The 489,363-nt window shown below is 41.5% G+C and overlaps 3 protein-coding genes and 4 long non-coding RNA genes across 39 annotated transcripts; 4 read left to right on the top strand and 3 right to left on the bottom strand.

Annotated features, from left to right (window-relative positions):
- Positions 1–21,702: 21,702 nt before the first annotated feature.
- Positions 21,703–299,284, bottom strand: ERC1 (ELKS/RAB6-interacting/CAST family member 1). Of its 8 annotated transcripts, none has more exons than XM_084766083.1 (19): positions 299,035–299,282; positions 275,192–276,015; positions 253,630–254,046; positions 241,514–241,588; positions 236,184–236,339; positions 234,698–234,781; positions 230,284–230,451; positions 220,968–221,135; positions 218,755–218,892; positions 216,390–216,530; positions 215,029–215,169; positions 207,814–208,007; positions 182,437–182,572; positions 164,090–164,221; positions 146,865–147,025; positions 86,371–86,515; positions 78,906–79,004; positions 50,189–50,377; positions 21,703–26,650 (listed from the first exon to the last, which is right to left on the bottom strand). In XM_084766083.1, the coding sequence occupies exons 2-19, from the start codon at positions 275,858–275,860 to the stop codon at positions 26,513–26,515; spliced, it is 3,351 nt and encodes a 1,116-aa protein (XP_084622209.1). In that variant the 5' UTR covers positions 275,861–276,015; positions 299,035–299,282; the 3' UTR covers positions 21,703–26,512. The 8 variants fall into 8 exon arrangements, with proteins under 8 accessions (XP_084622209.1, XP_084622210.1, XP_084622212.1 ...); XM_084766084.1 differs by lacking the exon at positions 299,035–299,282 and adding an exon at positions 295,971–295,991; XM_084766088.1 differs by lacking the exon at positions 21,703–26,650 and adding an exon at positions 77,366–77,432 and having other exon boundaries at positions 50,240–50,377; positions 299,035–299,281.
- Positions 299,285–319,564: 20,280 nt separating this feature from the next.
- On the top strand, positions 319,565–325,706 carry LOC311588468. The gene is made up of 3 exons (XR_014776209.1): positions 319,565–320,057; positions 324,455–324,589; positions 325,219–325,706. It is a non-coding gene; the product is annotated as an uncharacterized lncRNA (long non-coding RNA).
- A 4,684-nt stretch (positions 325,707–330,390) lies between these two features.
- On the bottom strand, positions 330,391–331,935 carry LOC311588469. Its single transcript, XR_014776210.1, has 2 exons — positions 331,140–331,935; positions 330,391–330,957 (listed from the first exon to the last, which is right to left on the bottom strand). It is a non-coding gene; the product is annotated as an uncharacterized lncRNA (long non-coding RNA).
- A 50-nt stretch (positions 331,936–331,985) lies between these two features.
- On the top strand, positions 331,986–348,142 carry RAD52 (RAD52 homolog, DNA repair protein). Of its 7 annotated transcripts, none has more exons than XM_084766108.1 (12): positions 331,986–332,203; positions 336,133–336,226; positions 338,228–338,329; positions 339,263–339,356; positions 339,517–339,584; positions 341,751–341,869; positions 341,987–342,062; positions 343,651–343,850; positions 343,990–344,141; positions 345,128–345,211; positions 346,306–346,539; positions 347,483–348,142. In XM_084766108.1, the coding sequence occupies exons 1-12, from the start codon at positions 332,079–332,081 to the stop codon at positions 347,542–347,544; spliced, it is 1,410 nt and encodes a 469-aa protein (XP_084622234.1). In that variant the 5' UTR covers positions 331,986–332,078; the 3' UTR covers positions 347,545–348,142. The 7 variants fall into 7 exon arrangements, with proteins under 7 accessions (XP_084622234.1, XP_084622238.1, XP_084622237.1 ...); XM_084766112.1 differs by having other exon boundaries at positions 332,068–332,199; XM_084766111.1 differs by having other exon boundaries at positions 332,077–332,207.
- A 1,196-nt stretch (positions 348,143–349,338) lies between these two features.
- Positions 349,339–467,988, bottom strand: WNK1 (WNK lysine deficient protein kinase 1). Of its 20 annotated transcripts, XM_084766065.1 has the most exons (31): positions 467,854–467,988; positions 466,125–467,215; positions 435,778–435,950; positions 429,015–429,235; positions 426,742–426,899; positions 406,666–406,754; positions 404,644–404,863; positions 402,659–402,992; positions 401,707–401,894; positions 393,795–393,875; positions 384,401–384,529; positions 381,980–382,438; positions 380,874–381,149; positions 380,103–380,200; positions 379,834–379,996; positions 379,183–379,299; positions 378,504–378,677; positions 378,246–378,303; positions 378,005–378,127; positions 375,750–377,188; positions 373,224–373,307; positions 370,732–370,815; positions 369,583–369,643; positions 366,297–366,361; positions 363,761–364,392; positions 362,802–363,004; positions 360,245–360,442; positions 358,362–358,454; positions 355,453–355,494; positions 352,673–352,860; positions 349,339–352,052 (listed from the first exon to the last, which is right to left on the bottom strand). In XM_084766065.1, exons 2-31 carry the CDS (start codon positions 466,899–466,901, stop codon positions 351,735–351,737), a joined length of 7,245 nt encoding a protein of 2,414 aa, XP_084622191.1. In that variant the 5' UTR covers positions 466,902–467,215; positions 467,854–467,988; the 3' UTR covers positions 349,339–351,734. The 20 variants fall into 20 exon arrangements, with proteins under 20 accessions (XP_084622191.1, XP_084622193.1, XP_084622180.1 ...); XM_084766067.1 differs by lacking the exon at positions 467,854–467,988 and having other exon boundaries at positions 360,245–360,439; positions 466,125–467,394; XM_084766054.1 differs by lacking the exon at positions 467,854–467,988 and having other exon boundaries at positions 466,125–467,393.
- Positions 384,537–387,894, top strand: LOC311588464. The gene is made up of 2 exons (XR_014776205.1): positions 384,537–386,336; positions 386,367–387,894. It is a non-coding gene; the product is annotated as an uncharacterized lncRNA (long non-coding RNA).
- A 148-nt stretch (positions 467,989–468,136) lies between the features above and the next one.
- LOC311588471 lies at positions 468,137–475,807 on the top strand. Its single transcript, XR_014776212.1, has 3 exons — positions 468,137–468,866; positions 472,226–472,544; positions 475,332–475,807. It is a non-coding gene; the product is annotated as an uncharacterized lncRNA (long non-coding RNA).
- The last annotated feature ends 13,556 nt before the right edge of the window (positions 475,808–489,363 follow it).

Below are 489,363 nucleotides of genomic sequence, written 5' to 3'. Positions count from 1 at the left end.
TGCAACAGGAAGTGAAGCTGGGTTATAAAACATCAAGGTTCACCCACCAATGACATACTTCATCAAGGAACAGTACCATCATTAAGGGACCAATCGTTCAAACACACAAGCATACATGGGATATGTCTTTCTTTTTTAAAAAATTATCTTATTTTTTACATATACATTTATATCATTACATATATATATATATATACAATAGATTACTTATAGCAAGAAGAAACATGACACAATCAGGAATTATATAAATGTTACATTCTCAGTGTTTTGGCTATTTGTATTTGACAGCCTTGAAGAAGACGTCTTTCCTATCTTGGTGTGTCTAAATTTCTGAATGTAAATCAATCTCCGTCACATATTGTCATTATCAACTTAGAACACCTATCTAGACCTAAAAACATCTTTTAAAAAATATTTTTTATTTATTTAATTTTTTAAATTTATGTGTGTTGGTGTGAGGGTGTCAGATCTTGGAGTTACAGACAGTTGTGAGCTGCCATGTGGGTGTTGGGGAATTGAACCCGGGTCCTTTGGAAGAGCAGGCAGTGCTCTTAACCACTGAGCCATCTCTCCAGCCCTCTAAAAACATCTTAACCCCTAAACAATTAAGCTTCATTTTAAAACTAAGCTACCTGGTCTTCAACTTCCTCAGAGACTTGGGAAGGAATAAACGTGATTATCTGAGTATGCCGGGAGTGCACGCTAGTAGCTTTCCAAATGAAAAGATGACAGAGACAGTTTTCTACCTGAACAGTCACCCAAAACTCTCTATAATATTGGAGCATCTTCATCAGCCTTTTGGCCCAATATATCTGACAGACATATTTGAGAGGCAGGAACTATTGAAGACTTGCTTACCCTGTCTTGGCAGAGTTTGGCCATTGACTCTGCCTGCATCCAAGCTTGTCCCTTTTTAAGGCAGAATTCTATCTGTGGTAGAAATGAGGATGTTTTCCACATTTGAGGCCATCTCCATAAGGAGGTTCTTTGATGCTCATCATCCTCTTTGAGGTAGGTTGGGTGTTGCCAGGAGTTAACCTGTCTCATTGTCAATGAATCTTTAAAGTAATAAAAACATTTTAAAGTGCCATATTCTGCATGTCTCTGGGGGTTTTTGAAGACCTTATTTTTCTATAGCGGCATATCTGTCTGCTGCACCTAAGATGTATATTCTTGTGATAAGAATAGACTAGCAATTGACATTACCATGATTTAATCTACTAACATTTAATCTGTATAACTTATTTCTCCTAAACAGCTTGCTATAGCACTTTCAAAGCATTGGAAGTAAACCTTGTATTATAATTGAGGTATAGGTGTATAACAACTCATATTAGAGTAGAAGTATATATATATATATATATATATATATATATATATATATATATATGTTGCATGTGTGAAAAGAATAATCTTACATTTGAATTCTATACCACTGTATCTAGAACTTATTTTGCATCTATATACAAAATTCTATACCAGTGAATTAAAAATATCTTGTGACAATTGAGGCATTAAGGTGAGGAGTAGATTCACTAATCTACTTTTGTTCTATCTTCCCTATACATTTCTATATTCCTCCTTCTTTCTTTTCAACCCCTTTCTCCAAACAGGATGTCAACATCCAGTATGCTGTGAGGAATGCATCCTGTCAGGTCTGATCCAATGTCAGTGTCTGGTTCTTTTGTTCTGAAAGCATATAATTTCTCTCAAGCATTATACAGTCCTAAAATTATAAGTATATGAGGTGTGCGTGATGCACAGAACAATTAAGGCTGGATTCCTGCTTTTTGTATGAGCAGGAAAAAAAAAACCTCTGTAAATCTTCACTCATGTCATATGAAGAATGGCATCTAATAGTAACTCATAAGGGTTCGGTAGTCAACAAGAGCACAGGGAATATTTCATATTCAAATCACTACACTATATAAGAAATTTCCTCTAGTATACATTCTTATCTCTCTGTGTCTGGGATGGGAACAATTCACTGCTGCTAGAGGCATGAAGGCCTTTCTGATGAAAGCAGAGGAGGCTAAGTTAGCAGTGGGTTTGAGCATGTGGCATAGACAGTGAGCTCACTTGAGGCAAACTACTTTTCCATTTCCACGTGTGTTTTGAGAACCATCCAAAGCTAATGTCTTGTTCATTTTGCTCAAGGGTTTTTTTTTTTCTCAAGGGTTTTCTGATCACCTCTCTCCAATAGAGGGTGGTCCTCTCAGGGATGACTTATGTGGTGGCGAACTGGTCAGCTGGAAGCAGCTTGTATAGGACTTTACCTTCTTGCCTATATGGCTATGGGTAAGTCACTCATTGTGCCTTGCTTTCCTCATCTGAAAGATAGTTGTGGTCAGACACCTGCCCTGTGGAACAGGAGACTTAAGTCAGCCAGTGCTAGTGAGAAGCAAGCATCCTGTGCTCAGCGCATTTAGATAGTTCCACTGTTAGTAGACGTGACCTGATTTTCTGTTTACTGAGTCTAACATTGCCTTTTGTTGTTGATTTTGTGTGTGTGTGTGTTGTGTTGTGTTGTGTTGTGTTGTGTGTGCATGTGCCACCATATAAATATGGAGACCAGAGGGCAATTTGTGGGAAAATGGTCTACCCCCTTCTAAGTGGGCTTTGGGGACTAACTCAGGTCATCAGGCACCATTATTGAGTCACCTCACCAGCCCAGAATGCCTGGGATTTCATCTCTATTTCCCTTCTCCCAAGAGAGTCACTCCTTGAATGAATTAGTGTGTCACACCTACCTAGAATGAAACAGTTGAACGTGTCATTAAAAAGTGGCAAAACTGGGCACAGCAGCTGATGGACTGGGGACAGTTTCATCCCTTCCTCATTTGACAAGGGCCTCTGGAGAGAAGGTGAGGAGTGAGTGACCATGACCCTGCAAATTATCTGCCGTATCAACAGGAAAGGCCACTGGCAGGAGATGCCATCTACCCACCTCTACCCGTCAACCCCTACCTTTGGGTGGACTGAGGACCGGAATTTGTCTCATAGAGTGTCGGCTGGTCACAAACTCACTATGTACCTGAGGATGCTCTGGAACTCCTGACTCTCCTAAGCCTGCCTCTTGAGTGAGTGGGCAAATTGGTTGATGGTGGAAGTCAACTTGAATGGCACTGGAGTCAAGATAAGGCACTGGGCACACTCGTGAAAGAGTTTCTTGATCAGGCTGTTTGAAATGGGACTAGCCACCCTAAATGTGTGGCATCTTCTGTTGACAGCCGGACAAAAGGAAGCTCAAGGGGAAAGCTTTGGTTTTTTTTGCCTCATTGCTTTCACATTTTGCTGATGAGTTCATCTACTCTGTTGCTGTGGCTGTAGCAGTACATTCCTTTGCTGGTACATTCTTAAAACATAGACCAAAGACCCGTGGCGCTCCAGGAGTCTTTCAGGCCTTAAATGCACCAGACTGGGACTGCTACAGCATCTGGGTGGACCCAGGGAATAGCAGCTGTGGCTTCTCAGCTCTTCAGTGTGAAGGCAGCCACTGTTGGACTACACACCCCACATCGGGCAAGTCAACCTAATAACCCCCCTTTTAATATTTATTTAATCAAATATAATTGAGTCAAAGACAATGGAGAGACAGACAGACAGACAGACAGAGGCCTGAGTTGAAAACCATGACTTTGAGACTAGTTCATTCAGTTTCACGTGTCAGTGGGGGCATCCAAGCCCTGACAACAAGAGAAACAGGAATGGGGTTACAGAGATATTGGCTGATAAACCAAAAGCCAGGCTGCCAAGGGTCAGGGAGAGCATATGTGCAGATAATGTCCACCCATTTAAGAAGGGGAAGGAGGAGTCAGAAGACGGCAGGAAGGTCATGTGCCCGCTGCAGTGAGGAGGCTGTGAGCAGTAAAAAAGCACCAAGAGTTAAGAGCAGCTGCGCTCCCCAAGAGAAAGGCAGAGGCTTGCTCTGGGAGTTCCTCCTCCTTTGCAGAGCTGTTCTTAACCACAGGGCAGACCACCTTGGCAGAGGCTGGCAGGAAGAGCAGCTGGCATCCAGCAGCGTGAGGTAGCCTCCAGCTCAGTGGCTGCTCTGCGCCTGTGTGAAAGACACCTCCCCCCCCCCCATCAGGGGACAAAGGGCACCTCAAGGTCTTGGGTTCACAGTTTGGGGGGGACAATGGCAGGTTGAATTACTGGTTAATAGGAAGAAAATTTAAATAAGTTTCCCAGGCTGTACTTTGGCCCTCTGGCTGCTGGCATCTGTAACTTTTGAGTTCCCACATGTCCTGATTCTCAGCCCGGGACACAGGCCCTGGATCCCATGGGTCTAGCACTCCTGAGAGAGCAGAGAGGCCTCATGGGTACATGCAGTGAGCAGAGTAGTGCCATGATCTTCCCCCTGTTTCACACAGGGGCAGGCACTCAAGATGCAGCCCCAAAGCTGTCCTGGGGTTCTACCCTTGTTAGTTTTTCTCGAATACTGTGGAACAAAGACAGTAAGGGAAAGCTACGGGTGATGCAAACATCTCATGGAGAGTACCAGTTTGTCTCTGGACCTGTAATCAGCATCAAAGGACTCCTTTGGGCTCTGCAAGCTGGAGGGCTTTGCAATACAATTCCTATCTGGAACATTTGTCTAGGTGGGAAAAAAAACACACCAAACGATTTGGGGTAGGGGGCATTGAAGTAGGGTCTTTTTGTGTAGCCTTGGCTATACTAGAACTCTCTGTGTAGACCAGACTGGCCCCAAAATCAGAGGTCCTTCTGTCTCTGCCTCCCAAATGCTGGGATTAAAGGTGTGTGCCATCACATCTAGCTCTTTTTCTTTTTAATTTATGTGCCCAGTGCCTTTGATTCGAGAACTGTGAGCGACAACTAGTACTGGGTTTTGTAGGCTTAGATGTGCAGAGAGGAGGGCAGCAGAGAGGAGGGCAGAGAGAGGAGGGCAGAGAGAGGAGGGCAGAGAGAGGAGGGCAGAGAGAGGAGGGCAGAGAGGAGGGCAGAGAGAGGAGGGCAGAGAGTGGAGGGCAGAGAGGAGGGCAGAGAGAGGAGGGCAGAGAGAGGAGGGCAGAGAGAGGAGGGCAGAGAGAGGAGGGCAGAGAGAGGAGGGCAGCAGAGAGGAGGGCAGAGAGAGGAGGGCAGAGAGAGGAGGGCAGAGAGGAGGGCAGAGAGAGGAGGGCAGAGAGAGGAGGGCAGAGAGAGGAGGGCAGAGAGAGGAGGGCAGAGAGGAGGGCAGAGAGTGGAGGGCAGAGAGAGGAGGGCAGAGAGGAGGGCAGAGAGAGGAGGGCAGAGAGAGGAGGGCAGAGAGAGGAGGGCAGAGAGGAGGGCAGAGAGAGGAGGGCAGAGAGAGGAGGGCAGAGAGGAGGGCAGAGAGAGGAGGGCAGCAGAGAGGAGGGCAGAGAGAGGAGGGCAGAGAGAGGAGGGCAGAGAGAGGAGGGCAGAGAGAGGAGGGCAGAGAGAGGAGGGCAGAGAGGAGGGCAGAGAGAGGAGGGCAGCAGAGAGGAGGGCAGAGAGAGGAGGGCAGCAGAGAGGAGGGCAGAGAGAGGAGGGCAGAGAGAGGAGGGCAGAGAGAGGGGGGCAGAGAGAGGAGGGCAGAGAGAGGAGGGCAGAGAGAGGAGGGCAGAGAGAGGAGGGCAGAGAGAGGAGGGCAGAGAGAGGAGGGCAGAGAGAGGAGGGCAGCAGAGAGGAGGGCAGCAGAGAGGAGGGCAGAGAGAGGAGGGCAGCAGAGAGGAGGGCAGCAGAGAGGAGCGTAGGCAAGCGGAAACTAGCTGGGCGGCTGGCTGGTAACTCACCGTGAGCAATACCCTTAAGTTCTCTTTACACCCAGACTCCAAACTCCCCCTCTGAGGCCCTCTTTGCTCTCTTCACAGCCTGCTGATATCTTAGCTCCTTTCTATTTCCTTCTTGGGTGGCTACCGGAGTGGGGTTTTGCTTTTCGTTTTTGTTGCTGTTGTTTGTTTGTTTGTTTGTTTTGTTTTTGCTGCTTTGAGACAGGGTTGCTCTGTGTGTAGCCCCTGGCCTGAAACTTGCTTTGTAGATCACGCTGGTCTCAAACTCACAGAGGTTCTCTTGTGCTACCTGAGTGCTTTAAGTAGGATTTTCTGGAAGTAAATATATATATAAAATCCTTGGAAGGCTGTCACAGAGTCTCCCTGTAGTACTCAGTACTCAAAGCATCCCCCTGCCTCAGCCTCCCAAGTAGTGGGAGGCAGGGATGTTGCTTGGTGTGTCCTCTGTATTCCATATACAAGAAGGAAGGATGTGGAGTGGTACTGCCCCCATCCCCCCACCCCCACCCCGTGACCTGCAGGAGAATCAGGATACCTCAGGGCCTCGTTGTGCCATTATGACCCGTTTTATAGGTGAAGACCAGAGGTCAGAGGCTAGTCACCTCACTTAGAGATCAGCGCATAGAGTCCAGGCTGCCTTCCTTAGGAAAAACCTCGGCCCGACTGGCCTTTCTCCACTCTCCCTTCCCGGAAGTGACCTGCAGGGTCACTGGCTTTCACGTGTGTGTGATAGGAAGAACTGGCTGGGGAACTGGAGAAATGTGTGAGACCGAGTGCTCCTCGGATGCACTGTGTCCAAGTTCGCAACACTTGGGAAACTTGTTTCCCACAGTAAGGATGGCGAGAAGGGGTCTCCTCCTCCTCCGCGCTTACTCCCAGGCTCGAACTTGGCGGTGATGTCCTTTCCATGTGTTCTTGGAACCCCAGGGACAAGGCTCCTGCGGCTGTGACAGGGCCGGCCTCCGAGAGCTGAGACTGTAGCAGGTCGTGGGAGACGAGGGGGTGCCGAGCTCTTCGTTAGTCTCATGCTCCCTCTTCCACCTCCTGCAAGCTATAGAGACCTTAACAAATCCAAATGCCAAAGACCCCTAACAAAGCCCAGAGTGGAGAGCTCCCCCTAGTGGCTTGATGGACCCACTTGTTGATGCACCCGGGAGTCTCTCCAGAAAGGGAAGAGGCAAGTGTTGGAGGTCACATGGGACAACAGTGAGGATGGCCCACTTTTAGATGGGTAAAAGATCAAAGCAAGGACACCAAGAGGTCTGTGGTGGTTTGAATAGGAATGGCCTCCACAGGCTCAGACAGTTGAGTGTTTGGTCCCCAGATGGTAGAACCGTTTGGGAAGAATTAGGAGGTGTAGCCCTGTTGGAGGGGGTATGCCATTGGGGGTGGAGGTTGAAGTTTCAAAAGCGGATTCCAGGCACACACACACACACACACACACACACACACACACACACACACACACACACACACACACACACACTTTCTCTTTTTCTCTCCCCTCCTTTTCCTTTTCCGACTCCTCTTTGTCTCTGTCTCTCTCTCTGCCTTCTGCCTGTAGATAAGATGTTAGCTCAGCTGCTGCTCCATCACTATGCCTGCCTGCCTGCTGCCATGTTCCATTATGGTTATGGACTCTAATGCACTGAAACTGTGAGCCCCAATAAACACTTTCTTCTCTAAGTTGCTTGCTCATGGTGTCTTCTCACAGAAACTGAAAAGTAACTAAGAGAAGGTGTTTGAATGCTCATGTTCACAGCAGTGACCTTCATCCCAGCCAACAATGGAGGACCCTGGTCCACCAACTGGCTACAGATTAACACACTGTGGCATAGCCACACACTGGTAGGTGACTCAACCATAGGAAAAACAGGGATGCGTGCAGAGAGGATCTCCTGGGGATGCCAGGATGTGATTCCATTCATGTGACTTCCACAGACTAGATAAAGTCTTGGGGACGGGATGAGAGATGATGATTGCCAAGGGCTGGGAGGAGGGTTCCTAAGCACAGCCTCAGATGGGGATGACTGCAAAGTTCTGAAGATGGATCAATGCACGGTGGAGTGAATCTACCCGAGGCCACTCAGTTACACACTTAGAATGGTTAAAACGGTGAGGTTGCTATTATATCTGAACTATGCGAAGACCGTTTAAAAGTCATCAATAAAGTGCTTGCCACATAGCATGAGGGTCTGAATTCAGATCCTGAGCAAACACATAGGAAACGGAGGCATGATAGGCCATGCGGGTAATAATCCTAGGTCTGGAGAAACAGTCAGAAGAGGAGGATCACTGAGGCCCCCTAGCCAGTTAGTCCTGTGGAATTGGTGAGTTCCAGATTTTGTCTCAAAACAGAAAACAAACAAACAGTGGACCGATGACTCGCCATTCTCTGTAGCTCAGTTCCAGGGCATCCAGCACCCTCTTCCGGCCTCCGTGAGCACCAGTCACACACATAGTGCACATGATGACTCGCCACTCTCTGTAGCTCAGTTCCAGGGAGCACCCTCTTCTGGCCTCCAGCACCCTCTTCCAGCCTCCGTGAGCACCAGTCACACACACGGTGCACAGACAGACATACAGACAAAACACCCAAACACAGAAAATAAAAATAAGTAAACCTTTTAAGAAGTGGAAACAGCGGTGCACACATCGTTAATCCCAGCAGCACTCTGAGAGGCAGAGGCAGGTAGGTCTCTGCGTTGGAGGCCAGCCCGGTCTACAGAGTGAGTCCAGGACAGCCAGGGATACACAGAGAAACCCTGTCTCAAAAAACTAAAAGAAAGAAAGAAAGAAAAGAAAGAAAGAAAAAGTGGAGAGCCATTGACCTCTCTGTTCCTCACATACACACACATGTGCATGCACTCCCACCCCATTTACGCATACACACACACACACACACACACACACACACACACACACACACACACACTTTTTAAAATCCAATTGAGAAAAACCATGAGAAGACATTTTGTTTGAATGGCAAATGGCAACATGGAAGCCCTCAGAGCGAGAGAGAGAGAGAGAGAGAGAGAGAGAGAGAGAGAGAGAGAGAGACACCACTGAAACAGTCCAGCCTAGAGGTCACACGGAACATGGCACCCAGAAGAACACAGATTAAAGAACAGGACATCCAGAAGAACACAGATTAAAGAGGGATGGAACCTATTCCCACAAGGGTGTGGGGAAGCTGGGTTTCTTTCACATGCCAGAATGTAAGATGATTCAGCCACATTGGATACAAGCCTAGGAAGTTTATGTGAATTATTTTTTGCAGTACTGGGGATTGAGTTTACGGTTTTACACATGCTAGGCCAATACCCACCTCACGCAGTTTCTTTAAAAAAACAAAACAAAACAAAGGACTAAACATATTTATCATATGATCACTTAATTACACAGCTGGGCATTTATCCAAAGAAATGAAAATGTATACTCACATGCAAATCTAAAATGAAAAATTCATAGTCATTCTATTTGTAATAGGCCAAAATAAGAGCCTAGCTTCAGAGCCAGGTGGTGGAGGTGGCGCACGCCTTTAATCCCAGCACTTCAGAGGCAGAGGCAGGAGGATCTCTGCGGGTTTGAGGCCAGCCTGGTCTACAGAGTGAGTTCCAGGACAGCCAGGGCTGTTACACAGAGAAACCCTGTCTTGAATCCTCCTGTGCCTACCTCCCCTCTAAAAATAAAAGTCCAGCTTCTTCCATTAAGGAAATGGTGAAGTCAGCTGTGGTATGCCCCCACCACACTCTGGTCCTCATCAAACAGAACGAACTATAAACACGCAGTGATTTGGATGGCTGCCAGAAACGGTGTGTGGAGAAATCCAGCCTCACATGACACTGGGTGGAAGGTCTAGGGGATTTCATTCTCACAGGTGTGAATTTACAAACCTTACAACTACAGAGGTTACACAAAGCCCCCTGCAACTCTGCAGAGACAGAGGGGGAGGGAGGCGAAGGGCAGGCACCCTGGGACATGGGAGGCTGCAGTTTTACAGCCACATAACACTCTCCTTGTGGACAGGGGTCTCAGTCACCCTGTCTCATCAGTGAGCTGCGCAGGGTAGGCGAGAGTGGCTGGACCCTGTGGCAGCATGTCTTTTCGGAGCAGATGTGTGAGCTTTACAGTCCTGTGCTCAAAGGGGAGGTTTGCGTTGCAGCCTTGAGGGTCTCACCTCCACTGTCAGCACAGTAGCTCCTCACTTTGTCGTGCATACACACTGATCAGAACGGACCTCATGGGAGAACTCTTGAGCTTAACCCATCCTTAACCTGCCAGCGTCATAAGTGACTGGCTAGTGAAGGTCAGACTCTCAAGGCTGCCTCCCGTGGCATTGCCCCTGTAACTGGGATCGTTTCTGCTGCTCTTAGCCAACCTGGACCCATCCTTCCAGACCTATCTGCAGAGCCAGTCCCAAGGAGCTAGCTACTCATGTTTCATACACAGAAACTTAGGTCTCAGTTAGGCCGTCACTTGGTGGTAGATCCCACAGAGGCCCTGAATTCATCCCCAGTGCCTCAAACAATATGTGATTGATCACGAAACAAACTTAGGGCTCCCGGTGTCACACAGTAGTTGCTCTGTACGCCTGCCTGCTGGCCTTACGTTGACATTAAGCGTGTACTAGTTTTACATCGATAACCAGATGGCCAATTCCTTAGCTTACTTCTGCCTGCACTCTCAGTAGCCCCTAGCCTGGCTTCTAATTCATTTTAAGTCAGCCACTAATATGGCAAACCAGTGTTTGCCCCTCCAGCTGGATGCTAGCCTCCAACCCATTGTCAACTCTTTGGATGACACCATGAGAGTTCCATGGAGAAGTTATGCCATGCATAAGTGCCATCCACTGTGCTCTACTGCTGAGCCACACCCCCAGCCCTCAAAGTGTAAATATTTCTGAGTTTTATTTGCAGATGCTGTCATAGGCTAACGGCTGGGTTGAGAGGGCATGTCTTAAGTTATTTCCGGGTTATTTGTTCTTGCCCAGGGGCCATTTTAGGGGTGGGAAGTGACACTGAGCACACGCCAGCATTTGTTACTCATGGAAGCGCATAGGTTATGACCCCAGAGTAGGGACTACAAGATTCCCACGCTAAGCCCCGGAGTCCGTGTCTGAGCTTTGATGCCGCTAAAGCTGTACGAAGTCTCTTACTAGCCACACTGGATGGCATCAGCTCCTGAAGACCTGAAAGGCTGCTTCCCATAGCAGGTCCCGTGGAAATTTCTACTTCGAGCTGGGGCAGACGGTCATGTCCCTTTGCTGTCACTTCTGCTAAGATGGATGTCTGCTTGCTGAAGCTGAGTCTACTGGGGACGGCACCCAGATCTGCCTGTCACCTCCCCATAGCTGGCCACCTCTTCAGTTGTTCACCTGGTCAGGGAGGCTGTAAGGAGCTGTGGAAGCTACAGCAGAAGAGAGTGCCGGCTGTCCCTGTTGGCCATACCCAGGCTGCTCTAAACCTGAAATTTCCTGGATGCTCCATTCAGTGTGTGTGGCCTTGCATACATGTGCTGTCCTCGCACAGTGTGGGGGTCCCAGAAGCCTAGCTAGGTGTAATGAGGGAACACAGAAAGGACAGACTCACAGACATATGGCCAGAAAAGCTGGGACTGGGTGGGCTGTGCTCTGATGGAGGAGTTTCGGCATCCCAGAAACTCATCATTTGTTACCTAGTTGTACAGGAAGCGGGCTCGTTGCAAACAGCTTAACAAAGAGGCGGGGTTTACGGTATACAGATATACAACGGACTGGACCAAGGAGGCCGTCTTTCTAGGGGAGCAGTCCTAGGGACATAAGCATCCTGGGGAAACAGGTACAGCAGAGATCTTTCTGCTCACCCTGTCAGTATTTGCACAGGAGCAGAGGAAAGCTCTGCCATGCCCCCGAGCCTCTCAGGGAAGGCTCTGCCATGCCCCTGAGCCTCGCCTGGGAAGGCTCTGTTATACCCCGGAGCCTCGCCCGGGAAGGCTTTGCCAGTCTTTGGGTCTGAGACTTTTGGGGTCAGGAGTTTTGCTCACACCCCACAGGCACACTGCTTGATGTTTCTCTGCCTCCCATGTCTCAGAGGGAGAGACGGGACATGATTATCACCGAGAGCCTTTCCTTCTCTTAGAATCCACAAACCTAGATGGAGGAACTCTGTACCGTGCAGGCCTGTTCTTAACCAGAACTGGCTGCCTGATGCTTAGGGAGACTCTTCCAATATGAGGGAAATGGAGCACGTGGCTCTCCCCACCCACCAGCAAGCCATCTCTCACGGTTTTCTTCTACGCCAAGTACCCCATGTCTGTGTGGCTCCTATAGGGAGGCAGGGTGTGCCAGAGATGCAGGGGTGCTGAAATGGTGGCCAAGTAGCCTGGGCCCACAGGCTGTGGAGGAAGGAGACAGGAGGGGCATGTTCCAGAGACTCAGAGGCGTGGTTGGGCAGAGGAGAGACACAGGCTGGGGGCAGAGGCCAGTCCGGACAGGCTTGGTGCAGAACCGTGCTTTCCAAATTAACTTTTGTTTGTTTGTTTGTTTTTTGAGACAGGGTTTCTCTGCATAGCCTTGGCTGTCCTAGACTTGCTGTGTATACCAGGCTGGCCTCGAACTCACAACAATCCACCTGCCTCTGCCTCCAGAGTGCTGGGATTAAAGGCCTGTGCCACCACGCCCAGCCCAAATGAACTTTTAAAGAGTCTTATCCCAGTAACATATACATAATAGTTAACACTTTGTCTGTTCATAATCACGCGGTATGATGGAGCTAAACATAGCCACAGCATTGTAGAACCATTTTCAAAGCTCTCCTCTAGGAAACCACTCCACCGCCTAGAGATCTTCCTGTCTCAGCCTCCCAAGTGCTGGGGTGACAAGAGTGTGCCAGGACAGCGGGGCCAGGACGCTCTAAATCCAACTTCTCTTTGCCTCTTCTCCATCCCTGAAGTGCCTGGGAGTTTGCTCTACCATAGTCCACACAGCAGAGAGTGTTTGTCATTTTGTGTCTGCCCCTTTTTACTAAATACAGTGTCTTCAGGGTTCATCAGCATTATAGTATGCACAGAAATTTTGTTTTAATCATCCTTTACGATGAAGGAAATGCCACTGTGCCGGTGTGTCACAGTCCGTCCCCTGGCCATCTGGGAGTGATGGTGCTGCAAATGTGGGTAGGCAGGAAATCTCTAGACTTGCCTTCGATCTTTTGGGAGGCATACATAGGAGTAGGGTTGCCGATGCCCACAAGCTGCATGCAGAGAAGATGCAAGGTCTCTCAGGCAGGAGTGGAGGTGCCCAGGCTTGGGATAGGAGGCTTAGTCTATCTGACACCGTAGGGCAGGTGACCCCTATAAGTGGCACAGCTGCCCTGAGCCTCACATTCTTTTCTGTAGCACATCTTCATGGACCACCTAGGATGCTCCACCTGTGTTTGTATGCTGACAGGCCAATGACCAAACAGACGTGAAATGTGCTTTATTTGTTGTCAGTGTGCAGTGTGCAGTGTGTGCAGTTTCTGATGCCTAGAAACTTCCAAATGGCTGGCTTTGTATCTGGCTCCCTACGAGCCCCAGTGGCAGAGTCCTAGCCTTCCTCAACCCTCACAGCCGAGGAGCATGCAGGCTGATCAAGGTCACTGTGTGTTCCCATTCCTATAGAGGCAGCCATATTAATAACACCGCGCCAAACATTTTTAAAGCCTTACGAGGGCCACTGTGAGAAGACACAAAACGCATAAGGTGAGCCTAGCATAAGGCTGTGTCACCGGTGGCTGGGTGCAGGGGCATCCCTATGCAGGTAGGCAGGTTTTGCGTGACGGGCTGGTTGTGTGGTCAGGTCTGGGAGGTGGTACAGTGTGGGCTGCAGGGCTAAGACTTATTTTAGTAACTAGAGTTTCTTCCAGCCAGCAATGACAGATGCAAACCTGGAAATAAACATATCTTTTAAACAAGCCGGTGAGAGATGCCGAAGAGCATAAATAGTGAGACTTGCTCAGGAAACTCCTCCACCACTCAGCCCAGCTGCAAACAGCTGGGACTTATGTCCCAGACGTCCAGGAGAAATTCCTCTGCAGTCCTTCTAGGAGTAGATTTGACCTTGCAGTCCTCCCTGGTTCACAAGCCAGCGGGGAGGAGTCTGGCCTACAGGCTAGCACTGTTTCCGTTCATTTCCTGGCCCTGATCACTGCGCATGAGGAAGAAAAGAAACGTTTTTGTTGTGAGGTATATATTTTTTAGCAAAGAAAAAAAATGAGAGAAAAAGAAAATGAGACAGTTGCTGCTACACAAAGGTTCTTCAGGCATGAGATGCAGCCCTGTCTCAAGGAGCCTCGTGGCAGGCAGCAGGTTTGGGTGGGGACAGGAAGATGGCAAAGTACAGGCTCTTTTGTCTCCTGGGCACAGGAGTTCGACACCTTCACAGGCCAGTGGTCATCGTCACTGGGAGCTGTGACTCCCTTCCAGCTGCCTCTCTGAGGAAAAGGGATTCACAGCCATGAACTTAGGAAAAGCCGTCATGACTGGAGAGACAGAACTCCCACAGGCTATGTATTCACCTACAAACACGTGGATTTGGGAAGTGATTTTTTTTTTTTAACATTTAAAATATCAGCAAACTTCTCTTTAATTACACGTTGTACAGATTTGCTTTTTGGGATATTTCAAGTTGTTGTTTTTTTTTTTTTTTGGTAAAATGTCATTTTAAAATTTATTTTATTTTGTACATATACATTTATATTATTACACATATATACAATAGATTACCTACGGCAAGAAGAACTGTGGGAAGTGATTCCTTTTTTTCCCCCCGAGACAGGGTCTCTCTGTGTAGCCTTGGCTGTCTTGGACTTGCTTTGTAGACCAGGCTGGCCTCGAACTCACAGCGATCCACCTGTGTCTGCCTCCTGAATGCTGGGATTAAAGGCGTGTGCCACCATGCCCGGCAGGAAGTGATTCTTAAAGGTGTCAAGAGGACTCCTCAGGGCTACCCAAACCCACTCAAGGTTTCAGGCTCCAGGCGGTGACACCCACTCCCAGGAGAGCTGGGAGTTGGTGGCCATCCCAAGCTGAGATAATGGCTTTAACATCACAGCATGACAGCGCTCCTGTGTGAGCAGAAAGGGCCAGTCAGTCCCCTGATGGAGCCAGAAACTGAGGCTCTAGCTCATCCTCTTTGTCCCCTTGCTACCTTAAAAAAAACCTAAATATTTACATTTATTGATGTGGGTATGTGTCTCTGTGTAGATAGGTGCACATGCACACAGGTGCCACGGAGGCCAGAAGACGGCATTAAATGCCCTGAATGGAATTACAAGCGATTGGGAGCCACCTGGTGTTGAGTTGAACTGGGAATTGAACTCTGGTCCTCTGCAAGAGCTGCAAGCACTCTTAACCACTGAGCCCTCTCTCCAGCTCCCCTGATGCCGTCTTGAGGAGTCAAAGGCTGGAGGGGCTAGCTCTCTGGAGAAAATACTATGAGTGGGACGGGGGCTGAGGACATAGTACTGTGGGTAAAGTGCTTGATGTACAAACATGAGGACCCTAGTTCTATTCCCAGCACCCACAGAAAAACTGAGTATTGTATGTGCTGGGGATCCCAGTACTGGGGAGGCAGCGGTGGCTTAATCAACAAGCCTGTAGTCCCAATGAGAAACCCTGTCTCAAAAGCCAATAAGCCCCCGCCCCTCCCCCCAATAAGATTTTGCTGTGTTATCTTTGGCTGTCCTGGAACTCACTGTGTAGACCAGGCTGGTCTAGAACTCAGAAATCCACCTACGTTTGCCTCCTAAGTCCTGGGATTAAAGGCGTGCATCACCACCTCCCAGATGACCTTTTTTTTTTTTTTTTTTTTAAAAGCATGGACCAGAATGGCCCCCTATTTCGGATGCACAGGGAAAGGAGTGAGTGAGGTGCCTGGTCAGACAAGGGTGGGAAAGGTGAAGCACCCACAAAATGTAGTGACACAAAAATCACAGGACCTAGTGGGGGCAGAGACGTCTTTGTGAGTTCTGAGTGTCAGAAAGCAGATACTGGGACCAGAAGCCGGGCTAAGTGAAACCTGGGCCTGGTAGGACTATTAAGGGGATGATGGGGCAGAACTGGGCTGGAGGGAAATATGACTCCTTGGCCCTATAATAGCTCTTCTGGTTACCCCCACTGTGTCCCAAACTGTAGAGTCACTATAGGTTTATGTCTTCATTTCCATCTCTGTCCAGGCATTTTGTGCCATGCCGAGCGGGGTTCCTGCACCCATGGGAGAGGCAGCTTGTCTTTGGCAGTGGACAGAGAGATGGATAGAATGGGGGGGGGGGGTCCAGAGAGGTGACACGTCCAGCTGGCAGGCCCTCTGGCTGTCTTTCCTGCTCCTTAAGCAATTGTTCCTTGGGTGATCTGGACCTGTTCTGGGTCCCTCGGAAGTAGGTCTCCCCAACCTTGCCGTGAGTCCTTTAGGCCTGACAGAAAACTCTATCAGTCAAGGAACCCGTGGGAGGGAAACTAGACAGAGGCATGGAGGGCCTCCGGGCTCCAGCTGGTCTGCCCTTGGTTGACACTGCGGCTTGCTCCCACCCTGCCTTTTCCTCCCACGATTCCTTCTGCATTAGCTCAGTGTAGTATTACCCCAAGGAGCACATCCAAGTTGGCAAGAGTCACACATTAGGCTGCTTGCCTTTTGACAAAGTTTATAATTTAAATCTTGTGCTCTTAACACCTTCTTTGCAAGCCTCAGAGGGGAACAAAAATCTTGACGTTGTTTACCCATTTCCTTCTTAACATGGAGCCCCTCACTTGGCCGACTCCTCTGTGTATGTGTCAGCACAGCTGTACACGTATGCTGTGTGCACATGCGTGTGAAGGCAAGGCTGCACAATAGGCTGTGTGCACACACACACACACATACAATCAGGAGAACACTGGTTGTATCTCACTCCCTGGCGAGCTCCCAGGAAGAACCGTTACCTGCCCTGGATTCCAAGATGTTGATTCCCAGCCCCAGGCAGGTTTAGCTTCTTAGAAACCTCTGTGGGAATTCCTGGGGGTGTCTAGGAGGAACAGGGAATTGGAGCAGGGGAGGAGAAGAGGCCCCAGATGGCCAGAGCCTCACCGAGGACCCTGAGCCCCAGGGTCAGAGCCTAGCTGCCTCCTTCCCAGCTGCCTCTCAGGACAGACAGGCTCCACCTGTTGCTCATCACCACAGCAGCACTAATGGGAGCTCCACAGGCTGGAGATGGGGGTGGGGGGAGCAAATGGGATCTCCTACCTGACGTCAGGAGGCTGGGGCTAAAACTAGGCCAACTGTGGGAAGCCGCTACATAAGCAAGTCCTTTTAAATTGCTTGGTAAGCTCAGGTCTGTGCATAGGACTGTGGAGGACCCAGGAGAAAGGACAGTCCTTGCTTACAGGGGCTTGTGGTCCATTAGGAGACAGGAGGAGAAGGAAAGTAAGCTACAGGCCTTGGAAGGAGACAGGTGGAGATCAAGATGCCCTCTTACTCTGAGGCCGAAGGGTGAGCATCTCAGGTCATCTAAGGGCCAGCGTCTAGGCAGCCTCAGCTCAGGTACGTCGTCTGTGTAGGGAGCTTAGAAAGATCACAATCGAGATGTCAGCAATGCTATGACCCAAACTCCATGGTGTGATGGCCTGGCCAGAGATTCTAATATTGGGTTCCAGACTTCTGTCTCACATGTCACAGCAATGAAGAACCAGGGCAGGCAAAGTTCTTATACAGGGGCTCATCCTCACAAATGGAGGCAGTGGGGCCCCAACGCTGAGGCATGCTCATTGGCATCTGGGCTTCTTCCTTCCTAAAGCAGAAACAGTATGATTATTGGAATGCTCGGGGAGGGACTGTGGCCCACACTCAGAGAACCACAGGAAGGCAGGCCACAGTCACCAGCAGGGAGCCAGGACACAGAAGAGGGGAGGTGGTGGTGGCCCCTTCCCTTCTCTGGCAAACTGGCTGGTCTAGGCACTAGCCTCATCGTCTTTGGCTGATTTCTCTCTTTGGGGTGTTTCAGATGGTGGGAGATGGCCTTTGAAGAAGCATCCTTCCTGAAAGGCAATGTACATTGTCAGCATCTCCATGGATTGCCCATGGGTTTCCAAAGCAAGCCTTGGCTCTAAAGTGAACTGAACGTAACAATTGACTGTTGGGCGCCAAGCACACCTTTTCATTGCCATGGGCTTGACACTTTTCTTTTTGGGGGTTGTTTTTGGAGACAGGGGTTTCCCTGTGTATCCTTGGCTGTCCTAGACTCGCTTTGTAGACCAGGCTGGCCTCGAACTCACAGCGATCCACCTGCCTCTGCCTCCTGAGTGCTGGGATTAAAGGCGTGAGCCACCACCACCCGGCGGGCTTGACACTTTCTTCTGCATCCTTTCCCCCTGATATAGTGGGAATGGACCACACAGGTGGCGCACATGAGGCAAGTGCTCGGCCTCTGAGCCACCTAGACCTTGCATCTTCTTGTTTGCATGTTACAAACACGTGAAGTGTGTGTGGGCCACTATCTCGAACGGAAAAAAAAAATACAAGGCTGGAGGTCAAAAGCTTTAGGTGACATCGCCAAGACTAAGGCCACACACCTAGTCATCAGCAAAGCTCATCTGGTGAACATGTCCTACATTTTAAGCTGCCTTCATGGTCAAAGTTTGTGCTGTCTGTCAGCTCAGTAGGGCCAGCATTCTGTCTCTGATTGCCTCACTTAGGTACAGCTCCTCCAGCAGGCATGGCTTTGTGGGAATGTCAGCGTCCTGCTGTAGACACAGCCTGGGGGTGTGTGTGTGGCATAACGGAGTGTGCCTGCTCATGGTGGTGGGTGTCCATTACAGCTGCTGGATGCTCCAAGCCACCTGTGTCTTAGTCCACTTTCTGATGCTGTAACTGGCCATCTGAGCATGCAACTCGTTAGGAATAAGGGTCGGTTTGGCTGGAAGTCTGAGCAGGTGGGGCTGACATCCTCTTGCATCTGGAAGGCCCTCCATATACAAGCTAACACAACAGAAAACATCACATTGGTGATGGGGTGGCATGCCAGCTGCCTCTTGCCCCATGATGGGGGTGCCACCATCATGAACTCACTGAACCCTAATTATGCCCCCCCCCCCAATTCTTACCTCTAATGCCATCAACACAAATTTGGATGTTATATTTCTCACACATGAACTTTTGGCACACACAAATGTATCATGGTACCCCATGAGCCATTGTGTCCTATGGGGGAAATTGTCTCCTCTTAAGATGACAGTAAAGGGGTGAGCTATGTACCAAGAACACTGATGAGGCGCTACCAGCCCACATCATTCCTTCCCAGTCAAGTTTAGCCTAAAGATGGCTAGGACCTTAAGTGGTTGACTGCCTGATTCCCGGAAAACCAATGTTGTTCAAAGCCCAACATAGCTCGAGACCACGTGACTCATATCCAACCCGATAGTGAGCAGGCCAGATGTATTGTTTCTATTTCCTCTGAACCCAGAGCCAGCATATGGCCCTGAGACCTCCATCCTCCTGTGGCTGGCAGGTCTGTCTTTGCCACCATCCTCTTCCCTGGCCCCGAATCTTTGATAGGACCATGGGCTCTGTGAGGAGCCGGAGAAACATGGAAATCCATTGACGGGAGTGAGTGATCCAGGCCTGTCACTAGTTGACTTTGTAGCTGTGGGCTATTTAGGTTGCGTTTTAGCTTCTTTATCAGAAGTAGTGGTGAATAACTGGCAGGCACTGGACCTGTGCTGACGGACACTGCTCAATGCAGAGGCTGTGTACTGCTCTTAGTAGCTTCTCCCTTCCAAGCCCCAGGAGCCTCCCCTGCCTCAGAGCCAGCAAGGTGCTGATTTTCCCGGGCTGCCAAGCCAGGCACTCTCTCCCTTCCTCTTGGTCAGGTTCTTATTAGCCCCACAGGATGACTGGTGATGTGAGGTGGTGTTCTCCCCAGCTAGCTATACATTCAAGGACAGTAGAGGTGGTTTATTTATTTTAACCCCACAGATACATCACATCAGCTAAGGCAGATTGTAGCCCACATGTCTGGGCCTTGGTCTTCGGCCAAGCAGTGGTTCTAAGGCCCACACAGGCCACTGGCTAGCCCAGATACCTGTGTCCTGCTTCGTTTTTGCCTACACAATCTTCTCAGCCCCAATCGCCTGACACCCCTAGGGGTCAAACTCACATTGTAAGAAGAACTGATCTGAGAACTGTCTAGTGCTGCTGTTGCTGGATTCCCCAGCCTCTGGCCCTGGGACTAATCTCCTCCCCTAGGCCTGGAGCAGCCACAGCTGTCACACCTTGGCTGCTTGGCCTGAGAGCCTTGTCCCATCTGTGCCTCATCTGTGAGATGGGTACTGGGGCCTCTCCTGAGGGCTGCTGTGGAGATGGGATGAGGCAAGCCATCACCAGAGCCTAGCAGACGCTGAACAAGCTGATTGCACTAGTCTTTGTACTCAGATGTCTCCAACAAGGGGTTGTGGGATGTACGGTCCTGGGGAAGAGGCGCATGTGTGCTGACTGGGAAAGCACAGTAAAGATACTGTGACTCCTGATGTTGATCAGGGAAAGCTCACACAGACCTCTGAAGCAGGAGCATGGCTTTCTGGTAGACACTGATTCCCTGCTTCATGCACCCACTCCCTGGCTGGTCTCTTGTAGCTATGTCTTGCTCCTTGCCCATCTCCAGCACACAGCTGGATCATTTTTAAAAGCAGCTCACAGATATGAAAAAAAAAAAAGTAACCCTGTGCTTTAAAGGAATTTCCAAAAAGGAGAACATAATTATGTATTATGCTCATGCCTGTTTGTATTATAGCCATTAAAAAAAAGATTGTGTACTGTGTGGATTTATGTACACCCTGTGCAAGCTTGTGATCTGCATCCACTCCTCTGTAGCTAAGTACTGGTCAACAACTGAGTGAATAAATTAGTTGAGAGAGAGAGAGAGAGAGAGAGAGAGAGAGAGAGAGAGAGAGAGAGAGAGAGAGAGAAGAAAGAAAAGCAAGCCCTGGAAACCGCTGACTAGTGTGGACTGCTGTGCTTGTGGCTTTACACCGTGCAGCACAGCATTCATTCTCCTAGTCACATCACTGCTGTTTCCCATGATGCAACCAGATGCAGCTTCATCCCTCAGACTGGTAAATAGCGCCAGGTACCCCTTTACCTGGCAGTATGTCTAATCAGCTGCTCTGCCAGGAAAAGGACCTGAAAATGCTTGAAGCTCTCATTTCACGATTCCTACAGAGCAACAAGCCAGGTGCCATAATTTTCATGGCAGAGGGAGGGAGGGGAGAGACCGAATTTGTGAGACAGGTCTCACTATGTGGTCCAGGCTTCTCCCCAACTCCCCATCTTCTCACCTGACTCCCGAGTACTGGGGGTACAGGCATGAGCCACTGTGCCGAGCTCAGCATCATTTTCTTACTTCCTAAGATAGACATGGATAAAACGTTAATCAGAGCATGAATACCCTAAAATAAATGCCCTAGAACATTTCTTATGGGCACAAGTTCTCAGAAGTCTCCTGACTCATTGACTCTTGGTGTTCACAATGCATTTGCAGACACGGCCTGCATCTGAGGTGGCGGCACTCAGAACACACCCCTGAAGTGGGGAATGCCAGTGCTGGCCACATCTTCGAGTAAACTATCTACGCCTCCTGGTGATGGATGCTTTCTAACATAGCCGGATCTGATATGAACAACCTGCTTTGGAATACAGTGAAAGGGAAACAGGAAGTTGGAAATGAACTTTTAACAAGGATTGGAGTGGGAATCTAAGGGGCACTTTCTGTTGAGACCAGCCCAGCAGGTGCAGGAGAAGGCGCTAGCAGGCCAAGTCTGCTGCCGATCTCCTGTACTGCGCAGTTTCTAGTGCCCCTGGAGATGGCCTCCTGGTGTCTGCTGGTCTCCTCTTGCTTTTCCAGATCATAACCAGTCTTGTCATAGGGGCATGGCCAGGCTGGGATGGACTAAAGAAGGCGGCAGCACACAGTTTTTAAATAAGTTTATAATTTCCTGATGGATTTAGTTTGTGAATAAAAAAGAAAAAAATTGAACAAAGTGTTTACAGTAATTACCAAGGCAAAGTTGAACAGAACACAACGTCTTTGTAATGTCATCATCAGGCCAGCAATTCCACTCTGGTAACTGCACACACGTGCACAGCTGAAGACAGCAGCTGCAGCCGCTTCACACAAACCCATCAGGCTGCCACCACTGCTACCTACAGGGACTCAAGCTACAGGAAGCCAGTGCCCAATGTTCTGGGCTCCCCACTAAAGTGCAACACGCCTCCTCTCAAGTAGAGGTGCAGAGTAAGGCCCAAGTCCCCATCCTGGGACAGCCTGCTGTGCATGGCAGGTTCCTGGTCTGGGCAGCTGGCCAACAATGGCATGTGCCTCCGGCAGGCCTAGGTGCTTGAGAGGACGGATGTAATACTGGTGTGGCAGGGGAGAGGGGCTGGGCTGGTGTGCTCGCTGCGGCACAGGGGTGATCTTCTTGCCTCAGCCTGGCTCACTTCCTTCCCTGACTCTCTGGAGCCAAGAGGTTTGGGTCTAAAAAGCTTCAAAGGGCAGAATCTATGACTTGAAGCCAGAAAGAGCTAAGCTCTGAGGGCCATCCACGGCACCTGGCCCACAGACTTCAGGAGACCAGGCTGCCCTGTTGGATGGTCGTGATGAGATAGCACCAAGTGGGCAGGAAGAGGTCTTGTGGCCTGGCAAGCAGGGGCTCCAGGCCCAAGCCCAGGTTACCACACAGCACTAGGCACACAAGGCTTGATCCAATGAGAGGGTGAGGGTGGTTCTGGGGACACCAGCTTTGAAACCTCTACCCAGAGGTCCTGAGGACGTAGAGAAAACCCTGACACAACTGAAGAGTCTCTGAGCCCCAGATTCTCATGTCTCCACTAAGCAGGTGTCTCGTTTCCACACAGTCACCTAACTCAAGTGTGGTCAGTATTTCCCAAGGGCTGGCCTGGCTACCACCTCACCAACCTGGAGGGGGAGGAGCGAGGCTGCCCATAGCTTGAATTCCTTTGTTAACATGATATTTATGGGTTTGCATTTTTTAAAACACAGCTCTTTAATTTTTCAGTTCTATAACTACTTTTTTTCTTTAATATTTTAATATTCTCAACAATGGACACAATGTAACTGCCCCGTTCTCTGAATCACACAGACAATATCAACAAGCCGAGAAACAAAAGAGGTGGCGGGACAGGGACAGATACCCGCTCTCCCAGGTCAACCCCTAAAATGACTTCTCCCTCAAGAGGCAGGAGGAGAAATACCTACAACAGGGTCACAACACTTGCCAAACACAGTGGGAAGATTCAGGAGACACTTGGTTACAATTTTGACACTAAAAAGTTTGCAAAGTTTCTGTTTAAAAAGAGTACAGACAGCCATTTTGTTCAGAAGGATCCCCAGGTAAAGCTTGTTTTCTTTTTTCCCCAAACATCCTTTTGGTTTGCAGGAGGAAATGTCTTTGAACTCTCAAAAGCTCCAAGACTGGCAGTGACAGCGGGTGCCCGACAGGCCTGTGGTGCAGCCTCACCCTTTTTTGCTTCTTTTCCATGTCTCTGGACTTTGCAGGCAGGAGGTTAAGCAGACTTGAGAGTTACCGACACTGCTGTCGTGGGGTCAGCTGGGACTTGGGCCTGTGGGTGTCACATTCTACACAGCGACATATTCTTGCTTTGGCTCTTCTTCAAAGACCTGGAGGGAGGCCAGCCAGTGGGCCTGTGCTTCAAACAGGAGGGTGTGAGGCCAAACCAGTCCCAGTGTCAACAGTGGAGGGCAGGACAGTAGCACGTGAGAGCCATCTGTGCTGACTTCATCTCCTGAGGGAGAAAGCGAGCCAACACATTCTTCCCAGGAGGCCAAACAGATGGATGGGTCACGGCCAGACACGGCACAACCTGCATGGTGGTCTCAGTCAGGTCTGCTCTCCTACAATTTCTAAGGCCCACTGCTGAGTTACAAATACATCCAGGCCTTTTGAAGATGGTCTGAGAACAAAGGCCGGCAGGAACAACCTGCCTGAGTTGGTAACGCCCACTCCGACTTCCCCATCTTAAGTGGTTTCTAAGTCCTCACTACTCCCATTCAGGTGTGCCACCAGCCACTCACTGAGGATCTGGGACAGAGGCCTACAATGGGATGCATATGCTGCTGCTGTAGCCGTGAGTTCCAGTTTGGATTCCAGCGTTCTTCTTCCGGTCAGCTTCACTTGGGGTCTTTAGGTGTGAAAGGGTTTGAAACTTGACAATGGAACAGAAGTGATGGGGATGATCCTAGCCAAGCTTCAGTGAGCTTGCAGGGACAGTCATGGAATGCCATGTCCTAGTGCGATGGCAGTTTTGTGTTTAGTAAATACTGGCTCAATGAATGATGCAAGATGCCAGATACCCTGTTAGCTTTGTCTAACACAGAGGCCATGTTTATGCCCCCCGCCCCCCTTTAGTCTCCGGAATCCTCTGAGTTGCTGGATAACCAGCGGAGGACACCCCTCTGCTGTGGTGCAGAGATCAGACAAGGTCTATCCTACAAACTTGCCTTCCCAACAAGCATGTGTCCTGGAGGGCTCTTGCAGCCTCTCTAGAGGGACCTGAGGGAAAGTTTTAAAATAAAGAGAAGGAAGAGCTCAAGAGTGGTCATATGTGGTGCAGTTGGCAAGAGTGGTGACGGTACTTCTGTTAACATACACCAAATGGGTACAGGGAAGGAGGTCTGCCTGTGCTGGCCCCCCACAGTTGGAAAGCAGCGGGCCTGTGCCAGTGCTAGGCTGCTCCTGTGGGCCTGGACTCTTCTGTTTTCTGGATCCCACAGTAGCCTGTGAAACTGTTATTAGGTGGTGGCTCCTTATACGATGGGAGTAAAACAGGAGTCTAACTTTCCTATGCGGACATACCGGGACCCTCTACAGGACTTACGGATGGGACAATAAAAAGGACTGAGAGCACTGAGCAGCGGTCATCATCATTTTTGGCCTAACCTCCATATTCCTGGTAGCCAGGCTGGGTCCTCCAAAAGCATCTCATTGAGAGCTTCATGGCAGAGTCCACTCAACCCCTTATGAGGAACAGTCCCCAGCATCCCACACAAGGGAACACTTTATGGCAGGGAAGAAGGGGAGCCAGGGACGACTGCTTAGGTGAGTGTGACAGCAGTGGCTGTGTGTGATCCTAGGCTGAGGGCTGTGAGGGGCTGATAGGTAGTGTTATGTTCTTTTGAGAGTGTAACACAGAGAAAATGCAAAACTGAGAGTGCGCAGCAGCCTCATCAGAAGATGGCAGTGCGAGGTGTCTGCTTCAGGAATGAAGGGCTGCACTGCTGCACTGCGTCTTTCTTAGTGCCTGGCTATGCATGGCAGCTGTGCTCTACACCTGGGGGAAACCTGCAAAACGCCCAGACCCTCAACTGGATCTGCATCTGCTTTTAGCATGGCACTGGCCAAGTCCGTGAGGTGTGCAAGGATGTGTTAAGCAGTCAGCTGACACAAATGGACGCATTCAGTCCCCTAAACAGAACATGTTTCAGGGTGGTAATACTGACAGCAAAGATCCTGAACTGCCAAATGAGATTTTCTAGGCAAAGAGGTGCCTGAGCCATCCAAGCCCACAATGCTATTAGAGTGGAAAACAAAGAAAGCTGGTTTGGGAAGGCGTTCCTGGGAGGATGGAGGGGAGAAGGCATGCTTACACTGCCACGACTCAGCTGAGCACATCTCACATGATCTCCACCTTTCCCTGTCAGAGGCTTTCTCAGGACGGGTGCTGTGCACACTGATGCACACAGCAGGCATTTCGTAGTGTTTCTTCTTCTTCTTTTTAGTGAATGGAGGAGGAATGTGCATGAATAAGACAAGCTCAGTTGCACCAGAAGACATTTGTAGGCGGGGCACGAGGCTGTGGTTCTGAGGAGGTACCTTAAATAAAGCTGAGGCTGGGCGTGGTAGCGCATGCCTTTAGTCCCAGCACTTGGGAGGCAGAGGCAGGTGGATCTCTGAGTTCAAGGCCAGCCTGGTCTACAAAGCGAGTCCAGGACATTCAGGACTGCACAGAGAAACCCTGTCTCAAAAAACAAACAAAAACAAAACAAAACCAAAAAAAGTGAGAAGGTGGGCGGCAGAGCACACAGTCTAGCAACCCCTGTTCTACAGCAGCTTGGGGTAAGGTGGTGGGAGCAGAGAGCATTGTGGGCGATGTGGGAAGCAGCCTGGCCCTACAGGCATCTTCTGTTGAGGAGCAAAACTGCAAGCAATGACAACATGGCCCTCCATGTTACAGCCTTTCTCCTTAGTCAGACACGTGGCCTAATAGTGAAGCATGGGAAGGCAAAAGGTCGTACAGGGTGACCCGGGTGACCACCTGACAGCAGTGCAGGAGAGACAGGTGACAGGCTTAGAGTCACAGCAGGGCTGAGCTGAGCTGCAGGAGGCCTGCCTGTAGCTGCTGTCCTTGGCCACCTCCTCCCTCCTCCAGTACCCTCCAAGGAGAAAGCACTCCTGCTGATGCTTCCGCGGCACAGCGCTCTGAGTGGGCTCCTGGTTCCCTGTCCCTGGAAGGGCAGAGTGCCAGCCTCCTGGCTCTCCGCTGCTGATGCCAAGGGCAGTTCTTCATAGAGACCAAGGAGATTTGTGCAGAGATAACATTCAAAGCGGAAGGCAGAATACGAGGACAGAGACACACGGGCTGGATTCGCACGTCCAGCTGGCAGGGTCCGGGATGGAGATGGCTCAGACCCCCTTCCTCAGGTTCTCCTTTCCGGCTCCTTGGTCACCGTCCTTGGAGCACGTCAGGAGGACTCTTCCAGGGCGTTGACAACTTGCTCGAGGATGTCAGGGCAGTGGTCAGCTATCTGCTGGAGAATGGTGTTGGCGAACTCCTGCAGCTCTGCATTGTCCCCTTCCACTTTCTCCAGCTCGCTCTGAAGCTGAAAGGGAGAGGAGAGTTCAGATAGAGCTCAGCTTATTTGTAAGGAGCGGGGACTCACCAGGGAAGGGAGGACAACCAGAGCTGACACCTCTGTGTAAAAGTGAGTGACCAGAACCTACATGTTCCCAGACTCTCATCATGAAATAGGCCCAGAGAAGTCAGCGCCGAGTCTGAGGCCACACAGTCTGACTTGTAGTGCTGACCTGACATGATGGCTGTGTCCAGGGTCCTAGACTCACAGCTTGAGGAGCTCAACTCTGTGTGGTGCTCCTGCACAAACACTTCCCTTTGCCTCACACGGCTGTACTTCTGCAGGCCACAGACTACAGTCAGCTGAGGAGATTATTCTGACAGACATCATGGTTTACTGCTGAGGAGAGACACAGTTCCAGTGTCTGCCGTTTTCAGTACCCATTGGACAGTCCTCTAAGCTCTAACTAACAGTTGCTGAGTGTCGACATTGTGCAAAGTCTGAAAGACAGCAGGACAGGGTCCTTTTCCCAAAACGCCTTGTAGGCTAATGGGAAAACACGTCAGCAAGTTAGTCACAGCTCAGTACAACAAAGGCCACCAGAGAGGCATGAGGACACACCGTGAGAGAAAACACACAACTTTTTCACTCTGGGGAGTCTGAGAAGGGATCATTAAAGGTGGCTACAGTCTGGGCCTCAAGAGCCAAAGAGCAATCATCTGGGAGATGAGATGCACATCAAAGAAACATCCAGCATGTTGGATCCCACCGTGGAATGTGCGTAGAAGAGGGTGGGGCTGAAGAGGGGTGAGGGCCAGGCTGGACATGAAGCCAGAGTTCAAACCCAAACTGGTACATACTGCAAGGAAACCTTGTAGTTCTAAATGGCACAGTGACAAAACTGCCTTCATCTTCTTAGAAGATGTCCTGAAGGTTAAAAAAGCTGTTGAATCGGTAGAAGGCAAGACAGAGAAAGAAACTTTTCTAAGCACAAGGCAGAATTAAATAAAGTGCTGAGAGAGAGGACCCAGAGATCGAAGGTGCATGTGAGCACGCGCGCGCACACACACACACACACCAACCTTCTTAAAGTAGGGTTCCGTGAGAAGAACGGAAACCACTTGTGACAATGCTAGCTATGGGATGAGCCAGTAAGATGGGTTCAAGTACCAGGCAGGGCCAAGCAAGAAGGAAGGAAGGAAGGAAGGAAGGAAGGAGGGAAGGAAGGAAGGAGGAAAAGTGAAAACTGAGTGTCAAGTATAGTTAGAACACAGGTAAGAACACAGCCTGGACCTCAGTGTCAGTCAGCGCTTCACTTTTAGCTGATATGACCCTGATCCCTCTCCTCTTCTGTAGGATGGAGCAGTAACATTTTCATATGGAAGTTTTAGGGGATTTAATGACAAGCATATAGCAAGGGCAAAGTGATGCGCACTACACTGAAAATGATTTTAAAAAGTTAAATATTGTAATTACTGCTATTCACTGGAGAAGATGACCCAGAAAAAGCAGATTAAATAAATGGCCAAGAGAACAAAAACTTCAGAACCCCACTGCTTGTTAGACTCTTGCTACTCTGAGCCAAGGATGAGTTTGATGCTTTCAAGAGCAGCAGTCAGGGAGAACATGGTGGTCTTCTTTTGCTAACTGTAGACCCTGACCATGCTAAACCTTAGTGCATCTTTAAAAGACAAGACAGGAGTTAAATTAGTTTATTTTCACCTAAGGGTATATTGTGTTTCCAAATCAAATCCTAGTAGCGTTTTATTTTATTTTTTTATTTTTTATTGATTTGATAACTGACTCTAAAATTCATTCTGATGTGGAAATACAAGAACTAAGGAGAAAAAAACATTTGGCATTTGGAGGTTCTGGGGATGGACTCTAGGGTCTGGTGCAAGCTGGGCAAACATTCTACCACTGAGTTCTGTTCGAGCACCCACAAGGATATTTTAAAGAAGAAAGAAAAACACACCAATAGGAGAATGCTATCTTAATAACATTGTGCTCATTGGGCTTTGTATCAGCTTTTTGTTGTTGTTGTGAAAAAAAAAAACAATTTTAAGGAGGAATTGTTTATTCCAGTTCATGGATTTAGAGGGTTTAATCCAGGTGTTAAGGACTTAGTATCAGATGGGAGCACTACTGGGGAGATGGCTGAACCTTTAAGAGGTAGAAGGTCTTAGGTCATTGGGAGGAGGAGGAGGAGGACTGTAGGACTTCGGGCTGACCTTTTTTCTGTGTGCTCCAGCCACAAAGTGAGCACGAGCTGCTTTGCTACAGACCCAAAAGCAATATGGCAACTGCAGATGAGCACAATCTTTGAAGCAGAGCTCAGCGCACCTCCTCTCTCTGTGAGGTGACAGGCTCAGACAGTCGTTCTAGGGAGGGAGCGGACCCACATTCTCTAGTTTATGTGTCTTATGAAGTCCCTTTAGTTTTAATATAAATGAACTCCTCCTCCTCTCCTCTTCTTCCTCCTTCCTTCCTCCTCCTAAGTCCCTTATGCAGATACTATAGTGAAAAATAGTTTTTTGTTTGGTTGGTTGGTTTCTGTAGTTCATCAAAATTTGTAGCTAGCATGTAAGTTCCCATGACTTTTTCCATAGATATAATTTTCTTTGTACATGTTGAAATCTTTGTATGCACAGACAGCAGAAACACTCCAGGAACAGGACAGTTTTGCTAACCTGCAAAACTAAGTGTGATTCTATGAATCAGCCAGACCTTTCCGCAAGTTCCATATGTTAGCACCTTATTTTCTTCCATATGTAAAATATCCATTCAAAAAATCTTCTTCCAGTCACTGAGATACTGCAAGATCTTGTGTGCAAGAACAGGTGTGGTGGGACACGCCTGGGGTTCCAGCTACTTGGGATGTTGGGGCTAGAGGATCACTGGAGGTCAAGGTGTGTGTGTGTGTGTGTGTGTGTGTGTGTTGTACATGTGAGACAGAGTATGGCTCTTAAAAAAGACTTTGAGAAAGAGCTGCTTTTGACTATAATCATACACTGGAGGAGGGACAATTGAAAAATGGATAGAGAGGATTATCTACAGTAGAGAAATATACTGTTAAACCAAACCAAGATTCCCAAACGCAGACTGGAGCACATGAGAGCAGCAAGTCTGACTGCTTCGAACATTCCACACATGGGATATGGTGCCTAGAGGCAAGGGCACAATGCCCAGGATGGTGTAGTCCTGTTTACCAGTCTGGAAACTGTTACTAAGGTGATGTCACACAAAACACCCTGCCTCAAATGACCCCACAGTGACCTTTATTCCTTCTTCCTGTAGCCACTGGACCACACCCTCATGTCCCCCTTCTCTCTTTTTCCTGGTCCAAGGTGGTAGGGGCCTTTCGAATCCTGAAAAGAGCCTCTGAAACTGAACCTTACTAAAGCTGGTGGCAGCTTCTCAGAAGTGTACTCTCCAGCTGGTACAGGGAATGACATCAATCAATGTTTCTTCATCTAACTTGCTTCCTCGGAAGGTTAGTGAAACCTCTAGCTAAAAACTATACAGTATATTTGCAAAAGCTAAAACTTCCTTAAATTGAATGATATAATATTACCAAGGTCTGAGACTTGACCCTGTATTAATCCTGCTCAAACTAACTCACTGATTCAGTGAAACCCAAATAAATCTTAGGCAGCTATGCACATAAGAAAATTAAGGGAAATAGCTGAATACAAACATGATCACTAGGTTTATGACCCTGTGTGGTGGGGAAAGGTTAGATTTTCTGATACATGGGGCTACATGAAAGAAAACTTTTATCCATATTGCAATCATACACAAAATCAGTTCCTGATGGATGATGCCACATGCCTGTAAATTCAGCACTCAGGCTGAGGCAGGAGGATTGCAAGTTTGAAGACAACTTAGGTTACACAGAGAAAACCTGTCTCCAAACTTACAAAACAGAGCAAGTCAACTGTATCGAATGTGAAGGTTAAAAAGGGATACTTTGCAAATACAATCAGCCATGCTGGTCTTCTCTGGACCCCTCCAACCTCAGCATACACAGTGCCAAAGCTATCAAGGAAAGACTCCTTTGGCAGAACACAAAACATCACTCAACATGAGAATAAAAGAAAAACAGGCCAGGTGTGGTAGAGCACACCTTTAATCCCAGCACTTGGGAGAGAGGCAGGTGGATCACTGTGAGTTTGAAGCCAGCCTGGTCTACAAAGCGAGTCCAGAACAGCCAAGGCTACACCACAGAGAAAGCCTGTCTTGAAAAACAAGGAGGAAGAAGAAGGAGGAGGAGGAGGAGGAAGAAGGGGGGGATGTGGAGGGGGGAGGAGGAGAAGTTCATTTATATTAAAACTAAAGGCCTGTAATTCTGGTACTCTAGAGGCAGGAAAGTCTAGAGCTCAAAGTTGATCCTGGGCTGTGTGAGATTTTATGTCTCAAAACTCAAAAAAGGAAAAAACATCCAAAATAAAGCAAATGAGCAAGCAAACAAGAATACTCAAATAAAACAAAAACAAAAACAAAATCCCCACAAAACAAAACTAAGAACTTTCTCTTAGAAGAGAGGAAAAGCAGCCAATAGATGGGAGATGTTTGCAATGCATGTATGTGACAGGGACTAATAGTGTAATACATAAAGAACTTCTATAAGTCAGTTACAACAACAACAACAACAGCACAGCAAGCACAAAAAGGCCAAGAAACTAGAATAGTACTTTACAAAAGATTCCATTTGTCACTCAGTGTCTGTGTCTGCAGGAACTTCCTACAGATTCTAGGATACCTTATGGACAACCAAATCCACTGATGTTCATTTCTATAAAAAATAATGAAATAAAATGATGTACTTGCATATAAGCTACACACTTTACCTCTAGATTACTCATAATGCACAATGTAATATAAACACTATATAAGCAGTAGTTACACTACATTATTTAGAAAGTGATCAGATGACAAGGGAAGAAAAAAGAAGCAAATTGAATGGAGCGGTGTGACAAAGGTTTCTGAGGTGTTGCTATGGTGCTCTAAGGTGTGTTGGTTCTCACTCAGCTGTGTACTTAGGTTTTCTGAGCACATGTAACACTATGAGAAATCTACCAGCACTAGAGCTTCCCTGAGGCTACCTAGCTGCATTCTCTACCTGACACTGATGCCTCCTGCCTTCAAAAGTCTTTGCTGTTAGCTATTTTTATAACATGTTTTTGTTTCTCTTTTAACACGGCTAACATGCAAATGAGACTTTTATATTTGCTTAATAATAAGCTTCATAATAAAATAACTGAATAGTTATTACTCTGTTCTTAACCCTCTAAGCTAATCTAGTTTCCTCCCAGCATAAATCCCAGATACTTGCACTCTGTAGATTTCTTGCTCCAGCTCCTTCTCTTAATATCATCTGGACCTTTCCAGGGACTCAATACCTTACTCCTCTTCTCCTCCTCCCCTGGCTTGCAGAAGTCCAGCCCTATTCTCTGCCCTGCTCAGTGATTGGTGGAAAGCTGCTTTATTAGCATATCAGGGGATAATTGGGGAACAGAGTTTATACAAGATTGAGACAGGGTGTTCTCAGAACAAGGCTTGCAACCAGATATTGGGGGAGGGGGTACAGAAATCAGCATTTGAATTACACAATAATCTTATGCCTGCACTCAGCCCTCAAGTTTAACAGTCTCGAGCCTCTGGCTTTCTTTCCAATGCCACATTTCTCTCTTCTGTGTATGTGCCACTCTTCTCTTTTGCTTGTGATGCTGGGGTTTGGTTAATGCTAGGCAATGACCTAGTACTGTGCTACCTTCCTGGCCCCTGCGCACTAGACAAGTGATCCACCTGAGTTGGGCAACCAATGATCTACCACTGCGCTACCCTCCCAGGCTCTTGTTCTTCCTTTCTCTTATACCATCTCTTGGGCAATCTTGTTTAGCTTTAAAAAGTCAGAGTGTGGTAGGGTACACTTGTATCCCAGCAGAGCTAACAGCTGAGGTCCGCCACTCTGAAAATGCCATCCCTGTTGCTCCTGAGCATATCCTCTGAGAGCAGGCTGGAATGGGTGACTCCCTCCCTCTTAAACAGCCAACACTGTGGTAGCCATTGCTCCCGTAACATCTTCTGGTGCATATGTCCATCTCTTGCCCTGACTCTCTGCGTTGTTCTCTTACCCAAGTGTGATCACTTTTTCTTCTGGCACATCTTCTTTAATTTTCTCATCCGCCATGGCTTAGTTCAGTCTTCTGACATGTTTCCCAGGCAGTAGGGAGCACCACTGCAGCTGCAGTATTTGTTCTGTGTTAATCCCTCAGTCCTCCTGTAAACTCCTGAGGAATTCTGTTTTATACATGAAGCTGTCTATCAAAATGCCTGCTAACCAGCAGACAATCTAAGAATGGCCCATGAAGTGAAACTGTAGGAACACATCCTGAGTCTTTCCAAAGACATTTTCTTTCCTATCTGTGCAGCTAGGGCTGTGTTAGGCCCATGTGCACACAGGTAAGTGCTCTCCCACCTAGCTGCATCTCTGAGGAATTTTTAAAGATCTGCCCGCTGAGGTAGGATGTGACTCAGAAGCACCGTGCTTGTTTCATGGAAGGCCCTGGGTTCCAATTCCACAGAAACACAACCAAGAAATCAAAATCATATGAACCTCCTGATGATGATCCAGGCCTGTGTTGATAGCACCCATTCTGCCCAAAGTTCCCAAAAGATGGTGTCAGGGGCAAGTAAAAGACATGAAGGCAGCCACTGGCAAGAAATGTCTAGCTTTGCCACTGACTCTTAAACTCAAAGTGATGTGATTTCTAAAGGGACCTGAGCCAAGAGTCACAAATACAGCAGTGATCCCACATGGAACACTCAAGGTGATGTGCACACTGTTAGGTGTGCCTTGGTCTCTAACTCAGAGCTGTTGTGAAGCCACAGACAGAAGGACCAGCAAATAAATGGAGCAGAGATGGGGGTTCTCCAACTTTCCACCAAACACAGGTGCTGTTGGGAAGGGTTGGCCAGCCTCTTTCTGCCTGTAGTGCCGAGTAACTCAGACAGCCAACATGGAAGGTATAATGACAAGGAACATAAGTGGGAGGCATGGAGCAGGAGAGAACAGCCTGCAGTGACTTGGCTGTCTTAGGACCACTGCCTGGAACATCTGCTCAGTGTACGCTATGACTTAGGAACAGGACCCGTATGTCTCTCCACAGACAAGACACAACACAATAGAGAATCACCAGAGGCCCACATGTTAGAAATTCTTAAAAAGGTGAGTATTCTGTAGATTTGGTTCCATTTCAAGGTACACTGCTGTGAGATGAAAGAGGTTTTGTGACGCGCATTAGAAAGGCATGCCCAGAGAGGTCTCCAGATAAGGTCAGCAATGGCTGGCATGACTGAGTTAACTCCATTTCCAGATGGCTTGGTGGGAGGCACAAAATTACACAGAAACGCTTAGCTTGACTTAAGCAGAACTTGAGTTTTTTGTTTTTTTAAACAACTAGCTCTCAGGACATGGGCTTTGGAGTCTGAGCTGTAAAACTGAAGAGGGTGGTACCCTGGAAGTGATAGGTCAAGTAGAAATGGCCTCTCGTCTTGTCCTATAGCCCTATAACCTAAACTAGCAGCAGTTTAGGAATTTATGGAGGCATAAAATGAGCTTCCCAGTTTCAGTATCTCAAACATACGTAATAAATGCAATGTATTTTGCTACTCTGCCATTCTGAACAGACCATAAAGCTTACAGATTGGAGGGACCCGAGAGCACAGTGACTTCTCATTTGGGAAGCTATTTCTTACAGGCATCTGGTCACTGTTTTCACACTGTAGAATTTACTAGCATTGGTGCCAAGGAAAGCTAGAGCCTGATCTTCAAGACTTTTACAGCTTCCCCACAGGTTAAAAACAACACCCCTATTGCTTCCAAAAAGTACTAGTCTATGCACTGACATGAAGGAACGTCTGCCTTCCCTTCCCTCATACAGGAACAGCACAGTACTTTATGCTTTGAAGCTTGAAAACCATGCAGTTCCAGTATTATCTTCAATCTTAGAACACAGTATTTGTTAATCATGTTCTGGATGAATGCTAGCCATATGCCTGAATGTAACTGGGCTTTTTAGTGTTATATTACCATTGTTTTTATAGTTAGTTTTCAAAGGTTGAAAATGCTTTAAATCAAGGACCAAGGGCTATGGCTCAATGACAGGGCACTTGCCTAGTATGACCAAAGCCCTGGGTTACATTCAAAGGTCCACCCTCCCCCAAGCCAAACCTAAAACCCAACAAAGAGCTCCTCTGCCACAGCACTCAAAACACAGCAGCCCCTTATCCTGAGTGAAATCAAACATCCAGGAGTCAACTATAGAGCCCAGGTTGCCCTCGAACTCTGGATCTTCCCACCTCTCCCTGCCACTTCCTGTACTTCCCACCCCAATCGCAACCCCCAGCCAGACAAACATCTAATTACAGAAACACTTGGCTTACACATCTCAGTCAAAGCACAGTAATTCAGAAATTTCAGTTCATAGCCTGGAGGAAGACAGGCCTGAAGAGGCCTAGTGGTGGGGTGCTAGGTAGACGGAAGTACTCACTTCAGCAAACTTTGCAGGCCCCACCCACAGGCCAGGCTGGGGTCAGAAGTCAGACCTACAGTTTCCAGACGCATGTGCACTCTATCTGCAAGTGTTGCTAAGATACTAATGCTGTACTCTCTAACCTACTTATAACCAGACATGTCTAAAATGCAGCTGCTTTCCTGTCTAAGGCATGTGTCCCCTTTGTGATATTGTGCCCTAACAACTCCCCAGGTCTGTCTCTCTTGGTAGAGAGCTAGATCTGTTCTGAATGTGTAGAGACGGAGAAGACAGGCGGAGCACAGCAGCACACACAGCTATGAAAGAAAGAAGTGGGCACAGAAGAAACTCCACAGAGCACTCACAGTGCTTTGGTTGGTACCCTATGCACGGATTTTGAAGGGCCAAGCAAATGGGAATCACTTCCTATAGCGAAAGGTCCTTTGAACACTAAAGAACTGTGGTATTCTGTCACCTTCGAACAATAAGCTGGTTAGCCCTGGTGGCTTACTGATCAGAAGCGAAGTCCTGAGGCAAGGGGTAGGTGACTGCACCCTTGTTGCCATGCCTGGAATTGACTTTAGATGGACTCACAGTGGCATGGTCTAAACAAACATTTCCAACTACCCAGAATTCTCAAAGTCTTATTTTTAAGTTGATTTGGCGGCACCTCACTCATCTGTTAGCTGAAATGACTGAGACATGCCCATCATTATGAAAAATGAAAGAAAAACTCCCTCTTGCTGAAGGGATCTATCACAACAGCAGCAATGCTCTGGGAAGCACAGACCCGGCAGGGTGGCTGGCCAGCCCCATGTGTTTGGTTTGGCTCTCAGAAATGAAGAGTGTCAAAAGGGAAAAGATGAAAAACAGCTCCCCCCAAACCAAACAATGGATTAGGAAATCTAATGCTCAAGCTGTCAGGGTGGTAAGAATGCGGCCTTGTTGCAGCTGAGATTTAAGTGCAGAACCAGCATGCGGCCCACTCCATGTGCATCTGATGTCTCTGCCCAGTGGGGAGAGCAAAGGAAGCGCTGCAGCCACTGTGGCATGTGCACAACACGCCTATTCCCAGGACTGCTCTGCCCAGCATGTGTGTCCCACTTTAGAGTCAGTGAGAGGTGAGGACTGAAAAGGCTCCTGTGGTCACTTAGTGCAAGCCTGACATACTGTCTGATTGGTCACTCGTGGACAAAGTGACAGGATGCTCCTTAGTGGGTACACACTCCTGGCCCAGTAACACAGAACCATGACCAAACTTTGGGGTCAGGTGGGCTCATCAATGTGGTGACCATTTCATGGATGACTGTGAGCTGTGGTGAGATGTAAGTATCACACAGCGATATGGAATGCCTGTGTGTGGATTGCCTGGCATGAGGTGGATGGAGGCAGGGTTGCGTGTTACTTATTTTAGTGTGTTGAAGGGAAGAAAGTATGGAGTATGTTTTGAAAGCTCCTTAAGGAAGGTTAGGGCAGAAAGAAAAATATTCTCAAAATCTCTTACATCTCAGACTTTTGCAGTCAATAATCACACAGGTCAAGAAGGGCAGGGCCACTTCAGTCTAATCTGACTCAATGAACACTCAAGGCTCTCCATGCTATCAGCATAGCTCCCCAAGTATGGTGAAACCATGGCGTTCAGACCTCCAACACCCTCACACAGCTTTGGCCTAACCCAAGCACTTGGAGGAGGACAGACAGGTCTTTCCTCCCACATTCTCCTTCTAGGGAGCCAGATACAGAGACGGTGGGTTCAGCCTTCAGGAGAAGTGAAGGGAGGAATTCAGCTGAACACAGGCCCCAGGAGACCAAGAAACCCTGGAATCATTCTTCTGCATATAACCTGAGTCGGTCAACCTAAATAAACCAGAGCCCAGATAAGGCTGCACATGCGCTGTGCAGTTATCCCCAATGTCTGTGGGACCACTGCCTATGACTGCATGACACTAAATAGGACTTAGGAATAGAACACCAGGGCTCTATTGTCCTATAAGGAACAAAGTTACAGCCCTGCCAGGGGCTAAATAAATACCCCAATACTCCTTATTCAGTGATGGCACTGAACCCCTTTTCTCCAGAAAGATCCACAGGCTTGCGTGGGACACTTAATTGCACTACCCTGAGACACACTCAGCCTGAGCTGACACTGAGTATGCAGACAGCATCCTGACAAGATGTTCTGCATCTGAAAGTGTCAGTTCCTGCTGGAGTTGACACATGGAGGGAATTTACGTCCCAGGCTGCAAGAGCAACAGCAGCCAATACCTGAAACAGAAGCCTTACTTGCCACCTGGCTCTCCCATCGTGGATGAGACATTTCACTTTTGGCTTCAGCTGTCTGGAGATAGGTGCTCTTCAAATTCTTCCCAGACTCCCCCATGTCTGACTAAGCATCTCTGGTTTGCCTTATCAAATGAGAGTCAAACAGTGGCGCCCAGCTGGAAGCCACAAGCTATTTCTAGCCTGAGGACGTCTCAGCTCATGAGAACTCTGCTGCACCTGCTCTGGGTCTCACCAGCAGAGGCCAGAGGCTCTTCCCAAGAGTCCCTCCTTCTGCTTTGCATTTTGAACGTCACTTGTGGCACACTTTCCTTTAGGCATGAATGCTGACGGGAGTTTAGTTTTCTTTCAGCTCTGCAAATGTAGAGTGGTTTCCGGCAGACGCTACATGTATCCTATCACATAGTGCGGTCCGAGAATCTCGAGAACACTGGCCCACCACACTAGCCTAAAACCACCATTGCATCGCATCACCATCTGTTTTGCCCATCTGGAAATAAGATCTGTCTGAAATCTGGCTCATAGTTTGATCTAAAAAGACAAGACTCAGTCTGATAACAGTAAAACCATTATTTCTCACTGATAAGGACCCTATGGAAAATTCTATCCACCAGAACCTGACCTGTAGGGCTAAATTTCAAGGCTCCCCTCTAGCCAGTGAGCTTATGCTAGGTTTAGCATTTTCTTTTGTGTCAATGGAAGGGCAAAGCAGTAGGGTAGGTTTGTGCTGTGCAGAAGAGAACCATCACTGTATCCCCCCACAACATTCCTGACATTACTCATGAATGATGTGTGACTACAACAGCTCTTCCAGAAAGGCCCTGATGGTGAGTGCTCCTCACATGGCTCTCTGGGTGGAAGTGACCAGCAGCCCTGTGTCCCCTTAGGACACAGGAGGTAGTCTGCAGCACCCCTTACCTTTGGGTAGGCAAAAACCCAAGGCTTATTTGGAATGTAGTTTCTATAGCTGGTGTGGAAATCAACTAAATCAAAACCCTGAAACAACACCAGGAATGGTGGCACATGCCTATAATCCCAGTGGATCACAGGCAGTTAGCGACTAGCCTGGTCTACAAAGCAAGTCCAGGACAGCCAAGGCTACACAGAGAAACCCTGTCTTGAAAAACCAAACCAAACAGAACAAAGAAAAGAAGAAACAAAAAACAAAACAAAACAAAAAAACCAACCAACCAACCAAACAAACAAAAACCAACCACACAACTCTCCTCCCCAAACAAACAAACAACAACAACAACAAAAAACCAAATTCCTAAAACTAGGCTCTGAAGTGGTCCCAATAATGCTTTTATGGTCTGAGCTGTGTCCAGCCCAAATTTTGTAAGTTGAAGCCTTAATCCCCAGAACCTAGGGTATGGCTGTATTTGGTGAAGGAACCTTTAAAGGGTGATATGTTAAAATTAGACCTTTAGTGTAGGCCCTAACCTATATGACTTGTAGTAGTAGTTTGGATACATGCAAACATTGGGGACGCTCGGGTACACAGGCTAGATCATTAGAGGACACAGTGATAAGTCTGCACCAGAGAGCCAAGGATCCTAGGACCAATACCCTGACCTTAGATTTCCAGCCTTCAAAAATGAGGAAAAGATAAATTTCTATGTGAGGCCCCTAGTCAATGATCTTTAGCTGGAAGAAGCTAACAGATTGCTGCTGGTATGCAGTGTTGAGGAGCCCACTGGCCACTATACCTTGTTCTAGCTCTCCATGTCAGAAGTGACAGGCAGTGTGGTCTTCTCCCACCTTTCTGGCTTAGACCCAAAAGGCTCTCAGCACTTTATGGTCCCAACAGCAACAGCTAGAATTCCTGGCTAGTACGAAGGGAAATCAAAAAATAGCTGGGAGTTTGGGGACCAGGCATGGAGGCTGTGTGGGTATTCTCCCTGTCGGGGTGGTGGTGGATGCAGTGAGAAAGGACAGCAATGACACCGCCTGTGTTCGGATCCCTCTTCTGATTTGGCCCTGAGAAGCTGAGTTCCATGGGGGAAGGGTGCTCTTCCTCACATTGCTGTTTGAAACTGTACACCAGGTTTTTCTTAGAGAATTGCCAGTGCACACAGCCACTGTCCCCTTCTGTGCTCAGGCAATGGAGTAGACACTATCTTCAAGAACTTTAAGTGGTTTCTATTTCTAGATAATTCCAGTGAGGTCAGTACCATCAAATGTCTGGTAAAACAAAACAAAACAAAACTAAAGCTCTGAAAGAGAACTTGTTTCAGACCCTGTGTCTGGACTGGAAACTTGACTTCCCAAAGGTTCTGAGGCACTAGGGCCATGGTGAGAGAGAGGACTATGTTGGTGTAGCTTCCACAGCTTCAGCTAGATACATTTCTTCCTGCCTTAGTTGGGATAGCCTGACCTGTGGGAGGTGACACTGGAGATGGTAGGTTCTGTCTACCATGGTCACTACAAAAACTCGTCTGTATTCTAACATGGTAAACAACTGCCCCCACCAGAGCTCTCATGGGTTCCCTTGAAAACACACACACACACACACACATACACACACACACACACACACACACTACAGGTCCTCTAATTGGTAACTCTTCCTCCAATGACACAAATAAGGTTATTCTGCATTTAGCACAAACCTGTACTTTTGTCCTTTGTATATTCTTCCATGTAGACACCAAATACCACATATTATTCTTATACTGGGAGTGAATGGAGAATAGTATTAAATGTTTGCATTCAAGAATGCAAAAGTGTGATTTCTGACTATAATTTTCTACAGTCAAATCCCCATTTCCTCTTCATTTTCTTTACTTAGAGCTAGGAAATTAACAGCAGAAGCCAGGCAAGAGTTTTGGGTTCTAGTATCCAAAGCCAGCACGCTGTCAGCTAGCTCTGTGCCATCTTCCTCCTTCTCTTCACAGACGCCTCAGGCATAGTCCTCTCTCCTCCCCAGCACTGGGATCAGAGCCGCATGCCACTTTGCCTGGCTTTCTACTGTGGGTTCTAGTGTATGGGGGTCAAACTCAGATCCTTATGCTCTTTGCATAAGCACTTTTATTAACTGAGCCATCTCTCCAGTTCCAATTTTTATTTTTATTTTTAAGTAAGCTTTCATTGCCAGATGTTTTAGCATCCAACTAGCAAGATACTCTGGAAGCAGAAACTGCCAGACTGTGTGAGAGCATAACTGAGAAGGAGAGAGAGGCTACTATGCTGTGTATTTTTCATAGATGTGTCAAGACACACACAACACGCACACATTCCTATGCTCAGTTCTGAGGCAAACACATTTATCTTCAGGGCTCTGCTATTCTCTGCTAGATTGCTAGCCTCGCCTTTTGCAGCCTCTCACATGCCGCTGCCCCCAGCGCTTTGAAGAAGAGTTCAGCATTTGAGCTGAGAAAACAAGTCAAGACATCACAAAAAGAAGAAAAGCAGATCACAAACACTGAGGCTGGGAACCAGAACAAAGTCTGTCGCCCACCAACAACCATTCCTCTTTCTCTTTTCTCTCCCTGCTGTTTCTCAGGCTCTGCCCCACCAGCTCCTGTGTCGACGTGGCTCACTTGGGTGGCACAGCAACCAGGCAAAGCCATCCAAGAGGGAAGAATGCAATGTCATGTCTATGGCTAATGACTGATGAGCCCCGAGGGGCAGCAATGACTTCCAGGTTCTGTGATTAGTACCACTCTAGCACAGCCATTCCTCGCTCACTTCTCTCAAAAGAGAGGTGGATATGCAAGCTACCCAGCAACTGGAGAGGACACATGGGGGAAAAAAAGAATCTAAAAACACAAGCCCTGAGCCAAGTTTTGGGACAATATTTCCTGAAAAATAAAAATGGGACCAAGTGCTGGGAACAGGGATTAGAATGCTAGTTCAGTGGCCCACGGAGCAGCTGGCTGATACAAATTAATTCTGGAGTGGTTCGACCTCTGATGGGAAGTTACCATTTATGGTAGGAAAAAACAAACAAACAAACAAACCCGTATTCTAGGGGAAAATTCATTTTTAGTGTTTTAATAGAATCTATCAGTTGAATTTCTTTAATGCTTCAAAGAGAGGTTGTAGGCAAGGTGTGACCTATAAACAACAAAATACTGACATATAATAAGAAGCAGATATTTCCATGTATGTATGTATATACATATGTGTTGGTGTGAAAATATGTGTACGTGAATGCAGGTGCCAATGGGGGCCCCGAAGGCGTCAGATTGACCCCACCAAGATCTGGAATTACAGGTGGTTGTGAGCTGCCTGACATGGGCACTGTAAGAGCAGCATGCTTGTAACTGCTGAGCCATCTCTGCACCCATCCCAAGTACAGGTCTTTAAGTTTATCATTGTGTATGTGTGCACATGCATGCAAACATACCTGTACACATGCAGGGCACACATGCATGTGTGCATGGAAGCTAGAAGACAAACTTAGGCATCATCCTTCAGGAGCTGTCCATCTCCTACCCCACCTTTTTGGCAGTACTGGGGATTGAACCTATGGCCTCACAGATGGCTAGGCACAGGTTCTAACACTGAGCTACAGTCCTAATGTAACTTTTTTTTTTTTTTTGAGAAAGGTTCTCTCACTGGCCTGAAGCTTGCTGACTAGGATAGACTAGCTTCCCAGCAAACCCTGGGTTCTGCTTGCTCCCGCCTCCTCACAGCTGGGATCACAATGGGTATGTGGCAGGACCTTTCAATAACAACAACAATTTTTTATGATGATGATGATGATGATGATGGTGGTGTGTGTGTATTTGTTTCTGTCTGTCTGTCTGTCTGTCTGTTGTTTTGTTTTTTAAAGACAAGGTTTCTCTATGTAGCCCTTGCTATCCTGGAACTTGCTCTGTAGAGCAGGCTGGCCTTGAACTCACAGAGATCTGCCTGTCTCTGCCTCCAGAGTACTGGAATTAAAGGTGTGCACCACCACTACCACAATCATCACCACCAGGCTTCAAAATTTTAAATTTATTTCCTATTTAAATACGTATGTATGTATGTATATACAGTGTGCGTGTGTTTGCGTGTGAATGTAGGCATGTCCAAATCAAAGGACAACCTCAGAAGTCCATCTTTACCTTCCGACTTGTTTGAGACAGGGTCTCTTGCTTGCCATTGCTTACACTGGGCTAACTGGCCTATGAGCTTCTGGGGAATTTCCTGTCTCTGGCTCATGTCTCCCTAGAAGCACTGGGCTATGCTACAGCATGTAGCTTTATGTGGGTTCTAGGGTTCTCACACATGCATGCGAACCACCTCCTCAGCCTCACACTTGGCTTTTTACATAGGTGGTGGGGATCAAACTCAGGTCCTCAGCACATTAGCAGTGAAGACATTTTCCCTAGCCCCTGTCTTCTGTTTTTGAGATATGGTCTTATGCTAGCTTCTTTTCTGTTGCTGTGATAAGCAAAAGCAACTTGTTCAAGAAAGAACGAGCAGGAAGCCAAGAGCTTACATCTCAGCCCCCGCAATGCACAGAGAAGCAAACTCAAGTAGGGTGAGGCTGAACTGAAACTGTTAAAGCCTATTCCCAGTGTCGTACTTCCTCCAGCAAGGCTGATCCTTTTAAACCTGTCCAAATAGCATCACCACCTGGGGACCTGGAGCCCACAGGGGATCACTCTCTTTTAAAACAGCACAGGTAACATTATATCAACTTCTACAGTTTTTGGAATGCTTAAATTAGTTCATAAAAAGTAATGTGATCTAAGCCTGGGGAGACGGCTGAATAATTAAAGTGCTTGTTCTGCAAGCAAGAGGGCCAGAGTTTGATCCTCAGGATCCATGTAAGTGTGGGTACCAAGGCAACCCACCTGTGCTTCCAGCCTGGTAAGGAGGAGCACATAAGCACGATGATGGCTTGTGAGACTAACCATGCAGGCTAGCTCTGGGTTTGATTAGGAAAGCCTAGCTCAAAAAATGAGGTGGAGGGCTGGGCATGGTGGTGCACACCTTTAATTCCAGCAGGCAGGTGGATCATCATGAGTTCGAGGCCAGCCTAGTCTACAAAGTGAGTTCTAGGACAGCCAAGACTACACAGAGAAACGTGTCTGGGGGTGGGGGCGCGCGGAGAAGTGGAAAACAAACCAACATGAACCTAAGGACTCTGCACATATGTATATACATATACTCCACCCACACATGAACACACACACACACACACACACACACACACACACACCCCTGAAAACTATGATATTATACACCTTTAATCTCAGCACTTATAGGGAGGCAAAAGGATCGAGTCCAAGGCCATCCTCATGTACAGACTTGAGTTCCAAGAACTGCCCAGATGACGTGAGGCTGTCTCGCAAGCAAACAAGTAAACAAGCAAGCAGAACAGTGATGTAATAACACACAAATAGGAAAGATCTGGGGACAAGAAGTGGAAATAGAAAATAAACAAAACATAACAATGGCAGGTGAAAACTTGCACAGGGAAACCTTCTAAAATGGACAGCAAATAATTTTTTACTCCATTTTCATGTTTTTTGAGTCATAGCACTGACAGAGAATAACAGGAAGTGCAAAATAAGGATGTCCACACAGGACTAGACACAGCCATAACTTCTCATGCTTAGAGAGTAAGAGAAACATTCCAATCATCAAAGTTCTTAAATCACAGAATTAAACCCACTGAAAATGACGGGGCAAGGATATTACAACAACCAAAATCAAAGTGGGGTGTGGTGGCACACACCTTTATTTGGGAGGCAGAAATATGAGTTTGAGGTTAGCCTGGTCTATACAGTAAGTTTCACATCAGCTAGTGCACCATTATGAGACCTTGTCTTAAAAATAGCAGCAGTAGCAACAAATTCCAAACAAACAAAAGAAAAACATATCAAAGAGACAAACTCACAGCAGGCTGTCTCTAAAACTCGTATGCTTTAATTTCAAAGTATACCTTAGGTGCCAATGACAGCACACGGCACGGACATGCCTGTGCCGGCTTCCATCCAGGCACCCACTTTCTGCCCAGTTCTAATGAAGCTAATATTTCATACCCCAAGAAAAAACCCAACCTAGACAAACCAGGAACCACAAGACAACCCTCACCTCTCTCAAAATTCCCAGGAACATAAGGCTTGGAGGCCAGCCTTAATCACTGTGTTTTATATATGGACCAATTTTGCATTCTAACTTCTTTCCAGGCTCTGCCTTAAATCTATTCAAGGCAGTAGCCTTTAATTTTCGGTCCGTTAACTCTGAGTTTTATATTCCCATCTCTGGGTCATTTTGAAAGAGAAGATTTAAGTTTTTAATATATTAAACTTCCTATTTTTATTCTTTCTGACTTTATTTTGTGTGTATGGGTGTTTTGCCTGCAAGTATGTCTTGGGAGCATGTGCATGCAGAACCCAGAAGAAGGCATCAGACCCCTGGAACCAGAGTTACAGACAGTTTTGAGCCACCATGTGGGTGCTAAGAATCAAACTGGAGTTCTCTGGAAGGACAATCAGTGTGCTCTTAAGCACTGAGCATAGTTTCCAGCCTCTGAATTTTATCTTATACTATGAGCTGTTTACAAACAAGTGCCAAACGTACAACCTCCTTGAGAAGAAACAACTATGGAATTGGGAAAGTTACTCAGCCTACAAGACAAGTCCATGTAAAGTAACACTTTGCTGAGAAGATCTAATACTCACCTCCTTTATATCCACTACCCTAGACCATCTCTTTCAACATGCTAGTAAGTAATATTATTTCACTAAACGTCAAGTAATCCTAGGAAGAATTATAATTTGGAGCCAAAAATGGAAAGGGCCAGAGCTAGAGTCTGGGTGCTCTCCTACTGGACTCCACTACTGTTTTTTTTTTCCCCTGTGGGGGCATTGTGCTTGTGTGTTTCAAAATGTGGGAACCATTACTTTAACTATGTCCACTGGGTTTTGTTTATATTTGGTCATAAGAGATTTTAAAAACCAGGGTAGCAGAAGGAACATTATTACATACAGTGTGAATACAGTTTGCTGCCTCTGTAACTTAGGTTGAAATTTAATTCTACTAAAAGAGAAAAGGTGAAACCAGCTGCACTTTTCAGAGGTGAGAAGTGCCCTCATTTGCTTAGATTAATTCATTTACACAACTAATAGATTAATGCATTAATGTACACCCAGAATGGGTGTGCTATCGAAGCCAGTTTGGGGAAATCTGTGATTGCTGTCTCTTGTCATGTGATACACCCACTGTACTGCCTAGGGATGCTGCCAGGCAGAAAGCCATTACCATATGGAGTCCCTTGACCTTAGAAATAAATTTTTCTTTTATGATTTACTCAACTGGTAGCATTGTGCTTCTAGCAACAGAAATATGGGTGAAGACAAACATCTTGTTTCTTTTCTGATTTCTTTTTTTAAAGAAATCATTCTGCAGCCCAGGCTGGCCTAAAAGTAGGTAAGTAGCCCAGGCTGGTCTTGAATTGATTGTAATCTGCTTGTGTCTGAGCCTCCTGAATGCTTGAACCACAGCCGAGAACCATTCTGCCCTGCATGCCCTTTTTCGGTATCATTCAAGAGAATGATTTTAGTTTTTGTGATATATTCCTTTGAGGGCATGAGAAGGTACATACCTTGTTTGCTCTGGCTTTTCAGGTGATTTTGTTAGTCAGGATACATTATTTTATAAAGCTTCCTCACTTCTGCTGGACTGTGACAGTTCTTGTAACTACAGTAGTTTGGTTTCTCTAGAGTCTAGTCTCCCCTGCCCTGGTCCACCCGAGTGATGGTCAGCTAGGTCAGTTTATATTCACCTGACACTCTTTTAACTGACCACTCACTGTTACCCCAGCAACTGGGAAGCTTTTCAACCATCTTCCCTACCCCTAAGATACATAAGATGGGACCCTTACTCTGCCACATGGGCCGCAGTTCTCCTTAGAAACCCCAATAGTTGCTGCTCTATGGCGTTAATAACTCTTCTGATAGATCACTTATAAAAAGGTCAGTCTGTTTCAGTAGTCTCCTGGAACCCCAAATTTGAACCCTTTCAGTTCTCACTTTCTCTCTGGGTAAGTATAGATTAAGGCCTAATTACTTACATGCTCCCCAAAGCTGAAGAAGTATGCCCTGAGTTGTTTTCAAGAGGTCTGTACAGAAATAAACAACGAACAGGGCTACAGCTGACTATGAGCGTCTTAGATAAAGGAAGCTTTGCACAGTTTGGAGAGACAGGGAGACGTAAACGGGACTGGGGCGCATGATGTGAAAATCACGAAGAATAAAAGGTTTAAAACAACTTTTCCTAACAGTCATAAATACATGCTGACTTTGTACAGGGATGAGAAGATGCCGAAAACCTTAAAAAACTGTCCTAGTACTTAGGGAGCTAGGTCTGTTTAGGAGACAGGAAGTGCCAGTGAGCACCTCTACCTAGCAACAGGAGGTGAACTACCTAGAAAATATCAACTCATGGAGCCACAGAGAGAAGAGGTAACTAAGTACACTGAACTCAAGGTCATGAACTTACTTGAATAGTGATGAGACAGGCTTGGCATGGCACAGGGGAAAGGAAGGAATGGCAACCATCAATGTGGGCAGGAAGGAAACGATTTAAATAGGAATGATACAATTTTTGTATTGTTTGTTTTTTGAGACAAGGTCGTGCCCTGGCTATCGGAACCTATGGCAATTCTCCTACCTCTATCTACTGAGTTTTGAGATTACTGATGTGGACCACTGTATCTCTTTGAACAAATTATAGAAGCCAGAACACAGGTCAACTTGACAGTATAGAATCCTTTGGTTCTCCAGACATGAAGGAATCTACAATTACTAGTCTACCTTTCTCACTGGCCTTCAAGTCAACTCAAGCTAATACTACCCAATGATCTTTTTCATGTTTTATTTTGTTATGATTGAGACAGAGTCAAACAATGTCTCAAAAGACAGGAATTTGAGTGATCTTGAACTTCTGATCCAGCGCTGGGTTACAGGCATGCACTATCACATCAGTTTTCTAATGGTTCTTTAGCTTAAAAATTTCCCAGTATGTTGTAATATAGTCACTGCTCCCTAAAGACAGCTGGACAGTCATGACACCAACTTGTTGAAAGTCCCTGAGCCAAGCCCTTTCTTCAGTGGCGGCCTCTTCACAAGATCCCCTATGGAAGGCTAACTTTCTGAGTCAGTACTTTGTGACTGGAGCAAGTTACTCTTAGATAGCATGCCTTTCAAAGTGCTATTTCAAAGGCCTGCTGCAACTACTTGGTTAACAATCTTGAACTCTGGTATAGAATGGTGGCTACAGGGTGGAATGGGGATAGAGGAGATGTTGGTAAAATAATTCAAATTTCATCTAGGAGTAAGCTGAGGAGATCTGTGACATAACCATTTGCCTTAGCAAGGATGAAGATCGCTCCTTTCTTCTCTTTCTCATGTGAATGTGCATGAGCCTGAGTGATGAATATGCATGTGGAGCTCTGAGGTCGACCCTGGAATCTTCTTCTTTGAAGCTGGGTCTCTCAGTGAGCCCCAGAGCTTGCTGATCCAGCTAGCTTTGCTATGGGCTCCCTTGTCTCTGCCTTCTGAGGCTGGGATTGCAGAGGGCTGCCACATCCACCTCGCATTTATCTAGATTCTGGGAAATCCAATTGCAGGTGTCCTGCTTACAGCGCAAACACTGTACCACTGAGCCACCACCCCAGTTCAGGAATGAATATATGCTAGTGAGTCACTCACGCCTCTCCCTTTGGTAACCTGACCACCGAAACAATGATCTCCAAGGAATTGGAATTTCCCCAGAAATCTCAGGCTGCAAGAAAGAAAAAGGTGAAAGTCGGTGCCAGTCAGAGGAACTTGTCTCCTGAAAAATACAGTTCTGACAACTTGTCAGACCACTTTACAGAGAAGACTGGACTTGAGACAATGATAAGAGGGAACACACATTGGCTGGAACGGCTTATGTGTCCCTCTTGCCTTGTTTTTAATCCTAACTCTCATGTAAGGACCCAGAAGATGTACTGGAGGGAGGCTGTGTCCTTGGAACTCTGCTCTTCTCCTCCATGTGACATGACCGAGTCAGCCTCTCTTCTGCTTTTCACTGTCACTGGTCAGTTTAGTTGGCCTGTGGGGGATGGGCGGCCATGCCCAGTGTATAGGTCTTCCAGGGCTCAGGCTCTGACCCTTACAATTCCAGTAATACAGCAATGCTGATTACAATAAAGCACAGCAGGGACAACCTATTTTACATGTCCTTCATTCTTCTCCATAAAACCAAAACAAACTACGAGGTGCTCACTGGAGGGGTGCTAGGAGAAGGTGTGGACCAACCTGGCTGAGGCCAACCCTCCGGATCTTAACTTGTCTGTGAGTCTCTTCCTTCTACAAGGCAGGCGTGCTGCTTTTCTCCAACCCTTCACCTCCCAGCCGGTGTTTCACCTGGGCGCTGGCTGGAGGAGAAAACGCCTTGTGGAATGGATGCTATAGGGTAAGGCCGTTCCTGGAATAATTTAACATCTGTTTATGTTTGGAGGAGATGAGAAAAAAGTCCAAAGGGGAACTGAGGAAGATTTGAAAGACAAAGCTGAGGATGACTGCACCTCCCTCCACCCAGTTCTATGAAAACTGAGGTGCCCTTTGAAGACACATACTATCGCATATCTACTGTTCACCTGCTGTTGATGTCCTGGGGTCACAGACTACAGACCCGCCCCCTGCAGTGCTTTCCTCCAGTCCTAGCCTCAAGCTGCTGCTTCGACAGGGCTAGAAGGTTGGATGGGTCACAGACCCTGGCATAGAAATGTTGTGCTTGGGGCTGGAGAGATGGCTCAGAGGTTAGGAGCACTGACTGCTCTTCCAGAGGTCCTGAGTTCAATTCCCAGCAACCACATGGTGACTCACAACCACCTATAATGTGATCTGATGCCCTCTTCTGACAGGCAGGTGTATATGTGGGGCAAAGCCCTGTATGCAAATAGTAAATAAATAAATCTTTAAAAAAAAAAATCCTAAGTCTCTCAAGAGAGACCCAGAAGAATTAGGCTACAGGTTGGCATCCCTCAGTAATACTCAAAACAGAGTAAAGTGGGATCTGAAGACATAGCGCAAACGGTACCTGCCTGATGTGTAGAAGGTCCTAGATTTGATTTCCTGTACTGTGGTGGGCAGTGCTGGGGATCAGATCCTTGGACTTGTATAGCAGCGCTTTACCAACTGAGCTGTTTCTTTAGGCCCCCAGTATCATTTTAATTGATGTATAATTTTTATTTATTTCCAGATCAACAGAAAGCACACATAACATTATTTTTTGAAGTATGTGCTGAGTTAAACATGCATTTCTTCACCTTTTAAAATGTTTGGGTTAACTTCACCAAAGCTATAATTTCAGGTTAATATAGTACCCAGGAGTGTCCTCCAGAGGGGTAGTCTTTTCTGTAAATATCTACAGCTGGGGAGCAGTGGCGTGTGCTTGTAATCCCAGCGCTGGGAAGGGAGAGGCAGGGAGGACCAATTCCTAGGGCTCACTGGCCAGTTTAGCTAAACTAGTGAGCTCCAGGCCAACAACAGACCCTGACTGAAAGAAAGCTGAAAGCCCTTGAGTGATGACGTATGAGGACAACCTCTGGCCTCCATTTGTGTACACGCATATATATATATCTCCACATTGGCTATGGACACATCTTCACGCAACACACACACACACACACACACACACACACACACACACACACACACACATGCACGCATGCACCTAGAGTACCTGGAATCATGTCCTTACCTCCAAACATCCAGACAGGGAAGTGTGCTTGGGCCACAGCTTAAGCAAGACCTACCTGCTCCTGGGTCATCTTCTGCAGCTCATTCTCCCAAGCTGCCTGGTCACCATCTGCATTATAAGAAGCTGGTGGAGTGAGTCCACGGAGGATTAAGGGGTCTCGGTCATGGCAGAGGGCTGTCAGGTGTCCAATATACAACTTTAACTTGCTTCTATTTTGGTCAAGTTCTAAGAGGGGCTGGATGATCTGAGGTGAAAAATAAGGAAGAAGGTCAAGGTTAATCTGAAATGAGAAGTTCAAATATTCCTTATGCCTCCCGAACCCAGGCTGAGACTCTCCTCAGCACTACTGCAGGGCTCACAACTATAAAGACAGACAATTTCACAGTGGTGTTTACTGGGAAGCAAGGAGGGACTATGGCTGAGCATACCAGTTAGAGAACTCTGCACTGAGGCAGGAGACTGACACAGGACTAGCTTGTATCTGTTTGAATTGTGAATTACATTTATTTATTTTTCATATGACTGTGCTTGCCATGGCATGTGTGAAGTCACAGGACAACCTGTGGGAGTTATTTCCTTTCACTATGTGTGTTCTGGGATTTGGTGATATCTTTACTGCCATGTCTTGTTTTCACAGAGCTGATGTTCCTGATGCTCAAAGCCTCCAGTGACCCTGTAACTGCTGTGTTCAGTTCACTATAAGCAGATTTCAAGACTGCTGGTGAAAACTGCTCATCTGAAAGCTTGGGCAACATACTTCACATGGTCTTCTACCTCCTAGTGTGGAAAAAAATTCAGTCTCTTGGAGAAGGTGAGTGTTGCTCTTGGCTGAGACATATGATGTGATGAGAGAACTCATTACTAAATCTGTCTCATCCTGGCTCAGTTTCCTTCATTCATTTCTCATAGGCTATCTGATATTCTTTCTCTGAAAACAGCAACTGGTAGATCTTTGCATAACACCAAGTATCTGACTCACAGCCAAGGCCTGAAACATTGGTTCTGCATTTCTCTTAAGAGACCTGTGGTAAATTTCTTTCCTATCTGGTTCTCTTTGTCCCAGATGAGTGAGTATTCCTTGGATCCTCTTTGGGAGTTCAATGACTGATGATGGATTCTGTTCCATGTTCCATGTGACACCATTGGGGACAAACTCTGGTCAGGTATTATTGGTAATGATGTCACAGCTCAAGATGATCAGAAAGAGTCAGTCCAAGTTTTGCATTCCAGTATAAAGCTAGAGCAGCAAGTGCCATACTCATGGCAGCCATGGGAGTTGCTGAGCCTTGACAGATTCCCAGGCCTTACCAGACATTTGTACCCGCTGCATGGCATGTTTTTAGAACAAGACACCTCTCTCCCATCTCATGATTAAGGGACTAGATCATCTTCAAATAGAAAGAAACAAGGCTTGGCATTCATTTGACACCACCCATACCCACGCCCACACCCACCCACCTTGTTTGAAGGTAATAGCTAAACACTCAAGTGCTGCTGGGTAAGGCTCACAGGCTTTCCAAGAGACCCCTGGTCAGCAGGCTGGTGGTAACAGTTGTGTACCAGCATTTCATATGACAGGTAGCTCACTCAACAAAGTCAATCAGAGAAAGAGGGTGTCCCAATCAAAGCAGAGGGTTTGAAAGTGAAGGACTGAGACAGTTCTTCACAAACAACACCAACTCCTCAGAAGGAATTGTGTTTCATCTCTGACCCCTAATGCATAGTTACCATGGAAAGAATCAAGATTTAAAAAGGCTGGGCACAGTGGTATATGCCTCCTAATGCCAGCACCCAGCAGTCTGAGAGGATGATCCTGAGTGTGTTGGCTAGTCTGTCTGTCATATGTCAACCTGACATTAAACTAGAGTTATCTGAAGGGAAGAAACTTCAACTGAGAAAAATCCCTTCATAAGATGCGGCTGTGGGGCATTTTCTTAATTAGTGATTGGTGGTGCCATCCCTAGGCTGGTAGTCCTGGGTTATATAAGGAAGCAGGCTGAGCAGAGCCTTGGGAGCACAAACAAGGAAGCAGCACCTCTCCATGCTTCTCCATCAGTTCCTGCCTTCAGGATCCTGCCTTGTTTTGAGTTCCTGCCCTGACTTCCTTCAATGATGAACAGTGATGTGGAAGTATAAACCAAATAAACCTCATCCTCTCCCAACTTGCTTTTGGTTATGGTGTTTTGTTGTAGCAATACAAACCCTAACTAAGGGCCAGGCGTGGTGGCGCACACCTTTATCCCAGCACTTGGGAGGCAGAGGCAGGCGGATCGCTGTGAGTTCAATGCCAGCCTGGTCTACAAAGCCAGTCCAGGACAGCCAAAGCTACACAGAGAAAAACTGTCTTGAAAAACCAAAAGCAAACAAACAAACAAGCAAGAAAAAAAAAAAAAAAACAAAAACAAAAACAAAACACAAAAAACCCCTACCTAAGACAATGAATTTGCAATAGTGGTACCCTGCCTAAAAAAATAGATGGGCATTTTTCTATCTAATCCACATTACAGGTAGAATATTAGTTATACAAAATAATAGGATTTCTTTCTGATCTTCCCTCACCTACTTACTACAGTACTGAGAATCAAACCTATGGCCTTCTACATAATAGCCAACTGTCACCGAGCTATGCCCCCAGACCTTGCTTTACTCTGTTTTGAGACAGTGTCTTATTAGGTTGCCCCAGGTTGGCCTTGAGCTTGCAATGATCCTCCTGTCTCAGGCTCCTGTACCACCAGGCCTGGTTCACTGTGAGATCCCTGTCCTTCCTGTCCTCCCCTCTTTCTGATGGTCTCCCTTTCTACTTTTACACCTTCCTCACTCCCCACACCTTAAGTTCACATCCAAGGAAAAACATGCAATATAAATATTTGTATACAAACACACACATATATACACACATTTGTATATGTCTATATATTTTAAATTGGGAAACAGTAAAATGAAGTTCTCAGGATATATCTTTATAACCAAAAGGTAACATGCAAATATGAATGTTTCACCATCCTATGCTTATTAAATTTTATAGAGTGTGTCCATGTATGATGCTGGTAATTGAACCCAGGATTCATACATATTAGGGAAATGCCCCACCACTGAGCTATGCCCTTTTTTTTCTTTTTTGAGACAGGGTCTCTCTGTGTAGCCTTGGCTGTACTCACTTTGTAGACCAGGCTGGCCTCGAACTCACAGCGATCTGCCTGCCTCTGCCTCCTGAGTGCTGAGATTTTTTAAAATATAAATTTTTGTTTTGTTTTGTTTTTTGTTTTTCAAGACAGGGTTTCTCTGTGTAGCCTTGGCTATCCTGGACTCAACTTTGTAGACCAGGCTGGCCTCGAACTCACAGAGATCTGCCTGCCTCTGCCTATCAAGTGTGGGGATTAAAGATGTGCGCCACCACCTCCCGACTATAAATATAAAATTTGAGAAAGGGTCTTGCTATGTTAACCAAGTTGTCCTTGAACTTGTGATTCCCCCTGCCTCAGCATCAAAAGTAGCTGTGACAATGTTTGTATAACTAGTTCACAACAGGGAAAGCCTTCCCTGCTGGACTCCCTTTGTTTATGTATGTTGTATACTTTGAAAACTTTGTACAGTTTGCAGGAAAGTGTCCCCGCCCCAGCTGAGGAGCAGCTGAGGAGCTCCAAGAGCCAGGCCCAGCTGCTTCAAGCTCTGCCTCTGGGCTCCCCCAACTTTTTTCCTTGGGTGCCAGTTCTTCAGCTCCCCTGGGTGCCACCCCCCCTGTGGTCCCTGAAAAGGGTGCTCAGATGTTCAGGCTGTGCTGCTGGCCTCTCTACACCTCCCAACAGCAACACCTCAGGACTCCCAGAGCAGCTGAGGCTCTGAGATCAGATGCCTGGAGAAACTGAGACGCTGAAGCCACAGAGAAAGCAGCAGCACCGAGGCCTCAGTTGTGGCTGCTGCTGACAGGAACTCAGGGGGACGGAGGCTAAGACGCCTCCGTGGTAACGATGTATAAGCCGAAGCAGGGAGCTTTACATGGTTTGGCACTGTCAGCCAGGGACCTGGTCCAGGAATCTGACCCCTCAGTATAAGTTCATAGTTTAGCTAAGGAAAGTTGTTTTGTTTAGCTTAGAGTTCAAGTCTGTGTAAATCCTTTGAGGCATGAGTTTATATGCCCCTCCCCCACACTTCTCTGTCATACTGGCAGTTCCAGCCTCCAACTGTCACAAAGGCCATCCCCAGCCAGTGGGATCTCTCCCAGATTTATGCTAATTTTAGGTGAAACGTCTGAATGAGACCCACCAATGCCTAAGCATCCTCCAAGCTTAGGACTTGAAATCCCACCAATCCTTAGTCTAGAAATCTGTACTCTTAAACAGTTCCACCCCCTAAGAAATCCTATATAAAGGCCATGTCTGCCCAGTTCCCTGCTGTCTTCTCCTGGGAGCAGAGGCAGCCACTCCAGGGTTTGTCCCTCTTCTCTTGGATTAGGCACTGCAGTAAATCTGCCTGATGTGATGCTCTCATCAGAAGAAGCCAAGAGGCCCAGAAGAGAAGAAGAAAAGAAGGGGCGGGGCCTAGGCTCCTGAGCCCCTCAGCTCCACAGGGGTTGGGGAAATCCTCTAGAGAGCTGCAACAGCTGGAGAGAGAGCAGGGCTGAGGCCGCTGTGCTCCTCAGCTCAGCTGTGGATACCCTCCCCTGGGAGCTGCAACGCCTCTGCTGGGGAGGCCTCCTCTCAGAGCTGTGCTTCCTGCTCTCCTGTGTCTCAGGATGCCCTTCCCTTAGGACACTGTCTCTCCTCAGAGCTGGGATACCTCCCCAGGCTTTGGAGCTGTGGGTTTCCTGGACACCTTCCCACCCAGGCAGGAAGGCCAACAAGACCAAGTTCTACAGTTATAAACATTAAGGAAAATAAATTATGACAGGAGAGAGACTTTTTACTCTAGCTGAGAGCTGTTTCTTCGTAAGAGAATTTGTTATATTTTTTTTAACTAACTGGTTTCAAGGGCAAGCTTTTGATTGCACTGGGACAATGGTTTGAGGGTATTTGTTTTAACTTTATTTCTGCTTAGCTAAGATAACTAGTGAGCTTTTGAAAGCCTAAGAAATAATTTCTGTATTTTTCAGAGTCGAGAGTAAAGAAGATTCTACAATATTTTCCAAGTGTATGGTTCATTACCTATGAGATCTAGTAACAGACGGATCTAATAGATGTTTGGCTTTTTTTTTGGGTGGTGTTTGAAGACAGAGTTTCTCTCTGTAGTCTTGGCTTTCCTGGCCTCACTTTGTAGACCAGGCAGGCCTTGAACTCCACTCTACTGAGTGCTGAGATTAAAGACGTGCGCCACCACACCCAGCATTTTGGCATTTCAATACCAGGATAGAACGAAAGTACTTCCTACTAACTGGGTCCAGTGGTGCACATCTGTGATCTCGGTGCTCGGGGAGGCAGAGGCAGGCAGATCTCTGTGAGTTCGAGGCCAGCCTGGTCTGAAAGCCAGTCCAGGACAGCCAGGGCTACACAGAGAAACCCTGTCTGGAAAAAGCAAAACAACAAAACACAAACAAAATCTCCTTGCTCCATGGCACCCATCCAATTAGGAGGGTCTACTCTTTCTCTTCTTACTCCACTCCTGGGGATTTTTGTTTGGCTTGTTTTGTCTTGAGACAGGGACTCCCTCTAGATGCCAGCTGAAGACATCCCATGTGAGATCCATAAATGATGTCATCTGTCCACACACAACTTCAGCACTTTATGATCCTTGAAGCTAAAGTTGAAGCTGGGATCACAAGTCAGCACCACTAACCCTGGCTCTACTCTGTTCTAAGTGTGCTGGTTGCTTAGAACACTCAGAAGTCATCCATGCCCTCATCATAAAGTTGGATGAAAAGGTGTTGAATATTATTAGAATCTAAAGTATTTTTCCTTGGGGAACTGAAATTCTATTGTCTGGAAGGTGTTTTATTTGTCTATTTGAGTCACAGCAAGCATGCACAGGCCAGACGACAACTTGAGGGGGTTGGTTCTCTCCTTCCACCATAGGTCCTGGATACTGAATGCCGGTCAGAAGGCTCGGTGCCAAGTGACTTTACCTGCCGAGCATGTCTGCTCTTTCAGAAGACCGAAGTTTGGTTCTCAATACCATGTTACGTACGAAGCTTATAACTGCCTGTAATTCTAACTGCAGGGAACCTGATATCCTTTTCTGGTCTCCACCAAGAGAGGTACCTGTACCTGTACCTGTACAAACACACACACACACACACACACACACACACACACACACACACACACAGAGTCACTCTCAGTCTTCCTACCTGGAAAATTACTTTTGTATCTACTATGAGTCTTCTGTGGCTGCTTACAGTTCTGAATTGGCTATAAAATCCCTGTGTTCTTTTTATTTGCTGGCATCTTCAGAGGCAGATTTGTTGTCCCTGTATTAACTGCATAAATATCAGTGGATGGTTGTGATTCCTTGTTGAGCTACTGTCCTCTGCCTTTCAATACAGACTGTCAGGAAATTAACTCAATTAACTGACAGCTAATATCCCAGGACACTCCTTTTCACTAGCATTCTGGAACAGAGATCCAGCAAAGAGCTAACCTCTGAGAAGCAAAAGAAGCCAGGGAATAACATTGACCAGTTTTACATTTCTTCTCAGCCAGCAATGCTCCTGGTCAATACTGTAGTTGATCAGGGAAATCAAAGGCGGAGTGTTAATTTCTTTGCAAAGTTGTGAAGCTCTATATTACATTCTCACATAAAGCAGCTCATTTATGAAAGAGTTCTTTTAAAATGCAGAAAAACTCTTTGGCATTTTTATTACATTGATCAGGTATACTGCTTATCAAATCATAATAGAGGGAAAAAAATTAATTCAGTTTAACACTCACTGAATGCCTGAGTGGTACACTGTAGTCTAGCCAACGGGAGTATGTGGAAATGTAGTTCTACTGTTTATTAAAAGAACTTATAAGATGAGTGATTAATGTTTTGGGTATATAGACTAGTTGAATTGTACAATATATTTATCTTTTTTTTTTAGCCTTTAATTTTGAAACCAATGTCAAGAACCCTTAAATTGCTAAATCATTTTGCTTGGTTAAGATTTAGTCTGACTTAGTCTTCAAACATGTTTATGAAATCCAATAAGGTTTTTATTTTTGATCCTTTGAGATGCAACCTTTGAGACAAAATGTCTTGCCATCTGAAGCCCAGGCCAAATGATTAATGGATTTCCTAAACATTTTTGGTTTTGGATTCATTCCTTAGCCAACCCTAACAAATAGAAAACAAGAAAGGTTACAATAATTCTCACTATGTACATTTTTAGAACAGGAAATGTAATGGACAGAACATGCCAGCAAGTTTTAGACTGCACTTAGGCTTAGCTGGAAGGATAGTACAGCTACTTTTATTTAAAGTAAGTCAATAAACTCCTAACATTTCAAAACAAAACAAAAAAGCCTGAACTTTATTACTGTGGTGTGTGTAAGATGGGGCAGGAACACCTTACAGGAGTCACGGAGGATGCATGTGAAGCTGATTTTCTCCTTCCACCTTTCTGTAGGCTCCAGGAATCAAGCTCTGGTCATCATGCTTGCCCGGCAAGTGCTTGCCAGCTCTAATCCACCTTATGACTCTCTTCCCACAGAGTATACATTGGCTCTGTGGAAGTCATTGTGACAGTTAATTTGCCAATTTGGTAAAATCTAGACTCATGGTGGCGTATGCCTGCAGATGTCAAGGGAGAAGTTGCTTCCAGCTTTTGTACCAGGACTTCTCGCTGACAGACGACTCTTCAATTGTGAATCAATCCCTCCCCCCCAACTCCGCCCCTCCTTCTCTGTGTTTGGGGTTGAGTATGTGCCAAGTGACAATGTGGAAGTTAGAGGACAACTTGCAGAAGTCTGTTCTCTTTTTATACCATGGCAGATATTAAACTCGGGCCCTAAGGCTTGGCAGCAACAACCATTATCTTCTGTGCTGTTCTGGCAGCCCTGAGAGTCTTTTATCCTAAGCTGCTCTTAAGAGAGTCTATGGCTGTCAGAAGATAGCAAACTGTGCTTGGGCTATCCACAGGGTCAAGTCTCTCCTCCTTGTCCTTTTCACCAAGCATTGGGTCTGATAGGCTTCTGTCACATGACCAGTTAATAGATAATTACATACCCCAAATACGTATCATTTCAAAGAATACTGCAAAGCCATTCTAAGGTGATGGTTTTCCCAACATCTTGAGTTCAGTGTTATACAAGTGGGTATACATAGATGGTTTCAACTTCCCCTGGTTTGGTTAGTATGCTGTTTCAACAATCATACATTTCTGTGAATGAGAACCAAGCATCATGCCCGTGTGTTACTCAAAAGATGCACACACTCACTGCCAGCTCAGGGAATACACTCTGACTGGCTGAGGCTAGGCTCCTCTGAACAGGAGCTTCTGCTGTTACCCGGCATGTCTTGGAGCCATGACAACTTGTAGCTCTAGGAAAGCACAGCTGTTTGCTTGGCTGCTTAACCTTGTTTGCCCTAAGTCAATTACTGCACTCATGACATTTTACTAGTTATCCTGGAATTAAATGAACTTAGGTGATGCTTTGTAACATGTGAATTCAATAAAGAGCTGAGTTGGACTGGTGTGGTCATTCACACCTGTAATTTCAGCACTCAGGGGACTGAGACTAAGACTGCCATGAGTCTGAAGCCAACCTGGTCTACATAAGAAGACCTGGCCATAAACCAAACAAAACAGAACAGAGCTGCATTTACTTTTGGACACTTCTATCCTATAGCAACAGTTGATGTAGAATCTAGCAACTCACAACTCACAGCCTGTTTAACATAGATAGTAGTAGGTGTGTGTGTGTGTGTGTGTGTGTGTGTGTGTGTGTGTGTGTGTGTCTGTCTGTCTGTCTGTCTGTCTGTCTGTCTGTCTGTCTGTCTGTCTCTCCAGAGTTTCACTATGTTGTCTGGGTAATCATGAATTTGCAATCTTCCTGTCTTAGACTCCTCAGTGCTGGAATTCTAGGTGTGCTATGTATGCCTAGCAAAGTGTTCTCCATTCTTAAGGGCTAGTGAGGTAAAGCAGCATGGTTGCTGTGGCTATTTAAACACAGTGGCCAGAAGCAGGCAGGCCCCTGGTTGGTGACGTCTTGCACCCACTAATCAGTGGGTAGTATACAGTTTCAGAGGCTGCCCTCTGACATGGGGGGAAGGTGGTGAAGGGAGGAAAGAAGAGAGAGAGAAGTATGGAGATAGGAGGGACAGAGGGAAAGAGCAAGAACAAATGTGGTATAGGTGCCGCCTGTGTCACTTGTGTAATATGCTACACAGTCCTAGGTACTTTGTGAAACCGTGCCGAACGGCTAAGCAATGTAACGCTGTGATGAAGATAAGCTCAAGTTTAGAGTCAGACGGACTCACTAGGTTCTAGAATCTGCAATACTCTAGTGAAGAGGCAAAGAGTACCTCTGCCTTGTTAGCTTGTACAATAACCATCAGCTAGGATTCATCATCTATACAACGTGAATGTTTATGGCTGTTCTATGAGGATTCAAACATATGTAAAATAATCGGCAGTGCTCAGCTGCACCAAGGGCTGAAGAAAGGACAGAGGAAACCAGGAACTGGAAAATTACCGTTCGTGCGCCACATCTAGCACTGCTGCTTGTTTCTGTACGGCCCTGAGTTAAGGCTGCTTTATACATTTTCTCTTTTGTAGACAGGGCCTTTCTTCCTGTGTAGCCAAGGTTGACCTCAAACTCACTGCCTGAGCCTTACAAGTGAGGGACTAGCCTTGAACTCACTGGCACAGGAAAAGACTTTCTGAACAGACCACCAGTCGCACTTGGCACTATGATCAATAATTAATAAATGGGACCTCATGGAGCTAAAAAGCCCCTGAAAAGCAAAGGACATGCCAATTACAAAGAGTTAGCCTAAAGAATGGGGAAAGATTTTTACCAACTAACTCTATATCCTAGAGTACTAATATCCACAATATATAAGAAACTTTAAAAAACCCTAGATATTAAAAAACCCAAATAATCCAATTTAAAAATTGAATTGGGTACGGTGGGGGGGTGGTGGTGCTGGAGAGATGGCTCAGAGGTTAAGAGCACTGCTTGCTCTTCCAAAGGTTCCCGAGTTCATTCCCAGCAACCACATGATGGTTCATAACCATCTACAATGAAATCTGGTGTCGTCTTCTGGCTTGTAGGTGTTACATGCAGGCTGAACACTGTATACTAAATAAATAAATCTTTAAAACAAATAAAAATGGGTACAGATCTAAACAGAGAATTCTCAAAACATGAAATTACAGCAGCTGAGAAGTGTTTAAAATCCTTAGCCATCAGGGGAATGAAAAACAAAACTACTTTGAGCATCTTACACCTTCAGAATGGGTAGCACAGTGACAACTTGTGCTGGCTAGAATGTGGAACAAGGAAACACTCCTCCACCGCTGGTGCGAATGCAAACTTGTACAGCCACCATGGAAACCAACATGGAGGTTTCTCACAAAGCTGGGAATCCATCTTCCTCAGGATCTTAGGCATATACCCAAAGGAAACTCCATCGACCACAAGGAAACTTGCTCAATCATGTTCATTGTGGCTTTATTCAACAGAAGAATGGTTAAAGAAAGTGTGGCTCATTTGTACAATGGAGTATTACTCATGAAATTTGTAGGCAAATTAATGAAATTAAAAAAAAATCCTGAGTGGGGCATTTCAGACTCAGAAATATGAATATTATATATAATAGCTTATATGTGGATAGTATCTGTGAAGTCAATGATAAACAAGCTGCCATCCACAGAACCACAGAAGGCAGATGTAGAGTCAGGGACTAGAGGACAGATAGATGGTGTTAGGAAACGGAACTAGAATAGACGGGCGGAGGTGGGGGCTGGAATGGGAGGCCTCACGCTCAGAAGAAGGTGACAATGGTCATGCTTTTATTTGGTTATAGTTTGGTGGTTCTTTTTGGTTGGTTGGGTTTTTGGTGTTTTTGTGTGTGTGTGTGTGTGTGTGTGTGTGTGTGTGTGTGTGTGTGTGTGTGTTTGGTCTTATTTTGTTTTCTTGGTTTTGGGGTGGTTTTGTTTTGTTTTTTTAGAAAGATCTTAAAGTTGGGTGATAGGGAGGGAAAGAGGATCTGGACAGACTTAGGAGAAGGGAAGAATATGATCAAAATATATTTAGATGTAAAATTTGTTGTAAATAATAAAAAATACAAAAAACCCTGGATATTTTAAATTGCACATATGTAAAATTAAGGGAGGATTATGGTACATTAACTTATTAGCTCTAGAAAGGTCCCAGCATAAATGTTTTGACACTGGCTATATATTGATAAGTAGGTTACAAGTCCCATTGAAACACTCTTGAGGCTAAGTCCTTCTAAAACACTCACTAGATCCAAACTCTCTTTGGTCCAGGACATAATGATGGAAGAAACATTAGTGGTCACTCAGGCTTTTTAAGTCCAGGACCCTGAGTGGTGACCCCACTTCAAAAGACTGCAGCTAAGCTCCTTTTCTCACAGCTCCACACCTGGTTTCTCTTCTGGACCAAACACAGAATGTGCAGACTTTGTCTTGTTGCTTGCATCTGGGTGGTTCCTGGGGACAAGTACATCTTTTGAACCACACATGGGCTTTTAGACAGTGTTCTCTGTCTCTGGTTCTCTGTCTCATGTTCTCTGGTGAACATGAAATCCTTAAAATGATCTGGATATTTCTTGGAAGAACCAAAGCTTCCTGGGGATAAAACTTGCAGGGCGATGCAGGATGCTCTTCATTGTTTTTCTTGTCTTTCTTATCCAGACCACAATGACATGCTAAGATCTCCCCACCCCTTTTCCAGTTTTCATGTGTGGGTGTGCACATGTATATGCATGTTTTGGCATATGTGGGTGCAATTGTGAGGCATGTGTGCAAATACATGTGGGTGAACGTGCATGTGGAAGCTTGAGGCTGATGGTGTTGTTCAGAATCATCCTTGGATCATTCTTTCACTTTATTCATAGAGGTAGGGTTTCTCAATCAAATCCAGAGCTTGCCGATACGGCTAATCTGGCTCGCCAGCTTGTTCTGGAGATCATTGTTTCTGCTCTCTGAGGCTGGAATTATAAGAAGGCCACCGTGCCCTTCCAGCAATGGATCCAAAATGTGGTCTTCATGCTTGAGTGGCAAGCACTTTAACCACTGAGCTATCTCCACAGCCCCATGCTAAAGTCTTTGTTAGCAACCTGCTGCTAATGACTATATCAGCCTCGGGCTTATTCCTCTTTGTGACTCTGCTGTGATTTAAAAATAAGGTCTCATGCTTGGCATTCATGCTTCCGCAAGTGAGGCCTAAGCCAAAGCTTCTGTTCCATTAAATGTGGAATGGTTTTAGTGACTCCCTTCTAAGAAGCATGACAGAGGAGAGGCTCTGATCTCTTAGGTCATTCATGTTGGGTCAAGTCAGTCATCATGTTACAAAGACACTGCAGTAGAAGATGAAGAACCAAGGGTTCCTATCTAAGCCCGGCATGAACTGCAGGTCTGAACTGGATGCTCCAGCCCAAGTCAAGGCTGTGGATAAATGCAGTCCCCAGTGATATCTTGACTCCACCCCACCAGAGATTCCAAGTAAGAAGTAGTATCCCCAAACAAATATAATATATATTTGCTGGGGCTAGAAAGATAGTTCAGTGGTTAAGAGCATCTGTTGCTTTCCCAAAGAACCTGGGTTTGGTTTCCAGCATGCACACAGAGGGTCACAGCTGTCTGTAACTCCAATTCTAGGGCATCTGACACCTTCTTCTCTCCTCCTTGGGCACAAAGCATACACCATGTACAGACGCTGGCAAAATGCTCACAGATGCAAAACAAACAAACAAACCGAAACAAACAAACAAACAAAAAACCCAAAAAACCCGAAATAAATCTTAAACAAGTTAATGTGTAGTGTTCTCTAATGTCACCATGCTCTGACGTAATATGTTGCATAGTTAAAAGATGGCTACAGATGTGCAGCACTATCTACAGTGAACTCTTGTGGAGAAGACACTAACTGTATTATGCTGTTTATGCTTCTGTGCCTTTGCAAATGCTATCCATGTCTTGTGCAAAGTCATCTGTCTGGCCAATGTCTTCGGTGCCACTGAGAGTCAGCCCAAATATCATATTCCCTGTGAACTATTGAGTCTCTTCAAATCTGGGGTTCCCCATTGCAATTTGTAACATTTTTCTTGTTGTAGAAAATCTGTTGTTTAATGCTTGTTTAATGGCCTTGAAACATTTATTTACCTGGTATAGCATAGGTACACAGGGTGTGTCCAGGAAATATTTGTGATCTAATTTTATTTCCCACTTCAATCAGTTTGAAACCAAAATAATGAAAGCTTTAAGCCACATACACTAATTGAATTCTTCTATGTTAAACTGAAGACCCAGATGTACATGGTTAAGGAGTGTGCAAAATGTGGTTTCATCTTGTTAAAACATGGAATACAGTGCTAAACATCCTGATTCAATTCTTAGAGGATACAACAGTAGGAATGCTAGATTTTATAATACTGACTAACCAGCAAAATGACTATATGACCATATTTAAGATGTTTTCGTTTGATATCTAGAGTGTCAAATGCAACATCTGAATTACTTATTTCATATTTACAGAAAAGGCAGCTGAAAACCATTTTATGTTTGCCAACTACCTCCTCATATTAGAAGTTTGTGATTCCGGTCTTGAAACAGCCAGAGCTGACCATCTTTCAATGAAGTCTTGTTAACAAGTGTTTTGCCTTAAAACCTGAATTTCACTGAAAGAATGAGCCATCTGTTTTGAATATTTCCTAGACTAAGCCTCTATTTGTACACTGCTTTGATCTCTTGGCATAATGGGAAAGCAGTGATCCAGTCCAGCTACACCTCAATCAACTGTGCTCATTTAATTTATCCCAGAAACACTGACTGCCAGACCCAGCAGGAAACGTGTCTCATCCTAGCACCAGGAAAAGGAAGGCACATCATGGCAGAAGGGCTCTTCTGTCTTAGTTGATGATGAAGTTCTGTGTCCAAGAAAATGTTCTTTTAACCACAAACACATAAGAATCCTACCAGAGAATGTATAAAAAACAAACTGTGGGGGACCAAGGACAAGCTAGCCAGAGCAACACCACAGAGCCCTCCCTATCGTAACACAGTGGTGTTAAGGAATGAGAGAAGACAGGAGCCAACTAATAGCCCTCCACAGCATCACTGAATAAAATAATGTCACGTGATGGCAAGAGTAGACCTGCCTTTCAAAACTAGCATTAAAACGTGGCTGTGCTGGATGCTAACCTGAGGGGCTGGGTGCTGAACTTATACAATATGCTAGAAGCCATATTATGGCAATCACTCAGGTGCTGAGAGGCCAGTGTAGGTCTAAGGGCAAAGTTTACTCTTCATCACCAGGCCAAAGGCCATGAGAACTAGGTAAGTACCCTGTAAGAGAAACAAAAGAGAGTGCCATTTCTGTTTCATAGGTGAGATATGTAATAATATTTCATTAGAAAAGAGAGTAGGAAGTATTGGGGCATTATTGTGCATACGTCGCAATGATGTCATCCTTTAAGAAAACAGTACCACTGGACAGTGATATGGCAAACAACTGAGTTTGTATCAAGATCACTGGCAATTCTTTTTCTCTCCCATTTTCTATCTTCCTGCTGTAAAAGCTACTGTGTGTTGTCACTTATATAGAAAGCCCTACAGTGGTTTAATACAGCCCAGGCAGCTTCTGACAGAGATGAGAGGAATATTTAGGAGGAATGGCGAGGCCTCCTCCTTTTTTGTCTCTTGGAGACATGGAATAAAAGAATTAAAGACACTGCAAGATAGAAAGACTATCCATGCTCATGAACTGGCAAAGCTAATGCTATAAAAATGGCTGTACTTCCAAAAGTGAGCTACAGATTTAACACAACTCCCACAAAATTCTTCAGAACCAGAAAAAAAAAATCCTCTAAAATGCATATGGAAACACAAAAGGCCCAGAATAGCAAAAGCAATCCTAAGCAGGAAGAACAGGGTTGGAGGTGTAACACCAGGTAGTGTTCCAGAACCAAAAACAAACAGAAAACAAAACTGTAAGATACTGGCACAGAACAGACACCTGATCGATGGAATGGAGAATCCTGAAATAAACTCACACAGTAATATAATATTCATGAAAGATATTAAAAAAAAGACATATTCTTCAATAAATAATGCTGAGTTAACTGGATATATACATGCAGAAGAACAAAAACTAGGTCTTCATCTCTCATCTTGGCAAAAATCAACTAAAAATGGTCCAATGACCTCAATGTAAGACCTGAAAATTTCAAACTGCTAGAAAGTACAGATAAGTAGCCGGGCGTGGTGGCGCACGCCTTTAACCCCAGCACTAGGGAGGCAGAGGCAGGCGAATCTCTGAGTTCAAGGCCAGCTTGGTCTACAAAGTGAGTCCAGGACAGCTAGAGCTGTTACACAGAGAAACCCTGTCTCAAAAAACAAAACAAACAAAAGTACAGATAAGCAAAGTATTTCAAGATACAGGTGCAGCAAGGAGTTTCTGAAAAGGTCCCCAGACACACAAAAATGATCTCAAGAACTGAGAAGTAGGATGATATGAATTTAAAATGCTTCTGTGCAGCAAAGGAAATTGGGAACCAACTGAAGACAGATAGCTTAGTGAATGGAACAAATCTTTGCCAACTACACATCCAATAGGTGTATGTAAGACTGAAAAAAAAATAAAGAAAACTTCAAATCATTCAACCAATAAATGAACTACAAGATGAAAAACAAGAGGCCCACAATTATTTGAAAATAGTTTGATATCCTTAGCTACCAGGTAAATGAAAATTAAAACTGTTTCAAGAATCAATTCCACCCAATAAAAATGGCCTTTTAAAAGACAAATGATGGCTGGGCATGGTGGCGCACGTGTGCACACAACAGACACACACACACACACACACACACACACACACACACACACACACACACACACAACCAAAACAAACAAAAACCAAAGAGACAAATGACAAGAACTACCGGTGAGGATTTGGGGAGATGGGGACCCCTATACAGTGCTGGTGGAAATGTACCTGGTACAGCCATTATAGACATCTATGTGAGGGTTCTTCAAAAGTTAAGAACAGAACTACTATTTGTACATCTATATGCACTACTTCAAAAGAAAAGGTAACATGTATACATGGCCCACAAGAAACATAGGTAACAACCATAATGCTTTGGAAACTTGATGTGGCAGATCAGACTCGCCCCGCCCCCAAGACAGGGTTTCTCTGTGTGGCCTTGGCTGTCCTAGAACTCATAGCAACCCACCTGCCTCTGCCTTCCAAGTGCTGGGATTAAAGGTGTGAGCCACTATGCCCAGCCAGACTTAATTTGTCTTGTTGGTATTGCAGTTTTTTTCTATTCCTTACCTGATGGGCATTTGTACAGTAACCAGTGTGGAGGGAAACTTGACATCGAAAGACTGACTAGGCCTTTAAGAAGCAACTTTCAAAAGCTAGAGTGATAACAAGTGTCAGTCTCAGCCTCGGGAATTCCTATTTAGGAAAACCTATGGGGACATTACAAGATCCATAACTTCCTTCTCCAGCTGTACTTGTGGATATGGAGAATGGTCACAATCGACAGCCATGAGAACACTTGTGCACCAGGGTGAGCCCTACCTCTAAACTTAACAGTAGCTCTGGGCCATCTTCATGTTTTGGTTTGCTTTACTGTTTTTTTTTTTTTTTTCAGGAACTGCTCATATAATCACATATAATCATGCAACATTTCCCCTCTAATCTAGTTGGATTCCTTTTTTGGAACTGCTCCTGTTTTGCTATATTCTCAGTATACAACTAAAAATATACTTCTAAATTTCTTTTTCTAACCCAAGGGACCTCATTTTTAAGCTCAAGAGGGAACCTGTACCACTAGGGAAAATTGCTATGGATGTATAGGTGGCAACTTGGCCTTTAGTCCTCTAAGAATAAATCTGTCAGGTTCATCCACAACACTGTAGTGATTTACTGAGATCAATGTCTGAAACATATTATGATGCTAAAATATCCTTCTATATTTGGTGCTAAATTAGGTACAACCCATCTGTATTATGCTTATTGATTTTGCAGTCTGATGTTTTCAGCAGTGACACAGTTTCTACTAGAGTCTCACTAAATGATGGTCGTCTGACTCCTAGCTTAGACAGACTGAGACTTCTAAGACTCCTGAGACTTTAGGATAGGCAGGGTCTATATCCCTAATTCAGCATGTAGAAGCTTTAGAAAATGGAACTTAGGCTAGTATCAACCCTCAAGATAAGTAATTAAAGTCTCAGAAGGGGGAACCAAGATCAGGAACTATGTTTACAGTCAAAGCATGCCTTAATTTCATTTACCCCAACATTGTAAGGATTCCTTTGACCCCTTTCCCTATGTTTTCATCTTACCAGCTGTGGTGGTTTTAATAGGAATGGCTCCCACAGACTCATGTGTATGAGTGCTTGGCCAATGGGGACTGGCACTATAAGGAGTTGTGGCCTTGTTAGAGGAAGTGTATTGCTATGGAGGTGGGACTTTGAGGTCATACACACACACACACACACACACACACACACACACACACACACACACACACACACACACACACTCAAGCCCTGCCCAGTGTGAAACACATCCAGTCCCCTTCTGCTGCCTGAGGATGAAAATGTAGAACTCTCAGGTCCTCCAGCACTGTGACTGCCTGAAGGCTCCCATGCTTCCCACTATGATGATAGTGGGCTGAACCTCTGAACTGTAAGCCAGCTCCAATTAAATGTTTTCCATATTAAGAGTTGCCTTGGTCATGGTGTCTCTTTACAGCAACAAAACCCTAAGACATCAGTCTATACACTTACATAACAAATCCAAGAATCTACCTTATGAGCGAAGCTCAGAGTACAGACCTGTAATCCCAGGACTGGGGAGGCTGAGACAAGAGATTGCCTAACTTTGACACTACCAGGGCCAGCTTACATTCAGAGTGACATATTGTCTCAATTTTGTTCCAAGAAAAAAAAAAAACACTTGCCAAAAGCTTTGTAGTTAAGAACAAGTACACCAAAACATTTTAAACTTAAGCTTTTAAGTTCTTTAAACAATATAACTTCAAAAGCCACCAAAATCACATATCCTTTTTTCTTGTTCTTTTTTGGGGGCAGGGAGTAATTCTGAAACAGGGTCTCACACAGCTCAGGCTGGCCACAAACTATTTAGCTGAGGAAAACTTTTGAACTCTTTATCTTCTTGCTTCCTCCTCGTCCTCCTCTTTTTTTTTTCTTTCCCCTCCCAAGACAGGTTTTCTCTGTGTGTAGCTCTGGCTGTCTAGAAACTCACTCTGTAGACCAGGCTGGCCTCAAACTCAGAGATCCTGCCTTTGTCTCCCAAGTGTTGGTTAAATGTGACTCTTCAGAGAAGGCCAGGCCAACGACTGCTGGGTGTTGCAACATTGTCATTTCATAAGTCTGTCTCTTTTCCCTAATGTCCATACTTACATCCATGTCAAAGCTTTCTCTGTCTCCTCTTGCCCTACTTTATGAGGTCCCAGTTGCCCACTGACTTGTAATTCTCCCATCTTAGCCTCACCGAGCAGTAACTTTGATGGGGCCAAGCAAACTTTGTATGCTTTAATACACTTTCTCATATTTTTTAAAATTTTATTTTATTTATTGTATATGAGTGCTTTATCTGCAGAAGAGGGCAACAGATCACAGATGATTGTGAGCCACCATGTGGACTTGAACTCAGGACCTCTGAAAAAGCAGGTGGTGCTCTTAATCACTGAGCCATCTCTCTAGCCCTCGTATTTTGTATCTTCAGGGAAAAGTCCCATGAGGTTGCTAAAGCAATGAAAAGTGATTCAAACTTTTTTTTGAGGGGGGGGGTAACTTGACTGTGTAATTCTCGAGCATGAGTGTTGAAATGACTAAATAACAGAAAAAAAATCAAGAGAGTTATAAAAAGCAATAAAAAATTATATTAAATTAACTTTCTTTGTCACCCTGCAGATACTTAGTGATGATGCCTCAGGGATGGCAGGTAGGATTAAAAGAGGACAGTGCACTTGTACACCATACCTACATAAGAAAATTTGCATTTGAGTTTCATATTTACACGTGTTTTAGTAATAGGCAAGAGATTAAGTCCTTATCAGTCCTAAAACTCCCCTATACAATGACCGAGGCAGACTATGCTTGTTGTTTACTTTCAGAGATAAGATGGCGAAGTTGAAGACAGATTGATAGACTTTATGATCTTCAACATCTTAAGCTGTTTGTAAGATCATAAACAAACTTTGTGCCAGAACTTGATGGTGAAAACTGGCTTATATATTTAGCATTTTTTAGTGATTTTAATTACTTATTTAAATGAGTTAAATATACAGATTTAAGATAAAAATCAACTTATCAATATAAAATTTCTAATCAAATAGTATTGCAAATAGAATTAAAATTATGGCAAGCTCAAATCAAGGCAAACAATTTTATGCATTTCAATGCATTGATAGTCCTATGGACAGTGGGAAATACACAGCCTTGCTTTTCAATTTGATACAAGAACTTGAAAGCAGCCCTGAAGATTTCCAGTATATACTTTGGTATATTTGTGATTTCAATTCCAGGTGACCTGTCAATTTTCAAATGGAATGCACAGAGCCACAATCTGATGTTCAGCCTAAAGAAAAAGGCAACCATCTCTACTTAACTTTTATAGTTTCTATCTTCCCAAAGACAAATATACCTCATTGCAACCATGCCTAATTCATGCCATCTCTTTTAGGCAGCACCTAATCTGTGAGCAACTGCTTTTTTGTTGTTGTTGTTTTGTTTTTTGTTTGTTTTTTTAAACAAATGAAGGACACTAAGGCTGTAGAGATCGCTCAGATAAACTACTTGGGCTATAAACAAAAGGACTGGAATTTGGAACCTAAGAATCCAGGTAAAACCTAAGTGGGCAGGAGATGGCCACGTAGACTAGCCAATCAGTGAGCTCTAAGTTCACTGAAATATTTTGGAAGAGGACAGACACCCAGTGATAACTTCTGGCCTCCACATGTACACATGTATGTATGCACTCACATATGGATGCATACACCTGTAGGAAAGTACACACTTATTTACAGTATCCAAGGAACGAAGCACACTAAGGTAAAAATGCTTCATGATTACCTTGGGAACTCAGAGATCTGGAACTACTTTCTTTAACCCAGGTATTGATGCATTGGTCTCTCAAAGACAATGCCAAATATCTGACTAGTTTTATAATATATTTTTACTTTTATAATAAAAAAATTAACAAAACTTATTAGATATGTTCAAGGAAGAGACGCAGAAAGACAGCAATGAAGATGAAGCAGCAGGCAGATTCCCCTGCATGGAGACAGCTCAACAAGGCAGCTGAAGAAGGACAGATCCTTCATCAGACTGCCAGACTTGAAAACCTTGATGCTGAAGGACAGATGATCAGGACTGCAATTATGGAAGATCATGACTGGGTGGATCTTCATAAGGAAATGTGGGCTGTTAAGTTTGTGGGATTAATGATTCTTTCTTTGATCCTTTGATTCTTTCTTCTTCCTCCTCCTCTTCCTCTTCTTCTTTTTTGGTTTTTGAGACAGGGTTTCTCTGTGTAGCCTTGGCTGTCCTAGACTCACTTTGTAGACCAGGCTGACCTTGAACTCACAGTGATCGCCTGCCTCTGCCTCCCAAGTGCTGGGATTATAGGCGTGCGCCACCACTGCCCAGCTAATAATTGTTTTTTTATTTTCGTAAAAGTCAAACTGCGTACAATTTTTAGTTAAAACAGAAAGGGGGAAATTTAATTTAGAACATGGCTGCTCTGGCAAGGGATCACATCCAAGGACCTCCTAGGTCCATGTGACCTTGCTGGAATGCAAACACACCTTTAATCCAAGAGACAGAGGCAAACCGATCTGAGTTCAAGGCCAGCTTGGTATAGAGCAAGTTCCAGGTAAAGAAAAACTTTGATCTAGGTGTGGTGGTACATATCTTTAATCCCATACAAAGAAGGTAAAGTGAGTTTATAGAAGGAAGCACCCATGTTTAAAAATGGTGTCTAGCCTGCGCCCCCCCCCAAGCCAAAAATATAATGTCTAATTGAGTGGCAGAAAAAGTGACAAATCAAGAGAGGAACTGACAGAATAGGATACACTCAACTCTCATGAGAAAGGAGAGGGAAAGAAAGTTACATAAGGAGGGGGAGGGAGGGAGGGAGGGAAAGGAAGGGAGGGAGGGAGGGGGAGGGGAGAGAAAGGGGAGAGAGAGAGAGAGAGAGAGAGAGAGAGAGAGAGAGAGAGAGAGAGACGGCATTTGCATTGGGAACGTTTTACAGAGAGAGGTTCTATGAGGGAACAAGCTAGACATGAGCTTGTGAAGACAGAAGGAGCCAGAGAATGAGAAAGAGCCAGAAGACTAGAGCAGATTGCTGGAGTTAGTTTGAAGGCAAGCAGAGCAGTTCAGGGGCCAAGAAAGAAGCCAGATTGAATAAGTCAGCTGGGAGAGGAGTCTGAGCCAGAACAGCTGAGTTGAAACAGCCAGACCAGAGCTCAGAAAGAACAAAAAAGGGCGAGCTTATTAATTAAGCAGTTAGTCTCAGAGGCTGAAAACATTCTAGGCCTAGGTTAGACTGTACAGAGGCTAGAAGCTTCCAGGACTAGGCCTAGGTTAGCAGATGGAGGCAGTAAGCCTCCCAGACAACAACTGAAGCATGCAAGTGAAAGTTCCTTTTACAATGTTATTTTCTTTATTAATGATCACAAACTACCTGATGATTTTAAAAGACTCTGCATGAGGTGCCATATAGTTTGGATTATCATGTGAGGACTTTTTTAGTTATTTGTAGTGGTAGATGTCACAAAAATTATATGGAACTCCCACCCTCCCCATTAACTTTTGTTACTGTTCATATAGTTAAAGTGTGGCCCAAGATTCTTCATCCAATGTGGTCTAGAGAAGGCAACAGGCTGGACACTCCTCAACTCTGCTGACTTATTTAACACTTCTCTTCTTAAAAAAAAAAAAAACTTTGTAAAGACTTAAATGACTTGCAAACTGCAGCACTACTACAATCTGAACACTCTTAAGTATGTGTGGTACTGTCTAGTTTTATGTCAACTTGAAACAAGCTAAAGTAATCAGAGAAGGGAACCTCAATTGAAAAAAACGTTTCCATAAGATCAGGCTGTAGGAAGCCTGTGGGGCGTTTTCTTACTCAGTGATTGATATTATGGGAGGGCCCAGCCCATTGTGGATGGGGTAACTCCAGGCTGGTGGTCCTGGGTTCTATAAGAAAGCAGGCTGAGAAATCATGGGGAGCAAGCCAGTAAGCAGCACCCCTCCAAGGCCTCTGCATTAGCTCCTGCTTCCAGGTTTCTGTGCTGCTTGAGTTCCTGCCTTCACTACTTTTCAGGGTAAACTGTTACAAGGGATGGTGAGTGGAATAAATCCTTACTCCCCGAGTTGCTTGTGCTCATGATGCTTCATCATAGCAGGATAACCCTAAGACTGGCCAACAGATAAGGGAGCAATGAGCACACTTCACTAGAACAGATGCAGAGAAATGTCTAAAACACTTCTTTCAAAAGCAGTGCTAATGCTCACGGCATCTCTCATTCTAAATTCTCATCCAAATCTTGCTTTGAAAAACTTTCATGTTTTCATGTTTTTCTGTTACACGTATAATCTCATTTCCACACGTTAGTAACTGAAGGTCTCTATAGAAAGACTTTATGGCCTATGATAAGGACTAACTTTATTTGAGGGGCCTGACATCAGTTTTAGACAAGCCAACTTCTGTTGGGGTGATCTTTTTGTGCACTGTGTAGAGGCTGTCTTCGTATTATTCAAATGTTAATTTCTGTACCCACAGAATCTGATTGCAGGGCAGATATTGGTACTGTTGTTTTATTTTTATTTTTTGGTTTTTCGAGACAGGGTTTCTCCGTGAAGCCTTGACTGTCCTGGACTCGCTTTGTAGGCCAGGCTGGCCTTGAACTCACAGGGATATGCCTGCCTCTGCCTCCCAAGTGCTGGGATTAAAGGCGTGTGCCACCACCACTCGGTGGCTGCATCATATTTTGTAAATACTTCTCCCAACACCTTCTGATTGGTTTAATAGAGAGCTGAATGGCCTATAGCAAAGGTAGAAAAGGAAGGTGGGACTTCTTGGCAGAGAGAGGAACTTTGGGAAAGAATCAGAGAATTCTGCGAGAATTCAGTAGCCAAATGTTAAGGAAGAAACAGGTGCAGGGACTAAGAGACTGAGTGGCAATGAGCCACATGGTAGAGCATAGATTAGAATAAATGAGTTACATTGTAAGAGCTAGTTGGGAACAAGACTAAGCCAAGACCTCGCTTTCATAATTAATAAAAAGTCTCACTGTCATTATTAGGAGCTGGCAATCCAAAGAAAGCCCCACTATAATTGGCACCCAATGTTATAAACTTCTTCAGTGCAAAGTCCCTGAAGAGTGGGTGACCAGTCTTGACAGTTATGAGTCACGTGAGGAGAAGTTTCAAGTGGCAGTCAGAAAGCATTTTTGAGTTATACTCACTCTGCTATAGTTAGAATGAAAATAGCAGGTGCCAGATGTCAGGGCTTCTTTATAGCTTTCCTTTGCATCTCCCATCTCCAGAATTTCTCTGAGGTTCTGCTTTTTATAATAGTGATGCTAACACTAGCACTACACTGGCTCAAAGCCATTTCTGTATACTTGGTTTCAATGTAAGTTGTTTCTGCTTCCCTGGATTTTGTGAATAAATAAATAAATCGTTTCTATTTTATAATTATGTATATATTATTTGTGTGCATATATACCTACTAAACTGAGGTGTATTACACAAAGGCAATTGTTATGGATAACAAGAATGCAAAAGTAATCATATTAATATCCCTTTACTCAGGGATCCTATGTTCTACTGTCAAGGAAGAAGGAAAAAGGATAAAGTAAAGGGACAGGGAGCAGCATGAACAAGCTAATTTAGACAGGAAATCTTCTAGGGTTTCTGTTGCTGCGATGAAACACCATGGCCAAAAGCAAAGTGGGAAAGAAAGAGTTTATTTGGCTTACACTTTCACATCACTATCCATCATTGAAGGAATTCAGGACAGGAACTCTAATAGGTCAGGAACCTAAAGGCAGGAGCTGATATAGAGGCCCTGGGGGTGGTGGTGGTGCTGCTTGCTGGCCTGCTCCTCATGGCTTGCTCAGTCTGCTTTCATAGAACCAAGCCCCCAACCTAGGGGTGGCCCCACTCAAAATGGGCTTGGCTGCACCACTGAGCACTACTTAAGAAAAGGACTGATAATGGGATTTTATGGAGGCATTTTCTCAGTTGAGTCCCCCTCCTCTCTGACTACTCTAGCTTGTGTCAAGTTGACATAAAACCAGGCAGTACATCTTTGCTCTGTTGCTCTCCACTGGGCTGGCCAAGGAGGTCAGAGCTGTACTACTGTTTGGTGTCTTACTGTATGTTGGCAAACATGTCACTGCTGTTGACTGTATTATTTTAAAGAAAATGCCACTGACTATGTATATTTTACAGTGACTCCTAACAAAATTCAGTGTCTTATTTCAATTATTACTGTCTGTGTGCGTGTGAGCATGCAATCTTGCCAGCCTGCAAAGTGTTTTCCTAAAGAGAAATATTCCTCGACACACATGACATCAAACTTCAGTAGTAAAATGTGTCTTAGTTACAGCTTAGGAACAGCTACTAGTCACTCGTCCTAGAACACAGAAACACCTGGGGCCCCTGAGTCATGACTTCCAAACCTCCCCATAGTTTTACTTCTGAAATGAAAGCAATGTACTTAGATGATGATATTTCCAATAATAGTAACTAATAGTCACTGAAAATTTATTCTTCTCAGAATGAGATCTAAATTAATGATCAACAGGAAAAAAAAAGTAACAGCGTTCACACAGTACAGTGCTTAGGGACACAGGGAACTGCTGACAGCATCTTACATTAACACAAAGCACTGATAAACTCATGCAGTAAAGAAACCACTACAGAGAGGTGACCTCACTTTCCCTCAGCCCCAGAGTTAAGTGGAGGTGTCTAGATCTAGGCCTTGTAGTCTGGTTTCGTGTCTCACCACCACTGCCTCTTACAGGGGAAATCAGGGTGGAGAGATGCTACTGCAAGGACTCAGTAGCGCCTGCTCCAAAGTCTGCACTCTGAACCCCCAGGCTCTGCAGCGTCAGCCGCAGCCTGGCCCAAGCCAGACCTTCCAGCTCTTCCCAGCTGATCACTTACAGTTTATACTTTAGACTCAAGCTTCGCCTGTGAGTGGTATCTTATAAAATGATTTAGACAAAACATTAAGTTCCTAAGTTGGCAAGAAAATACCAATTTCGAATTCAAAATTTTGTTAAGAAAAACCAATTCTTTATGGAAACAGCAAAGAAATAAGCACAGGAGAAAAGGAAGCCAAAGCCCTGCAGTGTGTTAGGGATCACTCATACAATTCTTGATTTTGTTTTTGAGACTGGGTTTTGCTATATAGATCAAGATAGCCTTGAATTTATAATCTTTCTGCCTCAGATTTCCAAGTGCTGGTATTACAGGCCCACATCACAACTATTATGTATTTTCTTAGGTAAAATGTTTTACCATGTAAAGTTGTGTCGCAGAGTTTAGAGGGTATGAAGCACTGTATTGTATCGGCAACAGGTCTGACTGGCTAGCTGCAAGGGCGCCGTGTGAGCCACCAACACATGCAGGAGCAGTCGGGAAAGGCTAAGTGCAAGAGCAGGGGGATCTCAGGACAGATGCTGCTCCTTTAGGGCAGCAGACATGGACCCAGGACATGAGATGCCTTATTTATTTATTCAATTTCCTGGTGAAATTACCTAGTAGCCTTATTTTCCAAAGGAATAATTTGTTTATCTTTGACTAGAGAAGGGCAGTACACAATTCTGCTCGTGTATTCAAGGGGCACACTTCTTGCTGTGGCAAGCCAAGAAGCTACTGTGTCCTGCCAAAACAGAGTAGGTAGAACAGTAACTATGTGTGGCCCCTGCATGCCTCACTGTGACAAATGCATGCCCCTCCAGCATGCAGACAGTCTACCAGGACACCGATTTCCTTTGGTTTTTAGCTTTTATGACATGTAACACTTTGGCTGATATTGCCCTTTTCCTGTCCTGCACATTTCACACCTGCTACTAAAAGTCACATGGCCACTGAACAACTTACCTGCTATCCTTTTTGGCTGTGTTCAATATTGAGAGGCTGACATTGTTTGCATTTTTAGGCAGTTTAACATCAAGACACAGACATTTCAGCGAGAACTGACTCCAAAGGAGTGAGGTCAACATAAGCATGGGCAGTGTGTCCAGCGGATGCAAGGACCAGTACGTGTGAGCTTAGTAGTCACAATTATCACTTTCCTAGAAACTGATTTCCTTAGGCAAACCTCAAGGGCATGAGATCAAAGCAAGATGCTGCCACAGCTGCACGGTGTTTTCCAGCCTACTGGCCTGTACAGGGCCAGGGCCCTGGCAGCTGTTGAACACATCAGCAATCTATGAAAAGGAATTTAAAACATTTTTTTTTCTAAGAAAACCTCCTCCTTTATTCCATTGTTCCTCTTTTTCATTACTGATATTTTAAGAGTAACGTCGAAGTCCCAGGGAGATCCTAGGGACTGACCCTCAGAATTCAGCATATTATTGGTAGATAGGACCATGAGGAGGTACAGTATGGTTCACAGTACAGTTTTTAAAAAACAAAATTAAAACAGGTTGAATAGTTATAATTATCATAAAACGTATTTTGAACACAGGCTAATAGCACATTTGTTAATTTGTGCTGAGTTACTAACCAGGACCTTGTAAAACCACCAGAGATAGGGTGACTTATAAGTAAAATCATTAATTGCAGAAATTTAGTCATATGCCCTGGAAGTTCTGTCCAAATTGTAGAGAAAGAAATTATAAATGTGACTAATAACACACAAAAAGGAAAAAAAAAGCCACAAAGTCCAAACCCCACGATGTCAAAAGCACAGCAACCCACACAAGGACCATGTGAAGACAAAGGAGCAGAAAGCACACTGGGGAGTCATGACTGTACAGAGCAAGAGGTGAGGGTGATCATGGGGAAAGAAACATGGAAACAAACGAAAATCATTTCTGTAGTTCAGGAAAGCCGTTTCTCACCGTTCTGAACAAAATGGCTGAACTAAGCGCATCTGATTGGCTATGCCCATATACCCTCCTCCTCATCCTATGGGGAAAGATGACAAGGGAACAATGCCCCAGGGCAGCATGGGAATGAAAAAGAGTTGGTTAGTATTAAAACAAAGACATAAGCATAATGTAGCAGAAAATAAGTCCTTGGCTGCTTTTACACTAGGTTCTGGCTCCCTAACTACAAATTAGTAACTTGCTTACAGTTCCACGTCCACCTCCAGCTTTCCCAGAGCTGGTGTGCAACACTACCAAGTCAGAACTTTTCTGTAGGGCCTGCTGGCTGTCTTCCTCCATCTCTGTTTGTCTCCCCGTTCCAATCACCTCACCTCATACGCAAACCTGTTTCATGGAGAAGGTCTGAGGCGCTTCATGCAGAGGCTAGGCAGTCTTAATTCCAGTAGCAGGAAGCAGACAGAGAAAACAGTGCTTTCTAAGTAGGGGGACACCAGGAAGACAGCTGCCCAATTTACATAAGGCTGAGTCTGTCTCCCCGCTGAAGTACTAGGTGCGTCTCAGCTGGCTCAGTGAAGGCCACCACACCGGGCCATTCCTTCTGAGTCTTAGAAAGAATAACAATTTAGATATCAACTGCTACTTTCATTCACACTGTTTCTACGGCTTCTTCTAAGACGATGCCACAGCTGTCACTTGGTGGAGATACTTAGCAGGGGAGTTTTCCTTGAATTTACAGGCATATGGATATCATTACTTGGTTATTAATTTTCCCCTTAGCTTTGTATTTTTATACATTTTAAGACTGGGTGTGACAGAGATGTTGAAACTGATTGTGGGCACAGAGTTATGAGGTAATCTGCTCAATACTCTTCCCCTTTCATCACATTCAAGATTCTGGGAGGATTTTTTCTCTTTTCAAAAATTGACAATTGTGTGTGATTCCCTTTACTTTCATGAATGTCTCTTTTGCGTAGTAGCAAGCCAAAGGCAACGGCATCCTTGAGAATGTCATGCTAAGGGGTCTACAGGGAAACCAAGGGAAAAAATTAAGTTTCGCCTATCACCCTACTTTTTAAAAATTATTTCTTGAGGTCCTAGAGATTCACTCTGGAGCCTTGCACATGTTAGGTAAGCTACCAAGCACTGAGGGAAGTCCCAGCCTTCAGCTGTGCCTTTAAGAGATGCTGAGCGGAGACTACATAAGCTGCAATTGAACAAAAAGTAATTTCTGTCCTGAGCTATACCTGAGCTTGAGCAGAGTCTTGGTTTCCTAAAAAGGAACCAATTCTTTTAATAAGGAAAGTAGGACTCACTCCTTTTTCTCACCTCAAGGCAATTACTTAATTATAGTACTTATAAAATAAATAAGGCAAATGCTCTTAAGAGACTCAGAATCATCAACTTCCTATTGAAATTATTTGAGGAAAAGCTAAGATTTTTCTTCTAATTTATAATCTAGAAATTTCAATATGCTACCACAAAATATATGGACATAAAAGTGTTCTTTAAAGAAAAAAAAAGAAAGAAAGAAAGAAAGAAAGCACAGTCTTACCTGGTCTGGGGAGGGTTTATGGTTCATCTGATTGGAACGGGAGGATTTGAAGTGGTCATCCTCATAGTTGTCAGCCATTAGTTTCATTCGATTTTGTGTCTAGAAAGAAATTTATAGTTTAAATTGAGATAAAATCTCCATGTCACATGGTAGAGCAACATGTACCTTAAAGACTTTCATGAGTATGACACCTGCCCATCCACAGTAAAAGTCAATTAAACAGCCTTCTGGAGGATGCTGTCAGAGCTTTAGTAGAGCTACTCATATATGAAAGCCCTAACCCAATGGCACTGCATCTAGAGACAAGGTCTTTAAGAACTAATTCAGACTCAGTGAAGTCAAAGGGTTGACTCCTAATCACTACGATTGTGTTCTAAGAGCAAATAGGTCAAAGATCCCCTCTATGTGAACACAGAGAAAATAGCCTCTGCAGGTGAGAAGAGAGCTCTTACCAGGAAAGGAGTTGGCAGAAACCTTGACCTTGGACTTCTCAGACCGCTAAGACTATAAGCAAACAAACTACTATTTCAACTACCCATTCTATGGGATTTGTTATATTCACTTGACCTAAATTAGGGAGGTGACTTTGTGCAGGAAAGACAACTTTATCTAGGACATTTTTTATACTGCTAAGTATACTGTACTACACATGATTATGCAACTTTAATTTTTTAGTTAAATTTAGGTAGGACTCATTTTCATGTTATCTAAGAACTGGCTTTTTGTGTTCTTTGTTTGTTTGTTTGTTTTTTGAGACAAAGTCTCTGTGTAGCCTTAGCTGTACTAGACTTGCTTTGTAGACCAGGCTGGCCTGGAACTCACAGTGATCAGCCTGTCTCTGCCTCCTGAGTGCTGGAATTAAAGGCATGGGCCACCACGCCCAGCTGAACTGACTTGTTTTTTAAAACAGCTAATTCAGTTCTGGGTGGATTTTATATAAATATTAAAATCACCAATATCAGCCGGGCATACCTATATATTTTTGAGAAAAGGGAGTTCGGTTTTTATTGTTAGCCTTTTCTTCTAAGAGTCATAGCTAATGCCTAACGAAGCATTCCAGAAACTATTTCACAGAAAAACATTCAAGTCAAGAAAGAGGACAGAGTGGAATAGAAGGAAAGTGTTGAAATCTTATTTTTATTAGCAAACTATGAGCTATTGTGTAGGCTGTTTACCAGACTGTAGATGTCATTCCTTCAGAGAGACCTGTGGGGCATCAGATGAATCACTGTCCCACGGTCACACTCACGCTCTGACAAAGAGGAAAGTGACAGTCTCCAAGTGGGACTGCAGTTGTCCTTCCACCGTGTCCTGCTGCTTCTCCTCTGTGGTGAGAGATACACAGCAGGGCACGGTGACCATTTTGTTGCTAGTCAGAGCACTGTAAGGCCCTTGCTTCCTCGGGTCTCACCTTTCCAAATAGGTCTAACTAACACACATTATTTTTCAGGTCATTCAATCTAAAACTTTCACCTACTTCTGACCTTGTATTTCCCATGTGTACTGGCAATGGAATCACAAAGTCCTGTTGACTCTATTTTCAAAATGTCCCACTAATTACACAGTCCACTCGTGTAACCACTGCTCTGTTATCTTACTGGTTCTCTTTGGGGGTGACAGTTGCTAACCAAAATCAGATCTTAAAACTGAGTATTGAGGCATAAGCTGTAATCCCAGTACTATGAGCAGGTGGACGGAGGATGAGCTGTTAGAGGCCAGCCTAGGGATACAGGAGATATGTTAAAAGACTTAGATGGCTCAGTGCATAACAGCACTTGCTACCAAGTCTGATGACCTAAGTTTTACATTTTTCCCTTTTTAAAAATTATTATTATTATTATTATTTTTCCGAGACAGGGTTTCTCTGTGTAGCTTTGGCTGTCCTGGACTCACTTTGTAGACCAGGCCTGCCTCTGTCTCCCTGAGTGCTGGGATTACAGGTGTGCGGCACCTCACTCAGCTCCTGATGACCTGAATTTGACCCCCAGTACCTACATGGTGGTAGGAGAGAACTGTCTCACTCCTACACAGAGAACATTATATTTTCCCCTTCACACCTGTAACTCCAGGTCAAACACTGTCTTCTAGTCACCAAGGGCACCATATACACAGGTGGTGCAAAAATATGCATGCAGGCAAAACACCCACACACATAAAATAATTTTTAAAAAAATTAAGATCTCTTTCTTTCTAAGCCAGCACTGGATCGATGTTGATCAGAAAAGTATTAGATGACTTGACTCTAAACCGAAAGAGGAAGAAGAAATAGAAATCACAGGCCCTCAAGTAAGCTAAGGATGCAGACCTGGCCATCAGCCTGACTGCAAACTTACAAGGGATCCTATGTGGAATCCTAGGAATCAGTCCCCAGTTCCTGAAATAATCATTACTGTGTGAGGTTGAGGGGATTTTCATTGAGGAGAAGATGATTAACAGATGCTGGTAACTGGGACCAGTGGTCTGGGAGTCACTTTGGAACTGGGCAGTGGGCAGAGCTGTGCAAGCTGGAAAGAAGGAGGGCACTGGTAAAAACCTACATCAGTGAGACACAGACTAACAGGCAGCTATTCCTCACCCTGTTCTAGAACGTCAGCAGCAGCACCTGCAGTCATGTTCAAAACACAGAAATCTACTAGAAGAAAGTGAATTCCCAGCTGAGAAATCACCAATTACAACGCTGGCACTGTGGCTTTGTATCTTCTATTTACAGTAAATGTGAAAGAAAATACAAGAGTGTGGCCACTCTTGGTACACAAGTAAAAATGAAACTAAAATTATTTATACATGTACTGAAAGTGACAAATGAGACCACACCAGGAAATAGATTCTCTTAGTCCATATTTAAATAGAAAATCATTGTTCTCCGTGGTATATAACTGTTCTTTGGTGTCAGTGAAGATGGGTTCTAATCTCTAAGACTCACTCCTCCATGGATACCGGTCTGAGGACATCTAAGTCCTTTATATAAAAATGGCATAGTAGTGGGGCTGGAGATGGCTCAGAGGTTAAGAGCACTGGCTGCTCTTCCAGAGGTCCTGAGTTCAATTCCTTGCAACCACATGGTGGCTCATAAACATCTGTAATGGGATCTAGTGCCCTCTTCTGGCCTGCAGGTGTACATGCAGGGAGAATACTGTATACATAATAAATAAAAAACAAACAAATCTTTAAGAAAATGGCATAGTAGATACATATAACCTACGCATATTCTTGCATATTCTCATATATACTTTATGTCAATATAAATATGTAGTATTGTTTAGGGAATAATGACAAGAGAAAAATTTGTACATCTTTAGTAGACATGCTGATTTTAAAATTTTGAATAGAGCTGGCTTCGTAAATTCAGACTCTTTGCCTATTGATTAAACAAACCATGGATCAAAAATACTGGAAAAGGCTTTTCTTGTCATCATTTCTTAAACGATGAAGAATGATGGTAACTCAGGAGACTACATTATGTACATAGCTTTAAAGGCTTGTTCTCCATTATTTTTATTGGCAACAGACTGCCATTCCAAATTTAATTCATAATGAAAGGCTTTAAACCTGTAACTAGCCTACAGAAAGCTCTATTTTCTTGGCTGGCAAGAAAGATTCTTCATCCAACATTATTATTATTATTTTCTTTATAGAGAAAGAAAATAAACAAAAAATGATGACTTTCATCGTTTGGTTCACATTAGATCTTTAGTGTTTCTTTATACAATTTTACTTGTGTTCAGAAGACATCTCTATATGTACTACAGAAACCTGATAGGTAAGAATCTATGTATTTATTACCCATGGTTTAGGAGGTCAAGGCCCTAGTAGGGAACTTACTACCATTGTTTTGATAAATGGAAATGTTGTCAAACTGTCTTCTAAATATTTACATTTATAGCCTTAGATTAGAGTTGCTCCCAACCTTGCCCAAAGGAGTCTTCCTGTGCTGGGCAGCAGCAGATAATACATAGACTTTTAACTGGCAAAATGTTGAGACTATGTTGTCTGTTTAGTGCTCAGCCCTAAGTGTGACATTTTTATAAACCCCACCAAGGATCAGGGAACTGGTGGAGAGGAGGCAGAAAGAACCTAAGAGTCAGAAGTGAGGAAGAGTGCCAGGAAGTGCCGTCTTCCAGAACTGACTTGACTGTTGCGCTCATGATCTCACTGCAGCTGTGGTTACCTGCACAAGATTAGTCAACTTCCTAGCAGGCAGCAGGAATCAGACTCAGAGCAGTGGGAGGAGCATGTGGTGAGGAGTCTTGTGCCAGATACATTGTATACATGTATGAAATTGTCAAGGAATAAATGAAAGATAGTCTTTTTTAAAAATTGCTCCAATGAGTCAGTAAAGGCCTAAGACCAAAAACTAAAAAAGCCAAAGTTGAGCTTTAAAAAAAGGATCTGACAGGGCTACAGAGATAGCTCAGCAGTTAAGAGCACTCTGTGGTCTACCAGAGGTCCTGAGTTCAATTCCCAGCAGCCACATGGTGGCTCACAACCATCTCTACTGGGATCTGATGCCCTCTTCTGGTGTGCAGGTGACTTCCAGATAGAGTATTCATATATGTAAAATAAATAAATAAATCTTAAAAAAAAAAAAAAAGCTGGGCATGGTGGTGCACGCCTTTAATCCCAGTAGAGGCAGGCAGATCTCTGTAAATTGGAGGCTAGCCAGGATTACAAGAGAAATCCTGTCTCAAAAAACCAATCCAAACCAAACCAAACCAACCAGCAAACAAACAAAAAAGCATCTGACAAATGCCCAAACAACTTTAATAAAATTCTTCTCAACAGTGAAAAGATAATTTACAACTGTAAAAATCTTCAAGACAGGACAAAGAAGACAAACATTTCAAAGAAGTCAAATAATCTGCACTTCGCTGGGGAAGAGCTGATACAACTGGAGACAGAAGATAGCTTGCTTATAAATGGACAGAGCACTGGCAACTGTCATATCCAGCACTCCAGCAGGATTCAGGAGACACTTGAAAGTATGAACAAATGTTAGTTTTCAGATAAGTGTTTGCCAGGTCTGCTAGAATCCAAGATGCACCATATCAAAGTGTAGGCCTCTCTCAAAGTTCAAATCAGCGACTGTCAGAACAACTGGCTGTACTGTTTACTGGTGAAGCAGTAAACAGGAGCGAAGGGAGCCAATAAAGTGTCATATGTGTCGTAGCAATTCCCAGAGAGACTAAAACCCGGCAACTGCTTAACGGACAGAACCACATAAAAGAATTACTTACAGTATTACGTGGGGGTCTGTGATATGGCTCAGTGGGTAAAGGCACTTGCTAAAAAGACTGGTGAGCCAAGTTCCTTTTCTAGAAAGAAAAACACCTGAAAGTTGTTCTTTAGCCTCCACATGCACACTGTGGCACATGTGTGCCCAACAAAATACATAAGTTAATTTTAAAAAGTTGATGGATGCAGTGGCCCACACCTCTAATCCCAGCACTCGGGGTGGCAGACGCAGAGGCAGGTCAATCTCTGAGTTCAAGGCCAGCCTAGTCTAAAGAGTGAGTTTCAGGACAGTCAGAGTTACACAGAGAAACCCTGTCCCAAAACACTTAAGAGAGGGGGTGGGGGAAGGGTGATTGGCATTTCCTCCCATTGCATGGAAATACTCAGAAATAGTCAAATACCCCCTTTTGGTGAGAACTTGGAGATTAGGGAAATAAGGTGGCATTGAAGGGTTAGACAGTTAAAATACAACACAGTAGAAAACTAGGAAAATGTTCAACTGTAGAGTGGCAAGCCCACCCCCATCCTGTGCCAGTCACCTGGATATGGTCTCAGGAGAGACCCGGATTAAAACTGCATATATAGAAAGGTAATGTGTAATGAAGTTTTGGTTCTTCGTAAACTCAGTTATGTTATGTAAATATGTTTTTGTTTTAGTCCCAAGTGTGGGATTTCAGTTTGGACTTCAGTTTGTCCGCAGCTGATCATAGTCTCACATGGGGTGTGGTCTTTGCCCGATGGTAACGGCCTATCTCACGTGGTATGGAGAGGAGCGTAGTGTAGGACTCTAAGGAAGATAAACAGGAGAGCCCTGAGAGAGAAATGTTTCAAGATAGCAGCTTGGAGGAGACTCCTTGCTGTGTCTGTTGTTGATGAGATTGATACTGCCTTAAAAGAACCCATTAAGCCTAAGCAGCCAGGAGAGGTAAAGAGGTCTGTGCTTCCTCTCCCTATTAATACTCTTCCTCATACCCAGGGTTAAGGGGTTGGTGGAAGGGAGGTAAAGACTTCAATATCCCAAATAAAATAGCATCGAAAACAAGTGTCAACAGTGATGCTCATCTTTTAACAGTGAAAAGAAACATCAGTGGGACCAGGAATAGGCTCCAGTCAACCAAGCAGGATACAGAGAGTGACAGCTTTAGGGTCTGACAGTTAGCTACTCCCAGGCATTTCTTAGGCATGCACTAAGAGACCTCATTACATCATGGCTTTGTATTTAGGTACTAGTCTTCTCAAGAAGATCCTGATTCTCTGAAGATGCCAATTCATCTTCACATCCCATAATATTCATTCAGACTTGTGGGAAATGAAGTGTAAATAAATATAGTGCAACTCATTGAAGCCTTTTCACACGAGTGCATATATTATTAACGACTCTGTAAGGCCACTTAGCTTATATATCCCTAACTCATTAATTTTAACCCTAAACTCCTAATTTGTAGTTCTGCTCCATACTCTGGAACCTGACTGCTGTTACAATAATGAAATAAAAACAAACTACTTACAGGATCTTAAAAATGAGACTTGCTAAGTAATCTTAGAGGACGTAAAAAAGTGTATCAGCAATTACAAATGTTTTTGCTCAGTTATTTAGTAGAACTCAAAGGAAATATGACTAACCACTGATACTTGGGGCTAATATGTTCTGAGAGTCAATTAATGCCTTGATTTGACCCCCAGTGAAACAAAATTTTACTGGTAATATTAAGTCCTCTTGTTGGAAACTATCAAAAGTTGTTTTAGATACAGCTGGACATGATGGTGTACACTTAATCCCAGCATCAGAGAAGTTCAGACTGTTGTGAATTCAAGGGCAGCCTGAACTACAAAATGAGTACTGGGCCAGCCAGAGCTATATAACAAGACCTTGTCTCAACAAAATGAAAGCAAACTGAATCCCAAAAGTTGCAAACACAGAGAAAGTAAGTGTTTTGTATTCTAAGGAGTCAAGTGTGAGTATGAATTATTCACCACAGAGACTTTATAATGTTTTTAAACTGCTGAGACCTGTGACATCTTCTAACTTAGGCCAATCATTGAGAATTCTATGAATTTTTTTAGATATAGCCATAGACCTGTTGAATGTCTAATTATGAAAATCTTCTATATTTAATATGTAGCATGAAACATAAGGTACTATGGTGGCAGACATTTTTGAGAGGGCGGTGGGAACTGGGCCCCACTCTACTCGGCTCTGCCTGCCTCTAGTGCTCCTGGGCACCACTAATACCTGTTGCTTGAGCTGCTGCACCAGGCGGTCCTTTTCCCGTTTCAGTGCAGCCACTTCTTCTTGGGTCTTTTTCTTAGAGGACGAAAGCTCTAGAAGAGCTATGTTAGCATCCTTTTCACTAATAGCAGCCAGAAGAGCTTCTTGCCTGCAAAGGAAAAAAAAAAATCACTGATCCAAATCTGAAACTTTTTTTTTTTTGTGGTTCTACAAAGAAAAGTCTAAAGAACAAAGGAAATAATTAACTTTTCTATCATTTCATGGATTTTCACATGTGTAATTTAGTTCAACACTGCTCACTTGACAAAGAGCATGAAGGAACCCAGGACTGAATACAACCTACAGCTGGCAACTGTAAAACACAGCATAGGACAACTTAACTGTTGGGATCAAGGTGGAGAGTGCATGAACACTCTCTCCCTCCTTCTCCCTCTGTCCCCCTCTTCCTTCTCCCTCCCCCTTTTCCATGCAGGGGTATGTGTGGCCTGATTTCTTTGGTGGAATCCAGCTTCATAGCGTGACCAATGACTTAAAGGGATGGTCCCATGGTCTGACACACATTACTCATCCACAGGATGGATTAAGGAGTTCCAACTAAAGAAAAACTCACTAATATTGTATACTTTTCAAATGTAGCTACAACTCTCCGTAGGAACTCCTTTTTATATTTTTAATTAAAAAGTAAAGTAAGGCCAGGAATGGCGAGACATGCATTTAATAATCCCAGCACTTGAGGCACAAAGACAAACCAATCTCTGTGAATTTGAGGCCAACTTGCTCTACACAGTGAGACCTAAGCAAGCAAGGGCTACATATTATGACTGCCTCAAAAATAAGATAAATGTGAGCATATGCATGCATGAAACTTGTGGAAGTCTGCCCTCTCTTTTCATCATGTAGAGTCTTGGGTATGAAAAAATTTGTTCTCTTAGAGGTAATTTGCCCACCATGGGCCAATATTCCATAAATCTCTTCTAGCTTTTGTGACTTTTATGCAAATCTTAACCCCTACCTCTTTCCTTCATGGCAATTCTTTTAAAACTAGCCAGCAGCAAGACTGTGAGGCTGGATCACAGCCAATGGAGAAAAGAAACAGTTACTATGTGTGTTAGAATAAAAATGAAGGGAACTTCCTATCCTGGTGGCTTGCTAGCCTGATTTGAGTCTTGCTGCACTCTTTTTACAAAAAGAATGGCCTTGCCAAGATACTTTTGCTTTGTTACTATGTTCCTTTGTGGAGTAGGAAGATTATTTCTTCTTTGTTTCCAACCTAGTAACTGAATTTAGATTGTCAGCCTTGGGTGCAAATGCCTTCACCTACTGAACCATGTTGCTAGACCTGATTTGAAAATTTTAAGAAACTGGACTAGGAAACACAGCCATTTGTTCCCGGGGCATGCTAAACATTAAAAAGTCTTTGATCTCATAATTGCAAATAAATTTAGGGATGTGACTTTATTGGCAATGACCTTTACATATCCTTTAAAACAATAATTTAAATGTCACAGATTACCAGTGGTTTTGTTATAGGCAGATATTTGGGCTCAGTGGGTACGCACTGGGATTTCTTATAATGAGGAACTGGATCAGGGACACAAGGATAATGGTATAAGCAGCTACAATTTATCAAGAAAGAAAACATTTCCAAAAAAGAAGGTGAGCCAGAGGTGGTGAAAGGGGCAGGGGCTCAATGGGGAGCTGTGCAAAGGACTGAAATCTTGCCTAGCGTTCTAGGATAGTTTGCAATAGAACACACTCGTTCTCTGCATGCTATTACATGCCACTTTTCTTGATGAGAGTTTTCAGTTTCTCTGTGCAAATTTTAATACTTTGCTAATTTTGACCTCACTTTCTACTCTAGTATTTGCTACAGTCTGGCTAACTATTCTGCAGTTCATGTCCAGAAAGCAAAGATCAAGGAGGTACACACAAGAACCTTACAAATAATCTGAGTGAGCTGGGTGAGGAAACTGTCCTTGCACCCAAGCTTATTCTTACTAGGTCATCTCTCACGTAAAGAGACAAACGATAGAAAGTAGCTGTAGGTTTTGACCCAGGAAATGTTGAATCTGAGAATACACTGCTGAAACTTTGTTTCTGACTTTTGTTAGGATAACTGAACTTCAATTGCAGTCATATGGAAAAGTTTAGTGAAGCCACAACTGGAAGACTATCATTTAAATATTCTAAGATTTTATTTTGGATGAATAGATCTACTAAACTCTGAACAAGTAATACTAACAAATGTGGGCAGATCAGTTTACAACATGAAAATAAAAATTTGCTTAACCAGTTTTTGCTGTTGGAAGAGAGGACCCTCACGGATCCTAGTATCACTTTCTACTGTCTCGACACCGTGGCACTTGGGGAAATGGCAGGTGGCTCACACATCCAGGCTCACGTCGGCACCAAAGGGGACGAGACAGTCTAAATACATCTACTGATCATTTGAAACAAGTATTTCAAGTGGGGAAATGACCTTAAAGCTGACAGAGTTCCAGCTGGTTTAACTGTGCGCTGTACAGCTTCCTGTTGATTGTCAGCATCGCTTTCCTTTCAGGAATGAGAAGTGTGCATTCTCAGTGAGAGAGCTGCATTTCTGTGTACCAACTGTCAGAATCACGCACTGGGTTTTAGGCCAAGAGCAAATGATGAATTAACATAAGCAAAATATGGCACCATTTATTAGCTACAAAATATGAAGATAATGGAGATTTGAGTTTTGTACTTCGGAAAAATGCACAAGAGCTAACAAACCTGGGCAACCCGAGCTTGATGGTGGAAGGAGAAAACTATGGTAGAAGGGGAGAAATGTCTAGTCTATTGCTCCTTGCTTATATTATAATTTTAATAAGTCTGCAATGGATACTATTAATGCCCAAATAAAACACGAATTAGACTCTGGATCCTCTCTTGCTTTCCGCTAGAATCTACACGCTATGCTGCTCAGGCCACACCTGAGCTGTGTCTCTCCCCATCTTGACAGCTGATTCTTCACAACGGCCCTGTGCTACCAAATTCTAAGCGATTAGGTTACCCAACAGGTATCCACCTAATATAATGGATGCACACTAACTAAATGGGTCTCTTCTCATTTCCCCCACATCCTCAAGGCCATACATTCTTTCCTCAGAATGCAAGAAACAGTCCCGCCCATTGCCACCAGGAAATCAGAGACTGCCTGACTTGCAAACATCTACTACGAACCCATCAACCCCTGGCATAGAATCTCCCCCTTTTCTGGAACCTGTAAGAAGGCAACCTCACTTTGTCAGGACCCTTGTCACGCCTGTCTCTCCTTAGCATTAACAACTCTTCTAATAAACCAAGATCTTATTCAAATGGACAATTGGCCTCAGTGTCCCCTTGAGCCCAAACCTGAGACTTTCCACTCGGAATTGCCAAGCACAGGATTGCACCCCTACTGTTTTGCTATAGACTACCTCTGCTGTATGGATCCCCAAGTTTTTCAGGACCTTCAGTAATGGTTAAACCTAATTGGGATCAGCGAGTCTTTACCTGGGTTCTTTGCAAAAGTCTGATGGGGCAAAACTGAATGCTCAAGCCCGGCATGGATGGTCCCATTTGTAGGACTACATAAATTCAAGACCAGACTTGTCTATGTAGCAAGACTCTGTCTTGAGGAAAAAAAGCAGACAACAAACATACCCTCAAACCTCACTTTTGGAGAACATTAAAGTCATCACTTTTAAATATGCAGCACACGAAGCCATGAAGTCTGGCTGTCCACAGACTAGACTGCTCACAGGTTCACTGTCTTCACCTCCGGTCCTTTTCCCCGTGTCTGTGGTCATCTTGTTAATACCCTACAGCTATCCATCCCTTACCTATCCTGGGGAGCCAGGTGAAACGCCCTGACTTCTCATATTTGTTTGATGCTGAAGAAAGCCTCTTTTGCAAGCTTGCCCTTTTCTAATAACCATACTAGGTGTGGCGCAAACTGGAACTCTTTGGGTGAGCCATCTTAAAAACACTGTGGAGTCCTACCTCTTCTCTCCCCGAGACTGACCTCGGGGCCTTGAGTTCCACCGCTGCACTCCGTCCTTTGAAATGCTCAAGACAAGGCAAGGATGTATAAGCAACACCAACAGCTTCAAGTTTGGTGGATTTAGCCTTGCTGTTCTAATACATCTGACAGGAAGGACAGCATGGTAAGCTGCAGCTTGGTGCTTGTTAGAACCTTTGTTTAAAATGTGCTTTCAGAGGCAACAAAATTCAGAATGAAACAAAAGCTGTGAAAAGAACTGCAGTTTAGTTGCTGCCTACCAGTCCTCTTTGTAAAAAGATACTTTTTTGATAAAGGTAGTATTTCTCTGATGGAAACCGAGGCACAGAAGAAAAATGTCAGAAATGATTCTTTCTAGAAGCCAGTCTTAACACCAACATGAATATTTTGGGGGAACTGGACACAAACAGAAGCTGACCACCAAGAGTGTTCTAACTAAGGCTCCTGGCAAACAGTCCCATTAGGACAAGCAGTCTAACTGATTGCCTGGAGAGCACCAAGGGAGCAACCGGGAAGACTCAAGGGAGAACTCCCCCAGGATTACAGGACAAAATGTCAGTGCACTTCCTGCCAAATCACTCTCCTTGTTCTGAGTCTATTTCTCTGTTAACAAACAAACACCCCCATCATGTCAACTGAGGATACAAACATGTGAGTGGTTAGCAATCCCTATTTCCTGAGTAAGTTGCAGCAGAAAGGCAAGTCATTAAAGTGGCTAGTCACTCTGTCCCTGGTGCTGTAAACTACACCAGCTGAACTTACTCTTTGACCTGCAAAGCCTAATGGAATCAAGATGTGCACCACTGTGGCATTTGAGCTCCAGGAAACAGTAAGACCTCCCCTCTGTTCCTGTCTCCCTTTTGGGCAAATTTCAGAAACTAGAGACAAATATCAAAGGCACAGAGAGCTGAGCACCCTTTGATGATTTCTGAATCTTTAACACAGTGGCCTTCTAGTACCAGTGTGTAAGAAACTGCAACCAGGACTGACATGGTGACTTGGAGTGAGTGCTAAGTATGAGTGTGCTCCACAGAAGAGCCCTGAAAAGTACAAGAGTGTGAATTAAAGAACATAACCACCCATCTTTACCATTCCTGCCTCCTCCAAGTATGAGTCTCAAGCTGGCTAGCTGCAGAATTGAATACACTATGCTTTACAACCCTGAACACTTTAGGGAAAGGCCAGATGAAAGAATGAGGCCAGTGGCTTTAGCATGCTAATGACATGGGCAAAGAGGCATAGCTTAATTGACTACAATCTAGATTAAACCGAAAATCCATTTTCTTATTAATAGATTACATACACTTCTATTCTGTTGCCTTGGGTTTTTTCCATTTATTTATTTATTTATTAACTAACTAGCTATCCAGAAAATACAGGCAATTGCTGGGGTATCTCTTTTACTCTCTATCTCACGCACTGAAGCTGTCCACTCAATTACAATTTTCTCCTTTCTCTGCAGGTCTCAGAGTATGGAGGATGCATTAACCTGATTAACCTTTGTGAAAGACACAGTCTTCCTAGGGGTTGGGGGAGGGGGACAATGATGATGCTGACAAGCTGCTGTGAGTAACCTGATCTCTCAGAACTTGACTCCTGTGTTCTGTTCTTTTATTTAGGTATTAGGGAATATCCTGGATGCAAAATGTCAGCACCAAGTCATTATTTCCCTCACCATCACGGCAATGGAGGCACCCACTCCTTGGTCCCCAGATTGACAGTACTTACAAAATCCAATTTCACATTGACTCCTATGGCCAACCCTGAGCGTTGTTCTTCTTTTCCTTGCCTTTTTTTTCCCCCTCCCTGAGACAGGGTTTTTCTGTGTAGCCCTGGCTGTCCAGTACCCACTTTGTAGACCAGGCTGGCCTTAAACTCACAGCAATCTGCCTGCCTCTGCCTCCTCAGTACGGGGATTAAAGGGATTAAAGATGTGCGCCACCAGGCCAGGCTTGCTCTTCTAATAGTCTTTACGGAGCCCATGGCTTTGTATGTGGATTGTAATTTCTGTATTTGGGGCCTCTTTTATTCTTAAAGCTCTCTCATCAACTTTCCCATCACTCTATACTGTGCTGATTCATATTTTCATTCTCTCCTGTCTCTGTCCACCCCCTTCATTTATTATTATGTCTACAATGCTCTGTCTGCATGTGCACCTGCACGCCAGAGGGCACCAGATCTCACTATAGATGGCTGTGAGCCACCATGTGGTTCCTAGGAATTGAACTCAGGACCTTTGGAAGAGCAGGAGGCACTCTTGCCCACTGAGCCATCTCTCCAGCTCTGTCCTGATTCTCTAAGGTCAGTGTTCTTAGGTCTCTCACATACCTGGTATACCCTGAGGACCACCTCTGGATCTTCAGCCTGTGTCTGTTTTACAGTCGCTCAGTGCCCCTCTCATCAGTTCTTACCTACTTTCACTAATGTTCTTGTAACTCTCTCCACCTGCATTGTGCCAAGTTAGTCTCTGTCAAAATCTAGCTCCTTCTACTGAGTGCTACTTTTTTCCTTGTCCCTATCTCCTTTTTTGGTTTTTCGAGACAGGGTTTCTCTGTGTAGTCTTGGCTGTCCTGGACCCGCTTTGTAGACCAGGCTGGCCTCAAACTCACAGTGATCCACCTGCCTCTGTCTCCTGAGTGCTGGGATTATAGGCGTGCGCCACTATGCCTGGCTCCTTTTGAACTCTTATATCACCTGGATGATGAAGAAAGCTGTTTCATAAATAACCTTCAATTCTTTCATACATGTAAGGTCAGCTACCCCTAGAGTGTACATCATGTCTTATCTTTTTCCCTCCCTGAGACAGGGTCCTGGACTCTCTTTGTAGACTAGGCTGGCCTCAAACTCACAGAGATCTGCCTGCCTCTGCCTTCTGAATGCTGGGATTAAAAACGTGCGCCACCATGCCTGGCTATATTATGGCCTATCTTAAAGGTTTCTTTTCATCTAGCATTAGTTTTTCAGTATGTTCACACACAAATTTTAAATGGTGATAAACTACATCTTTTAAAAGTTTTATTATTAGTTATGTGTCTTTATGTGGGCATGTGCACATGAGTGCAGGTACCTGAAAAAGCCAGAAGAGAATGAGAATGCTGAATCCCTTGCAGCTAGAGTTATGAGCAGGTGTGATGTGGGTGCTGGGAACCAACTCCAGTCCTCTGCAGGAGCAGTATGCATTCTTAACCACTAAGCCATCTCTCCAGTTCTACTTACAAGCATCTTAACTGTTGTCAGATGTTTAGTGGTACTAAATGCATCCAGATGATTGTACAACCAATCTCTGCCAAGGCTCTTAATCTAGAAAACCTGAATCTATACCCACTGAGTAAAAACTCATTTCTCCTGCCCCAGCTCCCGATAACTACCATTCTATTTTCTGTCTCAGTGAATTTGGCTACTCTAGGTATTTTATTAAAAGTGGAATCATTCAGCAATTATCTTTTGCAACTTATTTAACTCTGTAGAATGTTTTCAAGATTTATCCACATTGTAGCATGCATCAGCATCTTGTTTTTCAACACTGAATAATACTCCATTATGTACACAGCGCCCTCCCTGTCTAACCCATCTTTCCCTCACAGATACAAGAGTTATTTATGCCTTTTATTATTGTTAATGGTGATGTCACACTTAATTTCAAAGTATTTTCATTCTAAAATCTCAGCTCATGATCCAGAAAGCCAAGAGCTTTTAAAGATTAATTTTTTTGCTCTGCATACAGCTAAACTAACTTTTAAAAATGTAATGCTATAGTTATCCAATCTACTCTACAAACTATGGGATTATGTGCCAGTCTTCATTATTCCCCCAAGTTTTTGCTTAAAATAAGTGAAATACAGGTCCCACAGCGGCAGAATCTTGTTCTGTTCACTCACGTACTCCAGTGCCAAGACACCTTGAGCACCAGGCTCTACTCCAGCAACGTTCCTACTAGCTGGTACGAGCATTTCTACGTATTTTGAAGTGGTGTTTTACTGTCCTCTTAAGGCTCCTTGTCCTCAACTCTTTGCAGCAGTTAGACACAGCAACAGCAGCAATAGTAGAGCTGGGTGTGCTCAACTCTTTGCAGCAGTTAGACACAGCAACAGCAGCAATAGTAGAGCTGGGTGTGCTGGCACACACCTCTAGTGCCATGGCTGGAAGGCAGAAGCAGGCAGATCTGTGAGTTTGAGGGTAGCCTGGCCTACAAAGTGAGTCTAGGACATCCAGGGCTCTGCTACACAGGAAACTCTTGTCTCGGAAAAACTAAAAAGCTAGGCAGGGGTGGGGGGGGGGGAGGAGGAAGAGGAGAGAGAGAGAAGAGGGAGAGGGAAAGAGAAAGGGAGAGGGAGAGGGAGATAGATAGATAGTGTGATCTGCATTCTACAACTAAACTAGTTTGTCTAAACAACATGAACTCAATTCTGAAATTAAGAAAAGCTTCATTTTATTAATATGCTTAAAAGTTAACTTAGCAAAAGTTATTAATTCCTCTTTTGGTGAAATATATCTACTTACATTCAAATAAAAGGTAAGTTTAAAAATTCATTTGGGGAGATTATATAAAAACATTTATTTGAAGGAAACCAACTTATACTAAAGATGCTTCCAAAGTTTTAACTGAAATGAGCTTCAAAGCTTATTTTATTTTTGAGGTTCTGGGAGCGCGTCTCTCTCTCTCCTCCTCCTCTCTCTCTCTCTCTCTCTCTCTCTCTCTCTCTCTCTCTCTCTCTCTCTCTCTCTCCCTCTTCCCTCTCCCTCTCCCCCCCCCCCCTCTCTCTCTCTCTGTGTGTGTGTGTGTGTGTGTGTGTGTGTGTGTGCCTACACATGCTGGGCAGGCACTCTATCCCTGAGCTGTGTATGGAGCCCCCAAATACTATTTTTGTTAAAATGAAGTTTATTACGGCTGGCCTACAGAATGAACCTGGGTGATACATTTTTAGATCACAGTGAGAAACAAATTCGTATTTTCAGGGCATCTTTTAAACTGGTTCTGAAAACAATTCAAGAGAGAGATTACATGTATATTTACTAAAGACAGCCCTAGCGGACGAAGCGTGAAATCGTTTTTGGGACAATTTTGAGATTCAGTTAGCTATTGAATTTCAGATCTTACTTTCTAAAAGAAAACAGTTCTAACATCTTACAGCTAAGCCTCCCAATCTTTACGACCTCATCAGAGCAACAGAACTTTCTGAAAACAATGTTTCATCATAGATTTCCTTTTGCTGAATATGGGTCCAGATCTTGCTACTGATAGTGTGAGGGTCTTTTCTTTGAACATACTGATCAAAGCAGCTTAGTGGTGAAATCATGTGCCTTCTTCTCCGTTTCTTGCTGGCTGAGGGGCTGAGCGGCCATGTCAGCTGCTGGGCAGGAGAGGCACCCACCCCTTAGACTGTTGGTTACGTCCCTTCCAGCTGCCCTTTCACTTCCCAGAAGGCGCTACAAAGCGAACGACAGGGAACTAGCCCACGTTTTTTATGCCACGTCTTTGTTCATAGTGAGCATGGAGAAGGAACCCTAATAAACCCCGTATCCTGTGTTTGTAGTGACAGTGCTCAGTTTCCTTGTAGAACAACAGGTCTTTCCTACTCTATCTAAAGCTCACTTGCTTTGCCCTCACTACAGGTGAACCTACTCTGTCCAAAACTGCACAAGGGAGCACATGGCCATGCGTACACACCAGGGACAGTGACAACTTCAGGAATATATATCACTCTGCATTCTCATATGAAGCAGACATCAATCCACATCAAGCTCACCCCTATTATTTTTTTTTAAGCAGTGAACATGTATCTTGCCTTTAATAAAATATTTTACCTATTTTTCTAAAGTGATGGTGCATAAATCTATGGCCTCAATTATGTTAAGTAAGCTAGCAAAATATTTTACAATAGCTTAGTTTTGCGAATCTATACAATAAAGTCTATGAAAAGTCTCTATGTAGCAGAATGAACAATACAAGTGAAGTCCAAAGATTAGAAGTGGTCCCTAGATATGGCTCCATGACTAAAAGCTCTTGCTTCACAAGCCTGATGGCTCAGTTCAACCCCTGGAAGTCACATGAAGAAGCTGAACGCAGTGGCACACATTGGCAATCCTGGCACTCGTGCAGTAGATGAAGGGTTTGTATGCAAATACATATGGTCTCCGCCTGCTTTTTATGTATCTGCCTTTAACAACAGCTTGAGGACCCATGAGATGGCTCAGTGGATAAGGGTGCTTACTGTCAAGTCTGAGCACTTGAGTTTGACCTCCAGGAGTCACGTGGTGGAAAACCATGTTCCGGCAAAGTTATCCTCTGACCTCCAAATGTACACAGGAGCGCGCGCGCACACACACACACACACACACACACACACACACACACACACCAAAAATCTAAGAAAGATTAAGTTAACAAACAAAGAGCATTTAGCAAGGTAATTTCTACTGGTGAATTTAGTCAAAATTGATCAAGAACCCGCTGAAGTATGACTTAAAGCCGCACTGGAGATCTGGGGCAGGGAAGCCTCAAGAGATAAAGCTGAGTGAGTGGCAGATTCACAATTTTCCTTTCATTTTAGGGTTACTTTCTAACACTATTTCTCTTCCTCACTGATAGCTTAACATTTAAAAGAAATGGCAGCATACACTCCTCCATGTAAAATCATGGTCTTTTCAAAATAAAGTGCACCTGACGTTGCAAGCACACACTTTTGGGCTATTCCACTTGCCATGTCCTTTTTCTTCAGGAAGTTTGTTTGCAAAGGAAACTGAAGTTTCCATACATTGTTTCTCAGAGCTCAAGCTCCAGAATGCCTCCATGTACTTCAGTGTCTGTTTTAAGAATCACCGAATGCTTTCAGCCATTAATCCCTCTACTTTGTCACTGTCCTACTGTTTACTTAGCCTTTTCCAATCTTAGTTGACTAGCACACGCAATGCCAGCTGTCCACACCATGCTACTGAGGACACGTACTTGCCTTTCCTCCAGCGTGCACTCTTTCAGGTCTGATGACTATGATCTTTGCTTGAGGAATGCCAGTGGTGCCACTGCCTCAGCTCTACATGCTTCTCTCTCCAAACACCTGGCATGCCCAGCAAGTAATCTTTGCTCTTGTAGTACACTGCCTGCTAGCAAACTGATCAGAGTGCTGGACCGCTAGTATAAGAAGATGAATCACAGTGTTTGCTTTTAGCAACCTAAAGATCTCCTGAGCTTCTCTGTCACCAGCCCTGTCCCTGCACACACCCACAGCCAGTGTCTGGAGTTTTCATAAGCAAAACCTGTAAGAACAGCCTTGTGCACTGGCTTGGGAGGATACAGGTTGAGAATGACTCCCCATTCCCTTCCAAATATTCTAATCTGCTTGTCAAATTGCATATAACTTATAAAAACAAACAAACAAACTTTCTGTTTTTTCATAAGTATAGAGGAATATAGGTAGAAAGGATGGAAAATTCAGGACCATTTTTTAAAAACTCCTTTTTATTAATGTCAGAGGTAGAAAAGACAACATATAGTGCAGTCTGCCCTCAAATTCATAATTCTACTGCTGTTGCCTTTTCAGCATGTCCTACTGGCATGTGCTACCATAGCCAGTAGGATTCTCTCTTAATTATATTAAAAGTATGGAAACTGTCTCTATAAATGTAGTAAAAACCCTTCTTATTTCTTTTTAAAAAATATTTTATTTATTTAATTTTAATTTATGTGTGTTGGTGTGAGGGTGTCAGATCTTGGAGTTACAGACAGTTGTGAGCTGCCATGTGGGTGCTGGGAATTGAACCCGGGTCCTTTGGAAGAGCAGGCAGTGCTCTTAACCACTGAGCCATCTCTCCAGTCCCCCCTTCTCATTTCTTAATTTATAAAATTAATTGCTTTTCTTACATAAATGTGCTTCTGGGTAAGAAAATTAAGACTGCTTTTCATACCCTGGTATTTTATCATGATGAGAACCAAGAGGTTAGACTGAACATAATTGCTTAAATAACATGTAAAACTATATTTTAAGGGCCAGTGAGATGGCTTGATATGTAAATGTGCTTTTGACACCCATGTGTGTGTATATATATATCACACATATTTACATGTAAAAACCACTCTGAGGCAGGAGAGATGGCGGTTCAAGAATAAGAGCACACACTGCCCCTGCAAAGGACCTGACTCTGGTTCACAGCACCAATGCTGGGTAGCTTACAACTAACTGCCTCCAACTCCAGATCCAGGGGAGTGATGACTCTGGCTTCTTTGCACACACATTCGCAACCTCCACACAAACATATACGAAATTAAAAACAGTAAGAGCAAACCCTTAAAAGGCCTCGTGTAAAGAAGAAAGGGTATCTCAAACTTACAGTAGCTCTTTTCTACTATAAACATGCATCCAACAGACATATTTGTATGTATTATATTTTCAGAAAAGATAACCTCTAATTAGGATTATTGTTCTTTAAATTTATGAGATCACCATAAAGATGTAGGAATACACTTCGGGATCTGTCTTTTTTCTGTCTCTCTTGAGATGGTGTCTCAGCCTGATGCCTGCAGTGAACTACTGAAATGATCCCCATGCCTGGCTTTCCTAAGTAGAATGGGGTGACAGACACTTATCACTGCATCAGACTGCAAGGCACTTGTTGAAGAGTTAGGACTGTGACAACAACAACAACAACAAATTACTTGAGATTTACTGATAGGCTTCATTTTGATGTTTTCTGTATTAAGAAGATGAATTTTAAGAACATTCTAGCTGTAAAACTTCCCAGTCTGTGAAAAAGTAAGTATATAAATAGAAGCCATACATGATGACACTCAAACTACTGCTCTGGTTCCAGTCAAGGGCTCCAGTTATTTGGACATGCTTAATGTCCCATAAATACATGTTGCCTCTTCCTTTCTCAAAACAAAACAAAATAACAAGAACAACAAAACCCAAAACAAAACAAAACAAAAACCCAACCCATTTCATTGTCAGTCTTCTCGCCCCTGTTCACCTGCTGGTCCACTCAGTTCAGTACACACTTCCTTCCTTTTTCCTAAATGCCTTCTCTGTGACCGTGGCTATAGGGACCAAGAAAACCAAGATGTGGAATGGATCTTGACTGTCAGCCTGAAGTCGCTGAGCCCTAAGAGACCTGTGAGCAAGGGGCTGGATGGCCTGAGAGCCTTTGAAGGTCTGGACTGCTTGTGAGCTTCCACAGACGGTTTGGGTTGAAGTGGGAGGTCTATAGAGGGCAGCCCTCCTTTCTAATTATGGCTTATTTGGGAACTGTTAAACCACGGAGGGGACAGGGATGGCTAGCTCCTTCTGAATTATCTATTAGTGACATTTATAAAACTAAAATCAGAAGATAAATCCTCTTATTCAGCAGATTAGCTATGTATATCTACATTTTTACTTTATAATTATGTCCTTCCATGAAAACAAGGATCTTAAGCTGCTTAAACACATCAAAATATTTGTATTATGAAATTTTTAAAGCATGTCAAAAATTTCAAAGATCAAGAGAACCGGCAACAGATGAAAAGAAAATATTAGTGAAAGATGTATCTGACAAACAATTGGTATGCAAAATAAGTAAAAATCTCCTTAAACTCAACCAAATAATGGAACTGTAGGCCAAAGACCTTGGCACCTTAATAAAGTACATATACTTTTCTTTTTGCTTAAAATCTGAATATCCCATATAATTGGTAAGTGCAATTCTAACAGAATGTCCTTGTTAGTAGTCTGGAACACAATGAAGTTGGAGGAGAGGGATAGAATTCTTACTACCATGTGGTCCTGGCAAGTTGTAAAGAGACAAAAAGAGGAGGAATGATCACTAGCTGTCAGTTTTTGCCAACTCGACACAAATCTCAATAGCAATCTATGGGCATGTCTGTGGGGCATTTTCTTGATTGCTGATTACTGTGGGAGGGCCCAGTCCACTGGGCTGTACTAGCCCTGGGCAGGAGGGCCTGGGCTGAAGGGAAGTAGCAGTAAGCACTGCTGCTCTGTGGGCTCTGCTGTGGCTCTCCCCTTCACATGACTGCCTTGGCTGCCCTGGATGATGACTGTAGTCTGTAAGCCCAACACAGGAATTAACGCGAAACTGTTTTTGTCACAGCAACAGAAAAGCAAACAGAGGACACTGACTTAGTAGCTCCCTAAAGTATAAAAACCGTTTAAAACCATATGGCTAACAATCTAAAAAACTGAAGTTAATTTTACTTTATAGAAACCAATCCAAGATAAGAAATAAGTGACAATAGTAGACATCCTAGAGCAGCTTTTGGCATGGTAAGCAATGGAGTAAAGAATGGATGAACAAGAGCAAGATACAAACAGTCCATGGCGGTGCTCCAGAAGAATGCTGGGTAAGAGCAACTTCCCAGCTCAGTCACAGAGCAGAGGGAGAACTTTTCTGGACAGGACACAAAGTGCTCTGCCTTTGTCCTACTTCATGGATCTCTGACTGTGCTCCAGCTAAAAGGCCGCCCTGAGACCACGGCGGCTTGCATATTTGCTATTAAGTGTGGTTAAGTAGAAATAAATCACTAGCTGTAACATGGTTCATGGGCCCAGCCGTACTATCCCCTAGGAATATGTACTTTATTACATCAGACTTCAGAACAAGACGCAGTTTCCTGACTTAAAAAGTGGTGCCTTTAAATCAGGACACCTGCACACCCCAGAAACCACTTAAAAACACAATGGGCCTGCTTGCCTCAAACTGTTCCTTTTACCCTGTGTGCTGCATTCAACACAAGGCCCATCTGCAGGGCTTACGATGGTGCTGAGGGTAGAAGGAGTTTAGTACCTCACATCTCTACACCCCTGTCCTTCCCTAACGTCTCAGAATTATAGCCACATGTCCATTTTCCCTTTTAGTCCCTTTTAACAAGAAGAGTAAAGACCAAACCTGGCTTTGCTCTAGGTAACCCACTAAGGCGTCTTGCTGGAATGGTTCTGCAGACCAACCTGCAGGGCATGCTGGGTATGGATGCCACAGGGCAGCCGATATCATTTATGTTGACTGCATCTCAAACCAAGATCAGTCAAAGCACTAGTCTTGAGGGCAACAGGAGAAATAACCAGTTGTAAAGGTCATATGTTTATTGAATTTTAAGGACTTATGACTTGGGGGCTAAAGAATAATCACCAAGCTGTCTTGTATGTTCTCAACTCTGAATAAAATTCTTAAATTGGCCCAAATGAAGAGAACCATGTTTCTTAGAAGCAAAATAACTCCCTTAAAGATAAATCCCAGTTTCCAGCTAGAATAATGCATTAATGCTTTTTTTGTTCTACAGTGTATTACAAACATGGGAGTGTGGGCGTGGTGGCGCACACCTTTAATTCCAACACTCGGGAGGAATAGGCAGGTGGATCTCTGTGAGTTCAAGACCAGCCTGGAACACTGAGTGAGTCCAGGACAGCCAGGGCTACACAAAGAAACCCTCTCTCAAAAAACAAAAACAAAAGACAAACAACCAAAGAAAAATACAAGGGGGTAACTCCAATTCCTTCATCTTCCTGGACACAACTGAGGCAAATTTACTTAATAAAGATGATTTGATGAACATGTGGCCAACTGCAGATACAGAATGCCATGGTGTACTGCTATATTCCTTTACAGTAAGATGAGAAACTATAGAGTCTAGTGTATTAGCCTCTTTCCACCCTCCTGGGTCACTGAAATATATGGACTGTCCTTATGAGCGAAGCCTAATTAGCAAGCCTGGAGTCCCAGTGAGATACTGTCTAATACCAATGCAAATAGCTCCTGGGGAACAATACCCAAAGTTGACCCCTGGTTTGTATAAGCACACACAATACACAGTTATTTCAGCATATCTGCATATAGTTGAGAGCATTAAAGGAATTACACAATGTGGGACACTTTCTAGTAATGCAAAAAAATGAAACACTGAATCTTGCCTGACACGGCAGAAGGTGAGGATGCATGACAGATGTTTCCAGGGGCAGTCAATGAGTGATGAATATCACCAACCTCCCTAAAAATGCATCAGTATCAACACTGAGGTAACACAACTCTCAAGTTCCTTGAGACTGTGCTTCTAAGTAGAGGAAACAGGGGGTTTAGTTTTGGACACTGCATTTCCCAGTGGAGCTCAAAGGAGGACGACGTAACCGAATGGGCTATCTTTATGCCAAAACAAACAACAGTACAGCTCTGAAACTGCAAAAGACAAGAAAGCTGTTATGCTTCAATGCTTAAACTTTATTTAAGTATGAAATAGTTACCATTAAATACATAACAAAGAAATACAATTGTGAGAAATGGAGTTGTAATGGAAACTGTTCATTGCTTAGAAGTTTGCAGATGGCTCTGTTGGCCTCCTGTTGCTCACAGGCAATCCCCCAAATAAACTGTAAGTTTATGCCAGGTACTCTAGCACCTGTCTGTCAAAACACAGCTATTTTCTTTCTCTGTTTGTTTGTTTGTTTGTTTCCAGACTAGGTTTCTCTGTGTAGCCTTGGCTGTCCTCATTCTGTAGACCAGGCTGGCCTTGAACTCACAGCGATTCACCTGCCTCTGCCTCCCTGAGAGCTGGGATTAAAGGCCTGCACTATCACTCCCAGCCAGTTATTTTAATAAATATTTCAAGGTTGCTTTATACCAGGTAGGATTAGTTTAGCGGCTCAAAGGAGTTGTATGACAGCACACGGGACAGGCAATAGATAGCACCAACACTGCATTTGCTTCACCAAACTTCTATCTACAAAGTTTGCTTCAAGGTTAAACTTTGAGAGTTCCCAAGTCTCACTCCCGCCAGGACCCTTTACTGGTCTGCTGTTGTCTATCCCATTCCTATCAAACCTTTGAGGGTTAGCCTGGCCATTCTGGATTAAAGACTGAATCATATTACTTTCCTGGCCCTTCTACCTCCAGAATAAAACAGTAGGTGATTGCCTTAGATGGCATTGCCGTTTTCTTCAGAAATTTCCTTCAACATTCTTTGCTCTAGCTATTGCTACAAATAATTCACCAAATATACTAATCTGCCATAGCTCTGTGACTTTCAAGTGCCATTTTTTAAAAAGCATACTTTAATTGATGGTCATGTTCCCAGGTAGACATGGCTTCTGTCCTGTCTACAATAACCCACTGACACCTGCTCATACCTTCTTGACATCTATTACCACAATTTTCTTTTTCTATGTATTTCTCTACTGTAGACCAGGGAAGACCAAACCCATGCCCCTTTGAAACAGATAAGGACGCCCCATCTCCTTGGAGGCAATGGGAAGATGGTAAGTACCACTGTTAGCATGTGTTAAAATAAATCACTGATTAAAAAAATTTCTCAAATGCAGGTGAAGGTCAGAAGGCATCCTGCAGGAGTAGGCTCTTTCCTCATCCATGTAAGTACCAAGGATTGAATCCAAGTTTACAAGTTAATGACAAGAATCATTTATTACCTGCTGAATCATCTCACCAATCTTACTCTTAATGATAAATTCTTCTTGAAAGCACTCTTTCTGATGTTCATTTGTTATAAGTTAAGATTTGGGGGGTGGTGGGCAATTTAACTTTCTAAGTAGTAGCTGTAGGATTCTTTGACTGAGTCAGTTAGTGGGATACACTTATGACAGGAATGGGTCCACTGAACTTTCACAGACACCTAGAAACAATTGTGTGATGACTTATGACTATCCTGGGTCCTGAAAATGAAGCCTCAGCTACGGCTATTTCAAATGGTCTGTATCAGATTTTTTTTCTTTTTCTACCAAAGCCTCCATGAACTCTAGATGACTCTGTGACCATTTAAACCTAGGCTAGTGGGGGAGCACTTCCCACTAGAAGGACTGCTGTAATTGGTGGTGCTAAAGAGGCAAGGCTGTGATTGGTGCAAACACAAACCTTAAAATGCATGCAAAATACTCTGTGATTTGTTCAAACACCCTTTCTTTGGCTGTATGCAGACGTTCTGGGTTCAATTAATTTTGAGTTAGTGAAGGCACAGTCTCCTGAGCTGCAAACTCTAGTGCTGCAAGACAGGGCCCAATAGAAGACTCCATTCCAGCAGTCCTCTGTTATCAGCCGTGCATCCTGAGATGGTACCATAAAGAACACAGCAACGGAGACAACAGAGCGGCAGCTACAACCGAGACAGTGGAGCACCGGTCAAGCTGTGAAAATGGTAAAGCAGTTGAAAAAGTAGCATCTTAGAGTCTTATTTATTTTGGTTTTTCAAGACAGGATTTCTCTGTGTAATAGCCCTGGCTGTCCTGGACTCGCTTTGTAGACTAGCCTCGAACTCACAGTGATCCGCCTGCCTCTGCCTCCCAGCATCTTAGATTCTTTGGCCAAGAATGTAATACTGGCTGGTGTTAAGTGCAAAAGAATTCTGATTTCCTAGGTTGACACTGGAGCTGCACCTGTAGTCAAGGGCTGAGCAATCCTGACGTCCCAGCATGGAACACCTGTAGAGCTATGGTCTGGATGCCCAAAGCTTGAATGAAAACTCTAATACAAGTGGCGCCACTGCTGCTCTTTGCATGTGGTCTCCAATGGATACTGTCAGGATCCATGGAAAAGAAGCTCCCAACGGCCAGCAGCTGAAGAGCTCCTCCTTGCTCACCCAGATGGGGGACCCTAACCAGCTAACTGTTAACACTTTTTGCCCACGAATTCCTCCAGCAAGGAAATAATAGAGGAAATTGTTTACAAATGATTGAAATGTACAAAATTCTTATACATATTTCTCTGAAGTTTAAAATTTGGTAACTATTCGCAAAGAACTGTTAACAGAATGAAGCAAATTATAGCAGGCAGATTTCAAAATGTCAAATTCCTTGCTGACTTAACAAATATACCTAGGTGCAAACAATATGGCTCAGAAGGTGAAGGTGCTTATTCTTAACCCTGATGACCTGAGTTTGATTCCTGAAACTTATGGTGAAAGGAGAGAACTGGCTAACACAGGCTGTCCTCTGAACTCCACAAGTGTCTAGGGTGTGTGCGTGTACATGTACAACCACACAAATAAATGCAGTTACACTATACAGTTGGATGTGGTAGCATACATATTGCACTTGGGAGGTCCAGGCAGGATAAACCATCTTGAACTATGTATGAGCCCCTATTTTAGAATACTTAAAGACATCAATCAATGAAATGAGTGAGGGGGAAAAGGAACCCAATAGTGTGAAGTGTCTAAAGTAGCCCTATATGTATGTATGCATGCATATGTCAGAACAGTGCTTGCCAGAGGCTAGAGGAAGGAAAAGTATTGTTTAATCGGTTCAGAGTTTCAGACTGCAAGAAGAGAATGTTCTAGAAATCTGCTGTATAACAGTGTGAATATACATAACACTAATAAATGGTCCTAGAAGATGGTTAGGATGAAGGCTGGGCATTGTGACATAAGCCTTTAATCCCAGCATTTAAGAGGCAGAGGCAGGCAGATGACTGTGAGTTCTACACCAGCCTGGTCTATGTAGTGAGACCCTATCTTAAAAATAAAATTTAAAACTGCAAGTTACAAACTAAAGAGTTAAGTATACACAGAGAACATGATGGAGCCTACTCTCAAGCAGTGCCCGGCACAGAGTGCACAATGCATATGCTGGTGACGAGATTTCATGTGAAATTTCTATTTCTAGAGCATAATATCTGGTCTGTCACAGTTCTTGTTGTACAGAATGAATGGATGTTTAGGGGAAATATTAACAGTAATAAAGTTCAAACTACATGCGTGTTCTTCTCGAAGAGTTAAGGAAGTAGTAGAAGAAGGAGGGAACATTTAATTTTGAATTGAAATATAAGACCTGGATAAACATCTCATCCTTAACAAAAGAGTGCCTGATGAGTGTGGGGCACGCTGTTCAGTTAAACAGCATGCTTTTGCTGTAACTAATGAAGTAGCTTGACATTAGTTAATTTAGAAAGGTTGTTTTGTTTAGTTTATGGTGGTGGTGGTGTTTTTTGAGACAGGTTTCTCTGTGTATCCCTGGCTATCCTGGACTTGCTTTGTAGACCAGGCTGGCTTCAAACTTACAGAGATCCACCTGCCTCCACCTCCTGAGTGCTGGGATTAAAGGTGTGTGTCACCACACCTGACTTTAGAGAGGTTTTAATATTCACTGTGAGTAGGGGAAATTCTTGATGTGAATATAAAATATAGCTTATATAGTCATTTATCAGACAATCAGTTTTAGGAAGGGATTATGAGTTATTAATTTTCCTCTTTATGAAATACCTGAATTTTTACAAAGCAAAAAAAAAATTCAATAAATCTTTCAACTTTAGAAAGCAGAAAGTGGAAGGAGGAGTGGAGAGATCTGCAGCAGGCCGAGTGAGCTGGCCTTCTACCGTGTAAGATGAACAAGCCATAGCTGTATAAAGCGACTGTTCTCATGATGAGCTAGCCTTAGCAAAGTTGCTAGGGAAGTATGCCTGCACTTCTTTATAGACCTTTCCGCACTATCTGTCTCCCCTCTTTGCTATGGACTATGTTGGTCCCAAATTTTACCAGAGAAAATATACAAAATACTGTTCTTTACAAAGTAAAGTTGCTGCTCCTCGTTATATAACAGGGACACTAGTTCTTAGCCATAAAACCAAGGAGACTGCTCAAAGCTTCAGGGTTGAATCCACTGCTGATGGGCTAGGGCCTAACATTACACCTCAGCTTCGACTGTTTTCTTCCACTGGGAATTGTTAAGTTATTCTCCAGGGTTTCTATAAAAGAGAAACTAAGCAGAGAAGAATACAGAGGTCAAAGACCCTGGGAGCTTTTACCTGAAACCACCTCTAGTCCCCCTTTCCTACAACCTCCATATGCTCCTTACCATTAAATCCCCTGCTCATTCTATTTCCTTGATATTTCTTCACCCTCCACCTCTGACACAACCCTCATTCTTTTACTTCCCCCAAATTACTTTAACATTCACTTTTTGAGGCGTCTTAAATATTCACATTTCCCCTCTTTCAGGTGAGTAAATTCTAGAAAAACTGCATTAGGTGGCAAAAGAAATCAACCTCAATCTCTTCCTTTCCACTCAGCGAGATGACCATGGTGAGCGTGTGATGAAGGCAGCACTGTTGCAGGCTGCACCGAGGCTTCTGTAAGTCAGTACCACTCATACTTGGAAAACATAAAATAGTGCTGTAATTGTTTTATTTGGTGTATTTTTGCATCATAAGTAGAATCTCAGCTACAGAAGGCTATCATAAATGTGTGCATAGCTGATTTTCTTTAGACTATTATACTATTATTTTTGAGACATGAGATATTTTATTAATAAAGAAAAAGGCTAGTTCTAAGACTAAAAGAAACCAAAGTAACTTTTACATTCATCTTGTAAGTTCTACAGAGTCCAAAGTATTGCTGGACGTCCTCAGACCCGCCTCCTGGCAGTCTGCTTCTTCTGTGTCCTCCTTGATTCTCCCACATCTGCTTTTGTCTCCCTGTCACTCTCTCCGCCTGGAAGTTCCATCCTCATACATCCTACCCTAGATATTGGCCATCAGTTCTTTTTTTAAAAAAATTTATTTACTTTACATCCCCACTGTAGCCCCCTCTCTTGTCTCCTCCTCGTCGCATCCTTCCTCCCTCATTTCTCCTCCCCTAGTCCTCAGAAAGGGGAGCCCCTAATATTTGACCTTAGCCTCATCAGGACCACCTGCATCCTCTTCCTCTGTGGTCTGGCAAGGCTGTCGCGCCAGGGAGAAGTGATCAGTGAGTGGGCACCAGAATACATGTCAGAGGTAGCCCACACTCCCCAAATTAGAGGACCCACTAGAAGACTGTGCTGCCTATGGGCTACATCTGAGCAGAGGGTCTAGGTCCTCACCATGCATCATCCTTGGTTGGTGCATAGTCTCTGAAATCAGCAGCAAGCCAACACCTGATACACCTCTTAGATTGCCTCTAGGCATGGTGGGTGGTTGTCTGACCCTCAAGTATCTGAGCAGGTGTGGAAGGACAAGTATTTATAAATATAGAGGCTGTGATGGGCCATAGAAATGACGATACCAAAATCCTGCCAGCACTTCGCTCTCTGCAGGTACAAAATTAATAATTGACAATAGAGAGACACAATGTGGAAGGACAGTCACCCCAACACCAAAGAATAAAGATGATAAGACGCCTTTGCCTCCTTTGAAGCAGAGACTGCCCTAATCACTGTACTATTGCCAGCAGGCACACAGCTCCTACCACTAAAATGTTCCTAATTTAGTAGAACAAAGCTGTATGTAAAAAAGATAAGCAATAAGACCTAAAGGAGTTACCAGTAAAGGGGAGGGTGTGTGTGGAATGAGAAAGAATTAAAGTACTGGGGAATGGTGGACAACAGGAAGGGGCGGATTACGCAGGATCTTCACTGCCATGCTAAGCGTCGGAACTGTACACTGAAAGCAAGGGAAACAGAATATGACAACACACATTTGAATTAATATAGCAATTAGTAAACTTGGGACACAGGGTTAGACTCAAAACAAAGCCCTTAAGACAGAAGACTAAACAAATTTAAAATGTGTTGATTTTAATATTAAATAAATATAAGAAAGTTGAATAATTTTTAAAACCCTAGAATTTACAAATCAGTGATTTAAAATTTACATTTCTTTATTATTTGTTGTGAGTGTATATGTAGACATCAGAGGACAACTTGTATAGGAACTGATTCTCTTCTTCCATCACATGGGACCTAGGACCGGCACACAGGTCCCTGGGCTGGTGGTAAGCACTGGAAACAGCATCTTTCCGAAGTACTCCTTGGCTACCATTGTTTGACTCTAGTGAAAAATGCTCAAGAAGTGTAATATGGAGACTGCACCATCAGCAGGACAAAGTTGTTTTACTTCCTTTTCACAGGAACTACTTCAAAGGCAGAGCTTTTGTTACACTAAGTCTTCAAAGCTAAGGAATTTCAACCATGGCATGTTTCAGGAGTTGTCATTTGGAAAACAAAAACAAAAACAAAAAATGGTTTAGATGGGGTAGTAGAATTTAATGCAATTAGTTATTTAAGTAGAGAGGCCAGAGACCCTAGTTTATCCCTGCTCAATTAATGGAGCTTTGAGTAAAATATTTTGGCTTTAAATTGTTCCACTCTGTCAGAAGTTGAAAATTAGTACTGCAAGGATTGTTGTACTTTACTTTGAGAAAATAAGGATTGAGGGAAACCTTGTATAACGTCAACGCTGGCCTCATTTTCTGCTGAGGAATGAATTACTTTCTGGACTGTGAGTATGAAGTGGAAGACTAGTAGCTTCGTATTTCTGGCAGATCCCCAAACCAACAGGGAGTAACTTAGGTATGAGTTTGTATAATACAAAGCAAAAGGCATTTATCACACCAAAGCGACTTCACATAGTAACAATTAGTGAGAAAATTAAATAAATGAGACATAAATAAATCGGCAGGGAGGCTTGCAGATGTGAAAAAGGAATAAAATATATGTAAACCAGTTTGTGTATATTGTATTATGAAAAAGAAAAGATAACTCCTATTCATGAAAGGAAAACTAAGTTAAAAGTACGAAACTTGGATATTGTTCTGTATCCATGCACTTTAGCCCTGTGATTGTTTTGTTTTTGTTAATAAACATAAGTGACTGATGTAGTCAATCCTTCAAGTTTCAAACAAGAAATGGAACTGAAAACTGCATGCATTTATATACTTCTTTTACTAAATTGTCTTCTCCAACTATTATCCTAATAGTAATTTGCTGACTTAGGAGACCTACTCTTATCCCTGTGTTCACAACAAAGTCATCTGCCTTGGCTTCTAAGAGATATTTTCCTAGAGGATAGAAAATGCCAAAGCAACGGCTAAATGGCAAAATTAGCAGCTTTGATTCAATCACCAAGCATATACCTTTAGTATCTTTTCAACCTTCAACTTTTTATAAACAGTTTATTAGAGGCCCCTGTTAATTTTTCAAGAGAAGCTAACCAGGACAGGCTCTGAGCATTTGGCAATCTTGAGTGATAAAAGTGCGGGCTCCTGGCACACTCTGCCATTACTCTTAATGCCTATTACAAGCATACGCTTCAGTTTCTTCCTTATTAAGCTGCTTAACTGCTAGAAAACTACTGCAGGCCAGAGACAAAGGGAAACTTGGATAGAGACGATCATACAACTTCTTAACAATTGCCAAAGTTCATGCTTTGTCTGAGGTTGAGAAGAACTAAGCAGCTTTTTATTTTAATAAACACTAAGGAAAAAACACTGAGGAACATCCATTATAATCATTCTTTTTTTCCTTTCACTGATAATTTTGAACGTATAGGGTTTGCATAAGTATTCAACCAACTATAGATAGAAAATATTTTTTTTTAATTTAGTATGTAGTGTACCCATACAGGGTCGGTTTTGTCATTATTTCTTGTTCTACTACAGTAACTACTGAGTTATATTTTAATAAGCCTTTTGAGCTCAAGATGATTTGCAATGTAAGAGAGTATGGATACAAGCTCCAAGCAAAGACTACACCATTTGGTGTGAAGAACTTGATCACTCAGAACCTTGGTATCAAGAGGCTCCTGGATCCAGGCCTCTGTCCACCTGTATACATTTTGGGGCTATGACTAATGAAGGACACAAAGCATGGACAAATTATTTTCTATATACTTTGCTATGATAGCCCCTAACAGCAACGGAATCGAACTGCATTTGCAATTATGGGTGATTTACCAATATTCATAACTAAAACAAAACTAAGTTTTCTTAAAGTATTTTTAAAAAGTGTGCTTGTGTGCTCCCCTGAACACACATGTCGAAGCCAGACATTATTGCGGGACTACTTCCTCTACTGTTGTCCGTATTGATTTTTATTCTTTAGCCCAGGGTTTCTAACTGAATCCTGAGCTCCCCACATCAACTGAATGGCTAGCCTGGAAAGCCATGAGCTCTGTCCCTCATCACTGGGGCTACTAACATATGCCACCGTGTCCAGTTATTACATGGGTGGGGGCTGGGGATTCATGCTCACAGAACAAGCACTTTACCCACCTAGCCTTCTCTCAGCTTTACCTAAGTACTGACAAAGTTTATAATTAAGTTTGAGATGACCAGAAAACATTCTATCAATCAAACAAAAAAGAATAGCTAATATACAGGAATTTTCTATTCTGTATAACTAAGACATTATTTTTTAATAAAAAGAAATATTTGTTTTTTCAAAAATGAACCTTGCTCAAGCCTCACTTCCTAATTCTTCTGTGACCAAGTAACTGAGACTAAGACCCTGACTTGCTATGTTAAAAGCAAAATAATACATATTATTTGGAATAATAACTTATAATTCTGAAATGCATCCAGGAAAGTCTACCTGTGAACCTCCCTGAAATGAATTCTATAATAAAGGAAAGCCTTGGCAGGCTCCTGAGTGAGGTATGCTTGCTGTCTGGAGTTTCTTCCCACCCAGCCAGCAGGGCAGACTTTGAGTTCATTATCACCTCATCAGTGAGCCTGTCAGCTGCCAACCATGAGGGAAGACTGAAGCAGTCACTAATGCCTGGCCTTTTGGCTTCTCCACAGCAAAAGGAAATTCACAACAGATGGTTACTTCTTACCCCAATATATCCATTTGCCAGTTCTAATTTACTGGCTCAGTTAACCAAGATCAGGGAATGACTGACACTAGATAATGACACTAAAGAGGCATTGTTCAAATATACTGTATTGCCAGGACTTATGAACAAGAAAGCCAGAAAGCAAAGGAAGGGGTAAACACAGACCCACCTTTGGCGTACTAACAACAGAGCAAAATCTGCCTGAGTCTGGAAGCTTGGAGAGTAAAAGCAACAAAAGAAATGTCTGGATAGTTTTGGGGTGCTTACCTAGAAGACAGAGGCCCTGGGTTCAGTCCCCAGTACCTCATGAGGACTGGGTCAGGTGCAAGCTTTAACCTCACAATTGAAGAACTGAGGGCAGGAAGATTACAAGTCCAAGGTCACGCTCACGTTATGAGTTAGAGGCCAGCCTGGGCGACATACTGACTCTGTCAAGAAAGAGAGAGAGGGAGGGAGGGAAAGAAGGAAGAAGGAAATTCTAGAAAATAGGTAAGTACAGGAGGTAGAAACAACTAGTCACACTGGCTTCAAGGAAAGGGGTAGGCACACATTACAATTTTAAAATATATGAACAGAGTAAAAATAAAACAAAAGAAAAGCAATCACTCCTTCTAAGCAAAAAATTTTCCCTGTGTTGACCATTTTTTTGTTTGTTTTTGTCAACTTGACGCAAGCTAGAGTCACTTGAGAGGAGGGAACTTCAATTAAGAAAAAACCTCCACAAGCTTAGGGCAACCATGGGAGCATTTTCTTGACTAATGATGGATGTGAGAGGGCCCAGGCCACTGTAGAGGGTACCACCCCCAGGCTGGTTATGGTCCTGGGTTTTATAAGAAAGCTGCCTGAGCAAGCTAAGTGAGCAAGCCAGTAAGCAGCGCCTTCCGTGGCCTCTCCATCATCTTCTGCCCTGGGTTCCTGCCCTGACTTCTTTGGCTGACTGACCGCACTGCTTTTGGTCCTGGTTTTTGTTTATCACAGTATTAAAAACCCATACCAAGACATTCCAGATGCCTTTTCTATTTTGGAATGTTGTGCTTAATTTCTCCCTGGGTAAATGTGTCCAGTTATTTTTATGCTACTTTTTGGTTATAATTTCTGCTTATTTATACTGAGAAATGTAAAAAATATTGGGAAGACAGATCCTAAGTATGCTATATAGGCAGATATATTAATAAATAAAAGATTAAGTTCATGGCTTCCTTACCTACCTGTAGTATTTGATTCTCAATACTCACAATACTGATGAGTAATTTGTAGCCTTTTCAAATGGCATGGTAACATGATCATTTCTGTGTTGTGAAGTGTAATTTTAGTTTTATATTTACTGCACATAGATAAAAGTGCTTTGAAATTTTTGAATGTTTAAACAAGTTATTTTCAAAGTTAACTAAGTTAAATTACCCTGGATAGAGGGAAGCTAATATTTGAGGTGAAGTGAGTATAAGGCTGTTCCTTTGACTGCAGCTGTTTCATCTATCACTAGTCTCATAATCCAGATCCCCAATTAAGCCCTCTGACATTGAAATAAGAACGAATCATGCTTTAGACACTGCATATATACTGTCCAGAATCATTTTTCAAGAAGTTTAAGTATTGAGGCAGGGATGTCCTAGAGCAGTTAAGAACACTCACTGCTCTTGCAGAGGACTTGGGTTTGATTCCCAATATCCACCTGGCAGCTGACAACCTTCCTCAACTCCAATTCTAAGGGCTCTAATGACCTCTTTTGACCTCTTTGGGCACAAGGCAAGCATGTGATGAACATACATACAGGCAGGCTAAACACTCACATAATAAAACAAAATTAAATATATTTAATATAAGTTTCCTCTTTGGGCTAAAGAGGCAGTTCAGTGGATAGTGCTTGCTGCAAAATGGGAAAACCTGAGTTTGGAAAATCTACATGAAAGCTGAGTGGGTGTAGTAGGCCACCTGTAATTACAGAACTCAGCAGGCAGGATAGAGATCCCAGGACAAGCTGTCTAGCTAGAATAGCTCAGTCAGCAAGCTCGCTCTTTAGTGAAAGCCTCTGTTTCAGAAAATAAAGTGAAGAGATCAAATGAGCCATCCAAGGTCAACCTCGGGCTCCACATGAATGCACACGCACATTCTTCAACTCATTTATTACCCCTCCATATACGTGCAAAAAAACCTGTTAATTTTCACTTCATTTCCCTCAAAATAGCTATGTGTTGCAATAGTTTGGTTAAAGCTGGACCCCAGTCTCAAAGGTGATGGTTCCACAATGGGCTGGTAATTCAACAGGTAAAAGTGGTAAACTGAGTTGATTCCCAGAACTCATATAAAGGTAGAAGGAGGTAACTGAAGTATGCTGTCCTCTGACCTCTGTCCAACAGATGTTGGCCCATGTGTGTGCCTCCTTCCCCACAATTTGCTAGTTAGTAAACATTTTAGTTTGTAGGGGAAACATAACTATAACAACCACTTACTGATGAAATCAGAGGTGACACATTTGTCAGAATGTGTTAAAGTGAGGCTTATAAGACCTAAGTAAGATGACTTTATACAAATGAAAAATGTCCTCTCATGTGATAAGCAGCTTGGCAATAGGACAGATGTAAAGAAAGTAGGGTTTCAACTCCTCTGTTCAAGAATTTTCATTGTTCTGGTTTGGTTTTGTTTATTTATTTTTTTTGAGGCAGGTTCTCATGTAGTCCAGCCTTCCCTGACCTGAAACATTCTATACTCTGAGGATGACCTTGAATTGTAAACCTTTTCTGGAATCTGACTCTCCTGCAGGCATGGGGCGCCACACCTGGTCCTGCAGTGCTGGGGATCTAACCCAGGGATGTCTGCATGCCACCGCTGAGTCACAGCCTCATCCCCAGAATTTTCTTTCTTTCTTTTTTTTTTTTTTCCAGTTTACCACTAGGACATATAAATTTTCATTACTCTTTAATCAGCAAGACAAAGAAAAAACGTACAAGATAACTGAAATAATGCAGTCCACAAAGACTACTGTGACAGACACCGCCAAGAGAAGGAACAGAAGGCTGTAGTAAAGATAGGAAACATGAGACTGCCAGAAAGTCCTAGATGAGCAGAGAGAAAGCATGAACAACAAACAAATGCTCACTGCACTGGAATGGGTGTTTTTAGCATAATTAATCTTTTTTTTTTTTTTTTTTTGGTTTTCCAAGACAGGGTTTCTCTGTGTAGCCTTGGCTGGCTGTCCTGGACTCACTTTGTAGACCAGTCTGGCCTCAAACTCACAGTGATCTGCCTGCCTCTGCCTCCGGAATGCTGGGATTAAAGGCATGCGCCGCCACGCCCGGCTAGCATAATTAATCTTAATTCTTCTAAGAACTAGATCTTACCACAACAGAACAAAGATAACAACAGCACCTGCTTACTCTTGAACAACTGAAGCAAGCAGTGTATTCTGTATACTGTGGAAGAACCCGATTGTAATCAAATGATGTTGTTCTAACACAAGTTCTCTTATTAAATCTCCTTTAAATTCTGCATATGTAAGTCATTCTGAATGTCTAAAAGAATGGAAAAGCAAGGAAACCTGCATGACCGGAGACTCACCATGCACTCAGTTACTCTCTTTTTGTATTTACAACTGCACCAGGAATTAGTAGTTAATACTTTGTGCATTTTTGTAAGCAATGAAACTTGATTTAAGGGCTGGGTGGTGGTGGTGGTCACATTTAATCCCAACACTCAGGAGACAGAGACAAGCAGATCTGGAAGTTTGAGGCCAGCCTGGTCTACAAGAGTGAGTTTCAGAATTCCAGGACAGCCAGAGCTGCACAGAGAAACCCTATCTAGAAAACCATAGAGAGAGGGAACAGGGGAAGAGACTCCTTTGCTGTATCTAGACTACTCACTCTGCTGAGACAGGATTTTGCTGTGTAGCCCAGGCTCCCCCCCCCCCCCCCCCCCCCCCCCGCCAAGCTCACAATACTCCCTCCTCATCTCACCACCTGAGTGCTTTAGGATTACAGGAATGCGACACGCTGGTTATTTTTCCATTCTTTCAAGATATAGAGAAAGGCAAAGTCTTCTGAAGTGCACCCACATACCTTCATGATCTGCTTCCAACTTTCCTCCTAAGCACCTCACTCCACATGTAGGGAGCGTCCAGCCTTCATGAAGATGAGTTAGTGCTCAGCAGGGGAAGATTGACGTAGAATGCCCTTTTAATTTCATTCATAGAAAAGAAAGTTGCCTCAATCACCAACTATTGTCTGCTTTTACCAAGTAATATGCTCCCCCAGGTTACAGCGTAATTCCTTTCTACTGGCTATAAAACCTTTACTAATTTAAAAGCAACTCAACTGCCATCTCTGTGAGCTACCCCCGGCAGTTCTTTTGAGTTGTACAAAGCACTCTGCACACTCCTATGTAAGGTTTTACCTTACATTAGTTTCTTTTCATCAAGGTTTTAAACATTATCTAACAAATAATAATCTTAATGTGTTGATAAATCAGAAATGACAACACCTTTGTTGTCATCATCAGGAAATATTACTTCCTCATTGATACTGCAGTGCTTCCACTTCCAGCAAGATACATCAAGCCACAAGAGATTAAAAAAAAAAAATCACCTCACCTAGGGCCTGCAAGATAGTGGATAAGGAACCTTGCTATCAGCCTCACGGCATCCTGGGTTTATGCCACGAACCCACATGATGGAAGAAGAGAAGAGATTGCAAGTTGTCCTCCACTCCCTCCATAATAAATAAGTAAATGTAATGAAGTTTAAAATAAATCCTCTCACTTAGATTATATATGTATATGCTGTAAGAGCAGAGGGAAAGTGAGAACTGAAAAGTGACATAACAAGGAGCTAAACAAGCAGGCCAGTAGTAGGCGATGGTGTTACGGAAAGGCTTTTATGTTGAGAAATGACTTGCCAATAACTACTTTGTGGAGTGAAGGATAGCTTCAGAAGAACATGAATTAAAAGACTCGGTAAGCGGAGGAGTCAGGCATCAACAGAAACAGCCAAGTGACAGAGGATGACATTTCCTAAGTTTCTCACAAGCCAGGGCTAGTTCTAAGAACAGATGTCCTAGAGGAGAAAACTCACTCTACTGCTTTTGTTTCACAGTAAGAAAATTAGGTCAAAGACTGTGTTACCTTGCTGCATTAAGGAGTCAGACACTGGTGCTGCTGGGGTCTAGGCAGGAGGGCTGTGCACAGAGCTCTCCCTTCAAGACCGTCTCTATAGCCCAAGGACGGACTGCACACTAAGTGATCAATGAGAGCCCACCAAGCTCAGAGAGTGGGCACCGCTACAACAAGAGGGGAACGTTTACTTGAGCACTCGTTAGCCATTTATCTACCACAGAACAACTGATCTGTAGTAGAACGTGGGAGGCGAAGAAAAGTTAAGTAAGAATTAATTGGTGGGTGAGGAACAATTTATAAACAACTAAAATAACAAAATGATGGTTCAGCAAGAGGACCTTTATCAAAGGATTAAAAGGAAGAACTGAAGACAAATAGGATATATGAAAAGCTTCTTATAAGGTCCCAGTGACAAACCAAAGTGGTTCTACCACAGTTCACTCAGGGGCATCAGTGAATTTATTAAGTGTCCTTGCATAGCATGGGTGAGGAGTTATGGGCAGCAGCATGCGTGGCTCTAAAGCAGCTGCACTGGAAGGTCTGCACCCAGCCTGCCCGATGGCTTCCCTCTGGCTGTTAGTGTTCCACAGCCAATGTATGCTAGCATCATGCACACCCAGGGGCCATGCTCCATTAGGGAAGAAATACATGCAAATGGCTGGCAGGAGCCACTGCTGGAATCTCAGGTGAAGCTTCAGTGATCCTCCCAGCCCATTCTTTTGTGAGGAAATATCTGCAGTCAACAAGCCCCACTGTGATGGCCTTCTGCAGGCAGGCACAGCTGCTCTGATGAAGTTGATGGCTGTTTCATGATGGACAGTGCTAAACAACAGTATTACCCCAAAGATACAATCCCCTCAGAACACAAGGACATATGTCCCATCCTCCAGTGGTAAACTTAGAAGCAAGCAAGTCCTGAAAGCATCAAAACATAGGAAGCGCTTGGGTGATTGCTATGAGCACATAGCGCAAGCCTCCAACTCCTTTTTAACAGAGTACGTTAGTAACTGTTAGTCCCTTACTTAATTAAAACAAAGGGAGAAGTACTTCACAGTGTGCAGCTGGGTACAACCTTAGAGAACATCCATCAGGAAGACAATAAACTTGACAAGTCTCAAGGTCCCCAAGTAGAAACTGTTTTGTCTTCACTTGGAAGTGAGCACATTCAAAGTCGAAGCTGCATTTGTGGTGCTGACAACTGAATGTGTCATTGATGAAATAGATATCTGACTGTCATTAGGGTCCACAGTACATTGCAGTGGAAGGCAGTCATTACTTTTGTAATGGACACCTGTACCACACAAAACAGTTGAGGTCACAGCACGAAAACATTTAAGCTTGGATAAATTAGATCTCTATCTGCAGTGAGTGAAAGTCAACTATTCTTTGTAATAAGTGAGAGAAAATAAGAAATATGGCTTGATTAATACCTTATGGAGAAAGCCATCAAGTAGAGTCAGTGTTCCTTGCTTATGATAGCTATAAAGTACTGTGAACACTGAACAGCAAACAATGAGTCAGTGCCTGGAGGAATGAAAACACTAGGTCCATAGAAGCATCTGGCCACAATATTTTAATCACCAAAGCTTGCTGGTGTTTCGACCTAAAGGTATCTTATTTCATATAATAATAAATATAATACAACAAATTGAACTCATAGCTAAAAGCCCTGTATGTAGCTAATATACTTATGATGCTTATATAATACAAGCATTTTCTCTGTAAGGCACAGATTAGCATTCTGGGACTTAGGACCCTGTATACCATATTAGCCCTAGACTTAGAGCTATGCCCTACCAAGATCCTTAGTTTAAAAAAAAAAAAAGAGCAAAACTGCAGGAAATGTGGTCCTAAAAACCATGTGAAGGACACCTGTCTACACTACAACACCTAAACCAAAAAGGCAAAGTGTTAGTTTGTCTGGCTCTAAATTGGAATACGACTCAAATTGTTTTCTACTCTGTCCACGTCTCAGTAACTGTGTTGACTTTGGAGTTACAAATATGCTTTAGCAAGTAAGTGAATTCACAAATAGCGCCTCTACTAAGAGAGGAGTTATTGTACTTGTTTCTAAAATGTATTCAGTGAAAACAAACATTTATGTTCTACCCCATAATCAGTATTACTTTCTTTAGCATGGCCATGATATGACACAGGCCACTTCTTGACAGTGTTCCTGTTTTGGACAAGAAGCAATGCAGTTAGCTGCACATGAACACAAGGTGAGTCTGTCACTATGTGGACACACCCTACTGTGTGTTAGGAACAATACTGTATGTTCTTGAATAGAACATGTACAATAGATTACAGGTAAGGATTTAGTTATCTAAACTAAACTTAGGAATTGAAACAATTATTTACACCAAGAGGTTATACTTTACACTATCAAGACTCTCTTTTGGTATCTCTAAAATAAATATGAAGACTCCCCCACCCCCAAAATAAAAAAGATTACGGAACATAAAAACCTAACTGCAGTTATTATCAGTTTCTGTTTACAATTGAAAAGCTTAATTTTATATGTAAGTAGTCTGTCACTGATTTTATATAGTCAACTTTTTGAAAGTCAGAAGCAAAAGTTTGCTCAATAGTCATTCTGAAGGAGTAGAAAAGTTAGTTGGCTAATAGGCATGGAAACTATTGCTTAATAAATTCCAACAGTTTACTAGCTACTGCTTAAGAGTTTGAGTTTGCATTAGAAAGAACAGTAAGTGAACACAACTGCACTGAAGACCCAGAGAAACAAACAAAATCACAATTTTAAGAAAGGCAATGGTCAAACATGGTGGCACACTCCTTTAATCCCAGCACAGAAGCAGAGGCTGGCAGATCTCTGTGAGTTTGAGGGCAGCCTGGTCTACAAAGAGAGTTCCAGGACAGCCAGGGCTATTACACAAAGAAACCCTGTCTCAAAAAACCAACCAACCAGCCAGCCAACAAACAAGAAAGGCAACCGTACTGTCTAAATTGTTATGGCAACCTTTCTCTTCTATCCCACTCTTTCAATTTATTAGACATGAAAATGACAAACATAAAAAGTATATGCCTTCAATAAGCCCCAAATCTGATGGATAGGTAAATAAAACATACAGTTTTATTTTTAACATCTCCAAACTGTCTGGCTAGTAAGAGAGCTCAGTGGATAAAGGTCCTTGCTGCCCTATGAGACAAGCCTGACTACCTGAGTTTAATCCTTGGAATCCAAGTGTATGTGGAATGAGAGAACCAGCTCCATTTCCAACCTGTCGACACGTCCAATTTCTATTTACGGGCAAGTGGCCGAACTACGGTACAGTCACAGGATGGGATACCATGTTATACTCAGAGGGAGCAGAAAGCATGTAGAGCTAGACACACCAGAGAAAGGATTTGAGAAGGGTATGAGGTGAGTCAACAGGGGCAGTAAAATGTTTTAAGTGGAAGATTCAGCACATGGGAATTTTAGAGCAATCATGCTGTGAGGCAATAAGCAGGAAGTATGACAATGAGACAGGAAGATCACGTGGGAGACAATCAAGTATTCCCCATCGCAGGATTACCTTTGAAGCATAAAGTACGGTACTGATAAGAAATAGGAAAAAGGACAAGAAAAGAAATCAAGCAGACAGACTGGACTGGGCATGATACCAAATTGGTTGAGAATAGAGGAAGGGGTCAAAGATAAACTCTAGAGTTATTTCAGAAGAAGTGGGGGTGTTTTATGAATAGTTTCATGTTATACAGATAGTATGAAAAGCCAGTATGGCATATAGTTATATACCATTTAATTATGCCTACTGTACCTTGTGTGTAGAAACTAAAATGCTTACAGGTAAAGCAAACCACAGACAAGAAGACTACACAGAAAATGCGTCAAAACCACTGGAGCTGGTAAGTGCTCCAGGGCAGTTTGGTTATCACAAGAAACTACTGGGATTGAATTTTTCAGCCCTTTCTAATCTGACATCCTTGATTAAAAAGAAAACAAAACCTAAATGAAAGCTTCTGAGATTCAAATAACTTGGAAGGAAAAACCTATGAAGTGAATTTGGAAGGGATGCACAGTCTTTTGAAGGTCAGCCACCATGGTTCATACTTAAAAGGTTGCTATGCTTCTGCTGTGTATCCATGGCACTACTTCCACATTTACTCCTCAGGGGTCTCTCGGAATCTCTCAGAGGCTAAAGTGTAGTGCCACGTAAGCATCCTACGTGTGCTCATGCCTGCAGGCCCCTCGAGAGAACGCCGTCCTGACACTGCGGGAACTCAGCCTGAGACCAACTGCAGGAGTCACAGCTACTTTGCTCCTTGAAACTTTATACCCGTTCAATTCTATAGTCATTTCTACATAGATAACTTCCAAAGCTGTGTTTACTTTTCCATTGTCTGCAAATATTTTTATGACTTCTTTTGAAGTCACTGTCACAAAACCAAGTCAGGGCAATGGCCTCTTTCCTAGTAAAACAAAGACTCTATTTCTGCCTCCACACACAATCTAGAGATAGAGGAACATATAATATGTATTCTATGCTAAATGCTGTCTGTATAAACTCAGAGGCAGTGGTTCTCAACCTGTGGGTTGTGACCTCTGGGTGTTTCAACTGACCCTTTCACAGGGGTCATCTAGGACCTTTAGAAAACATAGATACTTACATTATAGTTCACAACAGCAGCAAAATTACAGTTATGAAGTAGCAATAAAAATAATGCTATGGCTGGTGGTTACCATAACATAAAGAAGTGTAGTAAAGGGTTGCAGTATCAGAAGGCTGAGAACCACTGCTCTAAGGTATTTCATGACTAGCAGAATGGATGAAATAAAAAAGAGCTTAATATTAATTAATTAATTATACATGCATTATGAGCAGGCCTGTATATCCTGTACTTTTATAATAATTTCTTATAACTTTATGAGACAGGTGCTTACTACTTCAATTTGTACACATGAAATTAAGAGCAAAATAAATGTCAGTGTCATATACTGTACAATTAAATCCAGTCCTAAGTTGACATCTCATGCTTTCACTGCTGTATTAAAGAAACATTATCATATTAAAATATTATGGGGCTCACAGAGACTGAACCGCCAACCAAACATTATGCATGGGCTGGACCTAGGCTCCCAACACATATGTAGCAGATGTGCAGCTTGTTCCTCTTCTGGGTCTCCTAACAATTAGAACAGGGGCTGTCTCTGACTCTTGCCTGCCTCTGAATCCCTTTCACATAGTGGGGCTGCCTTGTCTGACCTCAGTGGGAGAGGATGTGACTTGATGTACCAGGGTAGGATGGTTTGCATGAGGGGCATCCCCTTCTCTGAAAATAAGGGGATGAGAAAATGGGGCAGGGGTGTCAGGGTGGGACTGGGAGGAGAGGGGGCAGGGTAGGGTGGGGGGGCTGCCACCAGGCTGTAAAGTGAATTAAAACATATTATACTCCCCCACCTCTGACCTTGCAGATTAAATTTCTGGTCTCATGGCTATGCATGTGATCTACCACTTGAACTATAAGCCCAGGTCCAATTCATATGGTTTTTCAAAAAGCATAAAACATAGTCAAGAATGACAATGCATGCTTATAATACTATGATGGAGAAGTCTGGGACAGTAGGATTGTGACTTGACAGCAGCTGTCTCAAAATACTGTGTGTAAACACACATTACAGTTTTTAAAAAACAAAACAAAATAAACAAACAAACAAAACCCTTTTTCACTCATGTTTGTTCTTCACTGCCGTAGGCTAAGGATCATTATTTGTCTCTCTCTCCAAATTTCTTTTTTTTCTCCCCAGATTTCCTTCTTTTGAACCGAACAGTAGCATATGGTTTCCATGCTGCTATTTTCATTTAATGGTATCAGTTAGAAGCTGTGTGTGGTGATACATACCAGAAATAAAATATCAAACAAAAAACAAGTATCAACTTGGAGTATAAATGCATATGTTCTGATTTTATGGTGCACTTTGGGGACTTTATTCTATAATAACACATATGAAATAATTTTGGCTCATAGAAACTTATTATCTTATTATAATATATGTAATAGTGAAATGTTAAAAGTAATGTAGTTGCCTACCAATGGAAGAACAGTTTAAACGCATTGTGGAATACTATTCCCAAGAAGGGAGAGTCAGCAGTGATATAGAAAAATAACCCACATGCAAAAATCAGTCAGCAAAAATTTACTAGGTGGATATTGATAATGTCTAGTATATACAATAATGTAACAATTATTAAAAGTCTAGGCCGGGCGTGGTGGCGCACGCCTTTAATCCCAGCACTCGGGAGGCAGAGGCAGGCGGATTGCTGTGAGTTCGAGGCCAACCTGGTCTACAAAGTGAGTCCAGGACAGTCAAGGCTACACAGAGAAACCCTGTCTCGAAAAACCAAAAAAAAAAAAAAAAAAAAAAAAGGCTATGTAGGGAAAACCTAATAGTAACAGCAATTTAGTAACTAGTATCAAAACAAAGTATATATGCCAGGCAGTGGTGGCGTATACCTTTAATCCCAGCACTCAGGATGCAGAGGCAGGTGGATCTGTGAGTTCGAGGCCACCTTGGACTACAGAGTTCCGAGACAACAAGGGCCACACAGAGAAATCCTGTTTCTAAAAACCAACCAACCAAAAAACCAACCCAACACACAAACAAAAGAACTTATATGTTCTTACTAGCCATCAGTGACTCTAACCTTCAAGAACTGTAAAACCACATAAATACCTTCTTCTTCTATCGGGCACCTTGGTTGTGTTTTCTCACACCAACAGAAAAGTAACTAACACACAGGAGAAGGGAGGGGAATAATAAAAGGTATTGTGAGGACAATGGAAGGGACATAGGACAAAAATTCCATACTACATCTGGAATCTAATTACACTTTGTTGGAACACAGTCTGGTTATTTGGCCCTGGCTGGCCTGGAACTGTCTATGTAGAACAGGCTGACCTGAGACTCTTGATCTGCCTGCCCCTTGAGGCACCAGGAATCTAAGTGAAATCCAGATTTTTCTCTCTATACTTACATATGACATGAAAGCAGAAGGGAAGCTACAAGAAGAGAGGAAGGCACAAGTTAGGAGAGGAACAAGAGAGGGTAACTGTGTGTGTGTGCACAGAACACGATACATGCACACAGAAATCACGATGAAATATGTTGGTTTGTATGCTAAGAAAAAAATTAAAATCCCAAATATCCATCTAAAAAATTGCAAAACTATGTATATAACTTTTTATTCACATAAAAGCTAAATATAAAATATGTATAAAGAAATATAAGAATCACGTCATACACATAGATGTTCTCTATGATTTACCAGTTGTAACATATTATTCGCTGCTTTAGAAATGAAGCTACTACACATGAACAAATGAAAGACTGAAATATGCAAGGTACATCTCTGTGATGGCGCAAAGAACAGAAACTGTTCTCAAAAACGTGAGGCCTTATTTTCCATGAAAACTTAACTCAGGAATTTATTTTTTGTAAGAATTTAAATGGAAAGACAAAATCCAAAATAATATACCATTACAGTGAAGTCTTACTATAAGGCCAGAGTGATTGATGTTTTTAGCAATATGAACTTATGGGACTGACTAATTACATGTGGGTGTTAGTTTCTAAGTTACTTGAAATCAAAGACTACATGTTCTACATGGGACATAACAGCATTCTGTAAAAGAGAGAGGCTAGTAAATAAACAGCAAAGAGAAATACAAAACACAATTCTGACTTATTTTACCTACGTATTTAAATTTTACTTCAGTTAAGTTGGAGACAGGGGCTCATTTAGCTCAGCGCTGAGGATGACCTTGAACTTCTTGAGCTTCCTGTGGCTTTTGTTGTTGTTGCTTTTACGTGGTGCTAGAATTCAAACCTAGACATCAGGCATGCTAGGTGAAAGCAGTCTACCATCTGAGCTATGTCCCTCACGTTCTGCAGTATTTAAACTCAAACTTCCCATGCTTCAGATCAGTTAGCGGATGAGGGCCAGGGAAAGCTGTCCAAATCTCGTCTGTTTTGGAGCTGATGGAATAGCAGTATTACACCATGCCTGGCAGCCTGTGCTTAGTCCCTAGAAACAACATGGGAGAAGGAAAGAGCTGACCTCTACAAGTTGTCCTCTGACCTCCACATGTGCATGATCTGCCCCCACCAAGACAAATAAATATTAAAAAGCAAAGGTCGGTTTTGTATATGCAGCGAAGTAGACAGAAAGCCAAACAAATAGGGGCAAATGCTCGCCTTAAAGCAAACAAAGAGCTATGTCCATATATAACGTGGAATAAGTAAAATAAAAAAAAAAACAAACTGAGTCTTTTGCTGGCTTGCTTTAAAAAAAAAAAAAGGAAAAAAACCCCAAAAACTGAAAACTATGGAGCCCAGGCTGGCTTCCAATTTGTGACTCTCCTGCCTTGGCCTCCTGAGTGCTCAAAAGTGACAGTTATGATCGTAGAGCCACTGGGCGGTATTGCTGTTGGCTTTTAAACATGGGCGATGGAATTGACATTAAGACTATAAAAAAAAAAAGAAAAATACATAAAATCACAATTTTGGAATATAAAATAGTAGCAGTAATAGGACAATGATACATAAGACATTGCTTACTTCAGAAATCAGGAACAAGGGCTGAAAGGTGGGCATGTTGCTACCGCCCCTCCTTTGTTAAGGATGAAGTTTTCTGGCAAAATCTTTTCTATAACCTCTCCTTTTGCATAACAAAGCTGTGAATCACACAGTAAATTCTTGGCATTAACTTGGAGTGGGGTGGGGTGGGGGGATGGTGTGTGTGTGTGTGTGTGTGTGTGTGTGTGTGTGTGTGTCTGTGCACACACATGCTTAAGTGGCTGCTGCTCCCAACACTGACTTGCTCAGCAAATAGCTTGCTGGACCATAAACTACCCTCTATGGAGGGCCCCATGGAGACACCCACACACTTCACTGCTCAGTGCCAGGGCCCCCTCACCCCCAATACTCTGAGGGCTTATTCGCAACTCCAAATGCTCTGCCAGTTTCTCTTGGCTCCAGAGACAGCTTCACCTGCAGGGTTTCATTTTTCTGCTTGACACCTCAGTGTTGATTTTCCTATACAGTACAAAAGAGCCCTCTCCAGTGTGTCTCACACAATTACACAATCACTCCATTGTAACTCAGGAGAGGATTAATGATTGGGTTTTATTTGATTGTAGTTTTGATTAATCCTGACTGTTTAATTTGTGACCTTTACTGGAATCCCAGGGGCTGGGAATCAGAGCACGCACACTGGACCACTGTACTTCGAGCAGTTTCATCTTGCCAATTTACTTCATGCCTCATTAGCCACGAAAGCTATGAAATTTTAGTCCAAAAACAGCTCCATGTGTTTTTTCAGAGATTGGGCAGAGAATCTTGTAGGACATTTCATTTTTATTTAGATATGGTAAGCTAATAATTAGTGCATCCTGGTTAGGCTCCAACAGCTCTAATTCCAATTGGCAGGTATCTCAGTGAGACTTCAGATCCACGTCAGACACATCGCCACAGGGCTACCCTAGTTTCCCAGGGCACAGCATCGGGTTTTGTGAAGGCGGGTGTATGGGGGTAGATCTAAGGTTGTTGCTTTTTCTTTTCCCACTTCACAACATTCTGTGACAAACATTTCTTTAAAATCATAACCAAATCTGTATCAATAAATTCAATCTATCACATCCCAGAAAGAGTGCTATAATCTTAAAATATTTACTATCTGAGAATTAGGTCTCTTTAACATTTCCGTGAATAATTCCCAATACCCACCTACTTTATAAAAAATCTTTTATTTTTTACAGATTTATAATATACAGAATTAACAATAAAAGACTAAGAAACTCTTTCACATGATATGCAGATTGGCCAGCTGACTGATAACCTCCCTACGAAGTCAAAAGCACCCAGGAACGTGTGCTGCTCCGCCGCCCTGCGGGGATGGTAAGATAGCCACATCGCACCTTATGACCCAGCAACTCAAACGCGCTGGTTGTAGCCCTGCTTTGTTTTTTCACCATATCTTTTATACATCTTCCAATTATCTTAAAGCAATTCCAGTTTCAAGCACTTAGAATGAAAAATATCAGTATTTTGTCTCTTATTTAACTCAGAGAAAGCAACCTCCCTGACCATCTTCTCTTTTGGATATAAAGTTTCAGTATGCTGCCCAGGCTGACCTTAACCTCCTAGGTCAAGCCATTCTCCTGCCTCAGCCTTCCTAGCTGTCACAACAGCAGTTTTCTAACAACTTACTCGTATTCCTTTTCTAAAACATTCAGTGTTACGTGTCATAAAAATATTTTTTCATACCAGTTTATCATTGGGAACATACAATTTTAAGATATATAATTATAGTTTCTCAAGTAGGTGGAATAAAAAAAGCTGGTAACAAACATACTAAGTTAGTAACACAACTCAACAAGGTAACTGAGCCGCGTATGGGATATCTGAGTAACCAAATACCTGCGTCTAGTACATTCCAGGCATCTACTAGTTTGGTGAAGTCTCAATCTGGTCATGTGTTAGTAGATGCTTGTCAAAAGAACTTCTTAAATACACAAACAGAAGCACTAGGCCAGCAGAGTTAGGCTGAGTGCTCAATCTATTATCTTGTAAGAGATATTTCCTGTTGGCAGCTGTGGCTGCTGTGTGCTGGCTGCATCTGAAAAGGTGACTAGGTAGATGTCATTCTTCCCTGAGTCGTTCTGTAAACTCAAACCTGGGATATGTCTCCTTTACCCCATCACACATCAAGACTGAAGTATAAACAAACAGGGGTTGCACAGGAAAAGTGGCACTAGGAAAGTAATGATCTGTGTAAACGTGTAAGAGGCACATGCCACGTTTTAAAATGCGGGGGAGTGTACAAGCTGGGCTTTGGTGTATAGTTGAGTCTCAGCAGATTTCTGCTGTTGTTGCTGTTTCTGTGTTTCTGAGACAGGCCTTTGCTATGCACCCTGACAGGGCTGGGACATTCCAGGTGGACTAGTTAGGCTTTGACGTTGTGGTAACTTTCCTGTCTGAGTGCTGAGGTTACAAATGTGCCCCACCATGTAGGGCCTTAAAGTATTTGCGTACATGCAAGTGGCCTTTGGTTTAATCCTCGGCATTGGGGGGGCGGGGGGGGGGGGGAGACAAAATACAGCTTGTAGGATGGTGTTTACAGGCTAAAATCCAATGGACCCAAGATCCTTTTCTCCCAAAGTCCTTGAACGTTGGCTACATTTACCCCATTCTGCCCTACCCAGGTTTAGGCCTTTTAATCAGCCAATCAGGAATAATTTCTTATACTTGGGGTGTATGACAGTTTGGTTGTAAACCGTTAAGAATCTCGGGAGGGCAAGCAATTAACAAATAGAAAGCATCAGACATACTCCAACACACACTGTATTAGTGTGTACTGGCCTACCAGTGACTGGGACTGCTTTCACATTCTCTCCAACACTTGCTAGCAGACTTCTTGATGATAAACTGGGGTGAGGTGATACACCTCAAATTAGTTTTAATTTGTCTTTTCTCATAGCTGGGGATTTTGAACTCCTTTGAACAGTTATTGGCCATTTGTATTTGTTCTTTCAAAAATTGCTCATTTCATTAGCCCACTTGTTGACTGATAGCTTTGGATTTTTTGTGTTTAACTGAAAGTAAACTTCTAATAGACTCCTGTGGAAGAATGGAACAGCTCATCAATATGCTAATAAGGCAGGTCTAAAGTAAACTCTGAATAAAACACAAGAAATCTTAGAATCAAGAAAAGGATCAACCAGAGACAACATGAAATATTTGTAAGTCAAAAATACTTTTACTTCCTTGACAAATAAATGGATCATGAAAATCAAAGTCAGTACCAGGGGCTTAAGGAGGTCACAGAAGAACGCATCATTTCCTCCCCTTTACTATTTCTTTAGCTTGTCAGCTGTTTAAAATCAAGTTCAAGGTGCCAGAGGGGCAGCCTGCAGCACCAGCGGACGTCAGGTCGATGTTAAAGGACTCTACTTCTTCCCCTGGCTAGTGACGGAATACTGTAACCAGCAGCCACTCACAGCACACTTCATGCCTAGGAGGAGAAATTCTGCTACCTAACCCTGCCTAAGATGCAAAAGGTGCTGTGGGGGTTAGAAAGAGCAAGGAGTTTCCAAATAGAGAGACTATGTGTCTTGTGTAACATAAATAATATTTTAGTGACACACAGGAGAAATGCAATCATTTGCAGCCAATAGAAAAGCTTTTATATTACTCAAATCTAATCAAATTTCATGGCAGTCATAAGTAAAAACATTTTTTCCTGTATGAATTTGCCTCCACAGGAAGAAAGAAAAGCGTAACTGGTCAAGTGAGTGAGCAAAGGAATACCAGTAACCTTATGACGTCATCATTCATTTCTGGATGGACAGTGGAATAGTGTTTGCAAATTTCATGTCACAGACAGCTACCATTTCCAAGAAATTTGGCCTAAAGGCATCTTAGTTAGCTGAGTCTTGGTTTGCCTAGAATGCCAGGACAATCATTAGATTTTCATTTACTTGGAAACCAGCCCTTGGTAGTAGATCCAGTACCATTAGAGCTTATGATTGCTCTTCTAATTGCCACATATCCTAGCCTTTGATGGCTGAGACACTAGTAGCAATACAGCAATAATTAATTAACAATCAAGTGCAATTTTAAGTGTTTTGCATGTATTATTTCCTTTAAAATTTCCTAAAACCAAGTTTTACTCCTAATTTTACAGATATGGACACAGAAAACTGCTGAAGATATATGGAAGCCCATTTTAAAATCCAGTTGGGGCCAGAATTCTGTGCCCTAGATTAGTTTCTTTCAGTTAAAATATAATTATCTTCAGCTGGGGGAAGGCAAGAAGGAAGCAAGCAGGCAGAAAAGGGGAAGGGGAGGAACGCCACTATGAACACAGAGCATTTGCTACTGTTTACATCTTAACCATTTCCCACAGGCTCATGTGTTGAAGGAAGACGCCTCGCTGATGGTGCTGTTAGGAGGCGCTGAAATATTCAGGTGGGGGTTCTGGTGCAAGGAACTGAGGTCATTAGAGGCGTGCCCTTGAAGGAGACCCTGAGACCCTGGACCCTCCTCTCTTTATCTTCTGGCAGCCAGTAACATGACCATCTTTCCTGTGCTGGGTCTTCTGCCCTGTATCTTGTTACAGGCCTACAGCAACTGCACTAAAGAACCAAGGGCTGAGGCCAATGAAGTCTCTAAACTCATGAGCCAGAACACACCTTTTCTCCTTAGAATCCCAAGTATTTTACAGCAGTGATGGGAGCTGACTAGTGTGGCATCAGTTTATTACATGTCTGTTCAGCTGTGTGTGAGGTTATACAACACCACTGTTAATGGCATCAGAATAAAACAAAACAACACTGGAAAGCTATTGGCCTTAATATGCCATGATGCCCCCATATAAGTAGGAAAAGATTAAAAATTATTCTCTTATCAGGCTGATAAAAAATTTAACCCGTTCTCCTACAGTCTGACATACTGATATTTGTTTCTATACTAAAATGTCATGGATATGCACAATTAGATTATCTTCCTTTCTACAATGTGAGCATGTTCCCAAATGGCACACTGTGGTATCTCAGGGGACTCACGAGTTATTGCAGCGTACGTTAACGCTGGGTGGAACACAGCGGTAGGTCAGATGATGCACAAACTGCCAGTTCAATGTGGTGGTGTGCTACATTATTCTATCTTTGTGAAGTTTTCAGTGGCTGCTACATTTTGGGCTGCAAAAACAAACATAAAATATGGTGGCTGACGAGGGGCCCTGCAGCCTAACGCTTGCCTAGCATTCCCAAGGCCCTAGGTTTAATCTCTATGACCACAGCCCCCCAAAATGAAAGCTCCAGAAAACTCCTAAGTAACAAAAATTAACTGTTTCCGTTTTGGAAGAGGAGAACGTAAGATCGGGGACTGGCACACTGTTTCACAGAGGACCAGACCTATGGGTTCTTTTGTAAGAAACAAATCCCACCAATGGGCTTGCATCTGCATGAGCCCTTGCAGAAGCCCACTCCTATTACTAGAACTTTAGGGGTGAAGATTTCAATGTAATGATTTAGGGGATACAAACATTTTGCTTGTAAAAATAGGATTTAAAAAGCTCAGTCCCCAACAAACAAAAATCAGTGTGGCCCAAGAAAAGAGTGTTCAATATTATGCACAGGTTTGAAAACGATGCAATGTTCAATAAGTATTTATCCAAGTAGTAATGATTTAAAAGGACTTTCTGTCAACATATTATTGATATGCATCTCCTTATTTTGAAATGATTACAAACTGTTAGGGTGTATAGAAATATAAGAGTCTAAGTGCCGTTAGGAAATGATTGTGTTTATTTTGGTGAAGGAATCAAGGGAACTTTGCTGACTATGCTGGAACCAGAGTTTTGGGAAACCTGTGTTCTAATACGAAAATACAATTTTCCTTTAGAAAACAGTATTACAAACCCTAGGCCCCAAAAGTGAAGAAATGCAAGTACTGTTGTTGCACTTCTATAGTATAAAGAGCTTGAGTTTTTATCCCTCACTTTAATATAGCTGATCATAACCCTCCCCACATACCACATACTTACGTGCTTTTCCATCCCGGGTCTGATATTATCTGCAGCAATATGCTAACATCGAAGGGGAAATCTGCTTACTAAACAATCACTATGATTGACACAACAATCTTATGACTAAAGAAGAAACACAATCTTCACCTTAAAACTTGCAGCTCAAGAGCTACTCGGTCTCATATCCCTATCAGAGACGTGGTCATCTTAAAAGCAATACTGGTATTTTTAATGCACTTAAACAAAGCTGGCACATGCACAATAATGATACACAATACTGATCTTTGAGATTTATCTCCTGATGTTCTTAGCCATGCTTTCAGTGTTGAGAAGAGATTTATAATGAACAACGCCGCCAGAGTTCATACTTCATCACATCTACAACTGAATACAGTGAGATACCATGCTATTTTCATTATAGATTAATTCCATGCTAGTCAATGAAATATACAGTACCTTATATGGTGAAAGTCTTTTTTTTATAATATGTTTTTAAAAGTTACGATTGAGGGAAAAGTTAGTAGTGGACATGAATCTAACCTAAAAATCAATTTCTGAAAATGCTTGCTTCTAACTTTAAAGAGCCAGAATCATCCCAAAACAGTGACTGATTACTATAAAGATGTTCTGGTGTCTTTGAGTTTGAGGACAGCCTGGTCTAGAAAGTGAGTCTAGGAAGCTAAGGCTACACAGAGGAAACCCTGTCTCGAAAAAGAAAAACAAACCAAAAATATGTTCTGGCGTTAGCTTAAAATAAACAGAAGCCAGGGAGTAATGGTGCACACCTTTAATCCCAGTACTTGGGAGGCAGAGGCAGGTGGATCGCTGTGAGTTCCAGGCCAGCCTGGTCTACAAAATGAGTTCAGGACAGCCAAGGGTACACAGAGAAACCTTGTCTCAAAAAAACAAAACAAAACAAAAACAAAAAGAAAAAAAATACAGCTCAGAAACCTCCTGGAGCTTTGAAAGTGAAGACGTAATCATCATTGGCAAGGTACGGGGATGCACAGAAAACAAAAGGGATTACAGACAAGAAGTGACCGGAGAAAAGGAACACTGCAGAAACCAATCGTCCTACAGAATTCGGGCACAGAGATGTGCTTCACGATATTACACACACACACACACACACACACACACACACACACACACACACACACACCACATCTAACATTAAATATAGGGACTATAGTACTCTGCACTGCATCAAAAAGAGGGATGTTTGAAAAAGAAAACACATTACTATTTTTGTTTTGTTTTGTTTTTCGAGACAGGGTTTCTCTGTGTAGCCTTGGCTGTCCTGGACTTACTCTGTAGACAAGGCTGGCCTCGAACTCAAATATATCCACCAACTTGAGCTTCCTGGAGCGCTAGGATTAAATGTACATGTACCACACAGCAAGAAAATAAATCTTAACTCAGAGTAAAGTCACAAACAAGTTATTTTATAAAATCCTTATTAAACTTAATTGTTCCTTTCTTAGTCCAAAATTAACTGACCTGGCAGTTATTGTCAGGAAAAAAAAATCCTGGTTTTATCTTTCTTTTCAAGACAACCTAGAGAACCTGACAAAACCTGAGGTTTGCAAAAGCAGCCACCCGCTCATGACATAGAGAACACTGTGAGCATAAGAAGGGTTTCCAGGGCTGTTCTTGCTGGGAGCCTGTCAGCACTTCCAAGTGTGGTGCTGGCTAGGAAAGGGGCATCCGCTTACATCATCTGAGTGCAAAATCACCCAACTATAATCATGAGTAGGTTCTATTGTTTGTTTGAAAGTTGCATACTAGTTTGGAATTATGTCATTACTTGGACACATTTTAACAGAATAACCATGAGATTAATAATAACATGTTTTAAGTTACCATAGATCTGACCTAACATGTATATCTGTCATTGTCAGCAAATCTGACTAGGTCAATTCCATATTACATCATTTTATCACAATAAGGCTTCTTTATAATAACAGCCCAGGTTATCTTATGGTATCAAAGTTGAAATATTAAAGTATTTAATCACAATGATCCTGTCAATAAGCTAATAAATTTTTTGTTTCAAAATTAATTCTTTTTTTATTAATTTATTCATATTACATCTCGATTGTTAGCCCTTCCCCTGTTTCCTCCCATTCTTCCCTCCCTCCCACTTCCCCCTTCTCCCCTCCCCTATGTCTGCGATTGAGGGAGACCTCCTCCCCCTATATATGATGAGCTAATAAATTTAAACAACTAGACCTAGAAATGAAAAGGCATGTTCTCCTATACACTATGACATGTGAGATGCAAAACTGTAAGCCTTGTATGACTGTTCGCACTCCCAGAAAATGAGAAGCTGCAAGAGGCCTGCTCCTTTAGGCTGCCAGTTCTAGTTCCATATTAATGTGTTAAGCAATTACCACATGGAATGGTCCCTTTAATGCCACCTGGTCTACTTCCCAGCAGTGAGCTCCACTCCCCAGCTTGTCATGGCTCATTTAAAAAGCACAGTGTGCTCCCTCTACCAGCCTGCTTCTAGAGTTTACAGAGGTTTAGATATAATGAGATACAAAGGTGTTTATCATGAGGTATACTAAAACTCTGAGCCAAAGCAACGGGAGCTGGACATTATGAGCAGGCTGGCAACACTAAGAGATTTTTCTTTAAAGAATACTGAATAAATAAACTATTCCACAAGACATATAAAGTTTAAGTAAAGAGAAAAGTTTCAAGCAGTACTAAGCCTTGGCGAAACCTAGAGCACAAAATAACACTTCAGAAATAAAGTGAGGAATGGAAAGTCCATCTTTCATCATTGTCTTTCTGCTGCTTTTCCACATAAAACTGTGGTTCCTATGAGCTGCAATTTACCCCAGTCCATAAGCAATGGCAAAAATTTTACAACAGATATTCACTCTAAAATGCAGGAACCAAACTCATTCAATGGATGTTTATAGCTTCAAAAAGGAAAATTACCTGTGTAAAATAACGGGCAAGAAAAATCTACAAGGGAAAAAAAAAACACAAAGAAAATAAATTTATTTTAGCTTAGAACATTTCTGTAAGACACTGTGAACTCAGCGAACATAGAAAGCCTCCCTATGTGTTCTGAAAGGTAAGAACACAGTACTGCACAAAATAGAAAGGCCATCAGGTAATGAACACAGCTACATCAGAAGTACTAACAATGAGAAAGTGCTCCAGTCAGGACATTGATGGCAATAAAACAGAAACGGTTCATGATTGATAAAAACTGAGTTCTAGGCCTTGCTAGCTAAGGAACAGGGCGTAAGTTCAGGGTTCAAGGAAAGATTAATCTAACTCTTTTGAATGTTAAATAAAGTCACAAAAGTTGGCTCTATTTGTAAAAACAGAGAATGTTAGAAAAACTTTCTGTGAGCACACTAAAACAGCAAATGTCCTGGGTATCCATAGCAAAGGCAATGGGTGGAAAAGAACCAATTATAAGAAATTCAAATACATGAAAAAGATACATAGAATCTCATGCACAAAGATTAATATAGGAAATCTAGGAAGAGGTACTCTGGGTCTTCACAGAGAAAACTAGGAAGCCACCCTGAAAAATACAGAGCTTCCAGGCAAAGTAGAGCCACAGAAACACTGCCCACACAACCAGGGGAAACCAATCACCCTCTCTGAGGAAAGAACTTCAGAGGGGTTGGGGATGTGTGTGTGTATGTATATGTATATTTCAGTAAAAGAGAGCTAGATAAACAGGTACCCTGGGTCTCATTCCTGGCATAATCAAAAAATGGAAGTTTCAACAGAAAACAAGAGGTTTCAACAGAGGCAAAGCTCTCCTTTGTGCATGCTGGACAAACATTCAACCAACTGCCTCATTTTCTCATATCAAGTTTTAAAATGCAGTCTTTCTACGTACTATAGTAATGTAATTAGAAAACTTAAAAAAAAAACCCTCTATTGTATCAGGACCTAATGAGGTTATTTAGTAGTAAACCTAGCAGCTATTTGAGAATGATGATGAGAAAAATACACAAGCTGCTAATTAAAGCACTGTGGTGATTAATACTGCCAACGCGACAAGAACGAGAATCACGAGGAGACAGTTCCTGGGGAGAAGCTGTGACTTTCTAGACGGAGCCACTGGTGTGGGAGGCCCATCTCACAGGTGACCTCACCATTCCATGGGCTGGCGACCAGCACGGAATAAAAGGCGAGAGTGAGTGAAACACCAAGTCATTTCTTCCTGCTTTCTGATGGTCGGTGCTGTGTGACTGGTTGCTTATGCTCCTGCCACCAAGGCTTCCCAAAATGTACCTTCACTGTGAGCAATGAGGAAAGTACTGAATATAGTCACAAAGGAGAGTTTACCAAACAGATGCAGCTGATGGCAAGACTTGATGCTATAAAAGACCGTATTTTTCCTAAATTAGGCTGTAAAATCAATGCAAATTCCTATAAAAATTTCCTAAGGACTTCTTCAAAGTACTATTCAGTATCATAAAATGTGTAAAGGTTCCAGATGGCTCTGGCAAAGAACACTGGAGATTCACTCTACTACATACTGGAGCCTACAACAGTAAATACTATCACAATTGCTAACAGGTGAATGAAAAACTACTGAGATGCCAAACTGAATTGGGCACACAGTGAACCTCATACTGTAGGGCAGTAGTGTGACTGCCTTCCCATAAGAAAAACTAAAATTTGCTAATTTTCCCTATGTCAAATATCCTCCCCACTGTGTGTGTATGAACATCAACTGTAACATCTAAAGTAATTTTATGGAAATATATATATATAAGCCCAACACACACAAAAAAAATCTATGTAGGAAACTCTATTAAAATAGTATTATTTCCTCCAGGATGATTAACTGAAAGCTGTTTTTCACTCACAGTGGCTATTTTAAGTACATTCAGCTAGAAAACTTGGTGCTTTGTGTCTTCAAGTGTCTGAGTTCTTTAAATGCACGAAAGATAGGGTCTGAAAAAAAATTTGTAACCTGTATTTTTATTTTACTCATACTCCTCATCAGAATTTTGGAGTGTGCAGTGAGTCCAAAGACAGTGGGCTGCAGATGGAGAGACAGCTCAGCAGTTAAGAGCTCCTGCTCTTTTTGCAGAAGACCTGGGTTAGGTTCCCAGAACCCATCTAATACCTTACTCTAGATCCAGGAGGATATGGTGTCCTCTTCTGACCCCTGAGAGCACTGTATGCATGTGATATACATAATATGTATGTAGGTGAAACACTCATACACAAAAAATAAAAATAAAACTTTATTTTAAAAAGTAGGCAGTAAGATTTGGTGCAAACCCTATGAGTAAGGAAGGTGGGAAGGTTTTAAAAGGCAAAATTATAACACATAATAGTTTAAGAAAACAAAAAAACGTAAAGAAGAAAATATGAGGTAACTCTGAGTAGGTTATTTTGAGGAGCGGAGATAAAAAAGTACAAATAAAGTCAGAAATGTAGCTAGGGACAAAATTCTGGACAACTGACTACAAACATGTAACTTCTGGAGGCTCCTGCACATATTTATAAAACAATTAATTTAGCTTTGAAAGGAAAGTGGGAAACTTAATTTATTGAGTAACTTGTTAGAAAAAAAAAACTGTTCTAAACAACTTGTATGCTACAAAACTGTGCAAGTAGTACTTTTATTCAGTTCACTAATGTGACCTATAATGATCAAAGATGAAGAGAAAATAAATGCAAATTATTCATATACATGTTGTAGCAGAGGCACCCATGATCAATGTGAGTGTTTCTCACTGGGTGTGGTTGATGATATATGCTTTCAGTGTTAGCATTTGGACTTCTGTGAGTTCCAAGCCAGCCAGAACTGTATAGTGAAACCCAGAAAGAAGTGGGGAGAGAAAGGGAGAGAGAAGAGGGAAAAGGGAGGGAGCGCAGAGGATTTCTAGTATCTGTCTTTTACCAAAATAAACACCCATATCTGAATCATGCTATTTCTCTAAGAGAACTATCTTGTTCTCGCTAACTCCTACAAGTTGAAATCTGAATTCCAGTAGTGAGCATAAGATAAAGGCAATCTGTAGTGCTGAGCTATGATGGCAATCATGTAAAGAACTAGGCAGGGCAGGCCAGGGAGGGTTGCAGCGTAGATGTGCAGTAAAGGAAGGGGCACAAGGACAATGCTGGAGAAAACACAGGCTCAGAGACCTGAAGAAGCAAAGCAATTCTTGCTGGTTCTCTGCAGACATGGTAACCTCTCTACACATGTAACCTGTGAAACGGAGGCCACATTTAAGGACAAGAGTGCTTGCTATCACTGCTAATGACTAACCACCAGGCTCTCAAACATAACAGTATTTCTAGCCAGAAAATGTCCTGCCTATTCGCAAATACAAGTAAGATGAACTCACTGTTTCTTTTCAAACCTGCTGTATGCCTGCTGTGGCTGCTGTAGGAATGTGCATTTTCTACTCTGCGTGTCAGATTCTACAGAGAAACCATTGTGATTATGAGAAGGACGGGCATTGTAAAATATAACTGGGAAGATAAACAGGTGTCTGAAGGGTTGACTGACTCAGTATGGGGTAAATACACCTATTTCATCAGTAATGTTTTATGCTTAAAACAACCTTAGAGAATTTTATATATAAACACCGAATAAAACTATTAAAATTATTATATCCATTGGTAACATAAGAAATAGTTTCAAAGTTTTCTAGGTTTCCTTTTATTTTCTCCAAATATATGGGCACACATCTGCCTTTTCCCCTTATTTTTATACCCACTACATTTTATCTATTATCAGGACAATAACTGTATGGATGGGATTCCCTACATATGTGAATCCTTTGTGTGGTTCTGCATGTGGCTTCTTCACTCCACCTCCTTTGGTGTGCAGAGCCTTTGGATGCAAGTCTAGGGGGCAATTCTTGCTTTTGTTCTCTGTACTTTTGGAGTCTTATGCAGGAAATCTTTGCCTTTCAGACTATTCTGAAGTGTTTTACTCTAGTAAAACAAGTAAGCTTTAGGTCTTCTATAGTTACAACCTTTTAAAAAGAAGAATCAAATAAGGTATAGCTTCAGTCCCCTATATGTGGATGTCCAGTTTCCCCCCACATAGTCACTGAAGAAGCTGTCCTATATGCAAGGTGTATTTTTCTCGTTTTAAAATTGTTCTTTGAGACTCTGTACAATATATTTGTTCATATTCGCTCCCTCCTGCCAAATTGATTTCCCTTACCTACCAATTCAACTTCAAGCCTTTTTTTGTGTTCCAACACACACACACAAACCCATCAAGTCAGTTGGTACTGCCCTTCAACACTTGGATGTGTGGCCCTCCACTGGAGTGTGGTGAGCCCATCAGGTGCCACACCTTTAAAAACTGACTGTGTGTTTGCACATGTGTTTTGTTTGAGACAGCATCTCAGAATGTAGGTTTGGGTCACCTTGAACTTAGAGAGAGACGGTGCGTGTCACTGCCTCCTAAACACTGGGACTAAAGGCATGTGCCATTATGCTTGGCTTCCAGTATCTATGTTAGCACTTCAATTGAGAATTGAGTCCATACTCTGCTTTGAATCCAATTATACCCCACTGCTTCCCAATAGTCTGTCCTTTGTGACACAATGGCTGCAGCACTATTCCTGTAGTACTGCTCTAGGCTTAGCTTTGTTTAGGTATTTATGGGGTTTTGGTGCTACCACACGAATTTTAGTATTTTTTTTCTAGCTTTGCAAAGTTGCTCTTCATTAAAGTGACCCACTGTTAGTGGGGCTAAATCTCTTTTATGTGTAGGACTATTCCTTTTTAAACTGGGTACTTCAACAGCTGGGAGCATAAACTTACAAACTGTCCCCATGATCAGTACGCAGCAGTCTTTACATATCCACCCTTGCTCATTCTTGGATTTTACTTACTTTCATTCTTCCGTTCTGTTTATGTCTTCACAGGTAGAGTGAGCTCCTTATAGGTATAGTATTTTGTTGGATGACGCTACTCACTAGGCAAGTCTGTGTTTTTGGTAAAGAGTTAAGGAGGCAGCATGGTGGAGCACGCCTGTAATCTCAGCACTCAGAGAGGCGGAGGCAGGCAGATCTTTGAGAGTTCAAAGCCAACCTGGTCTACACAGCGAGTCCAGAACAGCCAAGGCTACACAGAAAAAAATGTGCCTTGAAAAACCCAAACAAACACACACATACATAAGTACGTAAACACACAGCAAAACAAATAAAATTAACTCTGTTTTACAGTTAAGGTTACTACTGAAAGCTATGTCCTTTCATTCCATTTATTTTCTTCAGATAGTCTGAGTATATTTGGCTCATGCTATATTAGTAATGTTTCCCCTACTTTCCATTGACATATGTGCTTTTCTAGTAGGATTTTTTCATGTTCTTTTATTTTTAATGGAATGCTTCATGAAGTTGTATTTCATCTTTATGCAGGGGCCATGCTAATTTTCTCTGTATTGTTCCAGTTTTAGTGTATATGCTGACAAAGCGAACACACATATATTCTTTTTACAAATCGTGTGTATGCATGTATGGCACAGTGCACATGTCAGGATGTCAGAGACAACTTTAATCATGTGAGTTTCTGCAACCGAATTCAAGTTGTCAGGGTTAGCAGCAAGCACTTTTGCCTGTTGAGCCATCTTGCTGGTCTCATTCATACCTTCATTAATGGTGGTGCTTTCTGAATTCTCTTGTGAGTGTAGAGTTCCCTTAGGCACCCTTTTAATTCTCACTTAGGGCCTACAAATTCCCTTAAATCATCCTTACTTTTTCTTAGACTGTAAAAGCCTTGCTGGGTGTGATAATCTTTGTTGGCAGTTGTTTTCATGTATGCACAGGAATCCAACAGTGCACGCTCTCCTGGCATTTAGAGTTCCAAGATTTGTCTTAGATGTTACTTGGCATGTCACTCTTGAAGAGTGTAATGTGCTCTGTCCTACACTTTTAACAATTTAGTTATGATACACTGTTCAGAAGGACTTCTACGGTCATGCCTACTTGGGGTTCTAAATGATTGTTGAATCTTGATGCCTGGTCTTTCTCAAGTTTTGTTTTGCACTATTTTTTTATTGACAAATTTTTATACGCCTCCAACTTGAAGCTCTTCTTCCTCAGGTATGCTGATGAGCTGACTATTTGCTCAATGAATATTCTCCTCATGCTCTCTTTCTCGTATGTTCTTTTTTGTCTGACACTAACAATTCAAAGACTTATGTCAAGCGTGGGATTTTTTTCCTTCCATTTGATCTAGTGTGTTGCTGAGGCTGTTGCCTAATGTTTCTATTTGACATTTAAAGGTTCTCAGTTTGAAGATTTCTGTCCAGTTCTCTTTGTCACATCTTGCAGTAATATCTTTAATTCACAGAACTGTCTATGATTTTTTTTCTATAATGAGAATTATTCGTCTGATTGGATGGGTATCTCTTATACATGTATGTGATGGACTTTTTGGTGACCGTCTCTGGACAGTATATAATAGGTCTCAGTCCTGCGCTTGGGTGACCCAGAAGGGCTTTCTCTCATTCATATCAGAACTTAGAGAGCAAATCCTCCACCCCATTTTTTCCTCACTGGAATTCAATGGGGCAGGTAAGGTGGAGGCACTCACTGTGTTAGAATTCAGCATACAGGACAGGACTTTTCTAAGATACATGTGGAAATTCACTTTCTATATTAACACTAAGACATGTCTTTAAGCAAAAGGCATCCTAGTCTATTGGCAGCAGTGTCTGGGAGGTTTATGAGGTGTGGCCTTATTGGAGAATGTATGTCCCTAGAGGTGGGCTTTGAGAATTTAAGACTTGTGCCATTCCTAGTTGCTCTCTCTGCTTCTTTTTATTTTTAATTTTTTATTAAATATTTTTACATATATATTTATATTATTACACACACACACATATATATATAAAGCTACCTACAGCAAGAGAACTATGAAACAATCAGGAATTATATATATGTTACATTCATAGTGTTTTGGCTGTTTGTATTTGGCAGCTTTGAAGAAAACATCTTTCCTATTTTGTTGAGTCTAAAATTCTGAACGTAAATCAGTATCTATCATATCTCATCACTGATCAACTTAAAACATGTATCTAGACCTAAAAACATCTTAACCCCTAAATACCTAAGCTTAATTGTAAAATTAAACTATCTGGTCTTCAATCCCATCAGAGACTTGAGAAGGAATAAAATTAATTACCTGAGTATACCAGGAGTACAGGTTAGCAGCTTCCCAAATGAGAAGAAGACAGAGACAGTTTGCTGCCTAAACAGTCACCCAAATTTCTCTATAACAATAGAGCATCATCTTGAGCCTTCTGGCCCAATATATCTGACAGACATATTTGTGAGGCAGGAACTATTGAGGACTTGCTTACCCTGTCCTGGCAGCATTTGGCTGAAAACTCTGCCTGCATCCAAGCTTGCCCGTTTTTTAGGCAGAATTCTGTCTGTGTTAGAAACAAGGACATTTTGCCTACTGGCTGGTTTGCCACATCGGAAGCTATCTCTTTAAGGAGTTTCTTTGATGCTCCTTATCTTCTTTGAGGTAGCTCAACATCCCTAGTTATCAGGAAAATGCAACTCAAAACGACTCTGAGATTCCTTCTTACACCTATCCAAATGGCTAAGATCAAAAACTCAAGTGACAGCACATGCTGGTGAGGACGTGGAGAAAGGGGAATACTCCTCCATTGCTGGTGGGAGTGCAAACTTGTACAACCAATTTGGAAATCAATCTGTGCTTTCTTAGGAAATTGAGAATAATTCTACCTCAAGACCCAGCCATACCACTCCTGGGAATATACCTGAAAGATGTTCCACCAAAGTGACTTGTTTCTTACTTTTAAACACAAGGATCTGTTGCTCAGACTGTTTTTGCTTTGTTTCCTTGATAACAGAGGCATTTTATAAAAGCCTTTGATGTGATTTTAAAGCACTAGCAGTTTCAATTTTTGGTACAATTCATGTATCATTGAGACAGGCTTGGAAACAAGTATTACCTAGGCTCTGAAAGCCGCTGCTCCAGAGTTTAACATTGCCTGTTCCTTTGACTTAAGGTGGTATGGTCCTTGGGTGGAAAGCACACTGGTGCTTAATGTTTACTGTGGAAAATGAAGCTACAAATGCACAATGTACTTTAAGTGCTGCCCATAATGGGGGGTGGGGAGTCTCAAACATGCCTGTAGTGACACTACAGCTTTGCACTGTTCCCTTGTCTGTTGACAGCATCTACACAATCCTAATCATTTATTAAGTTCTTACTTCATAAGTACAGTGTTGTTTAGTTCCCAGCAACCACATGAGACAATTCACAAACACCTCTCACTCAAGATCCACAGAATCTGAAACTCTGACCTCTGCAGCACCTGTCCACATGTGACATACACTCAAATAACAAGAAAAAAAATCTTGTTTAAAAGGAATGAAAGGGTTTTCTAAGCTTTGTTTTGACTGTTATCGGGGAAGGGACTGCTAACTGAATTCAGAGGCGAAGCTGACGTAGCGTCTCAGAATCTTCGTGACTTGACCCTGGCTTGACTAAAGTTACTAGAGTTGGTACGGTTGTTACTTTAGGACTTTGTCCACCTCCTTTCATTCTTTTTCTTGGGGGAAAGAGGGTAATAGTTAACAAAACCTCAGCAGTAAGAAGGAAAAGAAGACCACTGTGGGATTTGCAAATAAAGACTGTTCCTTCTCCTTAGGTTTGGTTAACCAGCTCAACTGTCGCTAATGAAGCACTGGCAGGCCACCAAGAGCTCAGTTTTACATCTCCCCAAACTCACGGCCGCCACTTATCTGTAACAGATGCTCCAAGTTATAACTATAAATGTTAGAGATGGAAAAGAACTATTCGGTCATTTTTCTTGGTTTGACGAGGCCAGGATTGTTCCAGAAAACTGGACAATTCCAGTGCTTTACTGAAGAATTTTATGTATAAATTGGTCACTGCTGTCTTCTGAGAAAAATTATTTCTCATTCTGAGTACAGAACTACACACAAGCAGGGTTAGGCTCTTTTCTTGTCGTAATCCCCTCTACTTCTTTGACACTTCAAGCTTCCTAGCTACACTGAGAAAGCTTTTTGTTTGCTCAGTTATTAATAATGTAATTTAAAAGATTTCATTTTTCCTATGAATCATCACTAGGAAAAACAAACAAACAAAAATAAAAAAGTTTACTGTTAACTGCATACTGCACAAGAAGCTGTATTCTCTGTAAGCAATCCTTTGATCATTTCTTACAAAAGATCGTCATTTTTAAAAATGAGAATGTTGCTGTGTAAAGAGGCTAAATAACTTGCTGAAGTCACAGAGCTGATGACTAACAGCCAGACTCAGATCCCGGCTTTTACTGCTGGAGTGTGCTCTTTCTAGTCACTAATCGCAAAGAGACACACATCATAAGCCTCATGTAAATTAGTAAGAACCTCCCTGAGCAAATTCTCAGAAACAGACACCACAGCCAGGATGATTACAGCGGACCCAGCATAGAGAGTAGGAGTACAGAACAGAATGAGGGACACTCTCCACCTCCACGTGATGACTAATCTTGGTTGGGATTAACTAGAACCCAAGCAGCTGGGCACACCTGTGAAGGATTTTCTTGATTGGATCATTTCAGGTAGGAAGATCCACCTTATGTCTGTATTTTTTGAGGTTGGAAGACACCCTACCCCCACCTGACCCACACCCACCCCACAATCTGGACCATTTGAGGTACAAAATAGGAAGACCTACTGTAAATCTGGGCCACACCTTCGGTGGTAACCTATATAAACAACACAAAAGGGAAGGTTTTGCTTTTTGGCTGCTTGCCCTCACTCTGCCTTTCACTTGCAAGTTCTTTTATCCTGTTGCTGAGGCATTCCTAATTCTTTGGGGTTCCAATGTATACTGCAGCCAGCTGAGTCATGTGGCCTTGGGAACTGAAGGACTATCAGATTATTGGACTTTCTGTTGGGAAAGAGCCACTGCTGGACTAGCCGGACCACAGCCTGTAAGCCACTCTAATAAATGCCCTATTAACAGTTCTCCTCTGGAGAACCCTCACTGATATACTTTAGCTAGCTAGTGAAAATGAACTAAAAATTTACTGTAATTAGAATCCGTAGCATGCCATTTATAGTGTTTTGTGTATAATTCAACTTAGATTAAATGCAAAGAATTTAATAGAGGATTTCTAAATCACTGTATTTCTACTAAACTTTAGAAGTCCACATTTTTAAAAATGCTTAGGTGTTTCACATTATGATGCAGATGCTTCATACTGTTGGGAGAACCATATGGGCTGGTTGATCTACAGGGCCGAGAAGAGAACTTGGTAAGAAACACCATTTTTCCTACAGAAATATCTGGATGGAGGTTAGGCATGTAACAACCAGATATTTATTAGACGCAGAGTACTGAACAAGCACCTTACTGCCCAGTGAGACAAAGATAGTAGGGGAAATCTAAGTGTAACATAAAGTGTAAAAACTTGTAAAGCTTTTAAGATGGTATACTGTACATGACATAAAGCTTCTGAAATATATGAGGGCTAGAGAGAATTCAGTGGCTAAGAGCACTGGCTGCTCTACAAGGGGACTAAGGTTTGATTCTCAGCACCCATATGGTGGCTAAAAATCATCTGTAACCCTAGTGTGTACCTACAAGTACCAGGTACACATGTGCTGCACATGTAGGCAAACATTCATAGAATAAAAACATAAATAAATCTTTTTTTTTTTAAATCACGACATCACAGTTACACAACATGGGCAAGTAAGAAAGTGATTTAAGAAATCAGTTATCCCTAAACAGTAGGAGTTTAGTGTTTTATTTCAAGGGATTTTTTTTAAAAAAATGTCTATACTGCCAACACATACCTCTACAATCTCCGCTCCATGTTTATCCTGAGTTAAGATCTGATTAGTGAGCTTTGCTAATCATAGCATCTACTTTCCTAAGGCAGGGCAGCCATGGAAGTTCACAATGAACTCTGACTACAAACAAACCCACACAATTACCTTTTCATTGAAGCATTTTTAAAAACATTGTTTCGTGCAGTCTCAAAGTCTTAATAATAAAAGGAAATCCCAGTATCAAACAAACCTCTGTTTTTCTGGAAGTTGCCATCTGAACTGAGTGGGAAAGCTCTGATAAGAAAATCGATCAACTGGTGCTTAGGGGGTACAAAACAAAATTCATACAGTGCTGCTTTCATAAGGCCTGTTTCTCCACAGGATACTGGCAAGTTCCTTAGCAACTGCATTTATCCAGGTATTCACAATGTATACACAGTTCAAAGCAGTAGAACAAAAGGCATTAATAGCTTAAAGTACTAACTGGTAGAAATTTTCTTATTTTTAGCTACTGAGACGGTGTATTGAAGAAGAGAAGATGACAGGCCAGGAATGACCATGTGAGAGGAAATATGAGAGAGGAGACCGGTGAGTAAGATAACAGAGGTAAAGCCAGTGTTTCTCAAAGAGAAGCAGCACTGATACAATTATGTGACACTGGAGCTGAGGTAGCCCACCAGAAACATGGGTTCAGCAAAACAGCAGCGCTTTGGATGTGGGTGACGGCTATTAATTTTAAGTGAAACAGTACTACTACTGGAACTTCAAGAGACATAAAACAGATACATTTGCTCTTAACAAAAGTTAACAAACAAACAAACAAAAACAATCTGTATTTATTAGTAGATACAGATTTCAATATAAAGAGCCTACATGACATATAGCAATGCTAGGCTGAAAGTGATAATTTTGTAAAAATTGGGTGTCTGGTGTGGCAAAATATTAATTATCAAACCAATGGGTAAGTATATGGAAACTCATTATGATATTACTGTTATGTACATCTGGAAATGCTTAGAAAGTTTCCTAATTTAAAAAAATACTATAATGTGTGTGCCAAAGCAAACACATGAAAGTCAGGAGACAACTTTGCTAACTTGCTTCTCTCAGGTCAGCGGGCTTTGCACAGTACTTTATCTGCTAGGCCACTCTGCTGGTCTTGGAATAAGTACTTTTTTAAAATACTAAGAAATGAAGTAATAATAAGACTGAGAAACAATATCCTCTTCCCCAGCTGACTTGAGCATTCCAGATTAATTTAGACATTTTAGGAAATAATTCAAAGATATACACATTAAATTAAGTGCAAAATTAAGTGCAAAAGAGGTAAAGACAACTTGACTTAAGCAGGATTTATGCCATGCTTGACAAAACATGTTCTAGAAAGTAGGAGAGAGAAGCTAGCATTATAATTAGGCTAAGTGCACTAGAGTAATACACAAAGCTACAAGAAGACATGAGTAGAAGCACTTCAACTAAGTGGCGCCCTGCAAACAAAGGTACGAGACTTACTTCATCTCCAGAACTTCCTCTAAGTGTTTCCTTCTCTCTGCGCGGAGGTTGGTTAGATGCAACTCCTTCTCGGCCAAGGACTGCTGGGTAGAGGACAGCTTAGCCTTCATGGACTCCAGCTCCTGCTTCACCTTCTCCATAGCCATCAACAACTCTTCCACCTAGGCCAGATGCAGACACAGGAGAAAAGTGGAACACTATGGTTAATTCCAGAGAGCGCTGCTGGACCATGGGCAACTCCTCAGCTGAAAAAAATAGAAGACACACAAGAAGATCATTTTTAAATTTCTAAACTTTGATCATATACAAGTATCAAGAATAAACAGGGGTGGAGATTTATCTCTGTGGTAGAGAGCTTGCCCAAGGTTATCAGTCCCCAGCAAACAACAACAACACACATCCACCCCACACCCACTAACAAATAAATAAATATAATAAGAAAAGTTTAATGAGAGAGAGAAGAGAGATTGAGACTAGGCAAAGTGGCTCGGCTGGTGAAGTGCTTTGTGCGTGAGATAAAGATGACGATGACCTGAATTCAATCCACGTGACCATCAAAAGGAGAGAACGACCTCCACAGTGTTGCCTTCTGACTCCACAGGCGGTGCGTGTGCACTCCCTCCTACCCACACACACAAAGAAAAATATAAAAATATAAAACACAAAATAATAATTAATTTAGAGATGGATGTTAGGAAATAAAGGACAGACTTAAGTAACAGACTCAGAGAACAGCTTTTAGAAATCTGAATTAAGTTCTATTGTTTACACCTTAAAAGAGTTTTGGTTCTTTTAGATTAAAAAAAAAATCAGATAAAAGGGTCACAGTGCTTTAAAAAGATCCTGGGAAAGGGAACCTTTGATAGAAACAGATCTGAAACAAACTAAATACATGTGCAAGGGACAAAAATACAGAATGCTAAAATACAGAGAAAAGAAACAAAAAGAAGAAAGTCATTACTTCATAAGCCATTTTCTCTTATTCTGATTATTCACCAAATTTAGATTACTTAAATAAGCATGTTTAATTAAGAAGCAAAAATAGTGAAGAAGGCATGTTATCACCAAACAGTGATCTCCCAGGTAAGCCCACAGCGCTGGTTGTTGAAGCTTATATTATACTACTGTTCATCTTGCTAAGGACTCATCTTTTCAGAAGTACAGGAGGGTAGGTAGAGGCAGAAAATCTGTTATTCATTTCCTCCTACATGAACCAATTTTTCTGCTAAAACTGACAGCTGTTTGGAGACAGGGCTACAGTAAAGGCATGAGAGCTGTTCGCAGGATCCTTCAAGTGAAAGCTGCACATCAGCTGCAAACACCAAGAAAAGCATGTGGGTACTTGCATTACTTTTACAGATTCCCTAGAGCTCCAGCTGACCCTTACCTACTGGGATCCTCGCACTGCTGGGAAGACCTCCTTGGGCCACATCTGCAAATTTTACAAGGATACTTATTACCCTCAGCTTTCTGGGAACCACTGATAAGAGTTAATTCTATCCATTTAATTCATGTAAAACTTCTGTGTGGAGATTCTTATGTTAACCACCAAATTACTGGTGAATACGCAGCATGCGCAGGTGCTCTAACACAGCAAGAGCAGGGGGGACTTCATCAGCATTGCTCCCCTGTCTAAGCAGGTCTCACAGTGTGCCTGGCATCCTGTATTGCACCATCCCTAGAAACCAACCACATCAATTTCTTACATGCCCCAAGAAGAGTTAACATACACACAAGCTAGCATGGATATACAGCCACGTCCTCCACTCCCTACACAAAAGGAAGATACATACACCCCTCTGCAGCTAAACACATTGGCAAGTCTCTTAGAGAAATGCAAAATACACACAGATACATGACAAACACACAGCATGAAAAACCTGGTCCAAGTTAATGCATCTTGTTAGCATGTAGATTAATAAACATAACATTATCAGCACTCAGAAATTGCTCTATATTCTTTTATATCAGATTAAAAGGTTTAAATCCACATAAGAAAGGAGGACATGAAAATAACTCTATGTTAAAGAAGACATAATTATACAAAGGAAAACAAGAAATCCACACACAAAAAATCAGTTACAATCAATGAATCCAGTGAGGCTGCTGGACCCAAGGTTAACACATATCCACTTATATATCCAAATACAGTAATGAAATTTAAATGATTTAATTTGAAACAGCATCAAAGAGAAGGAAATGTAAAGATATCCGTTTCGTGAAAGAAATGTATAATATGTATAATGAATGCTATAAAATATTCTTGAAAGAAAATAAAGATGATTTAAATGAGGAGACATTCAACTTCATGAAACAAAAATCCTAATACAGCTCAGATGGCAAAACTGTAAACTGACACACAATCTCAATAAAATGCCTATCGAAACATCACGTGCGTTTTTACTCTTTTTTTTTTTTTTTCAGAAATTGGTAAGCTGATCCTCAAATTCATACAAAAACAAAAAGAGGCAAAATAGACAAAATCATCATGAAAAAGATAAAACCTGTTGGGTGACTCTTAGTTCTGGACCTAAGGTACAGACTGCTGGACAGGTCAGTCAAGCGATGGAAGCACAGCGCAGAAATGGACACTAACTTTCATCGTCAATAGATTTCAGTCTTTTCCATTTCTTTTCTTTCTTTCTTTCACTATATATCTCCACTACTAAGGTGATTTACAGAGGGAAAAAATTTTTCTTTTGACTAGTACTTGAAAAAAAGGTGAAGTCCTCTGCAGTTTCAATTTCCCATGCCACAAACATCTTGACAAAATGATTTCCTTTGTCCTGTACAATCTAGAACACCTTCTAAAGTCACTTGGTGGTTTTCTTACAGTGCCATTTAATGTGTTCCTCTCATAGTCAAATTTCCTGTAAACTGTAAAAACTAAAGACGTCCATAGACTGGGGTCTGCTTTTTGTTCTCTGTGACCAACATTCCACCACAAGAACATCATGTAAGTCCTACTATGTCATAAGGAGACACCGTGCAGCTCACAGTTGCAATGGAGTTTCTCAATGATCTTTTAGGAACATCCTCCATTATCTTCTTTAAAAAATAATGTGTGTGTGTGTGTGTGTGTGCGGACTCTGAAGGACAGCCTGAGGAAGCCAGTTCTCTCCTTCCACCGTGAGTCCCAGGGGTCAAACCCAGGTCATCAGACTTGGGAGCAAGTGTCATTACTACCTGAACTGTTCGAGGGCCAATGTGCAATTATCTTATACTAATATGTGAGGATGAAGATATTTTAATTATTTAAGGACCACCTATGCAGTTTCTTTCTTGAAATCCCAAGTCTAATATATCTCTAAGTGCTTGTTTCTGCTATTTTCTTAATTTCATGGAGCTACACACAAATAAAGATATAAATCTCTTTTCCCAGTTCAGAATTCATCTGTTACCTTTTTCTTTAAAGATTTATTTATTTATTTATCTATCTATCTATTTATTTATTTATTATGTGTACATTGCTCTACCTGCATGTACACCTGCACGCCAGAAGAGGGCACCAGATCTCATTATAGATGGTTGTGAGCCACCATGTGGTTGCTGGAAATGAACTCAGGACCTCCAGAAGAGCAGACAGTGCGTTTAACCTCTGAGTCATCTCTCCAGGCCCTCATCTGTTATTTTCACCCTGGCATCTTTTGGTAAAGTATTTGAACATAATTTATCAATTATTCATTCCATACCCCCCCCAACACACACACCCTGAGAAAGGGTTTCTCAGTGTAGCCTTGACTATCCTAGTCTCACTTCGTAGACCAGGCTGGCCTCGAACTCAGAGATCTGCCTGCCTCTGCCTCCCGAGTGCTGGAATTACAAGTGTGTGCCACAGCCTCCAGCTAAGCATTTGTTCTAAGATTTGTGACTGTATTCTGTTTAAGAAATCTTTTCTTGGAGCTGGAGAGAAGGCTCAGAGGTTGAGAGCACTTCCCAGCAACCACATGGTAGCTCACAACCATCTATAATGAGATTTGGTGCCCTCTTCTGGTATGCAGGTATACATAATTAATAAATAAATAAATAAATAAATAAATAAATAAATAATGATTTTTTTTTTTAAAAAAAGAAATCTTTTCTTTACAAAAAGTCACATTATTTCCTACTTGGCATCACTGGTTGCAATTATCCATTCAACTACAGCAGTGGTTTTGAACCTTCTTAATCCTGCCACTCTTTAATACAGTTCCTCAGGTTATGGTGACCTCCAACCATAAAATTATTTTCACTGTTACTTCATAACTGCAAATTTGTTACTGTTATGAATAGTAAGTTTATGAATATCTGATATGTGACTCCTATGAAAGGATTGCTCAACCCCCAAAGAGTTGAGAAGTGCTGTCGATAGGAATAGCATATGGTATAAGCACACTGCTGCCATGACGCCCTGGCATGGAGAGGACTTTGGCTTTGGTTAAACTATGAGCTGCTCGAGCTATGGCTTGTTAGGTGATGTGACACAGGCTGAGACTAATTCTGGCACTGCCAAGCAAACAATCTTCACAGTAACTGCCGACCTCAGTTATGTCCTCAAATGAGCCATGTTCCCATTAAGCTTTCTAAGACACCAATATTAATCTCTGGACTTGAAATTTGTGGGAAAGTTTTAATTTTCATTGTTTTCAGGTTTCCTTTCTCATATTGAGCAAGCTTTGCCAAGTACTATTTTGCTTGGCATTGATAATTTACTCTAAATGCTCAAATTACTAGCAAAGACACCTATCGTTTTAACTTAACTCTGCAGGAATAGTAGTTACAAAAGTGTAAGCATTCTAAATATCATCTACTGAGTACTCGTCTTTCCTTCTAAGCTCACCAGAAATACTTCTGGGCTTTGTGGGTTGCTTTTTGTAAAAGCAATTATTTGCTTTTCCTCCTTGGGCTGCTCTGGATTGCCCCTTTCTTGTTGTCAAATTAAAGACCAAGACTCAAGCCTAACAGTTTACTCAAATTATCTACGAATCCCCTGCCTATCTTTACTCCTATACTTTCTCTAGCTTATTCACAACAATATGTATTTAAACAACCCTCTTTAGCTGTTGTCCTAGTGTACAGTCTACCATGTTGAATGACATGTTCTACTTGAGTTCAAAACTTGTACCTCTTGAGTTAATAAAGTACAATTTTCTTAAAGAATGCCGCCTAGTTTGCCATGCATCTGAGTGCTAGATTTATAAAGTATTTCTGCCTCTTGGATATTTACTGCATCCAAATAAGTAAAATTTCCTTTTATTTATTTTTATTTAATGCGTGTGACTGTTTGACTGGCACGTCTGTATGTGTACCATGTGTGTGTGCCTCATGCTTGAAGGTGACTATCATATCCCCCAGAGTGGCGTTAAAGATGGTTGTGAGCCACCATGTGAGTACTGGTAACCTCCTTTGCAAAAGCAGCAAATGCTGTTAAACGCTGAGCCATCACTCCAGTGCCGCCAAATAACTCGTAGTGCATTTTTATACACAAAGCAAGAATGGTACCCATAAACCAGGATTTCCAGCTAATCACTTGATTTGCTTTCTGGCTATAATTCAGGAAAACAATGTGAAAGTCAATTTGAATTATCCTGCTTTCTGTTTCCTTTTTGCAACCCAAGAGAACATATTCAGCTAGCAAATCTGGCTATCCAGGACCTATCACACAATGGTTTTTGGAAAATACTGAGTCACTGTCACTGAGAAATGAAAGTATCACAGCTGAAGAAAAGAAAAGATAAATCTTATGCTAAACAATTTTTAAAAAATTCATCATTTTAAATGTGCTTCGGGTCACAGCGCAATTTTTAAAAAGCAGAAGTTTTAAGATAAACGTTCAGAAAGCCCTGCCAGAACTGGGATCCAAGCATATAACCTAACTGTCTACAGTAAAATTAGGGAGAAAGCTCAGGTCTGACAGTGTGTGGTGCCAACAGGACCAGATGGTTTGCTTAAATCACAAGCTAATAAACTTTTACGCAAAACAAAAAGGGAGCAAATTATGACTCAACCTCAGACTATTTTCTCTAAGAAAGCAAAGCAGTAAGGACCTTCCAGTGCTAGCAAAATCTGCATCCTGTTTCCCATCATCCTCTGCTCTACAACCAACAACAAAGGGCACTTGATAGTTTTCTTGTTTATGCAAAATCTTTGTAGGACCTCCTTGGTTTAAAAAGAAGAAAATGACTAGAAGAGAAGTGATAAAAACCAAAACCAAAAATTATCCAAGGGCTAGGCAGTCACAACGAGAAGCAGCTGCGCGAGAAGCCTATTAGCTTTCTTGACAGTAACAACACTCTATGTACTCAACCTGCAGACCTAGTGCTGCAGACCTTTAATGCCAATACTTAAAGACTGAGGCAGGAGGCTCTCTGTGAGTTTAACACTAGCTTTGTTTACATAGAAAGTTCCAGGACATGAAGGACCCTGTCTTTAAAAAAAGATTCAACATGTTTTATACTTTAAGAGAGGGTGGAGACAAAAAAGTACATACTTAAAGGCTGATAAACATTTCTACAATACTTAGAAAAGATACAGACAGACACAGACACACACTCTCTCTCCTCCCCCACTCCGAAGCCTTTTGTAATAAGTATTTTAGGTTTCTTATAATTGTTATTAATGAGGATTGTGATTTGCAATTCTTAACAGAGCTTTATGTTATTATTTACATTATAAATTATTTTCCCAGTATTGCTTCTTGCTAATACATGGTACTTTTTGAATAACAGGACAATATTACATTATTTGACTGCTCAGAAAGGCCTTCGTCCAAATTTTTCATATGTATTCTACTGTGAAACTTTCACAGTAATTCTATGAAGTAACATTATTGTTATCATTATTATAACTTCTATGGTTAAAAAAAAACCGGTTTAGAGGCTAAAGTTCTTTGTCAGAAGAAGCAGAGTTGATTTCCACATGAGTCCAGCTTACCCCAGTTTAGTGGCTTGTGCTACTAAAATGCAACACCACTCGTGAGAAGCACTCTCCAACAGGCTTCTACAATTGTATCTACTGACTTACTCCTGGCATGATTCCATACCCAACAAGGTATATTTCTTCCATTATTCTCCTGCCCAACAAAATATTTAAGTTCTACCCAGTATCAAACATCATGCTATGCATCAAACTGTATCTATACTTTGGGCTACAGTCACTAAGTATAAAACTTAACTATAAACCAAGAATATGCTATGCAAAAAAGTACAAGATGCCACAGAAATATATAGCACAATATATATAGTAGGGTGTTGTTCCAGGCCCTAGACACAATTTTCTCCAAGACAGACGAGATGGGGAGAATAAAGTACTATACTCGTCCCTGTGTAGAACAGCAGTGCCCAGAAAGCACACTCTAACGAATTAAGTAACTGAAATATCAGAAGCTTCAGAATGGAGGAAGTAAGGATGCTAGTGCAACGAGAGAGGTAAGAATAGACAAAGAAGCCTCTTAGGCCATACGAAGAGATTTCGCCTTTATTTGAAATGTTAACAGGGGGCTAACAGAGGGATCTAACTAGAGGAAGAAGTAATTATTAGAATGACAGGCAAGAAAATGAAGCAGAATAGAGAACGGGACTAATGGATTAACACGAAGCATAATGCGGCAATGAAGAAGTATCAGAAGGAAGTGAGAAAGTGGCGCATGAGAACACAGGGCAGGAGCCTCTGATGAGTGAGACGCAAAGGTGCATCAGTGGGTGACGGTGAAGGTAGCCTCGATGAAAGGGTTAGGAAGCCTATGCACTGGGAGCAACAGCCAATGGTCAAGAAACTGAAAAGACAGTTTCAGATGGTTATGACATAGATATTCTTACTAGATCTTTGATAAAAACCTTTAATGCTACAGCTGAATGCAAAGGCCTTGAAGAAGCCAGTCCTCTTACAAGAATGTAGGCTTGAAGGTCTACAGGAACAAAACATGTTAAGAATTCTACAACTAACAGTCAAGGTTAAGAACAAGCACTTCACTTCAGAGAAGTAGATTATATCCAGGCAGAGAAGGGTTTTGTTTTGTTTTTTAAAGGCTCAAGAAGGAAGGTGTGTGTGTGTGTGTGTGTGTGTGTGTGTGTGTGTGTGTGTGTGTGTGTGTGTGTGTGTAAGTCTGGCACAGTGTAGAAGGTAAATGAGCCTCTGCCATGCTGATAAACTTATAAAGTCTAGTGACTGAGAGGGCAAACACAGGAGAAGTGGAAGGTATTGGAGGGTTAAGTCAGGAAAGCACCGCCCAACGGGGATGATACCATGGCAGAGCTCACAACAGAGGGTTCATTTCCAGGAAAACATCTGAAGAGAGTCACTTGTCCCAGTAGATCAGGACTTCAAATTAAATCAGAGCCATCAAAGAGATTAATTTTTCATATCTATACTCTCCATCCAAAGGCACACATAACTTAAGAACATTTACATCTTTTATTCTGTTCACTGTTGAGGAAATTCCAACTGAGTATTGGTATGTGTTAATGGCAGCAAATACCAGTTCAGCTCATGTCAGATTCCAGACTCTTACATACATTTGTGCAGGATGTAAGCATTAACCACAGACAATAGCCCCCAAAACACCTTTTCAGAGTACAGCTCTGAGTCTTGGCAAACTTCTTGATTTTGTAAATACATTGTGCATTTCCCTATTAAAACAACACTGTTATATGTTGTGACAAAAAAACAAAAAAACAAACAAAAACCTTAGTAAATGACACTTTAAAAAATAAATATGCTCAACTGGGTGAAGAATTTATAAAATACTTTCGCCATATCTAAAGTCCATAATTTATCTAAGAACAAGTGAATTAGAAGTATGTGCCCAGCTGAAACAGGCTGGCATAAGATAGAACTGTACACTGGTTGGCAACACCTTCACTGTATGGCTTTCATGTTTCTGGTAACAAATCTTCTGTAACTAAAGATAAATTTAAAAAGGGAAAACATGTCAGAGTGAATGAAATTTTCTCTTTTCTTCTTTAATCAAGTCAAGAGGGCTTACATAGATAAATCCTATGATAATGACTCAATATCCCTAGGTGAAGCCCGAAAAGGCAAAAGACATCAAGAAAACGCACGTCCCCCGTTGTAATCATCCCACTGCCAGGACTTGTATCACCAACGCTGTAAAAACGCTGTGAGAAGGGAAATGTTTAGCTCTGACAATTCAATTTCAGTAAACTTTGGCAGCATCCAAACAAAACTGAAAAGAATCTGAATTAATACACTGTAAACTGTTGTTTCAGCAGACTGGTATACTCTTTGATTACGTTTGTATGATTAAGTAGCTTTTATAATCTGGATGTTTCAACAACACAAAGGTTCACAACACTCAAGCAAAAAAAAAAAAAAGGCATACTTTTCTTTGCCTCTGGAAGAAAAAAAGGTTATAAATAATGTAAATACAAGGCCACAGTTTCTTTCTCAAGTACCATTAACAAAAATATAGCAACTATTGTTTTTTAATTAAAAATACCCCTCTTTTTTTTTGTGAGAGGCAACCCATGGCATACATGTGGAAGTCAGAGGTCTCCCTGTAGTAGTTGATTCTCTCTGTCTACCACATGGAATCTAAGGACTGAATTCAGATAAACAAATTAGGCAAAAGGAAATTCGTTTTTTCACTTTATCAGAAGTTTACTTTGCCAGAAAGAAAAAGAAATGGAATTTAATGTCTGACAACCCAAGAATGTTGAAAAGGAACTCGCTAAGTATCGAGTAAGTATGTACATGAATGCACACACAGAGGCTTGCATGCAGACCGCCCCCTCTCCTGCCCCACCACACACACACACAGAGGCCATAAGAAGTAAGGCTCAACATTTGAAGGGAGCCATTCTCACTTATCTCAGTGTGAGACATGAGTGGATGCTTTTGAAGGTAATAATTTCTTCCCTCTAATAGAGGGGCTTGGAGGAGTTAATGGACTTACTAAGTCACAACTAGTAAACAGAGCAAGGAATAAAATTCATACCAACTGATATTTAATCAACTGCAATTTACACTAACCTACAGTGTAGACTTAATAGTTTATTAAGGAGAAATAAATAATCCCCAAACTAGAATTTAGGATATAACACATACAAGAACTATCTGCTGGGTAGGACAAATGACACTACGCAAAGTTCTCTAGGGAAATACCTTCCACTGCCGCATGCAGTATGATGCACCGAAGGACAACATGGGCTCTCAGTCACTGTCTGCATAACCACTGCCATGATCAGTAACTGGGTTTACTAACTTCTCTGCAGGAGATACCAGGATAAGGGCCTCGCCTCTGAAGCACTCATTATAAACAGAGTACAAGTCCAATGTTGTAGACTCCCCCAAATGCTCACTAGCACAGCAGATCTCATACACAGCACATGTAAGTATAAAACATGTCTGCCTTGAGAACAATATCAAGAGGGAGGGTCTGACACTTATCTCTGAGGTACAATTCTGGGAGTGCCCACCTTTTATTTTAGGTCTACTGCGGGTTAATTTTTCACTGGATTACAACTTTAGAAAATATCAATGAAAAATTAAAATGCAAGCTTAAATAATTCCTGAATGTCATGAACTATGTAAGTTAGTACTTTTAAAACATTTTAAAAGCAAGCATATAACAAAAGACAAATCTAAATGCACACTTTAAAAAGTTACTATTAAAAACTAATCAGATTTTTTGAATTTTGGTCCTACTATATCTCATATGGCTACTTCCTGTAGCTTTACAATTGTTGAGGTAGCTATCTACTGACCCCAACTGGCAAAGTTTCAGAGAAGTTATAATCTAAGTTTTATATTTTATGTGACCAATAACTTTTAAGAGCAATAAAAAAAGAGAAAATCAACTGTAAGGGTATGCAATGAATCACAGATTTACCCTCCTATAATACAGACAGTGAGGAAAAGCCACCACACTAAAAGATATTGCCACTGGCTTAAAGATGTTTAGACTCTACATAATACCCACTCTCACCACCTAGCATAGTCAATTTCTGTATTTTTAAACACTTCCTGCTTTCATTTGACAATTTCCTCAATATATCTACCAGAGAGTCATATCTTTTAGCATTACTCATACTATAATTATTTTTAAAAATCATGCTGCTGCCTTCTTATTTGTTAGTCTTATGGATTTTTTTTACCTTTTATTAGTAATTTTATTGAAATTATGAGATGTATTTTTGTTATTTAATATAAGGATAACAATAATTACTTCAAAATTGTTTACAAGACAACTATATAAGCATGATTTTAAATAAAAAGCAAGGTAGTTTCAAACGAGTCATTCCACTTTTATCAGTTTACTTTGCTAAAAGAAGAAATTCATAAAAGAATGGAATTTAATGTCTGATAACCTAAGAATGTAGAAAGGGGAGTTCCTAGCATCAAGCGAGTGTGCATATAGAGGCACACACAGAGGCTTGCCTGCAGACCCCTCCACCCAACACATACACAGAGGCTAAGTAAGGCTCCACATTTGAAGGGAGTCTTTGTTTAAAATGAAATGGCTTCTCCCCACCCCCACCCCCAAATTTCAGGAGTTTTTAAATGTAGAGAAGTGTAAGTTTAAATTAATTTTAAGATAACATATAAGCTGTCAGACCCGTAGTATAAACATGTAGGATCCCATATACTAATACATAAAAACTACAAGATTTTAAGAAAAGTTTACAAAAAAAAAATCACATTCAAGTCTGGGGAAACAGTTAAGGTGATGAAGTGATCGCCCAGAAAACATAAAGATCTCAGAATCAATGCAACAGCAGCTGGGCACCATCGCACACTTTTGCAATGGCAGGGCCAGGGGGGGTGGGGGGAAGAGGTGGGGGCGGCATAGATATTACCTGGGGATCAATAGCCAACCAGCCTAGCTAAACAGCTCCAGGTCAGTTACAGACTGTCTCAAATGGAGCTGGCAAGAGATGCAGCAACGTTTCAGCCTAAAGTGTTTTGTCAGGCAATCATGAGAACCTAAATCTGATCTCCAGCACCCACATAAAAAAAGCCAGGCATAGCCAAGTATACCTGTCACCCCAGTGCTGCAACAGGAGGATTCCTAGGGCTTGCTGGCCGGACAATCTACCTAAATGGGTGAGTTCCAGGCACGAGATCTTGTCTCAGACAACTGAAATGCAAAGCCTAGAGAGAGGGCTCAGAAGTTATAGAGTTCTTGCTGCTCTTGCAAAGGACTTGGGTTCAGTTCCCAGAACCCACAAGGAAGCTCACAACTATCTATAACTTTAGTACCAGACGATCTGATATCTTATCTGTCCTCTGTAGGCACATGGTGCACAGACATACATGCAGGCCAAACACCCCCACACATACAATGTAAATAAATATTTTTTTAATGAGGTAAGGAGAAACCTAATGTTTCTGAAGAAGATACCTAATGTTGATTTCCGGTCTCAACAATCATACATACACACACACACACACACACACACACACACACACACGTGCGCGCGCGCAGACAGTACCTGAGGAAGTATACCTGAGGTTGTGTTCTGACTTTCAAATGCATGTGCATTCTGATGTGAGTGCACACACACTTACTTATCTCTGAACATAGGGAATGCATGTGTACACATGCATACCCCCAAAGCAACATCATATGTTTCAATTTATCCACCATTTTACTTATTTTGTATTTTTGAAAGTGGCTACAATAATAAAGATGATTTCAACTCTTCTGACATTCCTTCTGTAAGTATCTGAGTTTACATACTTATTGAATGAACATGTTTGAGACATTTCCACTAACAGGTGCTGTAGAATGTGGGTTATTTGGTATTTGCTTGCCAATATTATAAACAAGTATCATTCTTCTATCTTAAGACAATTTCCCACAGTATTTCTCAGATCAAAAAGAGAGCTCTAAACACAGAGATTTCTGCTATGGTAGTGCCGAGCCATTTAACTACTTTTTTTTTTTTTTTTTTTTTTTTTTTTGAGACAGGGTCTCTCTGTGTAGCCTGGCTGTCCTGGACTCACTTTGTAGACCAGGCTGGCCTCTAATTCGCAGCGGTCGGCCTGCCTCTGCCTCCTGAGTGCGGGGATTAAAGGCGTGCGCCACCACGCCCGGCTTCATTTAACTACTTTTAACAGGCCAGAGTCCACATATTTTCGTTGAGGTAGCATCACTGCTGGTCTCTGAAGTTCCCTGTCAAGTGCAGATTGGCTCTTGTTTTGAGGCCCGCTGTCACCATTAAGACAGGTGATGATATATTTCCACCAGGGTCATTTCAGGGTCAGATAAGTACCTGATCCTCATAGTTCTGAGAAACATGCTTGTATTTATGATGCTTTCAAACCACTCAGCTATTCAGTTCAATACTGTCACCAGAGACATGAAACTCAGCTTAAGAGTTAGAAGGGTAAGTACAGAGGAAGAAATATATGGAGAACTGTCCATAAATGATTAACTGGAGCTGGAAAGATGGAAAGACGGAAAGATGGCTCAGAGGGTAGAAATGCCAGCTGCTAAGTACGACGACCTGAATTCAGTCCCCAAGATGTACATGGTGGAGGGAAAAAAACTAAGATCCACAGGCATCCTATGGCCTTCCCATATATGCTATCAGATGTGTTATCCTATGGCCTTCACATATATGCTATCAGATGTGTTATCCTGTGGCCTTCACATATATGCTATCAGATGTGTTATCCTGTGGCCTTCACATATATGCTATCAGATGTGTTATCCTGTGGCCTTCACATATATGCTATCAGATGTGTTATCCTGTGGCCTTCACATATATGCTATCAGATGTGTTATCCTGTGGCCTTCACATATATGCTACCAGATGTGTTATCCTATGGCCTTCACATATATGCTATCAGATGTGTTATCCTGTGGCCTTCACATATATGCTATCAGATGTGTTATCCTGTGGCCTTCACATATATGCTATCAAATGTGTTATCCTGTGGCCTTCACATATATGCTACCAGATGTGTTATCCTATGGCCTTCACATATATGCTATCAGATTTGTTCTTCCCGTACACAAATAAATGAATGTGGAGAATATTTTAAAAATTAAATATAACCTATTACGCACAATATAAAAGACACTAGTCTTAAAAATATTATAACTGTATTTCTAAAGCAGGAAAAGATGAGACAAATATTGAAAACCTTGGGGTCAAAATTACCAACAAAGCACAGAAGTGCAATCCAAAAGGAAATAAGATCAAATTACAAAAGGATTCTAATGGGATGCTATATTACACAACATTATAATGCTCTGTAAGTTTCTGAATTTATACATATTTATGTTTCTACAAACTACCTACTTTAATTGAGGACCAGCTGTCACCTGAGATTTGTACAGCAAAAGGTGACTGGAATGCTGTAAATTCAGCCTCTGGGACACATATCTTCCCATTCTTAAAAACAGGGTAGAGATAATGATGATTTTTAAATCTTATTTGTGTTTAAAGGTATAAGCCTTTAAAATCAAGAACTAAAAAAATGTAAATTACTTGAAAATAGCCATCCTAAGTATTTAAAGATGTAATTGAAATTATTGTGATTCTGTCCAGATGATGAAGTACTTTACTAAATGCAGCAGAAAGCCAACTGAAACAGAGAATAAGATAGTCTAAAATACTGGTTTGATAACTAGTGCAAAAGTCATAAAATAGCTACTATACCCCAGGACATTTAGTTGACAGTGTGACATTGTAGTCCTTAGGCATACATGCAGATGTCAGAAAAAAATTCCATTCATTCTCTCACTAATGAAATGGAATTAAGTCACTTAAATGTTCAGCTAATGCCACCGAGCAGGTTGTCGCTATCAAAGTCACAATAGTACACAGACTTACATCCTGCACCCAGGGCGCTTATATTCTACCAGAGAAAATAGTGGATGTATTTTCAAGTAATATACCTATTATATATATTTAAGTTGCCAATAATAACAGGTTACAAAACAGAAACATGAAGGGAACTATTAAAAAAATCCTACAAAGACATGTAAGTCAGACCTGAAAGGTCACAGGAGTTCTCCCGAGGTAGGATGTATCTGGACTACTGGAAAGAACAGGGATAGTGCCTCAAACAGAGAGATCTCAAACCATTATGGGCTGTTCTGTGAGAGGACTAGTGGCACAGAGGCTCGTTTTCTGCCCACAAGATTTGTTTAGATAACTAAACAATAGTGTGAACAAAGCACTTATCTCAGGAATTGGCAAACAAAAGATAGTCGGTAGATGTCAGATTCTTGTTTTAAGAGTAAGCTGTACACTTTGTAAATCATATTTCAAGTAATGGGCCACATATTTAAGGAGTAAATAAAGTTTCGTTCATGGAGGTGTGATATGTTCTTATGTGCATTTCAAGTCAGCTGCAAGGAGCTGTAGGTAGAAGGTACTAACCCAAAGTCAAAAGAAAGGAGGGCAGGCACTGGGAATGCTCAGGCAGTCAAGTGCAATTTCATCACAAGTACCCAGATTAAAAACAATGCTGGGAGTACTGGGTACCACATGCTTGTAGCCCAGATGCTAGGGAGTAAGACAGTTTGAATGCCAGGGCTCACTAGACAGTAACCCTAACTAAATCAGGTGCTTCTAAGAAGAAATGACATCAAACCAAAAGTAAGAAGACAAAGAATGTCACTAGTTATGATAAAGTGATCAGTCAAGAAGATAGAATTTATAAACATATATGCCCCAAATGCTGATATATCCAATCTCATAAACTGTTAGACATTACTCTGGGACACTAAAGTACTAAAGGCTATCACTGAAGCTACCAGGGCTATAAAGGAACTCTATGAGGTAGCTACTACAGTATATCTGCCTTCAAGTCGGCACTGGTTCACCATCTGCTGTCCTTAATTCCCAGTAACAGCAGCTTCTCAGCAGAGATGTTATCTCATCAGACTCCTACTACTATGCCACTGAACTCTCTTTACCTAGCATCCTGGCAGACTTTATGTCAACTTGACACAGCTGGAATATTTGAGAAGAGGAGCCCTGAATAGAAAAATATGTCTGGTTTGCCTGCACGCAAGCCTGTAGTGCATTTTTTAATTACTGATTGCTAATGTAAGAGCCCAGCCTACTGTGGGTGGTACCACCCCTAGGCAGTTGGTCCTGGGATACTATAACAAAGCAGACTGTGTAAGCCAGGGAGATGTAAGCCAATATGCAGCATTTCTTCATGGCCCCTGCATGGAGAGGCCTCCTGCCTCCACGTCCCTACCCTGTTTATGTTCCCGGCCTGACTTCCTTCACTGATAGACTATGATGTGGCCTGAAATAAACTCTTTCTTACCCAAGGTGCTTTTAGTTATGGTGTTTTATCACAGCAATAGAAATCTAACTATGACACCTAGATAATATTTATTATTCTCTCACAAACACAAGGGGTAGGATGCTACAAAAATTAGATGGTACAGTATCTGTGTTAGGTAGACTTAAAACCTCAAGTCACATTTTCAAAATGGGAACCAAGACTGCAGCTTTCATTTACTACAACTGTTCTTCAGTTTACAATGCCCATCTTTACTTATTCTTCCTAATAAAGAGTCAAAAGTAAGCACACAGAGACCTGAGAGAGAACTGAAACAAATAAAACAAATGCCACAGTAACTTTCAAGCAGAAACTTCAAGTTACAAAGCTGAGACAGGGCAATCAGGCAGTGAAGTGCCACCGTATCTATATGGATGCTGTTAAAATGCACTATTAACTTTTTATAGCCTTAAATGCTCTTTTTTAAAAAAAGATATAAACTATTTTCTAATTGACAAGTGTTTCTGTTCTTTTTTGTTTGTTTGTTTGTTTGTTTGTTTGTTTTTCGAGACAGGGTTTCTCTGTGTAGCCTTGGCTATCCTGGACTCTTTGTAGACCAGGCTGATCTCGAACTCACAGAGATCCACCTGCCTCTGCCTCCCGAGTGCTGGGATTAAAGACGTGTGCCACCACCGTTTGGCCTGTATTTGTGTTCTTATTCACCTCCAAAGCTCGAGTTTTGCACAGTCATGTAGCAAACAGACATGTTGCATGTTCTGTCAGCCAAATATTTTATTAGCTTTTATTTATTAAATAAATATATATTTATATATGAATCATTCCTAAATTATTACCTCAGAGACATCAATGTTAACATAAGCCAACACTTGAAATTATAATTTAGCCTAATATTTGATGGTGTGGTCTTGAAGCCCCATGAACAGTCAGCATGTACAGCTCCCCTTAAACTAGAATGGTTTTACCTTGTGTTTACCCAGCAGTATGGCTAGTAGCTACATAAAATCGCAGACCTGTTTCTCAGCACTGGTCCTGGCTGATTCCTCTTGTGCCAGCACCATTTCACGCTCTGCAGTTATCTGTACACTTTCTCTCAATGCTTCCTCCAGCTCTTCAATCCTGTCATCCTTCTTACGGAGACTGTCCTGGAAAACGATGAAGACTCGATGAAGCAGGTTGATCAGTTAACTTAAGGACTGCCTACTCATCAAGGAAGAGCGATTTAATATTAAGCATCCTTCTATTTAGAAGCATTCAGAGGCCAGAAAGATACCGCCATAGAGTAACGAGTTAACAAGGGAAGAAGAGAAGTAAAGGAAGCTGAAGCCTTATTAAGAGCATAGGATCAAATTAGTAAAGCAAGAGAGCCGTGATGGATTTGCTCTCTGCAACAGAGAGAAGGAAGCTATTGTGTTAGATAGCATAGTAGTAAGAGGTTAACTATGCAAAAATACAAAGCTGTTCCTAAACTGAGCTGAAAGCCAGCTCAGATGGAGTCTGTACTTAAGAGTCAGTTCCACAACACTATCTCCCTTTGGGAAATCATACTTGAATGACAGGCTCAACTTTCATACAAACAATTTCTGAAAAACTTCTTTTTTAAAATGAAGATGCTTCTTAAGATTTCAATAAAATGAAACATTTTCCTATTCTCCTGAAAAAAACTGGAAACAATTACACACACACACACACACACACACACACACACACACACACACACACACGACTGGTTTGAATATCAATGTGCAATTTAGTTAAGTAAGTAATACAATATAGGAGTTTAAAATGTAACTACCCATCTATATAGCAAAACTGAACAAGACTTTGGGATCCCAAAGACAGTATAGAGGTAGGAAAGATAAAAGAAAAAGCCATGAGTGGAACCACTAATTCCTCAAACTATTCAAAGTACTATCTTTTGAATTTCTTAAAACAAAACAAAACAGAAGATTTGGAACAAAGGTTATACTCAATACTTGTGTATTGTATTCAAATATGAAAATGAGTAACAAGGTTGCCTGGATGTTGATACAACATGGATAAAAGCAAGCCCTTATCTCTGAGCACCTGTCAACTCAAATGAACTAAAGAACTGACGCTGAACTCCCACCTACACAACACTCACAAGGCTGAGGCAAGAGGCTGTCCAAGAGTTCAAGGCCATCCTGAACTAAAGTGTAAGATGATGTCTCAAAAGAAGATGAGAAGAGAGAAGGCAAAAAACAAAAAACAAACAAACAAACAAAACTAGGGAAGAGGTGCACTTCATAAAAGTGGGTTGGGGATAGTGGGTTTTTGTTTTTGTTTTTGAATAAAATCTCAAAAGGGCTGGAAACAGAAGCAAAATCAGATAAACAGGATTACCTCAGACAAGAACAATTTCTACATTACAGCAAATAATCAAAACATCAAAGTGCCACTTACAGAAGAAAGAAAAATTTCCGAACTATATACCTAACAAGGATTAATATCTAAAAACATAGTAAGTACTAAGCAGCAAGAAAACAATCCAATTCATAAAAAGGGCAAAAGAGATGCATATATACCTTTAAAAAAAGGTAAAAATAGCACATGATTTTGAAAATAAATCTTCAGCATCACTAATCACTGGTGAAGTATAATTAGAAACCACAAAGAGGTATCTCATTCCTTTTAGATTATTATAAAAAAGACAAGAAGTGAGCACTCATGAGGATGTAGACAACAACACTCTCTTATATATCATGGTAAATAGTATATATCATGGCAAGTATAATTAGAAGCCACCAAGAGATATCTCATTCCTTTTAGATTAGTATAAGAAAGACAAGAAGTGGGTATTCATGAGGATGTAGGCAATGACACTATCTTATATATCATGGCAAGTCAGATGGAGAATCCTAAAAAATATTAAAAGCTGAACTGTATGATTCAGCAATTCTGCTCTTGATTATTTAAATAAAAGTTAATTGGTGAGTTGAAGAAATATCTACTTGTCCAGTTTTATTCTAATACCACATAATGACACATAGCTAAACAACAGCCAGCCAAAACACAGAATATGCCTAATGGATAAAGAAAATTCGCTATCTTTATGCCAGTGAGATGACTCAACCAGTAAACCTAGATGACTTGAGTTCAATTCCCTAAAACTCACATACAGAAGAAAGAAAGAACTGTCTCCACAAAGTGGTCCTCTGACTTCCATACATGGTATGTGACACATGGCTCTCCTCATCATACAGACATTTATAACAAGAACGATTTTAAAAATTAAAAACATTCTCCATGCCAGCGTTAACTCAGATGGCACACCTTTCTATCTTCCTTTTCTCTGTTTCTGTAGTCTAGGCAACTGCTAATGTTTATGGCTTATATGCTTTCGAGTTTTTTCTGTTAACTCTAATAAAATTTTCTTTAAGCTCATTTGCTTTGTTAACAAAAAAGAATAAGGGCTATATATACATAATAGAAATACTACCAAACCAGAGAGAAAGGGAGAGCTTTGTCTTCTATAATGAAGATGATTCCAGAGGACATGAGGTTAGCTGATGTTTACTATTATAAGCACGTAATAGTAAAATGAACATATGGAATCTAAAAAGTTGACTTCATAGAAGCAGAGTACAATGGCACTTGTAGGAGAAACATTTTGCCTTGCTTTGTTTTTATCTAAGGTAGTTAACCAAAAAGGGATTCTTACTTCCTGAACCTTGTCTTTTCCTCTTTGAGTGGTTGGCTAATCATTTCAGACTGTGAAGTCAGGCACCCACCAACGGGATAAGATGTAGTCACCACCCATATCAGAGATAGAAGACATAAAATAATCTGTGTTGCTAGCCCAGTTTGGGTTCTTAGACACCCCTTTGCAAAACTGTATTGTGGGATACCAAGATTATTCATTGATTACTGCTATGATTGGGGGCTTTGTCTGGGATTTCAAACTCAACAGTAAAGTATTCAAATCCCCTCCCCTTAGGAGAGACATGTTCCTCCCCCAACTGCAGTGGTTCCTGGTGAAGCACACTTTTTTGGACCCGCACTGATCCCGTATAGGAATTTTCTTTACAATGCAGCAAAGAACCCAAATAAATTAAGCCCACTGAAACCAGGCACATGTATAAACAGGTCAAAGGTAAGAAATTCTATTGAGGACAGCAAAGTAGTCCATTAGCGGTCAGGCAGATCGTTTTGGAAGTTGAAATTTGGAATGCATGAAATGCAGTAAGACCAGGATATGAAATCACCTAGGAAGAGAAGACAGAGAAGAAACTAGGAAGAGAAGATGGCTGTGTGTGTTAGTTGGGAGAAGGAGAGATACTGAGATCCTCACTCACCGAACAAAGGAAGCAGTTTTTCCCAGACCAAAAAAAAACCAAAAACCAAAAAACACCCAAATCTTCTAGCTAGTAAGCAGCTCTCTAATTCTGTTCAATATACTTCTCTGTATTCTAACTGAAGAGAGGTTGAAGAATACAAGAAAGCTAGAAAACATAAGATTTAACGCCTCCATCTTCTCTCCCAGGCAGCTGCTCTTCTAAGTGGGTCAAAATGCCACAGATGGCCATTATAAGTTTTAAATTAGAAACAAGTTGGTTTCTTAAGGTTTTAAATTCTAGCCACAGAGGGTCACAGACCCCTCTGACCTCAACACACACCATGCCCAAGTGGGACAAAATGGCCCATGGACTCCTTTTGTGGCACAACTTGGGCACTGGAACAAAGCAGAAGCCAAAACAAAATCTAGATGACATTGCTTGGCATCCATAGTTGTGATTTGTCAGTAGGGTAATGGACTCATCTTCCTTATATTGAAACCAAGGGATACCTTTCTGTTTTATTGCTTTGTGAGTTTAGACCTACATGCTAACCTAACTCAGGTGACTTTTTAAGAGAAAGAGGTTGACTATATTTAATCTGTGAGATAATAATAGAAACTTGTTCACCGATGAGGGGTGGGTTAATATTACCACAGAACAGGGTTCACCATAAGTAAAAAAAGCAACCATGTGGCTTGCTGTCATCTCAGCTGATGAGCTCATCAAGGTGGATGTAACCACGTGATGTAGACAGCCATACGACATGGCGCCATCTTAGTTAGTGATATCATGAACATGGCAAAGGCCACATGAATTCACTAGCATCTAGGTTAAAGTAACTACATGTCATAAAACAAAATGGCGACAGCTATAAAACTTCCCAGGGCCACTGGGATATCCTTTTTTTTAAAAATTTTTTTTATTTTAAATTTTAACTTATGTGTATTGGTGTGAGGGTGTCAGATCTTGGAGTTACAGACAGTTGTGAACTGCCATGTGGGTGCTAGGAATCGAACTTGGGTCCTCTGGAAGAGCAGACGATGCTCTTAGCCACTGAGCCAACTCTCCAGCCCGAGCCATCCTTTTTATATGAAATTAAAATCAAAAGAGAGAACACCAGGCTTCCATGGTAGTTTTTTTTTTCTGTTTGTTTTGACTTTGGCATATTGTTCTGTATGATATAGTTACAGATTTCTAGAGGGAACTTCAGGGTTTTCCCAGCCATGTGCTCCCAACACTACCAGATATCAAGAGGAGCTGATATTTTTAAATGGCTGGACTCCAAAACCTCAGATATGAACTTACATCAGCATAGAGCTGAGTGTTTGAAAGCACAGATCCCAAGGGAAACCAGGAGACGAGACTGCCAGGTGCAACTGCAGTATATTGCAAGCTGCAGCCGGCTGGCAGCCACAGTAGCTGCAGTCAAAGAGGAACCACCCTGCTTGGGCAGCTGGGTGTTAATGCCTGCTCTTTTTGCATGATATCTACATGTTTTTCTCTATCTAAAAAAGAGTGTTTCCTTCTCAAGACTCCTCTGCTCCAGGCTTGTTGTCTGCTTTTATATCTGCCCTACCAGGCCCTGGTTCCTTTTGTTTTTACTTTTCCTTAAAATGACACAGAGAGGCTAAGGAAAAGAACAGGGCAATGCCACCACTTTGCAGGCTCTTTTAGGTTTTATTGTTTCCTACGATCTGTATCCTTTGGATTACAAGACTACATGTGGTTAATTTATAAAGTGCTTTCCTAACATAAACGCCTAACAGGTTACAAAGAGAAACCCATCCTGAGCACTATAATGCCTGCCTCCTATCTAGACTGACAAATGTAACATGGATTTATAGATTATAAATTTGAGAAAAAGTTTCAAAGGGATCACTTAAAAGGAATATTAAACCTTCAAACTACAAATAACCAGAAATTTCCTCCCCACATTGTATAGCCATTATATTATCCTAAAATGTGATCTCTTATTAGGGAGGGAGGGAGGGAGGGAAGGAGGGAGGGAGGGAGGGAGCGAGAGGGAGGGAGGGAGAGAGAGTGTGTCCTTATTAAGTTTTTAAGGCTGTTAGTCTCCGTTTGCAGGCCCAAGCAAACAATTGTGGGTACAGGCTTTCAAGCAGTTGATCATACCAAATGTATACAGGGAAGATCTCAGGTCAGACGATGGTAAAGGTGATACTTCTGTCACTTTGTTCTTCCATCACTAATGCTGACTACCACTTTGTCACTCACCCATGATCCTATAAAATTAGTCTGTCAACTTGACTAGAGCTGGAAACGTAAAAGCCAAACAGCTGGAAGGGCTTTCTTGACTGAAGCATTTGAGGTAGGAGGATGCACCTGCAGACTGGGTCACACCTTCATACAGAAGTGTTCGCTTTGTTGCTTGCTTGCCTTCCTCTCACTGCCAAGTTCATCTACCCTGCTGCTGATCCATTCTCTTATTGCTATCAGAACTTACTGCTTTAAAACTTCAAACGCAGACTAAGGATCGGCTGAGATATCTAGCCTCATGAACTGAACAATGAACAACTCTGTGTCAAGAGATGCCATTGACGGACTAGCCAGACCACGGCCTCCCTGTAGGACACTTTAGTAAATCCCGTGTCTGTTATGTCCTATTATGACCTGTGTCAGAAGCCATACAACATGTTTTCTGACTTCCTCTACTACACACTCAGCCACCCTAGACCCAAGTCTGACAAGAACTGCACAAGGTGTGAACACCAGAAACTGGAAGTGATTTGGAGCCCAACTAGAAGACAGTTACCACAGTACCTCAGGCTGGCCTCAAACTCTCAACTTTGATGGCCTTAGTTTCCTTAGTGCAGGGTGCTGAAATTCTAGTAATGGGCCACGATACATAGATCTAAAATTGCAAACGTATGATTTTAGACCTCTGTATTGAAAATAAGCAAGGATGTGAAGAAAGCCTCACTCTACAACATATGCATATAGTAAACGTCAGATTATACCACCTAAACATAAACAATGGTTATTTCTTTATAAAGAATAAAACTACAAAGAAAATATGTGGGCTAAGTAGCTATTCAATTTGTTGTTGTTGCTGTTTATCTGTTTGGTGAGGCTGGGATGTAACCAGTTCCTCACATGTGCTAGGTAAGCATTCTATGACTGAGCTACATTCCAAGCCTGTAGTTAAGTCATTTTAATAGCACTAATTATTTAAAGAAATTATTAAATTCGTAATTAGTAGATTAAGGGTAAGTGGGGAAAGTACTGGGTAACAAACACAAAGCACTTCCCAGGTACTTGAGAACAGTGAAAGAACATGAGATACCATCTTTTAATACTTGCAAGTGCTTAAAGGGAGAGCAGTATCTGCAATTCCACTTCGCTGGTATTACTTACTCACCTAACAGATACCATACATTCTTACCCCTGATTATCCTACTCTGCCATCTACACTTACTCAGCAAAGGCAAGTAAGAACATTTACAGAGTAAAAGGCATAATTGTGTGGTAACTTTATGGGAGAGGGAGTTGGAAGCTATCAATAAGTTCTTCATCTCCTAAAAAAAAAAAAAAAAAAAAGTCTCTAAATTCAAAGACGATTGGGTCAATGCCAGTGGCAGCTTAACTGTCAGTTGAGCACGTTAGTAGGAGTGTTAGATTCTTTGGCAATTCCCTTGCGTGACTCACTAATACTGGTCCCTCTAGAATCAAGACTTTGCTTCTTGATACTATGTTCAAGCCCTGGCAAGAGGTAAGGAAAGAGACATTCTAAAGAGGTACCTGTGCCCCTTCTAAACTACCAGACCATCACCTCTGTTTACAGTTGCAATATTCAACTGTTTGTCAGGCATGTGGAAACATTAGTTGAAGCTGACGCAAAGGATATAAGTTTTCCATTCTAGATCTTTCAAAAGAATAGATCAAGGAACAAAGAACTGTTCTCCCAGAATGAGTCAGGGTTTTAGATTCAACAGAAAACCACAGATTCCTTTCTTTCAAAGGGGGAGGGGGTCTTAGATGCCATTTTTTCTCCATCAGATTCTTTAAAAAATGTTTCTACAACCAAACAAGAAGCAAATGGGTACCTAAATATACTCCCCAAACTCCTCTTTCCCCACACCCCTGCCACCAAGGACCTTTATTTAGATTGTCTCACAATAAATAAATGTATATCTCTTCTAGCCTTTGTCTTCCTGCTTTCTACAAACTGTAAGACAGCATGAAAGAAAATCAGCCCCACTCCCACCAAAGCTATACACATATCTGTTTTGCTTTACAATTTCAATTTCCCAGTTTCTTTTACAATGCAGATCAACTAAGTTGGCAGCAGGTTTATGGACTAAGTGCCCAGTAACAAGCTCTCAACATAAAACTGAATTTCACAACAGCTGTTAAGATTCCAGCACCCAACTTCTGTTGAATTAGATATTCACTAAGGAAAGTTTAAAGGGGAAGGGGGAGTAGTAACAACTATTAAAATTTGGTTTACTTATTTAAAACTAAGAGGGGAGGGGCATAATAATACAGAAACATAAAAGTAATCTGATAAATACAGCTGCTATTAAGCTTTCACCTTCAGCAATAGAAAGGGGGCCAATTCAAACACAAAGAGGCACAATTCAGACAAAAGAGGGCCAATTTAAACAGGAGAAAATTCATTCAAACAGTGAGAAGATTAATTCAGACACAGAGAAGATTAATTCAGACAGAAAGAGGATCAATTCAGACAGGAAGAGAATCAATTAAGACAGGAAGAGGATCAATTCAAACAGGAAGAGGACCAATTCAAACAGGAAGAGGGCCAATTCAGACAGAAAGAGGGTTAATTATGACAGGAAATGGGTCAATTAAGACAGGAAGAGGATCAATGAAGACCGGAAGAGGGCTAATCCATACTTCCTAAGAGCAACAGGGAAAGAAAGAAGCACCGACACCTCACCAGATGCACAAGGTCATGGCAAGCAAGATAAAAAACCTGCTGTGTCCTTAGTTTGGTGTAACAGGGGTATGTCACTGTCCCTAATACTGAGTCACCTTGGATTCCCAGAAGAGAAACCTGCAGGACAGACCAACAAGTAGATGAAAACAATTTTCCATGGGGGCAAACCTGACCTCAAGGAAAAGTGATTCTTATTGGAATCAGATTGCCCCAATCAAGCAAGATATCCTTGTGAAAACTTGCATAACTGGAATGAAAATATAATCAACCCAGCACAATGCGACCTGAAATGCTAGATATGTACACTTCTTGCCCATCTGCTCTAATTCTTCTCAATTTATATTCATGTCAGTGCCCCAAAAAGCAAACTGAGGGGGTCAACGAACTTTATTTGTTCTTCTTTGTAATAAGGCCACACTAAAGACCCCCCCCCTCTTTTCTATAAACTGAAGGTGGGGGCGGGGGTAGAGGTGACAACCTGTGTTAAAGATTATAAAAGTCTGAATGACTAATTAGAACATTGTGAACATGGAAAGTTGGAATGTTGTCCCTCCAGAACCAATCTATCTCGGACTGCCTTTATTCCTCTTAATGACCATTCTTTGCCAATGCCTGTATTTGACCTAGCATCCTTTTAACTATGAAGGAAAGGTATTAGCTTCAATCAATCCAAAAGCTAAGATGTCATCAGGATACAAATCTAGAACAGTTTAATACATTTTGTTGTAATCTGTCATCAAGAACAGTGCATCAGACAAATGCACCAATTTGTGAATTTCTTTGGTTCTCTCATAAATGCTTGTGTAACCAATGCCACAGTATAGCATACTATCTGGGGCATCATGATCCTGTTATTTCCTTTGATTTAAAAGGTCATAATGATCCACTTTCACCAGGCAAGTCACCTGGACTAGCATCAGATATCAGCACAGGCTCTCTGCGCCCAACTGTCTGTGCTGCCTCCATGGGTAGACAGATGTTGGTAAGTTCTCTCCAGAGCCTGGATGTCCCCTTTGGATTGGCTGAAGTCCACTAGTTTATTCTGAGCTGAGCTTGTTTCAGTTAGAACATCTGTTGACTCTTGCTCCTGCTACTCCTTCACCATCTAACTGCATGTTTGCTGTCTCATCTTCCTTGCTTATGTACCCTCCCTCTTTTAGTTTAGAAATTCTAAGAACACTTGATCACAAACATAAATCTAAATACACATACCAAGCTTTACCTGTTCCTTATAGAACCACAGGTCAAAAGTGTTACCATGAGCTCTCCAGGACATCCCAAGTAGCTGTTAGGGAAGGTAGGTCAACACGCTTGCTTCTGGGCTACAGAAAAATGGACTGCCTGTCTTGACCAGACAATCATACACAGGGGTGACCATTCAGGGTCCTGAGCTCCCTTATGTCTTTATAAGTATACAAAGTGAAAACCATACACTGTGGGAAGAACCAGTTCCAGGGTATGCTGGGGAAGCTACCCACATAAATCAGCACACGGTATAGCCAGAACAGAAGGCTGACATTTTCAGGAAAGAAAAAAATATATATTAAAATAGGGAACAGAAATTCAAGAAAGAGGAAATGTCTGGAGAAAAAATATTATTTGGTACTCCAGCTGCTTTTATGTTTGATAACTATGGTAATTTAATTTGTAAACATTTGAAAAGAAAATGGGGAACATCTGGTATTTCCAAGTTGAATATTTTTGCATCATAAAGCAGAAGTTCCATGCAATAGACTTAATAGAATAAATATGTAGTATAGTTAAGTAAAATTTAGAGGGGCTGAGAAAAAAATTACTGTATTGCAAATTTACAAGAGATTAGTAAGATAGTTTTGTAAATTATTTTCAGAACTGAAAAAATATACTAAAAGTTAAAAACTCAGAAACTCTTGCAGATTGTATCAAAACTAAAGACAATCCCAAAGAATCAAACTTTTCTAAACTCTATGGACCCATCTACCCTTCTCTACCTTTGTTTCCTCTACAAGGAAAACCTCACTTTCCTCTGCCTTTATTTATTTTTTTTTAAACTTATTTATTATGTATACAGTATTCTGTCTGCATATGTGCCTACATATACACCTGCATGCCAGAAGAGGGCACCAGATCTCATTATAGATTGTTGTGAGCCACCATGTAGTTGCTGGGAATTGAACTCAGGACCTTCAGAGGAACAGCCAGTGCTCTTAACCACTGAGCCATCTGTCCAGACATTATTTATTTATTTTTAAGTCACACTTTCCCTATCTATTCATCACTAGGAATTACCAGGTGGAATAAGTTTCACACACAAAAGATAAAACCTTCAGGGAAAACTGATCCTGATATCATCTAAACGTGAATAAAACCTGAATTAAAGTGCAAATCTGAAGTTTCCTAAGTCATATCAGGATTCTTTTGAATTTTCTAAATTTTAGATCGCTCTGTTAACTTATACACCAGTTTTTCTGACCTTAGCTATTTAAAGATGTCTATGTGTAAGAATCTCCTCTGTTCTTTTTTTTTTTTTTTTTTAAGTAAAGGTGTGAGCCTAAGCCTCTACAAGCTTTACTTCTTTGCATTCCCCTATGACCATCTTCTACAGTGTTCTACTAAGCATGCACTCTAGTGTAACTGTGTTCTGTCTGTCTGTGCACTCTAGTGTAACTGTGTTCTGTCTGTCCGTGCACTCTAGTGTGACTGTGTTCTGTCTGTCCGTGCACTCTAGTGTGACTGTGTTCTGTCTGTCCGTGCACTCTAGTGTGACTGTGTTCTGTCTGTCCGTGCACTCTAGTGTGACTGTGTTCTGTCTGTCCGTGCACTCTAGTGTGACTGTGTTCTGTCTGTCCGTGCACTCTAGTGTGACTGTGTTCTGTCTGTCTGTGCACTCTAATGTGACTGTGTTCTGTCTGTCCGTGCACTCTAGTGTGACTGTGTTCTGTCTGTCCATGCACTCTAGCGTAACTGAGTTCTATCTGTCCGTGGACTCTAGTGTAACTGTGTTCTGTCTGTCCGTGCACTCTAGTGTAACTGTGTTCTGTCTGTCCGTGCACTCTAGTGTGACTGTGTTCTGTCTGTCCGTGCACTCTAGTGTGACTGTGTTCTGTCTGTCCGTGCACTCTAGTGTGACTGTGTTCTGTCTGTCCGTGCACTCTAGTGTGACTGTGTTCTGTCTGTCCGTGCACTCTAGTGTGACTGTGTTCTGTCTGTCCGTGCACTCTAGTGTGACTGTGTTCTGTCTGTCCGTGCACTCTAGTGTGACTGTGTTCTGTCTGTCTGTGCACTCTAATGTGACTGTGTTCTGTCTGTCCGTGCACTCTAGTGTGACTGTGTTCTGTCTGTCCATGCACTCTAGCGTAACTGAGTTCTATCTGTCCGTGGACTCTAGTGTAACTGTGTTCTGTCTGTCCGTGCACTCTAGTGTAACTGTGTTCTGTCTGTCCGTGCACTCTAGTGTGACTGTGTTCTGTCTGTCCGTGCACTCTAGTGTGACTGTGTTCTGTCTGTCCGTGCACTCTAGTGTGACTGTGTTCTGTCTGTCCGTGCACTCTAGTGTGACTGTGTTCTGTCTGTCCGTGCACTCTAGTGTGACTGTGTTCTGTCTGTCCGTGCACTCTAGTGTGACTGTGTTCTGTCTGTCTGTGCACTCTAGTGTGACTGTGTTCTGTCTGTCCGTGCACTCTAGCGTAACTGAGTTCTATCTGTCTGTGCACTCTAGTGTGACTGTGTTCTGTCTGTCCGTGCACTCTAGTGTGACTGTGTTCTGTCTGTCCGTGCACTCTAGTGTGACTGTGTTCTGTCTGTCCGTGCACTCTAGTGTGACTGTGTTCTGTCTGTCTGTGCACTCTAATGTGACAGTGTTCTGTCTGTCCGTGCACTCTAGTGTGACTGTGTTCTGTCTGTCCATGCACTCTAGCGTAACTGTGTTCTATCTGTCTGTGCACTCTAGTGTGACTGTGTTCTGTCTGTCCATGCACTCTAGTGTGACTGTGTTCTATCTGTCTGTGCACTCTAGTGTGACTGTGTTCTGTCTGTCCATGCACTCTAGCGTAACTGAGTTCTATCTGTCTGTGCACTCTAGTGTGACTGTGTTCTGTCTGTCCATGCACTCTAGTGTGACTGTGTTCTGTCTGTCCATGCACTCTAGTGTGACTGTGTTCTATCTGTCCGTGCACTCTAGTGTGACTGTGTTCTGTCTGTCCATGCACTCTAGCATAACTGAGTTCTATCTGTCTGTGCACTCTAGTGTAACTGTGTTCTGTCTGTCCGTGCACTCTAGTGTGACTGTGTTCTGTCTGTCCATGCACTCTAGTGTGACTGTGTTCTGTCTGTCCGTGCACTCTAGTGTGACTGTGTTCTGTCTGTCCGTGCACTCTAGTGTGACTGTGTTCTGTCTGTCCGTGCACTCTAGTGTGACTGTGTTCTGTCTGTCCGTGCACTCTAGTGTGACTGTGTTCTGTCTGTCCGTGCACTCTAGTGTGACTGTGTTCTGTCTGTCCGTGCACTCTAGTGTGACTGTGTTCTGTCTGTCCGTGCACTCTAGTGTGACTGTGTTCTGTCTGTCCGTGCACTCTAGTGTGACTGTGTTCTGTCTGTCCGTGCACTCTAGTGTGACTGTGTTCTGTCTGTCCGTGCACTCTAGTATGACTGTGTTCTGTCTGTCTGTGCACTCTAATGTGACTGTGTTCTGTCTGTCCGTGCACTCTAGTGTGACTGTGTTCTGTCTGTCTGTGCACTCTAGTGTGACTGTGTTCTGTCTGTCCATGCACTCTAGCGTAACTGAGTTCTATCTGTCTGTGCACTCTAGTGTGACTGTGTTCTGTCTGTCCATGCACTCTAGTGTGATTGTGTTCTGTCTGTCCGTGCACTCTAGTGTGACTGTGTTCTGTCTGTCCGTGCACTCTAGTGTGACTGTGTTCTGTCTGTCCGTGCACTCTAGTGTGACTGTGTTCTGTCTGTCTGTGCACTCTAATGTGACAGTGTTCTGTCTGTCCGTGCACTCTAGTGTGACTGTGTTCTGTCTGTCCATGCACTCTAGCGTGACTGTGTTCTATCTGTCTGTGCACTCTAGTGTGACTGTGTTCTGTCTGTCCATGCACTCTAGTGTGACTGTGTTCTGTCTGTCCATGCACTCTAGCGTAACTGTGTTCTATCTGTCTGTGCACTCTAGTGTGACTGTGTTCTGTCTGTCCGTGCACTCTAGTGTGACTGTGTTCTGTCTGTCCATGCACTCTAGCGTAACTGTGTTCTATCTGTCTGTGCACTCTAGTGTGACTGTGTTCTATCTGTCTGTGCACTCTAGTGTGACTGTGTTCTGTCTGTCCATGCACTCTAGCGTAACTCAGTTCTATCTGTCTGTGCACTCTAGTGTGACTGTGTTCTGTCTGTCCATGCACTCTAGTGTGACTGTGTTCTGTCTGTCCGTGCACTCTAGTGTGACTGTGTTCTATCTGTCTGTGCACTCTAGTGTGACTGTGTTCTGTCTGTCCATGCACTCTAATGTGACTGTGTTCTGTCTGTCCGTGCACTCTAGTGTGACAGTGTTCTGTCTGTCCATGCACTCTAGTGTAACTGTGTTCTGTCTGTCCATGCACTCTAGCGTAACTGAGTTCTATCTGTCTGTGCACTCTAGTGTGACTGTGTTCTGTCTGTCCATGCACTCTAGTGTGACTGTGTTCTGTCTGTCCATGCACTCTAGTGTGACTGTGTTCTATCTGTCTGTGCACTCTAGTGTGACTGTGTTCTGTCTGTCCATGCACTCTAATGTGACTGTGTTCTGTCTGTCCGTGCACTCTAGTGTGACAGTGTTCTGTCTGTCCATGCACTCTAGTGTGACTGTGTTCTGTCTGTCCGTGCACTCTAGTGTGACTGTGTTCTGTCTGTCTGTGCACTCTAGTGTGACTGTGTTCTATCTGTCCGTGCACTCTAGTGTGACTGTGTTCTGTCTGTCCGTGCACTCTAGTGTGACTGTGTTCTATCTGTCCGTGCACTCTAGTGTAACTGTGTTCTATCTGTTCCTAATTATTCTCGAGTAATTATGTGTCATTTTGTTTGTTGATCTGTTAATCTATGATTCATACTTTTATTTATAAGTACAATACTGAGTTTTGGCATTTTGTTTATTATTTTTCATTTCTGTCTAACTGCTAACATAATTTTATTCTACTCCTAACATAATTTTATTCTAACTGGCTTACAAGTAAGTAGTCATGTAAATTTAATCAAATTAACTAATTCATAAGACTTGAGGCTGGAGAGATAGCTTAGCAGTTAAGAGCCAGGTTTGATTCCCAGCACCCCCATGACAGATCACACAACCAGCTAGTTCTGGGAAATCCAATGCCATCTTCAGACATAAAGGGAATCAAAACACCCATACACTTGAAATAATATAGCAATACCTCATGAGACTTACACGAATCCTACAAAATTACTTTGATTTGCTGGTAAGGGAAAGGAGAACTACCTCCAGAACTGCTCCCATATTGTGTCTGTGATTATAGTCAATATTTAATATGTAACATCCAAATACACCTTCCCTAAAATACAGTAATTACCCCAACTACTACAACTAGAATTACTGTAAGTGTACTATAACACAACTTGACATATTCTGCAACAAACAATCATAAAAACCATATGTGCTATCAATGGAAAGACAACACCATTCATCACCACCATGTCCTCCCAATCCTAAGCACAGCTGATGCATAATAAGTACTCAGTAACTGTTCCCCAAAGACAACTAACAGCCTTTGTGAAATGTGAATCATCAAATTTAAGTTAAACTGTGACTTAGAGAAAATGTTAAAGAATCAACTTCAGAATTGACTTAATTGAAATGAAGCTAAATTCCTATATAATGAAAAAAGAAAAAAATAGAAAAAAGAAAATGAAATGAAGGAACTTAAGAGGAACAATTAAGAACTAACATGAACCTTATTTTTCTTTATTGCTAAAGTCTCGTATTAGTGAATGTTAACTGGAATTGTAAAGCAGTTCAGTGCTATGGAAATATTTTTTTAAAACTTTAAATATTCATGGCATAATCAAGTCTTATAAAGTGTTTTATATAGAAATTTTTATATTTAAGATATTGCAAGGGGAATTAATTTTGATGAATGTACGACAGAAAAGGTGGACAATCAAGGACCTAGATTTAAGAAGCCATATTACCACCTCCAAGCCAAGAACACACAGCAGGAGCTACAGAGATGGCTCAGTGGTTAAGAGTGTATGTTGCTCTTACAATACAGGCCCTGAGTTCAGATCCCAGAACCCACAGTTGCCAGTCACCTGCAGTTCAAGCTTCAGGAGATCCCACTCCCTCTTCTGACCTCTGAGGTTAGCCCCACCACACCAGACCACTTCAGCCAAGCTGTTCCTCATCTCAGGATCTTGGCTGTATTAAATACCATATATACTGATGTCCATCAGCATGCAACGGACAACCTAACAAAGTCAAGTCAGTTATGCTGTGTGAGGTGGGGCTCTTCTGTCTCCTCCACTAGAACTGTCTACTGCTTCCACTATGCACTGATCTCCTAACAAGCTTCCCGGCATCATTTTCACCTACTCTATCTCATCTGTAATCATGGGGAATCCTGCTTCTGCTAACATTTTATCTACAGATGGTATCATGGCTTCTTATGAACTTAAATGTAATTTTTAACATCATTTTCAAAACTGACTTCCAGGTTTATCTAACAATCACTGTCCCACATTAATTCCCATTTGCTGTCTCCAGCGGGTATCTCACAGACACTGCGGCTATTGAAAATGGACTTGCTCTTTCTCCCGGTAATCACAACGACCACCATCATCAGGCTCTGTCATCATGCTTATTACATTATATATTCAACAGCCCAGGCCAGGAACCTAGGAGTAGCTGCCCCCGCTTGGTGTCCATCCTTCTAATGCACGCTGTGTTCTTTCTTTCACTGGCCTTCTTTGATCCAGCCTCCTTTCCATTATTATCTACAGACCTACTAGAATGTGAGCTCTGTGAAAAGAAGGCTTGCTGCCCTACAGCCATGCCTGCCACCTGTTCATCCCACTCATTCGCTTTATCCGATACTGTCAAAACACAAAGCAGAGCCTGTCGTGCTTCCACCTTCAGCCTGCTGCTGCCATTGAAGGCTTTTATGATCTGATCCTCTCTTGCCACTTTCTGCCTTTTTTGTTACCACACTCTGGACACACATGGCTTTCACCCTGAGAATGGCCCTTACCTAAACCCATTTCCTCCAGTCTTTGCATGACTCCTTCAAACTCTAACGTGTGGGTGGTCTTTTCTAGGGAGTACTTCCTAAATTGGATGTCCCCAGTACCCTCTTTACTTCCAGACATTGCTGTCTTGGCTTCCTCCCCTACCACTGGAATAAAACATGTAACAAAAGGAGCATAAAGGGAACACAGTGCTTCCTGGCTCATAGTTCAAGGTACACTGTATCACAGCGAGGCGGGCAAGGCAGCATAACTTAAAGCAGATGCTCCATCTGCATCCACAACTAAAGAAATAGCAATAAACGCAAACTAGTGCTCAGCCCACTTTCTCCATCTTACATCCCCTGCCAGCAAACAGTCCCTCCAACACCTGAGTACAAGGCTCAGGAAATACATCAACAAATATTTTAACTAAAAAATTTATTCTTAACTACTAGGGATCACTGGTAGTAAAAATAAAGGAAATTCCCACAAACGAGTATTTTCTATCCATCACATTCACATTTTGAAAAGGAAGAAGAGAAAATTGCCAATATGAAGCTTTGGCAACGGTGGAAGAAACTGATGAGGCATGTTTTCAAAAGCTGGTATAGCTGAGGAAATATTTTTTTCTGTAAGAAATGTACCAGCAGTAAATGTTGTATGAAAGAAGATTGAAAAAAGGATAGCCACTGGAAAAGCTCTTGTGTCTAGAATGAAGTTACTATGAAGCCCAAAACAACAGCTAGACAGCACCTCTTCCTCATCGCTACAACCAAAACTTTGGGATTACAAACTGCACTGTGCCATGTCCAGGGAAAGCAGACAGGCCAGAAAAGCAAGGTGGTGGCAGCTCAGCTGCCTTCAAGGGGTTGTAGATGGTTCAGAAAATGCTGAGCATTCTCTCTAAAGTATTACAGCCATGAGAAACAGAGGTGATGTCGCATTAAAATCACTGCCAAATCAGGCAGGAAGCTGGGCATTATGGTACTCCAGCGCTTCTGCACTCAATCCCGCAACCACTTTTTGTCTAACTTAAATACTAAGAAGCCAATTGGTACTTATCACACTATAGCTGGTATTATTGTCATTAGGCCTGATCTAATTAATTTGTGAATAATTGGGCTTTGGCTGGTCTTCTGGAGAAGCTGGGTTTGAGCAATGCCATGGCAGCTCACAACCATCTGCAACTCCAGCTGTTTGGAATCTGATGCCCTCTTCTGACCTCCATGTTCAACAGGTACAAATATGGTGCACAAATATCCATGCAGGCAAAAGACACATACACATAAAAAATAAATTAAAAACGTAGTGCACATCTTTAAAGAAAAAACAATGGCTGGAGAGATGGCTTAGTGATTAAGAGCACTGGCAGCTGTTGCAAAGGACTCACGTTCAATTCCCAGCACCCACATGGTAGCCCTCTCCAGTATCAGGGGGTTTGAAACCCAAAAGTGGTACACATGCACACAGGCAAAAGACCTATACACAAAATTATTAATAATAACTATTATTATATTATTGTTATAAAATAATAATTTAAAAAGAACATGTAAAATGAAAAAACAACGTAAGGGGGGTGGCTGCAGACCCACACAAACCAAAATAGCCAACACACTTTAATGAATGGAACTGGCAGACAGCTGTGCTGACAACCCTGAAACTTTACTGTAACACACACATTAGACTAACATGGAACTTACCAATTAATTGTGACCAACCTGAAGCAAGGTGGCTTCTATGCTGAGGTATCCTCACATAGCTGTAGAATAAAACTTGCCTTTTCTATTTAAAAGCCATTCCTTTTTTTTTTTTTTTTTTTTTTTTTTTTTTGTTAAACAAGTAGTCTAAGCCAGCAAGCAGGGTTAGAAAGAGAAAAAGAGGATACAGACGCAGAGCAAACAGCAGACAGTGGCGGATCAGATCTTGGTGCACACTCCTTCAGCCTGGAGGCTCTGACCTGCAGTTGCTGAGAGCTGTCGCTGAGACTGTCCTCCCGTCTCCGGGCCTCCTCCAGCATCTGCGCACTCTTCTTCTTCTCCACCTGTTCCTTGTGCTTCAGATTTGCTACCTTCTTATTCTGGTCCTTCACTTGCCTGTTGAAGGAGACAGGAAGACAAAGCGTTTTGTGAATGCACAGGAGGCGCATGTTTATTTACATGCCTGCCAGTGACAAGGAGAATCAGAGAGCAACAAGAGACACCTGACGCAAATTCCATTTTTTTTTCCTATCTAAGGTACCAAACTATACACAATAACGTTGCAGTTTTCTAATGGAAATGTATTCTAGCACATACAATGAAATTTCAGAATAAAAGAAAGTCACAGGAGGGTATGAAACACAGAGGCAGTCTTTTGATATCAATGTACTGAAATATTAGCTGATATTTCCTTGAAATAACATCACAATCTTATCTTTATTAAATACATCAAACACTCAATAGGCAATATCTCCTGGATATGTGTATGAAAATAACGATGTAAGTAGTCAGGAACTTAGTGGAGAAAAACAAAATGCTCTTGTCTGTTTCTGCAGCTCTCTGTGCTGCCCTCCACCTCAATACACTAGCACTCTATCTTTCACTGTGAGTATCTAAAATGCATTACATTCAGCTTTATGTTTAAAACACCCTTCCTCTCGTCAGGTATGATGATTCACGCCTGAAGACTCCATATTTGCAAAGGGAGGAAGGAGAGCTGTGAGTTTAAGGCCAGCCTCAGATACAGATATCTATTTCCAAACAAGTAAAATAAAAATCCTTTCCTTCTGGTACACACACATAAATGCTTCATTAGTTTGTACATTTTCTAATTTTATAAGATTTCCCAAGAAACTACTACTTATTTTCAATGTTTTGTCTGAGACTCAAGAGTTATCAGTGAAAATGGCATGGGTTTTTGTTTTTGTTTGTTTGGTTGGTTGGTTGGTTGGTTGGCTAGTTGGTATTTTGAGACAGTGTTTCTCTGTGTAACCTTGGCTATCCTGGACTCACTTTGTAGACCTGCTGGTCTCAAACTCAGAGATCCACCTGCCTCTGCTTTCCCGAGTGCTGGGACTACAGGTATGAGCCACTGAGCCTAGCTGACATGGATATCTTAATCCGTCACTTTTTACAATAATATCAAATTATGGATGGGATCTTTTAATCCATTCTCCAGGTAATGTACAACTGGATTCTTCCAACTTTCTTGCTATGACAAACAATGCTACAAGGTGCAAAGTGATAGACCTATGAAAGAGTTTGCCCAAAGGTTAGGTGCACAACCCAGACTACTAGGTCACATAGGACATCTTTACTAATTTTCTCTCATAGGAAATGCCTATCTGTCAGCACATGTCACCACATCAACTAATATTTGGCACTATCTAGGCACAATGTCTCCAAGTGTCGCACTTTTCTTAGGGCTGGGGTGGAATGTTGACATGAAACGCAGGATCTGGCACACATGCTCTATATCCTCAGCCCAGCCCATTCAAGTTCTAAAATGCCAAGTTCTTCCTGGTTATCAGGGTTAGACCTCTGCTTATATGGTCTCTGGCCTTTCCTGTTTCTACCACTGTCAACGAAACATGCTTCTTCCATTGCTTAGGACATCTTTTTCTTCTTGTTGCTGTTGTTTGGTTGATTGTTATCTTATATGTTACATCCATACTGCAGTTTTCCTTCCCTCCTCTCTTCCTAGTCCCTATTCCCTACTCCCCTTCCCCCAAATCCATTCCTCTCTTTCCCTTCAGAAAAGGGCAGGCATCCTAGGGATGTCAACCAAACACAATATATCAAGTTGCAATAAAATCAGGCACATCCCCTCATAGTAAGGCTGAATGAGGCAACCCAGTAGAAGGAAAAGGGTCCCAAAAGCAGGCAGAAAAGTCAAAGACAGTCCCTGCTCCCACTGTTAGAAGTCGCACAAAAATATCAAGCTACACACCGTAACACATATGCAGAGGACCCAAGTCAGACCTGTACAGGCTTCCTGATGGTTGTTCAATCTCTATGAGCCCCCGGGAGTGCTGCGTAGTTGATTCTGTGGGTTTTCTTGTGGTGTCCTTGAACCCTCTGGGTCTTACAATCCTTGTCTCCCTCTCCCACAGGATTCCCCAGGTTCTGCCTACCATTGGGTCTCGGCATGAGCTCCTGTAGGTTGCTGGATGAAGTCTTTCTGGGATATCTTTTTTTTTTAATGGCAGAACTCTTACATGTTGTCTAAAAATTTTTCTCCCAACCTGCGAGCGATTTTTTAAATTGCTTTATGTTACATTTGTATTTATAGAATTCAAAATTTACGCTTTCTGATTTCAAACTGTATTACAAATTTATAGTAACCAAAATAATATGGTCCATGGTATATAAGTGGACATAGCCACCATTAAAACAGAATAGATAGATACGAAGTCCTTGCATTTAGAGTCAATTAGTACTGATGAAGGTGCTGAGAACACACGGTGAGGAAAGAATGGCAGAAAGCATTTGCAAATGAGAAAATAAACCTGATAAGGAGTTAGCATACAAATTAAGAAAACAACTCATTTCACTAACAAAAATAAATTTAAGAATACGTACAGGATGTTGGACAATGGCACACACAGTTCAAGATACATGGAGGCTAAAGTGCAAGACCAGGCCAAGCACGACAGAAGTATCCATCTTGAAGAAGGTGTGGTTGGGGTTTGAGGGTAGTAAATGGGCAAAAGAATTGACATCTTACAAAACAAAATGTAAAATACTAAATTTTATATGGGGAAAGTGCTCAACAGACAAAGGAATAACTATCTACGTATGAAAACATATTCAACATTACAAGAAAATGCAGTCAAACCCACAAGATAGCACCTCTTATAACGGCTATACTAAAAACAACAACAGACAGCAAGAGTTGGTGAGGATGTGGACAAGCAGAATCCTGGTAAAGTGGAAACTGTATGGCAGTTCCTCAAAAACTTATAAATGGTGCCACACGAGTATCCCAGAGGCTGGGACAGAATAACAGATCACAAGTTGGAGACCAGTCAGGCTTATACTATAGACTAAGGCCCTGTCTTGAAACAAAACAAAACAAAACAAAACAAAAACTAAATAAAACCAACAAACCAATATATCCTTTTAAAAAGAACTGTGCAGGCCTGCCACCTCAGGCTGAGGAGAGAGGATCACAATTCAGAGCCTGTCTGACTACAGTGTGAGTTCAAAGCCAGCAAGGCCAACTTTGTGAAACTCTGTTTCAAATAAAAAGTAGGCCCATCAGCATGCCACCACGGGTAGGAGAGAAGCTCCAAAGACCCATCCCTTTGTGGAGCCCTGAGTAGTTAACACCTGCTGAGGAAGAGGGAGTCAAGAGGAAATGCTGAATTCATGACAGGAGACAGCAAAATAAAAAATTTGTTCTATGACAGAATCTGCACCACTGAAAAGGTAGCAAGAGAACTTCACTTTGTCATCAGAAATATTTACAGGTGTCCACTAGAGACAAAACAATAAAAACATGACCATAAAGGAAATAAAAATAACTTATATTTGATTTTCCAACTTCCTTTTTTTTTAAAAGTATTTCCAAAATATAGTATTCTAACATTTAATAGTAATGGTGATGACAACAACGACAACCACCACCACCATATTGGGGATTTGACGTTAGAAAAGTCAAAGAAATAAAGAAAAAATTGGTTTTCATATATCACACTGCTTATTTTTTAAATTCTTCGTATATTTTCACCACTTTATGTATAAATTCTTTTTACTTTGTATCTGAGAGTTATTCCAGATGTCGACTGCAGCTAATGATGTCTGTAGCAAGACCTGGTTATTGGAGACATTGTGACACACGAAGTAAGGAACCCACTTAAAACCACTGGATTGGCTTTTGGTTAAAGGCATATATTACAGGCTAAATATTTGATCCAATCAAAGCAAAATTTACTTTTCAGCACTTTTAAAAATCATAATTATATCTTAAAGTAAAAAAAAAAATCTAAATTACTCCTTACAACACAGAACTAGGTCACAGTTCTGAATTTTATTTCAACACAGGATTTAAGAAATGCACTGCTCATAATCTAGTCTATCATATACCCCATTTGTGGGTGTTTTTAAAAATACAATGTGATTTTCAAAATACTTGATATAACATTCATATGACTGCCTTGATTAATTCCAAAACTATAATAAAATTCTGGCAACACAAAGTATGTACCTAACATGACTGTGCAAGTTTTAATTTTACAAGAATTTTAATTTTACAAGAAGTAAAATTTAAAAGATCAAGGTGTCTTTGTTTTTGTCTTTATGAGTCTTTCTTTTCCTGATTTTCTAGACATCTTAAAGGTAGGATGTGGTCGGCATTCAACACGTGGTTCCCTATTTTCACTCTCGATATCCTTCCTGTATCTTAGCTTATGGCTATCACTATTACACTCTAAAGATGAAGAATAACCATCACTGCCTCCTTCTCTGCTGACTTCTCCTGCTGTGACATGTGTACAACAAATGTGAGCATGGACGTACACAAATTATGTCCACAAAGTGACTACAATTAAGAAGGGCACCATCAGTTTCTTGTCTTGTTAATCACCCTTTTCAGTTATTTTCTTAGTATAGGACATAAAAAGAAATATCAAAATATATGTTAATAAAGTAAAAAGCATTTCTTGAATGTGATGTAGAAACATACATTATGAAACATCAGAACTGTGAAATAGAGATTTCATTCTTTTTGCCCCTACTAACTAAAAACAAGTAATTTTACTTAAATATAAGTTTATAAGAAAACCTAAACAAGTTAGAAAATTCATAATGTATCACCAGGGGGGAAGAGGGATGCCAATACCTTTTTGTAAGATTAAAAAAAAAAAAAGAATAAGAAGGAAAAGAAAAACTCAAATTTCAGTTGTACTTGGACTGATCTGAGTTAAAATGAGGTAAATATACATCTTTATATCATTTCTCTAGCAGGAGGAGAAGTGAATTGATTAATATGATATCCTTTAAATAAAAGTCACAATTGATAATTTTCCAAGATGACAATAAATAATAAAATAGTCACCAACAGATTTAATTCTCTACCACCACATGATGGGAGAAGCCCAATAAAGTAGAAAACAAAGATGAAAAAGGAAATACAAGTCTATTCTCCATGATCTCTGGCGCCATAAAGCTTATGAAATTGAGATTTCACAAACTGTGGTCTACATTTTAGTGAGGACTGTACCCTTATGTTTGTTACTACTGCCCCAAAACCCAGCCTCTTGAAACCAAAATGTAAATAGGTTCATTTCTTCAACCATAACTACTATCGGCTTCCTAACTCCCATATCAGTAAAATTTCTATTTGTGACATGATAATTTGTCTCTATGTTAGGGTGACCTATGTACATGCTTTACGTAGCCTGTTGAACATGGCTTCTGAGAACCAGCAAGATGGCTTAGCAGAAACAGGTGCTTGCCACCAAGCCTGACAACCTGAATTCAATCCCTGGGGCACATGCAGTGGAAGGAAAGAGCCAGCTTTCAAAAGTTGGCATCTTAGCTCCATATAAATGCATTGTGACATATGAATGCTAAAAAGCACATACACATCACCCACACATATTCACACAATAAATATATAAAAGCATTTCCAATAATAAAATGCCTTCTTAGAGTCTAAGGCCAAAACTGCATATACTGACATAATTTGGGCCACAGTTCCTTGCAGTATATAAGTAATTATCAAACATCAGAGAAATGTGTGAAAAGTAAAGCAAGCAGATCCTTCCCACTGGCAAATCTAACAAACCAGAATCAAATAAGTGTGAGGACTGAAATTTTCCAAACTTTTTTCTTTAAAATATTTATTTATTATTTATTTATTTATTATATATACAGTGTTCTGCCTGCATGTACACCTACACATCAGAAGAGGACACCACATCTCATTATAGGTGGTTGTGAGCCACCATGTGGGTGCTGGGAATTGAACTCAGGATCTCTGAAAGAGCAGCCAGTACTCTTAACCACTGAGCCATCTATCCAGCCTGAAGACTGAAAATTCAAATACATCCTTAATGTGAGGAATGACTTTTGCTTTCCTTCCTCAAAGCTTATGAGTGTTCTATAGAGAAAATGTCAGCACTGAGCAGAAACTGTACTCCTACAGGCTCAGAAACACATAATATTAATGTAACATGTTTAGTGTGCCATAAAAATCTCCCTAACATACTGGAACTCTTAATAATCCAGTTTTACTCAGATTGTTTTTGCCAGAGGACTTAAACTTATGGTAGAAAAAAAGACTTAAAGCTACACTAATCACAAGGAAAATGATAATGCTAGCATATATGGTATGCACAAATTGTATATTAAATGTCACATATTTAGAGAAAACATTCTCTTTCATTTTATCACCCTAGGAACAGTTCCACTCATATTCCATTGATATATAAAAAATGAAACTTCATAATATTAGGGCTAGGGAAATAATTTAGAGGCTAGTCTAAAATTTCATTTCTGGCATCACAGAACTGGCATTCAAGCACAGTTTGGTGTGACTCCAACTACCATACCCTCATCGACTACTACAGTAAGAAGCAAAACCATGTTGATTTAGAAAGATCTGAGAATGAAGGTGGCTCCTGTACTACAGAGAATACGTCAGGAAGAAAAAACTGCTTTATGCAGTTCTCCTATAGGACTCATGTCTTCGTTTGTCTGTTCAATGCACCTATTTTTAGTGGATATGCATGACATTAGTTTTTCCTTGAGAAACAATGTCTCCATTCCAAATAAATCATGATCAAAACAAAGAGTTCAAGGTATCAGTCCTAGTGTTCTATAAATGACAAGCAACAGCCAGCTATGGTGACAGGTGATCAACAACAAAAAAATCCAAAGAAAGTTTATAGCTTGCTATATTTTTTCCATTTCTAAAATGATCCTTGAAGAAAATCCTATCTGGCTGGGCATAGTGGTGAGCCTCTTTAATCCCAGCACAAAGGAGGCAGAGGCAGACAGATGTCTCTTAAGTTCAAAGCCACCTTTTTCTACATAGTGAGTTCTAGGCCAGTCAGACTACAGTGAAACCCTGTCTCAAATAAAAATAAAAAATAAAAAATCTTATATGAAGTCACAGCACCTTTATGGTAGCCCGGAAGTGCAAACATGCCACTGGACTCATGGTCTACCAACAAACATAAAACAAAACAGAAAAATCAAAATAAAACGTAGTTAAAAAGCTAGCAAGAATGTGTATGATTTCTTTTGAATCACCTGTCATAAGAAAAAATAAGCAGGCTACCAAGATGAGACTTGATAGCCTATGACCACATAGTGGGGGGAGGGGGGGCCTCCTCGGTCTTAGACCTAGGGGAGGGGAACAGGGTGAAAGCGGGAGGGAGGAACGGGGAGATACAAGTGTTGGGATAACAACTGAGTTGTAATCTGAATAAATTAATTAAATAATAGAAAAAGAAAAGTTTTAAAAATTGCCCCTTTCAGCCTTGTGCTTGGCTTTTTGAGTGAATTATTATAATCTTTGAAGCACTTCTTGTCTGTTTCTTTTGCAAGCCTTTTTCCCAACAGGTGATGGTTTCTGACAATACCCAGTGGTTGCTATTTTTTTCTGAAACTCTGTCCCCAGAACTTCAGCAGAGGTTATTTCCATCAATGAGGAAGCATCAGTCGGGCCTACTGACTACCATGCCCCCTCCCAAGTATGGATCATGTAACTATCAGACAACAGCCATGGCTGACAGAGTCCTAGCAGACGGCCATCATGGGAGCTGGAAGGAGACAGCGCAGGCACTAGCTTAGAAGCAGCTCAGTGGACTACAATGCAGCCAAAGTGGCAATCAAGGGGGAGGAAGAATGTGACTAGAAAAACTTATCATTAAATACCTGGGAGAGTTAAATAGAGAATCCAATCCTGTGCTTTTTATTTGAAGGACTCTATCATTACCTCAAACTCAGTGCACTTTATAGATGTTCCACTTTTATATATTCTACTGGTCTAACTTGGGTGGGTAATTTGTGCATAGAACTATAGCTACTTCTAGATTTTTCCAATCTACTGTAATACAAATTTTCAAAGTACTCCCTAATAATCCTCCAAGTTTCATGAGAAACCATTATTATCTTCTGTATACCTTTACATTTTATAAATCTGTATTCTCTCCCACCCACCCCCTAGCATTTCCCCCCCCCTCTCTCTCTGCCCTTGCCTGGACCCAACTGTCCCTGTATGTCAAACAGAATTTGATTTATGAAACTAAGTACATCAATATTCTGTGCTAAGTATGTATAATCATTTTATCATCGTCTTTGAATTCTCCCCTTGTAAGTAAGTAGTAAACTTTTTTATCTCTTCTAACGTGGGCTTAAGTCTACTTTGTCAGATACAAGAATGGCTACTTCTGCCTCTTTCCTGCCTCTAACTGCCTGGTGTACACACAGCTTTCTGTTCTTTTTGACTTACATTCTGTGTGTAATTTTTGCCAGTAAGGTCCATCTCTATTAAACAAGCTAGATCTTGAATTTTATGTTTAGAAGAGTAAAGATTTGTGTGTGTGTGTGTGTGTGTGTGTGTGCGTGTGTGTGTGTGTGTGTGTGTAGGTTTTTAGTTCATTTATGTATGTATACCACATATGTGCCAGGTGCCTGGAGAGGCCAGGAAAGATTATCAAGTCCCTTGGAATTGGAATTATTTAATATTGTAAATCACTACGCAGGTGCTGGGAACGGAACCTGGATCCTCTGCAAGAGAAGCAAGTATTCCTAACTGCTGTACCATCTCTCTGGTACCTGGCTCTTGAATTTTGAATCACTTATTTGGTTTATATTCTTTGCTTAGGAAACTAGGAATGTTAACATTCAGGAGTACTACTAAAAGATATTTGCTGATTTCTGTAATTTTGAGTATTTTCTTGGTTTGTATTTTAGTTTCTATTTTGTGATAAATGCCATGACCAGAAACACCTTGGGAGAAAGTGGTTTACTTCATCTTGTCTCTAAATAACAGCATATTGCTGAGGAAAGTCATGGCAGGAACTCTAGCAGGGCAGGAGCCTGGAGGCAGAAACTGAAGCAGAGACCATGGAGGAGCACTTCATGGCTTGCTCTATAGCCTTATAGCATCCAGGACCACTAGCCATGGGGTACACAATTCACAATAAGCTGGGCCCTCCTACATCAAACATCAATCAAGAAAATGCCCCATATGCCAATCTGGTAGTGACATCTCTTTAATTAAGATTCCCTCTTCCTATAAAACTAGCCAGCACACTTGGTTTATTTTCCTTGCTTTATTGTAGGTGATTATCTGATTCTTTTCTAGTTCTTGTCTGATGCTCTATTCCTCTCATCAGATTTTTATCTTGCTATAATCTAGAGCCATGACTGCCTGTCTCCCCTCCTCCCTCCTGTGTAAAGAACTCCTTTAAGTATCTTTTGTACTGCTGGTTTTTTGGTCATTGATTGCTTTCATTTGTACACATCTTGAAGTCTTTGTTTTTCCATCAATTAAAAAATATGCATTTGGTAGATATAATCTTGTTTGACAGTTATTTTCAGGATTTAAAGGACAGGATTCTAATCTTTCCTAGCTTTTAGGGTTTCTACTAGGAGCACTGAGATTGCTCCAATGAATTTGTATTTATAAATGCATTTGTGTTTTTTTTCTGGAAGCTTTTGATACTTTCTTTGCTCTACAGTTTTCACATTTTAACCAGGGCATTTCCTGGGCAGTTGTTTTCTTATCCTGTCTATCTGGTGTTCTTAATGCCTCCCATACATGCACATTGTTCTCTCAATGCAGAAATGTTCTGATCTGATTTGCCTCTATACCTCAAGTTTCTGTCAGCATTCCCTTCCCTAGGCAATGGATTCATTGGGTCGCTTTCTTATTCATGTCCCAAAGTTCTCGGTTGCTATTGTCTAAACGTACTTTTCTTCAACCTTATATTCTAGTACTAATGTCTTTCTGCAACATGATATTGTATGTTGGTGAAGCTTTCCAATGCATTTTTTATTTAGTTTTTTTTCCCCATTCTCTTTTTGAACATCTCAATTTTCTGCTTACATTTCTGTTTTTCAGTTTCTCATCCACACCATTGTTTTCTTGCAGATGCCAAACACATTTCTTTACTTCATTCATTCGTTTGTTTGAATCCTCTTTGAAGTGCATGACCATTTCTAAACGTAGCATTTTGAATTCTTTGGAATTTCCATTATTTCATTAACTTGGTTTCAGTTACTGCAGAATTGTAGGTTTTGAAAGGTGTCTACTAGCTTCCTTTTCCATACTGTTCTTGTGTCTATTTTATAGTGTGTATGTGAAAAGATGGGAAGGTTTTTAAAGGTTTATTTCCCTCCACTAAAGGGGTCATCTTCTCTTCAGTTTATGTTCCCTACTACTAATAGGAGATGGGACAGACAGCAGTGATGAGACCGTGATGAAAACTGACAACAAATCAAATAGTAAAAGCAAACAAAAAGCAATCAGGTACCCTTTTTTGGGAACATGGTTCAAGAATGGAGTCTTGTGAGAAGAATTTTAAGTACATGTGAGAAAACCTCAAGAAAACAAGACCATTTTCCCTGTACCCCTATGCTCTAGTACTTAGATTAACTCATGTAATCTCCACATTTAATAATCATCCCAGTTTTATAGAGTAAAATTACATAAGAGAATCCTAGGAAAATCTCAAATAATCTGGGGCTACTTTTTAGTCATATACTATAAAGAGACAGGAAGATCAGAAATTTAAGACCAGTATGTGTTATCTGCTTAAACACCTTGTCTGGGGGAAAAAATTAACTAAAACAAAATATCACAGCTAAGTATCATTTGGTTGCCTGCACCTGCGGCGATCATGTTCTTTGTGCCTACTTTCTCGTGAGAGTAATAACCTGCCCTGCCTAGCGCTAGCCATTAGGCATTGAGAGATGGGTGCTTTCATACACAGGAACTACGTATCACTTCATATTATGATAAGAAAATGATAGGTAATATATATAATATAAACAAGTTTATAAATTTAACTCTGCCATAATTTTTATATTTCAATTTATGTTGTTATTACTCCTTTTACTCTGCTTAAATTCTTAACCAAGACATCATTAATAAAGTGCTAACAAGATGAAAACGATTTCTCCCACGCTAGTCCCTGGTAGCTCTTTTACACTTTCAGTTCTTTCAGTCAAGTATTCTGATTAGTCTCATGATATTCCAAAGAACAAAAGTCTGTGTCCACTGCTATGCAGAGTGTACTCTTTTGACATTTTGTGTACTCAGAACTAAATTTCTACACATCACTTTCCTCGATCGGATTCATTCATTTTAGTCCCTATTAGAATGGAAAATAATGTTAGTAAATGAAACTCAATTATATTCTCTTTGTTTTATAGCAAGCATACTGACCTTGAGGTGAGACTGAAGAAAACAGCAAATCCAGGAAGAAAATGTGAAAGAGAAAGTTGAAAGAATTAATAAGGACAATATTTTAAAATGCTAACATTCATGAATGGGGTAAGGCACAAAACACAGAATAAAGAGGATAGGATCATGCAGATTTCTCACAGGTGCTAAAAATCATAATTCCAAATCTCAACAGATACATTTGCTATGTATCTGAGCTTAATACATTGATGAAAGAGTTTAATACTTTGATGAAAATTCTTTTCAAATGTTTGTCCAAAGCTGACCATTTCTTGTAGGTGGGGCAGAATTTCTTAAAGACAAAGGGGGAGGATGACAATTATCTCGTTTAAATAGCTAAAACTGGTATTAGTTGTGGTTTGAATTTTAAAACTGTATACTTATTCTGCATGCATGTGTGTAGGCACATGTACACATGCTATGGTATGTGTGCAGAAGTCAGAGGAGAACTTGTAAGAGTCTATACTCTCATTCCGCATGTGGCTTTCCTTTCTGAAGATCAAATTCAGGTTTATCGGACTGGTAGCAAGCACCTTTACCAGTGGAGCCGCCTTGCTAGCACCAGCATTAGAGGTTTTATATTAGGCATCAGCATTCAGCCAGCTGAGTTTTTTTCACTGTTCCTTACGACTGGTTACTCGCTCACCACCCTATCTCATGAAGAGGACCCAAGTCATAGACAAAGAACCACACTGACAGCTTCAGTTCCTCTTAGATTACAAAACCAATATCCTTAAAAGAATCTGAAGTAGTTTTCTCAAAGTCAGACTTCCTTAATCATAACTAGTATTCCTCAATCCACATCTGCTAAAATCTCTGAATAAAACAACCTAACAGCAATAATGACCAACATTATGTTATGGCTCTATTTTTGAAATTTTCATTTCTAACACTGGCCAGCATTAAGACCTACAAAATAGCCATGTTTAATAGCCCTCCACAGCACAAAAGCTCTGTGAGTCATCATCGCCTTTTGTAATAGGCAGGTTTCTCTTTCTGAAAATTAGTCAGTATAACTGAAACCGGTACTACTACCTCCGCAGTTAAGATTTATAATGCCCAATGTCATCATGATTGTTTTCATGACCTAATTTTTACTTAAAGAACAAAAACAGAGCATTCATTTCTCTCTGCCCCCAGCTGCAGACACACTGGAACCACCGTTCTCACATCCCACCACCATGCATTTACTACCATGATGAACTACACTCTCAAACCAGAAGCCAAAATAAATCTTCTGCCTTTAAATTGCTTCTTGTAAAAAATTTGGTTACCACAACTAAGTAACTAATACAGTAAATTGCTACCAAGGAGTGGGACTGTTGATGTAATACACTGGACCATGTGGTTCTTTGGCATTTGGAACTGGTTTATGAAAGTAATGTGAAAGAGTTTGAAGCAGGATGCTAGAGAAACCTCAGATTGCAAGCCAAAATTAATGGGCAATCTGGTAAGAGTTTGGAAGACCCAGATGCCAACAGAAATGCAGACAGTAAAGACCCGGCTCAGAAGGCTTCAGAGGGTAGACGACAGAGAGCGAACTAAAGCCCACTCTTACTCTCGCAAATGTTATTCTTGTGTTCCTCCACATCCTACGAACTTAAGTGAGGTGAATTCAAAAGCAATGGACTAAGCTGTTTGGTAAGAAAAAAATTAAGATCACATAACACACAGACCAATTGCTCTTACTCAGATTTATATACTACAGAGCAGAAATATATAGGGATATATTTCTTAAATATATACACTTAGGCAAGGAAAAGAACAAACATGAGTTTAAAGTTATCAACAAGGTGAGAGTGGAGGAAGTAAGTTTAGTAAAGTGATTAACACAACTAAGGAAAAACATTACACTTCACGCTTGAATAACAGAAAAGGTTCCCTGAGGACAAGACCTCACTGTCTAAGGATCCAGAGCTCACAAAAATGTATCCCTTTGAAAGGAAGCCTGTAGTCCTCACCTGTAATTCTGAGACAGAGAGAGCAAGAGTTCAAAGCCTGGGAGCGTGGGGGTGGAAGCGAGGGGCTTCAAAGACCCCCAGAGGTGGGGTGCTTGGCAACTACTGACACAGTGGGTACCATGCCTGCTGCACAAGCATGAGGGTCTGAGCTCAGATGCCAGTACCATCATAAAAGCTAAAAATGCTGGCACACATCTCTACCCCTCCATTTGGGAACAAAGACAGTGGTTCATTGGCCAGCAGGCCTTGCCCAAGTTGGAAGCCCCAGGTTTGGTAAGCGACTTTCCTCATCTCAAAAAATAAAGTTATTAGAGAGCAAAAGAGAAGATGCTTGATGTTGACCTATGGCTTCCACGTGTGCTAAGGATAAAACATCCATTTTTATGTTATCATTTAAGCATACTTGATACTAAGATACATTTTAGAATTCTGTAGGAATCCTTTACCATATATCAAAGTGTCAAACACACGGTTTAAAGGCAAAGATTGGCCAATCTACTGATAAGTAACAGTTCCTAATGATCTTTTACTATTGTTCTTGAGGATACAAATGGCCAGTCATTTAGGATCAGTACTAACATTGACATCTAAAGATGCCAGCCTTTCTAAAAGACATGATTAAAATTTCAGCATATTCCTGCTAATAATGAATAAATAAAATCTTATTTTTATCTATTGTATTTATCATTATTTCGCCTGAGCATCAAAACACAAACTCTTCATTAGGCTGGAATGATGGCTCAGTAGTTAAGAGTGTTGGTTGCTCTCACAGAGATCATGGTATTAGTTCCCAGTACCAAAATAAGATGGCTCACAGCCTCCTACAACTTCCATTTTCAAGGGGTCTGAAGCCCTCTGGCTTCCAGGAGCACTTGCATACACACAAACTCATGCAGGCATACATTCATAAATAAGTTTAAAGTAATAAGCATATATTTTAAATTTTCCACACACGCTTCTTGAGGGCATTTCAGGGCTAAATAGCTGCACATTGAATTTTAATTAATATTAATTATATTAAATCCTCAATTTTAAAGGAAAAAAACAACAATAAGAAATCCACAAAAACAAAACCATAACAAATTTTAAGATGCTGGACCTACTGGGGACTTTGGGAAGATGACAACAGGTGATAGAAGAACTAAGTCTGTAAATCCATGTAATTTGTTCTTACTAAATGAAAATGAAAGTGACCAAAAAGACAAAAGCTAGCAGCGTACTCAGAAGAAGCTGAAGCAAACAGGACCAGGTAAAAGAACAGCCTTTCTTTCCTTTCCTTTTGGCCTTTTCATTTCTTTAAGAAGATCATTGTCCGCCTAGCACCTTTCCACGTGCTGAGACTGCAAGCATGTAGGGCCACATCCATCTTCCTATTAGTTCTTTGATGCCGTGAAGGCCTAGTTAAACAACACTGCGTTTACCAAGGACATATTCTTTTGTAGTATCTCCTCTTGGCTTTGTGCCATCCATTCGCACTCTCAGCAAACACACACTGGGCTCTACTTTATGCCACTCACTTAGGATTCAGAAATAAACAACATTTCCACACTTTGGAAAATGATGTTCATAAACATTCCTTTGAAACTGCTTTTTGAGATAAACATATACTGAGCCAAGTGTTTCTATTCTTGTCTGTTTAGAACTGTAGATCCACCTTTTACCCAAAATTTGTCTCGCCTACGAGAAGTATAAGAATAAAGATGGAGCAGCGATTGAGGGAATGACAAACCAATGACTAGCCCAACTCAAGACCCACCCCATAGGACAGGAGAGAGAGAGAGCGTGAGTGAGAGCAAGCATGCACTGTAGATTGAAGACCAGTACAGCAGCCTACAGTATGACCTATGGCATCAAACAATAAACTTAAATTTTAAAGTATTGGAAAAGGAATATGTATTTTTTTTCCTTATATATTATTATCATATAATAAATCTCATCTGGTGGAATTATTTGAAATCTACATGAAAGTCTGAGATTTCAGGCAAGAAAATCTTTTAAAATACAAACAAAAAACCTAACCAGGGAATTAGGTATCTCATTATCTGACTAAAGCAAGTACATCATTAAAAGTGCATTAGAAGCAGGGAGGTGGAGACAAATAGTATAAACAGCTGTGGTTTGAATGAAAATGGCGCTCATAGACTCTGATGTGGCCTTGCTGAAGTGGGTGTTGCGCTGTAGGAAGTCTATCACTGGGGGTAACGTTGAGGTTTCAGCTCTCAGCCTGATGCCTGCAAATCCAGATGTAGAACTCTCAGGTACTTCTTCACCATGTCTGCCTATCTGCCACCATGCTCTCTGCCATGACAATAATGAACTAACCTCTGAACTGCAAGCCATCCGCAATTAAATGCTTTCCTTTGTAAGAGTTGCTGTGGTCATGGTGTCTCTTCACAGCAATAGAACAGGGACCGAGACAACAGTCAATTCCTTCAAGGAGCTTCACTGTGAAGTGCACTGCAGAGTTAGAGCAACAGTATACAGGAGAGTGCGCCCATGATAATTAGGGCAGGGCTCTAGCAGAAGCTGAAACTGGGGGTCACGGGAATGCTGAGTAACCGACGATCTGGAGTTCACTGAGGAGGCTGACTGTTCAAAGGGAAGAGACGGGAGCCTTTCTACCATTTGTGACCAAGAGCCAATGATGAGCCAAAATAGGATTGTGGATTTGCAAAGAAAACAAGGGTCTTGGCTAATAACTTCTATATTTTCAGTTTAAAGAAAGAGATGAGGAGAATGTCGAGACAGAGGTTGGGACAAGCAGATAACTCAGCTTGTTGTGCAAAGATGAAAACCTGAGTTCAAGACTCAGAACTCAAATTGAAAAACAAAACAAAAATACAACAACAGCAGGCATATTAACACATGCTTGTAATCCCAAAATTATGGCAGCAATGACAGGAAGATCTCTGGTTTATTGCCAAAATGAAAACTGGGTGGTGCATGAATAATGACCCCTGAAATTGACCTCTGGTTCCCACATGTGGACATGTGAGTGCATACTCAAATGTGCACTTTGTGGACACAGACACACACATAAATGCACAACCTAGAGGCTGAAGAATTAAAAAGAATGGGCAGCGGGCTGGTAATAAGGCTTGGTGAGCCTGCTAACCCTCACTCCTAAGTTCACACTAATGAAAATACAGGCACAGACTGAAGGAAAAGGACAGATCCAGGAAGAACTGGCATCAGAGGCCTGGCTGAATCTTGACAACAGGCCCCTTCTGAATCAAGGAGACTTAATCTGTGGATTTCTCTGGGCCTGCACCCTGCTGCTTGGTAGAGCCCACAAAGATTGCCAGCCAAAGGAGTGGCTCCTTGAAAATTCCATGGCAGTTGGCAGAGTGGCAGTTGATGGGCTAGGTGAAGGGTTCCCAGTACAGCTGTACTGCTGCAGGAAGAGAGGCACAAGGGACTCTGAGCTGTGAGCCAGCAGCAGAGCAATCTAAGTCAGTTTAGAGTAAGTCTTTTGAACAGAAATTAGATATAAGTCTTCTTAACTAAAACACAAGAATTATGACCAATCCATAATTGTCAACTTGTAGGAAAGAGGCTAGCACACAAGTGCTTACACAAAGTGTCCATACTCCCTTGTCTTCCTCTCTTTTGGTCGCTCTTGATCAGCCGTCCCTTTGCCAGGCCCATCAGCACGCCCTGTGCCCACCAGCTCACTCTGGCAGCTACCTCCCCTACTACCTGTGCATGAACTGCTCAGGTATCTGGCAGAGTGCTAATGCTCACAAGGTACACATACAGAGCCTCTTAAAGGGAATTTGAATATTAGAAACCAAAATGGTAATCTTCAAGGAGGAAGGACAGCTAATGTTTTGTAGATACAGTTTCAGTGTTGGGATATAAAATCACTGGGCAGATGAGTAGGGTTGATGGTTTTATACTTAATGCCACAAAAATAATTCAACAATAGAATTTATACTCGGGATATTTTACTACAATAAAGAACTCAAAGCATCTACTGTAAGCCTCAAATGATTGGTCTCCATCATATAAAAGATTATATGTAAGATAAAGCAGGACAGTGCATACTCCTATAATTGTAGCACTCCAGTGGCTGAGGCAGGAGAACAACAAATTTGAAGCTAGCCTGGACTACACTATGAGACTTTGTTCTATTTCAAAATAAAAATGAAAAGCTAAGGGAGATTATTATCTAGCATATGTAAGGCTCTGGGTTTGATTCCTAGTATAGAACACACACACACACACACACACACACACACACACACACACACACACACACGAGGGAGAGACAGAGAAAAAGAGACTCAAGCACATATACTCAAATTATCTTCCAAAAAGAGAATGCCCTGATGGTAACCTCACCCACTACATGAAGTTCATACTGCACCATGGTCCATGAACTGCCTGCCACTGCCAGTACTACTATACAATTATGGTGGCAACTGTATCTACAGAGCTGTACAGAGAGCAGAGTGAGCATAAGCCACGTGCCCTGTGTGCTTCTCAGCAAGAAAGACGGGGATGTATTATCTTCTTCTTAGTCTTGACATTTTCCTGGCAAAGGGACAATGTATAAAAGATCTCTATAATAAGCCTAGAATAGGCAGACACAGCAAGAATTTTCACTGATGCACCATCCTGGATAGTACTAAGTTGAAAATGTGGGGAAAGTTGGATTTGTAGCCTTGAGCACACCATGACCTAGCAATAAAATGAGACACTACAATTGTAATTTTTAAACAGCAGGATGGTCTGGTGGCCAGAGGCCCTAAGCTGACTGGTGAGACAGGAACCACATCATGGGAAGGCAGTGGACTGCCTGTGGAAGGGAACTGGGTTGGCAAGAGTTTGAGAGATGCCGACTGACTGGAAACTGGAGCAGGCTTCAGCCTCATGCTCTCTCATGCTCTCACTTACTGACCCCAACTTCTCTCTGCTTTGCTTTCCTCCCTAGGACACTGTCAAGAGTGCTGGTCTTTAGTTCCACCAGTATCCTAGAGTCACAAGATATGGAGTCTGCATTAATGATTGGAGTCATCCCTGTGCTGTACTCAGTGGCAAGTGACAAATCTAGCCACTATGCAGGGCGGACGCTGTGGTTGGGACTGATCTCAGTATACAGCATGGTGCTGTATGTGGCCCGGATTCCGTGGCACCAAATCTACAATGATTTCAAATGCCATGGAAATATCACTTACCCTTGTCTTATAGAGTGCTTTGAACAACTGTTTGCCATTTCTGTTGCAGAAATGTGGGGATATTTCTACTTCATCTGTCTAACTTTGTTCTTCCTCATGGAATTCTTCATGGCTCAGATTCGGCACAAGCACTTCAAGATAAAGGTGAGGTCCATGCAGAAGACAGACAGCACACGGGAAGTGGAGAGAGGCTCCACGGAGACAATCAGGAAGCTGAACCCTGCTCAGAGAATATCCTACCTGAACTTAAACCAGGAAAAGGACCTATTGTATTTTAATCTCCTCCATTTCCTCCTGCAGGTCAGCATCCAGGTTGTATCTTTTTGTGTGCTCACATTCAAACACCTACCTATGATGAGCCACGACAACATTTGGTGTAGCACTCATGGCTGCCCTGGCCCCTATCACTGCCTGATTTGGGAGCCATCTGAGAAGCTCCTGTCCATCTACACGCTTAGCATCTTTTCTATCATAATCATCCTCCTCGGCACAGGCTCCTTTCTACACAGCATCTACCATTACCTGCTGATGTCCCGTTCAGCTTCCAAGATTTGGAATTCTTGACATTTATGACAAACAACACCTTTTTTTTTTTTTTACCCCATACCAAGTATTTTGGGTTCTTCCGAATTTTGTTGGGGGCAGGATCGCCTCTTCTACCCTTCTTTAGATTTTCATTTGAAAACAATAAAATTTTGCTGTTCTCACCCGACCCATCCCCTTTTTTTCCTCTAAGACAGGCTGGGATCATCTAACTCTGGATGTAAAACCAATCCACGCCCACAGCTGACTATTGGCATTAGTGCACACCGACTCATCTCCTCCACACTGCTACCTATAAGGTGGCTTCATCACTCTTACATGGGTCCTAGGATGATGGGTAGCTAATAAAGACCAACTGTAGTCAGCAAGGGAAGCCAATTTTAAACTTAAGTCTATAACCCCCTGGAGCCTTGAGATGTCAGCCATTCACTGGGGTCAACTGAACTCAAGCTCTGTGTGGCTAAAAACTATAGGCTGTTTTTACTGTGGATTCTACTGAAGAGGAGAGCAAGGTAAACAAGTGGAGGCACTGTGCCAGGATATGGGAACACCCCTGCAAGGTCAGTCAGACACACAAGATCCAGGACTCCTAGTAACTTGTCCATTGTGATCTTCTGGGGAAAGCTCCCAGCTGAAGGGTGAACAGGGCATGCTGAATAAGACTTCTCATCAACTTTCAAGTCATGTTCCCCAACAGGCAAGGCTGGATCTACAGGCTGATCACTGTGTTTGCATCCCTTAAGTAGGCAGAGCTAGAGAGCAGACCCAGTGCTAGGACCTGGGGAGACCACAGAGAAGAAGGAGGAGGAAAAGAGTGGGACCGAGAGAATGGCCAGGAGATACACTGGATGTGAGCTGGCGTGAAAAGCCATTATAAATCAATATGAAAACTCTAACATGCCAAGTGTAGAAGATAAAATTTTCAGTCACAGTGCTCAGCTTCCTGAGGTATGTTGGTTGGGTTTTTCCAAATGTGACACAAACTAGAATTCTCTGGGAAGAGGGAACCTAGACTGAACAATTACCTCCAACCGCTTAGCCTATACACATGTCTGTGGGCATTTTTTAAATATTAATGAGTGATGTATGAGAACTCAGCTCTCTGCAGGCAGGTGCCACGCCCACGCAGACGGTCCTGGATCAAGTAGGAATGGAAACTGAGGGAGCCACCTGAGAGCACGCCAGAAAGCAGTGTTCCTCCATGATCTCTGCCTCAGTTTCTGACTCCCGGCTCCTGCTTGACTTCCTGTCCTGGCTTCCCTCAATGATGAGTGGCAAGGTGGAAGAGGAAGCCAAATAAACACTTTCCTCACTGAGCTGGTTTGGATGGGGGTTTTATCACTGCATCAGCATGGTAAGACATGAGGTAACCTAAATCTATTTGCTCACACAGGGCAGCTGACTCTCCGCATTGTTTTCTCTGTAAAGCCTATCCATTGCCACTAGATGGTGGTTTCTATGAACATTAACTCACCAAGGCCACAGCAAGTTACAAAGCAATAAGGACCTGAGTGCAGGGTCCTTGCCAACTGGGCCTGGGACTTCCTGGCCAACCAGTCTAGCTGAATCAATGAGACACTCTGTTTCATAAAATAAGGTGGAGAGCGATTGATAAAAACACTGACATTGAACGCTGGCACATATGGTTGAGTGCACGCACGATGTACGTACACACGCCATCTCTAGTCACTTTATAGGGGATATTACCCAAGGTAACCGGAGTGAAGAAAAATGAGAGACAAAGCCGGGCGTGGTGGCGCACGCCTTTAATCCCAGCACTCGGGAGGCAGAGACAGGCGGATCGCTGTGAGTTCGAGGCCAGCCTGGTCTACAAAGCGAGTCCAGGACAGCCAAGGCTACACAGAGAAACCCTGTCTCAAAAAACCAAAAAAAAAAAAAAAGAAAAATGAGAGACAAGGAAGTTCTGCTTATGCTCCACTGCGTTGGCTCTGCTATACAAATGCTATCCAGTTTATAAGCCTCCCTTCCTGGAAGCAGACTTCAGGCTTGCTTAACCAGCTTCCAAAATCATCACAAATACGTAAGACAATGTCATTTTTTTTTCTCCTTAATCTTCCCCTCTTTGTCCCTATGTTCTCTTTTCCAACTAAATATCTATTCATGATATATGGATGGATGGGCTTGACTCTCCCCTCTTTGTAACTGTGGTTTGTCAAGGAGTGCTACTACACTAAATCAAATGAATGCCATTAACACATCTCTAACAGACACTGCAATTTTCTTAAGAACCAAGATGGGAAAGGAACTGTTCATTTATTCCTTCTTACACAAAGAGTAATTCAAATAATTCATCCTAACACAACTGAAATATTTTAATGGTAAACAAGTAATATGAAATCCAAAGAATTTTCTTGGGTTTAATTCTCATCAATTTGCTTTTTGTTTTGTACTTAAAAATTGTTGAATGCCTTCTAGAAATAAAGTTTATAAGATGAATTAAAAATGAGGTTGCAGTTCTATCAGTTAGGGGCTACTTAAAGAGTATCCCAGAATAGGTATGCAGCTAAAATGGTAGAGTCATTGATTTTTTTTTCAGTATGCACAAAGCCCTGCTGCAATCAATTTGTAGCACTGCATAAAGTAAAAGCAGCATATAACTATACACAAGAAACAGAAACAGAAGTATTAGACATTCACAGCCACCCAGCAGTACTAAGACCAATTTGGACTATATGAGATCGTGTGTGCAAAAGAAGTGTCCCAATATAGTAACAGCTACCTCAAAGATCCCTTCCTGGGCAAGAAAGGGAAAGAAAACGAATTAAAGCCCTAACTAGCATATAGAACCTTCCCAGAGAGAACACAGGTGGCTTTTATTCAAAGCAGAGGGGACGTAAAAGGTACAGTTCAAGTAGACATCACTAATAATAATCAGGTAGAATCCCACTAACAGGAGCAACAATTACTAAGCACTTTACCAAGAACGATCCTACAAACTCCCACAATGGCGCAGACACAGAAACCTGGTCATGGAGTTATCATTTGTGGAAAACTGGTGTTCTGAGAAACAGCATGGTCATGGCAGAGAAAGAACATGCACAACGCAAACACAAAGAAGCATAAACACAGAAGAACAGGACCAGATAAGACAAACAAAAGAATACATAGGAAACAGTAGAATGAAGACACAGGAAGCAAAATTCAGTAAGAAACACAACAACCAGACAAACACACCAGCACTAAATCTGGGAACAAAGGATAAGAAATAACCCCAGCTAACGCAGAGAGAAAACAAAGTACAGCTCCAAAAACACTCTATGCTCACTCAGTTTATAAAAATGGGATCCAAAGGTGAAATGAAAACCTACCATACTTTCTTAGCAAACTATAATACACAGTCATTTCTCCTCAAAACATTGGATCAATATGAAGCAAACAAACAAACCCCACAAATCATGGGCACTGAAGAGATGGCTCAGTGGTTAAGAGCACTGACTGCTCTTCCAGAGGTCCTGAGTTCAAGTCCCGGCACCCATATGGCAACTCACAACTGTCTGTGACTCCTGTTCCAAAGGATCCAATACCCTCATATAGATACACACACACTCAAACACCAATGTACATCAAATAAATCAATTTAAAAACAACAACAAAAGTTAAATCCCACTGAGATGAACAGCTTTCAATAACAGTTCTGAACAATGAGGACAAGACCAACTGGACTGGGATTTTGTTACTTGGGAGATTTTGAGTATGTGGTGGTGGGGGATGGGGACGGGGACGGGAGGGCAGGGGGGGCAGTGACTGTGGTCATGGTTGTGGTGATGGTAGTGGCTGTTTAAGCAAGAACCTCTGTGTAGTCCTCCAACAAAATTACAAAGTTGTATGGATGGATGTATGGATACATCTATATAATACTCTTTCTAATATATAAAAAATTAAATTCACTGAGTAAAACATCATTTAAAACTATACTGTGACCCAGCTGTACCACTCCTAGGGACATACCTAAAGGATTTGACACTGTACTACAGAGATACTTGCACACTCATATTGATTGCAATGTTATCCCCAATATCTAGAAAATGAAATTAACCTAGACGCCCATCAACTGATTAATGGGTAAGAAAAATGTAGTAGATTCACACATTAGAATTATTACTCAGCTTAATAGAAAAGGAAAATCATGAAATGCAGGTAAATGGATGGAACTGGAAAATTACTGAGTGAGGTCATCCAGGCTCACACATTCTCTCTCACATGGTGTTCCTAGCTTTGAACCTTTTGTTTTGTATGCTTAATTAAGTCCTACTTCTTATTCTCCTTCACAAGATGTCCATCTTACAAAAACAGTACTGACTCAAAATGAATTATTTTTAAGTGAGCTGCATAAAACAAAAGGCAGTAACTTCAAATGTACATCTTTCAATTTAAAGAAAAAAAAATCAAACAAGGAACATTATTCAGGAATTTCTTTTTTGAAACAGTAAGATGGCATTCTTCAAAAGTATCATATCTTGGGGGCTAAAGAGATGGCTCAGAGGTTAAGAGCACTGACTGTTCTTCCAAAGGTCTTGAGTTCAATTCCCAGCAACCACGTGGTGGCTCACAACCATCTATAATGAGATCTGGTGCCCTCTTCTGGCCTGCAGGTGAACATGCAGGCACAATACTGTATACATAATATCGTAAATCTTTTTTTTTTAAATCACATCTTAATATACAGTGTTACTGATTTCAGGCACCTCAAAAATGCTAAATGAATCCTGTATTTATGAAAGTATATATAAGTAACTATGTGCACGTGTGAAAAAAAAGATGTGCAAAAAAAATCAATTGAACAAAAATGCACACAATCTATATTCTTAGAAGCTCTAGATTTAAAGAAGTTTATTGAAGGGACTGAAATGGTGGCTCTGTAGTTTTTTTTTAAAAGGCTGCTCTCCAGAAAACCCAAGTTAAATTCTTGGCACCCACATGCTGGCTCACAAGCATTTATAACTCCAGTTCCAGGGGATCCAACAACCTCTTCTGACCTCCAAGGGTACCAGGCACACACATGCTACACACATACATGTAGACAAAACACTGGTACACATAAAAATAAACAGATGATCAAGAGTATAGAATATGTAGAGAGTTAATATCAAACTAAAATGTGCAGGCAAGAATGAGACCCTATCATTTGCTTTTTGTTTCACAGAAGGAATCAAAGTCTACAGATACAGAAGAAATAGTAACTTGAAAAGATCAAGCTGACTGCTAACTCTCAAATTTTAAATCTTAGTAAACAATTTAAAGATGCTGATACTTTCCAGCTTTTAAGAAAATAAAAATAAATTATTCCAGGCCTGGAGAGATGGCTCAGCGGTTAAGAGCACGGTCTGGTCTTCCAAAGGACCTGGGTTCAATTCCCAGCACCCACATGGTGCCTCACAACTGTCTGTAACTCCAGTTCCAAGGGATCTGACACCCTCCCTCACATAAATAAAATTTTAAAAATAAATAAATTATTCCTAAAACACCAGTTTCTAAAGATCCATATGAATTAGTGGTTTCACCCTGTCACTGTCAATCTTTCCAGGTGTCCAGAAAAAATATGGTGACATATGGAGTCTCCTGGAAAAGGTGTTTATGTGTACTTATGAGGTTATGTTAAACAGACCAATAAAGGGAGAAAGAAATAGACTATACACTTGATTTTCAGTATAAAAGACAAAAAATATTCCGAAAGAGCTATGTGTCTGGCAGCATCTGTTCAAATATAACCTACTGTGAAGACTTCAAACTCAGAACCTGGCAGGACTCACCTTCGAGTCTCTCACACTATCATCATAACGTCCATCCTAATTCTCAACTGATACCATCATTTGCTTTCCCACGCTCTACATTATGCAGTCTAAAAATTAACAGCCCAAAAGATCATCAGCTCAGCAACTTCTTATACTCGAGGATCGCTCACTCGTTATACAAAACAATAATAAAATTAAGGATCTCTTTGCACTCCCTTGAATATAGCTAAGAGAAAACTGGGCCCTTACTCAGTGAATGTTCTCTCTTGTCAATGATGTAATAGTTCCTCAATTTATCCCCACACTATGTCATCTTTTAGGGACTACAGCAAAAAACTTACGCCAACTTAGAAGACTAAGTAGATAAAAAAGTAGTAAAAAGCAATAAAGAACCTAGCTCAGGAATGTAATTTTGGAAACAACATTTCATCAAAAGTTGTATAGATGCTCTGACTTTTTCACCCTAGTGAGTCCCACTTAGCTCCCCCTTCCTTACCTTTCCAGCTCAGCTATCTTCTTATCTTTGTCATTCTTCTCATTTTCCACCTCTTTCAAGATTTCCAAAAGGCGGTCAACTTCTGTTTGGGCCTTGCTGGATTCATCTTTGTACCTGGCAATCTCTCTCTCCAATTGCTGTATTCGGTCACTCATCTCTGGACTGGCTCTGGCTTCCAATGTTGCTTCATGTGCCTATCCAAAAAAAAAAAAAAATGTTTTCAAAGTCTAGTCAATCCATGTACAATGGCAGTGGGCAAACCATGCCCAAAGAACTATTTATATTACAATGTAAATAGATTATATCAACTATTTAAATGGCTAATCTTCAATTTCTAATGGCTTTTCTTTGCTTAAGGATAATATAGTGAAAAAGATTATTAATAAATTATAGGAATTATTTTAGTTTACAAATGGATTTCTTTTAAAATACCATTTTATGGGCTGGAGAGATGGCTCAGTGGTTAAGAGCACTGATCGCTCTTCCAGAGGTCATGAGTTCAATTCCCAGCAACCACATGGTGGCTCACAACTGTCTATAATGTGATCTGATGCCCTTTTCAGCACTGTATGCATAACAATAAATATTTATAAAAAATAATAAAATAAAATACCATTTTATTTTGGAATATTTATTTTGAAGCCAAAAATAAGCATAACCCAACTGATGCTTCAGAGTTGAGTGAGATTAACGAAGGCATTGGAGGGCTCTAAATCTGGTCTTACTATTCTTTCATCATCAATGCTAAGACTTAGTTCCTTAGGCCATAACTGTATTTCTTTCTCCTATATGTGGCTCTATCAAATGTACAAATTATATGGTCCATGGAATTTAGAATCATATGGATACAACTGGTTGCTGTGAAAATGGAGCTGGGTTAAAAAAGCAGGACTTTTAGCTGGGCATAATGACCTTTAATCCCACGACTTGGGAGGCAGAGACAGGTGGATCTGTGTGAGTTCAAATCCAGCCTGGTCTACAGAGTGAGTTCTAACACAGCCAGAGAGCTACAGAGTAAGGCCCTGCCTTGAAAACAACCAAAACAAACAAAGAAAAAGAAACAGCTGCTCTCAAGTATATGTTGCTAAAGTTGAGGAATTTATGAGACAACCTGTGACTCACAAATGGAAGTTAGAAGGCAAGACCGCCAGGCAGTGGTGGCACATACTTTTAATCCTAGCACTTGGGAGGCAGAAGCAGGTGGATCTCTGTGAGTTCGAGGCCAACCTGGTCTACAAAGCGAGTCCAGGACAGCCAAAGCTATACAGAGAAACCCTGTCTTGGAGAAGAGAGAGAGGGAAGGAGGAGGGGGGAGGGGGAAGGAGAGAGAGAGGAAGGGAGGGATGGACAGAGGGAGGGAGACCCACTCTAAGAATCAGGACTCTGTCATTAAAAGGCACTACTAATGTCAATATATCTTAAGAGTATGCTGAAAATTCCATAACTGAAAATTAATTTTGAAATTATTCATTGTAATTTTCTGAATATCTGAAATCTGAATATCTGAAAATAGAAACATAAGGGAAGAGACTGATTTGACCCTGGCTTAAAGGCAAAGTCTATCATGGGGAAGAACAGCTGAGGCTCCATTCATGTTGGTGAGAGCTGGGAGTACACAGCATGACCTGTTACATGTTGCGGACAGACAGGAAGCAGAGAGCTCAGTTACAAGTATAACCTGGCTCAAACCTAAGGGTTCCAGTGACCTACTTCTGCTATCCAGACCTCACTTCTACACGGTTCTGTAACTGCCAAAACAGTACGGTCAGCTGAGGACCAAGTATTAAGTAGACTGCAGCAAACCAAGATGTTCCTTCTCCCAAATTTCTAAAGCCACGTGTATACAATGAATAAAAAGATAAAGACTAAGACAATGAATTTTTTCTTATTCAATAAGCAGAAAAATGTATTATATCTCTTAAACTATTTCAAAAATATTATAGAAACAGATAAATTCTTCAAAAAACATTTTAGAAAAATATGACACTAAGTAAATGAGAAAAGTTGGTGTAAATTGAGTTAAATCTCTCATGAAAATATTCACACTACATTTGTGAGAGTGCACGCTTCATCAAGTTCATGTCTTTAAGGTTCCAAACCAAGTGGGGGAATTTTAATCTCTTCAATGCTTACTGCCTAACCTTTACGTTACTTGTGAAATATAACTGGAAACAACCTTGCAGCTTTGGGAAGCAAACAGAGATCACTGTTCTCCAACTGTCTGAAATTAGTTTGTTTCACATTGTTTGTCAGATTTGTAGTTGAAGAAGAGGAAATTCTTGCATTGATCTCCTATCTCATAAACAGGAAAAAGCTACTGTGACTCTTTTAATACTCTTTTCCTAACAGCACGGAAGAAAAGGACAAGAGCTATTTCACAGAACGCTCAACATAGTTATATATCAAGAGGAGAAAAAAAAAGAAACTGAAGCTGCCAACAGAAGTAGGATGAATAAAGACAGCCTCATTGTCCACATACACACAAAAGATAATGAACAGGAACTAGGAAACGAAGAGGTTTGGGTAAGGGTAATAAAAGACAAAGACATACTAACAACAGCTCTGACCAATGCTACTCCAGTAAACCCAACTACACTATAGCTACTGTTTATGCTCTACATATTAAGTATAAATACCAGTGTCCTGGGGTTCAGACAAGCTAGGGCATCCTAACTCTGAAGTTACTTCATGGAGAGGTCCTCTATACCCTAAACTCTGTGACTGGCTATGTGTCTATTTCCCCTAAGAGAGACTTTAAGTCTCTGAAGACAATGGACAGTTCTATGTTGTCCACCACATCCTCATGACCTACTCTGCTAACTGACATACAACAGAAACACAATCACTTAAATGAATTTCTACAATGCACTCAAAATAATTTGTATTTGATTTAAAACAGACAAGAGATGTGAAAGATGACAGCAGCTAAGACTTCTTGCTGCTCTTCTAGCCAACCAGAACTCAGGTTCCAGCACCCATATCCAGTAGCTCAAAATTGCCTATAACTAGAGTTCCAGGAAACCCAATACCCATATGCAGAGGAATGTAAATTCAGAACATGGCTGCTCTGGCAAGAGGTCACATCCAGAGACTTTCTAGGTCTGTGTGATCCAGCTAGAATACAAACACGACTTTAATCCAGGAGACAGGCAAGCAGATCTGAGTTCAAGGCCAGCCTTGTACAGAGCAAGTTTCAAGTAAAGAAAAGCTTGGGTCCAAAAGTAGTGATACACACATTTAGTCCCAAACAATGAAGGTAAAGTTAGTTTGTAGAAGGAAGCACCAGTGTTTGAAAGATGTCTACTTGAGTGGTAGAAAAAGACAATGACAAATCAAGAGTAAGATCTGACAGAATAGGATACGCTCAAATCTCCCAAGAAGAGAAAGGAAAGGGATGCTACTTACAGGGCAAGGCAGAGAGAGAAGAGGCAGTTTTACTGGGACAGATGTACTGAGACAGGTTGAGTGACAGAACAAGCTAGGCACAGGTGAAAACAGAATGAATCAGCCACCTTGGAGAGGAGTTTGAGCCAAAACAGCTGAATTAAACCAGGCAGCCCAGAGTTCAGTAAGAACAAGAAAGGGTGAGCTTATTAAGCAGTGAGTCCCAGAGAAGGAAAACGTTCTGGGCCTAGGTTAGACTGTATGGAGGCTAGAAGCTTCCAGGACCAAGCCTACGTTAGCAGGCAGAGGCAGTAAGCCTCCAAGGCAATGATTACCTTGGGAGAATAAAAGTTCCTGTTACACCCATCTTTTGGCCTCTGCAAGCACCCACATTCACATGCGTTGACACACAAATATACACATTAAAAACAATAATAATTTTTAAAGCTTTTAATCATGTGTATGTGTGTTTGTGCATGTGAATATAGGTGCCCATGGAGGCCCTCTGGAAACTGTGGGTGCTGGGAGCAATACATGCTTTTAAAAGTAAAATAAAATAAAACAGTCCACAGGAATGAATGGCAGAAAAAGAAGAATGATTGGGGAAGAGGAGGGAAATGACCAGTAACTAAATAGAAGTGCAGGGTTAAGCATAACTCAGGAGCCGACAATCGAGAATAAATAACCACTAACGATAAGCTCCCTCTGCTACAAGGAGGAAAAAAATATTATTAACCTTCTACTAATATCATAGCAAATTTTATATCAGATACATTTATATCTAAACTCTGCTGGGTTCATTTACACTTTAAAATGCAATACCAAGAATATTAAATCACATTAAAGAACTTTGAAACATCATTTTAAAAAATACATAAAATCAAGGAAAGAGATTTATCAACTCAGGGTTAGAAACATTTATTTAAGACAATTTTACGATGAGCATGATAGCATACACTCCAGCACTTGAAAGGCAGAGGGGGACAGAGTTTTGTGAATTCCAGTCCAGCTTGGGCTACATAGCAAGCAGGACAGCCAGGGTTATATAGTGAGAGTATGTCTTAAAATAAATGAATTAATTAGTTAACTTTGCAAATAAAGTAGAATATTTAATTCAAGATATAAACCTCCGACATGAAGCACACATCTGTAATCCCAACACTCAGAAGGCAGAGGCACAGGTATAAATTACTGAAGCAAGTTACTGGCCAGCAAAGGCTATCTGTCTCAATAAATTAAAAAATAAACTCAAACAAACAAACAAACAAAAATACTGTGAACAGAAGAGAAACCCTCTCAATAGACACAGAATAATCTTCAACAACATTCAACATCCACTCATGGTAACAAGCCTTAATAGACTAGGCCTTCATAGGCACAGGAAGTACTTCTCTCAACTCTCTAAGAGTTATATATAAATACGATCCTAAGTGGAAAAAAAACTCAAAGCAGTCTCACTAAAATCAAGAATAAGGCAAGAGTGTCCATTCCGCATTACAAGTCAACAAAGTACTTGAAGTCCTAGACACAGCAATATGACAGACAAAAGAAAGAAAAGAGATACAAAGAAATCAAACTGGAACTGAGCTGGGAGTCTCCTCTCAGCTAGCCAGCTCTCATGGTGCAGACAGTGCACTGCAAGTTACTAAGGGAAAAAAAGCACTGGTCTCATCCAGCTAAGAACCCTAGGAACTACAATACCAACCAACCAAACAAACAAACAAACAAAAGCTGGGCGCAGTGGCACACACCTTTAATCCCAGCACTCGGGAGGCAGAGGCAGGTGGATCACTGTGAGTTCAAGGCCAGCCTGGTCTCCAAAGCCAATCTAGAACAGCCAAGGCTACAGAGAGAGACCCTGTCTTGAAAAACAAAAAATAAAAAACCAAAGAAACAAACAATACCAACCTGCCAGGCAAGATACATGCCCTGGTGCAACAGTGACACTATTGTTATGGGGCAGCCAAGCCCTATCTGATTGGTTTTAGGGCCCACTATACAAAAGTATTCATGCCTAATGTTATAAACATAGTTAAAGATCCCAGTGGTAAGAGGAACCTAAACCCAAGGGTTAACTTAGAACTGCTCTTTAGCTAAGTTAACATAGTACCAAGCTGTTATCTAAATACCTCTGATTATACCCATATACAAAGACAACTGTCTGTCTTAATCAGAGAAACTTCTCTTTGGAATGAAAGATGGCAAAATACAAAAGACTTTCACTTTGCTTGGGTGCTGAAGATACTAAGAAAAAGTACTCAGCCCTCAACGAGACATTCATACCACCCTCCTCTCGGGCTCAGGGAACACTACAGAAGAGAAAAACATAAAGAATGTACGTGCTGGGACATGTAGAGAAAAACTACAAGTGCTGCATTGTGGGCATGGTATAGTACATCTCACGCAGCCGTGCCTGCCAGCAGCGGCCCTCCCTGAGACTGGCTTGCTGTTGACAATCAATCAGAACTGTAGAAGCCCTACCCGATCCTGATGAACTATGATCTACTGATGGACTCCAGGTGAGTGGCAAACACTGTGATCAGCACTGACGAGCTCAACATGTTCCATAGAATACCACCAAGCCGTGGGCACAGAGGCATCGTCACAGAGCCATGGCGTGCTGGTTTGTTCCTACCAACTTGGTATCAAGTTAGAGTCATCTAGGAAGAAGGACTCTCAATTGAGAGACTGCCTCCATCAGGCTGCCTACAGTCTGTGCGCTGTTTTCTTAACTACTGTTGATGTGGGAAGGCTCAGCCCATGTGGGCACTGTCATCCTGGGCACACAGTCCTGAGCTGTACAGTGAGCCATGGAAATCAACCATCCTTCCATGGCCTCTGCTTCAGTTCCTGCCCTCATGTCTATCCGTGACGGACTGTGAGCTGTATGAAATAAATCCTTTCCTCCTCATGCTGCCTGTGCTCACGGTGTTTATCACAGCAACAGAAAGTAAACTAAGACACCTGGCTTTGAACTCAGTGGGTTACAAAAATACACCAGAAAAAAAAGAAAAAAAGAAAAATGCATGTGAGAAAGAGACTTGGGGGCAGGTAAAAGAGACAGAAAGGAAAGAGGTGACAGCAATCAAAATGTACGATACATATTATGAAACTGTCAAAATAGCACAGACTTCAAAGACTCTAGTGACAAGCAAGAATTTAATACACTAGCCAAATTCTAGACTAAACTGGGGTGACAAGAAGCTACAGCGTGGTAAGAGGAAAGGAAAAGAGAAACAACCCTGAAAGAGCAAAGAACAGACTACAGGAACTTTCTAGAAGGTACCTCCTGGATAGGAAAGTCTTCCTCCTCCCAAACTTATATACTGAAGGCTAGACTGCCAATGCCACAGTGACTGAGGAGTGAGTGAGTCAATCAGGAGGCTCTGACCTATCTGTGGGATAATCACAGAACTATAACGTGATGGCACGTGGTGAGATGGGAACTCAGAGGATCTCAGTAGAGGAAGTAGGTCACTAGGGACACGATCGTAAAGAAACACTTTGTCCTCACCTGCTTTGTTGGTGACCACGATGCCCTGCCTCACTAAACACTGAAAGTGCAGAAATCATCTAGCCATGGACTGTAACCTCTCAAACTGTAAATTTTAAGAAATATTCCCTACTTTAATACTGTTTGTCTTCGGTGTTTGATCACAACTACAAGACCAAACATACCTCTAACCAATTAAAAATAAAATAACTGTAAAATATGTATTGTCACTGCAATCGTTAACTTTAAAAACAAAAACAAAAACAACACAAAAAACCACTCAGAGCTATCTACAATGTTCTTATGTAAAGAAACGTAAGAATGGGAACTTCTTCAACCTTTTTCAACTGTGATTCCATCTTCAGGCACTCTTCCTTCTTCTGTTCCAGAGCAATTTCTAGGGTCTTGAGCCGTGAGTCCTTTTTCAGTCCTGAGGAAGCCAGAGAAGAAGCATGCTCCTTGAGATCCAAGAGAGAAGCCTAAAAGTTAAGACATATTTGGAATAAATACTACAAAATAAAATGTAGGTTTAACTTTTTAAACTTAAATTCATAGTGTCCGAAAGTTTCCATTTCAAGAACACCCATGAACTATAAAACTTTCAGACATTAGTTTAGCTTTCAGACATTAATTAAAATAAGGCTGATCCTCAGTACTAACTACAGATAACATAAAGGATCCTAAAAATGGCTGGAGATGCAGCTCAGGTAAAGAGCTTGCCTGGCATGCATCAAGTGTTGGGTTCAAGCTCCAGAACCACACAGACCCAGGCATGGGACACGGCTGTAATTGCAGGACTTGGGAGGTGGAGGCAGGAGCATGAGAAGTTGAAGGCTAGCCTGAGATATGGAGTCCCTGTCTCAGAAACAGAACAAGAGGGGCTGGAGAGATGGCTCAGAGGTTAAGAGCACTGGCTGCTCTTCCAAAGGACCTGAGTTCAATTCCCAGCAACCACATGGTTAGTCACAACCATCTGTAATGAGATCTAGTGCTCTCTTCTGGTGTACATGTATACATGCAAGCAGAACACCACGTAATAATAAATAAATAAGTCTTTTTAAAAAACAACAACAACAAGAATTCTAACCTAATGTACTTATTCTCACAAAATAAATGGAGGCTGAGCTATGAGAATTTAAGTAGCCAAACTTACTGGCTACACCAACTTAAATGTGCATTTCTCCTCTTTTAGCAGGAAATTCTTGTAGAGACTTACTTGTATAAATTTTCCTAAAGTTCTCCACTTGTATAAATTTTCCTAAAGTTCTCAGACAAACCCACTGGATTACTCATCACACAACATTCAATATTTTAACTTTTTAAGTTATACTAACAGGATTATTCAAAAATAAGGGCAAAATTCATGAAGTCAACTAAGTAACAGGCCATCATGTTTCTAATAGCAGTTATAATTAGGTTTCCTTCTTCTGTGTGCCACTTTTCTTACTGTTAGCAGTGTTCCTCCAAATGTAGGTGGGCTTCAGTCACTCTAGGATCTGCGTGAGGATCAGAATCCCATAAGAAACCTACTCTTAGGACAGAGCTCAAGGCAGTAAAAGAGTGAGATGAATGAGCCAATCTACTGTGGCCCTCGCAGGTTCCTGAGCGACTAGAAAGCCTGCCACTGAGTACTAAGAAAATCTTTCTTGGTAGTCAGCATCGTGCACACAGCGTGAACCGTTCATCTGGAGAGCCTAACCTCCTTCTCTGAGAGGTCTCCTTGCAACATGCTGACTTTTTCTTTCAAGTCTTTGAGATCTTTCTTGTAGGTATCAATCTCCTCTTGCTTCTCTCGCTCATCTCTGTCCCGCTGCTCCTTTAAGCGCTCAATTGTCCGTTCCTGAGAAGAAAGCACACCAGGCATGAGGGTACTCCACTTCTCCTACGTCATGTAACATACTCTGTTTCCTCTGATAAAACTCAAACTCTTGTCATCTTTTAGAAAGACACGGTAAGCTCCTCAAGAATTCACTTTTCTAAGAACTCATTTTTCCTATTATAACCAGTAATTCCCAACTTTGTTTAATTTTAAATATGAACAGGCAGGTTCCTATCATTTCAAATATTACTAGATATCACTAAAGAATTCTCTTAAAACATTCCTATTTAAATTAAATTTCCAAGCAACTAGAAACTGATGTGTATGCCCTTAGGACAATAAGTAATACATATTTCTTCACTGTAATACTAACACACATTACCTACAAAACAATAGGAATTACTCATAACTCATATATCAAACGTGGGAGAGAAATGATACACCAATCTTACATAAAAGAGAGCAAAGAAGCCATAGAAAAATTAAAACTTCTGCTGCCAGGTTCTCAGGAAGTGTGAAGGCTAAAGCAATTTAAGTATATTTCTCGGTAATATTTAAAAACATATACACAGAACATGCATTCACTCTGGCAAGCAGGTCAAAGCATCCTGAGTCCAAATGACCTAAGGAGTGTTGTCTTATGACTCTAAAGAGAATCCAGTTGTCTGTAGGGAAGCACAGCATGATGGGATAACCCTTTCTTCTCAATACTTGGGAACTGGAGGTAGGAGCATCAAGAGTTATAGATGGCCCTGAGTGTAATGGCTAGTCTTGATTGTCAACTGTACGATATCTGGAATTAACTAAAGCCCAAATGGCAGGGCAGAACAGTGAGGGGCCTTTTTCCCTTAATTAAATCATTTGAAGTGGAGAGACCAACTTCTAATCCAGATCTTTGAGACAGAAAAATACAACATTAACCCAGACCTTTTGAGGTGGGAAGATCCACCTTTGACCTGGGCCATGCCTTCTGCTGGCAGCCTATATAAAGGGCATGGAAAAAGGAAACTAGCTTTGTTTGCATTGCTTGTTCTCACTCTCACTAGCAAGTGCATTTCTTTTTCAGGATCCTGGCATATACTGAAGACCAGCTGAGACAGGCAGTGTTGTAGACTGAACAACTACTGGATTCTTGAACCTTCCATTGTAGATTTGCAGGATCACAGCTTGTAAGTCATTCTAATAAATCCTAGATGGATAGATAGATAGATAGATAGATAGATAGATAGATAGATGGCAGATTCATTTTATAAATGCTGTTCCTCTAGAGAACTGACTAATTCACTGAGTGACACAGCAAGCCTGAGGCTGGCCTAAGTCACATGAGAATTACATCACAAAACAAACCCCACTTCTAAAAACAAACAACAAAAGAACAAGAAACAAACAAAAAACACCATAAAGAGATTCTTTTAAATACCTTCTAAGATAGCTTAGAGCATTTCTTCATTCAACCATTCCTTAAAAAGTCAACTATGTTCATAAAGGTAAAATAAAGTACTATAAGCCAAAGGGCTAAGAGGTGGCTCCATGGTTAAGAGCACTGGCTGCTCTTCTAGAGGAGTCAGGTTCAATTCCCAGCACCCACATGGCAGCTCACAACTGTCTACAACTCCAGTACCAGGAGATCCAATGCCTTCTTTGACCTCTAGGAATACAAGGCATACATGGGATGCACAGATATAGATGCAGGCAAAGCATATATATGTGTGTGATATGTGGGGATGGATAGATAGATAAACAGACAGGCAGGCAGACGTGTGTTTGTGTGTGTGTGTGTGTGTGTGTGTGTGTGTGCGCGCGCACGCGCGCGCGCTATAAATTTAAATTTTATTTAGGAGTAAGCCAAGTATAGAAAACCAGTAAAGATTTAATATTCATGAATAAAATCCATAACTACACCATGTGGTGGGAAGGTAACAGAGGACAGCTAGTCTGGGACAACATCCTAATAATCAATGTCCAGTACCCTGCACACCTAGTTAATCAAATAATGAATTTTCTTTTCCTTCAGAAAGCAGCAACAAGGGGAAGACATGCTGATTATTTAGGAAGTGTGTCAGAAGTTGGTGCTAAATTCTAATAGTAACTAGATTGTCTCTCCACCTTATACTATGCACAGCAGCAGCAGAAAAACAAAACAAAACAAAACAAAACAAAAAACTCTTTCCATGGAAAGAAAGTATCCTCTATATGTATAGCCAACTGTAAATAATGAGGCAGTAGAGCCAGGCCAGTTGCTCACTTTATCTGCAAGAGCCTCCTCCAGAGTCGTGAGAGCTGTGTCTGTGTTGGTGGTATCCGCCTGTAGAGACTTGACTCGTTCTTTCAAGCTGCTCATCTGCTTTTCTTTATCTCTCAGTTGCTCCTGAAGATTCTCAATCTAAATATACAGACACATTTAAGGGAAAAAAATCATTAAAAAGGGTAGAAGTTGGCACAATAAAAATTATTTAAGACATAAACAAACTATGATGTGGGTGGGTATATGTGTGCCCTATAGAAATAATTTAAACTTAATTGTTTCAAAATGATATGCTAAACCCTTACTACAGCCAGAATCTTTCACTATGACAGAGAAAAGACAAACATCCTATGGACATACACAAGATTAGCAAATCCCTAACAAAAGAAGGTAAGCTATGAGGTGCAAAGACAGCAGTGCTCAGAGGGATTGCAATGGATTTACACAAAATAGGATGATGCCACCGTGGATGTCAAGAGAGACTTCCTTACAAATCAAAGGACAAAGAACATGGCAACTAGACAAAAGACCAAATCAGCTGAATACAGAAAAAAACCTGTTCTTGTATGTTAGTGTTTAGATTTTTAAAACACCCTTTATCTAAACAGCAAGTGTTTTCAATGAAACTTCTTATTATGGCCATTCATTTCTTTTCCCACACTTAAATGCACTCATTTACTCAAAAGAATTATTGATTTCTCCTACCCAAGTACTAACTAGCTAGGCCTGCCTCTGCTTGGCTTATGAGATCAGACAAGACTGGGCACATTCAGAGTTGTGTATCAGTAGACAGTTACTAATTTCCCATAGCATGCCAGGCACTGGCACTACTAAGAAAAATGAGGTCCACTTTTATTTTATGATATGAGAAAGAGTGTCCCATTATAAAGTTGAGGTTGAGCAATAGATGGAACTACTGGCCACTTAAGGAAGAAACTTTGAATTTCAGAGAGATGAGCATCATTAGAGAGTTCAGTCCTAGAAATGACCTGTCAACTTTAAATGATTTTCATGGCTCTGGAAATGGAATTTAAACCAACTTCCATACAACTTGGTAAATAGTTCTGAGGTTCTATTTGCTTAGGTAGGAAGTAAAAAATAAGACAAACCAAGCATAGTAGTGCAGGCCTACAATGTCAGCACTTTGGGAGAAAGAGGCAGGAGAAACAAGAGTTTTGGGTCATGCTGGACCACAAAGTTAGTACAAGGACAATCTTGGCTACATGCTACTTTGCCTAAGTACGTAGGTAGGTAGGCAGGCAGATCGATTGGGGCGAGGGGGAGAGACAGAGACAGACAGACAGACAGACAGACAGAGAAATGGCTAAGACACATGGAAATTAAGCAGATACTATAATATATTGTGGCAAAGTACTTTTATGTTCAATGTGTATTTGAGGTTCTAAATGCTTCCTATACTTAGTTGTCTCATTTACTCCAAGATTTTTAGGGAGTTTTTACCATTATTTTTATTGGAGATGCTTTCTATGCCTCCATCTTGTAGTTCTTCTCCCTCAAGGGGCCAGATTTGGTCTTTACATTTGCTCTTTACGCTTTATTTCTCTCTTTTTTTAAAAAAAAAAAAATGTATTTTTTTCTTTTCTTTTTTTTTTTTTTTAAGATTTATTTATTTCAACTGAGTCACAATGAAGAGATGGTCTCCAACCCGTTGAGCCACCTGCAGGTTGTACAGTATGCTCCAGGTTTCTAGCGCTCACCAGTGCAGGGTTGAGCTTGTGGTGATGCAGCTCTGTTTGGGTTATTTCTACTCCTCAAAGTAATCCCTCACCCACATTCTTGCATGTAACCCTCATAAAACTCATTGATTCGCTAAGGTGGACTGTGGTGCTATTCAAACTCAGGTCTGTATCAATTTCTAAGACACTTTTGAGAAACAGGATGAAAACTCCTACTGAAAGATAGGAAGGATACTTAATGCAGATCTCATTAAAGACTGAATACAAAAGCTGGGTGCAGTGGCACATGTCTAAAACCCCAGCACTCAGGGGGCAGAGGCAGGCAGATGTCTGTGAGTCCAAATCCAGCCTGTAGCAGGACAGCCAGGGCTACAAAGAGAAAACCTGTCTTGAAAAACAAAAACAAACAAACAAAAAATAAGACTAAGCACACAGAGCAGTCTACCTCCTGCAGCAGGAGGAGAGTAGCGCAGTGCAGTGCACATGCACCGCTGCGCTCAGAGCCCCTTGGCTCACCTTCTTCTGAAGAACATTGACTTTCCGCTCCTTCACATCCAACATGTCCTTGAGGTCGTGTATCTCTCCAGCTTGTGTGCCCTTCTCCTCAGCCATATCCTGAATTTGTTTGGTTTTTTTATTTAGCATAGTCTCCTTTTCTTCCAAACGCAATCGGAGAGCATCCACCTAAGAGCAGAAGATTTACAAACGATGAATGAAACAGAAAGAGGAGGAATAGAACTCCTTGGAACAGAGTTGCCATATCTCAAATATAATAACACAGGGATTAAGGGGGAATTAAACTACTTTATTTTTAAAATTACAAAATAAGTAGTAGAATGATTAGAATTTACACATTCCAAATTTACCATATTCAAAGGGTATCAAATAAAAAGCAGAGGCCATACACAGGAGTCCGTAGCCTTCCTCTAAAGAGCTTTATCAGTCAGAATGACTGCTGAAAGAGCCGACATTTGAACTGGGCATTAGCTGACAGAAGACCCTTACTAGGTATAAAACAGAAGGTGGAACAGGCATTCTAGAAAAGGAAAGAGAATACTGAAAAACACAACTGCCCAATACAGCATGTTTTAGTAAACTCATTTGCGATAACTGAGCAGAAAGCAAAATAAGGACATGAGATAAGCCTAAAAGGACATATTTAAAAGGCCCCAACTGCCAAATACAGTGCTTAATTTTATTCTGTTTGCAAACTGAAGTGGTTTTGAATATGTTTGGCCCTCCAGACTCACATAATTGAATGCTTGGCCCACAGGGATGGCACTGTTAAGGAGATGTGGCCTTGTTGGAATAGGTGTGGCCTTGTTGGAGGAAGTGCATCCCTGAAGGGGTGGGCTTTGAGGTCTCCAATGCTCAAGTCCATGCAGTGTGGAATCAGAACCTCCTCCTGGCTGCCTGCAGAGGACAATTTCTTTCTGGCTGCCTGCAGATGAAGATGTAGAATTCTGTTCTCCTTCTCCAGCACCATGTCTGCCTGCACTATGCCATGCTTCCTGCCATGATGTCAATGGACTAAAGCTCTCAACTGTAAGCCAGCCCCTAACTGAATGTTTTCTTTTATAAGAGTTGCCTTACTCATTGTCTCTTCACAACAATAAAACCCTAACCGAGACACAAGTGAAAGTCAATAAAAACTTGTAAAGAGGAGAAAATAATGGTCAATATTTATGTTCCAGAAAAACTATGCTCACAGCCTTCTGGTCACTGCAATACCAAGACAACTGCTAGTTTCAACTTTTTGCAGAACTTAGAACCTAATGGAGAAGACCGCAGCCTCATGGAGCATATAATATTTTAGAGGGAGTAATGGAAGTGAAGTACAGTATTTTCTAAAAGTACAGAATAGGGACTGGAGAGATGGCCCAGTGGATAGTGACCAAGCCTGACAACCTGAGCTCAATCCCCAGACCACACATTGGGGGCGGACTGACTTACCAAGTTGTCCTCTTACGTAAGTTTAAGAAAAAGAATAGCTCAGCTTGAAGAGCTGATACTAAGACACTAGATGCTGGAGAAGCTTGGGTAACCTGTGAAGGACGAGCAATGGTGAGTGGTGAGGAAGATTACAGGGACCCTTTCAGAGTGAGGGTACCATAAATAATGGTGATCCGAACAGATGTGAACTTCTCAGGAAGCTACACACAGGACAGCGAAGGCTAAGAACAGGAAGGAAGCCATAGGAGAGAAGGCTAAAGGTAGGTCCACATCAGGGTCAGGTCTAGAAGTTTGTATTTTATTGCCTATAAAAAGGAAAAATGAGAGAGAAGAGCCAAAGATAGCTTCCACCTTTCTGATGAAGACTGGTTAATTTCGCCTACTGAAGGAAACAAGAACCTTTTCTGCTCTAGGAGATCTTGAGCAGATCAGTGTTGGGACGAGAGCCACACAGCTCATTCTCAGAACTCCACGCTCACGGCCTGCTCAATACTCCAAGTTACAAAAGGCCCCAAGGAGCTTTTACAAATCAGACCTGTCAATACTTATTAAGCTCTAAATTCAGACTTTAAGTAGCTTCAGGGCTCAAGGTATAGCTCATTTGGTAGAGTGCTTTCCTGGCTCACAGGAAGCACTGAGGGCTCAACCCCCAGCACCACATTATTTTATAGGAATTTCCTACAGGTTCAAACATCCCCTACTAGAGAAAGGCTCTTAAGACTCAAGAAGTAAACTTGCATCTGGGAAAGTTGGAACTTACAAGGTTCACAAGGCCACTCCCCAAGGTTATACTACAGAGTAAAGTTCCTGCCAGGGGAACTTTCTAGAACAAACTAGCTAAGCTACTGAAGGAGAGTGTGTAACCTGCCAAGCTGATTGTAAGTCATACAGAGAGGATTCAGGATTTTCGGAGCTGGGGTGGGCTTTTCAGTGATACAGTTGCCTTGAGTTCTTCTTGCTCTTGTAAGTACATAAAATAAATTAACTGGTTCACAAATTTTGAACTGTTACTTTGGTCTTGTCAGTTCCCTATCTGAGATGAAAAAACATTTGTGTCCCATTCTCCCAGTAGATGCCTCTCACAACACACACACACACACACACACACACACACACACACACACACACACACACACACAAGCCAGATATGGTAGCACACTCATGTGATCCTGAAGAACGTCAGGAGAACCTGGGCACATCTGGAAAGTGAACTTGTCACTTTAAGATGAGCCGACCCTTGCTCCAAGGGTTGTGCAACCCTTTCCCAAGGGAGCTACTCGGTGAGCCCTTTAGAAATGCTGGCAAGGGAAAGACCAATTCGAGAGAAGAAAGGGAAGTTAGGAAGGAAAATGATCCCAGCAGTCTCTAGACAGTGCAACCCAGAGGCCCTGGGCAGACTCTCACCTCTGGGACTCCTTCCATCCCTTTGATGGGAACTTTATATAAAGTCTATCTCTCTTTTTTTTTTTTTTTTCCTTTTTTGCCCCCTCCCTGTTGTTGGTCCTCTTCCATCTGAGGTTTTTTTGAATCCGTCTCCGTCTCTGTCACTTTCACTCTCAAGGTCCTGTGGCTCTCATTCCTGTTTCAGGCTGTGGCCATTTCCATGGTCACTCAAGCTTGTGACCACATGATCTACACCTGTCTTCTCTCTTTTCTGGTAGAAACCATTCCCCACTGCTCGCTTCCACTGTGTTTGCACGGACTTTCTTTCTAGGACAAACGGAGCAGTACCCCTGGATAACTGGCCCTCACCTAAGACCCCTGAAATACCCCAGCTCTCCACAGATAAAGGCAGGAAGAAGTTTGCTAATTTAAACTAGCAAGTCCATTGAAGAAGCCTTGTATAGGGGCTGGAGAGATGGCTCAGTGGTTAAGAACACTCTCTGCTCTTCCAGAAGACTTGGGTTTGGTTCCTAGTACCACATGGCAGCTCACAATTGTCTATAACTGAAGTTTTAGGGGATTCAATACTTTCTCTTCTAGTCTCTGTGGGCACCTGACATGAAAGTGGAACACAGACATACATATAAAATACACGTACTCATAAAATAAAATTTAAAAATTAAGCTTTTACATAAGACACATATTTTATTAAAAATATAGGAAGAACAACATAATTATTTAAAATATTTCAAATCCTTTCATGACTGTGTGTGTGTGTGTGTGTGTGTGTGTGTGTTGGGAGACGGGGACTAATCTAAGACTAAATGTAATTTTTATACCAGTGGCTCTCAATCTTTCTAATGTTGTTATCCTGTACTGCAGTTCCCCATGTTGTGGTGACCCTCAAACATAAATTTATTTTTGTTGCAACTTCATAACTGGTTTTGCCATGGTTATGAATCATAATGTAAATGTCTGTGTTTTCTGATGGTCTTAAGCAATTCCTGTGAAAGAGTCACACCAAGGAGGTCATGACATACAAGTTGAGTACCGGTGTCTTATACTGTCTAACAAAACTTAAAGGAAAAACCCACAAGAACTGAGATGGCTCAGCAGTTAAGAGCCCTGCTTGTGACTCTAGAAGACCCAAGTCAGAAAGCCAGCATGATCATTTGTAATTCTCATTCCAGGGTTTCCCACACTCTTCTGGCCTCCACAGGCCCTTCACACATGTGGCACACAGACACATGTGCAGATAAAACACTTACACATATAAAATAAAACCTTAAAATAGAACTGAGTATTTTCCAGTTATTCACATTACAAAATAAACATCAATAGGAAAATGCTAGTGCACTAAATAAGATTTCCTAAGATATAAGTCAATGAAAAGCCAAGCCATAAATGAGAAAATACTTAGAAATCATAAATTTTATTTCAAAACATTTCTGTCTATAAGATAAACAGTTGTCAAAAACTCAAGAAAACAACTTTTAATGTTGACAAGATAAGAACAGGAGTCTAGCTGCTGAACATAAACAGATAACATTAGTCACTTTTCTCCTTGTCATAACAAAATATAGAACAACGCAAGGGAAGAAGAGGGTCTTGTCTGCAGCTTAAGAGTAGATACAGCCCACTGGGGTGCAGGAATAAGTGGCTGCTGGTTACACTGCGTCTGCTGTACACAGAGTATTAGACTGGCAAAATGGAGAACAGGGAGGGACAAGTGGGCCCAGCCTACAAAACCTCCAGGTCTAACCTCAGTGGTCTACCCAAGAAGGGCTCCCCGCTCATGGCAGCACAATCTCCCCTAACAGCTCCCACAGCCGGCAAACAAGTGTACACACACACATGAACCTGTGGGGGCATCTCAGATCCAAACCACAACACCTGGCAATGACTGCACTTTGAAAACAGCCTACAAATACGACTATGTAACATTGAATGAATATAATTTAAGAGTTCCCAAAGCAATAACTGAAAAATATAGAAAAACTAACAGTGGAAATACAAACTGAAACTACTCGTGTACATAGGACATATGTATTTCTACCTTAAAATAGTTTTCTCAATCTCGAAACAAAAGATAAGTATAGCCTCATGATTTAGGGACAGAAGAGCTATTGACAATACACAGGGTGTCAGTGAGAGTAAGAACATGTGTCAGGCAAACCTAGTATATTAACAATTCATCTGAGCCTCCACTATAAAAACTGACAAAAATACATACCTAATTCATGCTAATATTACAGAGCCTCAATCAAATTTTCAGGACCCTAGCAAAACGCAGACAAATCCTTTGCTGGAATGTAACACACATGCCCTTTGGTCCGTTTTGGAGGTGGGGCTGTTTAAATAAGAAAGTCCCCATCGGCTCATGTATCTGAACACTTGTTCTCTAGTTTGTTATGGTTTGAATCTGAAGGTCTCCCACAGGCACATGTTGTGAAATGTATCCCCCAGCTGGTGGTGCTATCTGGCCAGTCTGTGGAAACTTTTAAGAGGCAGGACACAGAGAAGACAAGGGATCTGTAGGGGCAAGCATCTGAAAGCTGTAATGGCCACTGGTTACCATCATGCTCTGCTTCATAGCCCACGACGATGTGAACAGCCTCTACCAAGAATCCTAAAGCTACACATCTGAGTTATTCTGCTGTGCCTTTCCTGCCATCATGGATTCTTTCCTCCTCTTAAGTCGTTTCTATCAGTTACTATGATAGTGACACAGCGTTAACAGAATACTGATTCTGAGATTTAGGGCTGTTCCCATCACAAGGCTGACTGTGTGGTTCATGGGTCTTTTGAGTTGGTAGAGAGAGTTTAGAAAGGTTTAGAGATGCAAACCAAGAGAAGCCCTAGAATGCTATAAGCAGAGCCTAGCGGGATAGTCTAGTGGGAGCATGGGACCAGAAAACAGAGAGCAAAGACTGGATGCAGAGGCTTCAAATGAGAACACAGGCTGTGCGTGCATTAGTTATTTTCTGTTGCTGCCATAAACGATGCTTAGATAGTTTTAGAGGAAAAAAGCATTTATGGTAGCTTACACTTCCCAGGAGGATACAATCACCCCATCGGAACAGGGAAGGTGCAGTAGCAGGAGTGCAAGGCCATCCTGGCAATCCGGAAACAAATCACATTTCATCCCACACAGGAAACAGAGAGAACAGGAGCTGGCTATAAAGCCACAAAGCCTGTCCTGAGGGACATACTGCCTCCCCACAAAGTTCCATGACCTTCCCAGACAACATCACAAATTGTGTACCAAGATTCAAACACATGAGCCTATAAAGGATATTCTTCATTCAAACCACCATACTACAGAACTGGATAAAAAGACATTTGTGTTCTATTCCTACAAAGAACTTGTCTACGCTTTGCCACGGTGCTAAAATTTTGATGGAGGCCAAATTCAAAGCTAAGATACTAATTTCACTTCAGAAATTTTGCTGGCAGCTTCTGAGCCAGGTTGACAGTGAGCAGAGCAGAAAATGTGAAAAATGTGCAGTCTGACTTAAGGTAGCAAAGAAGGTAGCAAAGAGTTAGTCATTAAAGAGAATCCCAGTGATGTGCAGCAGGACAGAGGGAAAGGCTCCTTAAAGGCATTTCAGGACTTGTCAAGACCACACCTAACTAAGGCTTCAGAGCAAAAAACAGAAAACTCTTTCAAATCGTAGTAATCTGGGGTGCTCTATTTGAACACAGTTGCCTAAGGAACTGTTTTAACTACACAGGCACTCAAAGAACACTAAGGCCATGATCCAGTGGGACTTGACTACTGCTTAGCCAGTGGCAGACTCTTGTATTAACCATATGGTACTTGTTTTGCGGGCATGCAGGATACAAGATACATGGAGGATCCCATCAAAATTTTAGGGGAAAAGCCTGAAAGACCAGGAAATGTAAGCAGGGTACAATTCTCTTCAGGGAGCCATGACAGGGTGATGGAAGAAACTTTAAGAATAAACTGAGATGCAATGGATATGCCAAGACACTGGAAATGCCAGAAATGTGAAACATCTGTTTAGTAAAGTTACATGCACCAAGTAAAGCCAGACCAAGAGAGAGGCCCACATGTGGGGCATGCAAGGTTAAGAGTCTCCAGGCCAAGGTGGGCTTAGAACATATCACCATATACTCCAGATGTTGGGTATGGAACTACAGGACTTAATGTTTGCCTCCCTGCATTTTGGTCACAGCCTTCATTTTTATGTCCCCATTCCTCTATTTTGAAATGGAAATGCTTGCTATATAGGCCACTGAATGGTAGAAGTATATAACTTTATTTGTTTGGGTTTTGTCTGTTTTACATGAGCCAGTCTCTGTTTATTGAACATGAGTCAGGATATGAAAATTTTAGTTTTAACTGCATTCTTCACAGAGGGGAGCTCAGCAGTCAAGTCCGGGAATGCAGGGTGCCCACCTGCCTCCAATACTGGCTCCTCCTGAGTGGAGCCTCCATCACCATTCATCATCATCCATGCTAGCATTCCTTATAAACTCTGCACGAGCTGAGGGCTGAAGAGATGGCCCAGCAGCTAAGAGCACTAGCTGGTCTTCTAAAGGATCCAGGTTCAATTCCCAGGACACACTATGGCGGCTCACAACCGCCTATGACTCCTGAATCTGACATCCTTACACAGGCAAACATGCAGTCAAAACATCAATGTACATGAAATAAAAATAAATAATTTTTTAAAATGCAGGACTAAAAAGTGCATTGGCTGCCAGGACCACATTAGCTCTACTGAGGCTCCCTCTCCTCACATTAATGTACATGTCGAGATGCCAGTGTAATCTCTCAGAAATACTCTAAGCCTTTGGAAGTAAAATCCCACATCAATATCCAGCTTGGCAGCTTTCCTAGCTCAACATCCATCAGTTCCTTTTACATCAGTGATATGAATGACTCCATCTTTCAGAATTGTGCCTATGAGGGTCACACTGGAGGCTGAATTTCTTTGCATTCTCTGAATCCTTGTTTAACACATGCTCACACCACCATGAACAACTGTCCCATTATGCCTTCCCCACCATGATAAACTGAAACTCTTTGAACTCATAAGCCAAAACAAACCTGTCCTCTATTACACTGTCTCTGTTAAGTGTTATGGTCACAAGGAAACCAAAGCAACTCATGCAGGAGCAAATAAAACAATTGTTATCACCGGCAGTGGCGGTCCAAGTCTTTAATCCTAGCACCTGGGAGACAGAAGCAAGTGACTCTTTGTGAGTTTGAGGCCAGCCTGGTCTACAAAGTAACTTCAGGACAGCCACGGCTACACATAGACCCTGTTTTGAAAAACAAAAAGAAACCCAAATAAACAAAAAAAACTGATATCAAATCAGTTACAAGCCAGACAGAATGGTGTGTACCATTAATTTCTGCACCCAGGAGGTACATGCAGATGGATCCCTGTGAGTGCAAGGCCATCCATCCTGTTCTACATAGAGAGGTCTAGCACAACCGGTGCTTAGATTAAAGGCGTATGCTACCACGCCATCTGTGTAAGACCCAGACATTGTTCAAGCTGGATACAAAGAAGAACAGATTGACAGAGAAATGTTATTTATCAGACCATGACAAGCTTTTAAATGTTTGTGTTGTCGTTAACCAACTGCTTGATCAATGGCTTCCACCCCAAGCTAACAGTAACAACATGGAAGTAAAGCTCACTTTAAGAACTGGTACTGCCTTCTGAATTTTTTTTATGGTAATACATATTCAAGTTATCAAAATGAAAACCCTCTTTATAAATGAGAAGAATTGAAAGCAATATTTTCCAAAGTATTTCATATTTGCAATTCTTTAAATATATCCAAATTCAGCCCAATAAAAATATGAATGAGCAGAACTTCTTTAAAAATTATGCCATCAGAGCTGGCAAGATAGCTCATAGAGTTGAGATGCTAGCATGAACACTGTGGTGGCAGGAGACAACCACCCCCGAAGAGTTAGTTGTCTCTGACCTTCTCACACAAATGCATGCACGTGCATGTACACAGCACATGTATACACAAACACACAGACATATAATGGGCACTTTACACAAAATCCAAACTAACAGAGATCACTGACATTCATAATTTATGATGGATAATAAGAATTACTGTTTCTAAATCTAAATGAATCAGATATATTATTTGTAACTATCTTTTAATTTGAATAATTTAAAACAGTTTGAAGTACAGATGCGGGCATGGTGGGGCACAACTGTAATACCAGCACTTGGGAGGCAGAGGCAGGCAGATCACTGTGCGTTCCAGGACAACCAAGGCTACACACAGAAACCCTGTCTCAAAAAACCTAACAACAACCACAAAAGAATTCTGAAAAAAATTTAAAGAAATAGCATTTATTTTAATTAGATATAACAACAAAAACAAAAATGGTTGCTTTAGTACAATAAATGATCACATGACTCTAACATACAAATACATAAAAAGATAAAATTAGGAATGAACTGGATTCTACACAAATCACAACATTCTTTACCTCCGTCTGCAAGATGGCAGCCCTTTGTTCCTTAGCAGTGAGAGACTCCTTCAGCACCTCAATATGTTGCTTACTGTCTGAGAACTGGTTTGTGAGAGTTTCTAGCTTTGTCTGTAGGGCTAGTAGTTCTGTGTCCTTTCTAGACAACTCCTGTTTCACCTGGCCAATCTGGAAAACAAAACACAACACTGTGAGTAAGAAAGAATTCACAATTAACTCTGAGCTGGACCTCTAGCAGGTTTGTATCACAATATAGGAAACTAAGTTCAACATTTATTTTACGTAAGGTAGAGATGGGGGTGCTTTTGTGGTAAAGCACTGTCTAGCAGCCCTGAGTTCCTACGCACATCAAACAGTAAATAAGTAAGACAGGACATACTAATCTTTTTGGGTCATCTAATACTGGGTGCTCCTTACCAAAAACTAAGCTTATTCAACAAACAAATTTTTAATCTTCATTTATTGACTCTAAATAGTTTCCGAAAACCCTTAGAGCAATGGTTCTCAACCTTCCTAATGCTGTAACCATTTAATACCATTTCCTTGCATTGTGGTGACCCCCAACCATAAAATTAATTTTGCTGCTACTTCCTAACTATAATTTGCTACTCAGTAGTGTATCTCAGTTTATAAGACCATCAGAAATACGATTTTTCCAATGGTTGCAACCAACAGGTTGAGAACCGCTGCCTTAAGGGGAAAGATGGAAAAGGAAATTACAGTTCAACCCGGCCAGGCAGCATCTATCACCTGAACACCACTTCACTTTCTCACGCCTCCATCTCCAGAGCATGATGGATCACAGCAGGGTCAGTGTGCAAAGCATAGGGGAAAGCAACTTCCTATTGCTACTGCAAAGCAAACTCAAATCTTAGTGGTATGCTTCTGTTTTTCTTTTTTAAAACAAAAGTTTCATAAAATCTTTCTGTTAAAAAGCTAGGCTTGGATATCGTAGTATACACCCTTATCCCACGCACAGTTCCTGGATCTCTATGAGTTCCACCAATGTTAAGACATTAGAGAGTTTTTTTTTATGTCATCTATTTATCAATTACACACATCACAAAACATAAACATTGGACTTAAATGAAGAATGTATACACTCTAATCTAAAAATCTGAATCGGTAACTCATATATAAAAAATACAATGCAATCTCCACAAAGCTCTTTTAACACAAGTATTTCCTTTTAATCATCTTCATTATATCTCTATTGCTTCTAAGCATTTGTATGAAAATGGGAGAGAGAGAGAGAGAGAGAGAGAGAGAGAGGGAGAGGGAGAGGGAGAGGGAGAGGGAGAGGGAGAGGGAGAGGGAGAGGGAGAGGGAGAGGGAGAGGGAGAGGGAGAGGGAGAGGGAGGGAGCGCACAAGCGCGCATGAGCAAGAGCGAGCAGGAGTTTGGGTGAGGTTGGGGGGTCCTATTACCTCAGGCTGGCCCAAACTGACTATAAAGCCAAGGCAGGTCTTGAACACCTGATCTTGTTTCCTAAGTGCTAGGATCACAGGTGTGTATGCAGCCACACCCAGTGAGTCCAGGATATGTGTGTGGTGTATTTTCACGTTTGCCAAGGGCCATGCTGGGTGTGTGTTCTCTCACTCTCTGCCCTACTCCTGGAGACTGGCTCTCCCTGCACCTGAAGCTGGGCTGGCAGGCGACAAGCCCTGGTGATCCTCCTGCCACGTCCCAACAGCGCTGGGACCCCAGAGCCATGCAGCCACCCCTGGCTTCTTACACGAGCTGTAGAGAATTAAACCCAGGCCCTCATGCTGACACAGCAATCGCTCTTCCTCACCAAACCTTCTTACCCAGCCCTAAGAATTCTGTCGGTTGTTTGTTTGTTTATTTTGAGACAGGGTTTCTCTGTGTAGCCCTCCCTGTCCGGGAACTCACTCTGTAGACAAGTCTGGCCTCAAACTCAGATTATCTGCCTGCCTTTGCCTTCCAAGGGCTGGGATTAAAGGTGAGAGCTATCATGCCCAGCTACCTTCTTTCATATCTTGATCGTAATAATATTAAAAAATTAAAAATTAAAAAAGAAAGCTGTCTTATGACATTTTCTGGTTTTATATTAGGCCTACCATAACTACAAGACAGATTAACTACTGAACATAAACACAGAAGTAAGCCATTAATTTTCATGGCAGGTGAAACAAAATTCTTTGAGTTTTAGAAAACTGAGTATTTAAAGTTTTCTAAAGTATTTTACTACATAAATTTTTTGTTTTGTTTTTCGAGACAGGGTCTCTCTGTGTAGCCTTAGCTGTCCTGGACTTGCTTTGTAGACTAGGCTGGCCTTGAACTCAGAGATCCGCCTGCCTCTGCCTCTTGAGTGTTGGGATTAAAGGTGTGAGCCACCATCAATCTTGCCACCATTGATCTTAAGAAAAAAAAGGCTCTTTAAAAAAATTTTTTTTTCGTAAGAATAAAGTTTACTTTAAAATCAGACTTTTAGTTTGGGAACATACCTCAATGGAAGAGCTCTGTCCTAACATGTATAAGATCCTACATTTGATACCCCAGAACAAAAAAAAAGAAAGAAACCAATCAGACTTTTAAGAAGCACTTAAAAACAATTTAGCCTCCTTTTTCAATAAGATAGGCATTTTTATATACACTAGATAACTTTACTTAACGATATAGTAATGGTTCGTATATTGTACATGCTTACTCTATGCAAATACTTGGGGCCACTCACAATATCCCTTTATAAACAACAATAACATATATCAGTATTATTCCTTCCATAATAGACAGATTAAACTAAAAACATATTTGCTCGATAAATAAGTACCCAGAATACTGAAAGTATTACTATTTTCTCAGCAAAGAACTATGGCTTAAAGGTATCCAAATTTCTGGGTCAAAAATAAACAGAAGTCAGGCATGGAGGTACACATCCAAAAATCCCAACGCTAAGGAGGCTCAGGCAGAATCACAACTTTGATGACTGGCCTACGTACTAAGGTCCTTTCTCAAATTCCAAAATACACATAGTAGAGAGAGATTTCAGTGTTGCACAGGACTGACATTTCCCTGCCATGTGCATTATTGACTGAGCTTTACAAGCTGCTCTAGAGACCCTTAAAGACTGAGGAAGAGAAGAAAACAGTTTAAACAGAAGAAAAACTTAAGATACACAAATCTTCCTTCTAGAATGCCCAGGAGAGAGAACCAGGTGAGGAGCACGTGGCGGTAGCTAGTCGCTGAAGACAGCAGTAACATTACTTCTTTAGCTGGCAATAGAGAAATTATACCAAAGCATCGTACTGTTGGAATTCAATAACATAATGTAAGATATGTACTTGGCCTGCTGTCTGAGACACATAAATGAGTAATAGTGGCTAAGAAAAAAGAAAGAATGTTACATTCCAGTTTCCCCTCCAGACAACATACATTAACTATAACCCAAATTAGATCTTTTCCAAACTTAGTATTCTACTTTTTAACCTACAATACAAGCTGAGCCACAAATAGAAAGCATATCAAATTTGCAATATGTATTTTTAACACCGCATTCCAGGCTTACTCCGCTCCTCCAGAGTAGTTCTCCCATTTATCTTTGAGAATTTGAGGACGGTGTGCATGGACAGACAACACAGATCAGAGAATGAAGAAATTACTAGTAACACTCTAGAACCAGATGCTGGTGTAAATCAGACCTGGCCTCTTACTAGCTCCATTTTCCGGGACATCATGTTGCCCGGGTTTCCCCCTCTGTAAGTTACTGTAGGTCACCCCAGCAGGTTACAAGATGCTTCTAATAACTATGAAAGTGGTAATTACTTTATTATTATTTATCAGAATGCTTTGAAATGCAGTTTTAAGTTCACCACACAGAAGCCTGTAAGCAGAGTCATTTAAAATAAATACCACACTAATTCTAAATTACCAGATGACTTTAAATAGGCTAATCACTCCCTATACACCTGTCCTAAAGAAAACAACATTTCTTGCAAAGCCTCCTAATGAACTTAAAGATAATGTCTCCATGTAAAATAAAATACTTTTCTCAAGATTTCAAATGCAGGTATGTTGTAGGTGCTGGGCCTAGTAACATCTGCATATTCCTGTACCTAAGAATGGAGGGAAAGACCATTCATATAAATCAACATGTATCTAGTCAACAAGAGGACGAGGAAGGGAACTCTGAAATACCATCCATAGAGCAGCAAAACAATAAAGAGCCGGTGCAGGGCTTCCAGAATAATGTGAATCAGTGTGCACAAGTGACATGTGGGTCAAACTGGTGAACAGATGTCGGTTAAAAGAGCAGAGCAGGCTGGTTAGTGCTAAGAATGGGCAGAGCTGCCATCCATATAGAGAGTGAAAGTGTAAGCCACCCAGAAGCCAGAGCCAGCAGGGTCCCACTGTGGGATCACTGCACACAAAGAGGTAAATCTTACTGCAAAGACCTCAGACTGAAGACCAGCCGCTCTCTTTTTCAGCTCCTCCCCTTGAGCCTCTTTCGAACTTAGTTCCTCCTTCAGTTGCTCTACCTGTCACGACATTGTTATTGTTTTTCACTCATGTGCCAACTCAGGTCTTCATATTATCTGATTTTGAGCCACAGTGACCTCTGAAATAACAATAACTTACACACAATTATCAAATCTGTTCCCCTAATTCAATTTTCAAAGGCATATAGTGTTTCTATCTTACAAACTTTTTCTAAATGAACTGAAATGTGCTTATTATTTAAAAAAAAGAAAGTATAATATAGATTATATAATACAGTATATTTTGTCCTAAATTCAGGGAGAAAATCCAAGCTAACACATCAATTTTTTTAGCTTCAAATTAATATATGATTAGTATAAATAACCAATAATAGACTCCTTAATAATAGAAGAAAATTCTATAGACACATGCCTGATACAGACACCACAAAACGCCTAAACAGGGTAGGCAATCACACCTGTGCCATTCCTTGACAGTCAGCTATGGGGAGCATTTCAGTCTTCAGTAAGAATACATTTGCTGTACATATATGTGAAATACAGTAGGTAACACTTTTCTAGCTAAAATTTCTTTTTAAAAATTATTTATTTGTATATTTGTTTACTTTGAGACAAGAGTCTCACTATATAGCACTGGATAGCCTAAAATTCATTATGTAGACTAGATTGGCCTCCAAGTTGCAGCAGCCCAGCTGTTTCTGTCTACTAAGTACTGGGACTGTGGGCATGTGACAGCATGTCTAACTTTTTACAATTATGACTTTTAATTAAACAAAAAAAAATTCATAACCACAATAAACCAAACTCTTCAATTGTATTTAAATAATTTATAAAAATCAAAGTAAATGCTAAATAACTTTGAATCTGAAGAAAGAACGTTGTAGCTTATTTCAGACCACACTGGTAGGCCTCCATGCTGGCCTTACTGCACACATGTCTGAGGAGCACATAGGAAACAACAAACCTAGTGGCAAATGAAGCTCTCTAAGGGAGAGAGCAAAGGTGTTTCATTCTTGGGACTTGTTTAAAAGGGAAGTATTTAATTTGTTTAAAAAAAAATAACTCTCAGGGGTTTGACATAAAATACTTCCTAAGAAGAGGTAGAGAATGAGCTATCTCATACAGTAGGAAAAACTGATCTGAACAAAGTTCCATCACAGAAGTTCTTACAGAAATGAAAATTTAAACTGTAACAATATGTCCTTAGTCACATCAAGCAATTCTTATTTAAACAAAAGACTGAAATAAACCAAATGATACCAGTAACTCTTCAGTGACTTTAATTCTAGGAAGTTTCTATGTGGAAGAAAAAAGCAACAACAAAACTTCTCTAAAGTCTAACAAAACATACAGCACATCTTTACCATCATAACCTGAAAACGTATGCATAAAAGTTTCAAGCTTCTTCAAGCTTCTGGGGACTGAAGTATCTGTTCCATACCTTGTTTTTCATAAATTTAGAGTGGCTCCTATACACTTCCATTTGTTTCATTTCTTCCTCCCGCTCTTCAGTACTCAAAGCCCCATTTGATTTCAGCATCTGAATTTCTTCTTCCAGGTCTCGAAGGCCACGCTCCATGGAAGAAATTTTTGAATCCTAGGAACAATGGAAGAGTTGACCATTAAACTATTTACAAATATTAAAAGTGGCTGAGTAACTGGGTCTCTCAAAGTGCTGAATTTTACAATGATAAATATACAGCCGGCTTGCTGCTGAGGCACATGGAGGGAGGGAGCCTCCTCTTTCTTCCTCTAGTTACAGACTGTTTCAACTCAGGCAGACATAATTAACCAAGGAGGCAGAAGCAATGGAATTTCTAGTAGGGGGAGGGAGGGTTGTTAAATTAACAGTAAAGACTTTGGAAGTTCTAATGCTTCATCACTTTACCTAGTGACCTCTAGGGGGCATACTTCTGACAATAAATAAGAAAATACAAGTTTGAAAGAATTGTCCAGTAAAGTTTATAATTATATAAACAATAATTATGTAGTATTCCAATTGCAGAAAAATCCAAGAGTGAATAATTATATTAACAGTTACTTTTATATCTTAGAAATCTTATTCTCTGTACTTCTGGCATATATCTGAAATATCTACATGTTTTAAAAATCAGTAGTTTCCATGGCACATATCTACAGTCCTGGGTATTAAGAATGAGACAATAAAAGGACACTTGAGGAGTTCAGGGATAGCCTAGGCAACATAGTAAGACACGCTCCCATCTCAAAAGTAATTAAATAATAAAATATTGTTCTTGTAAACCATTACTGCAAATATCAACTTCTAGTGCTATATTTTTCTAATCTCAATTTCTTGATTTGTTTGTGACATCTAACTAATCCTCAACTTACTTCATGTATTATTAATGAAAGCAAAATGGCTACAAGAAATAAGTTTGTATCTGTAATTGAACATGCTTATTTGCCTAAGAAATAGAAACTTTAAAGAATGTAAGTTAAGTATAGCTTCATTTTATTTGGAGCCCTAGAACATTTTGCGATAGAATTTTAAAACTGACTTCCTTTTTATTTTCCATCAAAGATGTCTTGGTTGGCCACGTGGGCTATCGTAATTCCTAAACCAGAAAGATAAAATCTAAGGACCTGCCATGAAACAACTTCAACCAGTAATTTTCCAGTTTTGGGAGCTGATGGGAAAGAGGTATCCTAGCCTTGCCCATAGCATTGTGGTATCTGAAATTTACTTTTAAGATTAATATTAAAACTGCTGCAAGTACCAGGACTTAGTCTCTTTAAACTGAACCAAGCTAAACTAAAACACCAGATGAATATAAAGAGCTAAGAGTCAGATGTAAGTTCTGCCATGCCCACAGCCAGGAGCAACAAGAAGGAATGAGCAGATAGGAAAAGCAAGTGTGTCCCTGTCTAGCACAGCTCTGCACAGCCACAGCAGACCCCTGTACAGCTTCCACAGGGCCCTTCCTCAAAGCCTGACTTATTCCCTACCCATAACAGCAGCACAGGACAAAATCAATTCACTATCAAACATACAGCACAAACACTTCTTTCTAGAAAAGACTATTACAGCAGCTGTGAAAACCTCAAGGCAAACGTGGACTGCCCAGGGAAAGATCTACCAGTCTATTCTTTGAAATCAGGTTGGACAACTAATCCTTGCTAGTTTACCTCACTCTAGCACAAACCCGTGGTACCAAGCCTGGGTAATGTAAGGACAGCTCTCCCAATCAGGTTTTGCACTTTTATGTGAAATAAGCAGGTGAGTTCCCTTTGACTGTCTCACTCTACTTCCAAGCCTTAATCCCGTATCACTGTCAGCCACTCCTAATATGAGCATTGTGCCATCTACACCTTGAGATATTTCCCACATCTCCAATTCCAAAGGTTGCCTCACTCCCCCATGCAAGCCTGGACTTTGATGAAAGATCTAATTACCCTGAACTATCTCATTTTGCAACAGCAGAAACCAGCTTCCAGTCACTTGGGAAACAAACTTCTGGGGTGTCCTAGGAGGTTATGTACGTATACACAGGGAAGTGTTTAAGGTGGAAGGCTAACCCATGAGCAAGAGTCCAGCACTAAACAAAAGGAGAAATCACGTTGCAAACCAACACTCATCTCTCTCTGCTTCCCAGCTATGAACACAAGGAGACCAGATGCCTCATACTCCTATGGACTACTACACCCTCAAGCCAGATCCTAAATAAACACGTCCGTTTTTAATTCGCTTTGCAAGGTATGTTGTTATAGAAATGAGAAAATTCACAAATAGAGCATCCACTTGATCCTTGTTAACAAGATCTTTATTTTTTTTTTCTTTACAACATAAACTTGGCAGTCAGGTGGTGGTGGTGCATGCCTTTAATCCCAGCACTTGGAAGGCAGAAGCAGACAGATTCCCTCTGAGTTTGAGGCCAGCCTGGTCTACAGACTGAGTTCTAGGACAGCCAAGGCTACACAGAGAAACCCTGTCTTAAAAAAACAAAATCAAAACAAAACAAAAAAGCTTGGCAAAACTTAAAATACACACTGTCAACTAACAAAATCACACATCCCTGATCTGTGAGAAGAAAAGAGGAAAAAAAGAAAGTTCAAATCAGCCTAGAAGCTGGGCAGTGGTGGGGCACACCTTTAATCCCAGCACTCAGGAGGCACAGGCAGGCGGATCTCTGTGAGTTTGAGGCCAGCCTGGTCTACAAAGCATGTCTAGGACAGCCAAGGTACACAGAGAAACCCTGTCTCGAAAAACCAAAAAAAGAAAAAGAAAAAAAAATCAGCCTAGGACACAGGGAGCAGAAAGGAGAACCACGTGTGATGGTCACTATAAATACCAACTGGCCACAACCAAGAACCATGTGGGAAGAGAGTCCAATGGGGAATTATCTAGATCACCTTGATCTTTGACATGTCTCTGCAGGGACTGTTTTGACTGCAGTAATCAAGGTGGGACGGGAGGCTCACCCTGAATGTGGGTGGCACCAACTCATGGACTGGACCCTGAACTGTACAAGATAGAAGAAAGCTGGATGGGGGCAAGCCATGGGCAACAAGAGTGCATCTGTTTCTCTCTGCTCTTGGCTACAGATACACTGTGACCAGCTGTCACAGAGTCCTGCTTCTGACTACTCTGCAATGGTGCTCTGTAACGTGGGCCTGTAAGCCAAATGTCACAACAAAGGAAACCAAAAGACCACGTGCCTAATAAAAATACTAGCAACACCATCTAACATCAACTGTTCACTATGTGCAAGGTCCTGTTCAAAGCATTTCACATGTTTAACTAATGAACCTCAACATAAGCCATTGAATGGGTTCTTTCTACCATTAACTGATTCTTTTTTTATTAAAGATCTGAGCCATAGAAAGGTTAGGAACTTGCTTCATGTCACATATCTGATAAAATATAGCTAGGTTTTAAACAGAAGGAGTTTAACTCCTGGAGACTTCTAACTAAGCAGTAATTTAAAACAGATTTTCAAAATACTATCTGTCCAATTCTGGGGTCCTCTAGACATAGAGTCTGCAGGGTCAAAGCTATTTTCACATTAATCTTAATTATCTTTGGATTTTCCGAATGTGCTGACATGTGCACTGATTAGAAAACAATGGACAAAGGTACAGCGCCTTAGCACAGATCAGCACGGGGCACTGAATCACAGTAGTCATGATGTTCTTCACATAAACTGGCAATGAAGAAAAGGATAATTAACTATACATTTTAAATGTTCTTGGTTAAAAGCCAGACATGGTGGTGCATGCCTATAATCCCAGCACTCGGGAGGCAGAGACAGTGGATCTCTGTGAGTTCAAGGACAGCATGGTCTACAAAGAGAGTCTAGGACAGCCAAGGCTAACTCAGAGAACCCTGTCTTGAAAAAACAAAAAACAAAACAACAACAAAAAAAATGTTGTTGGTTAAGCAGTTAAATTAATTTAGTAAATCTTAACCATCAAATATACATGAAAAAAATGGGAATTAGGCATGGAGCACTTACGCTGCATACTGAAGAATAATGGTTGTCCCTAGCAACAGTGCCTGCAGGTTGCTCTAGGGTACAAGCTGAGCTGAGTACTTCCTTCTGAGAGCACAATGTTTTCTTAAAAGAACTGGAAAACTATGATTTTTGAGACTTGAGGCTTGGCAAATTTTTTCTTTAAAATAAAGGAAGTAGACCTGTCAACATTAAGAGGGATCCTAACAAGAAGAAGAGGTGCGCATTCTTTTAATCCTAGCACTCAGGGAGGCAGAGGCAGGCAGATCTCTGTGAGTTCAAGGCCAGCCTGGTCTACAAAGGACAGTTCCAGGACAGCTAGGGCTGTTGCACAGAGAAAACTTGTCTTAAAAAACAAAACAAAAAAAGTTTTCTTGTTGGGTGTTGGTGGTCCATGGCTTTAATCCCAGGCAGAGGCAGGAGGATCTCTGTGAGTTCAAAGCCAGCCTGGTCTGCAGAGGTAGTTCCAGGATAGCCAGGGCTACACAGAGAAAACCTGTCTTGAGGAAGAGAAGAGGAGGAGGAAGGGGAGAAGGAAGAGGAGGAGGAAGAAGAGGAGGGAGGGGAGGAAGAAGAGGGAGGGGATGAAGGGGAGGGGGGAGGATAAGGAAGAGGTTGCGGAGTTTTTTTTTTCTGTGTGTGCACATGCGTGTTCATGTGAGTGTATGCATGCAGAGGTCAGAGGACAAACTCCAATGCTGTTTGTTCCTTAAGCACTATCCACTCTGTTTTGTGAGGCAAAAGTATCTCACTGGCCTGGAGCTGGGCTGGCCAGCCAGGAAGCTCCAGGGAGCTCCCTGCCCCTCTCTTCAGTGCTGAAGTTACAAACCAACGCCAACAAACTCAGCTTTTCTACACAGGTTCTAGGGATCCAGCTCAGGTGCCCAGCAAACCTTTTACTGACGGCTATCCCTACAGGCCAAGAAATTTTATTTCCCATAGCTTCTCTCTTCAGTGTGCCACTTTTGAGTATGCATAAACATAACCTGGCCCTGTGTACCCACGCTGCCTTCTCCTGTCATGCTCCTCCTCACTAGTCTCCCTTCCTCTTGCCTAGCAATCCCTTCTCTGCTTTATGAAGCTGGGCACTTGATTTAAAGACTCTTTTTGGTCTCGTTTGAATTACGACCAACAGCTATCAGAAAAGGAAATTTAACATCCTGTTTCACTAAGTTTTACAATTTCCTTTTAGTCTCCCAGTTGAGCAAAGTATTGATACTACCTTCGACACAGGAGGAAAGGGTCAAAACATTTAAGAGTGAAAGGAAACTCCAAGATTCCTCATGAGAGTCTCACTTACCTTCATCTCAATAACAGTTTGCAAGGCTTTTGTCTTGGCAGAATCAGGAGCATTCTCGAATCTCCGGTGCATCTCCTAAACAGAAGCAGAAGAGAGTCAGTGCCTGGCCTTAACGCTCATGCCTCTTTTGGTCTCACTTCACAGCTCTGGCTGGCCTGGACCTCAGTATGTATACCTGGCTGGCCTTGAACTTACAGAAATCACCAGATCCTCTGCTTCTGCCTCCCAAGTACTGGTATTAAAGATAGGTGTCAGCACACCCAGCCAACCTCCCCGGTAAATGGGCCCTTCCTTTGTCACAAACCTTACCTGTGGATCAGGGAATCCAGATGACTCAATATACACCCTGGAGGATCCCTGGCTCTGAATAGACAGTTATTTAAAATCAGGCATAGCAATACCAACAGTGGAGGCTACTGCACACCACCAGATTGATATATCAGTAAGACATGAAACCAACACTGCAAGTGATCTAAAAGGGGCAGCTAGAAAAGATCCCCTTTTAAAAAGAAGAAATAAAGGCCACCACAACCAGCCCGCAGGGCACAGACTGGAATAACCTCTGTTGACAACATCTTCTCTACAGCATCTACCTCCAGAGTAACAACCACCTAGTTACAGATGAGGAAAACCTCAGGGGGGCTCCAGGGAGACAGAAAAAGACTGGCGGACAAGTTTCTGTGTAGTTCAAAATCAGAAACTGTCGTAAGGCAGCTTTTTAAATCCAAAGTGTAGTGAGTTTAAGATAGGAAGGAAGGAGGCTGGGCGCGGTGGCGTATGTCTTTAGTTCCAGCACTCTTTTAAAAGACACTGGATATTGCAAAGAGACTAAACTTTCAAAGTGTCTGAATCTGTCGAATTCTAAGTTTGTAAAATGTTTGATATTGTGATATTGGGGATCTCGGGGATGAATGAGAAAGGAAAGGTTGTGGTTTACCAGTGATGTGTTGGGTGTCAAGCTGACAAGAGGTCGGCTGTGATGACTGGTCTTATGCCAGCTTGGCATAAGCTAGAGTCATTGGAAAGAAGGAGCCTCAACTGAGAAAACAGGCTGTAGGCAAGGCTATAGGGCATTTTTTTTTTTAGATTTATTTATCTATTTGATATGTATACAATGTCCTGTCTGCATGTGTGCCTGCTCAGCAGAAGAGGCCACCAGATCTCATTATAGGATGTTATGAGCCACCGTGTAGTTGTGGGAATTGAACTCAGGACCTATGAAGAGTGCTCTTAAGCTTTGAGTGATCTCTCCAGCTCCCATATAGGGCATTTTTTAAACAGTGTTTGATATGGGAGGGATCAGGCCACCCCAGACTGGTAGTCCTGGGTTCTATAAGAAAGTAAGCTGAGCAAGCTATAAAGGGAAACAGAGGCAAGCAGGTCTCTGTGCGTTTGATGCCAGCCTGGTCTATATAGTAAGTTCCAGGACAGCAAGAGCTACACAGTGAGGCCCTATCTCCAAAAACAAACAAACAAAGGAACAACTCTGGACAAACAAATAAATAGGTAGATAGGAAGGATGTTAAGAGTTTCCAAGGTTCATTCAAAAGTTATCAACAACCTCAGACAATTCTCTTGTCAGATCTGTGGCTGTCTCTGAATTAGTTAGTGCTAATGAAGAAACCTGGAACCCCCCAGCCAGGACAGAGTGGAGTACTCCATATGAACAATGCTCAAAAATAATGAAAGAGTACACTTCATGTTTTGTTTATATCTTTCCTCTAACTTACTCACTGTTGCCTGACCAGGAAGCTCACTGATTAACTTAACCTAAAATTCTTACACAACAGGTCTAGAGACATGGCTCAGCGATTAAGAGCACTGGCTGCTTTTCAAGAAGGACCTAAGTTCAATCCCCAGCACCCACAACTGTCTGTAACTCCAATTCCAGGGGATCCAAGAACCTCACACAGACACACATACAGGCAAAACACCAATACACATCAAATAAAAATAAATTTTTAAAAATCTTACAGAACAAAAGCTTTTTCAAAAAAATTTTCACACTATATTCATTTCTTTTTTTTTTTTTAAGAGCATTTCTGACCAGAAGTGCTCAATTGCTGATGTCTATGAAATTGTTCCAAACTCCCACAAACCCCACAACCTGAAAAAACTCTGGCTAAAGCATTAAGGGAAGACAGACTCCATCTTTCTTAGTGGACACTGCCCTTTCTGCTACAACTCTTAATAACTCTGACCTTAGGTTTTCAACCAGACATCATACTTACATAGGTAACAAACATTTCAAAAGCTATTTTCCCAAGGCTAGCACCCAAAACCTGTATCACACATGGAGCCAGTCATAGCTTTCAGTCTCCCTTAAGCCAAAGTCAGGAAATCTACTTAGATATACCTTCAAAACAGCCCAAAATCCAAATACATTCTTACATTTTTAATACTACCACCTAATGAGCCATCCAAAAAAAAAAAAGAACCCACACCTCTCATTAACAACGTCCTTCCCTACCACACCTTCTCAAAACACTCTTTCAAAAACTAAGTTGAGGGCTAGAGAGATGGTTCAGAGATTAAGAGCACTGTTTGCTCTTCCAGAGGGCTTGAGTTTAATGCCCAGCAACCACACATCGATAACGAGATCTGGTGCCCTCTTCTGGCCTGCAGGTGTAAATGAAGATAGAGCACTCATACATGAAATAAATACATCTTTAAAAAAAACAAAAACAAAAAAACTTAGTTGATCCCAACACTCCAACACTCAAAACTCTGTCAAGGCTCCCCATGTGACATGTTTTCTTGAGAGACTATAAACCTTCATGTCTTCCCCACTTCCCTTAATCACTGTACTTCAGTCACACCAGTCACACCAGTGATCCCCAAATAGGTTGGGTTGTTGAACTCTCTCCCATCTCCCATATTATATGAACACGTCATTTCCATCTGTCCATAGCTCAAATGTCTCTTAAATATTTTAGGTGGATTAGCTATATGATGTGACTATGTTTAAACCAAAGTGTCCATGTGGTTTATAGATACACACTAAAGACAGCTGGGATAAAATTATTATGCCAGGGTATCTTTTTTACATCTTTGGTAAAAAGAAATAAAAGAATGTTTGTCTCCTGTAATAGGCTTATTTTCCTGTTTTGTGTGTTTAGTAATTGTGATTTGTTATAGTGTTGGCATAATGGATATGTCATTATAAGGTGTCCAAGTTCTGGTGTCTTCCTTAATGAAACACTGTCTTGACTGTCATCTCTTTTTAAAAACTTATTTAATTATTCATTCTCTCATGCGCTCTCTTTCTGTATGAGAGTATATTCAATCAACACATACACCGAAATTACAAACATAATGGAACTATTATTCTAGCCAGTAAGCTAAGAAGTAACTACATTGCACATGGAAGACTAAATTTATCATTAATAATTTATATACTTTTGAAAAACAGAGTTGAAAATACAATTCAGTTGGTAGTGTGCAAGACTAGTGTGCAAAGCCCCTGGCAATCCTCAGTTGGATACATAAGACTGGGAAGGGAGGCAGGAGATTACCACTTCAAGTCTAAGCCAGGGGTGGTGGCGCACTCCTATAATCCCAGCACTTGGGAGGCAGAGGCAGGCGGATCACAATGAGTTTGAGATCAACCTGATCTACGAAGTGAGTCCAGAACAGTCAGAACTACACAGAGAAACCCTGACTCAAAACAAACAAACAAAATGCAAAAAAAAAAGTTCAAGTCCAGTCTCTAGTATGCAGGGAACTCAACACAAAATGGACTACAGAAAACCATTTCTAAAAAGATAACTGAACATTTTAAAAAGGGGGATGGGGAGATAGCTGAGAGGTTAAGAGCACTGGCTGGTCTTTCTGAGGACCCTGGTTCTATCCCCAGTACCCACATAGCAGCTCACAACTGTCTATAACGCCACTTCTAGGAGATCCAAAACCCTCACAGGAACATCCATGTAGTCAATATACCAATGCACTTAAAGGAAGGAAGGAAGGAAGGAAGGAAGGAAGGAAGAAAAGAAATCATTAAAAAGTGTTTAATTAAAAAAATGAATGAAACTAAGCCATGATATTTTCTGGCATTAAAATGATATTAATCTAAATACATAAATGTGATGTTTTCATATTAGAAATAGAGGCATGGTAAATTTAGTAAAAAACAAAAGAGTGATCATAAAAGCCAACATCGCAGTTGTTCTCAGAGGGAGAAAAGAGGTTCTGACAGTGATGATAGGTGAAGAACACTGGAGTGGTGGTGGTTAGAAGGGAGCGTAGCTCATAATTCCTTATGCTATATAACTGTTTATACTATTATTTTGAGGTGCTGGGGTCAACCTCAGGGACTTGCATATGATAAGCAACCGGTCTCCCATTGAGCTACATCCCTAGCGGATTCAAAGCACTGTCTACATTATGTCTTTAAGTTTTAGAATCTATTGAATTCACCTTTTTTCCATCCCAACAATTAAATACATCATCCAGTCAGGATTAATCTCCCACCTGCATTAAAACAAGCTTACTAGTTGTAGATTGTTCATAAGCTATAGTTCCTGCACTGTATTCAAGTTGCTCAGTTGAATATATAGTAGAGATTAATGATGTTTGCGCAACAAGTCTAAGATTTTTGAACATAAAATGAACTATATAAATGATAAACAAGTTTCACATACGAATAAAAGGCTAAAATCTATGCCTACATTTATTTAGTGCTTTATATTTGAAAGTGTTGAATCTGAATTTCTTTGGAATACTTCATAATTTAGGTGTTTAACTAATTTGATGGCATCTCTTCCCCATTACCTAATTTCAAAATGGTCCATTTTGTGGTAAACTATTTTAATTTTATTTTTAAACTCTAGCATACAGGCAAAGAAAATATAAAGAAAAACAAAACTATTCAAATTTTAAAGATCCTCCTACATGCTGGATGTGGTGGCACATGCCTTTAATCTTAGCACTCAGGAGGCAGAGGCAGGGGGAATCTCTGTGAGTTCCAGGCCAGCCTGGTCTACAAAGGGAGTCTAAGACAGCCAAGGCTACAGAGAGAAACCCTATCTCGAGGGGGGGAAGATCCTCCTACATGTATAATAAGACATGCCCAGAATGCACTCTAGTTCACTCACAGGCATAAAGCTTTCCCATTGAAATACCTGAAACCCTACCACAGCACATCTCTACTCACAGGGCTGCACATTAAAGCTCATTATGAACACATCTTGTATTCAGTGGGCTGACAAACTCCTCTTTCCCACTGAGCATATCAAACCTCAGGTTCACGCATGCACTGTAAATAATGGGAGAGTCTCTGGAAATAGAACTAAATTACTATTCAAACAAGTGTAAGAAGAATGTACTATTTGCTCACTTCATTTCGTCCCTATTGACTGAAATTTTTCATTTAAAAGCAAATACACCTTAGGGACCGGAGAGATAGCTAGATCAGTTAGTAAAGTGCTTCCTAGGCAAGCTTAAGGATCTAAATCCAATCCCAGAACTCATATAGAGCCTAGCCTACTCAGCAAGTTTCAGATCAGAGAAAGAGTCTGTCTCAAAAACAAAGACGCCGGGGATGGTGGCACACACCTTTATTTCCCAGCGCTTGTGAGGCAAAGGCAGGCAGATCTCTGAGTTCAAACCTTGCTTGGTCCTACAGAGCCAGTTCCAGAACAGCCAGAGCTAGAGAGAAAGATTCTGCCGCCAAAAACAAAGCAAACAAAATAACAGGAAAAAAAGAAAAGGTTACAGCTCCTAAGGAGCAACACTGAGGCTGGCCTTTGGGTATATAATACATAATACACACAGACACTCACAAAATGGACTTGGGCATGGTATGTACACCTGTAATTCCTGCTCAGGAAGCTGAGACCAAGACTATGGGGAATTTGACTGGACTACACAAGGAAATAGGACAGGACAAAGAAGAGGAATCAAGACAGGAAAGAAAAGAGGAGGAAAGGGGGAAGGTAAGGGAGGGAGGGAAAGAAAAGGGGGGAGACAGGGAGAGGAGGAAAAAGGAAGGAAAGAGAAAGAGGAAAAGAGAAAGAAATGGGAAACAAAAGGAAGAAAGGGGAGAGGAAGAGAAGAGGAGGAAAAGGATAGGAAGATGAAAAAGGAAGAGAAAGAAAAATAAAAATTATGAGTAGAAGCTTTGTGGCTCATGCCTTTAATCTCAGACTCAAGAGGCAAAGGCAGGAGGATCTCTGTGAGTTCAAAGTCTACCTATCGACACAGTGAGACCCTGCCTTTAAAATATATGGGTTTTTTATTTTTAAAAATATATGGGTAGATATATATACATATATTTAATTTATATATGTGGGTATAATTATTTTAACTTCCTAATAGCGTCACACAGTCTCTAATGTAAATAGGAAATATGTTATCACCTATAATTTATGAAATAATGGACAGCCTCAAATTTGAGAACAAATTAGGAACAATTATTTTTCTTTCCTAAGTAGTTTCTCTCATTTTAAAAGTAAATATGGTCAGGCATGGTAGCACATGCCTTTAATCCCAGCCTCTGGAGGCAGAGGCAGGTGGATTGCTGTGAGTTTGAAGACAGCTTGGTCTATAAAATGAGTCCAGGACAGCTAAGGCTACACAGAGAAAGCCTGTCTTAAAAACATGAATGAGTGAATGAATGAATGAATGAACAAACGAACAAATGAAAGAAAGAAAGAAGTAGGCTGGGGATTTAGCTCATTGGTAGATGCACTAGCATGCATCAGGTCCTAGGTTCAATCTCTACAACCATAAAATAATAATAACTATAATAATAATGATGATAGTGAATTAATACTACAGCCTTTGGCCTATGTGCAAGGTCATATGTCCAATCCCCAATGCCATAAAAATGTGCTTTCTTTTATCAACATGACTGAAAGAAAGAAGCACTTATGACTCAAAGTAGCACTTGAAAGTCTGAAGTTTCTCTTCTTTTCAAGTTTCAGGTTTCCTCCCTCATTGCTCTTAGGTCAAATGTTTGTCAAGCCCCCTCAGAGTCAATCCTTCATACCAGGTCTAGATTACTGTGCTGCAGTCACAGAGGAGAAGGGAAAAAGGAAACGGAAAGACCCCTGACTACTTGATTAGTACCTCCTCTCATTCCATAGACCTTTGCCATCTCTCGCAGCTGCACTGTACTGAGAAAACCTATCTTCTTGACAAAATAAAAATGAGGAAAATGAACAATCAAAACAAGAGCAGGAGGAAATATCTGAATAAACAAGGTACAAACTGTCCTTGTTTTCCAAAATCACTACAAAAGATCAAACATATTAATACTGGAATTATTTTTTATTCTATTCACTATCTGTTATCTTCCTCTTTGAGAACGGGGCTCATATGGAGCAGGCTGGTCTTGACTTCTCTATGTAGACACAGATGACAGTTGACTTCCTGATCCTCCTGCCTCCACCTCCCACTGGCTTATGCAATGTTGAAATTAAATCCACTAAGACATATCACAGTCCAATGTCTGTTTCTTTCTCTACATATCTCTATTGCTTTTTTCCTCTTATAACTTCCAACTGCCAAGAAAGCTCACAGACAGTTCTCAAATATGCTAGCCAAAATTCAGAATTCATAGCCTAGAATCTATAAAATATCAGTACTTTAAACCACGAACATTTTTATAAACACTAACAGGTGAAAAGCTATACTAACTTGGATTAAGACATTATAGAAAACAAAACTAACAAAAGCCAGCCAAGCAAAATGGCTAATTCATTACAAGAAAGTATAGCCTGGTATGAGTAGACAACCCTGTAACCCTACACTAGGGAGGCAGGAGCAGCTGGATCTCTATGAGCTGAAGGCCAGCCACGTCTACATAGGAAGTGCCAGGTGAGCCTGGGCTAAATAGTCAGACCTCATCTTAAAAAACAAAAACAAAAACCCTTCACCCAAAAAAAGGCAAACACCTGCCAATATTTTAAAGAAAGAAATCGAGGTCTAAAATATATTATTGAGTTGCCATGCTTTGTACACACAGGAATAAAGATTTGCTTAAAATTCCATAGCCAATCAATATTCTCTATCAAGACACTGGGAATCGTGGTTTAGCTCTCAGAGTTGGCTGTATAGCCATCACCCGCAAGGGTTATTATAACTCCAAGTATCCAAGCCCAAATACAGCATGTAATTTACAGCTTGCCCAACAGATGTCCTCACTCTTCCATCAAAGGAAAGGTGAAACAGCACAGCACAAAATCTAGCCACGCCAAGCAATAATACAATTCCATCACCAACTTGAATCCCTACATTGGGGAAGCAGGGGTGGAAAATTCAAATTGAAAAGTCAAGCTCAAACAACAGTGAAACTGCAGCACAAAGAGAAAATGTAATACCTAATCAAAACTTTAGTTTTAATTTTGGAGGATATATAAAATCATGTTTGTAAATGAAACAGAATATTGTAATAAGTAATATCACAAATGTTACTTTACTGTTATGTTAGTTACTAAGCTTGAGAAGCCATATGACTTATAAGGCATATCACTATTACATTGCTGAATGAATCTCTTAACTGCAAAGCCAACGCTCCAACTCAAATTTGGACACAGACCATAAAATATATATCCATCATCACAACTTCATTATATACTAGGGGCTTAATAAGTAATTGTTGAGTAAGGGAATAAATGAGAACTAAAAAGCATCTCTAGCATCTCACTGCTTTAGAAATTAGTCTACCGGTAAGGTGAGGTCAAAACCTATGTTAAAATCCCAGCACTTGGGAAGCAGAGACAGGTGGAGCTCTGTGACCTTGAGGCCAGCCTGGTCTACAAAACTAGTCTAGGACAGCCAAGGCTGTTAACAGAGAAACTAGGTCTTGAAAATAAAAATAAATTAATTAATTAATTAATTAATTAATTAAAAAAGACATGTCAAAATCTGTGCCCCAAGTTATCACTTTATCTTTGTTAATTATATCCTCTAATATACATGTTTGGTTTATTAATGTTCTTCATACAAAAATGAGCCTTTCCTGCCACAGATTGTATCTAAAGTTTTTTGTTTACATTTTTTCTAATGTCTCTTTTTAATTAGTTCGTCTACAATTTAATATTATATAACTAGGTATTTTCTAAATGATGGCCATTATCTCGAAATATTCACCACATACTTAACACTGCATTATTTCTGGATTCTATTCTGGTTTCCTTGATCAGGCTGGCCTTCAACTTTAATTTCTCTGCCACTGTTTCCCAAGTGATGATATTAAAGATATACACCACAGATGGATTAAAAAATACAGGCAAGTCTCCCAAGAATTTCCAGAGAATTCCTAGTATAGACACCTAAATTGATAAATTAGGGGGAAACAACACCTGTATATATGTTTCTGCAATAATGAAAAATTGAGTACCATGTTTTCCATTAATGACATTTATTCATTTCCCTTATCTTATTGGACTAGATGAAACTTCAAGGATGTTGTTAAACAGCGTTTAGCACAAGCACCTTTACCTCTTCCTAACTTCAGTATGTGACTAATAAGCAGAATGCTCTCTAGTAAGTATGTATTTACTGCGCTGTTACTTGCTTAAGACAGACTATAAAGCAGCATTCAGTTCTTATTTTATTAATCATTTATCTGGCCTGGTAGTGACATAGATAACATTTTATTTAGCATCCTTAGGGGTTAGATGGAGGAGGTCCAAAGGGCTACTTAGTAAGAGTCTGTCTCAAAAAAAAAAGGGGGGGGGGGCACTGAGCTATGATGGCACATGCCTTTAATCACAGCGCTCAGGAGGCAGAGTCAGGCAGATAGCTATGAGTTTGAGGCCAGCCTGGTCTACAGAGCAAGTTGCAAGATAGCAGGGGCTACACAGAGAAACCCTGTCTCAAAACACCAAAATGAAAAGAAAGGAAGGAAGAGAGGGAAAGAAGGAGGAAGGGTAGATGGATTTGGATACTCCTATTTACATGCTCACAGCTACATGTACATGCAACACTACATATTGAAACATTGCAAAACTGATTTAACTAAGTCTTTTTTTGTTTTGTTTTGTTTTGTTTTTTGAAACAGGGTTTCTTTGTGTGATATTTTCCTATATCATGTACATAATTTATTTCTATGGCTTTTTATTTTTTAAGAAACATTTAAAACTCTCAGGATTTTTCAGTATTTTTGAGCTCAATATATTCCAAATTGTTCACAGCCAAAAAATAAAAAAATTGTGGCTTCCTATAGCCCTCAGCTATCTGGCATTTATTAGTTCCTGAATTACTAGGATCTGCTGAAATATTCAGAAGCAGCAAATGTAACATTAAAGCAGGAAATTAAAGTTGGAAAAAAGGCATCACCAAGTTTGTATTTGTTCCATAATTTTTCTTATATACATGTGCCATTTTTACTTTTGAAGAGCTGCACAGCGTTTTGTTTTGTTTTGTTTTGTTTTTCTAGGATAAGGTTTCTCTGTGTAGCCCTGGCTATCTTGTAACTCACTGTGTAGACCAGATTGGCCTCCATCTCACAGACTTGCCTGCCTCTGTCTCCTGAGTGCAGAGATTAAAAGTATGCACCACCACCAGGAGCAGCAGCTTCACAGTCTTTTGTTGTTGTTCGTTTCTTTGGGGAAGGTGGGGGGGTTGTGGATTGTTTGTTTGTGGTTCTTTTTTGGAAGGAGCAGTTTCTGTGTAGCCTTGGCTGTCCTGGACTCGCTTTGTAGACCAGATGGGACTCAAACTGAAGAGATCTGCCTGCCTCTGCCTCCCTGAGGGCTGGGATTACATGCATGTACCACCATGCCTGGTGACTTTGGTGTATTTTGTTTGTTTGAGATAGTCTCTCACTATGTGGATCAAGCTGGCTTCCAATTCAGAGATCTTCCTCCCAAGTGCTGTGATTAAAGGTTTGTTCTAACATGCCCAGCAAATATGCTTATTTGTTTGTAAATTTCCTCCTTCCCAAGTCGTGTTTACAAAGGGATTATTCAAAAGGAAAAAAAAAAGGATTATTCAGACTCATTCTAACAGTTTGAGGATCTCCACTTCCCCCAATCAAAATATGAAAGTTAGCTGGTTATGGTGGTGTACACCTGTAATTCCCAGGGAAGCTAAAAACAAGTTTACTTCCAGCCAGATGTACTGGCTAATTTTATGTCAACCTGCCACAGACTAGGGTCATTTTGGAAGAGAAAACCTCAACTGGGAAAACGCACCCCAGCCTCAGACTGACCTGTGGACAAGTCTGAAGTACATTTTCTCCATTGTGGGTGGTGCCATCCCTGGAGAGTTGGAGCAGGGGTGTATTAAGAAAGGAGACTGAGCAAAACGGAGAGCAAGAAAGCAAGCAGCACCCTCCATGGTCTCTGCATTAGCTCCAGCTTCCTGCCCTGCTTGAACTCCTACAGACTTCCCTCGGTGCTGGACTACGATGTAAAATGTAAACAAAATAAACCCTTTTCTCCCCAGGTTGCTTTTGGTCATAGTGTTTTATCACAGCAATAGAAACCCTAAGACACAGGACTTATAAAATGTACTGCAGCTTTGAAATTAGCTGAAGGTAAGACGAGTTCTTCCTTTTTGCTTTACTAGAGAGATACTGCCGCAGAAAGCGAGGTCTATTCACGGAGGCTAGCTTGAATCTGCTTCCTCTAAAACTGTGTCTCTACACCACTCCCTCTGGCTACACTCCACTGCAAGTGATTTTTAACGCGCATCTTTCACAGCGAGACAAATGTTTCCAGGGAAACCACAGGCGAGCATTCATTAGTGCTTGAGCTTCACCAGCACAGCTAAGCCGAGCTAACAGTTTACTGTCTCTTACTAGTATTTTTTAATTGAGCAGTAGTCAGCTGCTATCCTGATTCTGGCTTTGCTGTTCTGTCTCTATGAACAAATAGAGAAAAATAACAAAGTAAAACAATTGCGTATCCCTTCAGGGACTCAGGAGCCCCTAGGTATCACATGTAGGGTGACAGGAGTGGGAACGTTATTGAGTAACATATATGCCAGATGATGTCATTCCATTTTAGAGAGAGAGAAAAAAAAAATCATTGAAGTGCTGAAACACAGAAGATGAAATTCCCATCCAGCAGCACAGCAGAACACATAAATGTATCTAGGTTAAGATTCTGATGAAAGAAAAGACAGCCAGGAAATCATAACTGAAAAGGTAGCCAGTCACTCACCTCCCTCAACATACTATTCTCCTTTTCCTTCTGTTCCAAAAGACTCTCTAGGTGGTGGACGTGCATCTCCGCCTCTGCCAGCCGCCTCGTCCTCTCATGGTCTTCCTCTGTAGCTTTGGCAGAAAGTCCTTTGCTCTGTAACATCTCCAGAAGCTTCTTGATGGACTCATCCCGAGCATTTAGGGTTTGCTTCTGAGTCTCAATCCGCAGCTCCATTTCCTCCAGGGTCTTCCGCAGAAGGAACAGCTCTTTGGCTTGCCGCTCATGCTCAGCGTGCAGCCTCTGGAAGTTCTCCTCGGTGAGCTCCGCCACACAGGGCTCCCCACTCCTACTGCCAGTGTCTTGCTGAAACAGCTGATTCAAGTCCCTCTGAATCCGAAGCTCATCCTGGAGAGCCTGGATCGTCATCTGCATGTGCTGTGAACAACACAAGGAGAAAAACCAAAATCAGCTTTCCCCCTCAATTAGCAAAGACAGAGCAGCTTGCAAGCAGCTAAAAATAGCTGTAAGGGTTCTCAGAAATCTACATTCAGCAAATAAGGATTCACCTTATTCTCTTTTAATTCAAGTTTTAAAACTATGGTAATAATCTGTAATTATCAGTAACTTAATTTGTGCTTATTCCCCCTAGGAAAATAAGTATAGCAGTCCTTTACTTTTATAAGCCACATTAAAATCTAGACATCTCAAAATTTAACGGAAGGTATCTGAAAGAGAAAAGTCAGCAGAAATAAAAAAAAATTTTATTCTGAAACACAAAATAGCTATCAAAACACAAAATGTCTTTTAATTATTGCAAATATTAACTAACAAGTCCTAGTATATAATGAGTGGTAATATATAACTTTTTAATTATAATTTAACCTTCACAGCTGGGCAGTGGTGGTACACTTCTTTAATGCCAGCACTCAGGAGGTAGAGGCAGGTGGATTGTTGTGAATTTGAGGCCAGCCTGGTCTACAAAGTGAGTCTAGGTCAGCCAAGGCTACACAGAGAAATCCTGTCTCAAAAAAAAAGTAAACAAATTTAACCTTTGCTATCATACATACAAATGAACTTATGAACACCACAAAAATACCAAAACCAGGCAATAATTAAGTCATTTTGCCTATAATATGAGCATTTGGAAGAGTAAGGCAGGAGTATCTCAAGTTTGAAGCCACAGTAAGACATATTACTCAAAAAGTAAAACTACTGAACAAACTCTATCTTCATAAGAATTTTAAGGATGGAATGCTGTTGCTGATGGTGCTGCTACAGTCAGGACAGTGCTGGACTAGATCTGTCCCTACAGCTTATTCATCTCGCTTCTCTGAAAAGTTATGGACACTAGTAAGTAGCTTTCCATAGTTCCTTTTTCCCAATCCCTGGCAAAGCAATATTATATTCTTTGATTCTGTGAATGTCATTCTTGTATATACCTGACCCACGTACAGAAGTCAGTTCTCTCCTTCCCCCGACATGGTTCTGGAAACTCAGTACCATCATGCTTGGCAACAGGCACCTTTACCACCGAGCTGTCTTGTCAGGCCACCGATGATGACTTTTAAAGAGACTGTGTGTGTGCGCGTACGCATGTGCGCATGTGTTCACAGTACTAGGGATCAAACACAGGGCATTACTCATGCAAGCATTCTCCCACCTCGTTATGGCCTGGCCCCAGCCTGGTTTTGTGTTATATGTTTGACTTGTTTTCATATGCAGACAAGATAGTCTTTTCTTTTTAGTTTCTGGTTTGGATACTGGTTTCTTAGCAAACAGTAAATTTTTATTCCTGGTAATATTAAAACTCTTAAAATTCACTGTTTTTTTTTTAACATGGATACAATTACACTAAACTATCAAGTATTTAAATTTAGGTGATTTTCAAAATTCATTTAAGTGCCAGCAAAAGATTTGAACTATTCAATGATAGCTGGATGCTAATAGCTTCAATAAAAAGGTGAATAAAAATGCTGTTTCTCCAAAGCCTACTCTCCATTACCCTTCAAACTCCAAAAGACAGACATGTCTTACTGAACGCCCTGCAAAAGAAAAATTAAAAGGAAAACTCAAGAGTGTTGGTTCACCCCTGTAATCTCACCCCTGGGAAGCAGAAAAATTGGGGCCAGCCTCAGCTACTGAGTCTCAAACAGTCAGAAATCTACCAGAAGTTAAATTCAAAAACGAAACAATTTCTAAGTGTGGCTATTCCTCTCTTTTTTAACATTATCAGCTCTCTGAGGTCAGGAGTAATGTAAGTTAAAGCGAACAATCTTACACACACCTGAACACATGAACCTGTGGCACGGCAATTACTATTTTGGAAAAGGAAGAAATGTAACTAGTGATGTATCTACTTCATTAGCTCAATTCAGCAGTAATTTCTACAGTGAAATACAAGTCAGCACTCCTCTTTTGGCTATAGACAAGCCACTAGCTTTACTTTATTAAAACTACTGCCTCCTCCAAGCTCACCAAAAACAAAAACAAAACCACCTGCTGCCAACTATTTTGGAAAAGAGGAAAGATGCCAAAAAGAAACTAGGCAAATATCAAAAGAATCAATTTTAAAATCAGAAAAAGAGTGTCTGCTATAACCATTAAGCTAAATTCTTATAGATTCTCCTGTATAGTAACATAAATAAAAGCTATATAAAGTAGATGTGAAGAAACAAGTCTCTATACACAGACTGTATGATTAAGATCGCGAGAAACAGTGGACAGAACACCCACATAATTAGGCACAAAGCCAGACTAGTGAATATAGGATACACATGTAGGGACTGGACACAGCTCAGTAGTTAGGAGCGCCTACTGTCTATGCACATGCCTACACAAAATATACACACTATACACAATACACTATACACACTATACACAGCTCAGTAGTTAGGAGCGCCTACTGTCTATGCACATGCCTACACAAAATATACACACTATACACAATTCAAAATAGAAGCAAAATTAAAAATGCATCAACATAGGAACAATTCCTTTAAAAATCTATTTCTTACATTATCTTTTTTAAAAGTAACTTATAAAGTAACAGGTTTCCTTAGTGACTTTCATACCTACTTCACTTAGGTTGACTCTCCTGCCCTGCACCAACCCACCCTTCAGTACCCCCCATACCCTTCTGCACCCACCCTTCAACCCCCCATACCCTTCTGCACCCACCCTTCAGTCCCCCCATACCCTTCTGCACCCACTCTTCAGTCCCCCCATACCCTTCTGCACCCACCCTTCAACCCCCCATACCCTTCTGCACCCACCCTTCAACCCCCCCATACCCTTCTGCACCCACCCTTCAGTCCCCCCATACCCTTCTGCACCTACCCTTCAACCCCCCCATACCCCTCTGCACCCACCCTTCAACCCCCCCATATCCTTCTGCACCCACCCTTCAACCCCCCATACCCTTCTGCACCCACCCTTCAGTCCCCCCATACCCTTCTGCACCCACTCTTCAGTCCCCCCATATCCTTCTGCACCCACCCTTCAACCCCCCAATACCCTTCTGCACCCACCCTTCAGTCCCCCCATACCCTTCTGCACCCACTCTTCAGTCCCCCCATATCCTTCTGCACCCACCCTTCAACCCCCCAATACCCTTCTGCACCCACCCTTCAGTCCCCCCATACCCTTCTGCACCCACTCTTCAGTCCCCCCATACCCTTCTGCACCCACCCTTCAACCCCCCATACCCTTCTGCACCCACCCTTCAACCCCCCCATACCCTTCTGCACCCACCCTTCAGTCCCCCCATACCCTTCTGCACCTACCCTTCAACCCCCCCATACCCCTCTGCACCCACCCTTCAACCCCCCCATATCCTTCTGCACCCACCCTTCAACCCCCCATACCCTTCTGCACCCACCCTTCAGTCCCCCCATACCCTTCTGCACCCACTCTTCAGTCCCCCCATATCCTTCTGCACCCACCCTTCAACCCCCCAATACCCTTCTGCACCCACCCTTCAGTCCCCCCATACCCTTCTGCACCCACTCTTCAGTCCCCCCATATCCTTCTGCACCCACCCTTCAACCCCCCATACCCTTCTGCACCCACCCTTCAGTCCCCCCATACCCTTCTGCACCCACTCTTCAGTCCCCCCATATCCTTCTGCACCCACCCTTCAACCCCCCAATACCCTTCTGCACCCACCCTTCAACCCCCCCATACCCCTCTGCACCCACCCTTCAACCCCCCCATATCCTTCTGCACCCACCCTTCAACCCCCCAATACCCTTCTGCACCCACTATCCCCTGACTTCTACTCCATAGAACATTTATTTGTTCTCCTTCCCTCCTCACACTCCGTCCTTATAGACGCTTTTTTTCTCATCTCATGGGCCAGGCTTTTCTAGTTTCCTGGCCTCTCCCACACTTACTCCCACCTACAAGCTCACATCTAACAATTAGAAGCTAGACTCAGCATCTGAAAGAGAACACATGGTGTTTCTCTTTCTAGACCTGGGTTATCTCATTTAATACACATTTTATAGTTTTGTCAATTTTCCTGAACTCATTTTTCTTTACAGATGAATAGGAAATATTGTGCAACATATTCTCTTAATATATTAAGCAATCTCCCCAGCCCCCATTGGTTGTTGCATTTTGTTTTAGTAAAACAAATAAATAAAATAAAAGAATGTGCTAGCTGAGAAGGCAACTTAGTGGCAGAACATCTGCTTAGCATGCCTGAGGCCCTGATGGATCGCTCACATTGTATATGTGTGTGTGTATACAAGTAATGTGTGTGCATACAAGTAATGTGTGTGCATGCACACACATGCTCACATACACATATACGCACATCTGCATCAGAGAATTACTAGAGTTAGACTTTTTCACTGTGCAAATACTTCTGTATTCTATGTATATTTACTTTACACTGAGAAAAAAAGTTCTACACTGTACTATCGCCTTTGTAAACAGAGAAGCAACACTGCTAAATACAGTCTACTTCCTGAGGATGACACAACTGTGCTTATAGAACAAAGGAAATGAGTTACAACACGCTTCTCACCAGCACAGATCAATACCCTTTTAGGTGTTCCTTGAAGGACACACCCTTCTAAAGACTTCAAAATCAATTCCTCAGTCATCAAGTTGGTCTCTGGTGAATACACTCCATAGCTCAATGTGCTTCCTGTAGCTAGAGATAAATAGTTGAGCAAGGCAGAGACACTGACAAAAGCAAACTCCTGGACTAACACATCTTCAAAATGGACTGTCCATTGTTTCCAGATAAAATTTTTCAGAGGAAATTGAGAGCACGCTTGTTTAGTCTTTTAAATATGTGCTCATTACCTTAGACTGAGCAAACTAAGGAATGTACCCCTAACTGAGTGTATGTAGAAATGGACTAGCACCAATATGAATATTTATAAGCTAGATGAATAACATCACGTGCTTCCTGTGTTGGAGGAGGGCACTACTCTGAAAACAACTCCCCAGCTCCCCTGGCCTGCTGCAGGTAATAAATCTTTCCCCATTTGTTTAAGTCTTGACTGCTCATTTTGGCTCTGCACCCACCCACCCAGAAGTGAGCCCACTATGTGAGGATACACTAGTACACCAAGAACTTGGCTGACCACAGGAACACATATTAACGTGGGACAATTAAAAGCTACTAAGCAATTGTTTTGATTGCTCTTGTATGTAAAATCTTCCTGCTTTAAAAAGTGCTTTCCCATTCTGTCTCAAGGATGTAATCAAGTCAGCAGAGGGCAAAACTTACCTAATAACTTGAAATCAATAAATAAAAGCTCCGTCGGGCAATATAAACATTCTTGCTTAAGTTCTACACGTGGACACAGTGTAGACACAGACAGGACTCTGTAAAATCATCGTACATTCTAACAAAGCATTGGTGGGAGCGATGTCTATCACTGAGCACTGTTGACATTTGGAGCAAGATTATAATAGGATCTTTGAAATCAAAATGTCAAACTGACATGCCAGCTATGGCAATTACCCTAAAAACCAGTGGCTAGGGTAAAATACAACAAAGGAGGCGAGCTTCAAAACAAACAGTCTTTTCTGCTCTCAAATGTGTTTCTGTAATAGCACTGGTTCATGCATAACTACAGTAAAGAGAAAACTGTTACTGAACCAGAACTCTGTGGATTCATAAGCAATTTTCCCAGATAAAGGATCTATAAAGAGCAGAAGTCACCACCTTCATCAAGTAAGGAAATGCCATTGGCTTGGTTGCCACATAAAAACAAAAACACTTGTGCAAAGCATGGTGTCACACCTGAGATCCCAGCTCTGGGAAGGCAGAGGCAGCAAGATCACTGCAAATTCTAGGGTAGCCTAGACTACACACAGAGTTTCAGGATCCAGGGCTACACAGTGAAACCCCATCTCAAAACAAAACAAACAAAAAAGGGGGGAAATACCAAGAATACTTGCACTTTCACATTAAGAAAATTAAAACTGCACACTACTTCCAGGACTAGCATCCCTGCCTTGCGCATGTCACGACATACTCTCCTGCACTGTCTCAGTACAGCAAACAGGCATGTCTACTCAGTTTTTTCTATGCATTTTCAATATCTGAAGGAGCAGCCACAACGACCTAAAGCTGTCCAACCAAACTCCCCAGGCAATGGTTTTTATAAAGTGTTGTGTGACTGAGTGTATTATCTCCTATATTTCTAACTTTCCAAAAGTAAAATTTTATAGAAAGTCAATCATTATGTAACTGCAATAACATCCATATTATAAACTACTGACTTTTAAACTCACTTGCTATAAAATGTGTTGCAAAATCAATTTAGTAGTTGAGTCATCCTTTTTTAGTAAAGCAAAATAAAATTTAGTGTAGTTAAGTGCATCTCCCATAAAGAGCATGTTTTGATTTTTATTTGGGTTATAAATAAAATTATACTATTTATTTTAAAGAAGATCCCTGTTTAAATTATTACATTTATTTATTTGTTTTGTTTTTTGCAGACAGGGTTTCTCTGTGTAGCCCTGACTATGTAGCTCAGAACTCACTCTGTAGACTGGCTTTGAACATGGAGATCCACAAGCCTCCCAAGTACTAAGATTAAAGACATGCACCACCAATGCCCAGCCCCAGTTGAATTATTTTATTTTTTAAAGTGAGATTACAGTGTCTTTCAAGTAACCATCCAGAAGCCTTTAATTCAGCACTCAGTAGGCAGAGAACAGGAGCATCACTGTGAGTTCCAAGCCAGGCAGAATTAGATGGTGAGACTCTGCCTCAGAAACAAACAAAAATATCAAAGTTCCAATACATTAGAGTTGCACTAGTTGTTTTGCATAATTTTTTAGGAAAGGCTCTCAAGTATCCCAGGCTAACCTCCAACTCACTATGTAGCTGAACCTGAACTTACACTTATCATCAGGTACTGGAGAGATGACTCAAAGGCTTTAGCACATGTTGCTCTTGCAGAAGACATAGGTACCGTTTCCAATACCACAGAACCATCCTTAACTCCAGTTCCTGGGGATCTAACACCCTCTGTGGATTTCCACAGGCACTAGGCACATATATAATGCACACGCACACATACACACACACATGCAAACTATTCATATATGTAAAACAATAAAAACGCAACAATATCCAATATGAGTCCTGCTTTCCCAATGTAAGAGTAAAAATCCACAAATTCTTACACTTTCAGGTAGCTACAGCACAGGCAGGTGATCCAGACTACCAATTAAACAAACACAGAAGACTGGTATGGACCTGAGTGACATGAAGAAAGAGGCTGCTTTCATTAGCTAGTACATATGCTGGCAGAAGAATCCAGATACAGGAGAACCCAACAGTTCTGGGCTCAGATGGATGACATCACACCACCAACGGAGGATCTGCTCTAGTCAGGAAAGCAGAGCAGTGGAAGCTAGCCTGAAGACAAGTATTCCAGCCCTGCCAGCAATCCCTTAAGCCACTAAATATCTATATCATAAACCCTTTTCTATTACATAGCCTTATTCTAGAAAGAGGAATAGACTTGTTCTACCTATTCCTAAATAATAGGACTGAATAAAATCCTAAAATATACATAAATCAAGTATTACACAACAGCAGGACACTTCAACCAAAAAAATGTCTTAATGCTGAAAAGTCTATCACAAAAATATTACTTTTAAATAGAATGAACAGCCAACCAATGTAAATTTAACACAGATAGTATATGATTCATAAGCAGTATTGTGAAGGAATATAAACAAGAAGTTCTAAAAGGTTCTTTCTATCCATCATATTTGCCATTCTAAACAGACCTATTATTATAGCTCACTCATTAGCATTCAAATATTTACTAAATTCCAAGTGACTACTTCTGTATTTTGTCTTTTTTTTTTTGTAAAGATTTATTATTTATACACCATTGTGCCCGAATGTGTGCTGGATGCCAGAAGAGGGCACCAGATCTCATTGTAGATGGTCGTGAGCCACCACGTGGTTGCTGGGAATTTAACTCAAGACTTTTCTTTCTTTCTTTTCTTTTCTTTTTTTTTTTTTTTAAGATTTATTTATTTATTTTATGTATGTGAGTACACTATCTGCATGTACACCTGCATGGCGGAAGAGGGCACCAGACCACGTTATAGATGGTTGTGAGCCACCATGTAGGTGCTGGGAATTGAACTCTGGACCTCTGGAAGAGCACACAGTGCTCTTAACCTCTGAGCCATCTCTCCAGCCCCTGTATTTTATCTTATAATGACATATAAGCATACGGATTAAATCATAGTCTTCATTATATTTTTACTTTATTATATGACAAATCCACATCCATTACATGGGGAAAAGGTATTAATTTTTTTTTTTACTCAAGCCTGGCGTGGTGGCGCATACCTATAATCCCAGCACTCAGGAGGCAGAGACAAGCAGATCACTGTGAGTTCAAGGGCAGTCTGGTCTACAAAGCAAATCCAGGACAGCCAAGGCTACATAGAGAAACCCTGTCTGGAAAAGGGGGAATATTTTATTTTTAATCAATAATCCTGCACTGAGAAAACACACTAAAAATATCTTTCTGTGTTTCTATATCAATATTAACTTTAAAAAAGAGAGAGACTACAATGAAAAGATGATAACAAGGAACTGGTGCTTATCACACATATTCCCCAATTCTAAATGCTCCATGCATCTTAATTTTTTTAATCCCCACATCTTCCTCATGGTACAGTATTAATGAAGACTGTACAGATCAGGAATCTCTTTACATTCCTTGGACTGGTGATCTCTAAGCCTCCTGGGTCCACTGCCTATGCTTTAAAATCATGTTATAATTAAGTAGACTATTTCCAAGATACACACATAAACACGTATGTTACATGTTCCCTCTATATTCCAGTAATTTCTAAGTTTCAATATTGTGGGAAATGTTGTCTTTTCAGTTACCAATTTATATTCTTACATGTAAAACATCAAAGTCAGGGATCTCTCTAACAGTAAATATTTCATTTATATAAAAAAAAGTTGTACCTATGTGATCAAACAGCTTCGTCTTATAGGTAACTCCACTACTAAAGTACCCAGGTCAAAACACTCTAGAATTTGACTGCTTCAAAAACTCCTGTTTATAAACCACACAATATGCATCCATGTTAATGTAATTCTAAACTCTTTACATGTCTATCTGTTCCTCTCTTTCTCCCTGCTTTCCAAATTTTTCAAGGCAGGCGCACAGTCATACTCACTGACATGCTGACTAAAGATGATGAAACAGCAGCAGGCATCTTAAAAGAAGGACTGCAGTCAGACCTCCTCCTTCTTCTCATTGGGAAGCCACATACATAATAGCAACGCATTTCCAGAATATGCAATGACAGACGAGAAAAACACCTCACGCTCATTTTGTCTATGTATTCTCTAAGGTTAAGTAAATACACTTGCTGGCCAAATAGTCAAAGTACAAAGTAAATTTTTAAAAAATATAATTGAAACACAAAAATTATAGAAAAATACAAATAAGCACTGAATTTTAAAAGAAGTTTACACCAGAAGGATGTGCACACGCCTTAATCCCAGCACTCGGGAGGCAGAAGCAGGCGATCACGGTGAGTTCGAGGCCAGCCTGGACTACAAAGCAAGTCTAGGACAGCCAAGACTACCCAGAGAAACCCTGTCTCAAAAAACAAAAACAAACAAACAAACAAACAAAAAAAGCAGCAGCTTACAAGGAGTTTGTATTGCTCTTGCCTAGAACCAAACTGAGTTCCCAACGCCCAACTTGGGTGACTCCCAACCAACTCGTAACTTCAGCTACAGGGGATCTGACATCTCTGGCTACCACAGGCACCTGCACTCATGTGTGTGAGCACACACACTTAAAACAAAATAAATGGTTTTCTCTTTTCTTTCTTTTTCGAGACAGGGCTTCTTTGTGTAGCCTTGGCTGTCCTGGACTTGCTTTGTAGACCAGGCTGGCCTCAAACTCACAGCGATCTGTCTGCCTCTACTTCTTTGAATAGTGGGATTAAAGGTATGCACCACCACCGCCTGGCTAACAAAAAAAAATTTTTTTTTTTGAGACAGGGTTGCTCTGTGTAGCCTTGACTCTCCTGGACTTACTTTGTAGACCAGGCTGGCCTCGAACTCAAAGTGATCCGCCTGCCTCTGCCTCCCGAGTGCTGGGATTAAAGGCATACGCCACCACTGCCCGGCCAAAATAAATTTTTAAAGTATATTTTAAATAAGAAATAAAATTCAGCTTTATTTGGTATCACTAAAAAATAATGTTTAATTTTATGAAGGTACAATTTGTCTGATAAGTGAACACTTGGCACAAGGAGCCACATTTTGTATCCACTTCCTGCTGTCATGCCAGTACCCAGTACATCCAATGTGGAGTCCCTCTGAAGCCAATGAGTGGGCGGAACACAACTAGAGCCAGAATGGGGAACACATGGAATTTATTCTCTGAGGGAAAAAAAAACAACAGCAAAGGAGGAAAGGGGAAGCCATCTGTCAAAAGAACTATAACATGGCACCTCAGTCTAGGTAGTTAAGTTTTGGGTTTTAATTGTACCTATGTGTTGTAATGGTCAATAGTTTTCAAATTTATTTGTGTCAAATTATGAATGGAATGGATAAGAGGGGGGAAAGCAATGTAACATCATCTGTTGAAAAAAGCAATAACCTAGAAGCAAACAAGAGGGAAGGAGTGAAAGATCAGAGTAGAGATGACTCCAACCTGTAATGCCAGCATCCAAACACAGAGGCAGAGGGATTACCATGAGTTTCAGACCAACTTGAGCTAAAGTGTGTGGCCCTGCCTAAAACGAACACAAAAGGAAAGAAAAGAAAGATAAAGATCAGAAATCTGCCAACGCTAACAAATTCACTTTCCTCTCATCAGTTCTACGCATACATTATGTTTCAAGCCTGTAGGCAAGTTCTAAATTTTTCAAAATTGTTCAATAAATCAACTTCCAAAGTAGGAAGTAAAAAATGAACCTACAAATGAAAATCCAACTTCACCACTTTCTCAATAGCCCCACCTTTATCTACATCTAAGCTCTTCTTCGGATTTTCAACTTTAAAATGGTAAAAACCATTGAGCGTTTAAACATTAATTGCGGGGCTGGAGAGATGGCTCAGTGGTTAAGAGCACTGTCTGCTCTTCCAGAGGTCCTGAGTTCAATTCCCAGCAACCACACGGTAGCTCACAACCATCTATAATGAGATCTGATGCCATCTTCTGATGTGTAGGTATACATACAGATAGAGCTTTCATATAATAAATCTATTAAACGTTAATTGCTCTTTCTGTTTTTCTTATCTGAGACAGGGTCTTACTATGCATCACTAACCAGCTGAGTTCTAACTACAAAGCAGCCCATAACAGTCTTCCCTGCCTTAGTCTTCCAAGTGCCACCACGCCTGCCCTAGTTTCTATCACGTTTAAATCTCTAACTACAGTATACTTTAATACAGAAAAAGCAAAGCCATTAGAATTTCTTTTTTATGTGCATTAGCATTTTTGTCTGCATGTATGAACATGCACGTGTGCGCTTGGTGTCCATGGTGATCAGAAAAGGGTATTGGAAACCCTAGAGCTGGAGTTAGGCAAGTGAGCCACTACGTGGGTGCTGGGAGCTGAACCTAGATCTTTTGAAGAGTAAGCAAGTGCTTTTAGCCACTGGGACATCATCTCTCCAGCTCCTGCGGATCTCCCTTTATCTAAGTCAGAAATGTACATGATATCTAGAATGTAAGAAAGCTGCCTTTAAACACATGCTTTAAGCTACACTAACTAATGGCATACATGTCCAATTCCAGTACTCTAAAGATTGACGGAGGAAGATCTCAAGTTAAAAGATCATTCTGGGCTATATAGTGAGATGCCAAAAAATAAAAATAAAAATAATTTTAAAAGCATTTTAATAAAATATGAATCATTATGCATTCTTATTTGTGTACTTGTGTGAGTGTGTGTGTATAATATATACAATCCGCAAAGGATGTTAAGTGTAGAGGGTGTAGACCCATTAAGTCAATCAACATGGCTGCCTCAACAAGATCTTATCAATGGCAACATCAATGGACATGAACATGAAAGGAGGAGAGCATATGGGACCTCAATCCTTGACAAAGAATTCCAGGCAATGGGGGACGTAGAGAATGGTAGAAATGGTCTTCATCAGGGAAGGGCCCCCCTAATTGGTTATCCAGTAGCAAGTGGCCAGCACTGAGATCATAAATGTACAAGCTACATTGTATGGTCTGAGCAGGTTACATATAGAGAATACTAAAGAAAGAGGCCATGAATTTGAGAGAGTGCAAGAAAGGGGTTATGGGAGAAGTGGGAGGAAGGAAAAGGAAGGGGGAATGTAATTATCTAATTACAAAAAAGATTTAACAGATGTATATAAACGCATCTAGAGGGGCTGCAGTCAACGGGTAAAAGGGCAAGCACCAGATCCTAAGCACTCATAAAGCACTGGGGATAGGAGCAAAGGGCAGAGCAGGTATAAGCAGACACGTGCATCCCTGGAGCCCACTGGCCAGTGAGGCTATCTGAACTGATGGAATCTGGGTCCAGTGAAAGACCCTGCTGCAAAAAAGCAGGGAAGGGCACGTGCCACTGAGGCTCAAGACGAGAAGCTACACGGTAGAAGTAAAGAACCAATTCCTACATGTTGTCCTCCGGTCACTACACATGTAGTGTGTCATGTGCCAATCCTCCCAAAGTAAATAAAAACTAAAAATGAAGAGGACAGCAGTTGAGAAAAAAATAGTAAGTACACATGAACACACCCACATCAACACATGTATAAAGATACACCAAAACCAAAAGTCTCTACTGTGCTGTATCCAGGTTCCCCATAGTATAGCAACAATACCGTTACAAGAACATGTTCATGGGCAGAACTGCAGAGGATACATAAAAAAATCAAGGTGTGTCAGATGTGATGCCAGTTTTAATGCAAATGAAACAAATAATTGGAATAATGTGAGCATAGTGTATTTTTCAATGGTATCTGTTTATACAAAGTTTAGCAAACATTTTTGTAAAACGTTAAAAAAAAACACATAGTACAAAATGTAATGTAAGTTTAAAATGGCAGAGTGAGTAAACATAAAGCACCAAATGCTGACTATACCAACAACAACAACAAAATCCTCCACTGCCTTAAGGAGGTTAAGTTTTCTTCTTCACACAAGAACACATAGTTAAAATTATTTGCAGTGCTTTGTTCCTAAATAATCAGCCAGAAACTCCTTACCACCGGAAGGGGAGGAGGCAGAACATGACACACACTCAGAGAAGGAAAAAAATGTCAAGCAGTAAAACATTCCTTTTGGGAAAGCACTCTAGAATTCACAGATGAGTCATTCTGGAAATAAAAATGTTAAATAATGAGCATCACTGTAACTGAAAACCCCGCAAACTAATTACCCTACTCAAAGCCCCTCCTAGCTCCTCCAGGAACACTGAGGCCGATTTGCTGTCCACATTAGTTACCTCTAATGTTTGTTATGCACTGTGACCCACTTTCTAAAGGCCTTACAGCTACCGTGCTACTGAATGCCTTTTAGGAGCATATTATAAGGTACATTTATACTTGAAAAACACGTAAAATTTATATTCATGTAATATTTAACTTTTCAATCAACACTATGTCAGACAGTCTTGCCTTCTTCCTCCTCCTCCCCCTCTTCTTCTTCTTCTTTTTTTTTTTTTTTTTTTTTTTTTTGCGAAAGGGTCTCATTATATATCGCTCTGCTGTCCTGTAGACCGGACAGGCCTCCAACTCAGAAATCTACCTGCCTCTTACTCCCAAGTGCTGGGATTAAAGGCATGCCAACACCACACCAGCCTCTTGCCCACAATTTAACACATACTACTTTCTTCAATCTCACTTAACTATTACAACAATTAAAAATGTATTGTCCTTGCTTAAGAACTGGTTACATCCAGGGAGATGATGCAGCAGATAACAGTACCTGTGGAGCAAGTCTCATTAACCTGAGTGTGGAACCGATGAAACCATGGTGATGGGCATTGATAATCCTAGCAATCTCAGCATCCTGGAGGATGGATCCTGTAAGGTCTGATCCAGCTTCAGTGTCAGGTTCCTTTGTTCTGTTTCCCAAGGGAACGCTCCCCGTTTTTTGAGACAGGCTGGTTGCCTTGCTAATGTTCCTCATCTGGGCTGAATCCTCCCTCCACGCTGGCCATGTGCTTCTTACTCCATCTAACCCACGGCGCCGGCCTCCTTCTTCTATTCTCTCTGTGTAGCCTTGGCTGTCCTGGACTCGCTTTGTAGACCAGGCTGGCCTCAAACTCACAGAGATCCACCTGCCTCTGCCTCCTGAGTGCTGGGATTAAAGGCTTGTACCATCATGCCTGGCTGTTGCTATTATTATTATTATAGTAAAACAGTGTTTTTTTAATTTCCTCACTTAGGATCTAGACAAAAATGGCATATGACTGATTATATAAAGCAGATCAGGTTCCACAATAGAGCTTTCCAAGTAAACCAAGGTCTCCTAAGGCCAAAAATGTTGACAGTTGCTACTGCAGAAGACAATTCAAGTACCTAACATCACCTAAGCCACAGTTACACAGTAGGTAATTCAAAGCTAAAATGTCCCTTTGTATCATCTATTCTGGAGTATGTAAGTCACCAAACAGTATTAAAAGATGGTACAGGGGGATTGGAAAGATTTCTAGTTTCTCCCTGTACTTCTGACACACTCTTCTGACCTCTTTGTGCACCAGGCAAGTACATAGTACACATACACACATGCAGGCAAACCATTTTACATTTTAAAAAACCACACACAGAGAGAGAGACAGAGAGGGGAAAGAGGAGGTACAGAGGGCTGGAGGGACAGCTCAGCAGTTGAGCACTTGTTGCTCTAGTAGGGGGCCCAGGTTCAGTTCCTAGCATCCAGTTCCAGGGGGATCCCACACTGTCTTCTGACCACCATGGCTACCAGGCAAGCACATGGTACATATACACATACATGCAGGCAAAACACTCATACACTTTTTAAAAATGTTTTGAAGAAGTGGCACAGGGGCTGGAGAAATGGCTCAGAGGTTAAGAGCAGTGGCTGTTCTTCAGAAGGTCTTGAATTCAATTCCCAGCACCCACATGGTGGCTCACAACCATCTATAATGAGATTTGGTGCCCTCTTCTGGCCTGCTGGCACACATGTAGGCAAATACTGTATAAGTAATAAATACATAAATATTTTTTAAAAGATTAAAAATAAAGAAGTGGTACATTATGCATCAAAAACAAGGTATCAGATATATATATTATATATGTTTGTGTATATGTATGTATATACATAATATATATGTAATGATATAATATATATCATTAAGTTGTACATGAACCTTTCGATCTAATATTCTCCACACACTGCCAAAATAATAAAATCTAACATGATCTCTTAGGTACAGACTGACATAAAGCAAAGTTTTTGGTTTTGTTGTTTGCTTGTTTGTTTGTTTGTTGATACAGAGTTTCACTACACAGCTCTGGCTGTCCTGGAACCAACTCTGTAGACTAGGATGGCCTTGAACACACAGAGATCCACCTGCCTCTGCCTCCCAAGTACTTGGATTAAAGACATGCACTACTACACCAGGCATCAAGGGAGAGTTTCAGTAATTTGTTCTGCAAATAACAAAGATAAATGAAAGTATTTAATCTGTATTAAGGACTAACTTTCCAATTTCAGAAAAGAAAAAAGAAAGAAAGAAAGAAAGAAAGAAACCGAGTATTTTTAGAGACGCACATGGCAGCACAAAGTCAATTCATAAAAGCATTTCTAATTTTGTCTGTAGAGGAAGAACAGAACATTTCTAATATAAACTGTTTCCTCACTAAAGGCACGTTTTCTGCAGTATTTTTTTTTTTCAGAAATTTCCTCCTAGTTCATGTTTTTTTTCCCCCTGAGACAGAGTTTCTCTGTGTAACCTTGGCTGTCCTGGACTCACTTTGTAGACCAGGCTGGCCTTGAACTCACACTGATCCGCCTGCCCCTGCCTCCCAAGTGCTGGGATTAAAGGTGTGCGCTACCATGTCCGACTATCCATCCAAGCGGATTGCTGTGAGTTCAAGGCCAGCCTGGTCTACAAAACAAGTCCAGGACAGCCAAGGCTACACAGTAAAACCTTGTCTCAAAAAAAAAACAAAAACAAAAACAAACAAACAAAAAAAACCCCAACCCTCTGGACCCTCTGGATGGCATTCCAGAGGACCAGGGTTCAACTCCCAGCACCCACACGGCAGCTCATAACTGTCTTTTACTCTAGTTCCAGGGAGATCTGACGCCCTCACGTGGACATACATGCAGGCAGACAACAGCGCACAAAAGAAATAAAAACCTAAAACTCACATTAGTGTATATGCTTATTGTGATTTATAATGGGCCTATTTTACTTGGTCATGTAGCTATTCATTATCTTGTTCATCTATAATTAAGGTATTTTATGTATGAGTTTAATTTCCCCCAAAAAATAAATAAATAAACAAACCTTAACACTTTTTTTAAATTAAATACAATCCTCCAAGGACTCAAAATCTAAACTCCAAATATTTGCACTAATTTTCCTAGTGTTAGAGCTAAAAATATACAATAAAAATAGCAAGAAAGAAAAATAAAACTTGTCTTCATTAGTTTCTTCAAGCACTTTATGCAAACCACCCAACACACCTTTGGACACAAACAGCACCCATTAAGAGCACATCGAGTTCCAGACGCAGAATGACTTTGAAAAGTAAAATGAAACTATGACTTCTCTGATCAAAATTATTATAACTGAGGCCACTAGATGGCTCATTCAGCAAATAAGAACACTTGCCAATTAGACTGAAACCTAGGAGCTGGAAGATGGTTAAGAGCACTTGCAAAGGACCAAGATTAAATTCCCAGCACCTACATGGAGGCTCACAGCCATCTTTAACTCCAGTTCCAGAAAATCCAATGACCTTTTCTGACTTCCACAGGTACCAGGCAAATGTGTGGTATGTGTGCATGTATGTATCATACACACACACACACACACACACACACACACACACACACAAACACACAGAGTCCCTGGAATTCAGATGACAGAACAATGCTGACTTTCAAGAATAAATAAATAAATAAATGTGGGGGAAAAAAGAGGAGAAGGGTTTTAAGAAAAAAAGACTACTATAGCTAGGGCTAGAGAAAGGTTCAGAGATAAAGCTCTTACGTAACATACGAAAAGCTGGTGGTCTGCTCCTGAGTACTGCAAAAAATAAAGATTACTCTGACTAAAAATTATATGTATTTTCTGATTCTTTTTGCCAAAAGAGAACGAAAGTGAGCCTACTTAAGCTGCTGTTTTGAAAACTCATGATAAACTAGCAAATCTTTAAAAACAATTCTGCTCTGTTGTAATGAAACCGCTAGTAGGTTACAATTAAGTGCCGCAGCCCTTGCTAAGCACAAACAAGGCCCTGGCATTCAATGCCCAGTAGGAAATCAAGGCACTGATGGAGAAAACCAAAGAACTAAAGTCAAATTTTAAAAAGAATCTCACACTAGATTGCAACATGGAATTCAAGCAGAGAAAGATGGAACTAAGACACTCCAATTCTTTGGAAAATAATGTCTTTAATTTCCTTACAACTAAACCACATCAGATATTTATGCAATTTTATTTGATTCACTGAATTATTTTTCCCAATTATCCCCCTACATTCCAGCAAAGTAAATATAACTCTACAAGAAGAAATGTCCCACACTCATTCATGTACTTCTATGCACGGAAAGATCTAATAAATAAAGTTAAAAATCCTAGGCTAGGGGTGGTAGTTCAATGGTAGAACATTTGTTTATCATGTGTAAGACCTTGGGTTCAATCCTTATCACCTCAGCAGAAGAGAAGCACCAAATTCCAAAATAAATAAATAAATATTCTAAGCAAAAAGAAAACATTAGGGTTAGTGAGATGTTGAGCAGGCAACACAGTTCACCTCCAGAGCCTGCGTGTGATCCTCAGAACCCACCAAAGAAGTCCTCTGCTCTCTACACCAGCACCCAACACATGCATGTCTGAACACATACATACACACAAATAACATTTAAGAAAAAAAATTAAAGGCACTTCATTTGCCATCCTATAATATTTACAGAATATTCTGTTCAAATAAAATTCCAGTGAAAGAGCTTTAAAACAATTATTGTGCGTGCAGGTGAGGATGTAAATATACAAACACATTATCTGTGTTTGTGTAGAAGCTAAGTCTTAATGTCAGATGTCTTCCATAATCACAATCCATCTTCTTTTTTGAGACTGTATCTCTCTTTACCTAGATTGAGGATGCCACCAGACTAGCTGGCCAGCAAGCAAGCTGCAGGGATCCTCCTGTCTCGTGGGCTGGAATTACAGGTGTACATCACCATGCCCAGCTATTACATGGGATATGGGAATCAAAACCAGGTCCTCACACATTTTACCAACTGAGTCATCTCCTCAGGTATAAAGTAATTATTTTTAAAATAGGCATCCAACTAAATTCAGCATACAGAACTCTTACAAGGCATACTCAAGAAAGAAGTATAGGGCTGGAGAGACGGCTCAGAGGTTAAGAGCGCTGCCTGCTCTTCCAGAGGTCCTGAGTTCAATTCCCAGCAACAGTGTGGTGGCTTACAGCCATGTCTAATAGGATCTTATACCCTCTTCTGATGTGCAGGCTTACATGCAGACAAGCACTCATATACATAAACAAGCTTTTTAAAAAGTATAATAGCTGATTAAAATAAAACCTAAAATGTAACTTATTCCGCTCTGCAACTGCACAAAGCTCACAGTAAGATTTTCATTCCTCTCCATCAAGTTTACATAAAGTCTTCCTTGGTCACACTTTTTTTAGAAAAGGATTTCTCTGTCAACATATATGTATATATACACACATATACCATATAGGTATACATAAGATCTCTCTCTCTCTCTCTTTCTCCTGTCTCTCTCCCTCCCTCTCTCCTCTCCTCCCTTCCCCTCCCCCTAACCTCTCCCCCCTCTCTCTCATATTCCTGGCTCTCCAATCACCAGCTACTTGAAAGAAAAGCAACAAAAGGAATCTGAGACGTAGAACACCTGAAAATTTTTATTTTAGAAACAAGCTTCTATGAGAATACCGTAATAATGAACTGTGCATACCAAGCAATCCTAAGCAAATATATTTTATACTGACAGGATTCTGGACCCAGCTCAATCAGATTAAACATTTAAAATGGACCAAAATCCCCAACCTCAAACTGAAATGTAGAAATGTATTTAATTGCCATAAGTTCTAATAAACCAGTCTTCTTCACAGATGAGAGACATCTGACCTCTGGGAGCTAAGAAGAGGGCAAGGAATGCACCATTTAATTAGGGGCCACTGCTAACCGACTATAATCTATTAATTAGCATTCTCAGTCTCTGTATCTCAGTGTACTGTCTTTAAAATAGTACCCTTTGCTTTTTGGACTGAAGTTACACAATTTTAGAATTCTGTGGTAATTACAGTGGGTGCAAAAAGAATGTATCTGCCAGCACTGGTGTCTAATTAGGGCACGGGGTGGACCCAGATAAGGCAGTATTCACCCTCTTTAGCACATAATAGTTTTCTTGACTGTTTCTTTTCCAGAAAAATGTTAACTATCCATAATTGCCTTCTCAGAAGATTAAATATTTTGCCTTTGGATGTAGCATAATAATTGAAGAAAGTATACTGAAAGTCTCCTGACCCCCATACTGTCTAAAGCATACACATAAGAAAATGCTTCATTTATTTCAAATTCAAAAAATATACCAATAACTTTTTCATCAATGAAATAGACATTTCTAGGACACTTGACAATAAAACTATCTTACTGGTGATTGTATTTTCAGCAAGGCACATTGCTAATTAGGTAATTCAATAGTGTACTTGATAACACTACATCTACTTTAAATTTATGGAGAGAGAGAGACAGACAGACAATGACTCTACTCTGGAAATTCAGTCTTCGGCTAGTGGTCAGGTAAGCTAACAGAAATCTAAGCCCTTAGGGGTGAAGGCAGGAGAGCTCCAGAGCAGCCTAAGCTACATAGTGAAATGGGGAAGGACTGCTGAATTGACTTTACTTGTTTAAAAATAAAAATGAACCTTTTATTTACTATGGTGAGCGAATGAACTTTTTTTATTAAGGTTACTTACAAGAATATGAGTGAGGGGTTACTTACAGGAGTAAGTAACTGACTCAAAAGCAAATGTGTCACCAAAAAGCCCGCTCCATTTTTGTTTTGTTTTGTTTTGTTTGTTTTTCAAGACAAGGCTTCTCTATGTAGCCCTGGCTGTCTTGGAACTCACTTTGTTGACCAGATCCGCCTGTCTCTGCCTCCCTGAGTGCTGGGATTAAAGGCGTGCACCACCACTGCCCAGCTAAAAGTCCACTCCAATTCAAGGCATGAAACTGCAATCCTGGAACACTCTGAGCAATCTGAAGGCAGCAGGACAGGTCCAAGAATCTCCTTCCACACACTAGGAAAATGTTCTTCCATTGAACTGTATATGCAGTCCTGTATATGTTTGTTTTTAAATTCTTTTTAAAATTTGAGATAGAGTTTCAATATATAACCCCAAGTTAGCCAAGAATTCACTATGTAGCCAAGGCAGTCCTCAAACATGGTTTTAAGATGTTTGTTTGTCTGTTTGTTTGTTTGTTGTTTTTCGAGACATGGTTTCTCTGTGTAGCCTTGGCTGTTCTGGAACTTACTCTGTAGACCAGGCTGGCCTAAACTCAGAGATCTGCCTGCCTCTGCCTTCCGAGTGCTGGGATTAAAGGTGTGTGCCACCATGCCCAGCTTAAGTTGGGTGTTTTGTTTTGTTTTTATTTATGTATGTGAGTATTTTGCTTGAATATATGTCTACATTATCTACAGGACCAAATCTGTAAAAGGCTAAGAAAGTAAAACCAGAGTTATAAAGTAAAAAAGATAAATAAAAAATAAAGGAACAAAGATGGGGAAACCTAAGACAGAAGGAAAAAGGAATGCCTCATTTTATTTATACACATGGACTCAGCTATAAAGTTAAGTGTACAAATAAGACTAACCTGGTTTTCTTCCTGCACAACTCGGTACTGTTCCTTCCAAATGGTGATTTTGGAAGCTTCATCTTTTCTCAAGGCCCGCTCTTTCTTCAGCTCTGGGCTCCAGAAGGTCTTGATGCTATTCATTGAAGAACTTAATTTGCTTTCCTTTACTTCCACATCCTTCCTCAAAAGATCGTTTTCTCTTAACACTTCCTTCAGCTGTGTCTGCAGATCCATGATGGTGTTATCTCTGGCCTGACGAAGAGAGTGAGGGACAGTGGATGCCATACTAACAGGAGGGAGGTGATGCTCTCCAAATGCTATGGTATCACTAGCAACCCCACTGCTGGCTATATTGGGACTACTGCCCATGGCAGTCATCCTAACACCATAAGGCAGGCGTCCCCCAGAGCGGCCAAGTGTCATGGTGCTCTTAGGTGTTTCTGAACCCACATTTTCATGGTCACTGAGGTACATAGGGCCAGATGTAGCATAAGCAGCATTTAAGGACTGGATGTTCTCCATTGAAAGCGTTTTCCCACTGCCGCCTCCAACACTGTTTCCAGAGCTCCCTCCTGTACTATTTGTTCGCCGATGGCCTAAGCGAGGGGACCGTGGAAGCCGAGGTGATCGCCCAGGACTCTGGCTGCTTGGCTCCACTTTCCCTACTGATCGAGCACTTCCATACATGGTTGCAGGGTGAACTTAGGCGTCAGAAATGGTGCAGAGCAGAAAACAACAATGCAATTCCGTGAGGTTTCTCTATGGCTATAAAGTCAGCTTAAGGCTATCAGAAATAGCAGGTCACCAGCTGTCCAATCTTGAAGAAGTATCTTATGCCATATCTGTAATGAAAAGATCACACATTAAATCCCCCAATAATAAACGCTGTTACCTTTATTTGAGGAAGAATCTCCTTACGTTAAATATTCCCGTGGCTTTAAAATCAGATTACTCATAATGTAATGTTTTTCTAACTGAAAATGGGAGAATATCAACAGATAATTACCAAGTGACACATTATCTGAATAACAAAATTTAGATTATTACTCACATAAAATCAAGGTAGTAATATCAATATTTGGATATATTATCAGAATTAATCAAATAACTCAATAGATTAGAAATAAGATCAATATACAAATATTAATACTTCAACACATTAACAGAATTAATAACTGCTAACCATAATAGTCCCATAAAATCAATATTTAAATATCAATACTTTCATGCACACTGGGAATAACAATTGGAAACTGTAGCTTTTGCAGTTCAGGAAATGGGTCAATGGGCCATGCAGAGATTAGAACCCTTTGTCATGTCCCCCAAAACCAGGTAGGGCAGAATGCTATAGCAAGCACCTGAAATCCCAGTGTTCCTACAGTGAGATGGGAAACAGAGAAGGAAAAATTCCCAGTTCATGGGCCAGCTAAAGAAAAAGAGAGCCCATTTCTAGCAAGGTAAAAGCCAGAACCAACACTTGAGGTAGACTACTGTCAGCACTCAAACGTCCCTCTCCCTTCCTCCCTCCCCTATCCCGTCCTCTCTCTCACCCACACCCCCACACACAAACACACACATACATGGGGGGGGGTGGCAGGTGCGAAAAGAAAATATAGCTTTAAATTTAAAAATAAAGACCTTCAGGCTGGGGACATAGTTCAGTTGGAGCAAGACTTGCCCAGCGTGAATGATGCCCTGGGTTCAAGCCCCAGCACTACATAATATGAATGCTGCAACACACACACACACACACACACACACACACACACACACCGGTAATTCCAGCACAAGAGGTAGAATCAGAGAGGTAAAAGGCATCTTCCTCTACAGTTGAGTTTGAAGCAACCTCACATACATGAGACCCTGATCAAAAAAGTAAACTTAAGTCCCATTAACAACAACAAACATATAAAAAGTGCCTTTAAACCTAACAAAAATGTTCAGGCATTCAAAACTCTACAAGAAGGCAAGAATACAATTTTTTAAAAAGACAGAAGAGTATCCATGCTACCAGATGAGAAGACAAATACTGTGACGGTGTCAGTTCTTCTCCCAGCTCATTAGCAAGATCCCAGTAGATTTTTTCATAATTCAAAAATGCTGACTCTAAAATTCAAACAGAGGACTGAAGTACAGCAGGCAACCTAGCCAGGCAGGATGGAGCAGGAGGCAGGGGCACAGAGTCACCACAAGTCTGAAGCCCATATGGTATATAATTCAAATACCAAGACAGCAGCCAAGTCTCCTGAAACCAGTCTCCTGAAAACAAAGGGGCCCGGGTGGAGGCAGCACTCAGGTGGCAGAGGCAGGCAGATCTCTGTGAGTCCAAACTAGCCTGGTCTACACAATGAGTTCCAGGACAGCCAAGGACAGAGAAATCCTGCCTAAAAATAAGAAAGAAAGAAAAAAAGGAAGGAAGGAAGGAAGGAAGGAGAGAGAGGGGAGGGAAAGGCCAGGAGATGGCCTCATGGGTAAAGGTGTCCCCATATGGTGGCTTCAACAAGAATGGTCCCAAAAGCTCATACTTGTTCCCAATTGCTTGGGAAGGACTAGGAGGTGCACGGCCGTCCTTGCAGGACGAGGCACCTCACTGTAGGCCAGCTGTGAACCCTCAAAAGGCTCAGCCACTCTGAGTCAGCGCTCTGCGTCCTGCTTGTGGGCTGAGACGTGCACTCACAGCTGCTGCTCCAGCCACCACTTCTCTACCCCACCATTACAGGCTCTTAAGCCTCTGGAACATTAACGCCAATTCAATTCTTTTATCAGTGGCCTTGGACATGGCATTTTATTACAGCAATAGCACAGTAACTAATACACAACATAAGCCTGGTGAAAGTAGTTCAATTCCCACAACCCACATACAAGTAAGAGAGCCAACTCCGCATGTGCACCCTGGCACTCATACTCACATACGTAGACCCACACATACACACAGAATCAACCAGAAAAGCAGAAAGAGGAGGAAGAACAAGGGCTAGAGCAACGGCTCAGCAGTTAAGCACACTTGCTGCTTTTGAAAGGGCCTGGGTTTGGTTCCCAACACTCACATGCAGCTTACATCTGGAGTTACAAGCTGGAGTCTGGAACTCTGGTTCCAAAACATACAATGCCCTCTTTGACCTCTATGGGCACCAGGGATGCATACAGTACCCATACATGCAGGAAACACATTCATACACATACAAATAAATCTTTGAGGGTTGTTGGGGTTTTTTTTGTTTGTTTTTGTTATTGTTGTTTGAAACAGGGTCTCTCTGGGTAGCCTTGGCTGTTGTCCTGGAACTCTCTCTCTGTAGACCAGGCTAGCCTCAAACTCAAAGATCTGCCTATCTCTGCCTCCCAAGTGCTGGGATTAAAGGCATGTGCCACCGCCCAGTAATAAATCTTTCTTTCTTTTTAGGAAAAAAATTAATGGAACTAGAAAAATGGTTTCATGGTTAAGACCATTTCCTGCTCTTCCTGAGGTCCTGAGAACAGTTCTCAGCACCTACATAAGGTGACATATAATTGCCTGTGACTCCAACTCCAGTAGATCCTAAGCCTCTGGCCTCCACACAAGTATGCATGCACCCACACAGTCACAAAGTCATACGCAGTTACATATATCAAATATAGTAAAAACAAATACTGCTTAAGAATATTTTTTTAAATACAAAAATAAGACATCCTCAATACAAGATAAAGCAGAGGTCTATAATCCTTTACTTATAACAAAACTTTTTTAAAACTTGTAATCTTTTTAGATTTTTAATTATGTATCTGTGTATACATGATTGTATATGCTCTAGGAAGTTGCCAGATTCCCTGGAGCTTGCGTTAAGGTGCTTACATACCACCTGATATGGATGTTAGGGTGTTAACTTGGGTCCTCTGTATAGTACATACTCTTATACTGCTCTTCCTGGGAACCTGAGCTTGATTCCCAGCATCAACATCAGGCAGCTTAGAACTGCCTGTAATCTCAGCTCCTAGGGAATCAGGCATCTATAATCTCTATGGCACTTTCATTCATGTGCATATAACTCACACATATATATACATAATTAAAATTATAAAAATAAATCTTTAAAAAAATAGAAATGTGCTCTTAGCCGCTGAGTCCCCTCCTCCCCTTTTTAAAAACTAATTTAGCAGGTAAACCTGTCATAATGTATGGTTACCTATAACTAATGTAGCATGTATGTGTAACACTGAGCATAAGTATCATGCATTTCATTAATAATGTGCATGATCACAGGATACTGCACAATAAAGTCACATCAGATCATCATATTCTCATAAAGAACTACAGACTTTATTATAAAGGCAGACATAGTGACATGCTCCTAATCCTAGGGTGTTTGAGACAGAAGGATCCAAAGTTTGAAGCCAGCCTGGGTTACACTGTAAGATCACATCTCGGGGCTGGAGAAATGGCTCAGTGGTTAAGAGCACTGATTGCTCTTCCAGAGGATTTGGATTCAATTCCAGAACCCACATGGCACCCCACAAGTTCTGACACCTTCACACAGACATTCATGCAGGCAAAACACCAATACACATTAAGTAAATAAAGACCACATCTCAAAACTAAAATAAGACAAAATAAAATAAACAAATAAACCAGCCAGGTATAGTTGTATTTGCTTGTAATCCCAAGCACTGGGGAGGATGAAGAAAGAGTTATCTTTCCAGGCCAACATGAGCTTTTACAAAGCAAGTTCTAAACCAGAGTTGTAGTTAAAAAAAAAAAAAAGTACAGAACTGCCACTGCTCTTGGTTGCCTACTGGAACCACATTGGTCAGTGACATAAATAATGTTGGTAAAGACCAGAAAGCTTCTCTCTGATGTCTACTTCTCATCATGCCTACTGCTCTGTGGGATACTGGAGGGAAAATAAAAGTCATCAGTAACAGTCCCCAGCTGTGACCAGCAATAAAGGGGATGGCACAGACTGTATGGAAGTAACCAATCATTTCTGGTTGGTCTTAAAGACTGTTCCACAGGAGGAAACACATGCCTGGTACTGCAAATCTGGTCAATAACGTGGTTGGGGAGCTCACAGGCCCCAGGGGTGAACCTACTACCATTATTTTGCTGAACAGACATAACACAAGTTGCTCTCTGAATTTTATCTCTGCATCTGTAGAGCATTGCCACTCTCAGTTTCTTTGTGCAGTGAATGATGGTTAACACAGAAACTTACAACTGGCTGAAGTGCAGAGGCTATGTGGCTGTGGAGTACTGAGTCACAAATGGGACATGTTTCTCACACCCTCCCGAGGCTCAGGAATCACCCAAGGAGAGCCGAAAGACCCAGCGGTCAGAGCAAAGAGTGTCTCCTGATGACAGAACCAAGCACAAGATCAAGCCAGTCAACATTCTAGCACTGAGTGGGGAGAGGTTCAAAAGTGTGTACACACACACACACACACACACACACACACACACACACACACACTTAAATGAAGAGCTATGAACATCCCATAGATTCTGGGAAAGGGAGAGTCAGTTTTCTTTAGTTGACCATGTTCCAGTGGGTGGTTCAACACCCAGAAGAATATGAACAGCACAAACTTGAGTCTATAGGTTACTGAACAAAAAAGACACAAAGATAGATGGGTACCCCAACACTTGGGAGGCAGAGGCAGCCGGATCTCTGTGAGTTTGAGGTCAGCCTGGTCTACAAAGTAAGTCCAGGGAAGCCAGGGCTGTTACACAGAGAAACTCTGTATCAAAAAAAAAAAAAAAAAAAAAAAAAAAAAAAAAAAAAAACAAGCACAATGTGGGAAATCTGAAGGGGAAGAAACTATACGAGCATGGAGAATTAGGATAGAGAAATTATTGTGCAGCATTGTGCTATAGGCTAATTAAATAGATCCCAGTCTGTCTGTGTGGTTATTTGGGTATAAAGCTGGTTAAGGAGTAACCACTGATTTCACTAAAATAATAATCTAATATTAAATACTAATAATCCTTCAACAATTACTTTACCATTTGAACCAGCAAGAATGTATATTCCCAACAAGAAATTGGTTTAAATAATGTTATCTCCAAACTCTAAATATGCTTATTTTTACCTGATATGCAAAGACATCTAGAATACGCTGTGATAAAGTAGAAAAGCAAGTTATAGAAAAATGCATATAATAAAATCATTAGTGCACATGCATATGTTCATATATGCACAGGAATGATTCCAACCCTTGGGTCACAAGTGGCAAAGGCTAGCTAAGAATAATACTGCATGCAAAATTGTAACTTACTTAAAACATTATAAGAATTTTTGTGACTTTTTATGTATGTACTATTTGCATGTGTGTGGATGCATGTTGCGTATGCACATGCTTGTAGAGGCCATAGGTTGATGTAAGCTATCCTCCTTGATAACTCTCTGCCTTACATACTGAGGCAGGATCTCTCACTTAACCCAGAGCTGGTCTAGCAAAGCAGCCTCTTCCAGGGACCATCTGGCCCTCTCTCTGGAGTTCTGAGAATATTTATAGGCAGGTGGGCAATTATCTAGATACTGAGAATCCAAACTCTAGTCCTCATCTTACATGGCAAGCATTCATACCTGCAAAGCCATTTTGTTAGTACCTCCTGAAATTTTTGTAATTTGACTGTGTAGTTCTCAAGTGTGAACTTTGGAGATGATATTGTGTAACAATATCAAAAGTATAAAAAAAACCTGGGCCACTGAAGACACCTCAGCGAGTAAAAGTGCTTTGCACCAAGCCCAACAATTTGAGTTCAATCCCAGGGATATGGCAGAAGGACAAAATGACCCCCACAAGTTGTCTGTAATGGCTACACATGAAATAAAAAATAATAATAATGAATGTATTGTTGCCGGGCATGGTGGCACACACCTTTAAACCCAGCACTTGGGAGGCAGAGGCAGGCAGACTGATGTGAGTTCAAGGCCAGCCTGGTCTACAAAGTGAGTCCAGGACAGCCAGGGCTACACAGAGAAACCCTGTCTCAAAAACAAACAAACAACAACAACAACAAAAAGACCACTCAGCACTAATTTTCATGATCATCAATGACCAATGACAGTGATCTGGACACTGATTGCTAGTATTCCTATGAACAGTAAGTAAGCTTTAAAAAAAAATAGAAATGTACACATTAAAGAAAGCACACATCTCTGTTCCACCATCCACACGTAATTTAGTAAAATAGGTTTACTGAAACCATGTGCCTGATTATACAACCTTACCCTGACTCCTCAGTGCCTAGTGGAGACTAGGAACTACAGATCACTGGCTAAAGCTACACCACCATTAGGGCATAGCAACCTAAAAGAGGGTCTCTGATAATAACAGCAAAATATGAATTAAAGGTGCAATCATAGTATTTGCCACTGTTATCATTTCTCCCTTTTATAGAAGGGTTAGTAACTCAGTTATGAATCAGGTGGATTAAAGGTTTCAATAATTTTTATCAGTTAATCAAGTTAATTCTAAGTTCTCAGCATGACAAACACCCCGTCAAACAGATACGTAGGAGTAAACAATGTTGTTAATCAGGGCGCTCTATTTAAATCAGCAACCTGCCACACAGCTCAACGGATGTAATCTCCAGGTTGGGGAGCCATCCCTTGACTCTACGCCTCACTTATACTATGATCTTTTAGAATGCTAAAATATTCAAGTATAACTTTAGTTATCTTGCATTTTATACCAACTCTCACCCTAAATAAAGTCATGAACTTGGTATAGTGTGACATAGGCATGTCGTCCCACTTGGACCCAAGTTAGACAAGAGCAGCTCAAACAACTTAATAGCAAGACCCTGCCTATTAAAAATTAATGAAATGTAAAGCCAAAATACCTGTTTATAGCTTCTTAGACATAAGTCCAAATTCCAAAATCTCACAAAATACAAAACTAATCTGGTGCCTACCAGGCTTGTACAGAAATGGAAATAGCAACATATGGGATGAAGGAACAAAGCCACAATCCCTGGAACTTTCTTCACAGTGACGTAGGGGCTGGAGATTGCTCGGCAGCTTTGAGTTCATACTGTTCCTGCAGAGACCACAGTACAGCTCTCAGCACCCACATCTACAGTTCAAAACCACCTAACTCTATAATCATGAAAGGCAAATCCTCACCTAGCATGGTAGCACACACACATATACACAAAAATAAGTAAGAAATAAATAAATAAATAAGTGAAACCTCTTTTAAGAGGTGGAGAAACATTAAGGAAAACACCTGGGGCGAGGGAGGGGGGAGTAAAATCTTTTAAAGCAAAAATACTTAAGAAATCCTTTAAAAGAAAGAAAGAAAGAAAGAAAGAAAGAAAGAAATCCTTTCAAAGAGATGGCTCAGCAGTTAAGAGCACAGACTGCTCTTCCAGAGGACCCAGGTTCAATTCCCACCATCCACATGGCAAGTCATCACTATTTGTAACTCCTATTCCAGAGGATCCGACACCCTCACACAGATATACATTCATAAAACACCAATGTACATAAAATAAAAAGAAATAATTTTAAAAGTCCTTTAATAATATTTTAACTTCTATCTAATTAAAACCACACAAGTTAAAACTAAGTACATTCGATCTCAATAGATATGAAAAGCATCCATTTTCAGCATTTATTAATTTTAGGAATGAAACTTTAAAAAAAACCAAAAACTTAAAAGGAAACTTTTTTTCTTTTTTTAAGTTTAAGTTTAAGTTTTTTGAAATAGGGTTTCTGTGTGTAGCCTTAGCTGTCCTGGACTCACTGTAGACTAAGATGGCCTCGAACTCAGAGAGATCCTCCTGCCTTTGCCTCCCGAGTACTGGGATTAAAGGCGTACGCCACCACTACCTGGCCAAAAAAAAATTTTTAACCTAATAAAAGACATGTACAAAAGTAGCCAAAACAAGTATCTGTAGAGAAACAAGTACCTGTAGAGAGGTACTTTGAAAGCTATTACTTGTACGTAAGAACCCCAATGCAGGAGATGGTAATAGGAGGCCAATAAAGGGCCACTACCAAGGAAGGCATGGACACAGGAGGATGAGTCAGGGGCACCTCCAACTTAAGGCCAGCCTGGACTAAATAGAAAGATAAAAGAAGAGGGAAAAAACAAAAAACAAAATCAAAACTCACACACAGCCAGTTATCCCCTACAGCTTTCCTATGGCCCTCTGGAAGTATCATGAGGCCGTTGTCACAGCCTCCTGCAGTCTAATAAGGCATACAAAACCACCAAGCAGAGTAGGGCATGATGGGGCCTGCTATAACCCCAGCACTAAGGAGGTGGAGACAGCAGGATCGGGAACTAAAAGGCACACTGGGCTCTCAGAGCTCCTGTTGGGGTGGGGGGATTCTCACCAACACAGTGGCCCCCAGCTGACGATAGACACTTTGTCTCTGTTACCCTTTATGACTGACTGGCACAAAGAGCAGAGCACCAGCCAAGTTGGCTTGCTCTTTTTTCTGCCACTGCCGTAAGTGACAAACTGCTAAATCTAGAAGGGCTCATCTTATCAGGTCTAGTCTTCAGCATGCCTTATGTGCGTACTGTGCTTGACATTATCACACTTAACAGAGATGAAGACGAGCAGTTCTCTCTGAGATGGGAAAATGGCAAGGACATCGCTCATCACCATTCTATGCAAGCAAATGCTACAAATCCTAGCCAGAGAAAGGAAGAAAGAGGACCTGAACTGCAAGGACAAAACAGTGACAATTTTACACATTACACAACATGAAACTCAAGGAGAATTTACAGTAAGTTATTAGGCGAAGGCTGGCAAAACTTAGACAATATAATGAAAATTCATTATTTGTCTCCATATAGCAAAAGTAAATAGAAAGTAAATTTTATTTCAAAATTCTCTTTACAACCAGACTCACACTTGTCCTCCCAGCTCTAAGGAGGCTAAGACAAGATGACTGCCATGAAATCAAGATCATTACGAAATGAATCAGCTTAGCCCACACAGCATGGCCCAAGCCCCAGGAAGTAAGTAACTAAGGCAGGGGTAGCGGCACACTCACTCCTTTAACTTTAGCACTCAACAGACAAGCAGATCTCTATGAGGTTCAAGCGAGTCAGCACTACATCCTGGGGTTGGGAGGCTGTTTTTTACTTGTTAAATGAATAAATAAAATTATTTAAATAAAAGCCAGGCACAGTGGCATATGCCTGTAGTCCCAGCTACCTGGGGGGGGGGGGGGCTGGAACAGGAGGCTGAGGTGGCAGGGTAACTTAAGCCTGAGAGTTAAGTCTGGCCCAAACAAAGTTGTGAGACCATATCTCTTTTTTAAAAAATAGTCATAATACTAAAACAAGTTTACTTAAAATAGCATAAATATAGCAAAAGACGTGTAAGAATACTGCAAAAAAAAGAAGCAGCAGCACTGCAAACCATTACCGATCCTAATGCAGTGGCTCACACTTGTCATCCCAGCACTCTGGGCAGCTGAGGGAAGACTGCCATAAATTTGAGGTTAGACTAACAAGACTATGTTGCAAAAGGCAAACAAAAAATGGAAAACAAGTAAGGACTTTTGGAATGACTCGCTGCTTGCCATCAAGACTGATAGCTTGAGTTCAACGCCTGGAGCCCATATGACAGAAGACAACCAAGTACCATAAGTTGTCTTCTGACCTCCACAAGCTCTCCAGGTCCATCTGTCTGTCTCTCCCATACATACACAAATAAATAAATATAATATAAAATAATCATCTGAGAAATGAAAAACAACAATGGAATCACATTTAACAACTCAAGACTCCACATTATAAAGAAGTGATTGTACCCAACTTCTAAGTCCAACCAAATTCTAATTTAGGACCTCAGCTTCCTTATCTTTTGAGGGGGTTCATGTGTGTGCATGTGTGTGCACCACCATGCCCAACTTCCTTTTTTTTTTCCATCAGCTTACCTGCTGCCAAATGTTGTTGTTGTAACTAACACTACCGTGAATATCCACACATAAATCAGGAAGCATGTTTTCATTTCTTCTTTTGTAGGCACCTAATTACAAAAGCTAAGGGCATACAGTAAATGTTTGACTTATGCAACATTTAATAGTACTGCCAGCCATGTACAGGAATAGCAGCTCCTCCAAACTTCACCTGCACTACCCCAGTCTTCTGACTTTAGCTATTGTCTAAGGGTGTGGGTGGTTATCTCACTGTGTCTCCCATCTAATGACTATTGGCGGTGAATATCTTTTCCCGACACTTATTACCATGGCAGTGAAGGCTCATTTAAACCTTTTGTTCATATTTTCTTGGCTTGTTTGTCCTATTAGTAAGAGTTCCTTATAAGTCCTAACTGCAAGGGGGCTTCCACTTAGGTGAAGAGATGGCTCAGCAGTTCAGAGTGCTTACTGTTCTGTAAGGAAGCAGAGTTCAGGCCCTACCACCCACATCAGGCTGCTCATAAACACCCGCAACTCCAGCTCCAAAGGATCCAACGCTCCTTCTTGTCTCTGTGGGTACCCACACTAACACACACATAAAAAAATTAAATCCTTAAAAATAATAATGTTCTAAATAAAAGATAGATTTCCAAGTATTTTTCTCCCATCTGTCATTTGTATTTATTACATTTTATTCTGTTAGTGACAGCCTTTAAAAAGTAAAACTTTTGGGGCCAGGCAGGGTGGCACACGCCTGTAATCCTAGCACTCAGGAAGCAGAGGCAGGTGGATCTCCATGAGCCCGAGGCCAGCCTGGTCTACAAAGCAAGTCCAGGATAGCCAGAGTTACACAGAGAAACCATCTCAAAAAGGCAAAAAAAGTAAACTTTTAACTTGTTGTTTTGTTTGTTTGTTTGTTTGTTTTGGAGAAACAGGGTCTCTGTATGTAGTTCTAGATATCCTGGAACTCACTATGTAGATCATGTTGGCCTCAAACTTAAAGAGGTTCTCCGGCCTCTGTCCCACCCCTCACCCCTTGACCCCCGACTCCCCTGTTCCTTTCCCTCCAATGATGTGATTAAAGGCATGTACTACCTTTAATTTTGGCCACAAACTTCTAATTTTGACAAACATCAAATTCTCTTATTTTCCTTTATGAGTCCTTTTTATTTATTTTATTTATTTATTTATCTATTTGGGTTTTGAAGACAAAGTTTCTCTGTATAGCCTTGGCTGTCCTGGATTTCCTTTGTAGACCAGGCTGGCCTCAAACTCAAGAGATCCACCTGCCTCTGCCTCCAAAGTGCTGGGACTAAAGGCATGCGCCACCACCACCTCCAGCCCTAGAAAAGTTTATATAGCAGCCCCTTAGCATGCAGTTTCACTGTCTGTGGTCTCAGGTACACAATGGTAGACCAAAATATGATAATATTAAGTGGGATATTGAAGAAATAACTGATAAGTTTTAAATTGTATGTTATTTGAATAGCATCAAACTATCTAATGCCATCTACTTCACTCTTCCCAGGAATCTGCTGAATCTATGCTGCTATGCTACCTACCCATTAGTGAGTGTCTGTCTATCTGTCTGCCTCTCTCTAATTTTTATTTTTTATTAGTGTATATGTGTGTGTGTGTGTGTGTGTGTGTGTGAGCGCGCGCACGCATGTGTTCCAAGACTGGGTTTCTGTGTGTAGCCTTGGCTGTCCTGGACTACCTTTGTAAACCAGGCTGGCTTTGAACTCACATAGATCTGTGTGCCTCCTTGGGTGCTGAGGTTACAGGCCTGTGCCACCACAACCCGGCACCCATTAGTCTCTTGATGGTTTTCTAGATAATCAGATCCACTATCAAGTTCTGAGTCCAAGTAACTTTTCCAGAGTAAGGTAACACTATGTCTCAATTCCTATGTCATTCTCTCCAATACATCTCATTCAATAGGCATTGTATCATTTCACATTACCATTCCGAGGGCTGAATACAAAGCCAGGATTGGATGGTGGTGCTCGCCTAAAATCCCAATACTTAGGAGGCTGAGCCAGGAGGATCACAAGTTCCAACTCAGACTACCTAAAGACCTTTTCTCAGAATGGAGATCAGGGTCGTGGCACACGCCTTTAATCCCGGCACTCATGAGGCAAGGGAAGGAAGGTATCTGTGAGTTTGAGGCCGGGGCTCCATAGTGAGTTCCAGGCTAGAAGAGCTACAGTGAGACCCGGTCTCAATTGATAGATCAATAAATAATGGGTGGATGGGTGGGTAAGTGAGTATGAATATAGCTCAAACAAGTAGGTCCGTTGGTTAGTTGTCCTCAAACCCATCATACAGCCCACTGCGCCTTCTGACCCCCATCTCGGCTTCCTGCGCTGGACTGACAGGTGGGATCCACGACACTACAGAAGAGGCAGCCTACAGTATGAGTGCCCTGTAAGTCAGAACAGTGGCTGTGCATTTATAAAGTAGGAGTGGGTCAGACGGTGACGAGTAAAAGAAGCTTATAGAATGATGACAATGTCCTAATATGTGACCTAGAGATGGTAAGTATTCCATAATTTGTTAAACTAGACATTTGTTTTAGATGTTTCTACTTTATTTGTGTGTGTGTGTGTGTGTGTGTGTGTGTGTGTGTGTGTGTGTGTGTGTACAGGCCAGGGGTCAATTACCTCAGAAGCCTTATAATTTGAGACAAGCCTTCCATTTGGCGTGGAGCTCACAGATTGGGCTAGGTTGACAGCTAGCCCCGGGACTAACCTGTCTCACCACCCCCCAACCTCACGGTCCGCACTGGATGACAAGTAGAAGCACCGTGCTCGGCTTCCTCACGTAGACACCAACACAGCACCTGAGGTTTGCATGCTGTGCAACAAGCACTTTGCCTACTGAGCTACCTCCTCAGCTCATAGTTCTCTATTTCAGTAGGCAAATTATATTACACAATAAGATGAATTTCAAACTCTAAACTTCTATTTCATAAAATGGTTTCACAATAATATCACAAACATCAAACTTAAGGCATTTCACAGAAAACACTGGTTAATTGCAAATCAAAGGGCTTTCAAATAAAACAGTAACAGTGGAGGAAATTAAAGTAGTATATCCAGGCCAGGCGGTGGTGGCGCACGCCTTTAATCCCAGCACTCGGGAGGCAGAGGCAGGCGGATCGCTGTGAGTTCAAGTCCAGCCTGGTCTACAAAGCGAGTCCAGGACAGCCAAGGCTACAAAGAGAAACCCTGTCTCGAAAAACCAAAAATAAAAATAAAGTAGTATATCCAGAAGATGGTAAGAAATCTAGGGGACAATGGTAGTTGAAGAGTGACTAGCAGCCTGGTGACGTGGCGCACGCCTGTGAAAGTTTTGAGGGGAGGCTGGGGTTATGCCTATATTTCCACAGGGAGTGAAATACATGGTTGCTGACAAAACTTATAAAGATTAGTTCTGACTAGGAAAAACCTCTTAGTATATAATACATAAATGCATTCATATAGCAAGGAATAATAAGTGCTGTAACCCCAGCACTTGGGAGGCAGAGGCAGAGGCAGTACAGAGGCAGGAGGATCTCTGTGAGTTTGAGACCAGCCTGGTCTGCAAAACGAGTCCAGGGCAACCAAGGCTACACAGAGAAACCCTGTCTTGAAAAAACAAAACCCAAAAAGAATGACTACTGAATCATTTTGGTGGTACACACTTGTAATATAATTCCCAATACTAGGAGCATGGAAACAAGAGAATTGCAAGTTCATGTTTGCCTGGGTTACATAAACTAAATGGCTAATCTTCTAAAACAGGCTTGATCCTGTGTCATAATTTTAAAATTAGTTTCCCCTGGGTGGTGGTGATACACACCTTTAATCCCAGCCCTTAGGATACAGAGGCAGGCAGATTTCTGAGTGTGAGGCCAGCCTCCTCTACAGAGCGAGTTCCAGGACAGCAAAAGCTACCCAGGAAAACCATGTCCAAAAGAACAAACAAAAAAGCTCATGTCTTCAATATCCATGACAACGGGCTAAATCTTACTTAGCACTCATTCAATGCTTGCAACCTAGGGAGGAGATGCATTAAATATCTTAAAAATACTCACACCTTTACTGAACACTGCTACTCATAGAAAATCAATAAGGAATAGTAAACTGAGAGGTGGAAAAGAGGAAAAAAAACACACATCCTTCTAGGTTGATGTCCTAACTAAGAAACACCAGAGAAAAGCAGAAATCATGCATTCAGATTGGAACGCACTAAGTTTAAGAAGCCCCCAAAGGGAAATGCTGGGCAACAAGTTAGACAAACTGGTCCTCACACTCAGGATCGAGGGATCCTTAAAGATTAAAAAAGACAGCCTCAGTGTAAGATAAAACACATGGAGAAAAATGGCCTGGAGAAACTCAAACATTTAATGAGTGGGTAGAAAAGGATTCAAAAGCTGAGCTAAGAAACTGAGCAATAAAACAGGAGCACCTACTGAAAATCCTCAAGAAAGAGATTTACAAAAGGAGATATGCCCTGGAGTGGCAGATCACATCTTTAATCCCAACACTACTGGAGGCAGAGGAAGGTGGATCATTGTGAAGCCAGCCTGGTCTAGAAAACCGAGTCTAAGAAAGTCAAAGCTACACAGAGAAACCCTGTCTCAAAAAACAAACAAACAAACAAACAACAAAGGGGGGGGGAGAGAAAGCTAGGCATCAGAGAACCCGCCTGTAATCCTAGCACTTGGGAAGCTGAGGCAAGATGACTGCTGTGAGTGTGAGGCCAGCCTGGGTCATGTAATAAGCTCAAAAGTCCATCCTGAAGCCACAGCAACACCAAAACCTTGCCTCAGAAAGGAAGAAAGAAAAGGGTGGGGTGGGAGAAGGAAGGAAGGAAGGAGGGAAAGGAAGGGAAGAAAAAGGAAAAGAAAGGAAAGGAAAAACTGTGAAGTCTGCTATGGCAGGCAGTTTCCAACATGGATAATCTCTACCCAGGTATTCATGGCATTATGAAAACTCATCTTGAGTGTGTTGAACCAAAACACAAAACTCTAATGTACAAAAACAACAAAAGGGGCAATTTATCACTTGCAAGATTGGGCTGAAAGCACTGTGGCTAGTATCTCCCCTCCTCCCTCCAGAGTTCTTGATCCAGGAGATCCAAAGTACCATTGTCGTAAGTGCACACATAATCTTATGCAGAGATCCAGATGGAAGGGACTGTCTTATCCAGCAAACAGCGTGGCCTACCACTGTCGACATGGGCAGAATCTCCTCCAGAAAGCTCTGAGATCACAGCAACCTCAGTCAGCACCTCTACAGCCTTATGGATGACCCTGAATCAGAGACACCAAACACAACCAGACCTCAGGTACAGCTGCTAAAGGGTTAAATACAAGGACAGAAAAACAGCCACTGGCTATGTTCATGTGCTATTTTCAGTTTCAGTGAAATCATAAAGATGACATAGAAGAAAGACCACGGGTGAAAAAATGGAAGAATACAATAAATGTCGACAATTCTTAACAAGAAGTCTGGCTCTAGGGGGGAATGGGGGAGAAGGGGGGGCCTGAAATTCCTGCATTTGAAAAGAGTAGGTAAGAGAGGATCAAGAGCTACTAAGGCCATAGTGAGTTTGAAGCCAGACTGGGGTACATGAAACCCTGACTAATGAAAAATAAAAATTAAAAAAAAAAGAAAAAGAAAAATCAAACAAGAATGTTTGCCTGCAAAACTGAGAGCAACTTAGAACAATAAATATGGAATTGTAGAGTTTCTCAGGAAGAAACTTTTTAAGTTAAATAGTAAGAAGCCGGGCGTGGCGGCACACGCCTTTAATCCCAGCATTCGAGAGGCAGAGGCAAGCCGATCTCTGTGAGTTTGAGGCCAGCCTGGTCTGCAAAGTGAGTCCAGGAGAGCCAAGACTACACAGAAAAACCCTGTCTCAAAATACCAAAAAAAAAAAAAAAAAAAAAAAAAAAAAAAAAGGTAAAAAGCCAATGGAGAAAATATAGTTTCTTGAGAAGTCTGGTGAAGTTCTCCATTTCTTCAAAATGTTCTCACTATCTCTCTGCCTTCATTGGAAACTGACTTTCAATCAGGATACCTCTCATCATGCGGCCTCTTTTCAGTCTCTAATACCCCAGCCAATATGGAGAAACGGCCTTTACCAGGCCATTATTCCTGAACCCTCACGGAAACCCTGGCCCTGATTCCATGCTGTCCAGCCAACATAGTCTTCTAGTTCTCCCTCGCCCTGAGGCTGACGATCACCTCAGGATGTATAGGCACCAAATCCCCATGAGCGCTGCGCTCTACACTACCAGCCCTGCTCCGTCCTGCTCGTTTAAATACACACATGAATGGGTCCTTTAACATCAGTTCTTCAAACTCTCCATCCAGCCTCAGTAAGCAACTCTATTTTCTGGCTCTAGCCATTCAATCACTTGTGAATTCATTTACTTGTACTATTATCCATTCATTCATCAAATATAGTAACTACCTATTATTTGCTCAGTAGAGAATACATGACAGATAGTCATTGTCCTAATGAAATACAGGACTTTTTTTTCATATTTTCCACAAATACAGCATGAAAAGATGTAGTTGAAGTCCAGTACGTGACCACCACATTTCTTTTATTCAAAGTAACCACACCATTCTATAAAACTGGTATTGTCTAGTGTGATTCAGTGAATCCCTGTGGAGCCCTAGTGGTCACTTTTTCCCTTAACAAGGGTTCAAAAACTATCTATTAGACAATCTAGTCTATAAATAACGCCAGAGTTCATCATTGGGCCATACAATGAAATATTTCTTAATGCAATTTTAGAAAAACTATTTAATTGCACAGAATTTTACTGGTAAGAAAAACAACCCCAGACATAGTAATGCACACCTGAAATCCCAGCACTCTGGAGGGGAAGGAGAAGGACTGTTGCTTGGTCCAGAACAAGGAGTGAGATCTTGACTCAAAAAACCCAAAGGGGGACTGAAGAGACTGCCCGGTGGTTAAGAGCTCAGGAGCTCTTGCAGAGAACCCGGGTTCAATTCCCAGCACCCATATGGCAGCTCATAACACCTACCTGTAACTCCAGTCTCAGGAGATCCAACGCCTTCTTCTGGAACCCCCAGGCACAAAGACACACACTTACAGGGCACATGTAAGTAGGCCAACACCTACACACATACAATTAAATAATGGGGCTTTCTTTTTTTGAACAAATGAAAAATAGTTATTGCCCTCAGGAAAAATTAAGATGGGACAAAAGAAACCTATCTGGGTTCTTAATAAGATATATTTACTATCTCAGCAAATAATGTATGTAGATAAGAATAAAAATGATAAAATCACAGACATCCTTTGTTTGTTTTTAACTTTCTAATCAACCCAGGCAAGAAAAAAAACTAAATGATGCCTGCATCTACCTCACACCAGATACTGAGTCATCTGCATTGCCAGACACTCCAGTCGGGCAGAGTTCTGACACATCTCACAATGACACAGAGTTGAGCACTTTCTTCCCTCCTCTAGAACATCACTCCCCTGGCTCTTCTTATTCAGGACCTTACTCTGCCAGTTCCTCTTCATTTCTCCAGGGTATCTTGCAGTTTTTGGTAAGGTAAGGGCCGTAAAGGTAGACATATTTGTCAGCTGGCTATTGCATTCCTGGTGCCTAAAAAGCACCCAGAACCACATTACTTTATGACAGGATGAGTACATAAATAAACCAGTCCCCACCGCTCAGAGGTTTGGATCTCTTCTCTACCTAAATTCACTCCCTGATGCTCTCAACACTCTTAACACTCTACAATTTTAAATACCAGGTGAAATAGCTTATTTTTCCTGGACATGTCCCCTGAACTCCAGAATTTCCCTAAACATGCTTCAACTGTTAGCTCCATCTCAGTTATGACAGCTTGTTGTTGTAGTTGTTCAAGCAAAAATCTCACTTATTCTTTAAGATTCTGTTTTGCTCTCATCCATTTTCAAGCACTACAACTTAATTACCCTCAAAACTCAAAATCCAACCTCTTCTCACCATTTCCTTTTCCTGTAATCACACCACCTCCTGCCTACTGTGCACACTTCTATATTCCACAGTTTCCTAAAGTAACACACAACAGTAACATCCACTCTCCTAAGACACAAGTCAGAGCACACTGGCTCCCTTACCTTACTCAAAACTCAGGTCATTCCCACTGGTCTACAAGCTGCCTGCTCCTGTCACCATGCCTTCTCTTCCTGCTCATGTCTTCCCCACCATGATCAAGAGTACCCCACTGGAACTCTAGGTCAAATACTTTCTCCCCGAAGTAGTTTTTGTCAGGATGTTTAACACAGCAACAGGAAAAGAAACTAAGGTAATGATTATTAGCATCCTTGTTCCCTTCTAGAGTCCTAGCACCTAAAACACTTAACACATGATACATGCTCAATGTGGTGGTATTGTTTATATTCATTGGCATTTTGCCTGCATATATGTCTGTGTGGGTGCTGGGAATTGAAGCAGGGTCCTCTGGAAGATCATTCAGTGCTCTGAACTGCTGAGCCATCTCTCCAACCCCTCAATATGTATTTTTAAAATACTCTATTTATTTTGTGTTTGTGTGTGCACAACTGCATGTGTGCCACTGTGAGCACATGGAGGCCAGACAACAATTTATAGAAGTTGGTTCTTTTCATCCACCATGTAGGTACTGGGGATTGAATTCAAGGGTTCAGCTAGGTAACAACTGCCTTTACCTACTGAAACATCTCCCAGCCTTCGATATGTATATTTTAACTGAATGAATAATGTTCAAGAATAAAGCTCAAAAGTGTTAACAACCTAAGCATGTGTCAAAACTGTTTTACTTACATTAATTAACTCATCTGACCATCCTAAGAGGCTAAATAGTATTGTTATTATCCTAATTTTTCAGAAGAATTTAGGCAGAGGTTAAAGTTGAGAAGTTAAGGCTAGAGATGGCTCAACGGTTAGGCACACTTACTCTCTTGCAAAGGACTTGGTTTCTGTTTCCAGCACCTATATCAGGCAGCTCACAACAGTCTACAACTTTAGTCTAGGAGCTCCAATGCCCTCTGGCCCTCTGTACACATGTGGTATACATAAACTCACATACATACATAAATAAAATGTATCTTTTTTTAAGAGAGAAATTAAGGTTATGGCTGGGCATGGTGGCACACGCTTTAGTCCCAGCACTCAGAAGGCAAAGGCAGGCAGACCTCTGTGAGTTCAAAGCCAACCTAATCTACAGAGGTAGTTCCAGGACAACCAGAGCTCTACAGAGAAACCATGTCTCAAAAAGAAAAAAGAAAAAAACAAAAACAACCTAAGGTTAAGAAGTAATATGCTTCCAGCACTGGGGAGGCAGAGGCAGGTGGATCGTTGTGAGTTCAAGGCCAGCCTGGTCTACAAAGTGAGTCCAGGACAGCCAAGGCTACACAAAGCAACCCTGTCTCTGGGGGGGGGGGGGGGGAGGAAGCAATATGCTGTACACTACCCAATGGCAAGGCCAGGATTGACCAGTCTAATTCCAGAACTGACACTTCAAAACATGGAAAACCTCAAGCGCCATACAGTTCAATTATATTCCACATAATCATGGCCCATCGCTCTCAAAATAGCTGATGTACTACTTATTTGATTACACATAGCACTTTGTTCCCTGCTCTTTCTCCATCATTGTTTCTGATATTTTATATATAAAGTACATTTAACAAGTTTCATACTCTTTCCTACAAAGCATAACCAGCATAAAGCAGCAGCTGTTTCTATGAGAACCTTCGCTTTTAAATTTCCAGCTTGTTGCTGAATCACAAGACTGCCATAACTCTCTATGACTCTAGCAATGAAGAACAACTCCATTGAACTCAACAAGGATAGCTGAGAGAATAAAGAGAAACAGCATTTAAAAAGAAAAAAGGCAATTCTACACTATAATTCAATAAAGCCTGGAACTCACCATGTACACACACCAGGCTGGCTTCAAACTTGAGAAAATCCTCCAGTCTCATCCTCCTAAATGTTAGAATTACAGGTGTGAGCCAGCATGTTCACCTAGCAAAAAATATTTAGGATTTCTTTTATTTTGAGTTATGAGTATGGGGGTGTGAATGATGTGAACTGAGGGCAGGTGCAGGAGGAGGCCAGAACAGGAAGCCCGATCCCCTAAGGCTGGAGTTATAGGCCACCAACTGTGAGCACCTGACTGGGTGCTGGGAACCAAGCTCTGGGCCTCTAGAAGAGCAGTGAGCCCTCCAGCTGCTGAGCCAGCTCTCCAGCACCCAAGGGATGGAGCTGCCTTAATAAAATAAAATGCATAATTTGTTTCAGTCACATGAATTTCTAAGCTGGCTTTTAATTCTACCTCTGACACCCACCAAATTACATGATTTTATTTCTGCAAGAATTAACAATTCACTATTAACTACGTAAACGTTAGTATACACACACAAATTTCACCCAGCATCTTTTGGGTTTTTGTTTTTGGTGCTCGGGATCAAACCTTGGGCAAGTACACCAGCAACTGAATACATAGCTATCCCCTCAGCCAATATCTAATTAATCAGTCTCCAAAACTGAAAACTAGCCTAACATGGTAGTGAAGTTAGTCCCAGTACTTGGCGTAGGCAGTCATATCTCTGTGAGTTAAAGCCTAGTCTACATAGTGAGACCCTGTCTCAAAACTACCAAAGGGGGAGAGGGTAAACATGTGGGTTTGCTCCCAGCTAATTTAAATTACAACTATTCACTGGAGCAACCAAGTGTTCACTGTCTGCATACAGATCACTTAATCTTACTTCATGACTATGAACTATACACTTCATCAATTACCCATCACAGCTTCTATTTCCCATCAGTCTCTACAAGCACAAGTGTTTTCTTAGTAGATCAGAGTCCGCTCATGAAGTAAACATGGAAAACAGGCAGCAAACGGCAACTACTGAACCGAATCTATTTTTTTTCTCTCTTGAGTTACAGAAAAGTACTCCCCTGGCAACTTCCCCAAATAAATTAGGTAGTCGTTACAAAAGTTACTGTTTAAACTTAATTTTGTGGCAATTTCTCTTCTTCCATAAGTGAACTACTGAGAATCATAATATATATCCATCAAAGGACCTGTTTCCTCAACAAGACATAGCTTAAATCATAAGTGATAAGGCAAGTGATCACTATAATCTAATAGGAACAAGAATCCAAAAAGGATTCAGGTTTACTATGCTGAAGTGTGAGCACCGTTAACTCTCAGTAACATCTCCCAACAAAGTGAAAGGTGTGTTCCCACAGGGTACCAAATCACCAGACTGACAATATTCCTTGGAAATGGAGGCACCTATGTAAATATGTGTGTGTGTGTGTGTGTGTGTGTGTGTGTGTGTGTTCTATTTCATTTTTTTAAATGTTTAGTAAAGACAAATAAAGGCAGGTGTGGTGACACACGTCATTAATCCCAGCACCTGAAGGCAGAAGCAGGCATATCTTTGAGTTACAGGCCAGCCTAGTCTACAGAGATAGTTCCAGGAACACAGAGAAGCCCTGTCTTGAAAAATAACAGAAACAAGCTGGGTATGGCAGCGCATGCCTGTAATCCTAGTAATCACTGAAGGCAGAGTAAAGTGGGCTGCTGTGAGTTCGAGGCCAGCCTGGTCTACAAATTGAGTCCAGGACAGCCAAGGCTACACAGAGAAACCCTGTCTCAAAAAAAGAAAGAAAGAAAGAAAGAAAACAAATAAAGAAAAGGGGGGCGGGGGAAGGCTGCAGTAAGCACACCTGAAAATAAAAAATGAAAGCAATCTTCAGGAAAGCCAAGATTGATAGGTCATGTCTGATCTTTGAAGGCTGAGAAAGAAGAACGGCAATAAATCGGAGGCCAGCCTGGGATAGAGTGAGCCCTAGCGTTTAATAAATAAATCTAAAACACACAGATAACCCAGCGGGGAAATGCGCTAATGGCACAGGTTTAACCACCGAAGTTTGATCCCAACAATCCACAGTGGGAGAACCAAGTCCCAAAAGCTGTCCTTTGACCTCAAAGAGGGAGCGCTGATGCACTTGCACAGGCACACACAAAATGCATTTTTTAATAAAACAAAAACAACAAAACTCCAATGAACACAAAATGTATCAAGGTATATTTAACAACAAGGTGTTAAGAGACAGCTGCACTTGAAAACATTTAAGCCATTTTCACACAATCACCTCCCAACAGAACTGTTCACGGTTCGTTTTATCCACTCAAAGCAATCAACCCCAACCACCTGCAACTATGACTCTGAAATGTGCCTGGCAAATCAAACTGTGTCCTCAACTTAAAAATTAAAAGTGGTACGAAGAGACCGAGCACAAGAAGGGGGAAGGGGAGGAGAGGAAAAAGAAAAAACTGACAGACAGCACTTTTAAAGGGGCTAAGAGCAATGACACACACTCCCTCATGGTTGCTACAGAATGAAGTAGTCTAAACACCAACATCTTCCTTCTCGTGTGTAAAACCTGATTCACTCACGCTCACAATTTACCTACTCCAAGTCAACGCAAAGTGATTCTCTTCCCTCGGCGATTTCCACTCATCCGGCCAAGAAAAGCACCAAAACCCTAAAGCGGCAATGTGAGATCGGCCCCTCCAGCTACCTCCAAGGCAACATCCACGCTTCATTTTCCATTTGAAATACAACCTTTTTTCCTCTTCTAGCTCACCCGGTCCAAAATAATAAGATCTTAAAACATTGTACATCCGATCCACCTTGGCCGCACCCCAACTCCAGGGCTCCCCAAGATCCCCGTCTCCCCAAAATCATGCCTCCAACCCCGAATCTCTAAAGAGCCAGAAGCCCCCACCTCCCACCTTCAGCAGAGATTCCCCCCCCGCCGCCAGCGCCTTCGCTCCCGCCCAATCCCGGAGCTCCGCAGGGCGCGGCCGCCGGTGGGCTCGCGTGGGCTGGGGCGGGGTCCGCCCTCCCGACCTCCCCATCCTTCCCTCCCACCCACCCCCGACCCGAAAAGAAGGGGGAGGGGTCCCGAAGCCTCACCTACAGCTCCGCCCCTCCCCAGGGGCACTCTGCCCTGCCCAGCCAGGGCCGGGAGCGCCGAGCCCCGTAGGAAACGGCAAATGCCTCGGCGCCTGCGGCTGCTGGGCAGCTCGAGGTTCCGCCTGACGCGCGAGCGGCTGCCGACGCGGCCGCCTTAGTCTCCTCAGCGCCGCCGCTCCCGCTGCCGTTGCTGCTACTGCCTCCCGGACACCCTGCCGCCAACACTGCCACAGCCGCCGCCGCCGCCACCGCCACCACCACCGCCACAGCCACAGCACGACCGGCGCCCGCGACGTCACCACGCCCCGCCCCCCGCGCACACCTAGCCCCGCCCCCGGGCGCCCGCGCGGCGCCCTCGCCCCGCCTCTCGCTTCTTGCGGGCCGCAGGGCTTTCCCTAGTCCCTCCGGGAAGCGTCCCGCGCCGGGGCTCCGGGGGACGGCGCGACGGGATCGCGAAGCGCGGCGCTGCGAGGCCACGAAGGTAACTGAGCGCCGAGGCAGTTGCGCCACACGTAGCGCCGCCCCTCACATACACACACCCACGGCCGAGCGTCCACCGGGAGCCAGGGCCGCGAAGGCGAGCCAGGAAGGTGCGGGCGAGGAGGGGCGGCGTTTGTCTCCTCCTGCTTGCCGTAGGACGTGGACTGCTGGAAACCCCAGGAGTGGAGTGGCCTTTCCCAAACCTGGAGTCGCCCCGCCCCCTCCTTGGCAGGCCCGTTACCCGAACCCTGGGACCGCAGCCACCTTAGGAAATAAGCTCTGGGCTTGTCACTAGAGGCACGACTGCCTGCCTGGGCACCCTTTGTCCAAGAGAAGTTAGCTTGCCCCCTCACCTTTGGCTTTTGCGAGATGAGGCTGCGTAAGGCAGTACTCTGAGTCATCTTAAAAGACCCTCGCCCCAGTAGGTGGCTTTTCCGCAGCAAGCATGCCAGGGAGGAAGAGCGTGGGCGGAACCTGATGTCCACTCGCGGAGTCAGCGCTGTGCCAAGTGCTTCACCACCTTACCTTTTTTATTTAGCCCTCACACCAAGCAGGGCGGACTACGAAGCAGCTGCTACCTTATTTTAGACAACCTAGTTTTCTGATGCTGAATCTCAACCTTTTCCTTTTGTCAAGTGTTGAGGGGGGGGGAATACAGAGGTGGGGACAAAACACAGTTAGCAATTTTAAAATATAGATAAGCTAGCTTTAAGCCGAAAAGCCAAGAGTGGTGTGAATTATACTCATGCCCATACGCCCAAGCTTTATTAAGCTAATTTAAAATGCCTTTGAGATGAGAGGAGTTAAGACTCATCCGTTTACTCATCCCCAACCTCCCACCATCATAATGAGCCAGCTTACACTCCTCATAATCCCATTAACATTTCCCCCACCCACCCACCAACCGTAGTATTCACATTCATGCACCAAATTCTGTTTTGTTCTTCCCAGATTCTCTCATTGCCCCCCCCCCCAATACACTTGGATCATCACAGCCCCTTGGGCCTGCTGAACTGTTTCCCCTTCAGTACTCCGACCATATGACAACCCATTGTTAAGAGAGTACAGCCACGCCAGGAGACGCCATAGCAGCCAGAGAAGAATCTTCGAGTATTTCATTTCTGGGGCTGGAAAAGTTGGCCTCGTGCTCTGCAAGCGTGAGGCCCTGGGACTGAATTCCCCAGCACCCACAGAAAACTCAGGCATGGCTTGGAGTGTCTGTAACACCAGCACTGGCGGGGAAGACAGGTTGATCCCGAATTTTGGCAAAAAGATGAACCTCTGATTCAATGAGAGACTCTAGTTCAAGGCAAAAGGCAGAGAGCCGTAGAGGAAAACAAGTGACATCTGCTCTGGCCTCTGCCCGTGTGTGTGTGTGTGTGTGTGTGTGTGTGTGTGTGTGTGTGTGTGGTGTGTGCACGCACGCACACAGATACTGAGATTTCATAGATATCTAGGTAGTCATCAATTCTTCATTGAGTATTTTTCCAGATACTTCTCTGTATAGTAAGTATAAAGGAGCTTGTCTTGCTAAGGGTGTGTGTGTGTGTGTGTTGTTGTTGTTGTTTTGGGAAGTTTGTTGTTTTGTTTTTGGTGCATGGTCCAGGATGTCTTGAAACTCACAACAGTAGCTGGTTTAGTCTCCCAAAAGATGAGATTGCAAGCATGTGAGACTATACCTGGTATGCTCGCTGGGGTTTATATTTGCTTGGCACCTGGCTCCATTCTTTTTCTCCAATTTCTCTCTTTTGGAATGAAAATATGTATCCTGGGTGTGCCCCACCATTGTAACCTAGAAGCATGTCACTTCTCTGGTCTTAGCTGGAAAGAATTTTGCTTGGAAAGGATGACTCATCTCAAGTCTCACCCATACACAATTTAGATAATATACAGACTGCATACCTCTTATCTGAAATGCTGGGACCAGAATTGATTGAACATTCTAATTTGGGGGTGGAAATAAATACTGGCATGAAACATAAAAAGGTGACTTGAGGATGGAACTTAGTCTAAACACAAAGTTAATTTATTTCATATACACCTTTCTAGCAAATACATCCTGAAGGTAATTTCGTGCAATAGGTGTGTGTGTGTGTGTCTGTCTGTTTGTTTGTTTAGTTGGTTGGGTTTAGTTTTGGTTTTTCAGAACAGGGTTTCTCTGTGTAGCCCAGACTGTCCTGGAACTCACTATGTAGACCAGGCAAGCCTTGAACTCAGAAATCAACCCAATTCTGCTTTCCGAGTGCTGGAAATAAAGGCGTGCACTACCAAGACCGGCTGCTTATGTAGTAGTTTTAATTTGTGCATAAAGCAGGGTTTTATAATGTGGAAGTTTCCACCTGTGGTACCATGTTGGCAGAGGAAAACTTTCAGATTTTGCAACATTCCAGATTTTTTATTACAAGTGTTTATTAGTTCCCCCCTTGGGGTGGGGGTGCAGAATCTCACTGTATTGCCTCGATGTATGTTGAACTACTGAGTTCAGATGATACCCTACAAACCCCCAGCCTCCCATGGGCTGGAACTACAGACTTGTGACGCCACCCCGACCCCCATTTAACCTATATTTCCTTAGATAAGATTTTGGATTTAGAGTTCATGTGAATGAGAAAGGTCTGTGCGGATGAGGAGAACACACTTTTCATTTGAGAGGGGCATTCATCTGACTGGTCTGCAGGGCAGGGTTATATGGGGTGAATTAGGTTCCTTTGAAATTCGTATTTTGAAATTTTAATCCTCAAAAGGTCAGCTTCATAGCCAGGCATTGTTTCACACCCCTTTAATCCCAACACCCGGGAGGTAGAGGCAGGAGGATCTCTGTGAATTCGAGGACAACATGATGTACAAAGTGAGTCCAGGACAGCCAGGGCTGTTACACAGAGAAACCCTGTCTTGGGGGGGTGGGGGAGATCATCTTCAGTCTGTGGTACGGCAGCACTAACCAACTAATGGAGACCCTATCAAAACAAAAACAAAACAAAACAAAGGTGAAGAGACCTGAGTAGAGTGGCCATGCCTATCGTTCTAGAACTCCAGAAGCTAAAATAAAGAACGGTTGGGAAATACTAAAGATACCTAAAAGGCCAACGTGGATTTGGGGAAACAGTTTGTAAATGATATCTCTTCCATATCTAGAACTCAACAGCACCAAACCCACATTTAAAAAATGAGAAAAGACTGAATAGCTATTTCTCCAAATAGCCAAACGGAACTTGAGAAGTTGTTCAGCACATCAGTCAGAATTAATTGTAGCCCAGCTAGAGAATCAGAGCAAAACACTGTCTCAGCACTGAGAGGCTGAAGTGGCAAGATTGCCCTGAGTTTGAAGCCACCCTGGGTGACAGAGACTTGAGTTTCCATAACAATAGAGGACACAGCTCAGTTGCAGTGTTAATTCCGAAGATAGCAGGAGAGAGACCACCCACCCAAATCATCATAGCCAAGTTAATTAAAGCAAGCTTTTTGTCCTTCTTTTTGGTTTTTCCAGGCAGGGTTTCTCTTTGTAGCCTTGGCTGTCCTGAAACTCACTCTGCAGACCAGGCTGAGCTCGAACTCACAGAGATCCGCCTGCCTCTGCCTCCCAAGTGCTGGGATTAAAGGTGTGCACCGCTGCCGCCGCTACCACTAAAGCTAAAGCTTTTTTCTGTTGCGTACACCGGCTGCCTGCCCCTAAGGTAGGGCTCCAGAGTTCAACACTGCATGTAAGGAAGACAAGTCTTTTATAGCTCAGGAGCAGGAGGTTTCCAAATGGGGAAATTTTCAGGCAAAATGGACGAAGCTCCAGGAGCAGAACATCAGTAGCAAGCCCATCCTAATGCCCTCCTGAGACACAGGCATGTTTGCAAGGTCGGCATGACAAGGCAGCCATGGGTGGGCATGTAATGATTTGAAACAAAGGTAGGCTTGCAAGATGATTATACACAACTTTTCCAAACAAGTTGCCATTCCTGAAGCAGGCAGTACAGAACCATTTGTAGTTAAGGTTACAGCGGGGAATAGCCCAGTCCTTGCAAAGTAGAGGTTTAATCATAAGCAGGAATGAGCCTCGTTTGGTTTTACTATAAGATGGCTTTTTAAGCCTACTATGGAGGAGGCTGGTTCTTCAGCAGGAGGCCCGGGGTTTAATATCCAGTACTTAAAGCAATAGCAATAACAGCAAAAAAACTTTCTAAAAAGCTGTGCACACCACCAATGCATATATTTCATGTAAAAACTTAGCACGTGGCCCTTCTTTGCCTAAAAACAAACTGGAAATAGAGCTTGTATTGTGTGAGTGACAACACATACAGTTAAAACTAAGACCTGGAGCCCAGCCTTGGTGGTGCGAACTTCTAATCCAGTACTTAGGAGGAAGAGAAGAGAATCAGAATTTCAAGGCTACAAAAGAACCCTATCATTTAATTTTTTAAAATGTAGACCATGGTTCTGTAATCCTGTAATCCCAGTACTCACATGGCTGAGGAAAAATAGCCAACTATTCAGAGTTTGAGACCAACTTGGGCAACATGATAGACTCCATCTTCAAAGAAATAGAAAAAAAATTATGACCTATTGAAATTTTGGACCACAGAAATGGCTCAGTGGGTAAAGGCTGCCAACCAGACAGTCTGAATTCAATCCTGGGACCCACATGGTGAAAGAAGAGCACCAACTCTTTAATTAATTATTTATGTATTTATTTGCTTTTTTTTGGGGGGTTTTTTTTTGTTTGTTTGTTTTGTTTTGTTTTGTTTTTTGAGACAAGGTTTCTCTGTATAGCCTTGGCTGTTCTGGACTCTCTTTGTAGACAAGGCTGGCCTCGAACTCACAGCGATCCGCCTGCCTCTGCCTCCTGAGAGCTGGGATTAGACGTGTGCGCCACCACCCCGGCTTTTTTTTTTTTAAGAGTTTACTTATTTTGTGTATGAGTGTTTATCTTCATGTATTCTTGCATGCCAGAAGAAGGCATCAAATCCCAGTTGTGAGCCACCACATGGGTGCTGGGAATTGAACTCAGGACCTCAGGAAGAACAGCCAGTGCTCCTACCTGCTGAGCCATCTCTCCAGCCCCTGAAACCCTTTCTTAAAAGGGTCTGGGCTGGAAATATAGCCTAGTGGTAGGATGCTTGCCTCATGCATGAGACCCCAGGCTCAGTCAGTACCACAAAAAAATATCTCTATCGGCTGTCCTTGCTTCTTTGGCTTGCTATAAATTCCACAGGGTGGGTGGCTTAAAACAATAGAAATGTACGGTTTCACAGCTCTAGGGGCTGAGGAAATAGCTCAGTGGTTTCCGTCCATGAAGCTCTGGGTTTACTCATACTTTTTTAAAGTTCTGAGGTCATGCCCTTCTGACACCTGTAGGGAGGCGCCTTCTGCCTTTTCCTGCCTCCTGGTGAATCCCAAGAAGCCGCTGGCATTCCATGACGTGCAGTTGTGCGTTTCAGCCTCTCCCTCCTTCATCGCATGCATTCTCCCCCTGGGTGTTGAATGTCTTCTGTGGTTTTGAAAAAGGTCTATCTATTATTTATATATATATATATAAGAAATACCACCTGTGTGATTGAAGACTCACCCTGCTCCAGCACTGTGCCTCCTGTCTTTTCCTTGTTTTGTTTGCTTGCTTTGTGTTGTAGATGGGATTTTGTTTTGTTTTACTTTTATTTTGGTTTTGAAGCTAGATCTTTTTAAAAGATTTATTAATTTTAGTTGTGCGTGTATATAATAAAAAGTAGTGTGTTGTGATGCTGGAGAGTTGGCTCAGGGGCTAAGAGCACTTGGTCTTGCAGAGAACGTGGGTTCTCCTCCCAGTACCCACACGGAGGCTCACGCCATCTCTAACTCCAGGTCCAGGGGACATAACGCCCTCTTCTAACCTCCACAGGCACCAGGCGTTACTTTCATGTATTAAGGTGTGTGAAGAGCTCTGTGCATGCATACATGCATGCAGCATCTGAGGAGGCCAGAAGAGGGCATCGGCTCTCCTAGAACCGGAGTTTTAGAAGGTTGTGAGCCACCATGTAGGTGCTAGGAAGTGACCGGGGGCGTCTGGAAGAGCTACTAATATTCTTAACCACTGAGCCATCTCTCCAGCCCCTGATTTTTTTTTTTTAATTAAGCAAACTTTGACTGAGGCTTACATTGTGACACAGAAATACATTTCAACTGACTGAAGCCCAACAGCAATCGAGAGAGACATTATGATACCAAAGTTTCCTGTCCTCCACCACTCTAGGACAAATGCCTCTTCGGAGTTTGTTTTGTTTTCCTAGGCTTTTCCCACACAAATCTGTGTAAGTTTTAACATTAGAGTTCTTAATTCTGTTGGGGGTGGGGATCAAACCTCAAGCCAACAAAATGTCATCAGATCTCCTAGATTACTATTCAAGAATAAAATCCACCTTAAGCAGTGTTCCTGGAAATAAGGCAAAGTGACTCATTAGGAGCTGTGCTCCTTACAGAATCAGGCTTGTACAACTGATTGACAGCTTCCTCAATGAAACATTTGATCAACAGTGTGCTTAAAAGTCAGACTATTCTAACCCCTTCCTTTCAAAGCAAGTAGTTTCTGAGTGAGGAACACCCAGCAGTGTTTCATTCATAACTAGAGAAAGAAGAACAAGACACTGCATCATTTCAGAAACTATTGAGAAACTACTGTGAAGTTGGGACCTTATGGAAGAGTAGGGGGATAAAAGGACCCGGAGGGGACAGGACCTACACAAAAAGACCAACATAGCCAACAATCTTGGCCCAGGAGGGCCTGCAGAGACTGACGCACCAAACAGGGGCCGGGCATGGAGAGGACCTAGAGCCCCTGTTGAGATGTAGCCTAGAGGCAGCTCAGTGTCCCCTAGTAAGGGGAGCAGGGGCTGTCCCTGCCATGGGCTCTGTTGCCTGCTCTTTGATCACTTCCCTCTGGTGGAGTGCCTAGCCATGCCACAGGGGAAGAGGATGCAGGTAGTCCTGATGAGACTTGACAATCTGGGGTCAGTTGGTTAGGGCAGGAGGGATCCCCCTCTCTGAGGACTAGGGGAGAGGTACTGGGGAAAAGAGGGAGGGAGGATGGGACCAGGAGGAGACAAGGGAAGGGCTATGATTGGGATGTAAAATGAATAAATTTTTAAAAATAAATTTAAATTCTAAAAAAAGAGAAACTACCATGAGGACAATAAATAGAAAAGTCAGTCAAGTTTGCTCTTCTCTCAACTGTTTAAATCCCAGAGTGTTAGCAAATACTGCTAATAAGATACCAGCAGTTGAAAGCTTATATCTGTAGACCATTCCCATTAAACATTTATAGAGTGTTGTGTGTTTCATCTGTTCATATGTTTTGCCACCCTGGCTAGCTGAGAAAGTTGGATAGTCCTCATTCTGAGCAGCCATTCATTTCATCCTGTAAATGAAAAGATGGCAGAAGACCAGGAATACCTGAAATCAGAACAGCTCTCATCTCTTAGGATCACAGACCCTTTAAGTCACAAGATAGAAAAGCCTCTCTCCTTCTGAACCCGTGTTTACACAGTAGAAATCGGGGGCAGTGACTGCTAGAAGTAACCGTTGATGAGACTGTACTTATTGAGGCTGCTTTGACTTAGTGATAAGTCCTTTAGGGGCACTGCTCAGCAGGCAAGGTGTGGAACTCCAGTAGAAGATAATCCCTCAAGAGCATCACAGAGTTCAACAGTGTCTCAAACCACTAGGTCTCAGGAATCCTCCCTGCTAATCACCACAGGAGACATGAATTTTTTGTCTGTGTTGTCGTTGCTTTGTTTGGTTTTTTTTGTTGTTGTTGTTGTTTGGTTTTGTTGTTTTTTTGTTGTTTTTTTTGTTGTTGTTGTTTTTGGAGACATTCCCATGCCCCTAAAAGAAAATTTAGCCAAGGGACTATCCCTTGACTGGGGACCCGGGGCATAAGATTAGTACATAAACACACAGTGCAACAATTTATTGTCGTAAATTAGGAAAGTTTGGGGGTTTGCTTGTTTGATCTTTTGGGATTTTTTCTCTCTTTTGGGGGGTGTTTTGCTTGGTGGGAAAAGAAAACACCATGGTGAGGGAAGAAGCCATTGATAAGACAGCAAATGAAGAACAGTTATTAAAATGGCAATGCACCAGCCTGGTCTAAGGTTACACAGAGAAACCCTGTCTCGAAAAATCCAAAAACAAAAAACTAAAAAATAAAAAATAAAATGGCAATGCACAAATAAAAGGAAATCTTTTTTTAATTGGTTTTTCTTTTTTTGTTGTTGTTTTTTTTATTATGTATACAGTATTATGCCTGCATGTATACCTGCATGCCAGAAGAGGGCACCAGAGCTCATTGTGGATGGTTGTGAGCCACCATATGGTTGCTGGGAATTGAACTCATGACCTCTGGAAGAGCAGTCAGTGCTCTTAACCCCTGAGCCATCTCTCCTGCCCTTAATTGATTTTTCGAGATCATGTTTTTCTTTGTAGCCCTGGCTGTCCTGGAACTCCCTCTGTAATCTAGTCTGATCTTGAACTCAGATCTGCCTGCTTCTGCCTCCCAAGGGCTGGGATTAAAGGCGTGCTCCACCACTGCCTCTTTAGTAATAACTTTCTTTATGAGGAGTCAACACGTGGAAGAAAAACTGAATTGCCATTGCAAAAAAAAAACACCCATATGAGTTAGAAATTTGCTAATAACATTAACAGAATGTGTTCTAAAAATTGTATATAACTGCATGTAAAATTCTGCAAACAGTAGAGCACTCCCAGATGGCTAGCTGAGGCCAACCTTTAATGAGGATGAAATCCTTGTCTGTGGGGAATTTTGGATGATACTTGCAGAAATAACTGCCCATAAACATAATCAAGGCTTTTCACAAGTATGGTAAAGTTTCGTATAATTGTTTTCTGCATGTATTTCCATTTTACAACAGAAGAGAGCTTGCTTGCTTTCAAGATCCCTAACTCCTCCTCATGGTAATTCACACACTTCAAAATGGTTGCACCATCCTTACACTGAGCTGTTGGGATCCAGATAATCTATAGTTCTTCCCCCAAGCACAAACCTTGACCCAGATGTGGCCCGGCGACTGCAGGCATGAGACAAAGCCCAGGAGGAATGTTCCCTGGGGTAAAAGTACAGAGAAATGCAAAAGGAAGAACTCAGATAAGTGGGAAGATATTTGCAGGGAAGTGTGGAAGGAAGAATTCAGATAAGAGGTCAAAGATACTGTTTGGTCAAACTCTGCTTACACTGCTTTCTCTGGTAACCAGGTAAACAACATGTAAGCATCAGTGGGAAAAATAAAAAGTACTCATCCTTGAAATGAACCCAGAGTCATGTGTCTCTGTCTATCGTGCCTTCCTCTCCAGGTCTCCATAATGCCCACAGCTTTGCTGCCTGTGGCGCCCAGCGCTTGGGACAACTTATAGGTGATGGTGCCAGAAAGCACAGGCCCAGTATCAGCATCTAGCAAGCAGCCACCGTTTTCTGTGTCTTTTTTTTTTTTTCCTTGTGTTTTTCCTTCATTTTTCTTAGCTGCTGTTGCAGCTGATTAAGAAAATTGGCAGGCCAGGCGTGGTGGTGCACGCCTTTAATCCCAGCACTCGGGAGGCAGAGGCAGGTGGATCGCTGTGAGTTCAAGGCCAGCTTGGTCTACAAAGTGAGTCCAGGACAGTCAAGGCTACACAGAGAAACCCTGTCTCGAAAAACCAAAAAAAAAAAAAAAAATTGGCAACAGGCTGGACATAGTGGCACATGAGTTTAATCCCAGCATTCAGGAAATGTACAGAGCATTCAGACTATCAAAATGTTGAAAAACTGGGGGTGGAGAGATGGCTCAGAGGTTAAGAGCACTGTCTGCTCTTCCAGAGGTCCTGAGTTCAATTCCCAGCAGCTACTTGGTGGCTCACAACCATCTATAGCGTGATCTGATGCCCTCTTCTGGCCTGAGGTATACATCCAGACAGCACTATATACATAGTAATAAATAAATCTTTAAAAAAAAAAAAACGGCTAGAGAGATGGCTCAGAGGTTAAGAGCACTGACTGCTCTTCCAGAGGTCATGAGTTGAAGTCCCAGCAACCACATGGTGGCTCACAACCATCTATAATGTGATCTGATGCCCTCTAAGGTTACAAGCAGGCAGAGCAATGTATATGTAATAAAATAAATCTTAAAAAAAGAAAAAAAAATGTTGAAAAACTTCAGTATTGCGCAGGGTTAACAAGATAGCTCAACAGATAAAGATGCTGCCACCAAATTTTTTTTTTTTTGAGACAGGGTTTCTCTGTTTAGCCCTGGCTGTCCTGGACTAGTTTTGTAGACCAAGCTGGCCTTGAACTCACAGCAATCTGCCTGCCTCTGCCTCCCGAGTGCTGGGATTAAAGGCGTGTGTGCCACCATGCCCTGTGGCCACCAAATTTCTATCCCCAGGACCCACAAAGTAGAGAGGAGAACCAACTCCAGGAAGTTGTCTTTTGACTTCCACTTACACAATGTTGCACATGAATAAATCAAAAAATCAAGTGTAGAAATATAGTCTGGGTTTGTTTGTTTTTTGAGATTGAGTTTCTCTTGTGTAGCCCTGGCTGTCCTGAACTTGCCTTGTAGACCAGGCTGACTTCAAACTCACAGAGATCCACCTGCCTCTGCCTCCTGAGTGCTGGGATTAAAGACGTGCACTACCACATCTGACCATACAATGTAATTTTTTTTTCCCAAGGTGGGGTTTCTCTGTGTAGCCCTGCTGGCCTGGAACTCACAAAGATCTATCTGCTTCCCAAGTGCTGGGTTTTAAAGCTTGCACCACTACCACCCAGCAAAACTACTCTCACCAGCCACCGCTGAAGTCTGCTCCAGCTGTGTTACTAAAATGTAGGTTCCTCCCTTTTTTCCTGGTATAATTATGTTGGGGTTTGCTTTGTTGTTGTTTAATTTCCTTAGAGCTGGAAAGATGGCTCTGCCATTAAGAGCACAAACTGTTCTTCCAAAGAACCCAAACCACAGCTCAAAACCATCTCTGGTTCCAGCTTCTTTGTTGTTGTTTTGTTTTTTCTGGCCTGTGAAGACAGAAGAGGGCATTGGATCCCTAAAACTGGAGTTAGAGTTGTGAGCTCACATGTGGTCACTGGGAACCAAACCTAGGTCCTCAGTAAGGGCAACCAAGAGCCTCTCCAGCCTCTCTCCACTTTTTTTGTTTTGTTTTGTTTTGTTTTTAAATTACTCATTTTTATTTTATGCACATTGGTGTTTTGTCTGCATGTATGTCTGTGTGAGGGTGTCAGATCTTGGAGTTACAGACAGTTGTGAGCTGCCATGTGAGTGCTACGAATTGAACCCTGATCCTCTAGGATAGCAGTCAGTGTGCTTAACCATCTCTCCAGTCCCCCCACCCCTCCCCCGCTTCCACTTGTAAGCCCTGTATTCCTGCTTTCTGTTGCTGTGATAAAGCACGACTCTGTGGGAGAAAAGGGCTTTTGGGTGGTGGTGGTGGTGGTTGGTCGGTTTTGACTTAAATGTCTTGCATTGAGGGCAGCCGTGGAACGAACCAAAGCGGAAGCAACACTGCTTGCTGACTTGTGGCTGGCTTAGCCTTTCTCTTACAGCGCAGTACACCTGCTCCGTCATGACAGCGCCCACAGTGCAGTGGGCCTCCCACATCAGCCAGTCAGGAAAATCCCTCACAGCTGCCTGGGCAGTGAGTGGCACACACAGAGAAACCCTGTCTCGAAAAACAAAATAAAACTAATAAGAAGAATGCGCATGAACATGGAAATAGTAGCAGAAAACAGGAACAAAAGTATCCTATCTACCCACCCACCCCCAACAGTAGGACAAAGGGAGCTGGAGAGATGGCTCAAGTGGTTAAGAGCACTGGCTGCTCTTCCAGAGGTCCTGAGTTCAATTCCCAGCAACCACATGGTGGCTCACAACCATCTATAATAGGATCTGGTGTCTTCTTCTGGTGTGCATGAAGACAGTGGACTCATACATAAATAAATCTTTTTTTAAAAAGCCAACAGAGCCGGGCGTGTAATCCCAGCACTCAGGAGGCAGAGGCAGGTGGATCACTGTAAGTTCGAGGCCAGCCGGGTTGGTCTACAAAGCAAATCCAGGACAGCCAAGGCTACACAGAGAAACCCTGTCTCAAGGGAAAAAAACAAAAACCAAAAAACAAGCCAACGGGACAAAGTTACTGGTCTTGGAACCTAGCCAAATTATTAATAACTACCACAGTGACCTTAAAGAAAATGCCTCTCACCTCCTGAAGCCAGCCACCCTCCTGCCACTGAAGCTCCCCGCCTTCCTCCGTGTTCTACACGAGACCCCTAAATCAGTGCATCCATTCTGTGCCACTCAGCCCGTCATGCATGTGAATATCCCCTTCATTTCCTGCACGGATTGGTAGTGTTTGGGTGGTAGGAAATAATTTCACAAAGGGATGCACTGCCGTCCCCCTGTCCACCGGTTCGTACACTGTGACTTTGATATTCTGTCTTGGAGAGGGAGACTGCTTTCTTTGGAAACTAGGTAATAGGAGGCAGTGCAGCCTTCTGCTTTTTTGGAATGCTGGCTCTCAGGGCCCGGTCATATGCCAGGAAAATCTCCAGGCAGCCCGTGAAGAAGCCCATGCAGAGAGGAACACGGACCAGGCCCGGAACTCAGCTGCAGTCAGGGCCAGGGGCCAGCACGCCATTGCCAGCCATGGAGTGACCTGGCCTGAAAAGCACATCCTGCAGCCCCAGCCTGCTACCCTGACTAAGCCGCACAGTGGGAACTGAAGCTGCCCAAAGCTGTTGCAGGAGCAACAGAAGCGATGACAAGCTCCTCGCAGAGGAGTGAATTAACATGCTTGAAACCCATTTTGCCAAAATGATACCTTTTGGGTGATTTATATTTATTGCTTTTAAATTTTTAGGCCAGGTGGTGGTGGCTCAGGCCTTTAATCCCAGCACTCAGGAGGCAGAGGCAGGCGGATCTCTCTGAGTTCAAGGGCAGCCTGATCTATAAAGTTAGTTCCAGGATAGCAAAGGCTACCTAGAGAAACCCTGTCTCTAAAAAACAAATTAAAGTAACAATTTATATATATACATACATGTGTGTGTGTGTGTGTGTGTACATGAGTGCAGGCACCTCCAGAGGAGGGGTCAGATTCCTTGGAGCTGGAGGTAGAAGCAGTGGTGAGGCATTCCATTATGAGTGCTAGGATCGTCCCAGATCCTCTGCAACAACAATAGTGCTCTTCAGAGCCACCTCTCCAGCCCTATACATTCATTTATTTATTTATTTATTTAGGGTTTTTTTTTTTTAAAGACAGGGTTTCTGTGTGTATCGTTGGCTGACCTGGACTCACTTTGTATACCACCCACATATATACCTGCATATTCACATACACTAAAGCAATACGTACATACACATGCATAAAGCGAGAGGGATGGCCTTTGTTGATTAGACTGCTCTCAACGCTCAAGCACAAGCAATTCTGTCTCAATGCCATTATGCCTGGCAAAATTTTAATTTTGTTGATTTTAAAGATTTATTTTTAGGGGCTGGAGAGATGGCTTAGCATTTAAGGGCACTGGCTACTCTTCCAGAGGACCAGGGTTCAAATCCTAGCACCCACATGGCAGTTCACAACTGTCTTGTAGCTCCAAGATCTGATACCCTCACACAGATACACGTGCAGGCAAAACACCAATGCACATGAAATATAAATAAATAATGTTTTTTGAGACAGGGTTTCTCTGTATAATAGCCCTGCCTGTCCTATACTTACTTTGTAGACCAGGCTGGCCTTGAACTCACAGCAATCCACCTGTCTCTACCTCCCAAGTCGTGAGATTAAAAGCATGCGCCACCACACCTGGCTAAGACATGTCTTATTCTGTAGCTCTGGCCAGCTCTGAAACTCGCTCGCTTTATAGATTGGCCCTGCACCTCCAGTAGTCATTTCTGCCTCTGCCTCTTGAATGAATGTGTGTGTGTGTGTGTGTGTGTGTGTGTGTGTGTGTGTGTGTGTGTGTGCGCGCGCGCTGGGGTGGGGTGGGAGTGGGGGAGGGAGGATAAGTGCAGAGAAGAAAGGAAAGGAAACTGAGCCCAGAGAAGATCTGGACCTTCACTTGCATGCTACTGGATGTGTTTTCCTGATTGTGAAGCCTCAGAAGGTGGGTAAAGCCTGCTGCCCCTACGCTCAGGCAGGTGGCTGGGCCTCAGTCTTCACAGATGTGTAGGATTAGGAACCATCAGGTGAGGAGTTCTCAGGGACGGAAGTGCTGAAATCGCCATACATGGTGGCTCACACCCTTCATCTCAGCACTGGGGAGACGGATGCAGGAGGATCGCTATGAGTTTAAGACCAGCCTGAGCTACAGAATAAAACTAAACAAAAAATATTAAAAAGCCAGCTATGGCAGAATGGAGGTACTCCTGCTGTCTCAGGGGAGGCTGCACTGTGGTTAGCGCCTGCCCACCAAAGCATGAAGGTAGGACAGATGTTAGGTGTGTCGTGGCCAGCCCATAGTCTGGCACTAAAAGTGAAATTGAAATGTTGGAACGCCACCCAAGGGTGGAGTCAGGTGAGACTTCTGACTGCTCATGAGGAAACGCCAAGAAAACGCGTATTGCGGCCTCTTTGTTTCTTCAAAACAAAATTGTTCTTGGAATGTGGTTTTTGTGCTCCTCCCAGGTGTAGTGAATAGGAGTGAGCTTACTTCAGCCGTTGTTGTGCATGTGCCTCTATGAAAAACATCTTTTTGCCACTTACAGCCTGTCCTTGTGACTGAACCACCTTATGCAGGTGACTCTCCTTAACCCTCAGAGTAGAAATTGTCCCATGCTCCAAATAAAGTTGGCTATTGAGGGAGATTTTAGCCTCCCTTATTTTTAGGCCTTGCTCTCTCAGGCTCACTTAGCCAACTAGAGCACTGAACAGTGAAGATGGCTGCCCTGGCTGCCCTGCACATGCTACAGCATCTACACAGACACGGAAACACCGGGCTGATTTCCAGGGCGGTAGCACTCAGGAGGCAGAGGCAGGTGGATCTCTGAATTCAAGGCCAGCCTAGTCTACAGAGGGAGTTCTAGGACAGCCAAGGCTACACAGAGAAACCTTACTTTAAAACAAAAACAAAGCCGGGCGTGGTGGCGCACACCTTTAATCCCAGCACTTGGGAGGCAGAGGCGGGCGGATCGCTGTGAGTTCGAGGCCAGCCTGGTCTACAAAGTGAGTCCAGGACAGCCCAGGCTAACACAGAGAGACCCTGTCTCGAAAAAAAAGAAAAAAGAAAAGGAAAAACAAAGAAAATTTGGCATTAGAAGTTTAAAGATAGCCAGGCAGCCGGGCGTGGTGGCCTTTAATCCCTCAGGAGGCAGAGACAGGTGGATCACTGTGAGTTCAAGGCCAGCCTGGTCTACAAAGTCCAGGACATCCAAGGCTACACAGGAAAACCCTAACTCAAAAAAAAGTTTAAAGATAAATGCTCAAATTGTAAAGTTGTCAAAATATAAAATTCCTGTTCTATAGACAGTTTTAGACTTTATTTCCAGAACTGAGAATCCGCGATAGTAAGCATTGTGTCAGTTTACTGCATCAATATGCTCAGCTATAAGAGGATGTCCAAGCCTGGCGGAGGTGGCGCACGCCTTTAATCCCAGCACTTGGGAGACAGAGACAGGTGGATCATTGTGAGTTCAAGGCCAGCCTGGTCTACAAAGTGAGTCCAGGCCAGCCAAGGCTACACAGAGAAGCCCTGTCTCAAAAAAAAAATGTTCAACCAATGATATTCTGACTCCTGAGACAGTTATTGGGGTATGCTCTCTGTCTCTCTGTCTCTCTATCTCTCTCTCTCTCTCTCTCTCTCTCTCTCTCTCTCTCTCTCTCTCACACACACACACACACACACACACATAAATGTGAAAAGAAAATTTTAAAAACAGGATTCATTCATTTGCTGCTTCCAAGAAAATATCATCAAAGGTGAACATAATATGTCCTGGTTCACTCCTATTTTCAATTTAATAGCCACAGTTATCTGAGAGAAAAGCCAGGATTAAGGAATTGCTAGATCAAACTGACGGTGGGTATGTCTTTAGGGAACTGTCTTGATTGATAATTGGTGCAGAGGGTCAGTACACTTGCGGGCAGTACCATCCTTAGACAAGAGGGCTTGGGTTTTATAAGAAAACTAGCTAAGCATGTGTCAGAGTGAAACAGAGCAAGCAAGCAGTGTTCCTCCATGGCTTCTGCTTCAGGGTCCTGCTTGAGTTCCAGCCCTGACTTTGCTCAGTGGACTGTGGCCTGGAAACATAAGCTAAATAAAGGTTCTTTCTACCCCAAATTGCTTTTAGTTAGTGTTTTATCACAGCAACAGAAAGGTGGCTATAACACTACCTTAGGGTGGAAGGATGCAAAAGATATTCTGTGAAAAGAGAACTAAATAACAAGTGACATTGCTGCTCTAATATCTGATAAAATAAACCAGGCAGTGGTGGCGCACGCCCTTAACCCCAGCACTCGGGAGGCAGAGGCAGGCGGTTCTCTGTGAGTTCGAGGCCAGCCGGTCTACAAAGTGAGTCCAGGCCAGCCAAGTCTACACAGAGAAGCCCTGTCTTGAAAAACAAAAACAAAAACAAATCTGATAAAATAGACTTCACACCAGAGACAGGATGTAGCTGTCCTAGAGCTCATAATGTGGACCAAGCCTCAAACTCACAGAGAGCTCCTGCCTCTGCTTCCCGAGTGCTGGGATTCCAGCTTAGCCTACACCACCAGGCCCCTTGAGACAGTTTCTTCATACTGATTAAGCAAATAATCCACCAAGAGAGCATTACATGAGCCGGGCGTGGTGGTGCACGTCTTTAATCCCAGCACTCGGGAGGCAGAGGCGGGCGGATCGCTGTGAGTTCGAGGCCAGCCTGGTCTACAAAGTGAGTCCAGGACAGCCAAGGCTAACACAGAGAGACCCTGTCTTGAAAAAGCCAAAATAAATAAATAAATAAATAAAAAGAGAGAGCATTACATATATGCACCAAACTCAGGGACATCCGGATTCATAAAACAAGTTCTACTATATATAAAATCATTGATTATCCCTAACAAAATGATATTGGGTGGTTTCAGTATCTCATTCTCATGAATAGATTGCTTATCCCAGCGAAAAATAAACCTGGAGAAACAAATGACATCTCAGAGCATTCCATGCAAACACTGTAGAATACAAATTGTCTGCATAAGCCATGGAATGCTCTAAAATAGGTGATATATTAGGTAACAGAGCAAGTCTCAGCAAATACAGGAAAACAAATAATTTCTTATATCTGACCACCTTAGAATAAAGTTAGAAGTAGCAAGAGAAGCCATGGAAATCTTACAGACACTGAGAAGGACACGACTAAATGCTGAATGAGTCGCTGAAAAAAAATTGAGAAGGAAATTAAAAATTCTTAGACTTGACTGAAAAATGACACAACAAGCCAAAAATCTTCTGTAAACACGGCAAACTTTTATTCAATGAAGAAACTGCCTACAGATTGGAGAAAATCCTCACCAGCTATACACCAGAGAGGATTGGTATCTAGAATACATAAAGAACTAAAGAAAAAAATCATCAAGAAAACAAGCAACCCGCCAGCCGTGGTGGCTCAAGCCTTTAATCCCAGCACTCGGGAGGCAGAGGCAGGAGGATCTCTGTAAATTCAAGGCCAGCCTGGTCTATAAAGCAAGTCTAGGACAGCCAAGGCTACACAGAGAAACCCTGTCTCAAAAAACCTAAATAAATAAATAAAATAAAAAAAAACAAGCAACCCATCAGGCGCAGTAGCGCACTCCTGTGATCCCAGCACTCAGGAAGGTAGACACAGGCGCATCTCATATAAAAGCCCTATGTTCTCTCTTCTACAATAGACAGCACTCCATGAAACTTAAAGCAGAAACAAACCCTTCCTCTCCTAAATTGCTTCTGTCAGGTACCTGTCACAGTGATGACACACGTGTAACTACTACAGTTCGTGTACCTGACCCAACAATTCCATTCCTGCCTGTTCTGCAGAAAGGTCTCATACAATTTACAGCATAGACTTCTGTGACTGTGACCATTGTATTATTATTTATGGTTGTGTAGAGGTCAAAGTAAACCAGTTTCCAAAGATGATAAAGGCACAGTGGGGAAAATTCTCTGACAGGTAAATAAATATCTGACATTTTATTTGCTCACCAAAACCAAGGGTGCAGACAGTGGGGAAGTAGTCTTTCCTCATGGAGGAATCTTTGGTTATCCAACATCATAAGTATATGCAACATTGAATGGGCTCAGCAGGTTGACTCTATATATTCGTGTGTGTGTGTGTGTGTGTGTGTGTGTGTGTGTGTGTGTGCAGCTATATCAACAATTAGGGAGGAGGAGGCCAGGAGTTTGGTAGGGAGTGAGGAGGAGGATAGAACATGCGAGGAGTTAGAAAAAGAAAAGGAATAGAAGGAAATGATCTAATATTTTAGTTTTAAAAGCTAAAAGAAAGCTGGGGATGGTGGCGCACACCTGTAATCCCAGCACTAGGAAGGCAGAGGCAGGCAGATTGCTGTGAGTTCAAGGCCAGCCTGGTCTACAAGGTGAGTCCAGGACAGCTAAGATAACATAGAAACCCTGTCTCAAAAAACAATAAATAATAAATAAAAGCTAAAAGAAGGCTGGGCATGGTGGCACACACTTTTAATTCCAGCACTTAGGGACAGAGGCAGGTGGATCTCTGTGAGTTCGAGGCCAGCCTAGTCTACAAAGTGAGTCCAGGATAGCCATAGCTACACAGAGAAACCGTGTCTCAAGAAACAAAAGAGAGAAAAAGAACAGAAAACTGAAAGAATTAGACAGTGACACAAGATCAAGTCAACAAGATGAGTTCACTTCCCAACAGACAACACTAGTGGTCTCAGTAAGTGACTGACACAAAAGAGAGGACAAGAATGGGGGATAGAGGCGAGCTGAGGAGGCTGGGCACTGTAGTGCACACCTGTAATCCCAGCACTCGGGAAGCTGAGGCAGGCGGATCTTCCTGAGTTCGAGGCCAGCCTGGTCTACAAAATGAGTCCAGGACAGCCAAGGCTACACAGAGAAACCCTGTTTCATAAAACAAAACAAAAATAGTTCTTCAAGGGGGCTGAAGAAATGGTTCAGTGGTTGAGAACACTGTCTGCTCTTCCAGAGGTCCAGCGTTCCAGAAGTGGTGGCTCAGAACCATCTATAATGTGATCTGGTGCCCTCTTCAGGCATGCAGGTGTCCATGCAGATAGAGCACTCTATACATTAAATAAATAAATAAATATATATATATATATATATATATTTTTTTTTTTTTTTTAATTTTAAAGTTCTTCAAAAGTAAGTCAGCAAAGCGAGGGGGTGGGCTGGAGAGATGGCTCAGTGGTTAAGAGCACCGCCTGCTCTTCCAGAGGTCCTGAGTTTAATTCCCAGCAACCACATGGTGGCTTACAACCATCTATAATGTGATCTGATGCCCTCTTCTGGCCTGCAGGTGTACATGCAGACAGAATACTGTATACTTAATAAATAAATTTAAAAAAAGAAAAAAAGGGCTGGAGAGATGGCTCAGAGGTTAACAGCACTCCCTGCTCTTCCAAAGGTCCTGAGTTTGATACCCAGCAACCACATGGTGGCTCACAACCATCTATAATGAGATCTGGTGCACTCATGCAGAAATACATGCAGGCAAAACACTGTATACTTAATAAATATTTTTGTTTTTAAAAAGCAAAGGGGCAGTTACAACAGATTGCTGTGTGTTCCGCAGGGCATGAGTCCAAAAGCAAAAAGTCAAACCACCAGCACACATATTTTCCAAAGGAAGACTTGCCAATGCCCAACTACGTTTCACGTGTCTGAAATTCTAGGAAGACTAAAACTGTACAGATGACAGTGGGTAGGGGACAGCAGTTAAAGAACCCTTCAGAGAATGAGGACCACAGAAGGACAATGCGGATTTTGGGGTGATAGCAAGTTTCTGTATTCTGACTGTGGAATTATCATAGTTGGATACAATTTGTCAGATTTTACTAAAATTCCTAAAGTAGTGAGTTGTATCATATGTAAATTTTAACTCAGTAAAGCTGATCAGGTAAGAGAAATTACAGTCAAATGGCATAGGTTAATGAGGATGGCTAGTGAGTCTAAAGGGAATAAAATAAATAAATAAACACAAAAGAGGGGGTTCACATGGGTGGGTGCTAATAATACATTATGAACTACAGGGAGATGTTAGCCCTCTACAGCTTTGGTTGAAGAAATGAATAGCTCTGGCAGATGCCTTTAAATGTCCAAACCAGCATCAATCCTGGCTTTCTCTCTTAAAACAGAATGCTGTAGCCTGGGCGGTGGTGGTGCCCGCCTTTAATCCCAGCACTCAGGAGGCAAAGGCAAGCGGATTGATGTGAGTTCAAGACCAGCCTGGTCTACAGAGTCCAGGACAGCTAAGATAACATTGAGAAACCCTGTCTTCAAAAACAAAAACAAAAAACAAACAAAAAAACCAGAATGCCGTCAATAAGTTTGTTCAGGATGGTGACAATATGCTTGCATGAAGGTGGGTGTGTCCATGTTCCTGACTCCGTTCTGGCCACAGAGATTTGGGTGTGTCCAGACTACTCTTACAACCCCACCCCTTCCCCTGCTGCACACCGCCCCTGCCCTGCCACATACCACCCAACACAAGGCATTGAACACAGCTTTTTGCATGCTAGGCGACTGCTTTACCACTAGGTCCCACACCCCAGATCCGTTGACAGAGTTTCCGTGAAAGCCTCTTATATTTGTCAGATTCAGCTGGAAGGTCTTTTGACGTTATAATCTCTCTGGTGGGGATGTGAGGCAGGTGTTGAGTGACAGATGGCACCAGGAGGCAAAAAGCAGGGAGATGAAAGACGCTAGCAAAGATGAGGAGTGTGAGGGGCACAGGGAGCCTGAGACATCAGTGAGTATGGGAAGCCACTGCTCCAGTGCTCTGCTCTAGATCTAGATTTTCAGAGTTTTTGTAAGGTGGAAAAAAATCTACATGCATTTAGTCAAGCCACGTAGGAAGGTGTACACAAATGGATATTCTCTCTCTCTCTCTCTCTCTCTCTCTCTCTCTCTCTCTCTCTCTCTCTCTCTCTCTGACAAAGTCTCAATATATAGCACAGGCTGATCTTGGACTTGTGATCCTTCTACCTCAGCCTCACAAGTGCCAGGACTATAGAGACAAGTACCAATATTTCTGTCTTATTCCGCCATTTTTAACCTGGAGGCAGAAGTGGTAGAGTATTGGCCTAGCGTGTACAAGGACCTGGTTTCAGTCATAAGTGCTGGAAATTAAAACAAGCAAAAGCTGAGCAGTAGTGGCACACTCCTTTAATCCCAGCCCTCAGGATTTGTGTTTGAGGCCAGCCTGGTCTACAGAGAGAGCTCTGGGACATCCAGGGCTACACATTGAAACCCTATCTTGAAAAACCAAACAAACAAAAACAAAACCCAAGCTGTTTTGGACTGGTTTAAACTGACAAATCATATGAAAGAAGAAACACATCAAAAACAGGGAAGAAAAGTAAACGATGCACTCGACCATGCAGAAGCCCCACATTCTCTTCACAAGGTCGTTTACCCAGGAAATACCGAGCACACACGGCCAATGTAGTGCAGTCACTCAGAACCTGTTCAAAGAGGAGAGGGTTACATATGCGTGCAGAGAAGCAGGGACACACATAGGTCCTTCCAACAATGGATTTCCTGAGTTGCTTTCATTACATCAATAGATTCTCATCCAGGGCATGGGGGCCATCTGTTCTCGGGCAGCAAGTGCGGAACAAAAGATAACTTTTCAGGATACAGGTTTTCTGCAAGAAAGTACATAAAGTTACTATGAGCAATGAAACCCAAGAGAAACCCCCCTGACAAGAGGGATCTTCTCACCAAAGAGCAGTAATTGAGCCAATGGGCACAACTAGACTTGTTTTCTGTAGGAACTATGAAAATGCCACATCACACACACACACACACACACACACACAGAGAGAGAGAGAGAGAGAGAGAGAGAGAGAGAGAGAGAGAGAGAGAGAGAGTTTTACAGTTGTTAAAGCCAAACAGTTAATAAAGCTTTTCATTAATAATAACTAACTGTGCTTCATATTTGTGGGAAATAAGCATTTGCAAAGTGCTTTCTCTCACAAGATTTATTTGAGCACATTTGTGTGATGTAGATGAGATCAGTATTAATTTCTCTAAAAGATGCATCCCTCGTGTGTGTGTGTGTGTGTGTGTGTGTGTGTGTGTGTGTGTGTGTGTGTGTGTTTGAGAGAGAGAGATGGGTGGGACTCACCTAACTGCAGCTTCAAGGACATCTAACTACAAAGGGCATCTGACCTTCAGGAGACACCACTGTCAAGATAGAATTGTGGTTTTCTTTTTCTTGCTTTTTTTCTTCTTTCTTTTTCTTTCTTTCTTTTTTTTTTTGTTTGTTTTTTGTTTTTTTTTTCAAGACAGGGTTTCTCTGTGTAGCCTTGGCTGTCCTAGACTCACTTTGTAGACCAGGCTGGCCTTGAACTCATAGTGATCCACCTGCCTCTGCCTCCCAAGTGCTGGGATTAAAGGCGTGCACCACCACCACCCGGCTCTTTCTTTTTCCTTCTTTCTTCCTTTTTGTATGTGTTTGGGGGGATTTTTCAAGACAATGTTTCTCTGGGTAGCTCTGGCTGTCCTGGAACTCACTCTGTAGACCAGACTGGCCTCGAACTCACAGAGATCTGACTGTCTCTGCCTCCCAAGTGCTGGGATTAAAGATGTGAGCCACTGCTGCCCAACTAACCTTAAACTTTTTTTTTTCCAGGCAGAGTTTCTCTGTGTAACAGCTCTGACTGTCCTAGACTCACTTTGTAGACTAGGCTGGCCTCAAACTCATAGTGATCCACCTGCCTCTGTGCCACCGTGCCTGGTTTATGAACCCCTATCTTTAAAGTACATTTCAGGCTGGGTGGTGGTGGTGCATGCCTTTAATCCCAGCACTTGGGATACAGAGCAAGTTCCAGGACAGCCAGGGCTACACAGAGAAACAACAACAACAACATCATCATCAACAACAACAACAACAACAACAATAATAATGTACATTTCAGAGAGCTCTAAGTGTGTTGTAAAAGGTCTTGAATCTGTTACCTATTCTCCAGGCCAGTCAGAGTTTGTCAATTTTCTCTGCACCAATTATACTGTTTGAATTTGTTTAGGGGTTGATACCCCAAGAAGAGTCCTGGAGATATGGCCTCATTATCTGTGTTTATCACAATCTTCAGGGCATGAGCAAGCCTTCCAAACATGATCAGATAAAGTTAAGTTTAGTACTTTCCTGAAAAAGACTCGGACATAGTTTTCTCAGGAAAATCCATAAAATGAGTCATAATGCAGAAAGTCCACAAGAATGTAACATGCAGAGACTAAAAGCCGAAAAGTGAGAGACAGAATGACAGTGATTATAGCATTCAGCTTTTCTGGAACTGTGTCATACAGCTGTGCTGGCTTCATGACATGGCTGTGTCAGGTACCAAGGGGGGTTGACTCTGACATATCCCCAGAAGGCTCCTCAGAGCTTCCTGGTTGTTTTCTTCTCTATTCTTTTTGGTTTTTTGAGACAGGGTTTCTCTGTGTAGCCTTGGCTGTCCTAGACTCACTTTGTAGACCAGGCTGGCCTCGAACTCACAGCAATCTGCCTGCCTCTGCCTCCTGAGTGCTGGGATTAAAGGCGTGCACCTCCACATTGTGCTTGGTTGTTTTTTTATACTGCCCAGGAAAACCTCCCTGTGGGCTGCACTGTCCATAGTGCTGGCGCCTCCCATATCATCAATAGTACAGAAAATGCCTCACAGAGTCACCTGCAGGCCAATCTGACTGAGCAATTCCACTTAAGATTCCCTCTTCCCAGATGACTCTAGCTTATGTCAAACTGACAAAACAAAACAAAAGTTAATAAGCAGATACAAACAGAATTAAGGGGATTTTTTAAAATTTTATTTATTTATTTATTTATTTATTTTGGTTTTTTGAGGCAGGGTTTTTCTGTGTACCCTTGACTGTCCTGGACTCACTTTGTAGCCCAGGCTGGCCTCGAATTCACAGCGATCCGCCTGCCTCTGCCTCCCGAGTGCTGGGATTACAGGCATGTGCCACCACGCCCAGTTTGAGGGAAAAATCTTTTTAAAAAGCCACAAGGAGATGGAACCTTCCTGCAGGCAGAAAACCATAAAAAACCTAAACTGGGAATATTATGTCCCACTTGCCCTACTGTAGGAGCCCCTAGACTCATCCGGGAGCAGTGAAGGCAGCAGCTGGCAGGCAGCAGCATGACTGCCCTAGTCCTCATGCATGCTTCAGGGAACTCGGACCCTCTACACTGCAGTGCTCCCTGGGGTCACTAGCCCCTGGCAGCACCCAGCACTACTAGAGCTCAGGTGTGACACGCCTGGTCCTGCCCGTTTGAGAGGTGACTGCAATTACTCTGGTAACTTAAGTTTCTCTTCTGAGGCTCCTTACAGCTCTAGTCTCAGCTCCGCTCTCCTCCCTCCCATCCTTTTCCTACCTTATCCCCCCTTGAGCAGTCGGCCACTTCTTCACAGAACTCAGTGGCCACTTCCAGAACAAATAGAGTGCCTGCCTGTGCAGGGACAGTACATGGGCACGCAGGGTACCAACGAGGGTCCCTCCCAGTGCTCAGGAGCCGGGACACGAGGGCACCACAGTCACTCACGGAGAAGGATGCGGTTAACATGCTGTCCTGGCTGCTGCCCTTTCTCGACCATTGAGGCAGGGCTTCAGAAACTGGGCGTGGGATGGGGATGTGTGCCGGGCTATTGGGAACCGGAGTCAGCAGCCACAAGCCAGGAGTGAATTGCCAGGACCACCTCTCAGGCCACTGTGATTGCTTCAGCTGTCACTCAGTAAACTGTCATGTTGCTTTCACAGCACAGATTGCCAACAACTCAGCGTTCCACTCCACTCCGGGTCCGGGGTCCCTGCTGTGGCTGCCACCACTGCTTCCTATGACTACTATAGCCAGCACGCCCAGCAGTCAGCAGGAGAAGAGAAGCCAGAACTATTGTGAGTATTCGTGTTGAATGGCATGGCTATACCACCGCCCGGGGGAGGGGTGTGGGGGTCAGAGGACAACTTGGTTTTCTCCTTCCATTGTGGGTTCCTGGATCAGATTTGGGTTCACAGGCTTTGTTACAAGCACTTTCACCTGCTGAGGCATTTTGCAGGCTGGAGGGAGGTCTCTTAGGGTCCTAATGGGCAACATCAGCCCAGGAGAGGAGCTATGTATGACCTGCTGACTTGAGCGTTTGCCTATTTCTTCAAACGAGCCATTTACTTGCCAGCTTTGTCTCCTAGCACCAACCACCCTCCCTGGGGCTTGTGCTTGTACCAACCATAGCCTTGTCTTTTGGCTCCAGCTGTAGTAACCCCTCCCCCAGACACGGTGCTTACTCTCACAGGTAGGCGGAAAGGTGTGCACAGCTGTTGGAAAAAAGACATGTAATCAAGAGCCGTGAAAGTGAAACAGCTTTTAATATGCAATTCAGCAGAGAGGGATGTCAGCATATAGACAGAGCAAAAATGGCCACCACACTGGTTAGGTGATGCTAAGCCACACTGGTTAGAGAAATACTACCAGCCCAAACCATCATGGCCAAGTTCATTAAAGCAAGTGTTTTTATTCTCATACACAGGATGTCTCTCCCTAAGGTGGGGTTCAAGAGGTCAGCACTGGAGTTCAAGGCCAGCCTGGATACAAAGTGAGTCCAGGACAGCCAAGGCTACACAGAGAAACCCTGTCTTGAACCCTCCCCCCCCCAAAAAAAAAGAAAGGAAGAAAGAAAGAAAGCTGACAGCTGGGTGTTGGTGGCACACACCTTTGAACCCAGAACTCAGGAGGCAGAGGCTGGCGGATCTTCATGAGTTAGAGGCCAGCCTGGTTTACAAAAGTGAGTCCAGGTAGCCAGGGCTATTACACAGAGAAATCCTGTCTCAAATGCGCCCCTCCAAATAAATAAATAAATAATAAGTAAATAAACAAACCCAAGCTGACAGCTGGACGTGGTGGCTCACGACTTTAGTTCCTTGCAATTACACAGAGAAAAGAGAGAGAGAGAGAGAGAGAGAGAGAGAGAGAGAGAGAGAGAGAGAAAGAGAGAGAGAGAGAGAGAGAGAGAGAGAGGGAGGGAGAGGGCGAGCACACTGAGCAAGCCACAGAGGAACAAGCCAGTATGTAGCAACTCTCCATGGTGTTTGCTTCAGTTCCTGACTCCAGGTTCCTGCTTTGAATTCTCACCCTGCTGCCCTCAGAGATAAAGTGTGAGCTGAGGGTTGTTAGAGAAAATAATCCATTTCCTCCCCAAGCTTGCTCTTTGCCATTGTGTTTATGACAGCAGGAAAAATCCTAAATTCAGGCTGGAGAGATGGCTCAGAGGTTAAGAACAGTGGTTGCTCTTCCCAAAGTCCCTAGTTCAACTCCCAGCAACAACATGGATGCTCATAACCATTTATAATGAGATCTGGTGCCCTCTTCTGGTATGCAGGTGTACATGCAGGCAGAGCACTGTATACATAATAATACATACATATTTTTAAAAACACAAACAAACCTAAGTTCCAGCTGGGTGTCATAGTGCATGCCATTAATCTCAGCACTTGGGAGGCAGTCTGGAAAAATACCAAAAATAAACAAAACCAAAAAAACTTAAGTTCCCACCCTCATCCAATTGGCCCAGGGCACAATAATGATCTGCGTCTTACAAGGTTCCCTAGAGCTCATTAAGGCTCATGATAACAAAATTCCATACATACTATTCCAGTCTGTCTGCGCCCTCAGGAGCAGCGATGGATCGTCAGGTGGTCTTAGGGCTGGATAAAGGTGATCTGATTGGTGTTAGACTGATAGTCCTCGGCTCAAGGCATCAGAGCAGCAAGGCGAGTCTGACAGCTACTAATTAGGGAGTCACATTGCCCTAGTCCCACCATCTTTGCTCATTTAGGGAGATGGACACTAAAGGAGTGCTTGCCTAAAGAACCAGGCACTAGCACAATGGGTTTTTTCCTTTTTTTTTTTTTAAATAGAATCCAAGACCACCTGATCAGGGGTATCTCCACTCAAAATGGACTGGACCTTCCTCCATCAGTCACTAATTAAGAAAATCCTTTGTGTGCTATAGTTTGACCTTATGAAGATGTTACTTATTTATCTAAGTTTTTTTTTTTTTGTTTTTTGGGTTTTTTTTTTGGTTTTTCGAGACAGGGTTTCTCTATGTAGCCTTGGCTGTCCTAGACTCTCTTTGTAGACCAGGCTGGCCAATAGCTCCCTAGTCTCTGGAAAGTCACTAAATCCTTTTGTGCTGCACCGTCCACATACAAATGAGGGTAATGTTTTTGAACCCCAAATACAATTTTAATCCCCAAATACAATTATATCTCTGAAATTGGATGCTGCTTGTCAGCTAGGTGGCAACGGTGATATTGATCAACACTTCACATTGTTCAGACTAGTAGTAAATTCTGAGACTTTAATAAATGTCTTCTCAAAGGTAACAGTATGAATTGTCATTGGAAATCTTTTGTGTACTTAAAAAGGCATGGCTGCACCAGGCATAGTTGCTCACCCTTGCAATTATAGTGCTTGTTATGTGAGGGCGGAAGGATCTCTGAGTGTCTGAGGTCAACTCAGGCTACAGAATGAGTTTCAGGCCAGTCTTCACTACAGTGTGAGGCCCTGTCTTCCCTAACCCTAACCCTAACCCTAACCCTGAGCTGGGTGTGGTGGTGCACGCCTACAATCCCAGTACTCAGGAGGCAGAGGCAGGTGGATCTCTGTGAGTTTGAGGTCAGCCTGGTCTACAAACTGAGTCCAGGACAGCCAGGGCTATTACACAAAGAAAGAAAGAAAGAAAGAAAGAAAGAAAGAAAGAAAGAAAGAAAGACAGACAGACACCATAGGGAGTGGGGCTGGCTCAGAGATGGTCCAGTAGCTGAGGGCACTTGCTGCTCGTGCAGAACACCTGGTACAGGGTCACAGCCGTCTGTAATGACAGTTCCGGGGGGGTGGGGGCGCAGGGTGTCTGACTCCCTCTTCTGGCCTTGGTGAGCACCAGGTGCTACCCGTATATATATATGGAGATGCTCACACATACAAATAAATAAAACTCAACTAAAAAAAAAAACTTCAAAAATCAAAAAAGATGACTCACTAGACCCCTTTGTCTGCTCCTCTTTCCAATGTGGGTATATTGAATAAGTCTCGTTGCTTTGCTTTTCATTGACAAGATCAATAAAGTAAAGATACTGCAGCAGAACGGGCGCTACAAATGTGAACAGTATCTTTAGTTGCTTTGGAAACTTTCAGAGACAAGACTCCACTGAGCAGCGGGGGCAGGGGGGGCTGCCTTGAACAAGCTTCTTAGCCCGGCTGATCTAGAACTTGAGACCCTCATTTGCTGGGATGATGGGTGTCCATGCCAGTCTCCCCTTTCTTTTTCTTCTCTTGCCATGTCCCCCCACCTGCCCCCCCACCTGCCCCCCCACCTGCCCTCCCCCCAACCCCCCTCTCACTGCAACCACCTGACTTCTTTTTTCTCCCTTTCCTGTTGCCCAGGCTGCTCTTGAACTTGTAATCCTCCTGCCTCCACCTTCCAAGTGCTGGAATTACAGGTAAAGGCCACCATGACTCCCGGGCTTTGTTTTGAGTCAGGGTCTCATCCTGAAGGCAAAGCTAGTGGGAAATTTGCTATGTAGCCCAGGCTGGCCTCCGAGTTGTAATTTTCCTCCTTTAGCCTCCCAAGTGCTGGGATGAGAAGCAGGGGCTGCCATGCCTGACTTCCCTTTTCTCTCTTGATAGTAAATAAATAATGCTAAGTATTAAAATGGACAGTATCTTACAGTAATTGATCATGGTGTCTCCTTAGGTTACCCTATGAGGTATTATAAAGTATAAGGATTAAATGAATTATGTACAGTGTTTACAGGGTTGGGACAAAAGTTAGCACCATGTAAGAATTATTGTTATGTAAGAATTATTGTTATTAAAGATTTGCAAAATGAGTCATTGTTAATTTAGCAGTAGCATCCTCCGCCTCTGACTTCTAATATGTCATAAACAGCAAGCTTTTGAGAAATGCAAAAGGAAAATTAGGGGTTTCTGCAATGTGAAAATAATAGCCTTGGAAATTAATTATCAATGCCATCAAAGCAAAAGAAGGTCTGGGAGAAAACAGTAACATCTTGCAGAACCAGAATCCTTGAACTCTTCTCAGAGAAGTGGGTGTCATGACCCTCTTTGAAAATAGCCCCAGCCAACCCGGGCACACACCTTTAATCCCAGCACTCGGGAGGCAGAGGCAGGCGGATCGCCATGAGTTCGAGGCCAGCCTGGTCTACAAAGCATGTCTAGGATAGCCAAGGTACACAGAGAAACCCTGTCTTGAAAAACAACAACAACAACAACAACAAAAGAAAAAAGAAAGAAAAGAAAAACTAACAGGTAAGAAGATAAGAGCACTGGCTGCTCTTCCAAAGGTCCCCAGTTCAATTCCCAGCAACAGCATGGTGGCTCACAGCCATGTATTGATATATGATGCCTATAATGAGATAGGGTGCCCTCTTCTGGCATGCAGGTGTACATGCAGGCAAAATGTTGGATAATAAATCTTAAAGAATAAAGAAAAAACCTAACAGATAGATACATAGATAGATAAATAGATAGAGGACCTAAGTAGACATTTTTCCAAATAAGGTAGATTATATCCAAAATATGAAAAGATGGGGGGCTGGAGAGATGGCTCAGTGGTTAAGAGCGCCGCCTGCTCTTCCAAAGGTCCTGAGTTCAATTCCCAGCAACCACATGGTGGCTCACAACCATCTATAGTGTGATCTGATGCCCTCTTCTGCAGATAGAGCACTCATATACAATGAATAAATAATTAAAAAAAAAAACAAAATATGAAAAGATGTTTAACGTTAGTATTCATAAAAGAAGGGGGTTCAGCCAGATGGCTCAGAGGGTAAAAACAATTGCAGTGCAACCTGGTGGCCTGTGTTCAATCCCTGGAGCCTGTCTAAAGATGGACACATATGCACACAGTCACACCCACCCACTCATGTGCATACCGTATACACGCATGCACATTATTAGAAAGAAATCGTCAGGCCGCTGGTTGTGGTGGCGCACGCCTTTAATCCCAGCACTTGGGGAGGCAGAGGCCGGTGAAGCTCTGTAAGTTCGAGGCCAGCCTGATCTACAAAGCAGGTCCAGGACAGCCAAACAATGCAGAGAAAACTTGCCTTGAATTAAAAAAAAAAAAAAAGAAAGAAAGAAAGAAGAAAGGAAATGCCAATCAAAACCACGGGGAGCGATTCTCTTATTTCACAATCTTGCTACAATAGTCATTAAGCAAATAAACACAAACACAAGCCTTGCAAATTGGCTTTGTGGATCACTGAATTTGTTCCCAGAATCCACTTGGTGGAAGAATACAACCAATTCCACAAAGTTGCCCTTGATGCATGTGTGGTTACATTCACACTCACCATCTACAAAACTAAACCCAAACCACCTACAGGGAGTGGGGATGTAGCTGGTGCAGTGCTTGCCTAGCACGCCTGAAATACCGCTCCTCAGCAGGAATACACCAGGCAATGCGTAGCTCTTACTCCAGCACTTGGGAAGTGAAGCCAGAAAGGGCAGCAAGCTGTTCAGGTTCATTCTTAGCTACACAGTGAGTTCAAGGCCAGCCTGGGCTATCATGTAAGACATAAAAAACAAAAGTGTGTGCTGTGTCAACACAGATGCGATTATCTGGCAAGGAAATGGTAAAAAACAAAAACAAAAAAACAAAACCACAAAAAAACGTAACTAAACTTTGGCAACAGATGGGCAAGGCTTTATTTGAACTTTGAAGTGAATTGCCTGACTTTAGCTGGAGCTGAAGAGAGACAACACTGAGAGAGAACCCAAGGTGGCGTGAGTAGAGAAAAAGGCAAGCTTTTCGTTGATTTGCTGGGCTAGGGTAAAGTCGCCCTCTTCCTTTTCTTTTTTCTTTTCTTTGAGATGCTCTTCTTCTTCTCCTCCTCCTCCTCCTTTCCCTTTGAGACAGGGTTTCTCTGTGTATCCTTAACTGCTCTGGAACTTGCTCTGTAGACCAGCTGGCCTCGAACTCACAAATACTGGGATTACAGGTGTGTGCCATCACAGCCCGCAAAAGATGCTTTTCTTTTTGTGCAAGAAATGTGGTAAATTGAGTGGTCCACTCGTTCTAGAAACCACCGAGTTCCTCTTTCAGCTGGTGCCATTGTCTTGTGCAAACACCTTGGTATGGGCCCTACAAGGGGCTAAAGGACGTTCGGTTTATTTATTAACTGCTTCTGACTCCTGTTCTTGGGAAGACTCGTGAGGCCCACTATCCAGGAAAACACGTGAGATCCTGGAGATAAAGGCCAGATAAGGAATTGGTTAAATTGTAGCAATCTGAGCCTGGCGTGGTTGCGCACGCCAAGGCTACATGGAGAAACCTTGTCTCAAAAAAAAAACAAAAACAAAAACAAAAAACAACAACAAACAAACAAAAATGTAGCAATCTGAAAGCTCTGGCTGTCTTGGACTTACTTTGTAGACCAGGCTGGCCTCAAATTCACAGCGATTCTCCTGCCTCTGTCTCTCGAGTGCTGGGATTAAAGGTGTGCGCCACCATGACAGGCTGCCTGACGATTTAAAAAAATAATAAGGGGCTGAAGAGATAGATGGCTCAGTGGTTAAGAGCGCTGGTTGTTCTTCCGAAGGTCCAGAGTTCAATTCCCAGCAACCACATGGTGGCTCACAACCATCTATAATGAGATCTGGTGCCCTCGTCAGGCTTGCTGGCACACATGCAGGCAGGATACAGTCTAAGTAATTAATAAATCTTTTTTAAAAATTAAGTTCTTAGTATATAAACTGCACCTCCTCTCTTTCCTGTGTCTCCAGATTGTATTCCCCTCTTAAATGGTGGGATTGGGGGGTGGGGGGACAGAGTACACCTCAGGGATGTAGATCCTCCGTTTGTTAAACAGATAAAAGGAATAGAAATGAAGGAAAATTTAAAAGCAAAACAAAACAAAAACTGGGACCGGCCTGTATTTAACTTGGAGTGGTGACTACAGTTTGTAATCTGTTTTTTTGAACTCTAGAGATCCCAAGGTGTGACTGCCATCTAGTTAGTTCCGGTTGAATCCGGAGAGGCCGGGGGTGGGGGGAGTGGGGGGGGCAGAATCCCGGTTGCCAGGGTCCCCCAGTTTAAGAGCGCACTCTGCAAGGTTGGCTCTGACAGAATGCCTGGAGGGCTTGGAAGAAGGCGCGTGGTAGAAGAGAGGGCAACGGCCGCCGAGGCGGTGGAGGCGCCCCGGCTCCAGGCCGACCCTGGCGGCGCGAAGGCCGACGGCTGCAGGCGGCGCGAATAAACAGCGGCGCGCAGCGCTCCGGGGCCTCCAGCTCGCGACGTGATTTGCGACAAACTGCTTTGCGGCTCTGGCCGCTTTCAGGGCTTGATTTACGGCTCCTCCTTCAGTTATGCCTTGGGCGTGGACCTTCTTCCCAGCGTTCCCTGAGTTTGAACCTGCGTCTTGTGTGCGAGCCCCCTTCCGGCTTCCCGGCATCCGGGACCGAGCTCCTGCGTGCCCCACGTTCCGAGGCGCGTGAGTGAGTGGGGGGCGTCCCTCGCTGGGGTGGCTCCAGGCGGGATCGCGGAGCGTGGCGCCCGGCCGATCCGGACCGGAATTCCTCGGGCGGCTGCTGAGCATGCCGTGCGTGGGGCAGTCTCAGCTGGCTCCGCCTGTGCCGGGGGGAGGCGCGGGGTCCGGCGCGGGGTCCGGCGCGGGGAGGGCAGCCCGGGAGGCGGTGCAGCTCCCTGCCATCCCGAGACGCGCGCGCTGACCGTTCACCCGACCGTGACTGGGTGGAGTTGGGGTGGAGTGGAGAGAAAACGGTAGACTTAAGGAATTTGACACTCAGGGTAGCCCATCCAGACTTTGAAAAAATGGGGGCATGTATTAGAACATTTTAAATTCACTCCTTGGAGGAGTACAGTTCTCTGGTTACCAGTGTGACCCCCAAACCATTATTGAATCCCACAACATTTTCATCGCCCCCAAATAAACTCTGAGGCCCTAGTTAGCTTCCCCTCCCGTTTTCCTCTGGTCCCAGCATTATTCTGTTTTGTGTCTGTCAACTCGTCCGTTTCACTTGTGTGAAATCATACAGTACTTTCAACGTGTGCGTGTGTTTGCCAGAAGGGAGAAACGTCAAATTTCTTCCAGTGACAATGTCTCATTTTTCGTTACTTCTTTCTCATCCATAAATTTCTAGAAATGCTTTTAGATAATGAGGAAATGGAAAAGAATAAACAACTTTGCTTACTCGGGAGGCAGAGGCAGGTGGGTGTCTGTGAGTTCGAAGTTTTGTCTACAAAGTGAGTTCCAGGATAGCCAGGGCTATTACACAGAAAAACCCTGTCTCGAAAAACTTTAAAAACAACACCCCCCCCCCAGCCCCACAAAAACTTTTTGCTTATTTTACCCCTGCTCCCACCCCCAGTGTTGAGAATTGAATGCATCTTTTGTTCATGTTTCTAAACACTACCACTGACCTGAGTCCTTATGCACTTTACCTTTAGGAGTTTTCTTGGTGGTGGTGGTCTTTTTGTTTTGTTTTTGAGGCGGCGGTCTAATGTAGCCCAGGCTAGGCTCACACTCCCTATGTAGCTGAGGATACCCTTGAACTAATCCTTCTGCCCTCCTGTGGTGCTGTGGATCCAACTCAGGCGCTGTACATTTTCATCCTGTTTACCTTTTTGTTGTTGTTGTTTTGTTTTTTTGAGACAGGGTTTCTCTGTGTTAGCCTTGGCTCTCCTGGACTCACTTTTGTAGACCAGGCTGGCCTTGAATTTACAGTGATCACCTGCCTCTGCCTCCCAAGTGCTGGGATTAAAGGTGTGCGCCACCACGCCCAGCCCATTGAATTTTCTCTTAATCACAGATTCTCCCCTCCTCCTTTTAAAAGTCCTCCCTAATTTTATTATTAATTTAATTTTATTTTTTTAGGCCAGTGCCTAGTTTCATTCTTGTTTCTATGGCTAAATGTCCTGACCAACCAACCAACAACAGCAACACAAATCAAACAGCTGTGGAGGAGAAATGGTTTTAGTTCCTACTACAGGTTATAGTCTGTCATTGCCAGGACATCGAGGTGGCAGGAAGCTGAAGCAGCTGTCACATCACGTCCACACTCAGGATCCAAAGGAGGGGATGAGGACGCATGCCTACGGCTTGGTTAGGTTCGCCTACTCTGACACAGTCCAGATCCAGACTAAGGAATGGTGCAATGTACATTCAGGCCGGGTTCCCCCACATCATTTGCATAATGAGACAGTCCTTCATGGACACGCCCACAGCCTCACAGACACGCCCACAGCCCCACACTCTAGCCACACAGCCTCAAGCCTCTTCCCAGGTGATCCTAGGTTATACCAGGTTGATGAACTAACCTTTACACTAAGCTAACTAGCTCACCTGGGGTATGTAGCTGGGGGCATGGTGTGGCCTGTGGGCAGGTCAAAGTTCAGTGGAGATGCCCTCTTAGTAACTGTCTGTGGCTGCTTTTACACTGACACTTCAGAGTTGCGTAGGTGATTGCTCCAAAACAGTATTTTGGAGCCTAGCCTTTGCTGACTCCACTAAATACACACACACACACACACACACACACACACACACACACACACACACGCACTGGAGAAGTTCTAGAAGTTTATTATTTTGGGGTATGTGTGTGTGGGTGGTGGGCGTGGGGATTTGAAATAGGGTCTGAGACGTGCGCTGTAGTGCCGTGTGGAGTCCTGGGCTATTTGAAGCTGTTGAGTTGTGGTTTTACTACTAGCAACTCTTCTGAGGACATAGAGCATTGGAGCCAGCTTCTCATGCGCCCGGCAGTGTGAGCGTTTTGGGGTGGTTCTGTTCTCAACTGCCTGTGGGTCCTCAGAGCACACTGGGCGTGCAGTGGAGTCGTGTGGCAGGTATCTTAAATTGGACACAGTCTTCAGTGAGTACTGAGGCAGTTTTGCTTTAGCAGCCTGAGGAGGACACTGAGAATGTGCCTTTTAAACAAGTTTCCCAGCTGCTGCCAGGGCTGCTGCCCATCAAGAGTCCAACCTGGTGTAAGGCAAAGTGGTTTCTGTCTTCCTAAACATCAGAGTCTCTGTATTGTCCACCCTGGCGGCCTGGTTTTCCTTTCCTTTGCTCTTCCTTGGTTTTTCCCTCGGCTGAGGTCTTGCTGTGTTGCCCAGGATCTTTGGAGCTGGGTCTCCAGTGTGTACCCGCACACGTGGCTCGTTTCCTTTTGGTAGCCTCCTTCTAACGAGCTTCTTGGAAAACAGTTGAGATACTGTGGTTAGTTTTCCTTTTTAATCCCACAGAAACCAGCGTTACATTGTCCATATGCTAGATAATTGCAATTTAGGCTTTTTAAAAAAAATTACTTATTACTTATATAGTATTCTGCCTGCCTGTATGACAGAAGAGGGCACCAGATCTCATTATAGATGGTTACAAGCCACCATGTGGTGGCTGGGGATTTAACTCAGGACCTTTGGAAGGACAGCCAGTGCTCTGAGCCATTTCCCCTACCCCCAACCCTTTTTTTTTCTGTCTTTCGAGACAGGGTTTCTCCCTGTAGCCTTGACTGTCCTGGACTTGCTTTGTAAACCAGGCTGGCCTCGAACTCACAGCGATCTGCCTGCCTCTGCCTCCCGAGTGCTAGGATTACAGGCATGTGCCACCATGCCCAGCGGTGATTTGGCTTTTAACATTTAACATAGGCTCTTAAATTGGGCTTGGTGGCATATACCTTTATTCCCAGCACGTGGGAGGCAGAGGTTGCAGGGTTGCCACAAGTTTAAGGCTGCCCTGATATACATTGTGAGTTTCAGGCTAGCCAAGGCTACAGAGTAAGTCCCTGTCTCAAACCAAACAGCCTCTGTGTTCCCTCCTGCTTTGTAAGGTGTACAGAGTGGTGCTGTGTTGTTTTGAGATGACTGTGTTGTTCAGGCTGGACTCAGATCCTGGGCTGCAGCGATCTTACCATTCAGCCTTCTAAGCAGTTGACCTGTAGTCAGTTGCCCCACACCAAGCTACAGTGATGCTTTGATATATGTAACATATACATTGTGAAGTGATTACCAGGCTGTTGAGTTTCTCTCAATATTGTACTGACTCTTAGGTAGCACTGTGGTGACTGCTTTTATTTTTTTGGGACAGACAGTGCATGCCTCTGACTCCCAGAGTGCTGGGATTTAGGCATGTGACATCACTGCCCCGCCTCCACAGCAAGGATTGTGTAACACTGATATAGCACAATATGTTCTCAGTGTAAACATTCACTTTTTCTAGCCCATAATAGTGTGTTAACTGAGGGTAGGAACAGCCATAGATTTGGCTGTGTCTTGGCAGGCCGTAGCTGACCCCTGAGAGACTTGGTCCCTTTAGTAAGTGCTTTATCTGATGGGGCATAGAGGCCCTGGCTTTTATCTCTAGCGTTCTTTGAGTTTTGTTTTAATGTTCCATTTAAACAGAGTCAACATGTCTGGGGCTGAAGAAGAAGTCCACGGACGGTGTGACGGCCATCCTCCGTTGTCTGCTGAGAGGTCTGTGCTGTGCTTCGGACAGGTAAGTGGCTGGCCATCCCTTACCGAGGGAGCTTAAGTGAAGAGAGTCAGGGTGAAATGGTACTGGAGCCGAGGTGTGGTTTTGTGCTCTCCCACTGAGCTGTTGTTTCCCCAGCGTGGTGTAGGATTTTGTCATTTTTGTTTCAAGGCCTTTATTAAGTGTATTTGTGACCTTTGCAGGGCTGGTGGGGCAGCTCAGCAGATTAAAGGCACCTGCTGCTAAGCGGATGGCCTGAGGTGGGTCCCAGGGCCCCGCGTGGTGAAAAGAGAGCTGACTGCTGCAAGTCATCTTCTGAGCCCCAGTGCTAGGAGTGTAATAAAAATATTTTTTAAAAATAGTATAAGGGATTACATTTAGCTGTAAATTTTTGTGTTCATATATTGTATTTTACCCTGTTTGGATGTGTGGTGTAGAGTATATATAATCCATGCACGTGAAGAGGATGCCGGGTCACTTGGAGCTAAAATTATGGGTGATTGTGAACCACCTGATGTGGGTGCTGGGAATCGAACTCTGGTCTGATGGGAGAGCAGCAAATACTCTTAAGCACTGAGCCATCTCTCAGGCTCAGGTTCTCAATACTTTAAAGAATATTTTTGAATTCATTTGTTTGTTTGTTAAGACAGGGTTTCTCTGTGTAGCCCTGGCTGTCCTAGAACTTGCTCTGGAGTCTGGAGTTTTCAGCCTGGCCTCCGCCTCCAACTCACAAAGATCCGCCTGCCTCTGCCTCCCAGGTGCTGGGATCAAAGGCGTGTGCCGCCACACCCGGCTATTTATTATTTTTTTTAAAAAAATTTTATTACTTTATTCAGATTACATCTCAATTGTTATCCCGGTCCTTGTTCTCCACCCCTGCTTTCTCGGCGATTTATTCTTACAATGTAATTTGATCACGTTTCCCTTCTCACTCTTTCCAGACACTCCCACCTCCTTACTCCCAACTTGATGCTCGCACTCTCATTGCAAGGTTACACACACACACAAATCCAAACCCATGGAGTTTGTCTGCCATTGGTCAGCTGCTCTTCACCCCACCCCCTCTTGTGTGCGGCTGATGTGTCCAGTAACATCCTTCATGGATCCGGACACTCCTGGTCTTCTTGGTTGGGGATGGGACTTAGCATCCACTTCCCGGTTTCAGTGCTGAGATTTTGTCTGCCTCAAACCTGTGCCGGTCAGGTCTCCTGTGTGCTGCTGCAGTCTCTCTGAGCGTTTAGGTGTGTGTCAGTCCTTCTGTGTCTGGAAGGCACTGTTGGCTTACAGTCATCTCTGGCTGTTACGGTCTTTCTGCTTCCTTTTCTGCATAGATCCGTGAGCCTTGAGGGGAGGGGCTAAGGAAGACACTCCATCTATATAGCTGAGTACCAAAAGTCTCTTACTCTCCACTCTGTATATTATCTCCTTGTCAGCTCCTATGAGTGTTGAGTGATGCACGGATCTATGGGTATCGCACTGTGTCAGTAAGAGCCATTGTATTGCTATATTTCTGTTTTAGAATTATACTAGTAGGTTTCCCCTAGGCCCATGACCTATCTAGTGTCAGGTTGATGGCCATTTTATGGTGTGTTAATGAGTGCATAAAGCTGGGCTCCCCCACCCCTACCCTGGCCCCCTCTCCCAGACAGGGTTTCTCTGTGTAGCTTTGGCTGTTCTGGACTCACTTTGTAGACCAGGCTGGCCTCAAACTCACATTGATCCGCCTGCCTCTGTCTCCCAAGTGCTGGGATTACAGGCGTGTGGTACCACACCTGGTTTAAAGCTGGGCTTCTTAATAGGGCACTTGTGATGCTTTGACTCAGGTATACATGATGTGCCTAATACTGGCCCCTGGGCTGAGGGTGGGAATAAAGCCTCAGGCCTGCTAGGCAAGTGCTCTGAGCTAGTGTTAGCTCTCCTCAGGATTTGAGGGTGGGAAGAGGTGCTGTGTCTGCAAACCCAGAGAGGCACTCACTGTGGAGGAATGGCACAGGTAAGCCATTTGGTTTCCCTTCTGGACCGCAGAGCCAGTACACAGCGGAGGAGTACCAGGCCATCCAGAAGGCTCTGAGGCAGAGGCTGGGCCCGGAGTACATCAGCAGCCGCATGGCCGGAGGAGGCCAGAAGGTGAGTGAGTCTTGGGCAAGAATCTAGCAGTTGACATAGAAGATTCTGCCTGTTTCTTTTACTAGATTCTCTGGATTCAGGGGCCCTTGGTCCCTGTTACTAGCTGCTTCTAGTGTCTCTTGGAGGGGTGGGTTCCAGCCTCGTCATTACAGTAACCCAGACAGACACTGTCTTGGCATTCTCTTTGCCATTTGCTTTCAATTTTATTTATTTATTTATTTATTTATTTATTTATTTATTTATTTATTGTTTTTCGAGGCAGGGTCTCTGTGATCTGCCTGTCTCTGCTAGGATTAAAGGTGTGTACCACCATGCCTGGTCTTACATTCAGTATAACAGCCTTTTGGGGCTAGGGTGGAGTCTAGGCCAGCTGCCTGCAAAGCATGAGCTCCCCATGGTAAAGTTTTGTATATGGTCCTGTACCCCATAACCGTGCCATATGCCAGCCTGGCATTTTTTTTTTAAGTCTGATCCCTTCCCAGAGATAGACCGGTAGTTCCAGTTTGATTTTTCCAAAAGTCTCTGAAATATTTTCATTGAGAATTCCTGTGGAGGCACTGGAGAGATGGCTCAGCAGTTAAGCACACTGGCTGCTCTTCCAGAGGATCCGGTTTCCATTCCTAGCACCCACATGGCAGCTCACAACTGTCTGTAACTCCAAGATCCATCACCCAGTGACATACATGCAGGCAAAACACCAGTGTACATAAATACTGTGTGTGTGTGTGTGTGTGTGTGTGTGTGTGTGAGAGAGAGAGAGAGAGAGAGAGAGAGAGAGAGAGAGAGAGAGAGAGAGAGAGAGAGAGAGAGAATGAATTCCCATGGAATGGAAGTTTTGCCAAAAATCCACATAAAGAATAAATGAATTTTATCCACATGTTAAAAAGCCAAAGGCATTTTAGTAACCTTTTCTTTAAAATTTTTACTTTCTAGGTGTGTTATATTGAAGGTCATCGGGTAATTAATCTGGCCAACGAGATGTTTGGTTACAATGGCTGGGCACACTCCATCACCCAGCAGAATGTGGGTATGCTTTCTGCTTCGTGGTCCTCAGCTCATAACTGCTGCTTGTGTTTGAGAGGCCTAGTGAGTCGGCATCCTGCGTGGGTGGGTCTGACTGCCAGCCGAGGAGGGTGTGAGGGGCAAGGATCAGTATCTTTCCAACTGGTTCTCTTTCACATTCCTAGATTTTGTTGACCTCAACAATGGCAAGTTCTACGTGGGAGTCTGTGCATTCGTAAGGGTGCAGTTAAAGGTGAGGGGTGGGGTGCCACTGCTGCCTGGGAGGACCGAGTAGGCAGCAGGAAAGAAGTCTAGAGTGTAAACCTGGGTGTTTCTCAGCCTGGGTCCTAGAATGGTAGCATTCAAACAAGCTTGCCCATCAAAAGAATTTAGAAGGATGTGTCTTATTTTAAGTCAATACACAAAAGTTTGGCCACATAAATACAAGAGGCGTGTGTATGTGTGTGTGTGTGTGTGTGTGTGTGTGTGTGTGTGTGTGTGTGTGTGTGTGTGTTTAACTTGTCAGTCTTTTTTATAATGTAACAACTGAATGTAAGTGCCATAGGGGATTAGATGCTATCGTTTATTTAAAGTAAGGCTGTGTCCCAATACCCCTTACCCCAGTTTAGATCAGTGGCTCTCAACCTGTGGGGGGCCACTCCTTTGGGGGTGGAATAACCCTTTCACAGGGGCTGCCTAAGAACATCTGTATATCAGATAGTTACATTACAATTCATAATAGTAGCAAAATTACAGCTATAAAGTAGCAAGGAAAATATTTGTATGGTTGGTGGTCACAGCGTGAAGAACTGTTTTGAAGGGTTACAGCATCAGGAAGGATGAGAAGCATTTGTTTTTTTTTTCAAGACAGTGTTTCTTGGTGTAGCCTTGGCTGTCCTGGACTTGATTTGGGACCAGGCTGGCCTTGAACTCACAGAGATCCCCCTGTCTCTGCCTCCCGAGTACTGGGATTAAAGGCATGCGCCACCATGTCCGTCTGAGAAGCATTTGTTTAGACAGTCTTAGTATATAGGCTCCTGGGTGTCTGACGCTCAGTCTTTCCTCCTATGCCTTCTGCAGGCCGAGAACAGGCATGTGTTACCCGTGCCCACTAGCTTTTGGTATATAATTTTATATAAATCTATAGAAAAGGTGTCAGAATAGAGCTTAGGTTAGGCTTAAACTGGTAGTCCTCTTGCCCCTTACCCTCTGAGTCCTGGGATTACAGGACTGTGCTACCATATCCTGCTAAGCTGAACTTTTATCATAGAAATTTCACATTGTGGGCCTGGAGAGATGGCTCAGTGGTTACCAGCACTGTCTGCTCTTCCAAAGGACCTGGGTTCAATTTCTAGCACCCACATGGCAGCTCACAACTGTCTGTAACTCCAGTTCCAAAGAGATCTGACACCCTCACACCAATACACATAAAATTAAAGAAACTATTGAGGAAAATTTCTCATTTTTCCATTTTTGTCTGAAGTCATATTTCCTGCTGCCTTTATCCTAATGTACTTATGATTGAAAATTCTGGGGGCCGGAGAGATGGCTCAGAGGTTAAGAGCACTGACTGCTCTTCCAAAGGTCCTGAGTTCAATTCCCAGCAACCACGTGGTGGCTCACAACCATCTGTAATGAGATCCGATGCCCTCTTCTGGCATGCAGGTGTACCTGCAGGCAGAGCACTGTATACACAATAAATACATCTTTTAAAGAAAAAGAAAGAAAGAAAGAAAGAAAGAAAGAAAGAAAGAAAGTAAGTTTTGTTTCTGGGGCTGGAGAGATGGCTCAGAGGTTAGGAGCACTGGCGGCTCTTCCAGAGGTCCTGAGTTCAATTCCCAGCAACCACATGGTGGCTCAGAACCATCTATCATGAGTTCTGGTGTGTAGGCATATATGCAGGCAGAACACAGTGTGTGTAATATATAATACATTTTTAAAAGTTCTGTTTTTAACCCCAGTTGTACTTCCACACCTGTGTGTGTGTAAAATAAATTCTTATTGGTTAATTTCTATTGACCTTAAAACTTTTTAAATGTTAAAAATTTAGCACTGAGGGCTGGAGAGATGGCTCACATGTTAAGCTGCTCTTCCAAAGGTCGTGAGTTCAATTCCCAGCAACCACATGGTGGCTCACAACCATCTATAATGAGATCTGGTTCCCTCTTCTGCTGTGCAGATATACCTGCAGGCAGAGCACTGTATACATAATAAATAAACAAATAAATCTTATTTTTAAAAAAAGGTTTGGCACTGACCACAGGTATGTTTGCAGGCAGATCTGCTCCAGACAGCACTTCTAGAGATCACTCTCCTAATCTCTGTGCTGTGTTCTCTCCAGCGTGGGCCTCAGGGGTGCTTTGTTTGTTGTTTGAGTGCTGTTGGTCATGTCAGAGTTCCAACTCCCTTTCTGCCTCAGGATGGCTCCTATCACGAGGATGTGGGTTATGGCGTTAGTGAGGGCCTCAGGTCGAAGGCCTTGTCACTGGAGAAGGCCAGGAAGGAGGCTGTGACCGATGGGCTGAAGCGGGCACTCAGGTAAGGAGGGAGCTGTAGTTGTAGCTTTTGATGCTGTGACAATGAGTCAGATGTTGTAACCATGAACCTTTTCGCTTTTTCTTTTCTTTTTTTTTTTTTTTTTTTTGGTCTCTGTAGGAGTTTTGGGAATGCTCTTGGGAATTGCATTCTGGACAAAGAGTATCTGAGGTCACTAAATAAGCTTCCACGACAGGTATGTTAGCAGTGAGGGGTAGAGTGGAGTGCAGCTTGCTGACACAGCGTACAGCTCTCCAGGATGTCCTTGAGTGTAGTGGTTGTCAGGAGAAGTGAGGGAGGCCTCAGCCTTTGGCAGCACCTGATGTGACCTGGCCAGGTTTTACACTCCCATGGCTGGGAGTGATCTTTGACCCCTCAGAATCAGTGGAGCATATTCTCACACCGTTGCTGTTCCCCACACATGCTCAAACCAGCCATCTTTCTTCCCGTGGTGCTGGAAGCTTTGATGTGCACCAGCCTCAGGAGTGTGGTGTGCAGTAGATGCGCTAGAGTCACAGTACACTGGGAGGGCTGGTGTCTGCCTGCAGAGTCATTGTCCTCTCTGTGTCCTTGAGCGCCTTGTCGGGGACACCTCACTGCTGATCACAGAGCCTAGTGGAGTGCCAATTGGCACCTGACAAGACCCATCCCTGCTGCTCCTGTGCCCCTCTGCATGTGTGCATGCCAGGCTCCTGGGGACATGCACTGTGCCTGGCTGCCCACCTTTTGGCTGTTGGATCACGGATGTAAACATGGATGTGTACATTTTCTTAGGAGCACTGGCTTCAGTTTCATGAAAGATAGAGTATGAGCACTGGATCCTGTGGCTCCTATTTTGTTTGTCTGGTTTTTTTTTTTTTTTGAGAACTCTCCATACCGATAGAGCAGTTCCCACTGTACAGTCTGCTGTCTTCATGGCCTTCCTATTTTGTCTTCCTAGTACAGGCATTGGTTTGTGTTTCCAAAGCTTGTTGGCCATTTGAGAATCTTTTTATTTCTTTCTTTTCTTTAAAAATTTTTTTTATTTTAAAAAGACATTAAGTCCTTTGCCATTTTTTAGTGGGTTATCTGGAATTTTTTCTGTTGAATTACAGTACTACTTTAAATAAGCTGGGCATTAAAATCTTTTATCTGTTAATAAGATATACAAATGTTCCATTCTGTGGGCATCCTAAGGGTTTGAAAATTTTTATTATGTTTTTTGTTATTTTTTCAAGAAAGGGTTTCTCTGTGTAGCCCTGGCTGTTCTGGAACTCCCTCTGTAGATCAGGCTGGCCTTGAACTTGGAGATCTACCTGCCTCTGCCTTCAGACAAGAGGCGTGCACCATCACCCAGCACTTTTGGTGTCTTATCAAGAAGTCATCACCAGTCTCACATCTGTAATCCCAGCACTCAGGGAGGCAGAGGCAGGTGGATCGCTGAGAGTTCAAGGCCAGCCTGGTCTTAAGAGTCCAGGACAGTCAAGACTATACAGAGTAACCCTGTCTCCAAAAACCACGCATGCACACACACATGCATGATGTCTGCAGTCTGTGCTGCTGAGGTGGAGACAGGAGGAGGGTTGCCTGGCCCAGGAGTTTGATATTAGTATGGGAAATAGAGAGAGACCCAAGTTAGAAAAAACAAAACGACCCGATTTGGAAGTTGTGGGTTCTTTAAGTCAGCTTTGGGGGTCTAAGAACCCCAGATAGGTCTAGGACCAAGTGCTGTGTGGGCACAGCCATGCACGGCGGGGAGAAGGCCAGCCATGGACTCTCAGTATCTCTCTCTCTCCTCTTATTAGCTTCCTCTTGAAGTGGATTTAACTAAAACAAAGAGAGAAGATGTTGAACCATCTGTGGAACAGGCAAGATACAACAGCTGCCGGCGGAGTGAAGCATTGGGAGCTTCCAAACTACAAGCAGCAACTTCCCCTTGCAGACCTGGCCAGCCACAGGATGCGAACATTAGGCTACAGGGGGCTAAGGACAGCAGCAGTGCCTGGTACTGGACTCAGGTTCCCTCCCTCTCCTCTTTCGCCCCTTCTAGTATGGCTTTGGTCGCTTCCATCCTGCCTCTGAAACCAGCAAGTGCTTTGTGTGCTGCTTCAAGCCGGGTCCATTGTGGTTAACTTGGTTTGCAGCAATCTGGCCGCCACCATGGAGAGTGATGCCACTTACCAGCGGAAGCTCCGGAAACTCCGGCAGAAGCAGCTGCAGCAGCAGTTCCGGGAACAGATGGAGATTCGACAGCAGGGCCATGCACCTGCCACAGAGGTGGAAGCTGAGTGTGAGGGTGTGTGAGGGAGACCCTGTGACTCAGCACAGGCCATGCTTTACTAGGGCTTGTCTTAAGTTCCATGCAGGACTGATGACCCCTAGGAATCAGGATAGGAGAGTCGGCCCCACACCTTCCCAGTTCCAAAGACAAGTCACATGCTCTTCCGTTGCACTTGGAAGGCAGAGGCAGGTGGTCTCACTAGGGAGACTATGTCACACACAAATAACGCACCCCCTTATCTTCTGGAATTTGGAATTCAAGTAGAGAACTGCATTAGGAGACTTGCCTCTTAGATGGCTTTTGAACATAAGACAAAGCTGGAAGATAACGAGCTTAAGTTAATCTGAGCTCAGTTTCCCAGAATCAGATGTTTCTGATGTTGTGCAGACATTTGTAAAGGAGCTTGCCCAGACCAGGAGAAAGATTATGTGTTGGGTCTATTATCACCCCTGTGGTAATTAATGCAGGAAAAAAGAAAAACAAAGCATGTCCCATCCTAAAAGTTTGCTTTTGGCCGATGCCAGGAGCTTGAAGGGCAGGGGTGGAATCCAGGATGCACTGCTCTTGTCCCAGAACCACCGAGCTAGACGGCTCTGCCTTCGCTGTTAAAAGAAGCATTGGGTTGCGTGTGTTGTTCAGAAGGCAGAGTGAGCCTAGCACCCTGAGTTCTATCCCCAGCACCACACAGGACTGCTATGGCGGTGGCACATTGCTGTTATCTCAGAAGGATTGGTATTGAAGGTCATCTTGGCTTTTTAGGGAATTCAAGGCCTGCCTGGGCTACATGAGAGACTTGTCTCCCATAGACAGAACACCAAAGGAGGTGCACTTGCTTCTCCCTGCTCTAGTGACAAGTAGACTATGTAGAGTGGAGGCAACCCTGGGAGTCAGGAACCTGAGCACCCACGGTGCACCCTGTGCAGGAGGGGACCAGACTTAACCCCAGAGCTGGCAGTTTTTGTGACCACTGGCTTGTCCTTTGTCTCTTGTACAAACTGTAGCAGTGCTTCCAGCCCCTCCTCCAAAACACAGCACCCCCATAACTGCTGCCTCAGGACTCCTCAGGGAGAAAGCCAACTTTCCAGGTAAATGACACGATTTAACAAGTAAATACTTATGAGTATGTGGAAGTTACTGTTCTATGTACTTTTTGGCAGATACAGAATTCTCATGTTTTTTTTTTTTTGAGTGTGTCTGTGCGTGTGCATACATGTGTGTGCACAGTGTACTGGGGATTGAATCTACTGCTTTGCAACACTAGGCAAGTGCTCTACCATTGAGCTGTTTACCTAGCCCATCTCAGAGGAATAATAAAAGTTCTCACTTTTATGTGATTTTTATTTATTTTATTTTATTTATTTAGGCTTTTCAAGACAGGGTTTCTCTGTGTAGCCTTGGCTGTCCTGGACTTGCTTTGTAGACCAGGCTGGCCTCGAACTCACAGCGATCCGCCTGCCTCTGCCTCCTGAGTGCTGGGATTACAGGTGTGCGCCACCACGCCCGGCGATTTTTATTTCTTTTTACTTCTTTAAAACTTCTAAAGTTTCTTTGAGAGAAGATGTGTTTATGTATGTGCTGGCACACATGGATAGGTCAGAGGGCAACTTGTAGTCAGTTCTTTCTTACCATGTAGGTCCTAGGTCTTGAAGTCAGGTCATTAGGCGTGATGTCATGACTTTACTTGGTGAGCCATCTATTCAACTCTCATCTGAATTGTAGTACCATAAAGTTTTGTAAAAAATGGAAAGTGGTCCCCACATTGATTGGAGCTCAGATGCATGTTCCTCTATTCTCTAGCCAATGGGAAGACTCAAGGTATTTGTGGGAATGAAAAATTGTGAATTTATCAGAAGGAACTCAAAGCATGGATTTATTTTTATTTTTTTAATGTACATTGGTACTTTGTCTGCATGTATGTATGAGGGTGTTGGATCCCCTAGAAAAGGAATTACAGACACTTGTGAGCTGCCATGTGGGTGCTGGGAATTGAACCCAGGTCCTCTGGAAAAGCAGCCAGTGCTCTTTACTACTGAGCCATCTATCTCTCCAGCCCCATCTTGAGACAGGGTCTTACTGTCTGGCCTGGAACTGTCTTCTTGCTCACTACTAGCTGCCACATTTACCAGTACTCCTTTCAAAACATGGAAGCTTTTTCAAATAACACCTGTTCTCTTTATAGATGCCCTTGAAGACAACCTTGAAGTGTGGGACCTGACTCCAGATTTAGAGGACATCATTAAGCCTTCGTCTAGACCAGAACCACTCCAAGCATCTGCCACCCGAACCCTCAACAACCAGGGGGTGACCCAGGATTGTGTCCTACACAGCCTTTGCCACCAGAAACCACAAGAAAAACCTGGACCCGAGCATCTGCAGAGCCGCAGCACTAACGAGCATGTACTAGGTAGCACAGGTGTGTTTAGAACAATAATTCAGGGTTTAATTCTATAGAACTTAAAGGAAGGGCGCTAATTCATTTGAAGTTGGATTAGGGAGAGATAGCTCAGCAGTTAAGAAATGCGCACTGCTTTTGCAGAGGACCTGGACTTAACTCCTAGCACTTATATATTGCCTCACAACTGTCTATAGCACAACTGGACCTCCGCTTTTTGGACTGTGGGGCATGCAAGTGGTGCACAGACATACACGCAAGCAAAACATTCACACGCGCAGACACATACACAAGTGGTACACAGACATACATGCAAGCAAAACATTCACACACACACACAAAGAGAAATGGGACATGGTGGCACATGCTTGTAATCTCAGGAGGATTTCCAATGAGGGCAGCCTGAGCTGTATCTATAGTGAAATATACATATGCCTCTTAAAGATGAATTCTGTGGACTGGATATTTAGGTCAAAGGTAGAACACTTGCCTAGTGTGTTGCAAGGCCCGGGGTTCAATCAGGCCAGTAAGGACTACATATTAAGATCCTGTCTCAAAGGGGAAAATAAAAAGGCTGGATGAATCCTAAGGCAGGTGCAGGTGAAGACAGTGATTAGAGCTTTAGGCTCATGACAGCAGGTGTAGATCTGTTTAGATCTAGAACTTGCTGTGTCCAACCTGAGACTCAGGAAAGCTATGAGTGTGGCCCATACAAAGTTACAATTACTTCCTGTAACTTTATTGCATAGCTCTTGAGCTCCAAACTTTGATGTGTTTTCTATTGCCAAAATGCCAACTACATTTAGACTGCTTCCTCCTGAAGGTAGGTATATCATCATGCGAATGACATTACAGTGATCGCATTCTGCTTTCTCTGAATGAGGGTTGCTAGCCAATACACTCCAGAAATGACTAGCTACGTGTATTTAAACACAGTAAATATTTAAACCGTTATCTTCCATAGGAAACTCTGAATCACATAGGAGGAGCCAGGACCTGAAGAAAAGGAAACTGGATCCATCCTGAAGCTCAAGGCATGACTAGATTCTGTCACAGAAGGACTTTGGAAAACTGCAGTTTGGTCACAAAATTGTTCTGAAGATTTTATACCTTGGTTTATTCTGAACTCATTAGAGGACTTTAGAGCCCTACTGTAGAGGAAGCTGGCTACTTTGAAGAGGTTGTCATACCCTGCAATGGGAGGGAGGCCAACAGATAAAATGCCTTTCCTCTTTTTCAGTATGTATGATACACTCCTAAGCCACGGTATTGAGATTTGAGGGGATCTTAGTATAGCCCATCAAGCCCCAGCTGTTAGTTACCTACATTAAGTTATATGACCTCATCTTTCCCTTGGCTTCAGGTTTTTAATGTTCCCTACTAAGCGCCATCAACAAGGCCATGATGGTGGCTCAGGATCACACACGGATTCATGGAGCAGCCTCCCTTCATCCAGAGACGTACCAAGACTTCCAGCGGGTGCTTAAGTGTTGATGGTATAGAACTTAAAACTCCATTCTCAACACTTAAAATATCTTGTGGTTGTAATTTGTGTATAGCAGGAAAACCAGCACTAATTTTTTAAAATTAAGATTAAGTCATAATAAAAGACTACATCTCAGCAGTTGCAGCTTTGTTTTTTGAGAAAGGGCTTTTCTATGTAGCCCTGGCTGTCCTGGACTCACTCTGTAGCCAAGGTTAGCCTCGAACTCATGGGAGAGCCACCTGCCTTTGCCTCCTGAGTGCTAGGATTAAAGGCGTGCACCACCATGCCCGGCTAATCTTTTAATGTGTTTTGCCTGTCTGTCTGCATGTATGTATGTATGTATGTGAAAATGCACTTGTAGTATCCATAAAGGATGTTAGATCATTTGGTACTGGAGTTAAAGATGATTGTGAGCTGCCATGTGGGTGCAGGGAATTGAACCTAGGCCTTTTTTTTTCCTCCAGTTTTTTGAGACAGGTCTATCTGTGTAGCCTTGTCTGTCCTGGACTCGCTTTGTACACACTCTTCTGTTGAGCATGCTCTCCAGTCCCAGGAATTGGTGTTTTTAAGGAAGCAACTCCTCTTCCTTAACTGCACCACATCCAACAGTTTCATGATTCCCCAAAAGAGCAATATATTTGCAAATTTACTTAAGCTGAATTTAGGGTTTTCCTGTGCTTAATCTTTAAAAAAAAAATCTATTGGTTACATTTATAGTGTATGAGGGGACTGGTGCTCTCCCCATACCATCTGGGTCCCAAGGATCAACCAAGCACTGATGTGGTGGGAAGTGCTTTAGCCCCTGTGCCAGATCTTGATGTAGGGACCAGACCTGTTTGTGGGAAGCTGAGACCTAAGTCTGTTGCTTACAGAAGTGTTGATGGACAGCAGTTTGCCACAAGTTCCCTGTCTCCTAATAGCTGTTGTTTTGCCTCTTCTGAGGACTAGGAACAAACTCCTCATAGCAGTATCACTTTCATTGTTAACAGCACGATTTTTGTCTGGGGTAAACTGCTGCTAAAACAACAAATCCAGGTATAAAGTTGTAGGAAATTCAGCCGGGTGGTGACGGCGCATGCCTTTTTAAATCCAGCACTCGGGAGGCAGAAGCAGGTGGATCTCTGAGTTCAAGGCCAGCTTGGCCTACAAAGCTAGTCCAGAACAGCCAGGGCTGTTACATAGAGAAACCCTGTCTTGGAAAACAAAACAAAAAACCAAAAAAAAAAAAAAAAAAAAAAAAAAAAAAAAAAAAAAACCATACAAAATTCAAACCAGGGCCAGTGAGAATAAAAGGCATCCCACCCCCACCCCGCTTAGAAATGACACCCCACAGCTCAACAAAAGCAAGTTTGGTTTATTTGAATGGTTTCATTAAATAAGTCTACAAAGGTAACAAACTGAAGCACAAGGCGCAATCTTACAAGAAGCGCAACACCCGGAGTTAGTGCAAAATGTACAGTTAACGGCTGCTGAGAAACCCCAAGGTTTGAATTCAGTTTTAAACAGTGTACATTGTTAAATAACGTAAGGAAAACATTTATAATTCGGAAAGTTCTTTTTAAATGTGGAAAAAGATACTCAAAGTGTACTATTAACACAAAAATAATTTAAAACAGTTCAGTAGCACTAGCTCGTTCCTCTAGGCTTCAGTTATTTCATCCACAGGAGGGGGAAAATCAACAGTAAATAAACCTTTGTGAAGCGGGAAAAGACCTAAAACCAAAACCAAACAAGACATGCTGCATCTGGCTCCCTCTACCTCTGGTACAAAGTACTCCATCATCCTATAACCCACTTCATTTCCACATCTCTCCCAAACGGAATAAATGAGTCAACACTTTAGTAGCAGGACCTGAAACAAAAGCCCTGCTCTTCACACTTCCCTCCTAAAACCTTCAGCTCTCACTTGTATCTTTGGGCCCAGACCAACTGCAGAAGAACAGGATTCTTACAGGAAGAAGGGGTTCAGGTAGCCAGGCTTTTGCTAGTGTGGTAACTCCTGGGATGTGTCATGAAGTTGGAAATGTGACAGTTCCCAACTCAAAGTGAAGGAAGCACCCAAGAAATAAGGAGTTCTACTCTCCACTTTTTCAGATTCCAAACAGCCAATTAGGTACCTATTGCCAGAAAACTGCCCATTATAACTAGGTGTAGCACTACATAATACTGGTTGGTTGCTGTTATTTGGGGATATGAAAATTTGAGAGCTCTGATATATTAGCTCTGATATAGAAGCACAGGTGGCACAGTAGATTCCGGCTGTGCGACCATTTGGACATTGTAAAAGAAACGGGGTAGGGAAGGAAATAAGCACTTTTCCTGCAATGCTTCGAAAGTCACAAGTGGGTCTGTTTCCCACAATACAGCGCTTGAAGCAGAGAGATGTGTGGTGCATGTGCAGTGAGAGCTGGGGCAACCAAGCAGGTTTCCTTAGAGCAACTTTTTCCATCTGTGACTTGGCACTGTCATCCTTCCAAACTTAAAATCTGGCCCACTCCCCTCTCATTTTGTTTTATTTCGTTTAGGTCTTGTTTGTTCCCTGGCCAGGCGTCACTTCAAGCGAGCTTGTCCCCCACATCTCCAGTCCTTGTCTTTCACCCAGCTCACAGCCCTCCTCTTTCTTTCTGAAACAGCTTTGTTTTCAACCACTGATGCCAACTTCTCACTGTGCTCACTTTACACCTGCTCTAGGCAAATCTGCTGAACGAATGAAAAAACAAAAACAAAAACTTGAAACCAAAACACTTTCATTTTCCCTTTGGCATATCCACTGCTGGGGTCACATAGACCTAAGGTTTCTTTCCATACACCCTCTGATGACCTGGGGTCTGGTAAGTCGATGCTAACAGCAGAAGCAATAGAAGTCCAAGGCACTAAAATATCCAGCAAGCAATACTGGGAGAACAGAAGTATTCAAGTACAGTAATTTATACAATCTTACATTCACATTTATTTATCTAATACAATGGAAATACAAAGGAAAAAGTTAAAGTGTCTTAATAAGGACAGAGCTAGCTTTTGTGTGTATGTGTGTGAACCTTTTAAACCTTTCAAATTGTACTCTTAAAACTAATGTTGTCCAACAACATTTATATATCACAGTGTTTCCACATCAAAACTGATGGCAAAGTTACATGTCCACAGGGAACGTCATTTTTTCCCCTAATTGCTAATGCTGCAGTCAAAGCTGCTAATATCTTTTGCTTAAAGCATTAATGACCTATATAAGAAAGGGTTGCAACTCCAGTCCCCTGGTATTTTTTACTAGGTTGTGAAAGGAAAAAAAGAAAGTGGGGGTAGGGATCAGAGTGGGAGAGAACCTTTTTGTCTTAAGGTGTACATTGTTGAGGAAATAAGGAATTCAGGGCATATGTCAAAGTTAAGAGCTCTCCCCACTCACAGATACATATGGGTCTAGGCTTATACCTAGCTCTTGGGGCAGAAAGCCCCTAGGCCTTACTGGTGGGTACAGAAATAAAAAAGCAGTTTCAGGCAGCCCCTCCACCAGAAAGCTGCTCTTTCCTTCTTATTTGAACTCCAACAAATGGAGAAGGAGGGCAGTTCTCCATTTTGAGGGCTCAAAATGGTATTAAAAACATTCCCTTCTGGCAAGAAATAACCAGTTAAATGCAGCACTAGTAGTTAGTATATAGGCTACTTCCCCACCCCCTACCCCCCAGCATTCCATTCCCTGCCCCCAAATATACTCAGTTAACACCCTTGCGTCTGACTAGGTGGTACGCAGGTTGGAACCTGGGGGGTTGCTGATGGACTTCTGCAAATTGCTGATGTTGAAATTCTGCAAGGATGTTGTTCCTACAGGTTGGAACTGGCCAAGCGGCTGTGGTGCTGGACCACCTGTTCCACTCCACTGAGTGCCAAATGGGGCAGCTGGAAAACCATACTGCTGTGGGGGGCACATGGACTTGGTGAAGTGACCTAGAGAGGTAGCAGATGCTGCAGAGATGGGGGCAGAGCCACCCAGGTTTGAGGTCATGGAAATGCACAGCTGCCCAGGAGCAGAGAACTTCCTTGCCATCCCAGGGCCCTAAAAACAAGAAAGTAACAATGAGAATTTGGCACAGGTGTAATATCCAGACACAGAGTGGGTGACACTGCAATGCTGCTCTACAGCTGAGATGTCCTAATTTTTTAAAAAGATTTTTTTATTATGTATACAGTTCTCTGCCTGCATGTACGCTTACACAACTGCAGAGGGCATCAGATCTCAGTATAGATGTCTGTGAGCCACCATGTGGTTGCTGGGAATTGAACCCAGGACCTCTGCAGTCAGTGCTCTTAACCATATCTCCGAGCCATATCTTCATCCAGATGTTCTAATCTTAGTGTTAGCAAACATAACGAAGACTCCTATAGTATTTATTGGCTCTACACTTAAGAAGATAAGTGAGCTGGGTGGTGGTGGCACACATCTTTAATCCCAGCACTAAGGAGGCAGAGGTAGGTGGATCTTTTTGAGTTCAAGGCCAGCCTGGTTTTTAAAGGGAGTCCAGGACAGCCAAGGCTACACGGAGAAACCTTGTCTTGTGGTGCAGGTGGGGTAAGTGGAGTGAAAACGTAGGTCTGAGATCTGTGTCCATGTGGCGAGTATGTATGTGCACACATAGATAGTGCAGGAAGCTGAAGGAAAAGGGACCAAACACTCACCTCATAATTCATGTGTCCTTTGCTGCCTCTCCTGCCTGAAAGATTCATGGCATCTCGGGCCCAGTTGTCTACTAACTTATGCAGGTCATCTGTGAATGTGCCCTTCCTACTGGAAGTCATGGCAGGAGGCTGAGCCTGGGCAGCCTGGCTACTCACTGTTCCTCCAACAGTATTTGTGCTGCTGGTCCCTAGAATTGAAAGCAACACAATACTAGCATTAAAGGGTGGTGGTGATGGTGATGGTGGTGTCTGGGATATAACTTTAGGGAAAAGGGAAAATGTCACAGGAAAATGATTGGCAAGCCACAGAATGGAGAGAATAATTGGGAAGCCATGCAGGAGAGGAAGATCTCAATGTTTTATTTATCCTTTTGCTTTTGCATAGCGGGTAATAAAAGTGGTTTCTCTTCCATAGCTTGTAGATGAGGCTTAACAACTTGGAATGACGGCAGGCATGAAGGGCAAGGGCTTCTTTCAAAGCATCTTTTAATGCTGGGACTGTTGGACAGTGCTCTATTCCCAGCACCACCCCGGATGAGGGAGTGATATGGTCCACAAGGCTGGCTGCTATGGAACTTTGTAGAAAGCAGGGCCAAAGAAGTACTGTGCAGTGGGAAAGTTGAAGTAGTACAAATGCAGAGATTAGTGCTTGCAGTAGAAAAGATGGGGTTCCCAGACCACTTGAATACTGTGGCACTCTTTAACCACTCTTTAACAGAAAGAAATGATGAGATGCAACATGCTCTGTTCAAAAGAAATTTCATCTGGAACCATAAATATAACTTTGTAAATAATATGAATTTGGAAGGAGTCAGGCTTCCACTCCTCTCAATGTCTCATGAGAAGAGGAAGATGTGCCTGCATTTCTCAGCTCCAGGAAGTTATGGTTTTGTTGAGGACTTGGGTTTTAGTTGGTCAAGGATTCTCATCCCTTCTCCCAACTCTTCCCAATAGAGCAAGCACTCCTGGGTAGAAGCAGCAGGAAAACGTAGCTGAGGGAAGGGTGCAGAGGGGATAGGTTATGATGAAGGATTTCTATTTCTATGGTTTGATGAGAGAGAAAGGAGGAGTCTGTGTCCTGCCTGATTTCGGCTCTGCTGGAGGGCACACTGAAGGTTTTTCGAAGAGGCAAGTTTTAGGGAAGAGGGAAAGAAGAGTCATGGTCTTATTTGTTTTTTTATCCCCCACTTTATTAGCAGACTTAACATTTGCTACATAGTAAATAAAGGATACCAAAATTGTGAGCCAGTAGGCCCTACCATACTCAAGGAACTCTGGGACTAAGTGCATGCGATTTTGCTTTCAACGCCAAAGCAGCACACCAGACCACAGCAGCACACCTGAAGCAACCCTATCTACTACAAATGCCCCCTGCCCTCTGTTGGTACCAAAAGGTGTATCTACTTTTACCACCCAGGGACTATGTCTCTGGCTAAAAGCATGTTTGTGCTAGAGGAAAGCTAACTCAGGTGAAGCTGGAAAGTGAGGATGCTCACATGCTTCTTCTGGTTACTGTGGCAAGACATGAATTATTGCAGTCACATGGTGCTTGCTAGAACTGCAGGGGATTGTTACTGTACACAGTTACAAAGTAGAGAAATTCATCTAGAGTGCAGGAAACCAAGTGGGAAAGTATAAAAGCACAGGAAACAGCCTTCCTTGAATAGCAAATGTGGGACAAAGGTGCAGGGGGAAGGAAACCCAGGTCATGAAGATGGGCAGTCACAACAGTAAGAAGACCCAGAAAGCAGGCATGCGGCATGCACAAGGACTAGCATCCTCCTGGATAAAAATATCACAAGTGAGCAGAGCTGTCAATGCCAAATTTGAAGCCAAGTCAGGGTGGACCTGCTTGTCCAGAGAGCTCATGCCAGATGTCACACTTTTCTATTCTGATGCTAGTTGCTCTTGATGCTGTGAGGGTCCTTTAAAACCAATTGCCATTCACTTCAGTCTACATGCCTCAATATTATATTCTGAAAATGAGGTTTACTTTACAAGGGAGATTCACTCTATAGTTAACTTTTTTATTGTAGTATCTGACTGTAAGACAGGATTAATAGGCTTTGTGCAGCGTGTGCTAACTTTTAAATGTTTTCAGTCCCCCTGAAAGCTCTATAAAATAGAATAGATTTTATTCCCCTAAATTCATGCTCTGAATTTCTCCTATCACTAGACTACCACGTGAAGAAGTGTGTACCAGCTGTTATATGAGTCACACTTACTGCCAAAGAAGCCCACTCACAGAATTTTATTGTTAACTGTCTCAATTCTTAAAAACCTGTTGGGTACTGAATTCCTAATATTTACATTTTATTTTAATGAGAAGCCCTGAGGCTGAAAAGCCAAGTGCTATCAACCAAGTAGCATCCTCCCCAATAGCTGAGCAGCAACTTTTACTGAGCTATGAATGACATGGAGCCCATGGCTCTCTCTGCACCTAGATCATGGTTGAGTATCCACGCTCATTGCTTCAGAGACTCTTCTGTATAGAAGCTAGGCTCCCTCCATCTCCCCACTCCTATCCGTGGACATCATGGATCCACGACTGACACAGCTGGGCTTACAGGACAGCACTGACTACAAAGAGTTTTCTTAATCTGGAAGTACTGGAAGTAGCAGTAATTAAATATAGCAATTTAGCATGTGAAGGTGTATCTCAGAAAAGGGTGAAGGGATGCATGGAAATTAGGAAACAGGGAGTTAATGAAGCTTCAGAATTTAAGGAACTCATGGCTTTGCAATCAGGACCAAAAGTAACAGAAAGAAAAGATAATTACTACAGAGCTGGTTGCAAGGACAGACTTTTTTCACCATCTTCCCTGAAGCACAAAGAGAGAGCAATGTGTTAAAGAAATATCAGTGTAAAATCTTTATAGACTCTCCAAACAGCACACAGAAGCCCAGCAGAGAAAGCAGGAGGGGACACAGTTGAGTGGGACCTGTAGCCCCTACATGTAGATACAAGTCTCTGGATAAATCTAACTGGTTGTGAGTATTAACATAATTACCAAATGGCCTGTAAAGCCTGGAAAACAGATGTTGAGCTTGTACATTTAATCTTTGTTTCTAAAATATAATGTGGCATTAACGTTCTGGAGGAGGAAGGGACAGGTCTCACTGCTTGAATTTCAAATACCCAAGCAGCACTTCATTGACTTTGTCCTACTTCCTGTTTCTTCTGCTGGGTTGTTATAAAGCATTTTAATCCAATACATTGTTACAGTTTTAAGTTAATTTAAACTGGTTGTTATATTTCCACATTCTAGGCTTGCTTCTTGACCCCCACATGCCCCATCCCTTCCAGAAACAATTTTAAAAGTATGTGGAAAACAAGCAACCTTTAAATAGAGATAGAGCATTAAGCCAAGCCGTGCCTCCAAACTACTTTGAGAATATAGGATAATGTATCCAAAATTACTAGGGGTCCCCACTCTTCCAAGCACCTGTTTTCTTTCTATGTATTTTTAAAGATTCTGCCTCCTAGGATTTGTCCAGCAGTTTTATACAACATATCCTGATGCATCTTCAAAAGGTATAAGACCTTTCATTTTCAAACAGATAATACTGCCTATACTTAAGAGTATGGTATGAGAAATTAATTGAAATGGTGCTTATTAGATTTCACAGAAAGAAGCCCTGGTTTGCCTTCTTTCTTCTTAGACATACTTATCAGGTTGTGTATCACAGGCCTGGGCATGTCACATCTTACTGCAAAATACCCATCCTATAATTAATGTCCTTACATCTTTCTAGCTGGACATATAAATTAATGTTTATTCAAGTGTGCTAATAGCATGCATAGTCCAAGCTAGTCTAACCAGAAAAAGGACTGATAAAAGTATACCCCAATTATGCATGCTTGGAGACTACCAAAATGGGCAATGCCTTCCAGCCACTTTGTTGAAGAGCTCAGCCCTGGACCACTGACATGTGTGGGAATGTGGTAAAGAAGACTATAGGTAGAACCAACCCATGACCAACTCAGGAGAAAAAGAAGAGGGGAACAAGGATGACAAATATGTCAGTGAGGGAAATAGAGGTTAAATCTAATACACAAAGGTACAAGAGAACACAGCAGAGCATAAATTCTTCCCACCATGAAGAGGCCAAAGGCTCCCTGAGCCATACTTAGGAAACACTGATGGCTTTAGCACATGCATTTAAAAAGCACTAATAACCACACCAGAAGTTTGAGGCCTTAATTAGTTGTATTTCAAACTCTAACAAAGTTCTTTTTCTTAATTGAGTTTTTGTTTTTAAATTTTTTCTTTTTTTCTTTCGATATACATTTATTGGCCAACTACTAAGCACCAGGTAGGTTTTTGCTAACCTCAGAGGAACTCAGAGTTTTCTAGGTATCAGCTATTTTTATGGACTGTATCATATTTAAATTGCACAATAGCCCTAGGAAGTGGGCACTGATTCCATTCCTTACACAGAGAAGACGAGAAGGGCAATTTGTTACTGCCAAATCTGTCACCTTCTTAAGATTTATTTTTATTTCATGTGTACCGGTGTTTTTCCTGCATGAGTGTCTGTTCACCATGCGTGTGCAGCGTCCTGAGGCTGGAAGAAGATGCTGGATCCCCTTGGACTATATTACAGACAGTTGTGAGCCTCCATGTGGCTATTAGAAATTGAACCTGAGTCCACTGGAAGAAAAGCCAGCGCTCTTAACTGTTGAGCCGCCTGTCCAGTCCGACATGGCTTGTATGTGTATTGGTACATATGGAGGTCAGAGGACAACCTCAGGTGTGGGTCTTCATGAGGCACCCAGTTTTTTTCTGAGGAAGGGTCTCTCACCAGCCCTGGGCTTCCTAACATGGCTAAGGAGATTTGCCCATGAGACCTGGGATCCTTTATCCAACTTAGCTAGTATTGGGGTTACAAGTATAAGCCAACTTGCCCAGCTTTTAACTTAGGTTCTAGAAATCAAACTCAGGCCCTCAATCTGTATGGCAAGCACTTTAGTAACTGTATTTTTCTAGCTTCCTGCACCTTGTTTTTAAATAGAAAGTGAGGAAGTTCTACTAACATTAAAGTAACAAATTTCACTTGCAGGTATTTGGCTTTGGGCTTTAAATGCTCTTTGAACTACTTAATCTCACAGAATTTGTCATAGTAGTAAAGAGATTTCCAGCATCTTTTCAACCTGTACACATTCAGGCTTAATTGAGAAGGTTTCAACTCATGTTTAAAATGGAAAGCAGGGTGACTTTTAACTTCAGTCAGAACTGGTGGCCAACAAGCTTCCTATCATTTAAAAAACTTTATTTTGAAAAAGGGACTTATTATGTAGTCCATGCTGGCCTCAAGCATGCAATCTTGGCTCTTCCCTCTCCAGTATGGTAACCATGGGCATGTACCAGCACTCCTAATGTCAGGACAGGCAGACAGCTCTGAATATGACTGTGTATTACAGCCTTAATATGGATAGAGCCTAGCCTAGAATAGATCCAAATGAAGCCATTCTACCTGGGAGTTATTTTGAAACCTATAAAAACCCATTGTTGTTTCTGGATCTTTTACTATAACTAACATGGGACCCAAACTTCTGAGGGTAACAGTTAGCCAAGCCACTGAGTAGATGAAATATAAAAGAGACAAATGAAAATGGACTGCGTGACAAATAAGATCCAAAACAGCAGAAAAACAAGGACAAGGAAGGAGTAAAGGTGTTACACACAAAGAGCCAAGCAGGGCGTACTCAGAAATCGGGTCCTCCTGCCACCAGGTTTGAATGTCACCTGCTCAGATGCACAGTTAAACTTGGCACAGCCTGTGAGAAGGGAAAAGGAAAGAACAGAGAGGAGAAGAGACAACACAACTACAAGATGTTAGAGCTCGAGGCTGGAGTGGTGACACACTGGATGGCATGTAGAAGAGTGAGAGCCGCAGGGAAGTCCATCTGTTGTATGGGACAGAGATACCAGGCCTCACTCCAGTGGCAGAAGTGAAACTTTTCTTAGTAGGAACAATGCTAGCAACTTTGTGTTGTTTCTTATTAAGAAAATATATTAACTGGGTAAAAGAAAAATTAAATGTCTAATTTCTAAGTAATTGTGCTAGAGGTACTTAATTATCTGTAGGTCTGTCCCTCCAGTCCTTCCTATCCAAATACCCAATTCATTTCAATTTTTTGCCTTTTTTCTTTTTTTGAAGCAGGTTTCATTACTATACCTAGCCTAGACTCAGTCTCATGAGTGCTAGAACTAAGACCATATGCTACAATGCCCAGCTTTTCTTTCACTTTTTAAAATTTTTTTATTTTTAAATGTTTTGCCTGAATGTGAGTCGTGCACCATGTGTATGCATTGCCCTCAGAGGCCAGAAGAGAGCATTAGATTCCCTGGGACGGATGTAAGCCTCATGTGGGTGCTTTGAACTGAATCCAGGGAGAGAGCAGCTCGTGCTCTTAACACTGATCTACTCAGTCCCTCCTTCCCGTTCTCACTGTGAATTTTAGTTACTAAAAGCTCTCTGTAGTAGTATTTTGAAAAACAATAAGACAAAATACTATTTTGGAAAGTAGAGTATTGATCAAGAATGGATCTTAGGATACTTCTCTCTTGGAGCCTCTCCTTTTCTCTGGAATTTTCTTAATTTCCTTAGTAACTCTATGTTCACGATGCATTAAAAAATAGATTTTAGGGGCTAGTCATTTTAGTACGCTGCTACCATGTTTAGAAATTTAAAAGCACATCAGCTTAAAAAAAAACACATTAGTTTTTCTTTTTTCTTTTGTATTTTGAGACAGAATTTCTCTGTGTAGCTTTGGCTGTCCTGGACTTGCTTTGTAGACCAGGCTGGCCTTGAACTCACAGTGATCCGCCTGCCTCTGCCTCCCGAGTGCTGGGATTACAGGTGTGCGCCACCATCGCCTAGCTGATATTAATTTTTAAAACTGCTAGCAACTCCTTAGAACTCTGTCCACAAAGTTTTGGCTTACTGTGAAAGGTTAAGATCTAAGCCTTATATTTTTGGTTGTGAGCCTAGCCTTTAACAGCTGAGCCACCTCTCCAACCCAAGATCTAAGTCTTTTTTGTTTTGTTTTGGCTTTTTGAGATGGGGTTTCTCTGTGTAGCCGTGGCTATCCTAAACTCGTCAAGATTTAAGTCTTTAAAAAGCTATTCATATAGGCTTCAAGTGTAACGATCACCCTTGGAAAAGAAGCTTTTTCAGAGTTGAGTTTGATGGCTTAGTGCTATAATTCCGCACTTTGGCGGCTGAAGCAAGAGGACTGCCAGGAGTCCGGTGTTAGCCTGAGCTCCACCCTGAGTTGTAGATCAGTCCAGTCTAAGCTAAAGAATGAGGTGCTGTCTAAACAACAACAAACAACCCAAGCAACAAGAACCTATATATATTACCAGCTGGCTGGAAGCAAGGCGGTCAGTGATTCTAATCACAATTCAGCTTTCCTGTTAAGCCCTATCACCAGTCACTGTGTAATAAAGCAGGTTCTTTTTGCTCAGATGATGGCAGTAAGTTATTCATCTTGCTTCTGTCCCAAGTATGGCAATATAACTATTTTAATGTTTCTAGAAAATGGTGATCACTTTGAATTCTTACCTTGACCTGGAGCAGAAAGGCTTGGTACTGAAATGGCACCATCACTGGTGAAGGCTGAATACAGGTTGTCAGTGGAGGGAGATGGCTTAAGAGGCTGTAACAGCTGGTTGTGCCCAGTCTCTTGGGTGTTGCCTGGAGGATGGAGGGTCTGTTGAGGGTGTAAGACTGAAGTTCCACTCTGACCAGACAGGTTTCCTGCTGAAAGATAAAGAGGCTTGCTTGAAGAAACATGTAGAAGGGGCTGAGGATGTATCTCAACTCACTTAGTATTCATCAAGTATTGGGTCTGAGCTCCAGCACCACACAAAGCAGGTGTGGTGGTGCATGCCTGTAATCCCAACAGTTGGGAAGTGGAGGAAGAATACTCAGAAATTCAAGGTAATCTTTGACTACATAGTGGGTCTGAAGCCAGTTTGGGACCCTACCTTTAATAAATAAATAATTAATAAAATAAAAAGAAAGACTAAGAAAAAAACACATAAACCTTTCCTAATACATTTATCATTTCTGTTTCCTACTTGTCCCGAGTGGTTACTACTACAGCATACAACATACAACAACCACAACAACAACAGTAACAACAGCCACACACATGTATACATTGATTAATGGGCAAAATCCTTATTGATATGAAGGTGAGAAACAGCAAAATGTTTATAAATACAGGGTTATGAATTGCTCCTCAAGAACGATAGCTTTAGATAATGCAGAGCTCACTAGCCTGAGGAGAACATGGAATAGATACAAAGGCGCTGGAGAGATGGCTTCAGTTCTAGGGGATCCAACGTCCTCTTTTGACCTCCTCAGGCACTGCACACTCGTGGTACACACACACACACACACACACACACACACACACACACGCAAAACACTCATAATTGTAAGATTATGCTTAAGAAAAAAGCTACAAAGAAGGTGTTAAATAATGATCTAGGAACTGACTAATGAATATTTAAACTACTTTTGGTTAAAGGAAAAAGAAACAAAAATTAATAGTAAGAAGCTTCAAGGTACGTCAACTGACCATCATTTTTTCATTTCCAAGTTACTAGTTAAATAGAAATATACTAGAAGGGCATGTCAAAATCTAGAGTCTGAACAGTTTCCCATATACACACATTTCTACTAATTAGTTGCATGAGTTGGTCAAGTGCTTAAGAAAGAAAGGTTTGAATATCTATAAAAAGTTCTAGACAAGAGAATAGTAAGGAATTTCTAAATGCTTGCTTTTCAGAATTTAATTAGACCTGGAGAACTAATGTGAAATCAACCTAATTTTAGCCTTCTTTTACTCTGAAACCAATTAGCTGTTATGCGCTACATAATTTCAACAAGGGCAAAAACTTTCTAGCCCATTAAAATGGACATAGTCTATTATGAGAAATGATTATTTCATCTTTTATTATAGACACCAAGTTCTTTATCCTAAGACAGATACAATAGAAGCCACGCTTCATAAAGATATTACCATATAGGCACACCCAAGTCTCTTTGATAGCTACATTAGGTTTATCTAATTATGGCCAATTCATAGTCATTTAAAGAAAGAACCTGGGGTCTGGAGAGAGCTCGGTGGTTAGGTGGCTGCTCTTCCAGAGGATCCAGGTTCAGTTTGCATGTTGCACATAGCAGCTCACAGCTGTCTGTAACTCTAGTTCCAGGGGGTCTGACACCTTCACACAGACACCAATATATGCAAGAAGACACCAGTAACCACGAAAAAATAAATAAATAAATGAAGGAAAAAGAACCTGAAGTTACAACAACAACAGCAACAACAACAAACCAAAAAACCTTTTTAAAGATATTTATTTACTATTTATACAGTATTCTGCCTGCATCTGGAAGAGCAGTCAGTGCTCTTAACTGCTGAGCCATCCCTCCAGCCCATTTTTTTCTTCTAAACGCCCAAGGGTCTAGTGAAATGTTGAGTTATATGAATTAATAGACAGAGCTAAATGTTTATCCTGAAGAATAATCATAAATGAAGATTATCAATAAATAGAAATACTGATTAAAAAAAAAAGCCTATTTCTATAGAGTCAAAAGAAGTTTAAAATATACCGTAGATAGAAGAATCAAAGAAGCAGGAATTTTAGAAAGCCAAACTCAGCTGGGCATAGTGGCGCACACCTTTAATCCCAGCACTCGGAAGGCAGAGGCAGGCGGATCTCTGTGACTTCAAGGCCACCCTTGTCTACAAAGGGAGTCCAGGACAGCCAAGGACCTGTAGATAGAGCTCATATACACTAAATATATATATATATATATATAAATAAATGTTCAGGGGGGAAAGAAAGAAAGCCAAACTCCTTTGAAATTTGAGTATGCTGTCTTTATGCACACCAGAAGAGGGCATCGGATTGTATTACAGATGGCTGTGAGCCACCATGTGGTTGCTGGGAACTGAACTCAGGACCTCTGGAAGAGCAGCCAGTGCTCTTAACCTCTGAGCCATCTCTCCAGCTCCCAAACTCCTTTGAAATTTGAGAAAGTTAACACATGGTGGGAGATAGAAACACAAGATGACTGATTTGACGCGGCCCAGGGTTTTTACCTGAAAGCTGTGGGCTTTTATTGCCCAGTGAGCTGCTGCGACTAGACTTGCTGCCTTTGCTTTTAGTAGGTCTCCTTCTTCTCCCTGACAGAGGTGCAGCTGGAGGAATAATGACTGCAGGAGGAACCTTGCCCAACTTGGTATACAAAGATTCAATTTCATGCTTCTGGCGACTCTGCAGGTCCTGAATCTCTTTAAGATGTCTAGAAAAGATAACAAAATATAGATAAAAATATAAACATTACTGAGGCAAGAGTTAAAGCATACTCTTAACCCAGCATGCATGGGTTTACATAGCTGTGAACCCTTTTGCTAAATGTGCTGTGAGATCCTAGTCTGACAATTCATCTGCTGGCCTCTACTCCTAAGACATTCCAGTAAGCTAGCCTGGATGAAAGCACGTTAGAGGGGAAGAAAAGCTTAGGGGCATACAGAAGTAGGTACCTTTGCTATTGTGATCCAAGTATTAACAAAACTGTAGTGCTATTATTACATTCATGTTATAGACTAACAATCAAGAGTAGTTAGTTATTAACAAAGCTGGAGAGATAGTTCACCAGTTAACAGCACTTTCTCCTCTTGCAGAGGACCTGGGTTCGGTTGCCAGCATCACATCATAGCTAACAACTATCTCCAACTCCAGGTGTAGAGAATGATACTGTATTCTGTCCTCCATAGGCACCAGGTATGTACACATATATACACTCAGGCAAAACACATATATACATAAACAAGCATCTTTCTCTAAAGGTGCCGTTAACAAAAATGATTTAATAATATAAAGGTTTTGAAGAGATCCCCTAACTAGAAATGCCATCACAGTGAATGATGTGTTGTAGCTTTTGTGTATCACCACTTTCTGTTCAAATGTGATATAAGATTAGCATCTGTACTGAAAAGCTATTAATACCAGGCAAGATATAGTATCTGCCAGTATTTTACAGGAAAAAATTACTTACTTTTCTCGTAGTCGTCGCAGTTCTAACCTTAAGTCTTCATCCTCAATGTCCGACTCATTATCACTACTCATATAAGAGGAGTTGAATGAATTACTAAGGCTCTGACTTAGACTCTGGATGGGAAGGCTCTTTGAACACAGGGGAGGGGGAGAGTGGGGACTACCCGAGCCATCCTCTGTACCCCTACTTAGAAAGGCAGCCTCCAGGTCTGAAGATGGTCCATTCAGATGGGAAGGTTCTGCCAGCTCAGGCTTCTCCTTTGGTATCACAGCAGGAGTAACAGTTTGTTCTGAATCTTCTTTTTTGGGCTCTGTGACCTTGTCCTCAGTTCTTGAAACAGAGAAACGGCCTACTTTGCTTGCTGTGGCTGTCACCTGAAAACGTCCAACCTTGGCAGGCTGTCCTGTTTCTGACTCTGCTTCTAGGGCAGGTGTTTTGTGGGCGCTGTCTGGCACATCTAAGGAGATGCCAGGGATAGTAATTCCATTAGGCTCTGGCTTTACCAGGGTGCTCTCTGGACTACTACTTGAAAGGACTGATGAGTCTGATGTGCTAGATTCAAAATGAACCGACTTTGTATCTTCTGACCTATTTTTACGCTCTTTTTGGGCATTATCCACTGTAACTGAAACCTGATGGAAAAAAAGAATGAAGTATGATTAAAAATGATGTTCCTGGCAAAGGTGGTGGTGCATGCCTTTAATCCTACCATTCCAGAGGTAGAGGCAAACAGATCTCTCTGAGTTCAAGGCCAATGTGGTCTATATAGCAAGTTCAAGCCAGCCAAATCTACATACATAATGAAATCTTTTCTCAAAAACAGAACAACAACAAAACCCAAAGCCAGAAAGAGAGAGAGAGAGAGAGGGAAAGAGAGAGGGAGGGAGGGGGAGAGAGAGAGAGAGAGAGAGAGAGAGAGAGAGTGTGAGAGAGAGAGGGAGAGAGAGGGAGGGAGAGAGAGAGAGAGAGAGAGGGAGAGAGAGAGAGAGAGAGAGAAGTGGCGGGGGGGGGTTGGACCTTTAGAAAAGAGGAATCTGTTGGTAGCTCAGTTGTCATAATGCTTGCCTAGTATGAACGAGGTCCTTGGGTGAGATCTCCAGCACCAAGTAAAAACCAAGGTTAGTGGTGCATGCCTGCATCCCTAGCACACTTGGGAGGTGGTTGTCAGGAGGATTAGAAAGACATTCAAAGTCACCTTTATCTACAAAGCCTGAGCCAGAGAATTTAACTTAAAGGGGGGAGGGAAGGCAAGAGAGACAGGATGAGGGTGAAGGGAGGATCATTGTGAAGTAAACTGAACAGCTATTACAAAGGACAAACACATCAGTACAAAGATGCATATTCTTAGTGGCTGCTAACTAAATGACTCATTTTACCTCTTATATGACACGATTCAAATTCATATCTCAGTAAAATTATCAATAACAGGTTAAAGGATCTTCAATGTTTCCTACTGATTAGATTATATCCAACAAACATCAAACTCAACAATAAGATCATCTATGTCATAGTTTGTTCATTATATAAACTCAGCCCATTCCAAACTCTTAGAACCTCAATTAGCAAATTAAAAGAAAAAAGAAATCACCTATAACTCCCAACTCCAAGGACTAGGCCCAAAAACAATTTTAAAGTAGTTGTGAAAACAGTTTTATATGGTTCAACCAAGTGGGGAAATAAAATGTAGTATTACTTGATGTTGACTTCCCTTGAGGGCTGGATCCTAAGAAAAATACCCTAAATATAAAAACTGCTTTTAGACATAAATGTTTACTATTATTACTTTCCTTAGTGTTTTAGAAGATTAAAATAACCAGGAACAGAAGAATATCAAGGTAAACCAAATAGCTATTGAGAAAAAGGATCTAGAAAAGACCATTTAGAGAAGCAGTAGCAGTTGTTGAGGGGTAGGTGGGAGAAACTATGTGTTTGCATTTTATTTAATTAGTACCAATGATTTATGAGAGGTAAATGATAGAGAGCCATAAAATGGTATATAAAATACATCATTAGATTGATAATTATTCCCCAAGTATGTAGAGAATATATATTTCCCTTTTTGGTGATATTTAAGATTGAATTGAGGGCTGGAGAGATGGCTCAGAGGTTAAGAGCACTGCCTGCTCTTCCAAAGGCCCTGAGTTCAATTCCCAGCAACCACATGGTGGCTCATGACCATCTATAATGAGATCTGGTGGCCTCTTCTGTTGTGCAGGCGCACAAGCAAGCAAAAACACGGTATACTCAATAAATAAATAAACCTTAAAAAAAAAAAGATTGAATTGAACATGCTACTTTAGTGTCCTACCACTTAGTATATCAAAGCCCTATTTTCAATTTTTATTTTTTGAGAAAGGATCTCAGTAAGTTACCAGTCTGGACTTGAACCCACTCTATGGTCCCAGGAAGGCTTTGAATGAATGGCCTTCAACCAAGTATCTGGGATCGCAGCCCATGGCACCAAGTTTGGCTAATAACTTATTATATATCCTGACCCCAAAAGAAAAGATCAAGGCAAAGAAAATGATCATCTTACCTGAAATCGCCCCATTCTAACAACACCCTCTTCTGAACTAGTTGCTGGGACACGGCCTTCAGAACCTTGATAAACAGAAGTAAGAAGAAGATAAAAGCAAATTAACATCTTTTGACTTTTTTTTGCAGTTTCACCAGAAACATGACATTAAAGATTCCTTTCCCACCTTTAGAGACAGTCTGCTAGGTTGAAGCTGACAACAGAACGAATCTTTCTACGTCAGTTTCCCAAGTGTTGGAATTACAGGTGTGCAAACCAGCTAGAGATTTGTTTTAAAAATTTTAATTACAACTACAGTTTATTTATGATGTCTATATGTGAGTATGGGTTTGCATGTACAACAGCACATGTCAGAGGACCACTTTCAGGACTTGGTTCTCTATTTATACAGTGTAGACCCTGGAGATAGAAAGCATTGAGTTTTTAATCTTTTAACATACATACAAAGAAAATTCTATTTATTTATTTTGTATGTGTATATGTATGCATTCTTAGGTGCCATGAAATGTCAGGATGTCAGTTTGTGGCAGTTTGTTCTCTTCTCCCATCTTGTGAATCTTAAAGATTAAAGTCTGGTTGACAGGATTAGCAGCAGGAGCTTTTGCCTGCCTACATCACACTGGCCTTTTTTTTGTTTTTTTTTTAATATTCTCAAAGTTGTCTGAGAAATAGTCTCTTGGATCTATGCACTACAACTCTGACAGACATTACTAAACTGACTGCCAGAGGCTTTTTCCAGTGAGGCTGAGAAATGCTACTGCTTATAGTTTTGTTTTGTATTTTTGCTATTAAGTAAGTATTTTCATAGTGCTTGCCTTTAACCCCAGCACTCGAGAGCAGATCTGAATTCAAGGCCAGCCTGGTCTACAGAGTGAGCTCCAGGACAGCCAGGGAAAAAAGAAATCTTGTCTTGACTCCCCCTCCCCCCACAAGTATTTTCATATATGTTTATCTTTTTGTATCCTTTATTTATTAGTCTGTGTAGAATTTTAGAACTCTTTGTATTAGTAAATACTTCTCTGGTTTTCATTGATTCCTGTACTCATGTCAACTTCCCCCATCCAGCAAGTAATAAATTTTACACAAATAAATATGCATTTCACAACTGGGCACAGTGATCTCAGCACTTGGAAAGAGAAGGCAGGTGGGCCTTTTGTGTATTTGAGACCAACCTGATCTTCAGGACAGCTACGGCTACATAGTAAGACCTGGTCTCATTTAAAAAAACAAAACCAAAAACAAAATAAAACTCAATTTTAAAACTCAGTGTCATTCTAAAAGACTACTACTGCCTACTCTGGGTTGTGCACCAAACTTAGTAATCCGTTCCTCTTCTGTATTAGTAGTTAGAAAACTGTGATTAATGGAACAAATTTTGCTTAATGCTCATTTATAGAAATACATTTATTTTACTGGAATGCAGCCAAGCTCATCCACTTACATATTATTAGTTGCTGTTAAGTTTGGAGTATAATACAAGATTAAACAGAGACTGTGTGACTTGAAAAGTCTTTTAATAAGCGTAGTCTCTGGCCTTTAAAAAAGTTTCAGTCCGACATGACAGCACACACTAGTAATTCTAACACTCAGAAAGTGGAAGGGTAAGAATCAGCAGTTCAAAGTAATCCTTAGCTACACAGAAAAGTCCCTCCACTCCTCACCCCTGTAAAACAAAACAAAACACCAAACAAAAAACACCAAATGGTCCTGGACTCTGCTCTCGATACTTGTGGGGAAAGGCATAAATATTGTTCTTAAGTAGTTCAGGAGGCTTTACAATTTTTTTAGTATCTAAATTATATACATATTTTCATATATAAATACACTTTTATGGCTTTTATAGCGATATTTTATGATGTTTCATTTGCAATTTACTTGGAATTTTGCCTTGGTCTAAACTAGTGTTCATCGTGGCTTTATACAGATGACTATATAGTTGTCCAAACCAGTTATTAAGATTTCCTATCTCGCCAGGTGTAGTAGCACACACCTTTAATTCTAGCATGTGGGAGGCAAAGGCAGGTGACTTCTGTGAGTTTTGAGGCCAGCATTGTCTACATAGTGAGTTCCAGGGCTATGTAGAGAGAGAATCAGTCTCTCTCTCTCTCTCTCTCTCTCTCTCTCTCTCTCTCTCTCTCTCTCTCTCTCTCTCTCTCACACACACACACACACACACACACACACACACACACACACACACACACAGAGCATAGACTGAACCCATGGATTTGTGCTTGTAAGGTTTCATTCCCAGTACTGGGGTAAATATCAGCTTTTATTGTACACATTTAAGACATCTAATATACATTGAAAATCTGTATTTTGTTCATTTCTAGACTTTCTAAACTGTTGTACTGATCTCTACTATTTTTAATGGGAGTCAATTCAGAATGTAATTGCCTTGAAAATAAACTATAATGTCTACACTGATAAATTAGTATCTTACATTTTTATCTATAAACAAATGCACATCCAGGTTTTCAGCTAAACTGTATTTCTATATACTCAGTGTCACAAATGTTGATAATTACCTACCTGTAAGCTTACTATTCCTCCTCCTTTCCCCCCTTGAGAGTGTTTAGCTATGCAGCCAGGCTTGCTCTGACTATGTTTGAGTGGCAGTCTGGTCTGCCTGTGCATGCTAAGCACTGGGATTATAGAGGCACGGCACACCATCGCACTTGCCTTCCCCCCCTCCCCCCTTTATCGAGAGAGTTTCTCTGTGTAACCCCAGCTGTCCTCAAAACTCACAGAGATCATCCCCCAGTCTCTGCCTTCTGGAGTGTTGGGATTATAGGCATGTGCCACTGTGCTCTGCATAAACTGCCTTTTGTTGTTTTGTTTTGTTTTTGTTTTTTGAGACAAGGTTTCTTTGTGTAGCCTTGGCTGTCCTGGACTTGCTTTGTAGACCAGGCTGGCCTCGAACTCACAGCGATCCATCTATCTCTACCTCCCAAGTGCTGGGATTAAAGGCATGCGCCACCACTGCTGGCTTAAATTGCCTTTTGTAACAGCAAAGGATCTCATGCTATGAAGCCATACAATGCTTATTACATGTACTTCTTCACCCCAATACTCATTCAAGACTCATTAATCAACTAATACTTCCTGCTTTATAAACTAGTTAGTAATGCTTCTTAGTCATGAAACTATACAAAAATTCTTATATCTAACAGTCTAAAGTGTACCAACATTGTCAAGAATGTGTCTTTTGAATAGTAGATTCTATTATCAGTTACAGGTAGAACTGGGTTCAATAAAACAAAGGAAGGAGGAGGCATCTCACCATCCTTTTGAAGCTGAGTTCCTGCTTCTGTAACTGCTGTTGGAGCCATCATGGACACAGGCTGCAAAACACATACACACAGATACCACAGAATCTTCAGTTTTAATCATTCTTACAGCTTTTGCCTTGTCACCTTTCCTCTGGTCTATGTAAAATGGCAGAAAGGTAGTATATATAAAAAAATACTTTTGTTTAATGCAGTGGGTTTTTTATTTTTCTCCTTTTTTATTTTACAACCTAAAGGTCTGATATAGAAAGGTAGCTTTTAGGAAGAAACATCAAACCTGAACTCTTTACTGTTCTCCGTTTTATAAAAATTTTAAGAATTACTTATACCTATGTGTATGCCTACAGGTGCCAGCAGAGGCCAGAAAAGAGCATTGGATTCCCTGAAGGTTGAATTACATGCAGTTGTGAGCTGCTAGAGCTGGGGGTCAGGGAACTGAGCTTTGGTCTTCTTCAAGAGCAGCAAGTGTACTTAACTGCTGAGCTTTCTCTCTCTCCAGTATCTCTCACAAAATATTTAAACAGTGTAGCTTAGATATTTATTGCAGATTTCTTTTTCTTTTTGAAACAGCGTTTCTTTGTGTATCCCTGGCTGTGCTGGAACCTGCTCTGTAGACCAGGCTCAGGGATCCATCTGCCTGTTTCTTTCTTTTTTTTTAAAGACTGGGTTTCTCTGTGTAGCCCTGGCTGTCCTGGACTTGCTTTGTAGACCAGGCTGGCCTCAAACTCACAGTGCTCTGCCTGCTTCTGCCTCCCAGGTGCTGGGATTAAAGGTACGCACCACCATGCTCGGCTCTGCCTCTGCTTCTTAAGGGGCACCTTGTGACACTATGCCTTGCTGGAAAGTAGTTTTAATCAAAACATCGACACAAGGGTTTAACCTCTACCAAAGCATAAACACAAAATTCGTAAGACAGATCTGCAATATAATTTTCCCAGAGGTAAAGAAATAAAACACACCAAACATCTCTGAAATCTTTTCCATAGTCACATTAGGGATTAGTGTTATTCTTAATCTGTGCCATTTTTATTGACAAGGACTCTGAATAGAATTAAGGTAATAATTATCTAGATGGTAATTTGTGCTCTAGGAAATAATTTGAAGATATATGTATTTTTAAAATCAAGGCTTTAAAAACTTACACCAACTGAGGATATCACTGTAATATTCTCTGGACTAAGTGTTCTTCTCAATTGAGCATCAAGATCTTCTAGTGGTTGCTGGGACTAAGCAAAAGCAGTTACAGTATTGTAAGTTGTTTAGCACCTTCAGAGTCCCTATATATGGCTAATGCATATCGAACATTATTTTATGCTTTAGATCACAACATAGCATTTGTTGTAATACTGAATATGAAACCCAGTAGAGTATAACATGACGATCTATCAGCTTGTGGGCCTATCAATCCTTAGGGTAATTCAAGTACATTTATGCTTTTGTACTTTCAGAGTCATTTTTATCTTTTATGCTCAATATTAGTGAATTTACTGTCTTCTATATGAAAATACATTCCAGAAAATTTATCAGAATCTATTGTTAGATTATTTCCCATACCCATTTTCTTTCTTTTTTAAGAAACATGTTTTCTGCTGTGTAGTTCAGGCTAGCCTTCAACTTACAACAATCTTCCTTGCTCAGTTTCCCAAGTGCTTTTACCAACATGTCTAGCTCTTTCTCAGTTTCAACATCTTTTTGGGAACTGCTCTTTGAAAAAGATAGCATTAACACACCTTGTCACTATCAAGGGACAGTCATCTATCTTTCAGCTCTTAAGATGTGTACTTCCTTTTCTCATTAATGGCATCAAAGAGGTACTATGTAGCACTAGTGTATATCTTAAGTACCTTCTATCTTTGCAGTAAGCTCCAATTCTGCTTCTAACCTTGTGTTTCTTTCCTAAATGCAGGCTTTTTCCCATTAACTTCACGTATGTCTCATTACACTTTACCTTCCCTCAGAAATCCGGAGGCTGTCTTATGTGCTTTGCTATGTTTCCCAAATTGGTTTCAAACTCTTGGGTTCAAGTGATACTCCCAAAACATGGTTCCAGGGTTCTGATGACATGTTTCTAACAAGAACCAGGCTAAAAAATACTTTCACAATTTATAGGTGTTTGCTTTTCTCCTAAAATTTTATGGCTGGGCTGTAGTTTTCTGTTGGAGTTACCCTATCATGTTCTATTGAAAATTACAATAAAAAAGTAGAGATTAAATTCATACTGTGCTTCTCATATAAGCAACTTGTCGTGTGTTTCTTATATATAATTTAAAAATTAATTACAAATATTTCAGATTTACTTGCTGTCTTAAGTCAGAGGCTTTTTCATGGTTACAATGCAATCAGTACAAGTGTTTTCTTGATGACAGTGCAATTAAATGCACTGGTAACAGAGTGGTGGGAAAAGTAAATAATAACTTAACTTTACAGGTATGACCATATCGCACCTCAACTACTTCACTAATGAAAGAAATGATAAAACGCATTAAGAAAAACCTTGTAAGCCCCACAGAAAAGCTGTATCCATCTGGTTCTCTCACCCTTCTCCCTCTGGAGAGGGTCTTGCTATATAGGCCAGCTGCCCTAAGACCTATGTTTTTGCTTGACCCAACCAAGTAGTGGGATTATAGACCTTTTTCTACCAGGCCTGGTTTGTGGTTCCTTCCTTTCTTTCTAATTTATTTTATGTACATTAATGTTTTGTCTGCATGTCTATGTGAGGCTGTCAGATTTTGGAGTTACAGACAGTTGTGAGCTACTAAATGGGCTAAATGGGAACAGTCAGCGATCTTAACCGCTGAGCCATCTATGGAGTCCCATGGTTCCTTTTTTTCTTTTTTCCCTCCCGAGACAGGGTTTCTCTGTGTAGCCTTGGCTGTCCTGGACTCACTTTGTAGACCAGGCTGTCCTCCAACTCACAGTGATCCACCTGCCTCTGTCTCCCAAGTGCTGGGATTAAAGGCATGCGCCACCATGCCCAGCTGGTTCCTTATTTAAACAGAGTGAGCACAGAGTGAGAAAGATGAGAAAGAACTCTGACGTGGGGCTTGAGGGTGGGGCTCAAAGGATGCTGACTTCTGGGGTCTATTTTCTGATTCAGGAACTCCTAGTTAAATACATACAGATTTTTATTTATACAATAGTTTAGAATCTTAACTTTACCTTTTTTTTTTCCTTTCAAAGTTTCATTTTATGTGTGTGTCTGTGGTGCTGGGCCATGGGGTAAACAGTGTGTGTGTGTGCATGCACGCGTGTGCGTGCACACACACATATGTGCAGAAGCTTGAGATCTGGCATCAAGCGTCTTCTTTGATTACTCTCCATCTTATTATTGAGGCAGGGTTTCTCACTTGAACCCAAGCTCACCACCTGACTAGTATAGCCAGATACAGTATTTATTTGTCTGAGGCAAGGTCTTATTATGTATCCCCGGATGGTTTGAAAATAACAGCTTCACTTGAATACTGGGATTAAAGGCATGCACCCCCATGCCTGGCCTGTCAGATACAGTTTAAAAGAACGATTACTAAATCATAGCCCAAATGAGTTGGAATCTAAGAAGATGCAATGGAGAATTTATACAAATTCTGTGAAGAAAGACAGGGGCATAGGAAACAAGTTGCCAAGTTATGGGCACCTGAATTAGAGAAGGTCCAGGAAAAGGCGGCAGCTGCTCACAGGGTAGAGTACCGACTGCAAGGTCAGTACCCATTGGTGGCACCTATAATAATGAAAAAAAAAAAATCAAATCCATGAGACAGCTTTGTTAAAATTATATATTTAAAAAGGAAATTAACTAATTTGGATGCAGAAGAATGAAACTTAAATATATCTAACTATGGCATACCTCGTTTAAGTTACACTATGCAATCTGTCTTAAAGGACATCATAACCAAAGATACTTTTATGAGAGTTACAATGAAACAGTAAAATACAATGAAAGGGAAAATGAAATGAAGAAACTCTTTATGTAGATAAGAGGTACAGTTAGGGGCTGGAGAGATGGCTCAGCAATTAACAACAGTGGCTGCTCTTGCAGAGGACCTAAGTTTTGTTCCCAGAATCTCTATGACGATGGCTCACAACTCCAGTTCTAGGGGATCTGATGCCCTCTTCTGACCTTGGTGGGCACCTGGTACCAAGTGCCACACAGAGATACACAAAGGCAAAAGACTCATACATATAAAAGGAAACTTATAAAAAAGAAAAGAGACAAATTTTTGAAGCTGCTCATTTAAGAAAAACAAGATTTTTCCAAGGAAACAAGCAGATTTATAAATAAGAGTTAAGACTAATAACAAAGACATAAAAATATATTACTGTAAAATAATTTGTTTTGTCTACATAAAGATTATATACTTTCTGACTTAAAATGGTAAGATCTAAAAACTTGTCAATTTACAATAGTGCAAAATCAATATATGTGACTTTATTCATATAATCATATGTATTCAGAAAAAAAATATTGTACACTGAAATTTTTTTGGTTTTGAGACAAGGTCTTATGATGTAGGTCAGGATGGTCTGAACTTGTTATCCTGCTGTATCAGCTTCCAGTGTTAGGTTGAAAGGATTACAGAAATACTACCACTTCTAGTCCATTTTTCAAGATTGGGGTCCTGCTATATTGACCAGGGTCAGTCTAAATCCTTTATGCGCAAGTGATCTGCCCATTTCAGACTCCTGAATAAATGAGACTATGTAGACACCACCAGGTAAATTTCTTATTCTCATCTATTTCTAGGATAGCAAAATACAATATGATACTCTCTTCTGCTGCACATGAGCAGTGAGCTACAGCTCAGTGTCATCCATGACAGCTCCAGCTATCAATCATCCATGTTATTAGAAGACGAGAGAACTGATACTCCACTGTTCTGTATTTCTAGGCTACAATGTTAGGATAGGGGTAAAATGTCTTCAATTTAGAGTGAGTTTATAGGGATATAACTTTATTGTATGTCAAGATTATCTGTATTACTCTACTGTCAAAAGAATTCCACCATCAATAAACAATGCAGAAAGAGGGCTAAAATAATCATCATACAGACTTGTGACTTTTGGAGCACAAAGAAAGAGGCTGAAGACAGCAGAATGAGAGGAAATCTACGATAGAATTAAATACATCATAGTTACTGGATTTCTAGAATGAATTATTCCCTCTTCCATCATATCCCTTTTATCAACTTCCAACTTTTTATTAACTCCAAATATGTATCTGTGTAATCTATAATAAGGAATATTCATTCTCAACTGAAAGACAGTAAACTATTATCTTGGTGGTAGAAAATTTTTGTTCAGTTTTGGGATATAGAATTCTTTTTTTTGGGGGGGGGGGGAAATATAGAATTCTTGTTGTTTTTTGGAGACAGGGTTTCTCTGTGTAGCCTTGGCTGTCCTGGACTCTCTTTGTAGACCAGGCTGGCCTTGAACTCACAGTGATCCACCTGCCTCTGCCTCCCGAGTGCTGGGATTAAAGGCGTGCGCTACCACTGTCTGGCTGGGATATAGAATTCTTTAGCATCTACCAATTCAGTAAAAATAACCTTTTCTTTTCAAAAAAGGTTTATTATATTGTTAACCTATGTATATCTGTGTATGTCTTTGTGGGGAGATTTGTGCACTATGAATGCAGGTGCCTGCAGAGGCCAAAAGAGGAAGTGAGATGCCTTGGTGCTAGTGTGGTTGTTAACCTCCTGCACATGGTTTCTGGGAAGCCAACTTAGGTCTTCTGACAGAGCAGTATCTTCTTCTCACTTTTTGGAGACAACATCTCACTCTATAGTCAAGAGTGACCTAGGACTCATTATGGTACCCAGGCTCTCCTGGAACTTGTAATTCTCCTACCTCTGTCTTTGAGTGCTGGGGTAATAGACATGGGCTAAAGACCCAGGGAAACAGCTGTATTTTACCTAACCATTAAATATATATATATTTATTATACAGTCTAAAAAGATTGTTCAACATAACCTAAGTCCAGTCACATTTCAAACACAGAGAAAATTTCTGTGTTAATAGTACTTATATCCTAAAACTGCTGTCACTTTAAGACTGAGTGACCAGTTTATATGCCAGGCACCTCTATGAGTATATTTTAAATTAGAAAAGTCAGCTGAAAACACTGAAGGAATAATCATATTAATTATTTTATAAGGAATCTTACCACAGTCTTAGTTAAAGATGGCTTTGGTGGAGTCGTTCCAGGTTTTGCTCCTGTTGCAGTGCTGACTGGTGCTGAAACATGTGAGCCTGGGGTAGAAACCTGCCCAGATGTGCCCGGAATAACTGGCAAGCCAGTTGCTCCTAATGGCAAACTGGTTGGTGGTAAGCAAGTACTCGTAGTGGAAGTCATGAGTTTGCTTGGTGCTACAGCAGTGGTAGGGATGCCTGGTGTGACCGTGGTCTCTACTACTAGAGGTGTCTCTAGGGAGACAGAAGCATGCTGAGTTCCAGATGAGCTGTGTTCACTAAAGAGAGATCTCAGCTTTTCCTCCAGAGTCTTTATGTCATCAATCCCAGGAGCTTTGGGTTGGGTATCAGCATCCACTTCTAGACAGTGAGTGTGAGGCTGGTTGGGAAGCAAAGCTGGTTGAGGCTGACTATGAATGAGTGTTTGCTGTACAGCAGGTACATTAGCAGTAGGTTGTACCAAGGGTGGGATATTAGGCACTTGGGGTAATAAAGGTATAGAAAGTCCTGCTGGTTGGGGGAGGACAGGTGTAGAAGCTACAGCTGATGAGATGACTAAAGGATGCACCATACCAGGTTGAGAAACAGAACTAGACACTGCTGTTCCAGAGGAGGAAGAAGAGGATGGTGCACAAAACGACAAAGGCAATCCCGTTGTACTACTATGAGATGCCTTGTCTAGTGAGTGTGCACTAACCACCACTGTTTCAGCTAAAGCAGGAGCAGAAGTGCTGCTACTAAGTGGAAAGGATAGCTGTGAAGCCATGCCTGGGAATGGGGTGGTGGTAGAGACTGATGTTACTATGGCTGCCCCAGCAGTACTGCCTGCTACCTGTTGCAATAATACAGCTGGAGGCTTAGCAGTTGGGTCAGCCACACTACCTACTACAGTAGCTGTCGTTGTAGAAAATGTTCCAGAAGGAAAACTGCCTGTACTAGAAACAATGCTCCCAGATGTGGAAGCCTGAACTGGAGGGGATGTTGTAGACACTGGGACAACTGCAGGTACTGTAGAACTTGAAACTGCACCAGAAAGTGCTGGTGACTCAGACACAGACAACGTGGTGAGGCCACCTGAAGTTGCCACACCTGTACTGGTGGTAACTCCAGCAATGCCTTTTTCAGTGGGCATTGCAGCCTCAGACTGCATTACTGATGTGGAAATGTCATTAAGAGGGCTGCTTGTTATAGGGACTGATACTGATGGTGTGGATGCTGCTGCAGTTTGGACACCAGCAATGCCAGACAAAAAGGGAGAAAATGTTGGTCCTGTGTGACTGAAATTTGGAGGCGCTGTATTGGGTCCTTCAGCCATCTGGCCGTGTCTGAGTTCAGAAAAAGCCTGCTGGAGACTAAGAGACGAGGCAGAGTGAGATAAGTTCATTCCAGGACCCTGAGATGTAGAGGCAGCAACTAGAAAGGGGGGAGAAAAAAAGAAGAAAGAAATCAGCCCATTTTAAAGGCATAGATTACAAAAGAGTGCCTTTGAGGAACCATTAATGGATTATCAACAATGCTACATGTCAGTAAGATTTATAACTTCTCCCAAGGAAATGACATGCTCTAAAACAGTAAAGTTAGCTGGGGGGTGGTGGCACATGCCTTTAATCCCAGCACTTGGGAGGTAGGGGCAGGTGGATCTCTGTGAGTTCGAGACCAGCCTGGTCTACAAAGCTAGTCCAGGACAGCCAGACTATACACAGATTAGACCCTGTCTCAAAAAACAAAACAACAACAACAACAACAAAAAAAAACAAAACAAAAACCTAAAACAGTAAAGTTAAGTAGTAGTTTGACCTAGTAAGTCACCTTATAAGTACATATTCTTGCAAGACCATGAAACCTAAGAGTAACCTGAAAACAATTTATCTCTAAATATAGAAACAGCTAGGCGTGGGGTTGGGGTAGGGTGTGGCATATGACTTTAATCCCACCACTCGGGAGGCAGAGGCAGGCTGATTGCTGTGAGTTTGAGGCCAGCCTGGTCTAAAAAGCAAGTCTAGGATAGTTAAGGCTACACAGAGAAACTCCATCTCGAAAAAACTAAAAACAAAATAAAATAAATAAATATAGAAACAAATACACTATTGTATAGGTTCTACTTAGCACACCTGTCCTTTATGGTTTGTCTCCCACCCCCACCTTGAGAGGGCCTCACTGCTTGATCAAGTTTCCACCATATCAGAGATGCTATAAGATTTACTTAAGCATGGCTGAATCAATCCTTACCTACATCTGATATTTCACTGGTGAAAACTTTTGATTCTCGTAATCTACTTTCTGGTACAGGACTCACGATAAACCGTCTTCCAGCAGAATGAACAACTTGTGTTAAAGAACTCGTAGGAACGCCTGAATAAAACAAATCACTGAAGTTCATATATATTCTGTTATACATGAATAAAGCCTCATGATTTCATTATTGGCAATACAACTCCTTGCCAAATAAAAAAAATACAAAAATACTCACCTATTTGTTGTGGCACAGAAGATGCAGCGGTTGGTTGCTTGAACTCTCCTTCTAATTTCTATAATAAGCAAAAGTAAAATTCTTTTCAAATGCAACCTCTATGACTATGCAAAGCAAACTGACATTTGACAAGAACATAAATGTTCATTCTCAGTCACAAAAGTAATGTGTTATCAGAGGATATTTTGCTTGGCAGATTTAGCAGTTCAGAACTAATTTTAAACAAATAGAACCTTCCTGTGGATAGCGTGAACCTACCTGAGAGCCTGGAAAGCCATCATCATCCTTTCCTTGCAGACTCTCCAATGCCTGGTCACCCTCAGGCTCCACACTTACATCCTCACTTAGCATTTCATCAGCCTTTTCAATGATTTCCCGCACTTGAGCCACAAAAGACTCTCTCTCTACTGCTAGAATAAAGTCATTGTTCACCTAGAAGAAACATGATGTCAATCTTATTATTAGTACATACATTTCTTTTTTCTTCTTTCCTTTCTTTGTTCTTTTGGTTTTTCAAACAAGGTTTCTCTGTGTAGCCTTTGCTGTCCTGGACTCGCTATGTAGACCAGGCTGGCCATGAACTCACAGAGATCTGCCTGCCTTTGCTTCCTTGAGCGCTAGGATTAAAAGTGTGCGCCACCACGCCCAGCAATTAGTTATGTTTCTTAAGCTTTAGGTCACCCAATCTGTATATCAGCTATGTTGTGTACTTGGTATTTAGGATGCTACTGCTGTTTATAAGACTCTGAACATGTATATAGCTACATCTTAGGAATATCTCTAAGTCATATAGGTTGGGTATGCTAGTTTTAAAACAGAAATTATAATTTATAATTGTTCAAATGAAAGTGGATGACAAATTATTGCATGGTTGCCTAGGATGTGAACTGAAGACCAAATACTATGGAAAAATGTGGAATTCCAAATGGTGACATACCATAATCGTTGCTATCTCTTCAGGGTTGTCACCATCTAGGTCAAATTTAAATGTAACCATTTTCCGATTATGAGTCTCTAATTGACATTCTACTACTCGGTCTCCTTTATTTGAAACCTAAAAAGAGAAAGGTAATTTATATTCAGATTTATTACTGAACTTGAGAAGACATCTTAACCGAGGAAGCAAATTGTTACCACTATTCCTTGAATCTTGTGTGTGTGGTATTTAGAGACAGGGTTTCTCTGTGTAGCCTTGGCTGTCTTGGAACTTGCTTTGTAGACCAGGCTGACCTTGAACTCACGCACAGAGATCCACCCATCTCTGCCTCCCACCAGCTGGATAGTTCTTGAATCTTAAACTTGGCAGTAAGGAAATCTGTGAGATCTTAGCCCTTGAATTCCTTTAACTGCCATTAGGAAAAGTATTTAGCCTTTTTTGTATTAGTTAAAACTCTAGAGCTAGGTACAACAACAAAAAGAAATGTGATATTCAATTTAAAAAGATAGTATGAAATCATAAAGAAGTTGCTAGAAAAATTATATATAAAGCAAAGATAAGGTATCTTTATTTTATGAAGTAAGTGGTGATTTGATGATCTCTAAAGTTAAAAGTACCGTATTCTTGCAAAGGTCACAAATCAATATTTACATTTAAAATTCTCAGTTTCGGGCGAGAAGTCTTTTCATGACGTGAGCGACTTCTTACAGATTTCCGATAATGACGTTTTGTTGTTCTCCCTTCATGCCTCCCACTGGATGATGGAGCATTCTCATTGCCATCACTCATACCTGAAGCAACATCTGAATGTGCACTTTGAGGGGGAAAAAGTACAACATACAATGAGACTTAAAGGTCTGTTATTCTGAAGTTCCATATCATCCTGCCTACTGCTCAAAGGAGTGCTTTAGTCTACTTACCTGTCTACAGAGGAAACCAACGTGACAGGCTGGGTAGGCTGTGACTGTGTTATTGGAGTTTGTTCAGGAGGAGTAGCCTGAGAGACTCCCTGAGTACTCTGTGAATAGAGAAGATAACTCGAATCTTGGCAGTTTGTAAACATAAAATCATCCACCAATCCTGAGACGCTCCCTTTTCTTTTTCCTATTACCCCTCTAAAAGACCTATAAGCAATGAAGCTACTAGTAATTCTTAATATTCAAAATCTAAAAATAGTGTGCTTCCATTTTCAAAATAAGTTTTCAAAGCTAGTTTCTAGTATAGATTGTTGGTGTGAAGTCAGCCAACCTATTTGCCAGGCATTGTGAAACTACAATTTGCCATGCAGCCAGCATCTTACCAGAGTGTGCAATAGGGCAGGTAGAGCAAAGTGCAGAGATGAGTTCAGGACTGTATTCTAGTAGGAAAAAAAATGACTGCTGGGAGCACAGCAAGATAAGATACTCTTATGAACTGCCAATGGCAAGAGTATGTGGAAGGAGAAGACCAATGGCTAATGCACTAGCTAGAGAGTGTTAATCTTCTCTAAGGCAAACTCACTTCCCAACAGAACAGCCAGTGGCAACAAGGCCCCCACATTGGCATTTCATTCTGCTGTAAGAAAAAGTCATTAGAAGTTAGTTTGACAGTCTCCAAATGAGTTCTAAATCAGGAGAGCCTGTTTTTCCTTTGCCATTCGAACCCCATTTTCATAGACGTTTTCTACATAAACATGCAGTAACTCCATTTACCTCCAGAACTGCTTGCTGGGAGGATGTAGTGGGGGGTTGTTGCATTAAGCTCACTGCTGGTTGGGACACTTGAACCTGGCCTCCTACACTGCCCATAGGAACCAAAGGATTTGATTCCACATAAGGCTGCACTACTGTAGGAAAGTAACCTTGGGTGGCCAAAGCTTCTGTCGGCATAGGAGGAGGGGCTAGGACTGTAGAATGGATGCAAACAGAAGCCACGTTGGAAGAGGGAGCAATATTTGAATCTCCTGGGTATTGTCGAGGTGGGAAGCCCTGTGACAGAAATGAGGAAGGCGAGTTAGTGCAGTGGAACATCAAATTAGCAAATCAGCAGACAGGGAGGCAGAGGGGGCGGGAAAGCACAGAGCAAAGAACAATGTACCCACTCGCTAATAAGTTAAAGAAAATTTAAACATATTTTTAAAATGAACTGGCAGATAACTTGGAAGGTGGCACTCTTTCAACCATACTTTAAACTGCTTGATTTCCCCTCTTAGAGAGGATTTCAATAGACCTTAGAGACTTGATTCCTCAACAAAAGAATCTATAGCAATTCTACATGGGAGAATGCAAAACTCTCCCAGGTATCAGGAGTATTATGAAACGTTAGCTGCCTGCTGTCTTTAATCATCTACATATAAAACAACAGCCTGGTATATTACACTAACCATATATCCAGGTTTACCTGGTTTACCATGAATACTGAGCTAACTTTTACTCTAAGTTGTGTCTTTAAGACTGTGTAAGGAATCACTTGATATCACATTACTAGTTTTTTGTTTTTGTTTTTGTTTGAGGCAGAGTCTTACTTTGTAGCCATGTCAGACCTGAAAAATGCTATGTAGACCAGGCTAACATTCACTTCACAGAAATCTGCTACCTGCCTCTGCCCCAGGAGCACTGGGATCAAAGGCACACACCACCATGCCCAGCCTTCCAGCCTTATTTAGAGTTTTGCTATTTTATTTTATTTTTCTAGTTCAGAGCGTCAACTTTTGTTACTGTTACTCTGACACTCAACTAGTACATTTCTCAAGTTCTTAATGATCTGCCATTAAAATCAAACACTCTAATACCTTCTGATTTGCTGGCTAACACGATACCTGGTACAGAACATCTCCAGAGGGCAGTGGACCCTCAGCAGCTTGTCCAAGGTTAGCAGGTATTCCCATGGACTGAACTGTTGGCTGTAGGAGCTGTGGGTGAACCTGACTCTGCAGCTGACTCACAGGCTGCAGAAGGGTTGGAAGCTGATTAGGAACTACAGTTGATCCCCCTGGGATTGAAGATGCTGTAGCAGATGAAGCCAAGGTGAGCAGAGGCTGGTTAATGCCAGCAGCCATTGTTATAGGAACAGATGAGAAACCTGTCTGAGCTGTAGACACATGAGGAGTTGATATGGGAATTTGAGAGACAGGATACTGTGGGAGTAAGGAAGTAGGGAGTGGCTGTCCCACAGGAAGAAAATGAGCACCAGAGTGGACTGGAACAACTGAGGGTTGTGTTGAAACTGGGATGTGAGGTTCGCCTTGAACAGTTGGTACTGTCTGGGAAACTGGAAGCTGGGAAAGTAAAGAAAAACAAAACAAACTTTTTTCTTTAAAGCACAGCTGCCAAAGCAAGATTTACATATTAGCCAAGAAAAAAATATATATTAGTATAAATTAACATGCCATATAATCAAAAGAAAAGACAAATATGCTAGTAAAGTGTCTAACATTTATTTCTAAAACTTTTGTTGTAGAAAATTTGCTGGTGTTTCATTGTTGGCAACAAAAACAGGATCTTTTTACAAGTAAGGATTTCTCCCTCTCTCCTTCCCTGTTTTATTTATATATTGTCTGTTTGAGACGGGATATCTGTCTAGCCCTGGCTGTCCTGGACTCACTCTGTAGACCAGGCTGGCCTTGAACCCACAGAGATCCATCTGCCTCCGCCTCCTGAGTGCTGGGATACAGGCATGTGCCACCACATCTGACCTCTGCTAATTTTTTAAAATTTTGAGCTGAGGCTTTTCTGGAGTTTGCTAGGTCGTCGTAAAAACTATAGATCCTCCTGCCTCTGCCTCCCAAGTGCTAAAATTCCAGATATGTACCACAACACTAAGTTTTTTTGTATGAGCAGCATAGCTGTCATACACGATAATCCACTAGCATGCTTCCTATAACCTAATTTATGACTGCTATTATAGTGATTAAACACAAAATTTCTTTGTAGTGGAATTAGACTTTACCCATATTACATCTCAAAGTTTTAAAGTCTAAAATAGCTCTATAAAATTAGGTAGAATTAACATAATTCACTGATTCTAGGATACAATTACCCATCATTTTACTACTGTGTCATTTTAATGTCTGAGAAGTTGAGATATTATGTAGACATTAGGAAAATGTGTCAGTATAGTAGTCCATTTACAGTTGATACTATTTCATTCTGAGATAGGACAATAACAATATTCTATGCACATATGCCCAAAAATGAATGACCTATATGTAAAGCTGATAAAAGGTCATTGATAAGAATATACCTCCTACAGGGTACTTTCCAAGTGACTGAAAAACCAACCAAAGAGCAACCAAAATAACTCTGTGTGTGGGGCGGGTTGGTGGGTTTATTTTAAACTTACTTACTTACTTTATTTATTTATTTTTATTGTTTTTTTATTTTAAACTTTTAAACCACCCGCCTCAGACGCTGCAAACATGTGTCAACATGACATCTTGTGATGGGTAACCTTGGCTGTCAATTTCAAGTGGACTGAAGAATGAAGTAGGAGATTAGGAAGATATATCCCTTGAGTCTGTCTCTGAGAGAATTTCCAGAAACAACTAGATCATAAGAGTTCTGACCTCTGATGGATTTAGAACTTAAATGGCTAAGTGGAGAAACTATGAAGGGCGGTGCTTAGTTATAGATAATAGGTGGATGGGTGAGGCTTTGAAAGATATATTTTGGTGTATCTCGTCTCTTCTGTGCTCTTTAATGGCCATAAGGTGAACAGTTTCTTATGCCATAACCCTTCCTCCATCCCTTGATATACATAGGCTTAAAAGCAATACAGCTTACCAAATTATGGATAGATTGAAACCTATGAAACCATACAAGAGAAAAAGAAGAAGATTCTTTCTTACAGTATTTTCTTTAGGTATTTTTCAGTGATGAAAAGCTAATTAACATACTGACTTAGTGTCTGTAGGCTGTGAGGAAGAAAACATTGAAAGGTTTACGTGGAAATAAAGCATAGTTTCAAATCTACAATAACAGATACAGCTAACACATTTCTAGAGAATGTAACAGATTCAGTTACCAAAGCATCTCCATCTAACCCATTAGTTTCAATACTTGTAACTACTTTATACCAATAAGCCTAAAATTTCAATATTTTCACATTATCATTGCTATGAATATATTCTGATTTTCAATAAATACATGTGCATAATGGGAATGATTTTTACTCCATTCTATTAGAAGGAAAAGAGTAAATCTGTAAATTTTTAAGCATCTTTTCAGGAATTTGAGTTTACCTGTGTCCCAGCTGACATTTGAGGCTGACTTGTTGGCTGTGCAGTAGTGCCTTCACTGGAAGATGCTGCCTGTGGAAGTGAATACTGTACTGCCTGCTGATGAGGAACAGTCTGCTGTAGTCCCTGTTGCTAAGAATAAAACACAATGATTCAGATTTTTTGAAAGGGATGTTACTATGTTGCCTGAGCTTTTTTTTTTTTCTTTTGTTGTTGTTTCGTTTTTGTTTTTGAGACAAGGTATCACTATGTAGCTCTTGGAACTCAGAGCTCTGGCTGCCCTCCTGGCCCAAGTGCTGGGACTGAAGGCATGCTCCACGATGCCCAGTTGTTTTTGGCCTTTAAACATAGGCGATGGGACTGACATTAAGACTATTAAAAATATGAAAAATGAAGACCGTAGTGCCCTCTTCTGGCCTCCATCGACACTGCATGCACCTGACAGGCATACATTCAGGCTTTAAACATTAATACAAATAAAGTCTCAAAATATATAGTTTACGAAGATACTACTGTATCAATTCTCAAGAGGCAGCCTATGATTTCCTCAATTTTCATATTTTTATTTTCTGTTAAAACAAATCCAAAACAAACTTACATTATAAACAGTGACTTGTTAAATTTTGGAAGGTTGTTTGGGGTAGTGGTAGTGGGAGAGGCACTTAAAGTCCATTGTAGGAAGTCAAAACATGAACTCAAACAAGGCTGGAAACTGGAGGTGGGAACTAATGCAGAGGCCATGGAAGAACTCTACTTATTGGTTGCTCAGCTTGCTTTCTTGTAGCACTCAGGTCCACCAGCCTAGGGGTAGCACCAGCCACAACAGGCTATGCCTTTCTCCAGTAATTCCTAATTAAGAAAAATGTCCTACAGGCTTGTCTACAGCCTGATTTTATAGAAGCATTTTCTCAGTTGAGGCCCTCTCTTGTCTGATGACTCTCGCTTGTGTTAAGGTAAAAGTAGCTAGCACAAACCCTTTGTCTTGGCATATTCAACACAACTATTTGGCTGCAACATGTATGAAGGTAAGCTATTTATTCATACAGTTATGTATATAATTGCCATGAGTGCCTTGGATTTTTTTTAATGGCATATTTGGAAATAACTTTTGTTCTTACAGGATGATTTTGTACCAAATTAAAACCATCCAATTTTAAAAGTGCCCAAGAACACTTGTTTTATTCTTATTCAACAACTCCTAGTTAAGTTTATTTATTTATTGCTTGTACTAAGCATTGAACTCAGGGCCTTTCTTGCCTATGCTAGAAAAGTGCTCTATTACTGAGCACACACAAGCAAATCCCCAACCACTAACATTTACTTAGTTTTTCTATATGCATCTGCCACAGAACCATGTAGAAGTTAGAAGACAACATGAGGCAGTCAGGTCTCTCTTTCTACCATCGGGATTCCAGGGATTGCACTCACACTTGGCAGCACTTATCTTTCCTTGTTTAGATCATCTCAGCAGCCCTTTACAAATGTTTAGTTCAATTATAATTCACTTTATGAAAGGTATTTATGTGAAGGTGTGTGAGCATGTTTATCTATGGAGATGTAAATGCATACGTGTGAGCACATGTATGGAAGCCAAAAGTCAATCTTAGGTATTGTTTTAGAAGCTGTCCTCTTTTCTGGAAACAGGTTTTCTCTCTGGGACTTGAGCCTTAGTTGGTTGATCCAAAAGCCCCAGGGACCTCAGAGTCTTTGTTTCCCTAGTGTTGAGACTCTAAGTATAAAACACCTTTTACAAGGGAGCTGTGGATGAAAATGAAGCCCTCGTATTTGCACCAGTAAGTACTTTACCAGCTATCTACCCCCTCCTTTTTTAAAATTTGAAATGAGGTCTCCTTATGTCACCCAGGGTGACCTTGAACTTACTATGTACCCCTATCAGAATTCTACTTGAAATCCTGCCTCAGCCTCCTGAGAAGTTGGGGTTTATAGGTATATGTCATGGTGTACCCAGCTCATTCCAATGTTAAAAGCAAGCATGAGTGAATAGCTAGTCTATGACCTAAAAACTTCTCTTAGAAATTAGTGTGGGTAGGCATGGAGGCATGCACCTCCAATCCTATGTGATTTTGAGAACATTAGACAATTTCCTTACCTTTTTACTAAAAGAAAAACCAGGAGGCCATTTTGCACTTATTTATATTTAAGGATTATGATCAAATTATCTATAGTTACCTAATTCATTGAGCTACAACTTTAAGTAGGATGGCAGCCATCTTAAAAAAAATTAATTTGGAAACTAAACCACATCCTCATATTTTTCAAATGGAAGACACATAAGTTCCTTTATTTTTACTGGCATTGTGTTACAGGTGCTTTGGTAGTTTTGTGTGTGTGTGTGGGGGGGGAGATGGAGAGAGAGAACACACGTCCATACTCATGCCATAGTGCACTTGTAGTGGTCATCAAACAACCTATGGGTGTCTGTTCTTGCTTTTTTACTTAGTTTGAGCAAGGTTATCTTTTCCTGTTTAAGCCAGGCTGGCATCTGAAGACTCTCTTGTCTCTGAATATAATTTTCTGATAGGTGCACTGGGATTACTTGTGGTACTGTATTTAGTACTGAGGCAGGAGAGTTTGTTTAGCAAGCACTTTTTACCCAATGAGTCACCCCCTGGCCCACACTTTCTTGAAAATTGAGGTAGAATTTTAACATGCACCTGTCAGAATATTAGTTTAGTAAAAATTTTATGTTCTGTGGCCTTTAAAAAAAAATAAATTTACATTCATGTAACCTTGGTATCAATTCCTAAAGTAACATTTTTTAAAAATTTTATTAATTTATTCATAGTACATCTCAATTGTTATCCCATCCCTTGTATCCTCCCATTCCTCCCTCCCCTCCCCTATGACTGTGACTGAGGGGGACCTCCTCCGCCTGTATATGCTGCTCATAGGGTATCAAGTCGCTTCTTGGTAGCCTGCTATCCTTCCTCTGAGTGCCACCAGGCCTCTCCATCCAGGGGACATGGTCAAATATGGGGCACCAGAGTTCATGTGAAAATCAGTCCCCACTCTTCACTCAACTGTGGAGAATGTCCTGTCCAAATGATATTCAGTACTTTTTAAAGTACCAAACAGGATCAAAATCAGATCCATCATATTTTGTAGCAAGGGCCTTTTATCCATTGAGCCATCTTGTTGTCTCAGTACATTTGTTTCCACTTGTTTTATTTTATTTCATAAATGGTTTTTTGGCTGTTCAAAATAAAGGAGAGAGCCTGGTAAAAGAGAACTGAAAAAGGTTTGCATAATGTAGTCCCCCCCCCCCCCCCCGTTGTTGTTCTTTTTATTGTTTTATTGAGATAAAGTTATCACTAGGTAGAGGTCTAGGCTGGTCTGCCTGGACAACTCCATGCCAGAATGCTCAGATCTCTCTCTCTCTCTCTCTCTCTCTCTCTCTCTCTCTCTCTCTCTCTCTCTCTCTCTCTCTCTCTCACACACACACACACATAAAGAGAAGAAAATTTCAAAATAGAAAAGATCCACCTTAAATCAAACTGAAGGCTTCTTTGTTTCTGTATCATACTTTTCTAACTTTGTTCCTTTTACATGGTCCAAATTGCAATCCCTCTACTCTTGGCCTGGAATGTTCCTTCATCGATATCTGACTTATATACTGGGGGATCCAACATAATCATATTTTCCACAAAGCTTCTTAATATACCCCTCCAACCAGAAAAATGTCTAAAGGACTCTCACCTCTTAGAAGCCTTATGTTTGAGAAAGTTTCCCAAACGTCTCCAGATTTTAGCTTTCCCATCAGTAAAATGGAAATAACAATAGGGTCTATATTCACACAAACACTTTAGCCTATGATTACATTATTTAGGTTCTTTCAGAACCAATCAGGACTAGTCCATCTTAGCTGACTATCAGAAACAAACCAACAAACCGTTCAGTTGGGAGTGTTTAGAAGGAGTAAAGGAATTTTACATGAACTTATTCCTCATTAAAACAACTGACAGGTATGCTAATGGTACCTTAGGGAAGGCAAAGGTATATGTCATCTGCTTCTGTATAATCACACTGGCTAATAACTAATAAATCAGCCAAGCAGTGATGACAAGAATTATGTTTTGGTGTAAATAGAATAGAATCATGCTTTGCCTAGACTTGGCTTGTGAAACCAGTTCAAATATCTCTTATTGATGGATAGAACATAGCTGCAAGATGATAAATGAAAATGACCCTCAGGCTGAATAGAAGAATATGAATATATGAAGGGTTTGTACATGCTTTTATGGAAGACAATGGCCAGAAGAGAGTGGTAGATCCATCTCCTAGAGCTGGAGTTAAAGGAAGGTGTAAGCCATCTGGCAGGAGAACTGAAGTTAAGTCCACAGAAGAGCAGTAAGCTCTTTCAACTGCTGAGTCCTGTCTCTAGACTTTCCATTATAGCTTTCGGTAAAAACATAAGAAAACAACAAAACAAATATGTATGTGTGTGGGGGGGGGCATTCCTCATTTACTCTGTCCCAAAAAGCCATTCACATAAGAGTAGCCTGTCTGCTTGCCTATTTATTTTTGTTTTTTTAAAGACAGGGTTTCTCTGTGTCGCCCTGGCTGTTCTGGAACCCAGTAACAGATGAGAACAGCCTATTCATTTATTTATCCATTCATTCACTCATTCCTTTTGGTTTTACAAGACAGGGTTTCTCTGTGTAGGGCTGGCTCTCCTGGAACTTGCTCTATAGACCAGACTGCCTCAAACTTCCAGAGATCCTGCTCCTCCGCCTCCTGGGTACTGAGATTAAAAGCTTCAAATCCACTGCATTAACTCTTTTTACAAAAAGAGTTACAAAAACACTGATATAGAAAGCTTGAATTTCAGTAATTTTTGACTTACTTAATATCTTAGACTCTAGAAAAGTAAAATACCATACTGACTACATATACCTCTTAAATAAACTAGCTTCATAAATTTGATTCTAGTTGCTAAGTCTTGCTGGAGGAAGGTTTATCATTTTCTTCAAAAAGTATTACGTGTTTTAGTAAATAACCTCCTATGCTAATACAAGCAACACTGTAATATCTCTGTCTCCCAAGTGCTTCCATTAGGCGTGCGCCACCACCGTTGGCTTAAATTGCCTTTTTTTTTAAAAAAAAAGATTTATTTATTTTATTTATTGTATATGAGTGCTTTATCTGAAGAAGAGGGCATCAGATTACATTATAGATGGTTGTGAGCCACCATGTGGTTGCTGGGAATTGAACTCAGGACCTCTGGAAGAGCAGGCGGAGTTCTTAACCACTGAGCCATCTCTCCAGCCCTTAAATTGCCTTTTATAACAGCAAAGGATCTCATGCTATGAAGCCATACAATGCTTATTATATGTACTTCTTCACCCCAATACTCATTCAAGACTCATTAATCAACTAATACTTCCTGCTTTATAAACTAGTTAGTAATGCTTCTTAGTTATGAAACTATACAAAAATTCTTATATCTAACAGTCTAAAGTGTATCAACATTGTCAAGAATGTGTCTTTTGAATAGTAGACTCTTATCAGTTACAGGTAGAACTGGGTTCAATAAAATGAAGGAAAAAGTCTCTCCCCCCCCTCTCTCTCACACACACACAGACACACAGACAGACAGACAGACAGACAGACAGACAGACAGACAGACACACACACACACACACACACACACACACACACACACACCTGAAAGTAGAAGGGTGATTTCTTATGCACACTACACACCACACACACCTGAAAATAAAAGGGCAATTTTTTCTTGGGAAAAAGAAAGGTTTCTACAGAAGGAGGAGAGAGGAAGAGAAAGGGTAAATAGCAGTGAAAATGAAACTGGCAGAATAAATACAAATAAATCTGAACAATCTAAAAAAATTAATTGAGAAAGTGTTAAATAGTTGATTCCAGTTAAAGCATACGAGAAACCAAGATTTCTATAATAGTGAGCTTTTTCCTAAATAGTTATAGAGTTGTTATCCAAAAAACCGCATCATTTGTTACCAGGTTCTGCTTGAATGGATAAATTCAAGGAAGTAAAGGAGGTTTCTTTTCTACATTGGTGGCCTGTTTTTATATGTGATATTTATTTTATATTATATAGTCAAGGAGAGGGGGGAGAGAGGTGGGGCCTTATGAGCTATTGTTTTCTTTTCTGAGAGTTCAACTCACTAGATAGTCCAGGCTAGCTTGGAACTTATGATTCTGCTTTAAGCTCCCTAAATGCTGGTGTTTGAGGGGTACATCATTACATTCAGACATACTATTAATTATTTTAACTTAACATTTATAGTATTGTGCTACTTAATCCCCACAAACTTTGAGTTTATTTCTTTCTCCTTCATTTTGTAATATTTATAGGTATGTACACATGTGGATACATGTGTATTTAAGACAAATGACCCATTTCTTTAGAGAATGAAAATGTTTTTCTTTTACTGGTGTTGGCCTACGTTGAAAGATAGGCGAGGTGTGTGGCTCATGCTTGTATTCTTGCACTTGGGAGGCAGAGGCAAGAAGATTAAGAGAGTTCAAGACCAGCTTGGGGGTATCACAAGATATGATGACTCAAAAAGCCTGAAAGTGATTAGTACTCACCACAGTGCTTCTGCCACTTTTTACATAACTTGTAATTTGATTCTCACTAGGGATTGTAAAATAGAATTTATTGATGTTGGCAAAAACTTTTTTAACTTCCTCAATTTAAACATAATCACAGATGAACGAAAAGTATTTGTTTGGAAGAAATATTAGGACCAATACAAAGCATATAATCCCTGGTCAAAAAGTTTTTAAAGAAGAAATGTTGATCACTAGGTAAATGTGGGTATGACAAAGGTTACTAATTTCTTCTATATATAAAGGACTTCAAAATGACTTTTTAAAGAAAACCGATCGTTCGTTCGTTGGTTCATTCATGTGTGTGAGTGTGTTGTTTGTCTGTATACTACATATATGCATGCATACCTGGTATCCAGAGGTCAGAAATGGGTATCAGATCCCCTGGAACTCTAGCTATGGTTTTAAAGCACCATATATGTGCAATGGGAACCAAGCCTGGGTTGTCTGCAAGAATATCCAAGGCTCTTAACTGAAGAGCACCACTTTAGGCCCCTAATTTTTATTTTAAATTAGGTGTGTTATGGTATTATATGTGGCAGGTGTGGTAGTGTACACCTTTAGTTCCAGCACTCGGGGAGGCAGATCTCTCTGTGTTTGAGGCCAGCCTGGTGTACAGAGCAAAGCCTACACAGAGAAACCTTGTCTTGAAAAAACAAAACAAAACAAAACAAAGCATAAACATGTGCTCAATTATAGGTGTATGTAGAGAACAAAAAAGTAAGTATTGGATCTCCTAGAGTTGGGATTTCAGGCAGTCAGCTGTGGATCCCTCGTGTGAATGCTGGAAAACAAATTCCCGTCTTCTGAAAGAGCAACGAGTGTTCCAAACTGGTAAGGTACCTTTTAGCCTCATTAGATGTTTTTCTATTATTGTGTGTACAGCGTGTGTCTGTGTGTGTGTCTATGTACATTGGAGGACACTCAGATACATGCCATGGTGTGTACGTAGAAGCTAGAGAACAACTATGTGGTATTAATTCTTCCCTTCCACCTCTATGTGGTTCCAGGGATTAACTCAGGTCTTCAGGGCTGCACAAAAAGCATTTTACCTGCTGAGCCATCTCTAAGCTGTGACTTAATCTCCATGGTCACATATTATATTAAAGGAGGTCATGTATAATAAGAACAAAAACATTTATTTCAAAAATTAGAAGTAGAAGTCATTTTACAATACGGTGGTTGGTTCTAAACTATATAGTTGAGGAACTATTAATAAGACAGTTTATCATATTACATGGTTATGTTTGAATTTTGCTAGAAACAGCTAATTAATAAATTATGCCAATAACGATTTCCTTGAAAATAAATCTGTTTAGTAAAAGCATTGACAAACTATAGATACTTAATTTTAAGATTAGCAAATCTTGAGAGAGAGAGAGAGAGAGAGAGAGAGAGAGAGAGAGAGAGAGAGAGAGAGAGAGAGAGAGAGGAAATCTCTTTGGTTCTTTTTTCACTTATGGCCGGAATTCCAAAGATCTCTTGGGACATAACCTCCCAAATAAAAAGTTTAACAACAACAAATAATAATCTTGGGGCTGGAAAAATGGCTCAGAAGTTAGGGGCATTAGCTGTTCTTCCAGAGGTCCTGAGTTCAATTCCCAGCACCTACATGGTGGTTTATAACCATCTGTAATGGGATCTAATGCCCTATTCTGGTGTGCATGAAGACAAAGCACATATATATATAAAATACACAAAATAAATAAATCTTTAGGGGCCTGGTGAGATGGCTCAGCAGTTAAGAGCACTAACTCCTCTTCCAGAGTTCCTGAGTTTAATTCCCAACAAACACATGGGGATTTGATGCCCTCTTCTGGTGTGCAAGTGTATATGTTGACAGAATACTCATATGTTAAGTAAATAAGTAGATAAATTAATTAATTAAAAAAATCTTCCTGCAATAGTTGCTTTTTATGTTTTTGTTCTTAAGTGTTTGCCTGCATGTATATATGAGTCAAAATGCATGCTTAATGCCTGAGGAGGCCATAAGAGGTCACTGTATCCTTTGGAATTTGAACAACAGATGTTTGTTAGCAACCACATGTTCAGTCTTGGGAACTGAACTTGCGTCCTTTGCAAGAGTGAGCCATCTCTCCAATTCCTTTAAAAAAAAAACAAGGTCTTTGGGTTTTCATTCAGTCCCTCGTGCACTAAATCTGATACTTTATCCCACATATTAATAAAAACAAGTTCACTATCTGAGGCACGTACCATGGGAAGATGGAATGACAAAATGCTTTTTAAAGATAAGGTTTCTCTGTGTAAGCATGATTATCTGGGAACTCACTCTGGACCATGTGTAGACTCTGCCTTTCAAATACTAGGATTAAAAGTGATAAATGAAGGCGGCACGCCTTTAATCCCAGCACTTGGGAGGCAGAGGCAGGAGGATCGCTGTTGAGTTTGAGGCCACCCTGGTCTACAAAGTGAGTCCAGGATAGCTAAGGGTACACAGAAAAACATTGTCTTGGGGAAAAAAAAAACCCAAACAAAAAAGTGATAAATGCTCTTACACGGACTAGTCATAAGCATGAAGAAGCAAACTGAAAGTCTTTGTATAGTTTACCTTATTTGTAAAATCATTTAAGAAGGCAGATAAATTATATAACGGTTCTTTTCAACACATACCTACTAAATTATTCTTAAGTAAATAAGAAATGTTATGACAATTACTCTTTAGAAAACTTGGCAAACCACTTATATCAGGAATCTAGCTCATAAAGATATAAAATACTGCTTCTGGTTACTGGTAAAACATAATGTAGCAATGTAACATTCTTACCTGCTGAGGATGTGGGGTGGGTTGTGAAGATAGAACCCCTGTTAAGCTACTTGATGGCTGGCCTTGGCTCTGCCCCTGTGCCTGAAGAAAAAAAAGCAATTACAAATTAGAGAAGGCAATACACATACAGTTTAGACTTTTGTATAAATACTTCAGATCCTGAGAAGACTGCTTGATCAAAATGAAACATCAGCTTGATGGTGTAGTATCAGACAGACCTCTGGCATTTTTGGTAAGGCAAGTTTAGAAAAAAGATCACAGAACATCTCTGATCACATCTCAATACAAAAACACAAACACACTTATAGTAGAAAACAAAACAAAACAAAACACTACCATTGACACTGGCTATAGTTTTAGCTGGTTTGAATAGTCAGACTCACGTTAAAATTGTCACACAGGAAAAATATGTAAGCTATCAATATGACAAAATTTTAATCTGGATAATTAAAGAAAAACCACATTTAAAATGCTAATTTAGTCCTCTTTTGCTATTTCTTGTAATGTCATAGATGAAAAATATCAAAGGTTTGTTAAAAACCAAGTTCTAAACAAGTATATAACATGTAGAAACATGTAGGGTCATTCTGACTGAAAACTAGGGGACATGGCTGCTACTTCTAGAGATGCTGCTTAAAAACAACAACAACAAAAGTATAATGACAAGAAGAGTTCCACCCCAAACAATGGATTAACCAACAAAGAATGCCAACCATGTTGTCAACCATATTGGCTGGACAGTATATCCCTATTAACAAGAAATCTAAGTTAACTGAAAATAGAGTACAAGAATATATGTTAGGGAAATGAATGAATATATACTATGTATACAAACATAAAGGAAATGAAAAGACTACTACAATCGTTATTGCTTCATTTCAATTTAGAGGAGGTTGTTTGAAGTTTGCATGGATGTATCACACTTCAGTAAAATTTAAATTATTTTCTTAATTTTTTTCTTTGCAAAGCTTAGAAGATAATATAAGCATTCATCATGCCCCCATTGCTTAAAATTTCAGGGTCCTTTTGCTTCCTAACACTACTCTAAGTAACTGAAATACTTTAAGAATATATGAAATAGTTGTTGCTGACTTAATTCTGATTCTTTGTTTATATTTGCATGAGTATATACGCTCATGAGTGTGACTTAATTTCTAAATGTATTGAGAGATCAGGGCCTGAATTTACTGTTCCTAACTTCGCAGCATGTTACCATAAATTTATGCAAAGCCCAATAAAGCCATTACGTAAGAGACTCTAATAATCACTAAAATTAGACATAGTTCTTAGTGTATGCTTAATGTTCTATTTGGATCTTTAAAACAGTGGTTTGAGTGATACCATTTCAAAATGGCATCATAATTTATGAAGCAAAACACCCAAGATGTGTTTTTTTCAAGTCCTTCTTATAATGAAAGGCTCTGTGTTCTCATTACTTCCCATTTTGGCTTTAAGATTATAGTTTTTTAATTTTTAAAAAATGTTATTTAGAAGGCATTATACTAAATTAATTTATTATATATAAATAATCAAGACTGGCAGACAATTGTATTTTCTTTCCTACCATAAAATTCCACATAGAGATTAGTCATTGATTATGATAACTAAAACCACAGGCAAACCAGGTATTTTCTGCTTTACGGGTCATTCTTTAGTACAAGTATTTATAACCATAAAAGAAATCCTATTAAGAAAATAAACATTTCTCATAAATCCATGATTCAGGGAAACGAGATAGAAAATTTAAATGTACTGGTGCATAATAGGGTAGTTTAAAAGAATTGTGGAAGTTTTCCTATAACCTGTGGATGGAGTGCAGATCCTCCTGAAGAATATGAGGCAGATAAGACCTGCTGAGATGTGGTTCCTTGGGGGAAACAGAAGAATAATGGGGATTCTTGTAACACTGTCTGAGGCAGACGAATAAAGGGCAATGAGACGTCAGAGCCAAAAGGTGCAGCTGTTCCCCCTGTAGGGGGAGGTGACTGAAAATCACTGAGATCTGAAGAAGTGACTTGAGAGGAATCACTGGAATATTCTGGGCTTCCTATTGGCCAGTTCTGTCCCATAGGCTCTACCACAGAAATGGTCAATTCTGGGGCATGGTTATTATGCTGTTCTTCAGTAACAGGCTGCAGATGGCAATGCAATCCAACTGACTGAGGAGGCAGTTCTTCCTGACTTGAATCCACGGCAACCTGTCGATTTCGGTAAACACGTTGAGGCAAAATCCCACCTCCTTCTCCTGAAGAGGAACTTGGTGTTTGAGCATGAAATTCAAATACACAGTTGCTTCTGTTCTCATTGCTATGAGTTAACACAGCTGGTGCAGAATGAGGTACAAAGACAGGGTGAAATTTCAAATGTGTAGCATCTGTACTGTTAGGTGCAGAAATACTAGAGAGGGGTGATGCAGTACTTGGTCCAGAATCTAATCTTAAGCTCTGAAGGTGTCCTACCAGAAAAGCCTGTCCAGATGGAAATTCAAAGATAGAACTTGAGGAAGGGCCCCCAGGCACTGGCTTCTGTTCAGATATCTGTTTCATAGGACTTGACAGTACTGGTGAGTTGTATGAAATGCCCTCATACTGTCCTGCCACCTGGGCCTGGTAATGCACCCCAGCTAGATATACTGTTTCCTGAGGAATAAAATAGTGAGCCTCTTCTGCCAGTACTAGTCCAGGTCTATAGTCACTGTAAATCTGGGTTGGCTCAAACACAGGTTGGCCCTGCATCTCACATAGCTCTCTATTTACTCTACTGGCTGTAGTACCCAACATAACTATGGCCTCTGGTGTCCAGTTAGTTGGGCTGCCACCAGGTGGAAGAAGATTTTGGCCAGCAGTCCTCAGCAGGGGTTGGAAATGGCGAGTTTGGGCTTCCAGGAAGGAGGTGCTCTTACGTCGTTGGGAAATGGCTACTTTCGGTGGGCAGGTAGGAGGTGGTGAAAAAGAAACTGGACGTTCATGAATAGTTGGGAAAAATATCTGTGATTCTGGGTATGTTGGGGTCCCCCCACACGGATGCGCCATGGACTGAGGCTGTATCAACATGAATAAAACAAGTAATTCATACATTCAATATGTAAAATTACATCAGACATGCACATCTGGATAGTTCTGTGTAACCCCACAAAGTGGCCACACCAAAATTTTAATAACTAACAATGCTTTTTGAAATTTATGTGTATACCAAAAATCCACTAAATACATCCAGGGCCAATGAGGTCAATCTGTGGCAGTTCCTTAATGAAACAGCTGCTTTCCCACAAATCTGCTCTCTTAAAGCAAAGGCATGATTTAAACTCTATTATACCTATAATAAATGTGTTCATTCTTAAAATTTTTGTCAATGGAAAGAGTTAAAGTCAGAATACTAAAGGATAATAAATAACCCTATCATTTTTATACTTAAAATATGCTTCAATTTAAGCTACTGTTCCATAGTGCTATTATATTAGGAAATTTATAACAGTATAAATGAGAAGAGTTTTTGGCATATGCTATAAGACAAACAAGCCAAGTACAATGGTACATACTTATAAAATTAGCACTCAAGAGGCTGAGGCAAGGGGTTTTTGAGTACAAGGCTAGCTTGAGCAATTATATAGTGAGACACTGTCTTAAAAAACAAATAACAAAAAGATAAATGACTTGTTTTACCTTTCTGTATTCAAAAACACAATGAATAATAGTTTTACTATAAAACACCTTACAGATGTCAAATCACTCTTCTGATCATTGCTAAAGGGACTGAACACCATGATTTTCTAATTCTGACAAATCAGGTGAAAAGGAGGTAATATAAAATAGCAAACCTGATTTAATAGCATTTTTTGCTTCCAAAATTTAAGATTGAGCTTAGCATCCTAGCGTGACAAATGCAATGCACATAATTCTCTATCATGTACTGGACTCCAAGAAGTGCTTGCCTCACATATGCAAGGGTCTAGGTTCAATCCCAACAACACAAAAATGGGTGTTGAGGTCAGAGGACAACCTTGGGTGTTGGTCCTCATCATCCAACAGCTGTCTTTTCTTTGATGCTGTGTACAACAGGCTGGAGGTACCATGAGATTCTAGAAAGTCTATTATCACCTCCCATCTTGCTATAGGAACACTGGCATTATAGACACCAACTAATGTGCCAGGCTTTACATCGGTTCTAGGGATCTGCACCCAGGTCACCATGCTTCTGCAGCAAGCACTTTAGTCACTGAGACATTTCCTCAACTTGCTGAAGTATTTCTGCTTCAAATCAGAATGCTCACATTTTATTGGTTATTCAAGTTGTGTTCTGAAGCCATAAACACTACAGTTAATCACTTTCCTAAGTAAAAATTTTAAGATTCTGGTGTTACCAGTTCAGAATATTAACTATAATCTCTGTTTGGAAAAGTGGCAAACAAGGTCTCACAGCAATTAAAGTATTTTGAGAGATTGTATCTTTCATAGACATTAATGGAGACAAGGAAAGTTATATATGTTATATATGTATCTAATATATTTGTCGTTACAGTCAATGTCCTATCTTATGTAATTATGAAGAAAAGGGGGCAAAGGGGGGAAAAAAGAGTACTCCTCAAAGAGGAAATAGTCTTTTGGCTTCCTGACATATTTTATACAAATGACTAAATTAAAATCAACTTTTACTGCTCATTGACTAGCTTAAAAGAGAAAGGACTCAATGAGTTGTATTCCTTAACAATAATTTGAGGAGAAAACACATTTGGTTAATGTTTGGTAGAACCTACTTTTGATTAGGCTAATAATGAGTTTAAGTAATACACATACATTTTGCTAAGATATGAAAACACAAACCTTTTTATCAACAGGAGATAGGAAAGTATAACAAAAGCTCTATTGATATGTGCTGTGATATTATAAGGATTCTCTTTCATTGCCTCCTTGCTTTTTAGTCCCATTTAAAGTCTTACTACAAAAATGTTTCCTATAGGAATAGTTATCCTAAAGCACATTTGTGAATAGTTTAGTTTTGCTCTTTAAGCAAATTCTCCATGCCCGGATGTATTCATTGGTAATGGTTTTTCACTTGTCAGGAAGTTTACAGTTACATACAGTAGTGACAAAGAGGGAAGGCAGGCTGGAGCGTCGGTGCTTGCGCTGGGAGGCAGAGTGCATAGGCAGGACACTCTCCAATGCTTTAGAGAGCTTTTCGGCAAAAGTTTCCTCAGGGGCAGTCCGAAGGAGGGAAGGACAGAGAGGTGCAGACTGCACTGGTGATGGGGTGGAAGGAGCACTGGGAGAGATGCGGGATAGAGAGGGAACAGCAGAAAGATGGGGAACACAAACCGACATGCTACGGCCACGACGAGGCTAAACAGAAAACAAACACACATGAAAAACACAGTACTTTGAAAATAAAATAACCAAACGTACAGTGACAATAAGAATATAATTAACATAAAAAATGTTCTACCCTCCCCAATTCTACAGAGTTAAATGAAACGTTTAGGTAAGACATAATTCTACAAAGCACAGCTGGGATATTATAACTAGTCTCCCTGTTCTAATGGCTTTGTGCAGAATTTTTTAAAAATAAACAATCAAAAGATCAATTACGATCTTGAATATTTTGAAGTAATACTAACAAGTGCACGAATAATAAAAAAATGACTAACGGTACCACACCAAAAAACAATGAACTATAGTTCTAAGAACTCTGTTAGAGTAAGCAAGAGTAAGTTCTATTAGAGTACAAGTTTTGGAAGATTTTAAGAGTACATTATTTGCAACAACTAGTAACTTGAGGGAAAAATTCATCAGTTAAGGCAGTCTACATAGAAGAGTTAGTGGCTTACACTTCTCAGTTTCTGTACAAGGGTTTAAAAGTCATTATTGACTAGAAGAAAAAAGAATAGCTTTCTGAATTTCACAACTGGGTATCAGAAATATTGTGTACTGTTATAAAGGAGGGGGAACAGATGCCTTCAATTTGAATCTCTAAAGAATCACCCCCACACACATACATACAGAGAAAATTCAGTTATGCCTGCAAAGCTTGAGGTTTAAGAGAAAGGGTGTAATATAGCTACAGAGATGGTCTAATACTGTAAGATTGTCTGGAGCATGTTTATGACCTATTTCTTTTTGAAAGCTTGCTGTAAAGAATGCTTTCAGCCAAACTTGAAGCCAATCAGTATGTATCATCATGATTTAGTTCTTATTGGTTCCAATTATTTTACCTTTGTCTCCCTTATTTTTAAATTTTCTCTTACAGTTTATACAGTATTGTAAGGTATAGTAAGTTCCTGAAATGAGATAATATAATTATAAAATATTTTATGCTAAATACTTGTAATTCCTTATAAGTTTTCTATAGAATACTGTCATGAAAAAGCTAGATAGAGCCTGATTTTAGAGTAACAAATAAATACAGCGATGTTAATGACTTAAGCATTTAGCATTTATATAAACCATCAATCCTATTTATCTTTTAAAAACAGACATAACCCCGTGATGAGGGAAGCCAAGAGGTTGAAACTAACTGTTAAACAGAGGAAGAAATTAAGAAGTGCTGACAACTAATATGTCAGTATACAGAAATAAACACCCAAGATCATACACCCTACATAGGTTAAAGACTATTAAATGGTTAGTATATATTAGTAGTTTTCTTTGTATGAATGTGGCCATTCATCTTGGGACGTAAGTGTAAAGCAGGGCTGATCAATCAGTAGACTCCAAAACAATTTTTATGAGCAAAAGGTACTTTCCTGAAAAAAATTTTTTTTCATGTCATGAAGATAAGAATTCTACAAGTTAGATTAAAGCCTTCTGAAGAGGGAGGAAAACCAGTCTGCTTAAAGATTGTACTATACAAGTGATAAAGTGAGCAATTATCAGCTAATTCCTTTCTGAAGTATATGATCTATCTTTTTTTTTTCCTCCAAAACCCTCACAGAGTCAGCAAAAGAAATGGGGCTATTTTATGATTCATCTACTCTAACACTTGCACTGCAAATGGACAATGTGCATACACATCATATATATACAAGCATAAACTACTCCAAGAAATTATTTCTGTAAGCTGACTCTGAAAATAAACTGGAAAATAAACACCAAATAAAGGAAAAAGCAAATGAACATATACTGGGAAAGGAACACGCATAGCAACTGATGATCAACTAAATACAAGCAATAAATTAGTCAGAAGTCATAAAATATAGGATTCCTTTACTCTATAATACTCACATGCAACATTCTATAACAGTTTGAAGGTCTTACCTGGTTTTTAAACAAAGAAAAAAAAAACAGAAGAAGAAGAAAAATCTTACAGAAAACACTTAAAATTACTTTAGTAAATAAGCTTTAAAAAATATTTTAAAAAACTTGTTCCACCCACAAGTCATTTGGAATACCTAGTTTATGGCACTTTCGGCAGTTTTAATTCAATGTGCTGAAGAAAGCAGTTTAGTCTTAATGTTGAAATAGCTGCTTTTTGTAGGAAGCTCAGCTAATTCTCATTTTTTAATGTGTATGTTAGCCCACCTGATCTATTCCAGTTAGATCTACTTGTAAACTGACTCCCTTTAGAAATAACATTAACCCTGAGTCTCCACACTGAGCTGGTTGCAAACCATCCCAATAGATACCAAAACCTGCAGCTATCCAAGCCCTTTACATAGATTATCACAGTATTTGCATAATCTCTACATTACTTATAATACTAATATAATTCAAAAGCCATGTGAAGAACTACCATATTCTAGGGAATATTACAAGAAAAGGTTATACATGTTTGGTACAGATAAAAATTTTAAGCATTTTACTATTTAAGCTCATATTCTCTACCTTAGACTCACATTGCTACATAGATGACATAAATAATTTGATTTTGGCAAATTAACTATTGGCTATCATTTTTGTATTACATTTTCTTATGCACTTACCATACTTGAGGGTGGATACACCACATGGGGCTGAGACTGGGCTTGGATACTTGAAGCCGTATGTCCTGGTGCTGGGCCAGTAGAATGGGCCTGTTCATGTTGGGACCCATAGGAAACTGTTTGTTGGCTGCTCACTCGGGATTCTGTGAAGACGGATGATCCCTGCCCGCTGTCAACTGTTCCATCAGCTGAAGGATAAATGAATTATCAGAGGGAGGGAAATGGAAGAGGAAAAAGTAAGGGCTGGAGAGATGGCTCAGTGGTTAAGAGAACTGGGTGCTCCTCCAGAGGTCCTGAGTCAATTCCCAGCAACCACATGGTGGCTCACAACCATCTATAATGTGATCTGGCCCTTTCTTCCGGCATGTAAGTGTACATGCAGATAGACTACTGATATACATAAAAAACAAAATATTTTAAATCTGAAGTAAATTTTTAAAAAAGTAATAGCTTAAATGAATTCCTAAAAATTATTAAGTAAATTTTTACAACTAAACAAGGGACTCGGGTGAAAAAGTTGCAATCCTGAAAAAAAAATTTCAGATCACCACTGAATGTTATTATCTGAAGAACAAACAAAACTTGTCAGTCTTAAACTGAATCCAACTTCCAGGTATTACCCTGTGGAGACCTATGTATACTTGATAGTCATTTAATGAACACTGGCCTCATCTGATTTTGGTCTACTATGTGGTTTTGCTAAAAGAGATGAACCAGATTAACAGCTGCAATTATAAATAGCAAAATTCATTCACTCTTCATTACTATCAGTTAATTTTAAGGAACTTAGTAAAATAGACACTTTACTTAAAAATGTCAAGACACTGTAAGTTTTCATACTTACATCCTAAGCACATTTTCTCAGTGTTTTATCCTTCTTTTAATCATGAGTATAAGAATGGAAACAATAAAGAGCATCACTAGCATATCTGTGTACTTCCCAAATACTTACATAACACAGATACACTAGGCTGCTGATACTGTAGCTGTTGATGTTGATCTGCCTCGGGTTCTTCAGGCTCTACTTGTGTAGAAACTGATGCAGAAGTGGTGGGGGCAGTAGGTATGGCAGTGCTAGCAGAAGAGAGCTGCTGGATTCCTGCCTGGGAAACACTTGGTTGTTGTTCATTCTGCTGTTTGAGGCTGCTCTCTTCCTGTTTTCTTTTTTCTTGCTCTTCTCGCACTAACTGCCGCTGCTCTCGTTTTCTCTTAATTAATGACACCCTGTCTCTGATAGCTTTAGCCATAGTCTTGTGATCACCTTCACAGACATACCCAGACTCGACCTATAATAAAAGGGTATATTAGGAAGAACAGGGTATCTAAAGAAAACTACTTCAAACCAAACCAAACCAAACCAAACAACACTGTAGAAAAGCAAGCTAGTCTTTCTTTGAAGCCGAGGTAAGTACTGGATTACAGATGTGTGTCACTATTATCAGACTCCTTAGGATTCTTGTTAACCAAATATTAAATTACAAGTCTGCAGTAAGTTTCTCCACAATTGTGGTAAACAAACAAGAGCGCATTCCACCATTTTTACAGAATACGGAAAATTAAGCTGGGCACTGTGGTGTACACCTGTAATCCTAGCACTCTGGAAGGCAGAAGCAGGCAAATCTCTGTGAGTTCAAGGCCAATCTAAACTATAAAGCAAGTCTAGGACTGCCAAGGCTACACAGAGAAATTCTGTCTTGGGGGAAAAAAAAGTAAAAACAAAAACAAAACATAAAATTAACAATAAAAATAAGTACCTCTTTCCTATCTCACCCTTTCTGTACTATTGAATAGGTTTTTGTTTTGTTAATAAATCCTAGTAAGGGTAATCTATGACTATATTTGTAATAAGACTATTTTAGGCACTGGGCCTATCTATATTTGCTTAAGGGTTTCCTTTTAGAATAGTGATCTCGTATACTTAATCCTTTAAGAATATATCAAAGGGTGATTAGTAACTTTTGATCTTGATAATACCCTTCAAAATTTTCATAATATTTATTTTTATTATTTAAAGCATATGTGTGTGCAGGTGTGTGTAGAAGACAGAGGCATCCAATCACCTTGTGCTACAATTACAGGCAGTTGCGATCTGCTTGATGTGCATTGTGGAAACAGAACTAAGGAACTTTCCAAGAATAGTATATACTTGTAACTGCTGAGCTACCTATCTCTCCAGTAACTAAAGTGAAAATACTTTATAATGCTATGTCTCTCTATAACATTTATGAGGATGGATCAAAGGCTAACCAATATTTAGAATTCTAACAATTCTAGAAATAATTCTAGAAACTTGGTCTGATTGAATATGCCTATAATCTTAGCACTCAAGGGGCTGAGACAAGAGGACCAGGAGTTCAGTGTTCCCCAAGCAAAATAGAAATAACTATAAAGAGTGAGTTATTCACTGTTATAAACTTTCAGAAAAGCCAGGGGTGGTGTCACACGCCTTTAATCCCAGCACTTGGGAAGCAGAAGCAGGTGGATTGCTGTGAGTTTGAGGCCAACCTGGTCTACAAAGTAAGTCTAGGACAGCCAAGGAGGTTGGGGGGGGGGCTTGGGGGGGGTTAGGGGGGTGGGAGAGAAGGAAAAAAAACTTTCAGAAAGACTTAAGAATGCATTTCAGTCTTCTATCTCATCTATCTACTTATACCTACATGTTCTTTTCCTCATATAAAATTTTTAAAGGACTAAAACCCAGCCAAATTATCAAGACAATACCAAAAAGCACAAAGAACGAATTTAAAGATAAATCATTAAAAAAAAAAATCCTCCTATTCAAAGTCAAAACATTTTGGAGCAACACAACTTCATGTTTCTGAGACATTCAGCATACATCACTAATTAAATGGTGTTTTGTTTTGTTGCTTTTTTCTTCTTGTTTTTAAGTATCAGTATCAGTATACACAAATCTACATCAACATTTAAGGACCAATTTACCATTTCTTGAGCAACATCTTCTGGTACATCCCTCTCCAAGTCAAAGGAAAACTCAATAGCTTCATTGTCTTTGTATTTTCCCTTTAGTTTCTTAATATCTTCAATACGCAGCCATAATTTAATAGCTATCTTTTCTCCATCATCCTCTTCTGCTAATTCTACCCGTACCCCTGTTTCCTCCTGGAAAAAGGCATGGTTCAAAAGGTCTTTGATGGAATATCTTTCAAAGAAAGAAAAAGAAAATTAAAAAGAAGTCATTAGTTTGAAAGGATATTTTTTTTCTCTTTCCAGGACAGTAACTCAGTGTTGCCTCAGACTGCACAGTACTTACAGGACTTTCCAATGTATGTGTGTTTACTATTATTTAAGGGAAATATCTTGATAGAAAAAAACAAGGGAAAGTTTGTTATTCACTTCCAACATTGGTCCATTTAAATGGTAATGTTTTAGCGGGTATGTGTGTGAGAGAGAGAGAGAGAGAGAGAGTGTGTGTGTGTGTGTGTGTGTGTGTGTGTGTGTGTGTGTGTGTGTGTGTCTGTGTGTTTCTGTCTGTTACTGGCAATGGAATCCAGGAGCCTGCATAATCTAGACAAGCACTTCTGCACCCCCAGACTATAGTTATATTCCAATCTATTTTATTAATAACAGCTTATAGGGACACTTTTTAAGCCAAATGATTTAATTAGTTAGTAGGATATAATTATGGCAACATGGAATATTAAAGCTTCAAAATAACACAAACATACCAAGAAACAAATAAAAACAGAGAAAAACAAACAACAACAACAACAACAAACCCAAACCTAAAAAAGACAAAATGGGATATGGCCTTGTCTGATTTTTGAACAATAACTATCCAATGGAATACCGTTTCCTGACTATTATAAAATGAAGGCCGAGGAACGTTAAGAGTCTTTCTCAAAGTTCTAAAATTATAAATGATATAATCAAAACTAGAACATAAATTTATTGATTTCTATTTACTACAATAAATGTCTTCAATTCCTTATCAACAACTTGTGGACTGTGTGAGTCAAAGGCTGGTTGCATAACAATCAATCTTTTTTATACATAATACCAGTAATCAAATAAACTGTTCCATCCAGGGAAGAAACAGAATAATGTTTTAAGACTCATAACAAATATCTCTTTGTTTACACTGAAAAAGTCTTTAAAAAGTAAACAGAAACTCAAATTAAATATCCACTGAACAGTCTCAAAGATCATGATGTTAAGCTCTTCTAAATAACAATGATCGAAAAGAACATGAGACTAGAAGAGCACAGATATGGAATTCTTGAATTTGACTGATATAGCCAATTGTGCTCATATTTTAGGAGATAGTTATTCTCAATTTACAGTTTGTACTTGTATTAATTAGGATAGTGTATTCTTTCTTTTTTAAGCTGGTATGACGGTGTGGTAAAGGCAGATTATTTTTCAGACACAGATAGCGGATCCTTGCCAACCCTACAGGTGACCCATTAGTGACACAACATAACAGATACTTGACACCATTCACAGAGAAGTTCTGTTTGTACAAGCACAAACATGCTCTGACTAAGCCAGATCTCCTCCTAAGCCTTTGGTAAAATCTTTTTAGCCAAAGGAATTTTCATGTTTTGCTCTTTTTCAATCTTGGAATAATGGCAGGAAAATCAAGGCCTGTATAGCTCAGTTGATTTTCAACAGCCAAGATTTTACTTTACCTTTCAAACTTCAATGGGAAAAGGATTAAAGAATGGATGTGCTGTATTGGAGAATGAACTCTGTTGTAGAGTTGTCTAAATTATCCTAGTGCTATAAGTAGTTTTCATTTAATGTAGAGACTGTGTGAAAACTGGTTCTGGCTTACTTAAACATTATTTAACCACACTTTTACAGTTATGGTGAACAAATCTGAGTAGCTTCAATAGAAATAATCCAATTTTTAAAAAAGTTATATGCTATGAATGGAAAATCAAACATAGGTATTGAATAAACCTTACATTGTTCAGACAACATGTCAAAGAAGCAACTTACCTTTCATCTTTGTTTTGTCGGATACATCCTTCAATAATTTCCTTCACTTCAGGAATTGCTACTTTGTCAAAACTGGCTGGCTTCACTCCCTAAAATCCATAAAAACAGTCATAGAAACCCATTATTGAAAACTTATGGGCCCCCAACAGTAACCTAACAGGCAACTTTACAAAGTCCCTGCTTTTTACAATATTTTTTAGCATTGTTACAAGTGTCTCATCTGCTGATTATAACAAATATAGATTTGACAAAAACAAATAAACTCCTTAGTACCCAGTAATCTGTTAGTGTCCTCTTGCCTGCCCCAACCAAAACCAGAGTTCAAGGCCAACTTGGCTTTGTGAGACCCTGTCTCAAAACAAACAAATAAAAACCTAGCCATAAAAGACAAATTAATATCCAACTTACATGAAATTCAAGTTATAATTAATTTTGAAAGAAAACTCATTATTACTACTCTATCTGAAACTAAATAACATTACAGTGTGTCTTAGTTAAGGCTATTGCTTCAATGAAACACCAAAATAATTTAGGGATGAAAGGACTTATTTGGCTTACATTTCCACAATAATTAGGGAAGGAAGTCAGGATAGGAACTCAAATAGGGCAGGAACCTGGAGGCAGGAGTTGATGCAGAGGCCATGGAGGGATGTTGCTCACTGGCTTGGTACTTATGGATTGTTCAGACTGTTTTCTTACAGAATCCGGCCCAAGGATGACACTACCCGCAATGGGGTTAGCCCTGCATTAGTCATTAATCAAGCCTTCCAGGCTTGACACAAGGCCCATCTTATTGAGGCATTTTCTTTCTTTTGTTTGTTTGTTTGGGTTCCCTGCCCCCCACCCCCCGCTGGTTTTTGAGGCAGAGTTTCTCTGTGTAGCCTTGGCCTGCCTCTGCCTCCCTGAGTACTAGTATTAAAGGTGTAAACCTCTGTGCATGACAAGGCATTTTCTTATCAAGTTTCCCTCCTTTCAGATGAATTTAGCTTGTGGCATGTTGAAATAAACTATCCAGCACAGTTTAGGTATCCAGACAGTTTAGAATTTTCATTTGCTACTTGAGGAGGCAAAGGTAGGCAGATCTCAATTGAGTTCGAGGCCAGCCTGGTCTACAAAGCAAATCCAGGACAGCAAAGACTACACAGGGAAACCTTGCCTCGAAAAAAGAAAACAAAATAAATTTCACTTGGTATACATTCTTTGGTGTGGTGGTGAGGCATGCCTTCAATCCCAGCACGTGGGAGTCGGAGGCAGGCAGATCTCTGAGTTCCAGGCTCACTTGGTCTACAAAGTAAATTCAAAGACAGCCAGGGCTACACAGAGAAAACAACAAGGAAGAAAGAGGAATAATAATAATTATTATTATAATTATTATTACTCAAGGAGAGCACCAGCATGGTGGCATACTCCTTTAAGTTTGAGGACAGAGTGATTAACAGTCGAAGTTTTAGGTCAGCTAAGGGCTACATAGTGCAACCCTGTCTCAAAACAAAACCTACAAACCAATATAGAAATGGATCCCAAAATAAACCCAGGTAGATATACCAACATATTGTAAAAGTGCTGATATAAATGTATAAACACAGAGATGGGATGTAATTTGTTCTGAAAATTAGTTATATAAATTCTAACTATCTGTATTGTCTAAGTAACAGGATTAAAACAAAACTACTGTTAACTGGTTCACAGAAAGGTACATAATCTCTCACAAGCCTAAATAAAACACTGTAGTCTCACATCCTCATCTGTGGCTTCATTTCATTGTTTTAGTTATTTGTAATAAACTATAGTCTGAAAATATTAATATTTGTCGTGGTTCTGTTCAAGAAACCACCTCGTTAACTTTTTACAGTAATTTTATTTTCAATTAGTTATTATTGCTAATTTCCTATTGTGCCTAATTTACATAATAAACTTTTTTATGGGTATATATACTTTTTGTTTTTGTTTCTTATTTTACTTGTTTTTTTTGAGACATGATATTTCTCTGTGTAGCCTTGGCTGTCCTGAACTCACTTTGTAGACCAGGCTGGCTTCGAACTCACAGTGATCCACCTACCTCTGCCTCCCTAGTGCTGGATTAAAGGCTGTGTGTCAACACTCCTGGCTATTATGGGTATATTAAGTCTGAGGGAAATAAGATGCAGTACTGTGGGCGGAAGAGATGGGTCAGAGGTTAAGGGCACTGGCTGTTCTTCCAGAGGTCCTGAGTTCAATTCCCAGCAACCACATGATGGCTCACAACCATCTATAATGTGATCTAATGCCCTCTTCTGGCATGTAGTTGTATATGCAGGCAGAACACTGTATATACAATAAATGAATAAATAAATCTTTTTTTTAAAAGGTGGGGCTGGAGAGATGGCTCAGTGGTTAAGAGCACTGACTGCTCTTCCAGAGGTCCTGAGTTCAATTCCCAGCAACCACATGGTGGCTCACAACCATCTATGATGTGACCTGAAGCCCATTTCTGGCATATAGGTGTACATGCAGGCAGAACACTGTATATATAATAAATGAATAAACATTTTTCTTTAAAAAGGTGCAGTACTATCACCGGTTTCAAACATCTACTGGAGTTATATACTGAATGATTCAGCATCAAATGCATTAAAAACAAATTTGGTTAATTCTTATTAATTACTCTGCATTTTTTCAAGCACTATTTGGATAAGTGTGCTAATGCTAACCTTTCAAGGCACTGTGTAGTAGAGTTAAAGTCACATGAAAGTAACTTGAAAGTTTAAATCCGAGAATGACTACTACAAAAATCGTTCTCCCTACCCCACGCCCCCATCACTGTGTGTCCTTGGTCATCTCTTTTTTCTCCAAATGCAGCTAAGTGTTCCCTAAATGTCTACCTTCACATAATTCTGCTTGAGATTTCATACATGCACATGTCTTGATCAAGTCTACCTGTTCCCCCACAGACCCCTGCGCGCGCACACACACCCTTTGTGCTGCCAGTATACACTTGGGTATACTGAAACCTGGGCAGCAGTAACCTCTTAGGGGCTGATCCCTTTAGGGGTGGTACTGTGTCTATCCATGCTAGGATTCTGCCAGATTTATTTTACCAGGGCTTGGGCATGTTGTCACAACTGCTTTAAGTACATATGTGCAGCTGGCCCTGCTGTGTCCAGAAAACCCCATTTTTCTGTAGCCATTCTGTAGCCTTTATAATCTTTCCAACCTCTTTTCCATAATGTTCCTGAGCCTGGGAAAGGCATGTGATACAGATGTCCTATTTAGGTTTGAGCACTGTGAAGTTTTATTCTTTGCACACTGACTAGTAGTGGGTCTCTGTGTTAATCATCATCTACTGTTTCTTTGCTGTGAGTTGTGAAATGTACTAATTTATGGGTATAATAATAGGCCATATAACTCATTGTAATATTATGTCCACTTAGCAGAATAGTGGTAGTAGGTTTTCCCCTAGGACCTATGACCCTCATGGCCATGTGAGTCATAGGCATGTTCTCTCTTATGAAGCAGGCCTTAAATCCAACCAGAAAGTGTTTCATTGCCAAGTATAACGGCACATACTTTTACTTTTGGCACTTGGAAGGCAGAAGCAGGTGGATCTCAGAGTTAGAGGACAACCTGTTATACACAGTAAGTTCCAGGACAGTTTGCTACATAGTGAGACCCTATCTTAAAAACAAAAAAACAAAACAAAATGAAAACAAAAATTTTATGGATGCCTTACACTAAAGGTTGATAACATATATTTTTATTTTCTACAATAAAGTATAACAGCATAAAGCAAACTTTTACATGGGAAGAAGACCCTAAAATAATATTGGGAAGTAATTGTCTAAAACATACTTTGATTTAACAGATTGAACATAATTGGATTTTGCATGTGAAGACAGTACAAATGCTACAGAAAAATAATCAAGCCAACAGAAAATTTAATGAGGGAAAAAAAGTGACTTCTTCTATAACACAGTATCAAGGGAATGTGCTTAAATTACTGGTAGAACCTATTAAACTAAGATAGCAAATATGTACTGAATTCTATATTAATACAGGAAGGACATACAAAATTCTCCTGAACCTGCTTTCATCCAAGATGATTCTTAATTGCCACCTTATTATATAATAAAATATATCCAGAAGCTACTATGGCCTTAGAAAATGTATTGCAGGGCTGGCGAGATGGTCCACTGGTTAAGAGCACTAAGTGCTCTTCTAGAGGACCCAGGTTCAAATCCCAGCACCCACATGGCAACTCACAACTGTCTGTAACTCCAAGATCAGACGCTCATAGACATACATGCAGGTAAACATCAATGCACATAAAATAAAGGTAATTAAAAGAAAAAGAAAATGTGTTGCAAATGGCAAGATATCCAATAAATTTAAGATATATCTTTATTATGCAGTGCTCTGCCTGCATGTACACCTGCAGGCCAAAACAGGGTATCAGATCACATTATAGATGGTTGAGTCATCATGTGGTTTCTGGGAATTGAACTGAAGACCTCTGGAAGAGCAGTAAGTACTCTTAGCCTCTGAGCCATCTCTCCAGCCCCCTGAGATATATCTTATTAGTCCATCAGTTAGTATTAAGAGATTAAGACTACTACCCTTGCTGGGCAGTGGTGGCGCATGCCTTTAATCCCAGCACTTGGGAGGCAGAGGCAGGCGGATTGCTGTGAGTTCAAGGCCAGACTGGTCTACAAAGTAAGTCCAAGACAGTCAAGGCTACACAGAGAAACCCTATCTCGAAAAACCAAAAAGAATACTACCCTCTTAGATATTGGAAATAAATAAATAAAAATCTCACCAGTCTGCCAGGATTATAAAACTGCCCAGAAAAGCTTTTGAAAAATAATAACAAATGTTCCTGGGATAGTTTCATCTTATTTCTTTTTAATGTGTATGTTTCAATAGAGAGGAAAACTAACTTAACAATCCTGCCAAAGCAACCCCTCCCTCCCCCTTTTTTTACTCCTTAACTTAATCCCACTTGGTCCTATTCCAACTAGTAAAAGCAAATGTATTTCCCACCTTTTCTGAGTAACGTTAGAAAATATTAAGCCAATATTAAGATAGAAAAACTGGGATACTCTTAAAGAATAAATATTCACTAAGGACACACACTTTTCTCACTCTGCTCCTTCAAACTGGCAACTTAGCTCTAAAAGTATTCTTGCTTTACTGTTGTAATTTACAGGGACTATCTTTGGGCAATCGTGTCTCAACATATACACACTTTCTTCAAATATGGGAGAGTTGCTTATGTTTCCTCTTTAAAAAATATAAGTATGTCTTGAGTATCTATGGATACTCACTAGAGATACTTTCAAGGTAATATAAAATGCTGAGACCTTGTCTCAAAGTCACTTCTGAAACATATATAGAGTATAAAAAATTAAGTCATTTTTTATTCTAAAGGGCATAAATATCAAGAGGCAATAGAAGACAAATGCTTGTCAAATGTGTTGCTTTAGGGGCTGGAGGGATGGCTCAACAGTTAAGAGCATTGGCTGCTGCTCTTCCAGAGGACCCACGTTCACTTCCCAGGGCCTACATGGCAGCTCACACTTGTCTGTCTATAACTCCAGTTTCAGTGGATCTGATACCCTCACACAGACATGTAGGCAAAACAAGAAATATAAAAGTAATTTTTAAAATGTTGTTTATTTGAACTAAAAAATTATAGATGCTGGCATCTTTAATTCTATGTTTGCCAACTAGTCTGCTAGAAACAAGAAGCATCATAGTTAGAATTATTTGGTTCAATCTTTGATTTCTTAAAATTATCAGCAATTGCTTCTTAACGGCGTAAGTCTCAAATATTAGGGTAAAATAAAATCTTGATAAAAGACTTGTCTTAACTATTTAGAATTGAGAAAAGCATACCTCTTCACACAGAATAAACCATAGATCAATAAATAATTTCAGTAGTTTAAATGAAACTTTCTATATACATCATCAGAAAGGCTACAATGTGCCCCATATGAAGACTGGAAATTCTTACCTCATTTATACAGTCTTTTTGAGAACAGCAGCAGCAATGAGCATTTACAATAACAAATACTGAGCAAAAATCCTTCTTCATAAAATCCATCAGAAAAGGCAAAAAAAAAGGAGGGGAAAGTGAATAGAAGTAGAAACTACTATAACTTAGCCCACAGCGTAAGGAAGACAAATACCAAAGTCAGACTGGAGCATAGTTTCTAGCTTAATAGCCATGCTTCTCAACTCTTGAGTTTGCTCTGCTCAGCCAACAATCTATTTATTCAGATTGGCTCTGTGGAAATATAAACCACATGCTGAAAAACAGGGCAACAATTTTACTACTAGCAGTTTCTTCTGCTTCTCCTACAATAGCACTACATCCTTGAATAAGTACAGACTTTTATTTGTTCAAAGCCCCACCTACTGCATCCAAAGTTCTGCCTCCTTGACTTTGAAATCTACCTTGGAGGCTTTCCTGTATGTAACACTAGATATCTACCTACTGAAATACTTCCTTTGTGCCAATCATGTTAATTCTAGCCTTTATTTAGAAGAGGGGGAAGAGATTGGGCTCAGTCAACAGAGCAAATTTGAAGGAAATTATCAAGCAGGGACAATACACTGGTAGTTATCTACCTAACTTAAAACTTTCACTGGTTCTTTTTCCAGAGGAGCCAGGTTTGATTCCCAGGACACAAATAGTGGTTCACAGTCATTTTTAACTCCTGTTCCCATGGAATCTTATGCCTTCTTCTGGACACAAGGTGCACAAGCAGTGCACAGAAATAAACGCAGAAAAAACACTCAAGCACATAAAAAGGAAAGAAAAGAAATAGCTCCTCTGTTTTCCCAATTGAACAAGTGGTAATATTAGGGCTGGGGACATAGTTCAGTGGTACAGTGCTTGCTGAGCACGCATGAAGCCCTGCAAGTTCAACTCCCATTGTGTGTGTGTGTGTGTGGGGGGGCATTAGTGATATTAAACTGCTTTCCACTTTCATGTAATTAAAAAAAAAAGCAGTGAATTGGTATACAAAAGCAATAAAGGTTTCTACTCCTTTTCCCTCCTATTAAAAACCTTAACAAGTACAGACATTTCTGGGGCTGGAGGAATCTCATGGACCTAAATAAAAGCTCATTGAATTCAATTATTATTAAATTTTTTTTCATAGTTTAATATAGTAAAGAAAGCACTGGTTCTGGTATCAAAATAAAGCTGTACCCTTTGTAATGGTGTGAGAGTGAATCCTAAAGAGGACAGTGGATGCCAAGGTTTCAATCACTAATAGTATATATAAAGTAAGGGCTGGATACTATTCAGTAGAAATACTTCTACTCTAGGGATAGCTAGATGACTCAGAGGAGTAAAAGAACTTGCTACTGAGCCTGATCTGAGTTGGATTCATTAAAGCCAAATATTGAAAAGAGAAAATAGACTCCTGAAAGTTGTCTTCTGACTTCCACAAACATGCTGATGTGATACATTGGTCCTCCCACACAAATAATATAGTAAAAAAGGTTATCTCAAAGCAGCTACCAGTAAGTCACGTATTAGGCATAAATACAATAGTTCTTTTAGACTGCTTAAGACTATATGCTTGGCTACCTCAAATGGCTTTTTAAAATGCGTTTTCCAGCCAGGCAGTGGTGGTGTACGCCTTTAATCTCAGCACTTGGGAGACAGAGGCAGGTGGATTGCTGTGAACTGAAGGCCAGCCTGGTCTACAAAAGCGAGTCCAGGACAATCAAGGCTACAGAGAAACCCTGTCTCGGAAAAAAACAAAACAAAACAAAACAGAAAAAAAATCCATTTTCCATGCTTCTTTAAGGTATGTGTACTGTCAGGTGGTAGTGGTGGTGGCAGTGATCACCTTCAATCCTAGCATTTCATTTGGAAGGAAGATATCTGTGAATTCAAGGCCAGCCTGATCTATAGAGCAAGTTCCAAAACAGCCAGGGTTACACAGAGAAATCCTGTCTGGAAAAATAAAAAATAAAATAAAATAAAAATAACCTTTAAGACACTCATGGAATGGGAAAAAATTGTTTATCTTATTACCAAAATAAAACAAAAATCCTAGGAATTAAAAAAAAAAAAACAACTTACAAACTGTAGATAGTTTATATAGAAGATCCCCAACTGTATGTTGGGCCTAACATAAAACTCTGTGATCCTTGTTCAGCACAGAAAAACTGATTGGTTGTATGTTATACTTGTTATCTGACCCAGTTATCTTAAATATTTAACTTTGGTAGTAAGAAGATCCAAGTAAGAATATTAATCCAGCTACTTGGGAGGTTAAGGTTAGTAGGATTGAAAGTTAAAGCCTTGCTTAAATTACAGAGTGAACCAAGAACTTTGTGAGACTCTATCTCAAAGTAAAACTTTGAAAGGAGAGTACGAGAATATAGCTCAGCAGTAGGACATTTGTCCAGCATGTACTTGGCCATATGTTCAATCTTCAGTACAGACAAGTAATACAAGTTTCATATGCTATTAAAAGGATTTAAAATTTTAGTACACCACAGCATGAACGTTTACATGAAGGACAGTGCATTTGAGGTTGGAGTAATACCTTGTTTCATGAATCCAGAGTAATGAGCCTCAGGGAATCATGAGGCAAGCTAATTTCCTTTAATAGAGCCAACTCAATTTGGTAGGGCATTTGAAGAGGCTTGTTTTCCAATGGAATTATATGCTATGTTCAAATACCTGTAAACTAATGGTTCATACCAACAAGAATCTGGCTGAATCCGGCCCTTGAGCAACCAAGTTAAATATAATGGGGATTTTTTAATTACTTTGTTTGTGTAATTTGACTTTGTCACTGATTCTGTTAGCCTTTGGATTGGAAGGTTTGAATACCTTGTATGGAAAAAACAGAATTACAGCCATTAGGGTAAAATTCCTTCCAGTTTTTATATAACAGATTACAGTTTGCTGTTTTCTACAGAAACAAGTGACACTGATTCTTAGTGTTTGAAAGTTGAGGAAAATGTTCTATTTCTTTTAACAGAACTTTTTGTGCTATGCTAGAAAAAAAATCTAGAATTAGCTAAAATGATTTTTAAAAATAAATTTTGACTTCTAAAACTTTAGATTGTAAGTGAAAAGGAAATTTTGTGTATCACAAGTTGTATCATAACATGCTTCTTGACTTTCACAGGCATTCTGTTACACTCCTGTGACTCAAAGTGACTTTGGGCTGGGATTTTTCTTGTGGATTGTAAAATTCTTTTAGAATTCCTCAGTAAATCCTGAATATCAGTTGTTAATTCCCAACACAGTAACAGAATAAAAACTGGCAGTATATTAAGGTAGTTTTCTTATTTAAGCATATTTCAGCAATACTGAAGTTTGTGGTCTCTTGAAATAACACATGCTAACTGCTGAAAGGTGGCCAGGCGTGGTGGTGCACACCTTTAATCCCAGTACTCAGGAGGCAGAGGTGAGTGGATCACTGTGAATTCAAGGCCAACCTGGTCTACAAAACGAGTCTAGGACAGCAAAGGCTACACAGAGAAACACTGTCTCGAAAAACAAAAACAAACAAACAGAAAAAGGAATGGAGATACTTCATAATTGTTGCTTTTTCTTAGTGTACATTATATGATTTAAGGTGCAGCAGCAGAGGAAATGTTTGTCAGTAGGAATATGTATTAAGTATACAGTGAACAGTAATACATTTGACTGGACTTACAGGGCTGGGCAGGTAGAAAAATTAGTGATTTTTAATATTATTTATTACTAGCACTGAGTCAGAGGTTAGGAAGATGTTTGTTGGGGGGGAAAAAAAAAGAACGACTTTCATAGTAGGAGTATCATAGAAAAAGTATTATATTATTGTAATTATTATTATGATTACCACCACCACCACCACTACCGCTACTGACCAACACCATCACCTGGGCTTCTATCACAGGGTTTCTCTATGTAGCACTGCCTACCTCTGCCTCCCAAGGGCTAGGAGTAAAGTCTTGCACCACCATACTCAACTGAAAAAGCTTTATTAATTGAAACAAGTTAAGCATTCACTGAACAAGTAATCAGTTTGACTGACTTACTCTGAGGAAATAAGGGTAGATAGAAGTGAAGTAGAAAGCATGTAGTTGAACCTGACACTGGAATATTTGAATTCTAATTTTTGCTCTACTATTAATTGGAGCATTACCACTAGAACATTGACTTTGTCTTATTCTAACAGATCAAGTTAATGTATTATTAGCACTCACTGAACTAGACATTCAGTAATTAAGCTTGACTTAATAATATTTTACATGAATATTCAAAATATAAAAGATATAATGGAATATGTTGATGCTGAAGAAAACAGAACAGCTCTCTACATTGACACAAGTGAAGATTTTGCAGTCCCACCACCAGAACCTAATTATCTGTGGTCCCTTTTGTACATGTTCTTTTAGAATCAGTCCTCTGAAAAGACTCTCAGCTGAAGGAAGAGAATGAGAAGTACACAAATGCACATTACTCGTGACTTTATTTTAGATAGCAAATAATACTGCACAGAAACTGATATGTAAATTTCAAAAATACGTTTTAGATTTAGTTCGAAAAGACTACATTTAAAAGCAAATAAGCATGAGTTTAATCTTGCTTGTAGAAACCAGATATACTAAATGATTTGTAAAAACTGCAGTTCTTTAGTAAAAGAATTGGTTCCTTTTTACTTTATAATCAAGTTACTGGTTGTGTTGTAGGACTTAAACACACTGACATACAACTATCTAGGGAAAGGGGAATATATTTTAGATATATTAGCATAATAATGTTTTAGAAAGATGTAAAAATATAAAACTTACTAATGGTCAGTGTGGCTTATATAATAACTACTACTACTGCCTATGAGCTATTGAAACAAATAATGTGTTTGTTTTGTTTTCTTTAGAAACAATTTTGTTTGTACCCTCTTATACCTCCAATAGTCTATCATTTCAAGCCAAGCAAAATGAGATTTTTATAATAGTCTATTACTTCCCCAAATCACTGCTTTATTTATTTTGCATGAAAATTGTGACCAAATTCTTATCACTAATATTCCACCTCTTTAAAGTAGGGTCAATTCAGAATGGACTCTTTGTTTCCATTCCTCAATTGTAACTGTATTGCTATAGATATTGGAAGCTCTTAATTTATAGAAAAGATTGATTTATCTTTTTAAAGAAATAGGAGTATACCACAAATATGTATGTCATCCTTACCCAGGAGCCATTCTAATATATGGCCATATCACTTTAATTTTAGTATGTGTTGCTGAAACACACACAGAAAAAGGTTATTTTTCAGAGTCTAAATGTCTGTGCCTATATCAAACTGTTACCAAAAACAAGAAGCATTACCAGTTTAGGTTGTCTTGATACCCTTTTTTTGTTTTTGTTTTTTCTTTGAGACAGGGTAGGGTTTCTCTGTGTAGACCTGGCTGGTCTTGAGATTCTCCTACCTCTGCCTCCTCAGTGTGGAGATAAAAAGCATGCATTGGAATTATAGGCATCAACTACCTGGCTAGGAATTAAAAAATATAAAATAAAATAAACAAACAAAAAACTAGAAAAAAGTTTTAAAAGAACAAGCAAAAGACAAAAGTACTGCTACTATTTTAATGTCTTGTTTTTGGACTCTGCTATCAATTATCTCTCTTTAATGACATTAAGCAGAATGGTTAAAACTTTTTATTTTTAATTATTTACTTTTATTTTATAGGTGGGAGGTTGTCAGATCCCCTGGAAGTGGAGTTGCAGACAGTTATGAGCTGCCATGTGGGTTCTGGGAATTGAACCCAAATTCTCTGGAAGAGCAGCCACTGCTCTTAACCACTGAGCCATCTCTCCTGCCCCAAAATGGTTAAAAATTTTAAGGCTATCTTCTTACCTGTGAAGATAATATCACTTATAAAAATCAGAATAAAGTAGTCCGATTAAGGTATTTTGCAAGGCAATTGACAAAATTATATGTAAATATCAACTTCTACCCAATCTACAGTTTGGCTTTATGTGAATGAAGCTTGTTAAACATTTTTAATACAATTTGCTGAATATCATTAATGACAACTAATTTCACCACTACTTGTGTTATAGTAACATTAGTAGTAATGGTAATATCCAACAAGTGCTGAATAATAAGTGTATACCCTGGAATTTTTTAGTTTTGTTTTGTTTTTTGGAGATAGGGTTTCTCTGTGTAGCCTTGGCTGTCCCGGACTTGCTCTGTAGACCAGGCTGGCTTTGAACTCACAGTGATCCATCTGCCACTACCTTCCTGAGTACTGAGATTAAAGGCTTGAACCACCATGCCCAGCTGATTTTTTAGTTTTAGATGCCTTTCTCAGTTAAAACTTTAGGCTCAGAGGAATTTAAAAACCTGCAGCTAGGTTTTGCAGCTCAAATATGCTTGAGATCTGAACTCAAGCAGATAAAACTGTGTTTTATTCACTCCTTATAGACTGTACTCATGTATTTATTTCACAAATATTGGCTGACTGCTTACAACTTACAAGTCTCTACATCACCTATAGTCTTTAATTCTGGACTATCAATACTTTTATTTGAGAACATTGCTTTTTTTTAAAAAAAACTGATAACCATTCTTCATCATCAGGTGAAGAACAAATGGCCTATGTCTTTTGTTACTTTTCTAGAGAATTGCTTGTGTTTGCGGTAGTAAGTATCTATATAATACAATAATTTCATGTAACTACATAAGCAACAAATAATCACTGTTGAAATAAACCTCACTGAAATATAGCATATACAACTTGTGCTCAAACTAGGACATTAAATCAAAATGTCAACTTGTGATAAAAGAAATGAAAAATAAAATGATAGAACTAAACATATGTATATATTTTAAAACCATTTTTTGGATAGGTTAGTCAAAGAGAGCCTCACTAGGTATTAACATTAATGAAAAAGAAAAGATATCTCAATGAATTACAGGTATAATAAACACAGTATATTATCAGTCCATTATTTCTATAACTATTAAGTCATAGGCTGCATTTGCCACTTTCATGTCAGCACTTATACAAGTTATAAGATGCCCTCATAATCGACACTATAGTATGTACCAATTCACTTTAACATTTGATTTAAGCTAGATCTCTGAGATCAGAACTTATTATTTTCAAGATATGAAATAGTACAACAATCATCTAGGATTTCACAATCTTACAAGCAACCCATAAGTAATAGTATTTACTACTTCCAAATCAGTGATAAAAAAAAACTTAACTGTACATCCAAGTGCTAATGGGATGTACACCAACCACTAAAGCATCAATCTTGTTCAGTGCTGTAGCTGTTAAACAAATGGGCAATTGTGAAAAATAGAAGAAACTCATTCATACTTAGGAAAAAAGGAACTTGTCCTTGAGAGGCATAGGTACTGAACATAAGAGGGAATAATACGGAACAGGTAGCAATGTCTCTATGACTGCTTCCATGAATTCTTGGGATACAACTTGTGAAGTGTGCCAGCAAAAGAACTGGAGAGATGGCTGGACAGTTAAGAGCACTCCTGCTTTTCCAGAGGCCGCAGGTTTTGATTATTCAGTGCCCACATGGTGGCTCATAACACTCTGTACTCCACTTCCAAAGGATCTGAAGCACTCTTCTGACCTCCCTGGACACCAGGTACGCATGTGATGCACAGACAAACATACAATCAATCAAAACAATCCTTCATATAAAAATTTTTTAAAAAAGATGTCAAGAAGACTCTGCTGTTGGTTCAAGATGCTATCTTAAACAGAAAGACCACTAACAAACTAGCACAGCAACTCCTCTCCCAACACGGATACAAGCCTCACTTTCTTAGGAAATTAGTTTTAGAAAAACCATCCTGAATCATTTGAGGGATATCAAATAAAATAAGATTTGCTTTTGCCCTCAGAATACAAAGTGAAGATAGGCTAAAACTTATGGGGAAGTACTGTCAGGCAAACTCCCACAGTCCCTACCCTGACAACACAGAAAGCTGCTTAAACTGCTATTCAGAAAGTACAATTTTGAGATTTGAGACTCTGTACAGCAGCAAGAGAATGAAAGAGGGTTTCAGAAACACCCCATTTTATACTTTATTTTTCTGTTCTTACATATTGCTTTTACTTGTATGCCAGTTATTATTTACTGTGCTTTAACTTCATTTTAGTAGGGTAACAACTTTTCGAGAGTCACCTTAAATTTCATTTCTTCTTTGGAATATAATTCACACAAATAGGCGTAAACTATGTAGAAGAAAGATTACTAATGACTGAAGGCAAGATTAAAGAATTATTACATTTAAACAGCAATAAAGAAAAGAAAAATCCTATACCACAAGATTCAAGATGCCTAGAATAAGATTAAGAGACCAATTTACAAATCTGAGATGAATTTATGAACAAAGATATAGATTAAAGTCATGGTACATGTCTAAGTTACTTTTCTATTGCTATGATAAAATAACCATGACCACAGTCATCCTTACCAAAGGGCTTATCTGGAGCATACAGTTGCAGAGAAATAAGAGTTTATTGCTCTCATGGTGGAAGCATGGCAGCAGGCAGGCAAGGCCTGCAACGGCAGCTCAGAGTGCACATCTGGGTCCACAAAAAGGAAGCAGAAAGAGCACAGTTTTTTAAACCTCAAGTTTGCCCAAAATCACATGCCTCCTGAGTCTCTCAAGCATCTCCACCAAGTAGAACCACTCTCGTTTCAGCCACCAAGGTAACCCATTCAATAAAATTGCTTTGAAATCTGGTGAGGAGGATGAGCATGCAAGCAGAATCTCAGACATTACCAGAAAAGAGCCTTCCCATATTATGTCAGAGCTAGACTGTTAAGAGCCTTTCCATATTATGTCAGAGCAAGACTGTTAAGAGCCTTTCCATATTATGTCAGAGCTAGACTGTTAAGAGCCTTTCCATATTATGTCAGAGCTAGACTGTTAAGAGCCTTTCCATATTATGTCAGAGCTAGACTGTTAAGAGCCTTTCCATATTATGTCAGAGCTAGACTGTTAAGAGCCTTTCCATATTATGTCAGAGCTAGACTGTTAAGAGCCTTCCCATATTATGTCAGAGCTAGACTGTTAAGAGCCTTTCCATATTATGTCAGAGCTAGACTGTTAAGAGCCTTTCCATATTATGTCAGAGCTAGACTGTTAAGAGCCTTTCCATATTATGTCAGAGCTAGACTGTTAAGAGCCTTCCCATATTATGTCAGAGCAAGACTGTTAAGAGCTTGAAAGAGGTGTTAGAGAGAGATATGGCTCAATAGTTAAGAGCACTGTCTGTTCTTCTGCTCTTCCAGAAGTTCCAGGCTCAATTACCAGCACCTACAAAGCAACTCAAAATTGTCTCTAATTCCAGTGCCAAGAGATTTAACACCTTCTGCTGGCTGCAGTGACCTGTACACTTGTGGTACACAGATATAAATGCAGGCAAAACACCCATACAAAGGGTATTTGACAGCTTCAAGGGAGAAGTATAGGTTATTTAGAAAGGCAGTCCTATCAGAACAGTAGCAGACTGCTCATCAGAAACCATAAATGCCAGGAAAGCGTGGGCTGATGTAAATACCTGTCTATTACAATTACTACATCCAAAGTTACCTTTTTTATTATTATTATGTATACAGTGCTCCATTTGCATGTACACCTGAAGGCCAGATTACATTCTGGATGGTTGTGAGCCACCATGTGGTTGCTGGGAATTGAACTCAGGACCTCAGGAAGAACGGCCAGTGTGCTCTTAACCTCTGAGCCATCTCTCAAGACCCAAAGTTACCTTTTAAAACGTGAAGAAAAGGACTGGAAAGATGGTTGGTTCAGTGGGTAAATGCTATGCAAGCATGAGAACTGAGTTTGAAGTCCCAGCATCCATATAAATAGCTGTACCTGATGTGTGTTGGGGGTAGGGAGAGAGCAGAGACAGGCACATTTGTAGGGTTTACTGGCCAATTAGTACAGCCGAACTAGCAAGTTCAGGGAGATTGTCTCAAAAACAAAATAATACAAAACAACAAAACAATATTTGTTAAGGCTGGAGAAATGGCATAGCAATTCAGAGCACTACTGCTCTTCTAGAAGACTGGGGTTCAATTCTCAGCACCCTTATATCACACAGCTCACAACTACCTCTTACTCCAGCTTCAGAAGATTTCACACCTTCTGGCCATGGAAGACACCCATATGTATGCACACAGCATACACACACAAGAAAAGTAAAAACGAAGAGCAATACAGGAACACACTAAATGCTGACCTCTGGCCTACCTGCCTACACACACACACACACACACACACACACACACACACACGTAGAAAATAATACAAATTAGGAGAAATTTGGCCAGCGAGATATTTCAGCAAGTAAAAATGTTTGCTATTCAAACATGATAACCTGAGGTTTGACCCCTGGAGTTGGTAAAAGGAGAGAACCAACTTCAAAAGTTGTTATAGTTTGCTTCTCTGCTGCTGTGATAAACACTCTGACCAAAATCAGCTTGAGGAGGAAAGGTTTATTTGGCTTACACTTCCACAGCACAACTCATCATCAAGCAAAGTAAGGGCAAGATCTTAAGGTAGGAACCTAAAGGCAGGAATTGAAGCAGAGATCATGGAGGAATGCTTGCTCATTGTGTTTTCTCATACCACCTGCCCGGGGTGATGGCACCCACAATGTGCTGGGCTCTCCCAAATCAATTTATCAAGAAAGTGCCCCAACAGACTTGTCTATAGGCCAATCTGATAGAGGCAATTCCTTAACAGAGATTCCCTCTTCCCAGGTAAGTCTAGATTCGTTAAGTTAATAAAAACTAACTAATGGGTTTTTTTGTTTGTTTGTTTAGGTTTTTGTTTTTGTTTTGTTTTGTAGACAGGGTTTCTCTGTGTAACAGCCCTGACTGTCCTGGACTTGCTTTGTAGACCAGGCTGGCCTGGAAACCAGAGATTCACCTGCCTCTGCTTCCCAAGTGCTGGGATTAAAGGTGTGCACCACCACTGCCCGGCCTCTAATGATGTTTTTTAAATGAATAAAAAGAATGAATTCCAATGATAAATTAACCACCAAGCAAGCACTTCAGAAAAACTCAGCAACATCTAAGTTGTAGGAATTGGAACATACTTTTCAACAGTAATCCTTTCTAACTGATTTAAATACAATACCCAATTGTTTTCTATCTGTGAAAACTCACCAAACTGGCAAAGACCCAAAGCAAAATAGCAGAAAATGATATTTCCAAGCAAACAGAACATGGTAGCTAACTCTCAAACATTCTCTAAGATTTAATAAAAACCAGTAGAAGATATCAGAATAACAAACTTAAAAAGAGAATTTACTGCAAGTGACCTTTAAAGACTACCAAAAGCCTATTGCTTGATTATATAGCCAGCTAGACATCTGTATATAATAGTTTGTCATGTTTACTAATTTACTGAAAAGGTTTGGGAATAAAATAGTGACAGTTTAGAATGTTTTTTTGTTTGTTTGTTTTTTGTGACAGAGTTTCTCTGTGTAGCCTTGACTGTCCTGGACTCACTATGTAGACCAGGTTGGCCTTGAGCTCACAGGGATCCACCTGCCTCTGCCTCTCAAGTGCTGGAATTAAAGGCGTGCACCACCACTGCCTGGCTGGAATGAGAAATTTTATACACAGAGTTTAAACACTAAACTTAAATAAGACAGTTGCTGCTCTCAATCTTGATCAGCTAGAGATGGCTCCACTGTTAAGGGCACTTGTTGCTCTTCTAAAGGACCTAGTTTTGGTTCCCATCACTCATGCGGTTGTTTCTGTATCTGCAACTGCAGGTTCAGGGAATGAGATGCCTACTACTGACATCCTTAAGCACAAGATATGCACATGGTACAGATACATATATACATGTAAAATACTCATACCTCAAAAAAGCTTTAAAAATTTTTCAAAGAATCTGTGAGATTGAAGACATGTCAAAGGTAATGTTATAATGTTTATTTTTAAATCTTTTCAAATGCATTTTCCATTATATGATCTGAATGTCTGCTCTTCCCAACAATCGTAAAAACTCTAGCAATCATTAATATCAATATCACATTCAATAGTAAATTAAGGCTCATAAGTGATTTTCTTACAAGTCATACAGTAGAAACACCTTTTATAGCATGCTGATCCAAATATTCAACTTGTTTTAACAGTATATTTTGGCATACTTTTTCCTCAGAATTGAATTTCTTGGCTTTTGTTTTTCTCTCTTATTACTTTTATTTATTCTTACTTATTTTAACTTCAAGTCAGAGTCTCAGATCAGGCTGGCCTGGAATTTGCAGCTCTCACAGCTCTCTCTGCTGTGAGAGAGCTATGACTGAAGCCTTACACTACTACACCCAGTTTGTTTACTTTAGATAACAATCCAATTGCTCTGCTACATAGTCATACAATTTGGGAAACAAGAGTGACTATATAACTGAGTCACAATAATGAACTCTGATCAGTTTCTCAATTTTTATCTACCATCCATTTAAAACATGAACCTTGTTACTATTTGTAGTGGTTTGAATGAGAATGGGCCAACAGGTGCAAACGTTTGGGAAGTGTGGCCTTGATGGAGAAGGTGTGTCACTGGAAGCAAGGCTTTGAGGCTTCAAGAGTGACTCACTTTTCAGTATGCCTCTACCTCTCCTGTTTGCAAATCATGTGAGCTCTCACCTATCCCCGATGTCATGCCTTTGTTCTACCACCATGGCCTCTTAACTCTCTGAAACCATAAGCCCAATTGAACATTTTCTTTTGTCTTGTTCATGATGTTTTGTCACAGTAATAGAAAAGTAACTAAGACACCACATTAAGAGTAATCACCTTAGGCATGCACCAAGGTCTATAATCTAAGTGCTTGGAAAGGCAGAGGCAGGTGGATCTCTGTGAGAGTTCAAGGCCAGCCTGGTCTACAGATAAAGTTCTGGGACAGCCAAGGCTACACAGAGAAACCCTGTCTCAAAAAACAAACAAACAAACAAACAAACCAAAGAAAGAGCAATCACATTTTTTACACATGTGAATGTAAATAAGCTCCATATAAGTTGCAACTTTTTTGCTTGGTATATCCTTAAGACCACAATATATTGGTTGGTGACAGTAATTTTTCATATAAAGTCATGTATAGGTAGAAAAAAATGGCAAGTGAAATGATACTAAATAAAACTAACTAAGAGCTAATAAGGCAATCTAAGTTATTAAAGTTTCAATAAAGTAAGTCTTAACAATGTGTTATTTTATGCCTACATACACATAAACAAAACTACAAAAATGAAATTATTGTATGATAGTTTATTAAGACTGAACAGGAATTATGAAGCCTTGGTGTTACTTACTAATGAATATTACCTCCCAGGAAGCACAGAACTCCATAGATACTATTTCAAGTTTTTTTTTTTTTATTCTTTAAAAGCAATCTTTCAGGTTACACCCTCAGAATGTTACTCATATTTCAGAGAAACAAACCCACTACTAGCACTAAAGTAAGGAAATAATCCGTAAAGGAGTGAGGGCATTTTGCTTTTTTGACAGAGGACAAAATAAAATACAGATAGATGATTTAAAAGAATACAGCAACAACTAACTGCAACAGGAAAGGGAAAAGGGAAAAAGAACCCAAAAACAAACAAACAAACAAAAAACCAAAACAAAAAAAGGACTCTCTCCTCTTTGATCTCACTGACTCTTAGACACTTCTTTATCAAATATCTACCACAGTGTCACTGCCATAATATCAACCTATATCTTCTTGCTGCTTTAAAAAGTCTACAACTGAAATCACCTTTAAAGCAATATACTATGTAGCAATACAACACCATGTATCATAATTAAATTAAGAACTAAGATGAATTATTATGAGATATCAGAATGCAATTTCAAACAAAATGTGCCTTGTGATAAAGGCTTAAGTGAATGCAAGGAAGGTAGAAAGATAAACTGATTGCCTGTCTTTATCTTCATTGTATACTGTACATAACTCAGCAAACTACTATCCCAACAGCTTGGGCTTTCTGTTGTTGTCAGCTTAAGTGGATGTTATCCAGCTAGACTTTATGAGACATATGACTCAATGTCATCAACAATTAGACAAGGACTTACACTGGTCACTCGACGGTAGATCTGTGCAGCATTCTGACACTCTGAGTATGGATACTCAGATGTAGCCATCTCCAGCATGCACATCCCAAAAGCATAAACATCAACGGATTCATCATACTTCTCCTCGTACATCTCAGGAGCCATGAACTCTGGGGTACCTTGAATGAAAAGAACAGCCAACTCAATGAGCAGTAGCTGTAGATGTTACCAAGCAGAGGGTTCAAGAAGCAAACTTGTCAAGAGAGAAAAGTAAAATTAAAAGGGGATGAAAAAAAGAGAAAGAAGAGGAGAAAAGAGGACAGAAATAATCTTCATAGCCTGCTCCATCAAACATCCTCTATACGATCTTCCACTGTAAGGCCTTTAAAACACACTGAACATAGTCAAGTACATCATTACTTATACTGTTTAAAGTATGCTCTTGTTATTAACACAGATGTTTAGTTAATTAGTATAACTCATAATGAAAAAATATAAAAGGGTATTAATTTAAAAAAACTAGCAGGGAGCAAAATGGATACTGTAAGATAGTAATGTAAAAAAACAAAACAAATACTTGTCTGCCCTCTACTGTATGGCAGTTGTTAGACAAGTATTTACAACTACTCTCTTGCCATTGTATACAATGGCACCTTTTAGGGAGGCCTTGTAGAAAAACAAAACAAAAAACCTCTGTATTCAATGTTTGTAAAGAAAATAAAATGTGATAATATGTAAAGGTGACTCACCACAGCCTTTTCTTGATATACTTACCGTCCAACCTACAATATACAAATAAGCCTAGTGCAGATACAGGAAATATAGTGAAGAGCAAATCTACATACACATACATATACAGACTGGTCTGTGAGCACAGTATGTATGTGTACAGTACAAGATTAGATTTTACACTGATTTCAGAATCTTTAACTTCAGTTCCAAGAACAAATATGCACTATGATTTAATAAACAAAGGAAAAAAAATATTGGGCCAGTGATTTTAAGATGCCAAAGACAAATGCTTCCTATTAAGAAAACAAAATGGCAATTCAGCTTCAAATGTATTCCCTATTAATATAGTATGTGAAAATGTATAAACAGTGTTAGAAAGCGTAACTATACAATATTCCAAGGAGAACCCTGGTTTTGTTTGATTCTTTAAATAAAGAAATACAATGACTGGTGTGCCATGCTGTTCTTATTGTTATTTAGCATTCTGGCCCACCTAATAATGAATGGGCTTTGAATGCCATACCCTATGGGAGAGCAGAATAAAACACGAACTGCAAATTTAAATTTCAGAGAGCTAAACCTTACCAAAACAGCCACTATTTGTTTTTCCATCAGTGTCTCTAACATATAATTAAAAAGTCTGAAAGGTCACTCATATTCTTTGGACTACTTACTGATTCCCAGCGGAGTTAATTTTGTTCTACTGACAGCAATGTCTAGAGACATTTCTGGTTGTAACAATTAGGAGTAAATAAATAAAGTATGCTACTAGTATTTTGAGGTACAACTCAGGATTGCTATGAAATAATTTTATGGTATACAAGAAAACCCTACAACAACAGTCTAGACTCGGATCAGATATCCAGAGTACTAAGGCTGAGCTGGGTGTAGTGGCACACATCTTTAATCTCAGCAGAGACAGGCGGATCTCTGTGAGTTCGAGGCCAGCCTGGTCTACAGAGTGAGTTCCAGGATAGCTAAAGCTATACAGAGAAACCCTGTCTTGAAAAAAAAAAAACAAAAACAAAAAATAAACAAAACCCCACCCAAAAAACCTAAGACCGAGAAACCAAATTTACATACATCATTCATTCCAAAAGGTAGATATAATGGACAGTTGATAAGACCAGTTTTTCACAGTACATTCCCATATGTGGCTATTTTCAAATCTAGTTCTACAGCTAGGTATTCTTCAAGATATGATCAGTGGACATTTCTGAAGTTAAACTACATATAAGTTCCATTTACTTTATGGAAAAGGCAACACACTGCTTCTACTGTATAAATATGAATATAAAATATTAAGTATTAGTAGGATGACTCACTAAGACGTATCAATGAAGTTCACCTTACTTCTCTCCATGTAACTTTATAAAACATAAATAATCTTCAAAATGATTTTAGAAGTTAAATATTAAAAATTACTCATTTCACACTTGAGGTTCAAGCTATGGATTCCTAAAGGTTTATTTCATGTCAGAAAAGAAATGATAGGGTCAGGTTTCTCAAGAAAAGCTACATCAAAAGGCCAAACTGGCTCCAAAATCACACTGGAAGCATACCTATCACACTCTTGGCAAAAGAAGCCCGCTTTAGAGTTGCCAGACCAAGGTCTCCGATCTTGACTGAGCCTGTAGGGCCAGTGATAAAGATGTTGTCACATTTAAGATCCCGGTGAATAATTGGTGGAGTTCGTGTGTGGAGAAACTGAAGTCCTTTAAGGATTTGCCGACACCAGCTTCTTAAAACTTTGATTTTCATCACTTTAAACCTTTTCAAGTATCTGGAAAAACGCAAAGTAAACCAAACAGGTTATCAATGATATGAGCTTTCTGCTTTGAAGAATTCCATTAAATTCTAACATACCAAAGATAGGAATATCAAATTTGGAATATTGAGACTCTGCGACTTTTGGAGTTAGTAATACTTTTAGTAAGGTTAAAGGGATTGAGATAAATTTAAAATGAAATTCTATTAAAAGACAAGAAAATTGAACTTTTCTTGAAAAAATACTTTTTATGTGGGGAATACACGTGTCTATACATGGGCGGGGAGTTGCATACACCTGTGCATGTATGGAAATCAGAGGAGACTGTGAAATCCTGTGGAGCTAGACTTACAGATGTTTGCCAGTTGCCTGGCTTCTTACCTGGGTGCTGGGATGTGTCTTCATAATTGATCTTAACTATCTCTCTGGCTAGTAGTTTGTTTTGAAAGGATCTACCTATGTAGCCCAAAATAGCCTCAAACTTGCAGTTCTTCTGCCTCTGCAAGCATTTTTTTTTTTTTAAAGAAAGGGTCACATGTAACCCAGGCTGGCTGCAAACTTTCTATATAACTAAGGATGATCTTTAACTCTTGATCCTCCTGTTTCTGCTTCCCAAGGTTAGAACTACAAGCATGTACCACAGTGCCCAGTTTTTACAGTGCTTAGAGGTAAAACCCAGGCCCTTTGTGCACACCAGGCAAACACTTTACCAACTGAGCTACATCCCCAGCTATCGGATGTTTTATTAGCAGTTGGTTAAAAAAAAATCTTATAACAATAAAAAATGTACTCTTTAAAATTAGTTTGCTTCTAGTAAATAACGGAGTAGTTTTTGCAGGTCACAAATATACATGCGCAAAATGGGCTGGCAAGATGGCTTACTAGGAAAAGGAAGGGCAGAACCAGCTCCTAGCAGTTGTAATCTTACTACTAATACTCATGCACATGTGTTGCCCAAACATACACACACGCACACACAAGTAACTGAATTTAAGATTTTTTTTAATTAAAAAAAATAAGTGATTGAAAGGAGCCAAAGAACAAAACCAGTAAAAGCAGAGGTATTTCACATGAGAATATAAGGGGAAAGCAATGTGTAAGCAGCCTGTATCTGTGGATGTGTGCGTACATGTACACGTGGAAAGAAAGGTCAACTTTGAATGTCCTTCCATCCACATTGTCTTTTAAGCCAGGGTCTTTAATTGACCTGGAACTCATCAAATAGACTAGACTGACTAAGAAGCCCTAGGGACCAGTGTTGGGCTCATAAGCACAGATAATTATGCTCTTTTTTTTTTTAATGTGGGTTTTATGAAGATTGAACTCAGGTCTTCATGCATTCCTGCTGAGGGGGTACTTGCTGCCATGCCTGATGACAATCCCCATGACTCACATGGTATATAATGAACTCCCATAAGTGTTCTTTGACCTCCATACCCATGCTATGACACGTGTGTGTACACTTGTAAGTAAATGTAATAAAAATTTAAAGGGTCTTATGTGATAAACAATTTTGAAGCATGGAATAATAAAGAACAGTTCTATAACTGCAGTGCAGTGCTGGTAAGTAAAGAAAAGTGGGGCTGGAGAGATGCTTCAGTGGTTAAGAACACTTGCTGTTCTTCCAGAAGACCTAAGTTCAGTTCCCAGCATCCATGCCAAATGGCTCACAACTGCCTTTAATTCTAACAACAGGGAATCCAAAACCTTGTTCTGGCTTCTCTGAGCATTTGCATATGGGTGTGTACACATACATATGTACACACACATGTAATTTTTTTAAATGGAAAAAAAGAAGGGTTGATGACCTATTACACAAGCCTAATGACTTAAAATTGACTTCTGGAATTCATGGTAGAAGGAAAGAAATAAATTCTGGATTTAGTCTTCTGACCTCTACACTTGTGCCATGTCACATGTCTGGACTAGAACATACAAGTCATTCATATTCTCATTTACTCCCATATTCTCTCTCCTTTCCACCCGCCTCTCCCTCTCTCCTCCTCTGCTCCCGCCCCCATAAAAATACAAGTTAAAAAAGGAAAACAAGCCAGGCATGGTGGTGCATGCCTTTAATCCCAGCACTTGGGAGGCAGAGGCTGGCAGGTCGCTGTGAGTTCGAGGCCAGCTTGGTCAACAAAGTAAGTCCAGGACAGCCCAGCCAAGGCTAAACAGAAAAACCCTGTTCCAAAAAACTTAAAAAACAAAAAACAAAAAGAAAAAACAAGCATTAGGGAGAAAGAGAGGAAACATGTTTTACATGAATTTGTACAATAACAGCACTAAATTTGTGAAGAGGGAGATAATAAATAAAATCTCTACAATAATCATAAAAAAAAATCCTACACACCAGATCTGGATTTATCAGAAAAATCTAAGAGTAAAACTAAAATAAAATTCTACATTTGGATATAGCAATTAAATAAACCCATTGGGAAAGGCTTAACTAAATGTATGTCTGGGCACCAAGTGTGTGCCTGGTGTTAACACTGAGCAGAAGAGGGTGTTTGACTAGATTAAAGACAGTTGTGAGGCATCATGTGGCTGCTGGGACATGAACCAAGGTCCTCTGGAAGAGAACCCAGTGTTCCTAACTGTTGAACCATCCCTCCAGCCCCCTAATTACTTTTAATCCTTAAAACCTGCTTCTGGGAAGAGGTTGGGTGAATATTATCAAGATACGCTATAAGAAATTCTCAAAGAATTAATAACAGATACAAGACCCACGGCCAAACAATAAGCGGAAGTTAGGGATTTTTGTGAAGAGTTGGGGAAAGAATTGGACACCTCAAGAAGAACTTCAGAGTAAACTAATCTGAGCCCATGGGGACTCACAGAGACTCAACCACAAACCAAAGAGCATGCATAGGCTGGAGCTAGGTCCTCTAACAATTGGCATTGGAGCTATCGCTGACTCTGTTTGGATCCCTTTGCCCTAACTAAACTGTCTTGTAGGCCTTAGTGGGGACAGGATACATTTAGTCCTGCTGCAAGGTGATATGCCAGGGTGGGTTGGTACCCGTGGAGGGGCTTCCCCTTCTCTGAGAAAAGGGGAAGGAGGGGGGAACGATGTTAGGGGTTTGTAAGGGTGGGTGGGACTGGGAGGAGAGATGGGAGGGGACTGGGATCAGACTGTTAAGTGATTAAATAAACAAATTAATGAAAAAACAAGCAAACAACAACAACAACCCCTCAGTACCAGGAGTGAGTTATCTGGTTTTTTTTTTTAGTTGTTGGCCACTGGGGTACCATGGACACCTAAACATTACAGCCTATTGCCATTTTTGTTATCCTCCAGAAATTGATGGAAAAACCCTATTGCTGAAGACATCACATAATTGAGTAATAGGACATGGAGAAAAATCAAGCTGGAAATTTTACCCCTACTGACAAACTTTCATAGTTCTGGAAAGTGCTATGCATGCTACAGCAATCAACAGTCTTACCCAGCTTGGAATTCTGTGAGCTACTGGCCTGGCAAGATATGCCATTAATACAATATTGACACAAATGTTATGGGAGTAAGCAACCACTTTATGATTGGATTTAAGAAATAACTCATGCCTGGTACTACCATCTGTCTTGATTACTTTCCTACTGGCATAACAAAATACCATGATCAGCGGGGCCAGTGGTGGTGCACATCTTTAATCCCAGCACTTGGGAGACAGAGGTAGGCGGCTCGCTGTGAGTTCAAGGCCAGCCTGGTCTACAGCGTCCAGGACAGCCAAGGCTACACAGAGAAACCCTGTCTTGAAAAACAAAACAACAAACAAACAAACAAAAACACAAAATACCATGACCAAGGCAAAACATTTTTTAAAAAGCATTTAATTGGCTTACAGTTTCAGAGAGTTAGAGTCAATAATGGTGGAGCAAAGTCACGGCAGCAGGAACACCCGAGAGCTCACATTCTGATCCGTAAGTATCAAGCAGAAAGACTAGGAATGATACTAATCTTATGAAAGCTCAACCCCCAATGACACATCTCCTCCAACAAGGCCACAACCTCTAATCATTCCCAAATAGTTCCATCAACTTTCATCCAGAAGGCCAAAGCTTTCTGTAGTTTTTACTGATTAGAGTTCCAACTTCACCCTTTATATTGACAATTACATTTTCGATACAGGTTATGTTCTAAACCTTCTCTCTCTTCTGGTTGTCATTTCATGAAAACTGAAACTAGTATCCAATTCCTCAAGCACCATATCTGGTATAACTGTGACTTATCCTCTTTTATTTTTATTTATTTTTAGTTTCTCTGTGTAGCCTTGGCTATCTTGGAACTTGCTTTGTAGTTCAGGCTGGCCCCAAACTCCTAGTGATGGAACTAAGGGCATGTGCCACCACTGCCAAGCACATTTTACTTATTTTTGTGTATGTGCGTGCATGCGTGTAGGCATGTGTATAAAGGTATGAATGGAGAGGGAAAGAACTAAATAAGACACTGGAGAGATGGTTCAATGGCTAAGAGCCCATGTAGAGGAACAGAGTTCAGTTCCTAGCACATATCTGGCAACCTACTAAAGACTGTAACTTTGGCTCTAAGGGATCTGCCACCCTCTACCCTCCTCCAAAGGCTCCCACACATATGGCATATGGTCACACAGATATACACACTTACACATGAATAAAAATAAACCATAAAAATTATTAGATTCATTCATTTTATTTTATGTGTGTGTTTAACTGTGTATCCATTTGTGTACCACATGTATGCTTGGTGCCCAGGTCAGAAGGTATCAGAGCCCTTGAAACTGGAATTATAGATGTTTGTGAACCACCAAGAGGAACAAATGCTCTTAAGTACTGAGCCATCCCGCTAACTCTATAAATCATTTTAAAAGACAAATAAATTAGCCGGACAGTGGTAGAGGCAGGTGGCTCTCTGTGAGTTCAAGCTTAGCCTGGTCTACAGATCCAGTTACAGGATGTCCATGGCTACACAGAGAGGAATCCTGTCTCAAAAAAACCAACCAAACAAAAACAAATAAATCAATATATAAGCAAGCAAGACGTAAATAAAACCATTGTAACATGCTCTTAAGTATACCTGGCAGACTCCTGACAAGCAACTAGGTATCTGTATCCGTGAAAAGAATGTCAAGATGTAGCTAGACACACAACTACCACACTACTCTCTTCAATCCACCCAAATATTTTTCAAGTTTCAGACTCCATGATACAAAGTAAAGTCTAGTAAAAGAAGCAGGTGTGTGAATAATAAGGAACCTGGATGAATAGAACAAGTTAGAGGCATCATCATCATCATTAAAGAGAGATGAAGAGATGATCCAGCAGTTAAAAGTGTTTGATGCTCTTACAGAGGACCTGAGTTCAGCTTCCAGCACCCATGTCTGATGGCTCACAATCACATATAACTTCAGCTTCAGCCTATCTGAAACCTTCCTTTAGCTTTGATGGCATGCTGGACAAACCCACATACGTAAAATTGAAAATAAATGTTAAAAAAATTAAAATTAATTTCTCCCATAATAACATATTTATACCATGTACTTTACAAAGCTTCCTTTCTTAATGTAATAAACAGATAGTTAAACAAACCTATGGTTTTAAAAGTATACCCTTGGTCCAGGTGGTGGTGGCATAACACCCTTAATCCCAGCACTTGGAAGGCAGATCTCTGTAAATTCAAGGCCAGCCTGGTCTACAGTGCTAGTTCTAGGACAGCCAGGACTACACAAAAAATCCTGTCTCAAAAAACAAAACCGTGGGCTGGAGAGACGGCTCAGAGGTTAAGAGCAACATCTGTTCTTCAAAAGGTCCCCAGTCCAATTCCCAGCAACCACATGGTGGCTCACAATTATCTGTAATGAGAGCTGGTGCCTTCGTGTGTCAGGCAGGCGCACATGCGGGCAGAAGACTGTATAAATAATAAATAAATCTTAAAAATGTATACCCCATCCCTTCATCCAAAGCTTTTGAGTCTCCTATATGCTTCCTATTTTTCTTAAGTGGATAATGTCTAGCTATTTTGGTTTTAATTTTTTTGTGCTATGAGAATCAGGACTATGGCTAGCTTCATACATACAGTTTAAAAAAATGAATACCTTCATATAGATTAATCTCATTTTTAACCACTAGAGGGCAACCTTGACATTGATTTCTAATCCCTAAACTACTGAATTTTAGAAATACCAATCATTAGCCAGGCGTGGCAGTGCACGCCTTTAATCCCAGCACACGTGAAGCAGAGGCAGGTGGATCACTGTGAGTCTGAGACTAGCCTGGTCTACAAAGTGAGTCTAAGACACCCAAGGATACAGAGAAACCTTGTCCTGGGGGCGGGGGGACTGTTTAGAAATACCAATCATTATGACTTAAAATTAACTAGGGTTTATTCAGCAATAATCTAGCTCCAATAAACAATCACCATATTATTTTATATACAAGACAATTTTATAGGTAGATAAAACACCTGGTATGATAAAGATTGAAAGGATTATTTCTGCCTTAGTAGGCCTAAACAACAAAGGTAAATCTAAAACAAGAGATTATCTGGAAATTCTTGCTCAGCTTGTTAAATATTGACTTACGTTTTAAGTGTTCCAGATGTCATTAGTTCAGTCACTAAAACAATGCATTTTTTCCCTTTTACTGTGGATTCCCAGGAATCATAGAATCGAACAATGTTGGGATGTTGAAGACCCTTTAACATTTCAGCCTCTTCTTTGAATCTTTGCCTTTCAGACTTTGTTAACTTTCGATCCTGAAAGGGGAAAAAGATGTGATTTAAAACTATAAAGCACACGTTACATGGCTATATTAAGATGCTAAATGAACTGGTCATGACGGCACATGGTTGCAATCTAAGAACTCTGGTAGCCTGATGAGGAAGGAAGACTGCAAGTTCAAAACCTGTCTAAAAATAGAATAAAATGTTAATTATATGCTAACTAATGATAAATAACATCAAAATGAAACAGAAACACTAATAACAGTTCTCTGCATGCCTCAGGAGTCTGAAAAGAGACTACTATATACTTAAGGAAGTGATGCTTGAAATTATTTATCATTGGTATCAATGTATGTCTAAAAGATAATCTCATTTTGTAAGATACAATTAACTGCCACTTTCAAAATAAGTCAATGTATGTTAGAAACAGGCAATTCATGTCATGAAATAGTCATGAGTTTTTGAAGACAAAAAGATTAAATAATCAGGGCTACATGGAGAAACCGTGTTGTGAAAAACAAAGCAAAACAAAAATAACATTTGTTATATTAACAAATATGGTTCTATCTTTGCACTAATTAGAACTTTATGAATATGCTGTATAACCTAACAAAACTGTTATCAGAATCAAGCAATCTACTAAGTATGCTTTCATCATGTATTCAAAGTTCTTGGAGCCTTATAGGAGCTAATTTGCTTCCTGAGATATGAAGAATGGGGAAAGGATCCAATTTGGTTTTATACTTTAAGTCCACATACATAATGTCTTGATTGTTCTGTTTATGGAAATTATCTTTAGGCACTCTTAGTATAGATATTTTAATGGATTATTTCCAGCAAAACTAAAATGTGATTTAATATTACAATATTATAGTAAAACTACATGATTTACTATTACACACCTAATTTTAAATCCTCTATGTAACTAGAGTGTATCCTCCTTCCTACTCCTTACCCTTGAATGAACACTATCCTGAATATATATAGAAGTTTTGTTTTTGGTTTTAGTTTTTTTTTTTTTTCCTTGAAACAAGGTTCCTCTGTGTGGCCTTGGCTGTCCTGGCCTCCCTATGTAGACCTGGGTGACCTTGAACTCAGAGATCCACCTTCCTCTGCCTCCATGAGTGCTGGGATAGTTGTGCCACCACACCCAGCTCAACCATATGATTCTTGGTGGTGCACACCTGTAATCCTAGTACTCAGCAGGCGAACTCTGAGTTCAAGGCCAGCCTGGTTTACAGAGTGAGTCCTAGGACAGCCAGAGGTACAGGATGGAGAAGGAGGAAGAGCATCATCATTATCATACTGGTTTTTACATTCCGCCCCCACCCCCAAAAGACCATATTACAACTTACATATTACCTACTAAGGAATCTTTAGGCACTTCCTCATTTGTTGCTTCTTTAATAGCAAAAATGAGGTTGCATTGCTAATTGCTAATGTTCCTGGATTTATATATATATTTACAGGACACTGGGTTTTTGTTTTGTTTAGACAGGTTTTCTCTATATTGCCCTGGCTGTTTGGGAATTAACTATGTAGTATAGTATGGCCTTGAACTCACAGAGCTGCACCTGCCTCTGCCTCCTGAGTGCTAGGATTAAAGGCATGTGCTACCACGCCTGTTTCTTGTAGGACTCACAAACTTATTTATTCATAAATTTACAGGACTGAAGGCATAGCTCATCAGTTAAGAGCAGTTGTTGGTCTTAGAGAAGCCCCAGGTTCAGTTCCCAACACTAACATAGTATCACACAACCATCCATAATCCCAGTACCACAGAATCTAACACACCTTCTTCTGACCGCCTTTGGCACCAGGAATATATGTGGCATGTATGTACATACATACAGGCAGACAGAACACTCGCATACATAAAATAAATCTAAAATATGTTTAAAGACTTATAAACTTTTACAAGAATAAATGTTAATTTTAATTAACTTTGAATTAAAACTTAACATTTTAAAATCATGAATGTAAACATCTAACAGTATTCTCCATTGCCTGCAATTAAAAAAAAGATTTATTTATTTAGTATACAAAGCTCTGCCTGTATGCAAGAGGGCACCAGATCTCACTATAGATGGCTATGCGCCACCATGAGGTTGCTGGGATTTGTTTGTTTTGTTTTTTAGATTTATTTATTATATACACAGTGCTCTGCCTGCATATACACCTGCAGGTCAGAAGAGGGCATCAGATCGCATTGAAGATTGTGAGCCACCATGTGGTTGCGGGAATTGAACTCAGGACCTCTGGAGGAGCAGTCAGTGCCCTTAACGTCTGAGCCATCTCTCCAGCCCAGTTGCTGGGATTTGAACTCAGGACCTCTTGTAGAGCAGCCAGAGCTCTTAAGTGCTGAACCAACTCTCCAGCCCCATTACCTGCAATTTTTATCACTGACAGACTTAATCAAATAATAAATAATTAAAGATATCCCAAAATGCCACTCAGATCAATCACTACTTGGAAGTCATTAGCTATTAAACCTAGCATTTGCATTAGATCATAGTATTAATTAGTGATGTATACAATGCCACCTAAACATGATATTTTGATAATTTAATTGTAATTGCTTTTCTGCTCTTATGTGCTTTTGCTATAGTCTAAATGATTCACATTTAAAAAAAAATTTTTTTGGGGGGGGGGCTAGGAACAGTGCCCCACGTGTAATCCCAGCACTCGGAAGGCAGAGGCAGGAATCTTTGTGAATTCAAGGCCAGCCTAGTCTACAAAGCAAATCCAGGACAGCCAAGGCTACACAAATAAACACTGTCTTAACTGGGTGTGGTGGCACAAACCTTTAATCCCAGCACTTGGGAGGCGGAAGCAGAGGCAGGTGGATCTCTGTGAGTTCGAGGCCAGCCTGGTCTACAGAGTCCAGACCAACCAAGCTACACAGAGAAACCCTGTCTCAAAGAAAAAACAAAAACAAAAACAAAAACAAAAACAAAACAAAGAAACACTGTAGGTCCTTCGTAGGGCAGGGGGCGCTTCTAATCTTTTCATCCCCTTCCACCATGTGAGGATGCAACAAGAACAAGATACAAGTTCTCTAAGGCACAATAAGTACTTCACCAGACATGGAACCTGCTGACAACTTGAACTAGAACTTCCCTGCTACCTGAACTATTAAATCTTTCCATTATTTATAAATTAATACCACTTAAGTTCATTATATCAGCCTAAGCAGTCTAGACACTTCTTTATGTCTGAAGGTTACCATTGCTATACACACTCAAGAGCACATACGGTAGTTATTTACACATATCAATTTTGTAAATTTAATGAGTGTACAATCATATTGCTTATTTTATCAGTGTCATTAACATGCTTACACAACCTTTTCTTTTTATTTTTCTGAGGGTTTGGTATGTATCCCCAGCTAACTCTGAACTTGCATCCTTGTCAAAGTCTCCCAAATGCTATGATTATAGCTGTGCAGCATCAATGCCTGTTCTGATTGTGTGTGTGTTAAAAGAAACACACACACACAAACTAAAAAAAAAATTTTTTTTTAAAGAGCCTGGGTAGGTGAGGTAAAAGAAACTGTAAGAGTTTTCTCACCATCTTTCACTGAACCCAATGCCTGGAGGAGATATTCATCTTTCCTCATTCAGCAGCAACCCTATACATTTGAATGAGTTATAATAATCAGTTTAATTACAACAGTCCCCTCTAGTCTCAACTCCATCCCTGCTTCATAAGCAAGCAAGTTTTTCCATTATAAGACTGGCAAAAAGATTATTTCACTGGGCTGGTGAGATAGCTCAGTAGGTAAAAGAACTTGTCACCAAGTCTTTGATAACCTGTGTTACAGATTCTCAGGACCCAAATGTGGATGGAGAACACTGGCTTCCACAAACTCTCCTTTCACCTCTACATACTGTTAGCACACATATACAAACTACAACAATGAAAACAAAAAAGTAAGTAATAATTTCTTAAAGTAATGTTTTAAGCTCGGTACAGTGTAATCCTAGCACTTGGGAGGCAGAGGCAGGGTGATCTCTGTGAGTTCAAGGCCAGCCTCATCTACAAAGAGAGTCTAGGACAGCCAAGGCTACACAGAGAAACCCTGTTGGGGGTGGGAGTAGGGTTGAGGGGGGTACTGTTTAAAAAAAAAAAAAAACCTCACCTTTTTGTACTTTATTTCAACTTCCTAATCAAAGGATGTGCCTCTTCATATACAAAGTCACCTAATCTGTTCACTAGAGTTCATTATTCATGATGACAGAATTAATGTATTCTTGGTTATCTCTCAAAGTATGAACTTTCCAGAAACTAGTCAAGGAACAGGTCAGAGTAACTGAGGCTAGATGACTGAGGAAGGTGCTAATACTTCTCATTAGTATTTGATTTCGGTGCATTTTCATTTCATATTAGCTCAATTCTTCATTATACCATCACAGCATCGGTATTTCATTTTCAGTCTTTTTAACACTTAAAAGATACTAGGGAGGCTAGGTTAGAAGGACAGAGTTCAAGGCCAGTCTGATCAAATAGCAAGACCTTATCTAAAATAAAAACAAAATATAAAAAGCTAATGGAAAAGAAGTGCAAGAGATAAGAGTCTGGCTATATTACTCAGGCTGGTCTTGAACTCCTGAGCTCAAGTGACTCTCTTGTCTCAGTCACCCAAGTAGCAAGACTACAGGTGTATGCAACCCCACCTGACTTAAAACATACTTTATTACCAGACATGATAGCTCAATCCTGTAATACCAGCACTTGGAAGGCTGAGGAAAAATCATGAGTTTGAGACTAGCCTAGATTATAGACATACAAGTTCCACGGTGGCCTGAGCTACAGTGAAACTATCTACACACACACACACACACACACACACACACACACACACACACACACACACACACACCACGCACACAACTTTAGAGGCTCAGTTCACTGTTACTTTTACCTAGAGTATCAGGAATCTAATCTTGCCAGAAGTTTGACTGTTATCATTAGTTTTGCAAATGATTATGACAATGAATAATGAAGTTAGTTTAAGCTGCAATTTGTCTGTTGAAATCCTATATATCCTATGTTTCTGTGGACAAGCTCAGAGGTGGTTATCAGTCCTAGCTATGACTCTTAAGCAATGACTAACTCTGAGTCTTATCTGTAATGTGACTGCATGTCCCTGGTTATAATTCTAAGGGTGTACTTTCTTCAGCTGATATGCAACAAAGTTTGCCTCTTAGTCTGATTTTATCATTCATTCTCATTCTGTAACTTTTTTCTCTATGCCTTTACCACAAAGGTGATGAAAGTCTTGTGGGAAGGAGCAGGAGTGGACTTCTCTTACCTTTGGCTTTTCTTATTATAAAGATCTCCAACTCACCTCCCCTTCCCAGAGACTACTCCTTCAGTCCATCTTCCCTAATTCCTAACCCTGGCTCTATTCAGACTGCTTCTGACTTCCCAGTAGGCAGAAAAAATCGAAGTCCCTTTCAGATCAGGTCTCCAACAGAAAGAATTTTTCCAGCTGCATTCATTACTTGGAATACAAGGAAATTGGTGATTTGAGCAAGTATCCTCCCACAATCTGAACCAACATAAGGGCAATAGGCAGCGTTCTGAAGAATTAATTCCCTACTAGGGTGTATTTTAAATAACTGGAATTTTAAAAAATGTATACCAACAAAGAAAGGGATTTTACAATATGACCTGGCTACAATACCAACTGGGAAACTAGGAAACCTGAATCTTCAATGATTCATTAAACTATGGTGCTATTATTACAACTAGATTTGATTTGTAAAAATTTAAGAAAACGTCCAGATATTCATGGCCTGCTGCTGGGATCTAAAGCTGCGACATGATTGCAGTGTATTACTATCTCATATTCTAGGGACTAATATAGCCACCTCAGAGGATCCTCTAGCAGCATTTCTGCTATGGTCCTTCTAAACATGTCTGAATTCATAAACTTTAAGGTGGAAACTCCAAGAATTCATGAGCTTTTTTTAACTTTCAGAAACAGCAAGTCTTTATCAAAATAATCCCAAATTATTTTTTTTTATCACTTTTGGAGAGTTTGGAGACCATAAAATCTGTCAATATTCCTATTTACTAGATTAGAATAGGACTACTATCAGCCAAACAAAAGAAACTATGTCCTCTGTAAGACATGCCCAATAGGAATGAATGAAGGAATCATTAGAGTACAGTCTCCTCTATGACAGATTGGCTCTTTGTAGAGAAAAACATGATGGTTACCATAAACTTATGGAGGAAATTTTAAACCCATTTTATTTGATTGAGAAGATTTACAGGTAGAGAAAAACAACAAACAATTATGGGGGCAATTTAACAACATGTAGATGACAAAATATAATGCTTCCAATCTTGCTATTTACCAAGTTAGAGAAATTCTACCCAACACTTTACTAGAAATACCAGAAAGGCAACCAAGATCAGAAAAGAGGTGATCATATTATTTGCCTTATAGAAGAAAAGGCATGTAACCAAGCCTGTTAAGTATGATAATGTTTGTGAAATTATTTTTTAAAAGGAGAAAAATCTGACCTATTGCCTGGATTGCTGTTTGAGGGCCTCATAAACTACACTAACGCTAGCCTGAGTCACCAGAAGAAAGGGCCTTCCTAGACAAGTATTTGTCTGCCCTAGATACCCCAGAGGCTTTAAAAGGCCAAAATGGAGCCCTGAAAGCTAACAAATAGACATGTGGGGGTTTTGGAATCATTAATAACAGAGCAGAAAGGACCAGAGAAATAAACTATAGGATGAATGGCTAGCTGCTGCTGTGAACCGTGTGCCACTTCTAGGTATGCCCACCAAAAGAAAAGAATAGGAAGGTGTCCAGAAGGTCCTAGCTATAGCTATCATACCCAGCCATGCACCTGCAAATTCATATACGTAAATGAAAGGGACACCGGAAAAGAAAGCATCTCTTTTCAGGAAAGGGACCAATACCTGCCTTCTCTTTGCAACAAATGGGACACTGGAAAAGAAAAGAGAGTGTCCCCAGTTATGAGACTGTACAAAGACAGGAAAAACCTTGGGAGTTAAAGGATTGCAGATTTTACCCAAGAATCCAGCCTCCTGTCAGCAGAGAAGAATTTCAGAGCTGGGCAGTGGTGGTCCACATCTTTAATCCCAATACTTGGGAGGCAGAGGCAGGCGGATCTCCATGAGTTCGAGGCCAGCCTGGACTATAGAGCGAGTTCCAGGACAGCCAGAGCTGTTATACAGAGAAACCTTGTCTGGGAAAAACAGAAAACAAAACAAAAACAAAACAAACAAACAAAAACAGAAGAAAAAAAAAGAATTTCAGAACAATTAACAAGCACTTAAGGCTCTCTTTGATTGCTTTCCAGCTTTAAGCCTAGAAGTTTCTAGGAATATCTCAGCACAACCCCATTTACAGAGAAGAGACATGTGCTAAACTTTGTGCAACCCTAGTGGTTTCTAGTTTTACTTTATCAGATTATAACTCTGCCCAAGGCATTCCCAGATCCATCCTGTAATCTGACTTCCCAAGGAGAAGTGACACCACTAAGGTTTACTAAGCAACTTTTTGAGATGTTACCTTTCAAGCCACCAAACTGGTATACAGGACTAATGCTAAGAAAATTAATTGTGACTCTCTCTTGAGAAGCCCATATCTATATTTGGGTATGTCTTACTTTCTGTGACTCTCAGGGGAAAATTTCTTCTTCTCTGGACACCCACGCTTCAGTCTTTATTAAAATTCTTTAAGGCCAGCAAAATGGGTGAGTGGTTAAGATACTTGTCATACAAAGCAGAGTTAATTCCCTAGAACGCACATAAAATAGAACCAACTCCCCAAAGTTTGTTCTCTGACCTCTTCATGCATGTACGCATGCACATACACAATAGACTTCTATTCTACTTATCATTATCAGCTAAGTCTGGAATTCTTTTCTACATCAAAGCTAAGAATTCCAGTTGTACAAGAGTCAAGGCCCTTTAAAGGCTTATTGGAACTCTGCTGAGGGTGACATCATGAAGATGGTGTCGTCACCAATGATGGTTCTCCAGAGGAAACTGGGGTTACCTAAAGTTCTGGTGCTTTAGACAACTGAAAGGACCAAAGGTCCTCTCTTTCCCCTAGAGAACAGCATATCATCAACACCGTATCAACCAATTCTCAAAGTGGCTGGAGAATCAAAGTCAAACAAACTGAATACACTTGTGAGCCAACAGTTTACCTCAAATATGTCTTTAATAAGACCAACCCTGTCTGAGAGAAGGGGAGAGGGGCATGGGAGGAGAGAGGAGAAGAAAGGAAAGGAGAGGAGAAGAGAGGAGAGAGAAGAGAGAGAACAGAGAACAGAGGAGAGAGGAGAACCACATAGCATCAGCAGTGCTAGTACATGCTTGTAATCCTAGAACTATGGCAGTCTGGGTTGGGATTACGAATTTGAGACCAGCCTAGACTACTAATGAGGCCCTGTCTCAAACAACAACAACTAAACCACTAGGACTGGAGAGAGATGGCTCAGTAGGTAAGATGATCACTGCCCTCTCTCAGAGGACCCAAGGTGGGTACCCATCACTAACACAGGAAGGCTCACGCTTGCTTGATAACTCTAATCCCATCGTTACTCTAATTTTTTATTGACTGATAAACTTCATCTTTCTGAGAAATATAATACCAATGCTTAGTACAGTATACCCAACTCCAGTTTATTGTTCTAAGGAAGTGATTTAATTTAGAAAGTCCACAAGGCCTCAACCAAACAACAAGAACCACAAGCAGGTAAGAAATACCTAAGAGTAGGAGACAGAGTCTTTGTCAGAGAGGAGCATACCAAATGGTCAGCGCTGAAAACATACATACAAGTAATGCTAGATAGACTGAGTAGGTTATATTTAGAAACATATATGTGTATCTACATATAAGCATATGACAAATGAAAAAAGGCTATGAATTTGAAAGAGCAAGGAGATATATTGAGAGAGTTTGGAGGGAGGAGTGGAAAGAAAGGAGGAAGTAATATAACTATATCATAATCTCAAACATCATTTTTAAAAGAAAAAAATTATTTCATTAAGAACAGGAAGTAAAAAAGGTGGGAGCAGCAAAAAAGCTTGGTGGGTAAAAGTGTTTACCAGGCAAACCTGGTAACCTGAGTGTAATCCTTCAGACTCCCACCAGTTGTCTTCTAGCTTCCACGTGTGTGCTATGGCAGTAAGTCCCCCAGCACACAAGTCTCCCTCTTCTTAGTACAAAGTAAATAGATTCACTTTTCAAATATTTTTTAAAATTTGGTTTTTTACATCCTCTATCTAGACAGCTCTCTGGTTTTGTTTTTATATCAACCTCATCCTTTTGGGGACACCTCTTACTGACCACAGAAGAAAAGTTCCAGGTTAATTCACAATTGAAGCAGTGAGACTGCTTTTATTAACTAAAATTGAACCTTTGTAAACCTATAGCCCATATCTCAAAAAATATTTAGTTGGGTCCTTTTACTTCCTATGGTATTCTGCATTTGGTAATATCCTAAGTCTTAGTACTAAATTCAGACCCCACATAAGTCTACATATCAAAATATGGGTGACATGCCTGGAATCCTTTGATTAAATATTTTAGGTCAATACTAGAGTCCTCCCTCCTTATCACTGTGTACCACACTGACTTAGCAAAACCTGAGCATCCATCCATCTTTAAAATTAAGTACCACTAATTGATGTTAGGTATTGCCTCCCTGAGTGCTGGGATTAGAGGTGTGTACCACCACACCCAGCAAAAAATTACTATTCCTATTTAAAAGCTGTAAACTATTTTTCACTAAATGACTTACAGTATCCAAGGTAAAACAATATCCTGGACATTTCCATAAATTTTAAAGTGGTGATAGTGGTGTGTGTTTAACTGAAATAGCTGAGATCAATATGAAGGCAACTAACTGAAAGGGATGAACTTTAGCTATCCCACATAGGGCCTAGCACTACTGCAACTTTTCCAAAGAAAGCAGATAAGCTGAGAAGGGGACCAAGGAAAGCTATGTCAGATGGGGAGCATGTATGTGAAAACACAGGTCAACAAGGGTATCTTCTGCCACTCCCTACTTATTTTCCAGGACAATCTTTTACAAACCCGAAACTCACAGATTCAGCTAGACTGCCTCGTCAGCAAATCCTCAGGATTTTGTTTCTGCCTCCCTAGCACTAAGATAACAGACACACAGTGCTGTGTCAGGCTTTTACATGAGTGCACGCGATCCAAACTCAGGTCTTTGCAAGGTATCTCTCCCTGTGCTTCCAAATTGTCTTTTTACGTTCACTATACCTGATAAAAATTCCATGAGCGAAAGCATAGTGAGTCACAGAAATGTTCACATGGTTTTCAAAATATAAGTATATATGTGCACGAATGCATGAGGAAACAGAAGCAAAATACAAATTTTATTTTCTGGGCAGAGCAGGCCTGAGCATGAAGGAACTTCTAAGATGGTTCAGAAATAGAGGATACTAAAGGAATGGTCAACTCCTTAGTCATCAAAGAAACGCACATCAAAACTACCTTGAGATTTCATCTTACACCAGTCCAGTCAGAAAGATCAAGATCAATAAAACAAATGACATCCCATGTTGGTGAGGATGTGGATTAAGGGGAACACTCATCCATTGCTAGTGGAACTGTAAACTTATACATTCACTACAGAAGTCAGTGTGGCAGTTTCTCAGGAAGCTGAGACTAGCTCTACCTCAAGAGAACACTCTTGGGCATATACCTAAAGAACTCTACATCCTACCACAGAGACACCTTTTCAACCATATTCACTGCTTCTCTATTCTTTTTGTTTGTTTGTATTTGTTTTGTTTTGTTTTTCAAGACAGGATTTCTTTGTGTAAAAGCCTTGGGTATCCTAGACTCCCTTGGTAGACCAGACCAGGCTGGCCTTGAACTCAGAGATCTGCTTGCCTTTGCCTCCTGAGTGCTGGGATTAATGGCTCATGCCACCACACCCGGCTCCTTCTCTATTCATAATAACCAAAAATTGCAAACAGCCTAGATGTCTGTCAATGGAAGAATGAATAAAGAAAATGTGGTACATTTGCACAATGGAGTATTGCCCTGCTTTTAAAATAAGGAATTTGAAAATAAATGAATGAAGCCAGAGGGAAAAATTGTAAATGAGGTAACCCAGGCCCAAAAAGGCAAATACAATGTGTATTCACTTATTACATCTTCGATAGACAGGCTACAGTCCATATAACCACAGTGGTCAGGTACAGGGTAACAGACTAAGGAAGGAGGCAACTCCCTAGGAAGGAAAACTAGAATAGTTATAGCTGGACAATTGTCGGGGGAGAGATAGAAGGGAGGGAATATGGAGAGGGACAGCTAAAACTAAGGGTCATTTTAGGGGTCATATGGAAACCCAATGCAATAGAAACTTCTTAACATATATACATTTGAGAGAAATCTAAATCGAATCACCAAATAATGAAGGAGACAAAGCCCAAACTAGACATCTCCCATCACCAAGTGACACATTATGAAGTTGTTGGCCAAAGGCATCCAACCCTCTTCTCCAATAACCCAGGTTATTGTCAAGACTTGGTTGATCTCCACCAACTGATGATGGGACGGCCCTATTGTTGAAAACACCTACACAACTCATTGATCAGAGAAGTCAAGTTGGTCCCTACCTAGAGCTTTCACCCCTATAGGCTAGTGCTCATAGTACTAGAACATAGCTCTGCACACTACCAGAGAAGAAAGGTAAACAGTAACCTAGCTACAAACCCTTCTATCTACAATGCTGACCTGCCTGCAAGATACCCTGGTGCAATAGGGAAACAAATCTTGTGGGAGTAATCAACCAACAAATATCTGATTGAATTTAAGACCCACTCCATGAGACAGAGCCCATCCCTGACACTACTCAGGTGGCCAAGAACCCGAGACTAGATAAGTACCTAGAGAAAAACCAACTACTACTGTTCTGCTAAAGGAACAGCAATAAAGTGACTCCCAACAATATTCTGCTATACACAGAGCAGTCTTTGCTCAGCTATTGTCAAAAAAGCTTCCTCCTACAGTAGAGGGAACAAATACTGAGACCAAGAGCTGCACAATATGCAGAGACCTTAGAACACTCAGATCTAAGTATGTCTCCATTAAAATCCCTCCCCTCAGGGCTTAGGGAACCCTGCAGAAGAGGCAGCAGAAAGATTATAATAGCCAGAGGGGACAGAGGACAACAAGGAAACAAGGCCTTCTAAACACAACAGGACCAACACAAATATGAACTCACACATCAACTCACAGAGAATGCAAGAAAGGGCCTCCACTGGTCTGTCCCAGATGAGGTCCCTGGAGCACAGTGAGGGGAAGTAGACACATGCCCAACTTTAACCAACTGATAACCACTACCAAAGTAAAAATCAGTTTTCTCCAACAAAGTTTCCTTGGGTATACACAAACCACTCCTAAAGGCAGGGCCCCATGCCCCATAGCCAACAGAAAACATATTTAATGGTATTTTTGGAAGTTTCTTACCTTGTAATGCTTTCTCTGTGTATTATGTTTTTCTTTTTATTCATTCTTTTTTTTTTTCTCCCTTACTGATCTTTTGTGTATATATTATGGTTCCTGGGTTTGTGTTTAATGGGATTTGTGTGTGAAAGCACGTATATCTTTGTTACAGATACAAAGATCTGATTCTTGTGCTCTTTGGCTCTTTTTCACCTGGTAGTTTGTTTCATTCATCTTATTCTGGTTTATTTGTTTTTATTTTATCTTATTTTACTTTAGATGCCTTCTTTTATTCTAATGAGAAAGAAAGGGTGTAGATTCATGCAGCCAATTCCCCCTTTAAGAAAACTTTTCATTGTGGAGACTGTTCTGACCATTGGCTAGATCTGGGTAGAGGTTTAAAGTTTACCACCTGTATTGTCCTTGGATGGTGCCTTAGTTTGAGCAGGACCCCTGGGCCCAAATCTGCCTACCATAATGTTCTACTTGTCGGTTTCTAGGACCCTCTGGATCCTTCTACTTTGCTATTCTCCCATGCTTCTCTCATCCAGAGTCTCAATGGGATGTCCTCCCTTCTGTCCCAGTTTCCTGGTAAGTGAAGGCTTTCATGGGACATGCCCCTTGGGCTAGTATGCAGATATAAGTGAGTATATACCATTTGAGTCTTTCTGCTTCTAGAGATCTGGTGGCACTCAGAGGAAGGACAGCAGGTTACCGAGAAGAGACTTGATACCCTATGAGCATATACAGGGGTAGGTAATCCCCCTCAGGAACAGCCATAGGGGAAGGGAATAAGGGGAAAAGAGGAGGGAGGGAAGAATGGGAGGATATAAGGGATGGGATAACCATTGAGATGTAACAAGAATAAATTAATAAAATAAAATAAAATAAAATAAAAAAGAAAACTTTTAACATGTTCTCTCTTCCATTTGAGGTGTTGGGGATGAAAAGGAACAACTGTACGAGAGGGAGTAATATTTTTAGGTACTACAGAGACAATTTTGAAAATCCCTTTCCATAAGTATTAATTGGTGGGGAAATATTTGTGTACTAAGAAATCCTCTAATTCCCTTCATGTATTGTTAGCCACTCTTGGCTATAGATCCTGGGTAAATAAGACTACTAAGTGAAAGGTATATGTTTTAAATACATAGTAACAAATCACTGTTATATTAAAATACTTTTTTAAAAAAATGCTAAAAACCAATGAACTAATGAGGCCTAAAATGCTAAGCTACTTTATTTCATCAAATATTTTTTTAGTTTGTTTTTGTTTTTCGAGACAGGGTTTCTCTGTGTAGCCTTGGCTGTCCTGGCCTCGCTTTGTAGACCAGGCTGGCCTCGAACTCACAGCAATCCGCCTGCCTCTGCCTCCGAGTGCTGGGATTAAAGGCGTGCACTACCATGCCCGGCCATCAAATATTTATTAACAATTTACTTTGTTTTAAAAAATTAAAAAAAAAAAGAAACTGAAGAAAGCGAATAAACCCTCTAACTTAAACTATCGAGCACTAGTTAATATAATTGCTGAGCCATTTCCTGATAGTTTTCTTCTCATTTGTCCCCAGACAAGGTTTTTCTGTGTGTAGCCTTGGCTGGCGGTGAACTAAAAAATCCACCTACCTCCCCAAATGCTAGAATTTCAGGCATGGGCCACCACGCCTGGTTACACATGATTATTTAAAAAAAAGAAAAGAAAAATTAAAAACACCTCTTAGCCAGGCAGGATTTATTACTGTCAAGGCCAGCTTGGTCTACAGAATGAGTCCAGGACAGCCAAGACTACACAGAGAAATCCTGTGGGGGAGGGGGGGGTAGGATCCTCATTAATCCTAGCCCTAGGAAGAGGAGACAGGAGAATCCTGAGGTTAACTAGTCTAGCTGAATTATGACCTCCAATTTGGGGGAGGGGGAGGTCTCATAAGAGTGATTTAGGAAGATTCTCGATGTCAATCTCTGGGCTCCACCTATAAGACATTGACACACACTGCACATAGATGAACATACCTGAGGACATATACAAAGTATAAAACAATGAAAGACTTTGTCCTTTCAAAACTGTAGTTAAATGTTTCTTATAAGGGCCTTCTCTCACAGCACATATTCCATTCACCTGAAATGGTTATTATATAATCCTTTCTAAGTCAGTAAGGTGCCAGGTGCAGTGGTCCCAAAACTCAAGGAGGCAGAGGCAGGAGGTCACTGTGAGTTCAAGATCAGCATGGTTTACAAAGTGAGTCCAGGACAACCAAGGCTACACAGAGAAACCCTGTCTCTTTAAAAAAAAAAAAAAAAAAAAGGTCAGTAATAAAGCAAAATATTTTATCCATTATGCCATTTTCCCAGCCCCAGGTATTACCTTTACACACAAAAAAAGATTTTTAACTTCTTGGAGGTTCAAAAATAATAAATGTCATGGCAAAACCAAAACTAAATAACATGGGCAAATCAAAATTTCCTAGAGAAATTCATATCGAAGAAAACCAAAAGATTAAAAACGGGGGAAAAAATGACAACACATTTGGGAGAGAAATAGTTGCTCCAATACAAAGAAATCAAGTACAAGAAATAAGTAGAAGGAACCAGGCAAGGTGGCGCACGCCTTTAAACCCAGCACATGGGAGGCAGAGGCAGGCGGATTGCTGTGAGTTCGAGGCCACTACAAAGCGAGTCCAGGACAGCCAAGATAACAGAGAAACTCTGTCTCAAAAATAACAACAAAAACAAACAAACAAACAAACAAACAAAAGAAAACTTTAGCTGATACATAAAAACTCATCTGTTCCTTTCTAAGAATGGTATCGGCAGTTTGTGTTACAATTACATGAGGCAGGAACTAAAATTCATATAGCAAATAATTTTCATCTTGTAAAAAATAATTAACATTTTATCTGACTGTTTTTAAACCGTTAAAAGATAAATAACTTTTTTTTCTTTTAATGTGGCTTCAGGCTAAGACAAAAGGACCAAAAGTGTAGTGGCTATTCAGTCCACAGTTAGGCTAAGGCAAAAGAATTACAAATTCAAGACCAGCTGGAAATTAATGAGACCCTGTCTCAAAACTAAAAAGGTTGTGCACGCCTTTAATCCCAGCACTCTGGAGGCAGAGGCAGGAGGATAGCTATGAGTTCGATGCCAGACTAGTTGGTATACAAAGTGAGTCCAGGACAGTGAAGGCTATACAGAGAAACCCTGTCTCAAAAAACCAAAATAAATTACAAACACACACGCGCGCACACACACACACACACACAACAAAATAAGGCACTAACGATATACCTTAATGGTAGAGTATTTGCCTAGCATGTGTAAGGCACTGGTTTTACCATTCAGTACAAAAACAAAACAAACAGGGACTGGAGAGATAGCTCAGAGGTTAAGAGCACTGGCTGCTCTTTTGGAAGTCCTGAGTTCAATTCCTAGCAACCACATGGTGACTCACAACCATCTAGAGTGAGATTTGGTGCCCTCTTCTGGCATGCAGGTGTACATGCAGACAGAACATGGACTATAGAAACATAACAAACCAAAATCAAGACCAACTTTATCTACATACAAATAGCCTACCTGGGAAAACAAACAAAAAGGGTCTAGTTTTAGGTTTATGCCCTAAATGTTTTTCAGAGTAATCTATAAACGGTGCCTCTCATTTTTTTAACGAAGGTTTAAGCTTTATGAGGACTTGTCTTAATATAAAAAGTGTTACTTGGAATAATCCTCCCTCATAAAAGTTGAAAGCATGGGGCTGGAAAAATGGCTCAGAGGTCTGTTCTTCTGGAGGTCCTGAGTTCAATTCCTGGCAACCACAATCATCTATAACGAGATCCATGCCCTCTTCTGGCACTTAGGTAAACATGCAAATAGAGCATCCATATAAATAAAATAAATAAATGGTTTTTGTTTTTTTTAGTTGAAAGCAGCAAACCACATTATACATCCAAATATTTGAAAATGAGTTGCAGAGCCAGGCATGGTGGTGCACGCCTTTAATCTTAGCACTTAGGAGGCAGAGGATCACTGTGAGTTTGAGGCCAGCTTGGTCTATAAAGTGACTCCAAGACAGCTGAGGCTACAAAGAGAAACCTTGTCTTGGAAAAACAACCACCACCAACAACAACAACCACAACCAAAAGGAAAGAGAAAAAGAGTCATACTGACTTTCCCACGAACTCTGGTGCCCCATATTTGACCACGTCTCCTGCATGGGGAGGCCTGGTGGCACTCAGAGGAAGGATAGCAGCCTACCAGAAGAGACTTGAGCATAAATGGGGAGGAGATCCCCCTCAGTCACAGACATAGGGGAGGGGAGTAGGGGAAAAGCGGGAGGGAGGGAGGAATGGGAGGATACAAGGAATGAGCTTACAATTTAGATGTAATATGAATAAATTAATAAAATAATTAAAAAAAAGAAAGAGTCACAGAACTTAAGACTGAATCAAAGAATCAGAACTGTATTTAAGGTAAAGGCCTAAAGTTGACTGGGTCTTTACTAATAATGAATCGTCCTTCTACAGTTCACATTTGAACAAAGTCTCCTAAACTAAGTGACATCAGGCTGTAGGAAAGCCACATTAGCATTTAAGTATGAACTCTGAGTCTCTTATTTTGGATTCTAATAACTAAAACAAATTGCACCTTACTACACTCTCTCAAGTACTAGTGTACCAGATTAATGACCATGCCAGCCATCCCATTAAAAGCTTTTTCTAGCTAGTTATTTGGTACTTAGCTTTTTTATGGCACTTTTCTTTTCACATTATGCTCAGTAGTGCATGCAGCACACTACATTTAGGAATGCAGCACACTTGTTTAGGAATGCATAGCCATGGTCATACTATAAATGAAAATCTCCTTTCTATTATTACTTGAGTTTAGAAACAAAGTACTACAAAGCTGAATTGAATTATTCTGCATTTTTGTGATCTGTATTATATCTTACTATTAAAATAAATTAAGCTTTAGTTGAAAAAAGTAACATCTTAGTACATGCAAGAGACCTTATTCCAATCACTGAATAAGTACATCTTTGCTAATAACTGAGTCAATAAAAACAAATATCCAAAGATTAAAGTTAAATTTGGATTTTCTAGCAGGTCATGGTGGCACACATCTATAATCCCAGCAATCAGGAGGCTCATGAGCCTAAGGCCAGCCTGGCCCTCACAGAGTTCAAGAACCTTGGTTACAGTGAGATTCTGCCTCAAATGATCAAATCAAAGCCGGGCGTGCCCTTTAATCCTAGCATCTGGGAGGCAGAGGCAGGCAGACCTCTTGTTTGAGGCCAGCCTGGCCTACAAAGTGAGTCCAAAGCTATACACAGAAACCTTGTTTTGGAAAAAAAAAAGAAAAGAAAAAAAAGGGGGGGAGGTCAAATCAATAATAAAAAAAAAGGAGTCAGAAAAAGAAAAAGATTCACTATATATAAAGAACAAAAATAAATATTGCAAGTACAGGGAAGCTCATAACTATTGTATTGTACAACATAAAATGTACTTCTACTGCCCTCTTCCCCAATACTCATGATAAATGTGGTGTTATACACAAAAATCAGTTCTGTAGATGTTATCTGTTCATTTTTAAACAGTTCTAACAACAACTATAAATAAAATCACAAACTTAAAGAGAATGTTCAGCAATGACAATGGTAGAGATAGGCTCTTATGATGAGCCTATAAAGTATAAAGATAAAACCAGCAAAGTATAGATAGGTAAGTTGCAAAAAAGTACAAGCAAAAGAATAGCTAATTTGCGTATCTTGAGTCCTTTATATCCAAACTAAGATAAAATGTCCTATTTTTTAAAGCTGCCATATGCAGTCATAGAGACTTTAAATTTTATTCATCATTGTGCAGGCATGCAGGATGTGCGTTTGAATTTGTGTGCCATGGTTTTCATGTGGAGGACGGGGTCAACTACGTTATGCCAGTTCTCTCCTACCACCGTACACAGGTCCAGTGATGGATGTGCAGCAAGTGTCGCTGCACCATTTTGCTGACCTATGACTGTTTTTAGCTGTGAATAGCATTTTATTTTAGTTTTATGTTTTTAGTGAGCATACAAAACAGGTTACATTATGGCTCCCTGCTCCCTTTTCTTTTTTCCCTTTTTTGGTTTTTCAAGACAGGGTTTTCTCTGTGTAACCTTGGCAGTCCTGGGACTCACTATGTGCTGGGATTAAAGGGGTAAGCCACCACCATATTGTTCTTATTTGCTGATCCCCATTTCCCTCCCCATCCCTCAAATTGTCAATCCTCCCCCACTTTCATGACTAGACATTTTAAAATACACTACTTTTGGTAAAGTCCAGTCAATTCACAAAAGACTGTGTTTGTGTTTATATTAAACTCACAGTAACATACCTAAGCTATTTTCCTAACAGAATTCTAAATAAAAACAGAAAATCCTATCATGTATCTAATGTAAGGGCTACTAATGGTTTATTCACATTTTTCTAAAATATTCTTAGGCTAAGGTTGTGACACAAGCCTATCCTCGCATTTGGGAGGTAAAGAAAGGAAGAATAGGAATTCAAGGCCAACCTCAGCTATGGGATGCCATCTCAAAATTAAACAACACAAACACAAAAAACTTCTTTAAAAAAATGTATTGATTCTGGCAGCAGGTCAGTGACAGACCACTTGTCTCATACGCATAAAGCCCTGGGCTCAATTTCCAGCAAAACATACAAACACATATGCATGCATGCAAACATATAAGTCATATAGCCTGAATCACTTAGATAGCCATATTAGCTCTATCTCAAGACTCTTGATTCATGATTATTCAAAAGTAATACAAGCACCTACCTGACAAAAATCTAACTTTCCAAAAAGAAACAAAGCTGAAAACCACCAAATGATACCAAAAAACAAGGACTAAACCTCATGAATGCTAAAGCAAGCACTCTACCACTGAGCTATAGAAGTAATAATACATTCCATTCAAGGATGAGAATAACACAGGCACATAATTCTCAATAAATCACAGAATAGCAGTAATCAAAGGCCCAGGAAGTCATTTAGCTCAATCTTTGAAGTTCCTGAACTTACTCTGTATGATCAGGTCTTTGTAAACACTAGTCAACAATTATGATTGGCTGTGTTCTAGTTTAACTTTGAACATTTCACATTCTTATCACTTTTTTTTAACTACCCTTTTCCAAGTCCTTGGAAAACCATACAAACGATGTAACTTATCTCCCAAAATGCAGCCCAGTTACAAATGCTATACAAACTAAGAACACACTGAAACCTAATTCAACGTTACATGTTTAAAACATGTTTAAAACATAACATGAAAAACTAAACTGAATACTGAAAAAGCATTCCACTCTTTTGTCTATAAACAAATTGAAGTATTAGTTTTAATGTGCACTAACAAGTTATTATAAGTTAAGAGGATGTTCAGCTTTTAAAATGAGAATGGAAAGAGTAACAAACAAACAAAAAATATCTGGGCTCAACTCCCAATCCCATTATTTGTTAGTTGTGATCTTAGTAAATTTACTTTCAGTTTCTTTATCTCTAAAAATGACAGACTGCTTCTCATCACAAGTATTAAATGAGAATATGGGTTTAGCTTGGCATGGTGGCACAGGCCTGTAATCCTAGCACTTAGGCAGGCGGATCTCTGTGAGTTCAAGGCCAGCCTGGTCTACAGAGCAAGTCTAGGACAGGCAAGGCTACACAGAGAAACCCTGTCTCGAAAAATACAAACAAAAAAGCAAAACAAAACAAAAAGTCAAATGTCCCATCATTCCTAGGCCAAAATGGGATGTGTGGACAGAAAAAAATCCCCCCAAAAAGTTGTGGACCATCTACACTGAAATAAATAGCACAGTGGCAAATCAAAGAGATCATACCTCAAACAAGGTAGAAGGCAAGGCAGGCCCAGTTTATTGTTCTCTGACCTCTATATCCACATTATGGCACATGCAAGAACATGTGCATGTACACACAGGTGTACACACACACCACACGCAAAAGTAAGCATCTAAATTAAAATATATGTAACTACAGTTTACGCCCCTAACACTTCAAAAACATAAATCTTTTTTTTTTTTTAATTAAGTATACAGTGCTCTACCTGCACGTACACCTGCAGGCCAGAAGAGGGCATTAGATGGTTGTGAGCCACCATGTGGTTGCTGGGATTTAAACTCAGGACCTCTGGAAGAGCAGTTAGTGCTCTTAACCTCTGAGCCCTCTCTCTAGCCCCCCAAAACATTAATCTTTTGTGTGCACACTTCCGTTTTTAAAATACTTCACATTAGATCCTAGCAAGAAGCTTCTACTGTAGCTGTAACTAACCTTAACAGAAATGTAAAGAGAAATAATGTAAGAATATGTTTTAGTAGTGTGTTGATGTCATTTACTTCATCATACTGAGTATCTTAACTTAATAAACACTCGTTCATAACATACAAGTGAGACAATAACCATATTAATATCATTATGAAAGTATACATAAAATAAGCACAAAAAGAAATCAATTTTTAAAAGATTTTTAAAGTCTTATTTATTGTGTATACAATGTTCTGCCCGCATCCCAGAAGACACCATATCTCATTATAGATGGTTGTGAGCCACCTTGTGGTTGTTTGGAATTGAACTCAGGACCTCTGGAGGAACAGTCAGTGCTCTTAACCTCTGAGCCATCTCTCCAGCCCAAGATTTATTTATTTTTATGTGTGTGTTTTCCTGTATTTATAAATGTGTACTACATGTGTGCCTGCTACTCTTGGAGACCAAAAGAGGGTATTGAATCCCCTGGAACTGAGGTTATAGATGGTAATGAGACACCATGGGAATGCAAGGAACCAAACCCAGGTCCTTTTAAACACAAAGCCACCATCTCTCCAGGCCAGTAAACCAATTTTTAAAAATCACTACCGGAAAGTGCTTTTAAATTAGAAACTTAGCAACTTTAAGTAAAACATAAAAAGATAAAAATAAATTCAGAGTTAAAATGACCTAACTATCTGATGATTTAAGTATATTATGCTACTAGCACAAAATCTCAGCATTTTGCTGGGCCGTGATGACGCACGCCTTTAATCCCAGCACTCCGGAGGCAGAGGGAGGCAGATCACTGTGAGTTCAAGGCCAGCCTGGTCTACAAAGTTGAGTCCAGGACAGCCAAGGCTACATAGAGAAATTCTGTCTCGAAAAACAAAACAAATAGAAAAAAATTACATAAATTTTTGTTCAAAATGATAAAATGTATCAAGTGATAAACTTCTTATAGTCTTAGCTAAATATATCCATTTGTAGGCCAAACATCTCAAGATCTGGTTAATTTCAATGTGCCCTGGGTTTTTCTTTGCAAGGTTGTTTGTTTGTTCGTTTGGTTTTTCAAGACAGGCTTGGCTGTCCTGGACTCCTTTTGTAGACCAGGCTGTCCTGAGATTAAAGACATACACCCAATTTTGAAAGCTTTTTGTTTGGTTACTTTTTCACTGGCTACCCTGGAACTCAATCTGTAGACCAGGCTGGCTTCCCACTCAGAGATCCACCTGCCTTTGCCTCCTTAGTACTGGGATTAAAGATGTGTGCCACCACCACCCAGAGCAAGTTTTTTTTTTTTTTAAATAATAAAGTTATTCTAAAAATTTTCCAGACACTTGTCTCTATTACTAACTTCTACTTCTAACATGGTCAGTTTGTGACAGGCAGTATAACATGAAGCTAACCAAAATACAAAAGCAGGTTTTCTTTATACCGGCTGTACAAATAGAGTAATGCAGAATTTGCCCAAGGTAACAAGAGTCATGTAACAGAGCAAGGTTATGAATGCAGGCAACCTAGTTTTTTTTGTTTGTTGGTTGGCTTTGGCTTTTCAAAACAGGGTTTCTCTATGCAGCTCTGGCTGTCCTGGAACTCACTCTGAAGACCAGATCGGCCTTGAACTCAAGAGGTTCACCTTGCCTTTGCCTGAGATTAAAGAATGACACCACTGCCTGGCTGCAACCTACTTAACTTTGTTCACGTGCAGAAAATTTGGCCTCTTCAAATCAAAACTGAGATTACACTAAGCCTCGCATTATTTCTTTTCTTTTCTTTTGCTTTGTTTTTCAAGACAAGGTTTCCCTGTGTGGCTATGGCTATCCTGGAACGGTAGACCAGGCTGGACTCAAGAGATATGCCAACCTCTGTTGGGAATAATAGTGTGCAACCTCCACATAGTACTTCAATTATTTCTAAAAGACCAGATGCTCTACGTTGAAAAATAGAATGTCACTGGGTATGGTGGCACACACCTTTAATCGCAACACTTGGGAGGCAGAGGAAGGCAGATAGATCACTGTGAGTTCGAGGACAGCCTGGTCTACAAAGAGAATTCAGGACAGCCAAGGTAACACACGAAGACCCTGTTTTGGGGGAGGGGGAAAGAATATCAAATAAGATACAAGTTACTGAAAATATAAAGAACTGAGATAAGGCTGAGTATGATGACACAGGCGAATCCCTGTGAATTCCAAGCCAGCCTGGTCTACACGGAGTTCCAAAACAACCAGGGTTGCTACACAGAGAAAACCTGTCTCAAAAAACAACAAACAAACAAAAACAAAACCTGATATACAAAGATCTACTAAACTGTAGTAATTATTCAAGTATTTCAGAAATTACTTCTTTTGTTCTGCCACCTGTTTTATCTTAAACATGGGTTCTCAACATGCTGTTATTGGGTTTTTTTGGTTTTGGCTTTGGTTTTTTGGTTTTTCCAGACAGGGTTTCTCTGTGTAGCCTTGGCTGTCCTGGACTCACTTTGTAGAACAGGCTGGCCTCAAACTCACACAGATCCCCCAGCCTCTGCCTCCCAGTGCTGGGATTAAAGGCATGCGCCATCACACCTGTCTGAAAAAAGGACATTTTTAAAAGTCAACTAAATATAATTCTCAACAACAGTTATTTCCTATAGCAATAAATATGTATTTCAGGAATTGTTCTGCTATTTTTAGAACAGTCTGTCATTCTGTATCCCAGGCTGATAACGAACTTGTAGAAGACCTTATTGTTTCAGCCTCCTAAAAACTAGATTGTTTGCATTCAAATCTTGGCTCTGCTAAATGACTGCGGCTAGGACTGAAGGTCTGCACCACCACACCAAGTTAACATACATCTTAAATCCAATCTTACCTAGCCAAAATCACATTGTTTCTAATTCTGTTCTTTTTAAATGGGACAAAGTATTATTTCAAAATCACCAATCATTCTTAAAATCTGCATAGTAGCTCCTTTATACTAAAAAGGAAAAGAAAATACAGGTGTGGGGTTCATACGTATAATTCCAGCACGCAGAAGGCTGAAATAGGATTTCTCTAGGTTTGAGACTAGCCTAGGCTACACAGAATTCTAGGTCAGCCTGCGATACAAAGTAAGCCCTTATTTCAAAATTAAAAATCAAAACAATCAAATGGGGAGGCTCAGGTCAATGGTTATATTTAAAATAGCTAAGGAATAAACTATAGTTTGAGTCACAGAACCACATCCCATTTCTGCAGCACTGCTAATCTTGAAACATTAATATCATATACTTAGGAATACAAACCTTAACTTGGTAAAAGCCAGCTTATGATACAAGCACTATGCAGACTGGAGTGTGAACAAAAATTATTACTAAAACCTCTCATCAATATATAGTGCATTGGGCTGGAGAGATGGCTCAGTGGTTAAAAGCGCCGCCTGCTCTTCCAGGGGTCGAATTCAATTCCCAGTAACCACATGGTGGCTCACAACCATCTATAATGTGATCTGATGCCCTCTTCTGGCATGCAGGTGTACGTACATACATACATACATCCATACATACATAACACTGTATACTTAATAAATAAATCTTTTATATGTGTGTGTGTGTGTGTGTAGTGCATCAAGTAAACTCACTTTTAGAGACAACCTATGAGAAAAATGTCAAAAATAAATAAAGTGCTAGGTCTTTGTATATTTTATTAAAGCAAATTTATGCTGTTTCCTAATAAGCATGTTCCCACCAACTACCCCAGCCTCCAGAAGACTAATGTAAATCTACAGAACACCCTAGTAACATTTCCCCACCAGCACAGCTGAGTAATTAAAGTACAGCACTTGCCTAATAGGTTCTGATAAAGAAGTCTTGTTTTAAGAGTTCTCAGTTATTATTTAAGACTGTAGTATCAAAATAGTACCTATTTGTTACTGAGAACAGACGCTTATTTTGGTAGATAGCTATACTATGACTCTAAAAATAACCTTAATAATAGGAAATACGATTTGTACATCTAAGTCTGTATCCCCATACGAAGTAGTAAAAATTAAAAAACATAATTTGCCATTGTTAGAGAAATTTAGAAATATGAATTTAGAAATCTTCTACACAAAATTAGTATTACTTCATTTGAAAGTACTATTTAGCCATCTACTGGGGCTACAAATGCAGTGCCTTTTTTTGGGGGGGGGGGGGCTTTTGCTTTTTCAAGACAAGGTTTCTGTGTAAGAGCCCTGGCTATTCTGGAACTCTCTTTGCAGACCAGGCTGGCCTCAAACTCAAGAGATTCATCTGCCTCTGCTGGGATTAAAGGCATGCACCACCACTGCCACACAGCCTTTAAAAAAAATATTTAATCCAAACATTTAGAAGGCAGAGGCAGGCGGATTTCTGTGAGTTCGAGACCAGTCTGGTCTACAAAGTGAGTCCAGGACAGCCAAGGCTACATAGAGAAACCCTGTCTCAAAATACCAAGCCAAAACAAAACAAAAAAATCCCAACTTACTCTTCTTTATTCTTCAGAACGTTAACATGTACACAGTCAAATATATCCACCACCATTTCTCCCCTCAAAGTCTTTTTATATGTCCCCCAACACATCTCCCTCAACTTTATGCCTCTTTAAAAATAACCTATTAAGCAGGACGCAGTGGCTTACTCCTTTAATCCCAGCACTCGGGAGGCAGAGGCAGAAGGATCTCTGGGAGGAGTTCCAGGGCTGCCAGGGCTACACAGAGAAATCCAGCTTCGAACCCCCACCCCCCAAAAAGGGGAGGGTGCTGGAGAGCTGGCTCAGAGGCCTGGCTGCTCACTGGCTGTTCTTCAGAGGTCTTGAGTTCAATTCCAAGCAACCACCTGGTGGCTCACAACCATCTATAATGAGATCTGATGCCCACTTCTGGTGTGCAGTTGTACATGCAGATACAACATTGTATACATAATTAATAAATCTTTTTTTAAAAATAAAAATAACCCACTAAATGCAATTTGCTGTTGCATGGGTTTAAGACTATCCACTGGCATGTGGGAAACCAGAAAAGAGAACATCATGAAAAAAGAATAACTCTCCTCTCCAGAGAAGCTACCAACTGCCAAAAACTCCCTTAGGTAAGGATAGGGCCTGAAGAGCAGCTCTATGCCAGAATTTTGGTTAGCCAGATCTTATGCACATTTTATGCGTAACAGTAACCACAACTGTTTCCTTTATCTTTTGTGATACTAAAAATTGAATCTAGAATTTTGTGGGTATTAAACAAGTGTTCTAACACTGACTAAAGCACTCTACAACTGAACTACAAAATCCCCAGCCCTCTTCTCTTTTGACTCTTTATTTTGAGTCACAGTCTCACTAAGTTGTCTAGGCTGGCCTAAAACTTAACTCTGTGTCCTAGACAGACCTTGAACTTGTGATCTTATTGTGTCAGCTTCCCTGAGCAGCTGAAATTATAGGCCTATGCTACCAGCCCCAATTTGTAATGGTTTTTAATACCTCCCAAATTACTGGATCCTAACCATTTAAATTTTTGTTCTTTTTTAACCTAAGCCAAATAAATTACTTAATGCCCTATAATTTCAAGTCCTTACTGAACAAAGGAGTAGGTGGGAGAGATAGTCTAAGATTTCATCCAATTTTGCATATTAATTTATGTCTGCATGTAGGTCTGCATGTATGTCTGCATATGCGGCAGAAGGAAAACAGGGGTCAAAGTACAACTTTCACAGGTTGGTTCTCTCCTTCCACAAAGTGAGTACCAGAGATTGAACTACTGGACTTCAGGCTCATCAAGCTTAGGCCCCTGATGAGCCATTTCCTAGGGCACTTCTGGTTTTAATACACTAAAACTTTTAAAGCCAGGCATGGTAGTACATGCCTATAATCACACTGCTAGGGAAGTAAAAGCAGTTGCTCAAAGCTATCCTGGATAATATAGCAAAAGCCTTGTCTCAAAACAAAAACAAACAAACAAACAAACAAAAAAGAAAAAACCACTCAGATTTTTAACTTAATGGAACACAATACTATTCCTGTCTTGCAAAAACAGAAAACTATATTAAGAATACATTCTCGTTAGTGATACAGTTCAGTGTTAGAGTGTATAATACCCTAAATTCAATCCCTAGTAATAATGCAGGAGTGGGAGAAATATACATTCAATGTCAAAGGGTTGGGTTTTTGGTTTTTTTTTCCTTTTTTTTTTTTCTTCAAAGCTTTACTTATCCCTAAGTTTGACCTTTAATTTGGACCGAAAGATAAAAGTTGAAATCTCTGACCTACTAATACTTTGATCAAAAACAAGACAAAACACAAAAATAATTCCTATTTCTTTATAGTGATTTTATACTAAGTCACATTTTTTACTTTTAATACGGAAGGTAATTTTTTATTAGTCAAAATGAAAATTTTTCAGAAGCTTAGTTAAAAGACATGAAAGTTCTGAAAACCATGGTCTCATTCTATAAGATTAATTTGGTTCTGCTCTCAAATGGTGACTTGGATTAAAAAGTCAATGTAAGATTTTCCTTAGTTTAGTGGGGCATGATAGTTCATGCCTTTAATGTCAGCATTCAGAGGCAGGCCAATCTCTGTGAGTTCGAGGCCTGGTCTACACAAAGCGAGTCCAGGACAGCTTAAGGATACACAAGGAAACCCTGTCTCAAGAAAGAAAGAAAGGAAGAAAGAAAGAAAGAAAGAAAGAGAAAGGAAGGAAGAAAGAAAGAAAGAAAGAAAGGAAGAAAGAAAGAAAAGAAAGGAAGGAAGAAAGGAAGGAAGAAAGGAAGGAAGGAAGAAAGAAAGGAAGGAAGGAAGGAAGGAAGGAAGGAAGAAAGAAAGAAAGAAAGAAAGAAAGAAGAAGAAAGAACAAAAACAAACCAAAAAAGAGCTTAAGCCAAAGCCAGGCACTTAGGAGGCAGAGGCAAGTGGAATTCACATCCAGCCTGGTATACAGAGGTAGTTTAAGGACAGCCAAGGCTGTTAGACAAGACAACCTGTCTCAAAAAACAAAAACAAACAAAAAAGTGGGGTAATTGAGTGCCAGGGATGTAGTTCTGTGTTATGGAGCTTGCCCAAAATGCAAAAAGTCCTGAATTCAATCTCCAGAACAACAACAAACTAGAAAAAGAGTAATAATAAAAGTAAAAAGTAAAGGCACACATTCACAAATGAAACTAGAATTGAAGTACTAAATTCCTAGATCAGTAACAATAGACCCTTGGTTCAAAAGAGAAGTGTCTTCTGTAAATCAGTTACACCTAAACTGTGATTATGGCTGACTAATAGGAGTAGAGGCATATTTTGACAAGTTTATCAAGTAGATAGATGGAGGGATGGATGCTGCCTGGAATGATGTGATGTGGCTCACTGCCTGGCGTGGTAGGGCAGAAGAAGCAAGGATTCAAAGCCAGCTTGGACTTCACAATGAGCTCCAGGACAGCCTTGACTACATAGAGTAAAAGCATGTCTGAAGCAAAACAAACTCATTTAGAAGTACATTTTTTAAAAGACCTGTCACCTTTCAACTCTAATGCACTATAAAATTAACAAGGCATTTTTTTTTTTACTTTATATTGTGCTTAGAAGTTCACTATTAAGTGTTGAACTCAAGAAACTGTTAAAAAAAGAAAGTTGTTAGTTGCAAGTTTACTTCCACATGCTGTGTTAACATCCTTTTATATTTTTTAAATGAAAACAAAAAGAACATTTATTTCCCTTAGAGGAAATTTCAACCATATAGGAAAGTAGAGGGGAAAGCTTAATCAACTACCTTGCTTTGAACAATCATGTGCTGGTAACTGTTGAAGCTGGGGGATTGTTACATTCCTCTCACCCTCACTAGAGATTTAGAAGTAGAAGCAAAGTCCAGACATTATTCCTTTCACATTTCATATGGCCTTGGGTCATTTGGAAACCAGGTTGTTTATTTATTAGTTCTTAGGTAAATAAAGTGTTACTTTCCAATCTTATTTCAGTTTGGTCCATATTCTTTTTCTTTCTTTCTTTCTTTTTTTCTTTTTCGAGACAGGGTTTCTCTGTGTAGCCTTGGCTGTCCTAGACTCCCTTTGTAGACCAGGTTGGCCTCCAACTCACAGCGCTCTGCCTGCCTCTGCCTCCAAGTGCTGGAATTAAAGGCATGTGCCACCACGCCCAGCTCATATTCTTGACAATAAACCAGTAGTGGCATTTTCGTCTACAATGTAGCTGAAAATTCTGCTTCCATCATTAATACATTTTCATTTCTGGGTGAGAACAAGAGCTAACAAACCAATATTTACATAGGTGCTTTCTAATATTTATTGTTTATTGCTACAATAAGTCAAGCAATTAGTAGTCCAAACTGATCTGTTTAAGTCTAGAATATACCTGCACTTTATTTATAGCATGAAAATTTCCCAATGAGATTAAAAAATGAAAGCAATGTAGTAATCCCTTAGACTCTTGGGAAGTTTGGTTTAAAAATCTTTTATATCCCTGGCACAGTGGCACTAATTTGTAATCCTAGTACTCTGGAGGCTGAGGATCAACAAATTCAGGACAGTCTGAGCCATATTTTGGACACTGTCACAAAAATCTGTCATAACAAGATTACAATGATGGTATTATACAATTTTGCATGGGCTTTTACTATTCGCTATGGACTGAATAGGAGGAAGCCTCTAATGAACAGTGTCAGATCACAGATAGCCACATGGCTTAAGCATTTGTAGGTGGTTATAATAGCAAATACATACTGTACCTTCCTAGTCCCAAAGCACTTATTCTTAAAGGGAAAGAGAAGAGAGTTGGGGATCAGGGTCTGAGCTGTTGTTTTGATGTTTTGAAGACAGTGTCCTACTATCCATCTCAGACTGCATAGTCTTGGAGTTCTCTTGCCTCAGCTCTAGAGTAGTTGGGATTTAGAGGCATGTCCTGCCACCTGGAAAGCATCTGTTTTAATTATTTACTAAATGTCTATGCTGCTATCAAGTAAGCTGCACCTTAAGGCACAGGGTCTTGTCTAACAACCTGATCTCACACATGAAAACACACAAGGCAGTCCATTATTGCAGGCTCCGATGAGACTGAAGTGCACCGGGAGAAAAGGTTTGATATTTACTTAAAGCAAAAAAATAAAAAAATAAAAAATCCCCAAAGGCTGAGGATATATATAGCTCAGTAGGAAAGCACTTGCCCAGGCCGGGGGTTCAATCCCCAGTACAAGGAGAGTAGAAGGGAGAAACTCTTTCCCAAAAATCCCATAAGACATTAAACATACAAGTTTGTACTTCAGTGATTTTTACCCCATCTTGACACCAACAGTTGCCATCTCTTCCAAACTACAAGCTCCACAATCTCCTCATTCCAACCTCTTCGGAAGTCCCTCCCCCTCTCCCTCACTCAGAGAACTACAAGTAAAAGATGAACTCGATAAACTGGCTTAACCGAGCCAAATTTGGGATCCAAACAAGCGAATAAGAAAAAAAAGGAGGTGGGGCATTACCTGCAATTCACACCAGGCAACTTCCACAGTGGTTTCGGTGTCCAGACCTTTGTAGACCGTCTTAAAGGAGCCTCTGCCGATTTCGATGTCAAATTTGAGAAAGCGACCGTCATTGGACATTCCCACGGCCTTGGTCTCCAGCTCTTCAATATCATCCTGTTGCTGGCTCCGTTCCTCCTGCGGCTCTTTGGCGCTGCCGCCACCACTGCCACTTCCACTTCTTGACGGCGGTGGCTCCTCTTTGCTCCCCACGAGGCTGGGCTGGGACACCGGGCGGTCTTTGCTGGTACTGCTGGGGACGGTCGCGGTGGCCGAACCTACAACGGCTTGTTCCCCGGGGGAGGCGGCGGCGGCGGCGGCGGCGGCAGCAGCGGGCTGCTGAGACACCTGGGAAGCAACGGTGGCGGTCAAAGTTTCCTCTCTCTGGGGCTCGGGTGGAGCGCTCTGAGGCACCACGGCGGGTACACTAGGCTGGGGGACAGAGAGAGGGAGGCCGGGCACCTCCAGCGCGGTGGCATTGGAGTCGCAGATGACGCTCCGGCGGAAGAAGCGGTGCTCCGTGGGGGTGGGGGTGGCGGCCGCCCCACGGCTGTCCTTGTCCATCGTGTGGCGCCGGCGCCGGTATTCCTCGGTCCTGCCAATTCCTGAGTCGGCCACCGCGGCCCCCAGTTTCTCGCCCACGGAGGAATCGGAGCTTGAGCCATTCTTGGGGACCGGCGCCGGAGGCGAAAGGAAGGCCGGAGTGCCGCTCTGCTTCTCCGCGGCGCCGTCAGACATGGCTGGTCCGCTGGAGCGAAGAATGCGGGCTCGGATTTATGAATGAAAAGGGGAAAAGCGTGGCCCGGAAGAGCCACCAAGAAGTGCTGGGTAGCGCTCCTACGGCGGGCTCGGAGCCACGGGGACGACTTCCCACGGCTCAGCACTGACAAGGCGCCCCGAGGGCGACGCGGGACACTGGGTCCGGCTGCGGCGGCTGCTGCTGCTGCTGCTGCTGCTGGCACCGAGGCTGCTGCGGCTCACGGGGCGGGCTCGTCGGCGGGCGAGGAGGGAGCGGAGCCACGGAGGTTAGCGCCGCACAGTCCGCATCCATCCTGCAGCGAGAGGTGGCCGGTAGGGCTGTGGCAGCAGGGGCGCCGCAGTCATGAGGAGCAGGGCGCGGGGCTGGCTCCCAGGCGAGCGGATGCGGCGAGAAGTGAAGACGGCTAAGCTCCCGCCGCCGCCGCCGCCGCTGCCGCCGTCCGCCCGCCCGCCCGCCAAGCACGGCGGGATAGGCCCTGAGGGCGGAGGCACAGCGCGCGAGGGACGAGCCCCGACGCCGGGCGGTGGCAGCCCGGGGCACAGGAGTGGGAGGGGCCGCGCAGGGGGGTGGGGGGGAGGGAAGGAGGGCCGCGGCCCGGGCTCCCGGTCACTCGGCCGCCGCCTCAGGCAGCACGCGCCCCACGGAGGGGGACCAGTCTCACAGGGCGTCCATCACTAGATGCCGAGGGCCGAAGCCTCGAAGCCTGAGGAGCGGCCCCCCCGTCCCCGAGGCCTCCCCGCCCGCCCCGGGCCTGGCGAACCTCTTCCCCCCTCTCTGGCCGGCGCCGGGGGCAGAGGAGGGAGGGAACTCTGGGGAGGGGAGGGCCGCTCACCGCGGGGCCCCGGCTCCGCTACTTCTCTGGCCGGGAGGAGAGGAGACCGAAAGAACTGGGTGTTGGGGCGGGGGATAGGGAGAGAAAAGAGCAGTCACCCCACTAGGCGCCTTCTGTCAGCGAAGAAGGGAGTGCGGAATGGCCGAGCAGAAGAACCGCGTCCGCCCGGGAAACTCTCCGCTTTAAATGGCGCCGATGTCTGAAGCCACCACACAGCCCGCTTGGACCCCGCCCCCCCACCCCCCCTCGCTGCCCGGGGCGGCCCCGCCCACATCGCGCTCGGGGGGCTCTCGCGCAGGCGTGCCGGGCTTGAGGCACCATGGGATTTGTAGTTTCAGAGTGAAAACCGTGAAAGGGACTGAGGAGGACAGCTCCTGCTACTTCCGTGATGCCTTGCGGTAGCTCTAGCCTGGTGCCTCCTGGGAATTGTAGTTCTTTTCTTTTCTTTTTTTTTTTAAAACCGCCCCTTCTGAAAGCCCGATGGGAGCGTCATCGTGGGTCGCTCAATTCCATCCCAAACTCAGTGCTGTCTACCAAAATTATTATTTAGGAACCAATCGCAAAAGAAGAAAATAAAGGAGAGGAAAAAAAAGAAATGAGAGCGAGAACGAGAGACTTCCGTTCCGTTCTGCTTAGATAGCTCATAGAGCTGCCATGCAATGAAAAATGATCTGTTGTTCGTCTTTAATGGAGAGCCTCCTTAGTATTGAGTGACTGGGGGTGTGGGAGTGGAGAGGAAGGCAAAGTTGGATAACGAGAGCCTGAGCTCGAAGACTCCCGGGAAACTTCATGAAGAATACACATAAGATAACTATTGATTTAATGGGTTAGGCAAGACAAATATATTCCGTCCTTCTCCCCTTCAACAAAACTAGGGCCATATGCTCGTCTCCAGTTCCTAAACAAGTACTTTGGCTGCAAAGATAGGCTGCCTACTAAATAAAACCCAGAATCAGAGCGAACCCTCTTTGCTTTGCCAGAAACTTAACGGAAGGGGAGGGGGGCAGGAAGAGGCGGGTGACAAGCATGCGAGGAGGTCAAGTTCGAAAATATTCTACATCTTTGATTAAAAACTTTTGCCTCTATAGTTGCCCTTTGCCTCTATAGTTGGGTAAGTTTTCTTTTTCTTTTGTTATACCCTCCCCTCGGTGGCGCAGTAAAACATCCCCTTTCTTTACTAGACTTGCGCGTGTATACATATGTAATTTATGCCAAGGCGCGGAACTCGGGGGAACCCAGATCTGTGCAGTTTACAATAATGGAATTCTTCTCTTCAAAATACCCCTAGTGCTTTCTGGACCACCTTGCTACTACCTAAGATTGTAGTTGTGATGAGCACCAGGGGGCACCAGACAGAGTAGAAAACCAAATTTATGAGCCAGATGGCAGTTACAAGTCTTAACCCAACCGGTGAGAGCGGGAAGAGCTTAAACATACGCAACCGCACCCAAGAGCGAATACGCTGCAGCCTCAGCGGGATGGAGTGGCTCTGAAGACCCCTTGAAAGGAGCAATAATTTGGAAGCAGCTAAACGGAAGATTCGTTAGCTCAGTGTATCTAGATAAATTCCGCTGGGAGAAATCTTGCTATACAATTAATATTCACTTATGCGAGGCATTTAAAAAGAAGTTATCATCCCCCCCTTTTTTTTTTCTTACTTAAGCTACATTTTTAAGCTTTAGTGTTTGTTTGAAACCAACAGTTGTTAGATTTCATGAAGATGGCAAATTGTGAATATTTTAAAGTACAAATGCTGTAGGGACAGCGAGAATACTGAAATATTAGTGCTCTGCTGTTTCAGAAAATCATTAGCCCGCTATAGTAATGGTGAGTGTATTTTAGTAAATGTAATTAGTGACTTATCTCCAGTCATAAATCTAATGTCAGCAAGTGAAGAAATTACTGTGAAGTGCCTTTTTGTTGTACTTCTTGAGGCTGTTGATGATAATTTTCTCAATTGTTGCTTTACCAGGGAAAAGTTTATGACACAAAGAAACTAATTATACAGTGGTGGATTAGAAAAAGGCCAGTAAATAACATTGTTTATTTTTTTTGTCTCTATAAAAATAAATTAGAATATTTCTATATGTGTGGTTATGAAGCAGTTTTATCATTATAGCTTATTCCTATTTACTAATCCATAAAACTTTGGTCATGTGGCAATGGGCACAACTTTCTTAACAATAACCGTGACCTGTCAACATGTCATTTCAGGCAGGAATACCTAAAGCCAATGTAAATAACTTAATAACCATTGACTTCAAAACCACACTTATGCACATGACCACTTTTCCTACTTAGCTTTACTATGAAAACAGATATAATTCTAGTATAATCACTGTGTTTGATGGTTAGACTTACAGGATATGCTGTAGTGTGGATACTTAGTACATTTATTTGCTCATTTCTCTATAATGCTTACCCACCCAGGTATATGATGGTTTTCTGTTATTCATGACAATAATTCCTGACAATATTTTTTTTTTCTTTCTCTGGAGTTTCAATAATCAAGCTTCTACCATCCACACAAAACAGCAAGTGACCATGAGAGACGCCTGCAAGGGCTCGTTTGTATGAACGCACTAAGCATGAGCATTTGGCACCCTGGCATTCAGATGGCTAAGGAATGCAAATATTTCTTCTTTCTCAATATATTTTGTATTTTCTTTCATTCTTGCTCAATTTCTTCATTCATTTCTGTCATTCGCAACTCTGTTGGGCCTTATTTTAAACTTCGCTTACTGCTTTACAACAGCTCACTATATACAGGTGTGGATGCTGGCTAGTAATGTTATTTCATTCAAGAAACCACTCTGACTTCTTTACCTAGGAATTAGTCTTTTCTTCCCTCAATTTTCATTATACATTATTGTTACCTCTGTGCCGTAGGTCACCTTCTAAAGTGCATTATTTTTATTTAAGCACACGTCCTCTATTCTTCAGTCACTTTTCTTCTGTAATATAATGTCTGCCGCCGATCAAGCAGTTACTTGTATGTCAAGCTGCACTACTTGAATTTCACAACTACTTGCCAGGAAGTAGGCCTTTTTATCTTCACTTTATAAACAAAACCCTGAGGAGTAAGAAAAAAATTAATATGGGGAGACGGCTCAATGGCTAAGAGCACTTATAGATCTACCAGACCCGAGTTTGATCCCTGGCAGCCACGTGATAGCTCACAACTGTCTGTAACTCCAGCTCCAGGGGATCCAATGCCCCCTTTTGACATCTATGAGCATCAAGTCTGCAGGTGGTGCCCCGACATACCTGCAGGCAAAACATCTATACACATAAAATGAAATAAAATAAAAAAAAACAATATGTTAAGCCAGGCGGTGGTGGCACACGCCTTTAATCCCAGCACTCGGGAGGCAGAGGCAGGCAGATCACTGTAAGTTCGAGGCCAGCCTGGTCTACAAAGGGAGTCCAGGACAGCCAAGGCTACACAGAGAAACCCTGTCTCTAAAAAAACAACACCGCCCCCCCCAAAAAAAACAAACCCCAATGTGTTGTCTAAGACAGGAGCCTGAGTTCAGACTCAACTGATCTACCCTAATGACTAGGCCCTAGCATCCTCCAGTGAAGGCTCCAAAGACCCTCTTTAATTGATCAGTGGCTCAATTAATCAATGAAACAACAAGGCTGTTGAATAGCTGTTTATAGACCATGCCAATTTCAGAACCTTCTTCTGACCCACGCCTAGCATTAGAATAGCTAAGACTGTAAACCATTTAGGAGTAAAACCTATCCGACCGTTACTAAAACAAAACTATATCAATACTGACACTGGCAACATTAGAATTAACGAAAGGCACTGCCTCACAAGCCCAAGCGGAGTCAGCTGAGTTACTTCCGTAGAAGAGGAGGTTACACATCTCAAACAACTAAATTGCGGACTGGGAACGCGGCTCAGTGGCAGAATGCACGCTGCCATACAGAAGGCCTTCCTTGTGTCAGATCCCTAGCACAGCAAGAACACACACATACAGATGAAATAAACAAATCTATTACACAACCCCTTGATTGAACCCTGGTGCTACATGCGTTCAGAGAGAAAGAGAGCAGGTGCCATATATCTTTGGCTATTGTGAAATGTAATAAGCAAATGTGAAGCGCGGGACGGTGTGTGGTCTATAGGGGAAGCTCGGCCCTGCGGAGAGAGCGGGGAATTTCCCTCGTTCCCGTTTTGCAACTAAGCTGAATTAACAGACAAAGCCATGAGGAGAGAAGAAGGAGTGACAGCTGAGGGTATTAGTGGAATTCCACAGGGGTAAGCTATGGTGAATCGGAGGTGTCGAGTCCGCTCCTAAGGTTGCTCGGAGCAGCCTTCAGTCCTGCAGGAGGATCCAGTTAGGAGGCTAAGTGAGAGGCTTGGAGGGAGAAAGGAAGAGGAAGTGGTTGTTCCTAGCTGAGGGTGAAACTGGTTCCCAGGACCCCTTCCACTGTAATAGTGACTACTTTGCTTGCCAGGCTTGGGCCAGCTCAAGGGCGTTTAAAGATCTGCACATCTCCCCGGGTCTGCATTTCACAGAGGAAGAGGAAGATTAATTACAAGCACCTGCCGGTCTGGTCATCCCGCTTAAGGCAACCAACACAGGAAATTTCCATTCTTATTCCAGAACCGGCTCAATTCTCCTGCCTCTGTAATGTTTGCACATCTGCTGGAAAGGGGGCAAATAAGCCCCCACTTCTCTAAGCAGTAGAAAAAGCCAGGCTCTACAGACCTTTGACATTTGTCCTAAGACTCTGACCAGTTACTTAAAGGATATTTCAGCAATGTTTGTCTTGGGTAAGTTTCCCCAGAAAGAGACTGTAAGCTGATGTACATGAAAAACTAATTGGTGCCTAGGTTTTTGGTTGGTTGGTTTGGTTTTGGTTTTGAGGGTTTGTTTGTATGGAGTTTTATTTGATTGTTTGGTTGGTTTTTGTCTTGTTTTGTTTTTGAGATAGGGGCTCTCTCCTATGTATTGGAACTGGCTCTATGAACCAGGATGGGATTGCACTCACAGAGATATACCTCCTAAGTGCTGGGATTAATGCCAAGTGGCTGGTTCCTAGGGGTTTTTTTTTTGTTTTGTTTTGTTTTTTTTCAAATGGGGAGTTCAGAATGGCTACTACCACCATTAGGAATAAAGGAGGCAGAACTGGCAGAGGCAGACATTCACCTACCAGGCTGATGCAACCGAAGCATGTGCTGAGCTTCTGAGAGAGCTGCAGTTACCCTGAAGGAGGCCAGGTGTACACCTTTATATCCTGGACTGCTTGGATGCTGGCTGCCACCAGAGATGGGTCTAGCCTTTTGATGCCCTTGCTAAATCACTCCTGGAGAGGAGCTCACTGACAGGCAGCATCACAGCTTCAAGAATTAGAATTCTTCAGTACAAACTGCTGTTTGGCTGTTAGTCCTGGTCAAAGCTCAAAATCAAGGAGGCGGGGGGGGGGGGGGGGGGAATGGTTTGTTGATTTCTAGGAAGTAACAGCAGGAAGCGGGGGAAGAGGACCACCCCTGGCCCCAATCTAGGAGTAGAGATGCAGAAAGGGATTGTAACCAGCAATTTCATTGCACTAGTGTGGGCAAAGCAAAGGCCAGAGGAACCTTCAGAAGAGATACCAGTTTGGGGAGTTGTTGGTGGGAAAAGCAGCTCTCTTTGCAAGCGGAGAAGAAGTTTTACCTGTATTGCACAAGCACAAATACTACCCATCTTGATTTAAACCCACTTGAGTATTTGCAGTTTGTCAACTTGAAGGAAGAAAAGCTAAGGAGATGACTTTCTCAGCTCTTGGCAAAATGAGCTTCCAAACAATGTCATCCCTGGATCCCTCCCCAACAGTGACTTCCTCTATGGGTAACTCTTTCCATTATTTCACAGCTATACATGATTTCACACACACACACACACACACACACACACACACACACACACACACGCACGTACATATATATATATCACTTAGAATTTGTATATAACAAAAAAATTTTTTTTTTCCAAGACAGGGTTTCTCTGTGTTTCCTTGGCTGTCCTGGATTCTTCTTGTAGATCAGGCTGGTCTCGAACTCATGGAGATCCACCTGTCTCTGCCTCCTCAGTGCTGGGATAAAAGGCCTGCACCTTTATAAACAAAGTAGTTAAAAAGCAACATAAAATAAAGAACTAGGTATCTGACTTCTCCATCCGGTTTTTGAAGTCCTGGAGTACAAGCTCTCAAGACTTACTCTTCCTCATTTCCCCAGCAGCTGGGGATGGTCTTCAAACATTAATTCCTAGTCTGACACAGGTATCAACTAAAGTGGGCACAGGCCCACATTGCTAAGCAAAGTTGACTATTTCTTTGTTCTTATGGACAAGGCACCTAGAAAACAATTGTTGGCTTGAATTGCACTAGTTTGGTAGTCCTGGATTGGACATACAATGGTCTTTTTTTTCAAAAGCCAGGTGATTTTTCTTCCAAAAACAAAATCATAATCATTTTTCCTCATTAATTTAGACTGTCCAGGTACATTATCTATATGGTAGCTACTTGTCCCATGTCACATAAAATATTGGATGCCCAGGTCAATTTGAATTAAAAAAATAATAATCTGCAGTATAAATGTGTTGCATGAAAATACTTGGGATTTTAGGCAAACATCATATATATATATATATATATATATATATATATATATATATATATTGTTTTTGTTTTCTGTTTTTTTCGAGATAAGGTTTCTCTCTGTGTAGCCTTGGCTGTCCTGGACTCGCTCTGTAGACCAGGCTGGCCTCGAACTCACAGAGATCTGCCTGCATCTGCCTCCCGAGTGCTGGGATTAAAGGCATGGGCCACCACTGCCGGGCATCTTATATATCTTTAGATTGCCTGGAATTTACTTTGTAATCTTGACTGGCCTCTAACTTGCATCTATCCTCCTGGCAACTAGTCTCCTAAGTATTGGCATGGCAGTTGGAGGCTACTGTGCTGGACTTAGCATTTTAGAAGGTCCTTCATGAGAAACGAGTGTGCTGTTATTTACCTGTCTACTATTCAAAGATTCTTGTAATCATCAGAAAGCCTTCTCAACTAAAATAACTTGGTTACAAACCAAGGCATTGGCAAACAGCAGACTTACTGCCTTGTAATTAGCCTTTTGGGAGAAAGCATGTTTTGAATTGCTGCCTGCAGCCCTTGGAGTCTCACAAGAGGCAGAAGTGAATTAATCTGGAAAAAAAATTTCCATGACAGAGGCTGATTTTTACCTATGGCTTGAAGAGTCTGAAACTGGTTAAAATGACAAGTATGATCAGCTGAAAAGACTGCACCGTCTATACCAACACTAAAAGTAGGAACCATAAAGCAAATGATGGGCCAGGGTTGGTGGTGCACGCCTTTAATCCCAGTACTCGGGAGGCAGAGGTAGGCAGATCTCTCTGAGCTTGGGGCCAGCTTGGTCTACAGAGTGATTCCAGGACAGCCAGGACTACACAGAGAAACTGGTCTAAAAAAATAAATAAATAAATAAATAAATAAATAAATAAAAAGAAAGAAAGAAAATGGATTGACTTGACACAAGGTGTTAAGATTTATGCCTTTATTTCAGGGGCTGGAGAAATAGCTGAGAGGTTAGCTGTTCTTCCAAAGAACCTGGGTTCAATTCCCAGCACCTGTATGGCAGCCCACAGGCATCTATAACCCTATTTCTAGAAACTCTGACACCCTCCTCTGATCTTCCTGGGCACCAGGCATTCATATGGTACATATACACAGGCCGGCAAATACCCACACACAACAGGGTTTCTCTGTGTAGCCCTGGCTGTCCTGGAACTATAAACCAGTCTGGCCTCCAACTCAGAGATCCTCCTGCCTCAGCCTCCCGAGTGCTGAGATTAAAGGTGTGTGCTATCACACGCCCTTAATTTTAAAGTTATGTCAGAAAAGGATAAAAAAATAAAAACGGAGGACAACTTTTAAAATGTTTTTTGGCACACAACCCAGTTGGCACTCAGCTAAAATCCACTGTACAAAGCATTTGACTGTGACAAAGCATTTGACTTCAGGACTAATAAGAGAGCTGTAAATGAAAGTGACTGTGGCATGGTGGTTTTTGCTTGTTGGAAAAATGGCTGTAGTCAGAGTTGGTAACACAGGGGAGAAAAGTGTCATCTGCCACTGTTAGTGGAAAAGCCAAGTGGGATCAATATTTAGCATGCAAACTTACTACGTAGGATCTTGGTATGAAACCTTTGACACATAAACTTTATTTCTAAGAAGTCAGTTCAAGAAAATACAAAGTCCCCAAACTGTATACACATGGCAGTACAGGTAACATATTTTTTGTTTGGTGTTTGGATCTTTCTTGTAATATACCCTCAGGGAATGACAGACTAGGCTTTGAAAGGTACCTTTGTTTCCCTCCCTCTCTCTCTCTCTCTCTCTCTCTCTCTCTCTCTCTCTCTCTCTCTCTGTCTTTCTCTCTCTCTCTTTGCTGGCCTCAAACTCACATAGATCCACCTGCCTCCCAAGTGCTGGATTAAAGGCGTGCATTACCATGCCCAGCTAAAGGGACCTTCTCTCATCTTATCATCCAATCTGGAAGTTGCACTTTGTGTCACTGACCTATGCTTCTATTTAAACATTTTTTAAATTATTACATTCATTTATTTTGTGCGTGGCCCTGTGGGGCTGGGGGATGGAACTCAGGTCATTGTGTTTAGTGACAAATGCCTTTACCCACTAAGCTGTCTCCTGAATCTCAAATGTTTTTTTTTTCTTCTTTTTTTTAAGGAGATCATAGGCTAACACAATAATTATTGTGACTTAGGGCAGCTTTAATCCTTAGCTGGATTTTACCAACATTAATCTGAAATTCATTTCCCTATGACTTTCACTCTTTGGCCTTTAAAGCCATCCAATCTAGCTTTAGATACCTGGAAAATGTTATGTCCCAACAGGAATATTCTTATCTGTGCTGTGCTGTGTCCTGAGTTTCTGAATTTTCCTAGGATGTGATTCCTTTTGTCCTCTTGGGGAAGAGTAGCTGCATGCTTTATCAGTAGCTTCCTTTTAAAAAAAAAAAGCCTTCAGACAGCACTGAGTGTCACAAGGCCCAACCTAAGATAAAGACCTAGAGGTCAGCAGCTGCTGAGGGAGGAGGGAGAACCAGTTGTGTTTTGGTTTTTTTAGTGTTGAGATCTCAATCCTAAGTGTGGTTAGACCTAAACACAAATAAGGGTACACACACACACACACACACACACACACACACACACACACACACACGAAGTCATGAATCCAAAAGGGGGTGTTTAATAGGACACAGGAGGAGCTGGGGGAGAGTAGAAATTGTGCAAACAGAGTGTACTCATACAGGAAGTTCTAAAAAGGTGATAACAGGACAGAGCACTATACTGTGGAACAGCTTTTAACTTTGGTTTTCTTTGTTCAGTAGGGGAAGGGTCAACTATATCTTTGGGAGACAATGAAAAGAAAGCTGCGTACTTACCTCCTAAAAGAATGTCAACATAAATCCAGATACGATGGCGCATAATTTCAGCATTCGGGAAACTGAGGCAGGAAGGTAGAGAGTCGGGCTCTCAGGATTTCTACCCTAAGTCCACACTGTTATCAGACGAAGAGAATGGACGGGGCACCTCGCTGTTTTCTCAGTCCAGCATGCTTCAAGATAGGCAAGCCTGGGGCTGAGGTTGCAGCTCAGCAGTACAGCATGTCCCTGGAGTACATGAGACTCTGAGACTCAGACAGGGGACGGTGAGGGGAAGCAAAGCAAAAGTGAATCTCAGAGGACCAGAATCCTGACACTCACAATCTAACGCCTTGGGCCTAGACCAGCGGTTCTCGACCTGTGTGGGTCATGACCATTGGAAAACACATATTTCAGATGATCTTAGGAACTGAAATACCACTCAGAAGCAAAGTTACGGTTAAAAAGTAGCAACAGAAATAATTTTATGAGCCAGGCGTGGTGGCGCACGTTTTTAATCCCAGCACTGGGAGGCGGAGGCAGGCAGGCGGATCTCTGTGAGTTACAGGCCAGCCTGGTCTGTAAGGCGAGCCCAGGTCAGCCAGGGCTATTATACAGAGAAACCCCGTCTTGAAAAAATAAAGTTACTATGTAATAATTATATATACTATAATTCATTATTAAATATTATTAATACTAATAAAATAATTAAATATTTTTAATATGTAATAGCTCATTGTTCTTATTTTTATGGTTGGGGGTCACCACAACACGAGGCACTGTGTTGGTGGGTTGCAGCATAAGGAAGGTTGAGAGCCGCTGCTCTGGATGAAGGCCATATGTACACCTAGGAGAATCTACTGGTCAACTTCAACGCCTGGCTAGGTGACTCTAGAGTCCAGCTATCTGTCTCCGTGCTCAGATCACCCATTGGTGGCACTCAAGTGTCCTCCCTTCTGCAGAGAAGGCCGTGTGAGAAGGCGAATGGTGGCGTGGTGAGCTGTGCTTTGACAGAAGGAACCAGTGAAACGGGGAGGACGGTTGGAGTCTTTCCGTGTGTTACACAGAGAAACTCTGGCTGGGGAGGAGGGGAGGGGGAGTTAGAACAGGTTGAGGTGTAGTGCAGTCTTATACATAGGACAGCCTGGCTTCTATTCTCTGTACAACAAGAAAAAAAGAAAAGAAATTAAAATCACTTTTATAGCCAGGTGTGGTGGTGCGCACCTTTAATCCCAGCTCTTGGGAGGCAGAAGCAGGTCGATCTCTGAGTTCAAGGCCAATCTTGTTTTGTTTGTTGGTTTGGTTGGTTGGTTGGTTTTTTGAGACTGGGTTTCTCTGTGTAGCCCTGGCTGTCCTGGACTCTGAAGACCAGGGCTGCCTCAAACTCAGAGATCTGCCTGTCTCTGTCAAGTGCTGGCATTAAAAGTGTGTGCTACCATGGGGAAGGGTTTAATGAATTAATTTTAAAATTGACTAATTAAAAGTATTAAAAATAAAAATAGAATCCTACTTAATAGTATATAAATGCTAAAGCTTAGAATGTGTTAGAAGCTGACAAAGTATGGTATCTAAATTGATCTGCTGACCTCTAAGATGGAGACTTACATGTCTACTTGCCACAATTTCTACTTTTTTCCTTCCACACCTTTTCTTTACTGTCAGCTCTTGTTATCCACAGTAGTCATGGGAGATATATATATATATATCTGGACTCCCAAGTGAGTCCAGGACATCCAAGGCTACACAGAGAAACCCTGTCTCAAACAACAACAACAACAACAAAAAAGAATTGAAGCCTTCATCACAAAACTTGTACCCACAAGATTATTTCATCAAGAAGTTCATCTGAAGATTTGTGGTACCTCTCATTGGCAGGGCACTTGCCTAGCCTACACAAAGGCCTGGCTTCCACCCTGCCCTCCAAAAGTTTCTCAGACTTTCTCTCCATGTCTTAAGAAAATGCTATAACCCAAGTATAGTTAATTCCAATACTCAAGAAGTCTGGGCATAGGTGGATCCCTGAATTTGAGGATAGCCTGGTCTACATAGTGAGACAGCCAGGACTATATAGAGACCCTGTCTCAAAGCATCACAAAACAAAAAAAAAGAAAGAAAGGAAAGAAGGAAGGAAGGAAGGAAGGAGAAAAGAAAGACAGACAGAAAGAAGTTAAGCTGGAGGAAGTGGGGTAGTGGTGTTCACCTTCAATCTCAACACTAGAGAGGCAAAAGTAGGTGGATCTCTGTGAGTTCAAGGCCAGTCTGGTCTACCTAGTGAGTTCCAGGACAGCCAGAAGTACATAGTGAGACTCTTTCTCTCTCTCTCCCTCCCTCCCTCTTCCCCCCTCTATGTATATGTTAAAAATTATAAATAACAATTATACTGTTTTGTACACTTAAAAATAAAAGCATGAGCCAGGCATGGTGCCGTATGTCTTTAATCCCAGCATTCAGGAGGCAGAGGCAGGCAGATCTCTGTGAGTTCCAGGACAGGCAAGGCTACACAGAGAAACGGCTCAAAATGCCGCCCCCCCTGCCCCCCCCCACCTCTAAAAAAGTGTGACACACTCATAAAGTAGAAAAATTTGATAGGAAACATATTAAGGAGTGCAGCTCAGTGCTATGCTTGCCTAGCATGTGTGAGGGGTGTGTGTGTGTGCGCGCGCGCGCGTGTGTGTGTGTGTGTGTGTGTGTGTGTGTGTGTGTGAGAGAGAGAGAGAGAGAGAGAGAGAGAGAGAGAGAGAGAAGGAGGAGGAGGAGATGAAGAAGAAGGAGAAGAAGAAAAGAGGAGCCAGGCAGTTGTGGTACACACCTTTAATCCCAGCACAGGGAGGCAGAGGCAGCCAGAACTCTGAGTTAGAGAGGCTAGCCCAGTCTACAGAGAGAATTCAAGGACAGCCAGAGCTACAGAGAAACCCTGTCTTGAACCTTAAAGTTTACTGGGCAGTTCAGCCAGGGGCTTTAACTTTCTCTTTGGCCAATTCTGAACTACCTTATAATGACCCTATGAACAAAGACAGTATGGCAGACTATTTTCTCACCAAGGCCTAACTTTTTGCTTGGTTCTTTCTCATAGCTAATCTGGCACTTTAACCTGTCCTAGGTTGTTGGAGAAAAAAAAAAATAAGACTACAACATAAAGAGTATTATTGTCCTTTTGTTTTGTTTTGATTTTAGTTTTGTTTTTTTGAGAAAGGGTTTCTCTGTGTAGCTCTGGTTGTCCTAGACTCCCTTTGTAGGCCAGTCAAGTGTGAAAGCTAGGCCAGTGAGGTAGTAATCCTAGCTTTGGGAGGTGGAGACCAGAGGATTCTGATCCAGCAGGCCAACTATCCAACTTGATGAGCTCCAAGCCAATGCGAAACGTTGTCTCAAAAGTGGTAGATATCAAAGATGTCAGCCGGGAATTGGTGACACATGCCACTGTGAATGAGTTTGAGGCCAGCCTAGCCTACAAAGTACGTCCAGGACAGCCAGGGTTATTACACAGAGAATTCCTGTTTCAAAAAATGTAACATATTTGGGGGGGGGTGGCTAGAGAGATGCCACATTGGTTAAGAGCACTTGCTGCTCTTGTGTAGAGGACCCTGGTTCAATTCCCAGCACCCACTTGGCGGCTAACAACTATCTGTAACTCCAGTTCCAGAGCATCTAATGCCCTCTTCTGACTTTTGCAGTGCATACACATATATGCAAGCAAACACTGATGCACATAAAAAGAAAAGTTAAAACATCTTTTAAAAAGTTTTTTTCAAAGGGACTGAAGCGATAACTCAGCAGTTAAGAGCACTTGTTGAACCTGGGTTGCATTCCATGCATACACATAGTGGCTCATGGCCATCCATAACTCCAGTTCCAGGGGAGCTGAAGCCCTCTTCTGACTTCACAAGCACCAGGCACATATGTGCTGTACATATATGTGCATGCAGGCAAAACATTTCTACACATAAAAAAAAAAAATTTAAAAAAAGAATTAAAGGTTAAAAACACCAGATACTACTTTACAGCTATTAGGATAACAATGACCAAAACAAACAAACAAACAAACACACTCAAATGTTAGTAAAGACAGAGAAACTGGAGCCTGTGTGCATTGCTGGTGGATGTAAAATGATACAGCCATAGAAAACAGTTTGGCAGCTCTACAAAATTATCATACTATCCAGCAATTTCTCTCCTCTATGTGTACTCAGGCAGATTATCCATAGACTAATGTTTATAGCAACCTTATTCACGATAGCTAAATACAAGTGTCTATCAATACATGAACAAATAAATAAAATGTGGTATATGCATACAATGGAATATTGTTCAACCATAAGAAGGAATAAGTTCTGAGGCATGCTGTAGCATGGATGAATTCTGAAACCATGTTACGTAAAATAGGCCAAACACAAAGGACAAATTATTCTTCTTCTCCTTCTCCTTCTCCTTCTCCTTCTCCTTCTCCTTCTCCTTCTCCTTCTCCTTCTCCTTCTCCTTCTTCTTCTTCTTCTTCTTCTTCTTCTTCTTCTTCTTCTTCTTCTTCTTTTTGTGGTTTTTTGAGACAGGGTTTCTCTGGGTAACAGCCCTCGCTATCCTGGACTTGCTTTGTAGACCAGGCTGGCCTCGAACTCACAGAGATCCACCTGCCTCTGCCTCCCAAGTGCTGGGATTACAGACATGCACCACCATCCCCCGCTTAAATTCTTCTTATCCAAGGTGGAAAAGGCAAATTCAGAGAGACAAAAAGGAAATTAAAGCTTACCTAGGGCTAGCTTATTACTATCTATCGGGATTCAAGCTTTTATTCTGAGTCATGAAAAGAGAGATATTGGTAATGATTTTACAACATGTTGAATGTACTTAATGCCACTAAATGTATGTTTTAAAATGAGTAAAATAGTAAACATATATAATATACATTTACATATGTTATATACACATTATATTATATATATTATATATACACACATATATAATGTATGCATATATGTACACAGACACATAATTTTTTTCCAACGGCCAGAAAAGAATACTGAATCAAAAGTTTGAAAGAAGAGTGAAAGTACATGTATTCCTTCAGCAATGTCCCAGGCAACCTACTCCATGTTAAATTTGTCAGACAGTTTTGAGGGGCCTCTGGAAATAGGGTGCACTGAATTTACAAGAGAGACAGGAAGCTGTCACCTGTGCATCACATGTGCCATGACTAGCCACAGTGCCTGGTAGTGGTTAGGCTTTGAGAAAAGTAGTTTCAGGTTGGCAGTTGGCTGGGGTTACTCTGAAATTGAACACCTACAAGGCTTAGCTTTCCTCTTGGCTTGTTTACATGGTTCCTCTTTCAGTGTCTGAGCCAAGGCGAAGGCCAGAGCATCACCAGGGATTCAAGAGAGACTAGGATCCCCTATCACGGTGTCACCTCAGCTTCTGTCTCAGGTCGCCAGAGTCCTCTGATGAGTACTTGCCTCTTGTGCCTGTCCTCATCCATACTTGTAAAACTCTCATCTTTGAGTCCGCCCAGACATTTTTCTCCAGCTGCTAAAAGGGGTTCAAGAAGTGTTTTTCTGGTTCTTCCTGCTTAGCACCTGCTTTTGTAATTACTCTCTTAGAGCCCTGACAAATGCCTTTTCCTTCCCGTTTCCTCAGGCAGCAGAGCATAACAGCTCCAGCTGGTGAGAAAGCCTTAGCTTTCTCCATCCCTATCCCCACCCCCATGCCTGCTGACTGCCTTTGGCAGTTACAGCAGGACCTGTTTCCACAGCCACCTGCCAGCATCAATCTCAACAGGCACTGCTACACTTAGCATTGGCCCCCTGCCTAAGAACCTTGTTCTTAACTGGGCAGTGGTGGTGCACACCTTTAATCCCAGCACTCTGGAAGCAGAGGCAGAGACAGGCAGATCTCTGAGTTTGAGGCCAGCCTAGTCTACAGAGTGAATTCTAGAGAGGACAGAGCTGCACAGAGAAACCCTCTCTAAAAAACAAAACAAAACCAAAAACAATTCTAGGCTTAATCTCCCTCTGGTCACATATTTTGGGGAAGGACGGATTTGTTTCATCCCCAGGCTTGCACTCGGATCCACAATCATTCTCAACAAATTGTGTATACAGAAACAAGCTGCAGACCTGTTCTTAGGTACTCCGGAAGTTTTGGTGGGGTTTTTCATTACAATAAAATCCACTTTGAATGAAATGTATTTTAGGCAGGCAGTAGTGGCACACACCTTTAATCCCAGCACTTGGGAGGCAGAGGCTGGTGGATCGATGTGAGTTCCAAGCCAGCCTGGTCTACAAAGCGAGTCCAGGACAGCCAAGGCTACACAGAGAAACCCTATCTAGAAAAGCCAAAAAACAAAACAAAACAAAAAGCGTGTGTGCGTGCACCTGCTCATGCACACTCTTAGGGATAAATGCCTTTAATCTCAGCACTTGGGAGGCAGAGATATCTGGGGTGATATCTCTGAGCTATGAGTTCAAGTCCATCCTGGTCTACAGTGTTCCAGGAAAGCCAGAACTATATAGTGAGATCCTGCCCCCGACCCCTCTGCAATGTTTTATTTTATGTGTATGAATTTTTTTTTCTTCCTGTGAGTATTTCTGTATAACCATGTCTGTGCCTGGTACCCACAAAGGGAAAAAGAGAGTATCAGATACCCCTGGAATTGGGGTAAACAAGATGGTTATGAGCCATAATGTTGGTGCTAGGAACCCAACTCCAGTCCTCTGGAAAAGCAGCCAGTGCTCTTAACTAGTGAGCCATTTCTCCAGCTGTTCCCCATTGTTAAGGACACAGTTCAGGATCATGAGGTACTAGTCACATTGTCATATAACTAATCTCTAGGATTCTTTCATTTTGCAAACTGAAACTTCAGACCTATTAAGTATCATCTCCCTTTCTTCCCTCCCTAACCCCTCTGGCAACCATCTTTCTATATTATGTCTCTATGAACATACTCTAAGATTCCCAGGATGTTTGGCTTATTCCACTTAGGACAACATCCCCCCTCAAGGCTCATCACGTTGTAGCATAGGCTTTGTCTGTAAAGACTGAATGATACTCTATTGACTTAAGTAGCATCCTTTGCTATCTACTCATCCGTAGGAGACAGCTGGGTTGTTTTTGACTGCATAGTGTGAACATCCATACTGGATAGTATGAATCTAGACGTACAGACGTGGCTGGCGAGATGGCTCAGTGAGTAAATGTCCTTGCCACGAAGCCTGAAGACCTGAGTTCAGTTCCCAGGACCCACATAGTGGAAGGCAAGAACTAACTTCTGAAAGTTGTCCTTTGACCTCCAGAGTGTGCAATGGCACACACACATCCTTCCCCAAAGCAAGCAAGCAAGCAAGCAAACAAATAAAATTTACACACACACACACACACACACACACACACACACACACACACCTATATCTGATTACATTTCTTTGAGGTATGACCTCTATACTTACTACTGTCACCAAATACCTGATAGAAGCAAATTAAGGGCAAAAGGATGGCTTCTGGTTCATAGTTCAGAAGTACACTCTGTTATGAGAAGCTGTTGCTGGGAAGTTCTGTCCGTAGTTGTGGGAGCATCGAGGCAGGCCTCCTCATGTGTCCTCATGTGTCCAGAAGCAGAGAGCTTGTTCTGATTGCAGACCCGTATATAACCCTTAAAGATCTGGCCCAGACCTACCTCTACCAGCCATGCCTTCTGTGCAAAGGGCCCACAACCTCTCAACACAGCGTCACCAATAGGCACAGTGTGTTCAAGCACAGCAACGGTCCTGGGGAACCATTTCCTGTTGGAGGAGAGTCTTGTGCCCTGTGTTTGCAGATGCTGACTTGTGCCCTGAGATCTGGTTACTGCTCTGCTGTAGGTATTGTTATGAGTGTTGAACCATCTCCTGTATACAGGTGATGTAAGGAATGTTCCCCAACTATCCCTGATTGGTTAATAAAGATACTGAAGCCTGGACTGGGCAGAAGAGAGGTAGGCGGGTTCCTGGGCTTGGGATCTCAGAGAGGTAGGGTGGGGCGGGTGAGGGAGAAGGGAGGGGGGGAGAGAGAGAGAGACAGAGAGACAGACAGACAGACAGACAGACAGACAGACAGACAGACAGAGCCAGAGCCAGAGCCAGAGAGACAGGGAGAGGAAGGGAGCAGGCGGCCATGGGTTAGCATGAACTAGAAACACATAGTTAAGAGCGGCTGGCTCTGAGGGTTGGCATAATGGAGCAGATCCAGCCCAGAAAGGACGGCTTATTGGCAAGAACGCGGGCTGTGCTTCTGAGCAATAGCTAAACAGCTTAGAGGGGTTGATATCTGCCCACCTCCCCACCTCCGGTGCTCCGAGGCTTGAATTAAATCTAACTAGTTTCTGTGTCTTTATAAAGCAGCAGGTTAAGGAATAACTGCCACTTTAATAATTATATGAATCAGTGTTAAACATTAATGTTTCCACAACTTCACATTACAACCATTAACAGTATCCAAAAGTGGAACTGAACCACGTGAGCTATTTATTTATTTTTTTTTACTTATTTATTTATGAGATGGCATTGCATTATGTGACTCAGGCTGGCCTTGAACTCTTTTATTTATTTTTACTACAGTGTGTGTATGTACACCCATATGCCACAGCTTGCATATGGAAGTCAGAATGCAACCAGTGGGATTCAGTCCTCTCCTTCTATCAAGAGGGTCTGGCAATCACACACAGGTGGTCCGCCTGGGCTGCAAGTGCCTACACCTGCACATTGGATGTGGTTTGTTTTGGGAAGGACATGACTTCAGCAGAGCAGGCCGTCTGTAGCCAAGGCCATCCTTAAGCCCAACAATTGTATTCCCAGCAGCTGGGGCGACAGATTCATACTTGAAGGGTGATCTAGGTGGTGCATTCCCATATCCACCCTAGAAGATTCTGTGAGAGCTAATGGAACTGTTGGCAGTACAGAACATGGACCTTGGGCTCGAGCTGCAATGTGACAGTATGAGGTACACCACATTATCAGGTGACCATGAAGGTGTCAGTGGCTGCCAGGAACAGAGGTTCTGGGGCAGGCTGCTGAACAGCAACCTTCCCAGCTGGCTGCTCTTGCCAAGTCACTTGACTTTCCTGTACTGCCATTTCCTGCTATAAATACAGAACATGCTAGAGTCTATCTCATAGGTCTGTTACAAGAATATGGGGAACTAATTAGACTAGTGCCATGCGCATGGCAGCCACTGTAAAGATAAACACACCAGTTTCATGAGGTCTCCGACTGAAGGCAATGCTTCTGGAACTCACAGAAGTTTCGGGAACTGATCAAGGGGCTAGGTGTGGCAACACTGTACCCATACTCCACTTGGGAAGTGGAGGCCGAAGTAATTCTGAGTTTGAGCCCAGCATCAGATACAGAATGAGCGGGGGTGACTTACATAAATAAAGAAGTCCCAGAAGAGGAGACACGAAAACACACAGTGGAGATAAAATAAGGGAAAGTGTTTAACTGAACATTATAAACATTAAGAACGATTTGAAGAACATGGGGAATTGGTTCCAACTACTCTGAGTATTGAAAAGATCTTACTCATAGCAAAATTGCTTTGGATTCCTCCCCATCTTCCCAGCAGCCTCCCACTCACTATCCAAGCCTAACCTACTACGGGCCTGTTTGAAATGTGAACATAGTGTCTTCTAGTAATAAACGTGACTGTTGCCTTGAAGCTGATTAAGCATCAGACCAGACAAGATCAATAGGCAACAGTGATGCTGCCGGCCAAGTGTGTGCTGCAAGAGAAAGGAGGTTCAGCCCCATAGCACGGAGTGAAAAACCCTGCTTTCCTGGCTCTCTTCCACCATTGCGTGTCCTGCCAGATAATAGGGCTGGCAAGAGTGGAGAAGAGCTGTCAAAGACCTTTTTGGAACCAGTCCTCAGTCTGTGACAATCCAAAGACCTGCTTATGTGTTCAAAACTCATGCTCTTTAACAACACACAAAACACACACACAAACCCAAACCATGCATGGTGGAGCACGCCTTTAATCCCAGCACTTGGGAGGCAGAGGCAGGCGGATCACTGTGAGTTCGAGGCGAGCCTGGTCTACACAGTGAGTCCAGGACAGCCAAGGCTGCACAGAGAAACCCTGTCTTGAAAAACAAAAAGAAAAGAAAAAAAAATCCAAACAAACAAAAATGGAGATTTTTCAACCTAGCCATATCCTATAAGAGGAGGAACAGAGAGGTCTGGTGGACAGTGCTTCCAAGTGCATCTTTTAGTGTTCTGATGCCAGATTTAGGTTCAGCTAGTAGTCGAGAGGTATACATAACATATACATATACATAAACAATCCTGATCAACACGTGGTCCTTCCCATCAGTGACCCACCATTGCTTTCCCAGCTCCACTCTCTCTCTAAGGCAGGTCTGACAGGTTTTCAGAATGCGATGACTTGGGAGACAATCTCTTTTCTGGCTGGCACTACAGCCCCAGCCTTTCTCTTCTCTCCACAAGAGACTCAGGGGAAATTCGAGTGTTGGGGTACTATTGTAATCTGATAGCCAAAGGGAGGGCCACATGTGTCCCTGCCTAGAATATATTCACTCCTTCCAGAACAGTAACTGTCTCACAAGCCACATCCCTACCCCTCGGCATCATTTTAAAGATCATAATAGGGCTGGGCTTAGTTCAGGGGTAGAAATAGGACCTGGTTTTAATCCTCAGAACAAACAAACAAAAATATCAATAAAACAAACCCTACCACCATCACCCCAAAAAACTATAGTCATCAACCAAAAAACACAGAAGAGAGAAAGGACAAAGTATATTACGAATAAAAGGCGCTTGTCTACAGTACAGAGCAGAACAGCCTCGCTTTGTCTGGCCCCAGTGTGCACCACTGTGTTGTGATGACTCAGTTTTCTCACTTCTCTGTGACTGTCACTGACTGGCTGCAAAAGCGCCAAGAGGATCACGTGGCAGTCGCAGCCAGATTTTAGGGAGCGACCAGGGGTGATGAGGATTGATTATGAGCATGCTCAATACTGAGACGACAAAATCATGCTGTGGAACCAAGTGGCAAGAAAACATGCTTCTGGCTGCCGGGATGGCGCCGTAAGGAAGGGCATTTCCTGCCAAGCCAAGTTCTATCTCCAGAACCCACGTGGAGGAAAGAGAGAACCAATGCCCACAAACTGTCCTCAATCTCCACAGCTGCCTGCTCACACAAATAATTAAAAGAATAACAACAACAAAACAAATAAAACGAAAAGCCAGCCATGGTTTCATGAGCCCCTAGAACAATTGAATCTATTCTAAAGGCACTTTGGAACGTGTTAGCCTTCATATACAATAACACAGCAGCCACCTTCCCCAATCCTCCTTCACGAGAGAGTGAATGAAAAATGATTGTCCATTGGCTTAACTGTAAGCCAGAGCTGGTCTCAAGATCTGGGACCAACAGCTCCAGAATCTCTTTGCCAAAAATGTCAACTCCCAGCCAGGCAGTGGTGGTTGGTGCACAGAGAAACCCTGTCTCAAAAATACCCAAATTAAAACATAACAAGCCGGGTGTGGTGGCGCACGCCTTTAATCCCAGCACTTTGGAGGCAGAGGCAGGCAGATCGCTGTGAGTTCAAGGCCAGCCTGGTCTACAAAGAGAGTCCAGGACAGCCAAGGCTACACAGAGAAACCCTGTCTCACAAAACAAAAACAAAAACAAAGCAAAAATACCCAAATTAAAACAAAACAAAAAATCAACTCCTATTTGCCACAGTTGGGTGGAGAGCAGGGACTGACTCTGACACGAACTCTGGTGCCCCATATTTGACCACTTCCCCTTGGTGGGGAGGCCTGATGGCATTCAGAGAAAGGATAAGCAGGCTACCAAGATGAGACTTGATAGCCTATGATCATATAGTAGGGGAGGAGGCTCCCCTTGGTCACAGACATAGGGGAGGGGAAAAGGATGAAAGTGGGAGGGATAATCTGTAATACAAGGGATGGGATAACAATTGAGATGTAATCTGAATAAATTAATTAGACAAAAAAATATTTTTAAAAAAATCAACTCCCATGGCAGAGTATGAGCAGGACTTTAATGCCAGCACTATGAGAGAGACCCTATCTTTAAAAAAGGCAACTCCCAGCTAGGTGTGGTGCCTCCTGGTCAAAGCCAGCCTTAGCTATGTAGTGAAACCCCGCCC

The sequence above is a fragment of the Acomys minous genome, assembly GCF_964271855.1.
Source record: "Acomys minous genome assembly, chromosome: 17".
Taxonomy (NCBI): domain Eukaryota; kingdom Metazoa; phylum Chordata; class Mammalia; order Rodentia; family Muridae; genus Acomys; species Acomys minous.
The sequence above is the reverse complement of the archived record's forward strand: the minus strand, read 5'-3'. Positions and strand labels throughout refer to the sequence as shown.

Bases quoted from the DNA above. Each gene is read 5' to 3' on its own strand.
- ERC1 (XM_084766083.1), bottom strand. From the start codon at position 275,860: ATGTATGGAAGTGCTCGATCAGTAGGGAAAGTGGAGCCAAGCAGCCAG. The intron at 221,136-230,283 runs GTAAAGAATGTT...TTCTGCTCTTAG, and splicing joins CTGCCATCTTGCAGACGGAG to GTGGATGCTCTCCGATTGCG. The intron at 208,008-215,028 runs GTTGAAGAAGTT...TTTTTTGGATAG, and splicing joins TGGAATCACAGTTGAAAAAG to GCACATGAAGCAACATTGGA.
- WNK1 (XM_084766064.1), bottom strand. From the start codon at position 466,901: ATGTCTGACGGCGCCGCGGAGAAGCAGAGCGGCACTCCGGCCTTCCTT. The intron at 384,530-393,794 runs GTAAGAATGTTA...TTTTATTCTTAG, and splicing joins CCACCCCACATCCTCAGCAG to CAACAGGGACTACAGCAGAC. The intron at 379,997-380,102 runs GTAAGTAGACTA...TCCCCCTCAAAG, and splicing joins TTGGTTTCCTCTGTAGACAG to TGCACATTCAGATGTTGCTT.
- RAD52 (XM_084766108.1), top strand. From the start codon at position 332,079: ATGCCTTGGGCGTGGACCTTCTTCCCAGCGTTCCCTGAGTTTGAACCT. The intron at 341,870-341,986 runs GTAAGGAGGGAG...TGGTCTCTGTAG, and splicing joins GGGCTGAAGCGGGCACTCAG to GAGTTTTGGGAATGCTCTTG. The intron at 345,212-346,305 runs GTAAATGACACG...TTCTCTTTATAG, and splicing joins GGAGAAAGCCAACTTTCCAG to ATGCCCTTGAAGACAACCTT.